Here is a 441345-nt window from a genome sequence, read left to right as displayed (position 1 = left end):
CACAGCGCAGACACTCATGGACGTGGCCTCTGAAATGTGTGGCCTTGGTAGCATGCTTTGCAGTCCTTTGAGTGTCCCCAACGTGATTGAAGATCAAATCTTCTATCTGATAGCCAGTCTTCCTGAGCACACTTAAAATTTACGATGGGCCTCCCAGAGCTTCCCCAGGCAGCTGCGAAGCTGCAACCTGGGTGGAGGGCCTCCCCGGGAGGACTCCTACCACGACAGCTCAGGCGGGGGCTGGTATCTGCGGCCTGTTGGGATCGCTTCAATCAGGGGTTCTAACCAGCTACACAGAGTCAACTGGGCAGCTTGATGATGCCAAGGCCCCGCCCAGGTCAATTAAACTGGAATCTCTGGAGGTGGGGCTCTGGCAATTTTTCTTTCTAGCTGTCCGAGTAATTTGAACCTGCAACAAGGGTTGAGAATCTCTGGCTACGATTTAAATTATTGCCTTAGAGAAGAATCTGCATAATAGATGTTTTTTAAAAATGCAGTAGCAGGGGATCCCTGGGTGGCGCAGCGGTTTGGCGCCTGCCTTTGGCCCAGGGCGTGATCCTGGAGACCCAGGATCGAATCCCACGTCGGGCTCCCGGTGCATGGAGCCTGCTTCTCCCTCTGCCTGTGTCTCTGCCTCTCTCTCTCTCACTGTGTGCCTATCATAAATAAATAAAAAAATTTTTAAAAAAAATGCAGTAGCAGAATGATGTGAAATATTTTGTAATATAACTTAACCGTATATATGCTTCATATATTTTATATGAATATAGAAAATTTCTGGTAAGATACGCATCAAAATTATTTATTCAGAAGGGAAGGATGGCAGAGTGAGGAGGGGACGTTATTAGCTTTCTATTCGTATCTGTATCATTTGACAAGGAAAGGCGCGTGTACGCCATTTATAATTTAAATATATTCAGTCAAGTTTTAAATATTCATGCTTATGAATGTCATTGCAAACAGCCACTATTAAAGTGGGCTTCAGTTTCTTTTTGCAAATGTGCCTCTAATATCTAATTTTCTCCTGAGGATTTTTTCTGTTTTGTTCTTAAAAAAGAAAAGATCCATAAAACTCTTTAACACATTAGCTACCAAAACATAAGCATTAATCTACACAGTCATTCCCAAACTTGATATTTACTTCCTTATAATTCATGTAATGTACCTATCATCCGATAAATTTTTTAAACTAATATACAAAGTATAGAATATAGATGTAAGGAAACTTCATCTTTTCCAACTGGAAAATTACTTGTAATTAGTATCTCAGTACTGATAGCTTCATAATCAATTCCCAGTAGGTGGGATCCCTGGGTGGCTCAGCAATGTAGCACCTGCCTTCGGCCCAGGGCATGATCCTGGGGACCCAGGATCGAGTCCCACATTGGGCTCCCTGCGTGGAGCCTGCTTCTCCCTCTGCCTGTGTCTCTGCCTCTCTCTCTCTCTCTCTCTGTCATGAATAAATAAATAAAATCTTCAAAAAAATTCCCAGTAGGAAACATGGCATAGTGGCCAAGTGCCTAGGTTTGACCTGGCTTTAAATCTTAGCTCTGCACAACTTTAGATAAATGATGTAGGGTACCATCTCTAAGCCACGTAAGTAAAATGAATCCAGTAATATCTACCACAGTGTTACTAAAATTACACCAAGTCATATAGCTGCTTCACTAAGGGCTTCTCACTGTGTAAATAACAGGTGCTTAATAAGCGATAGTTATTAATCCCCTGATTTCTATTTTCCTCTCTTAAACATACCCAAAGATTAGCATGGAAGCAATGGACTAAGAATTTATCAGGAAACATTTTTATAAAACAGTAAGTATGATTCTTCCTATGACTGTTGATACTTCTTATCCACTTACGCATGCTAAAGAGCAACATTCATTCTTTCAGGTCACTGCTTTAGCATAGAACATGGAAAACAATTTTTTTTTGATTTGCCTCGAAATATTTTACATATAACAAGTGTTTCCCAACGTGACACACAAGCTGTTTCTGATCCATAAACAACCATTTCTTTCTCTCTATACTTCTTAACAGAGTATGACTCAGGCAGAGATGAGGATGTTTCCCAGGATTGGCTTCCTGACCAACTTTTAGACAAAAAGGGGATGGGTCAGTGCCTCAAGCAATAAAGACTTATCTCTTACAGACGAACCCTGATTTTAGTAATATCTTCTTGCATTTTTTTTTCTTTCCTTTTTTCCCTTTCCTTGACGTTTACTGAGCGTTAGTAAAACGTTGCTATGTTAGGCACTATTCTAAGTGGCACTATTCACATCTGTTACCGCACTTAATCCTCTTGTCACCAAAGTTGGAGCAAACTCAAGTGTGAAGGATGAGAAGTCAACCAAATGAGAGGGTAAATAAGGGTGAGACTGTTTCAGACGGAGGAAACCTTCTGGAGGTGGAGCAGCTATCACGTTTGGGATTTCTAGGTCATCTTCATGTGATAAGCATGGAGATTTTCACAGGACACTGGAGGCTTTGGTCTGATTAGGTTGGCCATCTGCACCATGGTTTGACATTTCTGGCTTATATTGCGGGGGCGTTCTAATGACCATAGTCAACCCTCTGTTCCATTCCTTTTCCTACCAAAGGTCCACACCTCATCAATTTCCAACCCTGCAGACTCTCCCAGCTGTTTCTCCTCTGTACCCAGGTGTCTGCAGCAGAATGTTATGATAAGAAGCTAATGGAAGACTGTAGTTAATGGAGTCTGCATTCTTGATAAACAAACTTTCTGTTTATTGCTGGGCGATTCCTTATCATTCTCAGCCAAGCCCTCCTCTTCTGACAAACACTGACTGAGCACCCACCAGGTGCCAGGACCAAACAATCTCAGCCTGGACTCACCACCTTCACTCACCAGAAGCGAGTGCACAGCATGCTCAGATGGATCTAAGCACAGTGATGTGTAAATCTCAGTATTTACACACACACACACACACACACACACACACTGCATTTCTGCATTTCTATGTAAGCAGTCTTCCCTCCTTTAAAGAAGTTCATTTCTCTCCAGAGTTGAGATCTCTGGCCACTGGCTCTTGCCCCTTCCACAGCCTTATGTTTGCAGTTATTGCCTCTTTATATCTTTACTCTGTTTCTCTTCAGTGGATTCTTCCCCTGAACCTACAAATATTTAGAGATAAATATATATGTTCTGCACACCAAGGAGGAGGAGGCGAAAGAAGGCAGGAAGGGAGGGAGAGAGAGAAGGAAGGAGGCTCATGAAAAGAAAGGAGGGGAAATGACAGAGAAGGCTTTCTTTTGATCTTGCTATTGTTTCAGATGGAACTATGGCTTTATTTCTCTCCTTAACCCCATTACTGAAATTCACTGGAACGTATCTCAATCACTTGCTGACTCCGTAAGCCCCACACTCTGATTTCACTGTCCTTTTCTCCTCTGAACTTATCAATGGTCACAGTTCCAGTTGTCAGATTCAGTGGTTTCTCTCCCTGCTTCTGTGAACTCCTCTCTTGGGGACTGTTAGGATACTTCCTGGTTCTCTTTTTAATTGTTTAAATTTAAAAAAAAATTTTTTTTTAAGACTCTTGTCTGGCTCATCTGCATCCTTCTTTCAGTGTTAGGTATATGTACTCTCCCAAGGACTGCTCATTCACTTTCATGATGTGGTTATGGTCTCTAGCCTGAGGACTTTCCAACTTTCTGCCCTCTCCTGAGCTTCAGGTGTGCATTTCCAACTGTCTGCCAACCACTTCCTTCTCTTGATAGCAGTAGCATCTTGGTACCTCCAATGCCGCATGCCCTTCTCTCCACACCTGCTCCTACCATCTCTCCTTCCTCTTTGCCTACCAGGCTCTGCTGTGGGGCCATACCTTTGTCGGTCTGGCAAGCCAGGTGGGCAGCACACCAGAAGCTTACTGCCACGGGAGATCTAGGAAGAACTCGGGAGTTAGTTACTTCAAGAAGAACGTTCAGGCCAATTTGATTGGCCTAGCAAAAATCTTAATCATCGTAGGGGCTGGATGACTCTAAGAAGAGCATGTTCTTTGTTTAGAATCATCTTTCCTTTCTCTAAGTATCACCAAAGGAACTTAATGCCAGTTTGTGAAATGCTAATACCACAATGTCTACTATAGAGGTATGAAACCGGTGTTACGGGGTCTAAGAGATGGGGAATTCATTTTTCTCATGGGACAGGGGATCTAGCAAAAGCTTCATATGGCGTTGTCACTTGAGTGGGGTTTCTGAAATGTGTAGGAATGCCCTGGTGGAAAAATAAAGGAAAGGCCTCTGGCCAAATACCAAACAGCAGGCAGGTAAGAAGAAAAGCACAAATACATTGGAGTATATGGCACACTTGAGAATTGGTTACTTTTTGTGAGACCCATGCAGAGTAGAGAAGGAGAGAGTGTTAGGACTTCACCGTGCAGGTTTCTGAACACAAGAGTGTGGTCAGTCTTGTGCCATAATAAGCTAAGCACGCTGGACAGGATGGACACTGCAGCGTGAGAGAGAGAGAGAATAAAGAGATGGAATCCTGAGGCAAAGCTCTGGCAGTGGTGTGGAAAGGAAGGCATGCACTCCAGAATCTTCACAAGGTCAAATCATCCCTGTTGAGAAAAACAGGAAGCGACAGGACTCCGTCCCACACCAGAGGTTGTGTGGCTGGTGGGAGTGTAATTGCTCTGCAGTCACAGGGCCACTCGGAGGATCCCGAGCTGCAGGAGAGAGAGCCCTGACCTGGGCAGGCTGATTAGCAGAACCCTGGGAGCTGTGTTTTTGGTCTGATAGATGATACATGTCTTAAATGGTGAGAGGACGTGGCATTACTCCATTAAGTTAGGAGCTTCGTTAAGCCAGTGCAAGTGTCCAAGGTTCCATGACCTTCCTGCCATCTACTGGGTGAAGGGCCAAATCTCTTCTTCGAAGTATTTGCCAAGGAGCCTCTCCTTCTCTGGGGGGATGTGTTCTGAGATCCTGGACATGCCAATACTTTGAAGCCTATATATACTATGTTATTTCCCTACGTATCCAGGCCTACAATAATGGTTAATTTCCAAATTAGGCACTGTAAGAGGTTGACAACCATAACTAATAATAAAATAGAATAATAATACCCTGCAATATGAGCTGTGTAGAGGTGGTCTCTCCCTCACAGTCTTCCTGTCCTGTACTCGCCCTTCTTCTTGTGATGAGGTCAGATGACAACACGCCTCCATGAGGAGATGAAGGGAGGTGAATGACGTAGGCGGTGACATAGCATCAGGCCACTATTGCCCTTTCAACTGTATATCGGGAGGACCTTCTGTTACTGGACCACAGTTGAACCCCAGGTAACTGAAGCCACGGAATGCAAATTCCCAGTTAAGGGGTGAGTACTGTACCAGAAAAAAAATTCACAATAGAAACTCACCATGACCAAGGAGGAGCCCACAGGGGACTTTAAAGGTGCTGGGGACGTTTATTATTAAGCTCAAGGGTGGTATATAATAGCCAGGATTCCACAGAGAACAGAACCAACACGATGTACATAAATAAATATTGGGAGGAAGAGAGAAACTTTAAGGAAATAGCTTGCCCAGTTGGGGGGTGGGGGGGTGGATCCAAAGCCTGCAGCAGGCTGGAGACCCATGGAAGCGTTGATACTGCCGAGAATTGCTGATACTGTTGAGAATTGCTGAGTTAAACGGATTAAAGGTTAAAAAGTCAAGTGCTGAAGGGAACAGAGTGGGAGCCATGAGGAAGGAGAAGCTGCCAGATAGAAGGTGGGAAAGAATCACGATCTACAGAATTTTTTTTTTAAAAAGCACTCCCATGATTTCACAACAAAACCAAATGAAGTCTCCCCAAATTCCAACAAACTAACTCACACTGCTTGTTGGAACAAGTGCAGGGCAAACGTGGCTTCCTCTACTGTCATAACTGGCTTGGGATAATGCAGTAAGAGACTTTGGGGCCAGAAGTCACATTTGAATGTACCTAGAGCAATGAGGTGGCTGGCAGGACCTTTTCAGGCCATTTGCGGATTGCAGTTGTGGGTATTTTTTTCTCAGTAGCTGGAAGATAGAGTGGAACTTGGACCTGAGCATCCCTTCTGGAAGAAGAGTGTGCTGAAGGATGTAGTTTCCATCTCACTTGCTGGCTATCAACACAGGCTCTGCAGGGAAAGCTGCAAAATACTCTCACCATCCCCAGAACTTTCTCAAGCCCTTTGCTAGCTTTCCTCTTTGGTTCTTCCAAGTACCCAATCCCCTCATGCTAAACTTTGCTGTGGAAGCTCTTTGCTGAGGCCCTTCTTTGGCAGCGCCTCTGGACCTGACCTTATTTACCCCCCTCAAGGGGGTTCAAAATTACCTATTTGACTTTGACCAAGACTGCCTTCACAAATATCTCCAGGCTTGACTAGACCTTCGAGAGGCTGCTTCCTGATGAATCTGCTCCCCCCCCCCACTTTCCTAGGGCGTTTTCTTTAGAAAACTTGTAATTATAATAACTTTTCCCCTTTGAGATGGAAATCTTTTAAGAAGTCTCTCACCAGTGTTACAATTTAGGAACGTCTCTCTCAAGAGTTTGTGATTCATGTCTCTGAAGTGTAATCCCCAAAGGAGATAGCAACCCTATGTCTGTCACCAATGGAAGGGCCCGAGCCAATTCCGGTAGGTGCCTTACTTCATATCATAAACCTGCGTCCTGTCAACGAAGACACAAGAAAGTACTTTTCCTTTGCATAGAGCCAATAAGCAGGTAGAGAGATGGCCTGTGTTCTCATTCACACACCAGCACTTAAAAATGCTCTCACTCTGTGTTTCGGTGGAGTTCTGATCTCTCCCCTACTTGAGAGACTTCCTTACTTATTTAACACTACTCAGTGCAACTTCTGCTTTGACACTTCCAATGTTCTCCAAATTAAGATTCCCGTTTCATAATGGTTCTTCAAGTGAGATCTCAGGAGGAAAGTAATCAGACTTCAGTCATTTCTGCTATTGCATAATTGCTATTACTCTTTCTTGAGACTCGTAGGGGCTTTGCATATGTGTTAAACAGATATTTGTCAACCCATGTGTGCTTCTGAGCTCTTTTCAGGCAATGTAACAGCAAATAATTTATGTTTGAGACAATCGGGCAGAGATCTTTTTGGTCAAGGAGGTACTCTTGGACCATGCTCTAATCTCATGGTTCTCAAGTTCAGCTACACATTAGAATCACCAGGGGAGGGCAGCCCAGGTGGCTCAGCAGTTTAGCACCGCCTTCGGCCCAGGGCCTGATCCTGGAGACCTGGGATCGAGTCCCACGTCGGGCTCCCTGCATGGAGCCTGCTTTTCCCTCTGCCCCTCTGTCTGTCTCTCATTAATAAATAAATAAAATCTTAAGAAGAGTCACCAGGGGAGTTGGAAAAAAATGTTGCTGGCTTGTATCCCTAGAAATTCTGACTCAAGTGTTCTAGGTGTGATTTGGTCATAGGGATTTTGGAAAACTCCTCAGTTGATTCTAATTTGTAGTCAAGGTTGTGAATCACAGCTGAAGCTCCCCATAGTGTTGGGATTTTTTTGTTTGTTTGTTTAAAATCACTCATTTTTCTGAATTCACCAAACATTCACGAGGAATCTCCTTCATGCCAAACACTGTCTAGAATACCAAGTGAATGTGTCATGGCCCCAGTTTTTCAAGGAGCTCTCAAAATAACGGAAGAGGTGCAATATAAGCAAGCAGCTGCCATGCAGTGCAAAGAGGACTATGATAGTTTGCTCAGAGTTGTGGAGACACAAGTGAGGCAGCAGTGAGAATTCTCTGGGGAGGTGTTTGACTTCACTAGGCCAACTAGGTGTGCATGGAAGGAGCTGCAGGAAAAAGGAGAGAAGATTCCAGGCAAAGTAAACAATAAGAATAACAGAGCGATCAAAACCCCACCATTCTCTCGATGTTCTAAAGGTCCTAGTTACTGTGCTGGTGATGCGACAACGCTGGTCTCAACTGACCAGATCTCTCGGTTAGGAAGGGGTTGCCTCCACACTTTCCAAATCTTCACATTTTCTGTGAAGTTTGTCCAAATCAGTGGATCTCCGTACTGGTTTACATTAAAGCACATGGAGTGTTTTTTCACACAAAATGTTGATGTTTTACTCTCAGTGAAATTCCAATATTATTGGCCTATGGGGTGCGATCTATTATCTTTTATTAAAAGCTCCCATATGATTATTTATAAACAGACACAATGGACATTTTACAGGGCCATGGTTTCTCAAACTAAACTGTGGGGATGGTTGTACAACTGTATGAATTCAGTAAATGCCACTGAACTCTACTTCAAATGGTGGGATTCTTTGGTATGTAAATCACAAAGATATTTCCAAAACAAAGCAAAATACGGATGTAGCACATTTAATGTGAAAGATCAATCACTCAAAAAACTCCCTGGAGTGACTGTAATGTACTGCCTTGATTAAGAACCACTGGCTGAAATTCCAAGAGCTCACAGATGTGGAGAATTTTCTGTACAGTGATTAAAAGAGGTGGCAACTGAGAAAAGAGGTCTTACAGGCACAGAATCTTCATCAGAAAGACTAATTGAGCACTTGACATGCTGGTCTAAAAGACTGCCAACCCCCGAGGATGCAGTGTGGATCACAATGCATCCCAGTTAAGTTCCGAAATTGCAGTTCGCTCAAGTATTTCACTTTAAACAGAACAATTTCAGAGCTCTTAATATATTGTATTCTTAGTGAAATAACTGATATGTATGATCTCTATTGCCCTTTTAAAATCAAAATGATTATTTGTTTCAACGATCACTTTCATGGAGAACTCAGATGGCGTAAGCCACAAGAATATTTTTTGATAAAACAATGGAATAAGGAGGTATTAAAAGCATTTTTAAATTACAGATAAAGCTCAGAAAGAAAAAGACCCCCAGTTTATTAAGCTTATTCACCAGGATAAAATGAGACATTTCTCCAAGTGGCTTCTAAGACACTTTCTCTAGGCAGCCCAATCGGAGTTTATTTAGACAAGATTGAACACAGAACCTCTCCAGTCTTTACAAATTACCTATTCATAACTTCTTTCGATGCATTAGAATCAATGCCAATATAACATTTCAATATTTCCTGTATGGTTATAAGATGATAATTAAACTCATTTAAACTTGAAGGCCCTTTCCTCTCAACAATTTATGGATGGGAATAATTTTAAATAGATTGCAATGCAAATCACTAAGCACATCTGCATTGCGACACATCTAATTATGATGGACAAATTAGTCAACATCAAGTCATAGGATAACCTGAATATCCGGTTTGGACTGAGAAAATAGATGTGGAAAGCCACAGACAACTTTTATTAAAGGCAGCCTTAAACTCTGAATAGTGAGTTAATGGCTCTTGATTCCTAGAACATTTGTCAGAAATTGTACTTACTGAAGCTAATGTAGTCAATTCCTGGGTGTTAAAGTAGGGAGCCCAAGAATTTAAGGACAAGCAAAGGTAATCATCTAAAATTAAATAGTAAGACTCAACCCACCAGGATGGGGAATAGAAATTCCTAGAGTAACCCTCCAGAACAGAAGTATTTCCTAAATCTTGGTCAAGAATCTGTATGAAACACTTATAAGGTTATGGTATCTAGGAAAAAAGGAGAGCCAAAGGGGCACCTGGGTGGCTCAGCGGTTGAGCATCTGCCTTTGACTCAGGGCTTGATCCTGAGTCCCACATTGGGCTCCCCACAGGGAGCCTGCTTCTCCCTCTGCCTGTGTCTCTGCCCTTCTCTCTGTGTCTCTCATGAATAAATAAATAAAATCTTAAAAAAATAAAAAGAAGGGGTGGTCAAAGAAACAGCTTTTAGTTGTCAAGAGGAAAGGAGGCTTTGTCTTTATTTTTTAAGATTTTCTTTATTTGAGACAGAACATGAGCTGGGGGAGGCACAGAGGGACAAGCAGACTCTCTACTGAGTAGGGAGCCCTACACGGTGCTCAATCCCAGGGCCCCAAGATCATGACCAGAGCTGAAGGCAGACATTCAACTGGGCCACCCAGGAGCCCCTAGAATGCTTTGTCTTTTCTTTACCTAGAAATGTTCCTGGAATGGAATGAACCATTGTGGTTCATTACAATTTCAAGGCAACATTTTAGATCTATTCCTTTTCTTTCATTTACTCTTATATTCACTGAGCATCTTTCTAATCCATGATTTGGTTAAAGGAATTTATGGGCCAAGAGAGAATGCCCTAAGGAGAAACAATTCTTATCCTCTGACATTCTGGTTTATCAATCAGTCTCCTGAGAGGTGGCTTGCACAATAGAGATTTATTCCCACAGATCTAGGGACTAGAAATTAGAGATCCAGGTGTTGGCAGGTTGGTTCATTCTGAGAGCTGTGAGAGAAGGATCTGTTCCAGGCCTCTCTCCTCAGCTTGGAGAGCCAAGATATCTCCTTGTGTCTCTTCACCTAGTCTTCCTTCTGTCTACATCTGTGTCCAAATTTCCCCTTTTCGTAAGGGCATTAGTCACCCTGGATTATGATGCATCATAACAACCTCAACTGAACTTGATAATCTCTAAAGAGACTTAACTCCAAATAAAGTCACATCCTAAGGTACTGGGGCTTTGGACTTCAACATATGAATCTTAAGAGGGGCACAATTTAACTCATAATGGAGAGGATAGATATTGAGGGACCAACGGCAGCCTCTGCCATAATGCCCAACTGTGTCTGAATGATTGGCACAATCGATCTCCCCCCCTGCCCAAATCAGTTTCTCATGGGAATTCACAGGGATGAATCAGCTCCATTTTTCTCTTGAACTGTCCTTATCAAGGCACCTCACCAGACCCATTAGCACAGGGCATGTGTGTACGTGTGTAAATGTAACTTTGTTTCCAGGGCTGTCTACTACTCGTGCTCCAAGTGATACTAATACTGACGCAAGATCATAGTTAACCTGTACTATGGGCAAACTACGTTCCAGACGCTGTGCTAAACACATTGGGTGCATTATTTCATTTTAACTTCGCAGCAACTTGATTATGTGGGCAGTAGTCTGAACCCTATCTTCAGTCAAGGAAACTGAGGTACAGAGAGTTTAAGCAATTTACCCAAAGACTCATGGCTAGTAAGTGATAGGGATACAAGTGGACTCTGACTCCAGAGCCCCTAGAGCACACTCTTCCTCAAAAAGTTCTCACCAACGTAGTACCTGTAGTGTATGACTCTATCCCTTGGTCAAGTCCCCAAACCTCCGCTGTCTGGGACGACAGATGCTTTACCTTGTCTTCCTGCCTGCATTTTGTTTCTATTATCCTCTTTCTCTTTCAAGAGCATCCAACCCAGGGAATCCCTGGGTGGCTCATCAGTTTGGCACCTGCCTTTGGCCTGGGGCGTGATCTAGGGGTCCTGGGATCGAGTCCCACATCGGACTCCCTGCATGGAGCCTGCTTCTCCCTCTGCCTGTGTCTCTGCCTCTCTCTCTCTCTCTCTCTGTGTGTTTGTGTCTATCATGAATAAATAAATAAAATATTTTAAAAAAAGCATCCAACCCACCATAAATTCCATTGATCTTAGTTCTAGAGTACCTTTTTTTTTTGAGATTGTAAATATGTGTTCATCCTTTTTCAGTGAAGTATAATTAACATTCGGTGTTAGTTTCAGGTGTACAATATGATTCAACAACTCCATACATCACTCAAAATATCTTTCGAGTCTTTCCTTTTGTATCTGGTTGCCATCGCCAGCATTCATCATCAAGGCCCCCAGAGTTCTACAGTCTGTGCATGCAAATTAGATCATAGGAACTTTAATGCCTACATTAGCTGAGATTGGCTTAGAATAGCCTCCAGATGGAGTCTCTTGCTTTCATGCTTGTACCCGAGAGCTGGTTTTCCAAAGTCTATCTGCTTTCTAGAGTATCACCATTTAAAAAATGCAGACTAGCTCATGTCTATGTGCTGATTAAAATCCCTGCCTATGTCTCTGACATCATCTCTGAGTAAGAGACAGGCAGGGCTAGGCAGGAAGAGACAGGTAGGGGGTGGTTGAATCAGGCTTACAAAACAAAGTCCCCAAATGCTGAGATGTAAGGAAACCAGAGATAAGAAAACAAACCAGACCATCCTGCCCTAGGTATGGGTAGAAAAGATAACATTTTTTTTTTTTTTTTATGATGGTCACCTGTGACCAACAAAGAATAACCAGACCCAAAAGGAAGCCATTAAAGGTGGTATCACCAGTCCTTACTCAAACCAGAACATCACAAAAATGATAAGGTCACAGGCTCCCTGGTCAGTTTAAATAAAAGCCTGTCCGTGGAGGCCTATGCTGGCAGTCCTGTCGGGACCCCTCTCACTCCCGAGAGCTCTCTCTGTACTCTACTTAAGAAACTTCTATTGCTTTACTCATTCTCCTTTGTCTGCGAGATTCATTCTTTGACTCCGTGACACAAGAACCTAGCTCTCCCACTTCCCTCCCCACCTCACTTGCCTTGCTCACTACGTCTGGTCTGACCACACACAGGCCTTTGGTTATTATCCTGAGTAAGGCCGGCTTTCTCCTGCTTCAGGGCCCCTACATTCTCATCGCAACTCTCATTCCCCAGATGTTTGCCTTCATGTCTCCTACTCCTCCTTTATGCCTTAGTGTAAATGCCACTTCTTGGCAATGTCCCCCTTGACCAATCTCAAGCATATGTCCATCCTCCCTCTCTCTCGATTACATCACGCTGCTTCATTTCCTTTAAGATGCTTCTCCACAGCTGACATGATCTTGTTTGCTTACTTGTTCATTATTGGAGGCCCCAACATACACAACCAGAAGGTAAGTCATTGTTCACCGCCACCAGTGTCAGAGCCAGGAGAGCATCTAATGCACGGTAGATGTTCAACCAGTAATTGTTAAAGAATGAGTAAAGGAATAAACCTCACAGGGCATGGTGCACAAAATTCTTTCTGCCTCCTTCCACTTCAAAATGAAAAAAAAAAAAATCCCAATCAAGTTGCCTCAAGAAGAGGGAACAAATTAATTCTTCCCCAGTCAGCCTGAATTTAAATTTCAGCTCAGCAAGCACACTCAGTGAGGTTTACCTGAGATCTTTTTTACATCTCTCCCAGTTGTGATCACTGACTTACATTGCCTATACTGCACTATATAACTGCCAAGGTGGGTTTTATTATTTATTTTTTTTAAGATTTTATTTATTTATTCATCACACACACACACACACACACACACACACAGAGGCAGAGACACAGGCAGAGGGAGAAGCAGGCTCCCTGTGGGGAACCCAATGCGAGACTTGATCCTGTGACTGCAGGATCATGCCCTGGGCCGAAGGCAGGCACTAAACTGCTGAACCATCCAGGGATCCCCCCGAGGTGCGTTTTAGAGGTAGATCATATTCCCAAGGCAGAGACTCTCCAATGCTGTACATAGGAAGGTATAGAGGAAGGAGACACCCTGCTTCTTTCTGGAACCCACTTAACTTTAGCTAGGTAACAGCTGAGGAAAGAAGGCCACTTACAAGGGCATCTAATAATGTTTTTTACATGCCAGGCTGGACCTTGTTTCAAGGACTTTACGTATATAAATGTATGACTCTAAGTTCTGTACTAACATTCTAACAAATTACAGGCGAGGAATCTTAACAGGGAAGGGAACACAGCTTGCCTAATATTACCTAGACACTAACTTGCCTAATTGGGGTTCAAACTCAAGAAGTTCAGCTCCAGAGTCCACATTTCCAACTATCACTCAAGTAAGATTTGGAACATGGGAACTAGAACACACTTAGTAAAAATGGGAACGTAAGAGAAATAGGTTTTGGAAACCTCTTGGATCACACACATGAGAACATCTTCTTACTTATCAAAAGGCAAATATTAAGCATTCTCAACTGGTAAACTCTGTTAGAAGCTGTATTTGTTAAAGGTTGAGTTTTTGTGTGTGTGTGCTACTATTTATTGAAGTTTTAATTTTAATTCCAGTTATAATACAGCATTATATTCATTTCAGGCATACAACATAGTGCTTCAACAATTAAAGGCTAAGTTTTGTTACAACCAAATTCCAAAGGAAAGACCAAATTCTTCCTAATATCTAGCATTGCTTGAGAGAGATATCAGGATCTAATTCTGTGTCCTCTGACTAAATCTTGGGCCCTGTTTGTGCCTCTTCGCCCTATTTAGTAATCTGTTTTATGGCTTTAGGAAACCATACCGCCGCAGAATGCCTTTCTTTCCTCTTTGGGGCGAGTGAAACAGAGTCAGCCCAGTGACTTTGGAACTAACACCTGTATGACTCTTGGACAAGGTAGACACAAGTTCACCAAATTTGTTTCCTCATCTTTAGAAGTTGGGGTAACACCTACAACACAAGGTTATAGGGAGGATTAATAAGATAAAATTTATAAACTGTTTGGCATCTACTAAAGATGCTTGATAAATATTTTTACAACTTTTACAATATTCAAAATCTAGCTTTCTTAGAAAACAGGGTCTACCCTCAGTAGACTTACTAACAGACATACATTAGCCAGGAAGGTTCCAGATTCCTTGTTTATTAACTATTAATTGAGCAGCCCCTATGCACAAAGTCAATGTGTCTTAATCATGTTTCAGTTGGGTCAATGATCATTGCCATACAGGAGAGCTCGGTTCTTGTCTCATCGAGTGGAAGAACAAATCCGGCAGACAACAGAGAGTGAGCAAAGCGATAAAAGTTTATTAGGCAGAGATACAGAGAAAGCTCTCAGAAGTGAGAAGGGTCCCCATAGGGTTGTCACTGAGGGCTTTTATGGTCTGTCTTTTCTAGGAAACTGACTGAGGAACTTGGTCAAGTTCTTGCTAATATCAGGGTGGATGTTTAGGACAAAAAGGTAGACTTGTAACCATCATTATAACAAACCAGATGTTTTTATAAATATCATGAGCCCAAACAAGGCGCTCCCCTCTCTCTGGTTCATACCTCCTCCATATTTCTCTACATCTAGGATTTCTGGGATCCTAGTCAAGTAGCCCATGGCCTTGACATGCTTGTGCCGTCTTGGTTTGAGTAGCGACTATTTTTTAAAATATTTTATTTATTTATTCATGACAGAGAGAAGCAGAGACACAGGCAGAGGGAGAAGCAGGCTCCATGCAGGGAGCCAGACGTGGGACTCGATCCCGGGCCTCCAGGATCGTGCCCTGGGCCTAAGGCAGGTGCTAAACCGCTGAGCCACCCGGGCTGCCCTTGAGCAATGACTATTGATAACACCTTAATGACATATTTCTTTGTGTCTGGTGAGTTTCTGTGATTCCTTAGTGGCCATTACAGGGGGGAGACTCCCTAACATTTTGGAGCTGGGGAGCCAGGTTTATTTTTTTGTTTTTACTATCTTTTCTGTTTTCTTAGGTAGGAGCCTGACCCTGGGGCCTTTCCCTGCCTAGCCCCGTCTGCCCCTCACTTGTTCCTACATCAATTTTACATATCTGTACGAAGAACCAGAAAGCGGTAAATATTTTGAGGGACAGTCATGAAAATTCAGAAGAAGAAAAAAATGCTTTCACCCCCAAGAGATGGGGCGCAGAGTAGAGAAAGGATATTGGAGCGAAACACTGAAGGGTGTCACTAATAAATAGTTTTTCTTTGCAAAGCCCACAGACTAACATAATTACTCTCACGTCTGCAGTATGCTCCATCAGTTTTCACCGCTTTTATTATTATTATTTTAAATATTTTATTTATTTAGTCATGACATAGAGAGAGAGGCAGAGACACAGGCAGAGGGAGGAGAAGCAGGCTCCATGCAGGGAGCCTAATGTAGGACTCGATCCTGGGACCCCGGGGTCACGCCCTGGGCCTAAGGGAGCTGCTCAACCGCTGAGCCCCCCAAGGGATCCCCTGCTTTTATTATTAAATGTATTAGACTGGGGATCCCTGGGTGGCGCAGCAGTTTGGCGCCTGCCTTTGGCCCAGGGCGCGATCCTGGAGACCCGGGATCGAATCCCACGTCGGGCTCCGGTGCATGGAGCCTGCTTCTCCCTCTGCCTGTGTCTCTGCCTCTCTCTCTCTCTCTCCTCTCTCTGTGACTATCATAAATAAATAAAAATTAAAAAAACTTAAAAAAAATGTATTAGACTGACTAGCAAGAACTGCCTCATCCCACCAAATTCTCCACCCTCTGATTAAAATAACAGCTGTAAGGAGGAGAGAAATCACAGAGAAGCTGTGTAGTTTTTTGTTGCGAGCTCATCGGCATCAGCAGCAGCAGCGGCTGGAGGCTCTGACCTCAGACTCGGCCTTGACCTAAGATCCAGGACCACGTGTCTCCGACTTCCAGATAAACAGGGAGCACTTTCCTGGCCTAATCATGCCTCATACCATACTTTGGGCACACGGGTCAAGAAAATATTGTTCGTGGCTTCTCTGAAATTTCCAGTTTAACCGGGGACGGGCATTGCTGTTCCGCTACACCTGACCTCCTCGCTCGGAAAGGGGCTGGAGACGGGCCTGCGAAGAGCAGCGGGTCTGGACACAACCCCGCACACCCCGAAACCCTCGCGGAGCCTCCGCAATCGGGGTCGGGGGGAGCACGGCCCCGAGCGCGGACCGGCCCCTCCCACGAGCCGGTGTGGCACCGGGCAGAGAGGCTCGGGCGACCGCGCAGCCGAGCTGCACCGCCCGCAGCGCCCGCCTCCCGCCTCCCGCGCCCCGGAGCAGCTGCCCCGGGTCCTCCCGGCTGCGAGGGCTGCGCATCTGCGCACGCGCGCGGCGGCTCAGGCGCCCGCCCGCCCGGCCCCGCCCCCAGGCCCGCCCCGGCCCCGCCCCCGGGTCACGTGGGCGAGCGGCGCTCCGGAGGGCGCGGGGCTGCGTCACGTGACCGAGGCTGCCGCTCGGCCCTGGGATGGAGCCGGAAGAGGGGACGCCCCTGTGGCGGCTGCAGAAGCTTCCAGGCGAGCTGGGCCCGCAGGTGAGGGCGGCAGGCGGGGCCCGGGGCAGGGACGCGGTGTCGGGCGTCCGGCCGCCGGGCTCCCCCTGGAGAGCGGGGGCGCTGAGGCTCCGGGCGCCGCGGCTTGGGGCTCCCCCCCCGGGCTGCTCCGTCCCCGGCTCCCCCCCCTCCCCGGGCTCCCCGGCGGCCGGCGGCGCTCGCTGCCCGGGGACCCGAGACCCGCGGACCTCCCGCAGCGCAGGCCGGCGCTTGGCCGCCTCCGGTCTCATTCATTCGGGGCGCTGCCTGGGCCCGGCGCGGCGGGGAGCTGGACGCGGAGCAGCGTACCCTGCCCCCGACGGGGCGACGGGAAAGCCCACAGCGGTGAGCCGCACCAGTAGTGGCCGCGTGGACGTGGGCGCCCGGGGCCCGAGCCCGAGCCCGGCTGCGGGGGCCTGCAGAAAGCAGCCTGGGTCGCATTCGTCCCGCCGGCTTCCCGCTGCAGCCAGCGTCGTGCTTGAGCGCGCAGGTGATGCAGGGTACCCCGGGCAGGGAGACCCGCCTGTGTCCTGGGCCGACAGACACCCACATGGATCCTTTTTTTTTTTTTTTTTTTTTTAAGATTTTATTTATTTACTCATGATAGACACACAGAGAGAGGCAGGCTCGCTGCGGGGAGCCCGACGTGGGACTCGATCCCGACACCCTGGGATCACGCCCTGAGCCGAGGGCAGATGCTCAACCCCTGAGCCACCCGGGCATCCCGGCCCCCAAGCGGAATTAACCCGTATACTGAGCTCCTGGGACAGGTAGCGCCCCAGAGTTGAGGGGGCAGAGGGAGGCTTTGCAAGAAAGGAACAGCTGGACTTCCAGGTTGGGTTCTTTTTTTTTAAATTTATTTATGATAGTCAGAGAGAGAGAGAGAGAGAGAGTCAGAGACATAGGCAGAGGGAGAAGCAGGCTCCGTGCACCGGGAGCCCGACGTGGGATTCGATCCCGGGTCTCCAGGATCGCGCCCTGGGCCAAAGGCAGGCGCCAAACCGCTGCGCCACCCAGGGATCCCCCCAGGTTGGGTTCTGAAGGGTGTGTAGGAGCCAAACAGGCCAGGAGGGACGGAGTGCTTTAGGCAGAGGGACAGCAGCCCTGGGGCTGGAGGAAGGAAACCAGCCCCCACAGGCTTGAGGACCTGCCGTTTAATTGGTCTTAATTGGTCGAGGCTGAAATTCAGAGTAAGCGGAGAGGAGAGACTAGAGGGGTGAGTAGGAAGCCAGTGGCCCAGGTCTTCATGCACCTTGTGTGTCCACCCTCAACACCGGAGGCGCCTTTGAGTTTGAAAGATGACATGTCGGGCAGGCCGGGTGGCTCAGCCGTTGAGTGCCTGCCTTCAGCCCAGGGCCTGATCCTGGAGACTCAGGGTCGAGTCCCCCGTTGGGCTCCCTGCATGGAGCCTGCTTCTCCCTCTGCCTGTGTCTCTGCCTCTCTCTCTCTCTCTGTCTCTCATGAATAAATAAATAAAATCTTAAAAAAAAAAAAAAAAGGATGATGCGTGGAGGCAGTAATTGCATCCTGTAGAGGATCTTGACTGTGACCTGTAGAAGGAAGAGAAGACCCAGGGGTTGCGGTCAGAGGAAAAGCTGAGAGGTGGGTTCTTCCTCCTTGAAAGGAAGGAAAGACCTGAAGGAACTTTGCCTTGCCCTACAGGAAAGCAGCGTGTGCAAACTCGAGCCTCAGCACCAGCTCCAGGAGCCTGGTTCTAGCACGTTGGGTTGCAACTGCCGCGTAACTAGGTTTGCTGCTGCTCCTCTGTGCCGCAGCAGTTGGGGTCTCCACGCAGGTCTCCGCACAGCTGCTTGCCCGGTTGGCTCGCCTCTGGTCTGGCTCGTTCTCAGCTCCCTGTGGGGTAGATACTCGGCTTTATAGCCCTAGCTCCTGAGAGTTGTGTCTGGCTCCAGCTGGGTTCTCTATCAGGGTTCACTGAGGGCAGGAATTAATATGGCCTAACCGTGGGGGCAGTCACCTCGGTGCCCAGCTTCAGTGGGCATCTTCGGTGTCCGTGGTAGGCACCTCTGCGTAAGCCCCATTATGTTCTGTTCAGGATGGGTGAAGTGGGAGTGGGGGCTTAGCCTGCATCACAGGATGGGGGGCATGGGGTAGGCATATTTTATAAGCTCCACGTTTAGGTCTTGTTTTTCCTCTATCCCATTTACCATGGGAGAGCGTGGGGGAGATAGAAGGGAATAAGCGTGATTCTTTTATTTTTTTTATTTTTATTTTATTTTATTTTATTTTATTTTTTTAAATTTTTATTTACTTATGATAGTCACACAGAGAGAGAGAGAGGCAGAGACACAGGCAGAGGGAGAAGCAGGCTCCATGCACTGGGAGCCCGATGTGGGATTCGATCCCGGGTCTCCAGGATCGCGCCCTGGGCCAAAGGCAGGCGCCAAACCGCTGCGCCACCCAGGGATCCCAATAAGCGTGATTCTTATCAGGATCCGGAAGAACCTTCGTAGCTCTTCTGTGGGGTTTTGTGAGCGCGGAAACGGAGAGGTCAGCAGAGTTTGAGTATGTGCCCGACGTTGTCAGTCTAGTGAGTGGCAGAGGAGGAGCGTGTGTTCACATCTGCTGACTGCAGCCTTTCTATTAGCTTTCTGCCCCGTCTTCCTTCTGCCCACTTCTCCCGTCAGGCCCACGACCTTTCCAGCCGTGGAGGTGGATGACGCCGACCTCTGCATCCAGCCAGAAATCTTTCCCTGAGTGTCAGGCTTCTGCTGAGACACACCCCAGGTATCCAAACCAGTGTGTCCTTGGCTGACCTCCTTGCTTTCCCTCCCGGAGCTACTCTTCCTGTGGTTGTAGCTTCAGCGTCGGCTGGGGGGCACCACCATTTGCCAGCCACTCAGCCTAAACCTCTGGGTGTCGTCCTCGGTTCCTTCTCTTTTTACCTCGTGGCCTCCGTTCTGAGTGTCTTCAACTACTCAGGCCCCTCTTGATTTCTTCCTGATAAACTGAAGGCAGGGGGCCTTTGGTCTCACCACCTCTCTTTTTCTTTTCTTCTATCTCCCAGCTTGTTGGCAAATTTATGGAAAGATAATGCAAATATGTGAATAGGTTGCTTCCCTGTGGGAACAAAGAGCCTGGACGCTGTAAATAGGGCCCTTTACTAGGGCCCTTTACGATTTGGCCTCCACTCCCCTCTCCAGCCTTGTATCTTATCTTTTTTTCAAATTGAACATGAGTTTTACGCTTCCATTCTGTGCATATGCTGTTGCTTGTGACTAGAAATGCTCTCTCTTCTATTTGTTTTTGTTTTTTTTTTCTCTCTCTTCTATTTGAATGGCCTTCTACTCATCCTTTTAAAGCAGACCTTTCTGTGCTTCCTCTCTGTTCTCCTTTGTACCTTCTATAAGCACGGTGCTTGGTACTCAGTTGGGCCCTGTAAGTGGTAGTTATTATGGTTATTTTTGCTTTGTAGTTCTATTAACTTAACAATTGGAATAAAGTGCTCATTACGTATCTGTATGTATGAATACAAACATTTATGAATGAGTGAAAACATTTGTATTACAGAAGATAGCACTTTTATTTTTATTTTGAGTTTTGGGTTTTGCTTTAGCAGTTTGAGATAACATGAGGTACATATAGAGAACTTTGAATGAATTTTAAATTGAGAATGTTCATTGATTTATGGTAAATAAGTCTGTTCATATAATGCATCAGTCATCATTTTGAAGTGCGATTACCAGTTTGCTCATTTCTATTTTGGTATATGCGGTGTTATATAAAGTTATTGCTTAAAATGGAGTAGAATATGGTCCGGGGTGGGGAAAGATTTGGAAGACTTGTTGCTTAAATGCATTTCCAAATTATTTGGGTTCAAATACTCTTTTTACAAGACAGAAATATCCCCTGGGAAAGAAAACCATATTAATCGTTTATCCCAAATAGTGCTGGCATAGTAGGCGCTCAGTTAATGTATGTTAAAGACTTGAAACAGTATCGACAGTAGTAGTGGTGGTAATAATGATAATAATAATAATTAGAAGAATTATAACAATGGCTAGCAACATTTAAATTTTTTTAAAGATTTTATTTATTTATTCATGAGAGACAGAGAGAGAGAGAGAGAGAGAGAGGCAGAGACACAGGCAGAGGGAGAAGCAGGCTCCATGCAGGAATCCTGACTTGGGACTTGACCCTGAGTCTCCAGGATCAGGCCCTGGGCTGAAGGTGGCGCTAAACTGCTGAGCCACCCGGGCTGCCCTGTTTAAGTGTTTTATCCGTGCCAGGAATGTGCTGAGGGATTTGCATATACTCATTTAATCCTTGCAGCAACATTATGGGGACAGATGATACCCTCATTTTACACATGAGGATCCAGGCCCAGGACATTTAAATAACTTGATAAAACTTAGTTAAGTAGCGGGACTAGGATTTAAACTAGACAGTTTTATTCCAAAATTCAGTGCTAATCACGATGTTCAGTTATATATGTGTTAGTATTTCCATTGCTGATACTAAGGTAGGGTAGAGATAAAGGAATGTAGAAAAGGAAAAGAAAGATACAGTTTTCTTGGAGTGGACCAAAAGAAGTGAATATGAATGCTATGAAAATGGAGGTAAAGGAAAATGATGTCTGTAGATCTACAGTAATAAAACTTTAGTCTAAAAGTCATACTTTTTAAAGATTATTGGAATAAATACAGTAAGTAATACCAAGGTGAAGCTTTTATTCTCGCCGTCTTCCTTTCAGGAATATTGGGGAAACAACAGTGTATCTGTGAGATTATTTTAGCTTCCGAAGGTGGACAAAATTATAGAAGGTTTGGGATTTTTATTGGAGCTTTAATTTTTAATTAATGAGAATAATGTTAAAAATGAAACTCTAGTTACATTTCAACCTCAGCTGCTTTTGCAGATAACATGATCTTCTCCTAATAATATTTGTTTCCTACAGGGAAGATTAATTTTTTTTACAAGTTTACTTATAATTCATTTATTTCCTTTTCTCTCCAGCTTCTTCACAAAATAATTGATGGCATTTGTGGCCGGGCTTACCCTCTCTACCAGGATTATCACAGTGTTTGGGATTCAACAGAATGGAAGAATGTTCTAGAAGATATCACCAAATTTTTCAAAGCTGTAGTTGGTAAAAATTTATCTGATGAAGAGGTAACTTCACTCCAAATTTCTGTACCTTATAATAAGTAGTAAATCATTTTCAAGTTTTTCTTAAGTTGGTCTTTAGGGTACTGTATCACACAAGAGCCATTATCAGGAAGTATACATATACTTTTTTTTTTTAAAATAAGATATTTTTAAAATAAAAAATAAAAATATTTTTTTAAAATAAAGATTTTATTCGGGAATCCCTGGGTGGCTCAGTGGTTTAGCGCCTGCCTTTGGCCCAGGGCGCGATCCTGGAGTCCCGGGATCGAGTCCTGCGTTGGGCTCCCGGCATGGAGCCTGCTTCTCCGTCTGCCTGTGTCTCTGCTTCTCTCTCCTCTCTCTATGACTATCATGAATAAATAATTTTAAAAAATTGCATCCATATATAAAATAAATAAAATATTTTATTCATTTATTTGAGAGAACACAAGGGAGTAGGAGCTGGGGGGCCGGGTGTGCAGAGGGAGAGGGAGAAGTAGACTCCTGCTGAGCAGAGAGCCTGGTGTGGCTGGATCCCAGGACCCTGGGATCATGACCTGAGCTTCCTAGGTACCCCCAGTAAGTATATGTTATATTACAACAAAAACCACATAATTTTGAGTAGGCAAATCTGATTGTGGCAGTTCTTGTTTTTTATGGTTTTGATTGATGTTTTTAAAATTGTGACACATTTAAATCATGTAGAAGAAACCTAAAGTTACATAACAAACACTTACATTCCCATTATCACAGTTAAACAGTTGTTAACATCTTTATGCATTACAAGGTTTGTGTGTTTATTTTAGAAACAAGGCATTATAGATGCATCTAAACCCTACCTGGGCATGCCACCCTTCCCCAAGAGATCACCACTTGTAAAGTTGGTGTACGTGTTTTGTATTCTATATTGTGTGAATATTTGCATTTTAAGCAATATATACAACTATTTGAGCTGTTTAAACGTATAACTTGTAAATAATAACCTGTGTATCCATTTGTAATTTTCTTACGGAATGTTGTGTTTCAGACTTGTCAGGTGTTGGTAAATGTAAATCTGGTTCATGTAGTATTTGTTGATAAGAATTAGGACTTATTTTTCTGTCTCCGCTTCTGATGAACTACTAGATCACTGTCTCTTTAGTTGTTATGTATAGTACTTCTACAGACATTTTGTGTGTGTCTCCTTGTATGCACATTGGCTAGTTTTTCTCCGATAGACATCTTGAAGTGAAATTATATGGTCATGGGGTATCCTTCCATTGAATTGCTTTTATAGCTTAGTTAAAAATTATTTTGGCATGTTTGTTTAGGTTTCTCCCTTTTAAAAAAATGTAGTTTTAAGTATGTTCATTTTGATTTGGATCATTTTTGATGGGAGTTTTTTGTTAGATACATCATGTATTTTAAATATCTTCTCCCATTATGGGGCTTGCCTTTTCACTCTTGTCTTTTTGTGAACAGAAGTTCTGAATTTTGATCAAATCCAGCTTTGTATATATTTCTTTTGATGGTTAGTGCTAGTAAGGTCCTGTTTAAGAAATATTTGTGCCAAAGTCATGAAAATGTATTTGTTAGTTTTTTTGTAGAAGCTCTCACATTTATGTTACTGATGCATTTTTAATTAACATTTGTGTGTGGAGTAAGAACTGAGTTCACATTTTTTCACATCAGTAGCCAATTGACCCAGTACTATTTATTGAAATGACTATCCTTGCTCCCATAGAATTTTTCTGCAGCCTTTGTTGTAAATCAGGTAACTGTATATGTTTGGGTCTGTATCTAGACTCTTTATCTGCTCCATTAGTTTATTTGTCTCTATTTCACAGTATTACACTGTCTTAATTACTGTAGAATTAAAGCTGTCTGGTATTAGAAGACCTGCAACGCCCTGCTTCTCCAAGATTGCTTTGGTTATTATGAATCCTCTGTATTTTCATGTACATTTTGAAATCAGCTTGTCAATTTCAATGAAAAAAACTGCTGGACTGCTGTATCAAAATACTATAAGCTAGATAGCTTAAACAACAAGAATTTATTTCTCACAATACAAGATAAAGCTGCTGGCTGATTTGATTCCCTGCAGAGGGCCCTTTTTCTGGCTGTAGACGACCTTCTTGTGTCTCTTACACTGGTGAGGGGAGAGGGCAGAAGCATGCTCTCTTGGGTCTTTTTTTATAAGGTCACTAATCCTATCACTGAGATTCCCCACCCTTTGACCTATTAAACCTAATAACTTTCCTGAGGCCCCATCTTTAAATATCACAGTGAAGGATAGGATTTCAACATAGGAATTTTGGGGTGACACATTTAAGTTATATAGCATGGGGATTGCACTGAATCTCTAGATTGTTTTGGAAAGAATTTACGGGCTTAATATTCTCCCAATCCATGAACACGGTATAACATTCCATTTATTTGGATTACTTCAATTTCTCTAATATTTTGTAGTTTTTAGTTATAGAGATCTTGTTAGATTTATTTCTAAGTAATTGATATTTTTGATGTTTTTGAATTTTGTTCTCCAATTGTTGGCTGCTAGAATGTAGAAGCACCATAAATTTTTATATCTTTATGCCATGTTTTACAATCTTTAAAAAAATTATTGTTTAACAGCTTACAAAACATTTCTTTTTTTGGATTTTTTGGTATACAGTCATTTCTTTCTTAAATTTTAATACTTTTTTTTTTTTTTTTCCTTAGCTTATTGCACTAACACCTTTGAGACAGTGTTGAAAAACATAGCGGTATCTTATTCCTGACCTTAGGAAGAATGTATTCACTATTTTATCATTTATTGTGTTAGCTGTATGATTTTCTAGATACCGAGTATCTAGAAAACCTATAGGATAACCTGTTACTGTTGAATTTTATTTAAAGGCTTTTCCCCTAAGTTTGATGTTTTTATTTGTTGATGTGGTGTCTTTCATTGGATTTTTAAATGGTAAAGTAAACTTGCATTGCCAAAATAAATGCCACTTGGTCATAATATCTCTTAATTTGGTTTGCCAGTATTTTATTTAGGAGTTTTGCTTCTGTTTTTGAGTAGTATTGGCTCATAGTTTTTCTTTTCTGTAATGTACTTCTCAGGATGTCAAATATTATTCTGGTCTAATAAAATGAATTAGGAAGTATTTTTTCTCTTATTCTCTGGAAAAGTTTACACAAGATTGATTTTATACCTTTCTTAGTACTGTGTTATGTTGTATAATTTTCAAATATTTGTAACTTCTTAAATCAGTTTTCACTTAATTATACCATGGTAAATAGAGTTTGATTGAAGTCCTTTGAAATCTATTGTAATTTGCCACATGGCTCATCATAGAGTTCATTTTGGTGAACCATATATTTTTGAAAATAATATGTATTCATGTAGTTGGTTGAGTGTAATGTTTGTGTCAACTAGGCTAAAGGAAGATAGTGTTTTCAGTTTTTAACTTTTACTGATTTTTTTTTTTTTTTGGGTTTTGTTAGTTACTGGGAGATGTGTTAACATTCTAATTATAAAGGTAGATTTATCCATTTCTCCTTTTAATTCTGCCAAGTTGTGCTACTTTATATATTTTGAAACTATGCTATTAGGTGCACACAAATTTATGGTGGTTCTTCCTGTTGAATGGCCCTTGGGCCATTCTTTATTTGTCATAATACTTCTTGCCCCGAAAACTACATTGTCTGATTTTAGAATAACTATACCAGCTTTTGTGGTCTTTGCTTCCATGCTACTTGATCCATCTGCTCTTTAATTTGTTTTGCAAAAATGTGTTGAAATCTCTTGTTTGTTATGCGTTCTCATCTTATTCTTTTCATAGATACAGAAATATTTTTTTTTCTTTTATTGTCATTTTAAAGAGTTTGTGAAGGGGGAGTGGAACTCTGTGTTCACATTTTAAACAGAAAGACCCTTTCACTTATTTTCTGTTTACTTTTATTTTTAATAGATATCTCAGCAGTTGAATCAGTTGAATTCATTTCATCAACAAGCTATCATGAAATGCTTGAAAAGTAGGAAAGATGAGATCAAGCAGGCTCTGTTAAAAGAAATAGTTGATATTTCTTCTGCACAACTACAAGATTTTGATTGGCAGTTAAAGGTGAGAATCTATGGGCATGTATGTTTTGTATCTCATTTTCTGAATAGAAAGATGTTTATTTTTCATAATATACATCTAAAACTTCTGTTATTTAAAGAATACATTGTCAAAAAATTGCATTTTTACATTAATTTAGTACAGTACAAACATCCAAATAATATGTAAGGACATTACATTGATAATAAATTTCGTTAACTAGAGCTGTAAATCATTAAATATCTTAAGTAGTAGAGTAGTATGTATTCAACATGTATTTTTGGCTAGAACTTTCTAGACTTTACATACTCTTCTGAGATTGGTAAATGTGGTTTTGCCTCCAGGGGGAAAAATCTGTAATGTGCTATTAAAAGAGCACTTAAAATTAATATTTTGAAAAGAGACTCGTGATTAGTAGGGTTCATAAAGAACAATTTCAGACCAACTCTCCATGCTGTATAGGGTTCATAGACCTAGATGGGGAGGTTGTATTGAAACACATTGTGTTCCTTCATTTCAGCATAATAACTAGATAAAGTGCCTCATATTGTCTGTGCATAAAGTAGAGAAAACTGGAAAAATCACATAGCTATTTGGGTCATAGCTGGATAAATAACCAAAACCAGATGAATTTGTTTTAGCCAGGAAGGAGGTCTCTGTGATTCTGGTTTTGGCCCATACTTCAACGTTTTTAGGAACATTATGCTCATCAAATCTGAGATCTGTTAAATATTATTAATACGATAAATCAAAGTTTAAGATGATTTTACAGCAAATTACAGTGATAGACCAAATGAAGCAGAATAAACTGAGCAGAGATAACCTAGGTAGAGGATTTTTATTTACATAAACCAACTTAATATAAAAGATATGAGAGATATGCCAAAAGTAATTTATATGAGAAATACTTAGTTTTGATTAGCTACATGTGGCCTGAGTCAACAGTATGATGATTCAGTCTTATGTTTTGTTGTTAGAGATGCAGTGTTTCAAGCAATGGGTAGTTCTAATTCGGTTTTCATTCATTAAATCTTTTTAGTTAATTTAGTAATAATTTTAGTTCTGGCCGCCAGATGTAAGAGATACTTAAACAAATTGGAGCCAAACCAAAAAAGAATGAAAGAAACTTAAAATCATGGTACATGCAGGTTTTTTGAAACACTTGAGACCATGTATCCAGAAAAGAAAAACTTGAGTAGAAAAATGATATATTTAAAGGACTAAAAATCATCTGTGTGTGTGGATGAGGGAATTGATACTTGCTCTGTGGCTTCAGAGGCTAGGACAAAGGCTAAGGTCTTGGGTATGCTTGTAGTGAGATGAGTTCAACCTAAAGAGAACTTTTTTTTAACTCAATCAGTATCTGAAGATTATTTAACCTGTTTTTGAGGTAGCATGTTCATCATTGGTGGTCCTCAACCATAGACTGAGAAACCACTTGCTGGACACGCTAAGGAGGAGAATGATCTGTAGGGTAGACCATCTTTGATACTTCTGAATGTCAGATATTTATGAGTCCTGGTCTTTGAAGACAGAACGGAGGAGGTATGTGAGGATTCGATTCTGTAGTGTGTGCACTCCGAGGACGTTGGTTAGGGAAGTAGTTCCTTTCCAGTCATTGTACAAGTAACGAGTGGTACAAGTAAATTTTGGCCAGTAGGAGCACTTTGAACATTCAGGTATTGTGGAGTTTTCTAGCTCAGATGCCAGGAGAATTGATCTTCCCATAGCCATCTGCCAGTGAAGCTATGGTGCTTGTTTCAAAAATTATTAGTATCGTAAATATTTGGTTCTTTTGTTTCCTCTAGGATTCTCTTTAGACAGAAAATAGGAAGTGGCATAAATGTGTTGAGTGTTCTTGCTGAATTACAGTTCTGGCTGTAATTGAAGTTGGTATCTTAATAACATGTTATTTTGTTTTTAAGATTTCTAAAACAATTGGTTCATTTAATAAAGAGAGCGAGAGCGAGTGCCAGTGAGAGCATAAGCAGGAGGAAGGGTCAGAAGGAGAGGGAGAAGCAGACTCCCTGCTGAGCAGGGGACCCCCCCCCCATGTGGGGCTCAACCCCAATGTGGGGCTCGACCGGAGACCTTGAGATCATGACCTGAGCTCAAGGCAGACGCTTAACTGACTGAGCCATGCAAGCTCCCCTTGATATAACGTGTTTATCAATAACTTAGAGAATTAGCTCATTGTGAATTAAGCATCTTCATTGCTCAGGCTTTACCAGTGTTTTTAGTTTTATCTTTGTATGTGGACTTTCATCCTCTTGGTGTTGTCACACTTCATTGAGAATTCTCAGTGTTGTGATGCCTTGGACCCATTCAGCATTTCCCTTCCCAGCCGTCACTCTGCTCTGCATTTCTGCTTATACCACAGACTTTGGCCTGGTTGTCCTCTTTTCCTTAGTCGTCTTCCTCTCTATTCATCCTCCTTTCTCTGTCCGTTCTTCATATATGTGTTGGTGTATCATGGGTTTCTTCATTTCTTCCATCTTGTTCTGTATTGACAGCAAGCAGGAGTATTCTTTTCTTAAAATGTATTGAAAATAAGCTGTGATGCATATTTAATGTCATCTTTTTTGCTACTTATTAATTACCATTTTCCTCATTTTAAACAGCTTGCACTGTCTAGTGACAAGATCGCTACTTTACAAATGCCACTCTTAAACCTTCATCTAGACATAAAAGAAAATGGTGAAGTCAAACCGTATTCCGTTGAAATGAGTAAAGAAGAGCTGCAGAATCTAATAAGCTCCTTGGAAGCAGCTAATAAGGTATTTGTTTTAATTGTGTATTTAAAATGCATAAGTTTTGACTGATATCCTTAGAACAATAGAAGAAAAACTCATAATTGTCCTATTTCTTTTGTTCCTGATATTTTATGTCAAGGATATTGTTGTTGCTATGTTCTGCATCTCTAGTTTTAGACATTAAATTAATTATAATTTATAATTTTAACTACTTAGTTTTGAGCATAATTTATCAAGTACTAATTTTTGATAGAATAATAGTGCTTTTCTAAGAGCTAGATTTTTTTACCCCAATGCTCAATAATTATAAAAATATTTACCTTGATGCTATGAAATTAGTTGAATCTGAAGAGTTTTTATGATTATATGTAGTTATGATTTTAACAAAAGGAGTGTTTTATTTAACTACACAAATAAAGTTGCTTTTATAATCCTCTAAGTATGGGAGACAAAATATGACTTGCAGTTATTATGACAAGTCAGGTTGAGATAAGATAAAACTAATGAATGACTAAAAATTTTACACATACAAAGGATTGCCTAAATAACAAGAACCATTCTCAGTATTTATTTAATGAGAAAAATCATATTTAAACAGTAGAAATTACTGCTGTCAGAAATAAATAAAAATAACTGTCTCTATATACACGTGTTCCTTTCATGATTGCTCAGCATTTTCTCTAGTGAGCTGGTCTCAGTGATCAGGGTCATGTATTCTAACCAACTGCTCTTGCCCCTGACTAACCTTCTTGGTCCTGTTTTTGTTTGTTTGGTTTTAAGGACTTTATTTATTTATTAATGAGACAGAGAGAGGCAGGGACACAGGCAGAGGGAAAATCAGGCTCCCTGTGGGGAGCCCGATGCGGGACTTGATCCCAGGGCCCTGGGATCACACCCTGAGCTGAAGGCAGACGCTCAGCTCTTGTGCCACCCAGGGGTCCCCCCACCCTTTTTTTTTAAATTTATTTATTTATCTTAAGATTTTTATTTATTTACTCATAGAGACAGAAAGGCAGAGACACAGGCAGAGGGAGAAGCAGGCTCCACGCGGGGAGCCTAACGCAGGACTCGATTCAGGGTCTCCAGGATCACACCCCGGGCTGCAGGCGGCGCTAAACCGCTGCGCCACCGGGGCTGCCCCCCCACACCTTTTTTTTTTTAAAGTACACTCCACGCACTGTGGAACCCAGTGCGAAGCCTAAACTCGTGGCCCTGAGATCAAGACCTGACCTGATATAGAGTCTGATGCTTAACCACCTGAGCCACTTGGGTGCCTGGCTCTTTTTGAAACCCTGGTATATTCAGCTTCCCTCTACTTTGAAGTCACTCAGTCGTTTTAGTGCCATGATGACGTCCACGTGCCTAGGAGCCACCCTGGTAGCCTGGCTTGCTTTTGAAGGGGCTGTCTGCGGGGTTGTGTGGTAGAGGCAGATACAAATGGAATTGGTTCTCAGCCGTGGATCTAGGCAGGGGCGTACCATCAGTTACTGTGCATTGTACTTGCTTGTTATCCGTTGTCCAGTCTTCAGAGATTTCAGAGCATTTCGTTAAGCAGATACGGGCATCATTCTGGAATAACCTAATTCCTTCTCCCCCCGACTTTGTGTTTTAAGGTGGTCCTGCAGTTGAAATAACTGGAAATGGCAAATACCAACACTGTCTGAGTCCACTGCTACCCCAGATGCAGCCGAGTGAATACTGTGTGTCCAGAACCCCTGTGCTATACTGACTGTTTTGCTGTGCTGAGGAAGCAACAGTGTTGGGATTGCAGAGATAAAAATGTATCGCTTCCCAGAAGAACAGGAAATGACATGGTTGACAGGAAATGCATAAAAAATGATAGATGAAAAATCTATAATAGCAGTTTATATTTTCCTAATGGCTGTTTCGCCTCATTTATTAAATATTTGAGAAATCTTTATAGACAGTTTTATTGAAAGCTAAAAATAGGCTCTAAAGTAATGTAAACGTAAAAAGCACAAATATACTTGAATGTTGCTTAAAGAAATATATGAATAGCAAGGATGTGTATTATGGATATATATGATTAATTTGTATTATTTTAAAAAATAACTTTTAAAGAATGTATGAGCTGCATATATAACTCAGGAGATTCCATAACTTTCTTCTATTTCAAAGGAAAGATTATAAAATGTAAAATTTCTTAGAGAAAGAAGCTCCTCTTCAGACATGAACAAGAAAAAAATAAATTTGTCTCAACAGTTTTGAGTTTATGAATTCTAGAGATTAAAATCTTTTACTCGAGTAGAAAAAAATGAAAGTAACGCTGTTACGTCTGCATTTCTGTGTCTGATTGGGAGGGTGTGCTTTGATAAAAAGAATAGATGTCATTGTATAGTGTGTATATATAACTATTCAGATATCAGCTGAGATTAAATATAGGTCTAGTTTTGTGACAGAATTTTAATATTGAAGTAAATTGTTTTGGGTGTTAACTTCACTGGAAAACAGACCGTTTTTAATTTCAGTTAACTTTAAAAACAAGCATTCTGAACAAATAAAAAATGTCATTTTATTTTTACCTATTGCTTTATTTCAAGAGACTTTCTACTTAATGCAGTGACCCATAATTAATTGGTACCTGCTATTTGCGAGCTTAATTGCTTATTAGAGCATCAGACTATTTATTTGAGGTTCTGAGCAGTTATTACTATTCTCATAGAGACGAAGATAGGCTTAGAGGGCCTAAAGAAAAAGTCCGTGTGATCTAGACAGTGCTACTCAAAATGGCGTCTGTAGACCAGTGCCATTCTGAGGTCTGTGAAATGTTCCTTACAGGTCAGAGATTAGATGAAGAGCTTATGCCAAGAGTGCTTATCAATATATTGCTTTTCTCATTGAGAAATGTTGATTATGGAAAAAATAGTGGCTGAACTAAACAGCATGCTTAAGTAGTTGATGTACTTCCTGTGCAAGTTCCCTGTGTCACAGACTAGTACGGTTTGTAGGCTGGCACTTAAATAATCCGTGATCCCTGATGTACGATGGTTTGACTTAAGACTTTTTGACTTTACTATTGTGCTAAAGCAACATGCATTTAGTAGAGATCATACTTTGAATTTTGATTTCTTTTTTTCCTTTTTGAATTTTGATCTTTTCCTGGGCTAGCCGTATGCAATACAACATTCTTTTCTGGTGTTGGGCAGCGGGCAGTGTTGCAGCTACCAGGCAGCCACACGGTCACGAGGGTAAATGACTGATACCCTGACAACCATCCTTTACCCACACAACCATTCTGTTTTTCACTTTTTATACATTATTTAGGAAATTACTTGAGGTATTCAACGCTTTATTTAAAAAAAAAAAAAAAAGGCTTTTGGGGATCCCTGGGTGGCTCAGCGGTTTGGCGCCTGCCTTCGGCACAGGGCACGATCCTGAAGTCCCGGGATCAAGTCCCACGTTGGGCTCCCTGCATGGAGCCTGCTTCTCCCTCTGCCTGTGTCTCTGCCTCTCTCTTTCTATGTCTATCATGAATAAATAAATAAATAAATAAATAAATAAATAAATAAATAAATAAATCTTTAAAAAGAAATAGGCTTTTGTGGAACTGTAGGCTAGAATAAGTGGTCCGAGCACATGTAAGGTAGGTGAGGCGTATTAAATGCACTTTTGACTTCCAATATATTCAGTATATGATGGGTTTATTGAGATGTAACCCCATAAGTCGAGGCAGGTCTGTACTGATCTAAGGTCCTTCTGACTTTGAACCCTCTATTGGCTTCCTTTGCTCTACTTAATTGTTCCTCTCATCACCTTATTTATCACCCATTAGAATATTTAACCACTTTGTTGAAGTTTGACTGATATACTTTAAACCTCACATATTTAGAATGTACAGTCTGGTAAGTTTTGACATATACACACCCAAGAAAGCATCACCTCTTCCAGGATTGTGAACGTGGCAGTCACTCCTGGAAGTTTCCTCCTATTCCTTTGTAATCCCTACCCCTGTACTTTCCCTGCCCGATCAATCCCTGATCTGTTTCCTGCCCCTTGCAGAGTAGTTCACACTTCTCAAGAGCTTAAAACCAGTGGAATCCTATAGTAAGTACCCTTTCTTTTGGTCTGGCTTCTTTCAATATTGGATTCATCCAAGTCGTTGCATTCGTCAGTAGTTCATTCCTTTCTCTCAAGTATTCAGTTGTATATTTTTACCATAATTTATCTACTGGTTAAAGAATATTTTGGTCATTGAAAATTTTTCTGGCTGTCACATAACACAGAATCCTGTGAACATTGTTGTGTAAACCTTTGTATGGACGTGTGCTTCCTTTTGAGTGAACACATTGAGGAATGAAATGTTTCTAAAGTGATGTTACCAGTTTACATTCCATACCACAGCTTGTGAAAGTTCTCTACCGCTCTACTTCTACCCGCTTGCTGACATTTGGTTTGGTCAATCTTCTTAATTTGAGCTGTTGATAAATGTATAGTGGCATTTCGTTGTGGTTTTAATCATATTTTCCTGATGACTGATGCTGTTCATTGTCTTCTCATGTGCTCTTTGCCATCTGCATATCTTCTTTGGGGAAGTGCCTATTCAGACCCATTGCCCATTTCTAAATTGGGTCTTACTATCTTACTGTTGAGTTTTGGGAGGTCTTGACGGCCTGAATGTATGTCTTTTTCGCATACGTGCCTTGCAAGTATTTTCTCCCAATCTGTGACTTTCTTTTTTCTTTTATAAATGGACGTTTTTTTTGTTTTTGTTTTTTTTTAAAGAATAGCTTTAGATTTACATAAAAATTGAACAGATGATATGGAAAGACCCCATATACCCCACATCCAGTTTGCCCTATTATTAATATGTTAGGATGGTACGTTTGTTATAATGAGTGAAAGTCAATACATCGTTATTTAACAACTAAATTTCATAGTTTACTTAGATTTCCTAAGTTTTTACCTAATGTCCTTTTTCTGTTATAAGATTTCATACTTAGTTGTCATATCTCCTTGGGCTTCTCTTGCTGTGATAATATCCTATACTTTCTTTGTTTTTGATGGCTTTTACAGTTTTGAGGAATGTGATTGAGGTATTTTGTAGGATGGTCCTCTTGGAATTCAATGTTTTTCTCATGCTTAGACTGGGATTATGGCCTTGGGGGGAGGAAAATCACAGGGGTAAAGTGCCATTTACATTACATCACATCATATTGAGGGTACATGCTGTTAGCAGGGTTTATGATTTGACATTGACCTTGCTTACCTGGATGAGGTAGTTTGGTTTCTCACTGTAAAGTTACTCTTTATTTCCCCTTTTTTCCATATTGTACTCTTTGGAAGGAAGTCACTATGTGTGGCCCATGTTTAAGGAATGGGAAATTGTGCTCCCCCTTCTTGAGGTCAGAGTATCTACAGCAATCTTTTGGAAATTTGCACAGATTTGCCTCTTCCGTTTATTAATTTATTTAATAATTTATATAATATGGACTCATGGATATTTATTTTACACTTTTGGTTATAAGCCATACTTCTTATTCAAATTGCTCCAGGTTTGGCCATGAGGAGCATTTTGAGTTGGCTCCATTGTCCCATTGGCATACCTTTATCACTGAAGGCAGGTTCTATTTGTTTTTATGCTATTTCCTTAACTTTCTGGCAAAGCAAGATGCTCTAGGCTCATTTTGTCTGTTTCCAACCCAGTCCTAGAATCAGCCATTTCTCCAGGAGGTCCTGGTTCATTTTATTGAAGAACAGTATTCAAAACCAAGCTAGGTATGCTCATTTCTATTGGGTTATTGTTCGCCTTAAGTCGTCTCAGCTGAGAGAGCAAAGAAATTGGTGAATGTAAACTAAGCTGTGTGTGTATACATACCTGTAATTATTTATGTAGTCAGCTGTGTCTGCATTAAGCTACACGTGGGTTCATTTTGATGTCTTCAACTCTATTCCTTTACCACGTGGATCATTCCCCCCCTACTACCCTTAACTGTAAATTCACAATCCAGCAGTAAGAAACCTGACTGCCACCATCCATTTGCTTAATTTTTTTTTAAGATTTATTTATTTATTTATTTATTTATTTATTTATTTATTTATTTATTTATTTATTCAGAGGGAGAGAGAGAGGCAGAGACACAGGCAGAGGGAGAAGCAGGCTCCATGCAGGGAGCCTGACGTGGGACTTGATTCTGGGCCTCCAGGATCACACCCCGGGCTACAGGTGGCACTAAACCGCTGCGCCACCAGGGCTGCCCTACATTTGCTTAATTGTTCAATTCTAGTATGTGTATGTATATGTATACGTATATGTGTATGTATACACACACGTATGGCAGTATCTGAATTGTTTATCCATGGGAAACAATTTTATCTTGGAAGGAATTATGTGCAGTTCCTTTGCCTTTGGTCTTACAGACTTCACTCCTTTCCAGAGCTACTTAGGCCAGTCCCTCCCCTACCTCCAACAGTGAGGTGGTTTTATACATTTGTAATACACTCAGATTTTTTTGCCATAGTCTGTGTTCTTTGCTGGGATTGCCTGACTTCCTAAATGATTTTTAAATTTGTGTAATTTTCTCTCTGTGTTGAATAGCTCTCTGTGACCTAGCAAATGCCTAATGTCATGAATTCACTTTACAGAATTGGTTGGTCAGCACCCTGAAAATCCCTCACGCTTTATTCATCCCTCACCTTCCTCTGAACCCCACAGTCAGTGAGTTTTCTTAAAATGTCTTTATAGTTTTGCCTTTTCCAGAATGTCCTGTAATTAGGATCATACAGTATGTAGTCTTTTCAGACTGGGTTCTTTCCCTTGGCAATTTGCATTTCGGATTCTTCCATAGCTTCTTGTGGCTTGATAACGTTTCTTTTTTTATCCTAGAATAATATTTCATTGCAGAGATGTACCATTCCCCTACTGAAGGACAGTGGTACTGCCCAGGAGTGTGACTGCTGGATCGTATGGAAGGACACGTCTAACTTTGTGAGAAACCCCCAAACTTTTTCAAAGTGGCTGTACCACTTTGTCCCCCCTCCCTCCCCCCCTTCAATTGTGGCACAAAGCACGTAACATGAAATCTCTCCTCTTAAATTTTTCAGTGTGTAGTACAGGAGTGGCAACTCACTGAACACTGTTGTACAGTAGATCCAGAACTTTTTCACCTTTTATCATTGAAACTCTACACATTGAACAGCAACTTGCCACTTCCCCATCCTCCACCCCCTGGCAATCACCGTTGTGCTTTCTTCAAGAATTTGACTACTTAAAAAAAAAAAAAAAAAAAAAGAATTTGACTACTTTAGATACTTCATGTAAACAGAGTCATGAAGTATTTGTCCTTCAGGAACTAGTGTATTTTACTTACCATAATGTCCGTGAGATTCCTCTGTGTTTTAACATATGACAGTTTCCTTTTTGGAGGGCTGAGTAATATGTCCTTTACCGTATATCCCACATTTTCTTTGTCCATTAATCCACAAACGGATATTCAGGTGGTTTCCACCTCTTGGCCATTGTGACTAATGCTGCAGTGGACGTGGAGCGCAAATACCTCTTCAAGATCCTCTTTTCAGTTCTCTTGGATAAATACCTGGAAGTGGGATCGCTGGATCATATGGTAGATTTAATCTTTTGAGGAACCTCTGTATTTTCCGTAGTGACTACACCTTTTTAGGTTCCGAGAGTGCACAGGGGTTCCATCCTTTCCATGTCCTTGGTTGATGCTACTTACTTCATAGATACGCAAGTACCTATCTTGTGTTAGCTTCATATTACCTGAAATTCTTATAGCAAATCCTTAACATGCAACACACATATGGCATTTTTCTTAAAAAAACTGGAAGGCCTTTTCTTTCTTTGCATAACATAGTCTTCCGGAAATAGTAGGCAGTGTAGGATGGCTCTAAAATCCTTGGGATTTAGCTTCAGGCCAAGGCTCTGCTGATGTAGTGCTGATTCCTAGGTACTTTGGGGGACGGTTGGTAAAGTTGTCTCTAGGCTGAAATTTAGACTCTCATTGAAAAGCTAACCACCAGTTAATGGATATATGAACTTCACACCTTTAGTCTGTTTCTTATTTTATTGTCAACATATTATTTCTGAGGGGAGACAATGAATTTGGAGTTTGGAGGTCTTCCAGTTAGGAAAGACGACAAATACCCCAACCCTGATATTCGTATTTACAGTGCAGATTTTAAAAGAAATTTGACATAATGCACCTCACAAATGGATGCTATTAAAGTCCATTTTAGGCATCATTTTTTAATACAAAGAGACAATTTCTTCTTTTTTTCTAGTACATGAACACTCCATGTGTCCAAATGTTCGTAAGGCGTGTTATCTTAAAGAATTTCTTACCCCTAAAAATCAAAGTGGTACAGAAATAAGCTCCTGAAAAAGTGCTGGTACTTTGCCCCCAGTACTTGTTGGATTGTTGGATAACACTGCAAAGAATTTCTTCCAAATAAAGGGATTTTGCTTTGTATTAAATCTTATAATAAAGACTCCGAAATGATAGATTCAGAATTCTAAACATTTTTAAGGATTATAAAAAGATAGGCCTGAAATCTTGCATGTCTTTGAGCACAGTACACACTAAGCTTTTATCTGTGTTTTAGGAATAAAACATAAACTGTACATATTTATAGCAATAAACTACACGGCAGAAGCTGCACCACGGCTTTTTGCAAGTATAGCTGATGGTTTTTGACACCAGCCTTAAAATGTGTTTTCTTTCTTTCATTTGCTGAAACATTTAAAATCCTGAAGTACTAGAGCAAAGGAAACAGCAACTTATTTTCTAGCAAAGCCACACCATTAACAAGAATGCCGAGTGAACCGCAGTCCTGAGACTGTGGGAGTATCTGAGTCCTGAAATCGAGTGCACGCGCATTTCTTGTGTCCATACCTGATTGCATGTAAGTTGTTCTCTGTTTTACAAGAACACATGACCGCTCAATGAATGGGAATAGAAAAAAGGCCATGAAAGGTGGAAGGGTCAGGAATCGGAGGACACTGCAGTTTCTTATTCGCTGATTCACTGCTTAGAGGGAGATCTGTGTCTTCTTTGAGGTGTAGAAACCACAGTCTACAGGCTTCATAGATTTCTGTCCACAGTTTTTGAGATAGTGAAGTCATGACGTCCATACTCAAAGCCCATAAAAAGGGAATTAATGAAACGGTTAGACTATTTTAATCAAATCCCTAACAGGTTACCGTTGAACCCCCTGTGTGAAAGTTTGATTTCAAATGTTAAAAGTGGCTACAGAAAATCTCAGGTTTCATTAGAAGAGCAGTTTCAGTCAGAAAATGCAGCATATATTGATACAAAATAGAAACTGGAATTATAAATGTAAAGAGTCCACCTTCCTTTTCTTGGCATTTTTAAAACTTTTCCCATTTCATTAAAATTTCTTTTGGTTTCCAGAAATGCTTATTCTTGCCATTTAGCTCTTCTAGTGGTCTGGCCAGTATACAAAGGGATTATCTGCTTATGTAAGAAAGCAAATGCTTATGTTGAAGGAACAAAAGAACATTAATATATTTTATGTTTCTTTGTAATTAATGGAGTTCTGCTTGCTGAAAAATAAAGAGGGAGAAAGGAATCATTTAATTTACGAGAACTATGTAATACCAATCAGGATAGGACTTCGCTAACTCCTGTTTGGTAGGAGGGTAAATAGACAATTCAGCAAATTGGTGGGGGTTTAAAAACACAAGGGATAGAACATTTAACATATTCTAACTTACTGGGTGAGTTGAGCGCAAGATTCGGAGAGGCAACATAAGGTACAAATGTTTGTGTCTAAGTAGCACCTGCTTTTGCAAGCCCCAGCTACTTAGGACGTGAATTAGGGAGCTGTGAATGAAAACAGCAGGAGACTGGTTTGGAAAGTTGTACTAATTTTTGGATTCGATCAAGTTTTAGGTGAAGTGGTGCCAAAGGAGTGTTCCACTGCTGGCAGGATAGACATTTCCCCCACTCTTTAGCCTAATGAGTCCTGCTTTCCCAAACCTCCTGAATCACCATAAAAAGATGTTTGCCTCAGGTTGAGTCTCCTTGGGTAAAAGTCACAGGAATGAAATAATTATTCAGAGATGGACAGCCAAGAGAATTTTTCAAGCAAGCCACCCTAACCCAGAAGCGTTTCTCTCAAAAAGTTTTATTTGTATTTACACAATGTTAAAGTTTCCAATATACATTTCCATTAGCCTTTTAGATGACACAACAACATCATTTCACATTAGCCATTAGGTTCCCGTCACAATGGCACAAAAATGCTGCCTGGTGGTCAAAAATAAAAAGCTTATTTAAAGATGTCAAAAAATTTTTTAGTCCTTGTAAACATATCATTTAGAATTTCTGAAAACCTCATGCAATCTTGACTTTGGAATAATGCCACATGGTAGTTTTTACCAAGAGGGTTATTGGCCCTCTCTGAAATAAGGAGTTGAACAACACAGTCAATAAACATATGCATATCTAAATCACGAGCATTTCCTACTTAGTAGTGGATGTTCTGAATATGAAATATCACTGTATTTATAATCCTGCTTTCCATGACACTGCAGTGAGTTAGAATAATCAAGGGGCTTCCCTAAAAATGTCTCAGGAGCATTGTCGCAAAATATAAAATATTTCAAGCTTTATCCAGTGAGTATCTTAAAAAGATGTAGGAAACAGATTAACATGAGTTGATTAGCTTAAAAAAAGAAAAAGATACACTGCAATTCAATGTATTTGGGGGAATATCAAGTAGAAAAATACGTTATCTAGTAAAACTGGGGTGGCTGGTTGCCACTCTGAGGTAAGGCTTGCAAATGATGTATTTCTGTTACGCAAATTGGTAAATAATATACATAACAGGAGAACAGGAAAGTTAACAATTGAGGGGTGCAGAAAAGGTATTTCTCTGTACATCTATTTTATGCGGTCTTGAGGAACAGTGAAGAATTGCCCGTCCCTCTTAGATAGTGCTAAACCTTCTATTTATTTCTTGGCAGAAATGAAATTTGGCGTGCTATAGACCATCTTAGAAGTGTTTTCTCAGAATCCACATTGGAGCGTTCCAATTCTGCAGTGCAATCCCAGCCTGGACAGTAAACACCCCGCAGAACCTAGAGTCACAAGGCTTTAATAAGGCAAATGGAGGTGAATGGGGGAAAAGAGTGGAACTTGGAACGGAGAATTTCCTGTTTCCATAAAGTTAAAGCAGTAGTAACCAATCAGCATGGAAAGTTCATTTCTGCCACAACTGGTGGATTCTCAGAGTGGTATTAAGATTCAGTCTGTTTGGTCACAAGCATTGGGGAAGAAATCTCCATGATCACTTTGCCCGGACCCAAACCTGGGCTCAGCTGTAAGTTTGACTTTATTTTCTGTCCGTTTAGGGGGTGGACACCTACGTCTCAATGGAACTTAAATAACTTGGCTGAGGGTGTGGGCGGCTCCTGTTTCCCAAGGTGTTACCTGGAATCCTGAAGTACTGCCCATGATGAAATCCTATTTTTCAGTTGCTACATTTACCAGTGTAGGCCACTTACAGGCTCTCTGCCATGACAAGAACAATAGGGCAGTACGGAAGAGTTAGAGAATGGGGCACTGACCCTTAAGGGCCTCACACCTTATTTAGGGAAGGGGAGCATCTTATTTGTAAAACTACCAGGAGACACACGAATTCGACTTTTTATTAATAGTCAATAGTCAATATTACTATTGACTTAGTGGCCACGAGAATTGCGGGGGTGCTAGCAAGAGAGTGACTGGAATGAGGGAAGGTCACTCATGGATGGCTTTTTGGATGATATTGGCTTGATTCTTAATCCATCATGGGGGAGGGGCTAGGAGAGAGGAAGGTCTGGGCAATGGAAATAAAGTGTCAAAAAAAAAAAAAAAAGAAATAAAGTGTCAAATGTCGAACATAGCAAGGAGAACATTTTGGGAGGAGTGACTGTCGTTTCAGTAGAAGGGTGGGAAAGACTGGATTAGGATTAGTTTGCTTGAGGGGCAGGGGAATAATGAGAGAGAAAACGAGCAGGAGTGATGGAGAGACTGAGGTCGGATTTAAGTGGTTCCAGGGAGCCAACGCATATCTTTCCTCCATGGGGTTAGAATCAATTTACTAAGATTTCCCGCACCTCTCAGGAATGGCGGTTATGAGACCCATAATTAGTGTGATGGATAACTGTGATCCAGATGGGCAAATCTGAGGGTGAATTGTGGTTCTATTGGTAATTACATATTGGCTCTCTCAGGGAAACTGGGGCATGTGGTCCCCTAACAGTAATGTTATCCCAAAAGAACTGGGCCACACCTCAGGTTATGCAGCTGTCATGAGAACTATTCCTTCTCTTCAAGAGGATAGTGAAAGGCTTCTGTCTGTTGGGGGAGGGGGGCTGGGGAGAGGAGCAGGATAAAAAAGGACTGAAAGTGTTTCCTGGGCCTGTATCTAGACGTTTGGAATGGAAATTGCTCTTTCTTCCTACTCTCTTCCTATCTTTGAACCACCCGAGACCTGGATGGTCAAGGTAAAATGGATTAGAGACAGGCAGTGTGATAGAGCAGACAGAGCTTTGCCATTGCATCCAGAAACAAAAAGGAAACAAAACACCAAAAAAACCAAACTCAGATCGAATACTAACTCTATTACTAACTGGTGATCAGATCTTGGGGAAATCATTTGACCCATTTAGGTATTTCCAGATAGCGGTATTGTCATCGTAATCACAGGGTTGTAGTGAAGATCGAGTCATGAAATTAAGTGAAACGAAGTGTTTTCTGATGCCTTAGACCAACGTGTGACAGTCACGACTGTCTATCAGTTTGGATATCTACCCAAAAGCCATTTTTCCCTCTTTTTGTTAACATATGCCATCTCCCCCCCACTCCCACCCCCCAGCCCCCGCCCCCAAACATTGAGCAACCCATTGGGTCAATGTTGTAAGGCCATCATGATAATTTCATTCCTCTGATCAGTGACTGGCTCTGGAATGGTTGTGTAATCCACCTCTTGCCCATGGAACAAAAAAAGATGGCTGGGAGAGATTTGGAGGGAAAGATTTCCTTGCTCTTAAAAAGAGCCCTGGGGCAGGACTTTGCCTTGTTTCTGCTGCTTGATCTGAGTGCATGAGTGTAGCCCTGTCGCATTCACAACGGGTGCAGATAACACACAGTGAGGAAGATCTGGTCCTGGGAAGGGTCCTGGATCCTGGAACACCTCACTGTGCTCTTGAAATAATCAAGCCTTGAAATAATCAAGCCACCCTACTTCCGCACTTAGGCCACAGGAGCTGTCATTTTGATTGTGAAGTTACTTTTAGTTGCATTTTTGTTACTTGTACCTGGATGAGCCCTCATGGTTATATATCTGAGTAAATATTCTTTTCAATTTGGTGAGAATTTGAAGACCTAGGAGTGCTTCCTCTGTTTTTAAAAAGATGACATTAGATATGACCCTGTTGCAAGGTATAGAGCATGATGAGAAACCTGAGAAACCTGAAAAGGAAAGCTATGAGCTCATGACTTGAAGAAGAGTGTGACTCTACGTGCAGATGGGTGCAGGTGCACTGCTGGGGCAGTGGTCATATACCGGGTGCACGAGGTCAACGGGTGGACAGGAGGCTGACTTTACCATAAAAAAGGCCATCTCCTTCATAGACGGGCCTACAAGGGAAAGGGGGGATTTCTTCAGCATTCTCCTGCCAGTTCTGACCGTCAGGGGTCTCTCAGGAGAATCGTGGAGGTTTAGAGTTGGAAGGTATCTTTTAAAAGAGGAAAAAAGGGGAGAACGTGGGTGTGCAGGAATCTCCTTGGGGATGGGTTTCAGGGATGCGTGTGCTTGCCTCAGAAACATGAAGCGCCAGAAATGCTCATCTCAACCCAAGACTGTGAGCTGTCCGTCTGTCCGGGGTGAGCCTGACGCAGCAGACAGATGGAGCCGGTGGGCTGGGGAAGGGGCCATGCTCGAACGGCAGGGTGGGGAGTGCAGGTACCGGTTCCTGGGCCGAGGCCTGGGGTCTTTCCCAGTGATGTGGAGGGCCGCTCGGCCTCCACCTGCTGCTCCCCCCATGGGATGGGGACTGGGACGGGGCCAGCGCCGGGGGAACCGTGCAGGGCACTGCCCAGCGTGTTGGCTCAGATGCTGCCCCCACCTAGGCCTCTCCACTCCCCAAGGCGCTCAGGGCTGCAGTGCAGAGAATGGCCTGAGGATCCAGACCCTGCAGAGATCTAGGACTAGAGAGCACACGGATCTGAGACCCCAGTGCCCTCAGGGGGAGACACTGTAGGACAGACCGTTGCTAAGACTGTAAAATGATTTATTTTTGCCATTTGCTTACGAATTTATTTTAAATGTCTTGATATTTTAATTTCAATGTATTTTTAAAGGAATTTGAACAGGTACTGACTTCGATTCACTGGGCACCAGATGGTCTACCCGGGGGACCCTCTCCCAGAGATTTACAACAAGGAACATCACTACCTTTATGGGGCTATGTTAGCGGGGGTACAGTGCTCCCATATCTCCCTAATAACTTCCTGCACAAACAGACGTCTCTAAAATTCCCTTTGAAATGTAGCTGGGAGCTTGGTTGCCAACTGGTGGAAATTTGGGAGGGACCTTGGAAGCTGTCTGGCGGCAGGTCCGAGCAGAGCAAGTGGGCAGCGGCAGGGGCAACTTGAAGGCTCAGGCGTGCAGGCAGAGCTCCAGGGCAAGGCCCTGCTCTCGGCCAGGCCGCTCATGTCCTTGGAACTTTTTAAAGTTAGCCTGCCCGCTGCTTGGTGTGCGTTAAGAGAACTCTGTTCTCTGAGCATAGAAATGCTGTTTGGAGAGAAAAAGATGTTCTACATACGTCATAGGGGCAATTTGGACAAGTTTGCGTTAGGACTTGCCTTACAAACTACATTTTATGTCTGCCAGGGGCTAAGGGGGGGGCTGGTGGGCGAGGCACACAAGTGGAATCTGTAGCAGGAATAAGACAGTGAAGTAGAAAGTGGTCCACTTCCTAGAGGATGGTCTGTAACCAGTGGTGTATCACGCGGATAAGAAACCATTCTGGAAAGAATAGTAATAGGTTTTTTGTTTGTTTGTTTTTTGTTTTTAAAAGGTGTACAAGTCAGGCTGGAGGAAGGCGGGAGTAAATGAGTTTGATAGAAAAGAGCTGATACAGTGTGACCTCACCTTACTGCAAACCAGAATGTAAGGGGGCGTTCATGTCCTCACACTTTGGTGTAGATAATGTGAACTTGCCCAGGCTTGAGCTAACGATTTTTTATTTCCACTTTATTTTAAATCATTGAAGGAGACAAGGTTTATGTAAACATGTACTCTTTACATAAAGGACAGAAAAAGCAGAAAAGAAAAACAACCCACGGCGGTGCAGAGGAGGCTACCATGATTACACAAAGTAACCTCCCAAGACCTTTTAAAGGCAATCGGAATAGGAATTTGGGGAGATTATTAAAATTCATTGTTTTTGTTAGTTGAAGAAGACACAGTAAGTTCAAAGAAGCTGAAGCTTTCAGCTGTGTTTGGGCAAGAGAATTCAGGAGGTTTGGAATGAGAAAGAGGAAAAAATGAATTGATTTCACTGGGTTAAGGCATGAGGCAGGATGGCATACAGTTCCGAGAAGGAATGAACACGAGAGAGGTAATCTACTTTACACGGCCAAACCTGCACAGTGCACACACGTATCATGTTTTTAACGATTTTCACCTATAAAAAAGTCACATTGGAAAACGTTCCCCCTTTTCTGTTTCTCTTCAAAAGGGAACCAGGGAGGGGTGAAAGCCAGATGGCAATCCGACCGATGGCTCTTATTCATCCTTTGGCTTCTAAGGGGAGCGGTTCTAAGCTAGTGAATCTGTGACCCTGTGTACCTAAGGCAAAGGCATCGTGTTATTTGGCCTCTCTTTTACGGATCTATTTTTCTGTTATCTTCAGGACAGGATATGCAGGCAGCGTCGAACATGAAAATGGTTTTCCTTCCAACTGGTTCGAAAATAGAGGTTTTCTCCCCACACCCAATTCCTACTGAAATCTCTGTGAGGAGTGCTGGTTGCCTCAGGATATGCCAGGCAGCCGGGGGCCAGTCAGGACTGATGTGAGGAGCCCCTTGGTGCACCAAAGACTTTTGGATGAAAAAAAGCAAAACAAAACGAACACCTGTTGGACCTCGTCAGCTCAGTTAAGGAAATTCCTGCTGCCAGAGAAGTAAGAACAGACTCAAAGACCCTTTATCCTTACCCTTCTGGGAACTTAGTATTTTTGGGGCTTGCACGACTTCTATTAAAAAGGGTTTCCCTTCAAATGTTGCTCGTGAAGTTACCACCTTTAGCAATTAAGCTTCTGTCAGTTTAGTTGGTTTCAGTTACGTAGACAGACCATGATCCAAGTCAAAGCTCAGTGGATTCTGGATCTAGAAACTGACTGACCCGGTTAGTTCCTACAGGGCATCTGTCTTGTTTGATTATCAGTGGACACTAGCTAGCATGTTTGGGAGCCAAAAGGATTCTCTGGGTACGTAAAATCCTGGCACAAAAAGGGTCTACCTTGCTAAGTGCTTCACTCCAAGGAAGACGTGGTGCCTTCTAGAATGTTACCTAGAGACCAATCGGTGTCCCAGCTTGCTAAGATATTCTGGATTTCTGCGGACACCGTCACCTTCTCTGGGACTACCAGCTGGCAAGAAAATACATCTTACGGCTGAATATCCCACCACTCTGAAGTCTTTTTCAAGAATTACCAGGACTTGGGAGAAATATATGTGAAAATATTTAATCACTGGATTCTACGTTTAACTAGCACACGACAAACACATCTCGGGCCCCCAGTTGACAAGCACTTGCTTTAATTCCCAATACTTCTCTTTCCCATTTAGAAACAGCGACACAGTTACCTCTGCATCTTTGAGGGACGGGCCAGCCAGGTGGTATTTCAGTGTCACTTGTCTCTTCCTTTGCTCCTTCCCCTCACTGGGCCCTTTGACTGTGTGTGGACCCTGATCAAACCTATCCATTCACCTCTGTTCTTTATAGTAAACGTTCTGGGAAACGTTGTGGAAGGAAAAAGAAGTTAGAAACTAAAGCTACTGGTGTGAATGAAGCTTCGGATGACCTGTGGATTTCAAACGTGTCTTTCGTTCCTGACCCCTCGACAGCGTGGACTCTTCGGGATCCTGATATATGCACAGCCACGAATGCCTGACCAAAGCACGTCTAGTTTTCATGACACGGTTCCAGGAGCAGGTGGCTGCAGTCCCCGTCTCTGCGGGTGGGTCGTTCCTGGGCCCCACAGGAGAGCACCTGCTGGGCGGCTGCTGTCTTTTTCCCTGGGGGGGGAACGGGGGGGGCACGGACACCTGGCAGCGTACACAGCTGCACACACAAAATGGCAGAGAAAGAGCAAGAGCTAGAAGGGTCTGGCTGGCCCAAGTCGCTAGTTGCTTCACCCCGTGGATGAAAGCAAGTGCCTTGTAAGCGTCCGCTATTTACAGTGCTCAGATTGGCCAGACACCCCTGACGCCCAGGACCACCACGCAACAGGGAACAAGCCAGAACTATGTACAGAATTTACAAGGAAGTTTACACAGTAGTCTACATTTCGTTAATGAGGGGACCTTTGCTTTCAAGAAAACGGAGATGTTGGCTCATTGTTCTGTCTTTCTCATCCCAGGAATCGCTGATCGAACCCACACGAACAAATGCTCACACATTCCTTTTTGCCCTCCTGGGATATAGGATTACATTTTGTTTTTTGGGGAAAAACAAAACAAAACCAAAAAGTGGCACATCATCCTTTGGTGAGATACTATTCCAAATTGTCCATGTAAGAAATCTTGGAGGTCATTCCCTTCTGGCGTTGTAAATATATTTTGTTTGACTTGGCAAGTTTCAGTTGAGCTCTTTCCTAAGTATTTATAAAGGAGTCACTGGTTTTGGAAGGATGGGATTTAGTCAGCATTTGTGTATCAGACAGAACGTTTGCCTAAGGAAAGCCTATCCTTGGATCCACAAACCAAACTTTATTCTCCGCACCACAGTTTTCTCCACTTGGCATGTTCAAGATCTTTCATTGTGTATCATGTGCAACAGAGATGGCACAGGTGATGTGAAAACATGCATCGCTTAGTCAGCAGCATCACCAACCAGTCTGCTGCTTCTGTTTGGCAACATAGACGCTGCAGGCAATAATCCCGGATAACTTCAGCCGAAACGTGTCTTTGCCTGGGTTTGCCTCACAAAGCCGGTACGTGTAACACACGTGACCTCTGACAGTCTACGCTAAGGAACATGAGTGGGAAAAATGAGGATGTAGTCATCATTGTCAAGTGACAGATGGGATTCCTGCTGGGCCCGCACAGGTTACATCTATGACACAGTTTATGTGACAGTTGATGACCTGTGAACACGGGGTCCCCCCGGGGGGGGGGGGGAGCGAGTCCGCGCAATTTGGTGCCTGTGCCACCCCTTCAGGAATACAAGAGAGTATGGCTATTTTCATGGCAAAATGACCCCACCCGGTTATAGCTGGATGGTGACCCCTCGATCGTGTCCCGGCGGGAAGCCTCCAGGGACGGGGGCCACTTTGAGAGCACTTAGGAACGTCTAGCAACTTTCAGGTACATCATTTCGAGCAAGGTGAGGGAGAGAGGTGGAGAAGGAAGGGATTTTTTTTTTTTCCCCAGGCACTGGAGGGAGCATGAGGGTGGGGGTGGGGGGACTGGGAGGTGTCCAGAAGAAGGAAGTGGGGACAGAGGTCCTTGACCAGAGATACGTCAGCGTCTCCATTGTTCAGGCTACCATGGCCTCTAAAATCAAAGCTATTTAATAAGGTTTGCCCAATCCTGTGGCTGTGACCCCCCGCACAGCCCAGGGGGACATATGGTGACCTCATCTTGTGCCTGGTGGTAGACGTAGGCTTTCTAGTTTCTTATTTTAGCAAAGGTCAAGATAGCAGAATTCAAAACGTCCTATTTTTCTCAGAGAAGCTTTACCTCCAAACTATAAGCATCCAATTCCTAGACTTTTAAGGCAAGATAAAAAAATAATAAAAGTAATTACCTCCATCTTTTTCAAGGAGAATGATCTAAACAGATGAATAAAAAAATTATTTTAATAAGGAACATAGATCATAGATACTTCCTTTCGAATTGAGCATTTCATCCTTAAAAGCTTTTTAAAGAGCTTTGACAGCAGCGTGATTCCTTCCTGTTGGGCGTCAGCCGAGTCTCCCTTCCAGTGTGTAAAATGCACAGTGGCTCCTGGGTGGTCACTGGGATGGTGACATCCCGTTATTTCTGGGCATTTCACGCTGGCGAAGCATCTTCCCCCGCCAAGGACTAGTCGGTTTCAAAGTGGATCCCTTCGTCCCCCAGAGGCTGGAGAGTTTCTTGACCAGAGAACTGTGATTGTGCAACTGAAAAACCCTAGATGACAATTTGGTCCCCATAACCTACTAATTTCTTACGAAGCCATTGAGGTCATTTCCGCAGAAGCACAGTCTTTGTTCTTACTCAAGCATATTGTCTGGAGCCATAACCATTTATTCGGGGTTCTGTCTTCTAGAAAGAGGATCTCGGAGCTCTCTCCCCTTGGGGTCATCAGCGGGAATCGGGCCTTCTCTTTCCAGTTAAGACCGCAACGTCTGGCAGCTGATGTCACGGCACCCACCGAGCCCGGCAGGGCCTCGGGGGCGGCGGGGTCACCAGGCCATGCGGTCCCCCTTAGTTTTACCTCAGTCCTTATTTAGCATCCGGGGCTCGGGTCCTGAACACCTCGCCTCCCTCACTGCTTGGTCGTTTGAGGGTTTCCCTTAACCTTGCCAGGGAACACGTGCAATTCTTAGCGACTCGGGCTGAAAAAGAATAAGGAGGCTTTCACGACGTGAAAGGGGTGACTCTCACCTGCGGCGGGGGGGACGGGGGGACGCGGGGAGAGGCGGTGCAGGGCGCTGAGGGCGTCGGGACCACGGGGCTGCCCCGCGGGCGGGAGAGGGCGGAGCCGCCGCGACGGTGCCCCGAGGTGCCCACGCGGCCGCGGCTGCCGGAGCTGTCGGAGGGCCCAGGGACGTGTCACCGTCGTCGTCACGGGGGCCGTCCTGCTGGGAGCGTTCCTTCGTAACGGAAGCCTGGCCTCAGGTTGCGGGGGCGGCGCGTGCGCGTGCGCCGAAGCCTCCGCCTCACACCGTGGGACGCGGCGCCCGGGCCCGCCGCCCTGAGGTGCTCCCCGCGAGGCCACCTGACCAGGCTGCGGCGGCCTCGGGGGCGGCGCGGTGCCCCCGCGCGAAGGAAGGGCAACTTGTTTTCCAGGCCGAAGTGCTCGCCGCCGCCTTCGCCGTGGTCCCCCGGCCGGATCCTAGCGTCCGTCGCACATCCGCCTGCGAGTCTGACAGCAGCTTGGGGTCCCTCAGGGACGCAGCGGAGGGGTGCGGCCGGGTGACGGCCTGCAGGCGCCCCCGCGAGGCCGGGCCCCCACCGGCCCCCACCGGCCCCCACCGGGCCCCGCGGCCTGCACGGCGCCTTCCGCCGCGGCCTAGGCTCCCCTTCGCCCCCTTCTTCCTGGAAACCTGGACCTTGTCAATGGCTTTGTGGTGGTTTTTTTTTTTTTTCTTTTGAGATCCTGGCAATTGGGGTGTTTTTGGCAGCACGAGAGCGTCACAGTTTCCCAGGAGGCGGAGGCCCGCCCGGGGCGCGGGGGCGGGGGGCGGCCGCTGCTGCTTCTCACTCTGGTTTTAAAAAGTCCAGGAAGAGGCTCCGGGGCGGGTGGGAAGGGCGGCCCAGGGGTGCGCGCCTCGGCTGTCCCGCGGCGCCCGGGTCGGCGGGGACATGGCGGCGACGGCTCTACGGGCGCCGGGCCGGACCGCGGCAGACGGGGAAACACGGAGTGTGCGTGTGCGTGCGTGCGTGTGTGCGTGTGCGTGCGCGCGTCTTGTTGCCGGAAGTACACGTGGTGCGGGGACACAATGGACAGCGAGACCTCACCCGGGCGGGCGGCCGAACGTCTTACCTCGGGAGGCAGCGGCGCGGCGGCGGCGGCGGCCGTGGGTCGGGGCAAGGCGCGGGCGCGCGTGACCCGGGCCGCCGGGCCGCCCCTCAGTGGACATAGTAAAGCCAGTAGACGACGTTAAAGAGGGAGAAGGTGATGGGGAAGAACATTCGGGACCACTTGTCTATGGAGTTCACGTCCGTCAGGTCGGGGATCTTGACCTTGAGCTGCGACGCCCGCCGCCGGATGCGGCCCTTGCCGTGCGCGCCCAGCCGGTCGGGGGCGCGGCCGTAGGCGTCGCGGCTGCTGAGCGGCCGGCGGAACTGGACGCTGGCGCTGTCGAAGGCGAACACGCCGGCCGCCTGGGGCTCGCTGGCGCCCGTCAGCACCTCGGAGCCGCTCGCCTCGGTCCGCAGCTCCAGGGCGCTCAGCAGGATGTTGCCGTGCGCGTCCACCTGAGGGAGAGGGACACGTCAGGCCGCCGCCCCGACCCGCTGCCGGACTCCACCTGGCCTCGCGGCCCGTCCCCATCCGCCCGCCTCCCACCGCGGCCCGTCCCCCGTCTGCCCGTCTGACCGCTTCCCGCTGCGGCCTGTCTGACCACCTCCTGCCGCGGCCTCTCTGACTCATCACCCACCTTGGTCGGTCCGTCTAATCCATCACGGTCTACAGCTGCCTGTCCGTCCGTCTGTCCGTCCAAGCCATCACGGTCTACAGCTGCCTGTCCGTCCGTCCATCCGTCCAAGCCATCACCTGGCTACCCTCCACCTATTTAATCCATCACCTGTTCGTCTAATGCCTCTGTCGCGGCCGCCTACACCCGTCTGTCTGTCCACCACTTACCAGTCGGCCGTGTCTCCCAGCACCTACCGCCTCCCCAGCGGCTGCCTAGCCCCCCCGTCTGATCTCCTATCACCCGCACATGGTTCTAGGTGTGTCTACTCATGTAAACAGATCACTTCTAAATAGGGCACTGGTGCTTGTTACAAAAGTGGCACATGGAAGGATGGAGAACTACAAACAGCAAACAAAAAATAAGAGAAATTTATAATTTCACCTTCAGAGTTCATTACTTTTGAAAAAAAATTTTAAGATTTTATTTATTGTGAGAAACTCGGAGAGAGGCAGAGACACAGGCAGGGGGGAGGCAGGCTCCACGTAGGGAGCCCGACGTGGGACTGGATCCCGGGACCCCGGGTCACGCCCTGGGCCAAGGCAGCCGCCCCACTGCCGACCCCCGGGCGCCCCCGGGGTTCCACCCTTTCCGTGTCCTGCGCCCTCCGGTTCGCACACACTTCCAAGCACAGGCTCACCGGGAACCCGGGGCCGTGCCATCGGCTCAGTTAACAGGGTGCCCGGCCCTGTTCCCACTGACGCCGCCCCGCCCCGTGACTGCTGGCAGGGACGCCACTGCTTGGGTTCCACTGCTGCGGGGGCGGGGGCCGCCCGGTGACCGCTGGGGACCGCCCGGTGACAACTGAGGGCCGCCCGGTGCCCGCCAGTGGGGCCGCCGTCACCTGGGTCCCGCTGCTGCCGGGGGCCGAGGCCCACTCGCTTCGCCGCGCGGCATGAACAGGCCCGCGGGGGCCGCTCCCGAGGACCCCGCGCCCCCCAGGCCACCCTGCCTGCAGTAGGGTCAGGGGTCAAGCGGGGTGACCTTCGCGTGTGCACCCCTACTCCCGGCTGCGCCCCAGCCCGGGCCGACCGCAGACCTCCCGGGGGTCATCCCCGCTGCGCCCACCTGCGCTTGGAACTCGGCACGGGCATGAAGTCCTCGCGGGCCAGCGCCGAGAGCAGCTCCGTGGAGCGCGCCCCTCCCGCCCCGCGCCCCGGCCTCAGGCTCCCGCCGCTGCTGTGCCCGGATCGCGCCCGGGGCACCTGGGGCCCAGGCTTTCGTGCTCCCGCCCCCCCCCCCCCCCCCCCGAGAAAGAACCACCTCGCAGGCTTTGGCTCCCCCCGCAGAAGGAAGCTGCTGACCCTCGGCTTAGAGGCGGCTGGAGAGCCGGGGGACCGGGCCGGGGGCTCCCCTGCCACCCGCAAGCGCTGGCTCCAGCCGGGGCACCCGCGGAGCGCCCGCTGTCGCCTCCCCTGCACGCCTACCTGCCTCTTTATTCAGGAATTAATATGCAGGGACGCTGGGGTTCCTGGGTCTTACTACACGACTGAGCCCCGGTGCTGCTTCTAGCGACACTGAAATAGCTGACGTCACCCTGGGTCAGCAGGTAGGGAAACAGAGGCCCCCAGAGCTTAAGCAAGTGGCCTGCGTGCCAGTGAACCAAGTGCTCGGCTTGGGGTCACCAGCAGGACGTTCTTTGCCTTCAGTATAACTTCCCTCCTGTTTGCACGTTAAGGTACTTCCTTTGAGGCTCAGCTGAAGTCCTCCTTCCTGCGTCAACCTGTGTACCTGCCCTGATTCTGGCGACTTCAAACACCAGCTCCTGGGCAGCCCGGGTGGGTGGCTCAGCAGTTTAGGGCTGCCTTCCTCCCCGGGCCTGATCCTGGGGTCCCGGGATCGAGTCCCACGTCGGGGTCCCTGCTTCTCTGCCTGTGTTTCTGCCTCTCTCTCTCTAGGTCTCATGAATGAGTAAATAAAATCTTAAAAAAAAAAAACAACAACAAAACAAAACTTCCTGTCTCTCAGCAAACGATACTGAGTGCTTACTATGTGCCAGGCACGGTGCTAGGTCTCCAGGTGTGCGTGTGTGCACATGAATGAAAAGTCACGCCTATGAAAGTGGATGGCTGGGTTGAAGTGACCAGGCGCACAGTGCTGAAAGCTCTGGAAAGGGGACAAGGTCCTTAGAAGATAATCGTGGTGCACGTAATTCGGCTTGACACTGTGACGCTTCAGCCAAGAGAGTCCTGGAGCATGGATTTTGTCCCTGAGATAATAATCTCGGAGATACAGGAGTCAGATGTAATCTTGGGAATGACAAGAGTTTTTAACCAATGTTAAGCCCACGGCGTGGACCATGACGAGGGGCTCGTGGGAGTCTGGGGGTCAAGGAAGGCTTCCTGAAGGAGGTGCGGCTGGTCCCGGGCCTTGAGGGATGGGCGCAAGAACAGCAGATTGCCAGCTGAAACCTGGGTTGCATCCTGGCTTTGTTATTAAGCCTATTACTTCGTCTATAAATAAAAGGTTTTCACTAAGTAATCTGGAGGGTTTGTGCCCAACTTTTGAGTCTTTATTGTGAATAATATTCTAGGCAGAGGACACAGCATACTAAAAACCAAACCAAAAACAAAACAAAACAAAACAAAAACCCTCCAAAGACCTTGTATAATTGCTTCCCTTGATCTGGACCGTATGCATCATTAAGTCACATTATTACGGAATCTCCCTAAATAAACAAGTTACTGGAATTGAGGGGCAGCCAGGGAAGCACAGGGTGCCCCTCACGGCACAGGAGTCACGCAAAGCTAACATTTTACTGAGCTGTGCCGGGTAACTGCGGTACAGGCTCGCAGGCATCTGTAAATCGCGTGGGTCTGAGTCCGTGCCAGGCCGCCGGAGTGTTTCGGCCCCTCGCGGCCTGGCCTGGAGGCCGTGCAGTCGGGCCTGCGGGCACGCGTGCAGGGCGCCGCTTCACGGTGCAGCTGGACCCGCGCCAGGCTCCCCGTCGGGGAAATGCGGGTGCAAGCGAGAGCTAGGCCCTGCCTCCGTGTCTCCCACGCAGTCCACAGCTTCTCCTAAAAGCGGCGGAGATCGCGGGTGCGTGCGCGTGACGCCGTGCTCGTGCCCCCGCCAGCCTTCCGCAGCCTCGTGCCCCCCCAGCCTTCCGCAGCCTCGGGCACCCCCAGCTTTCCGCAGCCTCCACAGCAGTGTCGCCGGGGACAATGGCGGGTTCCTGCCTGGCCCCGCCCTCGCCCCCCGCCTCGAGATCCTTGCATCGCCGTGGGCACAGCCTCCAGCTCAGCCGCAAGCGCCCCGGGGTCCTTGCATCCCCGTGGGCACAGCCTCCCCAAACCCACATGCACCGGCACGGCCCCGTTGTCTTCTCACCCCTGGGGGTGGGGGGAGGCACGCGGTGGCCCGGGTGGCCCAGCTCACGTCTGCCCTGCCGGGGGCGGCCGAGGCCGCCGTCCCCCACCTTCCAGCAGCAGAGGGGAGGCAGCTGCACGCCCGGCGCGGGATTGCAGGGGCACGTGCACCCCGAGCCTTCCTCCGGCCGCGCTGGGCTCGCTGGGCACCTGGCTGCTCGCTGCCGGACTCCCGTTGCCACGGAGGGCGGGACTGGCCACGCCGTCCCAGTCCCCGGGAGAGACAGGAGGGGACCAGCACTGATCCCCCTCGTGCACCCCCACTGCGCCCCCCTTTCCCCCCGGGCCTGCCTGGGAGGAGGACGGGCCACTGGCTCCGCGGCGTCTGCAGCTGCTTCCCTCCCCGGCTGCTTACAGCGAAGGCGCAGGCCGAGGGATGCACCTGTCGACCCTGCTCGTGCTCAGGAGCGAGGCCACCGGCCCTTCGGGGCTTCCAGGGCTGGGGGGCCACATCGGTCGCAACCGGGGGGCAAATGACTACACTGTATTAACTACACAGTCCTCAAACCAACATAACTGATTTTTTTGTTTTTAAGTGTAGAGCATCACTGAACCTAAACTTGGTGCGAATGAATACACTCGTTAGGACGACTTCCCGAGGGCGGACGGAGAACCTTCCCTTCCCCTTCAGCCGCAGGATCAGAACGCAAGCCTGGGCCACTAGGAGCAGGAGCCGGGACTGAGGCTTCGGATCTGCCCCCAGGACCCACTGACTGTTCATCCTCGCCTCACTCCCTCTTAGGGACGTGCACTTTATGCACTACGGGAGGCAATTTCAGGTGTACCACGGATAAACATTTAAAATGCTAATCATTCATTCATCCCTCATTCATTTTTTCAGTGTTTACTGAGTGCTCACCATGTGTCAGGCGCTATTCCAGACACTGATGCAGAGATTGGCCCCTTCCTAAGTAAGAGGACATCCCGTCCCACATTTTAGAAATTTAGATCTCAAGTAATCAAGCCCCTTAATGTCACACTCTCCTGCACACGTCCTGGGACGCCCTTCACCTCTGATTGGTTCTAACTAGTTTCCTCAGACGAGTACTTGTGATCTGTTTCAAACTTCGGTTATTAATTTTTTTCCAACAGACTTTCTGAATTTGCTCCTTTGTGAACACGAGATCCGCTCTCTGCCCGCAAAACCTTTCTCTAACCTTCCTCCTGAAGGCGTCCTTGAAGCCTGCTAACCACATATCAGGGGAAGCTGTGTAAGGACCCGAGGCAAGGGGGGGGAGGGGGGGGCAACAGTCCAGCTGCTGCCTGGTGAGCCCTCGCCTTCCTTCATGCAGTAGAGTGCTCCCCAACCACACTATCTTGGTTTTAAGTTCTGGGAAGATAGTGACCAAACACACAGAGTTCCTCAACTATTGGCATTTACATTCTTAAGGAAGAAAACCAGCAATACCCTCCTACCTTCTAAAATTAGTGGAAAAAAAAAAAAAACAAAAAACGGATAGCATTACGGAGAAAATAAAGTAGCTATGCATCTTGCTTTTAGCATATTAGGAAACAAATAGGCAGCATACTAACTTGGTGATTTGGGGCATGTTTTTCTTTACATTCATACTCAGATTTCATTATAACGAGTGAAAAAATTATAGTGCATGTTTCTTTATTTTCTCCTGGACCTTACTGCTGAACAACCTACACAATAGCTCTGCAAGGAGGTTTAAAGGCTTCTTAATCTAAAAATAGAGCACAACTCTTCTTAGCCAACTTGTTCCTCCCCCCGGGTGTCCCAAAAGAATGTTGCTCTAAGAGGCAAGGACTTCATCTTACACACTACTGTCTTCCCAGAGGTAAGTGCATGGCATAGAAGCATTCCATAAATATCTAATGCATGAATGAATGAATGAATAACAGTACAGGTGGTAAAGGGCATGCTGGTAAACCGTGGCTGTCGCCTACTTGTTTGTTTAGTCTAGCTCTAGTCTAGACAGGGCTGTGAAGGTGTCCTGTAGATGTGACATTTCCCATCAGTTACTGTAAGTGGAGGAGATTCCACTTGATGATGTGGGTGGCCTTCGGCCTATCACGGGAAAGTATTTAGAGCAAAACCTGAAGTCTCCTGGAGAAGAACTTCTGCCTGGATTTCCAGCCTGCCCTACAGATTTCCCACACACGGTTGTAGGATCCAAGTGCTTGAAGTGAATCTCTTCCCGTATGCCTACTGATTCTGTGCCTCCTGGCTCTGCTTCTCTGGACGACGCTGACTGATACACAGGCCGTGGCAAAGACCATGAGCCTGGTGTTCAGACTAGGATGTTGCTATGGTGGCCACATGGCTTCCCTCAACGGAAGCCTGAGCTAACCTACAAACTCACTTTCTACCCTGGGGCTGGCTTTTGTCCCACTCCTTCCATCTCACTCATTCCCTCCTTCCCTCCATCCCCAACATCCTCAACTGGTGCCTTAGGCCTCGAGAAATGTTGCCTCTCACTGAATTGAGCTGTACTGGATATTTTCAATATGTAAATATAGCAGAACTCCTTTCAGTGTAATGGGAATAAATATGAGCTCGTTTTCAGTGGTAGTTTTAGAGCCCCGTTGAGAAATACCTCTGGGCGCAATCTCCTTTGCAAACAGAAAGTGATTTCCTTCTTGCTAGCCAATTCAATCAGATTCACATTTGCTGGGTGGTTCTGAAGAACAGCACAGGAAGCCAAGGAATGTGATGCTCACGCGGAAGGAGCTCCCTTCAGAAGCCCACAGTCTGTTTAATTGAGGTTGTTGGGGCGAGTGGCTGCCTTCACCTGGAGGGCGCAGACTCGCACCTCTGTCCATCCTGCTCACAGCACGTACCACGGTCACACGGTTGCCATAGTCATCAGCTCTCCCCGGGGCTGCCAAATGCCAATCCCTTAGTCTCCAATTCCTGAGACTTTTTGGTTGGGGGAGGGCGGGGGGGAGAAGGAGAGGCTTTGCTGGAGGTGACTTACATGTCTCTTTGCCGTGTCCTGACAACTAGTGGCAGAGGAGGAGATTTTAATGTTGTTTCAAGAAGCTATAGAAGATTAAGTACAAGCCTACAGAAATGTAAACAAATCCACACTCTATTATTTAGGAAACAGAGATGGGACATAAAAGATAAATGAAACAATTGGCAATTTTCCAGAACGATATTCAGGTAGCTAAATTTATCCTGCATCCCTTTCTTTGCCTCGTTTCTCCCATTCAGTGTCTGAGCAGATCCTAATGGCTTTACTCTTGAACACACCCTGATTCTGACCCTTCTTCCCCATCATCATGTCTTGCTGCATAATCTATCTTCCTCTTTCCAGGAACAAGGCCCTGTGGCCTTTTCTCCACACAGCACCTGGAATGGTACCTAAAAAATGTAAACCACACCGTGTCTCCTCTGTTTAAATCTAGCTACTTCACAAGACAGAATAAAATCCAGGTTTCTCGCCCAAATCCGCAAAGCACTGTGTGACCGGAGCTCCTACAGGACCTCTGCCCTCAGTTCCTATGGCTCTGACCCTTCAGCTCCCTGCTCCACCCACACTGGTCCTTTGTTGGCTGTCCCTTGATGCTCCTAAGTGCTCAGGGCATTGTCACCTGCTGTTTCTTCTGGAATGATCTTGCTCAGACTGTTTCCTGATTAGCTCCTCACCATTTTCTTCACCACAATTAGCATCCTTTGCCATTGTATCATGTATTTATTTACGCATTTCTTATTGAACTGAAATGTACACCCCAGGAGGGCAGCTGCTCTATTGTTGCTGTTGTTGCTCATCACTGTACACTCTCCTGCTCTTCTGGAAAAGAGGCTGATACTGCTAAGGAGGGGCGGAGTAAATGTCTACACAATGAGGAACTGAAACTCAGACTTGGGAGTCGTCTGTCTGAACTCTGAGTTTCAATGGCCAAGGATACGTAAGTGGCTAGGATCTCTAGGGTGCTGATTCTCGGACACGAATTGTGCATCTGTATCTATTGTTCAAAATAAAAATTTGAGCTCATTTCATTCTAAATGAAGGTCTTCCCAGTCAGCATTTTACACCAGCATTCCAAGAGTCCTGGCTGACTTTGGTGTGGCTAAAAATCCATAAAGAAGCTTATTTCAGACAGCTAAGGCTTAATTACAAATATGCACGTCAAGCCTGAGAGATACATGACATGAAGGCTGGGGGGTAATTTCTTAGGTTGATGTTAGTGAGAATTTATTGAACTGTGAAGAGAGATGATAGAAACAAGAAAACAGAAACTACTTTATACGTAGGAGTATTTTATATACTACTAGAGAGTCCCAATTTTGGAGATGAATGCTTTTTATAATTAAATATAAAATGCATTACAAGCAGCAAATTCACTGAATTCTGAATGATGCAAATAAAGGCCATTTTTCAAATTCATCTTCAGTGAATCTCTTTAAAATATTCACCCAAAATCTCTTTGGTACCCACCATTCGCTTCAATGTGGATGGAACTGGAGGGTGTTATGCTGAGTGAAGTAATCAGAGAAGGACAATCAACATATGGTTTCACTCATACGGGGAATACAAAAAATAGTGAAAGGGATTATAAGGGAAAGGAGGGAAAATGAGGGGGAAAAATTAGGAAAAGCAGGAGAGACTCCTAACTCTGGGAAATGAACAAGGGGTAGTGGAAGGGGAGGAGGCGGGGGGATGGGGTGACTGGGTGACGGGCACTGAGGGGGGCGTGTGATAGGATGAGCACTGGATGTTATACTATATGTTGGCAAATCGAACATATATAAAATCTCTTTGGTAAGGTTTCCTTTAGGTAAATAAAAGTGCTTTTTGGTCACTTTGGTAATCATTACTTTTCACATAGTGGAAAAGGAGATATTTAAAATGTGTGATGTCAATGTGCATATGAATGTCTTGGGGTTTGTGGGATACTACACTTATGTAGATGAGTCCTTGTTACTATGTCACATTAGGTGTGATCTTACTGTCCAGCCGTCGGTCGATTCCTAAGATAATCAAGAAAGCACTTCTATACTTTATTCCTCCCAACTAAAGAATATCATGATGTACAGACAGAGTGAAGTTATCAATCACTTTAGATTCTAATATAGAGATTTTAGGAGAAGGGATTGCTGAGAAAATTATCGGGGCACCTGGGTGGCTCAGTTGGTTAAGAGTCCTACTCTTGATTTTGGCTCAGGTCATGATTTCAGGGTTTTGGGATTGAGCCCTGTGTAGCTCCACATCATGTCAGACTCTGTGTTGGGCATGGAGTATGCTTAAGATTTTCTCTCTCTCCCCCATCCCTCTCTAAAAAAAAAAAAGGTATCAACACAGGCTGAAAGATAATACACACCTATTGTCACCACCTACTACCCCTAATCAAAATAAATGTCTTTCATTAAGAAATATCTACTATATATATATCTTTAAATTTTGAAAGATACCAAACAGTTCTCACTTTAGGAGAGGCTTCAAAATTTTCTTTTGTAACAAAAGGCATAATAATAGGAAAAAAAGTTTCCACTTACACATGAATTTTAAGAGCATCCTGTTTGGTTTTGTAATAATTCATTAGTTCACTTATTAGTTTAAAAGTCATTTAAGGGGGATCCCTGGGTGGCTTAGCGGTTTAGCGCCTGCCTTTGGCCCAGGGCGTGATCCTGGAGTCCCGGGATCGAGTCCCACATTGGGCTCCCGGCATGGAGCCTGCTTCTCCCTCCTCCTGTGTCTCTGCCTCTCTCTCTCTCTACCATAAATAAATAAATAAATCTTTAAAAAAATAAATAAATAAAAGTCATTTAAGTCCCTTATTTGTGCCAGGCTCTATGACAGGCATTGGAATCCCAGAAGTGGAAGATACAGTGTCTGCATTCAAGGCCTATTCTGTTTTTCTTTATAGCATTTATTAGTATCTGGCATCATAAGTGTGTTTGTAGGTGCCATGTTCGTTGAGTGTGATGTATTTGTGTTATGATGTTTATTGTCTTTCTCTGTCACCCAAATGAAAGGTTTTGTTTTATTAATTGCTGACTACAACCAGTGCATAGAGAATATTCCCATAGTATGCCCTCATTAAATATTTGTTAAATATTTTTCAAATTAAAAAAAAAAAGGTAAGCATAGTGTGCAGTGGAAAGGAGGAGCACCAACCTAGCCTGACAAATGAGGGAAGACATAAGTCAAGAGGTGAATTCTGGGGAACACGCCAAAGTTACTGAAGAGTGAAGACACGGCAATTTGGGAAACCTGTGAGTTGTACTTCTGGAACAAAGACTGTGTTGGTGAAGGGCAGAGAGAGGAGGAATGAAGCAGAAGAGGAAAGCAGAACTGAGATCACAGTTGGCGCTGGATCCCACATTAAGGAGAATGGATATTTTCCTTCAAGCAGATCTAAATCCATAATCTCTGGATTATGGTGGATGCCTAATGGTTCGATCTGATTCCATCCTACTTTCTTCTGATCACATTACCTGACATTCCTTGGTGCATGTGCTTGAGGTGGGCCTAACTGCATCTTTGAGACTCCAGGGCAGGCATGTGACCTGGACCTGGGCATCTAGTGTTTTCCATCTTTCTGGTCAGAGAGATTGATTTCTGCATGACAATATGACTCACGTTGATCCAAAAGACTCAATCCTAAGACTTTTTTTTGTTGTAACTCTTGGGTGTAAGATAGCACTTTTGGGTTAGGGTTGTAGAGCTCTGAACCTGTAAACCTGAGCATTTTGGAACCACCATGAGGGATGGGTCTACCGAAATTAAAGCCAATATAAGGGAAATCAGAGTTAAAAGATGAAGACAGATGCTTCCTGATGACATTGTTTAGTATGTGGATACAGGCACGTGTGAAATTACAACCATTTACAGACCCTGCAGTTGTATGTGGCAAAAACCCCCACCTTGTTTTCAAGCTTGTTAAATAAATTCAATTTCTTTCTCATTTACAAAAGATTCGTAGCTGTTTGGGTATAGAAGAAAATGGACACTAGATGCAAGAGAGAAAAATGAGAGAGAAAGAGAGAGAGAAAGATGGAGAAGGAGGGAAGGAGAGAGGAAGGAGACTGATTTTGAAATTCCTCGAATGGAAAATGAGACTGCTGAAGCATCTAGTTACATTAAGCCAAGACTGGAGAAGAAGGCATGAACTGAGCCAGATTTGGACAGAGATTTGAGGGCTAAAGAAGTTCATGAACTGCTAACACAGGCTGTCATTAGAAATCAAACGTCCTGCCTGAATTTCTCTGAAATCCAAGATACTAAGTCAGAAATGTGAAAATTTCATCAAAGGCTGAGAGAAGTGTTCTAGTTGGCCTGAGGACAAGGCAGCGATGTGGGGTGCGTCCTGAGCTCAAAGGCTAATGTAGGTATCCATTTGTTTCAAGCTAGTTTTAAGGAAAGAGCTGTTGACCCTTAGGATGCCTGTTTTCACAGGCATTTTGTGTCCTGGAATTAATCACGGCACAGAGCTGATTTCCATATAGAAAGTTGTCTGAAAGTGTAATTGTCTAAAAGTGTCTGAAGATGTAGATAACACACCACAGAGAATAGGCATGGGAGAAAAGAGGCCAGGTTACAGTGTCAATATCTGATTCTGAAGGGAAATTCTATGTCTCACTATCTGGGGTGGCAATGGTGTGTTTGGTGTGAATTTTTGGCAGATCCCACTGGTGTTCCACCATGACTTCAAATGATTTTGAATCAGTATCTGATTATAGAATGCCCATGCAACCATTCTACCTTACGTGGATCTCTTTGCAAGTGGCAGGTATGTTGCCAACCGACACAACCACGTATATATGCCAGGTTAATGTAATAGTGGCCCAGAGCAGCTTACTTACAGCCTACTTACACTGTGAAATCTATCTTTCCAAACTCTGAATACCATCTCTAGCTTCAAATGATGCCTGAGGGGTTCATAAATCTACAGTCTTTATCACCTTGGAGGTTGAAACTCTCCTAATGTCTGGATTCAGCATCTGTACTCCTATAAAAAGATGCTTCAGTGCAGCTGGTGGAAATATAAATCAAGGCAAAGCAAGCACTTCTGAAGCTTCAGTACAGATAACACTTGACATGACTGCCCGGCCAAGGCTATCAAAAGTAATGTGTAATAAATGAACGATGCCACGCTGTGGGCTATGGTACCAAGGCAAATATTAGGGTCCCTTAAATGAAAACTGTCTGGGACCATAGCACATATATTATTTGAATCCAACTGTTTACATGTATCTAAAAAGAAAAGGGAGGATCATCCAACCATTATATGAAAGGAAAAATCTGATTATCATTTTCTATTTTTTAAATTTAACCAGGGGGTAGCAGTTTTAAATACCACACAGGTTGCATTTTTATCTTAACTGCTGGAGATAATACACAGACCAGATGAAGTAATACACTTGCTTTGTTATTGAAGATTCTATCTGCTGTTATAGGACACTGTGATTCAGAAAGAATAGTGGGGATTGATATAAATCATGCTTTAAAATTATTAAAAATCAAAGTGATAGAAACAGTAAGAAAGTTTGGAGCAGAAGCTAAAGTGGACTACAGAAATTCTCTTTTTCTTACTTATTATGAATATGTAAGAGTTTTATAAAACATTATGATGTAATGCTCAGTACCTTGGGTGGTATCTAAGAACTCATCCTGAATCAGAAGGCTTCTCTAGAATTTATTCATTCAACAGATATTTGTTTTTCTCTCTGTTCTAGCCACTGAGTAAAGCACAATAAACAATAATAGACAAGAACCTTGATGCCCATCCTTTGGAAACTTGCAGCTTAACAGAGGGATAGACATTTAAAAATAAGTAAACAAACATGTACTCAGTATTGTGGAAAAGCACAGGATGTGATGAGGACAAATAATGGTACGAAATACAAATCAACAGTGGGGGGTCAGGGAAAGCATCTCTGAGGTAGTAGCGTTTATGACAAGGCCTAATGCAATGGAAAAATTGAGAAATGGCCAATATTATCTTTAATTTCACTAATCCTTCTCTCTCTCTCTCTCTTTTTAAAGAAAGCATGCATGCACATGGAGGGAAGGAATAGAGGGAGGGAGAGAGAGAATCTTAAGTAGGTTTCATGCTCAGTGCAGAGCCCAGTGACGGGCTTGCTCTCACCTCCTTGAGATCATGACCTGAGCCCAAATCAAGAGTCGGATGCTTAATGACTGAGCCACTGAGGCACCCCAATCTTCTGTTTTTTTTTTTTTATTTATTCATGAGAGACACACAGAGAGAGGCAGAGACACAGGCAGAGAGAGAAGCACGTTCCCTGCGGGGACCCTGATGTGGGACTCGATCCCAGGACCCCGGGATCACGCCAATGGCAGATGCTCGACTGCTGAGCCACCTAGGTGTCCCTTCTTCTTCTGTTTTTTAGTCCTTTCTTCTGTTGTATAAAATCTGATGCTAATCCATCTAATGCATTTTTCAATTCTAGGATTTCCATTGGTTTTTTTCATAGTTTTAAATCTTTTTCTGAAACACCCCATCTTTTCATATATTAAATTAATCTCTTCCTATGGATTTTTTAACTTTTTATTTTGAAATTATTGTAGATTCCTAAAAAGCTGCAAAGACAGCACAGAGAGGTCCCATGTACCCTTCGCCCATCTTCTCCCATTGACTATAGCTTACTTAACTATTGTACAATATCACCCAGGAAACTGACATTGATGTAAAGTGTGTCTTGTTCTGCGTAATTCCATTACATGTGAAGATTCACATAAGCACCACTGCCAGATACAGAACTATTCCACAACTTCAAGGATCTGCCTCATGCTACCCCTTTCTAATCACACTTAATCCCTCCCCTTTATCACTAACTCCTGGCACCCACTAATTCATTCTTCAATCTCTGTAATTTTGTTATTTCAGGCATATTACAATAAATGGAATCATACAGTGTTTAATCTTTTAGGATGGGCTTTTTTTTTTTTTCACTCAGCATAATGGCCTTGAGATCCATTCAAGTTGTATGTATCACTAGTGCATTACTCTTTATTGGGCTAGTGGTCCATGGTAGGAATATACTATAGTTTGCTTGACAATTTGCCTATTACAGGATATTTCTGTTGTTTTCTGTTTGGAACTATTACCTATGAGTTTTTCACTTATATTAACTGTAGTTATTATTATTAATTGTGGTCCTTATCTTTTAAGCCAACATTGAGACTTTTGTAGTTCTGTTTCTAGTAACTAATTTTTTTCTCTTGAGCATGTTTTCTTGTTTTTTTTTTTTCTCTCATGCCTAGTAATTGTTTATTAGATACTATGTCGATGATGCACTGTAGAGACTCAGGATTCTGTTTATTTCCCTAACAAGTGTTGAGTTTTGTTTTAACAGGCAGTTAAATTACTAATAGGTCACCTAGAATGTACAGTGACTTGGTTTCATGTGTAGTTAGTGTGGGTCTATTTTAGTTCTTCCTTAACTCAAGGAGAATCCCTTATTTTTGCTCTTTTTCAGCCTGTCAGCTATTTTTCCCTTCCAGACTTCTTAACATTTTGTGCATTTTGTAGTTCAGGGATGAACCTTGGATTTGTGGGAAGGTGATATTCAGATTTTGAGTTTCTTTTGTGGCTCACTTCTTTCTAAGATATCTAGGAACTCTCGAAGTATCAAACTCCAAGTTCTGATTCATCAGACCAATAAAACTGTAGGGGTTTTGTTTTGTTGTTGTTTTTGTTCTTCCTGAAATTCTGCTGTCCCACATCCCCCAGACTGGGGAGAGGCCTCAGGGCAAAGATGTATAGAGATTTCACAGTGTCATTCCCTTTCTTTGAGGGTTGATTCTCTTTTTGTTTTTGCTTCTTTTTAGTTACTCTGCTATGTCTTCAAGCAGATTTAAAAATTTTTTTGCTCAGGGTTTATAATTTTTAATCCATAGAAGGGTCAGTCTGATATAAACTACTCTTTCATGTCTTAACATGATTTATTTATTTTGTCTTTTGTGTTTCTGTGAAAAGTATTTGTGGAGTTTTTGTCTAGCTTTTCATGGATAAAAACACATTTTTATTTTCTTCTTTCCTCCTCCTCCCCCTCCTCCTCCTCTCCTTTCTTCTTTCTTCTTCTCCTCCTCCTCCTCCTCCTCCTCCTCCTCCTTCTTCTTCTTCTTCTTCTTCAAGATTTTATTTATTTATCCGGGGGGGCGGGGGGCACAGACTGAGGCAGAGACATGTAGGCAGAGAGAGAAGCAGGGTCTTTGCGGGAAGCCCGATGTGGGACTTGATCCCTGGACCCTGAGATCACGACCTGAGCCAAAGGCAGACGCTCAACCACTGAGCCACTCAGGTGCCCCTACATTTTTATCTTCTTTAAGTGTTTCATCTCCTGACAACTGGGGCGGATTTTTCTACCCTTTCTACTGGGATTCAAATCTTAAAATATCAATTCACCTGGAATAAAAGTTTTCTAATTTGAGATCCAGGGAAATCTTACTATGTTTAAGCCCAGTGCTACTCAAACAGCCTGCTCATGACATAAAGATAGTTAGATAGACACATTTTACTTATTAGTGTAGTCACTAAGTCCTCTTCAGAGCAATATATGTTATACATTTAGATATGATATGACATACAGGCTTTCCTTTTGTCTTTATTTGTCCTATAGCAGCTTAGAGAAGTTCTCTGATATCCTGGGGTGGAATCAAGGCAATGACCAAAGAGTTTGGCTAAGTTCTTCCATGATCTTTGTAATGATCTGAATGAATTGATTTCAGTTTACTTGAGCGTGCCATTTAATCACCTTTCTAGGGAACATTGCTTTTCTAGTAAACTGAAAGGCTCTGTTTTCTCCTTGTTACCTTCTTTGTTTTTTAATTTTATTTGAATAGTTTTATTTTATTGAACAATTAGATTTATTTCAATTTCTCATTTCTAGGAAAAGAATTGTACTGCAAGTCTAGTGCAAATGACTTTACATGTGGATCTAATTATTTTTTCAACAAAAACTGGGTCAAAGAATATGCTGATTTAATTTTAATTTTATTTTTTTCCATTTTTCTTTTTTTTAATATTTTATTTAAATTCAATTTGCCAACATATAGTATAGCACCCAGTGCTCATCTCATCATGTGTCCTTGTTACCTTTCTAAATTCTACTTATTTTTGAATGTCCATTCAAGTTCATATCTTTGGATTTTCCTACCAGTGAACCTATGCCACTTTATTTATATAGGCCTTCCCCCCATGATATGTCAATTAACACACATTCCAAGCCATTCAGAAGACCAGTTTTGGCTTGGAAGGCAACTGAGATAGGAATGAGACAAGGCAGAAATGAGGTAGCCTTAAAAAAATTCTGTTAACATACTTTTAAAGTCGGTATGGTTACAATCTGACAATGGGAAGCCTTTTACTTTCAGATATACTCCTCAAGATAGGTGCTGTCCTGTTTCATTTTATAATCTAATTGCCTCCTAAGAGTATAATTTTCTTTCCGAGGAAGATCAGAAGATTCTTGAGGGCAAGTATCATGCTTTCTCCTTCTCCCATAGAATCCAGCTTAATATTTCACATAAGAGTAAAAATGTATTTGGATGAGCTACTTTGGATCTTGACCATTTGGCTGAATCTGTTTGGTATTTTGCTCACTAGTTACCTGACAGTGTTTGTCCAGTTTTGGTGTCCCACCAAAATCATGAAGATACAACTTGGAAGATTTATAGTTTGGCTTCTGCCTGATTTTCCAACCACTTCTCATTCTACATTTTCTCCCTCACTTGCTATACTCTTGCCACATTAGTCTTCTCTTGGTACTGGCCCACATCAAGCAATTCCTTCCTCAGAGTCTCTGTACTTTCATTTCCTCTGCGTGGTATAGGCACAGCATGGTTACTGCTGCTCACCTCTTAGGTCTCAGATCCACTGGTCATGTCTCAGACAGGTCTTTCTCATCACCTGCTCTACATTCCCATTCCTTGTTCCCTTGAATCTGCTCCAAATCATTCGCTTACCCATTTCTCTGTTTTATTTTCTTCAGAGCACTTACTACAACATGAAATTATCTTCTTAATACATTTTTACATGTTTATTGCCTGTCTTTCCACATTAGAATCTAAACTCTATGAGAGCTGAGCCAGGAACTTTGTCTCCTTCAGAGAAGTATTTCTAATGCTCAGAACAGAGGTTAAATAAATGAATATTTGTGTGTGCCATCTTGAAAACAATTTATAGTGGATATCGTATTTCAATGTACATAATTTGATTTCAGTGAAATGTGGCATAGAAGTAGAGGCTAAAGATATGTTCTCAAAGAATAAAAAGGGTATTAATTTTAGTTAATTCCACCCAGCAAAAGCATAGGTCATAGGATCTACCATTGTAAAGCAAAAGAAAAATAGTGACAATGTCTTATTTATAATGATAATAGCTAGCTAGCTATAGTGATAATGAGCACTCACTATGTTCCAAGTATTGTTACAAATATTAGGCTTTAGAAAAATACTCATCTAGTTCACATAACAACTCTGTGAGGTAGGTATACTAAAATAATCTCTGTTTTATGGATGATCACACTGAAAAGAGAAGTTAGATGAGGAGTAACGTAGATTGATTTGCTTAAAGTTATAAAGCCAGTAGTAGTGGAGCTGGGAATCAAACTCAAGCAGTTTAACTCCAGTCTGTGTTTGTAACCACTGGACTATATTTCTTTATTTCCACTTAGTACAGAACTGATTCACTTTAGTTCTCTCACTTATTTATCAAGCAAATCTGGCATTATTCTTATAGAGTTTTACAACTACATAGTTTAGAAAGAATAATGGACTTGGAATTTTAGGCCCAGGTACATTATTAATTTATGTTAATTTCAACCTAACTTCTTTAATACTCAGTTCTCAAACATGGAAAAAGGAAGGGTATTTGAGCTATATTAAAGATATATTAATATACTTTTTTCCCGTTATGGGAGCCTTGAGAACCATGGTGCTAATACATTTTGGAAGAATATTGTTAGGAATATTTAATACATTACCTGAACTTTATTCATCTCCAGTTTGTTCTTTTCATTGGCGCTCTGGTCTTGTTTGCTAGCTCCCTTTTTCTGAGGGCCTTTTCCAAAGAAGATGTAATTTACAAAGGCATATTCCAGCAGAGCCAGGAACACAAACACAAAGCAACCCATCAGGTAAATATCAATCGCTTTGACATACGGGATCTTTGGCAAGGTCTCCCTGAGGTGAGTGCTGATGGTTGTCATTGTCAGCACAGTGGTGATTCCTGCGAAACAGAAAGACACAGCTTAGCTGAATGTACTCATTAAGCTGCCCTTTAAAGAATGGGGAGACAGATGCAATTTCCGTAGTGGTGCCCCAGAATGATGGTAGTATTGCCATAAACCATTGGGCAGAAAGAGCAGACATTTTGAAAGACAAAGCTGCAGACTTCCCCCATACAGTCCATGAACAAATCATAAAACAGGATGTACCATTAATGGAAGGTTGGAAAACATTTTTTAAAAAAATAGTGCACATAGGAAAAAGAAAAGTAAATGGCAAGGCATATCAAAATCCCATTGATATGCTTACTGTCTACTGTCAAATGTCCTTTGTCCTGTTACACACATCTTCTTCCTTCTCTCAGCATCTCCCTCACTTTCCTACTAAATCTGTCCTTGGGATACTAATGCCCACAATGGAAGTTTGTGACCAGTCTGAGGTCAGTCCATTTATCTATAACACATCCAGGCCATAAGATCAGCATTACACATTGTTACACTAATAATGCATCATTCATAATGAGACGGCTCTAAAAGAAGAAGTACGTAAGAAAGTTCATGATTTGCATCAAGCACTTGATTTATGTAATTTTTAGATATAATCTTGTTGCTTTGGTTTTTCAAGTATTACCTTTACTTCTTGATTCCAGAGTCAAGAATGAATTAGTTCCCTGGAATCAAGAAAAGACTGAAAAATTCAACTTAGATTTGTTGAAGAAGATTAAGACTGTAAACTTTCAAAAGGAAAATGATGTTTTGTCTATTTTGTTAAATGCAGCTTTCTTAACCATAGAATGTTTGCATGGCTGCATAATATTTGGTGATGATGATAGTGATGCTGAAATGCAACTAAGAAAAACAAGTTGTAAAAGGGAAGTTGGAACCTAATATAGATAATTCATGCTGCAATACTAATATTACACATTTATATAGCATATTACACTTTTAAACACAGCTATGCTTTATATTATATGGCTGTAATGACAGCTTACTAAGTATGATAGGGCATGTATATTATTCCTGTTTTATAGCTGAATAAACAGAAATTCTGACATTAGTTATTTTGCTGTAGATCACCCAGCTAGGGGCAAAAAAGCAAGGAAGTGTTAAACAAAGGCATTTAAAATAAAGCAGAGAGAGGATAGGATGAAACCTGAAATTTGATGACAGTCTTTAAAAATAAAGACAGGAAATGTTAAAATGGACATTAAAGACAAAGGGCAGCTGGCAAAGATAATGGGAGGTAGAAAATGAAAAGGGGAAAAAAAGAGTTTAGCACTCATTTACCTGTCAGATTATTTTAGATAAATTCCCTGATTTGATTATTCAACTTTTAAGAGAATAGTCAGGATTACCATATAGAAAGTTAAAATGATTCAGAGCAGTGATGAATTCAAATGTGCTGCACTCTCATGAAATGTCATCATGAATGGTCTTACTTATTTCTTTCAATAAAAATTTAAATTTTGCCTAATATAATTCTAGTTCATAGAATTATGAACTAATAGTCCTTAGCAGAAATAAACAGTTTATTTACAAATTCACTAATTGCACTTCCATTTTTACTCCTTGGCTTAAATTTTTAGGCAAGTTGGGTTAGTAAATAAATGCCTTTTTTATTTAGTTGTTTTAAAAGAGCACAGATTCATTTCAAAGAAAAGATTAAGTCAGCATTTTTGTGTGCTGACATCTCTAATCAAAATATCATTAGCTTTGAGAATAGATGTGTAAAGAGAACCACAATTCATGATCTTGATAGTAATTATTCCCTGCTGTGCACATCATCTATTATTTTTTCCTTAACTCGTATTCATGGCCAAATAATATGTGCAGATTCATACCTGTGATGTGATACATTATTTGTTGGCTTTCCTTAGTTTTGAATGTTCAAAAGTTGAGAAGGGGCTTCCAGAACTTGACTTTGTGAGCCATTAGAAATTACTCAGCCATTAGAAATAAGCTAGAGAGATGACTATTGGTGTAGGTGTGGAAGGATATACTGAGCGTCTAACTCAGTTTGGCAATCTCAAAAGAAGGGATGTGAATGTCAGTTTAGCTGGAAATGATGCTGTTATGTATTTGGTGTGTGTGTGTGTGTGCACGTGTGTCTCTGCCTCTCTCTCTGTGTCTCTCATGAATAAATAAATAAAATCTTTAAAAAAAAAAAAGGACTCTGGGATTAAATAATGAGGCAGACCCACACATGCTCAGATTTATCAAACAGACCTTACGTATTCTAACTTTCCAAGGAACCCTCTAAAGTCTCAAATATAGCCTTTCAGCTTGCAGCAATTACTCAGCCATGGCAAGATTAATTTTCAATTTTCTTCCCTGAGGAAGGAAGCCATTTTTATTCCATCCTGATCACAGATCATTAATATAGCTGATGAATGTCTGTGCCTTATTCAAGTGTGATGAGCTATGTTTAAGGGAAACTCAAATCTACATGAATGTTTGAAAGATAGTATTGCCCAACAATTGACATAGCTTGTTAATAGTCACAAGGTTTAGCTTTTCCAAAATCCATTTGAGAATAATGAATTTTAATATTCTTTACTGTAAAAAGCAGGGACCAAAGAGGAAATCACCACAAAGTTAGTAAAAATTAGTGTAATAAGAATTTAAAAGTAGACTCTAAGAAGCACTTATATAGGTAGTATTGATTCCAAGATTTTGTTTTTTGGTAAAATGCTAAAAAGATATTTCATTGTAAAACATTCATCCTGAAACTGCTTACACTTAGGTGCTTTACTATCAAGGACCATTAATGGTCATCTCATTCTTTGACTTGCTCTCATAGACACCCGTGCCTATAATTTCTTACATTGGTTGATTGGTTGAAGTTGAATTGTACTAGTTCTCTGCAGTGCTGGGAATGCATTACCTAGTGCAACTCTGGCTGCAGATGCATCATAGTTGATCCAAAAAGACACCCAGGACAGAATTGTAATCAGTGTGGAAGGCATGTAGGTTTGTAAAATGAAGTAACCAATGTTTCTCTTTAGACGAAAACTTAGTGACAGTCGTGGATATGCCCCTGAGTTAAAAAAAAAAAAAAAAAAAAAAAAGAAAAGAAAAAAGAAAAAAGAAAACAAAAATCAGATCTCCATTTGGTAGGAATCATCTTTCTTTCACAGTGCTCCTACTTCATTTTGGGGAAAATATCCTCACCAGTTGTGAACTCCACTTTCTTGGATACCATCTTGTAGTCGACAATTGAAAACTGAGGAAGCTCTATTTTATTGACTCCAGTTACTGCTCCCTCTCCTCCATTCCAGTAAAACTCAATGTCATCCGTGGTATAGCCATCTGAAACCAAGAAATTTAGTATAGTTAAATAGAGTTCATTTGGTCTAGAAATTCATTTTGAAGACAGTCTGGGAGCCAGAGAGAAAATTCCCAGCAAGTGGTGGTAAGATGACAATACTTTAAATCAGGATGGCATATAGGTCTCACGATGAGAACTATTCCTGATGGGTTGGTTGGTTGTGGCAGCACTGATAAGATGGATGCATCTGGCTTCATGGACATAAGCTCTGTGATCATCCAGTGATTTCTGTTATCACTGTTCTATATTTGCTTTTGCATCTACTAATGGGAACTCTTTGGTTAACTAAATAGCTAGGAGTGCCTGGTGGCTCAGTTGATTATGGGCCCGATTTTTGATATGGGCTCAGGTCATGATCTACTGAGATCCCACATTTTGCTCCACACTGAGTGGGGAGTCGGCTTGGGATTTTTTCCCTTTGCCCCTGTCCCTGTTTGCACGCATTCTGTTTCTCCCTAAAAGAAATTTAAAAAAAGGTAATAGGACAGCTGGATTCCAGTATCTGAGCATAGATTTTTAGTATACATCATTTAACAACAGTAATCATTGAGCACATATTTATTAAAAGGGAAACAGGAAGGGTAAAAGGATGGAGTATAACGAAAGACCAAATTTGTACATACCCATTTATATGATCAGGACATTTAAAAAGTAAATATACATTTCTTTTAGAATATAAGCAAGCTTCCATTTTATATTTTTATTACATCTAATATATAGGTGAAAAATCCATATAGTTCTTAATTTAAGAAAAATTTGCATCTACTGATGGGAACTCTTTGGTTAACTAGATAGCTAGGAGTGCCTGGTGGTTCAGTTGATTATGGGCCCGATTTTTGATTTAAGAATTATATGAAAATTAAGAACTATATGAATTTTTCACCTAAAATTTAATTCAAGGTATATTTCACATACAATATTACATTTCAGGTTTCAGGTGATTGATAATTCTATACAGTATGCTTACTGCAGTAAGTGTGGAAGAACTATATGAATTCTTGATAATACTTGTATAGCTTAATATTTATGAGGGTGGGCTTTTGTTAGTTTAAGAGGAATGTGTAGAGGATTGTAGAGTGCATTAGAAAGGTCTATCCTAAAGTCTATTCTCTTTCCCTTTCCACTTCTGCTCCCACAGTGGCTTAGCTGGATTATGGTCATTTAAAGGACTAACTTGTATAAAAACAATATATGGATATATTTAAAAATCTAAAAATCATTTAAGGCACATGGAAAGGTTTATTTGTCGCTTTCTACCTGGTAGAGACAAAGAAGATATTTCTAAGTTCATTTATATTTATATTCACTTCAAATAAAAAAGCATCAAATATTTTTTCCAGTAGAATTAATAGGATTTGTATTTCAAAGATAACCATATAATGTAGTAGGCATTATGCTGACCTACTTTTGATTAAAGCCAGTAACGTTTTTTCAAGAGATTAAAAAACAATATATTTAAAATTTAGAAGTGGAGTGCTATGTGCCAAAGGATCACCATCAACATATTATTGCAAGAATGTAAGAAATTTTAAGCTTTTCTTTTTTTGAGGGGAAATAAACCTGTCTTAAGTTTATTGCTTTAAATTTTTCTAATTTCTCTTGAAGAAGCTCTTTTTTTGAATTCTTATTCTTAAACTCATTGAACCATAACTGTTTTATATTTATTTTTGTCACTCTATGGAGGTTATTATTTACTATGGTATGTCTCAATACATCTTGTTTTATTTCTCTTTAAAACTATTTCCTTTTAGGTCCAAGAACTTGCCTTTTCTTCAAAGGGTAATCTTCCAAGTGCAGACATAGAAATAGAAGATATTTACTTACTCTCTGGTGTCAGAGAGGCTGTAAGACCCTCTTTACCTAGTGGACTGAGAGTGATCTACATCTTATTGGCATACTGACTTATTGGTATATTGGGGGTTTATACCAAATTTAGATAAGAGTCTGTAATCTGATAAGAACTTCTGAACTCAAGAGAGTCTTGAGTCAAGTCAAGGCTTGTCTTGAGAAGGCAAGCCACAGATTGGGAGAAAAAATATTTATAAAAGACTTAAAACTCAACAATAAGAAAACAAACAACCTGATCAAAAAATGGGCCAAAGATACCTCACCAAAGAATATATACAAATGGCAAATAAGCATATGAAAAGATGCTCAATGTTATATATTTTCAGGGACACGCAAATCAAAACAATAGAAAGATACCATTACACATCTATAGGAATGGTAAAAATCTGGAACACTAACACCACCAAATGCCGGATGTGAAGCAACAGGAATGCTCATTCATTGCTAGTGGGGAATTAAAATGGCACAGCCACTTTGGAAGACAGTTTTGCAGTTTCTTTAAAAAAACTAAACATACTCTTACCATGTCATCAAGTAATCAGTTGTGCTCCACAGTATTTACCCAAAGGATTTGAAAACTTTTAATCATACAAAAACCTGCTGCAGATGTTTATAGGAGCTTTATTAATAATTGCTCAAACTTGGAAGCAACCAAGGCATCTGCCCTTTGGTAAGTGAATGGGTAAGTAAACTATGGTAACTTCAGACAATTGACTATTATTCAGCAACAAAAATAAATGGGCTGTCAAGCCAGGAAAAGACATGGAGGAAACTTATGTGCATGTTAGTAAGTTAAAGAAGCCAGTCTGAAAAGGCTACATCTTATATGATTCTGTGTGACAGTCCAGAAAAGGCAAAACTATGGAGACACTAAAAAGATCAGTGATTGCCAGGGGTTAGGGGTGGGGAGGGATGAATAAGCAGAGTGCAGATGATTTTTAGGGCAGTGAAAATACTGCGTGGGACACTATAATGGTGGATACATGTCATTATACATTTATCCAAATCCATAGAATGCATGACATTAAGAATGAACCCTGGGGTAAACTACGGACTTTGGGTGATTATGATGTGTCCATATAGGTTCATTAGCTGTAACAAGTGTACCACTCATGTAGGGAGGATGTTGATAATGGGGGAGGATGTTTAGGAGCAGGCCATATGGGGAAATCTCTATATCTTCCTCTTAATTTTGCTGTGAAACTAAAACGGCTCTAAAAAAAAGTAAATTCTTTAAAAAAATCTTCTAAAAAACTCCACAGAAACATATACATACATATATATAGATAGATAAATACATAAATAAATACAATTTGATGGTAATTTCAGAGGATCATGGATCCCCCTGGATCCCATTTACGAGTTCTGGAATGAGAATCTCCTTTTTTGGGGAAAATGACTGGAGGCAATATGGCGGCTTAAATTCAACCTTGAGAGTCTCCCTTCCACTTCCAATCCAAAGTCCCACATGAAGTAGGATCTGATAATGTGATGTTGCAACTCTGTTTGGATCTGGTGAACAACGGTGTCATTGGTTCTCCTTCCCACCCTCTCTGGGACTAGAGGGAGTCTGGGGACTAGTGGCATGAGTTTCTGGATGGAGACTGGAACAGTGAGGTTAAAGCTGGGGACAAGGGCTCTTTGGGCCTATTAAATAAAGGGTACTAACAGCTGTGTGACTGGAGGAATTGTTTTTTCAGTCCTTTAAGGAGAGGTGGGGGTGTTAAAAAGTTAGGCTGTCTCAGAGAGAAAGACTACCACTTGGTGTATCAGCAGGAGAATGATCACTCACTAAGAGCTCACCCTACTTTTCACCTAGAACATTCTTTACATTTATGTTTCTCTGGCAGCTGGGCCCAAACCCCAAAGCGCATGTAGAAAAAAAATGTTTATAAGGAAATCCGAGAAGAAAAACAAGCAGAACATCCAGAGTAGATGGCTTCTAGTGAAAACAACCAGTGGTGGAAGCAGACAATAGTTTTAACTCTTCATTTCCCACACTTATTAAAAATATAGGAAGACTCTATACATATTTATATATACATGCATATATATATGTACACTTAAATATATTAGATTAGAGCACAAAATCTTTCCTTGTGCTATAAAACCTATAGATTTTTAATAAAAGAGGTTTCAGACAAATTGAGAAGATGGTCACTGGTGAGGCCAGATTAATGTCTTAGAAGACAATTTGAAAGAAGTACCTCAAAAGAGAACAAAATTATAGAGATTTGGAAAGTATGAAGAAAACATAATGGCTTTTAAACAAAGGGCATCTAGGAGATCTCTATAAATAGTAGACATCCTTGAAAGAAGAAGAGGAGTCATAATAAATAAAAAGAAAACACAAGTTCTCTTGAGCTTAATAAATAAATAAATAAATAAATAAATAAAGTATTCTGCAGATCAAAAGTCTCATTGTATTAGGTAATTGTGATATCATTCCTAAACTCCAAGAATAGAAGAATAAGCTCAGAATTTTCCAGACAGAAAGTACAAGGTATTTTCAAAGGAAAACATATTGGACTTCTTATACTGAAAGGAAAGGCTATGGGATAACATCTACAGAATATCTATAGACAAAAAGGATAGCAAATGTGAGACCCAAGGGTCCCATTCCATGCCAAGATACTGCTTTTTTCCAGGGATGATATACAGAGATCAGAGAACAGATCACCCAGGGGCCTGTTTGAGGAAACTATTCTACAGAAAAGTCTAATCAAATGAATGAAGCAGGCTGGATAAATAACACATAGGGGCAATCACCTTGGAAACAGGGGGACTGTAAAGAATCATAAGACTACTTTGTTTCAGTTTGTGCAAACAAATTAGAAAATCTGAATGAAATAAATGATTTTCTTGTAAAAAAAAAAACATCTGCTAAGTTCAAATCAGGAGAGACATGGAAGATCAAAACAGCTTGATTTCACTTCCTACAAACAGACAGACACTCACTAGACTCAAATATTTAAGAACTTATAATTCTATTACTAAAACAGTTCCAAAGTAATGGTTAAGAATGAACACTTCCAAATTATTTTCACAAGGTAAGTAGAGCATATTAAACAAAATCTAGCAGTACATTAAATAATAAAGCACAGTGAGGATTATTCTAAGAGTGTAAATTGTTCAACATTAGAAAAATCTAGTAACATACTTCATTATATTAACAGATTTAAAGAGAAGGAGAACATATAATTATTTACAGAGGTGCCAAAGGGCATTTGACCAAACATAATAGCCATTTAGTCTTTTAACAAAACAACGTCCCTCAATAAATATGAATAGGTGGACACTTCCTTACATAGTAAAATGTATCTATCTCGGTCTCAAAGTCAGCATCATGTTTATTGTGGAAACACTAGAACATTCCATAGAGTTGGGCTTTTATTTCATTCCATGAATTATTATAAATTTCAAATTAATTATAGTTTAACCTAGAAAATAAAACCATGTATGTACTAGAAGAAAATGAGGGAGAATTCTTTTATAATCCTGGCATTGAGGAGGCCTTTCTAACTGTAACACAACAACCAGAACTTATTAAAAAAAAAAAAAAAGACAGAATTGTCTATATTAAAAAAAAAACCCTCAGGCATTGCAAAACCCCATAAACAACATCAAAAGCAAATAATAAAAAATAATCATAGTGCATATTGCAGATAAGGGCTGTATTTCTTAATATATAGTTTCTACAAACAAAAAAAGAACCAAAAACTTAATGACAAAATGGAAAAAGGATATTAAAAGACAGTTCATTAAAAAGGGAAAAATGACCAATCTCAATCATAATAAGAAAGATACAAATTAAAATTAACAATATATATATATTTTTTGCCTGTCAACCTGGCAAAAATCCACAAATTGATAACCCATTATGTTGCTGGGCATGTAGAGAAGCAAATATTGTCAGATATTGCTGGTGAGTGTCTAATAAATAAAATCTTAAAAATAGAAAAGAAAAACTCGCCCCACCCCTCATTCCAAGTTCAGCTATAACATACTAACATTTGTGTGAAAAATGTGAGAAAAGCAAAAATATAATTATATATACTTGTATATGTATTTAAAAAATAACTCTGGAAGTCAGAAGACAAACTAGTAATTATTTCCTTTGGGGGACCTAAGTAGATGGGTGATAGGGATAGGAGGGAAATTTTCACTATATTTATCTTGATATTTCTTATTTTTCAGTGTGGCGTATATGTTAAAAACAAAATACTAAATTTTAAAAAAGGACATGGAGAAGAGAAAGAATGGGGCTTATTTGAGAAAATTTTACCAGCAAAGATGTAGTGCAGTGCAAATTTCCCCAAATTCTCATTATCCCTTAGCTCAGGCTCATCAGAGGTAGATCGATTCTTTAGCTGAGATTCCAGTAGAGCGGAGGAGAGAGGAGCCCCGCCTTGTAATGCTTTACTTTCTAAGGGATTGGCTAGACATCTGCATACGACTAGGTGACTGTGTGACAATGGAAGGTCCCAGGGGAGGAAGTGGCCTGATCATAAAGGTACAGCCTTAGGAACTCAGCAACTGGGACCTGCCTGTGCTTCTGTGGGGTTGAGATCTGCTGAGTCTGCTCTCTGCTGGGAAGGAGGAGATGAATGAGCTTCCAGGATCATCTGGACCGGTCTCTCTTCAGAGCCATAAAAGTGCCTTCTATCAACACAAAATCGGATCAGTTAAAAAATCCACTATGCCTCTGAGATGAAAACAAACCAACTGGCTTGGAAGAAGGAGAAGTGCTGATGCTAGGCCTGGGAAACATTTCTCCCATCCACCTTTTTTTATGTGATGAACAATACTTCAGCAATATCCATTCAGGAAGATGGTGTGAGAGGTTAAGCTTTTTCAAAATCATCGATGGGATCAAAATAAGTACAATTTAGTTTAAAAAAATCCTTTAAAAAAATCCAAGACAATATACCCGAAATTTAAAGCTCTCTTCTTGTCTGACCTGATCTGAGTGTGGGGTTTAGACTAGCATACCCCATACCCTTTGCTCACCTTTATGTGGGGCCGGAGTGGTTTTCATGCAGACAGGTCCTTGTTAGTCACATTTCACAAAGAGATACTGTCCTATTCTGAGCTAGACTACACATGATTTTGCTCTTAGTTGGCAATGTATTTAAACTGTAATTATTTGTTAGGGAGGGAGTTCTTAAACCTAGTGTCTAGAGACTCTCTGTGGAGAGACATACTATTTATAGATCAAAGCCTGAATACAAACTGTTGCCCTTGTCCCAGTTTGGGGATGGATTCACCTACAGCTTTTGACCTCATTAAGCCTCTATCATTACTTTGTGGCCCTGGGTGGCCTGTTTCTAGTAGGAGTGAAAACAGGGCTGATCAAACACAGTTTCTATATGAGCTTCTATGTGCTGCTCATCAGAGACACCTGCTTGCTCACCTCCCCTTCCCAAGGGCCCTAATATAAGGCTTTTGCTGACTCTTGTCCCCTGCCATGGACAACTCTGGATTCGACCTCTCATCTTCCTGGATATCCATCAGGACCTCTGCTGAAGCACCAACTGCCTCTAAATTGGCAGGGCAAATCAATGGAAACTACATTTAACATTCCAATACACCTATTTTTGAGAATCTACTGTGTGTCAAGCACTATTCTAGTCACTAAAGATATACAGTGGGTCAGACTTGACACTGTTTTTCAGGATCTCGTGGTCTAGTAGCAGGCTGAGCAAACTGTTAACCTCAGGGGGTTAGAGATGGCTTTGCAGAGGATTTGGCCAGATAGATGGAGCAGGCCTGCCTGCCAGAGGGAATAACAGGTAGAGGGAATAACATATAGAGGGAATAACATAACATTAGGATGATGTCAGTGGGAAACTGTGATTTACTTCATAAAATTTACTCCATAAGCAACTCAACTTTAGCAGGAAAACTGAAATTTAAAGGGCAAAGTTAAATATATACAAACATTATAAAATCTTCAAAGATTTCAGTATGCAAAGGTAAAAGTGGGCTGAGAAGAGTAAAGGGATTGGTAGCCGTGACTGAGTGTAGGAAGAAGAGTAGGCAGACACCTAAGGCAACTAGTCACAGCTCTTCCTGCTTCCAATTGACTTTTATCAACTCAACTACGCACTTGCCTTGAACAACACACAAAACCGTGTTGAATTTTACTTGGCTTCTTTGTCTTTCTCCTACAGGCCCTGAGTTCCTTGAAGTCAGGGACTGGTTTCATTCCTTTCTGTACCTCAGTGCCTAGCCTACGCCCCAAGTCCCTAGCAGATAGTATCTAATAAAAGTTTGTAGACTACTGAATTCTTGCTTCTTATCATTAGGACTCCTGGCTTTGTGTTACCGACCTTACCTTGAAAACCAGGCACTCACCCATACGTGAATCTCCATTCCATGAGTAGGTATTTATCGAGTGCTGACTGTGTGCCAGGGGCTGGAAAATTACGGGAGGTATAGTGATAAATAAAACTGTCGGGGCTCTTGTTCTCTGGGAGCTTGTAAATGTCATCTAACATGCTAGATATTTCACCCCAGAATTCCTTCGGTGTCAGATACGATGTGTGTTGGCTTTCACTAGTATGTGTTCTGATCTTCTTCAGGAAAGACAACTACGTTTCCCAGATTCCTTTGCAACTGAGAGTATGGATGGGACTCAGGTTCCGTGGATTAGATGGGAGTTAAGTGAAGTCAGAGGTGGTATTTGACACACTCATTTTGTTGGCATAGCTCATATAGTATATCAATGGCTCTGGAACCAGGAATTCTGGTTTTAGCTTTTGTGACCCTCAATTCAACATGGTGATAGATGCTACCTGAAGACCAGCTTCCTGATTGTGGCGGTGCTGTCGGTTTCCTTGGGGGGCAAGTCTGCACTGTGGCTCTGGGGGTCACTTCCAGTGGCCCAGCCTGGAGCCTACAACTCCAGTCCTTTAATTTTGTAGGTACCACCTCCCTATATTAAATCCCTTTCGGCTTAAGTGAGCCAAATGAGCTTCTGTTATCTGCAATAGAAACTGGATTGATACATCCTCTTTTTCTTCTAGGGAAGACTTATCTGCTCCGGGTTTGGGATTACCTGAGCTTTTCAGTAAAACCTCTGTGATGGCCTGTGCCAGCCATCCATTCGGTGTTTCTGTGCCTCACGTTCCACCTTCCTTCCATACACGGTGCTGCTGGGCTGGACTCCCGGTCTCGCTGGACTCCCGGTCTCACTGGCTTCCTGTCAGAAGCGTAGAAGGACGGGGAGGGGAAGGCCTGGATTCTGGCTCTAGCTGTGTGGTAGTGTCACAGCGGGGTGATGGTGCGGGAGCAGGAGGGGGATCCCAGCTACTTGAAGCTGGGCAGAGGCAGCGCCTCACCTGGCAATTCCACTGTATCTAGAACAGCATCTCTGGTGAGATCCCAGGGACTGGGACGCGGCCTCCAGCACGGTGGCGCAAGGGGAAGGAGGGGCACGTCAGCTGTTTCCTTCGCCCCTCCAGCAACCACTTCTCCCTTTTGCTTTTCTAGCCCTTCCAATTTTTATAACCAATTCTATTAAATTACCTTTTTTGAGAAAACTTGAGGGATTTCTGCTTTCTTGATGGGCTCCCATCAGTTTCATGGTACATCTGATCACTGAATATTTCATCTGTTTATATAGCTTTGTGTTTATCTCTGCCATTTATGTCCTCCAGCCCTCATTATACATACCTTATGAAAGCAAAGACCTTCTTTTATTCATTTTTTAAAAAAAATTCCTGATGCATAGAACAGGTTCTGTCTAGCATCCAATACATAGTTTCAGATAAATGAATTAGTGAATATCATTTGCGGCCTAGAGGCCTAAATGGGTTGCCCCAACCTGGTAACCCGGTACAGGTAACTTGATCGGTAGCATTCTTGAGCTGGATTTATTCCTTGATTAGGATGCTTCTGCTCACAGGGGCCTTGCAGGTGGGTTAGACATCCAGGAAATGGGAAAAGCTGCTTGTTAATTTTAGCCTTACTGAGTAATTAGGTGACAAATTACAACCTCAAGCTGGTTTTTTGAGTCATGGGATCCTACAGGAGAAATGTAAGCAATAATTAGAATGGCGAGTCCTGAGATGGTCTGTAGCTTGGTGTTGAGAGGGGAGCCGAGACGGCTCCGCCCCTTGCCTCCAGTTCTGAAGAGCAGCAGAACACTTCAGTGCCATGCACAGCCGAAGAGCTGGAAGAGGGCCATCCACCCATACAGACTTGAATAGCAGTCAACTGTTTATACGGTCGGCGGTCTGGGTCTTTATTTCCAAGTTCACTTGCACTTTGTTTAACTAAAACCCGTTAGGCTTAGTGTTCAAGGTACTGAGATAATTACACATGATTTGGGGGGAAAAGAAAATGCTCACTCCATTTCAGGTAGAAGTTTGAGTTCTCCTGAGAGCAATAATGGCAACTAGATCCAAAGGAAAGAATAGGGGCCTAGAAATTCACTATTATTCAAAGGTTACACAAGAACATTTTGCCTCAGAGAGCGAACATCAATTTACTCACACCTAAACAACCTATTTACCGAAGGCTTTCCTTTATGAACCAGTGACTTCACACGGCGCCTCAAAGCCTAAACACTTGGATACCAAGGATATTGTTTCCTAGCAACAATAACTACACAGAAGCTCTTAAAATTTCCTCTCAGCCCCTGGGGACTTCTTAGCGGTGCAGCAAGTACAGATAAAATTAAGTCGATGTCAATGGATAAAGATGCATGGAGCTAGTACAAATGTAGAAGTATCTGGATGTTAGTGTTTCTTATTTGAAACACTCTATTTTGGATACGTTTTCTAATCTGAAAATAAAAATGACTCCCCACTGGGCTTAATAGACCCGAGAGGATGGGCTAAAATTGTACTTAAATTGTGTTTTAGAGAATGTAGATATTTAAGCTTCTCATCCATGAGTGGGCGCCAGTAATGTACCTCCCTTTGAGGAGCAGCCATCGCCTCACCTCACGTTTCCTAGTGTGGAGCGTGATCGGCCTAGGCCCATTGTTAAAATATCAACCCCTTTGCTGCGCTGGCTGGCTCAAGATTAGGTCTAAAACAATCAGCTCACAGCAATCCCCTGATCAAATGATTTCTTAGAAATAGAGAGGTGGCCCAAATCGGTTCACTTCCAGGGAAATCTGGGACTTTTGTCCAAAAGTTAGAGGAGAGATTCGCCCCTCTCTTTTAGCTGTCAGCACACAGGGAATGTGGCGCTGAAGGTGGCCGGTCATACAGGAGCCACTATGTTCCCCTCCTACATTCGCCAGTCCCTACTTGCACTTACTTGAAGAGTCCTAGATCCCCCTCATGATCAGCATTTCAGCTATTGTTAGAAAATGACCTACTGAAACAAACCTGGTAGAGTGCCACTCTCTAGTTCCTCCTTCTCCTTCTCCTCAAGGGCAGAACTATTAGGAGTTAATCGGTATCTCTGTTCTTTGAGCTCTGCAGGTATTTGTAATTGTGCGTCTCAGCCGCAGGTGACAGGGATGTCACCTGAGTGTCATCCTTCCAATGCCTCCAAATCTCTTACAATGTTTATACTAAAAGCTACTTTGGATTCCTTGCTCACCCACATTTGTGTCTCTGTGATATCTTAAGGAGCACAAAACAAACTATGGAAGACATACTTTTAAACTATTCTCATAGTATTAAAAAACTTTAAGTACAAATCTGTGCAGCAACCCACTTCACGTTTGGCTCCTGTCTGACAGATGCTGTCTGAGTGGTCATCCGGTCCCTAGGGATGGCTATTGATCCTTGATTCGGTTTGTAGGTAATCGTTGGAGAATATGTCCTCATAATAGATAAAAATTCATCTTCTTGGAGGGCATTCACTGTCTGATCCGTGTCTACCCCTGGTGTTAACAGAAGACAAACCCAGTACCTTTTCTATGTGGTAGCGCCACCCAGTTCTTGAGGACACTCTGCACCACCCCTTTCAGTCTTTCATTCTCCTGGCTCTGGTCTTTCCTGGGATAGCCTGTCTACAAAGCTTTTCCTCTGCTAGCAGTTTCCAGTTTATTTATGGGCCCCTCGACCCGCGGAGTCCCAAACTGAGAGGGGGGAATGTTGACCTCGTCTCTTCTACCTCTCGGGGGTAGCTGACACCTTTCCTGCACCCCCAGCGTTAATCCTGCCCTGGTCATGGAGCCACTTCTGACTGACCTGGAATCACACCACTTCGTTCAGATTTAGAATCTTAGAGTCCAGGCATCTTTTCTAGTTTCTTAAGCATCCCCCAAGGAGCCCCTTTTATTTTCAGCCGGATCTAGGACCTGATGCCCGGGATTCTACTCACTCCCCTCACGCTTTGGTACCTCCTATGTCTGGCCCATATGGAAATTCCCAGAATGACTTTTCAAGAGTCCTGCTCTTTTATATCTGACTGCTTAATACAGATTGGTCCATTCATCCTTACATATGCTAGATCATCTCCACTTAAAGACTTTTATGCCCCAGGCACTTTTGCATTTGGAGACACATTACTCATATTTTATTAACTATATTAAAATGCATTAACATCCCATGTTAAACATAATTTACATGTCATTATAAAAGCATTGGGTTTTAGCTGACTTGTTAATGTTATATTTGTTTTAAGATTGTAGTTTTCTATGTATTTTTGAGCCAATTAAAGACCCTTGAGAAACTCATGGCATGAAGACACTGCCTATAGTGCTTGATGGCAAAGTGGTTTGGCTGGATCCCAGATACCAATAGGGCTTTAGTGCATTGCGTAAGATCTCTTTCCAAGGTTTCTTTATCTGGAATATATCCAGTTCCCCTTAAATTTCTCACTGCTGGGAATCCTGCTATGATCATCAGATCTCCTGATTCTAATTGTTGGCCCGTCCTGAATTCTAAATTAGCCAACCACCTATAATTTCGTAGGATAAAGTTTACTGGCAGGTTGGACTGCCTGCAGTAGCTACACCCTTGGGTTGTCCAGGGGCCACCTCTGAGACTGAGCATCCGTCTGACCCTATTCCCACCTTTTTTTTTTTTTTTTAAGATTTTATTTATTTATTCACAAGAGACAGGGAGAGAGAGGCAGAGACACAGGCAGAGGGAGAAGCAGGCTCCATGCAGGGAGCCTGACGTGGGACTCAATCCCGGGTCTCCAGGATCACGCCCTGGGCTGAAGGCAGCGCTAAACCGTGGGGCCACCGGGGCTGCCCTTATTCCCACCTTCTGTATCATTTTCCTGGCCCCATGCTGATGAGATGCTTATATGCTTTACACCCTGCCTGTCTAACTCATGGTAGTCTCGGTGTGGGTGGCTAACAAAGAGCAAGACTTTTAAACTTCTAGTCGCTGGTCTTACTGGTCTTCTATGACGGCAGTGCAAGTTCGAGTTAGCATTTTGACAGCCACATTTTTCCTCCAGTTGGACTCACATACGTGGATCTAATATCTGTCTCTATTAAATGTTATCTAATTCAATTTGACTTGACGTTCTAGTCTGTTGAGATTTTTAAAAAATCCTTATTTGCTCACCCTCTTAGTTTCATGTTATCTTCAAATTCGATAAACGTGCCTTTTATCATTATTCCCTTGGTTGAGACAAATGTGGAATGGCAGAGACAAAGAGCCTTGTAACACTCTTGGCAATATCCTTCTAGGTTGATATCAAGTCTTTGATCAGCACTTTTTGGGGTGGCACCAGAATTTATCCATTTAATATTTACCTAACGGTTTTAGCTTCGAGTCTGTATCTCTGTATTTATCACATTTTCCTGATTCAATGATTTTGCAAGCCTATCAAATAAGAAAGTGAGCTCTGTGTTGACTTGTGTTTAGAGAAATTGAGCTGCCTGTCAATTACTGACTCCCCTTCTATGGGGTCCAGGGCTAGAATCCTGTCCAGATTGAATCAGTCTCATCAGACTAGGTGCTTTAGGATTTTCCTTTCTTCCCTTCTGGAAAAATGGAATGGAATATTCCATGCTGTCGCCACCACTAACCATTTGGGGTACTAATGTAATTCTGTAGGCTCATGATAATAACCTTCCCTTCACAATGTCAAGTTTCCTTTAATAAGTGCTAATTAATTTATGTAGGTGCATATGCTTTAGGGATATTTTTGGTCACAGATGAGAACTAGTGGTGCTCTGTTGCCAAAATCAGTGGTGGGGTAAAAGATAATCACAACCGAAATCCTAAAATCTTATTATGAAATGTTTGTCTTATACGTTTGTTACCAATATAATTTTCTCAAAACAAACGGCCACCAGCCATCTATATTTTATTTGTCTTAATAGTCTAAGGGAGGATATTTTATGTCTCAGAAAAAAATTCTTATCCATTTCTTTCCAATTTACATTAACAATCATGGAGTAGATCTTTCTGGGATATTTATGGTCAATTTTTTATAGTCTTGAAACCCTTTTACATTGTATATATATTTAATGAACATACCAACTCCCTGTATACTCCCTCCTTAAAAAAAAATAACTTGGGTAAAAGATGGAAATAAACGTGACTGTTAACTCTTGTTTCTAATTCCTGCCAGGATATGGGTACACCTTTCTTAAAGATGAATTTCACAGTATTTCAACCAAATAAAACATGTACTCTTTGTAAAGTTTTGTGAGAACTCTCTGTTCCAAAATTGAGACAGCTTTTTGTTAATACAGCTGTCACAGAAAGGAGAGGCCTCGCTTATTCAACTAATCTCAAATAAGGTCTTGGAGTTACAGTGGTTAGATGTCACCACCTTTGCCAGCAATTTCTGCTCTGCATATAAAGGAGGACCAAAACTCCTTTCCATTTTGAAACAGCTGTATGGTTGTGGTCCTTTATGCCCATATTCTCTAAGTGGTCGGATGACAACATTCACTTGAACACATGAAGAAAGGATTAACCCATAAGCAGAAGATCCAGTATGTCAATATCAGAATGTCATTTAAGATAGTTTTAAAATCCTATTTAAGACTGTATATTATTTAAGAACGCTTGATCTAGAGGCACCTGGGTGGCTCACTCAGTTAAGCTCCTGGCTCTTGGTTTTGACTCAAGTCAGGATCTTATGCGTTGTGGGACTGAGCCCCCGTAGGGCTCCATGCTCAGTGGGGAGTCTGCTTTAAGATTCCCTACTTCTCCCTCCTCCTTCCTCCCCACTAGCATGTGCCCCTTTTCTCTCTCACATAAATCTTTAAAAAAAAATGCTTGATCTATTAGGCATCCTTAAAGTTGTAAATAATTGTTTTATTTAAAATAAAAAGGGGCACCTGGGTGGCTCAGTTTGGTTAAGTATCTGCCTTCAGCTCAAGTCATGATCCTAGGGTCCTGGATCAAGCCCCATGTGGGGCTCTCTGCTCAGTGGGGAGTCTGCTTCTCCTTCTCCCTCTGCCCCTCCCCCTGCTCATGCACTCTCTCTCTCACTCTCTCAAATAAATAAAATCTTAAAAAAAATAAAAGAATAAAAAATGAAATCAAGCCTAGGGAAAGAGTTCACCTCTGAATTTGGTAAACACCCAGTATGCTACATGTAGCCTTATTTCTAAAGTGTAAATTTTCAGGGCACCTGGGTGGCTCAGTGGTTGCACATCTGCCCTTGGCTGGGGTCATGACCCCAGGGTTGTGGGATCAAGCCTTACACTGGGCTCCCTCTCCCTCTCCCTCCACCCCTGTCGCTCACTGTCTCTCAAATGAATAAATAAAATCTTAAAAAGAGCAGCCAGGGTGGCTCAGTGGTTTAGCGCTGCCTTCAGCCCAGGGCGTGATCCTGGAGACCCGGGATTGAGTCCCACGTCGGGCTCCCTGCATGGAACCTGCTTCTCCCTCTGCCTGTGTCTCTGCCTCTCTCTGTGTGTGTCTCTCATGAATAAATAAATAAAATCTTAAAATAAATAAAGTGTAAATTATCTCTGAAGATAATAAGATTGTGAACAAGTAAAGTAGAAACCAAGGCAATTACCAACTAATCCACATGTAATACTACTTTACCCTTATTGCTCTGGCAATGTTGCTGCTGGCCTTAAACCCAGATTAAGAGTTTAGATGATAACGTCAGTTATCTAGTTTAATTTTCATGACTTTGTATCCAGAATATGGAAAACAATTCAGAATATCTTTATGGCATTTTTAATTTTTATTTTGAAGAGTCATGTGCATCCTAGTCTGACTGCTTGTGAGTTCACCCCTGAATAGCTACTGAAAAATTCCTCTTTCCTTTTTCTTAGAGTGCCACTTTTTACTGAGAAATTTGATGATAAGAAATAATGATTTGTCAATAAAACACATTTTGGGAGAACCTATTAAAAATTAAATTTAAAAAACTCCACCCAAACAACTTATGGCAAAATCTTTATGGTATGCCGTTAAGAGAAAACAAGCATTGAAAAATATATGTGTGTATATAATCAAGAATATATATAGAAACAGTTAATAGTGGTTATTTACAGATGTTAGGATTATAGGTGATTTTTTAATTGAATTTTTGAAATTTAAATACAAGTTAGTTAACATACTGTGTAGTATTAGTTTCAGGAGTAGAATTTAGTGATTCATCACTTACATATTACACTCAGTGCTCATCCCAACAAGTGCCCTCCTTAATGCCCATCACCTATTTAGTCCATCCTCCCACCTCTCTTCTTTCTTCAACCCTCAATTTGTTCTCTATGTTCAAGAGCCTCTTATGGTTTGCCTCCCTCTCCTTTTTATCTTATTTATTTTTCCTTCCCTTCCCCTATATTCATCTATTTTGTTTATTAAATTCCACATATGAGTGAAATCATATGGTATTTGTCTTTCTGATTCACTGCACTTAGCATAACACATTTTGGTTCTATCCATGTTGTTGCAAATGGCAAAATTTCATTCTTTTTAATCACTAAGTAATATTCATATATATTTATCCATCAGTTGAATATTTGGGCTCTTTCCATAATTTGGCTATTATTGATAATGCTGCTATAAACATTGGTGTGCATGTGCCCCTTTCAATTGGTTTGCATGTGCCCCTTCTGTATCCTTTAGATAAATACCCAGTAGTGCAATTGCTTGGTCATAGAGTAATATTATTCTTAACTTTTTGGGGAAACTCCATACTGTTCTCCAGAGTGGCTGCACCAGTTTGTATTCCCACCAACAGCACAAAAGGATTCCCCTCTCTTCACATCTTTGCCAACATCTGTTGTTTCCTGCATTGTTAATATTAGCCATTCTGACAGGTGGGAGGTGATATCTCATTGTTTTGATTTGTATTTCCCTGATGATGAGTAATGTTGAACTTCTTTTCATGTGTCTATTGGTCATCTGGATGTATTCTTTGTAAAAGTGTCTATTCGTGTCTTCTGGCCATTTCTTACCTGGATTATTTGTTTTATGGATGTTGAGTTTGATAAGTTCTTCATAGAACTTGGATACTAGCTCTTCTTCTGCTATGTTATTCATAAATATATTTTTCCATTCCAAAGGATGGCTTTTAGTTGTGTTGTTTCCTTTGTTGTGCAGAAGCTATTTATCTTGATGAAATCCCAATAGTTCATTTTTGCTTTTGTTTCCTTTGTCTTCAGAGATGTGTCTAATAAAAAGCTGCTACGGCAAAGGTCAAAGAGGTTGCTGCCTGTGTTCTTCTGTAGGATTTTGATGGTTTCCTATCTTACATTTAGGTCTTTCATCCATTTAGAATTTATTTTTGTGTACGGTATAAGAAAGTGCTCCAGTTTCATTCTTCTGCATGTGGCTGTCCAGTTTTCCTAACACCATTTGTTGAAGAGACTGTATTTTTCCTATTGGATATTCTTTCCTGCTTTGTTGAATATTAGTTGGCCTTATAGTTCTGGATTCTCTATTCTGTTCCACTGATCTGTATGTCTGTTTTCATGCCGGTCCCACACTGTCTTGATGATCACAGCTTTGTAATACAGCTTGAAGTCTGGAATTGTGATGCCTCCCATCTTGCTTTTCTTTTCCAATATTACTTTCACTATTTGGGATATTTTCTGATTCCACACAAATTTTAGAATTGTTTGTGCTGGCTCTATTAAAAATGCTGGTGTTATTTTGACATAGACTGTACTGAATGTATAGACTGCTTTGGGTAGTATAGACAGTTTAGCACTATTTGTTCTAATCCATGAGCACGGAATGGTTTTCCATTTCTTTGTGTCTTCTTCAATTTCTTTCATAAGTGTTCTATAGTTTTCAGTATACAGATCTTTTACCTCTTTGGTTTGGTTTATTCCTAGGTATCTTATGTTTTTTAGTGCAATTTTAAGTGGGACCAATTCTTTGATTTCTCTTTCTGCTGCTTCATTACTGGTGTATAGAAATGCAATACATTTCTGTATATTGATTTTGTATTCTGTGACTTTGCTGAATTCATATACTTGTTCTACCAATTTTTTTTTTTTTTTTTTTTTTTTTTTTTTTTTTTTTTTTTTAAATTTTTATTTATTTATGATAGTCACACACACAGAGAGAGAGAGAGAGAGGCAGAGACATACGCAGAGGGAGAAGCAGGCTCCATGCACCGGGAGCCCGACGTGGGATTCGATCCCGGGTCTCCAGGATCGCGCCCTGGGCCAAAGGCAGGCGCCAAACCGCTGTGCCACCCAGGGATCCCTCTACCAATTTTTTGATGGAATCTTTTGGATTTTCTACATAGAGTATCATGTTGTCTGAAAAATTTGGATGCCTTTTATTTCTTTTTGTTGTCTGATTGCTGAGGCTGGGCTCCCAGTACTATGTTGAACAATGAACATGAGAATGGACATCCCTGTCTTGTTCCTGAGCTTAGGAGAAAAGCTCTCAAGTTTTTCCCATTGAGGATGATATTAGCTGTGGGCCTTTATGATGTTGATGTTGATAGTATGTTCCTTCTATCCCTACTTTCTTGAGGTGTTTGTTTTTTTTTAAATCAAGAATGGATGCTGTATTTTGTCAAATGCCTTTTCTGCATCTATTGAGAGGATTATCTGGTTCTTATCCTTTCTTTTACTAATGTGGTATATCACGTTGGCTGATTTGTGGATCAGTCCAGGAATAAATTCCACTAGACCATGGTAAACAATACTTTTGGAGTACTGCTGTATTCAATTCAATTAGCTAGTACCTTGTTAAGAATTTTTGCATCCGTGTTCCTCAGAGATATTGGCTTGTAATTCTCCTTTTCAGTCAGATCTTTGTCTTGGAATCAAGGTAACGCTGGCCTCATAGAATGAGTTTAGAAGTTTTCCTTTCATTCCCATTTTGTGGAACAGCTTCAGAAGAGTAGATATTAATTCTTCTTCAAATGTTCGGTAGAACTCCCTGGGAAGCCATCTGGGCCTGGACTCTTGTGTGTTGGGAGATTTTTCATTACTGATTTAATTTCATTGCTGGTTATGGGTCTCTTCAAATTTTCTATTTCTTCCTGTTTTAGTGGCAAAGGAATTTACCCATTTCTTCCACGTTGCTCAATTTGTTGGCATATAATTGCTCATATTCTTCTTTTATAATTGTATTTCTGTGGTGTTGGTTGTTATCTATCCTCTTTCATTTGTGATTTTATTTATTTGGGCCTTTTTTTTTGATATGTCTGCCTAGAGGCTTATCAATTTGCTAATTCTTTCAAAAAATCTAGCTCCTACTTCTGTTGATCTGTTCTACTGTTTTTTAAAAATTTTTTATCATTTATTTCTGCTCTAATCTCAATTATTTCTTTTCTTCTGCTGGTTTTAGGTTTATTTGCTGTTCTTTTTCCACATCCTTAAGGTATAAGGTTAGATTGTGGATTTGAGACTTTTCTTGCTTCTTGAGGAAGGCTTGTATTGCTACATACTTCCCTCTTATGACCATCTTTTCTACATCCCAAACATTTTGGACTGTTGTGTTTTCATTTTCATTTGCTTCCATATATTTTTTAAATTTCTTCTCTAATTTCCTGGTTAATCTATTCATTGTTTAGTAGAATGTTTTCATTTGCTTCCATGTGTTTTCTTATTTCTTCTTTAATTTCCTGGTTCACCCATTCATTGTTTAGTAGGATGTTCTTTAACTTTCATGTATTTGTGGTCTTTCCAAATTTTTTCTTGTGGTAGACTACATAGCATTGTGGTCTGAAAATATGCACTCTCTTTGTATTGGTTGAAGCATGATTTGTGTGACCCAGTATGTGATCTATTCTGGAGAATGTTCCATGTGCACTGGAAAAGAAAGTGTATTCTGCTGTTTTAGGATGAAATGCTCTGAACATGTCTGTTAAGTCCATCTTGTCCTGTATGCCATTGTTTGCATGTTGATCTTCTGCTCAGGTGATCTGTCCATTTATGTGAATATAGTGTTAAAGTCCCCTGCTATTATTGTATTATTATCAATGAGCTTCTTTAAGTTTGTTATTAATTGATTTAAATGTTTGGCTGCTCCCAAGTTAGGAGTATAAACATTTACAATTACATTTACATTTGTTAGACCTTCTTGTTGGATAGACCCCTTTATTGTGACATAGTGCTCTTCTCCCTCTCTTAGTACAGTCTTTGGTTTAAAATCTAGTTTGTCTGGAATAAGTATGAGTACTCCAGCTTTCTTTTAATTTCCATTATATAAATGGTTCTCCACCTTCTCACTTTCAATCTGGAGGTGTCTACGAGTCTAAAATGAGTCTCTTGTAAGCAGCAAACCAATTTTTTTTTAATCCATTCTGATACCCTATGTCTTTTGGAACGTTGAGTCCATTTACATTCAGAGTAATTATTGATAGATATGAATTTAGTGCCATTATATTACCTGTAAAGTAACTGTTCCTATAGATTATCTCTGTTCCTTTCTAGTCTTTATTGCTTTTGGACTCGCTTTCCCACTCAGAGTCCCCTTTAGTATTTCTTGCAGAGTTGGTTTAGTGTTCATGAGCTCCTTTAGTTTTTGCTTGTCTTGGAAACTTTATCTTTCCTTCCAGTCTGAATGACAGTCTTGCTGTATAAAGTACTGTTGGTTGCATATTTTTCTCATTTAGCATGTTGAATCTATCATGCCACTTCTTAATGGCCTGCTAAGTTTCTATGGAAAGGTCTGCTGCTAACCTTATGTGTTTACCCTCATAGGTTAAGGGCCTTTTGTCACCAGTTGCTTTCAGAAGTCTCTCTTTATTTTTGTATTTTGTAAGTTTCACTAAGTTATCTTGGTGTTGACCTGTTTTTGTTGATTTTGAGGGAAGCTAGCTCTCTGTGCCTCTTGGACTTGAATGCCTGTTTCCTTCCCTCAATTAGGGAAGTTCTCAGCTATGATTTGTTCAAATAAACCTTCTGCCCCATTTTTCTTCTCTTATTCTTCTGGGATTCCTATGGTATGGATATTATTGTGCTTTGTGGAATCACTGAGTTCACTAAGACTATATTTGTGATCAAATAGTTTTCTTCCCCTCTTCTTTCCAGCCTCATTATTTCCTAATTCTTATCTTCTATGTCACTTATATGATCCTCTGCTTCTTCCATCCTTATTGTGATTACACCCATTCTGTTTTGCATCTCAATTATAGCATTTTAAAATTTTGGCCTGACTAGTTTTTAGGTCTTTTATCTCTGCAGCCAGGGTTTTTCTGGTGTCTTCTATGCTTCTTTCAAGCCCAGCTAATATTCTCATGACTGTTGTTCTAAATTCTTACTCAGATATATTGCTTATATCTCTTTTGAGCAAATCCCTGGCTGTGACCTCTTGATCTTTCTTTTGGAGAGAATTTCTCCATCTTGTCTTTATGTTTACATTTCTATCTTTTGTGTATTATGAATGCTTGTTATGTTTCCTGCTCCTGAAAGTAAGTTATATTAAGAAGGGGTAATACACTGTCCAGGGCCTGGTGCTTCAGGAAATGTTTCTGGAGTATGCGCTCGCAGTTGTGTATTGACTGCTCTTTCTCATAGGTCAGTCCTCTACAGAGTTCTTCCTTGCTTGCAGTGGGGGCTGGACCTTTAACTGGGTGTGCTGTGATTTGTTTGTTGAGATAAGCCTGGGAAAAAAAAAGGTCTGATCCAAAAAAAGAAAAGGAAAAAGAACAAAAAAGCAAACAAGCAAAATAGTATAAGTCTGATTCCAAAGAATAAGAAAGAAAGAAAGAAAGAAGCCTGATCCAAAAAATGAGAAAAGGAAACCAACCAACCAACAAGAGAAAAACTATAAGCCTGATACCAAAGAAAGAAAAAAAAGAAGAAAAAAAGAGAGAGAGAGAGAGAGAGAGAAAGCTTTGTCCTATTTCCAGCAGAACCGAAGCTGACTGATGCTTTGGAGCACTCTATGATCAGTAGACCTGGTACATGCGGGAGGCCTGTGTTGGTCTTCTGAGGGAGAGGTCTGCTGAGCTGGCTCAGTCAGACCTGTCCTTGATAGATGTCCCTACAGGGCACAGTGGGGTGGGAGTTGGTGTAAGTGTCTCCAGCCTCCAATGGTGGTGCTGTGCTTCTCTGAAGTCCTGGTGGAGTGCTGGTGGGTGGGGGGTGGGGGTGGGGGGTGAAAGATGGTATCACTCTGCCCTCTCTTCCTCGGAAAGGAGAACTCGTGGCTGCGGTTCAGGAGGCTCTCCCAGAAAAGCAAACAATCTCCTCTCTTATGTCCCAGGCTTTCGTCAGATCTCTGCCCTAACCTGTCTGGGCCTGGGACACACAATTCTCCTGTGTTTTATCTCTGGCTGGAGGCTGGGATTCAAAACTCCAAATCTTAAAGGGCTCCACAAGGCACAGACCTGCTCCACGTCCCAGAAGGAAGCCTCGGAGACCCAGCACCATTCTGTCCCAGAAGAGCACTCACATGGCTGCGCACATGGTGGCTGGAGTCTGTAGTGAAGTGCAGTGAACAGCATGGCCAGGTTATCTGCCTTCTGCATGCGCCTCTGCCCTCTGCTGTGGGACAGCTGCTCAATGGACCCCGGTGGGCCTTCTGTCCTTGGAGAGGCAATATCCTCTCTTCCAAATGTACTCTAGGTAGGGGATAGATCTCTCCGAGTGTGACCAAGGGGAACCCCGCACCACAATGTATTGTGTGAACCCACACACCTCTCTCTCCCACTCTCTCCCTCTCTCCCTGACGTCCCTCCTCAGAAAGCATCCCCTCCAGTCCACAATCCACAGCACGGTGGCTTTTCTCTCCCCCGGTTCACAGCTCTGAACCTTGCATCTGCCACGTTCTCTCCCTCCATTTGTGCAGATTGTTTTCCTAATCCTCAGGTTGATTTCCTAGTTGTTCAAAATGATTTCATGTTGATCTGGTTGTGCTCGAGGGATGAGGCAAGCTCGGGCTCCCCCTACTGCTCTGCCATTTTAACTCCTCCCTGATGATTTTTTTAATTCCAAAAATTTTATGTGGTGAACATGTAATGCTTTTAAAAATAAAACCTTAATGCATTTTGGGGAAGGGGTTCCCACGTTGTCCAAATATATCTTGGGAAAGTGAACTTCAAATCTGTGAATATTACTTAAATAACCTGTAGAGGGCACTCAAGACCTTCCAAATTCATAGGCAGAGCCAAGATACTGTCTGAAAATCTTACTTTTTTAGTTGCAGGAGTTTTAGATTTTTCCTGATGATTTTAGCTTTGGATCACTGATCCTTTCAAGGTTTTATTTTAAAATTCATTTATGTTAAAAGACACTAGAAAAATTGTGATTAATATACCTTTCCACAAATTCAAATTTTCAGCTAGAAATATCTTTACATTTAAAATACATGTGATTGCTATGGTAACTATAACAAATTACCTGTTTTGCTATATTTAATGCTTACGTTATAATCTTTTTACTAAACTGTCTTGAAAAGCACAGTCTTTACTATTTTAGCTATGCATGAATTAACAAATATCTACATGCAGCAAATGATACGGACTCATTCTTCATATCTCTTACTTATTATCATTATGCAGCTGGTAAAAATATAATGCATTAATTTAAAAATGGCCATTGCATCAGGTCAGAGTTTATTTTCAATTTATACTAATTATTTGCCTAGTTGTTGATTTCTTTTAGGTATGTTTTTTAGTCTCATATCTGTTTTTCACTCATACTCTGACAATATTTATTAAGACTCACCCAATTTAATTTCTAAATTAAATGCTTTCCTCATTTGTGCATGTGAAGTATGTAGTCTCTGCCCTGGCTGGGTTTTCACAGATGTATTGCCCACAACCTATAATAATCACATAGTAGCTCTTGTATCCAAGACAAGTAAATTTTATTTCCCAACAAGAGAGATTTCTCCTGCAATTCTCAGCATGTTCAAATATCCCATATTTTTTGGCTTCCCTCTGGGATTGGGTTGGGTAGCCTTAGCAACTAGGAGGCCATGTATTTTTGTGGCTTAGAAACTATTATATGTTCTTGTATAATTTCTTGGCTTTAGAAATCCATGTGAGTAGAATGTTGTTGAGCCGACAGTTCACAGTTTGTATCTACAGCTTATCTGCACTCATTTCCACGTAGTAGATTGGTGTCAGGGAGGTTATTGTGGCAGGCATGTTTGGCACATTAATATCTGTGTTTTCAAAATTGCATTACAAAATTGCATGTCTGTGCATGACAGAAAAAAAAAAAACCCTATCTGATTATTACTGGTTTTGCTGGGATGGAATTGATTTTTTACTCCGTGTAATTTGGCAGTTACATTGATGAAACATATGACTTGCTGCCATTTTATTTACGTTGAGGGCTATATTTCTGATGTCCACCAAACAGAAAGACAGGCAAATGTAAATTTATCTTTGAAGCTGCTTGATGTGAAGTTTGAGAGCAGCAGTTAGGAAAGGGTGTTGCTCTGTAGTTACTGCCTGACCTCAGGCTGGGGAAGAAAAGTGGTGATTATCATTTTCACTTTTCAGAGGGGGAAAATGAAAGTACAGACTTCCATGACCTGATTGGGAAAGCTAAATGCTTCCAAGTTTCTAACTGTGGAAATGGGGCCAGTAATCTCTGCTACCTGACTCATAGGGAAGATAAAAAAGGTCATTTTGCAAAGTTACAGCTACAGAGCGCTTCTTAGAAGCATTCTATCATCAAAATACTTAGAAGCGTTACACAGACATCACATGTTGCTTCAGGATGAGTTTATAGCAGCAGTTCTCAAATGAGGGTGATTTACCCTGCCCAAGGGACATTTGGCAACATCTGGAGACATGTTTCATTGTCACAATTTGGGATGAGTGCTACTAGTTTCTAGTGAGCAGAGGCCAGGGACGTTGCTAAGAGTCCTGTGATGATCAGGATAGTCTTCCACCAGAATTGTCCAGCTCATCATGTCAATAGTGCTGGTGCTGAGAAGCCCTGGCCATAGAAATGCTATGGTTGGTAAAAGTGTTCACATTAAAACTATTTGTATTGGTGATGTGATAAGTGGTTCATAATGATACCTTGGTCTTAGTCTTTTAGAAAAGGAAGATGCAGAATCGTTCTGTAATTAAATCCCAAACAGAATTTCTTTGCTTATAATCCAAGCACCTTATCCCTACCTCAGCCTAGACAATACAATTGTGGTCATACACTACTGGGGACAGGAAGACGGGAAAAGGGGCCCTTGGGGAACCTGTATAATAAACATAGCAAATTCTTGGCTCTCCAGTTTAAAAGATTTTGAAAGTCAGCTGGATGTCTATAATGCAAACTCTCTGAAGAATCCTCTTCACCCTGAACTCCCACAATACATACAATAATTTAAGACTTCATGTGATGAAGGGGAACAGAAGTATAGAGAGAAGAGTCAGATGTGAATTTGGGAAGCCTTGTGCCTGCTTATGCCTCTTCAAGCTGGATTCTGGGAAGGTGATAGGACGCTAGAGAGCCTCTTTAGTGTTCTGGATATGAGCAGAGCCTGTGCCTGATGCTGGAGGTAAGATTACAGAGAAAGCTTTTCATTCTACCATTTGGGGGAACAGGCGGTATGTTCTGTTATGTTGTGAAGACAACAGAGACAGCTCTGTCTGAGTTTCTTATGGATTCATAACAGTGGGGAAGGATTTCAGAATGTTTCTGGTTGCAGACACACACTGGGAGAGAACTCGTGGTCCTTTAAGAGATCTCAAGTTTGCCTCACTGGAAGGTTGCAGCACACACCAAGATCAGAGATCCAGTTAAGTCTTGGGCATATTACTATTGCTAGAAAGTTGAGTGGGAGCTGAGTGAGCACCCACAAAATGTCTAGTCTCCATTGGAGTGAGATCTGATTTCACCTATGCTGGGCTCCAGACAGCACAAGTTCTTTCTGAAGTCACTTGAGGACATTCAGTCCCAGGACCCCACAGGCTGAACGTGAGAGGTGAGCACCTTCTCCCCACTCCATAGGGTGACATGTCTATAAGTATCTCCAAAGCTTAGAATCAACCCGAGAGGGGAGTGTCAAAATTGAAATGTGAATGAACTTAGATATATCTCATTTGCTCTCCTGGTGCCATTTACCTCTGCCCTCTGAGCTCACCATCAAAATCAGGCAGGAAGAAAGGGGCAATTCTGGTTACTGCATTTATACCTGAAGTAAATTGCTCCAAGAAATTGCTATATTTAAAAGATTAAATGGAAATTACTAGACTAAGCCATCATCTCTAAAATTAAATTGTGGAATACAAAGAACACATTTTGACACATTTTAGCTTGTAGACTGAAATTCTTACTCATTGTAGTTGTATCTATGGGGGAAAAAGTAGAGAGGTTATGAAGTCTAGTGTCTCATACCCAATTTCCATAGAATATCCAAGGGTCATATTGGAATCCCGTCAAGAAGACATACAGTTAGATTCCCATGAAACAACATGGCTGGGGCTCTAAGAGTAGATTGAACTATTTTTTTCTCCCTAAAGAATCTCCATTTTGGTCTTTCAGTTATGTGGATGGGTGCTCGATTTCCAGAAGTTCACATTAGTAAAACACGAATTTTTAAATAAAATTATACTAAAAGAATCCTTCAGCACAGCCTTTTTATTGTATATTTTCAGACTTTGCAAAGATAATTTAGTTTAATCTCCATATTGCTGACCAAAGACCCTGAAAGTGAAAATAATCTTGGCCATTTACCTAGATTGCTTTTGGAACAGGCACTTCTGGTTATTAATTTTCATTTCAAAAGCAAGATTTGGGCTGGATTATTCTCTAGAGAGCTTAGAATAATCAATGGTCTTGGGAATTATTTGAGAAATTCCATATAGATATTTATCTTTAAAAGTCTACTGCTTCACTATGTCTTCCTCGTTGAAGATTACCTTTTACTAAAAGGTATTACTTGACAGGCAACTGTTTGTGACACCTGGTTAGACTCCATATGGTGGACCTTTTAATTCTGAGGGAAGTAATATTTAGTATCACAAGAAATTGCAAAGAAGTTATATACAGAATATGTCTATCAAGTTAGAAATTTTGCTCCAGAATAAACCTGGGAAACTAGTGTTTAAATAAACACCTTGTATCCAAGGTGTCCTCTTGTGATCACAATTTTAGCTGCCATTGATTTAGTGCCCTTAATAGGTCATGTTTAGAGCTAGACCTTTATATACCATGACCACACCATTCAATCTTTACAACAGTCATTTGGGAAGAAATTTTTATCCTCACTATAATGATTAAGAAACTAAGATTTAGAAAGCTTAAGTAACATGATTATAAATCCTGTTAAACTGTTTCCAAAATCTTTCTATCCCAGAACACTGCCTAGTTTCACATTAATTAACTTATACTACTAGTTCATACTTTTAGTTTCAAACTATAAAAAGAATTACTCCATACCCTATTAGGTTGAACCATATGAAAGTACTGATTTGATCCTTTTGAACCTAAAACAGCATTTCATATTGAACCTAAAACAGCATTTCATATGGTTAATCTTAATATAGTGTGGTATGCAGTGGTCCAGCTCAGTCATGACTGTGGGTTTGGGCACTATGGGAATCCACAGACTGGTTTTGATCTATTGAACTACCCACATCTCAGATTGCACTGCTAATCTGTAATCTTGAATAGAATGAGGTATTTGAAAAGCAATGCACAAGTCATTTTGAATCCATCACCCCAGGTGAAACGATGTCAAAGCAGTTCTTGTGTGATGAAGAGACAGACATGGAATCAAAAGCCTGCATTCTAGTCTCAGCTCTGCCACTTACTGCTTGTGACTGATAAATTGGTAGCTGACTTGAGTCTTGACTAGCTCCTATGATTAGGGGTAATCATAACTGCACATACAGTTGTGAGGATTAAATAATTTAACTTAAAAAAATTATTGCAGGCCTACAATGCCCAGGCATTGTGATGAGCTTTTGGTATAAACAGATCAATAAAATCTTTACCCTGTCTTTATCCTGAAAGAGTTCATTGTCTTAATGAATTAATTTTTACTTAATTAATTCAGAATAATTAATTCTTAATTAATACAGAATTAAGAAAAATAAATAAATACAATATACTGTTAAAAGTGCTAAAATAAAAGAGTGTACACAATGTTATAGGAATAGCAAGGGAAAAGTACAGCACACATACACTAGAGCAGAAGATTAAGGGCAGGAAGCTCATGTGTCATACTTGTATTCTAATAAGTCCTTACTAAGTACTGGTAAATAAGTAAGTGGTTCATGGAGTTGAGGAAGAAAACTTCACTTTCTTTGCATTTTCCACTTCGTTGCTGCCCTCCCACTTTTCAAATCATGTCAGCTTAGCTTGTGTCTCTACTTTTCTCATAAACCTCCTTCTGTAATAGCTTCTTTATCTTCTCTTTCTTCTCTTCCTTCTTCTTCTTTGCAATTTAATGAGAAAGAAAAATATGTTCCTGGCAACACTGGAAAGACTAGCAATCAGACCAAAAAAGAAAAAGAGAGAGAGAGAGAAAAGGCATCCAAATTGGTAAGGAAGAAGTAAAACTTTCACTGTTTGCAGATGACATGAGAATACATATAAGAAACCCTAAAGACTCCACCCAAAAACTACTAGAACTGATAAATGAATTCAGTAAGGTCACAGGATACAGAATTGATATACAGAAATCTGTTGCATTTCTATACACTAGTCATGTAGTAGCAGGAAGAAAAATAAAATAATCCTTTTTATAATTGCATCAAAATAATAAAATACTGAGGAATAAACTTAACCCAGGAGGTGAAAGATATATACTCTGAAAACTATAAAACAATGATGAAAGAAATTGAATATGACACAAACAAATGGAAGATATTCCATGCACATGAACTGATACAACAAATATGGTTAAAATGTTCATACTATTCAAATGAATCTACAGATTTTATGCAATCCCTATCAAAATCCCAACAGCATTTTTCATAGAACTAGAACAAATAATTCTAAAATTTGTAGGGAACCACAAAAGACTCCAAATAGCCAAAGCAATCTGGAAAAAAGAAAAACAAAACTGGAGATACCACAATCCCAGATATCAAGATACACTACAAAGCTGTAGTAATCAAAACAGTACAGTGCTGGAACAAAAATATCCATATACATAAATGAAACAGAATAGAGAGCCCAGAAATAAACCCATGATTATATGTCAATTAATATTCAACAAAGGAGGCAAGAATATGCATTAGGAAAAAGTCTCTTCAGCAAATGGTGTTAGGAAAACTGGACAGCTACATGGAGAAGAATGAAACTGGACCACTTTCTTAAATTACACACAAAAATAAACTTAAAATAGTTTAAAGACCCAAATGTGAAACCTGAAATCATATAGCAAATTTCTCTGACATCAGCCACAACAAAATTTTTCTAGATATGTGTCCTGAGGCAAGGCAATAAAAACAAAAATAAACTGCTGGGACTATATACATCAAAATAAAAAGCTTCTGCACAGCAAAGTAAACAATCAAAAAAGTTAAAAGCCTACTGAATAGGAGAAGATATTTGCAAATGACATGTCCAATAAAGGGTTAGTATCCAAAATATATAAAGAACTTATATAACTCAACACCCAAAAACCCAAAAATAATCCAATTAAAAAATGAATAACCAGACCTTTCTCCAAAGAAGACATATAGATGGCTAACAGACACATGAAACGATGCTCAACACCACTAGTCATCAGGGAAATGAAAATCAAAACTATGTGAATATCACCTCCCACCTGTCAGATGGCTAAAATCAAAAACACAAGAAACAATAAATGTTGGCTAGGGTGTGGAGAACAAGGAACCCTTGTGCACTGATGGTGGGAACGCAAACTGGTACAGCTACAGTGGAAAAGAGTATGGAGATTCCTCAAAAAGTTAAAACCAGAACTACTATACGGTCTAGGTCATGATCTTGGGGTTGTAGGATCAAGGCCTATGTCATGCTCCCCACTCAGTGTGGAGTTTGCTTCTCTCTCTCTCTCTCCTTCTGTCCCTTGCTCTTGCTCTTTCTCTCCCTAAAATAAATAAACTTAAAAAAGAATATGAAAACCCCTATGTTTTTTGAAGCATTATTTATGACAACCAAATTATGAAGGCAGCCCATGTTCAACAGATGAATGGATAAATAAGATGTGGTATATATACTCAGTAGAATACTACTCATCCATAGAAAAGAATAAAATCTTGCCATTTGTAACAATATGGATGGATCTAGAGAGTATAATGCTAAGTGAAATAAGTCAGAGGAAGACAAACACTTTATGATTTTATTCATATGAGGAATTAAAGAAACCAAACAAATACAGAAAAAAAGAGACAAACCAAAAAACACTTTAGAGAACAAACTGAGGATCACCAGAGGGGAAGTGGGTTAGGGGATGGATGAAATAGGTGATGGGGATTAAGCAGTGCACCTGTCATGACAAGCACCAGGTGATGCACGGAATCGCTGACTCACTATATTGCACACCTGAAAGTAATACTATCCTGGCATTAAAATTAAAAAAAAAAATGGCAAGACAAGGGAATATTTCAAGTGCACAGCAAAACAATTAGCAGAGTGAAAAAGCAGCCTATGAAATCAGAGAAAATACTTGCAAACAGTACATCTGATAAGGGATTAATATCAAAAATATACAAGGAACTCATGCAACTCAATAGCAAAAAGCCAAATAATCCAATTAAACAATGGGCAAAGGACCTAATTACATGTTTTTCCAAAGAGGACACAGAAATGGTTAACAGGTACATGAAAAGTGCTCAACATCACTGTTTAGGAATCAGGGAAACATCAAAGAAATGCAAATCAAAACCCTAATGAGATATTACCCAGTACATATTAGGATGACTGTTATCAAAAAGACAAAAGAAAAGTTGTTGGTGAGGGTGTGGACAAAAAGAAATCTTTCTGCACTGCTAATGGGAACACAAATTGGTACAGCCACTATGGGAAACAGTATGGAGGTTTCTCAAAAAAATAAAAACTGAAATACTTTATGATCCAGCCATTGCACTTTTGGGAATATATTCAAAGGAAATGAAATCAAGATCTCAATGAAACATTAGCACTCTCCTGCTTATTGCAGCATTATTCACAATACCCAATATATGAAAATAGCCTAAAATTCTGTCAATTGTTGAATGGATAAAGACAATGTATACGCACATACATGCTGGAATATTCTTCAGCCTTAAAGGTGAAGGAAATCCTGCCATTTGTGGCAACATGGATGAGCCTGGAAGATGTCATGCTAAGTGAAATAAGTCCGGCACAGAGAGACAAATGCTGCGTGATCTCACTTATATGTAAACTCAGTGGATTCTTAAGTGCCAAACCAACTGTGTTTAGTTGTGTTTGTTGTTGACTATTTTCTCACAAACTCCTCACCTCCTTTCACTTTTTTGAAATGACATTTCTGAGTTTTCTCTTTGTCTACCTTGACAGTTTCTTCTTTTCTTTAGCTTTCCTTCAAATTAAAAACTCAGATGATCCTTAGGGAACATCTTACTCTCCTTGGATACCACTTCCCCTCGTGCTTCAGCTACTGATGATGATTCCTAAATCTTATTTCCAATAGATCACTCTACTCTGAGAGTTAGGCTTCAATTTTCCAACATTCTCCCTGTCATCCTCAAATGAAAATCCCCTCAGCACAAAAAACTCTTTGAAATGCTCAAAATGGGAGTTATCATCTATCTCATTTCCCTAACATTTCATCTCTCGATTCTGCTACCCTCATGGTTCCAGTTCGTGGCACCATCATTTTACCTTGTTACTAGTGGGTGGCATCCTTGAATCTTTCTTCCTTTTTATTGTGAATGCTATTGCCAATAGTTGGTTTCATCCCATTCCTAGACACAAGGACAATTTCAATTCCCAGACCCCTTACAATTAGTCTGAGCCTGATCAGTTGGCTGTAACCCAGAGTGACAGGTGTTACTAAAGCCAAAGCCAGTGCCTGAATCTCCATGTCCTTTTCCCTTTTTATAGTGACCCAAGAAGCTCTCTTTTTCCAGATGGTACTGCTATATGATTATAGAATCTTCATCAATTGGGTCTCTGAGAGATTCTGTGGAGCAGAACCCCACCCCTATATCAACTCATGACAGACATTTAGTGTAAACAGGGTAGAAACCTTTATTATGGCAAGTCATTGAGATTTTGGTGTGTATTTGTGACCCCAGCTCTCCCATGGATATATATATCTCATTTAATAATAAAAGCTTCTTTCAAATTTCCCTTTTTCTTGTCCCTATTATCTCACTGCCATTCATGATTGCTTTCCTGGATTGCTTCCATAGCCTTCTGGCTGGGATCACAAAATACTCACATTTTTATCCTTTCAAATTCATCTTCTACACATCTACCAGGGTGTTTAATTTAAAATACAAATATGACAGTGTCATTCCCAGCTTGAATCTTTTAATGATCCCTCATTACCTGTAACAGTAATTTTTAAACTTTGTTCTTTGGAACAGTTAATTGGTACTCCAGAAATCCTTGAAAGATGAATGTCCTCGGGCTCAAGAAGATTGTGCAGTAACGCACACTGTCTTGGAGACTTACAGATGTATATTGGCAGGCTGTTAAAATATCATGTGGTAAAGAAATTAGTATGACTTTTTAAAAATAATTCTTCCGATTATTGGACTTCTAACTATTTCTAGAAGAATTCTTTTAACATCAGAATATCAGAGTATTGCCTAAGCTCTTTCCCTGGCCTCGAGGCTCTTTATGTTCAACTCCTGTCTGTTCCTCCAGCTTCTGCTATCTTCTGCTTCACAGTTTATGCTTCAGCAACATTCAGTTGTGCATGGATCTTACCTACATCGTGCAGGTAAGAAATGAGCTTTTGGCAGGGGGAGGTACTTCATCTGGAATGCCATGACCCTATGCCATGCCAGTCGCCATATAACTTATGGCTAATCTTTCAGACCAAGTTCAGATGATATTTGCTGCAGGAGGCTGTGTTGCAAGACCTAACATCAGAGCTCAACATTATGTGCTACCTCAACGTCTGGTGAAGTCAAGAGGGCCTTCAATGACCTGCAAATTTCTCCTACTCTGCTTCTGTGGATAAGGTCCCCTAGATGTACAGCCTCCTTTTTTCATGAGGCACAAATCCTACTTACCCTGAATAATGGGTTTCAGTTCTCAGCCAGCCTGTGGAGTTATTCAAATAAGCCAATCATACCCACTCCCCCCACCCGCCATGGGAACCACGGGGCACCTCCCCCCTCTTGAGAGTACAAAGCCTGTCTCACATAGCCCCTGATTATTCTCTGTGTTCATGACTACAAGCCTCCTGCCCTATGTGACTAATAAACTGTTGTTGATGTCTTCCGTTCACTGCCAGATGTTACATGTTCAGCTATCCCACAACCTAGGGCAGGAATCCCTCTCTTGCCAAGAGAATGAACAGAAGGCAATTAGAACCGAGATCCTCCTAGCCTTTTTGCCTCATCATTCCCCTAGTTCATTCTGATCCCATAAGCACTTGGGGTGTATCTTTCTTTGAACTTGCCACATTTTATTGTAATAATGTCTTTATACGTCAGCCTCTGTATTAGATTGTTAACCTCTTGATGTCAGACACCAAGCCTTACTCACAGTGTTGAATACATTGTTGCCACAACGCTGCTTGTCACTCTGATGGAAATAATAAATAATGTGTCTTATCATGTACTTTTACAAGTCACAGCTCAAGGTTCCACAAGGTTGATACTGTTCCTATTCTAGAGATGAGCAACTTGAGCCTTAACTGAGCCATCTGCCACAACCACACAACATTAAGAGGCCAAGCTGGATCTTGGGCCCAGGTATGTCCCTTAAAACTGTCATTTTTATATATAGATGGAGGTACTGCTCTCAATCACTGAGTCTGTGATGTGCCAGATGACTTCGTGATGTGACCGTGGAACTCACGCAGGTATGAAGACTTTCCCTTTGTCCCCAGATTGGCAGGTGGCATCAAAAAACAGAGGCAAAGAGGTACAAGGTATTTCACATTCTGAAGATTCTCACAAACAGGTGGAACTATGTGTCCCTTCCTGGGTGAACTGAGAGGCAGCAGACACTGTAACGTGAATCACCATTCATTCCCACCAGCCCAAATAAAAAGGATGGAGGGAAGAAGAGAGAAAAGGGAGAATGGAGAGAGAGAAAGTAAAAGAAGAAAGACAAAATTGAGAAAATTGCCCGGGTATGAGTTATCAGCTAGCAGAGAATGTAATGGCTCTCTCTTCATCTCTTCACAGGGGAAAAAAGGGGCAAACCACTTAAAGACTGGGAGTACCTGCAAGAAAGGGACACTGTACCTCATTCCTGCAGTGATTGTTTACTTAGGCACAGACAGAAAGTCTGTGCTGTCCCTACAGGGAAAAGGATAGGACATATTACACAGGGCGGAAAGAAGGGGGAGGTAGCAGGGGAGCACTTGCCTCCCACTGTTTCACAAGATTAAGGTTCTGGTGGCTCAAGTTATAAGATCAGGGCATGAGTGTGTGGGAGGGTGCAGGGGACAGAGGGGAAGGGACAGGGTGATAGTTGGTGGTGATAGCTGCTTATTTTCATATCAGGGAACTGTGTGATGAGGAAGCCCCACGCCCCCCCAGAGCTCATTCAGACACCCAAGGAGAGAGGCAGTCTGATGGCGGCTGTACAGAGGACATGTTTGGTCAGACTGAGTTAGCTGGAGAAGCTTCGACACCTGACAATCCCTTAGCTATGGAGTAAACACTATTTCCTTCCTTTATGTACATCTCTTCCCCCAGTCTAGTCTCACAGAGGAGGGCAAGTTGGCAGAGCAGACCCCACCCCTTTCTTTCCTATTGCAGTTCCCTGAACCACAGGGCAGGGAGGAGTAGTGGGTAGGAAGACACTGGGATTTTAAATAGGATTGGATTTTTTGTTTTTGGTTTTTTTTTTTGGGGGGGGGTGTTGCGCGGAGAGTAAAATAACTGAAAGTGGTTGCAAAGATACAGAACTTTTGCACATTTGCAAAGATTAGAAAGATTCATTAGCACACTGGGAGCCATGATTGGAAAAAACCCTGAAACTTCTCCATGTTTGTATCTCACAAGTCCTGACTGTTCAGTGCCAGCCACCTAAGCAGATTGTTAAAGCGATAGCCTCGACTTCTTCACACAACTGAATTTAATTTACTCAATAGACTGTGAAGAAAGCTTCGTCTACTCCGTAGGGGAACACCCGAGAACTCATTCCTGTCCACTAATTGTGATCCACTTCCAAGCAGCTTGGTAGTGTCCCTGGGATGTCAAATCCCAGAGTTTAGGAGCAACTACTTGCTTTTAATGGAAGGGAGACCCTGGGAAGACAGGCAGCTAGGCACTGCTTTTCATCTCTAGTGTTCCAGATTGTTGCCCACATTGGAAAACAGAATCCATCTGAACATCACCTGGTGCACACAGCAACTTTCTGGAAACACAGATGTCACAAATATTGTAAAGTCTCTTTCATCATGAACTTTAATTTTAGCCACTTGAAACTTTACTTGATCATTATTCTAATCCTATCAATGTTCCCATGATATATCCTTAAACTAAATGTGAGTTCCCAGGATGCAGAAAGATTTGTTACTAAATTCTAAATAGCTTTTTTTTTTTTTTGTAAAGCTTGAGGACAAAAATAAAATTGTGTGTCTTTTTAAAAAATTATATAGAAAATCAGGTTGGGCAAGTTACTTAGAAAATTGAGAAGAAGCATCTCTGTGGTATGCCTATATTTGAACTTGATTTTGGCTCTTTTAGTTTGAGCTATAAAGTACAGTAAAAAAAAAGGAAATCACTGTAAAGATGATGTCACAGAATAACCACCTTTTTTTATGTTCATGGTCAGTTGTTATTATTATAAACATTTTTCCTACTGCCATTTTATGGAATGCTGGTGTCTTCACTTCTAAGTGTTATATTTTCAGGACACCAATCATCACATGCTTAAGAAGGTGTAACGTTAGGCCAGAGATGGTTCTGGGTAAGCATAGTATATCAGAACTAGAAGGGAATCTGGAAATTAACTCTCACTTTGCCAAGTGGAAACCAGGGCCCACAGAGATTAAAATTTGGTGGCGCTCACACGATTAAGTTGAAGAATGCTAAATTAGAAATTAGAAAAAACAATTAGATGAGGATATGGGTAGTTTGTCTATTGACTTAATAATGGTTATTGCAAACTACTCATGCTTTAATTCTAGGCAATATAAACTTAACTGGGGAAATTACCTCTTTTGCAGAAATATGTGTGTGTGCATCAATAAAAAAAGAGAGAAGTTAAAGAGGTAATTATTACAACTGGGGACTAGACACAACAAGAACAATTTAGTGATTAAATGAGTCCCACTGTTCATTTCACCGGAAGGGAAAACTACAGCTTAGAAGGACTGTAATTTGCTCATGATCACACAGCTCATTAGTAGCAGAACAAGATCAAGAACCTGGTCCCCAGGCTTATGCTCCTCCCACTAAGCTAACTGCCTAATGTTCACTTTTTGTTAGAATTGAGAGCACATTTTTAACTTTCTAAGAGATAATAAAATTTGATTTCACTAAAAAAGACCAACTTAAACAATGACAGTGGTCATAGATTACTGAGACTATTAGCTTTTATAAGAATCTAGATCAAGGGCAATGCATAGTGAGAAAAGCAGGTCAAAGCATGGATAAAAAGCACAATGCTAATTACAAGAGCTTGAGCTTGGCTCCCTGTTAATACTTCTCAGAGGAAACATAAGCTAGGGAATGGTTTTTTAGCCTTGCTAATATTCTGTGTCGTGCTGGATACTTGTTTGTCATAGAGGGCTGTCCTGTGTCTGATGGGATGTTTAGCAACACCCCTAGCCTCTACCCACTGGACCTTCTTCAGATATGGCAACCACAATGTATCCAGACACTAAAATATTTCTTGGGGGGCAAAAGTGTCCCAGTTGAAGAACCACTGGCTTACCCTGTTAGGCCTGAGCTCATGGGTGCTGGGGAGTAGACAATACTAGTTAGGTACAGGACCCGGAGACTGGAGAAAGGAAATATGGCAGTTCTTGATACTCTTTAGTAACAATATGTATTTATTAACTCACACTTAGGCTTCATATACACACAAGCTGGGATGAGATGCTAATCATAGGACACATTTTCAGATGTCTACAAAAAAGGGCCTCAGGTTTCTGGGTGGTGGTATAGTATGTATGACACAGGACTTGAAGCCTCCACTCCCAGAGCACTGCCTACCTCCCCAATGTAATATATAATTATGGCTCACAAACTAGGGTTTTAGCGTCCTAGTTAAGAAAATAACCTTACCTGCTGGGTAGGTTTTCAGACACTGCTGAAAGGAATTTGGTTGCCCTCTACTTCCTTTTGCCTTCTTCCTGTGAGCTAGAATGTGGATATGATCAGCCAACCTTGACCATGTGGACAAGGGCAATGGCTGAGGGGATGGCATAGTCAAAAGATGAGAGGAATCTGAGTCTTTGGACATCCTTTTGGAGCCGAGCCACTTACTCATCCTGGACCACCTACCTACCTCTGGTAGAGAGAAGCAACTATCTTTTTTGAGCCAGTAAATTGTGGGACTTGTTTGCTCTGGCAACCTAGTCTGTGTCCCACCTAATAAACAGCAACATGACAGGAGATTAAGTATGAAGACAGGTTGGGGACTATAAAGAGCTGCCCAATGGAACAGCAAAGGGATGAGTTGGAAGGAAGAGCCCACAAGAAGAGTTCTAGGGAACACATAACATTTGCCTGATTAGACTTTTCCTGCCATCATTGACTCTGGTCAGGTAGCAGTTCAGTGATCAACACTCTTCTTTTTGGGACAGTTTATGATTTGTAGGAGAGCATAAAAGAGGAACAGTAAAGTTTCCTTTTTCTGTCAGGTTGAGAGGTCTGCTTCCTTGGAAATGGCTTTGGTAGGTAAAGTAAGCTTTGACTTAAGCTATACACTATTTTTCTTCTACTTTCTTTCAATGCCTGAGGGTATGCTAATGTGGGTACAAAGACACGGTAGCTTCCTAGGGGTGCTTACAGTCTAAGCAGGGAGACCTGACCTATATTAAGAGACACATGCTATAAAGAAGCATACGACAAATTCACTGGTAAAGAATAAAGTCTCTACAGAAGAGGACTTGAAAGGAGTTTTGAGTGGCAGCATAATAATAATGGTAACGCCTCCTAATTATTTAGCACACGGCATGTGGCAGCAGTATTTGGATATGCAGAGAGGAAAACAGAAGACATTTCAGGTAAGGGAATAATGATGCTTGGAAGGAAGTCAAAATGTACATGGTGGGTATGTCAAAGAGGAAGACTTTATGTAGCATCGGGACTGGAAGACACCACATAACCTTGACATTTCAGATTATAACCACTTACAGTGCTACAACCTAATGCCAAAAAATCTCAGAAGACATTTTAAGAGTCTACAAAGCAACAGAAATTGAAGCTCAATAGCACGAAATCAGTTAAGTAAATTGTGAAGCATACATCACAGTACTATTGTTGCATGGCAGGGTAAACCGTGCAACTTTTCATCATAATAGAAACTAAAGTCAAAGAAAAATTTTGAGTTATTTCATGGAGGAGTCCACCTCTGCCACATGATGTTATTCTTCTGTTACTGAAGAATACAAGAGGAAAATATTTTTTGGAGAGTGGGGATGATATAGAGATTCTTTCCCCTTTCCACCTTAAGCTATTCCCCCAATGCTAGATTTACCTGCCACTTGGAGCCAGATGGCAGATCTTAAGTGGTTGAATTTATCCCATGGACAATGAGAAGCAATTGAGGCTTTTAAAATCAGTGGGTAGCATAATGAGAATGTCTTTATAGAGAAATTAATCTGGTTGCAGTACTTAGAACATACAGGTGGGAGACAAAACTGGAGGAAGAGATGCTAGTTAAGATTTGTTTTTTGCAATAATTCATACCGATGTAATTTGAGGGCCTTTAGGAAAGATTGTCCTACTTGTGTGAGAGACAATTCACTTTCTGGCTGAGATTAGTTATGGGCACTCACCTCCATGCAAACCGAAGAGATCCTCATCTTGGGAAAATGGCTCATTATTCAGGTAAGTCTGGATGGAAAAGGAAGTCAGACATATTCTAGATAACAATGGCTTTATGCACCCGGGAGGTATGTCAAAATGGGGCTGTGTAGACAGCCTACGGGCAGAATGAGGGCACTTGCATATAGGGTGGAGAATGCCCACGTTAAATCTGCCCTGACATACTTTTACCTACTGTGCCAATCAGGATCCCAGCAGGAAACAGATGGCACGCTCAATATTGAGGAGTTAATATAAGGCTATTTACAACCCTGAGGACAGGGCTAGCAGAAACCAACAAGGTATGGCTAAGGGTCCCAGGGCTAGCTACCTCCAGGGAGTTAGATACCAGCCACTCCTAGGACTGAAGGGACAGGAGGAGAGAGCAGGGTATCTGTGCTCACTATCTAGAGGGAGTAGCTACAGAAGGCCATTAGGCAGGAGCTATGGTCTTGATGAGGAGAGAGAGTCAATCCATGTCAGTGAGGGGAATTCCAGGAATAAATACCTTGATCTCACTCTACTCTTATTCTCTAATTTCCTGCCCATGTCTCCCACTGGTAAAATTAACAAAAGCCTGTGGGTAAGCAGGCCCATGGACACAGTCCATAAAAGTCAACCTCCCAGAACACAGAGTAGGGTGGACAAGAGTGGAGGGAGATGGGGAGTAGGGTGGGGTTGGGGGGGTGGAGCAAAGGGATGACATTTAATATGAACTTCCTGGTATTGCTAATTATGAAAACCCAGGGCAGGAAGAGAGATGATCCTTATCCAAAACACTCATCCTTTTATAAGTAAAGTTATCCTGGAGTAGAATTAAATTAATTCAAACTGTAATTAACTAATGGATAAATAATAGATTAAACGGTAGGAGCCTATTGAAAGGACAAGGAAACAAATGAAAAAAAAAAAACCCACTAAACTCTGTATCTTTGCCTAGGGCTCATTGTACCTAAACTGTGGAGGTTTTATCTATTTCTTCTTGTAATCATTTGTGGAAGCTGAGCTAGGATTAGAGAAAAATATTATTTTTTTCAGGTGAGGACTGAGAGGTGGAAGGATGGACAGGAAACAAGGATACATTTCAGAGTATGGCTTACTAGGAGATCATCTCTTTCTCCTCTTTGGCCTATTGTTTTTGTTTCTTTATTGCATCAAGAACATATCAGCATCTCAACATCATGTTAGAATTTCTTGTTGCCATGGACTATGTTGACTACTTAAATTTTCCCTATTCCTATTTTAGTTTGTTCTGCTTAATTCTTTAGGATTCCTGTTTTTCCCTTGTCTTCACTTTCTATCTCAAATTCCTTCTTTCTATTCTAAGGAAAGAATGAATTTTAAACAGTTTTTTAAAAGAATTTTTGCTCAACTTCTAAGGATTGCTTTTAACTTGGATTTTCTTGTTTTAGCTTTTATCTTTTATCCCTCTGACTTTCATGTTTCCAGCTTTTTATCTCACTGGTTATAGTGCTTTTATGTTTTTTATTTATCCTGGTTTTATCTTTAATTTTTATTCCTCTTATTTTCACGTTTAAAATTTTTTAAATCTCACTTGTTTTAGTTTTCCTAGCTATTCTTTATGTTTTACCATAATAAACATTATATTTTTTAGGCTAAATTTTTATTTTTATTTCATTATTTTTTATCTTAGCCTTAATTTTATGCTTTAATTTGCTCCTTAAATTTCTTCTCTGCTTTATTCATTTTACATAACTTTCTTGCCTATCCCCTTCTCTCTTCTTCTTTCCTTCCTCCTCTGTCTTCTCCACTTTGACCTTCTCTCCTTCCTCTTCTTATGCCTCCTTCTTCCATTTCCACTACTACATCTACTTCTCCTGTTTCTTTATTTTGTAATTTGTTTTTGTCATTTCAAATAGGCAAGGGGCTTGGCAACATGAAAAAACAAAAACAAAAACAAAAACATCAAATAAAATGAACAGTTTGGAAGCCTTCTCCTACCCATCTATCCCTGCAGCTACTTTTCTATTATCCCCTTAATGACCTCTCAGTTCACAGAAAGGTAATCTCCCCTCAAATTCATACCCCAAAATTCTCACAATAATCTACAGCAATACCAGCTCCTCTAGTCCCTCCTGTGTTGGTTGAGGTCCTGTCTTATTCCATTCAGACTGCTGTAACAGAACACCAAGCATGGGGGGCTTATAAGCAACACAAATTTATTTCTCACATTTCTGGAGGCTGAGAAGTCCAAGTTCCAGGTGCTGGCAGATTTGTTGTCTAGTGAAAGCCCGCTTCCTTGTTCATCTTCAGGGTGGTTATTCACATTGCAAAAGGGGCAAGGGAACTCTCTGGGGTCTCTCTTATAAAAACACTGATCTCATTCATAAGGTCTTGGCTCTGATGACCCAATCACCTCCCTAAGGCTTCACCTCTGGGGATTAGATTTCAATATATGAATTTGGGGAACACAAATACCAGTCCAATGCAAGTTCTAAAGATAAATCTTTTGTTATGTTGCTTTTCTGATGCATGAAGTTTGTAGTGTGTGATTTTAGATCATCTCTATTCCCAGTGATTAGATAAGAGTATCATTGGTGATAAGTTTATGAGGTTCTTTCCTCTCTTGCTCTCAGTACTGTTGCTGGGGTCCCTGGGTCATAAGACAAAATCTTCTTCTGTCTTGATTCAGTATTCTGGAAGCTAGCTATGATTGATCCTAATGTCTGTATGCCTCTGTCAAGGTGAAGACTGTTTCTCTTTTATGATCTTCTGTTCATTCTTTACAGCCTAGAGTGGAATTAATCACCTTATGGTAACCTAAGTGCCATGACTGCCAGGTGGTCTGATGGTGTCTAACTTCGGGATTGCTTCCCTGTGAGCCATTCTTTTCAAGATGGTCTTATTAACCTAAATAGAAAATTATCCTCCAGTTCATCCTTACTAAATTTTACTTTAAAATGGACAGAACCTGTTATTCATTCAATTTCTATTCTATATTGGTAACCTGGGGACAAGAATCATAGATTATATTTTAATAAGCCCCGTTCTGCTTCCTGATATCCTAAAAATGACCCAGGAAAGTGTCTAGGCTTCCTCTTTTTAACCCTGGGATAAAACATCCTGTAACCAGAGTGAGATTAGAAAATAAGGAAAAATAAGATGGACTGTTTTTCAGGCCTGGGATGTGCCCTTCCTGCCCCAATTACCAACATGCACAAAGCCTGGCTAATTTCTAATTATTTGTCATGATATACGGCGGTCCATGGTGTATGATACATAACATGGTCGTCCAGAAGACAGCTCTGGGGGAAAACTGGGTTTGAATCCCAACTCTGACAATCATTAACTAGATTGTGCTACCATGAACAAGTTACTTAAACTCTTTCTGCCTCCCTTTCTTTATCTCTATAATGGGTATGGTAAGATTGAGATATCAACTAGTTACCACTTTACCTGGCACATTATAACTTCTCAATAAATGTAAACTACTAATATTATTTAAGACTCAGTTCAGGGGGTTCCATGAAATATTCCATGATTGAGCCCGATGGGTGTGTTTGTGTGTGTGTGTGTGTGTGTGTGTAGGTACCTGTTATTCATTCTATTTCTATTCTACACTGGCAAGCTGGGGACCTATACATGCACATGCATGCACATGCACACACACACGTGTGTAGACACATACCCTCTTTGTTCATTCCAATGCTTCATATACCCCTTCTATGTAGCATTTTGTGCATATCTTTTTGTGGCATTTTATAATGCCCTAATGGTATCAGTCTACATGTACCTTTTCTGTTAGTTGATAAACATCTTAATCTCAGGGATTATGTCTTAGACACCTTTATATATTCAACATCTGACACAATAGCTGGTGTGCAGTGTGTGTTTAACAAATATTTAATAAAAATGATGATGAATAGTTGATGTCTGAGAACTTTTAATAACTACATCTTTGATGCCTTAAGGGAAAGGGTCTTCCTTTTATGTCCTATGCAACAGATGGACAATAACCTAAACTTCTATATGTACCCTGTCCTGTTCTCTGAGAATCTAGATGGATAGGACTTCTCTGTAGTTAAAATTGGTTAATCAATCACTACAGAAAGAAAAAGAACTCTCTTAGGACCCTATAAAAATTTATGGTCAATTATAAACTACTCATTCCTTTGAAAATGTTCAAATATTACAATTCTGTGTGTGTTTAATAGTCTAGAAATGTGGATAGATTCTGAGGTACTATCATTAGAGATTTGAATTTTATGGCTGAGGTCATTTCCTTCACCTCATTATGTCTCTCTTGCTAACACTTTAATCCCTCCCCCCACTTCATAGCCAACTTTCTATAGAGTTGTCCACAATGCCTGTATTTCTTCACTGCCCTCTTACCCTACTCTAGTCTGACTTCAGTCTCATCACCCCCGAACAGTTTATGGCTTCATTGGACTGACTCTCATTTTTGTCAGTCCCTTATTCAGTTTCTCAGTCCTCATGTACTTGCCCTGTCAGAAGCATTTTACTCTGTTGTTCTTGCCTGCCTTCTTGAAACTCTACTGCATTGGCTTCCCTGACAACATTTTCTCCTAGTCATGCTCCTACTTTTCTGGGGACTCTGTTTTATAATTCTTTGCAAGCTTATGTTCTCTCAAGGTTGGTCCTAGGCCCGTCCTCTTTCCTCACTCATTTTCTCCCTAGATAATTTATCCATGCTGTTGGCTTTTACAACTATCTCTACATTTGTAACTTCTGAATGTATATAGATGTCCAGCCTAGACCTGTGCTTTGAGCTTTAGACCCACAGTCTCACTGTGAATTTGACAACTTCGGTTGATGACTAGAGCCATCTCAAGTTCAATATCTTCAACATGATCTCTTGACTTTCTCATCTAACCCTACCATCCATAGTTGCATTAGTCTAAGAGTCATCTCTGACATCTTCTTCCTTATCTTCGATATCTAACTTGCCATCATTTAAAAAATTTCAACACTGATATCATTGTTTTCATGATTTTTGGGTTATGCTACTGCAGTATTTTCTAATCTGGTCTAGTCATTTCCGCCATGTACCTCTCCAAGCTGTTTTCTGTTTTACAGAGGTGGCGGCCAGGTGACACATCAGTTCATGTGTCTCCCACCTGCCCTCCGCCTTCAATTCCCTTAATGCTTTCCCACTTCTCTTGGGACACAGATCAAGACCTTTAATACAGCTCACAAAGACCTGAGTGGAATTCTCCCTTTCTTCTCTAACTTCTCCCTCAGCTTCTCCTCACTCTGATTCCAGACACTCTGGCTTTAGCTTCAGTCTCTCAAAAACCCATGTTTCTTTTTGCCACAGGTCCTTGGCATATGCTGCTGTTTCTGCCTGAATCTGGAATACTTATTATCCTGTCCCTTTGGCTAGTTTACTATCAGTCTATAAGATATTTTCATAAGCATGTTTTCATTTAAGTCCTCAGGAAAAATTTCTTTGGCTCTTAAGGAAAAAAAAAATTCACTGAACGAGTTCTCTTGACCTCCTTATTTTATTTTGTTTTATTTTCATCTTACAGACACAACAATTTTTAATGTATTATTTTTCCTTCTTGTCATTAGCTTCTCAAGCTGTTTGCATTGTATTATAGTTATTGGCATAGAGTCTACAGCTAAATTAATTAGATTTAAATCCTGGCTCCTATATTCATTAGCTTTTGATCTGTCAAGTTACTTAACATTTCTGTGATTTCATTTTCTCATTTATAAAATAGAAATATAATACTTATTCTTAAAGTGTTGTTGTAAGAAGTAAATGATTTGGCATGCACAAAACACTACGGTGTCTGGTGCATAACAAGCACTCGGTAAAAACTAGTATTATTATTATTATTTCTTATCTCATCAAAGATTGAATTGCCATGGTGCTTCATGTTAAGTTACTTCTAAGTCTTAATTATATGGATTTTTGACTCAGTGCTTCATTTTACTTTGAATATAATAATACATACAGTATTTGAAAAATAGTTTTGATTATTCAAAATCAGATTCTATAGAAATAAAGTAGGCTTCCCATTGTAATGACAGACATTTTGTATTAAAATAGGAAAGATATTACTTGTAGGACTAACTGCAAAGGCATTAAATTTGCTCCATAGAACTATATAATCAAATTGATAGCAGAAAGTATCTTTGAAGCAAGGTTTTATCTAAATTCCCACCTCAACAGAAACATGGCTACGCACCATAATTAGAATCCAGGATTAGAGGCATGTTATATTATCAGCACAGGCAGTACCTTTCTTACTTGTATGAAATTAGCTATTTTCTTACATATTTTGAGAGGTTGGATTCCAATTTTATTTTTTAACACCAAATGGGAAAAATCAACTCTGAATTGCAGTGCTCTTGCAATCAATCATTTAAAAAACATATGGTCAAAGAATAAGGTTATTCCTTAGGTTTTAAATCCTAAAAATGATCTTTCTACTTTCTGTACTCTTTGTATTTCAGAAAAATGATCTTCCTTATCCCACATCACAGATGTCTCCTTAGCTACAGACTCCACCATCAGAATAACAAGAGGATTCTCAAGATTATGCTGCGTCTGTTCATTTTTTTTTTTTTTTAAGCTTGCCTGCAGAGAGTTGAAACAGCCAATGCCTTTGTTGTACATCGTGTGATTATATTCGGACAAATTAGGTGATTCCCCTCTCCCCCCAACAATGTCGGTCAATGTAACAGGCTCCCAGAGTGAAAGAAAATAGAAATTCATTTTTAATTCACGAATGATGCAGAAAGCACACAAGGCAGAAACACCGATCACTATTTTATTTAAAAAAGAAATCACCATCTGCTTTGTGTAGGGAGAAATATTCAGGCCCCATCTAATTACAGCAAGTATTTTCAGCTTAGGATCTTTTGACCACAAATTACCCTCAGTTTTTCTTTAAAGGAATTATGAAGGTTTGGCTATTAACAGAAAAGCAAAATGGGCATAGAGGGATTTTTTTTTTTTTTTAGAGGGATGTTTTTGTCTAAAATTTTTAATAAGGTAAAATTGGATTTAAGAGCTAGCCCTACAGAAAATGGTGTTAAAAACAAAGTAAACAGTAAAGGATTAAAAATCTTTGTATAATCCCCACAATTTCTTTAAGGATTTAATTCAGTAGTTTCACTATTTATAAATTTGTATAATAATGGTGCCTTGATTTTACAGAATGATTTCAGAGGAATTTCCTCACTTTGGGTCATGTTTTTTCAGCTCATAAAGTGCTCTCTAAGATAGTTAGGCACACTGGGAAATTGGATTTAACTTTTAGGCCAATCAAGGACCATTGAGATGAAATGCACTAATGCATGTACAAGCACTTTGAAAAGTACAAAGCACTCTACAAATGCAAAAAGGTTTCACTGCTATTAAATAACTGATGGAAGAGTTAGGGTGGCTTTTCCAAACACTTACCTTCACTTGCAACCATAGAATGACAAATCTCTAGATGAAAAAATGACAAATGTTCCTATCATGGTGTTCATTGCTAAGAGGTGTACTTCAGACTTTACAATGCCATCTGACCCCCTTAAGGTTTGAAATCTTTGCAAGAACTATGAGATTATAGCTAAAAGCGATCAGTCCTTGAACAATACGAATATTTTGAGTAGCTGTTTCACTGTGCCATAATGCAGTTTATTTCATTTGATTCTCCCAATGGGTTTAAGTACTGGGAAACTGTAATACAGCTAGTGTTTTTCTGGGGAAAAAACAATCAAAATCCCATGTAGCTGGGCATCATCATCATCCCTAAGCTATTTAGTTAAAACACAGGAGATCTTGGTTACTAGTAATATTAAGACTAGCATTTTGATGGTGGTTATGGGCAGGACTGGTTTCCTAAAAACTGAGGGAGCCCATAAACAAACTGTAGATGTATCACTCAAACTCAGAAAATCCCTGAGGCTACATTTATATTCAATATTACCCAAAACGTTGTATTGAATTTACTACTGTTAGGGGCTGAATTATGTCCCCTCCAAAATTCATATGTTGCAGTCCTAACCCCCAATACCTCAAAATGGGACCACATTCAGAGATAGGGTCTTAGCAGAGGTAATCAAGTTAAAATGAAGTCATTAGTATGGATCCTAATCCAATATGACTGATGTCCTTATAAGAAGAGGGAATTTGGATACAGACACCTACAGTCTGCCTTCAGACTGCTTCTGGGTTTCAGCTACACCATTTTCTTCCCTGGGTCTCTGGCCTGCTGGCCTGTCTTGCAGATTTCAGACTCACCAGGCTGCAAAATTTTGGAAGCTAATTCCTTAAAATGAATCTATCTATATATACATATGCACACCTCCTATTCCATCTCTCTGCAGAACCCTGACTAATACAATTACCTACAGACAATTACACCCTAAAAAATATGAGCACAAACTATCCCTAAATTATATATTCAAGTTTAGTGGCTGCGTGAATGGTTTTGGAAAAACAATGATGGGTTCAAATTTTGGCTCTGCCACTCTCTACCGATGTCTCTGAGCATACCATTTAACCTCAGTTTCCTCACTTATAAAACAGAAGTAACTGGGCTGCCCTTACTTCCTGAGTTGCAGAGAATTTCATGAATAAATTGTTTTTAAAGTATTAGAATATTTTATTGTACCATAGATTCTCAATGTAATCATCATTATTGCTATTATTTATATGTTGTCTCAGGGATGATTCTTAGTTGGGGGCCACAGACCTGACTAAGGATAATTTAAATAGAAAGGAATTTATTAAAAGATGTTAGGAAGCTCACAGATTGCCTGAGTATCAGGGAACCAGGCTCTGAGTTCACAAAGCCAGGAAGCATTGCCAAAATAGATACTGTACAGCTGGTCCCGTGAAACCCCACTGCTATTGCTCTAGACATTGCTTCAGTGTCAACAACACTGTGGCTGAAGACCAGAGGAGACCACTAGAATCATTCCAGTGGCTGCTGTTACGAGACCATTCTCATTATGGTGGATTCTCTGTCTTCCTTTCCTCTTCATGTCAAAAACTTCTAATTTGGTATTTGTAACGAATGTGAGTGAATAGTACAAACAAGGGCTGTCTCGTGTCCAGATGCAAGGGGAGCTGGGAAAATGAGTATCAGAGATTTTCAGTTTTAGTACCGAGAGACAGGCTCTGCCTTACCAGATATGGGGGTGGGGGGTGGGAGTGGGTATGTAAGACAGACATGGTGAGTATTCAGAAAGTGACCAATATCTACCATATGTAAAAATAGATATTTAGAACTGCTGACCACTGGTCACAGAAACTCTTCTCTTTACTACTATATATATATATATTTTTTTGACAATTCTTTTCTACTTTTTCTTTCCCCACTATTGCTTAGAATAATTCCAAACTCCTACACCCAAACTTCTTAACCTTTTTGTATACGTTGAGTTGATTTAGAAAATTTGGTATGACAAGTATCACATGATGGGACTAATATTATTTCATTGCCTATAGAGAGATTTCATTATGAGAAAAACATCTCATTACAAGGGAAAAAGGTATTGAGAAACATGAATTTTGGAATCCAAAAGAACATGGTTTGTATTCTGTTTTCGGCTCAGTGTTACACTGACTACACTGACCATTGGCACCTTTTTTTTTTTTTTTTTTTTAATGTTGGGTCTTCATTTCTCCATTTGTAAAAGAGGAATAACAATAAATTGATGACCCTGAAGGATATTTGTGAGAAGTGGATGTAACGTATGTCCTGTAGTGTGGAACTAGGCAAAAATGGAACCTACTGTAATCATTTCTCAGCCTTCAGGGGCATCAAAAAGACCAATGAAACAATGATTTACATCTGATTTCATCAGATTTTTATCCACAAAGCAACAACAAATAAATGTCAATTATTTTGAATGGTTCCTTTTTTTCTGGGTGACATTACATGATGGAAACTTTTTGGATTAAAAAAAAAAACTAGTTTTCTTTTAAAAACAAAAAGCTAAATCAACATCTTCCAAGGCATTTTTATTAAGGTTTATGACCTCCTCTCTCCTGCCAAATAAAACCAGCTCCCTCACCACACAGGAGCACAAAGGCCATCTTACCTATGACAAATACTTTCAACGAAACATAGCATTTTCCCATTTCCCCTTCTGACTTTAGTACAAGTGCAGCTAGAGATGGAACTGAAGACAAGAATGAGTACCTGACTGGCCACTGTTTGTCAAGAGATCTTTGTCTAAAATTTGTACTTTGGAAGAACGTTTGGAGACCAAAATTTGAGAAACAGAGGATATTTCTATAATAGCAAACTGACATTCCTAAATACATGCAACTAATAATTTTCTTAAAGTTTTTTTGGTTTGTTTGCATCCTGAAAATTAATTATGTGCTTGCTCATTCCTTTATTGGAAGATTCATTTAATAAGTATTTGTCAATTTCTGTTATGAGCCAGGTAGTGGTTATAGACCAGCTGGGTAGCTAGCTTATAATATTTCTCATGTATATTTGGTCTTTGTTCAAAGTAACTGGCTCACAGGTCTCCAAACCCTTGAAATTCCTGAGAGATAAGAACAATGGAAGCATTTTTTGTCATAATATTTGGTCTTTTGTCTTCAGTGTCTGAAATGCTTCACAGCCATGAAAGTGAGATGGGTGTCTTATTATTCGTAACAAGTCCCTTTCCACCACTACTAGGTTTATGTTAATGAGATGATTTGGGGAAAGCACCTAAGGTTGGGGGCTGGTTGCCAGTGTAGCCACTCATGTGATTAGAGGGTTGGAACTTTCACTCCTACCTCCTTAACCTCTAGGGAGGGGAGAGGGGCTAGAGGTTAAATTGATCACCAGTGCCCTTTGTAATGAAGAATCCATAAAAACACAAAAGGATGGGGTCAAGAGAGCTTCTGGATTGATGAACAGATGGAGATTCAGGGAGAGTGGCACACCCTGAGAGCATGAAACCTTTCTGCTGTTTTCCTGTACCTTGCCCTATGCATATCTTCCATCTAGCTGTTTCTGAGTAATATCCTTTTGTAATAAACTGGTCATCTAGTAAGCAGAATATCTGAGTTCTGTGAGCTACTCTAGCAAATTAATCAAACTCAAGGGTCAGTGTATCATTGGCACCTCCTAGCTATAGCTGGCTAATTTAGAGGTGTAGGTGAACCTGAGCTTGTGACTAGCTTATGAAGTGGGGTGGGGGGCAGTCTTGTAGAACTGAGTCCTTTACCTGTGGAATCTCATATTATGTCCAGGTAGTGTCAAAATTGATTTGATCGTGGGACATCCAGGGGTGATAGAGAATTACTCGAGTGGGAAGAGGAGGAGGAGAATTGCCCCTCATTGCTACTCCCCAAACACACACAGTGGGACTGATGAGAAGAATCTTTTACACACCTTAATGAAATTCAGTATTTTTGTTAAAAGGAAGTGTTCATTCATCCATTCAAATATTCATTCAACAATTATTTATCAAATGCCTAATAAGTGCCAAGTAGTTTGCTATGTGCTAGTTAATGATAGACACATTACATACATTTAATCTTCATAGAAACCTGTGAGGAGCACATTATTTTATAGATGGGGAAACACAGGCTTAGAGGGGTTAAGTAACTTGCTTAAGGTGACGTAACTAGAAAGTGGAATAGCTGTGGGGTCTGTCTGACTGCAGGGCCCAAACTCAACTGCTATTCTACAACTTCTCAGGAGAGGTCCATCTTGTGACTTACACAGTTGATGAACCAAATGACTATATCAATTTAAGTGTACAGCGGGAGAATTACTGCTCCCTCAGGGCCCTTGATATATCTGCACTAATGGTGCTAACAATTTCTATAAATTAGGAAAACAGTAATTAGGCCTACCAAGTTGAAATCCAGGGACAGAAATGGTACTGTAATAGTTACAGCCACAGATAGGGAGGCAAAAGCCATAGAAAGCAATTTGTTGGCTTGCTGAATGACCCCAGGAAGTCTTTATACCATACTGTTTCTCTGCTTTAGTCTCTAAAAAAGTAAACAATTTCATCCCCCACCTTCTGATTCTGAAGTTATTTTCATTTGTGGAAATGGAGTCTCTTCATTCTGAAAGGATAAGAGTAAAGTCTAGAAAAATACAGTGGAAATATACAAGATAAGGACAAACTTATTCACATACACCTAGACAATCAAGGATATATTCCTTGAGTTTGAAGATGATACTGTTATACTACTAAGTGCTGAACAGAAGAAACTCTGGAAGCTAGAAAGCAGATGGTCAAGTGGAAACTGTCTTAGCACATTTAAGCAAACCAGAATCTAAGCTGGCAATGGGGAAAAGCTAAGAAGCACTCCATTTCCATTATGGAGCCTCAGAAAATCATAGCAGTTTCTGAACACCAGCTACCATTGAAAGTCAGGGTGATAAATGTCCAGCCACAGGAATTTCCTTAATTTAACTACAGTATATCTCCACATGGAACTTGATGTAGCTATATAAAAATGGAGAAGATCTCTACGATTGGTATGGAGGATGCCCAAAATATATCATTAATTGGAAAAGCAAAGTGTGGAATGACATATGGAATGTCAATCTTATTAAAAAATGGGAAAAATAAAACTATATATTTGTATATGCTTATATGTGCATAAGGAGATTGTAGAAAGACAAATAAGAAATTAATAAAAATGGTGAAAAAGGGTGAATTTGGAAAAGAATGTGTGTGTGATGAGACTTCCCAATATCTACCTTTTAATTTTGTTTTTATTTTTTAACTATGCAAATGCATTGCTGTTAAAACAATTTAAAAATAACATGGTGAAAAACACATATCTGAAAAAGAATTAGTATTCAAATATATAAAGAACTCTTAAAAACTCAACGCTAAGACGATAACTCAAATACAAAATAGGCAAAAGATCTGCATAGACACTCCACCAAAGAAGAAACACAGGTGGCAAATAGGTGGCAAATAGGTTTATGAAAAGATGCTTAACATCGTAAGTCATTAGGGAATTGCAAAATAAAACAGCAATGAGTTAGCATTACACAACTATTGGAATGGCTAAACTCCAAAACACTGACAACACCAAATTCTAGCAAGGATGTGGAGCAAAGGAATTCTCATTCATTACTGGTGGGAATGCAAAATGGTACAGCCAGCCACTTTGGAAGACAGTTTGGCAGTTTCTTACAAAACTAAACATATTCTTACCATACTATCCAGCAATTGTGCTCTTTGGTATTTACCGAAATGAGTATAAAACATATCCACACAAAAACTTGCACATGAATGTTTATAGTGGCTTTATTTGTAATTGCTAAAACATGGAAGAAACCAATACGTCCTTCAATATGTAAATGGCATAAGTGGAATATTATTCAGTGCTAAAACGAAATGAGCTATCAAGCCATAAAAATACATGGAAGAACCTTAAATGAATGTTGGTAAGTGAAAGAAGCCAGTTTGAAAAGCCTACTTGCCTACTGCTTCAAGCTGAATGTTAGTGTGTGCTCTGCCCCCTGCCCCCCATTCATATGTTGAAATCCTAATGTTCAGTGTGATAGTATAGAAGGTGGAGCCTTTGGGAAGTGATTTGGTGATTAGCTCTGCTCTCAGGGATGGGATTAGTGCCCTTAAAGAAAACCACAGAGAGATGCCTTGACCCTTTTGCCATGTGAGAACACAGTGAGAAGATGACCACCTATATGAAACAGGAAGTAGGTTGTCACTAGACACCAAATCAGCTCGTGCTATATGATCTTGGACTTCTCTACCTCTAGAACTGTGAGAAATAAATGTCTGCTGTTTATAAACTACCCGATCTATGGTATTTTTTTAAAGCAGCCCAAATGGACTAACTTACGACATTATAGGTGTTTCCAGATTAGAAGTCCCATCTGATATTTAAAATGATCACACAACTTCACAATAAGCCTCATCATTATGAAATTTAGAATATTAGGAAACAAAGGAAATATCCCAAAATTTTGCATAGGAAAAATCTATCCACATATAAAGATTCAAGAGTCAGAATAGCATTAATCTTCTTAATAGAATACGAGAAGTTAGACACTGGATTATTGCCTTAAAAATACAAAGGAAATTGATTTCTTACATAGGAGTCTATATACATAAAAATTCGATCAATTGTCATGAGAGAATAAAGGCATTGTCAGACACACAAAGTCTCAAAAAGTTAGTCTTCCTTCACCTATTCTCAGGAAGCTACAGGGGAAAGCTCCACTAGGATGTAAATTAGAGAAAAAGATGATATGGAATTCAGGAAACAGGCTTTCATACAAAAGACAGACCCCTCCAAAAAAATCCCTAGTATGATAGGAAAGAAGGTCCTAAAGTGGTAATAATGCAGGCAAGTCTGAAGAGCAATTAATTCAGAAACAAGCAAGAGAACACAGAGTTCTCGGAGAGATGTCCCTAGGAAGAGTAATTGGATAGATCACATGTGTTTGAGAAGAGATGTACACCTAAAACAAAGAATTTGCAGATGATTTAATAACGGAAAAGAGGCTAAGTTGTACAGGAGAGTAAGTCTGGTCATAGTCTACTACATAGCTCAGATGTGAATAATGTTCGCAGAATTACAATCATATGAACACTGAATACCAACATAACTAAAAATTGAAATAACAACCAGGGATTATATAATAAAAATATTAAATATTTACCACTTGGTCTGGTATGGACCACAAAACTGAGGTACAGTGGATGCTCGGTAATTCGGAGGGAACCTGCTGTGCCAGACATCATTCATTTTTGGATTATAGGAGGAGACTATCTTGGTGGTGAGGGGGTCTCTGGGTGAGGCTGGGCTAATAGAGGAGAGGTGAGTCACTTGGTAGTTTCAGAGCAACAGCCATTTTTCAACCTATAAGAAGTATTTCAATATTTTAATAACAGTGGACACAGGTTAATCATTAGACTCTAATATTAAGATGAAAGGGAAAGGTGTGTATGAATGCTGGGGGAGGGATATGGGATTGTATAAAAAGAGTATGTATAAAAGTGAGAAACCAAGGAATTAACAGTTCAAGTGATGTTATTTAGAAATGTGAAGGAGAGTAAAGAAATTAAAAGGACTGAAATCAGTTACTGCTGGCTAGTGGAAAGGGAGGGAGATGGTGTGTAGATGGGGATAGGACTGCTGTTTTTATAATAGGTCTCGGAAAATTATTGAATTCTTAAATCACATACATGTGTTACTAACAAAAATAAAAACAGAAAGTGAATGCCTGCTCTGGATCAGGCCCTGTGATATATATGATCATTCCCATTTTACTATAAGAAAGCAGAGTTAATTGGTAGAGCTGGTGTCTTTTCTTCTATCCATTTAGTCTATTGAGTTGGGTAAGGGAATATTTTTTATATAATAGAAGACAAATTCAAGGTACTTATATCGAGAAGATTTCCAAACCATTAACTTAAATTAATTAAAGACTGATCTTGATTTATCTTTAAAATAAGTTAGCAATAATTATGTGCTTGTGACAGGAATATCAAAGGAACCACTCAGCATGCATTCCCCCAAAATGTGGCTTGACTTCATTGTCAGAGAAAATACTGAAATAGAGAAACTTTGATGGAATTCACTATTACATTTTTATATTTTTAGTAGTCTTTGCTTGATTAAAAACATTGGAAAGCAACTGGATTTCAAACTGTGCCAGGAAAGATCTCTGAGATTTCTATACTTTCTTCTCATTAAACTTGCATTGCTATGAAGAAATAAACCAAAAATCCAAAGTAAGCAAATCCAAATGCATAAACCAAAAAACTGTGACTATTAAAGTATCAATCAGGCAATAGGCTAATTAGAATGTACCTATATGCTTGGAATCATATGAAAAAATATCTTAAAAGAGACAAATTGTATGGTGAAGTTAGAAACAAGTCAATGATTTATCTTGACCAATGATTTTTGGTCTGACTGTATTGGATGCTGTTTGTTGGGGAAACATGATAGACATACTTGTCTTAAAATGGAAAGATCAGATGAATATTAGATGAGGAGGCTACTCTACTTGGCTGGCTTTGGGGTAATCCTGTGATTATCTGGTTAATGATTTTCTGACCTGACACAAGGGCAGAGATCTACAGATGTGGTTCTTTTTTTGACCATCATGTCACCTAACAGAGTAGCAACATGGCAGGGCACCATATCTGTTGAGTAAATGAATGACTGCAAAACCTAGCTCAGCACTCAATGATTTTTCCACAGAGCTCTAAATTTGCAAAACCAGCATAATCTCTAATTTCTACACATTTCCTAAGATATGCAAAGAAACTTAATTCTATTCTATTGTATTCATTCACTCAACAAATCATTAGTGAAGGATTCTCTGTCATCTTTTAGTGAAAACTAGCACAGAAGGAACCATCACTTTCTTCTCTCAAATCATGGGGAAGTCCACATTGGCCAGGATCATGAAACGTTTCAATTCACAGACTATGAGATGATAAAAAACCCAGAATCGATTTGTTATCATCACATCATCATGATTCATAGCACTCTGAATATGTTAAAAAATATGATTACTTTTCTGGATGGCATGAATCCGACAATACAGTCAAAGCTTGTCAGGTGGCAATTTTTGCTCTTTCTGGAGGCTACCAGCCTGATACTGTATCATTATTGTGATGTCAAGAAGGCATTTATTGAATGCTCCTATGTGGTAGACATTTCCTTAGAGCAACCTCATGAGAGAAGTATTGTCCCTATTTCACAGGTGAAGTAAATGAAGCACAGTGTGGTGTAATGAGGAACTGCACAGGTCTTCAAACTGGGATCAAACCCAGAGATGTTTGATTCTTACATCATTCCTTTTCTACCACGCTACAGAGGAGTTGGCTGGTAGGGCTTGTTATCTTTGTAATAAATTAAAGGCAGCTATATTAAAACTATATACATACATTGAAATTACTTGAGGAAATGTATATTGAAAATCCAGTCTTGAATAGAGTTAGATATATATTCACTAATGAATGCCTTTAAACCTCATATGTATGTAATCCCAAAAGGAAAATACTTTAAATAATGAGAAAATCAAGAACTGATGTGATGTTCTTTTAATCAAATGAAATATATATTTTTTCAAGCATTAAGTTAGCTGAGGCCAATAAAACATATTGCAGTCATCTTGCAAATGAGTGTATTATACTCTGAAAAGTATAGGTTATTATTATTCCACCCTTAGCATTTTCATAGGCACAAAGAAAGTATTTCTAAAATGGATAAATAACTAACAGAAGCAAAGACTACTACATGTGAGAGGTCTCTAAGGTGTGTGTATGTGTAAATATATTCTGACACCATCTTTGAATAAAACAAGATGAAATCAGAGAGGGAGACAAACCACAAGAGATTCTTAATCCTAGGAAACAAACTGAGGGTCACTGGAGGCTAGGGGGTGGGGGATGGGGTAACTGGGTGATGGGCATTAAGGAGGGCACATGATGTGATGAGCACTGGGTACTTTATGACTGATGGATCATTGACCTCCACCTCTGAAACCAGTAATACATTATATGTTGATTAATTGAATTTAAAGAAAAAATATATATCCTGACATACTATCATAATTTTGATGAGAGAAATGTATCACAAAGACTGAACTGCCTAGAATCAGCATTCAAAATACATGTTCTTACCTCTGTTCCATTTTGAACTTGAACTTTTTTTTTTTTTTAGGAATACAGATATTCACTTTTATATTAGAAAAAAATTACATGGCTCCATATCACAAAATTTAACATCTTTCCATTAAGCATCACACAATCCTCATCATTATGACCTACAAACACCCTAAATGATATGGAGTTTCTAAGGATATTCAACAACAACAGGGTGCATAAATTTTAACTAAGAAACAGCTGCAAAAATGCATATTGGGCAATAATAATGTGTGTGTGCCACCAGAGCTTGGGCGGACCGATGGCAGGGATCCTGCCTCCACGGGCTGGACTCTACATGCAGTCAGATGGGTCAGGTTCCTGCAGACCTTCAAATCTCCATTAGTGAGCTACTCCCTTCGAGAGTTTATATATAAATGTGTGTGTGTATATATATATATATATATATATATATATATATATATATATATTTTTTTTTTTTTTTTTCTTTTTCTCCTTCTCCTCCTCCTCCTCTCTCCTCTTCCTTCTTCTTTTTCAATGTCCATGTCCAAGGTTTACTTTTTTCCTTCCTTGGTTTCTCCAACTCCATATGCTGTAGTTTTCTTCTATTTCTCTGGCTGTTTCTTCCTTGTCTCCTTTCCATTCTCATCTTATTCTGCACCAGTCATTAAATATTGGAGTTCCTTGAGCCTCCTAAACCCTCTTCATTCCTCACACTGCATCCTCTCCTCAGGGAAATTCACCTATCCCTACAGCTATTATTATCAAAATATTCTGATGAACCACAAATTTATATCTTCAAGGTGGACCTCTTCCTGTGCTACAGACTTGTACCATACCTCAAGAAATTCAAAACTATACCTGTGATCTGTTTCTTGTCCCCCACTAAGAATTCAGAACACCATTCTTCTAATTTTCAGTGAATGACACTCTTGTTCATTCACTAATACAAACCTCCAGACATCGTAGGAGTCATTTTGTATCCATCTCTCTCTCTCTCTCTCTCTCCATTTTTCCCTTTTAAATATGCCTTGCATCTATCTATTCCTTTCCATTTCCATCCTGGTCCAAGCTAGCATATCTCCGTGGTCCATTCTGATAGTCTTTAAAATAGTTAATTTGCCTTTTTCACCTGCATCAGTCTGTTTTCAATTCTGTAGTAACAGTGATTTTTCAAACACAAATCTTATTATGTTAGCCCTTCTTCCCCCAGCTCGAAATCCTCCAGTGATCTACTGCTTTTAGGATAAAGACAAAATTCCTATAAGATCCTATAAGGTAGGTCCTCTACCTACATTTCTAGTTTCAACTCATACCATAATCTTTTGTCTCTTGTGGCTAAAACCACATTAGATTTACTTCTGTCCCTTACATTTGCCAACATCCCTCTTGCTACAGACTCTTGAATTTGATGTTTCTCTGCCTGCATTGTGCTTTTTTCTCCTCTTTCCTAGTTAACTCTTTACTCAGCCTTTAGATCTCTAAACAACAGACACATTCTCAAGGAAACTCTCTTGACCTCCATTAAGTGTCCCCGCTAATTTACTCTTTAATAGCATGAAGTGCCATGATTTCATAGCTATATTTACCTTAATTGGTGTAAGTCTTTGATAAATGCCTATCTCCCTTCCCTGCCTGGAAGCTCCACTGGGAAGATAGGGACCCTCTCTATTTTTGGTCACCACTATCATCTAGAATGCCAGGCACACCCAAGCTATGATGCTTGCTGGATGGATTACTGAAATAATTAACTAGTTAGCCAAACATTTCTGATTATTTGATGCCAATTCGAGAAACAGTTTAAGTTTTCAAGAGAGAATATTCAATTATTCATAATCAGAAAAGGAAATAAGTCACATACTTTAGTAAGATCAGATGTAAATTTTAATAGTGTAGATAAATGTTTCACAAGGCACTGAAAGACATCATATAGATGGAGGGTCACACTGATGATAATACTGAGTGGCAGTAACAGGCTGGAGATGCCCTACTGACATTTAAGATTTCAAGAAATTTTCAATCCAACTGTGAAAATTAGCAGTTGTGCTCATGTTCATTGCTAAACTCAAAGAGATGGAGGCCTGAAACAGAGCAGTAAAGTTTGATTCTAACCTAGTTACACATGACTCTGTATATTCTTTGATTTTTTTCCTCCTTCAAATTATAATATTCTCTGGGTCCTCAGGATGTCTTCATTAAAAAAAGAAGACATCCGGGGATCCCTGGGTGGCTCAGCAGTTTAGCGCCTGCCTTTGGCTCAGGGTGTGATCCTGGAGACCCAGGATTGAGTCCCACGTTGGGCTCCCTGCATGGAGCCTGCTTCTTCCTCTGCCTGTGTCTCTGCCTTTCTCTCTCTGTCTCTCATGAATAAATAAATAAAATCTTTAAAAAAAATAAAAATAACAACAACAAAAAAAAGACAGACATCCAGCTTCTAGGACTCCAACCACATACCGTGGGAGCACCTGGCTAAATTAGGTTCCCTTTTACAACCAGGCTAAGTTCTTTTCTCACACTCCACAACTAATTGGTGACCTGCCCCAGAGCAGAAGGAAGGAGGCAGTCAGAAACCACGGTGTTGAGAACTAGATGGCCTGTTTCTCCTTCAACCAGCTGCTGCGCTCTGAGCAGCTCATGTTTGGGATCACCCTTTGGTATCTCTTATCCAGAATTACAGCATTGGGTTAATGATTCCGTAATCTTCAGTTCACTTTCAAACTCCAAGATTCTTGTAGGAATTCCAGGTTTTTTAAATTGCATTTTAGTCAGCCAAAATGCTTTAGTTTTATAATCTAAAAAGACAGAGAATCTACATTGTATAAAGATTAAAAAAACATTAGCTCTCGAGTCACAAAGACCTGGGTTCAACGTCGCTGGCATTAACTAGCTGTGCAACTTTGAGCTTTAAGTCACTTGAAGTTTTGAGCCTTTGGTACCACACCTAGAAGCTAGCGATACCTCTTTCTTCACAGACAAGCTGTAAGGATAATGTGAGATACACAATGCATGTAGAGCACACCTGGCACACAGCCTACAGTTGAATATTAATGTAATTACGATTTTTATTTATAATAAGAGATAGTCCTTGCTGCTCCCTCTGATCCTATGTATGCTCTCTAGTAAGTATGGACATCATTTTCTGGTATATATAAGACAGGTCAGGCTACAAATCTCTGAGCCTCATTTGAGAACCAAAGTCCATCAGTCATTCTCAGCCATTCTCTGAATCAGAACAGCTGACAGAACAGAATCTTTAGTGAGGTCATTATTTTTAGCTTTGGAACTGTTAGAAAGTCTGCAGGGGATTTTCATGGCATTCAACAAATTAGCAAAGGTCATCAAAACAAATCCACTTACTGAATTCATTGGCTTGAAATCCTATCAAACCAGTGCTGTCATATTAAATTAAAGAACTTTCCACTGGCAATATTTCCATAAAAAGGATCAAGTTGAATTGTGTTTAGATTTGCTCTATTGTTACTGTATATTAAAGTCGTAAATTTTGACAGCAAACTGACTTGTCTCCTATCTGCAACTCCCCTATCACGTGGTCATGTGATTTTCTGCTGGTCTACAATCCCTCATTTCTCCTCCTTGTCTGTCCAAGTTCAGGTCCCATCTCCTTCTGGAAGCTATTCCTAAATTCTGTAACCCCTGATCTCAGCTCTGTTTACTTCTTGTACTTCTTGACCCAGAACAGGCTTTTTTTTTTTTTTTCCTTTTGGTGGGTGTGATTTTGACCCTATTCAGCCCTGGATAAAGGGATTAAACATGACTCAGTTAGGCTCCTACATTTTCACAGATGCCTTTAATGACACTCAGCTCTGCTTGGCTGATTATCCAAGCTTGTAAAACAGCCATCAATCGGTATGATAGACCATCTACACCATGGGCTCTTGCCAGATATCATAATGCCGAGCTCCTTGCTTCCCATACTGCCACAAATGTTTTAGAAGAAATACTTGAGGGTCAGGTAATTAATCCATTTCTCTATAAACTCTAAATGATGCCTTTGAATCAAGCCAGACCACAAGGTTGTTGGATCCTTCAGCAACATCTTTTTGGATCTAATATGATTGCTTTGCTGAATTGTACTTTGGTGTTATGCCAAGGGGCCAGGTTGATGGATTATGTTAAGAAAGAACTGCATGCAACTCAGGGCCCCCTTTCTGAATATCTACTGAAGAATACTACTGAACAGCAAATTAGGTTTTGTTTTATGGACAATAGGAATCTTATAAATTGTGTTTACTCTGTTTTGGTCATTAGAAAATTCATGATAAATCTGGGGTCTATTTATTTCAACCATATAGTTTACCTCTAATAGCAAATCTGGCTTTACAATTTTTAGCCCATAATTTTCCTTTGCCATGGTCACCACAACTGCTTACTGTAATTCTTTCACATTGAAAGTATTTTTATGAGGTGCCTCACATTTTTAGTAGAATGAGGTGGAAATTAAAAATAAATTCTTGATCTATTTTTTCAGTGAATTATAGCAATTATAGCTTGTGGACCATTATTTAGGAATTATTTCTTGGCTTGTGTGCTTCTTTCATTGTTTTATGTCTCCATAACTTGATTTTAAGCCAGAGAATATTCTTTAAGTTTTCTAATATCCCCCACATACTGGCAGCTCACAGAATCTTTAAACCAGACTTTTGTACACAGGTCTGCTTCTAAGTAACGAGCCATGTGATATTCTAACCTCATGTCATTGAGCTTCACAGGATTTCACTCTTCTCATCTCTATATAAGAGAATTGTCCTAAGTAATCTTCAGGGTCCTCTCTGGTTTTAGGATTCTGTTCTAAGTGCTTGTGTTCTCTAAAAGTATTTTTGCCAGACACAGATATTGTAGGACAGATCTGACTTAAACTCCTCAAAGACATGAAGGTGACCAGGTGACCTATTTATTGCAGAGAAAATTCATGAAAGGAAGGGCTCTGTCCAAGAAAGACTTGCTTATTTATCCATTCAAAAAGTTTCCTGTAACCTATTAGTTTGGCTCTGCCACTTTTTAACCCTGTGTATTTGGCAAATTCATTTGGCTTCTTTCAGGCTTTGTGACTATGTCAGCATGATGGGAGTCATGACAATTATTTTACTTTTCTTACAGGTTGTTGTAGGACTCAAATGAAAATGTAGGAAAGTATTTAATACATGTATTGTATATGTATGTGCATACAGTGGGCCCTGTTGACATAAAGGGCAGTGGCTGAGAAAGACATCATATTGCAGGGCTGAAAGTCCATGGACAACAGTGGGAAACTTTGTTGCTCCAGTATGGACAGTTCTCCAACTGCTTGAGTCACAGCTCAGACCACACTGGATGAAGGTGTAAAATTGCTCTTTACTTATAAGGTCACTGTTGTGATCACATTTTATTTGGAGGTAATTGGGCAGAGATACATTAAACAAGTTTCTCAAAACCAATAAGATAACTTCTAATTCTACATACTTGTTGGCAGTGACACTATTCTGAAGTTACTGAATAAACATGATTAGGATTTCACACATGTCATTTATTTAAAGCATACCCTTTTTATTCATTGCATTGAAGCAAGAAAGAGAGCAGGGAAGAAGACCAGAAACAGCAGTTAAGAACTGTTGAGGATCTTGGTGGCACCGAACAGATCTTTCAACACTTCAGGACCCTATTACATGCCTATGAAATGTGACATAGGTTGTATGTCCTTCCTCAAGTAGTGTTAAGGGCAGAGCACAGGATTTAGACTCTAATCTATCTGAGTCCAAAGCCCAAACTTTTTAAAGATTTTGTTTATTTATTCATGAAAGACACACAGAGAGAGGCAGAGACACACAGGCAGAGGGAGAAGGCAATGAGGGACTTGATCTCGGGACCCCAGGATCACCCCCCAAGCCAAAGGCAGATGCTCAATCGCTGAGCTACTCAGACATCCCTTTGAGTAGTGTTAAAATTACTAGCTTTTCATAACTTCCTGATCCAAAACAGTGTCATATACATATCTGCACCTACTCTCTTTCCCTCTCTCCTCTCTCTCTCTTTCTCACATACACACAAATACCCTCTTCATCCTTCTACCCAGTTTTTCTTTTCTTCAATACATTTGTCACAGCATATCATACTCCTTCATTATATTTCATATCAGTGACTTTGTTTTGATTATTTTAGATTTTCGAACAACAGGTTGTAAGGTATATCTGATTAGGGGCTTCACTTTATGTAGAACAGTTCATTATACTATTGACAGTATATGGGTAAATGGATAAAGTTATTAGTGTCTGAATTATTAACTAAGATTTTTAAAAATATTCTGCTTGATTCTCCAAACTCTTGGGTAGAGACCACACTCTTAGATCCACAGAGTGAGTGGGAGTGAATGGGTGACGGGCACTGGGTGTTATTCTGTATGTTAGTAAATTGAACACCAATAAAAAAAAAAAAATCAAAAAAAAAAAAAAAAAAAAAAGATCCACAGAGTGATACTTTTTGAAAATATATCAGCAGATGGGCCTCCCATTTTCCTTCCTTAAGGAAATAGATGATTTATCTATAATGGTGTAGGAGACACAGTTGCTCAAATGCAGTAAATGGATAACTAGGGAGGGAAATGGTGGGACAAATTTTTTGTCATATCACTTTCTTGTCTATAAAGTAGGCTGAGCAATCATTTGCATGGTGCTTCACAGAACACACAAAGGGATGTTGAAAAGTAGTCTGCTTGGCAGTGAAATGAACAGGAATAGGCTGCAACCAGTAGCTGTATTTAAGCTGCCAAATACATGGAGAAAGATATGCCTACAGAGTCTTTTCAAGTGATCCCAAGTTAATCTAAAAGGAATTGAGTCACTGGTCTATGATCCTGACCAAAAAAAAAAAAAAAAAAAAAAAAATGCATTGGATGTTAGCACTACATTAAAATATCAACAGAATATTTCTCTAGTCGTTGGTCAATGATCTAGTTTTTGATAATCTAAAATTCTTGAGGCTGGCATTTGTGCATCTGTACAAATGCTACTTTAGGAATGTAGCCTTTGGGGAACTATGTTACAGTCATCTTGTCATCCTAGAAGTACTGACACTGTTGGGAATGAGATATGCACAATAATCACTTGTATATTATAAAAGAATCTGAAGCCTCTGGGAACTCAGAAATAGAACCAAGAAGGGTGAGACAAGTAGTTGCTCCTGGCACTCTGTTATCAGTCAGCTCAAGAGAAGAGGAGAAGACGGCTTTGATTGGTTGGTGATGTACAGACAGATCAGCTTCTTAGGTAAAAGCCAAGGGAGAGAGAGGAGAAAATGGTTAGAAATGAAGAGGGGAGAGTGATGACGACATTCCAGCAACAGTGGGAACAATCAGAGTGATGACAGGTATGACAAAACTGAGGAAAGGAAGCACTCACAATGGATGTGGAAGTTGGAAGTATTCAGGATGCTAAGGGAGCAAATATCTGATTGCCCCATAATCAGTGATAGTTGTGACCACCACAAACTATAGAAAATATTTTAAGCACTGTTCCAGGCACTTCAGCTTTGTCTTAATGAATTCCCATAATGATTTATACTCTTCTGTTTCTATCCTCCAGCTCTCCACAATTCCCAAAACCTTCCTCCAGTGCCCAGAGGAACATAGTCTAGCATGAGCAAACTCTCCCCCCATCCTCAATGTCCTGGTCCTCAACACTTGATCCCACCAAAACCAAGCTTCCCTTGCATACACAGCTTACGCAATAGCCCTCTCCTGGTACTGGCTGTTTTTTTCTTCTACACCTCTGGTGCTGGGCCTGGGAGTTGCACTAAGTGACTTTTGTTCCTCCTTTCTGAAAACTTCTAACTTTGAATTTCATGTCATCTTATTGTCTGACAATGCAAGGTTAATTCTCCTTTCTCTGTATGTTTAGCTTTATTTATTTTTTTTTTACCAACATGCTCCTGTTTTAATTGTCAATCCAATATACATGTAGATTATTTTTCTGTGCACCAGACTTTAAATTTTTTTATCTCTTTTTCCTGTAATGATAATTTCCTCCATTTTACCTTACTTGTAAATGGTAGATAGACCTTGACTGTCTCAGAAAGGACTTACTACAAATAAGAGGCTTTCCATGTAAATTCTGTTGGACTGCCTTGACCCAAGTGCACTGCTTTTTTTTAATGATCTACATTTTGGCAAGTAAACATAGTATCAGAGACATTCTATCTCATCATGCTTTAGTTTTAGCTTTTGTTACTTACATCGTAGCACTTACAGTCATATTATTATTGTTACTGTCATCATTCAATTATTGCTGTTATTATCATTCAGTCTCAAATGGAACAAAACATAGAAATTTTCAATATTGATTATGCGTGAAATTCTCTTCAAAGTAAAACTTGAAGAAAACTATGATCTGATATCACAGTAGCAGAAGGAGACTTCTCCTTTTTAGTAAAAGTCGAAAGATTTATGCGATCTGAAGAGAAACCAGAGTATTGAGACTTTTCCTTTTTAAACTTCATGCTACCTAGGAAGAAAATTCAGTTTTATTATAACTGTATATAATGATCAGGAAACTGAAAATTTAGCCAAGTCAGGCTTGACCCTTTGATTATGTCATTAGCTTAAAGGCTTGACAAAAAGAATCAAGAGGAACAATAAGGAGGGTATTACTTTTTATTTCTTGGAGGAAACATTTCCTAATACTTCAGATAAGATCAGATGACAGTTATTTAAAATATCTTTTCTCAAAAAGAACAAGGTACGCTTTTTGCATAGATAGCATGTTTAAATTAAAAGAGGAAGAGATAATAATGACAGCAACAATGAGACTAGGGTATTACAGGTAGAAAACCCTTATAACTCAGTAACTGGATACTGAATGCATGCAGGTGACTTGAGAACCCATCACCAAGGCAGTCAGGAAGGAGGGAGGAAGGCGAGGAGAAAGTAGATACTGAAGGTCTGGACAATGGCTGACACCTTGAAACTAATGACTCAGGATAGAAATATTACTGATCCCTAATGAAGAGACTAGGTTAAAAATGAGGTTTAAACTGAGACTAGGTTTAAAATGAGAACTCTGCCAGGAAAATTCCTTTGGCTTGAGTTGTAAAAATTTGCTTACTTCACTAGGGTACACAGATTTAAAAACTGACATGCAAATTTTGTAGAAAGGGGCCTTCAGGGATGCCTGGGTGGCTCAGTGGTTGAGTGTCTGCCTTTGGCTCAGGGTGTAGTTCCGGGGTCCTGGGATCGAGTCCCACATTAGGCTCCCCACAGGGAGCCTGCTTCTCCCTCTGCCTATGCCTCTCTCTCAGGAATAAATAAATAAAATCAAGAAAGAAAAGAAAGAAAAAAAGAAAAGAAAAGAAAAGAAAAGAGAAGGAAGGAAGAAAGGAAGGAAGGAAGGAAGGAAAGAAAGAGAGAGAGAGAAAGAAAGAAAGAAAAAGAAAGAAAGAAAGAAAGAAAGAAAGAAAGAAGAAAGAAAGAAAGAAAGAAAGAAAGAAAGAAAGAAAGAAAGAAAGAAAGAAAAAGAGAAAGAAAGAAAGGAAGGAAGGAAGAAAAAAAGAGAAACCACTTCAGGGATTTTTCATTCCCTTCAGGAAGACTCACAAAAAAATAGGTCTTACAATCACTATGAGGATCAGAGTACAAAACCCTTATACCAGCCTTTGCTCTGGGGAAGGCTAGAGCTTCAGCACCTCATGAGAAATACAGTTATGAATCATGAAAAAAGAAATAATAATTTTTAGAATTGTCTGTTGAGAAAGATTCACTTTAAAATATTAAAGTCTAAAAAAAAAAAAAATTAAAGTCTGGCAGACTTGGACTCCTCAGAATGACTCATTAAGTCCCCGGTGTCTAGACAGCTGAGGTATAACTGTTGCTCCTTCCAACTAAAATCCTCTAGGTTAGTGGTCATAAGGTCAAGTAAAATCATTAGAATATTTTTCATTATTTTTTCCTTTACTAAAATTAAATCCTTTCTGCATACAAAATATTTGCCCACATATTTTGTTTTTTAAAGATTTTATTTATTTATTCATGAGAGACACAGAGAAAGGCAGAGACACAGGCAGAGGGAGAAGCAGGCTCCATGAAGGGAGCCCAATGTGGGACTCAACCCCAGGACTCCAGGATCATGCCCTGGGCCAAAGGCAGGAGCTAAACCGCTGAGCCACCCAGGGATCCCCACATATTATTTTTAATGTGGGTTTAAGAGTACTAGTGACATACTATACCTGGGAATCTTCCACATAGAAAATGGTAGGCCACAAATGTTACATACTCGGGAGTACTTGACGAAGCCTAAGCTGCTTGGGTTTCAGTGTTTGGAAGTTATTCAGGTCACCTGAAAATGACTTTTCTGCCTCGGTTAATTTAAAACTCAAAACTCTCTTGAATCAAGTGCTGAGCAACCAGTGTGACAAAGGCTTTTAGCTAATTATTTAAATCTCAGTAGGAAGCAAACAGGCTGTGACTGTAGACTGAGGAGCACAGGTGAGACAGGTTTTTGTTTTTGTTTTCTTTTTTATTTCAGATCCTTACTGTTCATTGTGGTCCATAGACCAACAGCATAAGTATTACCTGGTAACATGTTAGAAATGCAGACTCTCAGGCCCCAGCCCAAGCTTACTAATCTAGAAGGCATTTTAACAAGATCCTCAGGAGCATGTGAATGTTTGACAAGCTCTGGCAGAGATCACATCAGACAGGTGAAGGGTCTCTACTCTGACAGTGTCTAAGACAGGAGCAGAAACCCCTGGGCTCTATTCAGTGGAATTTTCTTTGTTGGAATTGCAGGGCTATTAATCTAAGTACTGGGAATATAATCTATCTGAAATCAATGCAATCACCTAGCAGGAGCTCTAGGATGAATCTGTCCTTTCACACAATCAGATGAGTGCAGTCAAGTGCCTATGGGACAGGGCGCAGGGAGATGAAAGTGAAAATAGAAATTATTATTATATTGTTTTTTGTGGTTGAAACAAACTATCCTCAATTTTGGTTTGATAAACTATTCCCATTAAAGCCCTGCTGCTGTGTGTTCATTCAAGTATAAATTTTAACTAGTTTTTTTTCCCTTTCTTAACATGAAAGAAAATGTTACTAAAGTAGCCATTGTGCATACCACTCTTTCCCAAGTAGGTAATTCCATTCACCACAGCATCATTATACAAGTTAATGTGTCATCAATTGCATTCATATAAATACATGGTATATGTACTGGGGCTTTTAAAATAGAGTAGCATCTTGTAATAAGTTGACCTATTATTACATGGCTTTGAATGTCTGGTTGAAGCACTTAATTCCAATGAAAGGCAGTGTCCATTGGTCTATTTATTTCAAGGCATGCACTTTTAAAGAAAAAAAAAAAAGCCTTCTGCCAGAGGGGATAAAGAAAAGAATAGTTTAAATTTTCTCCTTTGATCATTTCAATGATTTCTTTCTTTGAAAATCATGCTATTTTCTGTTCTTTGCTGTACTTTCTTCTCTTAGTTCTGTTTCCATTTGGCTTCCCATTTAGAGAACTGGGTCTATTATAAAGAGAGGAGCAAAAATTCAAAGCATTATAGCTTAATGCACTGCCTATCAAACTTGGCTGCATATTGAAATTACCAGAGAGCTAAAAAATGGTTCTGCAAGGGCCCACCTTCCACAAATCCTGATGTTACTGTCCAGGGTGGGGTCATGGTATCAATATTTTACCTTTTGTTTTTTAAAGTAGGTTCCATGCTGAGGTTGGAGCCCAGTGTGGGGCCTGAACTTACAATGCTAAGATCAAGAGTCAGACACAACTAACTGAGCCACCCAGGTGCCCCATGGTATCGATATTTTAAAAGCTCTTTTAAAATCTTTGATCTTAAGGACAAGAATAAAGCAATTTGAGTGAAAACTAAATTATACATATTGTCACATAGGAATGTATTGATGTGGTCAGAGAACAACACAAGTCAAGACGTCTCAGAATATGTCCATTTACAAGATTACAGATACTCATGCTTCAGTTTTATGAGTAGTGAACAGACTTTGAAACTACAGCACCACTACAGTCAGGGCTAACACTATATGAAAATGACTTGGGAACTATTATCTGTAGCCATTTAGAAGAGAAAGGATTTCTGGCCATTGTGTGATCTGTTGCAACCATAAAAGTGACCTGGTAAAATAATGGTTGTTCTTTAAACTACATCAATATTTAGTTTAGTTGGCAAGAATGTCAGAATAAATGCCCACATAGAAAATGAATTGAGACAGATTCAATACAGAGAAGGACCAGTAAAAACCTGTTCTGTTCTCAGGTGTCTACTCTGTGTTTAGATACAGGATACCTAAAAATCACCCAATTCACACACAGTGGGGAAGCTAGAGAGAGGAGTTTTCTTACAAGGCTGTTATATGGACTCAATTTTAGACTTTCGAGTCAGATTTGGATCACTATCATTTTGTGACTTGAGGCAAGTTACTACTAAGGTGCTTTATTTTCTCCTCTAAAATGGGATAGAACAATAGGGTTTTGGTGAAGATTCAATGGGAAATCTTTGTTAAGTGCATGGCCCATAATATATAATCAATAAATATCAGCTATTATAATTAAGTTTGGATCTCAAGTAGAACCAAGCTCTCAGTTTAGCAAGGATGTCTAGTTCTAGAAGATTGAAGTTCTGTTATAAAATGTGTCTTTAAGTATTTTGGCTAATACCTAAAGCATTTAGGAAAAACAATAGGCTTTATTTTGAGTTCTTCTTAGGAAGCTAGTAGCAAAGTGGTCATCCATCAGCGTGCCAAAGAGGGAAGAAATTTCTAGAAATCTAAATCTGTAAATCAGAGATAGCCTTATCAATCTACAGGGTCACTTATCCATGTTTGGAAAATAAACCGCCTTTATGATTGAAGCGAACAGCTATAAGGCTAACTTTATAGTCAAGTTGATTGCAAAACTAATTTTCATAAAAAGAACTCCATTCCTCCACTGGCTTTTATTTTATGACTTTAAAGGATCAGAGACTTTTCACAAAGAGTGCTTTTTCACAGTTTCAAAGAAGCAGCCTGGAAAAAGGAATAAATTAATTCAGAAAGTATTCCCTTCTTCCCTACACCCACCCCTCTGCTCATCAAAAAAGCTACAGGCACCAAAATTCATTAACATTTCTATGAACATAAATGTGAAATATTCATTTTCATTAAGTAGTCTACTGAATATGGCAAAATCAAATTTATCTAAGGAGATATCCAATGCTGCTAATTTCCTTGACAATGGGGACATAAAGCAAGGGAAGCCATGAATCATTCATGAAGTTCAATTTACTTCTGTTATTTTTGGTGTTTAGCATCCGTGAATAGAAAGTGTGCAGCATGTTGTAGATGCTATTTTTAAATTATTTCAGATCAGAATTAATGACTTGGCAGGCAGCAATAAAGTAAGAATAATTCAAAGGCTTTGCTCGTAATTATCCTATATTTCATATTTTCTTGTGAGTATATGTTCATATATTCATAACATTTTTTCTATATTCTAATATCCTTTATAAATCACAATCACTTTAGAACCAATATTTTAGGCAAGCACATAAAATAATTTGTTGGTGATGTAACTAAATTAAGTAAACTCTCAGGGTCCTAGGTTTTAGGGCTTAATGACATCTTTAAGGTTGTATAATTAACTGGCCTCTCAAAGAGGAATGTCTTTTGCATTTATACTGGTAGGTGGCCATTTCCAATTAATTAAAAAGTCTCTGTGAGATGGGAAGACATTCTTTAGCAGGGACTAATTTCATGAATGGTCACCTTTGCACATTGCAAATATTTCTCTTAAATTCTACATCCTCCTTCCTATAAATTCTGCCCACCTGTGTGTTTGGTAGCTGCCGTATTCCCAGGATTTATTTTGCACACAGAGCCACATATGGTCACCACTTAAGAAATGCTAGTCGAATTGAATTGAATTGAATTGAATTGAATTGAATTGGTTCAAACCTAGCACTCTGGTTGTGCTAGTTCTGTGTTACCTTGACTGGGGTGCCCAAATGGTTGCTCAAACATTATTCTGCATGCTCCTGTGAGGGTGTTTTCGTTTTGTTTGTTTGTTTGTTTGTTTGGTTTTTTTTGGATGAGAATAGAATTTTAATTGCCAGACTGTGTAAGTAGACTGTTCTTCCTAATGTGCGTGTGCTTCACCCAATCAGTTGAAGGCCCAAATGAAACGAAAAGATTGACCCTTCCTGGAGTAGGAAAGAGTTCCTTCTAACTATCTTTGAATGGGGACAATCAGATTTTTCTTTTCAGACTGGAATTGAAACACTGGCTCTTCCTGGGTCTCAAGCCTGCTGGCCTTGACTAGAACCACACCATCAACCTCTTCAGCTTGTTGACTCATGCTACAGATCTCGGACTTACTAGCTTTCATAACTGCATGAGCCAACGCCTTATAATAAATATTGGGCATTCTCTCTCTCTCTCTCTCTCTCTATATATATATATATATATATATATATATACACACACACACACATATACATATATATATATATACACACATATACATATACATCTCCTATTGGTTATGTTTCTCTAGAGAATCCTAATACATTGGACAACACCAAACATAAGGTTTCTCTTCTATATGATAGCAGTTAAAATCAGTTAAAACATTTGGAAATGGCTGTTATGCTTCCCTAAAATTTTCTTTTCAGTTATCTTGGAATTCTTTCCAGGTATGGCATTAAAAACTGGACACATTTCTCCACATGTGGCTCTACCAGCACAGACTTTTGTAGAACTGCTCCTGTCTCATGTCTGGATACCACACTTATTTTGATTTTATCTCGAGGTGTTAAATAAAGCTTAGCATTTCACTTCTGTAAACATCACTTTTCTCAGAGAATTTTCCATAGCTAGGTTGGGTAGCTTTATTAGGTAGATGCATTTTTTCTTATCATTTGCTGTTTTTTGGATGAGGAAATAATTTTATTTTGGAAATAATCCAACATGACTATGGCTTCACATTCTGTGTACATAGTGTTACTACCAAGACATTTAAATCAACACAATGACAAATATTCTGAAACTAAGAGACAGATTGAGTAGATAGTTCATGAAATAGAATACATTAAGACAATGCCTAAGTTAAAAGTTTTCAAACCATTTCTTAAAAAGAAACAAATATAAAAATAACCAGGTATCATTAAATATTACCTTTGTTTGATAAATTGATAGTGGTTTGGGTAGGAGGGATGTGGTTAGTTAATGACTTAAGTGAAGCCCCCTCCCTTGATAGTAATTCATCATTTTTATCAGCCAATCAAAATTCCTCAAATAATTAAAATGGTTTTTTCCCTAATTGCCTCTTGGTTGACACATTTATAATCCTAAATTTTTGAGTTAGTCTTAAGGCATGAACATAAAACTGTACAAATGAAAGAATATTTCATTGCACATAAAAAAAATCCCTGCCTTACAACCTATAGAATGGGAGAAGATATTTGCAAATGACATATCAGATAAAGGGCTAGTATACAAAATATAAAGAACTTACCAAACTCAACACTCAAAAAACAAACAATCCAGTCAAGAAATTGGCAGAAGATATGAGCAGACATTTCTCTAAAGAAAACCTATACATGGTCAACAAGCACACAAAAAAAGTTCCACATCACTTGTCATCGAGGAAATCCAAATCAAAACCACAATGAGATACCACCTCACACCAGTGAGAATGGCTAAAATCAACAAATGTTAATTTGTTGTTAAACAACAAATGTTGGTGAGGCTGTGGAGAAAGGGGAACCCTCTTACACTGTTGGTGGGAATGCAAACTGGTGCGGCCACTCGGGAAAACAGTGTGGAGGTTCCTCAAGAAGTTAAAAATAGAGCTATGTTATGACCCAGCAATTGCATTACTAAGTATTTACCCCAAAGATACAAATGTAGTGATCCAAAAGAGACACCTGCACCCCAATGTTTATAGCAGCAATGTCCACAATAGCTAAGTTGTGGAAGGAGCCAAGACATCCTTTGATAGATGAATGGGTAAAGAAGATGTGGTAATATTACTCAGCCATCTGAAAGGATGAATACCTACCATTTACATCACGTGAGTGGAACTGGAGGGTATTATGCTGAGTGAAATAAGTCAATCGGAGAAAGACAGTTATCATATGGTTTTACTCATGTGGAATATAAGAAATAGTGAAAGGGACGATAAGGGAAGGAGGGAGAACTGAGTGGAGAAAAATTAGAGAGGAAGACAAACCATGGGAGACTCTTAACTCTGGGAAACAAACAAAGGGTTGCAGAAGGGGTGGTAGTTGGGGAGATGGGGTAACCGGGTGACAGGCATTAAGGAGGGCACATGATGAGATGAGCACTGGGTGTTATACTATATGTTGGCAAACTGAATTTAAATTAAAAAAAATCCCTGCTTTAAATTTATCAGAAAAATTAGAGCTAGCCTTATCTTCTTAAATGCAAAAGACATGAAAAGTTTGGAGCCAAAACATTTAGTATATATACACCCCACAGGTACTTATTGTCAGGTATGAGACTAGGTTTTAATTATTGTGTTGTGAACAAAACAATGATCCTTCCCTTCATGGAATTTATAATCCACAGAGAGGGAAAACACAATAAACATGGAAACACTACTATGTACTATTTGGGAAACTAACAGAATTTTGAAAGAGATTAAGTAGGGGTTCCTAATTTAGATTGGATTCTCAAGAAAGCTTCTTATAGGAGGTGGCATTGCAGGTGGGAACTATAAGATAAGAGGAAATCACCATAATGGGGAAAAGTATTTCAGCCAGAAGGAACAAGATGGTGAAGGTAATGAGATAGAAGAAAGTTTAGTCTGCAAGAAACAAAGAATCTGTGGTGTCAGAATTTAGTGCAGTAAGGGAAAGATGGCTATAGATAAGCATGGAGATATCAAGGGAGAGCAGGTCACACAGGAGCTTGAAGGTTATATTAAGAAATATAATATTCTTATATATTAAGATACATAAGAGAGTTTTCTTGGTGCAATGGGACATCTTTGGATATTTCTAGAGCATAGAAGGAATACAATTCAATTTACATCTTGCAAAGATCACTCTGGCTGCTGGGAATAGAATGGTTTGGAGAGAGTCAGGAGTGAAAGCACGAAGACCAATAAAAAGGTGGCTATAATGATTCAGGTAAGAAGTAATGGTGGTTTGGTCACAGTAAGGCTGGCAGAGGCGGAACGGTTTGATAAATATCTTGTAAGTAGAATGGATGGTACTTGACAATAGACGGAATAGGAGGAATGTGTGGGAAATGTTAACCATTAATCCTAGATGAGATTAAGAGACTAGAAAGGAAGCTCATTTGGGAGAGAAAAATTGATAGTTAAGTTTTGAGCAAATTAAATATGTTTTTGAAACATCAGGATAGATATGCCAAGAAGAGTGCTATGTATCAGTCTGGGGCTTCAAAGAGATCTGAGCTGGAGTTATAAATTTGGGGATTATTAAAATAAAGATGCTCTATAAAGAAAGGTCCTTTGTAATCTTTCTGAGAACACTGTCAGTGGAGGTAGGAGATGGGTAGGCAGGTTCTAAATTATAGGGATTAAGAAGAAGTTGAGATAATAGACAAGAGATATAGACCAATCTTTCAAGTAATTTGGAGAAAAAGAATGCAGAAAGATTAGGAAAAGCCTAAAGAGAGATGTGCGCATATAGTAGAGGTGTTCATGATGAGAAGAGTTATTGTCTAGTTTTCAGGCTGTGAAGAGAGTAGTAGACTGGGTGAAGCAGAGGCTCTAGGAGAGCAGGGTAGAGATGTGTGTGAACTTGAGAAAGTCAATTCCCAGAGGTAGGAAGAGTTGGAATCCTGAACACAGGGGTCAGGAATCCATTCAAGGAATAAAATACCTCTTCCTTTGAAATATAGGAGACTAACTCAGCATGGTGAAGATATAAGGGAGTCTAGAAGAAGACTGATGAGACCACTGGGAGATTCCAGGCATCAAATGGTTTCTACCTTTTTGGGATATAGTGAGAGGTGACACTATCTGCTGATACTGAGAAGTTAAGATTAGGATCGAGATTGTCCTCAATTGTTGCTGCAGGGAATGGGAAAAGGCACCTGAATCCTCCATGACTGTATCCCAAGTGCTTTCGTTTTTGTTGTTGCTGTTGTTTTTAAAGACTTTATCTATTTATTTGAAAGAATGAGCGAGTGAGTGAGTGAGCAAGAGAGAACAAGCTGGAGGAGGGGCAGAGGAGAAGCAGACTCCTGGCTGCTCAGTGAGCCTGATAGAGCACTCCATCTCATCCCAGGACCCTGGGATCATGACCTGAGCCAAAGGCAAATGCTTAACCAAATGAGCCCCTCAGGCGCTCCCCAGGCACCCCCCAGGCCCTTTCTACATCTCTATGAAGCTTGTGGCTATCAAGCCTTCACATGATAGCTTTACTGATTTCAAATTCCAAATCCTCTTAATACTAAATTCCTTGATTGAATTTTCTATGTGCCATTAACTCATTTTATAGCATCCCAGGGCCAAGAAGCTATTAATGTGCTCCAAGTTCAAGTAAAATTTCAATTTTACAAGGCTTTATGGCTTTTCCAATTTTACTTGACGAGATAACATTAAAGTAAAGCAAAACATCTTTAATTTGTCTCAAAGGATCTAACCAAGGAAAACATCTCCCCATCCTTGGGATGGTGATAGAAGAGAACATAAGCTAGTAAATTTTGTAGGGTAGGCAAAGTTTCCACTCTATTGGCCACAAAAGTGTGATTGGTGCAGTTCTTACATTGGCGGAATGTCTACTTTATCATTCTTATGTCCCAACTAATACTAGAGCTTCTCATTTGTGATCGCTTTAAAGTTCAGTTACAGTCTTCATAAACTCAGTTCAGAGAGAGGTGCTTCAGCAAATAATGCAACACAGGTCTCTTCATGAAGAGTTAAAAAATAGATGACTGACAGATTATTTATTGCTACTTAGCAACATATCAATTATGTACATAGGTAAGAACAAGCAGAGCTCAAACTCTGTATTACTGCCATACGTTACTTAGTTACTTGGAAGTTATTACTCTTAAGATTTAAAATCTCTTTGCAGTGGCTAATTAAAAAGGAATACACTTTAAGTAAAATATTAAGCTAAGCAGTGTCATCACTTGAGGCTTTTAAAAAAATTTTAGGTTAACATCAATGGAATCAAGGACTACTTGCTTTCCTTCATCCACAAACTATCCTCTCCCTCCATAGTTGCAATCATTTGACCTTTGACTGACAAGCAAAATTCTGCTTCAGCTTCTGAGATCTATTCTAACTTTTATCAGGGATAATTTCAGGAAATACAAACCACTCTTTGGTTGATTCAACAACCTCAACCTCGCTGAAAGTGGTTCCAATTGGTGTTACACTTCTAATCATTGATGTTCTGCTTCCTTGCTCACCTACGGAGTGCAGGATTCTGTGATGGAAAGTATATTGTTTGGGTTTGAATTCCCACTTTACCACTATCCTTGTCCTGTGGTCCTGGGTAAGTTATTTTACTTCTCTGATCCTCAGGTACATACTCTCTCAAGTGTTGTTAGAAACACTTATGTTACAGAGGTGTTATATTAATGTCTAGCTTTTGTTTGGCAAGTAGAAGACAGTTCCATTTCTTCCTCCCCTTCTCCCAGGTTCCTGCCTTCATAGGCTCTACATAGCATAAATTCTCCATGCCTGAGTTTTTGCTTTACGTTATGTAAATATCTTTAGGGACTAGATTTCTGTGAACTGCTATCAGATCTCTTTGATGATGGTCACCACCTGCCTGCATTCCTACATATTACTGATTTTAGGGTCCTAATTACTATGCCTTATCCATCTGTCCAGACAACTTATTCCATCTAACTCAGTTGTCTCCATGATTATGATATGCTTGGGTCACCCCACCTATTGCCTGACATCATATTTTATGATAACTTTGGACTATCAGGTTGCTTGGGCTTCCCCCATCTCTGCCCCACAAAAGTTGTTTTTGATTTCTGCCTCATTTGCAGTTGTTGTTTGGGTCTTTATATGATACAATAAATGGACTTAAAAGTCAACTCTTTTCTAAGCACAAACCAAGAAACTCCCCCTCTTTAATAAAAATATAAGCCTATGAAAACAGAAAAACTTGATATGGATTATAAAATAAGATATACATTTTGTGAGAAAATGCCGTTAATTTTAGGACTTGAATTTACAACACAGAAACAATTCAAGTACTTGTCAAAATTCATTACTTCTTTAAGTGAATGGTATAAACCAGAAAATCTTGGAATTTCAAGAGGTTGTCAGATCCTAATGCTGACTGGCACAGAAGTGAAGGTAACAATCAGTAGAATCAATGGAAGAGAGGTCAACCTGTATAAATGAGTAATTAATGCATCCTTCTCTTTCCATGTCAGTTCTAAAAGCCGAAGTTCAGTCTTATTTATTAAACGTCATTAGCCATTAATAAATAGTTCGGTTTACATTGCATTTCTGTGATTTGAATTGGTTGTCACTGGCATTTAAACCAAAAGTCACCATCAATACTTTCTTGTATTAGGATCTTTCAGCCAATTTATTTATACGACATATTTTTAAATTAGAATATTAATTAAAGAATAGCTCATGAATGATCTTGTTCATTCCAAGTTCTAGTAGGAGTAGATCAATGTGTATGACTAAATATACAGCTTTATCTACATAAACATCTCTATTTCCATGACTATATGTAGTAAAACTAGAAAATTAATGTAATTGCTTAATAATCATTTACCTGTGAATACATTTATTCTTTAATTATACTATAGGGTCACCTGAAATTTTCCTTTGCCATTTGAAGTTTTTAGATCTAGAACTATTTCAGATTATCTAAATAAATATCTAGGTATTTCTCACATTACAGTAAGCAGTATTATAATGCTCTGAATTGCCTACTGGCACTCTTCTGTGCCCCCTGAAAACCAGGAAATTGCCTAGACCTGGTGTTCACAATAAACGGGCTCAACTACCTGCATGTTGATGCCGGAGAAACAATTATAGTCAATCAGATTAAATATTAATGACTCAAATATTTTAATTGTTAAGAAAGCAATCAATGAAAAACAACCCAAGAAGGCAAACAAAAATCAGTCACTAGATTTGAAAAACATCAACTCTTTGGCCCAAAGCACAAGCCTCATGAATACCATTTATCATTCTGTTCTTCCCATGAAGAAAGACAAATGTGCACAAGATTCTAAAATAGTTGTTTTCTAGAAGACAGCAATTTACAGTCATTCAGGTGCACATTCTATAGAACCAAAAACAATCTCACAAGGTCTTTTCATATTAAAATGTTTTTCCTTTCTTATTAATGCAACTGGGTATTAGAAAGCCTTGGGGGGAAACTCCATTCTAAAGAGAAAGCATGAGTTCATAAATTGTCCAGCTAAAATAAGTGAGTTTTTCTCTAATCGTTTAAAAATATAACTGCATAGAGATGACCCTTGAGCACCAATATGAGAGAAAATGTCACTGGACTGTGAATCTCTTGAAAAGCTGGCAAGGTGGTATAGCTAAAAGTATCCCCAGTACCAATCACTCTGCGCAGGGTTGAATTTAATGGAGTCAAGCAAACATCCCTCTTTCTCATCCCCCTGCCCAAGTAACTCACAACTTTCAATCTCCAGAGTGCAGTTCTGTTCATCCAGAGGATATCTACGTAGATCCATCATACATGCAGCTGTGGTTGTGATCCTGTCAGGATGAGAGGGGGAAAAGACAGCTTCGTAAGGATCACGACTTTCATTTCCAGGCTTCCCAGGCCCAAACCATGTTTTACCGGTTGGCATCAAAATTTTGTGATTAAAGTTTTTGAAGGTGAGCAGATTAAGTTAAAGTGTTCCTTTGCTACTCACTAGGTGTGTGAGCTTGGTCTAGTTTATTTATCTCTATAAACCTATGTCTCCTCATCAATCAAAACAGCTACTGAAAAGGATGGCTATGAGGAGTAAAGGTGAGAATGTGTCCAAAACTAGCCTGGCGTCCTCTACTTGGTGTTCCACAAAGATGGTTGTGTTACAGCTGTTACCATCCCCATGGTCCTTATATTTACTAGCATCTAGCAATGTCTGTGACAATATCTACAGCGAGTCTGGCCTTATGTGTAGGAGAAAGAAGGTCAACACAATGCATTAAAACTACCTCCCTCTCCTGCTATAACCTAATAATACAAAAATAATACAAAAATGACAAGAACAATAAAACCCCTCCTCTATGACATTTGGGGCTTCATATTCCCCACTATTAGAGAGATTTCTCAGATTCATCTCTGAGACCCTCATCTACCTAAGTCAGCAGGTAGGATATAACCAGTAGAGAAACATGATCCTAGGATTGGTATTCACACCATATTTGCCAGCTTCTGCTCTCCACTGAGGTTATTAATTTATGCAAATCCCAGGACCTTGACTCTAGATATCCTACTGGGGTTTCCATTATACCTCCATTTTCTCTTGCGTGTACAAGTTTCTTAGAATGTGGAGTCTGAGAGTAACTTAAATTCCCATGGCTAGTCCATGCTTACAGACATTTGGTATCATTTTGGAATTGACAAACAAAATACTTCTTTAAAAAAAATTTACATGATCCTTCTCCACGAAGTAATTAATGTGTAATCATAATGTAAAGAAGTCAAAAGATTCAAATTTAGCAATGTTTCCTTTCTACCTTAATCACCAAGAGCTACAACACTGGACCTTTTCCATAAATATTCTATGCAAAAGGACACAGATATGTCTTCTTAGGGGGAAACTTCTTAAGATAGCAACCTATCATGTCTCCTGTTCTGAACCTTGCTTGTTTTCATTAACAATGCATTTTGGATTCGATTCTCTCTGTCAGTGAATAATAAGCTGTCTTAAAAAAATTTACTACAGCAGGCTCAGCTGTATGGAAATATCGTAACTTATTTTTCCAATCATACTTCAGTGGGCATTTACACTATTTCCTATTTCTTTTTTACTTTTACAGAAGAAGATGCTCTGAATATACCGATATACTCTATTATGTCTATATATTACTATATCTGTTGCTATTTTCAGAAAGGTAATTGTTAGAAAAAATGGTATGTACACTTAGTATTTTGTCACTTTACCCTTTATGGAGGTTGGGCCAGTTTACACTCCTGTCAGAAATGTATTTAAATTTGACAAAGTATTTCTCAAATCTATGTTTTTTTTGTGGCTACTAAGATGACTTATTGTTTTGGTCCTTTGTGTTAAGCTAATGGTCACATTCCCTTAAAAACATTATTAGGAAAAACACTCACTGTTTCTAATTTCTCGCTGGCTTTCCTTACAAAAATTGAAAGTTTAGGGGCACTTGGGTGGCTCAGTTGGTTGAGTGGCTTTCTATTGATTTCAGCTCAGGTCATGATCTTGGAGGTTCTGTGCTCAGCAGGGAATTTGATGGAGTTTCTCCCTCCCTCTCCCTCTGCCCTTCCCTGCACTTGCACACACATTCTTTCTTTCCCATAAATAAATAGATCTTCAAACCAAAATAAAAAAAAAAAAAGAGAAAGTTTACCAAGGTTAATATTTGTACATTCCCTTTGAAGCCTTTCTTAGGATGTTGGTCAACTTAATTAGATTTACTTGAGCATTAGAAAAGAGCAAAAGGAGTTTTAAAATTCAATTTAAAAATTTCTGCAAAGTATTTTTCAAAAAAAGAAGACTAATTATATTCTAGAATTTAGCACATTAAAGTATTTTACTAGATTCCTTATTGCTTCCTGCTCCCATTATCATATGAATTGATTTTTCCCTTCATAATATATCATGAATATTTTTGTTGTCTGAAAATACAATTCCACATTATTTTTATGACCTGCATAGCATCTCAAACACCCTCAATAACACAACACAATGAATATTTAAAATGCTTTAAAAATCACCTATCTGCTTTACTATATTCCTTGCTTATGAATTAAAAATGTGAACAATCTCTAGAAATTAGTAGTGGGGCCAGCCCTATGATCCAATGACTTAGCCAGTAATTCTCAACCAGGGATAATTTTTCCCCACAGGGGACATTTGGCAATATCTGGAGACATATATTTGATCATCAGACTGAGAGCGGAGGCTTGGTACTGGCAACCAGTTCGTAGAGGCCAGGGATGCTGCTAAACTCCCTACAATGTCCAGAATAGCACCTAACAATAAAGAATTATCTATTCCAAGGTGTCAGTAGTGCCAAAGTTGAGTAACTCTGCTACAATGGTGGTTTTCAAATATTTTTCCTCTGAGAATAATTTTAATAAAGTGAAATCTTCTAGAGAACCTCAATATATAAAATACAAACAAAATGAAAGCCATATTTTGTTAATATAAAATTACCTTATAAATTCAAATGTTGACATCTATTTTAATGAGCACAGAAATTTGAAAGCAAGGATTACATTGAGAATTATGGTCTTAAATTTCAGCACCAATTTTTTTGTGCTGTATTTTATTTTTATAGTATCAAAAAATCCTAATAAAGAAGGAAACACTTCTAAAATCTTACATGACTGGCCATGGGCTACCTTGAATTGTCAGGGCATAACTCCCAGGTGATGAAGGAACCTCCTCTGTAGTCAATCACATCTTGCAAATGGTTCAGACACATCCGTAGGTGATGACTCTACTAGGTATTTAATCTTGGATTAAAGGGAAGCTTTACTTGTTACTTCATGCTCTGAATAAATTAATCTGGTAGCAAAAGTTAATGCTATGATGGTCTTGAATGCATTAAAATGTGGCATAGGATGCATTAGAGTGTGCATGCTTCTTATTACAGCTTAAAATAATTACAATATTTAAAAATCAAATATTTGTGGAACTACTGAAGAGCTTTAGGGATACTTAAGAGCATCACTTGAGCCCTATTGGTCAGCATATCTCACTTAATTGACCTCATTTTCAGACATGTGTCATCAAGTAAGTGAAACACATCATGTCAGAATAAGGACATACATTGAAATCTTTTGTTGTTGAACCACAGATTCACATGTTGTGAGGCTCTGGAATTTTTACAAGGCAATCTGGAAAGCCAATAAAGCATTGTCTATAAATGAATAACAAATGTTTCATGGGTATGGGTCCTAGAGTTGTGAGTGATAAAAAACCCCCACAACTTTTGTAAAGCATAACTGAATTTACTAAATTTGCTATTTGTTATGATCAATCCATTTAGCAATCAATAGATATAACATCTAATGGATAATCACCTTGGGAAACTATACATCACACCAGAGGCTTGCCCATGGTCTGATGATTTGTCAACTCCTATCACCTGGACGAGTTTACTTCTGCCTCAAGTCCCATTATAAAACCAATGAAAGTTAAATAATCTCAGCACGAGATCATTATAACTCAAAAACGGAAAGAATCAAGGCAGCTTTAGGAACTTGAGCTGTGAAAAGCGCCTGACTTGCTCTGAAGAATACTGACATTAGTGAAATAACTTCCTTTTTGAGCTCTATCTGTTCCAAATTTCAAATTGTCAAGAATATTTCATTGGCTCAACTTGGATTAGGTGCCAACTTTTCCAAAATTATTTAGCAAAGAGCTGGAAGGAAAGTTGCACTCATATAAATATTGTCACCAGGGACCCACAGGGGTCTCCTATCTCAAGAAAGGAGGAATCATTGATGCTTTACTAGAGACTTCTACACACATAGGAATTCATAAATTCATGTTGTGGCCTATAGAAATGTATGCAATTGAGTATCAGTCTCTGCTAACTTAAGGGTTTGGCATTTCTAGATTTTGAAATACTTATGGCTAAGTGAGTAAAGTATCTTGAGCAATTTGTGAGAAAAAAATTGCTGAGCAAGAATTCCCAGGGTCATCAATAAAAAGAGATGTATGTCCCAGAGCAAAGTTCCATTCAGCTCTTCTGTCTTCTGGGTGAGAAGCAACAATGAACACCTCTAAGAATGACTGCTCCCCATGTTTCCATTTGTTCTCTTTGCCAAATGTAATTGCTCAGTAGTGGTTAGTCACCTCCATAATTGATTAACACGTCCATATGGAAATGTGCTCACACTGTGGCTGAAGCAGGCGGATATATTCTAAATCTTCCACAGAATCAAAGGTGCCAAAGATTGCAAAACTGAATGAGTTGAGAGCTTCAAGACTGAAGTGTTTTTTGAATCTTGTTTTTAACTTTCACACCCAAGTCATTCATTCTGAGGGTGTGAAAACATTATTATTGGTTGATAGCAATGAAAGTACAATAGAGTAGAACCAGCTAAAAGTAAAAGCATTAACTGACTGCTTTTCTGAACACAGACTTTCCAGAAGTAGAGGCTCATGACAGCATAACATTCATCTGTCTTCTTTCAAAGACTTTTCAAATGGCTTACATTATAATCCAATTTATTGACATTTTGAGGGTTAGGTCAGAACACTGTAACAGGCCATTAGCTAGAAACTATGGTCCCATGAGACTTTGGAATGACTGGGAATCATGTTGCTGTAGTATTCATTTCTTAAGGTGTATGATGCATGGCTACTGACCTTAATTAAGTCACTGTAATTGCAAATCATGTATATTTGATGTTTAAGGGCAGTATGACTCTCATTGCTGACAAAATACAATCCAGGAAGTCCTGGCCTATAAATAGATTAAAATCCAGACTCTCCCCCCACCCCACAAGTACACACATATACATATGAGGAGAGCACTTTTGCAAGTAACAATGAAAACTCAAAACAATAAACAAATTATGTACATATGTTTGAGATTTTTCTATGAGCTCTAATTCTGTAGGCACAAACTCTCTGCAGAGCAAAGTTATACTATTTAATAGAATATATTTTTCTTTTTTTAATTAAAATTTAATTAATTAACATATAGTGTACTATTAGTTTCAGAGGTAGAGGTCAGTGATTCATTAGTTTTATATGATATCCTGTGCTCATTAAACCATCCTCCTTACTGTCCATCACCCAGTTACCATTTTCCCAACCCTCTCCCCTCCAGCAACCCTGTTTGTTTCCTATGATTAAGAGTCTCTTATGGTTTATCATCTCTGATTTTGTCTTGTTTTATTTTTCCCTCCCATCCCCTATAATCCTCTGTTTTGTTTCTTAAATCCAACATATGAGTGAGATGATACAATTGTTTGATAGGTAAGCCATCTTTTCCATTTTTCTAGAAATGCAATTATCTTACATCAGAGAAATATTTATCTTATCAAGAAAGCATGAAAAAAACAGTCAGAAGGAATAGAGTTCAATCCTACACTTATTTCATCGGTGGCAATTTGGACAAAAGATGCCTTAACCTGTGTTTGTGATGTTCCAAGAACAGAGGTGTTATGGAAGTGGATGCAGTATGGAACAGGGAAAGGGAAGAGAGTTATTATATGCATATACACGCTCACACAATAACTCTAGCTATTATTATTTTTAAACTATATGCTTATAAATAAATAAAAACATGTAGGATTACTGATACAAATACACTGTAAGCTTAATGCATGGCTGTAATAAAACATCTGGGAAATACAGAAAATTATAGTTCAGAGAATACAAATGACCCATAATCTCATTACCATAATCTCATTAATTTCCTTTCTTCTAAGTATATTGTTTAGCAAAGTGAAATTGCACTGCATTCAACAATTTCATTTGTTGCTTTTTGGCTAACCTTGAAGGTAAGAATTTTCATAAGTTATCAATAGTCTCCATGAGCACATTTTGAATGGATATTCAATATTCTGTTATATAGATATCTTGGATGACAAGATATGGATGACATCATTAGTTACTCTTTGGTTATGCTTTAAAAAAAACCACACTGAATAAACAGCATTCTCATGGGTACTCTCATGTTTTTATTTTTTATTTTTTGCTTCCAAGTTTCTACTTTCTCTTCTTCCTCTGTTTTGTACTCTTATGCTGAATGTTAATGACACTCTTCTCAGCGCAATCCCAAGCAGTTGTTTTCAGGTAATTAGCTACATACCAAATGTTGTGTAAATGGGCTCATTTTTATTCATTTCTGTCGGGCTAGGGTGATTCATGAGCCACTTTGTGAATATGAAAAGCTGTTTATAAATCAGAGAGTCCTGGGGCAGGAGAGCAAAAAAAAAAAAGTAATAATAGGGCGAGAGTAATTAATAGACCTTTGTCAAGGGTTCTGTGCCAACTTCAGTCATCTTTTTTTACCTTAGATGTCTGGCTGAGTTTAAAACACACTACTTTTCCCAAATATATCACCATATTCGTATAGTTGTGAAGTATAAGAACATCCTTTAAATATCTATCACGTTTAATATTTCCTAATAACAATTAGCTGAGATCTGCGTTAAGGGGTGAAAAAAAATATGGCTACCTCTCCCAAATCAGAACATTTTTGTTCTCATTATTTTGATCATCAGGAATTTCTGTGGTGGACTATGAAGAGTTAAAATGATAACTAATCCTTAAACAATGAGAAGTCAGTCAGATGTTTACCTTGAATGGAATGCTATAACTTGTTAATGAGTGCAGGCTAGTTAAACAAGGAGTCAGACAAAATTAGGAGGTAAAGCAAAGTTGTGGATCTTTCACAATTTTAATTTCTTTCTTGGTATATGTTAATGAAAATGTATATTTTTGTTTGTTTCAAGTTTTTATTTAAATTCTAGTTAGTTAAGATATAGGGTAATACTGGTTTCTGGAGTAGAATTTAGTGATTCATCACTTACGTATGACACCCAGTGCTCATCACAAAAAATGTCCTCCTTAATACCCATCACCCATTTAGGCAATTCCCCTGCCCTCTTCCCCTCCAGGACCTTCAGTTTGTTCTCCATCATTGAGAATCTCTATGGTTGGGGGATCCCTGGGTGGCTCAGTGGTTTAGTGCCTGCCTTTGGCCCAGAGCGTGATCCTGGAGACCCAGGATCGAGTCCCACATCGGGATCCCTTCAGGGAGCCTGCTTCTCCCTCTGCCTGTGTCTCTGCCTCTCTCTCACTCTGTGTCTCTCATAAATACATAAATAAAATCTTTTTTTTTTTAAAAGGAGTCTCTATGGTTTTCTTTCCTCTTTTTTTCTCCCTTCTTCTATGTTAATCTGTTTTCTTAAATTCCACATGTAAGTGAAATCACATAGTATTTGTCTTTCTCTAACTTATTTCACTTAACATAATACATTCTAGCTCCATTCACATTGCAAATGCAAGATTTCATTCTTTTTGATGGCTGAGTAACATTCCTTTGTACATATATAACCTCTTCTTTATCCATTCATCAGTTGATGATTATTAATTTTTTTACTTGTTTGCAAATTGGCTCTGTTGCTTTGCCATACGATGATTTCTCCCAAAACAAAAAGCTCCCATGTTTACTAAAAGGTAATCAGAGTAATCTTGAAATGGTATTCCTGAAAGAGTAAAATTAGGTTTGGCAGTAATACAGCATTCAAAAACTGCAGGGTCTTAGGACAATGGCTTTATGTTTTGAAAAATACAAAACAAAGCAAAACTTAAAATGAATATAAATAAGGCAGGAGTATAAATTGTGCAAAGTTTCCAGCTCCCTATCTCAGATGAAAAGCAGGATTTGGGACATAATTCTTTTCCTTCTTAAATACATAATACTCTATAGTTCCATCCATGTCAAACAAACATAGAGAAAGAAAGTGGAGGAAAACCAAAAAACAGACTAAACTATAGAGACCATGCTGCCGGTTACCAGAGGGGAGGTAGGTAGAGGGATGAGTTAAACAGATGATGAGATTAAGGAGTGCACTTGTGATGAGCCCCAGGTGTTGTACCTAAGTACTGAATCATTAAATTCTATGCCTAAAACTAATATTACACTGTTTGTTAATGAACTATAATTTAAATAAAAACTTGAACAAAAGCTGAAGGGTGATTGTGTATTTATTCTAAAAGACAAAAATCAAAGGATTTTACATGGTTCCAAATTAATGATGAAGCATTCTAGATATTGCAATAATAAAATATAATAAATAAAAAAATACTATTTTTATCCCTGTGCTTTTAAATCATAAATTTCCAAAGTGGAGCTACAAAATAAAACAAGGTTTCTCTTCTATTAATTTTATTGTAAATACAATGTTAAAGAGGTAAATTCTGGAGAGTTCAATAGGAATTAGCCATTCTCCTTTTAGATGCCTATTCATTGTAGAAAAGGAGACAAAATAGAGATGTTTATCAAGGACTCTTTGTAACAGCAAAAATAGGTAAACACCCCAACTGCCCAGCAAAACAAAATGGATACACAACTCGGGTGTATAGGCTGTGGACTGACAGCAGTTAAAATGAATGAACTAGATCTACATGTATAAACATGGGTATACCTCACATATTGTTGTGTGAGGAAAAAAAAAACAGAAAGGATGTGTACAAAAAGCTATATCTACAATGGAATATTAGCCATCATAAAGAATGAAATCTTGCCATTTGCAATGACATGGATGGAACTAGAGGGTATTATGCTAAGCGAAGTAAGTCAGAGAAAGACAAATACCCTATGATTTCACTTATATGTGGAATTTAAGAAACAAAACAAATGAGCAAAGGGGAAAAAAGAGAGAGAGGCAAACCAAGAAACAGACTCTTAACTACAGAGAACAAACTGAAGGTCACCAGAGGGGGGCTGGTGGGAGAGATGGGTCAATAGAGATGGAGATTAGGGAGGAACTTACTGTGATGAGCACTGGGTGTGGCATGGACGTGCTGAATCACTGTATTGTACACGTGAAACTAGTATTACGGTGTATGTTGACTAACTGGAATTTAAATAAAAACTTAAAAAATAAAATAGACTTTTACAAGACCAAATTATATGCCTTAGGAAATCACATGTGTGTATGTGTGTAGTAAGATAAAAATGTATACGTCAAATTGATATGAGCAGTTTTGTCATAGTAATGTCTCAGCAAGGAAAGGCAGGGGAAGGAGAAGAGATAGGATGGGATGGAGATAGAGCTGTAGCAATCTCTCAAAGTTTTCTCACCCTTCTTCCATCTTTCCCTCTTTTCTGACTTCTTTCCTTCCTCTCCCTTCCCATCCCCTTCTTTGTCTATATATCTGAACAGATAAATCTTCAAATAACCCACTTATACTCTTATTTTAAACGTTGTTGTGAATTAGGTTTAAAAGGCCGCCTTAGTGTCCTTATCCTAGAATTACCATTAAAAAAGTTTCAAAGGAACATAAAGTTTATCTTTCCTTCACATTTTCTATACATAATTGGCAATTGGATGATGATTATAATCTTCTGAAATGAGTCTCTTCAGTTAGAGACCTATCAGCTTATACAAATTTCCTCACATATATATCATAAAAATATAACATATGTACCATATATATTTCCTCACATATTTCTCATCACAATTTGCAATTGTACATCTGTTTGTTTGATTACTTGTTTCTTGCGTGGCTGCTTCAATAGATGGTAAGTGCCACAAGGGAAATCACCTCTTAATGATTCATTTATTGGTGTCTAGCCCCGTGTCTGGTGCAGAATTGAGGTGTAAATTAACAGAATTAATATGTAACTTCAGGAAATACTGAAATCATTACTTCTCTAGAGAAGAGAGAAAAAGACCACAGTGCAGTCTTTATTAAAAGGCTATTTACCAATGTTGCTTGAAATACAGATTGAAAATAAAGATCCACTTCCCCAATATCAATTCAATTTCTTATTAAAAAATCATTCATTTGGGGGCATTTGTTAAGTAAACAGCCAGAGGCTATTGTCAGTTGGATAATTTCTAGGGCCATGAAGCTGCTTTGACATGTGCTTAAATTGAGCCCCGTGTCCTAGGATGTCTGTTAGGGTTTTTAGACGCCATGTGAGAGAAAGGTAGCCTGACGCTAGTATTTGCATTAAATAATCCAAATGTAAATGTAGGTTTGTGTACACCCTCTTTCTTTGCTACTGAGAGAACCTATACACTACAGGCTCAAGGTATAAAACGTCTGTTTCCTTTCCAGGAGCAAAATAGGGACTGTCATTACCAAATAGATGAATGGAAGGAGACCTCAGTGGTCAATCTGGGGCGGAATTCTCTCTCATGATTGCCAGTGGGCCAGGGGCTGGACCTTTCTGTGTGAAAAGCAAGAATTTACATGGCACAGGATTTTTGTTTTTAATCATTAAAACATTAAATTTACACCAGTATCATTAGAATACTAACTTCATAGGCAGTTCTATAGAAAAATGAAGGAACGTTTAGATAATCTAGAACTGAAGCATACATGGACAGAAAGGAAAAAATTTAAAAATACCTTGTAACAAGGAGTGATATGATGCTGTCCTTATATATGTAAATTGTGTATAAATAGCATGAGTGTAATTCTATCATCATCATTCTCCATTGAATATTAGCAATGCACATTTGCCTCTGTTTATATCCATTTGCATTAATTGATGGTTATACCTGAAGAAGGCTGTGATTAATTTCTTAAAGAACAAGTGCAACCAAATTACATAATTCACTGAAGGACTTTTTTAGAGCAGTCGTTCCTTTTTAAAAAAAAAAAAAGGAGTTTTAGTCCCTGGCAATTCAGAGTAAATAAATATATATTTCTTCTAGTATACCCTCTCTCACCACCACCTGTCAAATTGAAAAACAACAAAACAAAAATACTCTAAATATACTCTACTCAGAAAAGATATGTGAGCACTATATGGGCTTGTGAAGTTACAATATTTTCTCCTAAACAAGGGAAATTGTACATATAGCTTTACCTATGTTACATTAAACATAAAGTAATTTCTCTGACCATTAACCTTGAGAATAATAAAATTCATTATGATCATTTTCAGGTTTATGGAAACCTCAATGTTCCAGTGAGCGCTGGTAATTAATTACTCTGAACAAAAGACTGTTTTAGCATCTTGATCATTGAAATGAATAAACAAATGGTGCAGTCCTATAATCCAAAAACTGCATAAATTAGAACTACGTTTTAGTAGAGACCATTAGCCTGTTAACTAAATTCAAAACGCTGTGCCCAATAAATCTTATTTTTTATTTATTTATTTATTTTTTAGTAAGCTCTATGCCCAATGTCAGGCTCAGATTCATGACCCTGAGACCAAGAATCCCATGCTCTAGTTACTGAACCAGTCAGGTGCCCCACTAATAAAACTTATTCTTAAACTTTAATTATTTATTAAAAAATATTGAGCAGTAAGCATATAGAACCTAATTTTGAATATTTCTTACACATCATCATTTGAGTTTAAATAACACGATGCCTCAGAGTAAAGGAGCCTTGAGTTTTATATATTTTAAAATATTTGAATTTAGCTTATTAGTTTAGTAATTATTAATCTTGTACTAATACTTATCAGTAATATTACAGTAAACGGTACATTTGAAAACATTCAGGACTTATAATGTTACTTAAATAAAAGATATTACTGATGGAAATATCAATAACATCTCCTTCTTAAGAATCATGACTCAGGGACGCCTGGGTGGCTCAGCGGTTGAGCATCTGCCTTCAGCTCAGGGCATAATCCCCTTTTGGGGATCAAGTCCCACATTGGGCTCCCTATGAGGAGCCTGCTTCTCCCTCTGTCTATGTCTCTGCTTCTGAATAAATAAAATAAAATCTTTAAAAAAAGAATCATGTCTCAATATTTCACATTCACATTTTCTACGAATAAACTGCTTTATTTAATAGAGAAATTTACATGTTGCATTTAATACTGTAAATAGAAATATGAGAAGGAATAGCATATGCACTTCACGTATATCACAGTATCTATGTTGGGAATTGTTTTGGGTGAGAAGATAAATCTTTTATGTTAGAGAAGGAAATCATATTATGACCATAACCTTGTGTTCTATGTTGACTCTGGACTTGTGGCAAAAGCACAGATATAAATTTACAAGCACTTTATGAGTATTTGTGTCTATAATTCAAAAAGGCCTTTATCTTTCATTTTGTAGGGAAACTTGTGAAAGATTTTGAAATGAACGAGAAGGATTATTAAATGTCTGTCTAGTGGTCAGGATTATCTCACTTTTCATTGCCTAACAGTTATTTTCAAACTCTGTACATGGCAGAAAAATAACAATGCAAACAATTCTTATCCATTGAAGTGCAATGGCAATTGATTATTGCCCTGTGGATAATTGGTCAATTTTGCCAGTTTGCATCTATTTGTAAATTCTCTTCTGTATGCTATGTCTTTTCAGTATATTTTCCCCTTGAATTCTCATTTGACCTGACTGTAACATCTTACTAGTTCTCTCATTAATTGAGTTGCTGAAATCTTTGACACACCTTTGTTCCATATTCTTACATGTTTTTTTTTTTTTATTTTTGAAATGATTATCCTTTAACAGTTTTGGAAGTAATCTGCAAGATGACTTATGGATCTACCTAACAGAGCCAGGTAAAATGTGTTACCAGAAAACTATATCTTACAGATGACTTAAGCTCAGGCATGTCTTTTTCTTGGTTCCCAGGGGTGAAATATGTATTTATTGATTCATTTTAGAGATGAAACCCAAGAATGTAACTTTGCTGACTCTGTTTCTCCTTTTGTCCTCCCATACTGATTTTTTGTTTTGTTTTATTTCTCATTTGCTTATGGCCAGTAAGTTTTTCCCCATTGGTGAAAGCAATGATTGGGAATTTGGTTTCACGGTCTGACCTTTTAATGATTTCTGTAAACAGGTTAATAGATTATAGAGTTAGAGTTCTATACTCTGTTGGATGAGAGACACCAGAGAGTCTGGTTTGTTAGTCTTTTTGTTTGTTTTATCTATTTGTCCATTTAGAGCTCAAGTCAATTAAGAATCTTGTGCCCAGGGCCATGGAAAGCAGCTGATGGATGGATGTCTGGACCACGAATTTCTGTGTTTCTGTACTGCTCCTTGATCGGTGGCAAAAATATAGATCTGAATTTGTAAACATCTTTGTGTCCTTGTATCTATAATTGAGTTAATTAATGGATAATCATTATTGATAATTTCTAAGTAAATAGAATACTTAAACATTAATTACTGAGCATAATTTTAAATTTATATACTTTTGCCTGTTACTTCTTTATACTAGGACTAGCCATAGCTTTGAGGATGTTAATGAAAATGTTTATATTTGCCACTTTAAAAAGATATTAAAAGGGTGTATATGTCTGTAAATAGTTGCGTTCTATGTGTTCATGAGCTCTACTAGTCTGCTGAAATACTTATATTAGATAGATAGTTTTCAATTTTTGATACCCTAGAGTTTGTTGTTGTTGATGATGATTTTTTAAATAAAATACACATTTATTTCTTTGGTTAAAAGTTGTAATTAATAGGAGTAGTTGAGACAATTCTAGGAGTAACAATGACAAAAATATACCTGTATTTGTGTTTTTATTATTCAAGGAAAAAAATAGTTTCATCTTAAGGTCTAAAGTGGTTCTCAAATTTTTTGGTCTCCTGGTACATTTATAATTTAAATCTCAATATTTACTACATTTGAAATTAAAACTAAGAAAAAACTTAATGTATATTTATTGATTCATTTTAAGAGAGCAGTAATGAATGAATTCCATGTTAACATCTTAATGTTATTATAAAAATAGTTCTGACTGCATAGACCCCTTGATAAAGAAGCATTGTTCTAAAGTAAGGAGTATATATGTTCTAAAATATGAAAGAACATGATAAAGAACAGACTTGGAAAGTCAATTTTATTGCCTTGGTTTATAATAACAGAGTCTGACAATAAGCTACAAAAGGTATTAAAAGTTTAGCAAAGTTTAACTAATGTAGATGAGTTTGCTTACTGATTTACTGATTAATGCCTTTTCCTACAATGTGAAGGTTACTCTTTATCTTCTATGTAATTGGCTCCTTAGATAGCAAACATTTTATGCTTCATATTTGCTTTACTATGCCCTTGATTATTTAAGAAGAAGAAAAAACAACAACAAATCTGTCACCAATGGCCCTATCTTACTCAAATGTTTCAGGGTGCCTAGAGGCTCAGTCATCCAGTGCCTGGATGGTTAAGCATCTGACTCTTGATTTCAGCTCAGGTCATGACCTCAGGGTCTTGCGATCAAACCCTACAGTGCTACAGCCAGTGGGAAGTCTGATTGAAATTCTCTCTCTCCCTCTGCTCCTCCCTAAATAAATAAATAAATAAAATCTTTCAAGAAAATGTTCAAATCTCTGACAACTCTTTTGATTTACTATTCTTAACTCAGATCATATATATCTACAAGCATATCTACACCTACACCGACCCCTACACCTACACCTATATCTATTATGTCTTTTACATGTTAAACTGTCTGTTGGTTTTCTCAGAGGACCCCTGGAAAAAAAATCACAAAGTAATTTGTAAGAATTTGCATTGTAAGAATTCTGTAAGAATTCTGTAAGAGTTGGAAAGTAAGATGTGCTCATTTTGCCCCAATTAAATTTATATCAGTAAAATGTTATTAATATAAATATTTCAGAAAGTGTAGGCTTTATGGAAAGTCTCTGGAAGTTTGTCAGTGTCCTTGTTTTCCACCATATATATGAATCTTAGGAAAAACACTGGCCAGAACTGTTACCAAATAGCTCTCTATAGTTTTCCTATCTTTATCAGAGTACTGATGGTGCTTTACCTGAAGATATGAAGCAACAACAGCATAGTATTTTCAGTCATAATTTCAGTTATTATTTGAAGTGTTTACTTTCCAATAAATCTAGCTTCATTAATTCTAACTTCATTAATATTAATCTAGCACTTTCTAGACAGTAAGGTCCTATTCTTGACCCACATGTACTATTGCAATCTACTTCTAGACAAAACTGCAAAGTAGAGATGACAATGTTTTAACATTTCTCACTGGATTTGGGGGCCATATACCTCATTTGCTAGATCTTGCTAATCTCAGCACAACTGAGTTCTGGCCCCTCAGTCCCATTCCTTGAGCCCCATTCCCTGAAGTGCCATTACTTTGATCCCATTCCTTGAGCTCCATTCCATGAAAACCATTCCCTAAGTCTCATTCCCTAAAGTCTCATACCCTGCCCCATTGCCCTAGTCACATTCCCTGAGTCCTATTCCCTGAACTCCATCTCTGTGTCTCATTCCCAGTCCATTCTTTTTTTTTTTTTTATTCCCAGTCCATTCTTGAGTCTCATTCCCTAAGTCTTATTCCCTAAACCTCATTCATTGAGCCCCATTCCTTAAGTACCATTCCCTGAAGTTCCTTTCTCTGAGTTTCTCCTCCTGAAGGTCATCAATATTCATTGCTATCTCATTTCTCCTTCTGGGTAGTACAAAACTATAAAACAGTTTAAATGTTGGGGTCTATAAAAGTCCCAAGGCCAGAAATAATTGAGGCAGTGGTAGGGTCAGGTTTTTGGATCATTTGTGCCTTGTTATGATTTAACTTAACAACCTCATCCATGTATAGAGGCAATAAGGCTAGCAAACTGTCCTGTAGCACACTTGGGCTTCCGTTGCTCACCCAGTATTCCCCTATTATTTTGACAGTTGAATCTATCAATCGATAGACTAAACTAAAAATAAGGCACATACTGTTTTAGGGAGTGGCCAATTTACTTTAGTGAGCACAGACAAAAGACCAATAGAGAAAGGAATTTTATGGTGGAGTTTAACTAATTTTCCCCAAATTCAGGCTGAAAGTTGAAAGCAGAATATATAGGTTGCTAACATCATTTAGTCAGTTATAATCTATGAGAAATTCTACCTACACCAACAAAAGTATAGCAGCAGAGTCTTTGATTTGTGATTACCATTTCAGATTTGAATTATAACTATGTTGTAATATGATTCCTACATGTCAGTTGGATCTTATTTCAGAGATAATATACTATTTGTTTTTTTTCTGATTGAGCTGATTTAAAATAATAGCTCCAAAATGGCAACAAAAATTGACAGGAATAAAAGCCCTTGAAAATGTGGCATTTCTCCAGTTTTTACTCAGACAGGATGGGGAATTGAAACAGTCTCTGTGGACTGTTGGTTTCTGTTTCACCTCATCACAGATGATAATGGATCCTCAGGGAAGAGTCAAAGAATCCCTCCATTGCTGATGTGTATATCTCCCTAGCTCAGAAGATAAAAACTCAGCCAGAAAAAAAGTCTCTGGTGTTGATTCCTTCACCCACTCACTCACTCATTCACTAATATTTATTAATTCTTTCTATGCAAGGCATTGTGCTTGTAAATATATGTGAAAGAAAAACATGTAATATGTACATAAATTGCATATATTAGAAAAATGAGATATGGATGTAATATTTATGTAAGAATGTGATCCTAACTAGTTTGCCTCTGATGACAGCCAGGCTCCTTTAATTATTGATATTGGGTAAGTTATGTTACCTGACTTCTCTGCGACTCAGTTTCTTCCTTTCTAGGATTAGATAAAATAATACCTGTAAGCATTGAGAAAATTGTCTTGAAGGTCAAGGACTCAATAATGCTTATTATATTGCTATAATGATTTAATTGCTTACCACAGAGCTTCCAAATAGCTAAAAATCTCAGGATGTTTATATTTCAGGAGCTGCCAGAATCTTGGAAAACATCACTAAAATAGAAGTTCTGTCTTGAAGGTCCAAATAAGCCCATGGATTCCACAGACACATTTACTTCAGTGTTCTGTGATTAGTACTAATATAGATGTGTGTATAGGAAATGTACTAGCTATCAATTACTGCATAACAATTTACCCAAAATTTAGTAGCTTAAAACAACAAACACTTGTTATCTCACAGACTTTATGGGCCAGGAGTCAGCCCTTGATGTAGTTGGTGCCTGTGCCTCAGGCCCTTTCACAAGGTTGCAATCACGGTGTTGGTATTGTGGTCTTATCTGAAAGCTCAACTGAGGGAAGATGCACTCCTGAGCTCACTCACATGGTTGCTAGTAAGATTTGGTTCCTCACATGCTTCAGGACTGGGGCCATATTTCCTTGCTGGATGTCAGCTGGAGCTTTCCCTCTTTTCTTTGTCACAAAGGGAAACTCTCAAATGGCTTTCATTAGAGCAAATGAGAAATAGCAAGACAAGGCCAGCTAGATAGGAACAATTGTCTTTTCAAAACCTAATCTCAGAAATGACATTATATCAGTTTTGCTACATTCTATAACTTTGAAATGAGTCACTAGGTATAGCTACATGCAAGAAAAGATAATTACACATGATGTGAATATCAGAAGGTAGGAATTATTGGGATCCATTTTAGAAGCTGCTTAACACAGGGCATAATAATGAAACAAAGAGAACAGATAGAAAGACTTTAAGGGCAGCCCCAGTGGTTAGTGCCACCCTCAGCAAGGGGTGTGATCCTGGAGACCCTGGATGGAGTCCCATGTTGGGCTCCCTGCATGGAGCCTGCTTCTCTCTCTGCCTGTGTCTCTGCCTCTCTTTCTCTGTGTCTCTCATGAATAAATAAATAAAATCTTAAAAAAAATAGGACCAGTTTGATACAGATTTAAGGCATAAGCAGTTATTCACAGGAAAGATGCAGAGAAGTGACATTTTAGGTATGGAGGATAAAATACATGCAAAAGCATTTCAAAGAACCTGATGTAACTTCTCATGTAATTTCTCATGTGAGAAATTATCTTGGTGCATTGGTACCTTCTAAATACACAAATAAACTTCCCAGAGGTCATGGAACAGAAAGTTTCACAGACCAAATCAAAATACTTAAATACTTGACATATTAAATCAATTCAGGATACAGTGAGAAACAAGGGAAAATAAATGGAGAAACCTATACTTAGAATAAGGTGCAAATAGTTATAAGAAACTCACTATCTGGGACCTAGAGTGTTCATATACCCTCTCTTTCTTTGCCACCTCAGACTTCCCCACTGATGGCATGATTATGTGGGCTAGAGTTAAGGTTCAAGAAAGGTAGCCCACAGAAGTTATTTTGGGCTGAAATGTAGGGAGGGATATAGAGACAATTAAATCTAACCATAGCTGTGTCTTGATAATTAGATCCTTGAACAGCCATGGGTTTTATTTGTATTTCTTGAATAGAACATGTGTCGGGCCAGAATTGGGGTTGTCCTAGTTGTCTACTGATGACCAAGACTTTGATCTTTCCGTATTTCTCTCTGTAAGTAAACATTCTTGTTTGTTCCATCATATTTTTCTATTTACTTTTTTCTTTGGTTTGTCATACATATTATTAACTTCTTGTCCATATTAAGCACATCTTATGAATTCTTTCACAAACTACTTCCTTACCATCTAAATTTAATTGTTCTGTGAGTTTTGCCTGTACCTTACAAATGACTTACTTGTTATTTATGCTCAACATTTTTTATGAGTTTCATCTATATTGTTTGTTTTCTTATCTCTATAGAACAATCGAATATAATATATGCAGATTGTATCAGGGAACTTGAACAATTCTGATTCAGCCAGAGTACAGGGGCCTCGCCAAACAAAAGTGAGAGATAAATATAAAGAGGGCTTTGTATGGAAACATGGACTTTATTTTGCAAGCAATTGAGAACTGCTGAAAGGTTTAAGCAGAAATATAATTTTACTGGAAACGTCACATATGTATGTAAATAAATAAAATGAGAGTAATATATGATAAATTCCCAATGAGTGTATCAAATAAGATGACACATACACTTCAAGGTGGGCAAAATAATGTTCCTCTGGTGTGGGCTTCAAGGAAGATGAAACGTGTTTGTTAGTCTGTGAAGGAAGGGAACGATTGGTTGAGGATGGAAACTATCTAGGCTGAGAGAAGGACATAAATAAATGGACCTCTTCCCTGAGCCTTATACTGTCATGTTCAATAGGTCAAATAACAAGATTATTCTCTTTATTTCATAAAAAAGGTTTTCATGGATTTACTAACTGATTTTGACTCTTTTCTAATAATGACAAAGGTTCATTCCAATTGTTCATTTGTAATTTAGCTCAGGCACAAAATCAAATCTTGTAAGTTGTAAATTAAGTAATGACTAAGACGAGTTGTTTATTTCTCCCCTTTCTCCTAGCAAATGAATCTCAGTACAAAGTACTATTTTCATGGAAGTAAAGGAAAACTATTTTGGGAGTGGGTAGGGGAAATTTGGAACTCCAAAGAAATCAAACAATTATTAACTATGTACTAGACATGTTATGATGTTGTACATCTCATTTAATCTTCACAACCAGTCTAAAAAGGTAGGTATTTCAGACATCAAGAATTCAGGATGATAAAGATACTGACCCAGGTCACATAGTTGGGAAATGCTAGAACAGAGATTTGGACTTATGCAGTCTGATGTTAGTATCTAGCCTTTAATCCCTGTGCAAGTCAACCTTACTCTATTGGTGCTGCAATGGAAGTGAAGAGGAAGTGAGGAGGCCTAAGAAAGTAATATTTGGTACCTAACTAGTATATACTTTTTATTTTTTTTTTTTAAGATTTTATTTATTTATTCATGAGAGATACAGAGAGAGAGAGAGAGAGAGAGAGAGACAGAGACACAAGAAGAGGGAGAAGCAGGCTCCATGCAGGGAGCCCAACGTGGGACTTGATCCCGGGTCTCCAGGATCCCGCCCTGGACTGAAGGTGGCGCTAAACTGCTGGGCCAACCAGGGCTGCTGCCCTACTTTTTTTTTTTTTTTTTTTTTTGTTTAGATAGTATATACTTTGGATAAACTAAAATAGAAAAGTAGAATTAACCAGATGCTTGCAAATAAGTTGTGAAATAATCTATCATATACTACATATGGAAATGTACTCAGGAGTTTAAAAATCATTTTAGTGAGTTCCCAGTCAATTAAAAACATTGCTGTCTAAATAAAAACTAAATTTCAGTTACAATCATGTTGGGAAGCTACACATAGTAAACATGAAACTCTAATGGGAATGTGATCTGGAGAAAAATAAGCTTTTAGCTTTTCAAGAACTGGGGACCATATGCCTCTTATGAAAGTCAAGTCTCTGATAATAGTGAGCATAGCACACCAGTCAGCTCTAACCCTTATGCTGTGCACATTCCCAAGTTTTACCGTACTTATTTCCATAATCTCAATTTTAGAAAATTAGGTCTGTTTTATTTCAGAAACTAAAATGAAATCTTCGCTGTAGCTACTCTCACATTGTGCTGGAAACTTTATAAATAAGACATTCCTAGAAAGAGGCAGATCTACCTACATATGCTGGTGGTAGAGACCTTTCAGTCACAGGATATTGACCTCCAACCTCTGTTGTTCATTCTAAAATGCTACCATCTGATGCATCTTAGAAAGTGCTGTTGTGTTACATTTTTGGTTAAGTATTTTTGAAACCAATTGTCTCTTCTCTTCATTACAGGATTAAAGTTTTATTTTGCCTCTGTGAGCAGTCCACACTGAAAATACCTTTGTTTAATTATGAGACTATTTGTTTTGTGCTTTTACAGTCCAATCTAGAGCATTTAGGTTCAAAGAACTGACAAGCATGGTTGACCTTTCACTTTGGTAATAGCATCTTGACAAGAGAACCTATCTAGGAAGGCACTTTAGCTCTGGTCTTTAGAATTTCTTAGAAAAAGCAATCTTAATGCTCCATGAAAAGTTAATATAAATAACTCAGAATTATATTATACAAACCCTATTAAGAGAAAATTGAAAATAATTTTCTGCTTAGGAGAGGGAAATAAAAATTACAGATATTATTGCCTACATAGTAAGGTGTTGAGGACTATCATGACTTTTGTGAGCTGAATATATTAGACATGACTAATGTTTAGGAGACAACACCACTGAACTGAAGTTCATAAGGATATGCATTGTGTGCAGCAAATGTAAATAAATATGAAAAAACTATCTGGCCAAAATAAAAGATAAGTGGTTTGTATAATACGGTGCCATTCACAAGTTGTATCTCCTTTTCCTATATTTTACTCCTAATTGATTCCTGGGCTTGACCCCTTATTCATAATCACTAAGGTCAGCTGCATAATCATCTTCTTGTCATAGGGTCTACCATTAACCTCAATGGTCTCCATGTTCAGATATGTATTAGTTTTCTATTGCTGCTATAACAAATTACCAGGAACTTAGTGGCTTAAAACATTACTTATTTGTCATCTTATAGAACTGGAGGCCAGAAATCTAAAATAAAGTTGTTGACAGAGCTTCATTTCTTCTGTTGGCTTCAAGGAAGAATCCGTTCTTTTGATTTTTCTAGCCTCTAAAGATATTTTGTATTTTTTGGCTCATGACACTTCCTTGTATTACTCTGACCTCTGCTTTCATAGTCATATCTCTTACTCAGCCTTCTGTCTCCTTTACAAGGACACTTGTAATTATATTGGGCCCATATGAATAATAAGTTAATAGTCTCATTTCAAGATTTTAAATTTAACCACATATATAAAGTCCCTTTTGGCATATAAGGAAACTTATTTGTAGGTTATAGATATTATGGCATGGGTATCTTTGGGAATGTTATAATTCAGACTGCCACAAGATGTGTGACTTTCTAATCATTCAGCTTCACAAGCTGGAACCTTTTAAATAATAATTGCCAACTGTTATGGAGCACTTACTGTAATATAAGCCTGACATTGTTTTAAGTACTCTATATGGCTTATCTCATTTAGTTTTCAAACAACCTTTAAGGTAGGTGCTATTGTCACCTTATATCACAGATGAAGAAATCGATGAACTTGCTCACGATCACACTATAAATTGCCAAGCCAGAATTTGAACTTAAGAGATATGGCCCTAGAGTCCATGTTTTTAAATACTATGCCAAGATACATTCCATATCAATGTCCTAGATATCATCCCTCCTCCACCCTCTTCTTACTGGATCAAATGCAAATGTGGTCAAAAAGCAGAAAGAGTTATCGAGAGACTGGTGTTATTACCTTCACTGAGTTGCTGAACCAATGTCCACAGCCATCTACCTTTCTTCATTGTGTGAGAAATTTAGACCTTATTCAATTTTTCTATATCTTGCAAGCAGAGTGCATCCTAACTGATTGACTGACTCCATCAGGTCACTGATTAGAACACTAATCTTGGAGTGAGCAACTTAAAAATCCCTCTTTATACTTTAGATCAAACATTAAAGGATGATGTAGCAAAATTTTCCAGGACAGTTTCACTGCAAATTCACAGTCACCAACCTCAGTCAGGCTCTGAATCCAATTCCATATTCCTTTCAATTATCTTTGTTGAACTTTCTCTTACATTAAACTCAAGCACTATTCCAAATCATTTTTATTCTTCTCAAGTTCCCTTGAGAAGATAATAACAACCACATACGGTACATTGTCTAACAGATAACCTCAATAAAAGGAGTGATTCCTCTTTCCATAACCTACAGTGCTTACATATCCATTCTTAGCCTTCTGTTTGAGGTAAAATCCTCAACTGTACCCACAGCCCTATCCCCTTCCACCAATGCCAGAACCTTAATCAATTATTTATCCTAGGTTTTAAACCTTCCATTAACCCTTTTCTGAAATAGTTCCTTCATTACAACCCATAAACATGCTCCAAGCTTTGCAGTACAAATAGACACACAAATAAACAGAAACTCCAAATAACAATAACAATACTCTTCTCTTGGCCATGTCTCCTGCTCTAGCTACTGCCTTCTCTCTTTCCTTTCTTTCTTGGGAATGTTTACATGTTTCTCCTAGCACATAGCTCAATCATTGCACTTAGCCTTTTGTACTCAGAGGTCACCACTGACTGTCATACAGCCAAATCCCATGGTCACCCTTCAGTTCTTACATTATGAATGTCTTTGAAGTACATGACACAGTTGACTCTCTGCTTCTTAAACTCTCAGGCCTCTCTCTCTTTTTAAAGTAAGCTCTACCCCAAATGTGGTGCTTGAACTCATGATTCTGAGATCAAGAGCTGCATGCTCTATCTACTGAGTCAGCTAGGTGCCCTGTAAAACTCTCAGGTCTCCTGGTTCCATTCTACCACTCTCTTCTTGATTTCCTCCCATTTCCCATTTCTTCCTTTTCAATGGACTCCCTCTGTTTTACCTTTAGATGATGTCATTTCCCTCAGTATCCTCTGTGGTCCACTTCTTTTTCCCATATACATCTGTTCTCTAGATAATGGTGGATTCAGTTCTGTACTTGCTCTCCCCCACTCTGCATCTGGTTACTCTCCCTGACTGCTGGCTACACTGACCACAGTGGTCATAATCTCACACTTAGATGCTTGGCTGTGGACCTGGAGAACTGATAGCATGGCAGAGGTAATAATATGTCAATAGATTTGTTCACCAGCTCCTGTTCATTGTTCCACACTGGCTGTTGAAAGTAACTGCTTTTCCAGATCCCCTTGTAATTTTCAACCTGTCTCTTCACAGTGGTGCTTCAGAAGACCTCATCAGAGACTTTGATACTCCAGCATCCCTATCTGGACTTTAACTTTCACAGGCTCTCCCCCCGAATGAGTAAGTTTTTGTTCCCTTAATAAATCCCTTAGTCTCATATACTCATGATAACCTTGTTTCTACTCTAATACCACCACCTACCTGGATATTTATGTGAGAAAGAAATAAAGTTTTCTTTCATTTAAAGCAGTATGTTTTTGAGTTTCTTTAATACATGAAACTAAGCTGTATCTTTACTCAGGATCATTAAGAGTTCTGTTTTGGACGTATTGATTTTGAGATGCCAAATGGCACTGACACAGAAGTTTTAAATAAGCAGGTGAATCATCACATCTGGGGCTCATGAAGAGGTCAGGGCTAGAGACCGAAATATAAGAATGACCAAAAATTTGGGAAATATATGATACATCAAGTCATGGAGCTAGCTGTAGACTGAGTACAATGCTTAGGACTGAAGGGAACTCCAACATTCACATATCTGGCAGACGATGAAGAATAAGTAAAAAAAATAACTGAGAAGTGACCAGTCAGGAAGGCATGATTAAGGGTTCAGGGGTATGACATCTTTGGAGCAAGAGAATATAATGTTTCAATAAAGAATCTGAGTTAAATTCTCCTGAGAGGTCTAGTAAGATGAAGATGGATAGCTTCTCTCCGAAATTAACAAGATGGAGGTTCACTGATCACCTGACAAATGGAATGGTGGGGAAGATACCCTGAAGGAAAGGAAATTTTGCCTTTCAGTGACTTTGACTATAAGCTATCGGGTGCTAGTTGGAGTGCAAGGAGTCAAAAAGGATAATACAGCATGTCTGTGTGCTGCAAGTCATAGTCTAATAGAAAAAGAGAATTGTAGGAACAAAGTCCTTGAGTAGTCAGAGGGGATGGGAGTCAGTGCATAGAGTCCTTCATCTTAGATGACTGAAACTGCCACAGTTCATCCACTGTAACTAGAAAATGTCACTCTAGTGAGAATATTTTCAGAGGCTAGGTAGATTTCCTGGTGGATAAATGCAGTTCTCTTCTGATTGTTCCCCTTTCTTAATGAAATATAAACAAGAACAATTGCTGTAAATGGGGTTGGTATTGAAGACTTGAGGAGCTAGGAAAAGGTGTGAAATAGTGTCAGAGCACTGGAGAGTCAATTGCTTAAGAAAATGTGATAGGATTTTTAGACAGTGCTGAAGATTCTTAATGTTTGGATATAAGATTCTTATGTTTGTTAATAATTTGATTAGTTATCACTGTTAGATATTCCCTCTTAATCACATTACTCCATTCACACAGGCATAGGGCAATTGTATTTAATTAGAGTTGGAGATTTTTCTTTTCTTTTTTTTTTTTTTAAAGATTTTTATTTATTTATTTATGAAAGACACACACACACACACACACACACACACACACACACACACAGAGAGAGAGAGGCAGAGACACAGGCAGACGGAGCCCAATGTGGGACTTGATTCTGGGACTCCAGGATCACGCCCTGGGTGGAAGGCAAGGCGCTAAACTGCTGAGCCACCCAGGGATCCCCATGGTTGGAGATTTTCTAGGCAAATATTATATGACAGGAATAAGAGAGTTGAGTATATATGTAAATGAATGATCACAGTGATGGAAAAGGGATTCTAAGCTTAGAAAGGAAGGAATTGAGCTCATTGTTGGAAGAAAGTCAATGGATTTGAAGGTCAATGGGGCTGATGTATAACTGGAAGGGTTTTAGAAAGCTGAGAGGAATTAGAGAGAGATAAAGCAACAGATTCGGAGTTAGCAGAGAGAAAGTGTTGATGCTTTCGGAAAACTTCTCAGGTAGTGGCAACTAAAAGAGAACACCTTATTATCTGGTTGTTGGTACAGATTATAGCCATTGTTGTCCAAACCACAGTTGTCTGCATAGTGTCTTCAAAATTTTTATCATATAATAAAATAATAAATATATATTGAGTATTTGTTATGTGCAGATACTATTCTAAGCATTAAATAATTTAATTCTCATGATAACACTATGAAGTAGGTACTACATGTATCCACGTTACAGATAAAATAATTGAGGCATAGAGAGATTAAAGAATGTATCTAACCTCACTTGATCCCAGAGAAGCTGGGTTCTAAGTGTCTGTCCTAGCCAGTAAACAAATGGCTTCCTAATATTTGTTACTGTGTTGTGATTTTCTATTTTCTTTCAATAGACTCATCATATTAATACATTTAAAAAAATTCGTATCACTGCCATGAATAAAACTGATTTATTGTAAATAATGAAACATAAGTGTGAGGTGATCATAGTAAAAGTAATATATTTTAAAATTCCAGTTAGTCACTGCTGCCTGCCAGATGCTCAGAAAGAGTGGCTTGTTCTCTGTTATAAAGATTAGCAATTACTGGAAGGGGATGAAAGATTTTGAAATGGACCAAAAAGAACCCTTCTAGGTTGCCTTAGCTTTTCATTGTTCTTTGAGTTATTTTACAACTTAGTAAGTTGTAGAAAATGAGGATAATGCAAATAATTTTTATCCTTTGAAACAAATTCATTGTGTCAAGTGAATTGAAATTGATTATTGTCCTGTAGATAGACCCATTTTGCATCTACTTGTAATTTTATTTCATTATTCTTTATTTATCTATGTGTCATGAGGCCCTTTGAACCTTCCTTTGATCTGGTTGCAAAATCTTACTAGTTCCCTTATTGATCAATGAGTTAAACCTTTCACATGTGTTCATGTTATATCCATATGAAAGTTACAATTTTACTTGAAAAAATGTATCCTTTAAGACACCATTAATGTTTTTCTCCCTTTTGAAATCAGAAGGACTGGTAAGGTTTGCAAAGAGATAATTTCCTCACTGTGTGATTCAATACTATTTAATGTCATTATTATTTAATGTTACTTAGAATTCACTCTTAGGGTGAAAGTCAGCCAGTGTACCACTACTATCAATAAGCATCTCATACTTTGACAACCTTGAACTAGATTATTGTTTCTCAAGCTTGGATGCTTTTCACAGTCACCTGTGGAATTTAAAAGCTGTGGCTACAACCACCAATTAGAAATAGTTGTGATCTTCAAGAGCATATAGTTGAAAAGGTGAAAGACAAGTAAACATTGGTTAAAAGGTATATATGAGCTAGGATGCATGAGGGGCTTATAATCTAGAAGGCAACTCAACCCAGATTGATGAGTGGTGGGAGAGGTTTCTAGGAGAAGGCTAGAGATGGGACAAGAATGAATGAGGCAGGCATTGGTGGATGTGTTCTAAGAGAAAGTAAGAGTGCATTGTGTAGAAGGTCTAGAGCCACAAGATGATATGTGCTTTAGAGAGCAGGGGAGCATGATTAGAAAATGAACTTTGATGTAGCCTTCAGAGACAGGGTGGGAGGTGGGTGAAAGGGTCCTTCACTGTCAGTGGCTTTCAAACTTTTTCTTCCAACAAGAAATACATTTAACCCAATACAACACACACACACACAAATATTTAAGTAAAGGTTCATGAAGCATCATTTATTCTTAATATTTAGAAGTTGGGGTGCCTGGGTGAATTAAGCTTCCAACTCTTGATTTCAGCTTAGGTCATGATTTCAGGGTTGTAAGGTTGAGCTCCACACTGGGCTCCATGCTCAACACAGAGTCTATTTGAGACTTTCCCTTTCTCTTTCTCCTCGCCCCACTCCCATCCTTTACCCTGCTCTCTCTCTCTTTCAAATAAATAAAAAAATCCTTAAAAAATAGTTATAAATCACTTTGCTCTATTGTGTCCTATTTTATTCATTTATAAAATTTGTCACCAACCACTAAATCGATTTCACCTATTAATGAGTGGCTGTGGTTTGAACATCGTTAAGTTTTGTTTGTGTATTTACTAACCTAAGAAACTTGGACTTTATCCTGAAATTGACCTGATAATCAAATACTCAATATTTGTTTGTTGACTGACTAAATGATTGGATCTATCTGTCCATTCATCCCATCCAAACATCCCAGAGACAGAGGATGGAATAAAGACTTCTATTCTCAGATCACACTTCAATTTGGTTCCCCAAGTGATTCAGAAGAGAAGATGCAAATAACAATAAAAATGAGCAGTATAATACCCAGCGCTCTGGCTGCTGGAACACAAGTACAGCTTGTGCTTGCTGACCCCCAGAGGCCATCTTTAATGAGCAGTGAGACAGTTCATCTAAGTCACGAATTGTCACTATAGCTTCTGTTTCCTTAGAAACAGGGCAACTGGTGAAGCTCTTGGCTCTCTAAACCACAGTAAAATATCCAGTAGGCAGATGGTCTGGCAATCGAAATTGTCATGCCTATGTGAGCATTTATCATGAATTGGCATCACATGAGAAAAGGAATTCTTTCAAGTCAGAATTGAGCAGGAATGAAAAGTGTGATCAGCAGGGGTCTGTTGGTAATTGGCATGGAGGGGCAGGCAAAAGGCAGAAACCTGGGCACTGAAGCTCCACCCAGGCCACTGATTCCCAGTTTACTTCTGTTGTCATTGTTCCCATTGCTTCTTACCATTGAGTACAGCACTGTGAAATACATGCTATTTCTATCCTCACTGTGTCTAGGAACAAATGGAATTTTGAGCACTTTCAAATCCCTCTTCAAGGAAATGAATTTCTTATATATCCCCTATAAATGGAAAATGCTAACCAGGACCAGCCAGAAGAGAGACTAATGTAAGTACTTTATATTCCCTGGCATATGTTTCAGAGATTTCTATGCATCGTCAGTGCCACTGCTATTGGCAAAATACTTAGACGACAATTATATCTGAATAGAGGCCATATTATAAGACACTAAAGCAGTAAAAATAGTAACTTCCAGTTGTTAAGTGCTTACTATGTGCCAGCACTATACTAAGCATTTAACCTTATGAAAGCCTATATGAGATATGTACTAGTATTATTCTTGTTTTACAGGTGCATAAACTGTGGTTTAGAGAATTTTTTAATCTGGTTAAGTAATTTGAGTGCAAGTGGAAAAGAGCCACTACACAACTTTACCACGTGGCTTCCAAAGGATAAGGTGGCAAGATGCAGAAGCTTTAGAATAGAGTTTTGTAGACTTTTTATGCCATGGATCCCTTCCACAATCAAGTGAAACCCATGGACACCATCTCAGAAAGTGTACAGATGCAAAAAAATAAAGGATTACACAGGAAAACAATTATTTTGAAATATACTTAACAAAGTTTAATATAATATAGTACTTTTGTATCCTTTGGGTAAATACCTAGTAGTACAATGATTGTAGGGTAGTTTTGTTTTTAACTTTTTGAGGAACCTCCATACTGTTCTCCAGATTAGCTGCACCAGTTTGCATTCCCAACAACAGTGTAAGAGAATTCCCCTATCTCTGTATTCTCACCAACACTCGTCTCCTGTGTTGTTAATTTTAGCCATTCTGACAGGTGTGAGGTGATTTTTCATTGTAGTTTTGATTTGTAGTTACCTGATGATGAGTGATGTTGAGCATCTTTTTTGTCTGTTGGCCATCTGGATGTCTTCTTTGGAAAAATGTCTATTTAGGCTCCTTTGAAATTGGATTATTTATTTTTTGAATGTTGACTTTTACAAGTTCTTTACATATTTTGGATTCCAACCTTTTATCAGATATGTCATTTACAGATACCTTCTCCTATTCTGAAGGTTGCCTTTTAGATACAAAAATACTGATCAGGACACATGCACTCCTATATTGACAGCAGCATTACCGACATAGCCGTATTATGGAAAGAGGCCAAATGTACATCAACTGATGAATGGTTAAAGAAGAGGTTTTATATATATATATATATATATATGTAAATATACATACATAAATATATATATTCCATTATGTATATTTACATACATATAATAGAATATTACTCAGCTATAAAAAATGAAATCTTGCCATTTGCAATGATGTGGATGGAGATAGAGTATATTAGGCTAAGTGAAATAAGTCAGAGAAAGACAAGTACCATATGATTTCACTCATATGTGGAATTTAAGAAACAAAACAGATGAATATAGGGAGGAAAAGAGAGAGGCAAACCATAAAAAGGATTTTTAACTGTACAAAACAAACTGAGGGTTGTAGGAGGGGAGGTGGGTCGGAGGATGTGTTAAATGAGTAATGGGGATTAAGGACTGCACTTGTGATGAGCACTGGGTGGTGAATGTAAGTGATGAATCATTAAATTCTATACCTAAAACTAATATTACACTGTATGTTAACTAACTGGAATTTAAATAAAAACTTAAAACAACAACAGCAAGACATATGTATAAATAAAATTTTAAACAGATCCATAATTTTCTGCCATTGAAAAAATATAGTAACATATATGCCTCTTTAGTAATGTCTTAAGATTGGACAGTGTGTCAACTAGCTACCATAATTTTGAAGTAGTAATTAGAATCATCTGCTCTATTTTTCAGTGATGTTTTAAAATACCTGCAGTAACTAAAATTAGAGAGAAAATTTGGTACCTTGGTACTTTCTATTGGTTATAGGTCATAAGTACTGATAATTCTGCTAAGGCCTATTGCCTACATTTATCACAGAAAAAAAATGTTCAATTTCTAACAGTTTAGTATAAATCAAAATGTAAATCCTTCTCATCCAAGTTCAAGGATCAGTAGAATCCTATCTATGGGCCCTTTTGGGGATCCACATACCAGATTAAGAACCCTGATTTTAGAGCTCTGGTTCTCCACCCAGCGCCATTTTGTGCCCACCCCACTCGATGGCAGCTTTGGTAATGTCTGGAAACACTTTTGATTGTCATTACAGGGCTAGAATACTACTTCACTTCTAGTGGATGAAGGCCAAAAAGATGCTGTTAAACATCCTCTAATGTGCAGGATAGCCCCACAGAAAAATGATAATCCATCTGAAGGTATCAGTAATGCCAAAATTAAGAAACATTGCTTTAAAGCAAGATTTGGGTTTCAGTCCAAATGCTAGCCCTCATAAACTGAGTGATACTGGAAATAATTTCCATTCTGAATCTTGGTTTCTTGATCTATAAAATTTGGGCTGTTAAGATTTACATCATAGGACTTCTGCAAGAATAAAATAAAAGAGCGTGAAAGTGTATATAATAAAGAGTAATGCACCATACAAGTTGTTTTAAGCTATGTTCTTTTGAGTTTTGGGGTTATTCAGGGTCATTCAGTGGCTATTTCTGGGGATTGATGAGGAGTCTGCAAGGTCAGATTTTTAGACATCTAATTCACACTTTAACCAGAGAATTTCTCTGCTTTTTATTCATTTTATATATTGAGCTTCTGCAAAAGATATTGAAACAGATAAAAATGCTGTTCAATATAATGGTAGACAGTTATTATTTTAAGCATATCATGATAACCAAATACTAGAAAAGGATTCCCTTATTTCTTAGCCTTTAATCACTTGTATGTGCATATTGCAGGAGTTACGTTACAGAGCATCACTTTTGGTCAAAGTTTGAACACAGTAGCTTCAGGAAAAAAAACACACTCAATTTGCTTCTACATGTCATATTTTGGCAATTATTTCCTCTATACAAGCATTGAAAACACATCAAATAAAAGTAGCAAGACATTCATATTTCAAAACTACCTTTCCTCCTTCTGCTGACACAGAACAGAACTTTCTCTTTCTCAGTTTCATGCATATGGTAATCAGTTTGCTTTCCTTTGAACTAGATAATTGTAAGAATCACAGAATACCCAAAGCCTGTCCATGTATATTTATGTTAGCTAACACAGTTACACAAGGGATCAGCAGAAATATTACTGGTTCTGTTGGTTTAAATTAAATTCCTTAATCAATCCCCTGAGAAGTGTTATCCAGGAGGTAACTGCCGAATGTGCATGAATCTTTTATGTGCTTCATTCTACAACAGTTTCTGGGAGGCCTGCAAATGTGAATTTTGCACAACAAAAATGAGTTGCTAACATCAGACAAGGCACCTAGTGGTTTCCTGATCTTGGAAACCTAATAACACAGGCTTGGCACAGCAGAAGATAGATATGATAAAGTTTTAACTCATACTGCTCTCCATGCATCTCCCTGAAGAGTAGCAGAAGCTAACATCACTGATTGCTTTCTTATGCCAAAAATTTATCATTTTTTAGTTCCCAAAAGAACCCTGTGAAGTCAGAACTATCATCATCATCCATTTTATCAACTAAGTGAGCATGGCTCAGAGAGGTTGAGTAGTTTGCCTAAAATCATTAAGCTTGTAAGTGGCTAAAGAAGGACAGGAACCCAGGTCTTTTTGATTCCAGAATACATGGTCTTAGCCAGAACTAAAGACTGCCTTTCCTCATCTCTCTCTTCCCTTCTTCCCTGCCCCAGCAAGAAGATGATTATTTAAGGACTGCATTTACAATTGGACTAGAGGCGGGATGTTACAAAGAGCTAGGCTACTCTGGAGTGCTAGCGTCTCTGTCATTCTCTTACCAAGGCTAAGATGCAGAGACATTAGCTGTAGATGTAGAGAGAAAATAAATGTGTAAGTTGAAGCCTTTGTGGTTTTTCCTCCTTCTGTGCTTCATTGAATTGTACCCTGATGTCCTCCCTCACTCGTTTGCCCAGGTAGCTGGATGTGAACCACTCATTGGTTTAAAAGGAAGTTGTCAAAATAGGTTCAGAGAACAGAGTTGTCAATATAGCAGTTCTTGGACTTTTCAAAGGCTTTGTTTCAAGTGTGAGATGAAAATGACTTGAAAACGGACTTAATCCAGTGGCTGACCATTTTTTCTTAAACTGAAAAAGCAATCTCCTTTAGCTGAACAGGCATGATGATTTAGACATTAGCTAAGTCTGAAAGGAAAGATCTCTAAGTATAGTTGGCCAACAGCACTGGGGAGGAGATATCATAGATCTTGTGACTGGGCATGAACAAAGCTCAAGCCGATGTGCCGAAGACTTTGCTCAGCCCGCCATTTGGCTTACCTGTGTAAGCAGCAACTTTCTCTACATTCTAGAATTGAGCAATGGGGTCATGTGACACTTATAGGGGGTGGTGAAGGTATGTGGATAAAGGAATGCTTATCTAGACAACATAGGGTAATTGGAACCAGCCTGCTATATCTAACAGTTCATACACAGCTAGAGAAAATAACCCCTTCAATGAATAGGTAATTTTATATTCTCTATAAGTGTTCAATAAATGTTCTCTAATAATTTTAAGATCCCAGAAGGAAGGTAATAATAATGAGCTCTGAGTCTGTGGATGATTGTTATATTGACTGGGTACTAACTGTAAGAGCAACTAACATTAATTGAATTCTTAACTATGTGCCTGGCACTATGTTTAACATTTTATATATATTATTGTTAACAATCTGCATAAAATCCCTATGAGATGATACTGCTTTTAAATTTCATTTTAGGGATCCCTGGGTGGTGCAGCGGTTTGGCGCCTGCCTTTGGCCCAGGGCGCGATCCTGGAGACCCAGGATCGAATCCCATTTCGGGTTCCCTGCATGGAGCCTGCTTCTCCCTCTGCCTGTGTCTCTGCCTCTCTCTCTCTCTCTGTGACTATCATTAAAAAAATAAATAAATAAATAAATAAATAAATAAATTTCATTTTACAAACAAAGAAATTGAGGTTTATTGAATTTAAGCAATTTTGGAGAAGGTCAGAAAACTGGCAATAATTTGGATTTGATTCAGGTACTCTTAGTCAAGTCAGGAAAAAAATGAGTAAGAAAAGGGTTGAAATATGGAGGGAGGGGGGTGGAGGGAGCATCTCTTCATTTTTCCTGAAGGAAAAATATATTTAGGTGTGTGTGTGTGTATATATATATATATATACACACACACACATATGTATGTGTAGAGTCTATCTTCAGTGTATATGCGTACATATATAGATGTACATATACATATATGGATATACACATATCTACATATGTATCTATATCTGTATTTATTTATTGAAAGAGAGAGAGAAAATCTACCTTCAGAGTGTGCGTGCATATGTATGGCCTACCTTCAAAGAAATTTATTCTTCTATGAGAGGCAACATCAATTTCAATACGAATATAATAATTAACAGATACCCTGAAGCGAGTGGGAAATCTTGATTTCTATTCTTTTATATAATGATCTTTTAAATTATCTGACTCTCTCTAAACTGTAAATTTCCATGAGTGCAAGGACTATAATTGGTTGTTCTTTTATCCCACAGACCAGTTCAGCCCCTGACTAGCCCTAGGTCATCCAACCAGCCAGTGGGATTCAAACTCAGGTAGTCTGGCACGAAAGCCAAACTCTTAACATGGTTTTGCCTTGTATCTCACAGAACAATTCTCTCCCGAATATACTGCACTGTGATTTTAGGGCAGAGCTCCTTCCTTGGTGTGGGCGTAAATCAGATTCTCCTTATATTCTGCGCACAGTTTGGTAGGAAGCAAACTATCCAGAGAAATGTTGCCTGACTCCAAGCTTAAGAACAAAGCTGAATATCCATCGTCCCTTGCATCATCTTGCCAATTTCTTATTTAGCATGTGCATCGAAACATGAATAAATATAGCAGATTAGGATGCCCCAGATGACTAGGAGCTAGGGAGGATTTTATTCTGCAAAGCTTCTGCGTAACATGATAGATGGAAATGTTCAAGAATACTGCACATAAATAATAGATGCATATAAAAAAACCGGAGATTCTTAAGGCTTTTTAAAGACAATGTACCATAAGATACTTTTTTTTAATTCCTGTTTTTACAAGGATGCTATAGGTAGGTCATATAAATTATTGATACTCAGTTTGTGGATAATTAGCTATTGAATAAGCTAGAGTTCACTGCAGTGATGATTCACATCATCTAGTTTGTAGATAATTAATTGTAGTGCTTTTGTCCTTTTTCTGGCCCTGTTTATTGTCTGAAGCAGTCCCATAAAATTAGACTGAGGCAAAGTCAGCGAGTAGGAATAAAATGTGTACAGAGATATCAATATAGCACTATTTATAGCAACAAAACCTGGAAACAAACTAATTGTCCAATAATAGACTAATAGTTAAATAAATTTTGGTGTCTCTGGTTAAAGGAATATTATTATAGTAGAATAGTTTATAATTAGAGAAGTTAATATAAATAAATGCTTAAAATATGATAGACAATGGAATATCTAGAGTATTTGACATCTGGAAAGAATCATTTTAAATACCCTTCCTCCTGTATAGGACAAAATTATTTTTAGTAATAATCATGAAATGTTACAAACAGTAACAATAGTCAGAAAAGACATATGGATAGTAAAGTTCTAACCTTGAACTTTTTATATGACTTTATGACAATACAGAAAATAGACTAAAATACATTAAAAAATAAAAATCACAGTATAAAAAATGAAAAATGAATAAATTAATATTTTAAAGTATGTATTTTTGGGGAAGGAAGGAAGCATATGGAGAAGTATTTCCAAAAGACTGAATTCCCCATTTCATAGAATGATTTGCACATAGAATGATAGAATTGAAGTAGCTCAAGTTGTTATTTATCTTTACAACTACTGTGTACCATTTTTTTTTACAATCGGTTTTTTAAATTTATTTATTTTTAAATTTTAATTATTTTTTTATTGGAGTTCAATTTGCCAACATATAGCCTATCACCCAGTGCTCATCCTATCAAGTGCCCCCCTCAGTGCCCATCACCGGAGTCACCCCAACCCCCCCCCCCACCTCCCTTTCCACTGCCCTTGTTCGTTTCCCAGAGTTAGGTGTCTCTCTCATTCATTTGGGGAATATGCTACCATTGTTTATTTCAAATTTACTGGCTACGTGCAGAAATAAACAAGACATAGGGGTTAAATAAATGAATGGGCCCATAGTGAGCTTGAATGATCCTGAACCCTATAGAACTTGCTTTTGAGGGGAGAGGAACACTAATTCTCTTTGTCATGGACCACACAGGGAGTCCTTTGAATTAACACCCATGTAGATTACAAGGTTGATTACAGTGTAATTAACTAAAGTGTGTTAATTTGAAGCTTAAATATATATTATTTTAGTAAAACCCATCAGCGTCTTCACTAGTTGTTTAGAAATTGGAACAACAAGAAATATTTTTGGAGAAGGAGTGTTTTATCCTCAATGTTTAGACTTGCTGGAACATTCTGATAATACAAAACAGGCTGAATATCATAGCTTTTACTCATTAATCATTGCTTTTAATGTGCCAATAATGCTGCCCCACCCCCCACCGCCGCCATTGCTTGCACTTGGGGCCAACCTCTTCTCTCCCACTTCTGAAATGCCACAGATGATGTGTCCCAGGGGAAAAGAAATATATAAAATTGTGTATAAGTAAGGAGCCTTGGAGACTGCCTTCTGCACAAGGAAGGTTTGAAATGGCCCAGCTAAGTTTCTGGGGGTCTGTCATTTTTGATACCTGAAACCAAATTTGTGACCTTGGCAAGGATTCAGTAAACCAGGAAAAGAGATGCTCTATATTCGATGATGGGCAACAGGCCAATCAGAACCTCTTTCTGCAGAAATATGAACACCAGTGCACCAATGAGGTAGGTTAATAATATTGAGTATTTATAAAGTTATTATTTCAGTTCTTCACAAAGTCAGTCTTAGAGGCACTGTGACCCAGGAGATTATCTACTATGTGTCTTTTTGGTTTTGTCTTTTTTGCAATAAACCCTCCATTATCCAAGTTTATCTCTGTGGGTGGGTCCAACTTAAGGAATGGTTTAGTTAAAAAAAAAAAAAAGAACGAATGAAAAAAAGATATGATTTAAACGCTAGAAGAGGATATACAAACATTTCAACAATGGTTAGGCTCTCTGGGTTGTGAGATAATGGATCCTTTTTTTTTTTTTTCTTAGTGTTTTCTGTATTTCCTATATTATCTACCATGAACATGTGTTGTTGGCATTTCAGGGAAAAAATTTGTAAGAGATAACTATATTTTCTATTTTCAACTTGATTGGCTTTAAAAGGAAAGAAGAAACAACCTTTATATCTATAATTCCTTGCATAGAAGTAAGTTCTCTTTCCTCTGGAAAAAACTAATGAGTGCCCAAAGTCAAAGGGCTAAAACCTGCGGAGATTAAACAGTTTATACTGAGCTCATCATCTGAATTTTTATCCCCACACTGTAGAATAAACAGACCATTTGAAGTTTTGCCAGGGTTGTAGGAGACCAACATAATGGCCAGGTAGTTACCTTGGACTAGAGAGGTGAAGTGGGTTAGTGCTTTTAACAATCTCTTGCCTATACGGAGAGGTTATTTTTGAAGACAAGAGTACTGAATGTTCCAAGTTCCCACAGTTGTCATGGAAACCTTTTAGCTAGCTGAATAGGTTAGCAGGATTTTATGTTCTCCATTTTGACAAATACAAGGAGACATGATCCCAGCTTTGCATTACTAATCAGAAAACTTCTGTTTTCAAGTCTTCTAGCACTTGATTAGTCACATTTCCTTAAATTTTTTTTCTTCTTCTCCACAACATAAAGCAACAGGCGAGTTCTCTTTCAAAAATCATTCCCACTTCAGAAGCGGGGCCCAAATCGTGACTGGGCTGACCTTGCTGTGCTTGGGAGTAATACTGCTTGCAGCACTGAAAGGCTCCCGCAGGTTAATTTAGGCCCCTGCCGAAACTCTTCTGATTTGTACCGACGTTCAATGGTTTCCTGGAGGCAAACTCACTTGCTAATAGGCAGGAATTATTCCTCATTTTAGGAGCAACAGTCTGCCCACACCATCTTATAAAGCACAGGTAAGCTTTAGGAAAAAGGCTCCCTGAGGCTAGAACCAAAACAGCCCTGTCACATGGGTAAATCCGGATCCAGAAAATCTGACATTTTCCTTTTATTTGTCTATAACAGCCCTCCACATTGCTCTGGAAGACAGACGTTGCTAAAGAATCCAAAGGCAAACTGGAAGAATAACAACTGCATTGCAGGCAACAGACTGACCAGTCTGGGTGAACTCGCTGAAGCTGGAATTTGTTGGGCTTCTTTACGAATCACTAGATGCAGAGAGCCCTGCGTGTACATGGGGGAGGTAGGTGACAGGGGCTCCTTAGGCGGTGGATAAGCAACAATGAAAAATGTGGGACCTTCTGTGACTTTGGAGAGTTCATCTTCAGTCTCGGTTTCTTTTTGGTATTATGGAAATATCAGTAGCACCCAACCCACAGGATTGTAGTGAGGATTAATAAATTAACACATGTACCGCTTATCAGCTCTGACACATGATACATGCTAAATAGGTATGTTTGTGAAGGCATGGGGGAAAACAGGAGTGATGGGAAATAAGGAAGAGTAAACTGACAGAGAGAAAGCAAATAAAGAGAGGGGGAGGACCCTGAAAAAATGAGGTTCACCTGGCTGTAGGGGTAACATCATTACCAGTTTCTCAACTGTTAAATGTTGCCACAATTTCCACCCCAGCCCTAGACCCCACTGGACCCCACCTCTCACCAGATGCAACTAACTGAGATGATTTTATAGAATTCATTGGATGAACACACTGGTTTCATTATCAGATTATGTTCCAGTGAAATCTTGCTTTCTGTGGTTAAATGTTTGTGTCTGTTCTACACTGATGTAATGATGCTCGTCTAAGAAACCTCAAGTTGATAAAGAAGAGCATAATGAAAACCACTCTTTCAATGGGGAGGGAGGGGTTTGGGATTTGGGTGTTTCAGCCCTCCAAGGCAGAATTATATCTCTTCTGAGAATTTAAATAGTGAAGAAAATATATTTGTAATTCTTTTTAGAAGCTAAGAGTAATAAATTGACATTCAAATGGATAAAAATGAAACCAACCTCAATTTGATTCAAGTAGAACCTTGAACAGTGCATAAGACAAGGCCAAAAATCAATGATTTTGGAGATCATCAAAACAAATTGTAGCACAGATCACAACTCCAATATTAAACTAAAATGTGATTGCCAAATGAGAAGCTAGGCATGAATATAAAACATCTTAAGTTCACATTCTGTACAAAACATGCATTTTCCTATGATACATCCTCACAAAATGATTTTCCACACATACTAGGATAATTTTTTATTATTTTTATAATTTTTATGAGTTAGGTATAATAATAAATAATCATCTGTACAATGAAGATTGTATTCTATACTTAACTAATCATGTTAGGCCGAATATATGTTATGAAAACTTGACCAGTAAAAAAAAATGCCTATTTCTACTAGTTGGTAAGAATAATGAATATTTAAAAAATATTATAGTACATATTGCTCTGCATTTATTCTCCCACATTTAAAAAAATATATTTATTTATTTTAGAAAGGGAGAGAGGGGCAGAGGAGAGAGAGAGAATCTCCAGCTGACTTCCCGAGCACAGAGCTCTCAACACGGGGCTCTATCCACAACCATGAGATCGTGACCTGAGTCAAAATCAAGAGTTGGGACACTTAACCACCCAGGCACCCTGTCTTGCACATTTTTCATGTAGCTCTTCTTAATCAAAATACTCATTCCAAAAGTCTTTTGTTCTCCACTGGGCACAGAATGTCAGATATTTAATAAGTATGGGACAAATGGATGAATTAATTAATGACTAAGTAATTAGCATTATGATTTGGAGAGCTTAGTGAATAATAAAATGATACTTTCACCTTTTAGAAATGAATTAATTCTTATTTGACAAAATTTAATTTTTATCAGTGTAATACATGAATATGGCAAAGAAATTTAAAAGACTTTAAGGAAATAAAGAAGTGTCTGCCCACTCATTTTTATCCTTTCACTTGGCTGTATAGAGAAAATAATTTTGAACTACTTTAGCTTTTTCTTTTGGTACTTTCATATTTCTAAACATTTTGTGTGTCCACTGCATTGCAACATTCTCTGACAGCAACTTAGTGTCTCTCAATTCACTTCAATTTGGAGTACAGACCCCACAGGTTGAGAGACTCAGTCGTACATGACTTTCCCCATTTCAGCTGTCAGCTGCAAGTCCTAGATGTCCCCAAGCCACCCACACTTCTTCCTGGCTGACTACAAATTTGGGACTCCTCACAAGCCCCCTTCAGGTTCAAAAATTTGGTAGGTCACACAACTCACAGAACTTACTGAAAGTGCTATACTTCCAATTACAGTTTTATTATAAAGGATACACCTCAGGAACAGCCAAATGCAAGAGATGTATAGGGCAAGGTCTTGGGTGGGGGAGGAGGAAGGACCCCGAGCTCCCATACCCTCTCCCAGGGGTTTTGTGCATGCCATCCTCCCAGCACATTGATGTTACCAACATGGAAACTCTCTGAGCCGAGCCTCACTGTTCAGAGTTTTTATTCAAGGTTTCCCTATATAGGCCTGATTGATTACTATCATTGGTTGAACTCAGTGTCTGGAGGTTGAGAGACGGGGCTGAAAGTTCCAATGCTCCAGTTATGTTTTTTTCTGACAACCACCCCCCATCATGAAGTTATTTAGGGATCCCATTTCATTAGCATAAACTCTCATATGTTGAAAGGGACTCTTTTGAGAGACACAGAGAGAGAGTGTGCAGGGGAAGGGGCAGAGGGAGGAGAGCAGACTCTGCTCAATAGGGTGGGGTGGTGTTGGTGACTCAGAGCTTGATCCCAGGACCCTGAGATCATGGCCTCAGCTGAAATTGAGACTCAGATGCTTAACTGACTTAGCCACCCAAGTGCCCTGGAAAGAGCTCTTTATGAGTAACAAGACATACTCCTATCAGTTACAAAATTCCAAGGCCTTTTGAAGCTCCATGCCAGAAACCAAGGACAAACACCAAATATGTATATTTTTTATTATACCACAACCACTATTTTGTACTGCCTTCCTCTTATCATGGTTGAATATTTACCTTTCTTATACCCACCTCTTTTATTTTACCACACCATTTATGTGCATATATAAAAACACATATATCAATACAATAATTATTATACTAATAATATTGTTATTATATGTATTATTAATACTTGTTTTTTTTTTTAGATTTTATTCATTTATTCATGAGAGACACACACAGAGAGAGGCAGAGACACAGGCAGAGGAAGAAGCAGGCTCCATGCAGGGAGCCTGACAAGGGACTCGATCCTGGGTCTCCAGGATCACGCCCTGGGCTGAAGGCGGCTGAGCCACCCGGGCCGCCCAATACTTGTATATTTGCATAAATGTCTGTTTCAACTAGAGGTTAGTGATTATATTATTATGCTTATGTAAAACCTGTTCACTGTGAGCCAAGCAGTGTATACCAAAATTGTTATTTCCTTTCTTGTACAAGTTTTGTTTTTTAATTTTATTAATTTCCTCATTTAAGAAATTTATTGTTTTTATATGTTTTTCAAATGACACTACTCTTTGTCACATGGATATTTCCACTGTTTTTAAATTCTCAAAAAGCACACCCCACTCCATGCCCACAGCCAAATTACCCCCTCTTACAGCTCTTTTTGTGACTAATTTGCACATTAGTCATCTGCAGATTTCTCAGACTTCAAATTATCTCTCCTGTTAGGTTTTCCTATTATCTTACTTAGATTGCATGTGTCTCTTTATTATTATTATTATTGCTATCATTATTTCAGTTTATTATTTTAGTTTACTATTTCATTTTGCTATAGCATATTCTATAGCAATTTTCTAAGAAAGTATATAAATGAAGTATACAAATTTCTCCAGGTCTTGAATATCAGAAAACATTGTTATTCTATATGCCTTATTATTATATATAGAATTCTAGGGTGAAAATATTTTCCCTCAGAATTTTGAAGTTACCTTTCCACTAGTAGCTTAGATTCCAGTCCTGCTGATGATGATGCCATTCTGATCCCAATTCTTTGGATATGACTTAAATTTCCTCCCTGGGAGCTTTCAGGAATTTCCTTTATTTCCAGGATAGATTTCTTTCTTATAATTTCATTGTGATGGGCCTTGGAATTTATCTTTATTTACTGATCTGGGAATTTGGGGAACTCTTTCAGCCTGGAAAATAAATTTTTCCAGTCTGTGAAAATTCCCCAAAATAATTTGATAATTTTCTCCTTTTATTTTTTTCATTTCCTATGAAACTATTGCTTGTTAATTGACCTCTTAAGTTAACATTTGAATTTCCTAGTTATTTTTTCTTTCATTGCCCATATGTTTGCTTTTCATTACACTTTCTCTGAAGTTTTCTTGGCTGTTTGTTCTACTCTTTCATTGATATTTTTTCCCCAAGAGCTATAAAATTTTTACATTTCTGTATCCCATTTGCGTTTTTATGGATACAATCTCTTCTTTCTTTTCATGAATATGTTTTTAAACATTTTCCTAATTGAAATTATTTTGTGTCCCTCATGTTGTCCCTGTTTCTTCTAAATTCTATTCTCCCTCCTTTGCCTCTCATGTAGAAGGATTTCTTCAAGTTGCTTTATCTTCAAAGATTCTATTTTTTTATTCATGAGAGACACACACACACAGAGGCAGAGGCACAGGCTGAGGGAGAAGCAGGCTCCATGCAGGGAGCCCGATGTGACTCGATCCTGGGACTCCAGGATCAGGCCCTGGGCTGAAGGTGGCGCTAAACTGCTAAGCCACCCGGGCTGCCCCAAGTCACTTTACCTTCAAACTGCTGTTGTTGCTTTTAGGGTTTGCTATTTGTTCCTTTAGAGAATGAGGCAATTAAAAGCTGTGCATGGCTTCTCACTGAGAGACTGCATTTGAGACTAGCTTTTTGCATTCAGAAACCATCCTCTATGTTACTAATTGCAGGTTTCCTCTGAAATATTTTAGAGACAAATCCTCAAGCAGTAGATATACCCTGGGTTACTGGTGGTCTGTGAGCAGAGGTATGGGAATAGGACTGGGAGTTCCAATATGAAACTACTGAAACTTTCATTTAATTCCCTGCTTTCTCTTTAGTAATTCACCATGGCCTCATCACATGGGGAACCACGAGCTCAAATTCTCTGGTCCATTTTCTTGAAAGAATAAAACTCTTCTAGTCTTTGAAAATTGGGGAGGGATATTTGCCTAGTTGCAAAAGTTGTGGGAAGAAATCTGGGCCTGACTTCTCTTTATGAAGCCTTTCTACCAACTCTGCTGTTTTCAGCCCTAAGCCCTCCCCTTACATTTCATGGAGCGCTGTGCCCCAAACCTGGGTCTTGAGGCCTGAGGGATGTATCTTTTGGTTCATCATTATTGACCTCCGTAGATCTGTAAGAGTTTAACTTTCTCTTCTCCTTTATCAACTAAGCTAGTAACCTTTTCTGCATCAACTTCCTACCTACAAAATTTTTATCCATATTCTTTCCTTCATTTCTACTGTTGTCTTCTTTTCAGTTTTTTGTATGTTTGTTTCTTTCTCTCTTTTGCCATTGAGGATTTATACTACTTTTGTTTCTCCCCTTTCATTTTGGTAATATTAAAGAGCTGGGCAGAAATAGACTTGGGTTTATTTCTCCACACTTAACCAGATCCCTCCTTTTTATTTATTTATTTATTTATTTATTTATTTATTTATTTATTTATTTATTTATTTTTTATTTTTTTTAATTTATTTTTTATTGGTGTTCAATTTACTAACATACAGAATAACCCCCAGTGCCCGTCACCCATTCACTCCCACCCCCCGCCCTCCTCCCCTTCAACCAGATCCCTCCTATCCAAATCTACATTCTTGAAATGGGTTAGTGATTTAATATTTAAGCCTTCAGAGTGAAGTGCTGAGTCAAACAGGCATCAACTGATCTCTGCCCTTTCCAGGATAGTATTAATCACCTGCCTTTCATGGTGACATTTTTTACTTCTCCTCATACTTATATCATCTGCCTGTATTCCCAGAGAAGGTGACTACCACTGGGTCATTTTAAGAGTTCAAGGAAATCCCCCTTGCCTCCATTAAATCTCTCTATCCATGCTTCACTTCAGATTTAATTTTGCCTTAAAAATTTGACTCTCGTTAATCTTTTAAGCTCCTTCCCATTATTTATAATTTGGAATCAATTTCAACCTTTGTTAAGGTTTAGTAGGAATTGGGGTTGAGAATACTAGAAAAATGAGACACAAAGGGTGATGTGTATATTTCCAGAATAGGAGGTGGTCATGACTTTAGCTATGTTGGAAAAGACTGTGGTTCTAAAACCCAATGTTACTCTGGAACCTTTCAGATGTGGGCTTGAATCCTGACTTAGCCACTTGTTATATGACTTTATTTAACCTCAGTAGCCTCATTATAAATTGGTGTTAATAGTACTTTGTAGGATGTCAAGAGGACTGAATGAAATAATAGAAAACAAAACAAAATTTGTGATGTTGAGAGGACTGAATGAGATAGTAAATGAAAAAAAAACCTACAACAAACTTAGAACAATGCCTTGCTCATAAGAGGGTACAATAAATATTAACTATTTCTAAAACACAAATACATCTTACAAATATTAAAGGAAAAAATATTACTTGTTTTAGAATCCAGGTTTGGCTTACTATTTTCACAATTTTTGTGCCCCCACTTCCCCTTATTTGCCATGTTTATGATTTTAGACGTGGTGGATCACTCAAATGGTTAACCTTAGAATTTTGGGGCATCTGTGTCATTCTCTCTAGTCTGGGAAACCTGCCCAGGGTGAGGGCCAGACTTGTCTATGGCTGAAAGTAAACTGACGGAGGCATGTAGGGATTGTTAAAAGTAGCTGTCTTAAAGATGGATGTCTATTGCTGCATGATCAATTTGGCCATGGGGAATGAACTGATCACATCAACGGCAGCAATGAAAGTCTCATTCAAGGGTGCAGTCCACTTAAGTCAGCTGCATATGGACATGATCTGGAATAGATTCGCTTAATTAAAGCCAAGGGAATAAGCAGATGTTGGGTAGGGATATGGGAACTAAGACATTTCCTTAATAGTTTCTGTGTAATTTGTTAGAACAGAAATTTACTAGATTGATAATAATCCTGGGCGTAGAGTCAAGAGATCTAGATTTTACAGTGCATTCATACATTACTCATTTCTAATTTAATAAGATTCTTTCTGGAAAAATAAGTGAACTGTTTCGACTGTATATGTATTGAATGTGATTATCACAGTGGTTTTATAGGAAACTATACGTATCATTTTATGTACATAAATGAAATATGCTGAATACTGTAATTCATTAGGAAACCAGGTCTTGATAAGTGAATTGTTCTCTTGAGCTCTAAATTTTTTGAATTCTTTTGTAATATTCACTTTATAACTTTCCTAGAAAAACTAGGTTTGCTACATCTAGTAACTTTCATTGGTTCTCCTTTTCTCAAGCCTTTTATTTTCTCAATGGTGGTCACATTATCATGTTTATTTTCAATATCTAACATTTAATTTTATGGCAACATCTCCATAGCTCTTTATTTCCAGGCTAAGGAACTAATATATTTAAATGTAAAATGGTAGCTGCATAACTTAAACTTCCCTATGGTTAGGATAGGGAGATGGGACTTGTTACATTGTTTAAGAAAACCCTCACAAGCTGATGGAACTGGTATCTTGGCTGTGACTGTACTCCTCTGAACTCTGATTAACAATTCTAATCAGTTTTGGAAAGTTGAACATCCATCTGTTTTCTGAAGACTTCATGTATATTAACTTCAGTTACATTTAACTGTATATATATCACTATATACGACACTCTATAACCAGGAATATGGTACCACACACTGCAAGAAATGAGTTCTTTTAAATTGAACAGGATATGAATATGAGAGAATACAAAGCTATTGTCCAGAATGGTGCTTCTTCTCCTGTCATCCGTTAAATAAAATAGTCACCTACATCATGTACAAAGTTGTTAGTTTTATTTATTTTTTTTTAATTTTTATTTATTATTTATGATAGTCACACACAGAGAAAGAGAGAGAGAGAGGCAGAGACATAGGCAGAGGGAGAAGCAGGCTCCATGCACCGGGACCCTGACATGGGATTCGATCCTGGGTCTCCAGGATCGCGCCCTGGGCCAAAGGCAGGCGCTAAATCGCTGCGCCACCCAGGGATCCCAAAGTTGTTAGTTTTAAACTGCCCCTCAGAAACTTCACAGAAGCTTTCACTCCATCCTGTCTCATTTTGTTCACCACACTACTTCACTACCTGTCTTGCTGATGGAAGAGGCAGGCACTGGACTGAGGTGTGAGATAGAGAAAACCAAGGGTTGCCACTTATTATCTTCATAATGGTGGTACTTTAAACCCTGTTTTTAAACATACTGTTACTGTCATATAAAGATATTGAAGGCTGGGTAGAGAGTCTTTTTTTCTTTTCCAATTAGGGTGAACTGGTCAAGAGGCCAAAGAATAGATTTTTCACTAATCTCTTTTCAGACTCTCAGCTTTTCTTGATTTGGAGAAATCTATTTAACTAGATGGTTATTCTTTGCCTTTGTCTGCACTCAGTTCCAAAATACAGGAGAAAAGACACTGCTCGCCACTCCTTCCTGCCTTCTCTTCTTCCACTTTAGCAGGGTCTGGGAGCTTGGTGCCTAGAGTCAGACTATGGGATTTTGAATCCCTGTCTCCTGTACCCTTTTCCCTGTATCCCTGGATTGTTCAACATAGGATAATTTAATGAAAATGTCATAAATGGACTAATGTAAAAGGGTAAGCAGTTTGTAAGAAAACTATAATGGTTAGTGGGGTGCCCCCTAGTCATTGAAATAGAAGACGTGTTACTACTTCTAAACACTAAAGATGGAGGAGAAAAATTAGTTCCTAGGAGCAGAAGGAAGAAAGCTGTGTAGACATGTAGACAAAGTCCCTTTCAGAGGATCTGTGACACTCTGTTGAGGAATATAGCCAGTGTGAGACAATGTGTGAGGAGGGAGTAAAACCTGACCTCACCCTCTTCCCTACCTCTGGTCTCTTGCCAGGTTCTCCCATTGGCTAAACTCACCTGGAAGCTTGTCCACACAGGCCAGCTTCCTATGACAGAAACAGGTGGAAAAGAATGGATTCAGATAACTTTTAACACATAAAAGTTATCTGAAAAAGGAAATGATTTAACCTGAGAGCCATGGTTTCCTCATCTGTAAAATGGGGCTGATCATAATGCCCACTCTAGAGCGTTGTGAGAATTCAAGAAAATACTGAGGAGAGTAAGCACTGAGTGCACATTAACTATCATTATTACACTTTGGTAATTGCTTACTAAATGAATATAGATCTCCAGAAGACTCAGAGTTGGTTGGAACCTATTACATTTTTTCAAACCTGTTCTATTTTGTTATTGATTTAAATCACTGAAATAATTCAAAAACAATTTTTAACATATAATTAGAACTATTATAGTTTATATAGTTTATTATGGATTGAGTCCCTGAACAACATCTTCAAACCAGGCTCCTTCCCTTTTTTTATCTCATACATCATCAGGCTCTGTCTACTTCATCTTTGTTCCCTCTCTGACTTAAGCCCCCACCATCTCTTCCTTGGATCATTACACCAACTTCTCAACTGACCAACTAGGCTTCAGACTTCCTACTCCTCAATCCATTCCCACAGCAGTGATCCTTGTGAACTGGGCCTGCTATTAAACTTATACCCCTCGGTAGATACCAAGTTACTCCATGATCTGGGTTCTATCTGTCTCTTCTGGCCTGTCTCTGGTTATATGTGCTCAATGCACTACTTCATCAATAACAAAGCACAGTCTCTGGAGTCTCCCAACATCATCCTGTTCCAATGGTTCTCAAAATACTGTCCTAGGCCAGGTGTATTAAAATCAACTACAAAACATTAGAACAGTGAATTCTTAGGCTTTACTTGAAACCTATTATCAGGAACTCTGGAGATGAGGCCCAGAAATCTATGTCTTAACAAATTCTCCTGGTGATTCTGGGGCACATTCAAGTTTGATATATGTTGCCATGCCTCTTGGTCTTGAGCTGTGCTGGTAAACTCTTTCTGGAATGGCATTTCTGCTTCCTTCATCTCCAAGACTCTCACTTCAGGCAGCAAAGACTCCAGGATTGACTTGCTGATTAGTTGTAGTCGTAACAAATTAACTTTAGTTCCCCTGAATCGCAATAATTATTTGTTTATATAACGACCATATTTGAAAAGAATGAAACTAATTCTCATGGTAACTTTTTGGGAAAATAGTGTTTTACAAATATTTATTCAGAAGGGTTGATGCATTTGTTAGAAGAAAGGAGGGAACTTTTATGTAATCAGATTTCTCCTGAAAATGTGCCAGACAATGATGAATAACTACCTCTTCTACTAATAACAGTTAATGCTTTGACTCTATTTAATGGGCCTTATTATATAGATAAAGAAACCAAAGCTCAAAGGGGTTATGTAACTTGTTCAGGGTTACAAATCTAGCATCTAGCAGAGCCAGGGCTGGAACCCAGGTCTGTTTGACCTCCAAGATCCAGATAGTTAAATATCATATTATCTTTGAAACACAGAGAAAGCAATTGCCTCTATTTTTCTTTCAAGGATTCATTTTTTTTTAATTCAAGCAAACTAGAGGGAGGAAGGAGAACACTGTTCTGTTGTAGGCAAGGATGTACGATTCTAATTAGTCACTAGGCCAATGGCAGACTTGGTATGACATGGTCCAGTATCAGTTTTCTCCCACAGTGTCATGACAAACTAGTTCTTTCACTTTGATTACATATAAGGGTTGCTACAAATAATATTTAAAATAATAGTATTTATTTATGAGTTATCCTTGTATACACTGACAAGGATTCAAGGTTATCTAAATAATAATTTTTCTCTTAGATTTTTGCATTTCACTGTGCTTTTGTAAAGAGAAGAGGAACCTGGCAATATAGGTATTATACAAGGAATTGTGCAAAGATTACAATTTATTTTGTAGGAGTGTGAACATCCTCCATTACATATATTCTAAGCAAGAGAAACATTTCATGTCTGACTTTATGGAACTGGTGAGTATATGATGGAGGTGGGGATGGGGGGGGGGTATCAGGGTTCCTGAGAAAACCTCTCCTAATTTTATTTCTCACTAAAGAAAGGAGGTTCTCTGATGCATGAAATGGCAAGATTCAACCTTCTTGATCATGAGACCTACAACTAGGAGAGAAAATGATCTATCACATTTACAAAATAACTCAGTTTCAATACTTTCCTTCTTTCTAAAATAAGGTGCCCCTCATGGTCAGTGCTATAGCCTAGATTTTAATTTGTAACCATTGTTAGTTCATTTGCTATTCTAATCTGAATAGAGTCCGAGATATTCATTTTATGGATCACATTAATGATAAGTACTGGCATATTCAATAAAGTATACAATTACCAGTCCATTAGCTATTTTACTAAAGAAATTTCTTTATGACATTTCTTTGGAAAACATGGCTATTATGGCCTTTTCCTTATGTACTGGAAAATTGTGTCCTAAAAAAGTGAGCTTCAAAAATCTTAGTTTTCCTGAATGTACTTCACGTAGACTACCCTAATGATTCGTTTTATATGTTTTTTTTTAATCATCTTAATTTCATCCCTGTAGGAGTAATGGGGCCAATCAAATGAAATTGTTACTGTAATAAAGGAGGGTGGGTAGTGTTCAAGATAGTATCCCTTAAGGCATTCGAATATACTTGATGGTTGGAAGGGAACAATTTGTAAATAAGGCTAAGGAAATGGAATTAGAGATGGAGAGACACTGGATCACAAAGAAGACAGCAATAATGGTGAAGATGGAAAGTTTAATTACCATAATTACCCTACAGAGGTATTTTTAATAATAAAGTCATGTTTTCAAAGTCACCTTCCTGGTTCGCCATTCCAGAGTTTCTGCAACTGAAGTCAAATTCTTTTGTACATTAAATTTCATTTCTTTCTGCTTTAATTAGGGCTCATGTTTTATGAACAGGGTTCTCTGTGGACATAAACAAATAAACTTTCCTACCTTTTTAAATTCTTCATATGTATACAGATAAAAATCACACTCTCAGACTTCTTCCTTTACCTTAGTTATTTTAAAGTATATTTATTCGATAGCCTAAAACCTGAAGCCACACTGTCTTGCTTCAAATCATCATTCTCCACTTGCCAGGGGTGTGCCTGGGGTCGAGTTACCTAGCCTCTTTGTGCATTGCTTTGCTCATCTGTAAAATGGGGTAATGATTCTATTTTCTAAGGTTATTATGAGGATTAATGGCCAATCTATATATATATATTTTAAAGATTTTATTTATTTATTTATTCATGAGAGACATAGACAGAGAGGCAGAGACATAAGCAGAGGGAGAAGCAGGCTCCCTGCAGGAGCCCAATGTGGGACTCAATCCCGAATTCCAGGGTCACACCCTGAGCCCAAGGCAGACGCTCAACCGCTGAGCTGCTCAGGCATCCCAAATGGCCAATCTATATTGAGTGTTGAGAGCAGTGTCTGGTACATACCAAGCATGATAAAGGTATTTTGTATTATCATTATTTTTGTTATCACATTGTCTTTGAATTTCTCCAAGTGATTTTTTAAAATTTCTCAATTTTATTTTCAATACAAATAGTTATGTGGACATAGTAAGGAATCTGAACAATAGGAATGTGTACAGTTAAAAGCAAAGGGAGTACCTGGTAATAGTTTCTCAGCTACTCCTCCAGAGCATTACTGTGTTGCCTTTCTCTCTCTCTCTTTCTCTCTCTCTCAATGAAAAGACCAAAACGTGCACAACATCCTCATTGTTCCACATATACAAATATGGTGATTAAAACTAAACACAGTACACCAGTAGGGTAGTCTAACTAACTAGGAATCCTTATTTTTTAGACCTTATCAACTGCTTTCTTTACAGCACACTGTAGCTTCCTAGCTGGTCTCAAAGCAGTGCCATATTGTTGGCTACTGCATGTGTGGATTTTTGTCCTGTGGAACCAGCCCTCGCTTCCCTGATTTCCTGAAAATGTGTAAATATTCCTTCCTCCTCTCCAATCCCTTATTAACATCCAGATTCTCTAAGAAGTTTTCCAGGGAGCAAAGAAAACTTGCAATTCCTATGTGATGGTTTTAAATGATTAATAGTTGAACATCAGCATCTCCCACTCTTTCTCTGAGTAACTGAGAACTTGGAATTCATGAAGCAAAAATGATAGTCTACCTACAAAATTGTAATACCAGATGCCCGATCCATTTTTTATTGCTTAGTTATATCAGATACAGTGCATTTTACACTTTAGCATGCTAGATGCAGAAATTTTAAATGAATCTAACCTATGAAATTTCTTACATAGAAATCTACAAGTATAGATTTAAAACTCTCAAGGAGGCAGACCCATAATTTCTGTATAACCAAAGGAGATAAGATATATGTTATACAAACATTAAAATATCTTCATAATTCATGCTGCATAGGCTGTGAGGGGGAGTTGGAGATAAAAGTTCAGAAACCCTTGGGCATTACTATGTGGATGAGGATGTGACCTTTCCATGGGAGAGTCTGGTTCTAGCATGGAAGAGAAGGCATCCAATGTTTGTCAGTATTCCAGTAAGGAGAGTAAGCAAAGATTGCCGGTGTAAATTCTTCTATGAGTGATGTAAGCCTGGAGTGTGCAGAGGGTCAGGGTGAGAGCACACCTACAGTGTGCCAGCCTGCTAACCTCACAGCCAGGTAGGTACATTTGTGGTCTTCTCCCACAGAGCTCTGTGCAAGACCAGATGACCCAGACATTCTTCTCGTTGGCCAGGACACACACAGGTAACACACAATAACCATCTAATTGGCTAACATTCTCAAATGGGGGCAAGAAGAGGGAAGAGTGAAAATACTAGTTCTATGCTACAACATCTTAGCACCTTCCCTTTAAGTCTAAATTACTTTTGAGAAAAAAAAAAAAAAGCCACTTTCAGCATGAAAGCTCTACTGTTGCTGCCCACCGTCAGAAACCACAATATACAGACTTTCAGTTTCTCTCACTGGAAAGATAACCTGTAAAACTACAAATGATGCTGTAGAGCTAAAACACAAGAATAGAAGCAACAGCTTTCTGAATTGGAAGAATCTGAAACCGATCTGCAAGGGAAATGAGGAATGCTGATTTATTATATACAACAAAAGAAGGCCAGAGTCTATCTATCTGGGTTTTCTGTGGCTTTTTCTAATTACATGGGCCAGTTTACTGAGAATGCACAGTTTGTGGTTCTTTTATAGAGGAATTGGAGGCTGGAAGAAGAATTGGAGGCTGGAAGAGGAATTGGAGGTTGGAAGAGGAAGAGGAAGAATAGGAACAGGATGAGGGAGAAGGAGAAGAAAGGCAAGGACAAGAACTGTCACAATAATCATCACAGTGGCTATTACTAAATGCTACCAAGGGCCAAGGGCCAAGGGCCATGGGCCAAGGGCCATGCCATGCCCTCGCAAGGCCTGATTCCACTAACCTCCACCAAAGTCCTACGGTGTTGGCATTGCTGCTGTGCACAGTCTGCACATGAGGAGAGTAAGGCACGGAACACGTTAATTACTTGCCTAGCCTCATCCATGTCTTCTGAAGCCAGCAAGCAAAGGCACCTTTACATTTGAGCTCTTGGTGACTCTGGATTCAGCTCTTTGCAACTGTAGAGTTACAGTAAAATCTATGGGTGTGAAAGGAGAAAGGATCGTTGTGCACCATCATGTCTTCCCTCCTGTTTAGCTCCCATTTGGTCTAGACATCCAGAAAGACTGCCTCTTCTCTCGCCGGAGCCTTAGGCCAATACAATGCTAATATCCGCCACTCTTGAAAAACTGAATTCCCAATTTATTAACTATGCATGCACAGTGTAGAGATACAGTCTATTTGAAAGCACAGCTCTTATCACTCAGAGAAATATCCTGATAATCACTTTGGCAAAAATAGGGGCTTTGGGAGGTGTCCTGTGATAAAAATTTTGACATTTTAGCTCACTTTTTAAAACTTTTACCTTTTATTTTATTACTCCCTCTTGCTTTTATAAAACTAACTCAGAAAAAAAAATTAGAATCAGGAAATGATCTCCTGGTGGCTGCCTGCAAAAGTGGGAATAATCCTCCCAAATAATAAATAATCACAAACATGCTATTCAGACAGAGCTGCAGGGTCAGATGATGGGAACTCCTAACAAGGCCAAGAACTGAATAAATTGCCTCTTGATCTCTCCACTGAGAATAAATTCATGTAAATCCGAGGAAGCTGAGCTGCTGCTGCTGTTGCTAATCCACCATGTGTAGTGACTAATTTTATTAAGTGAAATACAAGAAAAAGAAAGATCCTTGCAGTAGAAATGTGCTCAAAGATGATTGCCTTGGCCTAAACTCTGAGCCCTGTGGCAGCAGCAACTGAGCAAGGCCAATTAGGCTGCTCATCAGGCAGTGTGGGGGCACCAGGGATGAAGGTGAGTGCAGAGCCACTGCACAGGAGGTTCGTGAGCACAGGACAGCACCCACCCTGAGCGCATCTCTAGGAAGATGAAAAACAACTACTGTTCTTGACGTTGAGGTGACCTCTCTCTGAAGATGGGTTGACCATACTTTAAAAAGTTTGCCTTTCTTTGACTGAAATATTTGAAAGCCATTACCTCTGAAAATTTGATGTTTATAATTTCAGATGAATCAGTGTGCTAATAACTTCCTTTTCTGTTACAAGTTGTAAACTCAAAGCCTTTTTAGACCAAGCTATAGTAGCAAACAATACAAATAAGTAAGACTGTAGAGGTTATAGGGCCCACTGCTAACCGGACAGGTCCACTGCTGATTCATTTTTCCCCCTCAATGTGCCAGACTCTACTACAGTGAAATATACACCTGGCCCTCAACTCAGCCATTCTGTTCTTAAGTATATATCCAAGAGATATGACCATGTATGTTCACCAAAAGACATTTACAAGCAAATTTATTTCTGATTACAAAACCTGAAGGTAGTCCAAAGAAATCTCATAATAGGAAAATGGATAATTAAAATGTGGTATGTTCGTACAATGGAATATTACACAGCCATAACAAAGAATGAAGTCCTGATACATTCAACAACATGAATGATTCTCAGATGTTATGCTGATTTGGATGAAAACACATGCAAAGGATTAAAGACTATAATTTGATTTATGTAAAGTTTGAGAACCAGCAAAACCAACCGATGATGATAGAAGTCAGAATAATAACTTCTTTGAGTGGGGTATTGTTTGGGAAGGGTTATAAGGAATCATCTGAGGTGCTAAAAATATTCAATATCTTGGTCTGGGGTAGATACATGGATGTACACCTTTGTAAACTGGCATCAAACTGAACATTTAATATTGGTTTTACCCTATGTCTACATATTGGTGTCTGTATGTCATAATTCAAAGGGTAAAAAAATTATACCACCACAGGACAAAACAAAACAATAAAAAAATAAAAGCTGTGCCAAAAAAATGAAATACTCTGAGCAACAATTTGGCCACTGATCCTGAACTTATGTTCCCAACTAATGTTTCTAAATCTCTTTCCAACACAGTTCAAGACTTACTGTCTTCTTACTCCTTAGCTCATGGTTTCCCTTTCGGGAAAAGAATTAGGACATCACAAAGACTGATTTCCACTTAATATTTACATTTAGGTTTCTATTCTTAATTTTTGGATGTTGTTTAATCTCCACATTTTGGTAAATTTTCCAGTTTTCTTCTTGTAACTGATTTCTAGTTTCATACCATTGTGGCTTAAAAAGGTTATTGATATGATTTCAAACTTCTTAAATTTGTTAAGACTTGTTTTGTGGTCTCACATATAATCTATCCCGAAGAGGTTCTCATGTGCACTTGAGAAGAATGTGTATTCTGTTGCTCTTAGATGGAATGTTCTATATATATCTGTTAATTCCATCTGGTCCCTTTTACGTTTAATATAATTTTATGTTGACATTTCCTAGCATTGCCATAGCTCACATCTATTTTATAGGATAGCATTTTATTAATAGATTCTTTAGTTAACTATTACATTATTTTTCAGAACTTAGGATGTTGCCATTTTTTCATTGAAATTAAATGAATTCTTTTAGTTTTCCATCCTCAGCTTATTTTTCTAGGGCTATACAGACAAAGGCCAGTAAGTGAATTCTCAGAGCCTATTCTAATGCCATATTACTTTTAAAGGGCTGGCATTATTCATATTGTCAAATGACATTTATAAGACTGCCTATTTGTTACATCATTAGGCTTGTTAAAAATCATTTTTTAAAAAATCAAAGTACAATGACTAAAATTATTTAAAGGATCTTTATTTTTAGAATGGAGGCAGATTTCCCAAATACTAGCTAACTTTTAGAATTTCTCTATTTGTGTATTATTTCTGATTACCTATTAAACAGAATCTGTACACTGACTATATATATTAACTTCAGTTTTCTCTATAATTTGGGTAGCAAAAGTTTATCTATTATGTTTACCTGCTATGTTTTCCTCATTCTGCTGTTTTAAAGTTTACTGTATTTTGCCTTACAAAAAGCTATCTTTATGTGGTCAGGCATACTTTATCTCTATTTTTTTTAAGATTTTATTTATTTATTCATGAGAGACACAGAAAGAAAGATGCAGAGACATAGGCAGAGGGAGAAGCAGGTTCCATGCAGGAAGCCCAATGTGGGGCTTGATCCCAGGACACCGGGATCATGCCCTGAGCCAAAGGCAGACTCTCAACCACTAAGGCACCCAGGAGTCCCTTTTATCTCTAATAACCTCCACTTTTTTGAATGGCTTGAGTTTCTCTTTCTTCATATTAAATGTTCCACATTTAAATATACTATACTTTCTTCTGTACTTTATAAAATAAGTTACATGTTCTTTGATTCAGTTGTAATTTATTGCAATGTCAAATGTGAAATATAAGTCCAAATTAATTACTCTTCATATGAATATCTAATTATGCAAAAAAACTATGAAATAGTGCCCACTGTTATATTAGTTTTTGCTCAAATACTCAAAAAAGAATAAATATATTGAAAACCCTCAATTTTATGCCTTTGAATATTTCCTCCTAATTTTTAAAAGTCTAACCACATTTGGAGTTCTAATATTAAAACATTTGCAAAATAGATAAGCAAGTCAATCATCTTTATGTAGCTGTGTCTGTCTCCTTGGTCTATCTATCTATCATCTCTGGTTTTCTTGCCTGCTGCTTATACATTCAATATAAATATTTTGAAGATGTTTGCCTTTGAAGTGTTTTAGAATATTCTATGGAAACTGGAATTGACATCTTATTGCATTTATCAAATAATTTAAAGTAGTACAGTTTAATTATATTGTTGTTCAAGATAAGATGTTTACTTTCCACTTTCTTCAGTCAGAATGAATTGTCCCTTTCTCTGTGTTTCCAAAGACTTACTCATAGTTTCCACTTGCAGATTCTCAATGACTGTTTGCTGCTTAAGAATAGATTGAAAATAGGGAATGTAGCAACACCAATATTTATGCCCAAATCTGATATGTTGATGGAATGAAGGGAGAATTTCAATGGTGTAGGTGGCAATATCAAAACATGCTCAAATCAAAGATATTAATAAAGGGAATATTTTTTTCTTCTTTTTAAAATGCTCTGAATGAGGTAACAAGTTTAAGCCAGAAATTTTACCATCAACAAAGTCTTACAAAACAAGGAAAGCAATAAAAATTTTTGTAAAAGAAGTAGACAATGGGATTTTTTTTTTTTCACAGAATGAAGCCAAGGTGATAAAATAGCATTTGTTTTTAACTTGGGGAAGCATAACAAACCTTAAAGTGATGGAGTTGCTGCCATCCTTTTGGAGTGATAAAACACCCTGAATTATTTAGAAATTTAAGTTTTATTAAGTTCTTATGAACAATTTCATAGCTTGCATTCAAAGTAATTCATCACTCTCAAGGAAGTCTTCTGTTACAACCAATGAAGAGAACATTCTACGATTACATTTTTCTTATTATCCTGTCACATTTCGAGCAATATTTTATAGCAACCATAGGTTTCAAAAAGTGAATATTTCAGGGAAGAACACAAGACAGTGGAGTTTATTCTTCAAGAGTAGATTAGTGGGGGCACCTGGGTGGCTCAGTCGGTTAAGCATCTGACTTCAGCTCCGGTCATGATCTCAGGGTCCTGGGATAGAGCCCAGTGTCAAGTCCCATGTCAGGCTCTGGGCTAGGGGGAGTTGCCTTGTCCCTCTCCCTCTCCTTCTACCCCTCCTCCGCTTATGCACATGCACAAACAAATAAAATCTTTATTAAAAAGAGTACATTTAATGATGTTAAATACAATTTCTTGACCAGCCATTAAATACTCTTATCTGAGGTGAATAAGCTATCAATGTCTGGTGTACTTAGTATTTGTACAATTTGAAACCATAGCTCTTTTTAAAAACACCATAAAATGTAATTTTATGTCTAAAATATAATGCATATTATGTTCCACTTTTTAGATTTGTCAAGGATCTTGCACTTAGAAATTGATAATATAGTCTAATGATGTAAACTGACATAAATGGAGAAATTATAGTACAATTTGGTAAGTTGGCACCTTAGTACATAAGATCTAAAAACTCTGAGAGGAGGAGCAACTAACCAATCCTCAAATAATAAGAAAAGTAGAATCCTGAAAAAGTTTGGATATGAGGGTAGTTAAGGAAGTTCAATTTCAGTAGTAACGTTTGGCAAAGAGTGGTAAAAGATGATGCCAGAGAGAGGCTGGAACCAACTATTAACACATTCATGTGACAAATGCAGAAGTTAAAATTTTATTTCAAATTACAGAAAGCTCTGAAGGTTCAGTGAGGTTTTCAAGTAAGACAGAAATACAATCAGCTTCATCCTGTAAGGAAGTGACTCTGGTGGCAGTGTAAAGAATGGTCAAGATTAGAGAGAGAGACAACTGGAAGAAGAGTAGAAGTATAAAAACCAAAATGGCGATGATAATATGACTTATGGCAGAGGAAGCAGGAATGGAAACAAGAAAAGACATTAGAGAAGCATTTTTTTGAAGTAGAATCCAAAGATTTGATTATCCATTAGATGTGCTATGAGAAGTAGAGTTAGTCTGATGAAGGTGTCTGAAGATGTGGGTACTATTAATAGAAGTGCATCATGCTGGAGATGAAGCAGACTTGCAGGGGAATATTATGAGTTCCACCTTAGAACTTACAAGGTGAGTTAAGTGCTAAATCTGAAATGTGTGCAGGGAGTCTAGATGTAATTAAATTCAGGGTCAGATGACAAAGTTTTCAGCAAAAACCATTGTTTTTAAAATCACAAAAGCAGATGATTATGGATGGACCAAATGAGAAGAGCTGGTTTAGAAACCTGGGGAAAATTAACATTTGAAGGATTGTTAAAGGATGAGAGAAGGTAATAGAATAAAGAGAAGACAGGGATCCCTGGGTGGCTCAGCGGTTTCGCGCCTGCTTTTGGCCCAGGACGTGATCCGGGAGTTCCGGGATTAAGTCCCGCATCTGGCTCCCAGCATGGAGCCTGCTTCTCCCTCTGCCTGTGTCTCTGCCTCTCTCTCTCTATCATAAATAAATAAAAATAAATCTTAAAAAAAATAAAAAAAGAGAAGAAATAGGAAAGTTCTACCTCAAAAGCCAAAGAATAGAGAAAATACATAAACATGTAAATACCTAAGATATACCTAATAGAATGAGGATTAAAAATAGTTATCTGGATTTGGCAATTAGAAATTGCTGGTGATCTTAGTGAAAGAAATATGAGAAGTCAGTATTATCATCCTTGACCAAGCTCATGACTGCTGTATTTGAAGCTGTGAACAGTGGCTCTGGTTGTGGGGATTTTAGAGTTGGACACTTGTTAAAAGAACCAGGAAGGACCTTGACCCTAACACTGTTGTGACAGGTGAGAGAGAAGTTAACTTTAATACCATGGGCAAAACTCTAATTTACAGTCATGTTTATAGCTTGCTTCTTCTATTTGTAAACTAGAAGGATAAAACCTACTGTTTTGTAGGGAATTGTTGGAAAGAACAAGAAGGTCTATACAAAGGGTTTGAAGATACATGGAACTTTGATATAGTATTTTAAGAACACAATGTACTGAGTATAATTATGAGCATCATCAATTTGTTGCCTTGGAAAACCTTTACTGAAACTCCAACAGAGTTGAACACAGATACAATGCCCAAAATTTCTAGGTAATTGTGATTGTCCTCTTCATGGCTGTGTTGAAAATAAAGGACTAACAATAGGCCTTCCCATGCCCGTAATAGTGGGCATGAGTACCCACTATTATGTTCCAGGCATGTTGTAAATACAGTTCATGTACCCAAAGAGCTCACAGTATCTCCATGCTCAATACAAAAAGCTAACCTAGTCCCTCAAATCACTGGATTTGTCTATCTCCAGGGTCTCCACCTCCCAGGCAACTGCTGCATTGTTACTTTGTGTTTTCCAATAATAAAAAACACTTTATAATAGACTAATTTCCACTGCTATCCAGTAAATTCTGATTTCTTCCTAAGTACATTTAGAGCACTAAGGAAGTGATTTATCATCATAGAAGCAGAACATTTCTAGCTTTTAGTGATTGAGTCATAGGTTGCTAGACCATTGGTGATTATAACGTGGCTATAATTATTTTTTTCAATCTCGTCCTTTTACAGATGAAAGAACTGAGACCCAAAGAAGTCAGATGACTAACACAGAGCATTACTGTGATTTCAGTTAAGCATATGACATTTCTATTTGCTGACAACCATGATTCTCTTGAAATAGCTAATTTATTTTAAACTTCTCTTATGGAAAAATCAATTTTACCAAACCCATCATGCACTGTTGTTTTAATACAAATGCCTTAATTATTAGTTAATTGGTTTGAATTTTCCAGTAGCTTCTAAAGCCTCACCAGTGCCGATGTGCCTTTAGGAAGGAACAAAGGATTGGGACTCAAGAGCTTTTGCCTCTGGTCCAGCGTTTTGAAGCTTATCCCTAAACCCACAGTTTCTGACTGCAGACTGAATTGATAGGTATGGAAGACCTTAAAGCCTTTTACCTTATAAATCCAGCCCTGTCAAGAGTCCCAGTCTGACTGAAGCCTCAAATGAAGGTCTATTATATGAAATTGGGCAGCTCTTTGACTGTCTTCCATGGGATATTCAGAAGGTATTCCAAAGACAATGAAGGCCAAATTCCATATAACGGACCCTTCCCCCAGAGCATAAATGCCCAAGATGGATGTCACTGAAGTTCCAGGCATTGTTTTAGACCTGGGATTTCTAATTAACAGAGTCACAGTGTTGTGGGAAAACACAGATGCAGGAGAGAAAATAAACAGCAAGTTAGCAAGTTCAATGTCAGGCATTGGCATTCATGCCTTCTTTGATTTGACCCATAGAACTGTGCTCCTGGTTAGTTCCTCCAAATGGTATCTGTTCTGTTTGGACTAGAATGAAATCTGTATCATAATCATTGAACTTTTTGCCATTCCAAGGAGGTGGAGGGCACATTAAATATCCTCTTTCCCCACTACTATCTCTCTCAAAATCTCCTCTCCCTGAAATGATTAGAGCTCCTTCTTACCTTTGTGCATGGATTTGAGTGCAGTTTTTTTTTTAAATCACTTTTCAGAGGTAATCATGGCATGTGCTCCCAGTTGTGGTTTATAGGAGGATCCAATGGGCATTCCCTCCAGCATCATTTAGCTCCCCAGCGGCACTGCCCACTTCCAGACTCAACTTTCTTCCCTCCTGTCACCTAACCCTCCCCCATACCACACACTCGTATAATTCATTGGCAGCAAGCTTCATTCTTAGCTAGCTTCAAGGCTTTGGGGAAATGAAAGGTAGTTCTTCAACAAAATGTGGGGGGTTTCCTTATTTTTATAACAATAATTTTTTTCCCTACAATTCAGGCTTTATTATAGCAACAATAATTTTTTTTGCCATATGTTTCCTTTGAAAGCTAGCACAATCCAATAAAGTATCACTTGTAAGTGCATTGTATTTATTTCCTATTGCTGTTGTAACAAATTATCACACATTTGGCAGTTTAAAACAACAGAAATTTATTCTGTTATAGTTCTGGAGGCCAAATTCCCACAATTAAGGTGTTGGCAGGGCCACACTCTCTCCAGAAGCTCCAGTGGAGAATCTCCTCCTTGTTCTTCCAGTTTCTGATGGTTTCCGAAAGTGAGCATTTTTTTTTTTAAGATTTGTTTATTTATTTGAGAGAGAGAGCTTGAGAAGACAGGGGGCAGGGGCAGAGGGACAGAGAGTCCTAAGCAGACTCCACGTTGAGCACAGAGGGGAGCTAGATCTCGTGACTCTGAGATTAGGGCCTTGAGATCACAATCACAACCTGAGCTGAAAACCAAGAGTCAGACGCTTGACCGACTGTGCCACCCAATATCTCTTCTAAGGACACATGTGATTGCATTTTGGGTCCTCCATGATACCAGCATAAGTAACTTTTCTCATAATCTTTAACTTAGTCACATGTATGCTTGTGAGAGAGAGGCAGAGGGCACGTTGAGATAGACACACACAAGGGGAAAGGTGGTGTGAAAATGGGCCAGATAACTGGAATGAGACAGCCATAGTTGAAAACTGCTCAACTTCACAGGGCGTCTGGGTGGGTGGCATAAGCAACCCTTCCCATAATCTTTAACTTAGTCACACTGTTTACAATATAAGGTAATATTTACTCTTTTACTACACAAGGTAAATGTACATAGGTTTCAACAATTAGGAAGTGGCCTTACTTTTGAGATATTCAGCCTACCACAAACATTATGGTTACCAAAAGTCTATTTTTGCTTGGACATTCTTTTCTTTCTAGAAATCCATACAGAATTATCTGATACTTGGATGTCACACAAGCCATTTAATGAACTTCGCACATCTAATGGTTGTGGTATAGTCCGTGGCAAATAAACACTACTTCTTTCCCTGTCCCCTTTCCTTAACATACACTGAGTCTTTCTTATACAATAAGCTACACCAATACTGAGTGGACATTCAGCATGAGTTTCATTCATTCATCTGATTTCTTTTGGCAAACATGTATTGAACCTCATACATCTGTCAGGTTTGAGCCAGACATGCCAAATAATTTAGCTCACTTAATTTTCCAACAGCCATTTGAATAAGAGCTTGGCGTCATGATTAAGATGTAGTGTTTTGAAGTCAGACAGACTAGATTCCAATCTAGCTTCCCGACTTCTTAACTATGGGAGTATACATCTATACTGACGACAAGAGAGTTCTAGTGTTCTCTACTTGGGTCAGTCTTGAGAGATGCATTAAACCAAAACTTATACCTAAGGCACAGTATAATAGAGTTAGAAAGTGTGTTTGATATTCCTATTTGCCCCTCCAGACCCACTCTCCACCCTTTATTCACTCTCCTTGATGTCCCAGGATGATATCCTATATGGATAATAGAGAGGGCTTTGTGACCTTTTGGCTTCCTTTTGGATCTGGCCAACAGAACCCAGTAGCAGCAGATTAGAGGGTGGGAGGACAGTGAAGTCACAGTATCTGTTACTTTAGCTCCCACCTTGTGGGCTCCCCTCGGTATCAGGTGACCCTCCTATAAAGCCACTCTCTCTCACCAGTCCCTTTAAGGGACCTCACTATTAGTTGGTCTAGGTATTGGATTCTGTGTCTGTTGATCCCCCTAAACTCTGCCTCACTTTTGCAGAGTCCCTTGATTAGACTTTCTCCAAATAACCAAGTTTGAATGTGTCATCTCTTCCTATCCTGACCAGCATAGCAAGGTCAAATATTACTTAGCTATTGTCAACTCCAAAGGGTGGAGTAATGTCCCTGAATTTGCAAATAACTTTTAGACTTGGACAAAGATTCTCAGATCCCTGGTGTTCCATGGCTTGAAAGGCAGTTTCATAAAGCCATTTCCACCACCAAACATGTTAGCTGAGCCTTAACCCTGAATCTGAACAGGGTTCTTGGGTTTGAAATGCGAGAAGAGAAGTCTGAAACTTCCGTTAGGACTAAAAGACTCACCAGGTGGACAGATTCATACTGTAAAGCACCATTGTGTTGAGAATATGTGAAATTATCCTGCCCATTTTTTTTATGAAACATCTGATACTGCTTACCTCTTTGAGAATGTGGATTATGTCTTTTTCTTTTCTTTTTAAAAAAATATTTATTCATGAGAGACACACACAGAGAGAGGTATAGACATAAGCAGAGGCAGAAGCAGGCTCCATTCCATGCAAGGAGCCTGATGTGGGACTCGATCCCAGATCTCCAGGACCACACCCTGGGCTGAAGGTGGTACTAAACCACTGAGCCACCCGGGCTGCCCAATTCTTTTCTTTTTTTAAAGGAATGATATAGCATAGTAGTCAGGGGTCAAGAAGCATGTGCTAATCTCTCTGATGTGACTTCAGCTCTGCAAATTATTATTTTCATAATCTGAGACAAGTTATTCAGTCTCCCTAAAAAAACAGTTGTTATCTCATGTTTGTTTTAAGGAATAAAAGCACTCATAGTAATTGTAGTGAATGCATTGGTGGACTGCAGAGAACTTCCTTTAGGACTAAAAGACTCATCCATAAGGTTTTTTTTTTTTTTTTCAGGAACTGCTCTTCATTGAAGTAAACTGTGTAGCTCAAGGTTCTGCCCCCTGTGGAAGGGTATAAAGTCAGCCCTGAAAGGCTATACAACTTTGATCATCCTGTGGAATTAGCTGAGGCACCTGTTTACTACTTCTCCACAGATCAAGTTCTCCCTCTGTCCAATCTTATTTATAGCATGTTAATCAGCAACAGGTGGTGAGTGCTTTGGAGTCTTTGGTAAGACACTCCCCAAAGGGTGAATGAGAGATGGATAAATATCCAGGGAGCTGCTACACAAAGTTTGAAGAGTCTTCACTGTCTGAAGTTTGAAGGGTCTATTACCCTAAAATGCAAGGATGTTTCCTCCAAAGTTAGAGGGATTGTTTTATGTCATATTTCTTACCACTGAGAAAGAAGGAAAATACTTGGCAAGCTTTTGTTTTCCATTCTGGAGGTAGCATATTCCACATATGTGGGACCCATGATGCATTCTTCTTTCCAATTTCTCCCTTTTAAAATTATAAGTCTATCCTGTACCTGTCCTACCACTGTATTTTGGAAGCAGATAACTTGTCTGTCTTTACAGATTCACAGCTGGAGAATTTTGCCTTGTGATGAATCATGAGTTTCACCCAAACTTGATTTAGATGATATTTAGAAGAGATTTTGGATTTAGAGTTGATGCTGGGACGGGTTAAATCTTTTGAACTGCTAAGATAGGAGTTAATGCATTTTGCATGTGAGAAGGACATGAATTATGGGGGTCCACAGGATGGAGTGTTATGGACTGAGTTGTGTCAACTCCAAATTCGTATGTTGTGGCTCCAACACTCAATTTCTCACAATGTGACACTACTTGGAGATAGGGCTTTTAAGGAGGTAATAAGTTTAAAATGAGGCTGTTAAAGTAGGCCCTAATCCAATCTAATGGTATCCTATGAGAAGAGATTAGCTCATACAAAGAGAAGCCACAGGGAGGCACTTGCATAGAGGGACAACTGTGTGAGATAGCAAAGGGACAGCCGTCTGTAAGCCAAGGACAGAGGCCTCAGGAGAAATCAAACTGGTTGACAATTTCATCTTGGATTTCCAGACTCCATAAATTTCAGTTAAGCCACTCAGTCTGTGGATTTTGTTTGGCTGCTCTAGCAAACAAAGACACCCTCCATCCAATTATTAATCAATGAGGGGATACAAAAGCCCAACCCCATTGGTTTGATTTAAGACAAATCTGAACTCAGGACTATCGTAGTTCCAGGGATCCATGCAGGATCAACTAATTACTCTGTTGCAACTGCTTTGTGCCCAAATCTGTTGCCTCTTTCTGCCTAATCCTGCCTCCCTCACTGTTACAAGTGTTCTTGATAGCACATCAGTAAGCCTCTACCTTACAGCCTGTTTCCTGAAGAGACACCCAAAGACTCTCAAGAGACACACAAATGATATAGAAGAAGAGGTGGCACATAGTAAACATTTAATAAATGTAAGCAATCACTATCAGTGTTACTAGTATCCTTACCAGTCCAGGACATTGCCCATATGAAGTGTTGATTATCTATTTGTTTACATGAATGAATGAATGAATGAATGGCTACTGTGCTAACTCTGTTTTGCTCAAATACTCCTAATGAGTGAAGCTGCAGAGCCAGATTTAACTTGATCAAGAAGTTATAGAGAGGAGCAGAGAGAGAAAAAGGTACCTGTAGCAGGCATCCCTCTCAAATTCTTGATGTTGAATAATAAAGAGTGTTATGCTGCATTTATTTGTATAAGCTCTCTTTTTCTTTCATATTCATTTCCATTTCAAAATAAACTGAGGGGACATGAAATGAAAGCAATGAGTTATGTTTTTTGGCAAGAGTGATTATTACTTATTCTATATCATTCTATTTTTTCTGTTGTCTCCCCGTGTTCCCGTCTAGTCACATGGTTCAACTGCTAGTATTGAACAGAATCACTGAAATAATATTAAAGACATTTAAGGAGGTAAAAACATTGCTTACAGCTACAATTTTCACCAAATTTTATTTAGTTCACACCTATATAGCACAGCCACTGGGACTCAGAGAAAATAAATGTGACAGGATTATGTGTTAAGATACTTATTTGTGGTTGTGATTTCTGCTTTCTCATGCAGCCAACCCCCATGTTGAGAAGAAAGGCAGGCCTCAGGGGCGTTTGGATGGAGGATTCTTGGAGATAACCTCTCTTCCTGAGTTTTATAAAAGAGGAAGAGGCTCAGGGAAGAGATTATGGTAGGTCCTTGCTGGGAAGGGGGAATAGGGAGGACTCTGAAATAAGAATTAAGTGAGGGGAGGTTCCTTGAGAACACAAAGGGGATGGAGTTTTAAACATCCTGTTAGTAGTAGGCCATTGTGCTCTGCTTCCTCTGGTTAGGGACTTTATACTTTTCATTTTTATTTTAACCAATTTGCTTGCTCACAATCTGTGGCTCAGCAATTTAGGATGGTCTGAGTTGGGCCTAACTGGCTTGGAGTGATCTGTGTGGCTGCAGTGATGTTGTGGTTGGACTGTGGCTGGATGATCTGAGATGACCTCATCCAGGTCTTGTGGTGGATGCTTAGTGTCTGCCCAGCCCTTCCTTTCTAGTTCAATAGTACTGGCTTTTTCTCATATGGTAGAAACCCTAATGCACTAGCATTTTCAAGCTTCTGAGTGCTTCATATTTACTAATGTCTTACTGGTCAAAGCAAGTCACATGGCCAAAATCAGAGGCAGTGTTGAGGGCTTATACGAGGATATGGATACAGCAGGGAAGGCTTACTGTGGACCCTTACTATAACAATATACCACAAAAGCACATATAGCCAGCCAACCTTCATAATTCATGGATTTTCTATTTGCAAATTTTCCTACATCCTAAAATTTATTTATTTATTTTTTAAAGATTTTATTTATTTATTCATGAGAGACACAGAGAGAGAGAGAGGCAGAGACACAGGCAGAGGGAGAAGCAGGCTCCATGCAGGGAGCCCGATGTGGGACTCAATCCCGGGTCTCCAGGATCAGGCCCTGGGCCGAAGGTGGTGCTAAACCTCTGAGCCACCCGTGCTGCCCCTAACATTTATTTCTAACCTCAAAATCAAGACAGTAATTTTGTCCTCATTTGTGGACTTGTGCAGAGCAGGAAAAAATTTCCGTTGCCCAACATGCATGTTTTCAGCTTAGGTCGAACAAAATGATGGCTTCCCATTTCAGTCCATACTGTAAACAAGTGTCCTTTTTGCAAGTTTTTAGTGGCACATTTTTCATATTTTTGTGATTCTGTCCGTGGTGTTGCCTCCAAGTATAGTGCTGATAATGCTGTCTGGTAATCCTAAGTGCAAGAAGGCTGTGATGTGCCTCATAGAAAAAATACGTGCATGAAATAAACTTCATTCAGGCATGCTGTTGGCTGTGAGTTCAATGTTAGTGAATCAACAATATAGAATAAATAAGGTATCTTTAAACAGAAACACACATTAAATAAGGTTATGTATGTTATGTGTTGATTGGTTGCCAAAAATGTTGTGACTAGCAGTTCACAGGAGCCTCTCTCTCTCTATATATATTTTTTTCTTTTTTTTTTGCTAGGAATAGTGATTTAGTGTTTGCTAATTTGGTGTTTGAGGCAACTTCACAGAACCTAACTACCATAAACAATGAGAATTAACTGTATACCAGCTCCTATTTAGTGTAGTTTTAGAGTAGTATCCCTACATTATTTCTAGGAGAAGTTAAAATCACAAGCCACTTCTGATAAATTAAACAATAAAGGAAAGGATGGAGTGATTTGAATTAGTTCAGTAACAATTCAATTTGATAACTATCAATTAGGTATTTATATGATTGGGCAAGGCAATGTCATGTGCAGGTGCTATGGCTGGGAACAAAAATCTGAACACTTGCTTTTATCCTAAAGAAGCTCAGAATCTGGTAGAGGAAATAAAGCAGTGGGAAATGTGATTTGGATTCACACAGAGGAGAGATGTTCACAAAGTATTAAGGAAGCCCAGAAATGAGAAATGCATTTGGCTGGCAAAATCAGTGCAGCATTCATAGAAGAGATATTGAAACATGGATGGTATTTTAACAGATAAAGATGAGGGAAAATGAAATTTCTTTTGTAAGAAAGGAGCATCATGAGCAATAGATACCCTGGAGAGGGGAGTGGGAGAAAGTCTGAGACATTAGGGAGTGGGTATATAATGAAAGTCTAGTGGAGTGGTTGCATCAAAGCTGGTAGGAGCTACCATTTACAGAGCATTTAATACTACTTTTTAAGCATTTCACATGCATTATTTCATTTCACCCTGAAGTATAGTATTCATAAAACTGTTTCATAGATGAAGGAACTGAGGCTCAGAGAAAGTAACTTATCCAAGGTGATGGTACTCTTCCATCTTATAGTCCTTTCCTATTTCTCTAATAAGTCCAAGCACATTCTTGCCATCCTCGCCAATGGTATTCACACTTGCTGATCTCCCTCCAAGGTCTTAACTCGTCAGCTCCTAGGACAGGCCTTCCTTGAACATCTTATCAAATCTTGATACTAATTATAATGATACATATTTATATATTATATACTTGTGTTTCTATACTCATCCATTATTTATTCATTTACGTGTATGTTTTATTCACAGCTATGTCTCCTGTACCATGTCGTAGTAGACCCTCTTGGAACATAGTAGACACCTGACAAATACTTACTGAAAAATACAGTAAGTTCCGGAAGAGCTCCTGCTTCTTGTATTATTGCTCACTTGTATATTTCCAGCCCCCAAATCATTTCTGGAATGTTATAAGGCACTTAATAAATATTTATGGCAACAATGAAATAGTAGAACCAAGACTGAAACCAGGATTATCTAATTCCATAACCGAGCATGTAACTATTATTCTGTAGTGGTTAGTTGCATGAGGTCAGAAAAAATTAATTGAATCCTAATCATAAGGGATCTTTAATTCCATATTCAACAACTTAAATTGTAATATACAGACAACTGATGATTTTGAAGTGGAGGAAGCAACTGAATCACAGCTATGCTTTAGATCAAAAGTTCTCTTTACCACCAGTTGGATTAGATTAATTATAGAGAAGGAGCCACAACAGGGGCTGGGAGAAGAGTTAACATATTATTATAAGAGCCAGATAATAGATCAATGGGGCATCAGAATCCAAAAAGACGGTGATGATTCCACAGATATTGGAGAGACCTAATACACAGAATGGTGGAGTGAGAGGTAGAAAAGTACAGAAATGAAAGATAAGAATGAGGTTCTAAGCTTATCTGAATAGCATGCTAGAGATGCCAATAATTGAAATTGGGAAGACAGAGGTTTTATTGTTTTGTTTTTTAAATATTTAATTTATTTATTCATGAGGGACACAGAGAGAAAGGCAGAGACACAAGGCAGAGGGAGAAGCAGGCTCCATGCAGGGAGCCCGAAGTGGGACTCGATCCTAGGTCTCCAGGATCACGCCCTGGGCTGAAGGCAGGCGCTCAACCCCTGAGCCCCCCAGGCATCCCAAGACATAAGTTTTAAGAGGGATTCAGGATCTGATATGAGCATGCTCATTTTTTGTTGCTGGTAGATCCTCTGTGGAGAGAGAACCATTAGGAAGCAGGAAACTTAGAAGCTAAACTGGGAGTTATATACTTGGGAATCATCTGTAGTGAGGTAGTTAATGAGATTGTGATGATAGATAAGATTGCCACATTAGAGCAATTTCAGAAGAGGGAGAGAGTATATGTATGAAGAATGCCTTCCCTAAACAGAAGGAAGCAGGAGAATGGGAAATGGAGGGATCAAGAGGGCCAAGAAGAAGGAAGAAAGTGCCAAGTTGTAATAAGATATCAAGGAAAGGTTGTTTGGATGAGTAGAAGGTCTTTGTTATTTATTTATTTGTTTATTTGTTTATTATTTATTTATTTATTTTAGAGAGAGAGATGCTGTGAGTGAGGGGAAGGGCAAAGGGAGAAGGAGAGAGAGAATCTCAAGCCGACTTCCTGCTAAGCTCAGAGCCCAACTTGGTGGCTTGATCTTACCACCCTGAGATCAAGACCTAAACCAAAATCAAGAGTTGCATATTGACTGAGCCACCCAGACGACCCTGTAAATAGTTTTTTAAAAAAAGGATTTAAGAAATCTTGATTTGTAGGTTAGGTTGAAAGAGGTTGAGTAATATTTAATGTTTAAAGAAAAAAAATGGAACGGTAGCTCAATTGAAGAAGTTTCTTTAGGAGAAGGCCCTTCAAGATGTATTTTGTGATTTGGGGACAGAGGAGATTTGAATAATGGGCTTAACCACAGTTGGGAAGTGGAAGGCTGGCATGGCAAAAAATTAGAATATAAGAATTCTATGTTTCTGACAAGAGCAATTCTGAAATGACTGATCATGAGATCGAGGTTTCAGTAAGGAGATAAGTAATTCTTGGATGGATGTGATAGTCTGGAAGAACTGAAAGAAATCAAGATCAAAGGCACACTGCAGATAAGGAGTAGGTTCAGTAAGATCAGGAAGTGAAGAAATAAAAACTATAGCTTGTGTGTGGATTGAGTTAAAAAGGAAACTTTCATGGTTTTGGTTTTGGAAGCAGAGGAATTTCAGATAAACTGATGTGTGTATAAAATAAGATGGTAATGGGATGCCTGGGTGGCTCAGTGGTTGAGCATCTGTCTACCTTTAGCTTAGATCATGATCCCGGAATCCTGGAATCGAGTCCCGCTTTGGGCTCCCCTCAGGGAGCCTGCTTCTTCCTCTGCCTAGGTCTCTCTCTCTGTCTCTGTGTCTCTCATGAATAAATAAAATCTTTTTTTTTTTTTTTTTAAAGATGGTAATGACAGACATTAGACTAAGGATTGTGAGGAACAGAATTTAGGAAAGGTTAAAACATAATTATTGAAGTCATCAAAGGATGTAATCAAAGAACAATGACTAAAAGGGAATTGAGAGGAGGACCACAAACCAAATATGAACAACACGGAGTCCAACAGATTTTACAATGGCTCAATTATAATGAATGAGTTCAGGCAGGGTTGCTTACAAGGCTTGTAAAGCAATTAACAGAAGCACTTTAGAAAACAAATAATAATAAAATAATTTATTTCAGTGCTTTATATTCATAATACATCTGTGGAGTACTTAAGTAGGTACAAGGTAGTAGGCTAGGTACTACATCTGCAGGGAGTATCAGATCTCACATTTGATGCAGTGGAACTCTGGAAAGCAGTAAGAGTATTTCACATTGACTTTGCTAACTCCTTACAGAATTATGTTCAGTGAGTTGAACTTTAATATTATATTATCAGATTTTAACATGGTCACCACGATTACACAGCACACAGCATGAGACATTTTAAAGTAGGGGCACCTGGGTGGCTCAGTGGTTGAGTGTCTGCCTTTGGCTTGGGTCCTGATCCCAGGGTCCTGGGTTTGAGTCTCACATTGGGCTTCCCATTGGGAGCCTGCTTCTCCCTCTGCCTGTGTCTCTGCCTCTCTCTCTGTATCTCTCATGGATAAATAAATAAAATCCTTAAAAAAGACATTTAAAATATATTCTACCTACATTTACATATTTCATCTCATTTAATTCTCATAAGAAACTCACAAATATTGCTCTTCTTTTTAAAATGAGGAAATAGGAATCAGAATAACAGGTTGTTCAAAGTTTTCTAGAGATCACACAGCTTATTAATCATACAGAGCACCATATTTTGAAATGAGGTCTAATTGGCCATAGACTCCAATTTTTTTTACATTAACTTTTACAAAAGAAAAGTGTACAGTGATAGAAGTTTCTCTATGACCAGACATTTCAGGTCTATTTTTCTGCCTTTGCCCACAGAGGTAGAAGCCACACATTATTTCAGGAATACTTTGCTCTAGCCTAGTAGGATTTGGCATCTGCATTACATAGCGGGGCACTGTTTTACTGTGTATTAGACATAAACTTCAGAATGAAGCACACATAAAATACCATTAGCCTTGGAATAAGAAGAAAAGAGAGATTTTAAAATGAATAATACATAGCCACTACTTCCTTCAAACAAGAGAAGCAGACACAAGAACAAGATGGAGGGGATCCCTGGGTGGCGCAGCGGTTTGGCGCCTGCCTTTGGCCCAGGGCGTGATCCTGGAGACCCGGGATCGAGTCCCGTGTTGGGCTCCCGGCATGGAGCCTGCTTCTCCCTCCTCCTCTGCCTCTCTCTCTCTCTCTCTCTCTCTCTCTCTCTCTCTATGTCTATCATAAATGAATAAATAAATATTTTAAAAAATTAAAAAAAAAAAGAACAAGATGGAGAAGGAAATGAGGAAATGAAAAAGCATGGGAAAAGTTCCTAGGATTTGATTACAGAAACAATGCTCGGGTTTGAGGGCATAGACATGAGTTTGTGGTGTTCATGACTTGCTTCAAAATCATGTTTCTGGATAAATTCTAGAGGGTAGCCTGAGCTGGTAGATGATGTTTGTAGTTAGGAGACAGTTTGTTCCTTCCCTCTTAGGAGTCTTTAACTCCCATGCAAGGTCATCAATTTAGAAACTCAGGCCTCCACAGGATATAAGGTTCTGATATGAATGGTGTTTCTTGCCATGCGATGGTACCCAAAATAATAATGATATTTTATAATAATATGTATTATTATTATATGTCAGAAATGAAAAAATATAGAGAATAACATAACAAGTATTTACTCATTCTCCATATTAGATTTATAACACTATAAATATAGTTGAAAATCCCTGTGTAGTTGTCCTCTGTCACTTTGGTATCTTTTTTTTTTTTGAAAAAAAAAAAAAAGATTTTGTTTATTTATTCATGAAAGACACACAGAGAGAGGCAGAGATGCAGGCAGAGGAGAAGCAGGCCCCCTGCAGGGAGCCCGATGCAGGACTCGATCCCAGGACTCCAGGGTCATGACCTGAGCCAAAGGCAGATGCTCAACCTCCAAGCCACCCAGGTGCCCCTTACTTTGGCATTCTTCATACATTCCTAGACTCAGTGGTTATCATTTTCAAAAATATCTTCATTCTATAAGTATACGTTCATAAACTATAGTATTGTTGTCCATGTCCATCTTGTACATATTATTTATAAGTTTTAAAAAATATTTATCCATATCGACATATGCAAATCTAACTTGTTTATTTTTTTAACTTGTTTATTTTGTCTGCAGTGTAATGTTTTGTTATGTGACTGTATCACATTTCACGTTTTCATTTTCCTGCTAGTGCATATTTCAGTTGTTTTCAATTTTCTTTCACTATTAAAATAATGCTACAATAAATAGTTCTTTGCAATTCTTTTTAAACACACATGCAAGAATATAAACTTAGGACTGGATTTCCTGGGTTGAAGAATGCACAAATTCAGTCTATGAGATATGATTTAGTTGCTTGTCAATATGGTTGTCCCAAATGTGTATTCCGTTCAGCATTGCATGAGAGTTCTTAATATCAACATATTATTGCCAAACTATTTATTAAGCTTTGTCAGTCAAATGGGTGTGAAATGTTTTCCCTAGTTACTAGCAGAATTATCTTACCATGCATCTATTTGCCATTGGATTTCCCTGATTCTCATTAGAAATCTATGTGTGACTTTTAGCTATTGGTCTAGAAGTTATTCTGACCATAATTTTTATTATAATAGATTATTTCTATGCATGAAAATGGCATCAAAGAATGTCACAATACAAAGAGCCCTAATATTGAATGAGGCTCAAGGTGGTTCTCCTGCAGCTCTACAGTAGCCCTGAGGTTAAGTCTGAGAACTGCTTAAGAAGGTCAGTGATTATTTTCCCATCACATATTTTCTACAATCACCATGGTATTTTTCTTAATGAAGTATAAAACAATGGTATGGTACTTTATGGCCAAAGATTCCCTTTCCTTTTAAAAAAATATCAAATATAGTATAATTATATTACTAATATTTTGAGGAAGTAGAATGAAATTTAAATGAGTTGAAGAGTGAAAAATGATTGAATCACTCTGAAAAGGCTAGTTTTGAACAGTGAAGAAGAAAAGTTTCTCATAAAATCTGGCATATTTCCTCAGCTCTCTTCTCAAAAGGTGATATTTATTCATGGTTCATTTTTCCTATTTACTTCCATTTTTTAACTTGGAAAGTCTATTCTTTATGACTAATATATTCCATTCCCATTTATCAATAACAGACAAGCACAGTGGCCATTCATTTAAGGTAAGGGATTTCATAGACTGTGATATCAGCCACTTGAAATAATTTATGCAGTTGCAAAGCTCCTGTGTGAATAATTTGAGCAGAGCTGTGTCACCCAATATGAATGAAGAATTTGACTGAGCTGGCTTTTGGAAAGAGAGTATTCAGTCTTGCTCCAAGACCATTCTAGGCTGTTTGAATATCCAGTACGAACAAAACTTCTACTAAAGTGGGCTTGTTCTTTGCAAATAAGTTACTGTATTCACCTAAATGAGTTTTAATAATTAAGTTGATCAGTTTATTGAAATATTCAGGTAATAAAAACCAAAATTAATGCTTCTTCTAAGGATATGGTCGATTCTTCTTGTTCTTATTGTCATTTATGATCATAGAGAACTCAGGATCTTATAGTACATCAAAGTATATTAGCTTTGACTCCTTCAGGGTATATCTTATTTATTTATTCATTCATCTTTTTTACCACAAGTTTTCATTTAAATTCCAGTTGGTTAACATACAGTGTAATACTAGTTTCAGGTGTAGAATTTAATGATTCATCACTTTCATACGTCCCTCAGGGCTCATCACAAGTGCCCCCCTTAATCCCCATTACCCATTTAACCTATCCCCCCCATCCACCTCCCCTCTAGTTTGTTCTCTATAGTTAAGAGTCTGTTTCCTGGTTTGCCTCTCTTTCTTTTTTCCCTTCCCTCATTTGTTTTGTTTCTTAAATTCCACATATGAGTGAGATCATATGGTATTTGTCTTTCTGACTTATCTTGCTTAGTGTAATACACTCTAGCTCTATCCGCATCACTGCAAATGGCAAGATTTCATTCTTTTTATGGCTGAGTAATATTCCACTGTATTTATCCATCTTTTTATTTACTCTCTCATCTCCCTAGCATAGTCTTTTGGACTGGTTGTTGCTCAGTAAGTAAATAAATTTATATAAATAAATGATGTTTCCTGAACGCTTTAAACATATAATTAGGTTATCTGCAGGCAAATTTTAGAAACAGTAAGAGAACTCCATCTATTATGTTGGTATTCCAATCAGCAGAAATGGGGAAGGATAAATAAGGGTGCACCCATAGAGATCCCTGTAGAAGTCATAACATGACACTTTTGGTTGTATACATTGAGCAGTATATGTCCTAAGACCATACTTTGCTGTAAAGGAAGCTAGGAAATGTAATCTTTACTTAGACCAGTTATATGATATGCCTAACTAAAACTTAGGGTTCTGTTCCTAAGGAGGAAGTGAAGAATGGATATTTGGTGACTTCTATTAGTCTCTACTACAACATTAATTAGCTTTCCTCTCTTATAGAGAAATTCTGTTGACTGATGGCTTTGGAAACAAAATGATTGGGTAGGATACTGTTATTAATGTGGCTGGGAGAACCATATTGCGAGGAGTTTTACAGTTTAGTAATAAAAATTTGAGTTAAAACAATATATGACACTTAACATTTTCATCGCCATATTTTTCATAAGAGGCTATTAATACCTTTTTTTTAAAAAACATAGCTGAAATTCTCATTTCCTTCTAGATACAATTTTCTCTATACATTCTCCAAAAACCAATAAGGAGAGCAGACGAAATCAAGGATAACCTATGCCTATAACATAAGTAGGAGACAGAGAACACCACAAGTACAATTTGCCTGTAGGTAGGGAAATGTTTCCAAATCAATGGGGCCAGCTGCAGATCTCATGCTGGTGTTGGAAGTCAGGTAGAAACTGCCAGGAAGAGGGAAGGGGGCGGGGGCTGTGGTGATAGAACACACATAATATTAGCTCCAGACAAAAAGAGCGCTACCATAAAAGGGGAAACATTGAGGTAGGACAAAGATTTGATAGCTCAGTGGGCTGAAGGGAAGGAGACTGAAAGTTCACAAGACCAGTGTCTTGTGACACTATTAAGACACTACTGCTGCAGATGGAAACAACCTTGAAGTCTTGGAATAAAGAATGAAAAAAAGCAGTGACAATTAAGAGTCTTACCAAAGTAGAATATAATCACAAAATAAGGAGATACACCTTCTGTACAGAACAAAGGAAAACACTATTGATTTTAGAAACAGCACTTCCTGAGACGAACAGAAAAAGCTCTCTTCAGCTAAGAAATTGTGTAAGCCACACACATCACCACATGCACCTGTTATTGTTAACCCAGAAAGATAGAAGACATTTTTTACTGAAAAGAAGATGGCAATCAAAGTTAATACAAGAAGAAAACAGAAATGAGAATTGTAGGATGTTATATGATAAACAATCTCCCCAAAACACACCATGAAGGAGAGGAAGAGAGCAAGAAAAGTCCTCAGTCTTAGTTAAGTATTGTTAAACATTTTCAGACGTCAAAATATGGTTTGGATTGGAAATAAAAGATTTAGAACATAAATCGACAAGAAGAGAGAAAAAGAGAAAAGGAGAGAAAAATGGGGAGGAGAAAAGGGGAGAGCTAGTAAGAAAGAGGGGGAGAGAGAGAGTGCGCACACATGTGGCTATATGTTAAACACTGATGAAATTCCCTGCGCTGAATTTTGAGCTTTTTCTGTAGATTTGAAATGTTAAGTCAGGGTGCACACATGGACACATAATCATTTAATTTCTACTTTGTGCCAATCACTGTAGTAGGGGCTAGGGACAGGGAGGCTATCTGGCCTCCCTAAGCTTAGAAACCACTGGAGAGATAAACATACATGCATTAATCAGTTAAGCACACAAATAAAAGCTTCTTCACTGATTATGGTAAATGCTATACAGGAAAAATGCCAGATGCTAAAAAAAAAGAAAAGAAGGGGCAATAGCCTGGGTATCTAATTTATATCAGTAAGTAGGTTTAACTTTGGTGAAGAAGTGATATCTAAGATGAGACTTGAGAGGTGAGCAGACTTTAAGAACAATGAAAGGAAAAGAATTCCGGGCAGAAATAGTAGCATTCATGTACACTTTGCATCAAGAAAAGAATTTAAAAAGAGCTCAGACGTATGATGAGTTTTTTTTACACCTAATCTTTGTTCCTTCCACAAATATACACACTTGTGTCTCCTGCCACCTGGAGACTGAATTTAGGGGGAGAGTGTGGAGGATCAGGTGGGGTGTGTGTGGGGGTCAACTTTTTATCTTATTTTTTATACTTCTCTAGTGTTGTTAGGTTTCTAAAAGCAGTGAGCACATAAAACTTTTGCAAGAAAAATTAAAAATCATTTTACAAAAGGAAAGGTACTAGATGTCTTTTATTTGCTGCACAGACTTCTCTTTGTCCTTCTCCACCTGGCTCTGCATCGAAAGATGAGTGAAATCAAATGCCATTTGTCTCTCTCTGACTTATTTCACTTAGCATTGTGTCCTCTAGATCCATCCATGCTGTTACAAATGGTCATCTTCCCTCACTTTTTATAGTGGATATTATAATACCTAACACACGAGATGGCTGGGAGGGAAAATGAGTTAATGAAGTAAGCACACTTTTTAAAGTATAAAGTAAAATAGATTTGTTACATTGAAAATGGTTCTTTGTTCCATATTATTGGACTCTACTTGCTTGGCTATTCACCCAGAATGGAATAATCAAGCTAGAGTGATTAGGTAATGGTGTCACAAACTCATATTAGACCCAGGTCTAAAATCAGAAGAATGGGGATGCCTGAGTGGATCCGTGATGGAGTGTCTGCCTTTGGCTCAGATCATGATCCCGGGATTGAATCCCATGTTGGGCTCACTGCAGAGAGCCTGCTTCTCCCTCTGCCTACATCTCTGCCTCTCTCCCTAGGTCTCTCATGAATGAATAAATAAATAGCCTTTTTAAAAATAAATAAGTAAAATCACAAGAATGGCTTCTAATTAACTCTCTGGACAAACCTGAAAAGGCAGGTTGATTCTGGTGATGTGGGGAAGAAAGTGTCCAAGCATAGTCAATATCAGTTGGTGGTTAACTAATGTTTTAAAGCTAAAATTCTCCTAAGTGTCCCTAAGCTCAGCACTCTGCCATAGTGGGTGGTTTGCTTATGTCTCTGGGCTTTTCATATCCTGCCCTTTATCCAGAATGTTCTCATTTTCTTCTCTGCTTCTGGTTCCTACTTGTCACCTCTTCCTAGAGATGACATCCATTATCCACAGGACGAGTTAGGTGTTCATTCTCAATATTCCCATACCCTCTGTGATTATCTCCATCTTGGCTCATCAAATAATGGAAGTGTCTGCTTGCTGTTCATCTCCCACCACTAAACTCTCAGTTCTTTTAGGGAAAACCTATGTCTGGCATGGTGTCTGACTCATAGAAAAATCTCCATAAATATTTAATAAATCCATCATGAAAGAATCAGTGAACAAAATGTAACATTTAGAGTTAAATCTACATGATTATTGTATGAAGACAACACTGTTCTTTGTATTGTTTTATCCATTCAGGAGTTAAAATTAAAAGCTTTTAATAGTGCCCAGCAGCTCTATTCAAGACTTTAGAACAAAAATAATGCAAGGAAAATGCCACAATGTAAAAATAGTTACCTTAAATGGAACAGCCAGACATCAGAATCAAACACAAATGCTCATATGAAATCGAAAATCTGTAGATGCCCGAGAGACTTCCCTTCTGCTATCTAAATTTAATGTGGATAATTTATCATTCCATAAATACATCTCGGATTTGGTTCATTCATATGCTTTTCAGCCTCTGTATGCATTTCAGCTATTGGCTTTAGTGAGTGTACAGATATCAGGTTAAATAACTTATACAGATTTTCTTTTTTTTTAAGATTTTATTTATTCATGAGATACACAAAGAGAGAGAGAGAGGCAGAGACGCAGGCAGAGGAAGAAGCAGGCTCCCCCTGGGGAGCCCGATGTGGGACTTGATCCTGGATCCCAGGATCATGCCCTGAGCCTAAGGCAGATGCTTAATCACTGAGCCACTCAGGTGCCCAAACTTACACAGATTTTCTACTGGAATTGAGTGGGTCAAAAATCTGAAGTGCATATTTCATTCAACGTAATTTCTTAGAAAAGAATGACAGGATCTTACCATTAATACCATTCAATTGCATCCTAATGCTGAACCACTGAGTTCTGCATTTGTCCCCTCCTGGTGTATATTTAATGACATATCAGTTAAGGACAAGTGTAAGTGAGTAAACGGAGCACTTTGGAACTTGAAAAATGTTCTGGGTAACTATAAAAATGTAATTAGCCAGACTCTGATACATTTCTGTTATGACATTAGCAGGAAATTATGCTTATTTTGAAAGACAATGCTTTACTCTTCTTTAACAAGGCTGCAACTCGGCGGACTTCCCAGGTAGCGTTGGCACCGGACTGAGCCGAGAGTCCAGCTGTCTGCACGATGGCAGAGGTGGAGGAAACCCTAAAGAGGATCCGGAGCCATAAGGGGTCATTGGAACTATGGTTGTAAATGCAGAAGGCATCCTTATTCGAACGTTGGACAACTCAACAACGGTTCAATATGCAGGTCTTCTTCATCAGCTGATAATGAAAGCCAAGAGCACAGTACGTGACATTGATCCTCAGAACGACCTCACTTTTCTTAGGATCAGATCAAAGAAACATGAAATCATGGTAGCCCCAAAGAATATCTTTTGATTGTCATTCAGAACCCATGTGAATAGATCTGCTACAGCCCAACCTGTCCTATGATGTCAGATTGAAAACATTTTACTTTATTACTAAGATTATATTCCAATCTAACTGACCTTTCAGACACTGTTTTCTATTTTTACATTTAAACTATTTGGCACGTCTCATTTAGTCCCTTTCCAATGTATTATAGAGTTGTGATTTAGCTACACAATACATGAATTCTGATAAAAAAAAAAAAACAAGGCTGCAACTCTTGGACTGTATACACACACACACACAACCAGTGAGGAAAGGGAATTTGTGGCTACATATCTACATAGGGGATTGATGACTGGCCCATTGAATATCTTACTAGTCACAAAACTGGGCACTTTTTCACTGAGATGTCTTTTGTTTTTTTTTCATCAGTAAAGGATTATTTTATTTACTTTGCTCTTTCAATGGTATTTATTACGGATTCATTTTTTTATTCATTGATTCACGTAAGTAAACTTTTTTGTGCATAACTATAGGCCAGGCACTCTGGTTGAAGTGAGAAGATAAAAATGGCACATGGTTCCTGCCATTCTGAAGTTCATAGATTATTGAGGGAGACTGACAAATATACTAAAAATTGCATTATGATGAATATTAAGATAATATTATTGTAGCTACAAAGTATAGCAATATTATAACCAAGGGGAATGTCAAGAGATGTGATTTACTTAGAAATAGCAATGGATTACTGAAGAACTGGGGATATAGAATCAAATCTGAGTCCAAATTTGTGAAATATGGGATTAGATTGAATAGCTCTAGAATTTTTCCTTCTCTAGTGAAAAGTAAATAACTAAAGCTCTTAGGTTGTAAATTATCTAGGGGCATTTCAGTTAGGGGGGAAATGGAAAGGTCTAAGAATAGTCTAATAATTACTACTGTCAAAGTTCTGATGTGATGGTCAACCCTGTCTATGATCTAAAGTGATGTCTGAGCAATGAATGGGAAAGGCGGGCAAATTTCAGCAATATTATCCCCAGCTAAGCACTATCATAATCCATAGGAAGAGGAGGGGGTCAGTATCAAGTCAGTTCCTCAACTCAGTAACATGTGACACATATGGTACCAAGAGCTTAACAGAGTGGTTGGTTTAAGGTCCTTCAGTTCTGTTTTCTCAGAATGGACCCATCTATATGGAAGAATGAAAATGCTCAAAATTAGAAAGCAGACCAGCAAGGAAAGAGAAGCAAACCTGAACAATTTAAGGGAGCACAGCTAACAGTGCTAACTTGCATTTATTTACCACATTGACCTATCCAAGTGGCTCCAAGTCTTTCCATCCCCTTACCCTTTTAGTTACGGATGTCCACCTGTACCTTATAACAATCTATGTTTTGTCTTTAACAGCTTTAATGAGATATAATTTATATACCATACAATTCACTCATTTAAAGTGAACAATGAGGAGCAGCCTGGGTGGCTCAGTGGTTTAGTGGTGCCGTCAGCCCAGGGCGCAATCCTGGAGACCCAGGATTGAGTCCTGTGTCGGGCTCCCTGCGTGGAGCCTGCTTCTCCCTCTGACTGTGTCTCTGCCTCTCTCTCTCTCTCTGTGTCTCTCATGAATAAAAAAATAAAATCCTAAAAAAGATAAGATAGAAAATAAAGTGAACAATGAGTTTTGGTATATGGCATTAAATGTTAATTTTTTTAAATTATGACAAAATGTATAACAAAATTTGCTATAGGGGCGCTTTTTAGTGTACAGATTAGTGGCATTAATTGCATTCACAATGTTGTACAATCATCACCACTATAGATTTCCAAAACTCTAAAATTATCCCAAACAGGGACACGTTGTTGGCTCAGCGGTTTAGCACCTGCCTTCAGCCAAGGGCCTGATCCTGGAGACCCAGGATCAAGTCCCACATTGGGCTCCCTGCATGGAACCTGCTTCTCCCTCTGCCTGTGTCTCTGCCTCTCTCTCTCTCTCTCTCTCATGAATAAATAAAATCTTTAAAAAAAGTAAAATTATCCCAAACAGAATATTTTAACACATTAAGCATCAACTCCCTGTTCTCCTCACCCCATAGCTCCTGGTAACTTCTAATCTACTTTCTGTCTCTATGAATTCACCTAAACTAGATATTTCATGTAACTGGAATTTCATATAAATGGAATTTCATATAATTTTTCTAATCTACTTTCTGTATCTACGAATTTGCGTAAACTAGATATTTCATATAATTGGAATTGAACAACAACATTTGTCGTTTTGTTCCTGGGTTATTTTACTTAACATCATGTTTTCAAGATTCTTCCATGTTGTACCATGTATCAAAACCTTATTCATTTTTATGGTTGAATAATATTTCATTGTTTGTATATGCCATATATTGTTAATCCATTCATTTGCTGATAAACACTGGGATGTTTCCAAATGGCTACAGTGAATAATGCTGCTGTGAACACTGGAATACAAATCAGAACAATCCATTTTTATAGTCATTATTCGATTACTCTAAGTAAATTCATAGATTTAACAGTTTAAGAGTTAAGTAACTCTTCCAAGGTCATTGAAGAAGTCATAGCCAGGAGAAGTTTCTAAAGACTGCATTTCTGTTGTACTGTTGTATTCTATAAGATGGGTTGACTGCTCCCACCCCCAGGTTAAATATATAATTATGACTAATCTAGGTACCTTTGGGGCTAAATGAGTTTGGAGTTCCACGTGCTACCAAGATGTGACATAGAATGGAATCTGTACAAATGTGATTGAATAGCTGGCCATATAAGTGAGGAGAAAGCTGTTCTAAATAGGCTGCTGTGAATGCCTTAACAATATTATGTAAAAACAGTGCACATTTGAAATCACTGGATGAAAGTATTAGCAACATTTCAAACACCTGCCATATCCAGATTTTATAACAAAAGTTGACTGCTTGCTAACTTCTAGTCAGTTGTATACAGAGCCTAAAAAGGTATTAAGAGTATGAGACTTGCGGAAGTTACATCCAATTACATGATACTTTTCTGAGAACTAATTTTAGTAGAGAAGTCAGTTCTGATTTATCCACTTCCTCACTGGCATAAGATGAGGAACATTGTGGGGGATCCCTGGGTGGCTCAGTGGTTTAGCGCCTGCCTTTGGCCCAGGGCGTGATCCTGGAGTCCCAGGATCGAGTCCCACATTGGGCTCCCTGCACGGAGACTGCTTCTCCCTCTGCCTGTGTCTCTGCCTCTCTCTCTCTCTCTCTCTGTATCATGAATAAATAAATAAAATCTTTAAAAAAAAAAAAGATGAGGAACATTGTGGCAAAAGTAAATAACAAGGGCCAGCTTTGGAAGAATCATTATCTTGGCATAGTTTTCTACTCTTAGAATCTAGTTAGAATTCGTACACTAATAAGTAGACAAAATCAGAAGTTGGAATTGTAAAGAAAAGAGAGACAGAAGCTCAAGTTGAATGTAATGCCACATTAACATCAAGTTGACAGATTGACTAGGTAGGTAAATAAGCTGACCTCGTATGGGGTTTGTGCAAGTTGTGCCATGATGCTACAAGTTTCTACATATCCTTTCAGAGTCATTGGTAAACACTCATGAATTCTAACCATCTATTTACAAAACTCTTGTTCCTTCCTATCCTGTCAAGAAGTTAGGTTTGAGTTCATCTCAAAGTAGCAGAAGATTGGTAGGAAGATGGGAAACCAACTCAGAGAAGTCATTTTCATGGTAGCTTAATGCCTTTCAGACCTTTTTAAAATTTAAATTCAAGTCAGTGAACATCTAGTGTATTATTGGTTTCAGGGGTAGAATTTAGTGATTCATCAGTTGCATATAACACCCAGTGCTCATTACATCACGTGCCTTCCTTCATGCCCATCACCCCACTTTTCTCCCCTCTAGCAACTCTCAGTTTGTTCCTTATGGTTAAGAGTCTCTTATGGTTTGTCTCTTTCTCGGTTTTTATCTTATTTTACTTTCCCTTCTCTTCCCCTATGTTCATCTGTTTTGTTTCTTAAATTCTACATGTGAGTGAAATAATATGGTATTTATCTTTCTCTGAGTTATTTCGCTTAGCATAGTATACTCTAGTTAAGACTTCTGAATAAGATTATAAATTCAGAAAATTTTTTCTGGTCTAATCTGAGAAGCAATAATAGTAATGATCCAACAAAATGAAATTTTTCTCTAAATGTACTAAAATGTCAGTATTTGTCCCTGTGTTTATGTTTGGTGTGTGTCTAGTTGTGAGTTAGACTATATGGGTCAGATATTTGATTGTTCTTTGCTAGCTCTGTGGCTTTGGATAAATTACCTCCATCCTTCAGGTTCCTCGGTAAAATGAGAAAAATCATAAAACCTAGGTCTTTAGTGGTGTGAGTGTTAAGTGAAATAATAAAACTCAATGCATTATACACAGTAAGTAGCAAACCAATATTAGCTATTACATTTATTTTTTTTTACATTTATTTTTTGATTATGATATTCAATATATTTGAAAATAAAGATTAAATAAATGCATTTAGATATTTTATTGGTTATTTTGAGATGCAGCTGCAAAAGTTGAACAGGACTAGGGACACCTTTGAAAGAGGTGTGAAGTCATTGTATATTTAAGGAGATCAAATGTCATCCAGGTCCCATGGAGAGAAATTCATTTCTACCTTTGGCATTCTTTACTAGAATTATTTATAGATTATGACAGGATTTAGAGCTTCCATGAATTTTAAAATAAACAGTGAACGGTGAACAAAAACCTAGCACCAAACATTTTCATCTTAGCTTTTTCACCCCCACCAGGTTAACCATTCTTTTTTAAATTATGTTTTTACACCAGAGTGTCTGGATAAAAAACATGAACAAGTCCCATTCTGGCAAAGGGAAAGCCTACAGTCTTAAGGTCAAGTCATGATTCTTTTTTTTTTTTTTAATTTTCTTTTTTTTTTAAATTTTTTATTGGTGTTCAATTTACTAACATACAGAATAACCCCCAGTGCCCGTCACCCAATCACTCCCACCCCCCGCCCTCCTCCCCTTCTACCACCCCTAGTTCGTTTCCCAGAGTTAGGAGTCTTTATGTTCTGTCTCCCTTTCTGATATTTCCCACTCATTTCTTCTCCCTTCCCTTATATTCCCTTTCACTATTATTTATATTCCCCAAATGAATGAGAACATATAATGTTTGTCCTTCTCTGACTGACTTACTTCACTCAGCATAATACCCTCCAGTTCCATCCACGTTGAAGCAAATGGTGGGTATTTGTCATTTCTAATAGCTGAGTAATATTCCATTGTATACATAAACCACATCTTCTTTATCCATTCATCTTTCGATGGACACCGAGGCTCCTTCCACAGTTTGGCTATCGTGGCCATTGCTGCTATAAACATCGGGGTGCAGGTGTCCCGGCGTTTCACTGCATCTGTATCTTTGGGGTAAATCCCCAATAGTGCAATTGCTGGGTCGTAGGGCAGATCTATTTTTAACTCTTTGAGGAACCTCCACACAGTTTTCCAGAGTGGCTGCACCAGTTCACATTCCCACCAACAGTGTAAGAGGGTTCCCTTTTCTCCGCATCCTCTCCAACATTTGTTGTTTCCTGCCTTGTTAATTTTCCCCATTCTCACCGGTGTGGTGTGAGGTAGTATCTCATTGTGGTTTTGATTTGTATTTCCCTGATGGCAAGTGATGCAGAGCATTTTCTCATATGCATGTTGGCCATGTCTATGTCTTCCTCTGTGAGATTTCTCTTCATGTCTTTTGCCCATTTCATTATTTGGATTGTTTGTTTCTTTGGTGTTGAGTTTAATAAGTTCTTTATAGATCTTGGAAACTAGCCCTTTATCTGATATGTCATTTGCAAATATCTTCTCCCATTCTGCAGGTTGTCTTTGAGTTTTGTTGACTGTATCCTTTGCTGTGCAAAAGCTTCTTATCTTGATGAAGTCCCAATAGTTCATTTTTGCTTTTGTTTCTTTTGCCTTCGTGGATGTATCTTGCAAGAAGTTACTGTGGCCGAGTTCAAAAAGGGTGTTGCCTGTGTTCTTCTCTAGGATTTTGATGGAATCTTGTCTCACATTTAGATCTTTCATCCATTTTGAGTTTATCTTTGTGTATGGTGAAAGAGAGTGGTCTAGTTTCATTCTTCTGCATGTGGATGTCCAATTTTCCCAGCACCATTTATTGAAGAGACTGTCTTTCTTCCAATGGATAGTCTTTCCTCCTTTATCGAATATTAGTTGACCTCAAGTCATGATTCTAAGACATTCCAGTGTTTTTGTTTTTAATCTCATGATCCTAATGCTTGAATATTGTGTTTTATTAAGAAAATCCCCATGGTTCTTTTGTAGTTAAGCCTGTAAGTCTTTGCTAACTCTGGGAATATACTCTATACTAGTCTTTGTTTTTTTCTTAAAGATTTTATTTATTTATTCATGAGAGACACACAGAGAGAGGCAGAGACACAGGCAGAGGGAGAAGCAGGCTCCATGCAGGGAGCCCGATGTGGGACTTGATCCCGGGATGCCAGGATCACGCCCTGGGCTGAAGGCAGGTGCTAAACCGCTGAGCCACCCAGGTGTCCCTATGCTAGTTTTCTTAAACATTCACAAATAGTTGAGCAAAAATCTGGAGAATGATAAAGAAACCTCTGAACAAATGAGTAAAATCCTTTATCTCCCCCAAATACCTTAACTTATATTTGGCAAAATTCCCCTAAAGAGCAGTTTGATGTAGCACTACATGGAACATATTTTTTCCTCCATTATCCTTCCTTGATTCAATAATTGCAGGAACTTGAAGAGAAAAGAGGGGATGGGGAGTGAGGAACAAAAGCACTGTTCTAGATGGTAACTGGAATTAGAAAAACTTCAAGAGACTGTAACACCAAAATTTAAAAGCATGGCCTCTAGAACCATCCCTACAAGGGATTTTATTGAATTTCAGAAGACATTTCAGAACATACATTCACATAAATCTTAAACTGAATTGCTTTTAAAATTTGAGGCAAAATCAAGATATGTTCAAGTATTTTCTTTGGTCAAGATTAATTTAAAGGAAATAAAGTCAAGGAAAAATTAAATACTTCAACATCAAAGATGTCTCATAATTTTTACAAGCCAACATATTTTATGAAAATGACATAAATCAAATCTAGACATGTGACTTACTTACAGCTCTCTTGAACTGAATGTTTCCTACAAAACTGGAAAAGAGACAACTTTTATCTTCTCTGCCACATTTTTTCTTCATCTGATTTTAATCAAAGTGCCTTTTTAAATGAAAATAATTCTCATGTAAGAACCTGGTATCTATCAGTGTAAATTTGCATTAATTCCTTCCGGAGTCTTTGGAGGCTAAGCCTTGGAATTAAAAGTAGAGTTTATTACTTTAGAGATTTCATTTACCCACAGCCTAAGACTGAGTCTGTGTGCCTCTGTGTATGAACACGTGTAAAGTATACAGTGAAATAGTGAGTGGAGAAAAGACAGGAAAACTGTCCTTGAAACCCACCAGGTACTCACTTATGTGTGAGGCCACTGATTTATGAACAGATGAAAAGCCCAGATGAGCCATGAGAGTTGTGTTTGAATAGATGAATAATCTTTTTGGTGGGTATGCTTATGGACTTCTCATGGGAGGAGAGTGAAAAGAATTAGCTCTCACGATCCCCATTAATCAGAGTAAAAGTACCCAAACAATAATTTCTGAGTATTTGACCTGTGGTCTAAGGTAAGGCTCAGCATCACTTGAACCAAGGTCCAAGATTTAGAAGCCCTCAAAACATTGAAACATTTGTCCAATAAGTGCTACTGGTTGCCATAGTTCCTGCCTGTGCTTCTGATTTTGATCTTCAAATACAGACAGAGAAATCACAATGTGCAGCCAGTTGTGAGCAGAGACATCAGATCACATGTGTGCCAAGCATGTAACCACAAATCCCAGGCCCAATGTGTTAGAACACTAATTATGTAACTATCAGTCAGATAATTTAATCACCTCATAAAGAAGACCACAGTGATTTACCACTTACATTCAGATACATCTGCCTCCTTAAATCTCAAGCCAGATTCAATTTCCTTTCTCAGCATCTTCCAGAGCCAGTTTCAGAGAAGTGTGCAAAATGTAGAAAATTTATTGAGCTGGTTTTAACCCAGCTGTTTTATTTTTTATTCTTCAGACTTGTCTAAGGTCCTCTGAGGTCCTTGCTTTCATTTTCTCCACCCCAGAAGGAGCAAATGGAAAAGGCTCATAGCAGAATGGGAGTTGTTCCAAGAGCAGTGCTATGAGTATACATTTGTCCTGCTCAGGAGTGAGGTTTCGCCTCCACCTACACTGTGAGGGGGCAGCTGTGATGTCTCGATGGGATAAGAGAAAAATCAATATGCATGGCAATCTGGTTTTGTGCCCATGGGACCATGGAGAGAAGATATGCTGTGTGCCATCAGTGTGTCACAAATGAGGGTTGCCACCAAGAACCAGGGCACCTTTGTGTTAAAACAATTACTGAAAGGAAGGAGTGACAGTTGTAACAGCAGAAACAGGTTTTCCCACTTCTTTATGTCTCTTTTTTTTTCACTTGCTTCAAAAATCCTTACTCATCCCTCTGCTCCTACCCCATCATCATTTCTATGATATGTCTGAGTATTCAGCAAAGTAGTAGATTTGGGGGTGAGAAGCTCAGTAACTAACTGAAGTAGTAAGAATGATAGGCCCCTGGGCTCAGATTTGGGTAGACAGTTGGTGGCATTTGACCAGTGAATGTGAAACATTACAATGCTTTGAACGTGTTGAATAACTCTTTACAAAGTGGAAACACACAAACCACCTCTTATGGTGAGAGGGCAGGAGGTAGATGTTAGAGTCACTGAATGCCTCGGGGTGGGAAGGCAGAGGAAGTAACTTCTCCTTAGTTAGAAGTGCTTGGGATTACTTATTTTCTTAAGTAATATTGTCTTCCAAGGAATGAGTATGGATGACATGCTTAAAAGTCTATAGGACCAGCATTTTTCTTCAGAAAAGCTTGCATGGATGGTGTCTACATGGGAGGCAGAGGCAGCCAGGACCTCATGTCTTCTCTCTTCCAAGCCCTGAATGCTCACTTCATAGACCGATGACACTGCTTCCCCTTACAGAGTGACTGAGTGGAACAACTCTTCCTGGGCCTTGATATGGATGCTGATGAACACTGTGCGCTTCTCCTATTCACATGGGCAAATAACCAACCAGGGAGCCCGTGCCTGCTTCTCTTTTTGTAAATGGTCAGTTCAAAAGAACTAGTGTTAAAAAAAAAAAAAAAAAGGAACTAATGTTGTTATAGCGCCGAGAGTTCTTAGGATATTTCTGAGATAGGATGTTTCCATTACTGGGAAAAACGTTGCTCACACTGGTTAAGGAGGCTGTTGTCAACCATTCTTTGGAAATTAAATGTTTGCCCCATATGAAGGAAATGACCTCTTTGATACAATCATGTCAATTCTGTGCTTATTTTCTTTTCACTAGCTCTGGTGTCAGAGTGCATTCCAATTGTCCCCTTTTTTTCCATAGGAGTCGGCTGACCACTAAAAAAGTTTATATATTTGTAAAACTCAAAGTGGCTTATTCACATGGGATGGAAGCAGCCTTAAAACTTATGATTTCCTACCTATACAAGATATTCAACAAATATTTATTAAATGAATGAAGGCTGTGCCAAGATCTCTACCATTGAAGCAGGATGGTGAGGGTACAAAGAGAAGAGAGAGAGTATTTCTTATGGAGTGAGGGTAATACATGTTGCATTAGGATGGGAGGACCCATGGCTATAGGGGTACTCTTCTATGCCAGTTAATCTAAAATAGGATGAGGCAGCAGATGATTATATTCTTCCAAAAGACTGGAACACACAGGACAGAAGGGACACTACAGGCCTACCTTGTTCTATCATGCTTTGATTTATTGCACTGCACTGTGCAATAAGTGTTTCACTTATTCACTGTTTCACTGTGTTTCTTCACTGTGTTTTTTTTTTTTTACAAATTTAAGATCTATGGCAACCCAGCATCCAACAAGGCTATTTGAGCCATTTTTCCAACAGCACTTGCTCATTTAGGGTTTCTGTGTCACATTTTGGTAATTCTCATATTTCAAAGTTTTCCACAACTATGTGTTATGATGTTCTGTGATCAGTGATCTTTGATGATATTTTTGTTAACTGTTTTGGGATGTCATAAAATATGCCCAAGTTATGGAAAACTTAATTGATAAATGTTGTGTCTGTTTTGACTACTCTGCAGCTGGCCATCCCTCTGTCTCCCTTTCCTTGGGCCTCCCTATTCCCTGAGACACAACAATATCGCAATTAGGACAGTTACTAACCCTACCATGACCTTGAAGTGTTTAAATGGATGGAGGAGTCCCATGTCTCTCACTTTAAATCAAAAACTAGAAATGGTGAAAAATAAAAATAAATAAAAAAATAAAAAACCTAGAAATGATTAAGCTCAGTGAGGAAGGCATGTCGAAAGCCAAGAAAGGCTGAAAGCTAGACTTCTTGCACCAGTTACCCAAGTTGTGAATGCAAAGGAAAAGTTCTTGAAAGAAATTAAAAGCACTACTCCAGTGAACAGATGAATAAGAAAGCAAAACAGCCTTACTGGTGACATGGAGACAGTCTGAGGGGTCTGGACACATCAAACCAGACACAACACTCCCCCAAGCCAAGGTCTAGTTCAGGGCAAGACTTTAACTCTCTCCAGTTCTCTGAAGACTGTAGAGGTGAGGAAGCTGCGGAAGAAAAGTCTGAAGCTAGCGGAGGTTGAGTCATGATGTTTAAGGAAAGTAGCCATCTCCCTAACAAGGAAGTGTAAACGAAAGCAGCAAGTGCTGAGGCAAAGCTGCAGCAAGTTACCCAGAAGATGTAGCTAAATCAGTTCATGAAGATGGCTACACAAAACAACAAACGGTCAATGTACACAAAACAGCCCTATACTGCGAGGAGATCCACCTAAGATTTTCAGAGCTAGAGAAGGGAAGCCAACGGCTTCAAATCTTCAAAGGACAGGCTGATTCTCTCGTTATGGGCTAACGCAGCTGGTGACTTTCAGTTGAGGCCAATATTCATTTACCAATTCAAAAGTCTGAGGTCCCTTGAGAATTACATCAAATTCTGGCCACGCTCTACACATGTAAGAATAAAGTCTAGAGGATAGCACATCTGTTTACAAGGTGGTTTTTTTTCACTGAATGTGTTAAGCCCACTGTTGAGACCTGATGCTGGGGGAAAAAAATTCTTCTTAAAATATTACTGCTCATTGTCAATGCAACTGGTCACCGAGGAGCTCTGCTGGAGATGGACCATGAAATTAATGCTATTTCAGACCTATTAATACAATGTCCACTCTGCAGCCCGTGGATCAAAGAATGATTTCAACTTTCAAGTCTTATTACTTAAGAAATACATTTTGTAAGGTCTAGCTGCCATAGAGTGTGATTCCTCTGATGGTGAAGTAGATGGAAAACTTCTGGAAAAGATTCACCATTCTAGATGCCAGTTAAGTTCATGGGAAAAGGTCAAAATATCAATATCAAATATCAATACTAACAGGAGTTTGGATGCCTTTGAGGGGTTCAAGACCTCAGTGGAGAGAGTAACTGCAGATAGCAGAACTAAAATCAGAAGTAGAGCTTGAACATGTGAGGAAATTGCTGAAATCTCATAATGAAACTTTAATGGATGAAAGGTCACTTTTTATGATGAGCAAAAAAGTGGTTTCTTGAGATGGAAACTACTTTTGGTGAAGATGCTATTAAGATTGTTGAAGGGAAAATAAAGAATTTAGAATATAACATAAACTTAGTTGACAAAACAGTGGCAGGGTTTGAAAGGATTGACTCTAATTGGGAAGTTCTACTGTGAGTAAAATGTTATCAAGCAGCACTGCATGCTACAGACAAATCATTTATGAAGGGAAAAGCCAATCCACACGACAAACTTTATTGTTTTAAGAAATTGTCACGGCCACTTCAATCTTTAGTAACCACAACTATGATCAGTCAGCTGCCGTCAGTACCAAGGCAAGACTTGAAGACCAGTCAAAAAATTATGACTTACTGAAAGTTCACATGATGGTTAGCATTTTTTAGCAATATAGTACTTTTAAATTAAGGTATATACTTTTTTTTTACATAATGCCATAACATACTTAATAGACTATGTTATAGTATAAACATGACTTTTATAGGCAATAGGAAACCAAAAATTCATTTGACTTGTTTTATTGGGTTATTTGCTTTATTGTGGTAGTCCGGAATCAAACCCATTATATCTCCAAGGTATACCTATATTCCAGTATTGGAATCGTAGCTCTTATTTTCTGATATTTTACAATATGACTTGGAAAGCACTTTGATAGAGCTACGAAATCAGAGGCTATAATAGTAGCACGATTGATTCTGCCTGGGGAAATGGACAATTTAGCATATCTGGCTTCATCAGATACAGTTGTGAATATTAAGGAAAATTCAACAGTACTGATGAACCACCCCATTAGGTCAACAAAAATGGGCCAGCAGATTGGGGCTTATTTATTGTGTGACATTGCCATTAATGAACTGGGGGCACAGTGGGATAGATCAGAGACTGAAAAACACAGTTAATAAAAAAGGAATAATCCAGGAAAAATAAAATCCAATGAGCAAATCCACTCAAAACACAAAACCAAGGATAACTTAAGCATGCACACAGGAAGTTATGGGCTTTGTATCAAAACAAAACTATGTAGAATATAACACAATTTTTCTACATTTGGTAATGCTAGATGCCTCAAGGAACTCTAGAAGTTCTCAGTGATGTCTGGCCATTTCCAGACATTACTGCAGATTATTAGGAGAGTTCTGGCCATTAGAAGAACCCAGAGGTCACAGGCTTTACTTTAATTTTATTTTTGCCACTTACTTGCTACCCAATGTAAGTTAGTTAGAATCTCACTTTGTCTCAGTTTCTTGTCAGTAACGCAACAATTACATGCTGAGAGAATCCATGTATGAAGGACATAAGGGCTACAAGTAAGAAGGAATCATAAACACTGCCCTCAAGGAGCTCACATTGTAGTGAGTATGAAGACAAGTAAACAAGAAATGTTCTACAGTGTGCTTAATGTAAAATGTATATACAAGGTACAGAAACATACTGAGCGTATATTTATTCTGGCTACACCATAATCTGATTAATGAAAAGTACCTATACATTTACTCCAAAAAAAAAAAAAAAAACCACTCTGCTAATAAAAGTTTTTTTTAATACTAACACCCAGATTTTAACTCAATTGGGCATATATTTTCTGAAAATCGAACAACATATCTGAACCTTGTTCTAGTCTCTACCTTTCTCCCCACAAAACACTCTGTCCTCTGAACCATAACTCCAGGAGTCTTTGAGGGAGTGCCTGGGCCTGTTCTAGAAGAGAATGGAGATCTTTATTCTGTTTTCTTTTTGAGCCTATCTTGTCTCCTTATTTGCATATACACAGAGCCCTCACAAGCTCTACTTGGTCTGCCTCTGTGATAGCACCCAAGATTCCGGGCGGGATCTACCTAGAACTGAATCTTGCCGTTGCTTCCAACACCGGCATGATAACTAGAGTATAAACCCCATGAATACCCAGCCCAAGCACTTCTGAGCATACTTCCCAATCTGTGACAACTCAATTACATTCCATGTATGAGTTGCTGTCTGCTCAAGAGTTTTCTCTCAGGGGAATATCTGAAAGTTGATTGTCTTAATCCTTTAGATCCATATTCTTTGCTTTCCAAAGACACACTGTAGTATGTGTGTGCGGATCTCAAAGGAAGCATTATTTGCTAAATAAATAGCCATCAATGCCACTGACTTTGTTCTAAAATCTTAAAATATTCACCACTATAGCATATGTTCTGAAATTCCCATACAACTAAGAATGTTTACCAAGGTCTACTTTTACTTTCCTTATTCACTCTATACAGCAGAAATAGTACTGAATTAGGGGCCAGGGAAGGGATAACCATAGATTTGACCTCAGACAGACAGGGCTTGCTATTGAATCACTGGTAACATTAGGCAATTACTAATGATTTTAGTCCTAATTTCTCAAAATTAAAATTTTTAAAAATCATATTTTTCCCTTATTATTGAAAGAAGTAAGTGAAATTATTCAGTAGAGTCTTCAATACAGTGTCTGGAAACCAGTAAATGCTAAAAACAAATCAAGTTACACTCCATTTTGGAGGCTTGTGTTCTTATGGAGATAGAATTCAATGAAAATATTAAGGTCCAGAATTGTAATCCTTATCAAAGGCAGTTTATATAGTTTTAACTTGGAGCATGAAGTGGTGGGAGTATCTAAAAGCTAGGAATCATAATTTGGGATACTGATTTATAGGGCATGATCATTACCCGTATCACCCACCTCTGCCCACCTGATGTCAAGAGGCAGATTTACTGTAAAACTGATGAATCTTCAACTTCAGGGCCTCTCATTTTCACTGGATTCTTTCCAAGACCTCTTCTAGGTCTTATATATTATATATTATATATATTATTAAATCGCACAACTTTCAGGCCCCCAAATCGTAGGTATGCCTCTGTTCTGGTCCCCAGACACTTCCTCTTCGTCTGTAGCTATGGTTATTTAAGGAGCTTTATATCCTTTGGATGCTAGGTGCACAACATCTTGAAGAATCCTAACTCAAGTATTCACTAACAGCAAACCTTCTCTTTTTGGAGCATATTCATTGAGTCCTACAGTGAGTGACTCTTGGAAATGCCCTCATTGAGAAGGTCTTCCATAAAATACCTTATTAAATGTTTAAGAATATACTTCTATCTGGTAACTTTTGTACATTGATGTGCTGGTTTGAATAACACCCACCTGATGACTCATCATGGGAAAAATAGTATTTGCCATAAGAACATGGAACTCTCTGTATTATTAAAATAAAGAAAGTAAAAAGAAAATTAGAAGTTTAATACAACATTTTTGGAATGAGAAGAAGAGATAAAATAACCCCAAATGGTAATTTTATGTATTTTCACTCATTCTAAATAACAGAAATGACAGATGGGAAAAGCAAAACAAGAAGACTGGCAGAAACAACTACTCATTCTAAATAGAGTTTAGCCAATGAAAAAATGTAAGCTTGTTAAAAAGAGTATGTATATTATTGTGTGGTCTTTAGGCTGGCTAAAGAAACACATTCCAAATTTGGAATACATGGCTCAGGCTGTTTTCTGATTCCAGGCAAGGAGACCATCTGACAAAATGACGTCAATTTTATTCCGCACTGTTGAACTTATGTCCTGTTTAATCAGCTTGACATGAATTTCGCAAGAAATAAAAGTGGTATATTAATGAGCTAGAGATGAGAGTGCTAGAGTCAAAGGACAAGCCGTTTTATAGTTAACGAAACTGGTGAAAATTTAAAGAGAAGCAGAATATAGTTAATGCTGTCATTTCAAAATAATCATCTGTTGTATCTCATTCTTGAGCATTGTGTCTGAAATAATGCATTTTGCATGGAATTTAGATGATAAAAAGGAACTGCTGACCTTTTCTTGGTCATAAAAATGGCACTCGGATATCAATCACATTTTTGCATAATCTTTCCTTATTGTTGAGTGGTGAAGTTTCTAAAGTCTCCAATGAAGAATTGTGGAATGAAGCAATAATTTAATTTAAATCTACTACACACACACACACACACACACACTTATAGTTGGTCCTTGAACAATATGGAAGGTAGGACCACCAACCCCTGCATAGTTGAAAATCTGAGTATAACTTTTGACTCCCTAAAAACTTAACTGCTAATAGCCTACTTTTGATCCAAAGCCTTCCTAATAACATAAACAGTTGATTAACCATATTTTGTATATATATTATACACTGTATTCTTATAATAAAGTAAGCTAGAGAAAAGAAAATGTTATTAAGAAAATCATGAGGGTCCCTGGGTGGCTTAGCAGTTTAGCGCCTGCCTTTGGCCCAGGGCGTGATCCTGGAGTCCTGGGATTGAGTCCCACATCGGGCTCCCTGCATGGAGCCTGCTTCTCCCTTTGCTTGCGTCTCTGCCTCTCTCTCTCTCTCTCTCTCTCTCTCTCTGTCTCTCATGAACAAATAAATAAAATCTTAGAAAAAAGGAAACCATGAGGAAAAGAAAATACATTTATAATATTGGGCTGTATTTATATTTTTAAAAATCTACATGTAAGTGGACCTATGCACTTCAAGCTTGTGTTGTTCAAGGGTCAACTGTATGTGTGTGTGTATACACACACACACACACATACACACTTTATCCAATTTCTGCATTATCCCTCTTGCACAAAATCATTATATTGATAAATTAAGGTTAGACCCAATTGTTTCAAACTTTGATTTTCAAACAGGAAGGAAAGACTTTATTCAAAACTTCTGCAGTGAGGGGAGATAATAAATGTAACCACTGAAACAAAAGATGGGAGAGTTTTTTAAATCCATGGGTGCATTAGCAGAAAGTACTAGTGAATCCTATTCGTGAGGATGCTCAGTGTGATAATGCTACCTGTGTGTGCTGATTGGCGCTCATGGAAGTTAAACTCTTACCCTTCCATAGAGACTGGGAGAAAGAACCCTCATCTTCCCTAATGATTACATTTCAAAGGAATGGCTTCCAGGTCCTTGAGAAAGACGTTCCTGGGGAGACAGATTTAGGTCACACCTTCAACAAAAAGCCATTTGTGTAAATCTATTACTTGCCACTTTACATATGTGTTTTATTTTAATTATCCCCCAAAACTCTAAAAGACACTTGATGTTAACCCAGAATACAAATGAGGAAATTCAGTCTTAGATTAAGTAAATTGTCAATGCTCACATATTTATGAAGCCTGGCTCTAAGTCCCAATTTCTTCATTTGTAAAATGGATAACATCACATATTTCACAGAGTGGTGGGAAGAATTAAAAGCTCGTGTTTTTTACACCGTGCTGGCTCCATGTGGATTGAAAACTTCTCCATATGTGCTTAGGTGTGTGGGCTCTGAAGACTGAGCACCTTGTTTTGAATTTCTAGCTTTTCTACTTCTTAGCTATGTAAACTTGAAGTTACTTAACTGCTTTCTATGTGTTTTCTCGTCTACTAAAATGGGGGTAAAACCGGAACTCACAGCATATGATTGTTATGATTAACTGAGTTAATACACATGCCTTGGAACTTCGGTATCTTAGAACAGTACCTTAATACAGTACCTTAGAACTTCATCCCATAAAGATTAGCTATAATTGAGATTATTAATGGTCTCTTCTGACTATTGAATGCATCATTAATTTTATATTCCTCAACTTTGATTTTTTAAAAAATTTACAGTAAAGATACTGCAGAATCTACTTTGTGGGACTACAGTGGATTAGTTGGAAAGTACAATCTTATTCCAAGATTTCTACCATTTATGTGGAGGGAGAAACATAACACATTCAATTATAAATGTGTAATTCAAAATCATGATATATTTTTTAAAAATGATTTGTTATATTAAGATGGAATCTGTTCTGCTTTAGGTTTAATTTAGAATTTTAGTTTGATCCAGAAACTACTTTAAATCTTTCTGGAAATAGGTAGTATGATCATCTTAAACAGTCAATGATACAATAAGGGAAATATATAAAATGGCTAATAATTACAGACTGAAATACATTTTTGAAATATTCTTTTCATCATTTTTACTCTATTCAAATTTGAGTGGAACTAAATTGCTTTTGCTTTTTTCTCTTTTTCACACACACAAAAACATATCCATTGTGCTTTGAAGTCAGGTGATTCAAAAGCCTTGAAATATACTGTACTGGCTTTCAAAAGCTCATATAGAAGGATAATCATCAGTACAAGCGCTACACTCCTTACCGCAGACACATTTTGGTTTTCACATGATTTCCCACCAGGCTGGTAGTGAAGTAGGCATTAAAGACATAAGGACACCGTGTCTCTCAAGAACTGCTCTCAAGCACACATCTTATCCTGATTCTGGTGCAATGACTTAAGACCTGAGACTTAAAAAAAAAAAAAAAATCCAAGGACAAGAAGAAGAGAATGTGAACTATAGCTTGATTTCATTGGATGACTAATCTAGATGCTTAAAAGTCTTTAAGTAACTTATATGTTATAATTTGTGGTTTTTTGGTTTGTGAATCAGCCATGTGATGGAGGTTTCCTTGCATTACTTGTTTGGGTTTCCATTTAAATTACTGGAGTTCAGTTTTGTTATCAATGGGATAGTTTAACTCTTCTTGAAGTCTCCCACTCTCCCAGCTTCCTGACTCTTTCCTAAAATTTTTTTTTTCCTGTCATGGCCAATCTTCTTAAAAGAGTAGATTAATTTCCTTCAAAATACTTTCACTTCCACTATCTTACTGAAAAAATTCTTATCTAAGGATGTTAATAATTTATTATCAAATCTGCTGACATTTTCTTAGTCTCACTCTGCTCATCTTTCATTTATGCATTTTGCAAATATTTTGCTAACTCTTTACCATGAGCAATGCATTTCACTCATCATGGACAGTGATGGAAATTGGTGAATGAAGAAGTAAGTCTCTGCATTTATGGAGGTAATGGGATATTTCAGGGGAGAAGTAAAGATGGAAGATGGATTTTAGATAAAATAGTCATTGCTGAGGGGGTGACATTTGAGCTGAAAATGGACAGATGAAAACCCCATGTGATTTGGGGGAAAGAATATATCAGAAAAGGGACAGTAAAAGAGGCCCTGAGGCATCAAAGAGGTAGGCATTTTAGAGGAACTGCAAGAAGAAAATTTCTGGGGGCATTTGCCTTCCTTCTCCTTGTTACATCTTAACATGGGTTTAGTGATGTGGCTTTTGACAGGTTATCTGACTCTCTGATCATCCCATTTTTATTCTCCCAGCCTTTCTTCTACATGGGCATTTTCTTTCCAGGTGAGGGGATGAACGTAAAGTGGATCATAAATACTCTACTGGGAGTCTAATGCCTCAAAAAGCCTGAATTTTGTTCTTAAAAATCTGATAATTCAAGTAATAGGATACAAAATGCAAGGCCAAGGAAAAATGTCATGTATCACTTAGACCTGAGGTTAGCACTCGCAGAGCTAGGTGAGACATCTGTCACAGTCCTTGGCACAGATTGAATTTTCTGCGCTTGTAGTCCAGTGTAGTGGTTTAGAACTACAGTGTCCTAGTATTTATACTAAAAGTGGCTCCCTGGAATCTCAGTCCCCACCTCTGACACATAACACTACTGAAACAAAATACACATTTTCACAAGATCCTAAGGTGACTCAAATGCACAGAAACCAAACTCATAGAAAGGGAGAATAGATTAGTGGTTGTCAGAGATGGGGTTGGTGGCAGGTAAGGGAAACAGGTGAAGGTGGTCAAAAGGTAGAAACCTCTAGTTATAAAATAATTAAGTCCTGGGGATGGAATGTACAGCCTGACTATAATTAACAATACCACATTGTGCAGTTGAGAGTGGCTGAGGGTCTATCTTAAAAGTTCTCATCAAGAGAAAAAAAATAACTATTTGAGGTGACAGACATTAACTAAAGTAATTATGGTAATCATTTTACAATGTATACATGTATCAAATCATTATGATGGATATCTTAAACTAATACAATGTTATATGTCAATTATATCTCGATGAATCTGGAGAAAGAGGTAAAGTTTGATAACCAAGGGGTTTTGGAGTCAGACTAGCTGGAATTTAAATCCTGGTCCCACTTCTTATTACATATGTCGCCTTGCTCAATTTAACCTTCCAGAATTTTAGTTCCGTATCCTTACTCTTTTGTTCTCAAAATAATATATTCATTATGCTTTGAAGTCAAAGGATTTAGAAGTCTTTGAAAATGGTTGTGATGGCTTTCAAAAGCACATGTGGGAGATACATGCAGGTGCTGACAATGATTAGGTTTGTTGGAAAGACTAAAAAAAGATGTATACAGCTATTAGCCCATACTGGATGTGGGTTTGACGTATACATACACAACATGATAGTTAAACTTCTCTCATTTGCCAAATCAATTAAAAATGAACCATCAATTTAATATTTTGGATAGAGTTGAATAGGGTTAGCAGGGAATGGGCAGGCTGTACTTATGACCTCAGCTATTGAGCAAGCTGCCAGAAGATGTACCATATGACACATACAATTATTTTCTTAACTAAATTTTCCCAGTATGGCTCCAGCTGCCTTTTCAGAGAAATCTTGTCAGGTAAGAAGATTAAGGGAATCAGATCAAATAGGAAATAAAAATTGCTTCTAATTGAACTGTTTGTTCTGACTTTATCCTGCTAACAAGGAAGAGCAAACCAAGGTGGTCTGAAGTGCTTTCTTGAATTTTTCAATGCGGTTGTCTTGGATCACAAATGCCGGCATAGCTGCTTCTTACCAAAGATGGACCACTGGACACCTGTGAAGACTTAATAAGGATGTTTCTATCTTTCTTTGCACTATTGTGTGTTGTACAATAGAGCCTGGAAGCTCAGTGTATTAAAAAAGAAAACCAACAATGTAACGATCTGATTTAATTCAAAAATTATTTATTATCCACAATCTCAGGAACTCTGCTAGGTCACAGGGAAAGAAAGATAAGTATTCTACACTCAGGAGTGGATGCTCTAGTATAGTGCAGAAGAAGACTGTGAGTATGATAAAAATACCTAGTTTCTCGTTGCCCCCCAAATTAAGACTAGAATTACCATATGATCCAGTAATTCCATTACTATTTACCCAAAGAAAATAAAGACCCAAATTCAAAAAGATACATGCACCTCTATGTTCACTGTAGTATTATTTACAATGGCTAGGATACAGAAGCAACTCAAATGTCTATTGATAGTTGAATGGATATATAAGGTGGAATATTACTCAACCGTAAAAAAAAAAGAATGAAATCTTGCCAGTTCCAAAAACATGGATGGACCTACAGGGTATGATGCTAAGTGAAATAAATCAGTCAAAGACAAATACCATAGGATTCCACTGGTATGTGGAAATTAAGAAACAAAACAAATGAAGAAGACAAAAAAAAAAAAAAAGAAAAAACAAAAAAACAAAACAAAAACAAAAGAACACTACTCTTAAACACAAGGAATAAACTAGTGGTTGCCAGAGGAGAGGTGAGTTGGGGGCGATGGATGCAATACATAAAGTGGATTAAGGGTACACTTATCTTGATGAGCCCTGAGAGATGTATAGAATTGTTGAATCATTATATTGTACACCTGAAACTAATATAACAGTATATGTTAATTATATCTGAGTAAAAAAATAACTAAAAAAAAAATCTAGCTCCTTTTTGAAATGTAAGTTGGCTACTAAAAATCCAGCATAGCTTCACTTTTCTCATATTCTATCCTCCACATTGCTCCTAGAAAGGGACTTGTTAAAAAATAATTCTGAAACAGTCATTAGCCTCTTTTCTAAATGTGGGATTGCTCATCACTATTGTAACACTCTGTATGAGGACCCCACTTACCCTTGCATGCTTGACTCCTACACTTAGCCACACACGGTATTTTCCATCCACTCCAAGACTTTCCAAGTATTTCTACTGCCCTGATAGCTGTTTCCTTCCCCTGACCTCTTCTTTTTTTTGGTAACCTGTTCAGCATTCCTCATAATTGAGCTCAATTATCACCTTCTTAAAAAATCTCTGTTCTTCTCATTTTTCTTAGAAGACTTACGCTTCTGTTCTTTTGTGATCCCATTTCATTTTGTACATTTTCACTCACGATACTTTGTACAATGCATAGCATTTATTCCTTTCCCATATTCTCTCTGTAAAATATATGTACCATTCAACTTTGTATCTCCAGCAACTGGTTACCCTGCTGGAACACAATTGGTGCTCCATAAAAGTTTGTTGAATGGGCAACCAGAGTTTAATCACATATGGTATTTGCCTGATATAGACTGACATTTATTGTAATCCTCAAACCTAAAACAGGTTGAATTTATATAACCAAGGACGTTACATGCCAACTTCAGTACAAGAAGTTTGATATTTTATTTGGGCACTATCAGTGATCTTCAAACATGTTTATTGATTAAATGTCATGATTATTTAATGAAGTCTATATTAACTTGATAATATACTTCTTTTATACCTTTTCAAGACTCTTTTGGAATAGTCTTCAATGTCACACATCATAAAGGGGGGAATAGAGGGAATGATTTCTTGATTTTCCTTCTAAAGCATCTTGAATTTCTGACAAACCAATGAACTCAAAGAGTAACAATATTTTTTTGATATATAGGAAATTTCACAGAGGAGTATTGATTGCAGTTCAACAAGCACAATATCATTTAACTTGGCAGCCAAAATACAATTTTCCCTTTTAAAGGTCAATTATATTTGGGGTGAAAAATCAACCAGAAACCCATCCAGTAAATAAAATGGGTCATCTATTTAAAATGATACTATCTTGAACTTTTAAAAAATTCTAAATAACTATAGAATAATGAAATTAACCTCACTGAGTGGATTGTGAACTAATTCTGAACTAACTCTGAAGACAAATAAATGTCAGTTTTTTATTTGTTTGTTCTTAGTGGCTAATTTGACTAAGACGACACTCATTTAGATTTGTATTTTGGGTTATATTTATTCATTAAGTTCTTATATAGTTTATGCTTTTATCCAACAAATACTACATGAGTGCCTACTATGTACCAACCATGATCTGGTCACTGGGATTATAGCAGTAAACAAAACAAAGTTTGTATACTCAGGGAACTTATAATCTGGTATTTAGAGATAGGAATCGAAGTACTAGGAAGTACATACTTTGAAAAATAGTTATAATTGTTAAGACAAAAAACAAATCAAGGCAAGAGGAGATAGAGTACATAGAGTGATAGAAGACCTCTGTAGTCAGATGACATTGTGGGATCTGAGTGAAGGAGTCAGCTTTGTGGACTTCTGGAAACTTCCAGCAGAGGAAACGTAAGAACAAGGGCCATAGGCAGGAGTCAGCTTGACGTATATGAGCAAGAAGGCCTTTGTGAGAAGAGTAAAGTGATTGGAAGGATAAGGTAGAAAATAAGGTGCAAGAGGTACCCTGGGGTCAGATTACGTGGTGTCTCAGTTTGGATTCTTTTCTGAGTGAGGTGAGAAGTCTTCAGAAGGTTTTTAATAGAGAAGTGACCTAATTTGACTTCTGTTTTAAGCATCATCATGGCTGCAGTGCATCTAACAGATTTGGAGAAGAGGCTAAAAAACTTAAAGAAAGAAGCTCAACTAGAGAAAGTTCATGGAATTTCATGCTAAATTGCGTACATGTCTGTCTGTATGAATATGCATGAACATTTATTTTCATGGAGGGCAAAGTTCATTTCTTATACCAACCCCACAGAAATATCTGTGATCCAAAGAACTACAACTGTCAAGGAATAAAAGTAGGCACGTTCGGGTAATAAGTGATGATAGTCCCAACTAGAGAGGAAGTAATAATGTAGGTGATGAAATGTAGTTGGATTCAGGTTTTATTCAGGATATAATTAATTTACAGTCATGCTTAATACATATATGCAGTCAGTTCCACAAAAAGAAACAATTACTTCCCAGTGTGGATTTAGCTTAATTTCTTAATAATTTTGTGGCTTGAAGTGAAATTTGGGCTTGGGTTCTAAGCCTTGTCACCAGGAATCTGTGTGGTGTTAACATTTCTTGATATATTCTTGCTTATCTACAAAGCAGATTATTATGAGGATCATATGTAACCTGTAGGTAAGCATGCTTTGTAGATTCGAGAAGTCGTCTAGTATAGAAGCTAAATGCAATGCCAAGAGAAATGGAAGCACAGATCCTACTTCTTCATAATATTGCTTCCAATATTTACTACATATGCAGCCTTTTGAAAGTTATTTAATCACCCTTGGACCTTTATTTCTTCATTTAAAATAAGGATTGGGGCATGTGGGTAGCTAAGTCAGTTAAGTGTCAAACTCTTGATTTCAGCTCATGATCTCAGGGTTGTGAGATGCAGCCCTGTGTTGGCCTCTACACTGGGTGTGGAGCCTGCTTCAGATTCTCTCACCTTCTCCCTCTGCCCCTCTGCCCTTCCTCCCCTTTCTCTCTCTAAAATAAAACAAATAAGGATATTAGTTTACCTAAGAGGGATTTTGTGAGACTGCAGCAAAATAATCCACCCAAATTGTTTTTTCATAAGTTCCTGGCATATAGCAAGCACTCCAAAAAGTCTAATATTTTATTCAATTGTTAGCTACCATGACTTCACAGTTTGGATAAAACACCTCTAAAAGCTATTGAACAACAGAGCCAAAATGGTCTCTCAAAAAAGGGAAACTACTATAAATAGTATGATGGGATTAATATTGTCCTGTTTAGTTGAAGATATTCCTGCTTTAGTAGGATGTTATTTTTAACTTATTTTTCATGAGAGAGAATTTCTGAAATCCATGGTTATTGTCTTTGCATTACTATCAATTTAGGATAGGTGGAGTACCTTAAAGATTCAGAAAAGTAAACTGGTTAGAAATATGTGTAATTTCATGAGACTCTAAAATGTATGGACCATATTCACCATTGTCTCTTGTTATTAGACACTAGATTCTCTAAATTGTTAGGCATTTTTTAAAGTATATTTGAGACCACCCAAAGGTTTTCAGACAAGTTTCCTCCACCAAGTGATGTTTACAACTGCTTTTCTAATTTTAGCCAAGTTAAAAATTCCAAATAGGGACCTTTCTGTGATTTGTGGTCCATATTCTGATGCTTAGTATGCGTGCCAGTGTGCTTAGCACACAGTTACTGACTTTCTAATGGACAACTGAAAGATCATTTAAATGCAGTGATTGCAAGAGAGAGCTCAGGACTGACTCCTCAGGTTTGTTTTCCTGAAACACTCCTCCCACCAATTAGTTCCCTGGCTTTGTAAAACTGAAGGCACATTCAGGAAATGTTGATCAAAAATCCTATTGTTGGAATAGAATTTAATTTTTTTAAAAATATTTTATTTCTTGGATGGTTTTCTAATGCTTAGCTTTATTTTGATTCTTTTAAAAAGTGCATAGGTAAACTTAAATGTTAAATAATTTATATTAGAGTGGCCTGATATTTGGTCTGAACAGATGCCTGGCCAAGGTTTCAGGAAGCCTGGGCTCTTGTCCTTTCTTTCACTCTTAAAAATTGGTAAACTCATTCAATTCACTTAACTTTTCTCAGCCTTACTTCTGTCACCCATAAGAATAACAGTTTTGGACTAAATAAGTTTTGAGGTTCATTCGTGTACTAGGATTTGAATTGCAATGCACTCAAAATAGTTTAGTTGTGATAGGGAGAATTCAAGACTATTTCAAAGTTTCTCTTTCAATTAATTAATATTTCTTAAGCATTGTATATGAAAACATGAAGGTACAATGATTTTATGTGTATTATTTAGATTCCTTTAATAAAAGCATTTAGACTCAAAAAATAAAAATAAAAAATATTTTATTTATTTATTCCTGAGAGACACACAGAGAGAGTCAGAGACACAGACAGAGGGAGAAGCAGGCTCCCTGCAGGGAGCCTGATGCGGCATTTGATCCCAGGACTCTGGGAATCACAACCTGAGCCAAGGCAGATGCTCAACCACTGAGCCACCCAGGCGTCCCTAGAATTTAATGCTTTAAAGACGTTTTGAGAAATGTGCTCAGTGTCAGAGCAATATTATGGATTCATGCAATATTTGAAAAGACACTTGATTAAGCGCTTTGGGGACCTCCTGGAAAAAGCTATATATAGGCCAGTCATGAGAAGCTTTGAACATTGCTTGATGTTTTCACTTGGTTAAGTAGAGCACAGCCACACATGGTACTTCTCCATGAGACATCTGAGCAAGAGGAGAGCAACAATCTGTTGCTGTCAGCACTTGGAGCTGAGATCTGCAGACCAATATTTGATCACTGTTTTCATTGTAAGGGATCAATAACTACCATTTACTAAACTCTTACTATTTGCTGGTTACTTTACATACAGTGATACATAATAGAAAAATCTTGTGAGTTGATGCTATTAGCATCTTCAGATGAGGAAGTACTGACACTCTGAATACTCCAAAGTTTCACAGACTTGAACACAGTTTTGGATGATTCCATCACTACCTAATAATACAGAATACTATCTTTTACAATAAGACTGAGCAGTGGATGATTCCATATATCTTCTGTCAGGAAGTTTTAATGTTGACCTTTAGATTTGAGGCTGAAATTTAATTCATTTTTTCATATGATTGATTTCATGTAAGCTACGACCTTTTACTCCATGGTGGGGAGATGGTACAAACAATTCCCAAAAAGTAGGAGTCTTAGTTCCTTCTAGGAATTGATTATGGAGGAAGAAAGAAAGGAAGGAAGAAGAAGAAAGAAGGAAGGAACATCGTATTTTTCTGGAAGAACTGGAGGAGCTTTGCAATGACCTAATGGCCTATGCATAATCTTGTGAGAAAATGTGTCCAGTGGAAAAATTGATGGGTTTTGTTAACTATTTTGCTCTAAAGACTGGTCAGTTTTATAAAAGCACAGAGATTAGCATTGAGAAAATGACTCCTTGACAAAAGAAAATGAAAAGTATATTGCAAGCATAAGCAGAACATTGTTTGAGACACCATGGAAATAAATTAAGTTAAAAATACTCTAATGCCTATTTTAGAGATGGAAAAGCAGGTGTGTTAAGCCTACTGCCCTGTAACCCAAACCATCTTAGGAAGAAATAACAAGTGAAACATAAAACCATGGTACAGCAATGTAATCATTTTGTGGTAAGAAGGTGAATCTCTGACTTGACCTGTTCTCCAACTACTCTGCCTAAGATATATAATATTCAAAAATCTTGCATGGTGGAGACTCTTGGATCTCATGAATCCCTCCCAAAGCAAGGAGGGAATTGAGGCCACCACACATTAGTGGATATATCATTGTGAAAAATGAGGGAGGCACCTGGGAACCACGGTTACTTATGCCATCTTGTTGTCTTTGAGATTTGCTGATTAAGGAGCAAACCAAGTCAAATTAACCTCAGCTGAGTACAATTTACCATTTTACCTGAAGCTTGACCTTGGATTGGCTTCTGTAGTCTGATGTAGCTCACGGGAGTACAACCAAAGTTGTTAAAAGGAAATAATTAAATTGGGGAAAGAATTGAGGAGAGCAAGGCTTGACATTGCTTTGTTGTAGTGCTAAAAGCTGCTCTATCACTGCTGTGCATAGGTTACAGTGAAATGAAGTAAGGGAAGGTGGAGCAATACAGTTTTTATTGTTTTTTGGTGGAAATGCAATCATTCCCCATCCATCCAGCCACTCATTCATCTACCTAGTCATTCATTCATTCAGAAACAATATTACATGTTAGCATTATATCAATTTTTAAGGAGATAAGAGAAAGGTACAGAGTTTTTACCCTTAACAATCTGAAAATATGAGCACAACACAACACATAAGACAGATGAAAGATCATAAAGTGTGGTAGTAATAGGATGACTAATGACTGAAAGGATGGCTATTTTGGTAATGGTGGGGTTATACACAGAATGGATTGTAAAGAGTGGTTTTCTCCAATGTTGTTCTGATGTCTACAAATGGAAGCAATATTAGAATAACAAAGGGTGGCCACAAGCTTTCTCTAGAGAGAACTGAAGGTTTTAAAGTGTGGTGAGGAACCACATTATAGTAGCCAACAATGGCACGCTGACAGAACAAGAGTCTAATGCCGGTGAATTGGGATAGGACCAAGAACTGGAGTAACTATTAGGGCAGAACCTTCAGTTGAGGGCTTGTGAAGGATGAGGTGAAGAGATTAAAGTAAAAAAAGCATACAGATCAAGTATGACTGTCTGGCTTTTTTTTTTTTTTTTTAATAAGAATGAAGCTGGAGGTCAATCAACTGCGAAGTGAAGTGATCCAAAGTATTATCCATTTGATTATATTTGCATTGGATAGGAGACAGAATAGGATGAAAAACAAAAACAAACTGTGAGCTATGTGAGTTAAGAAAGTAGCTATAAACGCAGGGATGCAAAGCAACACAAGTGGAGGTTGGAGAGGGTGGTATAAACAGATATAGTGATTTAATTGTTTAGAAGCAGCAAATGGGGAAAAAAAGAAGATATCTGTACAGCATTTCATTTCCAAAGTTTGGTAGAATGAGGAAACACAGGAGTTCCAAGGAAGAAATGAGTGAATAGTCATGCTTTTTAGAGGAGTAGCAGATCACAGATCCAGAAGACAGATAAAAAGGTGCTGGTTATCTTATATTATTCATGGAATTATCAAATATGAATCAAGAAAGGAGAACTGAGCTTAAAAAGAAATGTGCTAAATGAGTTATATACAATGAGGCAAGAAGAGCTGATAGTATGCTAGTTTATCTGTTGGTACCACTTTCTTTAGTATTAGTAATTGCCTCACCACCCCAGATATTCCTGAAATGCTTGAGGTTCATAGAAGCATATGACTGACATTACTTCACCTCTTTCATATCAACACCATATGTTTTCTACCTTAAATGAACCACACTACTGAACTGCAATCACAAATGTAACCTGAACTTTGACAACTAAGCTAATACATCCACTAGCAACAGCAGAGTTAGTCCACATAAGAGGAAAGTTGGTACACAGGAGGCCTGTAATTTTCACAGCAAAAGGAATGCCTGAATAAATGAATAAATAAATAATAGGCAGAAAAGTATTTCCAGACATGGCAAAGAATCCTAGATTCTTTGGAATTATGTATCTGGCCCACTTTATGGGTTGAGGTTTAACTTCTAAAAGCAATATGTAAAAATCTCTGAACTATAATCCTAGAGTCTGCACTGCTATTGCACTAGCAAAGGAGTCCTTTCATACACATAAAATTACATATTATTTTCTAAATTAAAGCCACATATTTACTTTGTTTTAATCATCATCATTTAATCACCCCCTATTGCTGATTTAAAGTTGGTTGGGGAATGTGGGTAAAAAGAAACAACTTAAAATTTTTGTGTTAATTTTGTATTATGTACAAAGTACAACATTAGAAGTTAACAAACAAGGACCAGAGAATTATAACAAAATTCCACATTATATCAGTAGCTATGCCATGAAATAAGATTTTATCTTCTGATTCAAATAATGTTCCCCATGCAAATAAGAAGCAAAATGTCTTCTTTTCTAAATATCAAGGGAGCTCTATAACATGGTTATTACCAGTTGATCAGCATGAGATTCTACAGGATATCTGGTTATCAATTAAAACATTAGAGAATATTTCTGATTCTTTATGTGAAAAATCTGAATGTCATGCTTTATTTTCCAGTGTGAAACCATGACTCTCTACTTATGCTTTTCTATATCATATCATCCTGGAGTTTAAAAAGTATTGCATTAATAGTAGTGAATAGCAAACCTGATTATGATTCCCCCTCCAAAAAGAAAAAAAAAAGAAAACAGAAGATGAACAAAAATGTATTCCAGAAATCTCCCTAGCAATTTTCTGTGATATCCTAGGAAATTTCTCACATGTTCCTATGAACAAGTCTTTTTATAGCACTAACATAAGATTATGCACTTTTGGGGGCAAAGTTATTAGTGCTTCTAGTCATAGGGTCTGAGAAACTATGGGGGCTCAAAGTACTAGTGAGAAGAGGCTGGAACACTGGCCGTACTATCAGAGAGCCCCAAACTAAGTAGTCTAAAGCAACATATAGCTTTAGTCACTTACCTCTATAAGTTTGGGACTGCAGCTTGCACAAGCCAGCCTTACTGTGAGGTCATTAAAACCCAGAATGCTTGCAGGAGTAATCTCCCTTGGAAGATGAGATAATAAGCAAAATTTACCAAATATACAAAGAAGATAAATACTATGAAATCTTACACTTGGGCAAATAGTAATTATAATCATAATAATAACAACCATAATAGCAGCTATTCATGAACACTAATTAGGTATCAAGCATCATACTAAATGCTTTATATTTATATCTTGTTATTGTTCTAAAAACCCTGTGAGATATACTGTTATTTTCCTTCTCTTAATGGGTGAGGAAACTGCAAGACAGGGATAGAAAGTAACTACTCAAGAACAGGAAGGTAGGAAGTTATGGAGCCAGAATTAAAACTTAGGCATCCAAGTCCAGTGTTCATATTCTTAGCCATTGTGTTCTACTGCAATGTGAAAGAACTGTAGTTTACATGTAACTAATATTCCCAAGTAGATAAAAGAGTAAAAAGCATAAATGCAATTATTTAGGTTTTTATTTTAAAAATCCATTAGAAAATGCAGAAATTAAAAATATGCTTATTGAAATGAAAGTCCCAAATGATGAGCCAAGTGGTACACTGGACACAATTGAAGCTTGAATTATTGAATGAAAAAATGAAGTTGAGTTCACATAACGATCTCAGTGTAAAAAAATTAAAATATTAAAATTATGAAAAATATTAAGAAACATAAATGGAATAGACCTAGAAGTTCTAACATAAGCCTAATAGGGACTATAGAAAAAGAGAATATGGAGGATGGTGGTAGATTGATATCTGAAGACATGATAGCTGAGAACATACCAGAATTAACAAAATACATGAGTCTTCAATTTGAACAAAATATCCCAGAATATTGAGTAAACTTAAAAAAGAACAAAAATCACATAAACAAAAAACCCCACACCAAAGGACATTATAGTCAAATCAAGTATAGGATCAATACAGAGAGAAATTCTAAAGTATAATAGAAAGAATGAAGGCTTTAAATTAGAAATGTAATTCAAATGAACCCCCAAAGTGCTGAGTTAAAATCTCTTTAAAAGTAGAATTCTAGGGTTACTGGGTGGCTCCGTCGGTTAAGCGTCTGCCTTCAGTTCAGGTCAAGATCCCAGGGTGCTGCGATAGAGCCCCTCATCAGGCTCCCTGCTTGGCGGTGACTCTGCTTCTCCCTATCACTCTGCCTACAGCCCCCTGCTTTTTCTCTTTCTCTCCTATCTCAAACAAATAAACAAAATCTTTTTTAAAAAAGTAGAATTCTATACCCAAAATCTAACACCAGAACCCAGATGAAATAGACATTTTCTAATGTATGAAACCAGACTCTTGCTGCTTACATTCCAGCAAGAAGGAAAATAAAATGAAAAGGAAGTTGGGGAGTGAAAGAAACAAGAATAAATAACAACAAATATTATTAATTCCTGCTAGTAAATGCCAATGAGTATTGACTCTGAAAGAAACAAGAATAAATAACAACAAATATTATTAATTCCTGCTAGTAAATGCCAATGAGTATTGACTCTTAAAATATCAAAGCAATACATTTGTAAGCTCAAAAATGAGCTACGATTAAAATTCTTGACAATAAAAATTGGAAGACATTCAGAGGATAGTTAAAGCAGAGGATCTCATATTTGTAAAGGGACTAAAAAAACTTGTAAAGCAGACTAACTTTAGACTTTTCTAGAAAAAGATAAATCATTTGTATAACTTTAAAATATAAATGTGTGTACATCAAGAAGCTAAAAGAATATTGTTTCTCAATATTTTAAAATTCTTTATAAAATTAAAAAGAAAGCTAAAGTAAAAAAAAAATAATAAAAATAAATAAAATAAGACACTAGTGATTTGGGTACAATCCTTAGGTCTGAAGCCAGGCCAAATTTAGCATTTCAAATACAGACTATATAAAATTTGGAGGCATTCATTATAATTTCACCCTGACTTCCTCAGACTCTTAGGCTAATGACAGTATTAACTTTCTGGAAAAAAAAAAAAAAAAAGGAAAATCCTAGTTTAAAGACTATGTCAGTTAATTAATTCACCTTTAGATAAAAGGTAAACTATCTTTGACTTTTTTGTTTGTTTGTTTCAGGTGCAGAATTTAGTGATTCATCACTTACATAAAACACTCAGAGCTCATCCCAAGTGCCCTCCTAAATACTCATCACCCATTTAACCCATCCCCCACCCACTTCCTCTCCAGCAACTCTCAGTTTGTTCTCTATATTTAATAATCTATTTTATGGTTTGCCTCTCTCCCTCTTTTTTCCGTTTTGTTTCTTAAATTTCACGTATAAGTGAAATCATATGGTATTTGTCTTTCTCTGACTTATTTCTCTTAGCATAATCTTTGACTTTTAGACATCCAGGAAGTGTCTATTATCCATTGATGTAGAAATAGCCAGTATTGAGGAAAACTTTAATATTTCCCTTAATTGATGGACTAAATTTTTGTTTTATTTGCTCGAAAGATTTACTTTTTTGTAAGTTTTGTTTTTTCATTGTTGTCATCCCTGCTGAAATTGGAAAAGAAATAAGATTCTAAGCACAGAATGAACCTATACTATGAACAATGTTGGCAAGTCATTCTGGATCAATTGATCAAATAAATGAGGTGGGCTTAATTCTAGGAGGTTATTTGGGGGTCTTGGATGGAGAGATCACAAGTTTAATTGGAATATTTCCAATCTTAGCTGTACCCTTGACATTAAACATATACTTTTCTCCCTGGACTGCTGAAAATCATCATGTCTATTTTTATCCAAGGTTTATATGCAAATTAAATAGGGTCTAATGATAAAACATCACACTGATATTGTACATCAGACTAGCTGCCATGCTAATATCTCATTCACACACATTTTATAAAGTACACATTAGAAAACTCTATTTTCATGTGGTTTCCTGAAATCAAAAAAGACTTTTGATTGTCAGAGTATTGAGAGTTTGACATATAATACATAAACTGCCTTTTTGGACACTCTCTTTTAGTTTTAGATTACATAATTCAGGATTATAAAGTTAAGGAGTAAGCTAAAGAAACACTGCTATGCAAATATATGAGTAGGAGCATTTTGAGTGATTGGTTGCAGACAAATTCTACAAGCTTTCTGATGTCCCTCAACAAAAAGAGCTTTGCCAAGAGCAGTTAATCATATGTAAAGTCCTAACAACTCCTAATGAAAATACTAGTCAATAATTTAATAATCTAGTAAATCAGAAACAAAGCAGCTGATACAGACACAAGAGAGTCATTTGTTTTTAGCCTTTCAGGCAGATACTAGCTGAATGGGGAGAACTTCTAATCCAAAGCCAGATACTCTTCTGGTCAAGTCCATAGGCTTTGTAGTAAAGTTCCATGGGTAAGTTATCTAACCTCTCTGAACTCCGGTTTCCTCATTTGCTACAAAAAAGTATAAAAGACTTCTTGTTGTGATTTAGTTCTAATTTCAAGGCATTATGGTCTGAGAATATGCAGGGGACGATCCCAATCTTTTGGTATCGGTGAAACGCCGGACACCTGCACCCCAATGTTTATAGCAGCAATGTCCACAATAGCCAAACTGTGGAAGGAGCCTCAGTGTCCATCGAAAGATGAATGGATAAAGAAGATGTGGTTTATGTATACAATGGAATATTACTCAGCCATTAGAAACGACAAATACCCACCATTTGCTTCGACATGGATATCCAGGACCTGGAGGGTATTATGCTGAGTGAAGTAAGTCAATCAGAGAAGGACAAACATTTTATATGTTCTCATTCATTTGGGGAATATAAATAATAGTGAAAGGGAATAGAAGGGAAGGGAGAAGAAATGGGTAGGAAATATCAGAAAGGGAGACAGAACATAAAGACTCCTAACTCTGGGAAACCAACTAGGGATGGTGGAAGGGGAGGAGGGCGGGGGGTGGGGGTGAATGGGTGATGGGCACTGAGGGGGGCACTTGACGGGATGAGCACTGGGTGTTATTCTGTATGTTGGCAAATTGAACACCAATAAAAAATAAATTTATTTAAAAAAAGTATAAAAGAAAGAAAGTATAATATTGTCCTCTGGACTGTTGGAAATATTAAATAAAATTACAGTTGTGCTTGGCACTTAATATCACTTGATAAATAGTAATTGTTTTTATTGTAATAGGTATTAGCTCCCATCCAAAACTCTACAGGATTAGTAAGATACTTAGAAAGAAATCACAAAGTTCAAGTGAAGAGAAATCCCAAAGGATAAATACATTTAGCTGCAAATTTAGAAATGCTAAGTTGACTCAAAGAGAATTTTAAAAAGCAGCCAAATAAGTGTCTAGGGGTTTGCCTTCCTTAAATAGGAATGGTATGAAAAGCATTAGGAGGCATATGATTGTTATAGAGTACTTGATATTATTTTTGCCTTGTGATGTACCTTATATTTTTATCATTATTTTTAACATTAATGTTATTTTATCGAAAATATTTTTCTCCATTTAAACACATAACATCTTAATGTGTTGCTTCAATTTTCATGTAACTCTTAACTAGATCCAAAGAAGAAAGAATTCCAGCTAAGTAAGCCAATGGGAAAATACAGTATGCACAGTACAAATCCACTTTGGAATAGATTTTGCTGGAACATGTCTCTTCTATAGGTGAATGGCATCTGTGATTACATGAGTACTTGAACATTTTCTGTATCAGGGATTCTTCTTCTTTGCATAAGGAGCTGTTAGATGGGAAAAGAGATTGTGGCTTGTGCCTCTGCTATTGGGCTATTACTCTGTGCATCTGTGCAAAGAGTACATTTCCAAAATGTATGTTGGCCATTCTTTATTGCCACTTGAACTCTCAAGAAAAAATAAAAGACTGCATGGGGATGAATAGAGTGCTCAGAGCATCAGAGATGTTAGTGCCAGTATTAGGGTTTCTATTCATTTTCTGCATTGACAAGAGGTGATTTAGTCACCAGGAACATGTCTGCTAGGCTGCCAGGCAATGGATAGAGAAGATATTAGAAACAAAAGGCTTCACTTTTTCTCAAATGGTAGAAGCTTTCTCTTCTTTTTGTTTAATGATCTTGAAAATGTTTGTTATAACAGCACTTAGAACAGCACCTTGTGTGTGGTAGTTCCTCAACAGTATCTATAGTAAAGTATTAAATGAATGCATGAGCTAAATGATAAGCTAATGGTTAAACCATATCTTTAATTTCTACTGAAGAATCTTAGGATGGAAATAATAAGCCAGCTAATAAAAATGGCAATATTTATTTTTTGAATCTTTACTAATGTGCTAGGCTCTATACTGTTTTATACGCATTTTCACCCTCAATTATCAGGAAAGCCCTATGAAGTTGTGACTACCTTTTTTTTTTTAAGATTTATTTATCTATTTGAGAGAAAGAGAGAGAGAGGGAGAGTGCGCGCAGGTCGAGGGGCATAAGATGAGGGAGATAAGCAGCGGGGAGTCCCATGCAAGAATGAACCCCAGGACCCTGAGATCATGACTTGAGCTGAAATCAAGAGTCAGATGCTTAACCGACGGAGCCACCCAGGTGCCCCAAGTAGCTATTATTTTTAATTTCCACATTTCAAGGGAGAAAACTGAGATTTATAATTTGAGAATATTACCCAAGGACATTCAGCTGGTTCTCTAGCTTGTGGCAAGGCCAGGTTAAACCTTGTGTCTTGTTCCTAAGTATGTGTTATAACCAATGCCTAACACCCTCCTGGCTCTGGAAAGCAGGCACAATGCAGTGGCAGGGGTGTGGTCACCTCAGAAGCCCAGATACTTAGAATTACCTCTGACATTTGCTGGCATACTAGTTGACTTGGCCTGGCATTCTAGCTCCAGAAGCAGTCACATTGTCACTTTTGTTACCCTGTGATCCCTATGATTTTGTTCCCAAAGCCCTGCTAAAACAAAGAGGAATTTCCAAAATGTTTAGAGTGGAGGGAAAATATAGGATATACAATAGGGAAGGAATGTGCCTTTGCTGTGTTTCAAATGCTCATCAGTGGCTCTGGCTGATAGAAGAGGACTAACATCCTCCTAAATTCCAAACTTTAATTTAAATTCATGATCTTCTCTTAATGGACTAATCCCAAAGTCCTAGTGGATGCATTATGATTCAGAGTGTAAATTTGTTTGGTCCCAATGTCAATTCTTGGTTCTCCTAACAGAAGGAGGAAAAGGGAAGGTAATCAAGGAATCGATTCGGTGCGTAGAGTACTGAATATTTAGGTGGCTCTTCTCAAATCTGTTCTTGCAGCTGCTAAACGTCATGGGCAAAAGATTTCCCCAGCACCATTTCAGACATTAGGGTATTGCAGAGATGGCCCCGGTAGCACCACACCTGTTTAAGTGGACATTAGTTTTCTTTTTTCTTTACTATATACCATTTAGGCTCATTATTTTGCTATTATTTCTTTTTGACGCTTTCAAACATTGGAAACAAGTTAAATATCCATTTTGGACAAAATAAATGGCCTAAGAGTATGGCCCATGGTTCTCACAGGCATGTAGTAGTAACATTTAAAATTTCTTCACAATAAAGATAGAGATAGGGACCCCTGGGTAGCTCAGCGGTTGAGCGTCTGCCTTTGGCCCAGGGCATGATCCTGGAAATCAGAGGATCGAGTCCCACATCAGGCTCCCTGCATGGGGCCTGCTTCTCTCTCTGCCTATGTCTCTGCCTCTCTTTGTGTCTCTCATGAAAAAATAAATAAAAATCTTAAACAAAAAAACTACTGTAATAGTCCTGGCACGAGGTGGTGAGGGAGGTCCTTCCTGAGGTAGCAGGAATACACAGGAAAGCACCTCCAACCAAAATTAAAAAAAAAAAATAAATAAATAAAGATAGAGATAAAAACAGGCCATAAAAGTCAAACCTATAACAAAGAAACTCATTATACTATATTTTCTCTAGAGTAAACCATAAATGCTACACGCAACTGTAGCCCCAAATTTTATTAAGATTCTTAGTAGAAACTAAATCACTTGGCATCTCGTTTGGCATGTGAATTTCCACCTGAAAGACACAATGGAGGCCGATCTTCAAAGACTCTTCATCTTTTCCTAAAATGGCATTCCTTATTGCCCTTTTTATATGGAGTGAATAAAAATGACTCTATATTTTCAGCACATATGGTTTCCTTGGTACAGAATTACCCTGTGACACAAAAGATGAAAGTACATAACATTTGAAAATAATGAGCAATAACAGAGGTACCTGCACCAAGATAATGGCTTCGTTCTTTTCTGGCCCCACTAATCCAATGACTCAAAACTCTAAGAACATAGAGAAGAATGAAATTCTTTTTTGTCCAGTTTGAACAAACCTACAGAGATTCTAAAAGGTTAGAGACAGATACCATCAAAGGTAATCCAAATGATTCTGTAAGGGTCATGAAAGAGCCTTCCATTTAATCTTGAAAGCATCGGCACCTTCTAAGGAAGTGGAAAAGCACTTTAAAGAGATAGACTCTCAACTTGCAGAGCAGTCCTTAAGAATAGGAATAGAACTACTATTTACTGAGTGCTTACTATGTGACAGGTACTTTGCTATGCATTTTAGACGCATTTCTCACTTAATTGTCTCAGTAATCATATCCCATGGGCAGTATTACAATCCTATTAAAGAAACTGTGGCATTGACAAGTTAATTGACATGTCCAAGGTCATACAATTAACATACTGGAGAATTAAATGGTTGCATCCAAGGACTGTCTGCCTCCAACATCCATGCTTTTAATCTCTGTGATTAATGTTTCTGTTAGCTCTATAGCAATATGGAGTTACAATGCACCCAATAATCCACTTAATCAACCTGACACTCAGAGCTGGAATCCTACTTGCAGCATCTTTGACATGTATTTGTACCCTCCAAGCTCTATCTAAACATTGCTAGTAATGGAAAGGCCGATGTGAGAGAACGGTAAGAAAAAAACAAAAAGCAAGAAACACTTTCCTTTTCACGTCACACACATTAGTTCTTATAAAAACCTGAAAGAAAGGTGGCTATCACTACAGACATTCAGTGGATAAGGAAACTGAGGTTCAGAGAGGTTGCATAAGTGATCCTGAGATATGCAACCAGTAAATGGAGGGGCTTGTTTTCTAAAGCTTAAGTTCTTTCCTTTCCACCAGCCTACCTGCCTCTTGAGAGACACCAGTAAGAAGGCATTAATTCCATTTTTGAGTGTAACACAAATGTTTATAGTGCACTTTTTTTTTTCACATTAGGCTCACAAAAGCAGACATATGGAACTGACATATTCCTTGAAAACTTCACATGTTGATCTTCTGTTAAGAGCAATACAGAATAGGGGTGCCTGGGTGGCTCATTCAGTTAAGCTTCTGCCTTAGGCTCAGGTCATGACCTCGGGGTCCTGGGATTGAGTCCTGTTGGGCTCCCTGCTTGAGGAGCAAGGAGCAGGAGTAGGGAGTCTGCTCCTCTCTCTGCCCATCCCCAGCTTGTGCTCTCTCTCTCCTACAACTCAAGCAACTATAATAGCACCCTATCTGTGGCTCTAAAGATAAAAAGATCTAAGAATGTTAATCTTGAGAGACTCTTTAGAGATTTACTGTCTGCCTAGGGACAGAGTTCCCTGTTCTGTGCCAAACCAGCTGTGTTTTTCTGGACTGTCAATATTGTTCTCAATATGTGTAATTCAGTACTTAAAAAAAAGTCCAGCCAAGACCTGACATTGTGCTAAACCCTGTATTTCTACTAGAATAGCCGTTAAGCATTTAAGCCATGAAATCAGATTGACTGATTTCAAATTCTGCTTCCGTCGCTTTTCAGCTGTATGATATTAAATACGTTTCTTAACTTGTTGATGCCTCAGTTTCCTCATTTTAAATGGGAGAAAATGGGAATACTCATCTTAAGAAGTCACTGTGAGGATCTAGTGCTACCACCCCATTGACCTACTATTTGTGTTTGTACCTGTAACTCTGCTTTCTCTCCTACTACAATAATTAAACTGCTCATGATCTTATCTAAGGCTAAGTAAGCCTCCACTTTAGCAGGAGATCCCATCTCTTCTTGAGTATACAAGGACACTGCACCCAAATCTCTTCACCCTCTCTCCTGAATTATGAAATTTCTCTTCTCAAATGTATGTTTCTCAACAGCACACTGATAGGTCCATTGTTTACAATTTCACTCCTCCCTCCCTCTCCTGAATCTATTCCAGTTTTGACTATTTCCTCCATCATTACACCCAATTGGATCATGTCAAAGTCACCAATAACCCTCATGTTATCCTGATGATTAGCAATATTGGACACAATTGATTATTCTGACCTCCTTGAAGCACTCTCTTCACTTGGCTTTTAAGGAAACCACACTCTCTTGGCTTCCCCTCTATTTTCACTGGAAGTTTTTTTCAGTTTCCTTTGACTTTTCTCCCCTCTTCTTAATTCTAAATATTGAAGGACATCTTTCTCCTGATGTGGGGGTTCAGTCTATGTTCATTCCCTGGGTGATATCATCCAATTATATGGCTCTGAAGGCCATCCATACACTAATGATTCTAAATTCAGATCTCCCTTCTGGATCTCAAGCTCTTGCATCAGACTGCCAGTCAACTTCTCCATTTGTGTATCTGCAGGCATTTCAAATATGCCTCAGAGTTTAGGTTCTCCCCAAAAGTGTTTTGTCTACAGTTTTCCAACTCTGTTCTTCCAGTTCCTCAGTTCAAGTCCTTAGAGTCATTGTTAACTACTTAATTTCTTTTACAACATAGATCCAAACTATGAGCAAATCTATCAGTGCACTGATTTTATTAAATGTCCTTTGAATAATGACCTGCTGCCTATAATTTGTTAATTATCTTGTTTTCAATAAATCTAAAACATATTTACTTTAACAATTCTGGTTGGAATTGTATTTTCCTTACCCGATAGGATGGAAGTTAGACAGCAGTTGGATAGTTCTTCTACCTAACTCTGTTCTGGCAATATGAGACCATCAGAGCTAGCAATGGGTATAATAAATACAAATATGTTTGGGCTCTTAAAAGTGATCCCATTGAAGAGACACAGAATTATTTGATTTGTGTGCTTCCTCAGCTAAAAGCATTTTTCTACTCTCTGTTGGACTATGCATTTATAGTTATTTAGTGAACCATACAGGAAAAATTGTGTGTGACTGTGTTGTAACCAGTTTTTGACCAACGATATTGTTCACAAGTTTATTTCCTACTCTTATTTCTTTTTTCCCCAAGTTTTTGTTTAAATTCCATTAATATACAGTGTAATATGTTTCAGGTGCAGAATTCAGTGCTTCATCACTTACATACAATATTTGATGCTCATCACAAGTGCCCGCCTTAATACCCATCACCCATTAAACCCATCCCCCCACTCACCTCCCTCCATCAACCCTAAGCTTATTCTCTATAGCTAAGAGTCTCTTATGGTTTGCTCCTCTTTTTCTCCTTCCCCTATGTTCATCTGTTTTGTTTCTTAAATTCCACATATGAATGAAATCATATATTTGTCTTTCTCTGACTGACTTCACTTAATACACTCTACCTCCATTCATGTCACTGCAAATGGCCAGATTTCATTCTTTTTCATGGCTGAGTAATATTCCATTGCATATGGAATATATGCATATATACCATATCTTCTTTATCCATTCATCAGTTGATGGACCCTTGGGCTCTTTCCATATGCTGCTATAAACACCAGCAAGCGTGTAACCCTTTGAGTTAGTATTTTTGTATCCTTTCGGTAAATACCTACTAATACTGGCTTGGTGAGGATGTGGAGAAAGCGGAATCCTTTACACTGTTCGTGGGAATGCAAACTGGAGCAACTATTCTAGAAAAGAGTATGGAGATTCCTCAAAAAGTTAAAAATAGAGGAGGGGGGTGCCTGGTGGCTCAGTCGGTTAAGCATCTGACTCCTTGGTTTTGCCTCAGGTCATGATCTCAGGGTTGTGAGACTGAGTCCCATGTTGGGCTCTGCCCTGGACATGGAGCCTGCTTAGGATTCTTTCTCCCTCTCCCTCTGCCCACCCTCTTTAAAAAAAAGTTAAAAATATAACTACCCTGTGATCCAGCAATTGCACTCTTACTTATTTCTAATAATCACCTTCAACGTAACAATTTGCCAACATCTTGAATATTTAAACATGTGGCCAAGGGTTTGAATGAAATTCCTAAGGAGAAGTTGTAAAAATACTGGAAGAATAAGCATATAGTTTTCTGAGGGAGCTACTTTGAAGAGAAAGCACTCATGCATCTAAGTTGATAAAAAATAAAAGAAATTTAATCCATAACATTGTATACACTTCTCATACCTTAAAATGCTTTACTCTCTTCGAAGGAAGCCCCCTACCTATGAGCTACAGCAGAATGTGGAGCATTAGAATTAACCATTTTCATATAAGTTTTATTTTCATAAAATGAATTAGCTTTCTCCTTAAAATTTAGCAAATCTGACTGCACAAAAGCCATAGTCAGGGAGATATAGTTAAGAGCAAGAGTGAAGTTTAAAAATAATATGCAAAATGGTTATATGCATGATTTGCTGCATATGTGCTGACTGTGGTATACATTGTGGGCAAAGAAGTATGAAAAATAGACTCTATATTCTCAAAAGATGCTACCGTGTTTGGGGAGATGAGACTAACTTAGTAAATAATAATTACCTGGGGAAGACATTTCATAATTAAGTGCTATCTTTGTAAGTGGTTCCAAGTTTTGCATAACTGTGGAGAGGGAGACCTATGAGGTTTAAGGTAGTTACAGAAGATTTAGAGAAAGATACGATCTCTAAATTGGGTCTTGGAAGCTGAACAATGCACTGGTAAAAAGAAAGGAAGATATTTTTCATTGCTCAGTTAAAAAGAAGGGGAACTACTGACAGAGGCTAGGAAATAAGAATCAGTCTAGTAATTAAGAAAAGCAAAAAGAAACCCACACTCACAATGTAAGGCTTCATGGCTGGGCAAAATCTTAAGTAAGGCAGTGTAACAGGGGTGGGTCTAATTGTGAAGTGTCATGAATGTCTGGAGAAAAGTTTTGCCTTGATGTGGTAGGTAATTGGGAATCAATAGGTTCCTCAGCAAGAGAATGGTGTGATGAAATGGTGTTTTATTAAAACAAATCTGCTGGTGGGCTGCAGGATAGAATAGAAAGAGAAGAGAAGCAAAAGAACTGGTAGAAATCCTAAAGTAATGAAGGCCTAAATTTTGTCTTTATGAGCAGTCTTTTGGCCTAAGGCATTCTTGAACAAATGTAGGAAATACAGCATTAAAAATGACTTTTATAATTTTGAATTTTATGATTCTTTAATCTGCAAGTGACTTGTAGATATAATGTTATATTTGGAGGCATTTAATCAATAATTCTAATTTTGATCTCACACTTTTCTTGTTTGAAGCCATTAAGTTTTGCTTGTCATGTCTCAAATATTTTCACAAAAAGTTTAAATGCTGGCAGGCCCTGGGGCCTGAGATAGTCATGCTTGAGAATAAAATATTCTTGAAAAGATGAAGTTCCTCTTTCCTGGTATTGTCCACTCTTTAGTTGAGAAGGTAGAAACATTCAAATTACATATATGTGGTCATGGTACCTTAAGCAGCATTCATGAACTTTTAGGTCTCCCTTTAGTTATCAAAGTATAATGACCTAGATTTTCAAAACAATCAGGTGTTTGGATTCTAGAGGAACACATTTCTCCATCTTCAATAATCCTTTGATATTTAGGAGGAACAAAGAATTTTGCTTTAAGCAGTTTTCTTCCAAAAACAGGGGTAAGAATGTGAGGATTTAATAAAAAATAAAAACTGTATTTACATTACTTATTGTTACTGTTATTGAAGTATCTACCACTGCTTTGCAATTAGAAGAAAATGGATCAGGCATTTCTATCAGCTCAAGCTCTTTGTGGTTTCATTATAGGTTGGCTTTGCCCCAAGAGCTCTATCCCTGTCTTTATTAAAAAGAAGAAAATAAGGTTTAGGAAAGATGAGCCTCAAGTTTTCCTAAAAGATATAGAGAAGTGAGTATTAATTCATTGGACAAAGAGCTACTTCTCTAATACAACTTTTATATCCTGGAAAGAACAAAACATGCTCTACTTGGATTAACAGTACTCACTGTTTCCGAACAGGAGGGAAAAGTTGGTTATATAGGTAAACGTTTTTTTCCCCAAGATGTGTACTGTGACACTCTGAAGGATGAGGCATTAATTCTAGTAAATATGGTATTCATTGTTCTATTACTTCTTTTTTTTTTTAATTTATTTATTTATTTATTTATTTATTTATTTATGATAGTCACAGAGAGAGAGAGAGAGAGGCAGAGACACAGGCAGAGGAAGAAGCAGGCTCCATGCACCGGGAGCCCGATGTGGGATTCGATCCCGGGTCTCCAGGATCACGCCCTGGGCCAAAGGCAGGCGCCAAACCGCTGCGCCACCCAGGGATCCCCTATTACTTCTTTTATATGTAATTGAGCAATATTAGGTTTACTGCAAATATGTACTATTAACACCAGTGAGATTACTTATGTTGGTATAAAAAATAAGTTAATATTTTCCTAAGAGATCTAGTCTTAAACAAAATGTTTTCTATTATATTTTAATAGCATATAGCCTTTCAGAAATTCTCCCTGACATTTCTGTTGTGACACAGAATAGACTGTTTTCAGTAATGATATGGAACACTGCATATCCATAAGCATTACTTTACATTGGTCATTCTACATCTGGAAAGTTATAATACCATAATACTTAAAAAATAAGAAGTGATATATTAAGCTTAGTATAACTTGTGATAGACAAACCAAGGTGGAATTTTAGGTTTGAGAAACATACTCTGACTGCCCTTTGGTATTCAAAATGAGAAGCTGGATTGGAACATAACCAGCTGGTGGCTTCTGGGGTGGCCATTTCATAACCTGAGACACAGACACCGAAAGGGAGGCTAGCTTTAACTTGATGCCTGAAAAGATTAGTACAGAAAATTTAGGTCTTTACTTCGATGATGACCATTATTATGTCTACAGCATATATTTGGTCTCTACGTGTACCTATACCACAAATTTTAAACAAGGTAAGTCAGTGCTCATCAGGTCCTCACTATAAATCAGAGAATGATGTAGGCCTTTACTGTATTAATTTACTTAACCTTAAATGAATGTGGTTAGGCATTTTTACATTTTAATAAAACTCCTACCTTAGATGCATTTTAATGTCTATTTTTTAAAATAGTAGTTTTCCAAATACAGAGGTAATGAAAGTCTCTTTTCAAATATACTAAGCAAAAAATGAGTTAATAATTTTGGATGATATGCAGTTGTGGTAAAAATCATGGAAGTGGTACTAAAATACTAAAGCTGGAAATGATGGTTCAATGGAATAAATTGCAGGTCCTGGAGAAGATTACTTTTAAAATTTTACAAATGATTGTCACAACCTAATACATCCTGGAAGTGGTGTTGTTTGTAATTAGTATAACTAGTATATAAAAAAAAAACATGATACAGCTTTAAGATATTTGGTTTTCCTTTCCTTTTTTGTTTCCTCCCTCCCTCCCTGCAGTCCCTCGCTCTCTCCTTTCCCCATCCCTCCCCCCTCTCCCTGTCTCCCTGCCTTCCTGCCTTTTCTCCTGCCTGCCTCTCATCCCTCCTTTTTTCCTTCTTTCTCCTTCTTACATATTTTTCTCTTGTTCTTTTCTTCCTTTCTGAGAGTTCAGATTTGGTATTATTCCATGAGAGACTCAATCAAGGTTAAGAATTTCAGGAGATGTAGTTCTTTTCTTAGATAATTTATGGTCCCATTTTTACTTAATCTCCTGCATTAACTGTATTAAGGAGGTTTACTCATAACAACACATCTACAGATCACATGGCCACACGATAGTTATAGTAATTGCACAATTATCTAAATTGGTCTTTCAGTAACTGAATTAGTTGCTGTATCATTATTTATCTAAAAGGAGATTCTAAGAAATATTTAATCATAAAACTTTTTTCATATTTAGATAGATGAATAAAGAACATTAAAAATAAAAACTTTGAGGGGATCCCTGGGTGGCGCAGCGGTTTGGCGCCTGCCTTTGGCCCAGGGCGCGATCCTGGAGACCCGGGATCAAATCCCACATCGGGCTCCCAGTGCATGGAGCCTGCTTCTCCCTCTGCCTGTGTCTCTGCCTCTCTCTCTCTCTCTCTCTCTGTGACTATCATAAATAAATTAAAAATTAAAAATTAAAAAAAATAAAAACTTTGAAAAGCAAAAATAGCAGCCCCTTCACTGGAGAACATTTCAAATAGTTTCTCTGTATGTCACTGATGAAACTTTAAAATATACATCAACAGTGTGAAGGGAATAGCAATACTAAGCTCTTTGGTGAGAATTGTAAAGAGAGTCTCCAGGCATTCTTCCTAACAGAATAAGCTACCTATTCTTTATGCATGGCCTGTTTTTTTCTCTCTACCTTTTGAAGTAAGAAGTTTCTTTCTCTTAACAGGATGCATTTGTCAATATCAGCCAGCCTTCCTCTGCAAACACTGCATCAGCCCACATATTTATTCTCTACAATCAACTCAACAATATCTTTGTCTAGCATGCCTCACAGGAAGCCCTGTGTGATCTGCCCAGGACTCCTGAATGTAATCATAACTGCTTCTATACACAGAAAGTCTGTAGGAGAGAGAAGTAATTTTTTCAGGGTACAATCAATGTAGAGAGCTAATATGAAACATTTAGGACCTCAAACTGCTTTAAAATCAATGGTGGTAGGGTTTGGGTTTTTTGCGTTTTTTTCTTTATCAATATCATCAAAATAATTGCCTCTACTTTTTATCATGAAGACCAAGGCAAGACAAAATGATCCTCCCAGGAATACTGGGAAATTCTGTTTTTCTTTTATATTCAATAAATGTAGTCTTTGATTTTATTCTCATGCACAACTCATGGTCAGGCACTGTCAAGAACATCAAAAAATCAATTCAGAGTCAACTTAGGTAAGCAAATATGGTAGGGGAATTCTCAAAATCCTTCTCAGGCCACAGGTGTCTGGTTAGCCCCAGATTCATTTCTGAAACCTGAAATTTAGTAGTTTCTCTTTGGAATTTGGAGTCCTTTATGTACGTTAGAAAACCTGACAAAGTTATGTACATTTTATAAATCTCACACACTTGGAAGAGCTATTCCCATTTATGCTGTGTATTCTCTCTAATTATTTTCATTTCTATAATGGTGAGCAATGAAAGCATCAGACATAGGTGACTGTCTTCCCAGAATCATCTGCAGGAAAGACAAGCTTAAACAGCACAGAGAAAAGCTTCTCTGTGCAGAGGCAAAGAATGTAGGCTGAAATGAGGAAAGTTGGATTAAAATCTGCTTTCAACATTATGGTGGCTTTGCAAAATCATCTCTCAAGATAGAGTAGTGGAAATACTGTGCTACCTTCCAGCCAAGGAGGTGACTATGTGTGCATGTCTGGTACAACAGAAGGAAAATCTTAAAGCAAATTAAAATGCTACAGGGGAAGATAATGGAAAAGAGTCAGGACCACAGTGGAAATAATACTTCTTTTGTTTCATTTTTTGACTTTGGAAATATGTAAATATTTTATATGATTATGAAATTGAACTAAATCAAATTTTAAAAATCCAAACCAAAAACAAAAGGTTTCTTTAGTGGTGGCTTAATCGTACAATAAGACACTAAAGTTTAAAATGTAACTTTAAAAACAGTGATTCTACTCTATATCCCTAATGGGATATGCCCTAAAGGCAAAATCACTACAAAGAAATCTTAACTTTTTATGGTAATTCCATCATTAGTAACAATAATGTTGGTATTTTTATTTAAAAACATGTATATACATATACATGTATATGTACACATATATATACAACAATAAACTAAATACATAATCATGTTAATATATTAGGAGTCAGTATTGTTAATGAAGATGAAAGAAACAAATATAAAATTAAAGAGGTTGAATAAAAGCCCTATAATTTTAAAATTGAATTAGGAATATCAATATGAACTTGTAATGTTTTTCCTCTACTTCTAGGACACACAATGTACAAGTTGATGTATCAGAAGACCAGGGAACTGTCAATGACTACTGAGTTCATGCTGAAAGAACTCGGGAGCCAACTTAAAAGGGCTGCCAGTGGCCAAAGACAAGACAAAGTAAGGATTGAAAGTGACGACAGTCACAGTGGATTGGAATAGGCATACCTGTTACAACCCATCATTTCATAAGGATACACACAAAAAAACACAACAAAACGCCAAGTCTCAGTGGTCACATTTGGGAGATTCTAGGGAAACAACTAGCTATTTTGAAAACTGCTCAATAAAGGGAAACAATCAAGCATTTATCTGCCTTCACTCCAACAATTTTACTTCAGATTATCAAATAGTTGATGAAGGAAAGTTCATGCTTAGAAGGAATGTTAGAATATCACATTTTGCAAATTCTAAACAGGTTTAGGCAAAGACTACCACTGGCTGCTAAAATTGTCATGGGCTGAACTGTAGCCCTCTAAATTCATCGGTTGAAGTCCTAACATCCAATACCTCAGAGTGTGACCTTATTGGGAGGTAGAGTCTTTATGGATGTAATCAATTTAAAGTGAGATCATTAGGGTAGGCCCAATCCAATATGACCAGTGTCCTTTTAAAAAGAGGACACAGAGATACACATAGAAAGAAGGAATACAGGGAGAAGCCAGTCATGCCAAGGAATGAGGCCCAGAACAGACCCTTCCTTCATATCCCTCAGAAGAAACCAATTTTGCTGACTCCAGAACTGTGAGACTACAAATTTCTCTTCACAGCCATTTTGTGGCACTTTGTTACACAGTCTTAGCAAACTAATACAATTACATAAAAATTAACAGAATTATTGTAATGGCTAGATCAAGTTGTCAGTGCCTAAATCTGCTCAACAATCTTCACATCACAAAGACATGCAGGCATTTTGTGTCTCCTGACAGAAGTGTGCAATATGACTTATGAAGCAGTCTTGTCAAAGCAAAACAAAATAACTAATCTAAATCTGATCAAGCCTCAAATAGAGGGCATAGAGAAACACATTTACAACAAGGGGATGTAATCACAAAAAAACCTATGTTTTTTAATTTTTCAAATAATTTACAAGGAGGGAAATAAAGGAACAGTGAACATTTAGTGGAAAAAGATTTCAGATATTTTATCAGTCAAATGTAATGTGTATCTGTTTGACCTTGACAAGTATAAATTATGAGGCAAGAAAAATTACTTTAGATTCTCTTAGTATTAGTATATACTAATATATTAGTATACAGCATAATATTAGTACATAATTCATAGTGTTGTGGTAAAGATAAAATATGACAATAGAGGTAGAGCACTTAGCATAGTATAGTCTCAATTATTTATAAAGTTGGATATTCGTTAGCACATTTCACTACTTGGATATTAGTATAGCACTCATGCATAGCATAGTTTCAATTATTTATTTACTTTGGTATTAGCTAAATTCTTTGATATAATTGCTATCAATGTTAAATGGCGTGAAGTGTATTACTTATTCTGTATTGCTTACAAAACGTACACACAAGCCCACATAAACACTCAACATACTTACAAGATCCAATATGACCCAGTATTGAGCCAGAGAATTTTCACTATTCATTCCACTCCCCATTCTCACATAGCTCCTCAAAACCACCTGGCCCCAAGCTCACCTTTGCTAGAAGATGCAGGAAAGAAGCACCGTGAATCTTTTTTTTTTTTTTAAAGATTTTATTTATTTATTCATGATAGTCACACACACACAGAGAGAGAGAGAGAGAGAGAGAGAGAGAGGCAGAGACATAGGCAGAGGGAGAAGCAGGCTCCACGCAGGGAGCCCGACGTGGGATTTGATCCCGGGTCTCCAGGATCGCGCCCTGGGCCAAAGGCAGGCGCTAAACCGCTGCGCCACCCAGGGATCCCAAGCACCGTGAATCTTAGAAAGAAAAGCCAAGGCAAGGGTTAGGAGGGGAAGGCAAAAGAAGGGCAGCTTTAAGAAGGTTAAGTATTCCACTAAATACATTCCCAGAATTCAGTCATTCCATGCCTGCCATTTTCAGGAAAGATAAACACTGTCTTTCAGCATCCATGGGGTCAGGCCTTGGAGAGAATCAGTGTTTGCAGCCAGCTGGATCATGTTTGGACAAGAGGCAGAACACATCTGGTCATTAATAGTGATAATCGCTCTTTGGTTAAGAGCCATCATTTAGATATAGGAAATGTTGCAGCTGACAATGATTGTGAGTCAGGTGACTGCATCCTACAAATTTTCATTTCAATTTTTCAAAATTTATTTGGTTTGAGAGAGGGGATCAAAGGTTAAGGAAATAGAGTTCATATTTTCAGCAGCTGAACAATCTTGTTGCTATCACAGGAAAATAACCCCAAGACACAGAAAGATATGACATCAAAGGTGTGTTACAAATCTCATGGGCCTACATGAGATTAAAGCTAAGTAAGATATCAAATCAGAATGAGTTTTCATCTGCCTAAAAAGACTGTGAAAGTCCTCATGGAGAAAGTGAAATTTCAGAGAAGCTTTTAAGAAAAAGGAGTAAGATGGGAAACAGTGGTGGAATGAGGAAAAGAGGGTTTGGGGATAATAGTGAAGTGAGAGCATTTCAGCACGGCTCTAGGTTGTCAGATAAAACAGGATGCCCACAGTTAAATTTGAATCTCAAGTAATATCAAATAGGTTTTTTGGTATATATATGATCTATTTGAGTCATATATTTAGGTCATACATGAGTTTGAAATGCCTTGAATGTGCTTAGAGAAATAAGTAGGTTGCTTTATAAAAGTTTAGGCTTCATAGAGGAAGGAAATGGGCAATGATGTAGGAAAGTTGTTTTGGTCACATATAAAAAGTCTTAGATTACACACAGAAGAATGAAAACGTGATTCTATGGGGACTGTGAAGACACTTTTTTTTTTTTTTCGTGTAGGAGTGACATGCACTGTAGGAAGAGTAAGATGGCAGTTGATGAGAACAAGAAAAATTGAGGTAGGAAATTGGCCAGGAAGTGACAGATAGTAAGGATGTTAATTTAGATGATGGAATGGGTTGTAAATGCACATAGCTGAGATACAGCAGAGCAGACACAATAAATTGGATCTCAGAACAAAAGAGATGTAGAGTCAAAACTGCCTACAAGTTCATTCTTATTGACTTGGAAGATGACGATTTTGGTTATTAGCAGCTGTATAATGAGGAGAACTTGGTTTTAGAAAAAGAAAACAGGTAATATGAAATAGGGGTCATGTCAGGAGGATCTGGCTGGGTGGGCATCCAGATACAGATGCTCAGGAAGCAATTACAAATATTTTTATGAACTCAGTAATTTGGGTTTTAGATATTTAAGCTGTCACATCAGTGAGTTGATCAAACCTCAAAGAATCCCTTTAGTTCACAATTAGAGGCAAGAGAGGAACCAGTGAGGAAATAGCAAAAAAGACCAGAGGAACAGCAATAATGAAAAAACTGTGCCAAGTTGTGGAAATCCTGGCATCAAGGTCAGTCACTACTCTTAAATCATTCAGAGAAGTCAAGAGGATAGATTGAGAACCAGCAATGGTGCTGGTTATTTTGGACAAAGTTGTTTCAGGAAAGTAGCATGAGTGGAGCAATGGTTTTGGAGACGGAGGAGTAAATGGTGAAGGAGTAGAGGAAACCAAAAATATGAGATATGAGAGGACTGGAAGGAGCCAGTGGAGAGGGAAGTCTGAAGATTTGCTAAAAGAAGAGAGCAAAGTCTGAGAAGAGTGTGCAGTAATAAAATGAAATGCATATGTGGAAAGACCAACCTTCGAAAGAGGAGGAAATCATCCCCAGAGTTAAACAGAAGGGAGGAAAGACAGAAATTTAAGGATTTGATGCATGACACTGACAACATCCCATGACAACAATTCAGCTGTTTAGTCTCCATCTTTGAGGAAGAAAAGAAATGACATCATGTGCTTTGAAAGGAGGAGGGTGGAGCAGTCATGGGATATGGACATAAGTTCTGGTCTCCTGCCACTTCTCACCACATCACAGATATCTTTCATATAGATCTGTAGCAAAATAGAAGAAGTAATAGTGATGGTGGGGCTGCTCCTTGGTGTAATGCATTTTGTCACAGAAGAGGTAGCCTTAGAGCAAAAAGCATAGGGAATGGAGCCTCTTCTATTTGCTGAATGCCTGTTGCACAGCAACCTGGCTCCTCCAAAAGCACTAGACTCCCATCAGACATCACTCTATTATTTTTAAGTGTTAACACAACTGTGTATCATTCCTCATGTGTAAAATCTGATTTGGCATAGTTCACAGAAATAAAAAACAACCAATTCTATTCTTGTGGCTTCATATACATTACATTTTAGCATCTCATAATGAGTTTGAATATAGGAGAATTTTATTTAGTTTAATGAATGGTCTTATGATTATGGAATAATTGGAATATTGGTTTTTAAAGGGACTTTAGGTACATTCAGAAAATCCCATTAACCCATCAATGTTAAAAAAAGATCCCATTAGTGTACAGTCTCATTTCATAATGACTATTAGCTAGACTTATGGAAAGAGATAAGGCAAGAATTTCATTCTTCTGAATACCCATATTTAAAATAAGTACAGCTATTAATATACCAATACATATGTTATATGATAAGGATTTTCTAGTACATGTGCTTAGGAAGTAATATATGGCAGTTATTCTTGAGAAGTCCATTATGAAGAAAAAATACAGGTTGTCCTTTCTAAGGCTAGGATATCTATATCAAAAGAATTAAAATAAACAAGCCTGAATATATAGAATCATAGAAGCAATGGAAGTTAGATTTGGAAGGGAATTTAGGGAGAATTTTATGTAATCTCTTCCCTATAAGACTGAGGAATCTGAAGCCCAGAGGAAGCAATAGCTTATTGAAGAGCACAATCTAGTTCAGCCACAATCTTCTGACCACGGTCACTAGTGAGTCCCCCTCTGTCACAATGACAAATTTCTGTCATGCTTCTGTGGAATTATTTCCAGGGCCAGAAGAGTGAATATATGGCATATACTGTGCACTCAGTGAATTTTTTTTAATTATTTATTTTGAGAGAGAGAGCGAGCAGACACATGTGAGAGAAGAAGGGGCAGTGGGGGAAGGAGATGGAGGGGAAAGAATTTCAAGCAGATTCCCTGCTTAGCGTATAGCCTGAGGGGCAGCTTCTCAAGACCCTGAGTTCGTCACCTGAGCCAAAACCAATCAACTGAGCCATGCAGGTGCCTCTGAATGTTTGTTTGTTTGTTTGTTTGTTTGTTTGTTTGTTTGTTTGGAAAACTGTATCTCTGTTCTTGTTACTGATGCCCATGGGAGTTAGAGAATCACCCTCCATGTGCAGCTTCTCTAGCACCTAATAAATCTATACAAGGCACAACGACTTCAGAAAAATACAACTTAGAATTTACTGTGTATTAACATATTATTTTGTAAGAATTTCCTAATAATGAATCAGGGGTTATTCAGTCATTACTGCAGGTGATAGAACCAAGATTAGTAAATTTATATGACTTGTTCAAGGTCAAACAACCAGAAATGTTGGAGTTGGGGGGAGGGAAGAAGACGACAAGGGAGGAGAAATATCAAGATGATGTGAAACTCTTATGGAGAATGCTGGTGCCAAAAAGAGATCAGAATCCACATAATAAAGGAAGGGTCTATGTTTTCCTTGAGGAGAGCTATTTGTGGGCACCAAGCCTAGGTTGGCTGCAAAGAAGAGAAAGCAATGTCATACAATTTGGAAGGAGGTGTTGACTTCTATGTGTGTTTGAAGGGTGATGGCGTAGGAAAAGCACACATATGGAAATCAAGATACCTGGAGTTTAGTCCCAATTCTGCTGTTACTTTATTGTGCCCCTAGAAAAGACCCTTCCTGTGTTGTGCTTCAGTTTTATCAGTTTTCAATGAGATGTGTTCAACTTCATGGTTCTCAAATATTTTTCTTCCTGTTTATCAATTTCCATTGGTGGAGACTACCAATAATTTGAGAAATGCCTGAAGTGAGATTCTTTCTTGCCAATCTTGCCAATAAAAAACCTGGTTGCCTTTTTTTTTTTAACAAAAACAACTGTTTATACATTCTTTGCTAATCATATATAGTTATTATACATGTAATTGATTATCTTACTAAGTTGGATTATGGAGTTTTTCTCAGAATTTTTTTTTTAAGATTTTATTTATTTATTCACGAGAGACACACACACACACACAGAGGCAGAGACATAGGCAGAGGGGAAAGCAGGCTCCATACAGGAAGCCTGATGTGGGACTCGATCCTGGATCTCCAGGATCACACCCAGGGCTGCAGGCGGCGCTAAACCGCTGTGCCACTGGGCCTGCCCTTCTCCCAGAATATTTTAGAAGAATAATTTGTCCCTTTACACCTTGGTTATATCTGACAAAAGTTTCATTGACACAAAAAATGACAACTGTTTTCCAGTGTATGCATCATCATCAATGATCACCACTGATCTTGGATTAGATTTTGTCAGTAGTAGCTATCAACACACTCAAGGGAATTGTTGGTTTATTTTACCTTTTTTTTTTTTTTTTAGAGACTTTTAGGTCAGAGGTTTTAATCTAGAATTGAAAGCTCTTGGGGCACTGAAAAAGTGGAGAAATTACAAATATTATTTTGCAACTGATGCTGTTTTACTATGCAAATGAAGTCCAAATCTATCAACTAAATAATCAACCATTGGGTTAAGTTCAGAAGTTTTAGTGCAAAACTAAGTGCAGAAAAAAAGTGCAGTTTTTTTTCACTTGCATATTGTTTTTGGGTATTGATGAATGTACAGAAGTTGCTTGTAGCATTTTATCTCTTGTCTAGAGTTTTAGCGTGGTGTTGATGTGTGAAGAATTTTAGGGAGCTTATGAAGACTCTAAAACAATAGGAAACTCATATATGAGTTTGTGAATATAGCTCTTGTCGCTTCTCAAAGGGATCACAAAAGGTGACAACAAAGAATAAAGAACCACCACTCTACAATATCCCACAGTAACATGCCACAATTCAGGCATTTCTTTAGTAAAATGGGAAGCTGATTTGAATTCTAGCCCTAAAATTTTTAAATCCTTAACCAAATGAGAGTTAATAATAGACCACTATAAGTGTATGATACCTTTTTTTATACTTGAATCATAAAAAGTCAAATAAAATAAAAGCCACTATGGTGTAAAACATTTTGATATAAATTAAAAGTAACCTAAGTAAATAAAGGTACATCATATTCATGAATTAGAATATTAGATAATTTTAAGATATTAATTCTCCTCAAACTGATCTACAGAGTTAATGCAATCCCAATTATAATTCCAGCAGATTTTTTTGGGTAGAAATCAGTAAGTTGGTTCTAGAAGTTACAGGAAGCACAATGTCTAGAATATTCATCCATAGAAATCTTAAATAATAAGTACAAAGTGGGAGGATTTACACTATTTCATGATTTACTGTATAGCTATTGTAATTAAAATAGTGTGATACTGCTTATGGAGAGACAGATGGAACAATGAAATAGAATAGAGCCTAGAAGTAGACTCTCGCTTATCCAGTCAAAGGCACCAACATAATCTGGTGGGAAAAGAAAAATCTTTTCAGTAAATTATATAACTGGATGTTCATAGGGGAAAAAATTGAACCTCAAGCCTTACCTTACATGAAACAAAAATTAATTCAATACGGATCGTATGCCTAAATACACATACTAAAAGAGGGATTTAAGGGAATGAAAACACTATGAATCTTCTCAAAGTTACCACAAAATATTTCCTACTTCTTCAAAATATTGTTTCCTAATTCTCTTTCATAATTAAGTAGCTATACCCAATACTTAGAACACATTTCACTTCCATCTGCGTGGCTCTGAGATAATCAAGCAATCAGCTAAAAAAAGATTTAATTTCTACAATAAGTTAGATATAAAATCTGGCAAACATACATTTTCCTATTACTACGTTTATTATTGGAAGTTCAGGGCAAATCATTCACTTACCTTTGATAAACGAAGTTGCCTAGAATTAGCTCAAATGATTCCAAAAGAGATTTTCTGGTCTGCAACATAATTTTGTTACATAGATGAAACTGTCTATACATTCCCCTACTTGGTTCTCTTCCTTCTGCCCATTTCCAAAAATAAAACATAACAATAATAATAACTACCACAGTAACAGTGAACCATGCAACACAAAGTCATTTACCGGAGTCCATAGAGAACTGTTCCATCAGGATGAAGTCGGATCATTCGATTTTTCACTGTAACTCCATGCACAAATGATTTCTTGTCATTCAGAAAGTAGGTGTCTGGCACCCAGAGTTGGTCAGCTACCCTGTTGTCTAATGTGAGGTTTAGCGGGATTCCAGAATAAGAAAGCCTTTTGTCTTTCCAAGACTGCTGGAAATACATGGTGAGTGTATAATCCTGTGAAATAAATGAAAAAAAAATGATTATCATCATCATCATCATGATCATCATCATCATCATCATCGAAGACCTTTTGTTATGAAAGTGATAGTAGGTGGTATTGTGTATTCCCAGAGATCCACCGTCCTGCTGATCCTGAAGAAGTTACACCTGAATACACAGAAATATGCACCTCTGTGTATAGGGCAGCCAGTAGGTTAGAAGAACTGGAGCAATAATTGAATGCATGCACAAGCATTCACTCCAATGTAGGGCAAATCCATTTAACTGAATTTTAAGGTTTGAAGTTAAGGTAGTGATCATGGGTGAGGCCATAAAGGAAAGTTATGCTGAGACACCCATGTTCATCCATGTTCATCCAGGTACAAAAACCTGCCTTTGAATATTATATTTACGGTATATTTATGGTACTATTATGGTACTATTATTGTGTGTGCAATAATAATAACTAAAAATTGGTGTGCTGAAAAGGAGAGGGTGTTTTCCAAACTGCAAATGCCTTTTGAATAAATACTGCCGTTTGCATTATAAAGGTCATCAATCACCATTATCTGGATCTTTCTAGCAAATTACAACTTGTCTACTGGTACTAAAAAGTAGTTTATAAAACACGTTTAAATGGAGATATTTATTTGGCCTGAGAACTGAAATCTGTGATAGAACTGCTCAACTATTTCTCTCTTATCTGATTCCTGCTTTGCTTTAGGAATTGGTTTGAGTTCAGAGCTGGGTTTGTGCTTGAGTTTGTTTCCTCACCTCTTGTAAGAGGTAATACTGAGGACATCCCTTTTTACTTTTTTTTTCTGCCGAGATTTTCCCTGGCAGTGAGAGACAGGAAGATTCGGGCTCAATAAATAGATCAAGCTATTAGAGAGGAGCCATGATGATTATGAGAGTTTTAGTTATCTATTTTTAAAGAACCCTATTATAGAAAGTGTAATTGTTCATTAAAAAATGGTAGCAGGGGATCCCTGGGTAGCTCAGCAGTTTGGTGCCTGCCTTTGGCCCAGGGCGCGATCCTGGAGTCCCGGGATCGAGTCCCGCATCGGGCTCCCGTCATGGAGCCTGCTTCTCCCTCCTCCTGTGTCTCTGCCTCTCTCTCTCTCTCTCTGTCTATCATAAATAAATAAATCTTTAAAAAAAATGGTAGCAGTAGGGGCACCTGGGTTGCTAACTGGTTGAGCATCTGCCTTTGGCTGAGGTCGTGATCCTGAGGTCCTGAGATGGAGTCCAACATCGGGTTCCCTGTGGGGAGCTTTCTTCTCCTCTGCCTATGTTTCTACCTCTCTCTCTGTGTCTCTCATGAAAAAATAATAAAAAAATAAAATAAAATAAATAAAATAAAATAAAAATAAAATAATGGTAGCAGTAAAATCATAAAGTCTTTAAGATGTGAGTCCCAGTGTAATAAAAACAGAAAGTTCATTTTTGCTTTTAAAGGATATTTATCTGTCAGTAGTGACCGTGAATGCTTTAGCAACAGTTAAGAAAACACTGCATAACTCCTGCACAAGGTCTGTGAACTGCCTATGTTGTATATACCACTAATTGAGAAACACTGACTCACATCATGCCTTACATCTGGGCAAACCATAGTTTATTTAGAACACTTTATGGATCTATGTTATATGCATTTCTGAAAAATCCCCAAATATAAGACAATATTTGTTCTGGATAATGAATTCCAGGGTCCTTTAACCATTATACTCAAGAACATTTACACTGTTTACTCAGAAGCCATCATGCAATAATTCAAAGCCATTCTTTCTCGTTCATTAGCTCTTCACTATTAATCACTCAATATCCCTTAAAGGTCTAAAAGCTCCTTCCACTTTACCTTCATTTAACAAGAAGAAAATCCACAGGGTTACATACAATTCCCTTCTCAATTGCTACTATTCTTATTTGCATTCTCTTCAATTTCTTAACACCTTTTTGGAAGAAAAATGAATTGGACAGATTCTGGGCCAGAGATTTCAAAGTACCTTGACTCTAAGATCTACCACATATAGAACTATGTAACCACAAATAACTAACTTAACCCTCCGTATTGTAAATGCCTCATTTTTAAATAAAAATAATAGCACTTTCTGGCTAATTGTGAACATTACTTGGGAAAATTATGGAGAAGCCTCTTTAGAAACTGTAACATGCTAAACAAATATATTATCTTCAAAATTGTTGCTATTTAAAGATTAGTATCATACCTCCAAATTACTTTGAGTGTATATATTCATTTTCATAAGCATTTCTATTTTTAAAGAGATGTTTACAAAAAAAAATTTGTAGGCAGAAGGACTCCACTGACCATGAAAATAAGCAATTGTCTGTGATAAATTGCAAGTCTTGGTGTTCAGTTCTTGTTTGTAATTCAGCCAAAGTAGGAAAATTAATAACTAGTCAAAGACATGTTAATGTAAACTTTGCCATGGTGATCAGCACAGTCAGCAATGGAACACATTGTTTCAGTACTCATGCCCAATAGTCATTAGCTTCCAGATCTTCACACGTGGGACAAAGAATTTCCTCACAGTGAGACCATGGGCAAAATGCTTATTCCATCTTTTCCTCAATAAAGTTTTAATGTGTAATGGCGAAAAAACATATTCTTGTAAAGTATACAGGGTTATAAAGGCAAAATAATACTCATGATAAACGCTATGATTAAAATACGAGTTTGTGGTAAGTCAACGATGGAGAGTAGAAAGGAGAAAATAGTGTAACATGAGTAATCTCTGCATAGATCTAAGTAAGTGTGTGTGCATGAGTGCATGTATGTGCACGTGTGTAGACCTTTTCCCTTCTTTTTCTGGAAATGGTTTTGTTTCCTATAGAGAAAGAACTATATACATGCAGTGAGATCTTTGCTCTGCACAACTCCCACTCTGTTTTCACTAAATATTGACTAAAAATCACATCACGGTTCTAAATTAAAGCAGTAATTTACCCTATTTGCAAGAAGAAGTAATTCAGTGAAGAAATATTTCTGCTTGTATGTTTTGGAACTGGGTGATTTGGCACAAGTACCCTTCAGAACTTTTCTACTGAATTTCTAGCGTTACTATCCTAATCTATGACCCGATTCCATGACAAATGGAAATATGGGCAGATGAGATTGGTAACCTTAATGAAAACTTTTTGAAGATAATGATAATCGTGATGATAATGAGGAACATTATGGAAAGACCTAAAATACAGCCATATCTCCTTTTTTGTACTATTTGTACTTTAGTGTATGCCTAACAAGAATCTCCTTCTCAGAAAGGGGAACCCTCCTGCACTGTTGGTGGGAATGTGACCTGGTATAGCCACTCTGGAAAACTGTGTGGAGGTTCCTCAGAGTTAAAAATAGAGCTGCCCTACGACTCAACAATTGCACTGCTGGGGATTTACCCCAAAGATACAGATGCAATGAAACGCCGGGACACCTGCATCCCGATGTTTCTAGCAGCAATGTCCACAATAGCCAAAGTGTGGAAGGAGTCTCGGTGTCCATCAAAAGATGATGGATAAAGAAGATGTGGTCTATGTATACAATGGAATATTCCTCAGCCATTAGAAACGACAAATACCCACCATTTGCTTTGACGTGGATGGAACTGGAGGGTATTATGCTGAGTGAAATAAGTCAATCGGAGAAGGACAAACATTATATGGTCTCATTCATTTGAGGAATATAAAAAATACTGAAAGGGAATAAAGGGGAAAGGAGAAAAAATGAGTGGGAAATATCAGAAAGGAAGACAACACAAGAGACTCCTCTCTGGGAAACGAACTAGGAAAGGGAGGTGGGCAGGGGGTAGGGGTGACTGGGTGATGGGCACTGAGGGGGGCACTTGACGGGATGAGCACTGGGTGTTATTCTATATGTTGGCAAATTGAACACCAGTAAAAAATAAATTTATTTAAAAAAAAAAGAATCTCCTTCTCCTGGGAATGCTCTGTGCTCTAGTTTTCATAGCTTTTCATATCTATTATCACATTTTGTTCTCAAAACCTTGTGAGATAGGCAAATTCTCTGTGAGAGAATTTATTATTTACATATTTGAGAAACTACTGTACTTTAAATAAATTATTCTATCTGCATTTTAATAGAAATATTATCAGTGGCATCTGACTATAACGGTCTATGATTCGTTTTGGTGTATTACATGTTTAGATGGAAAAGAAAGGCTTAAATTGCTGTATGTTGTTCTCTCATACAACAGATTTTCTATTAATTCTTCATTAGTCCAAAGCGCAAGCACTTAAGAAGGATAGAAAATTTTCAGAAAGAAATTAGAGGTAGCAATACTTTGACCAAAAACACTAAAATCATTTTGATTCCAAGTGTATTGACAATTGTTCAACTAGCTTTCTCAAGTAGGCAAGCTACTCTGAGAAGAAGAGCGACGTATTTAGAAACCATGGGCTGTAGGGGATTCTCTGACACTGAAGCAAATTAATAGGATTAACGGGTGTGAGTTGGATAATGAAATTGGTCAGGCTAATTCAGGCATGCGAGAATTTGATTCATTGAGGAAAAGCAAGAGAAAAGATACCCCATCAGTAGTGCTCAATTAAACTCCAAAAGGACAATTATTTTAAATCTAAAAATGTTAGGGGATAAGAAAATATTTATAATAATAAAGATAATTCTTATGGAGAATAAAAGTTAAATCAGTGGTTTTAAACTCCAGGTAATTTTGCTCCCAGAGGACATTTAGCAATGTCTAGAGATAGTTTTGGTTGTCACAGCTGGGAGTAATGGTGTGTGCCACTGACATCTGTGGGTAGAGGCCAGGGATGCTTCCCAACATAATGCACTGGACAGCACAGCCCCACAACAAAGAATCATCTGGCTCAAAATGTCAATATTGCCAAGGTAAGAAATATTGCCTAAGATGAAAATATCTTTCCTTTTAGTATCAATAAAATACTAGAAAATCTTTTATCATTATTTAATCATGAAAAATATGTATGTTAACATGTCCACCTGAGCTTTTAACATATTCCTCAAAACTTCTGTGCTAGGGAATTCTGGTATTTGACGGTTTGTAATTTGATACTTTGTCACAAGAAATCATTTGATAAAAATCTATTACCTTGCACTGGAATAGGGAAAATAGGGAATAGGGAAAAAAGAGTTATGTGTTTTATTGAGGTATGCATTTTACCAGAATGAGCTCTGAGACTTTATAGTGGGTTGGAAAAGTGAGTCTTTTATGAGCTGTCTCCAACACACGTCTCAGGCTAACTTGTTAGTGAAGAGACAAAATATTGCTTTAACATCTAGTAATATTGCATCCACTCAGAAAGATCATATGAGTAATCCATTCTTTCCAAAGCATACTCAAGAAAGGGAATGTGTGTGTGCATGTGTGCAGGTATGTGTGTATTAAAGAACCAGTGTTCCTACACACGTTTGTATTTTATCTTTCATAAATTTAGATATACACTATAAAGCATTCCAATCTAAATCCTTGCTCCCTATAAAATATTCATGCCAGTTTAGTGCTCCCCCAAGAACTGACTGTAGTAGAGCTGTGCATCACTGCCTACCAGGTCTACAGTCCCTTCTGGGCCCTGCTGACAGCCCCTGCTGATTGAACAAGGCCACCTTCTCTATCTCATGATCCTCCCAACTTGAGAACAGACAGAGAGTAGATACCTGATTTAAAAGTAGCTGATCCATAGGCAGGAAATAAACCTGTGCCTGGCTCAGAAAGATGAGATGAACCAACCAGAGTCCTCTGCCAGAAATTAGCTCTTGCATCAAGAATCTGAGACAGGAGCTGTGAGATTAAATGCAGAAGTCATGACCTAGAACTAGGGTGCACTGCTACTATGCAGTTGTGAGAGAGGAGAGACTATGAATAAAAAGAGAAAGTCAGCTTGTACAGAAAGAAAGAAAGCAGAGAAGGAGGCAAAAACTAACCAGAAGATGAAGAAGGGTCTGACATTATTAGAGAACAAATGACAGAGCTCAGGAAGGCTTTTGCTTCCTGTTTCTAGTTCTCATAAGGTGTGGACATGTGGACAAGTCTGATACTTTCACCTGCTAGGAGCCCTCTTCATGTCATCACAATAAATCCCACTTTCTTTGTGCTGAGTTATTTTCATTTTTATGTTCTCTGACAAGAAAGAGCCATAATAATGATGCTGATCACCAGCCATATCAGAATCTCATTAAGAACAAATTACACATATTAAGGAAACCCAACAAAACCTCAATCATCTGACCCATCTTCCTGGTTTCAAAAAAGGGAGCTCTTATGAGAAACTTGAGACCCAGAGATGTTAATTGGCTGAAAAACGAAAGAGGAACATATTTGGCTTTGCTTATCAACAAGAAGAGCAAAGAGAGAAGAGGGAAATTAATTTTACTTCTATCAAGACAATTCCCTATCAAACCCAATGGTAATTATGAAGAAAAGTAACCTGGAGAGAAGTGTGTACCCTGGCAACAAGTAGTAGAGCTTGTAGAATAAGGATAGGAAAAAAAAAACAAAAACATACAACTTGTATCTCATGCAAAGTTTAGTGGAAAATGGCCTGACAAATAAACCAATTTAAGTTGTAATTGAAATGAACCACACAACATCTGTTTCTAATGCAACCGTCTGTTTAAATGAATGTTTTTGTATCAGTGTCACTGTTAAGCACATTCTGCAGTGGAAATTCATCATTGTATCTCCAGATTTGCTGTTAATTTCTAATCTTTTATCTTAACATCATCTACTATTATGTTAACTATTAATATATGTTTGTTGTGCTTACTCCTTAGCCATATTTTGTTACAATATCTTTAAAATACCTGCATTCTTATTATTTCCAAAGCCCATGTTCCCATTTATTAGTATTTTTTTTTCACCGACTGTAGCCTCATGCAATGCCTCAGAGAACATAACCTTCTTTACCTCTGTCTCATCCTAAATAGCCCCATTTGGTTTATCCATCTGTGTAGTTAGATTTTTTGTCAGTCTTGTGTTCTATTCTGAACAACATTGTGGGAGAACAGAAACAGTGAGAGTTATGGGCCTGTACCAGAACAGAAGCACCTATGAAAATCACATGGGCATACTGTGATGCATGAACACATATATGACATGGGTGTGACAACTGGAGAAAGCACTTGGGTTCTGATGCAATGAACTGCATGATGCTACTGCTATTTGAGACCAAGACTAAGAATTTCAGCAGTTGTAATCTAATACCTACTGTACAAGCTATAAAGCATTTCTTGTCTTTAAAAATATAAAAATATTTTTCTACACAAAAATTCCAATTTCTTAAAATGGATATGATAAAATTAATGTTTTATATAGTGACAGTTTAAATGTCTCATGTTCTAAAATCTAAATAATCAGAAACTCAAATAACTAGAGTTGTTTCCATGGTAAGCTATATTGAAATATTGGACCTAAAGTGGGGACAATTTTCCAGAAACTTCTCAGTTCTTCCATCACCTGTGTAACCAGCTCTCTGCATGAAATTCCCTCCACTTCATATACTCAGGGAATCGGAATAGTTCTACTTGTTTTCATTGGCAGCTGCCTACTCAAGGAGACAAGCGTATTGAGTAGGAGGATATCAGTTTAACAAGCTCTGGCATTAACCTAGGGAATAAAGAGCTAAGTTAGAGTTGACTTCATACAGCACTGAAGGGGAGGAGGAAAAGAGGAAAAAACGCACGGAGCAGTGAAGTTGGAAGAGGGCATCAAGGATGACCCCTGAGTTTCTGACGTAAGTGAGTAGACAGGTAACAATAAGAATCGAAGATCTGGGGCTGAGGATGACTAATGTATTTGGGCCTGCTTTGTGTTGTGGGTGTCAGTGGTATTTGCACGTAACGGTGCCAAGTAGGTAGTTAGGGGCCAGAATATAGGAAGACAGGGCTCATTGGGAAACAAAGCCATGTGAGTCACAAGTGATAGATGAAGTTGGGGGAATGAATTGGCTCGCCTTGGAGATGGTATAAGGTGAGAAGATAGAACCCTTGGGAAATTTAATTCCGTGATTAGTCACTCCTTTGAGCTCCCACAACTCTTCTCCTGCTTTGACTGTAGTTCTTGCAATTATTTCTCAGTCCTACTAGATTTTGAACACCCCAAAGGTAAAGGATTTTTATTTTATTTTATTATTAAGTTTTAGACCCTAGCATAGTGTGCTTGGATAGCATGTGCTCAACTATGTTAGCTGAATGTGAATTAAGTAGTGCTGTGTGTTTGTAGCACTGAATTTAAGCACCATATATGCTATTGCAAATTAATCTTATCATATTCCAATTTTCTGAAAAACTTACCATCCTTAGAGAATATACATGGGGACTTTCAATTAACTAAAATAATTATTAATCAAGTTTTTTTTCTCTAATCAAGATTAATGGGATTATAATTCCCACTAACATAGATAACTGACAAATTTCTGGGATATGAGAAAAGCATATGGAGTTTAAAACAAATTTTCCCTTTAAGAATGAATTAACAGTGGCTCTCTACAAAATTCTAAAGACATTTTGAAATATATCAAGTGAAATTTCATTGATAGTTTTGGTAATAACTTGCCATTTTGGAAGTATAAGGCCATTTATGCCAAAGCTTTAAAAATGGACTGTATTCAGTGTAACTTTTGATCTCATTTACAAATTATTCAATATTCAAAGTTATCAGTAAAATATTAGATTGGTAATTAATTCATCAAGAGAATAATTTATAAACACTACTGATGTTTAAAACCACATAATTATAAACATATGACACACTAGGTTTTTTCAAAGTTCCTTAGTTCCAGAGATTCCTAGAAAATTAGTGTTTCTATGTTCTCTAATATCTAACTAAGAGCAGAAATAAAATCGATGCATGGAGGATCTAGTGGGACATTCAGAACGTGGTAGTTTTGGTTGACCACGCTGAGTTGAACTATGAATATATGACCAGAATGGTAACCATTATAGGGTATGCATGGCAATTCCAGAAAACTAAGCTATGGAGTGATCTTAGTTGGGGAAAAAATTAAAAGAATCAGAAAACCAAGATTCTACCAAAACAGACACTACTTAGAAGAGATGGAAAAAACTTGGGATCATTTTCTAGCCTAGAAAGGCAGTCTTGTCTTGTGAATTATGATCTTGTAATGTGAACAGAGCCTAAAAGGAAGCAGTCAACAGTTGGAAACTCTCAGGAACTTTATTTTCAGATTTTCTAACAGGAAGAGGGATTTCCATCAAATTATTATCCTAAAGAGACCATGCGGGATCCCTAGGTGGCGCAGCGGTTTGGCGCCTGCCTTTGGCCTAGGGCACGATCCTGGAGACCCGGGATCGAATCCCACATCGGGCTCCCGGTGCATGGAGCCTGCTTCTCCCTCTGCCTGTGTCTCTGCCTCTCTCTCTCTCTCTCTCTGTGACTATCATAAATAAATAAAAATTAAAAAAAAAAAAGAGGGATCCCTGGGTGGCGCAGCAGTTTGGCGCCTGCCTTTGGCCCAGGGCGCGATCCTGGAGACCCGGGATCGAATCCCACGTCGGGCTCCTGGTGCATGGGGCTGCTTCTCCCTCTGCCTGTGTCTCTGCCTCTCTCTCTCTCTCTCTCTCTCTGTGTGACTATCATAAATAAAAAAATAAAAAAAAAAAGAGACCATGCATATATGTCTCTTGGGGAGTCCCCAGGAAACTCTCAAAAGAGAATGAGTAGCCAAATTATAGTCTCTGAATATCAATTTTATCACATTTGCTCTCTTACTCCACTCTCTTCTGTACCAACGTGCTTTGTTTAGTTTTAATTTTACATTCAGAAACAATCACTTATCAACATTTTGTGGCTACTTTTTCTATCTGCTTTTAAAAAAATAAGATCATTCTATATATACTACCTTTTTATCATTACCTTTTAAAATTATTACATTTTCTCCACACCTATTTATTTATTCATTTGCCATCTATTTGTTTATTGTTTATCAAGACCTTGCTCTTACTTTGTTTCACTTACCAATTGGTAAGTTGATGGGCAGCCTTTATATATTTGCTCATAGTCACACAATTATCTAAGAACATATATACATATAAATAGAAATGTTATCATTTTTTTAAAAAGGCATTATATTATTCACTTCTATGAATTTCTTTTTTAAAGATTGATTGATTTGAGAAAGAGAGATAGTGAGAAAGAGCATGAGCAGAGAGGAAAGAGAGAGAAGTAGGCTCTGCGAGCAGGCTCTATCCATGGCCCCAAGATCATGTCCTGAGCTGAAGACAAACAAACGCTTACCTAACTGAGCCATCCAGGTGCCCTGGATTTCTCTTTTCTTAATGACGGCACAGAAATTCCTCTAAATCAACGGGTAGAGATATAAATGATTCCATTTAGTGCATATACAGTGTACTATAATATAGAAATTAATCATTAATCTATCAATGGTTGAGGTTATTTCAGAGTTTTTTTTATTTTTATAACTAAAAATAATACTGCAATCAATGTTCCTTTTTGATAGCTAGATCACAAGTTCTAGTGTTTCAGACTCTTGCCTTGTATGATGCTATGCTTGGGAGTTTAATATGACAACTTGCTAAAGTAAATAAAAATAAAACTATGGGCTGCTCCTTTAGTACTATAATTATCTAAGTTTGAACTAAATTCAAATTTATAAAAAGCATTAACTACATAAGGCCTTAAAGTCAAGTTTATAGGACCAAAAAAGCTACATCAATATCCATACTGGTTATTTCCAGTGGCTCAAACTCATTGAGCATCTGTTGAAACTTCTGTTGGTCTTTGACTGGATCTGGCTAAAAAGTGGCTTGGCAGGTACTGCTGCAGAGAAGGACCTTGGCAATGTTATACCATTTAATGAGAAAAACAAAATGAAACCTCTAAACTCTAGGAATTTCTTTGGCAGTATAGAAAAAATAGTTTGTGAATTCTAAAGCTAATAATTCTGATAAACTTAATATTCCTCCGATATAGTCTCACAGTTGTCAGTCATGCATATCTAAACAGACTTGCATGAAGGATATAGATTGTACCCAACTAGGAATAAGACCTCCATGCTAACAAACTGATCCATCAACTAAGTCTTTGGCAAAAATAGAACTAGGACAGTTGGAATCTAGCTAAGGATTTATTTCTCACTAGTCCTATGATCTTAGAGCAAATATGAAATTCAATCTCATCTGTGTGATGGGAAGAACAACTACCAACAAGTCTGTTGGAATAGCGAATTAAAATAATGTATGTAATAGTCCTAAAAAACTATAATTGAATAAATAAGGAACACCAAGTAGCTTAAAGCATGTCACAGGACAATGCAATGCCTAGTATATATTTTCATTCTCTTTAGCTAAATTATCCATTTTCTCCCTCTCAAGTTAATAATATGAATTTCCTATTACTGCATGTTTAACTGCATAACCAGTACTTTAGCAGGTGCTTTCTATATGTTATATTGTTTATACCTCACATCTTTATGAAGTTGGAATTAAAATTCCCTTTTTATAGATGAGACTCTCAGTTGAAGAGGTGCCCAGAGTGACTCTGCTCAAAAACATCAGAGTTGTGATTTGAACCCACATCTGTTTAAGTTCCTAGATCTTTCCACTATATAACCAGCAATGGCTTAAGTATGTATCATAAGCACAAAAGGTTTTTTCTCCTAGGACATGGCTTTTATCTCTTGCCTAAGGCTGACATCTGACTTGCTTTTTTATGGATGCGAATTAATCATTAACAATCAGTTCTAATGTAGACTTTTCGGTCTTCTCTGATGTTTTATCCATGAACTCGCCTTCATCAGCTGTTGCTGGTAATGAATACCACTGCTATGCTCTTATCTGTGTGCAGTTGATATCCCCATGGAATGCTAAATAAAATCAATTGTTCATCACTGCCCTGGATGATTCTTTAGATGTTAGCTGAGAGAAAGACAATATTTTTGTTCTATAGTAATCCTCAAGGAGTATAGGAAGTAGAATAATTTTCTTTTGGTAGGATGGTTTTCACATTCAAAAGCCTGCCAAAGTATTTTTACTACGTCCAAGTAAAAGCTGCCTTAACCATTAGCTATGGTAACGACTATATTTTCCTTGCTGGCAATTATTTCTAAGTAACAGTAAGATGAATGACAAACATGGCAAGTGCATAGAGGTTAAGAATCTCTTAATTTAGATTGTGCATGCATGATAACACTCTAGAAGAAGAGAGGGAACATACATTTGTTGAGGGTAGGGACTACAGTGCTTTATTTCTATGCCTCTATCACCAAGATGATGTAATGCTGAATGAAAAAACTATCTATGGCCCCAAACAGAATCATGCCCACCCAGACTTAAATCTGGGCCTCCATTTCCACTTCCATTCTCAGTGAGAGATGATTCTCAACAATCATACACCCTGTTGATCAAATCAGAAACTAGAAATCTTTCTTGACTCTTTTCTCTATCTCACCCCTTACTAAGTAAGTCAATAAAACCTGGCATTTCTATTTCATAAAAATATCTTTATTTTGTTTAGTTGCTATAATCTAATTTGGCTTTATCATTGCTCACCTGATTAACTGCAAGAAGCTATTAACTAGTCCTCTGCTTTTTGTCTTGTTCTTCCCTAATGCATTTGATACGTGGCAAGTTAAGTGGTATTTCAATTTTTTTGACTTGCAATTATGATTATGTTGCTCCCAAAGTTAAACTTCAATGGCCCCTTAATGTTATGAAGATAAAAAAATACAAATTACCTAAGGGCAAACAATGTGCTTTCTTTGCTCCTATCTCTCTAGTTGCACTTCTTTCTAGATTCCTTTTCCACTCCATCATCCAGCCATGCTGGTCTTCTCTCAGTGCCTCAAACACACAGTATTTTGTCTTGCTGTGAAGTCCGCTTGGCCTAGAACACTCATTCTTCTTCTCTTGCCCCTGGTCACCTCCTACTGATACAGGCCTCAGACTGGCAGACAGATTGCATCTTTTCATCTCTAGTCAGAAGCCAGAAAGTCTGGGTTCAGTCTCTACTATTGCTTTCAGGACTGCCTCTTCATAGCCTGCATTTCTCTGCAAGGAAAACTGGCTGGGTGCTCTTCTATTTCCTCCACTAGACTGTGAGCTCCGTGAGGACATCTACCTTGTTACTCTCTGTGCTGAGGGCAGAGTCTGCAGTCTAGGAGGTGTCCAACAACTTTTTGTTGAATGAATCAATAAGTGGCTTAGAGGAGGGGTAAATCCAGAGGCAGATGGCCCTGTTAAAATTGTAGCAGAGGTGAAACATATTAGGCATCTGAATGGGGGCAGAGTCAGAGTAGCATAAGGACTGGAGCAGAGACAAAATATTGAAAGAAACAGAATGGACTTAAAAATTGGCTGCTATGAATATGAGAAATTAAAAAAATAAGGCAAGTACTAGAGGAGTACCAGAATTTAGGGAAAAGTTGATGTATTTGTGCTGGATATTAACTCAAAGAGCTTGAAGTGGAGGTAAGAGTATTGTAGCTGATAATAAGGCAGCAGACAGATATCAGGGGCACAGACTAACGAGTCCCCATTAACTCTATGGTTATAGGATTAAATGAGATTATCAATGTGAATTTATAGAAAGAGGCAGGAGGAGGGCATAGGACAGAAGCTTGGTGCAAAGCAGTCTTTCTTTTTCCACTGGCTGACAGATGCTCTTTCAGTGTGTGAAAGCAGGGTAATTGATCATTCACTCAAGAGAAGAGATGGGTATTAGTGACTATGAATAGTCTAAATATCAAAATCTGTAGATAAACTCCCAAACCCATTTAACAAAATTCCAATATTTAGCTGGGAAAACTGTTTTCTTATGTAAAGTAGAAGATGCCAAGGACAAATAAGATTCACTTTTTAAACTATATTAGTTTGTTTAATTTTAGTGTGCTTTATTCACCTCCTAAGGGAGATATATGTTTCCAAGCTAGGCATCAGCAGCAAAAATGGCCAAGAAAAAGAATTGCCTTGAATAATTTACCACCCAGCCAATCAAATTTCTAATTATATTGTGGAGTCACACTCCAACACATTCCTTTTAAGCATAGTTAAGAGGTATTAATTTAGTCATATTTTAAGCTCTATATTGTCATAAAACTTTTCTAGATATGTTACCTTTAAAAAACTTCCCATGGGAACTGGTTTGCTAATGAGAATGAACCTAAGGATCTGGAGAATGGGTTTTAGAACTATGGATAATCTTTGGCAAATCAAATTCCCAGACAGTGATCAATTGCATCTAGTAAAATGAGGGGGTTGCCTAGATCAATGATTCTCACACTCAGTGTATGTAATTAGTATTAGGACTACTTGGACTACTGAATGTGATTCTAAGGAGCACTATCCCGAAATTTAAATTTTGGGGTGGATGTTTTCCAAGGACATTACTATGCTATTAATTCTCAGATGATAATTTGAGACATGGTGACCTGGGTATTCCCAAAGTGTTCCTCAAAATTGTCAATGATCCACGTCTATGCTTTCATTAATCTTATAAAACCTGTCCCTGTCTCCATTTATAATCTCATTCCCTATTCTATCAATTTCTTTTTGTGTTCTCCTTCCACTGAAGCAGAAGGAATATAAGCCTGGAAACTTCCCTTAATGTTGCTCTACGAGAAACACATTTTTTTTCCAATAACAAAAGAGGAAAAGGGAGAGAAAAAGAGTAAAAGAGAGAAGATTCTATTATTTTTACTTTCATATACTGTGTATTTTCCAGTCCTTTCAACTCACTACTTCTAGCTTAACACATTTGTTTTTAAAACATGTACTGGAAATTGAACCCCTTGCTCAGATGTGAGTGGAAATAAAGGATCAGCGAGTAGTATGGACGCTAAAGTAATATCTGCAAGCACAATGCAGATTTTATTTTTGAAGAGCAGCTTGAGTTCTTTCCAGTTCTTCATACCTCATCTGAAGACTTCCCCATCCTGAATATGGTACAGACTGAAGGGCAAGAGAGGTCTTGTATAAAAATGTCACAGAGAGCCTTAGGAAGAAAAAAAAAAACTCTGCTCATGTATTTTTTCATCTGCATGGAGCAATGTGTATTTTGGTACAGTGTTAAAAATCCTCAAGCGATTCTCTCATGTCACAAGTTTTAGGAGTTATCTATGAATGAGTCAGCCTGAGAGTTGCCATGGTAACAATTCTCATCCCTTTGGAGTCCATCCTCTTCTAATGTTGCCACAGAAATATCTTAGTTTCTGGAGGATCTGAAGTTCCTACTACATTTAAATATTCATTATGTTATATACGCATTCCCTGATTTTGCAAGATTACCTGACTAGAAATCATTTTTAGAGTGCTATAAATAGACCTGCTACGTCATGCTTTCTTCCACAAGATGAGAGACAAGTCCATAAAAATCCTTCCTGTGCTCATAGCACAATCCATCTCTCTCTCCCCCCTTTCATGGGTATAAATGTGTGTATATATGTGTGTAATCGGTGTCCTTCTTATCTGAAATAAAGAGGCCACTCTGGACAGCAAGCATAAGCCCTCATTTTCAGGAGAGTGGCTGAAAATATTTGCAGGCTTGCCATACTGCAACTGCGAATGAATGTAAATGATGCTATTGTTTAGAGTGTTGTCACTATGGGCGACGTTGGTGGGGTTTTCTGATTTATATTCCAGGAACAATCTATTTAACAGAATAAAATTGCTTATAGTTGTCATACCTTCAAACAGAGAAGTCCAGATTTTTTTTTTTTTTGACTAGCAAGATTCTCAATAATCTCTCTCAATGTACTTTTCCAATACCTTTTCCTTCTTGACTACCTGCCTACTCAGGCATACCCTGCTGCAGACACAAATTGCTACTCATTATTTCCTGAACATTCTTGTATTTTCCCATACTTCAGTCTTCAGGTATTTTTTCTGCTCTTGAAATAAAAATCCTATTTACCTACAAGGTCACAGATTTTCCTAACCCCCACTCCACACCAAATTAATCATCCCCCTACTCTGTCCTTTGTTACTTTCTTACTGTCTGTACTACAGCCCTTACACATTCCACTTAGTGTGGTCATGATGTAGCTATTCATCTGCCAGGTCTCCTCACTCTGTGCTTCTGAGGTTGTGGCCCATGTTTTATTCATCTTTGTGTGTCCGCAATATTTAGCACACAGACACCAGTAGGTGTTCACCAGACTTAAATATGTTGACATGAACTGAATAAAACATTCTTACCATGGCTCAGGAAAACATCCAACTGAAGACCTTTGGATCCTTGTTGTTGATGGTGTGATACAGTGCTCATATTACACATAGGCTAGTCATCTTTGTAATATGGTGTTTATGAGTGACCCACTTCTGAAGTAACCATGAGGTAAGATCATTTGGAATTATTCAGGTAGGCCCTAAAGCCAATGACATGAGTCCTTGTAAGACATATACAGAGGAGAGATATAAGGAAGGAGAGAAGAAGGTGATGTAAAAAGCTTAAAACCAAGACTGGAGTTATGTAGCACAAGTCAAGGAAAGCCTAGAGCCATAAGAAGCTGGAAGAGACAAAGAAAGATTTTCCCTTAGGGCTTTCCGAGGGAGCACATCCTTGCTGATACCTTGATTTCAAACTTCTGGCTTCCACAAATGAGAGGGAAAAAATCATGTTGTTTTAAGCCACCTGGTTTTGTGGTAATTTATTATTGCATGTGTAGATACCTCCTAAAGTTGTTCTTTTGAATTTGGTATATCTTTTGGATTTTCGCTTACATAGTCACTCAGTCAGCCTTTTAAGTAATATTTTAGTACTTAGGATTTTAAGTCTTATATGGAATATCGAATTTATCATGTCCCTGCCTTCAATGTGGTCAGGGAGAAGAGATAAAAACATATAGGAAAATTAATGAGCAATATTTATTCATATACTCAGAGATATTTATTCTGTTCAAATTATGCAGCAAAGATAGTTTTAGGTGCTGAGGATGCAACCAACCTGCATGTAAGCAGTATATTTAGAATCTGGTGACCAAAAGATAATGTTAGTATTTTTTTTAATACACAAGAATGAACACTCAGATACAGAGTCAACTGGACCCAGCAGTGAAGTAGATGAATATTTATGGGGTCTGACAGACAAACACTTCCAAAGTGTTTGCCCCATCCATATGCCATGAAGTATTCACATTATCTCTGGAATTCCAGGGGAAATCGTACTAAGAAATGAACATGTCAGTCTTCTTGTCCCCAGTGGTTTACCCAAACCTTTACCTAAAGTGTTTATGTGTATGTGTGTATTCCTCTGATTGAGATAGAGCATCAGTAGAAACCCTTTACATTTCAGAACAGAATACTCTAAAAGACAAGGAAAATAATAAAGGCCAGGAAAATGAGACCTATCATGGAAGATATGTTTTATACAATTTGCAATGTGCCTTTACATTGCAAATGCTGGAAAGGCATTGCTCACTTAACTGACAAGGTGAGAGAGAGAAAATGTGGAATCCTTATTTTTGGTGACACCCTCCTGGCTTCCTGCCAGCCACTAGGTGGAGGGTGGAAGGGGAACATTTTAGTTTGCTGTTCTTTTTCCATAATATAGAAGATACCAAGGTACTGCTGCTGAAAGTATTGGGACAAACTTTCTGAATGCAGTTTGCAGCATATTTTTAGTTCATAACGAAAAATGTATCTGAAATTTTGGCTTTCAGCTAAAAGGTCAAAGAAATCATGCTTTCCATGAAGACTATGTAGATATGAAGCAGAGATTATTTTAAGAGAAGAAAACTGAAAGGAACATACATATCTATCCTATAATATATGAACAAACGCTAAGAGAGACTGAAAATCACTGAGTCGGGTGGTAGTTATTTACCTTTCACATCCCAGGTACCATCTTGGTTTCGAGTTTCTTGGGTATTATCCCAAGTAAACTTTGACTTTGTTTTCTCCTCCTTTACCTGTGTCCTTTCCCATTTAATCAATTATTTTCTTCATTTATAACTTCTATCAAGACTTCAACCGTAACCCCTCTCTCCTACTTACTGCCATGATCAGTAGTGCAGGCCACAATCTCTTTTCTTCTGAACAACTGTACAGTTCTAACTGGTTTCACTGCCTTCAATTCACCTACCCCTCCAAGTCTACTTTCACATTATCATCAGAATAATTATGTTCTAAAATGAGAATATAATTATGTCCTTACTTTTCCCAAATGGCTCCCACTGCTTTCAGAATTAAATTTAAACTTCCTGACATTATTTCTCAGACTACTTATGATCTCTTTCTATGCCCAATGCCATCTCTCATTTTTCTCTCCATCTTGAGCTCTACTCTCTAGTCATAGAATCTTATGTCATTTATTGAACAGACCATGCTCTTTTTATGTGTCCTCTTCACACATTCATACAATAACTTCAGAATATGCCTTTCAGCATTTCTACTTATCTTCCCTCATCCCAAACCTGATTATACTTGCCTGTGCCTCATCTCCATTTTCTATTATCTAGTCCTAGTTTGATATATCATTTTAGATGTCCCTTCATTAGAGGATAATTTCTTCACCTCATAAGCCTAGACACACTCTTATAGTATCCTGTGCTTACCATCTTATTGAAACAACCTGTTTCCTTAGTGTCATCCCTTTGTAGCATAGGCTCCCCTAGGGATGAAATTATATTATATTCATCTATTTTTTCTAGCATCTGACTGTGCTTAGCTCATACTTATTGTCCTCAAGAATTATCTTCTGAAAAAAAAGAATTATCTTCTGAATTAATTGATATATGAGTCACAAAACAGTCACTTCAAGGGGAGTATGGTTATAGAGTCTGCCTCCGTGTTATCTGAGTAATTGGTTTAGGACTATCTTTCAAAGGTCAGTCACTTACTAACACATGGTCTCGGGATGATGTTTGGTGGGATCAGTGTTTATATTTACTTGAAGTTACCTTGAAGTTAATGAGGGGCATACAACCCTAGAGAAAAAAGAAACAAGTATCCAACTTAATAGGCTCTTTAGTCCTAGTTTAAAAGCTATTAATAAGGATACCAAGTGTTTCTTAGAAATGATTACCAACACACATATATGTGTGTGTATGTATAATTTTTGTTTATTATAGATGTATATAGCATATAGACACATATAATGTATACATAACACATATACACATAATATACAAGATGTATACATCTGGAAATCAGCTGACTGCACTAGTAGAGTAGTATCAATTTGTTTACAACTATAGTTCATTCAAATTATTGGCACCCATACTGTATTCATTTTTAAGTATTTTCTATCTACTAGTCTTGGTCATCTTAGGACCATTGGTAGTAAAATCTGGTTTTTCAAATATCCTTCTTACAAACACTCTGAGGGATTGAAGATAAAACAACACTGAAGGAATATTTAAGCTCTTGGCAAAGAAGGCTGTGATTTGGGAGTTGTTAAATAGTTTGAATATCACATGTGCCTCTATATTCATTATACAAATATTCTCTCGTTTTTTGGATAAACTAGCTTAAGTTGATACTATTTTTTTTAGAACCAAAGATCTCTTAAAAGGGAACCTTCTTACACTGTTGGTGGCAATGCAAACTGGTGCAGCCACTCTGGAAAACAGTATGAAGGTTCCTCAAAAAGAAAAACAGAACTACTCCATGGCCCAGTAATTGCGCTACTAGGTATTTACCCAAAGGATAAAAAAAATACTGATTTGAAGGGACACATTCACCCCATTGTTTACAGCAGCCTTATTGACATAGCCAAATTATAGAAAAAGCCCAATGTCCATCGACTGATGAATGGATAAAGAAGATATGAAAGGTTTATTTATTTATTAAAAAATAAAGATTATATACCTATAGTGGAATATTACTCATCCATAAAAAAGAATGAAACCTTGCCATTTGCAATGACATGGATGGAGCTAGAGAGTATTATGCTCAGTGAAATAAGTCAGTCAGAGAAAGACAAATATATTTGATTTCACTCATAAGTGGAATTTAAAACAAATTAAAACAAAAGGGGGGCAAACTGAGAAATAGACTCTATTATAGACAACAACCTGAGGGTTACTGGAGGGGAAATGGGCAGGGCATTGGGTGAAATAGGTGATGGGGACTAAGGAAGGCACTTGTGATGAGCACTAGGTGTTGTATGTAAATAATGAATTACTAAGTCCTACACCTGAAACTAATATTACACTGTATGTTAACTAGGATTTAAATAAAAACTTGGAAAGAAAAAAGAACCAAAGATCTCTTAATCATGAAGGACAGATCAAACAAATAATGGGGAAAGGTATCCATAACCCAAGGTAGAGGAAGGAGAGGGGATTATTTTGGTGGAAGTTTTAAGAAAAGGAAATAATAGGAAATGAGGAATGTCAAAACTAAGTAATTCATTGTTTCTGTGATCTGATTACTCATTTTCTTTTGCATGTCACAGCCAATGTGCTATTATACTTCATACCTGACAAATGCAATCATTGCTAAGACAATTCTGTCCTTTTCCTCAAGGAACCACCCCCCCACCAAAAAAAAGTTAAGAGCCCTTTTGGGATTTCCTAGATTTCCCTGGCACCTAACTTGCTCTATAGTCATTCCCATCCATTTCTTTAGCTATAAAAGTTACATTTGTACCAAGTAAAGCCACCAGAGAATTATATATTTTGATCTGAAATTTTTGGCTTCAATAACATTAGTCTTTCTCAATTACATTTCTTTATTATGCTCTCAGACCTGATATAATAGAAAAAGAAATCCAGACAAATTTTTATATGATAAAATTATAATATATTTTGTATATATACAATATATATTTGACATATAGATTTTATGTTGCAGAATTTACACTTCTCCCTAAGACTTATTTTGCTTTTCTTATGTATCCTGGGAACCCTGTAAGAGGGCACATTTTCTTATTTGACTTAGCTGCCAGAAAAATAGAACTGCTGTCTTCTATAACTCCCTAGTGTCATGAAACCTATATTTCCATGTAATAGTTTTATTTCTCTTGTGCTATCTTTATTTTCTCATAGAGCAGATTTACTACTTACTCTTTTTAATTGTATATATTTTTGTTGATTTTTCTCATATCTTTTGTGAAATGCAGTAGAGCCGCCTTATTCAAAGTACAGTCTGTGGACTTAAAACATCAGCATTACCTGGGAGCTGACTAGTAATCTCAGGCCCTGCCTCAGCTCTACTGAATGTGCATTTCAACAAGACTCAGGTGATTCATATTCACATTAAGGTTAGAGAAAACTGCAGTAGAATATTAAAAATAAGCTAACACAAATTTATCTATGTTAGTGGTTAAAATTATGTACTGGTTTCAATTCTGGCAATGTCAAATTATGAACTCAAGCCAATTGGGGTTGAGTGTTGATTAAAAATGAAAATTCCTAGACCTTTCACCTTCAAACTTGATCCAACAGGGCTAGAGGGAGATGTTGGAGTCTATATTTTGTCAAGTTCCCCTGGTGATTAGGGTGCAAATAACAGGCGTAAGCCCTAGATTGCCCTAGAGATTTGTTTTCTCAAGGATATGATTTCAAAATACATCAACCACTATAAACCTTCCTCAGTTGTTCTAAGGTAGATAAATAATGTAAATTTATATGTTGGTGGTGAGTTAAAAGCTAAATGACTGAACTGATAGGGACCCTACAAGCAATAGAAAATACTTCTAGAGGCCTTCATTACATGTCTGCTTTGCTGAGGTCTGAAGAATATTAGAAATGGTGTGTTTATTTCATATTGAAAACTATTTTGGAAGCATTGCTCTTCTCAAAGCCTGTCCTTTCCCAATTATGTGCTTCTAGGCCTGCATGAAGGATTCCAAGTCTGTGGGGAGAATGATAGAAAGATCCACAATCCTGATCAATTAAAAAACTTAAACTGTCTTTGTAGAGAAATCAGATACACAAGGGAATACAGGAAAAGAAATAGTTGGAACGTGTAAGAAGTAAAGTGGAAGAATGTTGGTCTTTGAATTACTATAGTTATACTTTTACCCCAAATGTTTGGAAGCCATTAATTTAAGTCATTCATGGTGAATTAGTCAGACTTCTAATTTCAATGGCAGAAATCCAGTTCAAACTCATTTAAATTGAAATAAGGGAAGAATTCACCTCTTCTCATAGCTGAGAGGGCCAAAAGGAGCCTCTTTAAATTTAGGGCTCAGCTAGATGCAAGGATTAAATGGCATCAGACCTCTGCCTTATACCATCTCTCAGCTTTCCTCTACCTGCTTGTCTTCTCAAATGACATAGTTTTATATCCCTGGAAGATGACTTCTGGCAGCGCAAAGAATATGAAGTCCTTATAGCTTGTGATTCCCAAAGAAGGAGAGAGTATTTTTCTTTATAACTCTAATAATAATCCCCTAGAAGAATCTCACTGGTCCAACTTTGGTTATATGCTTATGTCTCAATCACTCCAATCAGGTTGAGAAAGAACTTTGGTCAGGCTTGGAAAATGCTCGACCTTAGCAGTCCTATCAGAACCATATGTACTCATTCATGTATCTGCTGGCCATTTGTAGGTCTTCTTCGGAGAAATGTCTGTTCATGTCTTCTGCCCGTTTCTTGAGTGGATTTTTTGGTTATTTGGGTGCTGAGTTTGGTAAGTTCTTTACAGATCTTGGATCGAGCCCTTTATCTGATATGTCATTTGCAAATATCTTCTCCCATTCCATAGGTTGCCTTTTAGTTTTGTTGATTGTTTCCTTCACTGTGCAGAAGCTTTTTATCTTGACGAAGTCCCAATAGTTCATTTTTGCTTTTGTTTCCCTTGCCTTTAGAGACAGGTCTTGCAAGAAGCTGCTGCAGCTGAGGTCAAAAAGGTTGCTGCTTGTGTTTTCCTCTAGGATTTTGATGGATTTCTGTCTCATATTTTGGTCTTTCATCCATTTAGAGTTTATCTTTGTGTGTGGTGTAAGTAAATGGTCCAGTTTCATTCTGCATGTGGCTGTCCAGTTTTCCCAAAACCATTTATTGAAGAGACTGTCTTTTTCCATTGGATATTCTTTACTGCTTTGTCAAAGATTCACTGACAATAGAGTTGAGGATCCATTTCTGGGTTCTCTATTCTGTTCCAATTATCTGTCTGTTTTTGTGCCAGTACCATACTGTCTTGATGGTAACAGCTTTGTAATATAGTTAAAGTCTGGCATTGGGATGCCACCACCTTTGAGTTTTTCAGCATTTCTCTGGCTATTTGGAGTCTTTTCTGATTCCATACAAACTTTAGGATTATTTGTTCCAGCTCTGTGAAAAATGTTGGTAGTATTTTGATAAGGATTGCACTGAATGTGTAGATTGCTCTGGGTAGCACAGACATTTTTAACACTATCTGTTCTTCTAATCCATGAGCATGAAACGTTTTTTCCCATTTTTTTGAGTCTTCCTCAATTTCTTTTTAAGTGTTCTGTAGTTTTTGGAGTACAAGTCCTTTACCTCTTTAGTTCAGTTTATTACTAGGTATCTTATGGTTTTGGGTACAATTGTAAATGGGATCAATTCCTTAATTTCTCTTTCATCTCATTGTTGGTGTATAAAAATCCAACAGACTTCTGTGTATTGATTTTATATCCTGCCATGTTGACGAATTCCTGTATGAGTTCTAACAATTTTGGGGTGGAGACTTTTGGGTTTTCTACATAAAGTGTTATGAAAGAACACAACACATCACTTGGTAACAGGGAAATACAAATCAAAACCACAATGAGATACCATATCACATCAGTCAGAATGGCTAAAATTAACAAGACAGGAAACAACAAATGTTGGCAAGGATATGGAGAAAGAGTAATGCACTTAGACTGTTGTTGAGAATGCAGGCTGGTACAGCCAGCCACTCTGGAAAACAGTATAGAGGTTCCTCAAGAAGTTATGACCCAGCAATTGCACTACTAGGTATTTACACCAAAGATTCAAATGTAGTGATCTGAAGGGGCACCTGCACCCCAATGTTCATATAGCAGCAATGTCCACGATAGCCAAAGATGGAATGAGCTGAGATGTCCATCAACAGATGAATGGATAAAGAAGATGTGGTATAATGGTATATTACTCAGCCATTAGAAAGAATGAATACTTACCATTTTCATCAACATGGATGGAACTGGAGGATATTATGCTGAGTGACCTATTTCGGTCACTCAGAGAAACAATTATCATATGGTTTCACGCATATGTAGAATATAAGAATCGGCAGAGAAGGTCATTGGGGAAGGGATAGAAAACTGAATGGGAAGTCATCAGAGAGGGAGAAAAACCATGAGAGACTCACCCATAGGAAACTAAGTGGGGGCTGCTGGAGGGGAAATGGGTGGGGGAATGTGGTAATTGGGTGATGAGCATTAAGGAGGGCATGTGATGTGATGAGCAGTGGGTATTATATGCAACTGATAAATTACTACATCTGAAACTAATGATGTACTGTATGTTGGCTAATTGAATTAAAAAAAAAGAACCACATATACTAAAAAAGATTACTGAAGGAAAGGGGCAGGTGATTCTCCTAGAGCAAGGAATTCTGGACAAAAAAAAAAAAATGTTAACTGCAGTAGTTATCAGGTTGAATTGGCTCAATATCTTATGATACTAATAAATAAAGTCCACTCACAAGACATTGATTACAAATTGATCTGAGGTTAACAGACATACTCCTCTTTCACTTTTTAAAAAAGATTTATTGTTTGAGAGAGAGTGCATGGCAGAGAGGGGTCTAAGGGAGAGGGAGAAAGACTCTCAAGCAGGAGCCCAACATGGGGCTCGATCTCAGGACCCTGAGATCATAAGCTGAACTGAAACCAAGATTTGATGCTCAACTGATTGAGCCATCCACCGCTTTCCTCTTTCACTTTTGAAACACCTTCTATATCACTCCAGTGGCCTCAATTAGTAAATTTACTACTTCCCTTAAATGCTCAGAAGAGGCTGTCTTAAAAACTGAAGACTAATTTTAGTTTGTTTCATAAAGAATCAGCAGGAAGTTGTAATTTGCTATCCATGAAGTCTTCAATATATACTGACCAAACATCACTATGTTCTAGGAACCTTATAATATTTTTTTCTGAACACCTTATCTCAATTCAATGGAACCAATAAATTTAATCACAATTGCTTTGGTATATGGGTATTTCTATCCCTCTAGTTTCCTGGGTCAAATTAGTTTTTGCATTCATTTGTTTGTAATACATATATTGGATTGAAACAGATTGAATTAATTTTACTTGGAAAGCTCTCTAAAGTTTAATTTGTTTCACTGGTTAGATATTACTGCATTTTATTTTAGTAGAATTTAAAAGAAAAATCTCACAAACATAGTGCCTTAAATTCCTGTCATTAAGGGATGCCTGGGTGGCTTAGTGGTTGAGCGTCTGCTTTTGGCTCAGGGTGTGATCCCAGGGTCCTGGGATCGAGTCCCACATCATACTCCCTGCGAGGAGCCTGCTTCTCCCTCTGCCTATGTCTCTGCTTCTCTCTCTTTCATGAATAAATAAAATGTTAAAAAAATTCCTGTCATTAAGAATTGTTGACAAGCATTTGGCAGATGTCAGTCTATATTAGCCTATGTTTTGGAGTTGGGATATAAATGTTGTGGTTGCTAGCAGCGATTCTTTTTTTTTAATTTGCAAACAGCCATAAATATTTCACACTAGAGACGCTTCTTCTTTATGGCTTCTTCCTGCTGTTGGTACCCACTTTATGCTTGATATACCCACTAACGCTTACCATCTCAACAGGACATGGACATCTCTATTAGATGGACAGATTGAGGAATGATGATAAATGTTGCATTTTTTTTTCATTTGACAAAAACTACTATTTCTAAAAAAATTAAGACATCTTAACCACCTGTCCGTTCTGTTCTCAGTCCTTTAAATGGCTGTCAGCCCACATATCCTCATACTAGAAACCCAGCAGAGGCTTGACATGGGCAATCACTGACAATCTCTGGTGCTCATCAGTATACCTCCAGTCCCCTCTTTCCTGCTGTTCTCTTTCCCTAGCTCCCTTATCCACCTGAAACCTTTCCTTCTTTCAACATTCTAAAGGCTAGTTGGGAAAGGCTTCTCAAGCTTTGACTCTCCAAGTTAACTATAGGACAGGAGTTGGTTAAAAAACAACCTTCACATCTGCCCTCAACTCAGTCATGATCTTAGGGTCCTGGGATTGAGCCCTGCATCTGGCTCCCTGCTCAGCAAGGAGTCTGCTTCTCCTTTTCCCTCCGCCCATCCCTCCTCTTGTTCTCTCTCTCACTGTCCCTCTCTCTCAAATAAATAAAATCTTTAAAAAAATAAATCAACCTTCAGGGCAAGTTAGCTTCCTTCATCTCCTTTCCTCCATTCTTATATCAGCAAATTTAGTTCTACTCTACCTGTATCTCTTTGTATGATAATTTTAGATTACTTTTTTGCAGGCACTTGATTTTTGGGAGAAAAAAGTTGTTTGGAAACTTTCCCCTCTACACTGTAGGCTTTGATACATGATTTCATTCTTTATAAGTTTATATATACACTATATATTTGTATATATTGTATATTTGTTAGTTTCCAACTGTATAATAAAATTAAAGGCAATATATACAGTAACTCTTATATTTTAGTTTGAAGAGATAAAGCACATATAACATTATAATTTGACCTCTGTATACATTACAAAATGATCACCCCCAGAAGTATGGTTACCATCCACCACCCTACAACTGACTCCTGTTAGCCCTTTTGCCCACTCCAACCCCCTTCCCCTCTGGTGACCTCTTGTATTTTATTCTCTGTAATTATGAGTTTGTTTTCAGGTTGTTTTGTTTGTTCATTTGTTTTTGTTTTGTTCTTAGATTCCATATATGGGGGAAATCATGTGGTAGATGTCTTTATACTTCTGACTTATTTCACTAGCATAATACCCTCCAGATCCAACCATGTTGCTGCAAATGGCAAGATATCATACCTTTTTTATGGCTGAGTAATGTTCTACTGTGTGTGTGTGTGTGTGTGTGTGCGCGCGCGCCACATCTTTATCCATTCATCCATCAATAGACATTTAGGTCACTTCCATATCTTGGATATTGTAAACAATGCTGCAATGAACATAAGGATGCATGTATCATTTCAAATTCGTGTTTTCATATTCTGCAGGTAAATAATACTCAGTAGTGGAATAGATGGAACATATGGTATTTCTGTTCTTTTTTTTTTTTTTAATTTTCTTATTTATTTATGATAGTCACACAGAGAGAGAGAGGCAGAGACATAGGCAGAGGGAGAAGCAGGCTCCATGCACCGGGAGCCCGATGTGGGATTCGATCCCGGGTCTCCAGGATCGCGCCCTGGGCCAAAGGCAGGCGCCAAACCGCTGCGCCACCCAGGGATCCCGGTATTTCTGTTCTTAATTTTCTGAGGAATCTCTATACTGTTTTCCATAATGGCTGCACCAATTTACATTCCCACCAACAGTTCATGAGGGTTTCCTTTTCTCTACATCTTCTCCAATACTCGTTATTTCTTGTTTTTTTGATAATATGTATTCTAGTCTTGTCTTTTATTGCATGTCCAGCCAAAACTTTTTGCTAATGTCTTTTTCTGCCATTTTTCACACAGAGTTCCATACATTTAGAAAACAGAAATCTTTCCTTTTTATCACTACTTCAAAACTAAACTCAAATTTTGGAGGAATGCCACGTCACATTTATCCATAAGTCTGGCAGAATTTTTTTTTTTTTTTTTTTTTTTGTTATTGGCAATAGTTTTAAGTTGGTAGAATATTCACCTATTAAAAGAATCTAGGACTCCGCGGCCACCCCAACCCCCCAGAGCATGGGTGCCTGGGGTTCTGGGGCTGCGGACGCCCTTTTATAAAAAAAAAAAAAAAGAATCTAATAAAACTGTTTATTGGGGATCCCTGGGTGGCTCAGCAGTTTAGTGCCGCCTTCAGCCCAGTTGTTATCCTGGAGTCCCACGTCGGGCTCCCTGCATGGAGCCTGCTTCTCCCTCTGCCTGTGTCTCTGCCTCTCTCTATATATATATGTATATCATTAATAAATAAATAAAATCTTTAAAAAAAATAAGATCTTTAAAAAATACCTGTTTATGTAAAATAAATCAATTATTTACATATATATATTTTTTTTTTTTGGTTCTTTTCCCAAGGACATTTATCACTGTGTTGTCACATATGTTTGAGAATTTTGTATATTATTTTTTTCAACTTCACACATTGGTGACAATCTGTTATCTTGTTTTCTTTTCCTTTCTTTTTTTTCCCAAATCAAGATAATTATGGATTTTATTGAATATATTTCATATAATATAAACCTGCTCCCTAATTGTTAGGAAATAGAGGGTAAAATTACCTAGTTCTTACAGTGAGTGATAGGATAATCAGCACTAATGCCTTCCAAAGCACAGATGAAAACTGTAGCATAACCTTTATTTTCATCTTCATAGTGAATCAGTGGAGTATGATTAGAAACGACCAAATTATTAACCTATTGTTAGAAATGTCCTAAATTACTAGATGCAAAAGAGACACCTTTTTAAGAAATTACAAATAGCTATGCATATATGAAATCAACATTGGTAGTTCAAAATCTCCCTATAATTATTTTGAAGTGGGGATATATTTACTGAAGTTCTTTGAGCACTGATACAAAAACAAAAGATTATTATTCCCTAAAACTTTTACCTTCTTACCATGTAAAAGACCATATTTTCATGCTAAAACTAGTGGATAAAAGTTTGATGAAAATGGAGATAACTTAGTTCCAAGTAAATCTTTAGTAATGGCAGAGAGGGAAATTCTAATTTATAATGAAAAAATCTGGAGGCCTCTACCTTAATCAAATGATTAAAGATAATATCGTAAGTAATGGAACAAACCAACATGTGTGTCTGATGGGATTCAATGAGAACAGTCTTATTTCTGTGCTATCCCTGCCAAAAGTGCATAACCTGAATCTAATCATGAGGAAACATCAAACAAACTCAAACTGAGAGACAGTCTATAAAACAGCTGGCCTGCCTCTTTAAAAATGTCAAGATTATGAAAGACAAGGAAGGACTGATGAACTGTTCCATGTTAAAAAGATATCATCACTAACTACAATCGGTACTACTGGATTGGATAATGGAAAGGGAGAAAAATATAGCTAGCTATAAAAGACAACTAAATTAAGGAACAATTGGGACAACTGAGGAAATTTGAGTGTGAACTTTGGAATACATAATAGCAAGGTATTAATGTTAAATATCCTGATTTTGATCATGGTACTGTGATTAAGTAAGAGAGTATCCTTGTTTTTAAAAATATATACACTGAAGTATTTAGGGGTAAAAGAACATAATATCTGCAATTTATTCTCAAATAATTCAGAAAAAAGTGTGTGTGTGTGCAAAGAACAAATGATGGAGAAAAGAAAATGTAAATAAATTGGGAATTCTTAGTACTCTTGCAACTTTTCTGTAGTTTGAACTTAGAGCAAAATAAAAAACTACACAAATATATTTAATTTTATTTATAATTTTTTAAAAAGAATGATAGCTAATTATAGTACCCTATAACCTGGTAAGAAGGTCTTTGCATGTTTTTAAAAATGTTAAATTACTTACAGTTTGTCAAAATAATTCATGAACATTTTAAAACAATAAAATAGTAGGGAAGGACCTTCCCTATCTGTTTCCTCCCAAACCTTTAACCATTTCTCTATTTAGTTTTGTTAGATACTTCTAAAATCCTAAATAAATGCCTATTTTCCCCTCTTAATTTATCATTTTAAATACTATCTACAGATTTCTGTAATTGTTGGCTAGGATGGAGCTCATATACATTTTCCTTTCCTCACAATATAACTGGGCATTGTTTTCTTCTGTTGGTAATTTTGAAGTTAAAATATTTTCTTCTATTTCTATTATTTATTTTCTTTTTTAAAAATTAAAAAAATAAAAATAAAAAAATAAAAATTTTTTATTTAAATTCAATTTGCCAACATATAACACCCAGTGCTCATCCCATCATGTGCCCTTCTCAGTGCCCATCACCCAGTTACCCCATCTCCCCCCTTACACAACCCTTTGTCTGTTTCCCAGAGTAGGAGTCTCTCGTGGTTTGTCTTCCTCTCCAATTTTTCCCACTCAGTTCCTCTCCTTTCCCTTATAATCCCTTTCACTATTTCTTATATTCCATATATGAGTGAAACCAGATGATAATTGTTTTTCTCTGATTGACTTATTTCACAGCAAATACCCTCCATTTCCATCCACATCGATGTAAATGGTAGGTATTAATCCTTTCTGATGGTTAATATTCCATTGTGTGTGTGTGTGTGTGTGTGTATACCATATCTTCTTTATCCCCCACTCCCTAATTTTTGACAGTTATTGTTTTGCTCTCCCTTGTCAAGGCTGATTGGATATTTATATTACACTCAAAAAACATAATTAAATATTTTGTACTTTGTGTACAAATTTAGTCTAAAAATTAAAAACCAAGAAATAGTATCTCCTTTCTTATGACTATGCACATAGAATTCAATGCAGAGCCAGGTAGTGTTGCTAAGATTAGTTTCCTTACCTCTCACTCAAATGTCACATCTCCAGAGCTCAGAGGAATACTTAATGGACCTTTCTTTCCAACTACGCACCAGTAACTTAAAATTGTGCCAAATTTCACTTTGGCATTGTTCCTTTTTATACAATTTTTATCCCCAGATTGCCTCTGTGTGTTTGTGTGTGTGTTTGGAAGATAGGGAAAGAAACCATATTCCCAATGTGTTTTAGCTTCTGATTCATTGATTTCTTGGAATTCTTTCCTTTTTCTGAAAAACACTGACTTTTAAACTATTTTTCTTCTTTTTCTTAAGGTTTTAGTTTTCTTTCTTTTTTACTTATATTTTGCTCTTTTAATCTAATCTTAAATTCCTTCTAAGATTCAATCATATTTTCTTCTGCAAAACTTCTCACCGCCCAGAAGACCTCTTTCCTGGAGTCTTCCATCAGCTTGATCCTATTTATATGAGTTGGCTGTTCTTTAGATTGCTTACAGAAATGTCTTTATGGGATTTCTCTTTATTGATGTTACTAATATATGTATCCCAAATATTTCTTTCTTTTTAAAATTTACTCCCTAAATTTTCTGATAAACATTCTCAAGTGATTTTCTAAGTAAGAGTATATCATGGATAAATTTGAGTCATAGCAAATCTTGAAATGTCTGTATTTTAGCCTCTGAATTTACTGATAGTATTTCTGGACATTAGGCTTCAGATTTGAAACCATTTTCTCTCAAGACTTGAACTTAATTATCTATGTATATTAGCATCTGTTGTTGCTGAAGAGAAATTTGTGGCGGTATGATTCTCATTCTTTAGTGGTGACCAATTTCTTTATTAAAAAGTTTTTTTTTTTTTTTTAGTTTTTATTTAAACTCCAGTTAGTTAACATACACTGCTCTTGTTTGTTTTTCTATTTCACTGGGAGCTTTAAGATCTTTTCTTTATCCTCAGAGGTATATAGTTTCATGATGGTATTCCTAGGTGTGCCACTTTTGTCATTTATCTTCTTTGTATTTACTAGGTCTTTCTAATTTAAAGATTCATGACTTTTTCTAATTTTTAGGAAATGTTACTTATTTTATTTAGAATATTAAACCTCATTGTCTCTTACTCTCGTTCACGACTACATTGTAGGGAATTCCTTCCATTTTAGTTTTTCCTTCTGTTGGCTTTCTTTTTAAATTTTACTTGGTATATTTTTAATTGCTAAGGACTCTTTATTGTTTTGCTCCTTCTTCATAGAATCTTGTTCTAGTCTTGAGGCTGCAATATCTTCTCAAAACTCTCTAAGGATATGAATTAGATTTTGTTTAAAGTTTTTTTTTTTTAATCACATTCTTTGTTTCTTCTAGAGTAAGATGTTTCTCACATGCTTTCTTCAATTGTATGGCAAATCTTGATTGCTCACTGTGTTTAAGAATGAAGCAAATATGCTGATTGGAAGTTGTGGACTTGAGTGAATTAATGGGAAGCCAGCCATTACATTGCCCGAAGTACCAACATCGATGCTAGTTACTGCAGTTTGCTTTTGACCTTCTATTAATTTTAGAGAACGCTACTCCTTTTCCTCACACTTAAATCAGGAGTAAATATCTGGCTACTAGATATTCTAAATATTGCATTGAGGCAGTATAAAGGTGGGGTGAAGGTTACAGAAGTTCATATTCACATTTCAATTATTCATTCACTTAAATGAAGCCATAAATTGTTATCAATAGTCTACAAATTGGTTAACCAAACAGACAAATTTTATGCTCTCTTGAAAGTTACTTTCTTTTGCAAGAGTGATACTGAACAAATTTAAACATAAAGATATAATATGCTAAGTATTATGAAGAAGATTAAAGCAGGGTAGAATGGATACAGAGTGATAAATTCGAGGAAAACAGGAGAGAACGTTCTTGTCTAGGTAAAGTGGTTTAGGAATATCTCTTTGATAGACTGGTATTTGAATAGGGACTTGAAAGAAATAAGGAAGAGAAACATGGAGATCTTAAAAGGAAACGTGCTGTAAGCAGATGGCAAGATGGGATTTTTCCTGAAGGAATTATAGGGACTTCTCTTGCTTGCCTCTATAGGAATGCTGACTTCCTACCTAGCAGCAGGGTCCTCAGAACATAATCTATAAAGTGGCTATTTCCATCCAGCTTCATCACGTCACTCTTATTCATGTACTTTCCTTCATTTCAGAAATTTGTTGAGATTTTTGGTTCATTGGTGACTCCATCCTTTGTTTACTGTCATAAAATTTTAGCTTACAACAAGTTTCTAGTGGATTCTTCAGGAGTAGAGAACATAAATGAGTAGGCTCAGGTCATCATCTTGAACAAAATTTTTTTGAAAAGCTCTCTTTTGAAAATGATCTCTTATGTTTTTTAAAAGCAATTTCAAAACAAACCAAAAAGAGATAAATTTTTTCACAGAGGTTCTAAACCAGCCTAAAAGCACTGGAGGATTTTAACAGTAATGGTAAGATGAAGATCTGTGTCATTATGCTATGTCTCACAACAACAGGAAAATACCAAGAGAGAAAGTTAGCATATAAGAGAGAGTGATTCATATTGTCAAAAAGGAAACAAAATTGTTTAAAAAAAGAGGAAGAAATTAAACCTGATTGGCACCTTCCCAATAAAATCAGCCCAATGCAATGTTTTATGAATTTTTACTCCCCTTCAATACTATAGTCAATATCCAATGAATATTTAATAAACCAAAGCAAATAAAATACATTTAGTCCTAAATATACAAAACCTCATGAAACAACTTCTCTTTTTGAGGCAGTAGTCAGGAGGCTGTTTGTCAAATTAAATTGTAAATTTAAAAAAAAAGGAAAGGAGAAAACATTATATCTAAATATGGAACTCTAATTCTATGAGCTATGAAAAAAAACTGTTTTGCTCTGCCAGAGAAATCAGTAATGGTTCTCAGGTATTATACTTGTCATCCGGAGTCCTTAAATCCCTCTGATAGTCAATCTCATCTAAGGGTTCAGTAGTTTGCACACGTTCATGGAGAGTTGGCAACATAGCAGAAATAAACTGGGCCATCAAACTCCAGGTATTGGTTCTTTCATTGTATCATAATACTGCATGGCTCATTTGAAAATAATAAATATTTCTCCATTCTGGCAAATTTGACTTTGGCAATTTTAGGGAAGCAGGTGATGATAACATCTAAAGCAATGGCCACATTACGTAAAACTGACTTGCACTCAGAAATAATAAGACTTTCAAGAACGAACACTAGACTTCGGCATTCAGAAAATAGTCTCTTTAAAAAAAAAAAGAAAAGAAAAGAAAATAGTCTCTTCTGTTTTCTTCCTGAAAGACAACAGAAAATTTACACATCTGTACATTGTTATAAACTTGTACTAATTTAAGGCAAATTAAGTATGTGTAGATAGTGTGATTGTATGTACATATATATATTTAGAAATAAAGAAACTAAACCTTTAGTTTGCTTTTCTATCTGCATAACGTTTGAACTTGATGCTGCATAATGTGATCTAAATTTCAGTATTAGTTAAAACTTTTAGAGGAAATCCTACTGTTCAAAAATAACTTAGCAAATAAAAATGCAGAAACAAAGGGTACCTAATACTGCTTGAAAAAAAAAAAAGACAATAGAATATTTGTGTGAATGTGAGTACACAGAAATTTTAAACCATGATAGTGTATTGTAAGTGGAAATGGTTTTGCAGCTGCGTAGACAGACTTTCAGCTTTGGTTTATGCCACCTGCCAATCTGACTATTAGTCAATGTTCACTAGGCCTGTTTCTTGTAATTATATTTAAAGGACATTAAAAACTTGACTTGAAACCAGTTTTCTTGAATATAACACTAATTCTTTCAGTCAAGAAAGACTTACTGAACCCTACTATGGGCTAAGAACGGAGCTGAGCGCTAGAGATACAGTAATGGGTAAAACAGAGTCCTTTGGCCCTTAGAGCATATTGGGGTCCCTGCCCTCATTATGTGTATGATCTACTGTAAGAGATAAGCACTAATAATTATACAATTAAATATATAAATAAAATGGTAACTACTAGTGTCATAAAAGAGAGAGTGCATACCTCTATAAAAGCATGTATAGGAGGATTAGAGCATTCCTGGTTTGGGGAGTAGGCGAAAGAAAAGCCATGGTAGCTGGAGCCAGCTGTCATGGGGTAGTGTGCAGTCACAAGACTGCAGAGATGAGCAGAGGCCAGCCCACCTAGCACTAGTTAAGGTTTGTGGTCTTCATCCTGAGGGCAGTGGGAAGACATTGGAGGGTTTAAGCAGGGAAGTGACATGATCAAATTTGCATTTGGAAAAGATAATCCTTGGCTTGGTGAGGGGGAGAGGTTGTGGGGGAGGAAGAGGTGTGGAGATCAGTTGGGAGATTATGCAGGAAACAATCAACCAGGCAAGAAGTGGGGACATGCAATTCCCTAGAACATTTTTTAGCAGGATTTTCAATATACTTTTCAAAAATCAGATGTTTAAAAATGAGACAGTGATTTAAATGCTTAAAAAGTAAAGCCAAACTATATCTATCTTCCTGCTTTAATTTTTTTTTTTTTTTCTTGTATGTTGACCTAACTCATTCCTGGTAGGTTGGTTATCTCTTCTTGCCTGGAGTCTTTGAACACTTGATATATCCTCTTCAAGGGAATGCTCTTCCTTCTAATCATGCTTTGGCTTAGTTAAGTATCTCATTCTTAAGGAGACCTTAAATTGACTCTTAAAATCCAGGGTAACTACATTCATAGTGGCTCCCATTGCACCAGATAAGCATGGGCCTTAATTAACTATTTATAATTGCTAATCTGTTTCTCTCCCTTAACTGTAATGCCTTCAAGGCAGAAATTGTGTTTATCGTAACATCATTTTATATTACATATCTACAGCACTTGGCATACCATTGGGCCTGAAAAAATATTTGTCAGTTAAACGAATGCAATACAATTAACTTGACAGGACTAAAGGTATTTTACCTTTGAGATATCTGGGTTGTTTTTTAGGGTGATAGTGCATGTTGGTATTTGGTTTATGTTGTCTGCTAAGGGGGGGCATAATCTATTTCAGTTTTGGAGCTGCTTTGCTAGTGATTGTCCATCATGCCTCTTCTATGATGAATATTCTAGAGAGTAGACTCTGGTCTGGACCAGCAGTTAACTGAAGAAGATGTTTAATTTCTGTACCTTTGGGTGGGGGAGGAAAGAGAAAAGTAGGTGGATAGATAGGAAGGAATGGTATATTTGGAAATAAATGATGTTGGAATTTCACTGCTTATTGTAATCATTTTTATACTGTGTATCCAAAAGCTGCCTTTTGGTAAAGGTATTTTCACGGCAGGTGCAATCACTTCTAATAACTCTGCTTAAGACTCAAAGTTTATGCAACATATTAGTTTATCTAGAGATATTCCACCTTTGTCACCCACTAGGGCTGTTGCTATGCCCTAGTTACTCTGTAGCAATCGATTGTGCTAAGAGTTGAAATTTAGTTTCAGAGCCCCCAGGGTCACCCTCTATTGGAGTGAGGCAGATTTCATTCATGAGTATGACTTTCTTCTCAGAAATATGAGGAACCAGTCTCTCTTTTTTGCTATAAAAGCCATTACAAACACTGAATAAATATTTATGATGAGAGAAATAGACTATGATGTTTTAGCTACCCATTAAAGCGTATCATATGCCTGGGGAAATCCATGACCAGAATCAGAAAATCATTAATTCTATGGATAGTCTAAGACAAGTTGTTCCAACCTTTTCCCAAAAGGAAAAATTCACAGCAGCAATTCTGTAGTGCATTAATACAATTTTGGTTAATGATAGATAGATAGATGATAGATAGATAGATAGATAGATAGATAAATAGATAGATAGATACAGATATATTTATACTGCTGATACTCTTTTTTCTTTAATTCCTTTATCTTTTACCACAAGAAAATAGGTTGCCAGTAGGCCACTATTATTTACTAATATTCTGCTTTGTACGTAAGCAATTTACCTAAACCTAAATAGGTCAGTATAATAAAATCCACACTGGTGTGATACAGATTAAAAGCAATTAAAAAATTAAAAAACAAAACAAAACAAAACAGTGTCTGCAGAGATCAGTGGCACCACTGCTCCTCTTTCCCAGGAAATACAATTCCTTGCCCTATCATCAGTTATATCTAAACATTCCAGAAGGGGGAATACTCTGAGAAATGGTTCTCTCTCTGAAATATGATAAAATAAGAAACCCATACAGGAAATCATCTGTGATATGTTTTCTGTACTCTAGATTGGATTTACCTACTCTAGCATTTCATTTAAGTGGAATTATACAATATGCAGTTTTGAATCTAGTTTCTTCTCTTCAACATGTTTTTGAGATGAAGTAACAGCTTTTCTTAATAATATTGATAATTTGTCTTATCTTTTAATTCTCTTTCTTAAAAAAAAAAGATTTTATTTATTCATGAGAGACACAGAGAGAGAGAGGCAGAGACACAGGCAGAGGGAGAAGCAGGCTCCCTGTGGGGAGCCCTATGCAGGACTTGATCCCAGGGCCCCAGACCACAACCTGAGCTGAAGGCTCAAGCACTGAACCACCTAGACACCCATCTTTTTTTTGTTAAGATTTTATTTATTTGTTTGAAAGACACAGAGAGAATGAGAGAGAGAAAGAGCAAGCACGAATAGGGTGAGGGCAGAGGGAGAAGCAGACTCCTGCTGAGCAGGGAGCCTGATGTGGGACTCCAGGATCGTGACCTGAGTTGAAGGCAGGTGTTCAACCGACTGAGCCACCCAGGCACCCTCAGGCACCCATCTTTTTATTTTCTTAGTTTAAGTTGATTAGTCTAGGTAGAAGTTTTTCTATTTCATTTTCTCTTTTACCTTCATTATTTCCTTTCTCATACTAAATTTGATTTTTCTCTTTTCTTCCTAGCTTCTTAATATGAAGCCTAGATCGTTGATGGGACATCTTTCTTCTGTCTTAGTATAAGCGTTTATACTTCCTTTCCAGCACTATATTAAATACATTCCATAATTTTGATTTGGAGAATCTTCATTTTAATTTAGTCCCCAATATACCTACTTTTAGGCTTTCTTATTATCGATTTTTAAATGTTACATCTTTTCATATTACTCTACTTTAACATGTCTGCATTTTTGTATCTAAAATAGATTTCTTATGGATATTATTCTTACTCTGACTTTTTAATGGGGTGTTTATATATGGTTTATATTTAAGATAATGATACCACTAGGTTTAAATCTTATTGCTATTTGTTTTTTATTTGTCCTTCTCTTGTTTTTTTCTTTTCCTATCTTCTTTTAGATTAGTATTCTATTTTATGCCCACTATTGGGCATCTCTACATTTAACTCATCTACATTTAACTTTCTTTAGTGGTTGCTCCATAGTTTACAGTATGCATCTATAATTGATCACAGTGGGAGGCAATATTTTAAATCTCATTTTACAGATGAAATAACTAGAGGCACAGAAAGCTTTATATACTTGCCCAAGATCATATAACATGTGAGAGGCAAAGAAAATGTCGAAAGGGAAACACGGAGTTGAACCCAGATGGAGAAGCTCATGTGCAGAATAGCATATAAGCAATGAGATAGATAGTGAGAAAACGTTCATGGCACACAGTAAAAGAGACTAGTTACTAAATTACGTTAATAGCTAATGAATTAATTCATGAAGAAAAAGATAAGGTCCTAAAAACTGGAAACAATGAAGAAAAGAAGGAATAATTTCCATAAAAATAATTTCCTTAAATTTTTCTATTTATTTCCATGGGCATTGTTGGCTATGGAAACTAGTTAAGGCTAATTTAATTTGTACATCCAAATATTCTAATGCCAAATGATTTCATATATATATATATATATACATATATATATATGAATACGTGTGTATGTATCCAACTATGTTAGTCTTTTTATAATTCTAGTACTTTATAAATTATTAATATATTGATATCATTCCGGTATGTTTGACCTAAAGTTCTTCAGTCCACTATTCTCTTAATTTATATTATAAGTATATTATCCATCTAGGATACTATAATAAAAAAAAGTCAGGCTTAATATAAGGAGGCATTCCAACGTTTTGTTTTTTTTTTCCTCTCTATTCAAACTGTATCTGATTTTGCCCTATTTTTATAATTCTTAAAAATAACATGGAAAGGGACAGCTGTATTATGAACGTGGAAGCAGAGGCTAACCACCTACATAGGAAACATTTTTAGCACCTCATCTAGCTTATGCAGAAACGGAGGCTCACTGTAGAAAAAAATAGATGAAAAAATATATTTTGTTCAGGTCTTTATTCCCTCTTTTCTACTGGTTCAGCTTCATTACTGATCTTCCTGTAATTTTTGCCAGTGTGTTCTTTCTCCTATGATTCAACCTGTACACAGCCATTAGCTTAACCTTGTGAAGCTTTTCACCTATTTGCTCAAAAATTTCCAGTAGCTTATCCACTAAATAAAGAACAAGTTTCCTAGCATAGCATTAAAAGGCTCCATAGTCTGGTTTTTAATTTCCTCTCCAGACTTCTATTTCAGTATTCTTACATCAACATCATAGTCAGTGTAAATCCAATGCTGTTGCCATTTTAAATGTATATTTTCTGTAAGCCCAGATTTAACATGCTATTCTCTTTGTAAAGCCTTTCCTAATGCCAACACTCAGTTTTAAAATCCCACCCTTTTCAAAACATGAGGTCTCCCCAATAAAGTCAGCTTTTTGATCCCTCTATCAATTAGTTTAAAGGATTAATAGACCTATTTGAAGCCCTATGACCTTAGGTTGTATAGTTAGGTTGTACAGTATTTATTCTTCTACTGATTTATATGTAGAATATATGTTGATTTATTCCTCTATTTATATATAGATATATGTATACATACATATATATGTGTGTTTTTATTATTGAAGTATTATTGACATAGTGTTATATGTTTCAGGTGTACAAAATACTGATTTGACAATTCCATGTATTACTCAATGCTTACCATTGTTAAGTGTAGAAGCCAACTGTCATCATACTCTATTACAATATTATTGACTATATTCCCTATGCTGTACTTATCCCTGACTTATTTATTTTATAATCGTTAAGTCTGTACCTCTTAGTCCCCTTTATCTATTTCATTCATCCCTCCACTTACCTTTTCCATAATCACCAGTTTGTTCTCTATATTTAAGAAATATGGTTTTTCTGTGTTCATTTGTTTTGTTTTTTGGCTAGTATATATTATCTCACTTTTTCAAATTTTTAAAAAGGTCTTATTTATTTATTTGAGAGCAAATATACGAGAGAGCAGTGGGGGAGGTGCAGAGGGAGAGGGAGAAACAGACTCCCTGAGGAGCTCCATCACAGGACCCTGGGCTGGGATCTGACCTGAGCCAAAGGCAGATGCTTAACCCACTGAGCCACCCAGTCACCTCTCACTTTTTAGGTTTTAAATTCTTTGAAGAAAGGAACTGTTTATTTCATCTTAGCCCAGAATAGTACTTCTTGTAAAGTGGCTATGAATAAATTTTATTTGAAAGAGAGAATAAAGAAATGCTAGATTTATTGAATAAATATTCCCAAGGGGTGTTTACAATGTCAAAGTAGAGGATTTGAAGAAGTCAGGAGAATTCTGGTTTGTCCATCCATTTGCTTTCAGATCATTGTAGAATGACAGGTTCCTACTTTTGTATGTTAAGAGAGACAGTACGACAGCTTTGAAGTTATTGTTTGTCAATTCCAACCTCTACTTTCCATACTCCAGACTGTGACTCCACTAAACTTTTGGTGTGGCCAGCTCCCCAGCCTTAGGCTCTAGAGTAAGTAGAGAGAGCCAGAGAGAGTCTGCAGTCTGGAGGAATGTGCCCCTTCCTGTGGGTTTCCTGTGAGCCTCCTGTCCACTGTGGTTTCTGTGAGTCTCTCCTCGGCAAGACTGCTTCACCCCAGCAGGGATAGTTTTGTCTTCCAACAGCAGCTGTTGCAGCTTTTCCAACCCTTACAGAACCAGCTCCAGCAGGCTGCCTTTCAGAGACCTCAGCTCCTGCTAAGCAGTGCCCACTTCTCAGAGGCTTGTTACCACTCCACTGGGCCCCCTATGCCCAGAGTCTGTTTTAATAATTCCAACCTCTTCCCTTATTTCACCAGCCATGGGAGTGGTAGCTGCTTTCAGAAATTATTACTTCCATAGTATCTTAGAATTCCTTTTTTCACTCTTTCAGTTGCCTACCATTATCAATGCAAAAGGAAGAGTTTTCCTGCAAAAAATGAAGAACCAAACAGTCTGAAGGTTATTCCACCTAGAATGAATTCAGCAAATTGAGATTCAACATTGTCAACTAAAATTTTAAACTTCTCTGCAGAAAGAGTGTTTTTCCTTGACCACTGATGATTCCAAGTTTTCAAGCATAAATCCAGTTACGTGATTTTGGCGATACAGCTCTGGGCAATATTACTGTGACAGGATGATCACATTAAATGCTGACAGGGCTTCCCCAGAAGCTCTGCTTTCGGCTGTTTGTGGAGTCAAAAAGCCTGAACAGTAAGCTGGAGAGGAATTAAAGATATAGACATCACGGAAATGGATTACAAAACCAGACAATACAAGTGTCTGGTCTTTTTTAATTCATAAGAAGATCATGCCTAACAAATTCATATTAATTATTAAAAATTAAATCGTTAAGAAATTATGTATTTTGAGATATTCAAATCAAAGGACATGGTATACACATTTGGCATTTGTTTACCATAAATATTTCCAAGTCTCTGTTATAAGGAAACCACCTCAAAATTCCAAACAAATATTTTCTCTTACTTCCATAAAATAATTTAAATATAATTACACTTAATGAAAATTGGTGTGCATATACATCCTTTGAGATAGAATCCATTTCTGTATGAAAAATATATTTTCATAGAGAAATATCTGAGTACATCTAAGTATATTGATTTTTATGTTTTTATATGTTATACAGTATACATTTATGTGTATAATTTTTGAAAATAAAATCCTTTTTTTTTTTAATAAAATCCTTTTTTAAACCACCTAGGAAACATTAATATTTAAGGGGCATACAATAAGTTCTTTTGTAAAAAAGATGCATTTTAAATTATGAACTATTTTTAAGGTTATAGAAAATAAGAATGGATAATGCACTGAAAACTTAACCAGTTTTATTAAATCTTAATGGTTTGCTGTACTTGATTTTGCATATTTACAGTAAATAATTACCAATTTATTTGAAGACTATTGAATGCCCCAAAACTCCTTTGTCAAATTTGATTGCCAAAGTAACTATAAGCAAAAAAACAAAAACAAAAACAAAAAGTAACTATAAGCCAATTTGATGTTTTCTTATACATCTTTGTTTTATCTGATTATGTTTATATGTTCTAAAAGTATATATAATTCTTTTGTAATTTCTCAAATATTATATAAGCTATATCATATATCACATATCACTCTACAATATATTTTTTGCTTGAAAGTAAATTTCTAAGATTCACATATGTTGATGTGTGGTAGCTCTATTTCATTCATTCTGACTTTATCTCATTTTTAAGTACACCGTAATTTACTTGCCCATTCTTCCATAATTAACATGAGATTTGTTCCCAATATTTTCTTAAACAGTGCTGCAGTGAACATTCTAGTGCATATCTCCTTATGTTTATGTGTTGCAGTTCTCTTGGATACATCTAGAAGTAGGGTCCCTTGGGCCGAATGTTAAACACATCTTCAACCATACTAGATATGATCAATAACAAGGCTTGTACCAACGAACACTCCTTCCTGCAGTGTGTGTGAGTTCCATTCCTCCAGTTTCTCATCATCAGTTCATACCTTAATTTGCATCCAGATGGTGAATATTTAATGATGCCTCATTGCATGTTCTATTTTGCATGTTCTTGATTACTAGTTACACTGAACCTCTTTTTAGGTGCTTATTGGACACATGGGTTTTCTTTTCTGCAAGTACCTTTTTAAATCTGTTACCTAATTTTCTACTAGGTAGTTTTATAAATTATAGATGGTAATACTGTGCATTTATACATGCTTTGGAAATTTTTCCTCGGCTAGAGTCTTGTGTTTTAATTCTTAATGTCTTAGATTGAAGTTAATACTTTAATTTCGATGTGGTCAATTTTGGCAATTTTTTTATTTTATGCCCTATCCTTTTCGTATTTTGTTTAAAAACTATTTTCTCTTCCTAAGTCATATATATCTGCCTCTATTTTCTTGTAAATTTGAATGTTTTACATATATCTGAAATTTTCTTAGGGTACGGTATGAGTAAAAATAGAATTTTATATTATCTCATATTTATAATCCATTTTCCAGCACCTTTTATTTACAAGCCAATATTCTCTCCCAATTTGTAAAGCCATCTCTATTATATACCAAACTTCCTTGCATGTATAAATATGTTTATATTATTGTTGTTCCTTTGTTCATCTCTTCTCCTATCAATATCACACTGTCTTAACTAGAGTAATTTCTTAAGTTGTAAAATCTGGTAGAGCACGTTTTCATACACATGTACAACTTGCAAGTATTACTACAAAAATATAGTCTTAAGTAGTATAGATCATTTTCTCCCAGGGTGGTTCAGAATCAAGCCTTATTATATGGTATTATATGGTATTCATAACCAAAATATAAGAAGAATTTTCAGTTGTTTCTTTAACAGGTATGTTTCCTGGAGCCTAATACCAAAATGTTGCCCTATAGCTACTGAGTACCAGTGCTATTAAATAGAAGAACCAGAGATACTGCAAAACTATTGCCATTTCCTAAGTTCCAAGATGCTATTAAATAGATTACTGGGTAGGAGTTTGAGAATTGAAATGTACAGATGGTAAACAGCTATTGATATTAGAGAGGGTTTCACAGAGGAGAATATGTCTGAACTGAATCTTGGCAAATGGTTTGTCCAATGGAAACCAGCAATCCGAAAGGCCAAAGAAGGTATCTAGAGCAGAAAGGCTTCCTCATGTAAAGACCTGGAGGTCTGATGGTGCATGTCACATGGCTCTAACATGCATGTTAGAGAGGCTGAACTCCATCTCTAACGAGTATGCTTTGATGCCCATGGAAACTTCAAAAACAACTCAAATATTTTTCTAAAAACTTAGAGGATCTGCTTCTCTCATAATATAAAAATAGAATGTAATATATAAATAAAGTAAAATATTAAGAATTTTAGTGACTCCCCCATTATACACAAAAGTGGTAGCTTCTGAGAGCTTTCTAATAGCTTGTATTTTGTTCCACTTGCTCAAAGAAAAGTTCCAGAGTGTGATCATCACAACAGTAAGAAAAATAGGACCAATAAGCCATAATATCTAATCAGAAACCCCAAGGAAAAATTAGTAAATGTATACTTTTTACTCTCCCACCTAGTTTAAACTAATTTACTACTACATGTTCCAAGAATATTAAGCTGTGACAATTCTGCTGACTTAGGAGACCAGATAAGTAGAGAGTGAATGAAGACAAATCATAGCAGTGAACATTATGGTATATAGTGATATTCTCTGTGTGTCCAAAGACATAATTTGAAATGGTTTTTACACATCTTTGCTGCCAGGTTGAGCACTGGCAGATGTCTTAGCAACTATTTTGTAAGTGAATAATATTCCATATTAAGGGTTATCTGCAGGGAGCCAATTCAAATAATTGAGATGAATGTCTTTGACTAGGAATGAACTTGCAAATACTTCACGAGTAGAACAGAAAAATAATTCTTAAGAAAACAAACCTTTCTCTTTCTGGAGCCCATAAATACTGCATTTAGTAACTAGCTGTAGAGTAGACCAATCTTAGCAATTTGTTTTGTTATAAAATGTTCAAATAAAGCTAATAGTTAAAAAATCACAGGTTATTTGCAAAAATATCCTCAAACATTGAAGCTTGCTTTTCCTTAAATTAGTAAGATAGAGTACCAATGCTATAAATGGCTTATATTGGTTAAATATATAAAATGTTCTGAGGCTGCCCTTGGCAAAATGACACAGCCCAACTAACTTGATCATTGACAGTAAAAATAAGATGAAGTTAACAAAATGGGAAGCTAGAAAGTAGAATGCAAATAAAAGCATGGCACCATGTGGTTTGTTTTAGCATTAATGTGACACAGAATCAAATTTATAAGAGATGGAAAATGATATTCCTATTTTTAAAATTAGAGAAATTTCTAACTGTTGTAACTTTTCTTTATGATATTTTAATTAAAATATCATGCTTTTGATTAGAAAATCTTGATATGTCAAAAAAGGTTTTTTCCAGTTCAATATTTATGCATTATAAAAGTTTTTAATATTTATAACATATCAAAAATATATGAAAATAATTTTCAGTTGAGTCTTTAATAGGCATGTTTCCTAAAATTTAACACCAAAAATGAAAATCATGTATATCACCCAAGGTTTAAAGATAACAGAGTTGAACATCTTTTAAAAAAAAGTATTTTTGATGTCTTCATCTTTTTCCAAACTCACTTTTGTCAAGATCTTATTTATTTATACTAAATCTTAATCTCTATCTCTCCCCAAAGTATATATTCCAAGTACTCACAACATTCAGAGAATGTGGCAAAATAGAATATTTGAAAAAAAATCAGGAAAATATTAAGCCAGTGCCCCAAATTAAGAAAAAAAAATCAAAGTCTAAGTGTCACTTAGATTTATGAAGCCAGGGAGAGGCAATATATGAAGAATAAAGAAATTCATGAATAAAGAAAATTCATGTGAAGGAATGAGTTTAAAGGATAAGATGACGGATCCATTACAGTGTTTCAGCTATCAGTGCATATATTCATTTGCAGTTAGAAATGTGTACCTTGAACTTAAGAGAATTATGAAAGCTGGAGATAGTGAGTTTAGAACCATCTTCAGTAAGGAGTGATTGAGATCATTAAATTCATTGGGCTTTCTGAGAATTACAGAGTAGAAAAAGAATGAGAGATAAATGAAGATATAATCTTGGGTCCATGTGTATTTAGGGCACTTAAGGAAGAAGGGGAATGAAGTCAGGTAAGGCATGGAGAAGCTCTAGGGGAGAGAGAACACCAGGAGACGATGAAGGCATCAAAACCAAGGTTGGAGACAGTGTTAAGCAGGACCAGCTTGACGGGCAGATGCATAGGACCCAGCACTGAGAAGTTTACCATGTTTGTTTAGCACTCTGTCCTTATGGTCTCTTATGAAGAGAGTTTTTGAACAAGAAACCCACATTTTCTACATTGCATTGGGCCACACAAATTATATAGCTGGTCCTGATTTCAAAAATAAATGTAGGTATAACTTCTCAGCATGGCGGTGAAACTGATAAATGATTTCCCAGGATTCTCATTAAAATACCTGTTACTATATGAAAACAGACAAAAAACTGGCAATAATGCCACAAACTAATAAATTAGAAAAGCCACATGCCAAAAAGTTGGGCAGAAATTCAATTGCCTGCCTCCTTGATGAAGATGAATGGAAAAGCATATTCTTGGACAACATACCTAATATTGCATGCCCAGACTCACAGGCAGATGGCCACAAAAAATACAGGTAGGGATGGGGATGAACACTTTGGTTCACTGACGCTTTCTGTATCTAACCTTGATAGAGAGGGACTGCCAAGACCAGAGAGAAAAAGGGCTACTTCCCCCAAATATTTAGGAACTAACTTCTAAATGAACCAAAGTGAGAGTCTCATGCCTTCTGAACCAAGCAGTTCTTCTCACCACTCCATGCATTCAGAAGTATTCAGGGAATGGCCTTGTGCAGGAAGTAAGGGTAGCAAGAGAAGTTGAAACATGTCTCTCGGTACACCCTGGAATGCTCATATGTCTAAGAAAATCACTGTATACCAGGCTAAGACAGTCAAGTTAGGGAACAATGCATGCTGCTAACGAGCTGAGGTGGACTATTTCAAAACCAGAGAAGGATTGCAAACTATATGTAGGTCTCTAACTCAGGTAGACAACCCTCAAAGGAGAACTGAGGCCTGTCGAACTGCCAAAAAGCTGTGGACACATACCTTGCCTTCTGGCCCAGATAGTAGAGGGCAGGCCCCACATGACCATAGGAAGTCTAGGGACACTCTATATATTGTTATTTTTTTAAAGATTTTATTTATATGAGAGACACAGAGAAAGAGAGAGGCAGAGACACAGGCAGAAGGAGAAGCAGGCTCCATGCAGGGAGCCCAATGTGGGACTCAATCCCAGGACTCCAGGATCACGCCCTGGGCTGAAGGCGGCCACTGAGCCACCCGGGCTGCCCTACATTCTGTTATTTAAGAACAAAGTTATAGGGATCTCTTTCATTTATAGCTGAGTAAACTGAATAATCAAAAATGATACCTGGAAAATTTGGATTTATTGATAAAGCCAACAAAAATCTTTCATTTCTAGGTTGTGCTTTGCTAAACTGACAAGGTGTTTAATCAATCTGAAATCTAGTACAACTAGAGTAATGATACTAATTAAGGACCTGGGCATTAGGAGCTGAGGGAAAAAAGTTACACTTTCATGATGTTCTTCCTTTCTCCAGGTCTCTAAAATTTATCAATTCTTTAAAGTTGGATTAAAATCTACCTCTTTTTTGAAGTTTGACAAATTCTATTGCCTTATACTTACTCCTTCTCTGAATTTTCATCAGCTATAATGCCATTTATCATTTAACAAGTGGTTATATTTTATAAGATGATTTGGGCTATTACTCATAATTACATGCTTTCTTTCCTTGCTGCTACATTTGGCTTCTTGAGGGTAGGGATTCAAGTTTTTGTATACTTTCCTCACCCAACACTGTGACTTAATTCAAGCTTAAGTATATAGTTTGAAGAGAAAACAGAAATGGCTAAAAGGAAAGAAATAAGAGAAAAAAGAAAGATGGATTTAGAAATAGGAATATTTTAGCTTAGCTAATTTTATAATTATATGTGTTTAATAACTTCAGAAGCAAGCATATGATTAACTTTCATAATAAAAATGCAATATTCTCACAAATATTCTCACAAAGAAGAATATAAGCTCCATAAGGGCAAGGCAGTTTTATTTCACTGTTGCCTCCCCCATGCTTAATACTGTGTCTGGCACATGGCAGATCTTCAGTGTTCACTGATTGAATCAAATTCGTTGGTTTAACGAATAATTGAAAGGATGAATCATGGATTCTGAGTACCAACACAAAAAAAAGGAAAGGAACTGACAGGCACTGTGTACATTCTATGCATTATTTCCATTTTCACCCTCAGACTTATAAGGTTTTCTTTTTTAGCAAATGAGGCTCCAAAGTTTAAATAACTGAGCCAAGAGGACATACAGCATTACAGAGAGGATCAGATAATCAAACCAAGATCTGCTTGTCCTCCTCCAAAGGTCATGTACTTTCTGCTATCTAGTAACAAAATAGTAGACTACTACCTTTTATTCACTGAGGAAAGCAAGAGAAAATCAGACGTCTGATGTGCCAAATGATTTTTCAAATTAGACATAAGTAAAATCCTCCTTAGGGTTATTGATTTGCATTGGATTTCTAATAAGGATATATTTTTGACAGGCAATGGAATGGTAGCCTAGGCACCAACTTCAAGTTTATAATTAATTCTACTGCCGTCCACCTTCTACCATGACATTAAGAAAGATCATTCTTAATTTGAAATAAATTCTGATATACACCCTTAAAAGTGTAAGTTTATGTCTCTAATAAATTTATATTTGTTTCTGTCCTCACAGCTTATCTTTAAATTGGATACAGATCCCCCTACACACTGTCCTTATCCCCTCAGAAGCTTAAAAATGCCAGATACTTGTGAGAAGTTTTAAAAAAATGTTATTTATCAATTATATTCCCACATTTTAAGTCATAGAGATATACGATGATATACCAAACTGAAACTAATTTTTATCTACAAATTCTTCTGATTTAGTGCTCAGAGATACAGTCTTTTAAAGAACAGTTGAAAATGAATACATCTTTTTTTCCCCCAAAATCACAGTGAGACATATCGCTAACTAGATCCAATTCAGTTTTGTTCTCACAGGAATAAAAGATTCTGGCTTCATGTTATAGTACCTTTTTATTATAAACCTTATTTGCACTTGTATTCTGAGTTTACTTGCCTCATAGTTGAAACTCACCCAGCTTCTTCAGAGAAATATACGTTAAAAGTCCCTGGCATATGGTGAAAGCTCAATAGGTATTTGTTGAATAAATTGAAACTCACATACTTCCACATTTTGGCAACTGATTCTCTAAGGAATTAATGTTGCTTCATCTTTTAGTTACCAGTGGTAGAACTGATGGTATTTAATGAGCCATCACTCTACCAGTATCAAGGCAGATCTGATTTCCCAAGCTTGTCTTTCATTAATATTTTAAAATGTATTAATTGAGTGAAAATCAAATCCAATCTTATTTACCATTAATGAAAATGTTTTGCACTAATAAATTCTTTTCAATGCCTTTGGAACAAAATATATCTATGGATAATTAGAATGCATTATTATAAACTTATTTAATTAACACTGATTTTCTTAAAAATTTTTTATTAGCAAAAGATATGACAAATAAATATCAAAAATAGCATTATTCAAAGGATACACATTTAAGGCATGTGCATCTTTTTTTGTTATGTTAAAATTCAATTAACAAAAGAAAAGATAGCATTGTCTGTGTTGGGAATTAAGTTACTGCTACTTAGGAAAGAAGGCTTATTTAGTGATAAGAGTAGGTGAGCTGAGCAGTGTCTCTTGAGATTTGTACATAATTACAAAGGGTGACGTTGAAGAAAATCATAGTGAAGATGGAGAATGGGCTGATTATCTGAGTAAATACTTCCAACTATCAGATTTGGCCCAATATCTTTAAAAAAAGATTTCTAACAACCTGCTGTATTCTCAGAAATAGCACCAAGCCATTAACCTCAATCTACTGACTCTTTACATTCTCATCTATTCCTGAACTAATTAATTTCATTTTTACACCTTCACTAATTGTAGCTTCCTTTGTGATGCTTAGTATTACCTTTTTGGTCCTTAACCTCTGTTTTCTGGCCTCCTTCTTCTACTGCAGTGCTAACCCTTCCCTTTTGTTACTTCTGGCTGATTCACTTTAGCTCACAGGGACTTACACACTGACGCTAGCTTTGCAGACCAGTGCTTCAGTAATAAGGAGCTAGAAATGCACAACCGAAGCACTGGTTTAATTATTGGTATTGAAAAAAAATACAATTTTTGGAATTTCAAAAATGAATGACTCCAGAAGGTTTCAACATTCCCAACATTCATCTTCTGTATGCAGATAACTCCCAGTTAGAGTTAACTCTCTAAATTGACCACTCTCATGAGTTTCAGGACCCCAAGTAAGATGTTAATACGTATCTCCTTACATATTCTTTTCACCTCTAAAATTAAAGACGTCTAAAATCTTATTTATCGTATTTTCCCTATCTTACACCCCAAATTTTTTGCATGCTGTCATCTGCAAGTCCTCCTTGCAGTTCCTAGTTTTACTGAGACATCATCATTCTTCCAAATCAACCTGCAACCCAACCTCTGGGTTATCTAGCATTTCTTCCTCTCTCCCACTCTCTGTGAAGTTTGGGTAATTGTAGATTTCAGATAAAATCATAAAAAATTGTGTCATACAGATGGCAAGGCATAGTTGCATTTTTTTTCCCATCAGATTCTAATGAAGAGTGTCAATGTTAAAGAACTTTAATGATCACCTAAATTCCCCACCTCCAAATTATTTGTCCTGTCCTTTCTTTTTCCATTGATTCACTCACAAGCCAATAATCTAACCTGTAGTCTCTCCCTACTGTAGGGCATCCTTCAAACTACACTCACATTAATCATCCTAAAATAAATCGGATTCTATCAGTAGTCTGCTAAAAAATATTAATGGTATACCATAACCTACTAAAACATACCACACTTGTAGAATGCTTTAATGTTTTCAAAGAACCTTTTTTCACATATTATTTCATTTGAATTCTCATAACAATCTTAATATTCAAAGTAGCTCAAAGTCAAAAGCATTTTCTTCATCCCTCGCCCCTCAGGAAGCAAAAACCTTTAAAGAAGTCCATCAAGCTTTACTTGAGCAGCTGAGTTAATCTTTCCAGATAATAGATAAGGTAGATAATTTGAACTCTGTGGGAAATGATGTTTATTTTCTCCGTGATCCACTTTAATATCCTGGTTATTAGGGTTTTGGCAGATTTTTTTTTTAATCAAAAAGAAGACTGTTAAGGTAACACCTATAATAAAATTATGCCATTATTTTACAACTTCCTAGAATGACAACTAATACTTATGAAAGAGGCTCATCATACAAGCCAAAAACAATAAGCACAATGATTGTAACATGTAATTCTAAACTAATTAATAGGACACTATGGCTAAAGAGCAATAGATAATTTATTAAAACATGATTAGATGGAAAATTCTCTTAGTTTTTCCTTTGTGATTAATAGTTATTACTGTGAATGAACCTCTGAAGTTTATAGCCAGAAATCTATGTATTTTCATTAAAGAAGTAATGAAATGTTAAAAATCTATAATGTACTATTTATATCAATGTGATTCCTACTAGATTTGTATTTACCTGATGACTTTAGAATTATTCCAGCATAAAATTATGAAGCATCTACTCCAGAAGGGTTTTCAAAGTTTCCTTTCTATTGATCCTTTCCCATTTCTTTTATGGATAAACTTATTATTCAAAAAGTGAGAGATAAGCCTGGATATATTAATTCAGATGACTACTGAGATCTGAGCTGAAAGTGTTCTTTAAAAAATTCAATGGCCTCCTCAACCTTTTGCAGAATTAATTTTCAAGTGTCTGTGAAATTCATCTGAGGGGATTCTGATTGTCAGTGGTAGCAAGGCAAGTTCAGAGAAGATGAATAGCATGCCGCGAATATAAAATTATAAAACCATGCATCTGAAGTGGATTCAAAGTGGATTCATTTAAATTGGAAAGGAGAGGAGATCTGGGTTATTGTAAACACAATTGTTGGCTTCCAGATAATGGAAAATAAGAACAAAAACAAAATATGACTGATTTAAAAAACTTCAATCTTTAGCAGCTTTTATTAATTTCTTTCAGGTTCCTGTGTCATTCTTAAAGATAAAACAATACTATCTAAAAGTTACTCCCTATGAAATTTGGTCTCTTTTAAGTTTTTCTGAAAATTCTGTTTCAAGAAAAACCCATGGATATTTGGGATCACTAATAGATGGCTACTTCTGTTTCTTCTCTATACTGATTTTCCTCCAAACCCACATATATTATTGGATTTTTACTATGTGCTAAACACTATTCTAACAGTTTTATTTATATTAACTCATTTAATTTTTATAACCCTAAAAGGTTATTTATAAAAATTAATTGGCTCCATTTTACAGATGAGCAGAGGTGAAGAGAGATTAAGTAACTTTCCCAATATGATACAATTAGAAAGTAGTATACTCAAGATGTCATTATTGTTTTGCTAAAAAGAGTGATACCCAATGAAAATATTATCCCTTAATTTTCCCAATTCTAATGAGTGAAGTCAGCACTGTAAAAAATCTCAATAGGACAGAAAAACTAGAATTTGCCAAGATGAAGGTAAGCAGATTGGGGAGTAGTTAAGAGAGGCATCAAGTAGAAGCTGGATATCAACCCACAAGAAATGGTGTATTAAGAGTCCCAGAGGGGATCCCTGGATGGCGCAGTGGTTTGGCGCCTGCCTTTGGCCCAGGGCGCGATCCTAGAGACCCAGGATCGAATCCCACATCGGCCTCCCGGTGCATGGAGCCTGCTTCTCCCTCTGCCTGTGTCTCTGCCTCTCTCTCTCTCTCTCTCTCTGTGTGACTATCATAAATAAATTAAAAAATAAAAAAAAAAGAGTCCCAGAGGCTCTATCCAGTTCTAAGAATCTAGAAATACAAATATATCACTACACACTGATGATGGTCAAACTTCATGAGGAAGTCATGAAACCAGGGAATATGCTAGATTTCTGTTGAGCTAATGTCTTTGATTCAATTTTGTACAGTCCATTCAATGGCTGCTTTGAGAGGTTTACAACCATTCAGATGCTCTTTAACGGGTGAACAATAGTATTTCAGAGAGGGAGTGATAGACTTTATTTTCCTGCCCAAAAAAAGAGGCTCTTTTCCAATAATATTCCATTGGGAAAGTCTTCTAAAGAGTTTACTAAAGAGACACCCAACCACCAGGGTGTGATAGAGAACAGAGAACAGAATAAGAAAGAATAAGAATAAGAAACAGCTACAAAGATTGTTCAGAATAGGGCCAAGTAGTGAAGAGAAAATCACTCAGGAAGTGAACCCACATCTGGGAAATGAACAAAAAAGGGTCATTAATTTTTATAGGACTTATTGTAGGACAATCAGGCCTGCTTAATACCAGTCAGTGAAGACTAAACATTAAAAAACTATGGAAAGAGATGGAAGTCTTATTATATAAAAGCTTATTTGTAAAAAGAGAGAAAGACAAAGAGTGAGAGAGAATATAGCAAAGTAAATATTTAGAATGAAGTCAGTATAAGGCACAGAAAAGTTAGTAGGGTTTTCAGAACCTGAAAGAAAATCTGACTGAACCCAACATGAAACAGTAGCCCACAGAATCTCCTAGTCTTTATGGGAACCAGTTACAAATCATTACAAGAAAGGAAAGAAAAGAAAGAAAAGAAGAAAAGAAAAGAAAGAAAAGGAAAAGAGAAAGAAAGAAAGAAAGAAAGAGAAAGAAAGAAAGAAAGAAAGAAAGAAAGAAAGAAAGAAAGAAAGAAAAAGAAAGAAAGAGAATCATTACATTTCTTTCATTACATGCAGAAGAACAGAGATAAGAATTATAGTTTACTTCCCATTGGAAAACATGCAAATCAGAAGAAAATGGAATGGCATCTTTAAAGTGCCTAAGAGAGGGGGAAAACGGTCATCTCAGAATACTATATCCAGTAAAAATATCTCTCAAAAATAGAGGCAAATAGACATTTTCATACAAATATAAACTGAGAATTTGTTAGCAGTGTTCTTGCATTAGGAAAAATTTAAAAGTTTTTCATACAGAAAGAATCTGAAACTAGCCAAACTTAAAATTATATTAGGAAATAAAGAGTTCTAGAAAAGGCATATATGAAAGCAATATAAGATTTATTTTTTCTTATTTTTGATTGCTCCTGTTTTTTATTCTCTTATTTTTTAACTGTCTAAGCAAAATACACTGACAATTCCAAGTGTTGTCCAGAAAGTGAGCCACTGGAACTCTCATAGATCACTGATGATAATACAAAATGGTACAGCCACTTTAGAAAAAAGTGGTTTTTTTCCCCTTATAAAACTAAAGATGTACTTGTCATTCAACTAACAACCTTACCCCAGATATATTTACCCAAATAAAATAAAAACATATCTTCAGACTAAACTCATATATGAATGTTTATAGCTACTTTATTTGTAATCACCAAAAATAATCCAAATGTCCCTTTAGTGAATGATAAACTATAGCATATCCATACAAATGGAATAATCCTCAGCAATAAAAAAGAACAAAATAACATATACATGGATGAAACTCAAATACACTTTGCTAGTGAAACAAGTCAGACTTATAACACTGCATATTGTTTGTTTCCATTTATATGAAAATAAGTACAGAACCAGAAAACAAACCAGAGGTGGCCAAGGGCTAAGAGTTGAGAGAAAACTGGACTATAAAAGGGCAAAGAAGGGAACCCTGGGTGGCGCAGCGGCTTAGCGCCTGCCTTTGGCCCAGGGCGCGATCCTGGAAACCCAGGATCGAATCCCACGTCGGGCTCCCGGTGCATGGAGCCTGCTTCTCCCTCTGCCTGTGTCTCTGCCTCTCTCTCCCTCTCTCTTTCTGTGTGTGTGTGACTATCATAAATAATTGAAAAAAAAAAAACTTGGAACTAAACAGTATAAAGGGGAATTGTATTATATATAAATTATACATTTATCAAAAATTCAACCAAATATTTTTATATCACATAAATTATACCAAAATAATAAAATAAAGAAGTATAGGATAGACTATTACTATGATCCTCAGAATATATTTAGTACTTGACAGATATTAACTCATTTTTTTAATATACTGCAGAAAAAACAATGGCCTTCAGAGTAGATGACCACTAGTCAGAAGTTTTCCTGCTTTATTTCCCTGTACATGTATTACATGTTACAAAGATAATCTTGTATGATTCTTTCAAACTTTATATTATACCCCAAACAAATCATATTTTAAAGTATTTTATTGCTACTCCAATTTTATCAATATGATTATTTAATCTGGACTAACCATTGACTAGTTTCTATACAGAAATACAAAATATGATCTGAATTTCACCAGAAACAACTTGAGCAGTCTAAACATTCTTGTGTTGAACAAAAACAACATTGTGGAAAGATGATTCTTTGAACCACACATAAGTTAAATAGAATAATGTAAGTAATCTAATAACAAAATTATTTCTAAGTATTAAACTTACTACACAACAATTTTGACAACAAAAAAATATGAGCTCAATAAAATAATTTGGGTTGCAATATGATTTACCTTACAATTTTTCAAGATACCTATAAAAAAGTACTATTTTGGAAAAATATTTCCAGCCAAAGACTATAAAATATCTCTTTAATATTTCTGGAGGCCATAGGTCTGTTTTTCACATTTGACACTGAAAGATACACAATAATGATAACTCTACCATATAAAGAACAGAAGTTTTCCCCTATTTTTTCTATATTTTCATAGTTCTTATATAAGTTACTTTAAAGTCAGTGTTTTGTACTTCTTCATGGGATATCCTGAGATTCTACAAAGGTAGTTTATTCCCTGTCTTCTCATCAATCTTCACCCCAAGAGACCAACCTCCATGCTCATCCTTCACATATTAGATCTCCAAAGTGTACAACCATACACTTAGTTGTCCACGTGGGAAATTAGCAGTCATCCTTTCCTTCTCCTTCCTGTTGTTGCCTCTATGTAGCTACCTTAAGAACTCTTCATTCCATTGCCTTTACATCTTCTTGGATCTCTCCACCACTGATGTGTCGAAGACCCATCATTCTTCACTAGATTATTGCAATAACCTCATGATTTTCCTTGATTCCAGTCTTAGACTTTTTCAACCTAGTCTTATGAATGTAGCTAAAGTACAAATCTGTTCATCCTACTCTGAAGTTTCTAGTTCCCTGTCCTCCATGTACTGGACCCTGTTTTTTCCTCCATCCTCATCGCCTGGCACCTTCTGGTCCTTTATATTTTGGCCACATTATATAGTATGAAATTCTCAGAGCTTCTGTTTTCTTCCTCATTTCTGCCATTTTGTTGCTCCCTTCCTTAAAATGGATAATTCCTACCTGTCTTCAGGACTCCACTTAGACTTTACTTCTCTGGCATCTTACCTTGACTCCCTAACCCCCGATTGGGTGAGGTGTCTTGACTCTTCATACCTACTCCTATGGTTTCCATAATCTTCCCCTTCAATATAGATTCATGCTATCTTATTTGCCTATGTCCTTGTTTGCCTTTACAATCCCTTAAACTTCTTGAGAGCAGGTGCAAGGTCATGCTCATTCTTAGATCCACTTCTCTTAGAAGAGTGTCCTTGAGGGTATGCAGGCAGCATGTGGCTATTTGTTGTTAATGGTTCATGGCTGAATAACATACAACCAGGGCAAAAAAACATACCTTGATTTTAAATGCCAACTTAAATCAAAACTTCCCTCCTTATTTGGTTACCTAAACTGTCAACTGTATTTGTAAAGGCAGATTAGCAGGGCCTGTGAAACTGTGGGATTCTTTTATCCTGTACCTTCATAGCCAAGTCATTATGACAACTTGCCAAATGTTGGTTGACTCTTGATCATTTCATTTTTCAGTTTCTGCAGTGGAAGTCAGGTTCTCTGCTAATTAAAATGGCAGAGTGGAGTGTATTTGCAATTCCTACAGAGAATGGCACTCTTCCTCTTCCTATCTAGAAATACACTTCAGAGATGAAGGAAGTGCTTTTGTAAAAATGCCTTCCTAACTTCAAAAAAAAAATGGGCATCTATCTGTCACTTCACTTTCTTTCTGAAATAAGCATTTCACATCCAAGGACCAAGTTTTCAAAATCAGAATATAAAATACTCTATACCTGTACAATTCCCCATCATTTGATTGGTTGTTTTGGCACTTAAATATTTTTCATCTTGCTGTGATGTTTACTGCCATGTCATCTGCATGTTTTTTCCAATACAAGCACTTAGAGCCAAATATAAATAATAGCTGCTAAACATCATGAGATGTGGGACAGCAGAGATGATCTCAGGTAGAAGTAATATTTTTTCTTCTCTTCAGTTCTACTGTTATAAGGAGCTTCTGGTTACAGTGGAAGTGAGGAATTTGGCTCATATCAGGGAGGTTAAAATAAAGACTCTGTGCATCTAATTAAATGCAGCCTCAAGAAATTGCATATTTTATATATTCCAGAAAAATGGAACAAAGTAATGGTAATTTCTAAACAAAGTTCTTTTTCCAATGTCCTCTTTTTTCACACTTCAAAATCATTTACAAGGCAAAACTTGTTTTAACTCTGCATTTCTGTTCCTCTTGTTCTGAGGCTATTGTATGACGCATTCCTCTCCTGCACCCTAGCTTTTAGTTTTATAGAAATAACCTGATTTCATGCATGATTCATGCACTCATACATTCATTCAACAAATATTTACAAGGCAAGTGTGCTATGCATTGAGGATATGCTGCTGGGGCAGAGTCTAGCTTAAAGACATGTGAGTGCAGACAGATCCTACCTTCCTAACTTTCCAGTTTCACTTAAGTCCATATCCCATATATACCCTATGTAACAGACACAGTGTGTTCACACACACACACACACACACACACACACACGTTTGTTATTCTCTTCCTTATCCTTCTCATTCCTGTTCTCCCCAACACATGGTGGCCAAATGCACTGCAGAGCAGTTTTAGGTTCTCAGATGTAATTTTAAACATGAATATTTTACAGTAAATATGATCCTGCATGGGTTATTATCCTTAAAATGTTATTAAATAAACTTATCCTTAACAAAATTTTCCTTAACAAAATTTCTCGAAAAACAATTTTCTAGTTTTTTTCACTTTAATTAGAAATAGGTCCCATTCTCTGAAAATAGAAAACAAAAATAACATTCTCCTAAACTGTCTCTTAAGTATTTGAAACTGAGCATACAATTTTATTATAAAAAATGACTTAAGTAAGCATATATAATCTGTTTGCTTTATCATATTCCTCCTTTGATAATGTCTCAATGTTGTTTTCAGAGTAAAACAGAATGTAAATATTCTTAAATTAAATCATGAAGGCGAATTTACAACTGAATGCCTTTTCTGTAATCACTAAATAAGGCATTTAACTAAGAAGCTTGTTTACAGAAAATTGGTTGGTGGGCTTTTTTAATGTGAAGTTAATGCTCATTAAAGCACAGCACTGACAACACTATACGCTTCAATCTTGAATGCACTTGCAGAGACATACACATGAATCCTTCCTTCCAGTGTAATGACTCTCCCTAACTTTCTTGCTCAAAAATCACCCAGCATCCCCAGAGAGACTTGTCTGCAGGTGTGGCGAGTAAAAACAAAATGTTAAATTCTAGCTCTGAAATATTTCTTGCTTCTATAGCACTTAAAAGACAAGCATGGGATTTGGCCAACAGCAGACAACAAGCAGTCCACGAGCTTTGTATTTAGGAGAGTTACAGTTTTAAGGCTCACAATGTACTTTAATGTTCACTGTGAACTTCCATCAGGAGGCCTGTCTAGCTTAAGGAAAAAGCAAGCAACCTAGTAGAGCTACCTTGCCATTGGGGGACTCATAAGGTATATCTATCAGAGTTCAAAGTAGAGTCATAAAGAGTCCAATTCTGTCATTAGGGAGATGGGAACCATTCCCTACAGCAGCAACCTTCAGGCTTTCTTCTGTTTAATATACATGAGGAATATATTACCAAACTCCTATTTCCCATGAGGTACAGTGATTCCCTGAGGTCATGATGTTGCTATTTTCCTACTATTTGCAAAACACCATTCTATAATTTATTTAAGCATTTTCTGCTTTGATGAAATTGTCACACACAAGATAGAGATTCTTTACCAGGGCTATACTTATGCAGTCTTGTTAGTTAAATTGTCAAATGTGGAGAACAGAAAGTACTTTGTGTTTTTCCAGAAGCCAGTACTTTGTGTTCCAACCAGTGGATGAAAATCACTTGAACATAGATTTTTTTTTTCCCCAAGTATAAGAGCTGCCTAACAATATGATACATTGAAAATGGAATGGCCTACTTCTAAAGGGTTGCACTTTCTTTCAATGAAAATATACAAGGAGTAGGTGACACCTACCCAGAGTTATCATAGAAAATGAACATGGCTCATTGGGAAAAATCCAAATCAGCATCTCAATACTGGGCATCACAGTACAGTACAACACCATAGTGCCTTGCCTCCCTTACCATCACCTCAAGTTCTTAAATAATCATTTAACCTTAGGCTTTATTTAAATTTAAGTCATAGTCAATTTTTTCCCTACACATGCTTTCTCCTATTGTGAGATTCCTGTGAGATAATGTATGTCGGTGCACATTTTAAAACCTAGACCCATTAGATACCATGAAATATAAAGCACCTTCAGCTGTATGCTATCAATTAGTCCCAATACTCTACCCATCATTCAGAAAAACTCTCATTTGGAAACAACAACATTTGGTAGAAACCCCGATGGAGAAAGAAACAGTTTCATATGGCAGACAGCACAAGGGTTTAGAGCTATTCTGTGGGAATGACAACATTCACTTATAAGGTTTCACAATAAAAGGCAAATTCAGTAATGAGCTCTTTAAACTACATACAGTGAATCAATAAACCCCCAAGTAAATGATACCTATATTGATTTGGGGTAAGACAGGGAGACCCAACTCCAGGGAAGGCTTGGCAAATTTTACTGAAGTTGAAATGGAAATAAAGGGAGAAGGGAGAAAGAAATTTGATCAGAAAACACTTTTGTGTGCGCTGACAAACTACATCCCAGGTTGCCATGCTAATAACTCTTAGTGTTAGAGAAATGAATTGTAGCTGTTTGTGTCCAATGCACTCCAGCTCAGGAAGAAGTTGAAAAGATAGCACATATATAGTTACGTATGTCCCAACTTGATATGATATGTCCCAATTTGATATAACATATATAATTAAGTATGTCCTAAATAAGTGAAGCATACAGGGTGCCAAGGGAAATTCCATAATCACAGATACTCATATATTGTACTGATGCTAAGTTTTTGAGAAATAAGCTAGAAGAACCAAGAAATACTGAATTAGAGAAAGCAAATCCTGAGTCTAAGTAAACCAACTTAAACTATAAAATTCCTGATTTATGGATATGGAAAGGCATATGTTGTTTTTAAAACCTATGCCTGGGTTACACTGAATATAAATGTCACTATGGCATCAAGAGAATAAGGAAAAAGGAGGTTACTCTCTTTAATTCCAATATCATTTTCATTTGATTTATTCAACAAATATGTATTCAGCACCAACAACGTGCCAGGCAATATTCTAGATACTGGAGAATTGGCAATCAATGAAACAGAAAAACCTCCATGTCCTAACGGGCCTCATATTCTAATGGAGGGAGAAGGATATGAACAATATAAATAAGTAAAATATATGTAAAATGATATTGTATATTACATATAAAAATATGTTGGACAAAACATAAAGCAAAACATTGAATAGGTGGTTCTGGGGATGAAAACAGGAGGTTTAATTCCAAGTTATTTGTGGTCATGGAAGTTTTGTTTGATGGGAGCCATTGAGGGCAACCCCAGTGGCCCAGCGGTTTAGCACCACCTTTACTGCGGGGCCTGATCCTGGAGACCCGGGATCGAGTCCCACGTCAGGCTCCCTCCATGGAGCCTGCTTCTCCCTCTGTCTGCGGCTCTGCCCCTCTCTCTCTCTCTGTGTCTCTCATGAATAAATAAAAAAATAATAAAATCTTAAAAAAATGATGGGTGCCATTGAGAAAAAGACCTAAATAAAGGTATAAAAGTAAATCAGGCAGGTATCTACAGAAAGAGGTTTTCAGTTGCAGAGACATCAAGCCCTAAAGCAGAAGCTAGATGAGTTCTAGAAAGAGCAAGTTGGCCAGTGACGCTGAAGCAGAGTGAGTCGGAGAGGGGTAGGGGACAAGGTCAGAAGCAGTGAAGGGACAGATGGTGTCGGGCCCTGGAGGGTATTATGAGGACTTTTGTTTTTCCTCTAACATGGGAAGCTACTGGGGGATTTTGAGTAGCAAAGCAACATTGTCTTTTGCTTCAATAGGATCACTCCAGATGTTATTTTAAGAATAATATGTAGATGGTCAAGGGCAGAAGAAGGAAGATCTAACCATATTATTTTTCTACTGCTGCTATAAAATATGACAAGAAATTTAGTGGCTTATCGAAAGATGAATGGATAAAGAAGATGTGGTCTATGTATACAATGGAATATTCCTCAGCCATTAGAAATGACAAATACCCACCATTTGCTTCAATGTGGATGGAACTGGAGGGTATGATGCTGAGTGAAATAAGTCAATCGGAGAAGGACAAACATTATATGTTCTCATTCCTTTGGGGAATATAAATAATAGTGAAAGGGAATAGAGGGGAAGGGAGAAGAAATGGGTAGGAAATATCAGAGAGGGAGACAGAACATAAAGACTCCTAACTCTGGGAAATGAACTAGGGGTGGTGGAAGGGGAGGAGGGTGGGGGAAGGAGGTAAGTGGGTGACGGGCACTGAGGGGGGCACTTGACGGGATCAGCACTGGGTGTTATTCTGTATGTTGGCAAATTGAACACCAATAAAAAATTAATTTACTATTAAAAAAAAGAAATTTAGTGGCTTAAAAAAGTACAACTTTGTTACCTTGTATTTCTCTAGTTTAGAAGTCTGCAAAGGTCTCATGAGGCTAACCTCCAGGTGTCCGTAGGGCTAGTTCCTTTCTGGAAGCTCTAGGAGAGAACCTATTTCCTTGTTTTTTCCAGTTTCTAGTGGCTGCCCATATTCCTTAGCTCACAGACCTTTCCTCTACCTTCAAAGACTCCAGTGTTATTTCTCTCTTAATGTTCTTCCATTGGCATATCTCGCTCTGACTTGGAGCATTCTTTCTCATCACATCTGGAAAAGATTCTCCATTTTTAAGGACCCATGTAACTAGATTGTACCCACTGGATAATCCAGAATAATCTGTCCATCTCAAGGATCTTAATTATATCTGAAAGTCTCTATTGCCATCTAAGGTAACCCATTCATAAGATCTTAAGGATTGGGACATTGTTAATGAATGGGGGGGTGGGCATTATTCTGCCCACTATGCTAAACTTACCACAATCTTCCTTTTACTTATCTTATTCTTATTTATGCATGTGCTTTATTCTCTTTACAAATCACTAATTCTCGGCAGGGATAGACTTGGTGTCTTTCTCACCTCAGTAGCCAGGTCTTGTTTCCATCATCTTGTCCCTCCTAGTCTGGCCTGTCTCCTATTTATCTTAAAGCATCCATTCTAATCAGTGAGAAGTCACAAGACAAAAACAATGGAATGCCAAAAAGACTTCTAGGATCTAAAAGCAATAAAAGACACTGTATTTTCTCTCCATGCATAAGGATTTTAATATTCACACTGGCATGAGCACAGAGAGAAGAGATCCCTGAAGATATATTAAAGTGTGCTAGACCACCATCTGTGTGAAAACAGGAGGACAGACTATAAACTATATGACATATGGAGGTATGTTTCCAGCTTTATGACTCCATGACAAAATTCCTTTAAATAGAATAAAAATGGGCTAAATAAAAGTAAAATATTTGTCATTATCCTACTCTAAGCATTTTTATATTTGAATAGTTTTCATTGTTCTGCAAACATATGGTTAGTCTATCTGATGTCCCCCCTTCTCTCACCCAAGATAAAGTTTAATAAAGTAATGATTCTCACATAAATTCTAGATAAGAATGACCCATGGCTTATGGAATCTGATGCATGTGATTGATCTTTGGAATAAAAGTCTTCATTAAGTTATCAAAGATAATAGTCACTTCCATTGAAGAATAAGCACAATTCGCAAAGAATACATTAATATCCACATCTGTGATATTTCAAGAGACTCAGCACTGACAGCTAATGAAAGTGATTGAAGAATGTGAAGATTAAAAGATCAGTATGAATCAAGAATCAAGTTATGAATTTCATGAGTTATAAGTGTTCTGGTGTTTGCCATTTGTTGGTACAAATGGTAAGCATTCAGAAGAGTTATCATGTTCCAATGGCTCTGGCTCGCCACGTGCATCCGCAAGGCCTACAATACCACCTCATCGTAAACTTCTTATGTGTGCTTGTGAACCATGCCCTTGACTACAGCCATTATTTAATTGCCAAACGTTGTCCTTTTCCTTCATTTCTTGTTCCAGTTCTCTTTTCTGAGAGAAAAGAGCATTGCTCACACATTGTCATCACCTGCTATTGCCCTTATCAGGTACCACCACCTCTGTCAGGTACCTATGGTGTTTCAGCTTGGCCTGCCAAGTTCGCTGGCACCTCCTGGCACACCACAGCTTGTAGGGCACTCAAGTTCCCAGAGTCCTTTGGGGCTCTATCAAAATGAAGAATTGCATTTCTCCTTCCTTCTTGTGTAAATTCTGTTCAGTACTCTGTTAAAGGGGTGTCAAAGCATTGGGGCCTGTGTCTTACTACATTTTAGTGGAACGACTTTTAAGTTTACATTTAGCAGTCACATCCTTTACTAAATCCTCAGACAAACATTGTGCTGTATCAGAGATTTTTTTTCCCTAAGCCAGGCTTTTTTGCCTGACTTTTTTCTCTCGAAGCATCTTCTCAAATTCTAATTCAAGTTGACTCTTAGCAGCGTGGTTTACCAGGTCAATTACTGCAGAAGTTTCAACCCTAATAGAAGGTACTGCTCAAGTTAAAGCTTGGACTCCTGTACACATATAAAAGTCTTAGATTAACTGAATAGTAAAGTCTTAACACTTATGTGATTAGAATTAAATGGGTTTTATGAGTGGTTTGTTGGTTTGTTTTTTGTTTTTTGCATTCTTATTTCTTCAAAATAGTGGTTTAAAATGTTAGTTCTTTGCATTTTTTTTTTCAACTACAGTCCAAGGAGCTACTTTGGTAAATGTAAGGTTGGGAGTCTTGCCTGCTTGGCTGTGTTAGCCCACCCTCCCTTTTTGGCACTCCTTCCACCCCTGCTTCCTATACCTACAGCCCCTGAAAGGATACAAAACACTAAGGATAGATGGAAGGCAGTGTGATAATTATTTTTCAAAACCCTCCAAATAAGGTAGAAATGGTAGTAAATGTATAAAGGCTGCTCTTTTATTGGAATGCACCCATATAAAGAAAATTGTTATAGGAAAATCTTATTACAATTAGGAAATTTTAAGGCATAAAATGGTCCTTTAGAATTACTTAATCTCATATCTTTTTTTTTCTTAATCTCATATCTTAAAGAGATTTTGCCACAGTAATCAGTGCACACTTAAAACACTGTCAAGATTTATCCAATACTTAAGGTCTAATATATAGATAGATAGATAGATAGATAGATAGATAGATAGATAGATAGATAGAAATTCCTTGTTGTTTTTAAGTCTTAGAGTCCCTTCATTTTGCAGTTAAGTGATAATTTGGTATTGTGATAAGACATGAGATTTTTTTCCTCTGTTCTCAGGGAAAAAAAATGGTGTAAATAACTGCTGCCTTTAATTGTGTAATTTCCCACAATCAAGCAAATGGAAGAACTAAGGAATTAAAATTAAGGACAAACTTACAGTTTTAGGTTTTTTGGTGGGGGATGGGGTGACAATATTGATTATAGGGAACAATGCCCATTGATTACTCTGGAGGCTAACAGATTACCTGGAAAATTATATGAAATTAATGAGTATCTATAGTATAACATAAATAAAAATGACTTAACTTTTACTATCTAATGGAAGAAATATTCTAGGAGTATTCCTATTGAAAAGGGATTTTGATTAAGGGACAGGTCACTTTATAGAATCTATTTCAGATGTTTTGTCTAACACACATCTAAAAGTAATAAAGGTAAATTAATACAAATTTTCCTTAACACTAGGAATAAGAAACAATTCTGCTTCTCTTGAATGGAATCCAAATGCGTATCGTTTTTTTAAAAAAAAAGTTCTCCAGGGGATCCCTGGGTGGCGCAGCGGTTTGGCGCCTGCCTTTGGCCCAGGGCGCGATCCTGGAGACCCGGGATCGAATCCCACATCGGGCTCTCGGTGCATGGAGCCTGCTTCTCCCTCTGCCTGTGTCTCTGCCTCTCTCTCTCTCTCTCTGTGTGACTATCATAAAAATTAAAAATTAAAAAAAAAAAAAAAAAAAGTTCTCCAGAAGTTTCCATATATGAATTACCAACTTTTAAAAAATAGAACAATTCCCTGTAAAACTAGCTGTTTAAGAAATTGTACAATAACACCCGCAGTATTTCACTAATTTTGTTTTGTATTTCTTAGCTGTTATTTGAAATAACTGAGCAGTAACTACAGTTAAACTATAAATAATGTCAGAAACTGGTTTTGCCAACTGGTATCTGTAACATGACCTCAGATTCACAGATTCCTTCCTTCCTTTATTTACTTGTACATTCAACAAATGTTTAATAAATTTTAAAGATGTGCCAGGCCCTTTAGAATTGCTGGAGATTAATGATGAGCAAAAGCAAATGTGATCACACAAATTAAAGCATAATTACAGTGATAAATGCTTTAGAGAAAGGGGCTATGAGAGTCTGGAGGGACGCAATGACCCAGTGTGTGATCAGAGGAAGTCTCTCCAAGGAAGAAATAATTGAAGAGAGATGAGTAGGATTTATCCAGGAAAAAAAAAAAAAAAAGGAAAGGAAACAGAACTCGGAGGCAATAGTGTGTAGGAAGGCCCAACAATGGGAAATAGCTCAAGAACCTGAAAAGAAGCTTATATAGTTGGAGGGTAGAAAACAAGAAGTCAGGGAAGGCAGAGTATGTCATGAGGCTAGTGGAGTAGCAGAGGAAGAACAAGAAAAGCCTTGGAAGAATTTAGTCTTTATTCTAATAGTAGCTAAAAGGTTCATGGAAAATCCTAATTTACATCTAGCAGGTGGAGTGGAGTGGAATGTGGGGAGGGCAGGTAACATCTGCAAGACTTAATAATGAACTGGAAATGGGAGATAAGTGATCCCAGTGCCTCCTAGGCTTGAGGAACACAGTGAACAAATGGACAAATGTCCCACTCATTGGGCCAACAAACTGGTCATAGGGGAGAGTCACAAGAATGGTTTCTGCTTGAGGAATGTCATCACTTTAATACGGGGAGGGAGACACCCATATAAACAAACAACTTGACTGTTATCTTGCTATTTATCTCTTTCTTCTGAACCTAGCAGACGTTCTGATAGTAACTGAGAGCTTTAAAATAGGGTTTCTCAAGCTCAGCACTGATGACTTTTTGAGCAAGACAATTGTCTGTAGTGAGGGATTGTCCTTTGTGTGGCAGGATGTTTAGCAGTATCCCTGGCGCCTACCTACTAGATGCTGGTAGCAAAACGCCTTCTCCTTGGATGTCAAAACCAAGAATATTTCCAAACACAGCCCAGTGTCTCCTGGGAGACAACACTGTCCCATGGAATAAATGAGCTGATCATGTTAAAATAGGATTACTGCTGTTACTGAGTTATACACACAGGATGAGAGTATAAAAAGCCTTTGTCTCCTCTTTGAGGAAACATCCTTTGGAAAAGTTTCATAAAAGTGGCCCATGAAGAAAGAGTAGAAAAGTGCTAGGTAAGTATGTGCTAAGTAGAAAAGTGCTAGGTAGAAAAATGCTAGGTAATTCCAGGCCAGGTAAGTATGCATCAAACTGCACAGCTTGTTCAAGAGTGACCGCTCTTCTTATGCTGCAGTGGTCCATACTTTCTAGTCTATCCATGCTTACCTTGCTGAGGTCATTGGGTAAAATGCTTACATCCACCTTTTACTTTAGTAGGTTCTCTAATCTTTAGCAACCAGTCAGGTAAACCTTTTTTATATTCCCCTAATGCCTTGAGATCAATAGAAAGGGTTGGCATAAGCCAGAGTCCCTGTCCTTAATTCCTGAGAGATAGAAAAAATAATAGGGTGAGATCATGCAAAATATTCCAATATGCTATTGCTAACACCTCAAGATTTATCCAAGGCTGTGTTAGTCCAGGTCAGTTGTCAGGGAAATATCCTCCAATTTGATTGATTTTCACCCAACCTCTTCACTTTACCTTTACTTCCTACCAGTGGATTCCAGATTTGCACAATTCCTGGATTTGAACACTTCTGATGACTAACAGGATACACTGTAAAATGGTTCTGTATGACAAATTTTGTGCAATTTTTTAAACTAAAATAGATGGGATGGGATAAGTCTATTGTAGGAAAGGCTGGTTACAATTGATTGTATTAGACATTTTCTATTTCATGAAATTAATAGCATGTCATTCAAACCTCTTTGCTGATAGGATATAAAAGTAAACAACTTATTTTCAATTTCCTATCCCTCAGACAGGTCATGTGTGGCATTAATAACTTTCCCAATCATAGCAGTAATTGTTTGTTATTCGACTAAAGTCATAACATTAGCAGTTTCCTGATGAGAAAATCTACTGAAGGAAGAAAAGTCACAAATGTGGTAAAACTGAGATGACATGAAACAGAAATTGTTCTCTAGAATTATCAAAAGAAGAAGTTCCTGCCCTAAATCACCCTGCAAATAATGTGAAAACAACTGGGATATTTTCAATTGTTCTTATGATGCTTTAAAAGAGCCTATGATTTACTTTTAAAATATAATTACCAATACATCTTTATTTCTATAATATCTATTTCCATGTAGTTTTAGTTTTCCTTCCAGATTTTAATAGTATAAAAAGTAACCATAAAATATATTAATTCCTTTCTACCCATCAAAAAATTGATCATATATTTGATTATTATCTAATTATGTGATTATAAGTAATACTGAAATCCTTAGTTGATTTTTTCTCCTTCATTTGTAAAATACAAGGTGCTTCAGAACTTTTTTTTTTTTTGTCCCTTCTAAGATGACTCTTTATTCAGAACTTCTTATTTAGAGCTTCCTGATACTGTATTTTTAAATGTGTTTATTTAATGTGTTTTAAAAACTAATATTATATATATATATACTAATATATATATTAGTATATACTAATATATATATATAAAAACTAATATTATATATATATAATATATATAATATATATATTATATTATATATTCCCCACCAAACTCTGTGAAGGAGTAGGGATTATTCTTTTTACTTCCCCATGAAAAAACAGTCTCAAAAATCTATCTATCCACAGCATACTTCAGACTGGCATTTTGAGCTGAAGTTGGATTAGAATGTAGTGCCTTTATTTCCCCAAAGTCAAGGCTTTCCCAATAGGCTCATATGCTACCATGAAAAGGCAGATTATAAAAGAACGAAAGAGAGAAAGATGTGCTCTGCTCTCAGGAATAAAATCTTAAGGACACAAACCACTGAATCCTTTCAAAACCTCAAAGTACAAAAGTGGCAAGAGATCAGAGATCTTCAAAGAGGAAAACATCTCAGTTTGTAAGATCTTTCCTCTACTTCTTCCTTTTCTCTGGTGTTTGTCAATCATGGTGATAAGCTGTGAATCACATGAAAATTTCTTTGCTTCAAAAAGAAAAGTTCAGTGATCATTTAGGCTGGAGGCTAAAGATTACCCCAAAAATAAAACTTAACAAAATTTTAAAAATTGGCAACTAGAAGAAGAAAAGAAAAGCAGACAGAGTCCTTGGTTTTCACAAAACAAAGAGGTCAACTGAGGTCTCGGATAGGACCCTGAGACTGAGCAATAAAAAGGCTTATGTGTTTTGCAGGGACAATCATACTGCCTTCTCTTTCTCAAAATACAGTATTTCTTATTTTTGCAAGCAAAGGCAGGTCTTGCAGCATTGGCTATAGCCAAGAGAGATATAGTTAATTGGTTTTTTGCTAAACCAAGCAGACAGACAGAATGATGGTCAGTGGCTCAGTATTGGTATGTGGAATAACAGTTGGTAGTTCGGTGGTTAATATATCATTTTTTAAATACTGAATACAATAAGAATTTTGTGCTTGTGGATCCTTGTGATATTAGCTGGCCTTTCAATTACACAGCTGTAAAAGAAAGAAACAATCCTTTCTTCAGGGTCCAAGGCACAGAACCCCATGGTTCTACCTTAAGTAGCTTCCTACTTCTCCAGCCTCATTCCTACCACTTTCCTCCCTTTCTCTAAGCCTGTCCATGCAAACATACCAGGCTCTTTCTCCTGGGATTTGCACTGGCTCTTCCCTCAGCCTAATACTTGCAGTCTTTATATTGCTAGATTCTTCTCACTCTTCGGATCTCCATTTAGATGTCCTTTCTTTATAAAGATTTCCCCCCACCTCACCATTGAAAGTTATTTTCTTTGACTCAGATGTTCCTTTCTCAGCTTCCTATGTACAGTATTGCATTTGTTTATTGTCTGCCTCCCTTTCATGAAGGCAGGGATTATATGTGTCTCCTACACTCTAAACTCAACACTATGGACCTAGGTCCCAATTGTGGGACCTAGGAAATTTAACAAAAATCCCCTACCCCTGGACAAGCAGAGCAGGACTAACTCCATTTTGTGCTGCACCTGCCACCTCCTGTATCACCCCCACATGACCTGCTTATTGCTTAAGGCGCTGCCCCACCCTAGTCAAGCCGCTGGGCACACCCTAATCAGAAATCGCTCATAACAATGTAACCCCGCCTTGTGCCCGCCAAAACTGCCGCCAATTCCGACCAGAGTGATAGGCCAGTTCAAATGGATATTATAGGGTAAAATGTAATTCAATTGGCCACCTGCGTGTGGACCGACATGACTGTGCAACTTTCTGCTTATCCCACTGGCCACTGGCCCCTATAAAGCTGCTATGCCTCTTAGGCTCGGGGTCCAAGTCTCTGCTCCGCTGTGTCAGGTATACTTGGACCCAAGCTCGAGCTTGTACATAAACCCTCATGTGTTTGCATCGGTGTCAGCTCCTCGGTGGTTTCTCAGATTCGCAATCTTGGGCACAACACAATTCCTCCCTTAGTGTTCAATAAATATCTACTGAATGAATTCAAATGCCTCATATTTTTCTAAAAGCAGAAAAAGTAGTATTTTATACTTTTAAAGTGCTTTCATAGAAGGGGTATCTTATATTATTTCATATTTCCATACCATACTATAACATGTAGAAATCACCATTTTAATACACATATAACCAAGAAGGTAACTATTTCTCTCAGGCTCTAAGTAGGTTACAAGGTGGTAGACACAATTCTAGCTTCTTGTATCAAAAGCCTGCTACCTCCTATTAGATAGTGTGCTAGAAGCTTTGCATATACTTCCTTCTTTAATCTCTCAAATAATCATAAAGGTTTATTATCCTCATTTCCCAGATGAGGAAAACATGCCTCAAAACATGATGTTAATTTGAGAGCTCTCTGACCCCACATTTTTTTCACCATACTATGCTATTTCCCCAACATATTTTCAAAAAGTTTATTCAAAAGAAAGTTCTATAGGGATCCCTGGGTGGTGCAGCAGTTTGGCGCCTGCCTTTGGCCCAGGGCACAATCCTGGGGACCCGGGATCGAGTCCCACGTCGGGCTCCCGGTGCATAGAGCCTGCTTCTCCCTCTGCCTGTGTCTCTGCCTCTCTCTCTCTCTTTCTGTGTGACTATCATAAATAAATAAAAATTAAAAAAAAAGAAAAAAGAAAAAAAAGAAACTGTTGACAATTTAAAAAAAAACAAAAGAAAGTTCTAGAAAACTATGGGATATTGTAGGATTGCCAGTCACATGGTTTTATACTAGATATTCTAGGATTTGACTTTCCTGTCTGAGAAGCCCTGAATATCAAGTATAAATGCTAACCTATTTGTCACGTCATATACCTAAAGTCATAGCTGAATCTAAACTAAACTTCAGATATGTCTTGATATGTCTCATGAATTGGTAAAATCAACATATCATCTTTCTCCAGTATCTATTTGCTTGTAGTGAATTGTACCTGCTTATTTCCAGTGGGGAGGGTTGCCTGGGGTGGGGGTAGGAGGGGAATCTTTGTGTGCTTGCTTGTATAGAGAGAAAAGTGGTCAATGGGAACTATAGCCTGGCTCATTACTATGATGTTTAATTTTTGTATTAACTTGACAGGACTAATGGATGCCTAGATAGCTAGTAAAATATTATTTCTGGGCTGTGTCTCTGAGGATATCTATAGGCGAGATTAGCATTCGCTTCAGTAGACTGCATAAAGAGATCTATACTCACAAATGTGGGTAGGCATCATTCAATCTATTGAAGGCCCCAAGAAAACAAAAAGGCAAAGGAAGAACAAATTCTCTCTCTTCTTGAGCTGGGACATCCATCTCCTGCTCTTAGATATCTGTGCTCCTGGTTTTGGGGCCTTTTGACTTGGGAGTTACACCATTACCTGTCTTGGTTTTCATGCCTTTTGACTCAGATTAAATTATATTACTGGCTTTCCTAGTTCTCCAGTTTACAGAGGGCAGACTGTGGGATTTCTTTACCTCCATAACCAAGTGAGCCAATTCCTATAATAAATTTACTTACACACACACACACACACACACACACATATTCTATTTGTTCTGTTTCTCTAAATAACCCTAATACAATTACCTTACGCCACCCTTATGGATTACGTATAAACTCTCTGGAGAGAATGCAGAGCTTGGAGGAACTTCTCAAATCCCTGAAAGACTTTCTGAGATATAGGAGTGTAAGCAGGTTTAAAAAACTGTGGCACAAAATGGGGGAAAACAGCACTGCCCCCAATTCCACATAGCATAGAGCATGACTGCAGCACTATGAAAACAAAAAGACATATAATAACATTTTATCACTTTGAATGTCGCAGAATTAGGAGAATCAGAGTGGCCACTGTCTTGGAGGTGTCAGAAGCAGTACTAAAGCATCACACACGAGTAGCCTCCCAGGCACTAGACACCGATAATAGGGACTGTCTTGGAAGAAATGAGAGCACTATTTGAATGATCACATGAGACACCTCTGTGGACTCCAAGACATCCTGTGACACAGGAAGGAGGTAATGAGCCAATAAACTGAGAGTGGTATAATCTGACAGGTACAGGAGCAGTTGTATTCACTCCACAGACCATGCTACAGTCTCTGTTCTAGTTTTCTGCTTGGCTTACCATGCTCATTACTGATACTTCAATGACTTCTGACTTCTTCATTGATGAAGTTCTGAGTTCAGATGAGCTAAGTGATCATAACTTCCCTTTATAAAGCAATGATTTGCTACAATACTATCCCTTCTCTAGCTTTTGACTTTTTCATATTTATTAGAAATTTTCTAAACAAAAGAATGTAACAAAGATTTGGTTTTCATGGGTTGCTTTATTTTTTTATTTTTATTTTATTTTTAAGATTATTTTTAAGATTTTTATTCATGAGAGACGGGGGGGGGGGGAAGAGGGAGAAGCAGGTTCCATGCAGGAGCCCGATGTGGGACTCGATCCCAGGACTCCAGGATCACGCCCTAGGCCGAAGGCAGGCGCTAAACCGTTGAGTCACCCAGGGATCCCCGTGGGTTGCTTTAGATAAAATATCCTAGGAATGATGTAGCCAATGACTTTCTTGAGGAAAAATAAAAAGATTTTTGGTAAGGAAATTGCATTTCAAATTCAGAAGAACCATTAACCATTTCCCATAGGTCACAAATTTATTATTAAGTAGGTGAATGTTTGACTAGGATTCTTCAACATCTGGAAAGCTCTTATCTTTCAAAAATTCTCCATATTATTCTCTGAATACTTTGAGCTAATAATAATAAGTACAATTCTTTAACATAGTATTTAAGATCAAGAATGTTAAGATCATGAAGATAAAAGAATTCTTTCCAAATTGTCCTTATGGAAACAGTATATTGGCATGCCACATTAGTATAATAAATCACTTCTCCCTGTATCCACTCCCTTTTGCAATGTGATTTTGCTACTCCTGTCAAGAGCTGGAGTCTATTTCTTCACCTTCCTGTATCTGGGATGACCTCAAGACTTGCTTTGACTAGGCAAATGTGGCAAAAGTGGCACTTAAACTCTCCTTAGGTCTTAAGAGGCCTTGCAGCTTTTCTTCTTGCCTTCTTGGAAACTTGAACTATCATGCTGTGGAAGATAGAGGTCAGTAAGGTGACAGATATAGCCAGCTTGAATCACCAGGTGTGAATAAAGCTGTCCCCAATTGAGCTGTTAAAATAATTTTGGCCACATGAATGACTCCAGATTAGGCTAGCAAAAGAATTGCCCAGATTACCAATCCAGATAAATCATGAGAATTTTTTTAAATTATTGTTTTAAGTTACTAGATTTTGGACTGGTTTTAAAGTAATTCAATCTGATCTTCCTTCCCTTGAAAAACAAGATCTCCTGAGAAGTGAGTTTTTTTTTTTCATTTTTGCAAAAAATTTGCCTTTGTAAATTTGTTATTTACTTGTCCAACATGCTGTTTTAATCTCATACCAATATAAAAGGAATTTTTATAGTCATAGACAACCTGTGAACTGATGAACGCAGAAAACTAGATGTTGCATGAATACAAAGTCAATTTTGTTTACCTATGAATCTTCTTTTCACTTGTTTTCAGAGCAGAAAACAGTGTTTTTACATGTTAAAATACAGAAAAAAGCCACAAAATCTAATTTAGACATACATCTATACTTATCTATCTATATATCCATCCATCCATCCATCCTTTCATTAAATCTCCAATGTCATGGGGAAAAATACTATAAAACTGGTTGACAAACTTTTATCACAAGTATTATTCTAATCATCTGGCAGCAAATCAAAATGTTAGATGTAAATGAAATATTAGAGATCATCTAGCATTGACAAGTATAAATATAGTTCCTTCATTTTAGAGATGAGGAAACAGGATAAATGAGTTGAGTGTCTTATCCACAATCGTGTAACAGTGACTGATAGCCCTTTCAAATGAAGGGAAAGAGACCTTAGCAGGTTAAGTACCTTGCATACTGTTCCATAGGCTGTAAGTGGCAGTTCCAGCTGCCGCCTTTTCCAACTTTAGCTCAAGGATTCTTGAAGAATAAACAAAGTCAAAGTAAAAATAAAAACGGGTAATTTAAAATACAGTCAAAAGAGAACAAGAAATTGGTTTTGTTGATACAGAACTCAAGTGCACAGTTCAATCTGAAGGTGACAAGGGTCACTGGTCCTGTGCCATCTTCAAGGGGCTTCTTCTGGTTCTGACAGGTAACACTCTGGGCACCTGCACTATGTGATTTATGACTTGTTCTAAATTCCTTAGAATGTGAAGCAGAGAGATGAGAAGCTCAGAATCAGGAAATATGGGAAGCCCCAAACTAATCACATCCACCATTACAGAATTCTATTTTATGCCAAGTGCTATGTGAAGTGCTTTATTGGGTTGTATAAACTGACTGTAGGGAAGGATTATCAATGTCAAAATTGGTTATTCAAAGCATCTAAACACAGTGAAAGAGAGAGCGAGTTTATATGCCCTGCATCAAAGATGTGTTGGTACCTTGCATTTATTTTTATTAGATTGACCTTGAAGTACAGGGTTGAGTAATCCTGATTTGAAGGCATATATGAGAGTTGACAATAATTGGGCTTAACCAACTTAGTAGTGATAGGTTATACTGATTACTAGTTGAAGATCTAAAAGACAAAATACAGCTTCTCCTGTGTTTGCCTTGCAAAGCCAAAACCACATATTGGCAGAAGCATTCCCACAGAAGGCTGAAATAGAAATGGAATGACATTTCAGTCCAACACATTCTATTTATTTAAGCCATTATTGATGTTTGTCCTTGAGACTTTTAATTTATCTGCCATGAAAGAAACCACAGCTACTTTACATTTATATTGATGACTTACTCTAAGAATCCTTTTGATTAAAAAATAATCAGTTTTAATTTTAAGGAATCTAATTGTATTCTTTTTCTTATTTTTTTTTCCCCCTTTACAGCTGAGAGTTTTTCCTGTGAGGCAATATAATGTTACAGCCTGTACACATGGGCTGGAAGACTGGGGTTTGGAGACAGAGTGAGCTTGCTGGGGGCCTAAAGCAGGTGGCTGATTGTACAGACTCCCTAGTAAGGTATGTCACTGTTCAGAAAATGAAAATGGACTAGTAGAGTTTAGGGGGAATCCAGAATAAGTAATGTGTGGTGAGTAGTAAAGGTAAGTTTGGGGCATCATTAACAGATCTGAGGTTTTCAGGGTAAGTACCACAACCCCAAAGGAGAGCTAAGCCAGAAACTAGTAGACATTGGTGTGGGGCACGGAAGAGTCTTGAAGTAGAGATGAGTAGCTAGTAACGTGATAGAGCTGCATTAACAAACAATAGTATGCCTGACTGAAGACTCAGGGAAGATTTGAGTAAGGACTTCCCCATTTTAATCACTGATAGTTTCCCTTAAGCACACATCTAACCCCAGGCCTTAAATATGAAACTTTTGGTATACATCTGTTACTTTTAATAAAATAAGACATTAAAAGCTGCAGGTTACCAAAAATTTTTAAAAATCAAATAAGCTTTGCTTACCTTGTGCTAATATATAATTTGTGTGTGCATATGTGCGCAATGACAGTCTGAAGAAAGCTGAGGTCTGGGCAGCCCCAGGGGCCCAGCAGTTCAGCGCCACCTTTAGCCCAGGGTGTGATCCTGGGGACCTAGGATCGAGTCCCACATCGGGCTCCCTGCATGGAGCCTGCTTCTCCCTCTGCCTGTGTCTCTGCCTCTCTGTGTGTGTCTCTCATGAATAAATAAATAAAATCTTTAAAAAAAAGAAAGCTGAAGTCTAAAATATCCAACACAAAGCATAGGCCAGTGTCACTCACCAACTTAAATCCCCTGCTTTGCAAAACTGAGGACATTATCAAAGGCCTGAGTTTCAAATCATCACTAAATCATTGAGAACCCATCTACTCAAGACTAATGATCCCCCAAATTCATCTAGTGCTGTATTGATTCAGGTGTGCCTGCAAAAAGCATGTTGAAAGCAAGGTAATCTATCCTTTCTACTTCTCTGTTGTAAAAGCACACATCAATCAAGACTTTTCTGTAGCACTTTAGCAAGACAAGTCAAGGAAGACTATTTCTCATGAATATCTCATAATTTCACATACTTGATGGTATATAATCCTCCAGTACAGATAGTATTAAAGTGAATTCCAAGATTTCCCCATAAGCTTGGCCACCTCTTGAATCAGTAATGTCAAAAGAAGTTCAAGATTACCTTACTTATAAAGACAGAACATTATGATGAACAAGACCATCCTTCTAAAAATGAGAATCTAGATATTCTCAGATATTTACTAAATGAAGTACTACCTATCCTTCATGCATAAATACACTGCAGAGTGTTATAGGGAAGAGAGACCTTAGAAATACTGTATCTTAACACCCTTATTTGAAATTAAGAAACTAATACTCTTGGAGATTAGGGACATGCTAAAGTCTGAGGAAGAATATGTACTTCCAGCTCATATACTTCCTGCTACACTGACTTCTCTACAAATGGGGGCTATTTCCTATGGATGGTAGACAAGATAATTTTAAGTCATTAGAGAAATAGCAGAAAATAATACAGTGAGAAAGATCTTCTCTTTTTAAATATTTTTCAATTCTTCTGACTTATATATAGGGGGAAAGACTTGGTGTAAAAGCAGTATAATATTGGGCAGCCCAGGGGGCTCAGCGGTTTAGCGCTGCCTTCAGCCCAAGGCCTGATCCTGGAGACCCGGGATCAAGTCCCATGTCAGGCTCCCTGCATGGAGCCTGCTTCTCCTGCTGTGTCTCTGCCTCTCTCTCTCTGTCTCTCATGAATAAATAAATAAAATAATAAATAAATAAATAAATAAAGTATAATATTTAATGCCTCTAGTAACATCTACTAATCTCTGATTTTAACAAATAGAGCGGGTCAGAGGCACAGCAGACAGCAGCATCTAGCTAGAATTTAATGGCATTTTTTTAATTGAATTCATTTTTAAAGTCATCTACTATTTTTTAAAGTGACATTTGTTTTCCATTTCCAACAATGACAGGAAATTTCTTTTTTAGAATTAAGTTAATTTTGATAACAAAATAAGGTTGATCTAAAATATTATATAAACAACAGTCAAGGGTTCTCCAGCTATTACAAAAATTGTGAAGGTGGCATCAGATGACTAAAGTTGAGTCAAGCCAAATATAGCATATTATTTAAACCACTAACTGTAAGGTTATACATTGTTATATTTGTATAACTTCATTATCTTGAGTTATTTGCAGCTATTTAATCATTTTGTAAAATTAGCAAAGCAAGTTTTACCATCCCTATTTTATAGTGGAGGAGAGCGAAGCTCAGAGGAATGAAACCGTTTATAATATAAAAACAAAATAAACAAATGACAGAGTCCAAAAAAGTTAAATTCATGTTTTACAGAGGTTTATTCTGACTGTTACACAGCCTACTCTTTTAGCAGGAAGGACTCTTGTCCCACCAGTTAATGAAAATATAAAGTTTGCTATGCAAAATAGCCAGTAAGGCATTGATAGGATTTTTGTGGGCTATAATACCTAATACTAAGGAAAAGCTATTGTAGTATCTCCTGTCTAAAACATTCAATACATTAAAATTGAATAAGTTGATTTCATTGGCCATTATACATTAGCCTTATACGTTAGTGTATAAAGGAGATGGAAAAGATAGATTTTTAAAGTATAATACTATGATTCTTTTTTTGTTTTAAGATTTTATTTATTTATTCATGACAGACACACAGAGAGAGAGAGGCAGAGGCACAGGCAGAGGGAGAAGCAGGCCCCATGCAGGGAGTCCGATGTGGGACTCGATCCTGGAACTCCAGGATCACGCCCTGGGCCAAAGGCAGGCGCTAAACCGCTGAGCCACCCAGGGATCCCCAAGTATAATACTATGATTCTTTTTTTTTTTTTTTTTATGATAGTCACAGAGAGAGAGAGAGAGAGAGAGAGAGAGGCAGAGACATAGGCAGAGGGAGAAGCAGGCTCCATGCACCAGGAACCCGATGTGGGATTCAATCCCGGGTCTCCAGGATCGCGCCCTGGGCCAAAGGCAGGCGCTAAACCGCTGTGCCACCCAGGGATCCCAATACTATGATTCTTGAGCATGAAAATCCTATACCTTATTTGAATGGTTATAGAACTTCAGAGACAGAATACACTGCGTAACATTTAGAGAAAAAAAAATTAATGCTAAAGTGCAAATTGGACTAATCACCTGCATCGGGTCAAGTTTATGTAAACTTCTTCAATATGCATTATTTCACTAGACCTTTAAAACCACCAAGTGGTTTAGGTTATCTTAATTCTGTATATTAAGAAACTGAGACTCCAAGAACCTAAATGCCAGGCCTAAGACCTGTTGAGTAATGCCCTGATAGTCCCATAAACATGCCTCTACTACTATATCCCCAAAATGATCTGGGAAAAGAAAAAAATCTGACTTTTTGGCTGTGGCTGATCCATTAAATACTTTGGGTCTTAGTTTCAGAAAGTTTTTCAGAGGTATCAAACGCTGCATTACGTCATCTTAAACTGGGATGATTTTTAATTCTCTATATTCCATTTGTCAAGGATCACTATTCGTTGTAAAACATAATCTTAGTGGATTAGAATCAAATCCCCTTCTCTTTCATCCCAGCTTCTGCATACTATTCAAACTATAAAGATACGTCCACCTGATGCACTGATCTTGCATATTGAGAAGGTTTCACAATATTGTTAAGTGTAGTTAGAATGGTTTGATCCATAAACACATAAATCTAAACAAATCCCCTTTGTGTTTACCCACAGAACTGTAAATTGAAGTAGGACTGGAAAGGTGCCCTAAGCTCCTCTCTCTGAGGTTACACATCTCCCCCACCAGATTGGTAGAATGTTCACAAGACCTTCAGGGTCACTGTTTTGATTAAGAAATTTGTCTCTTGAAGCTCTTATTAGAAAGAACAAGAGTTACCTAGGAGAGATTACACAGCAGTCCATGCTAATGTGTTCATTTATCATAATATACTGCATTTCTATGACAATACTTCACACTCACTTCTTTCTCCTAACTCCTGATGTTTCAAAACTGACAGAATGATATTATTAGTTCCATTTCACAAATGAGGAGCAGGAAGTGCCTGTCATTTGCCATGTATATGGATCTAATTAGTGATAAAACAGGGCCCTAGTTCTTTATTGAGTCGCCAAGAGTCTTTCTATGCAGAGTCTCAAATCTTGAAGGAATAGGACACATGATGGAAAGAGGAGCTTGGAGGATAAAAAAAAAAAAGTCTAAGGAGTAACTGTGTGTCCAGGGGCAGTGGCCAATAGTAAGTCTTTGCTGTAAGAAAAGCTGGAAATAGAACGTTAAGGAGAAGGGTCCCAGAAATAGATTATAGTATTCCAAGGTGTTAGAGCTGAAAGATATCCTCAGGTCCACTGTTTTCATGCTCATATCTTACAGATGATCAACATGAGGGCTATAAGAAAGACTAGGAAGCAAAAAGGACCACACACATAGGAAAGGAAAACAGCTGAAATTAAGTCAGGCTTCCTAACTTCACATAATGTGCTCTGCTATTTACCTTACAACTTGGCATAAGGATGGCATTTTAGAATTTAAATTAGGTTAAGATGATTTTTGATGTAAGCAGTTAAAAGTTATGGTGTGGAAGTGGCAAACTGTATTGAAAGTGTAAGTGTGGTATAGAAAAAAAAGTGTGAAGGAGGAAAAAAAGGGGGGGGCAAATAATAGCCTAAACCTGCAATTAGCCATGTGTCCGTTAAATTTTTCTAGGGACTGATAATACAGCAGTATTTCTAATCATTTAATAAAAACATGAGCTAATGAAGCTTTTGAAAAGCTGCTCTGCATGTTTTTAATAAGCTAATTTTGATCAAAAGGTGAAAGTGGAACAAAGTACCTCATGCGGTTTTCCTAAAACTTTATAAGGGTGTGATATTCTGTTGGCAAACTCTTCCTTGAGTTATTGTGATTTTCTTAGCATGATTGAGAGAATGTAAAGTATTTTTAGTGAATGTTTTGACAGGATATACTTAGCAATTTGTAAATAATAGAAAACTTGCTGATTGTATATTCTATTCAAAATACATTTGCCCTGCAGGCATTTTTAAGGACTATAATACAGATGACATGGAATAAGAAAAATAGCTCTTCTATGGATATTTCTTGTTTCACTTCAGTTCATTATTTTTGTTCCATGCTCCAGGTGGATGGTAAGGAGGTCATCCTTTCCATGTGGGTTGCTTAATGCATATTGCGTGCAAAACTTCTTAAAATAGTTTGTGGCCTAAAGTCTATAAAGGACCACTCTATTCAAAAAGAAGTCTAGCTCCCAACAAGTTAAGAAATAAGGGAGTCCATGTTAACCTTCTCCAGAAACTCGGTTCTTTAAGTCAGAATCCAATGATACCTATGATAAGATACATTGATTTTAAGTCAGAATCCAATGATACCTATGATAAGATACATTGATTTTGGAAACTCAGGTACATTTCAATTGCTGATAGAGTTCCACTGTATTTCCAGGTTTATGTAGCAAGCTCTGAATCATGCAGTTTCTTTGGGCAGGGATAGAGAAAAGGGGATACTTAGGAATGTGGGAGTTAGAAAAAGAAGGATGAGCATAGGCTTGGTTGGCTTGGCAGATGGTATACCATGATAGGCTATGATTTTACAGCCTAACTTTATGACATGAGAGATGGTTAACTCATGATTTGGTCTCATCGTAGCAATGAGCCAAGGAGAAAAGAGTTTTCTTCAGTCAGTTTCCTGAAAAGCAGATCTCAAGATGGGGCTTCTTGGAAAAGCTGATTATTAAAGGAATGCACTCAGAAAGGAAACAAGAGATACCAGGGATCTGATGAGGAAAACAGTTAAGCCAGTATGTTGTCTCTGGTGGAGAAAAGCTTTGGTCTGTCCCTCACCCTGGAACACAAACTGAACCACATAATTGGTCCTACCTTGTGGCCAAGATGCTTCCCTTTTTATATCATTGACTGTTGGCTGCTTGGATGGCGGTAGGTAACCTCTCAAGCAAGAATCTCATTAGATCAAGGGGAATTCTCCAGAAAAGGGAGTCACTGGGAGATTTCATAGGGACCCTCATGGCTGCTGGAAATGAATTCACCAGTCTCTTGTAAGGGGTCTATGCTGGCCCCCAACAGTCTAGACTGGGGCTAGTAAACCAATTCAACTGTAGGGATGACTCACAAAGGGAACAGCCAGAAGCCCATATTTAAAAGAACATACGGAACTCTTGTTTGGTCCAAGCATGTATATATTCAAGGGGCATGTGGCTGGTTCAGCTATGAGACAAAGCAAAGGCACCTCTGGCTAGTGAGTCATTGAGTCAAGAGTTTCATTGGAGCAAGACTTCCACCGGTGACTGAACGAATAATAACAAAGACCAGCCTTTTCTTTTTTTTAAATTCAACTTGCCAATATATAGACTAACACCCAGCGCTCATCACATCAGCATCCTCTTTAATGCCTGAGAGACCAGCCTTTGATGAGGAAAAGGTGGACCAGGCCTAGATGGGAGGTCAGGGCCCCCACTAAAATTTCTAAAGTCAGAAAAAAGAGATAGTCAGTCCAACCTGGGGAACTGGAATGTAAACCAAGAAACAAGGCATCTGCTTGGGAAGCTGCAGCTAACTGGGAAGACAGAGTGTCGATAAGGGCTTGGCCAACAGTCAAGGACATGGAGTTCTCCCATCTATACAACGATTACAGAAGTAAAACTCATTCCAGACTCTACTAGCTAGTAGAGTTTCATCTCCAGCTATAACTTGATAACCATTTCTGGACTGACTCAGGCAGGTTCCAAGGGCATATAGGTTTCTAGCCCCCCCAACCCCCACCAGGGATTCCTGTATTTTTGGAAAAGGAAGATGGAAGTTAAATCCTCAGAAATCCTAATCCTAATATTCTTAAATACCCATTGCCAGTAATGTTTCTCTAAATGTCCTACATTTCTTTATTTCCCTTCTGTTTTTACTTATGCTGTTTTCACCTATTTTCTACTTCAGATGACCCTATCCTGGTGTGGCAACTAGGAATTTCTGTGAAGAACAAATATCTTTGAAAGAATAAACTGTCTTGTTAATGAAATAGGCACAAAAATATGATATGAAAAAGAATTATCTAGATACCACAAACATGTCAGTTGGAATCCGGGGTAGAAATATCATTCCTTCTTTCATTATGTCTGGAAAGAAGATTGAATATTTGATTCACTTGTTTGGTTCACCTGTTGTGACAGACCAAGCACAGACTGCCTACCCAACCCCAGCATTCATGAAGACAACTCTTCTTAATCTGTAGGCTCTATTTCTAATTGCACCACTAAGGTAATAACTGATAGCATCATGATGTGTGTCCAGTTTGTATATCTTTCAAAGTAGGTTTAAATTCTCATAATATTTGCAAAAGCTGATTTAGCTGGTACCAGTGGGATTGTTGCAGTGCTGCTCTTACTGGGCCAGAACCTGCATGGAAAAAAATCACAGGATGCTTCTGATTTGCTGCTGCAACAGGAACATTCCCAGCAGTATCCCTGCTCTCTTATTTCAGCTGATTTAATTCTAAGTGCTAGTGGCTCCTCTGTGAAACAGAAATGACTTACACAGCCTTATACTGGCAGTGAAAATCCTCATGGAAGCCATTTTTAATTTTGGAAGAAACTTGCTCTAAAAACAGCTCTTCCTCACCAGACCTTGGCAAGAAAGGAAGGAAATTCCTCCATTTCAGTAACATAGATATTTTAAGTGATTTGCCCTTAAATGCTGAGATAATCCTGCGATTTTCCTAGTACCACATCTGCCATTTAGTTACTTTTGGTACTCTGCAGAGAAAAGATAAGTGGTTTGAAATTCAATTAACAATTGCAACCTCACTGATAATTACAATTCTTTTAGCTTGAGCCCCATTCCATCTTTACATGACAACTATATATTCACATTTTAGATAAGGCTCAAATGTCACGTCTTCTGAAGTCTTCCCTGTGTTACTTACGACTGCATCTGAACCTTAGCATGCTGTGTATGCCTCAGTAGTATTATGACAATAACAAACATTTAAGGAGCACTTCTTATGCATCAAGTACCATGCTAAGCACTTTATAGCCATGATACCATTTAAACTTCCCAAGAATTCCTTGATAAATGTAATAATGTTAGTATCCCCATTTTATAGGTAAAAATGTCCTGCCTCTTCCGTCTCTGCCCTGGTAGTCCCCTGCCTCCTTATTTCATGTGCTTCAGAAAGTATTTTATCAAGTTTATCCAAACATTAGCTTTGCATGCTACAGGGAGGATCTATTTTTGAAGAGCTACAAAATACTTTAAACTCTTGAATTGTATGCTACTTTTAGACACAAGCTTCAATGGTACATCTGAGCACATTGTACATATTCCTTAATTTTGTTCCTTTTTATACAGGCATTTTTTAATATGTGATCTTTCAGCATATTTGTAAGGATGTTTTTTATATAAAAAGCATTCATCATCCCACTTTTTTCCAAAAAAACTATTGTAAAAATGCCATTAAAAAATCTTTGGCAAGAGCAATATTGTTTATAAAAGTGTATCAGAAGAAATTTGTATTTATCTAACACACATTCTGTGTGTTTTAGAAATAATCCAAAGATAGCCTGGAATTAATGATATTCCCAAATCGAAAAATGGGAGTCAGAGATACCTATTAATCTGTGTTTTATCCATCAACTCACAATCATATCTGATGATGTTCTATGACACCTCTGTTTGTATTCTAGATGCTTACTGACCTCCTCTCAGATAATAGTCTGCTTAAGTCACTTATTTTTAAGTAATGGAAAGACAACTTTCCTATCTGTGTGGAAGGGGCCTCCAGTTCACTAACAAGACACTCTATATGGTCACTGAGTACCAGAAAAGATGATAAATTCTTCCTCTGCACACCAAATGTTCATATTTATAATTATTGGTAGTTTAAAAGCAGGAGAATGTGGCTCAATAAAGAGGCAAAATTAATTTCTGGAAATACAGAGTTTCTTCGATATAGATATATCAAAGAATACATCTAGACTAGATAAAAAGGCCAATATTTCCAATTTTTCCAGAGTTGACTCATTCTGAAATCTCTCTTTCACTTAAAACACATCTGTCTTTTAATAATCTTTCTGAAAGTGGCAGTGTATAGGTTTATAACAAGAACTATCTAAATTAAAAAGACAAAACATTGTAAGTATTCTAAACGACAGAAATATTTAGCAAATACTCCATAATGGTGACACTATCAGTGTTTCTAATCACATTAACAATTCCAGAGAAATTGTTACATTAATTTAAAGCACTGTCAAATTGGCTGTATAATTTCTGAATGTTAATTTAATTAGTGACAATAAATAAGTAACATTTTTCAATAAATTTATCACAGGAGAAAATAAAAATCAGATCAAATCAAATTTATCAAATCCATTTGTATTTTTTCATGTGATAGAGTATATAACCATGTGCCACAGAAATGTCATTCTTGGGAACAAAGAATATATAAGTAGATTTAAAATTTATATCACTGTCTGATTATTTTTTTTTTCTTTTTTTTTTTTTTTTTTATTGGTGTTCAATTTACTAACATACAGAATAATACCCAGTGCCCGTCACCCATTCACTCCCACCCCCCACCCTCCTCCCCTTCTACCACCCCTAGTTCGTTTCCCAGAGTTAGCAGTCTTTACGTTCTGTCTCCCTTTCTGATATTTCCCACACATTTCTTCTCCCTTCCCTTATTTTCCCTTTCACTATTATTTATATTCCCCAAATGAATGAGAACATATAATGTTTGTCCTTCTCCGACTGACTTACTTCACTCAGCATAATACCCTCCAGTTCCATCCACGTTGAAGCAAATGGTGGGTATTTGTCATTTCTGATTATTATGTAAACTTATGTTTTCAGACAGACATTAGAGAAATATTATCAAACATGATTCCACATGGTGAAAACTGTATTTAGTTAAATATAGGAATAAAATAATTGATTCCTTTATAATGCTGCTTATGTAGTATACTCTGTTGGGAGTCATAGTAGCAAACTAACATTTCCTTTTTCTCTAGGAACAATGCCCTTTTGTAGCTTGAAGAACTGCTACTAAAATATGTTTAGCTTGAATATGTAACCTGCTGTGAGTTATAAAATATTAAATTCTAACTTTTTTCCCTGACTGTGATACCAAAAGAAACTCTCAACCATGTATTTTACAGAACTGTAATCCATGTGTAATCTCTATGGTAAATGTCATCAGTTGCTTAAAATGGTAAAGCCACAGGAAGCCACTACTCCTAAGTACTGCAATGTAATAATAATCTACTTGATTGAGTAAATATACTTGAGAGTCAAAGTTTACTCGAGAGGGCACAACTTAAAAAAAGAAATCTGAAGCTTTTCCAAAGCATGAAAATATGCTGTTTCCATTCAGTCAAAATGACTTTTTGCCTTGTATCACTTCGATTTTTTGTTTTTTTTTTACTGATGACTAAGAGATTACAATGACTTCATTTCTTCCATAGAAGAGCTGTTTCAGGTAATTTACAATCAATAACAGTTCTCAAGATATTCTAACCTCAGCTTCCTCAACCCCATCACCTTCATCACCCAATTAAAATAGAACAGGAATTCTATGCTTTGCTGAAAAATAAGTTATATATTTTATTTTCACTAGTTGATGAGAATTAAGAATTTAGGGACACCTGGGTGGCTCAGCAGTTGGGTGCCTGCCTTCAGCCCAGGGCGTGATCCTGGAGTCCCGGGATCGAGTCCCACATTGGGGTCTCCGCATGGAGCCTGCTTCTCTTTTTGTCTCTCATGAATAAATAAATAAAATATTTTAAAAAGAGACAGATTAAGAATTTAAAAATAGAATAGAATTTATTCACTATTTATCTATTGAATGTCTTCCATGTGCTTGCCATTGTTCTAGGTACAATAGAGAACCAGATAAAAGTCCCTGCCCTGTTGCAGCTAGCACTGTCTATTGAAAAGAGATGGGAAAAGAAAACACATCGATGGGAAAATATGTAATATTTTGGTTGTTAGTAAGTCTTATTGATTAAGTAAAAATAAAGTAATGAGGATAAAGACTACAGGGTGAGGGTCAATTACAGGGTGTGTGCTGTTTTATACAGGGTATTCAGGGAAGTCCTTACTGAAGAAATATTAGAGCAGAAACCTGAAAGAAGGGAGAGAGAAATCTTTCAGGGATCTAGATAAACACATTTCTGGCAGAAAAAAAAAAACTATTACAAGGGCCTTGTGAAGGGAATGCATGGAATTCTTAAGGAAAGGAGGCAGTTATGGCTGGGGCTACAGGAGTATAGGGGAAAGTGGGAAAAAGTCAAATCAGAAAAGTAGCTAGGGCCAGAAAGATTTTATAGGCCAAATCAAGGCATGGGATTTTGTTTTAAGTGGAAAGGGAAGCCACTGAAATATAGAAGCAAAGAGGAACATGGTCTGACTTGGGGTTTAGGAGTATCATGATCGCTCAGGAGTTTAGTACAAAAGCAGAGGAAAATTTATCAAAAGCTTTTGCCATAATCCAGGACTCGCAATAACAGTGGATGTGAGAAGTGATCAGTCGCTGAACATAGTAAGAAGGCACAGCATTTAGGACTTGCTGTGGATCTGTTCTAAGATGTGAAAGAGAGTCATTACAGATGATCCCATTAAATGGATGATCTAAGCAATCAGAAGGATGGTATTCCTTGTTTTAAGATAAGAAAAATTGTACAAGGAGAAGTCTAGGTCACAGTGGGGATAGGGAACCAGGATTTTGTTTTCGGATATGTTAACTTTGAGATGCACATTAGACATCTCAATGGAGATGTCAAGTAGGCAGTTGGAAAGGAGTTTGGAATTCATGCCTGACATGTCTGAATTTGAGAGTTCCTAGGGTAAAGTTGATATTTAAAGCCATTAGACTAGATAAAATCACCACTCAGGGAGTAGGCTGAAAAGAATAAAGTTAGGAAAAATGAACACTGAGTTACTCCAAAGTTTAGAACTTGGGAGATAATAAATAACCAGCAAAGGGAATGGAGAAGGAGTGGTTGACAAGGTAGGGAGAAACTTACAGGGAGTGATACCCTGGAAAGCAAATGGACAAAATTATTTCAAAAAAGAAGGCAAATGCAATATCCTCACTAAGTACCTGAGAAATGACCACTAGGTGTAGCAACATGGAGGGTTTTGTTGATTCAGATATGAGTTGAATGGGACTATATTAGAGATAAAATGTACCATGGGAAATAGGAAAAGTGAAGATTTTTTTTTTTCCCTGGAAGGGGAAATGGAAAACCTGAATGAGGTGGCAATGTGAAGGATTTTGATGAACAGGCATGGGAAGAAGACCCATCTCGTCAGAAGAGCATATTTAACACAGAGAATTACCTTAGGAACAGCAGCAGCAGTGACAGATGTGGCTTGAGAATATGGTCCCTGAGAGTATACAATGAAGTGAAGAAGAAAATGAAACCGGAAAAGTAGATGGAAACCACTGAACTTTGGCTGAGTTTAGAATTTAAGTGTTATAACATGAAACAGCAGAGGTGTTTCCAGCAGATGTGTCTTTTTCATGGTAAACCCTGGCAGAATGGTTGAATTAGAAAGTATGCTGGAGGGTTGCACAGAATGGATGGAGACAATTAGAAAATAACTTCATTTTTGAAGAGGAGGAATGGAAGGCTCAACTAAGGATGTAGAAAGAGGAGAAATATTTCAAAAACAGATGATCAGTGACCACAGAAAAGGAGTTTTGTGAGAGCACCAAGTTTCTGGAGGGTTTGAGAGGGCTGGTGATGCTTTTAATGTGGGCAACAGAAGGGGAAAATATTCAGCTGGGGGAAGAACCAGATTTCCTGGTTCAATGCTAATCTAAATTAATCCTACATAGGGAGATTCTACAAATCCTTCAAATATGGGGATGGGAAGGCAAAATTCAGAGAAGAGATTAGATTGCAGTAAGCGCTCAGAGTGATTAAAAAAAAAAAAAAAAAGCAAACTTGGAGAAATCATCTCTCTCTGTTGTTGTTAAATGTTTCACCTTTCTGAATCCAGGGCTTCTCTATTCCAGGCCTCTAAGCAACTGAGCTCAGAGCCTTGACAGCTGACCCACACATCACACAGCTGATTTATTAAGTTGGTCAACTTAAATTAGAAGACACTTTGATGAGATACTGGTGTCCCACTCTACATGCCTACCCTAACAGAGTAGACACAACTAACACCTAATTTAGAACTTGTGTTTCCCTCCCTCATCAAAAATTAATTCATACTAACTAAATGCTGCTTTTCCATCATCAATTTTTATTAGGGTTAAGCCTAGTTTTTCCAGACTAAAGAAATTTTGTGATCCCAGGTTCATCAATGGTTTCATTCTTTTCTGGATTTCAGATGGGGGCCATCCTTTCATCCCTCATTTCCTAGCCTATGAATCCAAAAGCGGAAAAACTATCATTGTTCAACCCGCAGGACTTGTTCACAGTGTCTGGCTAATCTGAAGACCGGCAAGCCTTGACTGCACCCAGTGATTTGGAGTTCTCATAGCAAGAGGAATTTAAAACAGAGCGATTTCAGGATGTTGCCACTCACTACTCACTGGGATTCTATTCTTAAGTATCCAAAGGGTTTATTTTTTTCACTTGTCTTTAAGTTTTTTTGCACAATACTTTCTTTATCTTCCTTCATGTTTTTATGATGTCAGTTTGTGAATGGAGCTATCACTGTGAGTGACGAGCTGCCTGGCTAACCTGGGAGAAGTGAAACTGTGTGCCTTCAACAAGGAGGCAGTTTTCCAACTTTTGCTAATGGGGAAAAAATATCACATGTCTGCACAAAATAGGCAATGCACATTTGGGTTCAAGGGAAGAAACCTTTATTATGTGAGAGATGGGACATTGTTTTTATTAAGAACGGTTGTTACTGGTTTAAAGCAGCATTACATACTGGTGTGTGGGTTTAATATGCCATTTGTCTTTCCAACATCTATTGCCATTTAAAATGTCACTAGTTTGTCCCAGTGGTGAGGTAAAACCATGGGAACGGCATTCAAACTGCTTCACAGAGTACAAGCCAATTTTAACAAATTCATAATTAAAACCCAGCCAAGTTTCTTCTTGCACTGCCAAAGTCCTTCCTGTGTATTTCCCAATTAAATATCCTTTCTATGAAGAAGCAGCCTTCTGGAGATGCCAAAACTGAATCACTAATGTCTTTATAACAATGAAACCTTTCAGTTCTCATATCATTTTCAAATGCCTTAATCCCATTGGCTTTCACAAACATTTTGAGAGATAATGCATCCATTACTTCATTCAGTAGATATTTACTGAACACCTACTACATACCAAAAACTATACTAGATCCTGGGGATGCATCAAGAGCCAGACAATGTCCTTGCAGTCACGCTGCTGCCATTCTAGCAGAAGAGGCAAACACTAAGTAAATAAATAAGCAGACAGAGAATATATTACATTGACAAATGTCATGAAGAAAAATAAGGAAGAGGAAGGAAGGGGAGCTTTAGTTAGAATAGTCAGGAAAGGTTTGGTTGAAGAAGGGACATTTGAATACAGATCACATGACACATAACATTCAGGAAGGGAATTCCAGACCAGAGATAGACTCGTCTTGAAGCTAATGAGGCTGAAGCTTTAAGCTCCCTCACTTTTTTTTTTTTTATTGGAGTTCAATTTGCCAACATATAGCATAACACCCAGTGCTCATCTCACCAAGTGCCCCCCTCAGTATCTGTCACCCAGTCACCCCCACCCCCCGCCCACCTCCTTTTCCACCACAACCTTGTTCGTTTCCCAGAGTTAGGAGTCTCTCATGTTCTGTCTCCCTCTCTGATTATGCTGAGTGAAATAAGTCAATCAGAGAAGGACAAACATTATATGGTCTCATTCATTTGGGGAATATAAAAAATAGTGAAAAGGAATAAAGGGGAAAGGAGAGAAAATGAGTGGGAAATATCAGAGAAGCTCCCTCACTTAAATCAGACTCCTGCCAAGACGCTGGGCAGGGCCTTAGCTTTGTGTTCACAGGGTCATATATTTTTTGTAAAATTTGCACAGTAAGGAAATTTAACCATGGTTATGTTTGCTCCCAGCTCCTACTTCTACTGCATTTCCCTCCTTCCTGTCAGGCAGTGTTGGTGTGGCCAGCGCATTGTTGGGATTATAAGGAGACTCGCTTACTTTGGTCTTAGTGGGTTTGTGTGGTTTGTAGTCACTGTTTACTTAAGCTATTACTGGCTTCCCAGTGTAGGAATCCAAGTACACTCCTATATTCACTGTGCCAAGGTAAAGAATGCAATTACTTCATGAAAATATCATCAAGATGTTTGTCAGCTTATTCAAATTTGTTAATTACTGTCATTTATTTTCTTATTCTAAATATTCACTTTTATATCTAATGTTTATATTTTTATCACCCAATTTGTATAAGCATCAGGCTCACAGCACCTTCTAGGCAGCACCTAGGGAGTGTGCTTGCCATGTTCAATGCCTACATGGGTGGAGGTCAGTAGAACTTGAGCAAAGTGAGTACAAGAGGGAAAGATGGGAGATGAGCTTGGAGATTTGCCAGGCAGATTGGCCTTAGAAGCTAGTATAAGGTCCCCAGGTTTATTCTAATTAAAAGAAGAAGCCATTAGAGAGCTTTAAAATAGAGAAGTGATATAATCTGAATGCTGTTCTAGAAATAGCTCTCTTGGGATGCCTGGGTGGCTCAGTGGTTGAGTATCTGCCTATAGCTCAGGATGTGTTCCTGGGGTTCAGGGGTCAAGTCCTACATCAGGCTCCCTGCAAAGGGCCTGCTTCTCCCTCTGCCTGTGTCCCTGCCTCTCTGTCTCTCATGAATAAATAAATATTTTTTAAAAAAGAAATATCTCTCTTGCTTCTATAGGGAGATTGGATTAGATGGTGGCAAGACTGGAAACTGGGAAAGCAGTTAGGAAGCTATTGCAATATATAGCTTGAATCATATCTGTGACTACTATTACAGAACGCAGAATTCAAGGGAGGAGATGATACAGCTTGGCTTTGAGTGGTGGTCAAATCTGGAATATATCAAAGTATGACTGACAGGATTTCCTGATGGGGTGGATGTGAAGTGTGAGAGAGTTATAGGCAATTCCAAGATTGTTAGCCTGGGTAACTAAGTCAATGGTGGTGCCATTTTGAAATGAAAAATACTGAGGGAAGAGTAGTTTAGAGCAAATTCAAGATGTATAAAAATCTGAGATGTATAAAATCTGAGATGTTTTCCACAATCCAATCAGAGATACTGGTTACATAAATTTGAGTCATCAATGTACTACTGTTGGTATTTAAAGACATAGATGGGATAAGACCACCAGTAGGAGAGGAAACCAAAACAGAAAGAGCTTAAAAAATATGCTCAAAAACTCATTGTTTACTATGAGAACAGTAGGTCTCCTGACATCAAGAAGTTTTCTTCCTGTTGCAATATTTTTATGAGAATTAGAAGACTATTAAGGGAATCTCCTGAATGTTATGGAAAGAGTTAGAAAATTCTGTTTTTGAGGAAGAAAAGTAAAATATTGTATCTTTCTAGAATACACTTAAATATTCAAATCATGTCATGTAACTAATTTAAAATAAATTGCCTTACTTGTTTTACTGGGTTTCCACAGACTGGCATATAAAATATATATGCCATCAAAGAACATTCTAGGTAGGCCAAATTATCCAGGGAAAGGCACAGTATTTTTCTGGTGCAAACAAGTTTCTATTGAGTCAGCAAAAGAACCAAGCAATAAATTAATCTCTGACTTGTCAGGGAAAAAAAAAAAAAAAAAAGACATTGCTTCAAGCTTGACCCGAAGGAGTCACTAGAAATCTAACAGGAATAGCTCAGGACTGGAAAAATCCTTTTGAGAAAATGACCCTGTCTGGTTTTTGCTCTGTTCTTAGTGGAATTTGGTATAAATGGCTTACAAGTGCCCCTTAATGTGATGCAGTTCAAATGCTATCAGCTGTGTCACATCAGATTGGAAGGAGGCTCGCCAGGACTTCAGGACCCAACAAGGTGCAAAACAGCATAAATGAAAAGACCTCATAATAGTAAATAATGCAAAAAGGTCTCCAAGGAGAAGATAAATATGACTCTGATCTACCTTGGCAGCATTATATCTGTCACTATTACAGAACACAGAATTCAATGTAGGAATAAAAAATAAGAATGGATATTACCATTTGAAAGTTGAGAGGGGATAAACTGGAACAAGGTTCTTGTGACAAATTTGCCTGAGGAAAAACAAAGCACACTACAAGATGAATCAAAAGAAAGTATTCACAAAGTTAGTCACCCAGTGATGAGCATTTTGGGGAGAAACCATGGGTTGATAAATTACATTCTAAAAAGACCACTTCCCCAGAGGAATTACTTTAAAGATGAGACATTTTCTTGCATTGACTTAAATGCTTTCTATGTCACTTCTGCATGAAGTAAAGGCATTTTGGACTTTGCCTTGCTCACCAACATGAGTTATTTCTTTTAGTTCAGTTTATTCTTCAAAACACTAGGCAACTACAGATAATCTATGAAGTTGATGGCAGAGAAGCAAGTAATTTTTTAGTAGGAGTTACTAAGGAGGCCCAACTGCCTCAGAACCCCAACCTGTTTTCATTTCTTTCATTGTCTGAGTCCAGCAAACAAAAAGTAACACTTTTATCCATCTCTTTATTATGCTTATATGCTTCCTCAAGCCTCTAATTGAATTATTTTCATAGAACAGACCACTAATGCAATTTAAAAAGTACCTACATGTAATTCACCTTTGTTAGCTTCTTTAGAATGTATGCATTGGGGGGAAATTTTTTATTTATTTATTATTATTATTTTTTTTGAGAGTCAAGTTTCCTCTTGGGAGAGTTGACAGTTCAATTACAGATATACAGATTTCAGACCCAAAGGGAAATTCAAATCACATGTCAAAGCCATTTGAAAAATAGGAGCATATGAAGCATTATTATATTCCCAGGCAAAATATTTTTAAATAGATGGATTTGATAACTATTTTTTAGTAATCTTGTGTTTCATAATGATGGGATAGAAGATTAAATATGTTTATTGTAGATTCACCACGGGACATTAATTCTTCAATTGAAACCATAAAATCCTGGAATTAGACACTTACTTTTAACAGCAAAATGCTTAAGATGAATAATAGTATGATTTATCCAACCAACTATGAATAACATAATGAAGAACAAATAGGGAAATGGAGAGGATCAACACTGCACATTTAAAGTGCCATCTTTCTTGGCCAGCTTACATGACTCATTCTAAGGCCATTTCTATCTCGGAAATTAACTGAAGCTGCTCAATCACTAAGATCAGCCTGCCAATCTACCCCTTGTAGAGATAAGTGTTAATGTGAGAATCTGTCAGAGATACCTACATGCCACTAGCTTAAAAGACCACACTAAGGTTTTTAACTATATATAAAGCCAAAGAAGGAATTTCTTGTATGTTTTCTACTGAACTGCAAACTCTATAATTTTTTACTTATGTTCATTATAACTGAAAAGGACATATGAAGGCTAATTACACAAATAATCCTCACCAATGTAAATGCAGAAGTGGTTAAAGGGTTGCCTTCATTCTCCAGTTATAAGGTAAACCTCTGGAAGCTGAGATATTTCTGTGAGGGTTTCCCCCCCTTTATTTATAAGTGACAAAACAATTGTTTACCTGTTCTAGGATTCAACAGATTATGATGACCTTAGAGTGGCCTTATAGTTACAGTCTGGCAGGCTTGTAGTTATATTCTAGTTCCCTTACTTTCTGTATGATGTTGTATATGGGTTATAGCTTGTCATCTCTGTTGAATATATGTTAGAAAGTTCACCACTGGAGGTCATATTTGTTCCTTGAAGCCTGTTCTGACAAATAAAATCCATTAATTATAAAGCATGGGAAGAGTTTTTGAACTCTTTCCTAAGGGGTTGGCCTCAGAGAGTTGCCATTCAAGTATATTTATTTGGTTACAGGATAAGATAGTAGAAAGAATATAGCTGAGGAGCAAAGATGACTCCATATTTTGATGCTTGTATAGTCCCATTAACTGGAAATGCTGATTTGTGGGGGGGTGAGTTATAGTAAGTACATTTTGGGATTATTGTATTTGAGGACTGGAAATTATATGACTGGCAAGCAGTTGAAATAAGGGGCTAAACATATGGAAGACAGGTCAGGGCTAGAGCCCTGGAAGTATCTGGAAGTCAACAGCACACAGGTTATATTTCAAAGTCATAAAATTGGATGTGATCTCTAAACTGTATATTTTAGAGAAATTACTTGACTCTTCCCAACTCATCTATTACTATTAGAGATAAAACCCTGGGCTCTATGTATTAGAGATTTTGTTTCACATGTAATTTCTTTTTTAAAATTTTATTTATTCATGAGACAGAGAAAGAGAGGCAGAGACATATGCAGAGGGAGGAGAAGCAGGCTCCCTGCAAGGAGCCTGATGTGGGACTCGATCCTAGCACCCCAGGATCATGCCCTGAGCCGACAAAGAGAGACACTCAACCGCTGAGCCACCCAGGCCTCCCTGGCATGAAATTTCTTATATTTTTTCTTAGGTCTTTATGTTGCATTAAAAAAATATCTTGAGAACTACATGAAAGTCTCTACTATTAAACGGCCTTTAAATCTACTATATTCATTATTCCTCAAACACCAGGAAACTGGGATCCCTGGGTGGCTCAGCAGTTTAGCATCTGCCTTTGACCCAGGGCATGATCCTGGAGACCCAGGATTGAGTCCCACATCAGGCTCCCTGCATGGAGCCTGCTTCTCTCACTGCCTGTGTCTCTGCCTCTCTCTCTCTCTCTCTCTTTCTATGTGTCTCACACATAAATAAAATCTTAAAAAAAAAATACCAGGAAACTACATTAATACATTAATACAAGTAACATGTATGAACCTGTCATATGAAATAAAGAAGTCAAAGGACCTAGTCTTACCATGGGATATCAAACACCACAAAGCAAACCCAAGGCTGAACAGCTATTTTTCTCAACCCAGTCAGCTACAGGTGAGTAAAACTGAACTGTGGAAGGACTAGGAAGTGACTCCTATTTGGAGTGTCCTAAATCTTCTGTAGTACAGAGAAGTTTCTTAGCTCACAGCCTTCCTCCTAAATTTTGCTTAACATAAATATTAACGTTGGTATTTGTGCCAACTGGATTGACACTATTCTCCAAGATTAAGTAAATTGGATATTGCAATCTCACTAAATACACATTAATTAATTAATTAATTAAATGAACCTCAGCATTAGTCCTTAGTAGGCACTGTCATTTTATTTTCTAACTGCAAAATGTGCCATTTATCTATTAAAGCATATTAACTATGCTTTATTTCCTGTTTTAAATCCAGTTTTCTGTTTCAAAAAATTATCCAAATACCTTAGTGAATAAGGAGTAGACAAGAATGACAATTTATGTCTGTTAGAGTAGACAAGAATGACAATGTCAGGTTCTTCATAAAAGCAGAAGGGATTTCAAAGGTAATTCAATATAATTATTTTCAAGCCCTTTGGATGAAACATTATGAAGAACTGCAATATGTAAAGCAAATCTGGAACTGTCCTGAGAAAGCAAGGTCCCCCATTAGCTTCCTTGAGCACTCATGGTTCTCATGGCACATCTGTGAAAGTCTAAGGAGCATGGTTTGAACATTCTTGAGTAATCCAACTCCCCACTGGATGTGAATCATGTCTTCAAACATGGATGCATGAATATCCAGGGTTCTGAGAGCTCCTCCAGTGACATGTGTTTTGAGGTATACCTTACCAAAGGTTTTCTGCATGTCTAATTAAATTACATCTACTAGTAATTCCTTGTCCATAAGACATTTGTTTACTTTTTAAAAGACCTATTTATGCCTGAGAGAATTCAGGTTGTTTAGTCAGGCATGATTTCCACTTATAGAAGTCATATAGACTTTTCCCCAATAGATTCTATGTGCTTATTTGTTCAATGGCCTGCCTTTGCGTACAGGTCAGTGATTAGTAAGAGCTTCTTGAATGATGATGGACCCTTTTCACAGAAGTGAAAGCTCTGTTCTCTAAATAGAAATTCTAGGTATTATCAGCATCTCATGCATCCTTGGCCTTCTTTAACCTTACAGGATATATAAAACTATGTTCCAAATAAATTATTTGCCTGTTACAACTACAGCTCTGTGCATGTTTTGCAGGCAGTTTTTACTAGTGCATATTTTCATGGAACATCTGTGCTATACATTGTGTGTTCTCCAGGCTCCATTTCTTGCTCTGAGTTTTCCCCTTTACCATAGCTAAAAATCTCTCCCTATTAGGAACCTACTTAATCTCACTTCTGTGATATTTTGTGTAAAATCTCCATTAGGTGGCATACTAGAGTAAAAAAGCCTTGCATAGCTTCAATGCTAGTGACTACTTCACATTGGTGATTGTATCTTGCTCGGACAGACCAAGGCCAAACTGCTGTCTCTACTTCCCTCACAATAGGAGACAATGTGATTCATTCTGGAAAGTTTATTATGATGTAGTTAGCCAGGGTGGATTGCAAGATGGTGACATATTATATAACTAAGCTTACTGTTCACTGGATATTAGTTGGACTGGATATGCACTGTATAAGCTACTTTCTCAGAAAACAACTCCCATTGTGTTACTATGTAAAGGAAGTCATCTTTATTCTAAGCCTGAAATGTGCTAGAATTGTCCTATCAGGGCTTCAGATCCTGGTCAAGTGTTCTTTCCACTGGTTCTCTCCTGATGGTTTCTAATTTTGTATAAGATTTTCATATTTAATCTTTGGTTACGTATCTAACCTCAACACTCTGGAGAAATAATTTTAAATAATGATAATCATCATCTTAGTAATAATTCATGGATCACATATTAAAAAAAACTAAAAAATGACTATTTCCTCAAAAATTCTGTGTCCCAGAATTATTAAAGGAATCATGTCCTTTTCTACTATATTGAAGGCTCAATCAGACACACAATGATAGAGACCTAGGCTCCTTGGTTTATTTGTCTCTTCCATATAGTATCAGTGGTGTAAAAGTAGAACAAAGAACTAAAAATGTTGGACCATGGCTTATGGTCTTGTAAATGCCTTTTGGTCTTTCTCCCCCTGTCTCTTTCTCCTTTCCCCCCATTCCTTTCTACCAGTATAGAGGTGTTAAAGGCTGCATCAGGATGCCTGTTTAAACCCTTTTCTTTCTTTTCAATCCTCCTATGAGTTAACTGAGCACCTAATAATTTATACCCAGGCATATGTCTTCTAGGGCACTGACCCCAACTAATATGTCTATTTGTATATGTGTTCTTCTGTTTTTCCTCCTCAATCATGTTTGACTTAGATGGTAAAAGTGAAGATAAAAGGATTGCCAAGCATGTCTACCTTTATATGTGACTAGACACTCCGCACTACCTCATCCATCTCTGACAAGTTAGGGCCTGAGGAGTCCTCACACAAACCCAGGTGGAAAAGGTGGAAAATCCAGCATCTATTGGTCCAAGTTTACTCATGTGAAGCAGAAACACGGATTCTAAAGAAATGTTGTTTACTAAGGGGAGTTAGAGAAGGTGGTTTCTCAAAAAAGCGCAATGAAAATAACTGATTTTAAGTTCTCTTCACCAAAGAAAAAGGAGACAGATTTAAAGACCTCTGAGAGAATGGTTCTTCTTGTGTTTCTATGGCTTTGTTCTTAATCAATTTAAGCTCTGTTTTTTTTTTCTTTTTTTAAGTATTTTTTTAAAGATTTTATTTATTTATGAGACACAGAGAGAGAGAGAGAGAGAGAGAGAGAGAGAGAGGCAGAGACTCAGGCAGAGGGAGAAGCAGGCTCCATGCAGGGAGCCAGACGTGGGACTCGATTCCAGGAATCCAGGATCATGCCGTGGGCCGAAGGCAAACACTCAACCAACCACTGAGCCACCCAGGCATCCCAGCTCCATTTTTCAATAAGGGTAAGAATTAAGTGGAATAGAAAGGATGCAACCATTGTTCCCCAGACTAGGTCATAGATAGAATAAGAGTTGGAATCCAGATGTATCAAGAGAACATAACTAGTGCCATCACATGGAAGATACTTAATAGGTGTTCACTGATGATTTGAATATCATGGCCTAGGACTCACCAATGCTAGAAATTTCACTAGTAAAAACCTATCCATGAACTTAATTAAGCCTTTGTATTTTATAAGAGCCAAATGCCCCTAAGCACACTTATAGAATAAGCCTTTTCAATGGATTGAACATGATCATAAATAGGTGTCATATCCAATCTTGAAGACAGGCATTTTTTCTTCAATAGAGGACTAGATATTAAAAAAAAAAATCTGAAAGCAAAAGGTGCCTACAGACAGATGAGAAAGGCTAAGCTTGGATATAAATTAGGAGTGCAAAGACAGTTTTGCTCAAGGGTCTCCTGATCTATGGCTGATAACTCTCTTAACACTTGGCAAACAGTATCTGTTTGAGTGCTAACAATAATGCTCTATTCTGTCACCATCTCACCTGCCACCCAGCATCTCTGCTATGGGGGCACCTGTTTAACCTAACTAAGATCAGGAAAAAAAAAAAAGTCATTCCATTTGGGGAATATAATTAGCATTCTGAACAATATTTAGACAAAGTGCTTGCCCATGTAAATGGTGTCTGCTTGGTTACCACTTGAGTGCCTTCTACCCCAAAACAGGTAATTAAAAAGCCCACTACTGAGCTCCTTCAATCTCAACTCAATGGATAACTGCATTAATGGAGAACATTTAATTCCAACCCATAATTAACTTTGGCAGTCTGAAATTATTTGAGGTTAATCTTTCTTTCCTGAGATTTTTGAATTTCTTCCAAACCATCTCTCTTCCAGATTCTATGCTACATTTGCATCTATAGTACCTTTCTTCCCTCAAACAAATAACTTTGTTAAACACACACAGGAAGTATTAAGGTCTCATATCCCAAGGTGGATGGGAATGTTTCCATGGAAGTTTAGAAACCACACACACACACACACACACACATATACATGTGGAAATCAGAGAAGAAATTCAACTATGAGAAAAAAGAGTGGAATATATATATATATATCTCATCTTACTTACTTACCTCACTGCTCACTTCAAAAATGAGGAAGCCAATTTAACAATTCGGGTCCTATCATTATGAATAAAGTATATTTCTTCTATTAAGTTTACTGATTAAAAAAATCCTAAATCACCTTTTTATTACCATATATTACCATGTACCATATACAATATAACCTGTGAAATTAAAAAATTTAGAAACTCCATCCATAAACTAATAATAGTATATTCTTGAACCACTTTGTAGACTTCAAACGTCTTAGGCAATCATTATCTGTTGATCCTCATCACTCCTTCAGTCCAACACCCACTGCCACTCAAGAAGGTAAAGCAAACAACATGGTGCCTAATCACTACGGGAGAAAAGAAGCGAGTCTCAGAGAGTTCAGTTGATTTTCTCAAGATCATGTGATAAGCAAACAAGACAGCAAGAAACAGAAGCTGGCCTTCAGATCCTGGTCAAGTGTTCTTTCCACTGAAGGACAGAGACTCTCACTTTCACACCTACATTCTCCTGGTCTCTGTTATCTTTTAAGTTTTCAAGATACAGAGCTACCAGTAACTGCTACATTGTAGCAATTCAGCCAAGAGCCATTTATATGCACGCATGATAGGAAAGAAAAGACTTGGTAAATGAGTGATCGTTTATATCTTCTCAAAATATGGAGAAAAGATTTTTTTAATATTTCAGTATCATATCACCACAGGCAATGGGCTGGTTTTTCTGTTCATTTTTGGATTTGGTCAATTACTCTGTTAAAGGAATTATCAAGATAGAAAAATAGATGATGTGAGATTCTGGTACTCAACGGGTTTAAAGTGTAGTAAGAGGCAAGACCAATCAATGCACATGAAACGATCGGTGTGGAGAGTGCAGGACTAAATTCCATAGAGCATCTCAGGGAAGTTCACTCTGGCATTTTTAGCTATGTTCTAATTCTAGGGGTGGGAGGGAGATACTGTGATGCTCAGCCCATATCTCACAGCACTTTTAGGATTAAAACACTCAGTCCTCCAGCTGTGGGGACTGGTGGCTGGTATCTCTCAGCTGAGTCCCTCTCCAGGGCTTGGAGTATCCTCATCACAGTCACTCACATCTCCTTTCCAGGGACAGCCCACATCATATAGCTGGTGACATGCCTCAATTTCAGATAATTCTGAAGTGTCATTCTAGTGCCAGACTTCCCTTTCGGATTAGTTATGCATTTGTAGCAACTACATCTTGATTAAATTTCACTTGATCATGTACTATTAAAGTCCAAAGTTTCCCCTCCTCCTTCTCCAGTGTTGCTGCTCTCACTCCCTCACAGCAGTTGCTCCTAAGAGCACTCTCCAATACATCCTAATAGAAAAGCCCAACCTACAATAGGTCCCTTCCTACTCCTCTCTTTTTTCTCATATTTGAATTTCTTCTCTGATTTCCACCAATTAACAATACTAAGTTCACCTCAACCCCAGCTGGCTCGCTGTCTCTTCTCTGGGCATCTCAACTCAGTTCACATAGGAAGTGTTATGTTTGGTTCTCTCATTTACGTCCCTGTATCTACCTTAACATTAACATTAGGAATCTTCGAAGCTGTCAACATGCCTATCTCCTTGTGGACTATGCAGCTGCTTTATCCTAAAGTTTGCCAAACAGAATATGCTCGGCTAGGGGCCTCATGCTCAGGAACAAAGGTGGCACGGGGCAGCTGCCACTGGTTTCCACAGGGATGGACGGTTTAATCACATGGTATTTAACTCCACTGAATGTTCTGGAAGCTAATCCATAAAGGAATAGATACATTGACAGGAAGAATCATAATACTAAGATGAAGTTAGGGAGAGAAATGAAAAGAAAGTTATAAAGCACGGGTACAAACAGAAAGCTCAGCAGAGCCAGCAAGAGGCTAGGAACCCAGGACATGCCTCTCATGAATTTAAAGCACTGGTTCAGAATTCCTGGGCTTCACCACCTCCTGTATTTAAAAGGCTACAGCACAAATGGAGTCTTAAGGCAGACTGGGGCTGTGGTAGCTTCGTGCTTCTGAGTCTGTGTGCAAAACAACTTTAAACTGGCAGTCCATAGGCTTTTAAGTAATTGTGCATTGTTACAGGGGCTGAACTGCCAGAAAGTCCTCTCCCCACACTTTCAGCCTATGTGTGAATATGCACATCAGTATTCACCGTGGGTTTGCAGCCTCTGTGGGAGGTCTGGTAGGAAATCGGGGAAGAAAACAATGACCCTCCCTTATGCCATGCTCTTGGCTCTCTGTATACTCAAGCCAAGTCTTCCCATATTCCTTCCCTATAGTGGACTGTGGCCCCCATTTTATTTCTGTTGAAATGAGGGGAACCCAAGTTTATTTGGCACCTACTAGGTACCAGGTTTTCTGCGTCCGATATGGCACCTTTAATAACATTTTATACATAACCAGATGTCAGCTAGCATCCTCTGAGACTGAAGTCAATTAACCCAAGCCCTTCATCATGTACTATTAAAACTCCTATGTTTTCCTTGGGATTTTTGGGCATGTCCAGACATGTCACCTCTGGCTCTGATTTCCTGTTTCTCCTGAATTCTTATTATCATTCCAGTCTTAAGTACTTGGTTGTTCTCTTCTCTATATTCCAAGCTGACCCAGATGTGGAACTGGGCTCCTCAAAACCATTCCAATAAAGCATTTGTAAAATCACAGACGTTTTTGGAAAAAAGTAGAGAAGCAATGGTGGTTTGTATCACAGCAATGAAAAATAACACAACATCAAATAATAAAATCCCTGTTCTAAAGTCCTTCAGCCACTCTAGCACTGGGAATTATTTGCCGAGACTTTTAACTTCTTGTCTAGTTTCACAGCTCATTTTGTCTCCAGTCTTCCTCTCCACCCCGGTGCTCCATTTCCTATTCTGCCCTCAACTCCTCTCATATTATAACCCAGAAAATTTTATTTTATTTTATTTTTAACCCAGAGAATTTTAATATTTATTTTATTTTTTTTTAATTTTTATTTATCTATGATAGTCACAGAGAGAGAAAGAGAGAGAGGCAGAGACACAGGCAGAGGGAGAAGCAGGCTCCATGCACCGGGAGCCCGACGTGGGACTCGATCCCGGGTCTCCAGGATCGCGCCCTGGGCCAAAGGCAGGCGCCAAACTGCTGCGCCACCCAGGGATCCAGAGAATTTTAGATCTTCGCCCATTCCTAACTCTAGACATATTTTGCATTCCCAAATGCTCACTAATGTTTCCCCTGCACAAAGGGCCAGTTATTCTGGGGCTTGCCCTTTAGTACCACAGAGTAACTGGTAGAGCCTTTGAAATCCCAATATTCACTTCCTTCCTCCCTGCTTTTGTCAGCAAAGCTGAAGGGGCAACTCAAAGCTGTATCCTCCTACTGACATCAACGGTGCCTCCCTGCCTGAGAAAAAAGAAGCAGACTCAGTGAGTCTGAATGGCATGTTCCCCCTTGTCCCAGGGCACAGAACAAGGAAATTAACAGAGCACTCACAAAGACAGAGCCAGAACCCCGGGTGGCCAAATAACAACCCATACGCTTTTCACCAGGCTGCTTTTCCAGAACAGATGGTGGTCAGATGAGTCTCTGTTAATTACTAAATTAAGGAAACACAGGGGAAAAGAGCACGGAAGGGAAGGAAAGATGGAAGAAGAGAGGAATGATCAATGATACTGAAATTGAGTTTGTGATTGAAGATTTTCGTTCCATTGATGTAGAATAAGGAGGGAAAAATGCAAGGAGTCAAGGAGATGGAACTGAACATTTGTTGTTCATTTGCTTTTCAATGCAAAGGAGGCAATTTGAGGGAAAACAGTCTTTCTCCCAGTGCTGAACGTCTGCTTATTGCAAGCCGTTTGCAAAGCAGCTGTTCAACAAAAATGATAGGCAGGTATCTCTATACACTCTTATTGAAATAATTGTTTCCCTGAACTTTTTGCCCTGGCCTTTATTTTTCCCTTTGTATCTGAAAATTCCAACCACCTGGCCCCCCCCCACCTAAATAAACAAACAAACAAATAAATAAATAACTTCTTTGGAACTTCTAGCTGCAATCTCTTAAAATATACATATATTTATATATAGATTTATATATAGGCTTTATATATAATATATAATCGGCATTTTTATTATATATTTATATATTATGTATCTATATATGTTTATATTATATATCTATATATTATATAGATATTTATGTTATGTTTATATATTATATATTTATATATCTATAAATTTATTGTATACTTATATATTATATTTATATTAATATATATTATATATGATTTTTCACATCTATATATAATATACATTTCACATCTATATATCTATATATAGATAGATATAATATATAATATATAGATATATAGGCTGATATAATAGATATATAGATAGATGTAATATATAATATATAAATATATAAATATATATAGGCTGACATGGGTGTTTCTTTTCTACTAACTCTCCAGTAAAATCAGAAGTTTAAGGAATTGAGAAGTTATAAAATAATGGTCTGATGATGTCGATTACCAAAATTATTCTGAAATGGCATATTTTCATACCTCGATTAAACCCCCAATGCATTATGCCTAAAATCATAACCTTTTTTTTTTTTTTTTTTTTGAAGCCTACTTGGCGCCTTCACCCACCCTGCAGCCCCAGGAACTCAGCAATGTCCTTGAGGCAAAGGTCGGAAAGTTCGGCCTCGACTTGCTCCGCGAGGCCCCGCCGGGGTCGGGGGGGGGGGGGGGGCGCACGTCCGTTCATCTGTCCACCCGGAGACCCACCCTGGGGAGGCATGTCCTCGCTGAACTCCCCGCTGGGACGGAAGGCCACGTATTACTCTTCAGCTGCGAGGGCTGAACAGATACAGCAAGATCTATGTTGGGGAGCGGCAGGATTATGCCTTATTTAGTGCCCCCAAAAAAAGTAAACGTGCAGGCCTGTAATGGCTTCAGCAGAATTTAGTGGTCTCTCGAATAGCCTAACTCTGCATTTTTGAAATACAGAAACAACAGTTTATTTCAGGCAAGTTGTTTTCCCCTAAACTGTTCCATGACTGTCTTCTACTTTATAAATACACTGTTCTGCACTAAATCCTTTCGCCTTTTCTCTCCCTAGAAGTAAGCGACGTGATGGTTTTATTTCCATTACCCTCGTTTAGATGAAGCCCAGAGAAACCGAGGGGTGGTTGTTTTGGGGAGGTTTTGTGGTTGTTGTTGGTTTTTGTTGTTGTTGTTGTTTTCTCACACCTCTTAATATATGTCTTTAATTTCTACAATAAATGGACTGTGAAGGCACACTCCCTCCACGGGGAAAAAAAAATGTCCCCTGGAAGCTGTGTGGTAATAATAACTTGCTATTTTAACCTCGAGATGCCATCTGCATTTCATAACGTGATTTCCCGTCTCTGAAAGGACAGTGATGAAGCGACGTGACCTTTACGCATCCCTGTTTGAGTTCTCTCTCCGGGTGTGGGGCGGGGAGGGGGAGGAGAAGAGCTAAATATACCTGAGCCTCTGCTGTCCTCCGCTCCCAGCAGGGGTCGTCGCATCAGCTTCCCCGGCGTCCCCAAGGAGCCGTCCGCACGCGGCCCCTCGTGCCGTCGACGCCGCGCCCCGCGCCCGGGGCGGGTCTCCCTTCCCAGCTGGCAGGCCCTCGTGGGCGGGAGGCCTCCCGGGTCTTGGGCTCCAACACGGGCCCCGGCATCGCCGCCTGCTCGGCCGGCCACCCGCGCGTCCCCCGACGGCGGCCCGAGAGCCCGGGCGGCCCGCACCACCGCGCTCTCCCTTCCCTCGGCGCCCGGAAGGGCTCTACGGGGCTCGGCCCCCCGGAGCGCGCGCGCGGGTCCCTACCTCCGAGGTCTCTACCTCCGAGGTCTCTACTTAGCGTCCTCCGACGTTAGGGCCTCGCGCAAACGCCGCTTAGCACTTCCGGGAGGCGCCGCACTGGGAGGCTCTCACGGGCTGGGGGGCGGGGCCCTGCGAGTGTCGCGAGACTGCCGTGGCGGGGCTGGGCGGCCGCACCTGCAGCGGCCGCGACCCCGGGCGCCCTGGCCCCGCGCGGGCCCTCCTGTTCCTCCCTGGCAGCGGCTAGGGCCGCTCAACGCCGTCTTACGAAATAGGCCTCGTGTTCGATGCCGGTGCTGGCTCCAGGCTGATGAGAGAGCCCCGAGCTGCCTCAGGATGGGTCGTGCAAGCTGCCAGGGCCAGTAGGGCTGCAGGCATAGGGCACGGACGCCCCATACGGTTCCCCAAAAAGGATATTTTCGACGTTCAAGAGGGTCTGTCCGGCTGTACCTCCCTCGTTAAGTCAAGAGAGGCCTGGCCTGCAGCCTCGCCGATGGGAGGCGGGAACACCGGCACCTTCCACGCCCATGTGCATCTTGAGGCCTGCAATTCAAAGCTTGAATCTTTTCTGCCTGACTCTTCGTGGAGAGAAATAAAAGATGTTTTTGGTTTTGTTTTTTACTTATGTATGTATTTTTTAGATTTTTTTTTAAGGAGATTTTATGTATTCATGAGAGACACAGAGAGAGCGAGAGGCAGGCAGAGGAGAAAAAGGGTCCCTGCGGGGAGGGTGAAGGGGGGAGCTCCATGGAGGCCTCGATCCCAGGACCCCGGGATCATGAACTGAGCCGAAGGTAGATGCTCAAACACTGAGCTACTCAGGTGCCCCAACAGATCTGTTTGTAATAACACAATTCAGACCAGAGTGAACTCTAAAATGGAAAGATTTGATGGCCGGATAAAATGAGAAGGAGGATATGATACTATGATTTAAAAAAAAAAAATAAGAAGAAGAACTGGGGATCCCTGGGTGGCTCAGCGGTTTAGCGCCTGCCTTTGGCCTGGGGCGTGATCCTGGGATCCCGGGATCGAGTCTCGCGACGGGCTCCTGGCATGGGGCTTGCTTCTCCCTCTGCCTGTGTCTCTGCCTGCCTCTCTCTCTCTCTCTCTATCATTAATATATGAATAAAAAAAATCTTAAAAAAGAAAAAAGAACTACATATTTGGTCTTTGCCCCCACCCCCACCCTATTTTCTGCTATGAAACTCCTCGGATGGAGTGTGGAGAGTTTCCAGGTCGGTGAGCACGTTGGAGGTACTGGGACAATGGCATTCCCGGAGAGGACACAGAAACCCTGCACCTGCTCCTCATACCTTGCCTTATGGATCTCTTTGCTCTGGCTATTCCTGAGTTATATCCTTTTACAATAAACTGGTCATCTACTGAGTAAAATGTTTCTCTTGAGTTCTCTCGGCCACTAGACCAAAAAATAATCAAACCCAAAGAGAGGGTCATGGGAACCTCCGATTTAATGCCAGTCAGTCAGAAGTACGGAGAACAACCAGGGCCTGCGACTGCAATCTGAAGCGAGGGACAGTCTTGTAGGACTGAATCCTTAACCTGGAGAACCTGATGAGATCTCTGGGTAGACAGTGTCAGACTGGAGTTGAACTGTAGGCTACCCAGCTGGTTCCCAGAGAATTGATTGTTGTATGTGTAGGGCCTCACCCCCACGTATATACACATGGGATTTGGGTCCCAAAACCCAATAGAGGAGGTTAGGTGTATGCCTCCAAAGTCAAAGAGGCCTGAGCTTTAAACACAACTCCATCACAGATGTCCATGAACCTTCCTATTCTCAGTTCTTTATCTGTGAAAGAGGGCTAGGAAATAGTCCCATCTCAGGTGGCTCTTGTACAAACTGATTTCAAATATTTATTCTGATGCCCAATACATGGTATGTACTCATGATATTTTAATAACTTTCTATTCATAGTATTAAGGGCTGCCCCCTTTTTTCCTGGACTAAATATTGATGTAATGTATATACAGACTTGAATCAAATGCATTATATTTCAATTTAATTCGACATAATTTTATTCAGCCTGCCCTGTGCCGAAGGTACTTATTAGGGGCACCTGGGTGGCTCAGTGGTTGAGCAATCTGCCTTTGGCTCAGGGCATGATCCGGGGATCCTGGGATCGAGTCCCACATTGGTTTCCCCGAGAGGAGTCTGCTTCTCTCTCTGCCTGTGTCTCTGCCTCTCTCTCTGTTTCTCATGAATAAATAAATAAAATCTTAAATTAAAAAAAAAAAAGAAGAAGGCACTTATTAGGCACAATCTTTTTTTTTAATTTTATCTATTTATTCATGGAAGACACAGAGAGAGGCAGAGACACAGGCAGAGGGAGAAATAGGCTCCCCACAGGGATCCCAATATGGGACTCAATCCCTAAACTGGGACCACGCCCCCAGCCAAAGGCAGACACCCAACCACTGAGCCACCCAGGCTTCCCATTAGGCACAATCTTTAAGAAACTCTCATTACAGGAAACCCTTGGCATTTGAAGATTTAGTATCTCCTGAATCTCTTCTTCATTAACTACCCTAAAGGTTAGTGACATGGCAACTTTTTCTGAGATATAAGTTTGAGGAGTGTGTACTATAGGGTCAAGAAGTTAGTTGTTCCAGAAAGAGCCACTGAATTAATGACAGCCCAACCAAGTGCCCTGTCACTGCCTCTGAGTGTGTGGTTGTAATCCTCTTAACTATATATACTATCAAGATAATAAAAATGTGGGGAATTTTGAGGATCTTACAATGGATTATTTGTAGGCATCAAGTAAAAATCTTAGAAGTTCAAATTTATCAATCAGGAAGGGTCTTAGAGAAATGCTCTTTCTTGTGTCACCCTCTTGCCTTTAGACAGAAGAGCCATATAAGCCAACTGGGACAGATATAATTATCTTTTCTTGTTCTAAGGCTTTCTAAGGATGGACACTTCCCAGATACTCTTCATAGCTCCTTCCAGCATCTTCTCACTCATTACAGTCAAGATGTTCTTCCTTATGTCCAATCTAAACTTTTCTTCTTTTTTCAAGTTGAGTTCTTTCAGAGGCAGCATCAAATCCATTTTCTCTTTCTATTTCCAGTAAGTACCTTACACAGCACTGTAAGTGACACCTTGCATGAAATAGTCCAATGTGATTTAAATCAGTGAATGGATCCAACATTTTCATAATCTAAAGATGTTAATCAAGCTTCTCAATCTTTACACAGTGTAACTCTGAGCTAAGTAATGTCATTTGCTAATTCATTTCATTGTAGGACACATTTTGCTACCTATTAATCATGTTTCCTAATCTTTGAAACCTGTGTTTAAATGTTATTAGAAAAAAACGATGTTTTAAGATCTGGCTGATTTAGTGATCTAACTACCACACATAGACTCTGAAGGCAAATCTTTAGATCTGGCATGCAAATCACAGACCTTGGTGCAAATCACAGCTCTATCACTTACTAGTTGTATAACTTTGGGCAAGTTCTTTAACTTTTCTGTCTCAAGTTTCCTTACCCGTAAGGTAGAAATAATAATGACACATACCTCATATGCTACATTATAGATTAAATGGGTTAATAACTGCAAAGTACTTAGAATGATACCTACTTAATAAGCATTAATTTCATTATCAAGATGACTTAATAATTTTCCAAGCCTTAAAATTAAAATTTTATTAATGAATTTCTCACTTTCTGAGTACTCTTGGTAATCTTTTCTCTAAGTCTTCTTAGTTCTAATTTTCCCTGCCTGGAATATCCATTACCTTCCTACGTAGATTATCTTGTCTTGAACATCTTAGCATGGTTGCATTTTCTCTGTGATGTCCTGAGGTGTGATCTTATCTTCAGGGCCCTTTTTTCAGTGCTATGTGCTTCGTTCAGTGCTTCATTTATGACCTCATGAAGACAATTACCTTCTCTCAACTTGCCTTCTTCTTGGTCAGATTCTTGGCTGTTCCTTGAAGGAATAAAGCAAATCCTACACTTTTCAATAACCCTTCATAATTCTTAACTCTTATGAAGTTCTTGGTAAGCAAAAGTGAGCTGATTTATGATGTTTTTATTTGATTATCTCAAATTTTAGTGCAAAAACTCTAATTAGGTTATCTCACCCACTCTACCTAGTTCTATTGTTGATATTGACATACTCGTACACAGTAAGTGCCCAAAAAAGAAGAAGCATCAGCTTAAAAATAACCAATATTTCCCCCAGGCCAGGAAACACATGATCACATTTTATCTTTAATGACATAAGAAGAAAGTATCATTTATCCACTTTCTAAAGATGAAAAAATTCAGACTTTAAGTGTCATAGAATGATCATAAATCTTAGCTTTCCCAGGAGAATGTCCCAGGTAATATTAATAGTGCTCCCTTTTATTCTCAAAAGTGCATGTTTAGACCATAAATTATATGATTATTCTAGAGTTAATGCCAAGATAACAGATCCCATAGGTGGAGGGCTATATTTAAAGAAGTCAACTCCAGAGCCCTAATCCCTAGGCTAAGCCCACGGAAAACCATACATCCTATTTCTTACACATACCAGGGAGTAACGCAAAATACGAAAATTAGAGAGGCATGGGAAGACCACACAGAGATTGAAACTTTGTTTGAGAAGTCTTAGAGTGAGAGCTAAGACAAAGTGGACACAGTCTTCCCAATTTCTTTCTCTCAGCTCTCACAAAATAGTTTCAAAATTGGAAGTACTATACATTTCAACAGGTATGAGGAAAATCCCAATATTAAACAAAAACATCACTACATTTGATTATGCATGATGTAAATTCATGTTACTCCTGACGTCCTGGCATTAAAGAGGGAGAAATTCATGACAAGATTTGGAGATAATGGTAAAATAATAAAAATATCATCACTTAATATTTATATAGTAATTTACAGTTTATACATCACATATACAGAGCATGTATTTGTCTCTGATTTATCTCTCTTGATTCTCACAGCTCCCTGAAATAGGTGGAGCAGAAATTATTATTTCCATTTTACATGGAACTGAACATCAAAGGGCTTAAGTCATAAGATTTATGCTTGAGAGTATAAATTAGGATACAACATCATCCTGACATTTTAAAGTGATTTAAAATTATTCAAATATAACTTGACAGAAGCACATTCAAGGGGAATGTACTTCAGAAGAAAAACCAAAATTATATACACCAGATGGGGAGTGTCTGGACTTAAAAAGTTGCCAGTATGCTGCCCACTAGGCACTGATTTTAACTATAAGATTCATTGTCTACAAAGTTATTAAAACTACAAGACATTATCTTGTAATTAAAAACACAAGATGTTATCATCACCTTGCTCATCAGTGTGGATGGTGCACCCCCAGAGAATGGAGGTGACTTTGTTGATTTCACATCTTAGGTTACACAATTTTGAGCACTGCTGTCAGATCAAGCAACATGCATTTTGAGTGCAGAAGATCAGTGTGGACAATCCAAATGCTGTCTCAGCACACCTCAGCCACTTTTTCTAGCTGTTTCATATCGGCTCCCAAAGTGAGAAAATTGCTGATTCTAAAGAAAAGTATGAAATAACTCCTATTTCCTCTCTTTGTATCCTTTTCCAACCCTTGCGTCTTAAGCAAGCCTGTTCTCTTACTCAACCATTCTTTCACACTCTGGTATATGGACAGGAATTAAAAACGAGCATTATTGTTGTTCCTCTCCAGCTTATTTGCAATTCAGCAGGAATTAAAACTGAGGGTATCAGTATCTAATGATGGCATTTTAAGCTCGTGTTTCCCACCTACATACCAACAGAATCCCATATTCTGATTCAAAAACAAACCTCCACTTGGTAAGATCGAACAGTATTGGAAAAAAATAATAGCAACTGCTTTGTTTGAAGTTGAGTTCACCTATTTCTGTCCATTTTGCAGAACCAAAGGTGCAAATCCTTTAAAATGTGGAAAAGTTGCACAGTGACTATGCGGAAACATACTTTATCAAGATATATATATATATATATCCATGACAATGATCTCAAACACTGTAGGGCAGGTGTAATCTGTGATATTTGTCCTTCCACAATTTCAGAGACTCTGCTTATGAAATCCCCTTTCAATTTCATGACAGCACAGCTCTGCCAAACTGTTGTTAGCATAGGTGTGTAGGAGAGATGGGCCAACAACCCACCAAGGACCGAATATCATTTTCCAGTTTTATGAGTACTTTCTACTCTCCGAATCTTTCAATCTGTCTTCCTCCTCCAATTTCTAACTTCAAAACTTCTCATGATACTCAGCCAAAAGTTTTCAATCATATGAATACACAAATTGGATATATTCAATTATATTCCAATTAAACTTTCTGGTGAATCTTCTCTGTCTTCTCTCATCAGCCTCAACTCAGCCACCAGTTTGAACTGGAACTTTATTCTTTCAGTTGTTTCTTTGGGATGTATGTGCTGAATGGTGGTGTGTGTGTGTGTGTGTGTGTCTGAGGGGTGGGCAGAGGGGTGGTGATGTCATTGGAAAGAATGTTTTATCACCACTTAACATGGTAGTGGATTTAGCACATTTACTGATTATGGCAAATTACTGTGTGGAAGTTCCAGACAAAAGTTGACATTTGAAAGCAAGCTTATCTTGTAGCAGCAAGGACACAATTATAGCAAAAATAACTGAATAGGTGGGTAGATTATAAGCACACATATTAAATATATATATATATATTTCTGGATTAGATATATGTTTGACTTTATATTTAAAAATTTAATAAAGTTCTTTGGCTATCTTTTAAACCCTAACTTACCTCATTCAAGACCTCTCCACATTGGCTGAGGAACCCTTTTTCATATGCCACCTGTTAAATTTGATTCTCCTTCTTATTAAATGTCATTTACTTTATAGTCATCCATCAAGTTGTTCTTTAACAATTTCTTAAATGTTTCCAGAAATATTGATAGTCCAGGTGCCAGTACGGAAATGACATTTTGAGAAATGAAAAGCAGTCATTATTTTTTAAAGCTGATGAAAAGTTATGGGGGTGCATGCACGTGTGTGTGTGTGTGTGTGTGTGTGTGTGTGTATACATGCCTTGGTATTTGTCATGAAGCAATGTTGTGTCTGTGAAACTGGCTGTGCCATGTGATAAACTTGTTTCTATAGAAACGGCTCCTCATTCATGATCATCCTAGAAGAAAATTTCAGATGAAGGCATAAGGTAGAACTGACAGAGAAACCATTAATTTCTAAATTAATACATTTAAATGCTGCCATTACTAACACTTCTGTATGACCAGAAAAATTATTTCATAATCCGTTGGGATTATAAAATATTACTAAGTCCCTGCAATATACTATGAGCTACATAGAGAGCATAAAGAATTTAATCTTAAACTTCCTGGAGCTTACATAGTACAGGCAGAAAAGACAAGGCCAATAAAAACTTTTTATGGACTAAAAGATAATCATTATGTTATGTTGGATCTTTTGCCTTTTGGGAGTCTTGTTTACATGCCATATATACTCTTTCTCCAGCATAATTCTATTGTGGATACAGAAAAGGTCCTATAGAAGAAAGATGACTTCCTGTGGGTTTTAAAGGAGATCTAGATGCATTTGAGTGGGAGAAGGATTGCAAGTGGTAGGAGGGAGAAATGATGGCCTCTGACATGAGAAATATTCTAGGCACAGGTAGGATTTCAACTAAATGTCATTGAAATGTCTCTATGGAAACCACAAAGCTGTTCCTCTTGACTAGAGAATTGTATATCATTCCTTTGGAAATAATAGATCAGAAGAAAAGAAAAAAAGAAAAAAAAATCTCCCCATGAGTCACAGAGGGTTAGAGTAGGCAGGGAACCTGAGCTTTCAACAAATCTGTTCCTCCGCTTTCAGGAAGGATCCCAAATAACACTCTCATTCAAACAGGAATCATTTCTAGCAACTTCCCTGATTAATCCATTCAGGAACAAGAGTAAGGCATCTAGCTTCCAACTTCCCTGTTGAATGTGAAGTACCTTAAACCATACTCTTCTTTCAATGGATGTAGGGATGGAATAATAGCTGATTGCTATTAGCTATCTAAGAACCCTCTTCTTTTTGAGACCATTTCTCTAGCCACGTCTCTGTGTTCTTCCTCTAAACTTAATAATACAATACAAGAATACAACTTGGCTTAAATAGCTATCCCCTTTCTATGAGAACATTTGTGAGGAACAGGGCTTTGTTGAATTCTTGGTTAAAACCATTCCCACAAATGAACAAGGGGTAGTGGAAGGGGAGGTGAGCGGGGGGTTGGGGTGACTGGGTGATAGGCACTGAGGGGGCACTTGGCGGGATGAGCACTGGGTGTTATGCTATATGTTGGCAAATTGAACTCCAATTAAAAATTTTTTTAAAAAAATTTTAAAAACACAAAAATACAAAAAACCATTCCAACCAGGCCATTCAAATGTGTCGGTTCTTCAGCAAAGCTCCTGGGAGTCACTTGTTAATTTGCTGATAGCTGAACTTCATCTCTCAGAGCATGCTGTTGGCCTCACTTGTGCTCTGTTATAGCCAGTCTCATGTCATCACCAAATACACTTTTTGCAGGAACTCACAGTGCTTTCACATGACTTCACATGGAAACACAGTGTTCCAGAAGGACTCTGAATCATTTTAGGGACGTGGTAGAGAAGAGAACAGATGCTGTGTAAGTAAGTTCTCCACACATCTTTTTTTCCCATCTATTTGGTTTTAGAAAGGCAACTAAAAGTACAAAGATCACTTCCCTGGGGGAATTTAAAAGTATGTTCTATATCCTATTAGGGTCTAGGTCCTCCTAGAGAAAAAACAATATGGCTAGAGATTAAAGTTGACTGTCCTCTATTCTGTCTTTGGCTAGCACCCTTTCCCCATGTCTCTAACCGGCTCATTTCAGCCACCACATTTCTGTACCCCAGGATTTCCCCCTATAGAACTTGCTTTATTTACAGAATTAGAAGACTCACCAAAGAACTAGTCTTTTCCAGGATAGTTCCAATCTCCAATATTCCACCCCAATGTCCCTACAAGTACCTTATAATAACATGCTCTTTCGTGTTTTTTAATTCTGGAAACAGATGGACTTCAGTGGTGAAAAGGATGGTTGGGGCTTCTTTTCCTGTGTTCCTTCTCTGGGAAGATGGTACCACATGTGCCTATCACTCTATATGGGACCTTGCAGGGCATCCTAGGGTCATTGCATACTTAACTTCTGTCATTTAACTGGTTACAAAATCCCACTCATATACTTCTGCTTGATCTTTTCTACTTTTTTTTTTTTTTTTTACTTTCCATTGTTAAGGCCACTCTTCTTCTGCTTTAGGTATTTATCATCTCTCATCTGGACTTTGAAACACCCTCTTAGCTTCTTACCTAGGATTGCTGCCCCCAATTTTAGCCTTATCTACTTCATCCTTCACATAACTTCCAGAATGATCTATCTGAAATGCAAAACATTGCACCAGTTAAAACCTTTAGCAGGTTTTCTGCATTTCAAGATTAGTATTCATTTCCTTAGCATACATATTCCAGCGTCATTTCTTTCTGTGCGTGTGTGTCATTTTAAAGTAAATGTATAAAACATGCATGAGTTTTTTTTTGATAAATCAAATAACTCAGAAGGTCATGTGAAGTACAGCAGGGATTTCTTCAGGTCATACCCCTAATCCTAGTTTCACTTCCAAGAGACAACACTCGTTTCTTACATATTCTTCCAGAAATGTTCAGTGCATATACAATAAACAAATAAACATGTATATAGACAGCTTTCTTTTTGCACAAGTGAGATCATTCAATAATACTGTCAAATGAGAACTCAACTGTCTTACACCTGGCTTTTAGTATTGTCTTATATCTTGACAATCTGCCCTGTACCCTTAAGTTCTCATAAGAGTGAATTACCTGTGGTTCCTGGAACACTCCATCCTATTTTCAGGCACACTTGCCAATGCTTATGCCCTTCTTTTTGCTTGAAGTTTCTTCTTTTCATTTGCAGCCTATCCATGGTCCTAACTACTATTCCTCTTTAAGATTCATCTCAAGGATTAACCCTTCACACCATTCCTTAGAAACTACCCCTCCTGCTCCCATAGAATCCCAGGCATACATGTCTCAACCCAGCACCTAGCATATCATAACTTTACATGCACATTGTCTTGCATAGTGTAAAATATGTGAATATATAGAACATAGCTTAGACATATTTCCATCCCTAGTGCCCATTTCAAAGCATGATTTTTTTATTTTTATTTTTTTTAGATTTTTTAAAATTTTTTATTTATTTATGATAGTCACACAGAGAGAGAGAGAGAGAGGCAGAGACACAGGCAGAGGGAGAAGCAGGCTCCATGCACTGGGAGCCCGACGTGGGATTCGATCCTGGGACTCCAGGATCGCGCCCTGGGCCAAAGGCAGGCACTAAACCGCTGCACCACCCAGGGATCCCAAAGCATGATTTTTTTAAAAAAAGAATTGTTCTGTAAGTATGTGTTGAACCAAAACACCACCAAAACAAGATAACTATAAATACTTCCAAAACTTCCAAAGGGGAAAAAAAAATCTTCATTCCAGCAAATAAGATTTTTAATAATATTTTAAGACTGTAAACTCTACAAGGACAGAGACTGATAGAGTAGTTGAATGAATGCTCTTGGAAAAAATGCCCTTTAATCTTAAATATACAATACAATGACAAGTTTTACTGGGATTGAAAGAGGGGGGAATACGTTAGGTACTTAATGGAGGAGTAGCAGAAAAACAATGAGGACTAATAAAGATTCTAAAATGGGGTAACTGGGCTCACCAAAAAAAACCCATGCGTCTTTCACTTTTGTGGCCAGCCTTTTCTCTAAGTTATAACCAGTGATAGGAATTAATTGTAAACCCTTCTTGAACATTTCTGTTAAGTGCTGAGTAGTAGATTGTTATATGCCACAGACTATTTAACTTCCTTCAAGGATAGTCAGGGGATTTCACAAAATGTACAATCTGCTGCAAACAACTATTCTAAAATACAGAACCCCAATCCTGGTATTATAAAAAAAAAATAGGATTCAGCACTCTGAAAAAGTTCGTGGAAAAACTCTGTACTAACATTTAATCAACTATAAGCACATACCCATTTATCCTCCTATTATCCTCAAGTATGGTAATGTCATTTGAGTTATTAAAACTCAAGTCAGTTGGGAACATTTACTACCATCATTTTTCTTTTGAAATGTTTTACCCTCCTTGATAATTTCAAGATTTCATTCAAGTGTGTTTTGAGGGGGCTATCAAGACTTTGGGGGCCTGCCAAAACAAAAAGCATCAGACACTTACAGAATTGATACCAAGTAATGTCCAGCTAAGATGAACATCTTAGCTTTATTTTTTTAATATTTGATTTGTTTATTTGAGAGAGAGAGAAAGAGCACAAGTAGAGGAGAAAGAAGAGCAGGGTCTCTAACAAGCAGGGAGCCTGTTGAGGGGCTCCATCCTAGCACCCTGTGATCATGACCTGAACAGAAGATAGGTGGTTAACCAGCTGAGCTACCCAGATGCCCCAACAATGGTGCTCCCAGACCACCTGATGGAAAGATTTTAAATGGTTTGGGCAAATCCTTTGAGATACCCAGATCCTGGAAAGTAATGATTTCCTACTGCTTTACATTAAGTGTTGAAAAATTTATCAGTTTGGCAGCAGTGGAGAAATGTTGCCAGTTTGCATACAGTGGACAGAACAGGAAGAAATGTCTCTGATTTGGTATTGGCTCCAACGTTCAACGCAGTATAAATGAGGGATGAGTCAAGTCTCATTTTGAAGACCATTGGTCCAACGTATCCTATTGTTGTCTTTGGGAATGTGTTTAGAAAAAAATAGGTAATAATATCATGACCAATTAAAATGGTGATTCAAGAGGCTCGGGATCACACACAGTCATTGCTGCATTGTTCCCCGGAGACGACCATGGTTAGTGTTCAGTAGGAACTCAACAAACGCTTGTTGACTGATGTATCTAACAGAAGAATAAAGTAGCACGAGATGGACACTAACAGGAGAATAAGACGGAGTAGGAGAATTTTGATTTTGGCAGAGTCCAAAATCTTTAAAGATCGGCGTTTATATCATAGAATATTTGAACTGAAAAGAGGTTTATAGCAATAGTGTCATTTACCTTCATTTCATAGAGGAGAAACCTGATGCCCAGAGAAGCCAAATGACTCACTCAAGGTCCTGAACCTGAGTGAGTACTGGGAATATTTTTCTTTTCTTTTTTCTTCTTTTCTTTTCTTTCTTTTCTTTTCCTTTTCTTTTTTTTCTTTCCTTTCCTTTCCTTTCTTTTCTTTCTTTCTTTCTTTCTTTCTTTCTTTCTTTCTTTCTTTCTTTCTTTCTTTTCTTTTTTTTTTTTCTTGTCTGGCAGATAGGAGCCATACCTAGAGTCAGGTTGGCCTGGTTTCAAATTCTGGCTGTATCACTACAACCTCTAACTTCTGAGCATATTATTTATCTAACCTAAATCTCTCCATCTATAATGCAGGGTAATAATCTGATATCTTTAAATCAAGGATTACATGAGCTAGTAATAGAAAGCACCCGATAAACATATCTCATACATTAGGATGTGTTCAATAAATGTTACTATTTATTTTCATTTCATTACACACTTTCATACCCAGTCTGGCCCTGTAATCCCAAGAACACAGACTTTCAAATGAGAACTCAAATTTTTAAAAATCCAGATAGGCTGGCTTTGATGTGACTTAGGGTACAAAAAGATCTTTCTGTTATCTCCAAACAGAATGGCAAAGGGGAAGTTTTCCTTTCCTGGCCTCTCAAGATGGTATAATATTGTAACCCAGCACCTAACAGTGAAGCCTGGTGGATTACTCAGATAAAAGAAAAATGTATTTATATCTTTACTTAACTGTCGATATCTGTTCCTGCCTTTAAATGATACTGACCTATTTGCTCTATTTGCAAAGGAATTTTATTATAACCTCACAGAAATTCCTGACATCAACAAGAGTACGTTTAAGCTATTTTACAAAGCTATTGCAAGCTCCTCCGTGGGGGGAAAACAGTTTGCAATGTTCTCTATTCTAAAGAAGAAAAGTCATTGGTGTTCTGTAAAGCAGCAGGATAGTATTGTCAGAGTTACTGTGGCTGGAAATATTTTCATAGCCATCGTTTAAGGTTGGCTGACTCATAAGTATTGACACAGTTAGGAGGACTGCTTATTAGTCAAGTCAAGCCCCATCATTGCGGCTCTCGCCTTTGTCCTGTTGCTTATCACCACTTACTCAACTAATGTTCCCTTTCGAGCATAGCTACCTGTTCATCTAGAAATTAACTTAAAACTTAATTTGGAACCTTGAAATAATAACATTCCTAGAGAAATTGAGGAGAAAAAAAAAGCTCATTTCTTAATAATGCAAGATCTTAGAATAATGTATTACAACCTTGCTGTTCAGAGTGCCATCCACACACCGGCAGTTGGCATCATGGCTCAGGAGATGCAGAAAGTCGACCCCACCCCAGACCTTTGATTCAGAATTTGCATTTTAACATTTTAAGATCTCACAGAGATTCAAGGACACATTACAGACTGAGAAACACTGACTTAAAAGAAATGGGCAGGGGGGATTCTGAAAGTGGTTACTGGTTTATGTCACCAAAATCAAGTAATGAGACATAACTACAGTATGTACCACAATCCACTGGAATCAAATATTAAAATAATAACAGCAACAACCGTGGAATGTAACAATCGTGGAATGTAACAACAGCGGATATTCAGTAAATTATATTTGTTTTTCTTTTAGGTATTATTTACACGACTGGCTCATTTTAGGCTTTTGTGGGTTTTTTTTTTTTTTTTGACTCTTTTCATTGTTAATTGCAATGCCTAGAAGAGCATTCACTATTGTATCCACTCACGCATGAAGGAAGAAAAGAAACAATGAATGCATGGTAATTATCTATTACTGGGAGTGGCTACTTGGATTAGGACTCCATGGATGTAGAGTCTTCTGGGAGTGACCATTGGGACCATTGCCCTTTAGATCAGGGACAGAATTTTCCTACTTGATCATCAGAAGCCACCTCTTCAATAGGAAAGAAGAGCTGGTTATTGGAATCTGAAATGCAAGAATTAAGCCACTTGTTTGCAGGTTAACACCACGTGTCCCCAATCTTCTGCCCAAAGACCTGCTTACTACTGTTTGTGTTTTATGGGGTTTATATTAACAGATGTTAGTGGTTACTTTAAGGCAATTAATGGGGGCTATTGTCTTCTTTTTGCCCCAGCTGCCTTCTGTTCAGATGGCTTGGCAGGAACTAAGGGAAGGTTCGAAAGGTTTAATATAACAATGGAAATCACTTTAGTTGTTTTTTAAGATAATTGTTCAGAAAATGACAGTATATAATCACTATCACCTGCATAGTATATCAAATGGTGCCTGCGGAAAAATCTTTCCTAATTTAATCAATAATATTAATTCCTGAAAAGGCAAGTTGTACTCCTAAGTATAGTTTTTTTTTTCTCCATTAGAATTCTTCCTCAGAGGTATATTGTTCAGAATTCATTGCTCAGAACCAGCAATTCTTGGTTGTATAGGCTCTTGACTGTAAAAGCTCTCCTTTATTTTCTTAATTTGGGGAAAACATTCTATATCCTGAAGATCATGAATCAGAAAATACTCGATGTTATGTCAGTCCTTAAAAGAGATAATGCTATAAAGCAATATGGAATTTTATTTAGGGTAGCATAAGAAAAGAACGAAAGTCAACAGAGCCTATTTCTCAAACCCATTAATATAATGCACAATTATCATGTCATTTTCCCAGTTGTGGAATGGGTGGGTAATAATGGTAATGAAGGGAAATATAAAAATGAGCAGTGTTTTAGTAATGGATTTTAGTCTGAATTCGCTGTATAACTATTTTTTTTTATTATAGTCTTTGTCCGTTCTTATTTTGTCAATTTTGGTAAAAATTTCCTTTAAATAACCTCAAAATTTACTACCTAATCAGCGTACTGAAACATGCTTAATATAAAAATCAGTGAGTCTTATTTGCCATTGACATTTCAGCCCTACTTACATTATCTAAAATTCAAAGCATATTGTAGACAATGCTCTTAACCAAGGCCAACGATTGAGGTTGATAGCCCTAGATCTTGAAATCCCCCTTCTTTTTTTTTTTTTTTCCATCTTTCTTGGACTTTTTTCCCTTCTGTTTAGCTCAATGCTTTGTCATAGATGAGAACAATAAAGTAGACCTTGAATCTCATTGGTAATACCATGGAACAATAAGTAAATCAGTGTTTATTATTTTTCACTGTTTAGTGGTTTCTTTTCCCCATCATTCTAACACCACTGTGGAAAGGTTTTTGGTATCTTAGTACAATATAGTTTTCAAAGGATTATCTGTTGGGAGAATATTTAAAAGTCAAGTACATATACACATGGTGCAGTAAGTAAATAGGCTGTATTATTCCATCATTAGGAGCTCTTTCCAGTGGTACTGCAATTAAATTCAATCCTTTTGTCTGGGCTATGTATGAATTCAGTTGAACAACTGGCTATACAGAGCTTTTTTGTTGTGGTGGTGGTTATTTTGGTTAATAGGAACTTCCCTATTCAATTCAGTTTCTTTTTGTAACTCAGAAGTTGTTTGCAAATATGGTCAACAGAATTATACATTTTTTAAAATTCTGAAAAGCATCCTACCCTAAATAGAAAATGGACCACTAACAAAGGCACTGTTTGCCTTTTGAGCTGTCTGAATCTTCTCCCATTTTATAAATTATCTATGTGGGTACTTATAAGGTGCCAAAATAAATGACTGAAAAGGAAAACATTATCATCATTTATCTACATGATACAGACTACTTTTTAATTTATTATCTAATTTATCCAGTTACACTGGCGTGGAGTAGGTACGATTTGTATATGTGCACAGGTTATTACATTCCCCAGTATTTGTAAATCATGTGTTTCAGGTTGGTTTGTGGTAGTGAGATGTACATGAACAGAATATTATAAATAAGCCAGCCTGTTAAAAATCTTTCTCGAGTCAGAAAACATTCACTGTGCATTCATTTTTAAAAATCATTTTTTCTTTTCCCAATACAACCATCAGTGGCATTATTTTAAATAAACTGTTTAAAGCAGGGAAAGCTACAACTATAAAATATAGACATTTATAGCCTTTTTCTTCTACTCCTATTCAATAGATTACAGACATACTTATTTTTTCCCTGACATCACTAAAAAAAAAAAAAGAATTCTTAAACCTTATTATGTTAAAATATAACGGCACAGTAGTAATAAAATGAAATGGCAATTCAGTAGCCTTTACAGAGTGACAAAATCCCAGAGGGTTTTAGTTTTTAGATTATTCAGGCCGTCTAAACCTCTGCTGCCACAGTTTTTGGTTTGTGTGTGTGTGTGTGTGTGTGTGTGTGTGTGTGTGTGTTTCGCAAATGGAATAAAAATGGCATTTCGCTCCTGTAGATCTAGCTGTTCCCTGGGCGGTTGGTTCTAGAAAAGCAACAGGCTTTTCCCCCTGCCTTACCAGAAGCAACAGTTAGAAACTCTAACAACTAGACAACTGCTACCCCACAGTGGTTAGAAACAGCCAATATTGAAGATGACAGCTATGATTTCAATCTACTGTGCAACAGCTTCAGAAAGGGAGAAGGAAAGGGGAAATAGAAAGAATGTCAACCTTCTGAAAGGACTGCTCTATGTCCCTACCTCCCCCTCCCCGAACCCCCAGCCCCCCCAGCCCCGCCCTTTTCATCACCAGGCTTTCCCCGCAGGCTTAGGTTTCAGGCTTAAAGCAAAGCAATAACTCGACCCCTTTCTTTTTTTCTACTCGACCCCTTTCTTTTTCTTTCTTTCTTTTCTTTTTTTGCTCGACTCCTTTTTTTTCTTTCTTTTTTTTTTTTGCTCAACCTCTTTCTTTCTTTTTTCTTTTTTGCTCGACCCCTTTCTTTTTTTTTTTGCTCAACCTCTTTCTTTCTTTCTTTCTTTCTTTCTTTCTTTCTTTCTTTTTTGTTCGACCCCTTTCTTTCTTTTGCTCGGCCCCTTTTTCTCTTTCTTTCTTTCTTTCTTTCTTTCTTTCTTTCTCTTTCTCTATCTTTTCTTTCTTTCTTTTTTCTTTTTTGCTCGACCCCTTTCTTTTTTTTCTTTCTTTCTTTTTTTTTTGCTTGACCCCTCCTTTCTTTCTTTCGCTCGACCCCTCTTTTTTCTTTCTTTCTTTTCTTTCTTCTTTCTTTCTTTCTTTCTTTCTTTCTTTCTTTCTTTTCTTTCTTTTCTTTCTTTTTTCTTTTTGCTCGACCACTTTCTTTTTTTTCTTTCTTCTTTTTTTTTGATGACCTCCTTCTGCTGGAGATCGACCCATACTTTTTTCTTTGTCTTCTTTCTGGAGTATTTCTTTATTTCTTTCTTTATAGCGTGCTCTTAATTCTCGGAGGCAGGTCTTCCTACACGAACTCACCTCACATTCTCTCTCTATCGCATTATCTTTTCTTTCTTCTTCTTTTTATCGACCCCTTTCCGTTGCAACTTCAGCTTGCAGGAGGTGCCGGCCTCCCCAGGTCCCCAAGGCCCGCAGGGGCCGCCGCGTGGCTCAGCCTGTTGCTCGCGCCTGCAGGTGCGCGGGAGCCGGGAGCCCAGGAGGGGCCCCCCCGGCGCCGGGGAGCGGGGTCGCCCGGAGGCGGGGTCGGGGGGCGGCGACCCAGGGCGCGGGGCCCCGGTGCAGGCCGCGCGGCCGCCGGCAGGTGGAGCCGTGGGCGCCCCCAGCCCCGCCGCGACCCCGCAGAGGAGGCGCCCAGACTCCGCCCCTCGGGTCCCCGGGCGGCGCCGGGCACGCTCCCGCGGGGGCGCTGCGGGGACCTGGGTGCGCGCCGAGGGCCGGGAGCAGGGGCCCCGGGGCGGGGGGGAGGGTGACCCCAGCGAGACGCGGAGGGCGCGGGGCCCCGCCCCTCCCCCTCTGCGCCAGCCCGGCCGCGGGCCCGTCGGGAGGCCACTCACCATGTTCACTTCGGAGACCATGTCTATGCTGGCGACATCGATCCGCATGCCCACGTCCACAGGGGGCCCTGCGGGGAGGTGGGACACGTTGGGGGACATCGGGAGGGCGGGGGGCTTCCCTACGCTTACCGCCTTTGGGGCGGGCGCCCTGCACCCCGCTCCCCCTTGCAGGGGGCGGCCTGGGAAAGCAGGTGCGGGCCCACGCGCGATGCAGTGACTCTGCAGAGGGGGGTCGGGCGGGGCAGGCCGGCGCGGCCCGGGGCTCCCTCCGCCTGCCCCCGGGGGTCCGGGGCGCGCGTGTGCATGCGTGTGCATGCGTGTGCACGCGTGTGCACGTGTGCCCGGGGCGCAGCGCGGAGTGCACACTTGCGGAAATGACATGCTTTTTTTTTTTTTTTTTTCTTTTTTTCTTTTTTTGACATTTATCTTTGACAGGGAAGGAGACCTAGATCCGTACGGGTTACAGGTTGAAAAAAAGCTGAAGCGTTACCTCCGAAGTCCGGCCGCAAGCGGATGTCGTATCCCTTGAGCAGTCTGTCCACCGTCTCTTTCACGTAGGACATGTTGCTGGGCTCGTTGGCGCTGAAGGGGGAAGCGGGGACCGTGTTGAGCACGAGCGCTAAGTGCGAGCACGGAGATGGAGACGGGCACCCTGACCCCACAGCCCAGCTCCATGATCCAGCAGGCATGCAAGCAGGAACACACCGAGGGGGGAAAGAGAGAGAGAGAGAGAGAGAGAGAGAGAGAGACGTTCAACAACAGCAGCTCACCTGTGTGCACAACAGACCATGGCAATCATCACAGGGAAAGAGAGGAGCCCCAGACTCTCTCGGCTGTGTGCTGTCCACATTACTAACTCTGATCCAAGAATGGTCTTTTCTGCGAAGATTCAAGGAATGCAACTTAGTCGGCGGCAGGGCAGTAATCCCCGAATGGACCTGCGCATGCGCACGCGGGGCTCACTACCAAAAAAGACACCTTGCGCCTTGCAAACAGTATTCCTAGTGGAACAGGCAACAGATTTCAATCCCCTTAAAGTTCCTGTTGGTGGTGTTCCACGTCCTCCGAGTGGTCGGAGATCGCCTGTTCCTTCCCTGCTGCGGATCCTGGACGCATTTGCCTGCTGAGGTTTCTTTGAGCATTAGAGGTTGCTGCTAGGTCCCTTTCCTTTCTGTCCTCAACCTGGTTTGTTGTTGTTGCTGCTGTTGTTGTTGTGCTTTCTTGCAACTCAGCTCCCGGGGATCTGGCTGGGGCTGCCTGGGATTGGGGCAGTCACTGGTGCTCCTAGAACTGAGAGTCTGGGGGCAGGGGTGGCTCTCGGGTCTCCAGGGGGTGCAGGGGGTGGGGGAGCGAGTGGAGAGTGAGAGCCAGGGAAGAAGGGAGGGGGCAGGGGAAACAGCACGAATTTGAGGACTTGGAGAATCAGATCCCCTTAGGAAGCATCCTGGAGCACCTGCCTCAGTGTAGCCCTTCTCCGTGGGAGGGGGAGGAGGAGAGGAGGGCCAACTTTTTCACTTGCTCCCCCACTTTTCTTCCCTCCCCCTCTCTTGTCTCTCCAGGCACGCGATTTAAGGGAAGCAAGCGATGAGGCAGCAGCTCTGGGCAGGCAACCCTTTTTCTAGTGCCATCTGCCGCAAGTCCCACTTTTTTTTCCCCCTAGGTTTTGGTAAGGAAAACCTCTTTTTTAAAACTGCGGGTGTGTTGGCTGGCATCAGTAGCCCAGCACAGAACCCTCAAACCCCCAGAGGGTCTAAGCGCTGCTCCCATGTAGATTGGGGTCCTGTAGGAGCAAGGGGTGTTGGCATTATATTAAATTCAGTCAATGCAATTCAGTAAATGTCACGGAGCACATGTTAGGCGGGAGGCCCTGGGCTAGGAGTTTGTTCATTTGTTTAATGGTATATATTAAATATTTACTATGTTCTTGACATTCTGGAACTCAGAGACGACTTAGAGAGGGTTCCCGACCTAGAGAAATTCACGGGATCCCCGTCAGGAAGATGGACACAAATGTAAGGAAATCCAGTACGTCTCTAGGTAGTTTGTTTAGTGACAGGAGGCTTGTTAATACTACAGAGAGTGGTAGATAATGGTGTCCAGACAAGGAGAAAGTTTTTTGTCAGAGCCGGGAGGGAGAGGTATTCCAGAAGGAGGGAACAGCCTGTGCCAAGTCTTGGAGACTTGAAAGGCTGTGGTCTATCTACTTGGCTAGCTGACCCCAGAAATAACTGATTGGAAAATAAAAGGAGACAGGTAGGGGATGGTGGTCTTGAGGGGGCAAAGAGAAGCTGAGGCCAGACCATAAGGGAAGTTACATCCTTTATTATGCCAATTTAGGCTTCTAGAAATCACTGAAAGTTTTAGGTAGGGATAGTCAGGGTCAGATGTCAGTTTTAGATACAATGTTCTGGTAAAATAATCATGATCAGAATAATTAGAATTTATCACTTGCTGACTCCTTGCTGGTTATCGTGCGCCTTATATGGATGACCTTATTTAAGCCTTCATAATAATCCAAATGTGGTAGATATTATTATTCTCATTTTGTAGATAATGAGACTGAGAATAAATCAGGGTGATATAACTAGTTCAACATCAAACAGCTAATAAGTCGTGGAATGAGCATTCCAACCCAGAATCCATGGGCCTGACTACTGTCTACTATGAAGGATGGACCCTAAGAGGAGAAACCAGAGACAGAGAAAACAATGAGTAGGGAGAAAGGTTATTACAGTGCCCCAGGCAAAAGGAGCCAAAGTCAGATGGTGTTTAGCGAGGAGCAGAGGTGATAGACTAATGCAAGTTTTCAGACATGTAATGGAGACATCAAAAAGCCAGAAAGGTCATCACATGAAGACTTTGGGAAGGTAACCGAAGGATTGTACAAACATTTACACGTGTAGATCTTGACATTCTACATATATTCACTTTATTTTCTCCATTTGAGCCTCATACCAGCCTTAAACACTGAGGCCATTTCTTCTGGGGCCAATGATAACTCTTAATCGGGTTCCTTAATTTTCTGGAAAGGGTGTCAGGTCTACCTCTTTGTAATTCATATGGATCTGCTTTCAACGAGAAAAAGAAAAGGTTTATTTAAGCCTCACATCCTCACTGAAGCATAGATCCTCTCTATATGGCACAACTCCACAAACGCTTCATTGTAGAAGCGTTTGTTCATTCGTTTATTGCTCAAATATTTATTAAACATTTAGTAAGCGACAGACGCTATGCTAAAACCCAGCGACCCAACCATAAAAAAGATAGCACATGGAGTCCCTTTCCACAAATTTGAGGCTGCAAATGGTAGCCTTTGCCAATCAAATTGAATTCATAAAAGAAGTATGTGGTTAGGTGTTTACTCTTTGTTCAACTTCTATAGCTTTTATTGGGATGTATGTTTTCCAATTGGTCATAAACCCCCCCAAATTCTTTTTGAATAACAACTGGGATTGTATTTATTAATTCCTATGAAAGAGTTAAGATTTTATTCTAGAATTAAGGAAAACTATGAATGATTTTGTGTACTTGAATCCCAATGTTTAGTATGCTGCAATTGGATCGGTTTCACTGACTTTGGCTTTTAAATTATGCCTCCATTTGTATGGAATAACACTATAAGTCATTAGATACTTATAATGTCATCTAATACTGGATGCTATTGAGGATGAAGCGCACTAAATCACTCAATCTCTTATGTATGAGGACCTGTGGGAGAAAATTTTTCCTAGACCCTAGTTGGAATCCTCAAATTCATTAGTTTCCTCATTTGTTTTGGCCACTGGGAATCTCAGAGTTATAGGTACAGTTCAGCTTTAATCATTATGTAAGGTCTTAATGACCTGCATTTTGTTATGTTACATTTCTCCCTTATGCCCTCGAATCCTAAATTTAATTTTCCTTTGTCACACTTTCCTAACTTAAAAACAGATATGTTGCACTGAATATATATAGTGTATAAGCTGTCTTGAATAATTTTTGGAACTATTTGGGGAAAAAATTCAAAATAATAAAAAACAATAGGTAAATAATTGAAACATGCTAAAAATCATCAAACCTGGACACGCTCTGGGGACTTTTCTTTTTATGGCTTAAAACATCAACAGTTGCTTCCTTTGTGAAGTTGCTTGTTTCTTTTCCAAAGTAACTCTCTTAATTAAGATCTTCCCCCTTCAAGACTCAACTCAATTTCCATTTTTTTTTATTAAAGCTGACACTGAAAGCTACTGTATACTTGATCATCCCTACTCTTATTATCATCTACTGATAACTTCTAGGAGGATTCTAAAATTTATCATCCATTTAGCAAATTTAACTGTGAACCTGTGGATGGATTAGTATGAAGTATTTACCAAAAAGGAAAAATTTCCTACAAGTGAATACGAGAGAAGGAAATGGGACAAAGAGAAACTCAAAATGAGGAACTGCAGATTAAAACAATGACATACTATTTCAAGCCTATTAGATATGCAGAATCTAAGAATGCCAAATATTGGTTAGGAACTCCGATATACTTTTAGTAGGCATACAAATTGATCTGAATACTATGGAAAGCAATTTGGGCATATCTGGTAAAGTTGAAGATGCCTATGCCCTTTGGCCCAGAATTTCCACCACTAGGAATATATCTCACACGGTCTAAGAATGTTCATTGCAGTGTTGCTTTTAATGGTGTAAAACTGACAACAACCTAAATGCTTATCTACTGGGAATAAATAAATACTGACATAGTTACACAATAGAAACCAACAGCAAAAATATATAAATATCTACATGCTTTACATAGATAGATCACAATATAAAATATTAAGCAAAAACAAAATACAAAGAGCTAGGTGCATACAAAAAAATGAAATAAAAACAAACAAACAAAAAACCCAAAGAGCTAGGTGCAGAATTATACAAGTGTGATACCATTAAGTGAAGTTAAAAACATTTAAGTACAGAAGTAATGGTGCTTGGGTGGCTCAATCAGTTGAGTGTCCAACTCTTGGTTTCAGCTCAGATCATGATCTCAGGGTCATGGGATCAAGCCTCCCATCAGGCTCCACCCAGAGCAGGGAGTCTGTTGAGGATTCTCTTTCCCCTTCTCCCTCTATCCCTCCCCTCTCCCTCCACCGCTCTTTCTCTCTCTCTCAAATAAATAAGTAAATCTTAAAAGAAAACAAAAAAACAAAACACATTTAGGCTCAAAACCCAGAAAATGTATTATTATACAGATAGATCTATAGATTTCAGGTAGATGAATATCTATCACAATAATAAAGATAGGAAGGATATTCAATTTTAGGATATAAAATCATAACTGAATCTATAATACTTTATCCAACAAAAGAATCTCAAGCAAATTAGTCAAAACATGATATATGGGTGTTCATTGTTCTACTCTTTATATACTTGCAGTATTTGAAATATTTTATAAAAATGAATTAAAACTAATAAGTGACAAACTGAGAATATACATTTGAAATTTATATTTTTAAAATGTTGATGCATATCACTAAGAGAGATAAATAAACCTAAGAAATAAATAGGAAGATGATTATAATATAGAGGCATTTTGCAAAAGACAGTGACCAGTAGATATATTAAAAATTTTCAGTCTCAAAAGTAATAAAATGAATACCATTTTCAAAAAAGTATGAAGCACCATTTTTATTTAGTTGGCTATTTTAGAAAGGTTTAACATCAAATATCATGAGTGCTATAAAGAAATATGATTCTATACACTTTGGGGCCAGTGTAAATTACCATAATCTATTTTAAGGACAATTTGTAATACTAATAGCCTTACAATATGCTATTTTCTAAATCTATCTGTAGATTTGCATTTTTTAATTGATCAGGTTTTCTCACTTAAACTAATATTATATGTATACAATTATAATGTACTTAATGATGATTTAAGATTTAATGTATGTATACATTGTGGCATGCTTACTACAACCCAGTTAATTAACACATCCACTGTCTCACATAGTTACCATTTTTGTGTGTGATGAGAACACTTAAGATCTACTCTCAGCCAATTTCAAGTATACCGTACAATATGATTAACTATAATCACCATGTTAGATCCCCAGAACTTACTCATCTCATAACTGGCTAAAGACCACAAACTTTCATTTATAGTGTGGTTTATTTTTGTCAAATCACTTCAAATCAACCCACCTTGAATTTTGGTAACCTAGCCACACTATTACTACTTTTTAAATATTTATATGTCTTTTGTTATGCTTTCACCCCTTTTTAATAGATTTACTATATTTATTAAAACCATAAAATCTTGTGTCACTTTGGTATTATAGTAAGTCTACCAGTAACTTAAGTGATACTTTTATCTCTGTTTATAGAAATAGCCTCACTTTATTTTTTGCATATGAATTTATTCCCTAAGGGTTTACTATCTTCTTGGGGAAAAAAATGTCATGTGTTTCAGGCTATATTAAGAGCAAGTTATTTAACAGATTTTTAGCTACTAATATGAAAAATATTTTTAAAAAATATTTCTTTTAAAAAAATATTTTATTTATTTATTTTAGAGAGAGAGAAAGAGCATGAGCAAGCAGGAGGACAAGCAGAGGGAGAGGGAACAGAAGCAGACTCTGCACGGAGAAAGGAGCCCCACAGGGGTATGGGGCTCCATCCCACAACCCTGAGATCATGACCTGAGCCAAGACCAAAAGTTGAATGCTTAACACACTGAGCCACACAGGCACCCCCCCCCCAAATGTCTTTTTTATTTTGTGTTTTTCAGCTCTTCTTATTCAAATATTATGATGTGGACTTTGAGGACAAAATTTATGTCATGTCATAGATCCAAGTTATATCATGTCATAACTATAGATCATGTCATAGATCCAACATTTCTACCTCTTTTTTAAACTCATATTTAATTAAACTTCATGCTGTAACAACTTTGTAAATTATCTTAAATAAAAAAAGTAAATTTATGTTTTATTCTTTACCTGTATTTATACTTGTTTTGAGTTTCTTCTGAAATTACTATTTCCAGTATTTCTACTATTCCCAGTGTTTGGAGTGATTATGAGAATATTCTTTTCTTGTTTTAAGGAGAATTCTACACAAATAGATAAGTGATTTCATGCTTGATTTGTTTTTATCTAGTTTACATTCCAATTAGTTAATATACAGTGTAATACTAGTTTCAGGTGTACAATTTATTGATTCAACATTTACATACAACAATATATACTCTATCTTATTAATTAATAAAGACATTCCAAGTTGTTGATTACATTAAAAATACTAATTTATATTAGGAAGAATAGTTAACATTTGTATAGGCTTATTATTTATCAATACAATTTTAAACACTTGACATATTTAGTGCTTACAGTACCTTCTGAGGTGGTGATACTATAATTAGTTCTGTTTTACAGATGAAGTAATTGAGACACAGGAAGTTAATTAAATTATCCAAGGTTACACAATGAAATGATAGAGACAGTTTAAATTCAGGTGGTCTATTGGCAGTCTATGCTCTTTACCAGTACACTATTAATTATGAAAAAATGTTGCCACAATAGAGCACTTTTTTAAGCTCTATGAGATAATTATTGATTTTTGTAAATTCTTCTATGTAATTAGATGCATCTAGAGTTTATCTTATTTTTTAAGATTTTATTTATTTATTCATGAGAGAGAGAAAGAGAGAGGCAGAGACACAGGCAGAGGGAGAAGCAGGCTCCCTGTGGGGAGCCAGATGTGGGACTGGATCCAGGGACGGTGGGATCATGCCCTGAGCCAAAGGCAGGGACTCAACTGCTGAGCCCCTCCAGGGATCCCCTGAGCTTATCCTATGTTATAAGCGACTTACATTTTTAGAACCAGCCAGAATTAGAGTTTTTTTCTTGAAACATAACAGACCTATGCTCCCCAAGTGGAATCTTATAAAGGGTCACTGTGAAAACTGGAAGTGCATGTAGGGTTGTGATCCGTGGTGATGAGTGTGATGCTCTGGGTACACAGAAAAATCAAAGAGAATGACTATTAAGTTTACCAGAGAGCTATTGCTTTAAACCATCATTTAAAAGTGTTGCCATTCATAACCCTGTTAATGTGCAGAGATTTCACTGCTACTCTTTTAGTAGAAACTGTTTATACTTTTCATTTTACCTGTTTCATGGGCTAAAGTTTAGAACCTGAGATTAGCTAAAGAACCAAAGTGTTACAAATTACCAGGTGATTATCCAGGTGAATACTTTTCTCTCTAAACATATAGCCCTGGGGCTTATTCATTTATTGACTCAAAAATATCTGTAGAACTATGCAACAATAAAAGATGCCTCATCTTTTATTTATCAGGGTAAACACATCCAAATGACCAGTATATAATGCAGAAAATACTGGCAATAAGAAAAAAACATTCCATCGTATTGTTAAAAAGCAAAATTCAACTAAATACATTTGAAGATCTAATTGGTTTTATTAAGCCATTCATAAATCAGGAACATCCCACCTAGCGAGTAGAAAGGAGCTCAAGAAATTGCACAAAAGGAATTTTTTATGGAAGGAGGATGTGGGGGTGGGGGTGGGGGGAGGCTTTATTAGCAAAAGAAAAGAAAAGATTGCTTCTGGCAAAGTCATCTTCCTTTGGAGAAGGAGAGGGGGTTTATTAGGTGGATTACCTCATCTTCCTTTGGGGGTTGGAAAGGGCCCCTGTGACACTTTACCTGCCTCCATGCTGCTGACCTACCCGCGAAGACTACATTTCTGGAGGAGGTTAGAACTGCAGTTAGGTTAGGTATTGGGCCCTGATTTGGTGACTCCATTCTGGACTGTGGTTTCTTTCCTTGTCTTCTCAGAGGAGACACCTCTAAAAGTCAACACTTTCTGCTAGACTTTCAACTCATGGAATTAAGAAGTTGGGGCAGGTGACACACACAAGCAAAGGCATGAGTAATGCAGTTGATGGTGATCAAGGAAATGGTAGTATTTCAGGGAGAATGGGGCAGAGATTGTGTTTCCAGTGGTGAGAGAACTGGAGATGTGAGGAGGTGAGGAAGGAAGGAAGACAAGGAGAGGGAAATGTTCCAAGTTTTAGCTAACCAGGAGCCAGACTAGAAAAAGAAAATGGGAGATTTGGTTGGAAAATAAAACTGGTTTTTTTCTCTGCGCTATGGTAAATACATACTATTACTAAATGGAGATCAAAACATTACTAACCTACCATTTTAATTTTGTTGTCATTAAAACATTTCCGATTATTTTAGGAGGGATTCAAAGGAAAATTTGGAAAACCTAGCTATTTGGACTGACCACCAAAATGATATAGTGACAAAGTAATTTGTTAATTTCAAAATTACTGTAATCATTTTCTGACTAAAGAAATCAAACTTATGAAACCATCCTCTCTCTTAAAGATAGAACCTAAATCATTTCACATTTTAAGTAAAAAAAAAAAAAAATGTTCTTCAGGGATGAATAACTTCTACTATATACTAACGCTGAATAAATATAGGTTAAATATTTGGAAGTTGCAGGCCTCCTTTACTTCCTGAAATCAGAAATGAATTAATCATAGGCATGGAAAGGTTCTAATGTGGGTTTAAAATGAAATACTATAATACAGACCCTCATACATAAGTATAGACTGATAATCGGAAGTCAGCAAATCTTAAAAAAAATCAATTCTAAATAAATTTATTATTAAAAAAAAAGAAAATCATCAATTCCAAAAGGAGGAAACCAAAGTCTTTTTTTTTTTTTTTTTTTTTTTTTTTAGGAAACCAAATTCTTTTGGGAAATAGAGCTATTATAATGTAAGCATAATAGCTTGGGAAAGAGTTAAGTAGAACCTAATGGCCAATAAAAAGAACAAACTGTTAAGCAAAAACCAAAGTCAACAAAGACACAAACTAAAAACTGAGGTTCTAGGAAATTGAAATGTAATTGCAAGTTTTAAAAGAAAATTCGAACAGCCACCATGGTGGTTAACCTGCCAACTGTTGATTTTGGCCCAGGTCGTGATCTCAGGGTCCTGGGGTCCAGGGGTGCCTCAGGTTCTGCACTCTGGGCAAGTGGAGTCTGCTTGAGCTTCTCTCTCTTCCTCTCCCTCTGCCCCTGCCATCCTGCCCCCCACTCAAGTGCATGCTTTCTCTCTCTCTCAAATAAATAAATAAATAAGTCTTCTAAAAAATCAAATAGATGAATTGAATGACACAATTGATGATTTTGTTAGTGAGCCAAATAATAGAATCAAATAATTATCAAGATTACATTGCAACTGACAAAATAAAATGTCACTGAAAAGAGAGGCAGAAGTTACATAGGAATAGAAGAAAAGGAGAGGAGCAAATAATGGAAGGAATAGCAACGTGCCAAAAAGTTATTCTTCCTATGACTGAACAAGTTCATTGAATGTTAAACAGCATTAATTAGTCATATTCTGGTGAATTTTCAGAACATCTTGGATAAAGAAAAAAAAATGAGAATTCTCCTGAGGAAAAAAGTCATATTATCACATTAAAAAAAAAAAGAGAGAGAGAGAGAGAATAACTTGTCATTCTTTTCAGTAAATTTAGTACCAGAAATTCTTCTTTATAAACAAGAGAAAAACAAACAGAAATTTATTAATGCATGCATCAGAAATTCTTATCCATAAATTTAGTACCAGAAATCAAAGAAGCATGGCTTATAAAATTCTGAGTGAACATGACTTTGAAGTGCTAATTCTTTACTCTCACAAACTAGCAGTGAGTTGTGTTGGCGATTTAAAGTCATTTTTAGGCAAAAAAAGGACTGAGGGTTTTGCCCCACAAGTCCTTTTAGCAAGAATTACTTAAGGATAACTACAGCAAAACAAAACATCAATACAAGAAAGAGGAAATTAAAACACAAAATGAAGAGATAAGCAAATAACGGGGTAAAAAAATTATTCTTCAATTTTTAAGTTAAATGCAGTGAGATCAAAAGCAAATGTTACTAAATTATTCTGAAGCTATTGGCAAAAGGTACAGAAGTTAAACATTTATGGATTAGGGAAGGTGCCATAAAATTGACCAGTTGCAATGAAACAGGAAGGAACAGATATTTTGAATAAGCCATAACTTGTTAAGTAGAAATAATGAATTAAAAACAAAAGCTATTGTTTGTTTAATGCTTATTATGTGCCAAGCACTATTTTAAGTCTTTCAAATACATTATGCTATATATATATCTAACATTTAATATAGTAATAATATATATAATATATTATGTATATAATATAAAAATAATATTTTTCAGATTTTTTTTTTGAAGGAAGAAGAGATGTGTGAAGCAAACTGTTGTTGATCACAAAGTTTAGAATGACAGAGCCAGGGCTCAGGCTCAAAATGTAAAAATCCAAAGCCAGTATTATTTATTTATTTATTTATTAATTTTTATTTATTTATGATAGTCACAGAGAGAGAAAGAGAGAGGCAGAGACATAGGCAGAGGGAGAAGCAGGCTCCATGCACCGGGAGCCCGATGTGGGATTCGATCCCGGGTCTCCAGGATCGCGCCCTGGGCCAAAGGCAGGCACCAAACCACTGCGCCACCCAGGGATCCCCAAAGCCAGTATTATTAACTAGTGTGTACGCTGCTGCTTCTTGGAGAGAAGGTGGAGTACAGAGAGTGAGATATCCAAATGCTGGTGAACAGATAATGGAGAATTCCTCTCAGAAAATAAGAAGCCACTGAGTTGAGAGACAATAAGAGTGAAACACTTGAGAAAAGACCACACATGATTAAAGAGATACACCTTCAGAGAAGCCAAAATTACAGCCATCCTTGTGGACTGCCATGAATACCTTCCACGTCCATTTCCAAATTCATCATGATAACTGCTATTCCTAGTGGCTCAGGATTTCCTGTGTCCTTACATGGCCAAGCATTGTGGCTAAGATTTCTCTGTTCTTCACCATCACATGCATTCCTACTTTAAATAAAACTACTAAATTGAAGCTGTGTGAGGAAAATAAGCATTTTCTTTAACTCACCCATACATACCCCTAATCTAGAGCTGTGTCTGGCACGAAATAGATATGCAATAAACATTTGTTGAATGAATGGACAAATAAATAAATCAACTTAGCAATATTTATCGAATATCTAATAATGAGCCAGGCACTAATCTAAATACTGAGTACACAGCCTCAAACAAAACAGAAGAAAATATATCTTTGCCATTATGGAGCTTCTATTCTAGTGAGGGAGATGGACCATAAGCAAGATAAATACATAAATTATATGGTGTATTTAGACAGTGATAAGAGGGTGGGAGGGGTGGTGGAGAAAGCCAGGGAATGGAAAAAGGAATCTGGAGAGAGATGTGTTTGTTGAAATTTAAGAAACAATGGTCAGGGAAGACCTCATTGACATTTAAGTGAAAGGCTATAGATGGTGAGGGAGTGAGCCATATAGACGGAGTGAGGAAGAGCATTGCCAACAGGGTACAGCAAGTGTGAAGATACTGAAGTGGGAATGTGTTGGTGTGTTTAGGGAGGCCAGTGCTGCTGGAGCAGAGAGAGAGGCAGAAAAAGCAACTGGAGATGAGTTAGAGTTAACAGATTTGCTCTGAGTAAGAGGGAAAGCCAGCAGAGGGATTATGTGGACAATCCAGGATTTGATCTGACTTGCTTTTTAATAGAATCACTGTAGCAACTAGAATATAGACTGCTGGAGGGCAAGGGTAGAGGGAGTTAGATCACTAATCCAGGGCGGGGGAAATTAGAATAGCTGTGTTGGTGAAGAGAAGTGGTCGTACTCTGCATATGTTTTGAAGCTGGAGTTTTCAGGGCATTCTGAATGATTGGAGGTGGTGTGCGGGGGGGGGGGGGGGGGGGGGAAGAGAGGAATTAAGGGTGACTCCAAAGTCTCTGAGTTGAGCAGATGGTAGAGTTGGGGAGGATGTGTGGAAATAGTTTGAGAGGGGGGTTGTGACCTGCGTCAGCTCTGGTCATGCTAAATTGGATATACAGTGGATCCCCGAACAACACCAGAATTAGGGGCTCAGACCCACACCGGGTTGAAACCCACATATAACTTTTGACTCCTTCAAAACTTAACCGCTAATAGCCTATAGCCTACTGTTGACCAAAAGCCTTACTGACATAAAGTGTCAATTAATACAGATTTTGTATATCTATTATATACTGTATTCTTACCACAAAGTTAGCTAGAGAAAGAAAAATGTTACTAAGAGAATCATAAGGAAAAGAAAATACATTATAGTACTGTACTGTGTTTATCAACACAAATCTGCTTATAAATGGACCCCTGCAATTCAACCCCATGTTCATCAAGGGTTAACTATATTTGGATAACTCCTTTTATTTTTTTAAAATTTTATTTATTAATGAGAGACGGAGAGAGAGAGAGAGAGAGAGAGAGAGGCAGAGACACAGGCAGAGGGAGAAGCAGGCTCCATGCAGGGAGCCCAACGTGGGACTCAGTCCCAGGTCTCCAGGATCAGGCCCTGGGCTCAAGGCGGCGCTGAACCACTGAGCCACCCAGGCTGCCCAAGGATTACTCCATTTAAAGGAAGAAATCTTGACTAGAAATACAAATTTGAAAACCATCAGCCCTAACTGCATGTCCTCCCAAAATTCATATATTGAAGCCTACCCTCAAGGTGACTTTATTTGGAGATAGGTCCTTTAAAGAGATGATTAAAGTTAAATGAGGTTATAGGGTGTGGTACTAACTCCACTATGATTGACATCTTATAAGAAGAAGAGGTACCAGGAGTATCTGAACACAAAGGAAAGGTCGTGTCAGGACACAGTAAGAATGGGGCCATCTTTAAGCCAAAGAGAATGGGGCCATCTTCAAGCCTCAGGAGAAACTAAACCTGCCCCACCTTTATCTCAGACTTTAGCCTTCAGAACTATGAGAAAATAAATTTGTTTAAGCCCTCTGGTCTGCGATATTTCATTATGGCAGCCCTAGCACACTAATAACAGTATTTAATAGCATGGACTACATAATTTCACCAACATTGTGGTAGAATGTTGGTAGAATGTAGGTAGAAAAGAAGAAATTCAAGGCACTCTGGGGCTTTCCAATCCTTTGAGATTGGAGTATCTAGAAAGGAACTAGAAAAAGAGACTGAAGCAATAGCAGGTAGGAAGAAAACCAGGAAAGAGTGGTGTCCTGAAAGTCAAAGGAAGAAAGAATGTCAAGAAAAAGGAAATGATCAATTATGGTATCAATCACTTCTGATAGATCAACCAATATGAGGACGCAGTGAACCTTCCATTAGGCAGATGAAAAATGCATTATTTTTTCCGAAATTAGTGGATTTGAGATGTTTCTGTTTCAAATGACTTTGATTCAATGTCATTAGGATTTTTAAGCTAAACTAATATCAGAATGGAAGACCTTAAAAGCTTGTTTTCAGAGAAAATCAATTTTCCTTTTAATGGCTAGTGATGTATATAAATTTCATAAATTATCAGGAATGAGCCAAAAGATGAAGAAAAATATATTGTAAAATTTTAGTATTATCACATTATTTTTGGGTGCATTTGTTTTACTGCTGAGAGCTATAAACATTAAAATTCATCGACTGAGTAGGTGAAAAATGATTCTCCATTAAAGAGGAAAAGGCAAGAAATATTTATAAAAGAAAAAATTAAATAAAAACACGGATAAACATTAGGGAAACTGGCAAGAGATTCAAGTCTGGAAAAGTCAATAACATTGAAATCAGGACTCAACAACAAACTAATTATTGGAGTTCTCAGAGAAAACAAGCAGTTATTTCACCCAGTGTTGAACTTCCTTAGCAATCTGTGGATGATTGTGCGCAGGGTTCCAAAGCAGCGTTAATATAGTGCTGTGCAAAATTTTGATTGAGAGATTAGTCAGGTACTAGGCAAAAAACAATCACAACGAGAGTATTAACTCTTCAAATTTAAGTATCTTGACTATATTCCACAGGGGGTGGTTAAAGAAGAGAGTGTGTGTGTGTGTGTGTGTGTAAGGAATAAATCATTAGATTTTGAACATGATGTTGATTATTATTGTTTGCTGTTAGAGCTACTCTTTCCTATTTTACATATTCCTATTTGTTGTCACTTGCTTCTTATTCCTTTTTTTCTTTTTTCAGCTTCATGGTTGATTTGGCCAAACTTTTTATTTAGTATTCTGAGGTTGCTTAACACACACTTAAATGGTCTTATTGGGGAAGGGGGAGGTTCTTGTAGATTCCCAAGGAAATGTCAGAAAGGCAAAATATGGCCAGAAATGTCTTGTTTCTCATTATTTCCTTGGGTTTAGCCCTTAGGGATCTTCCTACAGTGTTTGTCACGGCACGATTCACCCAGAAGTCTGTTTCATTGTTTTCTCAATATTTCTCTGAAGTCGTACTGCATGCAGTGCTTGGGTAAGAAAATATTCATTTTAATTTTCTTTGGAGTTCGCGTAAATATATGAAGAATGCGGCCATCGGCAAAGCAGCATACTTGTGAAAGTGTCATTGAAGGTGTGTGCTTGATGTCACACTGTTGCCAGAGTCATAATTCTTTACTCTGACTGTTATGTCTTATCAAAAGCATGATGCCAAACACTCATTGAATCTTAACACCAGCAGGCAATTTAACAATCTGGTCAAACATTCTCATTTTAAGGTGAGAAATAGTGAGATACATAGAAACCTTGTGACATGCAGAAGGCTACACGTCTAATAAATTACAGACCCGGAATTACACTCTAGGTCAGTTAACTCAAAACATCATTCTTTCCAAACAACTCATTATCCCTCTCTCCAAGTCAAAAAACATAGTATGAACCCTCACGTTCTCAAACCCTGCTTTCAAAACAGTCCATGCTATTTATTAAAAACTAAATTTCCTAATACTAACAGGTTGGAAACTTTAGCACCTAGTTCAAAAACTAATTGTACTCTCGTTTCAACCAAGGAACATCATTTTGTTCATTAAATTGTCTGCATAATAGAAATTTTGTCATCTAGGGGAAGGTAAAGAACATTTCTGGATTTGATTTTCCTTTTCTTCAGAAAATTATTAAGCAATTTTGTAATTCACTGAAGTGTCACTGTGTCACTTTAGTGATCAATTCAAATGATTACGGTTTTCCAGAAATTTCTATTAAATCGTTATTAAAAGAGCTTGAACATTTTTAATGATGGGAAAGAAAAAATAATTGAAATAACGAGATTAGCTTTTCTCCAACCAACCAAGTATGAATTTTTATAAGGCAGAGTATGCAGCATTTTTAAAGGATCTTTGTTTTTTGCAGCCTGGTTCAAATTTTGTTGAAGGCAACATGCTATACCTGGGGACCCAGGGAACCCTGACCCCATCTCTTAGATTATTTCTGTTATTTTTTCCTTCATTGAACCCCTCTCCTCTTACCATGTCCTCGGTATTTAAAACATTGGACTGCTTCCATTTTCTGTGTCATCAGAAACAAGTCTTTTATTTTATTTTTTATTTTTTTAATAATAAATTTATTTTTTTATTGGTCTTCAATTTGCCAACATACAGAAGAACACCCAGTGCTCATCCCGTCAAATGCCCCCCTCAGTGCCCGTCACCCATTGACCCCCACCCCCTGCCCTCTTCCCCTTCCACCACCTCTAGTTCGTTTCCCAGAGTTAGGAGTCTTTATGTTCTGTCTCCCTTTCTGATATTTCCTACCCATTTCTTCTCCCTTCCCCTCTATTCCCTTTCACTGTTATTTATATTCCCCAAATGAATGAGACCATATAATGTTTGTCCTTCTCTGATTGAAGAAACAAGCCTTTTATACTCTGAATTCTGTTTCTGTAGTATTTCTCTGCCCATTTTCTCCTTAAGAACGTCAAAGGATAGTTCCCCCTAATACTCCAGCTGCTGCAGCATGGGGTTAAAACCTTCATTCAAACATTACCCGGATATTTCTATAGTTAGCTGGATATATATTTTAGCTGGATATACATTTTTCCTGCTAGACTGTGTCTGCTAAGAATAATATCTGTGATAGAATATATCAGAAATCCTGGTACATCGTAGGAGATTAAACCTACATATTAAATAAATGAAGAATGAGAATGGAATCAAGATATACAAGGGCTGTAGGAATGGATAGAAAAACCACAATTGATTTTCCTGTTAAGAGAAGAGCAAACATATTGCAAAACTAGCCCAGGCCTCCTCCCTGTTTATGTAGTAGTATATTGATAAGCAGAAGACAAATTTCCACAAATTAAGGCAGGCAATTCATGGCAACACTTCTAATGAATGCTCTGAAACCATTTGGTGTCAATTTTGCATCTCAGGAACTCCTTTGCAGTTACAGTGACTGCATGACATGTTCCAAGCAAGTAAATGTCGAGAGAAATAATGTGGGTTACTTTTTGGCCAGGATGGTTAAACACCTAGCGTGTTTTCTCTTTCTCTTATCCCTACTTGAATGAAGCCAAGAAAAGAAGGATAGAAAGCTAATATGGTGAAGCCATATGATGGGGGAATCTCAGAATCCCTGAGTCCGCAGTTGGAGGAAATCTACTCAGGATTTTTTTTTTTTTTTTTTTTTTTTTTTTTTTATGATAGGCACACAGTGAGAAAGAGAGAGAGGCAGAGACACAGGCAGAGGGAGAAGCAGGCTCCGTGCACCGGGAGCCCGACGTGGGATTCGATCCCGGATCTCCAGGATCGCGCCCTGGGCCAAAGGCAGGCGCTAAACCGCTGAGCCACCCAGGGATCTCTACTCAGGATTTTATATGAATAAAAACATTGGACTTTACATGAGGGAGAATAAATCTTTATCTTATTATGCTTTTTGTTTTAGAAGCAGGGTTAGGGACGCCTGGGGGGCTCAGCAGTGGAGCTTCTGCCTTTGGTTCCGGTCTTAACCCGGGAGACCTGGGATCGAGTCCCACATCTATCGAGTCCCCTGTAGGGAGCCCGCTCCTCCCTCTGCCTGTGTCTCTGCCTCTCTCTCTATATATCTCTCATGAATAAATAAATGAATAAAATCTTTCAAAAAAAAAAGAAGCTAGGGTTACTTACCATGACAATGTATAAACATCAATACTCTCAAAAACATAATGTATAATATAAAAAGCAAATTGCATGATGATACTGTATATAAAAATATTAAAAGCATGTAAATAATGTTATTTACTCTGTATAGTTATGTAATAAAAATACATCAATATTCTAGAAAAGAGAGCCACCAAATTCAATGGAATGGCTACTTTTAAAGCACCCTGTGTTGCGTTGGAGTACTCTGGACGTTTCAATAGTATCTATAATGTTTTGTTTTTATTAAACAAATTCTGAATCGATTTTGACAAAATGTCAGAATTAAATTGAGCTGAGTGTGGAGCACCTGCCTGTTACGTCACTCTTGGTTGCTGTTTATTTTTTCCCCCAGGTATTTTGAAATGTCTAAAAAGTCAACTCATAACAATTGAGAGGAGTTTAGATAGAAGTTTATAAATTGTGAGTAGTTAAGGAGGAAATTTGTGGGTACTCACCTCACACGTAAAATTAGATTTAAGCACCAATCGTAAAACCCAAAAACCAGAAGTCTTTCTCCTTTGCCAAGAAACCACATTTTACTCAGAGAGTATAAACATGTGAGCCGCCTCGGAGAACAGTTTGGAAAATACTACATGAAGCAGGGACTAGTGACATTCAGAAAGGCCACCGGGAGCTGGGACATGCCCCCCAGGGCCCACAAGCAGATCTCTCTGGGGACATTCTGGTCCTTGCATCTGTTAACGTCTCTGCTTTCTGGTCAAGCAGGACCACTTGGCCCAGGGTTGGAACCTTACTCTGCGGTTCCTGCACCTAGTTTTCAGCCCAAGCAAGCAGTACACAGCTCAGACTTTCTTGGCTTGGCCCTATACCCATCCTGCTGCCAGTTTTCTTAGTTTTCGCAGCCTGGGCAGTTCACCACTGGGCTCATGGCACCACCACCCCCTCCCTTGCCCCCAGATCTAGCAACAGGCTCCTATGTGTCTGCACAGTCAAGCAGGTAAGAAGGACCCTGATTTCATCTCTGGAGACATTCCTGCAACAGCAATGATAAGGTGAGGTCTTGGGCAAAACTGTGTGGATTCACAAGCCGCCCCCATCCTGGGTAGCAGCAAGATGCGTAGAACTGCCCAACCACTGACCAGAATCCTAAATGTTTATACCGAGGCCTACCTGGGTTTAGTAAGTCACCCTGAGTGTGGAGGGTCTCAAGGACACATTGCTCTCTTATGGTTAGTGCTTCCTAGTGTGAGGATGGTAGACGGAAGTGATCCTAAAGACAGAAGAGAGTGGGGAGCCTCTGATTCATGGGTCAAACGGTGGTCATTCCTCGGGATGACTTCCTCCAACAAATCGGAAAGTCTCTGAAGTCTGTCTCTGGGCCTCCAGCAGCCTTTTTAAAAATTAATTAATTAATTATTTTTATTCCTGGGAGACACAGAGAGAGAGGCAGAGACACAGGCAGAGGGAGAAGCAGGCTCCCTGTGGGGAACCCGATGGGGGACTCCATCCCGGGACTCCAGGATCACGCCCTGAGCTGAAGGCAGATGCTCAACCGCTGAGCCCCCCAGGCTCCCCTTCAGTGGCCTCTTTTGCTAACTTTCCCCACTCAGTTGCATTTCATTTTTTAGGTACCTTGACCTTTGAACTTCATCCACCTTTGAAACTGCAAATTGTCTAATGCTCTAATTCTCACTCTGACTAAAATGGAGTCTCACCAATGTGTTAACTCCCTGATGTTTTAACACTTTTCAGCTTTTTTACCTCCAGCCATAGAATGACTTTCTCCTCATCAGTGGCAATGAGTTAAAAAAAAAAAAAGTGTCAGGTTCAAAAATGTAATGTGTTGGTTATTAATATAGCTAACACTTTATTAGTGCTCACTATGTTCCAGGCACTCTTTGAATTGTTTTAACATGTATTAATGTTTTGAGCCCTCGTTAACAATTCTATAAAATAGGCACTATCATGGTCCTTAGTTTGCAAATGATGAGAATGAAGCCCAGAGTGGTAAAAAGATGTATCCAAAATCAAACATTTAAGAAATGGGGTGGCCAGCAGTAGAATAGGTCAGAACCAATAATACCCAGCTTTGGGGAAGAAGTTATAGGAACCTTACTACATATTAAGGATACTATGATAATGGCATAGGGGCACCTGGGTGGATCAGTTGGTCAAGAGTCTGCCTTTGGCTCAGGTCATGACCTCAGGGTCCCAGGATGGAGCCCTGTGTCAGGCTCCTTGCTCAGCAAGGAGTCAGCTCCTCCCTCTCCCTCTGCACTCCCTCCCTTGCTTATGTATGCATGCACATGTGCTCTCTCTCTCTTTCTCAAATAAATAAATAAAATGAAATATGGTGATGGTATGATCATTTCACTACAATAAATGGTGTCCGGGAAATGAGCCACTCTTTCAACTGATTATAGGTACTTGCACTGAAAAAAGAAGGTTATCTCAGCATTGCTTACCATATTTCCTTCATTAGTATGCAACATCATAATTACTAGGCATTCATTAAAGGAACACTGGAATAGGGAATTGATCTAGATTATTTTATTTTTTTAAGATTTTTATTTATTTGACAGAGAGAGAGCACAGTAGGGGAAGCAGAAGAGGGAGAAGGAGGATCCTAGGACCCTGAGGTCACGACCCCAGCTGAAGGCAGATACTTCACTGACTGAGACACCCAGGCTCCCCTGATCTAGATAATTTTTAAAAAATATTTTATTTATTTATTTATTTATTTATTTATTTATTTATTTATTTATTTATTTATGACACACAGAGAGAGGCAGAGACACAGGCAGAGGGAGAATCAGGCTCCATGCAGGGAGCCCGAAGCTGGACTCGATCCCAGGACCCCAGGATCACGCCCTGGGCCAGAGGCAGATGCTCAACTGCTGAGCCACCCAGGTGTCCCTGATAATTTTAAGAATTCTTTCTGCTTTCATCCTCTGTAAAAAGGTCTGGTTAGTTTTTTGGCTATATTTTATTATGTTTTGTTATTCCAGTAACATTATCATCTAATCACATCCTAAACATTAAAAAGGAAAGAATGAAGAAAGAAAGAAAGAAAAGAAAGAAAGAAAGAAAGAAAGAAAGAAAGAAAGAAAGAAAGAAAGAAAAGACAAGACTTAATTCCCAATGCCGATTTTTCAGGGTCTTCGTTTTGAGCCCTATTCAGCTGACTGTGGCTGACTTGTGAGTCTTGACACTTGCTGAAACAGTCCGTTCCATCTCAGACCTGGACTCCACTGCTGATTCAGTTCTGGAAACAATAGCGTGCTATTCGGATGTTAGGAAGATGGGCCAAGTGGGAAGGGCCAGACAAGTGTAGTAGGCAGCAATGAGGCGGCAAATCCTAGAAGACACTGAGAATGGAGGCAGGCTGTGGGACAGACAGGGACAGAAAAAGGAATAAAATCCAACTACTCAGCTCTGGGGAGGAGGAGATGGACAGCAGGAAGTGTAGCAGACAAATTGGGATCTGTGCAGCCGAGTCCTAAGCAGCTTAGTGAAGTCAGACACCAAGACCAGTGCGCTCAGGCAGGTGAGCAGGGCACAGCTGTGAGGCTGAAGGAGCAGCAGCAATGAAACATCTGGGTTGACATATGGAGAGTGTTGCCGTCTATAATCCATAGTCCAGGAAATCTGGAAGTTTTGCATGGGAGGTGTCCACCAACTATAGGTAAGAAGAGTAATAGGACTCAAGTCCAAGTTACCAGAGAGAGACTGAGTTTCAGGGACTAAGTCCCACCTGGAGAGCAAGCTCATAAAAACTCCAAGAGGGAGCTGAAGTCTAGTCCCAGAGTGTTCTAGTGGTGCTGCTTCAATGATCTTGCCTCAGATTCCTCCAAATGAGAGATTTTGACCTCATCAGTGCTTCCAGGCCTAAGCACTTCTTTTTCTTCTAGTTCATCTGATGAGACACCAGCAAGAAGTGATTGCTGTCGCAGCCAGTATGTCAGAGGCAGGGATGTGGACCTGAGGCTTGGGGGGGGGGGGTCGTGGAAGTGAAAGGGCAGTGCAGTTCCTGCTACGTTGCCTTGTTACGTATCAAAGGGAGGTCGAGGCAGCATGTTCCACTCATTGAGAAAGCTTCCTTGAATCTGTGCCGAAGCTAAGCCTGGCTGAGAGCAACAGAACAGCCACAGTCATCCAGAGATGAGCGGAAGCCTGGTTAAAATGTCAGCTGTGGCAGGAAAGAATTTGGAGTTCATCTGCAAGGGCTCGGACAGCCCATCCAAATGCCTTGTTTTGAGAACTGCTTGGCAGGGTTTTTAAAAAGAAAGCTTTCAAAGTACACACATCCATTTTTTTTTTCAAGTCTACTGAATTTGGACGAAATCTACAGTTGCTTACTAAACAGGGACTGTCACCTCTTCTTGGTTTTACGTTGGTTGGGATCCTGTCTAGAGACCACCCATCCTGTGTGACATCAACCATCTCTGGCCAATATAGGACGTTCTTAGTTCATTTGTTCTTGTCCGTTGGACCAGCCCTGAAACCATCCAACTTAAATCACCTTAACCAACTACCTTCCGCACCCACAGTTTAATTCCAGAGCACTACTGAAGACGATCCTCAATTACACGCATTGGTATGCTTACTGGAATATGACCTCTGACGTCATCCGGATCCTCAGGGCCACCCATTTTATGTGTCTCTTGTCAGCTATCTTAACCACAATTTGTAGAATTAGACTCCTTAACTCTCAGGTTCTATTTTCCTTTCTCCTTAGAAAAGTTAAAATTGATCCTATTTTGAACATAGAGTAAGCTTAGTAGATGGTGTTGATTAATAGGGTTGAATGCATTCATTTTAAGAGTGGTTCCCTAAAATCATACAAAGAAACCTATAGAGTAAGTATTTTATAACAGTAGTATTTTGAAAGTCTAGGTATAAGAAAAAATATTTTATTTTTTCCCCCAAATGATAGTCAACATCAGAAGTTTAAAAGTTGTGTTTAAATTCTACCATAAGCTTTCCACTCATTCTTTTTTTCTTTTTCTTTGTAGAATCTCATGGCTTTACCACCTACAATCCCAAATGTGCATTTCAAGTCCGGAGCCCTGTTCAGAACAGTGTGACTATGGGACCCCCTTGAATGTCTTGTAGGCTCTATCTCCAATTACCCCTGCCCTCGTGGGGGAATTCCGTATTTAAGTGAATGATACCACAACCCAGTATTGAACCAACACCCAAATCTGGGTGTCGTTTTTTGTCATCAAGTGCAAACAATGCCTATCTTGCCATCTATATAGTTCTCTAATCTTTCCATTTATTACCCTCCCCTACTTCCCTGCTACTACTCTAATTCAGGCCCACCCTCACCTGTAATATTGTAAGCGCTTACCCTACATGGCCTCCCTGCCTCTAGACTTTTCTTCAGTCCAAACTCTTTTTTTTTTTTTTTGAAACTTGTTTTGTTTAAATTCCATTAGTTAACATATAGTATACCATTAGTTTCCAATGTAGAGTTCACTTACTCATCCATTGCATATAACCACCCAGGGCTCATTATGTCATGTGCCCCCCTCCTTAATGCCCATCACCCAGCCAGTTACCCTTTCCCCCCACTCCTCTCCTGTCCTGTGACCCTCAGTTTCTTTCCTAGAGTTAAGAGTATCTTATGTCACTCCAAACTATTCTTTAACGAGTCTTACTCCCCTCAACCCCATCACTACAGTCGCAGCCAGAATGACTTTTTAAAATGCAAACTTGATGATATCAGCCCTAAAATATGTCTTTTAATGTTCTCCCACTGTTTGGTTAGGATAAAAGTGCTTCAGTAGTACAGCTTACGCCTCCCCATGACCCGGACCCTACCTGTCTCCCCGGTACTTGTTCTGTCTCCCCCTACTTTTCTCCATTCCCTACAAGGTTATTCTGGTTATCTATTTGTTCTTAACTTCTACTAATTTCACAATGATCAAAGAACACCCTTGGTAGGATTTCAATTCCTTCACATTTGTTTTGATCAGCTTTAAATCCCAACGTGTGGTCACCTGGGAGTAATATTTAATGTCATGTGAAAAGAATATATATCCTGTAATTCTGTCAATGTTTCCTATAGTGTTTTTCTAAAGCTATGAATTGAGGTGCAATCGAATTCAGAATTATTATATTATCCTGGTAAGTTTATATCTTTTTCAACGTGAAACATTCACCTTTATCTCTAATAATGCTTCTTGCACCTAAAATTACTTGATCTGATAACATGGGGTACACTTTACCTTAAAATTATCCATGTCCTCACATTTAAAGTTAGTATCTTTTAAGTGATATGACCTGGAACTTTATTTTATTATTCAGTTTGGCCATCTTTTTCTTTCAGTTGCAATATTTGCTTTCACATTTAATGTAACTATGGGAATATTTGGGTTTAAGTCTGTCATCTTACTACATTTTCTATTTGTCCCACTTATTCTGTGTTCCTGCTTGGGTTCACATATGGCAGGATTCTGTGTTACAAGCAAAGCAAAATATGTTGAAAACATGTTAGTTATTGAATCTTATGCCAAACCCACATAAAATGTGTTTCAATGCTTGGCTTCTATAATTCCTTATTTTAGAAATGGTTTGCTTATAAGATAGATACTTTATCCTAATTCAAGTCATTGTAATCAAAAGCAAGTGAAGCAATTTGATTTCAGAGTAATTTTGTATTCATGATGTAAGGCAAATTATAGATGTAATAGATGTACCAGACTCATAAAACGAAAGAGTTCTGTCTTTATGATTATTATAGGGTATTTTTTTTTTACATTTTTTTCACTCTTTTGTTACTAAGAACTTTATGGGAATATATACTTTGGAATAATGAAATAATATGTTAAACATCCTTCCCAAGAGCCAGACTTTTTCAGGACAACATAATTGAAGGGTCTGTCTGTGAATGTTGGGCAGCTTTATATAATTTCTAAAAGCTAATACCAACCTAAAGTCAAAGTCTATGGTCACAATTTGATAGGGAAGGAGAAAAGAAAAACACATTTATCATTGTAATTTTGTTGTAAACAATTCAATTGAAGAGAATCCATTCTCAAAGAACATCAAAATGAGTCAGAAAGATAGTTGGGTTATATCAAGCAAGGGAAAAGCAAAAGGACATCATTGCATCTTTATGAGATGGCTTGAAAAAAAACCCCATAACATCCAAAGTATCCCCAAATCAGATTTTCCAAATTTCAGTAAACTCTTTTATTTTTAAATTTCAGTAAACTCTTTAAAAAGAACAGGATGAAAGAAAAGAAGAGGGAAAGAAGAAAACCTTTATATTCGTAGAAAAGCGTTAAAATGCTGAGAGTTGGCTGTCAATAAGCCAGAGTGGTGGCCAAGTAAATGACATTATTTAACTAAGCACCATGTGTAGTGGGGGGCCTACTTAGGTAAAGGGGTTTGGTAGTCATTGAAGAACCCTTGGCTTCCCGTTTTAAAGAATTTACGGGGTGGGGGAGTAATGTTCTCAGTGACTGAAAGAAAAATAATAAAAAGGACATCTTCAGTGCCTGTATCTTCAGAAAGCTGTTAAAAATTTGACTCTAGGAAGTCTGTATGAATGCAGAAATGTTTTCACTGCTTCCCTACTTTCTCTTGAACTCCTATTCCTTTTAGTATCAAATGGTTCCCTCCTCAGTGCCCATCACCGAGTCACCCCATACCTCCCCACCTCCTCTTCCTCAACCCTTTGTTTCTCAGAGTCAGGAGTCTCTCATGGTTTACTCCCTCTCTAAATTTTCCCACTCAATTCCCCTCCTTTCCCTTATAATCCCTTTCATTATCTCTTTTATTCCCCGTATGAGTGAAACCATATGATGATTGTCCTTCTCCGATTGACTTACTTCACTCAGCATAACACCCTCCAGTTCCAAACACATCGAAGCAAATGGTGGGTATCCATCCTTTCTAATGGGTGAGTAATATTCCACTGTCTATATAGACCAATCTTCTTGTTATACTATATGTTGGCAAATTGAACTTCAATAAAAACAAATGAAAAAAAATTTAAAAAATAAAAAACTATAGTATCAAATGGTTCCTTTTGGAAATTGTGCTGAAACCACAAATTTGCTACATTTTTCAGCATTCATGGAAATTTAAAATCTTACTGGATGGTGATTTCTTCACCAAGAATCACATTTGTTTGTTTGTTTGTTTGTTTGTTTTCACAGCAGGAGTGTTTCTGCATGTGGAACAATAACCCTGGGAACCACAAAGCCAGGTTGTGTTGGGCCTCAGCCCAGCCCCCCTTAGCTTACACCCTCTCTAGTTGGGTGACTGGCTGTGTCGGCTCCCTGTCCTCCCGGCACCCACTATTTATATTTATGCCTTAGCAGAAATTACAAATCGCTACATGCCAGAGACCTGTGGAAATGCCAAAACTATGAAACTATAAATGTTAAGACTGCAAATGCCAAAAGCATTTTTCCCCTTAGAAGTCTAATTTCTAAAGCTGAAAAAAACTGGATGATATGGCATCAAGTACACATTCCCACTGGTTCTGGATTTTAGCCAACATATCTTATTAAAAATATATTCCAAGAGACTGTGTCATCTGTTTTTATAATGGTGTCACATGGCTTTCGAGAAGGCGGTTAAAAAACAAGGTGTGTTCGGAGCATCTCAAAAACCTCCTCCTCAGCCCTAGAGTGTATCTCATAATAGCGAAACAATCCAGAAATCATATCCAAGAGTCTGCAAGTATTGTCAAAAGTATTAATAATGCTGCCATGTTGCTCATTGTATTCATAACCTTGGCATGCAGGCCTTGTTATTTTTTAGGGTAAATTCCTAGGCCTACTGGCACAATATTCAAGCCACTTAAAAAAATTTAAACGTATTGCCCGATAGCATAATTAGTGATTTCCTAACTTGCCTGTAAATATATGTAGGCTGGGTCAAGGATGGAAGTCAGAGTCATAAAAAGGCTTTTAATTTTTAGACTTCAAGTCCATTCCCTGGAAAGAAGTTTTCTCCCAAGAGAAGTTGAGGATTGGCCGGTAGGATAAAAATCTCTAGGTTGGAGAATCTGGAGACAGACTCAAATCCTGAATCTGGTAGTCATTAATTGCAGAAACTTGGGAAAGTCATATACTCTGTTTGAGCCCCAGTCTCACACCTAAAATTACGTGGTGGAACCAGACGACTTCCCCGGTTCTATTTCGGCTTTGCAATTCTATGATGGAAGTGGGAGATTCAAAAGGTCAATACGGACATTTACTTTCTCTGAAATCTAACTCTGTTCCTCACTTTACTGTCTGTTAAGCTTGAAATGTCAGGGGTGTCCTTCAGTTTCAATTTCCTAAATAACAATGAATTTCCTGGATTAATTCCTTACGTAAATATAAATTAATAAACGCTCAGGACTTGGGTCTTGCAAGGATGCATAAGGCCCCATCTCCACCCTGCAGAAACGCAGCCGGGCATGAAAAGAAACCATTGCACAAATGGCCAGCAGGCAGGGTTGGATAAGCAGAGTCCTGGGGTCAGGAGAGCACGGAGAGACTTCTCAAGCAAGGTGCCACTGAAGCTGAAATTTTAAAGATATATAAATGTTTGCCAGGTAGATAAAATGGAAAAGGCAATTTCTTTGACAGGTGGCACATGAATATACATGGATGCCTGAAAGATTTAGTAAGTACAGAAAAAATGGTTACATCTCATATATCACTGGAAGGAAAAATTGCATTGTCTTCTTCTGTCATAAAGCGAATTCGTGTGATTTGAAAGTCTTCTGCTACTCACAAGGCCTTCTTACCAGACATTCAACTTTTCACTGTTGTAACTTGTTTCCAAAATAACTTTTTTTTGATGATGCACTCTTAGGGTAGGGAAAGTCTCAATTCTTTCTTTGGTCTTTACCCTCATGCATTTTTAATATTAATCAATATTACTGAGGTCCTTTTCTCTATTCTTAAATATGATACTCGGTTCCTTTAACTCTCTTTTAAAATTATGTGTAATGCCACTCCACGCAGTAGCCACCAGATGGTAATGAAGAGCAGTCTGGCTTCATAGTCTTCTGAGGACCGAGTATATTACCCTCGTGTCCCGTTAAGGCTCTGTAGGTTTGTATGGGAAAGTTAGAGCCAAACACTGTGTTGGTTTGATAGCAGGCCACGAAAAGTCTGGGACATCTTGTCAATTTACTTTGTGTGAACCTGATTGGTGTGTTAAGTTCTGTACTGAGGATTTTAAAATACTAAAAAAGACATGTGAGTACATTATACGCTTTTCTTTAAAGGTTTTTGTTATTTAAAGAATTTGAAAGACCAGAATATTTGTGTCTAGAATGATTAGTGAAGATAAGTATATTTTTAGGTTTACTTTTTGTTCCTGTTTATTAATATATTTGAAGTAGGAATCTCTTCATCTCATTTGTAAAAATATTGATAAAATTGAAATATCCCATTCAAATATATGTGATAAGATTACATAAAATACAATGCATCTCACATCTTTGCTAAGTATGTTAATTCACTATTGATTTTCCCAAGCTTATAAAACAAATGGTGATATTTCTTCAAAGGGTTAGGCTTTTTTTTTTTTTAAAGAGTTTAAAAGTGTTTTATTTGAATAATTTTACTGCACATGATTTGTTTAATTTTTTGCTATGCTGTTTGTATTCTCCAACATTTCTATAATGAGCACGGCATTATTTGGTTGATTAAAAAGTCAAAACAATAAGATCTAAATACAAGGATTAATTTAGAACCCAAATTCTGGCTCATGTATGTTCAACATTTATAAATGCTCACATGTCATGAGTCTTTACTGTGTCACAAAAGTCTAAAAAGCATCCTAAAAGCAACAGTGACAGTAAGTTGTAACCAAAGATTCAAGATTCTGTTATAATTTCATACCACTTTTTTTTTTTCTTCAGAAGAACTCGGTGGTATTTAAAAGGCAAGAAAATTTTTAACTTGTTAAATGGGCAGAATCATTAGATTTTTCTATATCCAAAATATTTAGGAAAAATTTAGTCTTGTGTTCTCCACCCTCTTGTGTTAGGTTAGGGTTCTCTGGAGAAACACAACTAATGGTGTTGAGTTGGGGTGGGATTTATTCGTTTATTTTGGCTTATGCAATATGGAGGCTGATAGTCCCAGATCGATAGGGCAAGACAGCCAGCTGGGAACTAGAATGAGTTACGGTTTGAGTCTGAAGGTAGTTTGCTGGTCAAATTCCCTCTTCCCATGGGGAGGTCAGTCTTTTTTCTATTAAGGCCTTCAACTGATCGGGTGAGGACCCTCCATGGTATGGAAGGTAATCTACTTTATTGAAAGTCTGATTTAAATGTTGACCTCATTGAAAAGACACTGTCACAGAAGCATCTAGAATAATGTTTGGCTGAATATCTGCGTAAAGTGGCCAAACAAGTTGACACATAAGATGAACCATCATACCACTCTTATAAAATGGTATTTGATTTTTATATGAGGTATTTCAGGCGTACTGGAAAGTATAGATAATAGCGAGTCTCCAAAGATGGCCACCCAACAACCATGTCTCCCAGCAATATCATCTTTGTGTATCTCCTCTGCACAGATCTGGTTTGTTCCTGTCTTGATTTGACCAGTAGAATACAGTAGTGGTGGCACTCTATAACTCCCAAGGCTTATTTTTAAGAAGTCTTACAGCTTCAATCTAATTCTTGAAATGTTTGTTTTGGAGAAGCCAGCTTCATGTTGTCAGGAATCCAAGATAATTAAGTGGGAGGCCAGAGAAAGAAACAGAAAGAGAGAGAGAGATCCAGCCAAGCTTCCAAATGTTCCAGATGTCCCAGCGAAGGTGCCAGTCATATGAAGCAATAAGCTCTCTTCAATGGCCAGCTCAGTCAAACTTTCAGATGACGACAGTGCCAGCCACCATCTAACTGCAACAGGATGAGGTTCTCTAGGGAGAATCACCAGATGAGTCTGGTCAAACCATGAACACTAAGAGATCACCATAAATTGCTGTTTTAAGCCAGCAAGACCTTTTTTTAAGATTTTATTTATTTATTCATGAGGGAGGCAGAGACATAGGCAGAAGGAGAAGCAGGCTCTCTGTGGGGAGCCCGATGTGGGACTCGATCCCAGGACCCCAGGATCATGACCTGAGCCAAAGACAGATGTTCTACCACTGAGCCACCCAGGTGCCCCAAGCCAGCAGGTTTTGTAATAGTTTGTTATACAGCAATAGAGGAACAAAAGCGTTAAAAAAAAAAAAAAAGCAATATGATGAACACCCAAGTCCCTACCATCAGAATCATGAATATTTAAGATTTTGGCATATTTGCTTCATTACTTAAATAATTGAAGTAGCCAATTTCCTTTCCCTGTTTCATTCCTCTTTCTTCCCCTCCAGCAATGCCCATTACCTTTAATTTGGTGTTTATTTTTCCATGTGGGTTACATATCGCTACATATATACCCATAAGCAATGTACATTATTTTTAATGTTTTAAATTTTGTGTGGATGATATTTTACTGAAGGTATTATTCTGCACTTGCTTATTTCATTTATCTAACATTCTTGACATATGCCTGATTTGCTTAATTTTAATTACCTTGTAGTACTCCATTCTTATCACAGTGCACAGTATCCATTTCCCTGTTAAAGGACATTTGCTTCATTGCTATTTTCCACTATTAAAACGATATATTATTTTTCAGTCGCTCCCTTGCAAATTTGTTTGAGAGTTTCTATGGGCTTGAAATGGCTTGATCATAGGGCATAATCATGTTCAATTTTAAATATTGCCAAAGGACTTACCAAGTTAGTTGTATTAGTCCTTTATCACCCTTGAAATAAAACAACATAGATAGAGAAAGATAAATACTGTGTGAACTTACTGATATGTGAAATCTAAAAAAGTTAAAGTCATAGAAACAGAATAGTTGCCAGGGGCTGAAGGTGGGGGAAATGGGTTGATGTTGGCCAGTGGGTATAAAGCTTCCATCTTTTATGAGATGAACAAGTTCTAGGGATCTAAAGTATAGCATGGTGACTATAGTTAACAATTCTGTATTGTGTGCTTGAAATTTGCTAAGACAGTAGATCTTAAATGTTTTCACCAACTATACCAAAAAAAAGTAACTATGTGAGGTGATGGACGTATTAATTAACATTATTGTGGTGATCATTTCAGAATATATGTATATATCAAATAAAACAACAACAAAAAAATTTCATTTTATCCAAGTAGTTCTCCAGGGAAATTTTTTGGTCCATCATGAACAAATTACTTAAGATACTTAAGCTTCAGTTTATTTATAAGAGAAGAAAAAGAATATTTAACCATAAATATTTTTTCTGAAGATTTAAGTGAAATTAGCTATTGATAAGGGATAATTGCTATTATTATAATAAAGATTATTATCACCATCATTATTACTGTTGATATAAGCATGTCAAGCATGCCTTTATGGCTTAATGAATTTTAAAGCTCATTATATGTATGTTACTTTAATTTTTTTTTAAAGATTTTATTTATTTATTCATGAGAGACACACATGCACACACACAGAGAGGCAGAGACACAGGCAGAGGGAGAAGCAGGCTCCACGCAGGGAGCCTGATGTGGGACTGGATCCTGGGTCTCCAGGATCACACCGTGGGCTGGAGGCGGCGCTAAACCGCTGCGCCATGGGGGCTACCCTTTAATTTTGTTTTAAATACAGTTGAAGGAAGATCACTACGGTTGTTCACTAAATTGTGTCCCCTCCCTCAACCAAAATCTTAAGTTGAAGTCATACCCTCAGAGCCTCAGAAAGTGATTGTATTTGGAAATAGGGATTTTTTAAAAGGTCATTAAGTTAAAATGAGGTTTTTAGGGTGAACTCTGAGCCAACAGGACTGGTGTCCTTATAAGGAAACTTGACCACCAACATGCATGCATGCAGAGAAAAGACCATGAGAAGACTCAGGGAGACAATGGCCATCGATAAGTCTAGGAGACAGGATTCAGAAAAAGCAACCCAGCTGACCCCTTGGTCCTGGACATCTAGACTCTGGCATGAGAAAATTAATATAGGATGTTTAAGGAAAAAAAAAATCATAAGACAGACACTTGGAACAAATTTAACAACAGTTAAATTTGGGGCACTATTGGTAACCCGGGACTTTCCCTTCCTAATCATTACTATTATATACTGAAAAAGATAAAAACCCCAAAAACAAAAAACCAGGAGCACCTGTCACTTGATTGTAGTATTTTCTTTCAGAAACGTTGAAAATACACACACAAACACATATACAATTAAGAGAAATAATTAATAGAAACTAAGAAAAGCAAGCTGAATTCTTTCAAATTCATTTTATTACCACCCCAAATTTTTGGGTACCAGGCTAGCTGGATGTTTGGTAAATTGACAATAAATGGAGCTGAGTGCCTTTAGTGGAGACTCAAGATCTACCTAATAGTCTACGGAAGCTGGCAATGGATAGGGTCATCAAACGGGATAGAAATGTTTGGTACCCAATAGTTACAAATATTTTTCACCTGTTTGATTGATTCTTCTATTTTATATGTCACTTTTTATATTAAAACATTAGTCTGTACTATAGTTGTCCATAGCCTTTGAAAATCTGATGAAAGTTAATGAAAAGCCTCACAGAAAAATGCACATCGTTACCTGAATATAAAATTTTGTATGGACTTTTAGGGCATTTCATAGGCCCATGGACTTGGAAGTGCACATCCTATGGCTTCAGCACTAGGGCAATCTATATTATTCTCATCCCACCATATCAGAGATAAGCCTTTAAGATAAACTTATAATATGTGGCTGGCTTAACATAATGATATTTGGGGGTTGTGCACTTGAACCCACTTCGAATTCTGTAAAACTTAGCAATAAAAGACATTTATTAACTTTAAATAAGAAAGCTATAGTTATACTTTTAACACTTTTGTATTTCTGCACAGTTATATAGAGACAATCATAAGAATTCACTCACAATCTGAGTCATAATGGGTGGAAGTCTATATAAAAAGTAATAGCATATTTAAAGATATTTGTAACTTTTTATGGTAAGTTGTTTTTTAATGTTGCAGTTATTTTAAATTCAGAGTGACAAAAATACACTTTTTAAAGATTTCAGACAGTAACACTTAACATATAACTTCAAGTAATATAAAAGAGCATAAATGAGAAGCTGTGACATAAAATAAAATGATATATCTCTACTATTATCTTCAGTTGACCTTAAAAACCATACATCAGTTAACAAAACTATAATTGGAAGTAGCTACACTGAAGGGATGAATCTTCTTTTTATACCTTGGGAGGTATTAGTTTCACATTTTTAAAATTAGAATTTTAAAAATAATTTATCTTTAACAATACAAAATCTTTTCCCCAAAGTCATGATCTTGTCTTTAAAAAAAATATTATATATATATATATATATATATGCAGGCAGCCCAGGTGGCTCAGCGGTTTAGCGCTGCCTTTGGCCCGGGGTGATCCTGGATTGAGTCCCACGTCGGGCTCCCTGCATGGAGCCTGCTTCTCCCTCTGCCTGTGTCTCTGCTTCTCTCTGTGTGTCTCTCAGGAATAAATAAAAAAATCTTTAAAAAAATATTATATGTGTATATATGTATTTAATGGATATTATAAGAAAAAAATAGAAAATTCTGATTTAGGTTCTAGAAAGTATAGGAAAGCGTTAAGATTGGAGAAACGATATAATGTGATATAATAATAATAAGATGTATTATCAGCTTTTCTGTGGAGAATCTATGGAAACAAATTATGCTTTCATGACATATATGGGAGTACACTAATATTTCCATTTTTCCCCCCAAGAGAGTAAGCTTGAATTTCATCCAAATTAATTAGGATGGATCTGAGAGCAAGCAATTCATTAATTTGTTTAATTGTTCTTTCAATAAATATTTATTATCCTTGTACTATGTGCCATGGACTGTAATAAGAGAAAAAATAAATACAGATAAATAATAATTACCGGGCCCAGATCCTGAGGGACTCTTTTAGAGAAGAATGATACCTATGGAATTTGCACGAAGTATGGGAAGCCACCCAGTGTCATGGGAGCTCACCGCCGGGCTATCAGCACGCTGGCCTTCTGCAAGGCCTCCCCTTTGCAAAGAAGATGTTAGTCCGGATCTTGAAACAAACCAAAGTAAACGGAGAAAACCCTAAAATTCCCTTGGCCTGTTTTCCTATCCGGTCAGCCCGCCAGTCATCAAAATCGGAACAAGGTTCTAAGCAGAATGGAACTCTTGGTGGTGACAGGTTCCACCAGGGAACCAACTTTTTGGAAATCACGCGGGTCACGGGGGCCCCGCGCGCGGCCTTCCACGTGCATCAGTCTCCCCGTGGAAGGCCCCGTCCCCCGAGCCCACGAGCAGCGCAGCGGAAGGTCCGCGGGGAGGGCTCCTCTGGGGTCGCCCCGCACTCAGGAGGCGGCGCTTCCCGTGCCCTTGGGGTCGCGGCGAACCAGGGGCTTCCCTCCGGGCTCACTGGTCTCCCCCGCGCCGCGCCCGCCCCCTCCTCCCCACGCAGCGCTCAGCCCGGGGCGCCGGGGCCGCAGGTGCGCGCGGGCGGGGCCGCGACGGCGGGAACCAGCGAGGCACCTCCGCACCCGCAGCTCGGCGCGGGCCCCGCCCCGGGAGGGCCCCCCCACCCCCCGAAGGTCGCGGCGCCCGTCCCCCGCCCCCCGCCCCCGGGACGGGTCCCGAGCAGGTCCTGGGCGCTTCCCCGGGGGCACCCGCGCCCCAGCGGGAGGAGCGGGACCCGGGGGGGGGGTCAGTACCTGGTCCCCGGGGTCGCCCGT

The 441345-nt window shown here is 38.3% G+C and overlaps 2 protein-coding genes, 5 long non-coding RNA genes and 1 pseudogene across 11 annotated transcripts; 4 read left to right on the top strand and 4 right to left on the bottom strand.

Moving 5' to 3' along the window:
- The first annotated feature begins 16755 nt into the window (after positions 1-16755).
- Positions 16756-31373, top strand: COMMD8 (COMM domain containing 8). Its single transcript, XM_038556016.1, has 5 exons — positions 16756-16905; positions 21880-22035; positions 25950-26102; positions 28700-28855; positions 30445-31373. The coding sequence occupies exons 1-5, from the start codon at positions 16840-16842 to the stop codon at positions 30463-30465; spliced, it is 552 nt and encodes a 183-aa protein (XP_038411944.1). The 5' UTR covers positions 16756-16839; the 3' UTR covers positions 30466-31373.
- A 16515-nt stretch (positions 31374-47888) lies between these two features.
- LOC111098610 lies at positions 47889-49510 on the bottom strand. Of its 2 annotated transcripts, none has more exons than XR_005369004.1 (2): positions 49365-49510; positions 47889-48647 (listed from the first exon to the last, which is right to left on the bottom strand). It is a non-coding gene; the product is annotated as an uncharacterized LOC111098610 (long non-coding RNA). The 2 variants fall into 2 exon arrangements; XR_005369003.1 differs by lacking the exon at positions 49365-49510 and adding an exon at positions 48823-49268.
- A 44-nt stretch (positions 49511-49554) lies between these two features.
- On the bottom strand, positions 49555-407830 carry GABRB1 (gamma-aminobutyric acid type A receptor subunit beta1). Of its 4 annotated transcripts, XM_038556011.1 has the most exons (9): positions 407350-407814; positions 407070-407161; positions 406580-406647; positions 283572-283792; positions 149677-149759; positions 71154-71291; positions 70867-71019; positions 67740-67984; positions 49813-50232 (listed from the first exon to the last, which is right to left on the bottom strand). In XM_038556011.1, exons 1-9 carry the CDS (start codon positions 407427-407429, stop codon positions 49885-49887), a joined length of 1428 nt encoding a protein of 475 aa, XP_038411939.1. In that variant the 5' UTR covers positions 407430-407814; the 3' UTR covers positions 49813-49884. The 4 variants fall into 4 exon arrangements, with proteins under 4 accessions (XP_038411940.1, XP_038411942.1, XP_038411941.1 ...); XM_038556012.1 differs by lacking the exon at positions 70867-71019 and having other exon boundaries at positions 49555-50232; positions 407350-407830; XM_038556014.1 differs by lacking the exons at positions 406580-406647; positions 407070-407161; positions 407350-407814 and adding an exon at positions 388567-388647 and having other exon boundaries at positions 49562-50232.
- Positions 186661-218183, top strand: LOC106559651. The gene is made up of 11 exons (XR_005369000.1): positions 186661-187091; positions 187201-187378; positions 190313-190510; positions 198055-198221; positions 200933-200990; positions 208863-208922; positions 209090-209225; positions 210277-210386; positions 212804-212998; positions 214920-215037; positions 217426-218183. It is a non-coding gene; the product is annotated as an uncharacterized LOC106559651 (long non-coding RNA).
- LOC119863927 lies at positions 228323-228861 on the top strand (annotated as a pseudogene).
- Positions 244933-265592, bottom strand: LOC119874452. Its single transcript, XR_005369002.1, has 4 exons — positions 265543-265592; positions 258295-258379; positions 246451-246596; positions 244933-245244 (listed from the first exon to the last, which is right to left on the bottom strand). It is a non-coding gene; the product is annotated as an uncharacterized LOC119874452 (long non-coding RNA).
- On the bottom strand, positions 281875-283565 carry LOC119874453. Its single transcript, XR_005369005.1, has 2 exons — positions 283367-283565; positions 281875-282945 (listed from the first exon to the last, which is right to left on the bottom strand). It is a non-coding gene; the product is annotated as an uncharacterized LOC119874453 (long non-coding RNA).
- On the top strand, positions 406509-413546 carry LOC119874451. Its single transcript, XR_005369001.1, has 4 exons — positions 406509-406657; positions 407015-407726; positions 408139-408245; positions 413122-413546. It is a non-coding gene; the product is annotated as an uncharacterized LOC119874451 (long non-coding RNA).
- The last annotated feature ends 27799 nt before the right edge of the window (positions 413547-441345 follow it).

This window comes from Canis lupus, chromosome 13 (assembly GCF_011100685.1).
Source record: "Canis lupus familiaris isolate Mischka breed German Shepherd chromosome 13, alternate assembly UU_Cfam_GSD_1.0, whole genome shotgun sequence".
Taxonomy (NCBI): domain Eukaryota; kingdom Metazoa; phylum Chordata; class Mammalia; order Carnivora; family Canidae; genus Canis; species Canis lupus.
Note: the sequence above shows the minus strand (reverse complement) of the source record. Positions and strands in the feature narration are given on the sequence as shown.

Excerpts from the sequence above, each read along its gene's own strand:
- COMMD8 (XM_038556016.1), top strand. The coding sequence starts at position 16,840 with ATGGAGCCGGAAGAGGGGACGCCCCTGTGGCGGCTGCAGAAGCTTCCA. Across the intron at positions 26,103-28,699 it reads ATTTTGATTGGCAGTTAAAG|CTTGCACTGTCTAGTGACAA; the intron begins GTGAGAATCTAT and ends CATTTTAAACAG. Across the intron at positions 28,856-30,444 it reads CCTTGGAAGCAGCTAATAAG|GTGGTCCTGCAGTTGAAATA; the intron begins GTATTTGTTTTA and ends TTGTGTTTTAAG.
- GABRB1 (XM_038556011.1), bottom strand. The coding sequence starts at position 407,429 with ATGTGGACAGCACACAGCCGAGAGAGTCTGGGGCTCCTCTCTTTCCCT. Across the intron at positions 407,162-407,349 it reads ATGGTCTGTTGTGCACACAG|CGCCAACGAGCCCAGCAACA; the intron begins GTGAGCTGCTGT and ends TTCCCCCTTCAG. Across the intron at positions 406,648-407,069 it reads CTTGCGGCCGGACTTCGGAG|GGCCCCCTGTGGACGTGGGC; the intron begins GTAACGCTTCAG and ends ACCTCCCCGCAG.